The sequence below is a fragment of the Lissotriton vulgaris genome, chromosome 11, assembly GCF_964263255.1.
Source record: "Lissotriton vulgaris chromosome 11, aLisVul1.2, whole genome shotgun sequence".
Classification (NCBI taxonomy): Eukaryota; Metazoa; Chordata; class Amphibia; order Caudata; family Salamandridae; genus Lissotriton; species Lissotriton vulgaris.
The window spans coordinates 351,685,761-352,173,347 of NC_141699.1; the positions used below are offsets into that span (position 1 = coordinate 351,685,761).

A 487,587-nucleotide genomic window follows, 5' to 3' on the forward strand; every position below is an offset into this window, starting at 1 on the left:
GTTGTGACTTTAGTTTTCACATGATACATGCACTTGTCCCACGTTTATGTAGCAGACAGGAATGTACAGCTTTTTTGAATGTGGCTTTTGATTTCACATGCACTCATGGGTAGTTCTAAATGAGAATTACTTTTGTGATGTGGTTATGTATATGTGGTTGGGAATAGTGTGTCACTGTTTGCATGAAGTGAGAAATAATTACATTGTATTAGGTGTAATGTCAGCATGCATTTAGATTGTTTTTTAGTTGTGTTGATAGTGTTGATGGGTTCTTTTGTAAAATCTCGTGTTTTAGTTACTCATTAGGAAGGGATTTATCCCGAAATGCATTGGGTAGAGACTAAAGACCCTTTGATAAGAGGACTTTTGAACTCTCTTGTGATGCTATGAAAGCCTGGACAGGCCATGTTGAAAATAATATGTTGAAGAATTGAAGCATCATGAAAATGTTCGATTAGGTACATGAAGACATTTTTTTAAATAAAGAAGAGCAAGAAGTGATAAATTGGTTGAAGATTGGATACATTTATATAAGTGTTTGTGTTTATTTTTTCCGTCATGATGGGCTTCATTTCTTTCATCTGAAAGAGACTATTAGTTATAGATTCCTTACTTTAGAATTACTCCCAGGCGTCAGACTGGATCTGGAGAATTTTTTTCTCAGCAGTACCCCTGCGCTTTGGTAGGTGCCGTTGGTCGATCCGTGTTCTTAGTTGGCGTTGTGATCACCGGGAATGGCGCTGCGGTATCTACTTAGACGCCACCCCTGCGTGCTCAGTTCTTTCTTTTTCTGCGCCAGCCAGAGCAGATCCGGAGAGAGCAATACCCTTAATAACTTTTTGAATAAAGCTTTTATTGACTTTTCGTTTGACTCCTGGTGCATGTAGGGATATCCTATTGGCGTACCAGCTTCAAGCCTTTTGACTCCTTTCACAAATTGATGTCGGTCACGGACCCATACATCGTGTGCCTCCGGTGTCTGGAGTACGACCATGTCCCGAAGTCGTGCACCGACTGTGGGGCCATGAACCTGAAGTCTTGGCAGGAGCGGTCCTGAAAGCTTTTGGAGGCACAGCAGTCAGCTCCATGCCGCTCCACATCCTGGTCTAGAGGGAGGTTGCGGGACCGGGCATTGAGTCCCCACCATCATTCCTCCTCCTCGAAGTCTTCTTCATCAGGTAACTCGAAGCACAAGAAGAAAAAGAGGGACTGTCGCTTTTCACCTTCTCCCCATCCGTAGGTCGATGGGACGCGGAAATGTTGTCGTCCTTCGGCTCTGCACGCAGAGCCGGCTGGGAAGGCTCTGAGCTTCCTGAGAGCTGGAGCGTTGCCTGCCCAGCTTTATGAATTTTACGAAGCCCTCCACTTCATCTTTGGGCAGCCTGACTCCGCCGCCGTGCCATCAGGCCTGCGGACTTGGCTGGGGGTTCTAGGCCTTCGATGCCGGTGGCTCCAGTTCTGGCGCCGCAGGGCCCCCAGGGATCCAGGCCTGGATACAGATTGTTGCTGGTTAACCTCACAACACCTTCCCTGAATCCTGGACTGAATCTGGATCGGTGCTGGTTAACCTCCCAACACCTCCCCCGGCACATATTCCTCTGATGACCGCTACGACGCCGGTTGTGTCCCCGGCCGGCATTAGCCACGGCCTCCCCCTTGATTTGAGCACCGAACCAAACCAGCCTCGACTGTCTCCGGTACCGTCACTGGCTGGTACTTTTGTACCACTGTTCTATACTGGCATTCCTTTTTGCCCTGAATGGCAGCCAGAGGTGGGTGAGGAGGACTGATAGGGGTCTGTTGACCCTCTGGCAGACCAGCTAGAAGAGCCCGACTGGAGAGAGGAGTTTGGTGAGGCCAGTGGTCTGGATACATTACCAGACCTTGGCATGCTTTCTCCCCCTACCATGGCCACAGAGGAGGGAGCCTCCTAAGCTGTGGTATTGCGTAGGGCGGCTGAGGCCTTGGGCTTTGAGCTGCCTATGGTGGCAGTCAGGACTAACCTCCTGACTGAGGTGCTTCAGCCGGTAGCTGCCTCTTCGTAGCGCCTGCTGCCGTTCAATGAGGCCCTCACAGACCTCCTTCTGGGCACTTGGTTCAAGCTCAGCACAGGTGCTCCTGTGGATAGGAAGATTGCCCTACAGCATTGCCCAGCCACAGCGACCCAATTTTCCTCTCCCAACACCATACCCCGGAGAGCTTGGTGGTCCAAGCCTTACCATCTAAAGGCTCGTTCCCTACTGCTCACCCAGATAGGAATCCAAGAAGCTGGATCACCTTGGGAAGAAAATGTTTTCTTTCGCCAGCATAGGACTGCGGTCAGTGAACACCGAATGTCTCTTGGGTCGCTACACCCACTCTGCGGGACAAAGTTGCTCAAGTGCTGTTACAGTGCTAGGAGGCCCGGATTATACTCTCTTGTGTCATCGCAGAGGATAGAGACGCAGCGAAGTTCGCTGTTCGATGTGGGCTGGGTACCGCCAATCGCTAGGTAGAACAATTTCTACGTCCGTAGACTTGAGACGCTATGCCTGGCTGAGGTCCACTGGCTTTTCCTGGGATGTCCAATCTACCCTTTTGGACATGCCCTTTGATGGCCGGCGCCTGTTTGGTGACAAGGCGGACAGTGCGCTTGAGCTCTTCAAGGACTCTCGGGCTCCGGCCAGGTCCTTTGGCCTCCCTGCCACCTCTCGCCCCGTTCAGTCCTCCTTTTGCACCTTGCGTGGTTAAGGAAGGGGTGCCCTACCACGTTCCATCCAGGGCCACAGGCCAGCGCAAAACTATGCAGCCTGTGCGCAGCCGGAAACGTGGGACCCAGTGCCGTGGGTCTGGGGACCAGTGGGCGGGCCAGTCCACCAGTGCCCCCTTTGCATCAGCCTCAAACTTCCTACCTTTCAGGGCCACCAGTTGCCAGTGGGCAGCAGGATCTGCCATCACCTCACCCACTGGCACAACATCACGTCAGACAGGTGGGTTTGCAGATTGTCCGAAGGGGCTACTCCCTCCCCTTCGAGTCTACCGCTCCCTCCATGCCACCAACACTCCATCGCATGTCAGAGGATCACTTGGCCCTCCATCAGGAAGTTACTGCTCTATTGGCCAATGAAGCTGTCGAGCGAGTCCTTGTGCCAGAAGTAGGCTGTGGTTGTTATTCCCGCTACTTCCTGGTACCCAAGAAGGACAAAGGCTTGCATCCTATCTTGGATCTCGGGGACATTAACTGCTTCCTCCGGCAGGAGAAGTTCAAAATGTTGACATTGGCTCAGGTCCTGTCTGCCCTCGACCCTGGAGACTGTAGGGTAGCAATGGACTTGCAGGACTCTTATTTCTACATCCCCATCCTGCCAGCTCACAGGCATTAACTACCGTAGGCCACAAGCATTTTCAGTTTACAGTACTCCCCTTTAGCCTTAATAGCACGCTTCGGGTGTACACGAAAGTGATGGCAGTGGTCGTAGCTCATCTGCGAAGATCAGGGGTTCCAGTCTTTCCCTACCTCAATGACTGGCTGTTGAAGGCAAGCGCGCACCAGGCTATCATCTTCCACCTCCAGACTATGGCGGACCTCCTGCATTCGATGGGGTTCACTATCAACGTGCTGAAGTCACACCAGATTTCCTCTCAGAAGCTCCTTTTCATCGGAGCAGTTCTGGACACAGTGCAGTTGCGGGCTTATCCTCTGGAACATCGAGTCTGGGATATTTGGAGCTATGATACTGTTGTTTCAGCCTCAGTCCCAGATTTTGGTGACAATTACCCTGAGGCTGCTGGGCCTCATGGCTTCCTGTATCCTGCTAGTGCATCATGCTAGGTGGTATATGTGGGTTCTGCAGTGGGACCCGATGTTCCAATGGGCACAGCATCAGGGGAATCTTTCCAATTGCATCCAGATCTCGGAGGGCACTGCACACCAATTGCAGTGTTAGGTAACAAACCAGGATTGGGTCAACTGCAGATTCTTCTCCCTTCCCCAACCAGAATTCACAGTGGTGACAGATGCATCACTCCTGGGATTGGGGGCCACATGGGGGAGGTGGAGATCAGAGGCCTCTGGTCTCCGGCGGAGTCGGGGCTCCATATCAGCCTTCTGGAGCTCCGGGCAATTCGTCTTGCACTGAAGGTATTTCTTTCCTTCTGTCAGAGGAAGGGTAGTGCAGGTGTTCACGGACAATACTACTGCCATGTAATACTGCAACAAACAGGGCGGGGTTTGGACCCTATGTCTGGGGGCTCTTCGCCTTAGGAAGTGGCCGGTACATCAGGGCATGTCCATGGTGGTTCAACACCTGGCAGGTTCTCTGAATGCCAGGGCGGATGAACTCAGCCACCAGTGCATGAGGGTTCACGAATGGCGTCTTTACTCGGAGGTGGTGCAAGGTCTCTGTTAGCAGTGGAGAGAGCCTTGGTTAGATCTGTTCGCCACTGAAGAGAATGCACAACGTCAGCAGTCATGCATTTTGAAATTTCCAAGGCGGCACTCACTCAGCTACGCTTTTTGTCGTGAGTGGAATTGCGGTCTTCTATACGCCTTTCCGCGCCTTTCCGCGCCTTTCCGCCTATACCACTTCTGGCCAGTGTACTGAAGAAGATCAAGTGTGACAGGGCCCAAGTCATTCTTCATTAGGCGCGAAGAGTCTGGTATCCTGAGCTCTTGAACATGGCCATCTATCCTCTGATCAGACTGCCTCTTTGGGAGGATATTCTGTCATAGCGCAGGGGACAGTTCTCCACCCAAATCTGTCCCAGCCTCCCTCTCCTTGTGTGGAAATTAAGTGGCAACAATTGACAGCTTTTGACCTTCCTCCCGAAGTCTGGAATGTTATCTTGGAAGCCAGGTGTCCCTCCACCAAAATGGTATACGCCTATAGATGGAACAAATTTGTGGCATGGTGCACAGCAAAGGCTGTGGATCCCCTTTCCGCCCCTCTTTCAGAGGTTTTCCTCTCCATTCTTTTCTTGGGCCAGCAGGGCTCTAATCTGGGCACTCTTAAAGGCTATCTTTATGCCATTTCGGCCTTACTTTGCCTTCCTGATCAGCTTACTTTACTCAAGTCCCCTATTGTAAATAGATTTCGTAAGGGCATTACGCATCTTTTTCCTCCTATTCCTTTCGTAATGCCCCAGTGGACTTGAATCTTGTCTTGACTTCCCTTATGTGTGCTCCTTTCGAGCCACTACATAATTGTCCTTTCGGACTCTTGACTGTAAAGACTTCCTTTCTGGTTGCCATCATCTCTGCTCGCAGGGTGAGTGAGCTTCAGGCTCTGTCTTCTAAACCTCCTTTCTGTCCATCTGGACAAGGTTGTCCTCCGAACTAGACCTTCTTTTCTTCCCAAAGTGGTTACCTCTTTCCACATAGGACAGACCATCACTTTGCCCCTCTTCTTCCCGCCCGACTCCTTCCAAGGAGGAGAGACTCCACCGTCTGGATCCAAACCGTGCGGTATCATTTTACCTTCATTGCACAAAACAAAGCCGGGTGGACGATCAGCTCTTTGTTGGTTATGTGGGCGCCAAGAAAGGTCGGGCCGTGCAAAAATAGACCATCTCTCGATGGGTCATCCTTTGCATTAAATTTTACTATTTCTTGGTGAAAAGGAGCCTCTGGTAGGACTGTGCTCCTTTCCACCAGGGCAATGTCAGCCTCTACTGCTTTGGGATGTGGAGTCCCCCTCAATGCCATCTCCTAGGCAGCCATGTGGGAATCACTGCACACGTTCACTAAGCATTACTGCCTGGATAGTCAAGTCCGCTGAGACAGCTTCTTTGGCCGTTCAGTTCTCCAGGACTTTCTGGTGTGAACTTGGTTTGCAGACCCACTTCTGTGGTTGGTATTGCTGGGGTGTCCATTCTAAGGTGATGAATCTTTAACTAATAGTCTCTTTCAGATGAACAAGTTACTTACCTTTGGTAACAATATATCTGTAAGAGACATACCACCCCACCTATCCTCCTCGTTCTGCGAATTGACTTCTAGAGTAAGGGACTCCCTTTCAGGGTCCTAGTTTTGTGCAGCAGTGGTCAGTGTCTTGCATGGCTCTGCGCTTCTGGCTTGGAATGTTGGGTAAAAGAACTGACGTCAGGGCGCAGGGGTGGCGTCGAAGTTGATACGGTGACGTCATTCCTGCGATCACGACGCCAACGACAAATGCGGACTCGACCGACGCCACCTACCGAGGCACAGGAAGAAAAAAGTCTCTGGATCCAGTCTGATGCCTGGGGGTAATTCTAAGTTAAAGAATCTGTACTAAATCTATATCTCTTACAGATATATCATTATTGAAGGTAAGTAACTTGTTCATATTTGCAAAGGCGCACGGATGGAAGGCGCATCATGGCTGCACGCCTTAAAGCTGTTGAGCTTCAATAAAAGTCGTAGAACTATTCTGAATGAATTCTACCATCTTTGGTCTGCAAAGAGGTTTATCTTACCAGATCGACATGGCACGTTAACTGCACACACAGACTCTGCAATGGCAGGCCTGACACATGTTTAACAGGCTTCTTACGTGAGTGGCACAATCAGTGCCGCAGGCTACTAGTAGTATTTAATTTACAGGTCTGGGGCTCCTAAGTGCACTTTACTTGGGACAGATAAGCCAATGTGACCACGTTTTAAGAAAAAGAGCACAAGCACTTTAGCCCTGGTTGCAGTGGTAAAGTACCCAAAGTGTCCTACGGCTATCAAAAATGAGGAGAGGAGGAAGGGAAAATGTTTGGGGGTGACCCCGCAGAGAGGTCCATTTCAACACAATAATAACCAGTTTTTAGTATATGTCACTCTATACTGAGGTTAGCTCTACGTCTCAGATGAAAACAAATATCAACCTACCTAAGAAATATCCAGATTATAAGGAACCTAGAAACTCAAGATGAAAATCATGGGAACAATAGCTTTGTTTTTTCAAGCGCACAATTGTTTTCACTTTTACAGCTTAGCATTAACTATCCTCCTGTCCCTTCCCTGGGTTTCTCCCCCTAGCGGTAACAGCCTAGGGGTAGAAACCCATCCTTGCCCTTCCGTATTCATAATCGCAGCAGCTATAATCTCCATGCTTCAGGGCTGAATGCAGAGTGTAGGGAGCCGAGCCAAGCTGAGCCGCCCCAGTTGGGTGGCAGCATGAGGGCAGGAGCACTAAAAAAGCCTACACCAAACGCCAACCAATATCTATAGTAGAGTGTGGTGAGGCGGGCTGGTGTGGGGGAGCTTCAAAGGTGCTTTAATTATTTTTTATAGACTAGCACTCCAAAGTGGGATATTTGCCCCCCCCCCCCCCCCTCACCTCAACCAACTACAGCTACATCCTGCATCTCAGTGCCCTTCTTATAAAAAGGGCTGCCCACTGCTATTGCTGTCACATACATTATTTTACAAACTGGCCCGAGGAGAGGAGGCGGACAAAAGGGGCAGTATAGCAGGCAGGCAAGGTAGCAGCTGGTTAGTTTCCGCTGAACAGACATTATCCCGGGTAGAGTCCTGCTCCATGGAGTTGGCCCAGCTAGGTCTGGGTGTGGCTTGAAGAGTTGGGAGTGCTCCCATCTTCGTCTGTCTCAACACCTATATAAGTAGTTCTTTCCACCCCTCTGCTGTGTAGTGGTTGTAAAAGGCTGTTCTGCCCTCTCAACCCCTCCAACACTTGGATCCATTCATATTGTCACTGTATGGAGGTGGTAAGCCCTGTCCTTTAGACTACTAGAGCTTTCCCTTTCCCTGGTGGTTTAAAAAGCCACCTGGAGTGTGGCCCCTCTTGAGGCTCTCTAGGTAGGTTTTGGGCCATAGAGGTTGGCTCTCTTACTCCATATTATTGCTGTAGCTGTCTGAGCTCAACTTTGGAAATATTGGAAAACTTCAGACATGTTGGATTACCTCAAGAGAAAATTGCTTAGTTGCGAAGCTGTGAAGTTATGTTTTGTGGAGCAAAGCGAGGGATCTAGAGTAAAAGTAAATAATGACTGGAAGAAAACTAAGATTGGTCATTTGCTCCTGGGCAAAAATCTAAATCAAACCCTCTCTGGAACAAAGATGCCCTTCACATTTTCAGTTCATGGGAACAGAAAAAGGAGATACCACCCCAAGCAGAACCAAATGTATTGATTGAATTAGATGAGGGGTCTAATGTTAAAACCAATATTTTTGTCAATGCTAATGCTACTGTCAATTTGCACCATATGGATTCTGATGGTAAGGGGGGGCGCCTATATTGCAGAAAGATCTTCTACGCTGTTCAGGGGGTATAGGTAGTTTACCTTCTCACCCAACCTTATCAGGTCCCCACTCAATCAGTGTCAGTGACGGTAATGAATGATCCACATATGTTTCTTCAAGAAGCTCCTTGTCCTCCGATAGAAACCAGTGCCCAGGATGAAGACTTTACCACATCTGTATGTACACCTCTATAGAAAATGTGACTTACAGGATATTAGTGAGTCTGTGTGTACACCAGCTGCAATGGTCCCTGTGGGACTGAAACTGTTCAGTAGTACTTATTCAAATCTTCTTTGATATCTCATCTCTCTGTCCCCTGATTGTGTCATAATTAACATCCAACCTAGTCACCCTTCAAATGAAGAGGCAAAAGTATCAGCTTCTTTAGTGTGCTTAGAAAGGCTATTATCTTCCATCCTAAAGCTGTTGGAAAATCTTTGAGGAGGTTCTGACTGTGTTTTGGATACAGTGACAAATACTAGAGATGTTGATAAGACATAAATAGAAAAGGAAATAGGTCCACCTGAACCAGTAGAATTAGAAGGGGTTATGACATCCTGTAAAGGAAATGTTCGGATTGATGCTGGTTGTCAAATTGACCTCAAATTGACTTTGGTGCTCAAGTTGGTAACCCACAATGTAAGAAGCAGGTTAAAAAAGTTCCAAATCCAGAAAGCTTATTTGAACCCACAATTGAGTCAATACAATCTATTTTTAATACTACTCCTACTTCTAATAGGGAGAATTTGGATAGCACATCTAAAAGGGTTGAACAGGAAGTATTTCCAATCTTTAAAACCCAGCTAGTCATGAAATAAACGTTGGTGTTTTAGGTGTTCCACGGGCAAAGAGAAAATAGAGGAATAAAAAGCAGAGGAAAGAAGAAAAATCCTGTGCCTCGATTTGCTAAAAAGAGAGACCATTTCTCAAAGAAGATATAGAGGACATAGAGGCCGTATCTATTACAGAGGGTTTTATTCAGCCTCTGCAATTATTTCATCAAGTTATTGACCCAAAGGTTATGCCCGAATTGATTAATCTAGACCAGAAAGGGTTTATAAAAGGACGGCAAATTCATGAAATTACTCATGAGTTGTTTGCAGCAATTGACATTGCCACCTCTAAAAAATTCCCCCTCACTATAATTACCTATGACGCCGCAAAAGCGTTCGATAAGGTAAATTGGGCTTTTCTAAATGAAGCTATAGGAAAATATGATCTTGGGGAAAGCATCGCCCATGCGATTAAAGAAATATACAAAAATCCAAGAGCCAAAATACTAGTCAACGGCAACCTAACTAACAACATAAATATACAACGTGGTACAAGACAAGGTTGCCCATTGTCGCCGTTACTTTTTAATCTTTATATCGAACCACTGGCCACTTTGATTAGGGATCACCCACAGATCTCTGCTTTTAAATACCAAAACTGGGTAAAGAAAGTAGCATTATATGCTGATGACTTAATGGTGTTCACAACAAACTATGAAAGTGCCTATCAAGCATTGGATGAAATGATGAGTGATTTTGGTAAAGTCTCGGGCTATTTAACAAACAAAGAAAAAACTGAAGCAATGAGTTGGACCTGTAATCCACTTTCACCGTATAGTAGGGACATACTAAAATATCTAGGAATCACCTTGGTAAAAGAAATGGAGAAAGCCCCGCAACTAAATTTAACGATAATCGCTAAAGAAATTAGAAGACTACTTAAAACATGGTCAGGCCTACCATTAACTTTCCCAGGAAGATCCAACATAATAAAAATGTCTATTATCCCAAAATTCACATACCTTTTCAATACCATACCATTGGATTTTAAAAAAGAATTCATGAAGAAGATTCAGGGTGAAATTGCAAGTTTTATCTGGGCCTCCAAAGGAACGAGAATAGCCTGGAGTAAACTCAGGAGAAAGAAAGATCAAGGAGGGATAGCCAGTCCTGATTTATTTTAATATTATAGATCCTTCCAATTCAAGAATTTTAGATCATTACTGAGGAAATATCAAGAATACCCAAGTTTCCTGCAAAACATGACTGAAAAAACAGACTACTTCCTGTTTAAATTCAGACACCCAAAATTCTTCAAAATAATAAAATTGAAGATTTTATATAACGCTGCTAGACTCTGGTTCCAAATAAGAAGCGCCGTAAATATTCCGTATTATAATGCAAAAGCACCAATATGGGATTCCCCAGGGTCACCAGAGTGCTTAAAAGATTCTTTAAAGTAGCAGGAATAGTATTATGGGGACAATTACTAAAAGGAAATTAGATAATCCCATGGAACTTGCTATATGAATTTACAGATGGTAAGATATCAAAATTCAAATATTACCAGCTGTCAAATTGGGCCAAATCGCTACAGAAGAAAAAACACGGGAAACGTGACACTTGAAAACGAAATGACAAGAACCACAGCAATAAGAAAAGAAATATCAAAGTGGTATTGGTCACTTATTGAATCAGGAGAGGAAGACTTCATAATCCCGGAAAAAATGTGGAGGAAAGACATACCTGCTCAAGAGATAGATCTGCAACTGGTATGGCAAGAATCTATGGGAAAATGCTGGTCCTGTATAAAATCAGCACCTTTAAGGAGGAACCATCTGTTTACAGTTCACCGTGCTTATTGGACTCCAAAGAAACTGTCTAAATTCAAGGGATCTAATGTTAAGCTATGCCCCAAGTGCGGAGAAGCAAGAGCGGACGATATCCATATGTTTGAAAAATGTCCCGCAATAACAAACTACTGGGAGGAGATTGGTAAGACAGTGAATATGATACTAGGAACCAACATAACTGTAAGTACCTCTCTCATATTTTTTGGGATACATAGCAACATAGATGCTGATAGAAATAAATTAAATAAAAAACAGGAAAGTTTACTTTTTGTATTAATACTATTAGCCCGGAGAGAAATCTGCATTAATTGGGTTAAACCGGTCGCCCAATTACACAAACTGGTTAAATTATACCATTAAAATCCATAAACTCGATAGAAACAGGGGCTACACGAAGAGAACAAATTTTTGGGAAATTTGGGAGCAGCACTTTCAATGTAACTAAAATCTTCTAATAGGTCATGAACATTAAATCCAATGATTAACGCGATAAACCATAATACCAGGCAGAAATGATTTTTGCAGAGTAGCCAAATTGGCTAGATCACACCCCACTAACCAATGGTATTACTGGTAACGATAAAGGGTAAGTGGAGAAAAATTGATGAATCAAAACGGTGAAAGGGATACTCCCCAAAAAGACAACTCCGGAAAGCGATGGGGCTGTGAAGGCAAATTTTCGAAAAAGATCATCAGTTCTCCAGAAACCTCCTTATCTATACAATCGCAAAATGAGGGGAAAAAAAAGTTATTGACCCTGAAAGTAGTCAGGTTAACTTATCTGCTGAGGAGTTCGCATTGGCGTCAATGGTGGTACAAAGGGTGTGTCCCCTTTCTATATCACCTCCATTGAATCCAACGGTCCCTGAAAGTGACCAGGCTAATGCTCTGGCAGCGGGGTTAGCAGTGGCGCCAGTGGGAGATCAAAGGGTATCCCTCTCTTTAATACTATCTTTATTGAACCCATTGGTGGCTCCTTTTGCAGATTTTGGTAAGAAGAGAGCTCTTCCATAGTTAGAAGGGTTAGAACCTTTTTGATGTAATGTGAACACTTATAGGTTGGATTTCGCTTCCTGTTTGATGGAGATTTCATTCTAAATAGGGCTTTGTTGCCTAAATGCTTTTCAGAGATTGAGAATTTGAAGCTTATCCAAGGTAGTAAAAATAATTTAGTTTATCTTTTACCTGTTGAAGTTGGTTTTAAATCCAGGGTAACCTTTTATTCTGAAAATTAATGTAAATGTAAACCTACAATTGTCCAAAGGTTTACAAAGTTAGGTGATTGATGTTATCCCAGTTTTAGAAGAGGATGAGTACTATGTTGTGGATAAATCTTCGCCATACCAAATTTTACCTGTCAGTAAGGTGTTACTAATTGATGTAAAAGGGATAAAATTTCACTTAGATAAACATAGCAGACAAGTGTTATTTAGAGAATCCCCTGTTTCCCCCCTACAGGGAAACTTTACACATGAAAATCTCAAATAGAATTGGTTGCATTATCTAGTGTTTCCCAGAGTAACCAATAAGCTAAAAATCATATCCTGAAACACAGCAGGAATAAAGAATAGCAGGGAGAAGTTTAATAATTTGCATTATTTGAAATCTTTACGGGCAGACTTGGTCTTTCTCTAGGAGAGCTGATGTGTGGGTGAACTGATTTATGATGATTTTATCATTTTTTATTGTAAAGTAACACCTTCAAAGAGGGGACATGCAAAGGGGTGTGGCGTGTCTACTTTCTAATAAGATTTAAAGGAGATATGTGTGTTATAAAGATCCAAGTAATTTTTTCTTGGCAGTAACTTTGTTTAATCTTGATGGAGATCATAGAACACCCCGTTAATGTTGATAAGTGCTTATTTTCCTCCTGGGGCTGCTTATGATGTTCTTGTAAATGAAGTTGTTTCTTATATTAAAAAAGTGTATGATAAGGAGTTTCCCCAACACATAATTCTGGTTGGGGATCTGATTTTTAAATTATCTAACTCTGCCTTAGATCAACTACGGGAGAAAAAAAAGAGGAAGGCATTCCGATACCACAAACTCTTTTCCCCAAAAAAATAATGACCAATAAGAGTGGAAAAATCTTACCTGCTGGGCTGTGAAACGTGGATGGAACTATAGCAAATGGGAGCTTACCTTCTGACTCTCCCGCACCTATACATATATAACTTCAGGGGTAGCGTCCATTTTTTGACTTTGTATTTCCTTCTTTCTAGTGGGTGATTTAAAGGTTACTGATTCCCTTCTTAGGGATCATAAGCTTCCGACTCTTCTTTTAAATCATAATACTTCTCCCAGTTCTCCTTGAGGGTTGGATGGTCAGTTTGTTACGATTAATAAGAAAACTGGGAAAAGTTTTGGGGATTACAGGGAAATTGTTGGCCTTAGAGGTATCTTTGAGGCTTCTCTACACAAAGTCTCCAGTTGGGCAGAAAAGAAATAGGGATGTTTAACAGATTCTTGCAGCAGCTAGTTAAAGCTGTAAAACAAGTGAACCTAAAGTAAAGTTTAAACAGGATCCCCCGGCCCCCTTCTCTAGTTAAATCATGAAATAAACACTCTGGTTGGGAAACAATATTTGGATTACACCCCTGAGAGATATACCAGAGTGTTGTTATTAAAGAGGAGGGGGAGAATGAAGGTCTGTTTAACAAAACAGGAGGAAGATAGATTTTGGATGAAACTTAGGGAAGCAGTATTAAAAGGCTAGACAAGGATTTTTTGACTCTTGTTGTGGAGGGTTGTGGCACAAGAGCTAGATTCACCCCTGTTGCTATTGAAAAACTCACATTGGCCAGTTTTTTTCAGGGACTCTATGCAGCCAATGAAGGTGCCAATAAGTACTTTGTCCAACTTTGGATTTGCTGACCTGCATGCTGTTAGTGTACTCCTTGAGGGGTGAACATGCGCGGAATGCATGAGATGACCGCCGTTGCTGTCACTCACTGCTGGAAAGCAGATGGTGAGCGGGGACTCTGCTGGCGACCCCGGGTCTCCTGATGTCCGGCCTGGGCGGTGGGGGGCTCCGATGACCTGTACCTCCATCAGCCTTGATTTCGCCGGGTCGGATACATGTTTGCTGAGCCTAAGATGGCAGAGTGCTCCTCGGCGGGGCTTACTGTTTAACTGAGCTCCGGTTTCCCCCTCATACATGGAATCAGACTGAATTCTACTCTAGTTCCCAAAAAAACAAGCAACTTATAAGATACTCATCAATTCCTGTCTCTGTGAGCCCTATTTGTTTAGAGGTTCGATTCAGCTCCCAACTCTGCCTGACTCCAAAATGGCAACCGCTCTAGTGAGCTTCTCAGGGGTCCGCAGGAGACTGCCCAGGTGACGTGTGGGTCCCAAATGCTTCTGCTGACATCTTTAAGAGACGGTAAGTGGGGGAGTGGAGAATAGCCTCTGGTGAGCCCTATGGGTGTTCAGGTGACCGGATGGCACCTGAATTAAACCCCCATAAAAACTTTGCTAGTACTAACTCGACGAGCCTGACCCCAAAATGGCGCACGCCAGGGTAATACCACTGAAGAGGGAGGATCTTCCCTCAAGTTGATAGAGTCACATTGTGAATATTAGGCATAACAGAGTAATAAGTTTCACCGTACTAGAGACATATCAGCTGAGTTGCGGAGATCTACAGACTCAAATTGCCTGACTTTAAGATGGCCGATAAGCTCCATATCCGACTCCATTTTACTAACCTTGTCTTCTCCATTTACCCGTTTCCGATCCCGAGTACTTTGGTCACATCAGGATCCTCACTCTAACCTGGCGGAGCCCGAGTAGCATGGTCAATTTCCGGTGGAGCTGCATCGACAGCTATAGGGGAGATTGGCTCCAGCTCATCGCTATGGCCGTCACCTACCCAGCTAGACCTCGAACATAGATCTCTCCGCTGCTGTTCTCCTCTCTGTGAATGACTTTCCCTCATTTATTTCTTCCGCGATGAGCTACTACTCTTTGAAAAAAATTGGACTTCTACCAGACCTCGAGTTTATCCCCGTTCCGGCTCACCCATCAAGACCTAGAATACGTGAACTTGCCACCAACTGTTGAGACCTAGCATTTTGGCCGATGTCCGGTGGAGCTATCTTGATAGCAATAGAGGAGATGAGCTGTGGACTTCCCCCTCGACCGTCACCTACCCAGCTGGACTTTGGGCAAACTCTGTTTCGTCTCCCCGCCGTTTCTCTCTCCTTCTTCACTCCTTTTATCTTGTCTTCTATGCTTTTTAAATGTTTTCTAGCAATGGACCTAACATTTAACTGATGTTACTGTGTAACAATGTGGAACCTCATGTAAAGCGCTTTGATACCTCCGGGTCTAGCCAGCACTATATAAAACTCATCAAATAAATAAATAAATACTTTATAGTAAATGAAGATCCCACTCCATATGTGGCCCCTGAAAAAGAGATTGATCTTGTAATTAGGGAAATGTGCAGTTCGGTGGCGATGGGCCCTGATGAAATGACAATCACTGTTATAAAAACCAAATGGTCCTCTTTGGAGTAAAATTCCTAGCACCAGTCTTTAAATGTTGCTATGAAAGAAAAATGGTTCCTCCATCTTGGAAGGGGAGTATCATTGTTCCAATCTTTAAGAAGGGTGACTGTAATCTACCAGAAAACTATTCACAGATCGCTTTTCTTGATGCGGTCGGTAAGGCCTTTGCTACATACCTGTTGACACAGATTAGTGGATGGGCAGTAGTCCATACAATTTTAACTATGGAGCAAACTGGGTTCAGGACGAAGCATGGAACGATTGATAACATGACTGCCCTTCAGGTAATACATGAAAAATATGTTAAAGTTAGAGGGGGAATTATTCTTTAGCGACTCCACAGCATTTGATAAAGTAGATTGTTCTTTGCTGTGGAGTAAACTTTTACATTTGGGTATGCCAATACCCTTTTAGAGTTAGTTTGTGATCTTCATACTGATACTGGTGTGGAGTTTTATTGGGTTAGGAGCTATTGCTACCCCAAGTGGACTAAAACAAAGGTGCTTGCTTGCTCCCTTGTTTTTTTACCTGTATATTTCAGACCACCCCGATCAATTGGCGCAGAATGAGGGTATTGCCCCGATAGTTGGAGGAAAGCTTAATATGTGCCTACTTTTTGCAGATGACATAATAATTTTTTAACTAACCCCCAGGAGTCTAAATAGCTGTCTGCAGGCAGATAAAAAAATTGCGAAGGCACAACACTTAACGATCAATGTATCTAAAAGTAAAATTATGTGTATGCGTGGGATAAAGAAGCTTAAAATATGGAAATTTTGAATGTTCTTTGGGTGGTCAAAAATTGAAATATTTATCCTTTTTTAGGGCAAATAGTGTACAGACATTTAAGTGACAAAGCTCAAATTGAAAATGATATGTCTAAAGCCACTTCCTAGGCTAAATGTAAGGGCTAGTTCTGTAGGGCTACCGGGAGAAGACATTTTGCACCTCTATTGCAAGTCTTGCATGCTAAGATACCTGCCTCCTTATTATATAGCAAAGAATTGATTCGCATATCAAAATTAGTTTTTTTAAACACAATTGAAAGTAAAATTCCAAGAAGCATGGCCTAAGTTAACCCAGCTCTTTCTGTGGCCCCTATAAAGCTAGAATTCAGGTTGAGAAGTACTTTGATGCAGGGCCTCGCATGGGTAGTGCATTGGGCTTTGAGCCTAGAAAAGAGCGACCATGGTACACTTATGATCTGTCTGCAAAGACAATTTTTAGATGGTCTAAAAGAAAATTCACTAATCTATAGAAACGTCATGATTGTGATAGATTTGCTGCAACTAGACTTGTCTCTGATTTTCACTCGGACGCCGCACCAATTAAAAGTACTTTAAAACAGGCCACCTCGTCCTTAACTTTTCGTATGGACAGGGAGGCCTGTATCTTAAAGAGGGGTTATCATCCGGCTATCAATTCCTGTTTAATAAACAAAGCACAAGCTTATATGTTGTGGAATCTGCAGCCTGGAGTCCACCGTTTTTGGATACTGCTGAGGCAGGGCATGCATCCTCTAAATCCCCTCCTTGCTAAATGGTATGGTTCATCAGCCATCTGTAACCTGTGTCAAAAAAGGTCTCCAAGATATTAATCATATTTTATTCATTTGTCCTAGTTTTTTATAATGCCAGGTAAATTGTTGAGGCCAGTATCTTTGAAGTTATTCATCCTCTCAGCATCAGCAGTACTACAATCACTTTATGCTCCCCTAAATGAAATATTTTGTAATAAAATGTGTAACTTTTAAAAGTACTTTTTAAACATGTATTAAGGTGCACTAGATTGTATGTTTTAAAGGCTGATGGAGTTCCCTGTATTGGCATTATTTACTTTTTATGTATTAGTGATTTTTATTGGTTTTATTGTAATTTTCTGGATATATATACATTTTTTCTATTTTTATGTATATCTTTCAAATTCTTCCACTGACGGCATGAAAGACACTATATACTTCGTTCTGTATAAGATGCTGCTGCTTTTTAGAATTTTGTTAAATTATAGCTTGTTAGAACCTTGGATATCTTCTACGATTGTCAGATCGCATATAGGGGTGGAATATTTTACTATGAGTATTTAATTATAAATTAGAATCTTATCTCATTAACATGTATGCAATTTTGTGATTTCATGTTGACTTCTTCGGAGCTCTGTAATCATAAATGTTTTTACTTTAAACTTGAAGTGCCCTTAATTTTTCAAATCAATATTGACCTACTGTCGGTGTTGCTTTTTCACTTCATTATAAGATTCTCAGCCCTTTTTATGTTTTTGTTTCCTCGCATCATATAATTTCCTTTTTATGAAAATGAAACACAAGCAAATTTCCCATCTATTTAGGGATATGTTGATCGCCAAATTGCTACCCATAGTGGTTTTTTTGCAATTGTAAAGCATATGGAAATTTGGAGAGTATTGTTTGTTTCAGTTGAATTTTCAAAAAGATGTGTGTAGTTTTATATGTATGTCTTCTAAATTCTATAATTATTTAATGACCTAGCCTAAAAAGGCAGGCTTATACAATAAATGCATTCATGCTTTTATTACATGCATGTTACATTTTAACTAGGCTCAGATGGAGGACCTGTTTCATATACGTTTTTGCTGGTCAATTTTAATGAGGTGATTGGGCTCCTTAAAGACTAATCACTAATATTGACTTGCTGCACTAACAGATGCACAAGGTAATGAGCTGCAGCTCTCTTTTTAGAAATGAAGCAGCCGCAAGGTTTCAGTTTGATGTGGAAGATGGCACCAGCATGAGAAAGATGGCAGCGGTGGCCTCTTGGCTCTGCAAAGAGGCACAGAGAGATTGGTCTTCCACCTGTATGTACAGTCAGGATGTGGTTTGGGTGAGAGTCCTGCAACGGGTTTTCGAGTGGTCAGAAAGGAATGGCGCTCATCAGTTAGCGATTGATGTAAAAGGAGTAAGTAGTAAAAAGCGGTGATACTAGAACAGGGGAGAACCCAGAACCCCTGTACAGGAGAAGGGTGGAATAACCCCCCCCCCCCCCCCCCCCTCCCACAATCATTTACAAACAAGAACTAGAGCACACGGAAGGAGATCATGAAAAGATAATCACAGGTATTGTGAAAAATAAGAGTCTGTATTAGTTCTTATTTTGTCTTTATGGGTGAGGAAGGTTCTCCTAGCACAGGAGATCCAGAAAAAACAAAGTCAGCCTGGCTGGCTTTGTTTTGTCTGGATCTCCTGTGCTAGGAGAACCTCCCTCACCCATAAAGACAAAATAAGAACTAATACAGACTCTTGTGGACTGGGTGGGCCCGATGATGAAGCATGCCACCAACCAGGTTGGTGGGTGAGGGCTTCATGAACTCACCAACGAGGTGCCCATGACAAATCTAATCAGAGTCCTAACAATATTGGTCATATTTAAGCTAGTCTCTTTTGATAACACATGATATATTTATTGTACAGTTAGTTAAAACCATTACAAAAGTTGGCCATCTCTCATAAACAATAAAACATCAATTTAAAAGGCTGATAGCCACAGTTAAAATCACACATTAAGTTTACGGAAAAGATCCACTCCCCCGGCCTTGGTGACCCATAGTCCTGATTCTTCATGTTTGTTTGCAGAGATTAGCAGCAGTTCATGAGATCGAATTACCCCCATTGTCAGAGTTTTGGCTACAGAGTGAGGGCAGGCAAATAGGTGCAAGTTTAAAGTGCACAGTGCCGCATCAACATCCATTGATTTGTTCAAAAATATCCTATAGTTAGCCTATTGATGCTTTTTTTTATCTTGAACCAGGTTTTAACAAAAGCTCCTTTTCAAGGCCAAATCGAAAGTGAAAGTCAACCAGACCGGTCGACCCCACCACCTCAGACCAATATTGCTCAACTGCAGCTCGGGCACTGTGCCAACTCAACAGCCGGGCATCACGGAGGCATGGCCGCAATCTTCAGAGCACCACAACTCCGGTCTCCGGGGTCCGATTCGGAATCTGAAAACAGATCTCTCCTCACCCGTGGTTCATCTTCACAGATATGTCAATGAAGGACAGGATAAACGACAGGATAGATGTGGGAGGCTACGAGGGTCTCGGGAGCCCTGAGCTCACGCGGCCATCTTGGTCGCGTGCGAAGCTTCTCCTCAATCTCATTCGATTTGAAGACAACTTTGATAGTTTGCCTTTTTATTTGCTATTTTGACTCTCTTTCAGTTATATTGAACAACGCTTTTATGATTATTGGTTAGACTAACTTGAAAGTTTTGAGTTTGTAACTTTCCTACTCTGCTAATAAACCTTCATGGTTTGCAAATCTAGTACTCTGTGCCCCTTGTGGGCCCAATGTGCTTCATTGTCATTGACATGTTGTTGAATTGCTGATGTTAAGCCTCAATTCGAGACAGAGGTCTATCCACTCGAGTGTAGCATGAACTTGAATGTGCACCAAAGATTGGCATGGTGCATTCCCCTAGCTGCATTGCTTCACTATCTTAAAGACATAAGAATAAATAAAACTGGTAGCAATGCTAAAGAACCGGTCTGTTACATTACATGGCCAGTTACATTACATGGCAACTGCTGCGATACCTATAATGCCCTGGCAAAACTTTTGTGGAATAAAACGGGAGTAGATGAAGATTGTGTGTGCTGACTGGAAACCCATGCCACAATCCCCGAAGAAATCAAAGCAGTCCTGATAGCAGATAACAGTGACACACACCCTCCACCCTTGTCGAAAGCCCTTATTCTTTCCAGCTCTACCACTGACCTGTAGGCATACATTGCAGCCAAAAGGCAAACTACCGTGTTTAGTCTCAAGCACAAAGTGACTCAAAGGCAGAGGCATTTGCCCTGCACTGCTGGATGAGCATGCCTCGCTGTCTCAGCCGAGGTTGCACATATGCTGCTCACGAAAACGTTCAAGACCTGTTTCTCTCTAGGAATGAAAGGGTGAAGCCTCCCTAGTCTACTAGCTCAGGCACTGGGGGCAGAATCTTTTTGCCAGAATTCTCTGTGTGCACTTTACAAGTTTGCCCACGTGACCAGTGCTTAATTGAGCTGGTGTGGGCATCAGCACTTATTTTTGGGGACTGTCGCTTATTTTTTCTTACCTGATATTTACCGAGTGCAAGAGTAGGAAAAACACCCAGATCGGAATGCGTAAGGAAGAAAAACAGCAAAACCGTCACAGACAGAAAGCAGGAACCTTCAAGAGTGGGAAAAAAGGAGTAGGGAGTGTCTGCTAGTGTAATAAAGGCCACCGGCCTTGGTAATTGGCGTACCCACAATTATTTACACTGCCCGTCGACTTTTGTGCAACGCTTCGAGCACCATCATGCTTTCTTTCTGGAATTGAGCCCTGCATGTTCCCTTCCTCCCCGGTCCTTGGGGAAGTTCTAAGAGGCCCAAAGATTTCTTTCCTTGGATTGCAGTCAAACCAAGGTCTAACTAGAGCACGTTAACCACTCATCTTCCTCCCCTAGTCAATTGGCAATGACACCCCTTTTAAAAGTTAGAAGGCTGCATTTTTATCCATTTTGTTTTCTATGCACAGGTGCGTCATTATCATTCAAAACATTAATTTGAATACATGTTTTACCTGATGATTAATAAAGGCTGATATCACTGCTGACGTTGACACTGCTTGATTTCTCTTTTTGGGAGGGTGACCGTTTGCGGTCTTTTAGGCTTAACTTGCTGCCTTTGTAAATGCCCTTCTCCGGCTGTAAGCACTATGCCCATTCCGCGGCCACCCCTAGGGAGAATTTCCAGTCTCCCCTGGTGGCCCTGCCATTTGACAACCTGAGACTCGCACGATTGGGGCGACCTTACATAGTCGTGCCTGCGACCTTGACTTTTGTCTTGCGAGGTAGGGATTGGCCACCCTAATGACCGCCATACCTTGCTGCTGTCTTGCTTTCTGTTGCACCTGCAACTTATGCCCCAGACCACTCTCGTGGGTGGCTCAAACTTCCCTTCATGCACCTAATGGAGTTGGTGGTCTGAGCCTTTTTTTTGTGTCCCAGTTTGTAAATTGTTTGATTGTCCCATCCATGCAGCACTGTTTCTTCAACATCTCTTTGATGATTGGCTACCATCTTGCTTCCACTGCTGCTTATTTTTTTCTTTTGTATTGGGCACTCCATGAGTTAATGTGTTTGAGCTGTCTCCCTTGTGCACTTCTCTCCCCCAACCATCTGTGTTGCTTTTCTGCTATCCATTGATACCTCAGCCCCCTCTCCCACATTTTGCTTCTGCCTATCAACCACTGTCCTCTTTCTTGTTTGCGCATGCAGTGTTGCTTTAGGGTCACCCTCATAATAGTGTAGTGGGCAAAAGAACAATGAATTTAAGCCAGATCTCTTAACTGGCAGGGAATGTTTGAATCATTCAGCATTCCGTCCATCCTTTGTTGCAGTTACACTTTTCGCCCTAAGTAGGACGGGTATGCCCAGACGTGGGTCCCTTGCTCACTGTGCCACTGGATTCAAGCCAGCCTGGCTGATGAAGGGTGACATACCCTGAAACCTGTCCCAGGATGCTTGTATTCGGTCCGGGGAGGACCTGGCTTGGCATTTCAGTATTGACTGTTCCCCTGAGGCACAGGGTCAAGACTGATTTGCATATGGCTGGGTCCAAACTGGGGTGGCGTAGGGTGCAAAAGAACGATAGATTTAACCCAGATCTCTTCACTGGGGAAGAATGTTTGAATCATTCAACACTCCATCTATCATTTGTTGCAGTTACACTTCATTTTTTTATGAATATTTAATTATGAAAGCAAATAATCATCAATCTTGCTTTAAAGCTTCTGCAAATATTTGCATCACACCAGAGAGCATTCTGGGAATCATTAGTCATAGCCTCATATTGCTAAACTTTGAAAAAGTGTGTATACGTTTTTATACTAGAACCACTGTCAGTAGTGCTGTCAGAGCTTACAACATTTACTTAAAGTGCTCCCCCCAATAATAAAAGCTTTCAATTAATGAACCATAAATACAAGTTTGAATAGCATTAACATATGGCCAAAAATATTACATTAACTGCAGTCAGTGCCCTTCCCTGATCTGTAATGAGGTACTGCAAACTAGCAGCCAAAGGGTTTGTGCTGCAGGGGGGTGGGCCTACTTGTCCAATAAATAGCATGCAAATGAGATTGATAATAAGCCAATCAATTGTAAGTGATGGGCGAACTCTAAGCTCAATGAAATAAAATAAAAGGTCTTGTAGAGACGTTGCAGGTACAGTCTAGGCAAGGCCTAAAAATGTGACCAGCAGTGGGAAAGGGGAAAATAAAGGTGAAATGGCAGTATTTGTGTACTGTCCTTAGGGATTATGCTAGAAGATAAATATTTGTTTTTAATGGAAGTCCAACTTAGATTGTTGTTTCACACAACATGAGACTCTCATGGCTGACTGTAAGTCAAGAAATTAGTCTGGGGAGGGTGTGCAACAATCAGATCACCTAAGCAGCCAGTAAATGTGGGAGGAAAGCACACTGCTATCATCTCAGTAAAGGTTCCCCAATGCACTCTGGTAAATTCAGTTCCCGATACTTTTAGTAACGCACAAGTCTGGGTGATTTCCATTTTTCAGAAGCAAGTAGCAGGTCTGGTTTTTTAAAAAAAAAACTTATACAGTTCAAATGAACCACTCTGCAATGCCCCTCATGTGAGGCAGGTCACAAAACATCAGCAAATAGAATATATAACATTGGCAGAAATGAAGACGCCCACTATGACCTTCAGGCAATGGAGGTGGCTCCACAGGATACTCTTATAGAGAAGCTCCTCGTGCATAGCACCCACAGTCCACCTACCAGGGACCAATGCAGTTTTGCAGAGAAGTAGAACCACTGGTATCGACGCATCTCTAAATTTCTTAAGCTAAGGATAAGTTCCATAAAATAGGAGGCACAAAGATTTCCCTTACTTTGAAAGTGTACATCTGACTTATCAAAATGCATCTTCTTACTTTTTCTGTAAGGGCGTGATGGCGAAACAGTGCCTCTGCCCTCCATTCTAGATGGATGTATGAAGACATTATTTTCTCCCTTTTCTTTTTGAAAGTCTCTTTAGCGGTGGTGGCTTTGAAGATCTCTAGTTAACTCTATCTTTGGCCACAATTAAATAGCCAAAATGGATTGCTTACAGATCAGTGTGTGGGCTGATGTTTTTCGTTTTTTTTAACAGGTAGTGGCCCTGTTTTATTATTAGGTGGACCGGTTTTTACCGTTAATTTCATGAATATTAAAACATTTTGCTACATGCTTCTGTAATGGAGGCAACTTTTATTTTGGGGCCCGGGCGTATTGTTTGTCCCAGTCCGACCCTGGCTGAAGTGCGAGCACAGATATAATTACAATAATAGATATTTTTTACATGTGTGACCTGGAGCATGGCTGGGTAGGGGGGCGGTCTTGATGCTGTACCCAGCTCTGCAGGTATCGGACAAAGATGTAACACTACAAAGTATACTCAGATGGGAGGCGTGCCTGGGTGTGGCCCTGACAGATAAGCAGTGGTGGTTGGCCCTGGAGCAGGTTAAGCGGGTATCTGGGTATCTCGTAATGCTCGCTAGAAGTTTACACAGTATAATTTTCTAGACCAGTTGTACCTCACACCACACCGGCTGCATAAGATATTGCCAGGCGTCGCCCTGTTTTGTCCGCTATGCAGGCATCCAGACGCAATGTTTTTACACATGGTGTGGGTCTGCCCAATACTAGATCGGGTGTGGGTGTGGGTGATGGAGCATCTCTCGGAGGGGACGGGTGTACGCAGGGCCGTTTCAAGGTGTTTTGCCGCCATAGGCTAGAATTGAAAAATACCGCCCCCTCCCTTTTACAACCATTAATCTCTCTCCCTGTCATCCTGGCTAGAAGAATGAATGCAGTAGATATTCCCAAACTCATGTTTTTTGCCGCCCTCCCCCTTTTGCCGGGCTATGCGGCCGCCAAGTCTTACCTAATGGTAGAAGCGGCCCTGGATGTATGGTTGGCACCAGATCCTCTGCTATGCCTCTTGGTGATTACAAAACGGACAAAATACATTAAGCGCCAGTTGACTTGGCAGTGGCCCCCTTCAAGCGCCAGATAGTGATGTCATGGAAGGTGGCGCAGTCGCCCCTCGACCCCCCCCTTCCCTCCCCCCTCCTTCGGAGATATGTTGGCACCGAGTGGTGCATAAGTGGGCTCTGGCTGAGGCAGATGCCATGTCCCGTGAGGCGCTGCTGCGGGGAGGTGCTGGTGCTGCTACAAGTGTGTGAAATGAAAGGCTGTAGGATGTACACGTTTGTTTGTTAAATAATTTAAATACCTGGAAATAAACTGTACACATTCAGGAACTTGGAAAGCAAAAATGGAGCACGTTTATTTAAATTCTGAAATGTGATGGAAACAAAGATTTGAATAGGATCGAAACAAATCCAAGCAACTTTGCTTGGTCGGGCACAAATGATATTCACTGAAACCCTATTTCCCCACTTTATCGTTTGTGTGCAGTCTAGTTTTATCAGTAAAACTATGTCTGTGCAAATGTAGTTTATATTTAAATGGAAAACGTGCTGTCTGCAAAGGACAGTGAGCACCACACGATGCTTTAGTTATAATAAAGGATCGCCCTCCTCATGTCGGGTAAAGGTAGGTGGGTCACACAAGTTTGTCATTCTAAAAAAGTTTGTGGTTCCAAAAGGTTTGCACTGCAGCGACGAGAAGCTGCTCCCTGATAACCTGGTCTTTAGTCTCCGTGGACAGATGAGAAAAAAAAGAGTTCCAGGTTGTACAAAAAAATTAACTAGGTCAGCTAAATGAATAGTTCCTGCTGTTAGTAGCAGTTCCCTGCGGGTGCCTGGCACGCTGCTTGCATTTCATCAGATCAGTACCACGTCAATGCCTGCAGGCAGGGCCGGCGCTAGGTATGGGCAGCGTGGGCGGCTGCCCAGGGCCTCGCAGCCAGGGGGCCTCGCGCTTTCAAATACTTAAGAGTTTGGAGGTCCAGGGGGCCCAGGAGGCCCAAGGGATTTCATCAATATCTGCTGCCGGTCCGTCTCTCTTGGCCTAATCGCTGCATCTGCATGAGGACAGCAGCGATTAGAAAGGTCATTCAAGCGCCCTCACCTGTGAAGTGCGCCCTGCCCCTGGTTGAATAAAAAGCAGGATAACCCCCAGGGCGCAGAACAAAAGATATAATGAGGGCGCTCACACTGAAAACAGCTCAGCTCATCCAGGACGAGGGAAAGGGAGCACAGAGTGATTGAAATACGGAATCAAGTGAGAGGAGGTGGGGGGAGCAGATAGGTGTGAGATAGCAGCCAGGCAAGAGGTGCAGGAAGAGGAGCACAATCAGAATGTAAAATTGGCTGGAGCAGGGCTTTCAGTGTGCTAGGTCCCCCGGGTCTTTACCTGGTGGTAAATTAAAATCGACATTGAAACAGGCCCCTATCTCGTCCTTTACTTTACCTACAAAAACAATGATCCTGTATCAGCACAATAATTGTATAACACAGTGCCCGGGTTGGACATTAGGGCAATTAGACAGTGTGTAATGGTCTAATCTGCCAGGTTAGTATTTGACCTGTTTTTTGGGTATTTCTAACCATTTTACTTATATCAAAACTAGGTAAGTTGCTTCTTTTAAAGCAGCAACAAACAATGCCATATAATTAATGTCCAATTGATATTACCTCCTATGAGGTCACTTCCTGTCAGGTTAAAATCTTATGCGAATTATAGGGGCCTCGCATGTTCCTATTCTGCCCAGGGCCCCACAAATCCTAGGACCGGCCCTGCCTGCAGGTGCATTACAAGGCTCGCCAGTCTATTCTTTCCAGGAGGAACTTTATTAAGTGCAGAGGAGGGAGCTCGCTGCTGACATCTTGGGGAATGTTTCCTATTGCATTCTGGTAAATGCAGTTCATGATATTTTCAGTAACCCACAAGGGAGAGCTTTTGTGAACCCTTCATAACCCCCAAATCCCCAGAGCCAATAAATGTCAGTTTTGCAGATTTAGACATCCTTGTACTGGTCATAACTTCTTCTGAATGTGTTCTTTGTTTCTCTTCTCCTGCAGGTTCCCTTTGTCCCTCTGCTCCCGTCGCTAAGCATCCTTCTGAACACCTATCTCATGCTGAAACTCAACTATATGACATGGGTGCGGTTTTCCGTTTGGCTCGTAGTAGGTGAGTTCCTAAGTTCCTTCAGCTTCTTCTGGGGTATCAAAGGTGGGTCTCTCAGAAATGTATGCGCGTCACTTGTTGAAGATTTCATGGCACAGATGTCCGCCATCATATTTCTACGGAATTATGCTCTCACACAGCCCCAAGCGTATGGGACAATTCCCAGCAGCCAGTTCGGACAGAAAAACACGTTTTTCCAGATCACTTGAGCTTCTCGTGATGTTTATACACCCTGCTTGAGGGAGTTAAATGCTCCCCTGACCTCTCCTGTGACCTGCGGAGGCTGTGTTCTTCCCTGGTAAACAGAACTTCTAGAGAGCATGCGCAGGTTGCTCGCAGTGTTATTACGACGGGAAACACAATGGCCATCTTTATTGAGCACTCCAAAGGGATTTTCCGATTTGATATTAGTGGTGATAGGCTTAAAACCAAGAAGCAATCTCTGGCTAGTAAGTTTGCGGCCAGTGTGGTACTTTGCCAACCTCCCACTCGCTGATTGGTCGGTTGCATAGTGGGTCGCAAGTAGGCCTACCTCATGAATATTGATGAGGTAGGTCATAAATTGCGACCCACCACAATGTGCTGCTATGGGATGGTGACCTTCTGGGGTCAGCGGACCCATGCCTTTGATGGTATATAAATAAAAAAAAATGTTTTATTTAAATGCAGCCCCTTTTCCTGAAAGCAAAATAAGATGTGTTTAAAAAAAAGAAAATGTAAATTTTTAGTTCGTGTTATAAAGAGTAGGCAATGGTTCACGGGACCAATGTCTACTCTTAATAAATGTTTTGCCAACATTCACAAAGGGTAACAGGATCCTGGATTACCCCTTCCCATTAGCGAATGGGTTCCTACTACAATTGTGTAGTTGGTGAAATATTATTGTTTTGCAATTGTATTTCGGCAGCAAAACATTAATACATAGAATCCGAACTGGAATTTGAAAGGGACGTCCTAAACATGCCCCTTCTAAATACCGATTCAGTATTTAGTTGTAAACCTAATTTCTGAGATAATAATTTTCTACCAAATCATAATTTAGGTTTGTAATACATCAAAAAACATTTTGCAGTAACAAATTGCCCTTAATTTCAAATCACACCTTTTGCAAATGCAGAGTGTTTTCATACATTTGACCTCAAGTTCCTACCCTTAAGACAACATGATAAAATGTGGTCCCTTTAAACAGGTAAATATGTATTCCCTGTTTTAAGCTGATGTGTTTTCTGTTACTAATTCTTTCATAAAGAATCTGTTGCAGCCATCCAGAGCAAAACTACTGGCCATTTTCTTAATTCTTTCAACATCCGCTATTGAACGTTATGATGTCTGGTGCTAATAAGAGCTCAATGTAACCTATAACAGAAATGTATTTTATGTGCAAGTGTACAGACTTTGGATTATATCGTCTGTGTTTTTACGAGTTCCTTCACCCTAAACATTTTTAATGTATTTTGTTTGTGTTTGTTTGGGTTGGGTATTTACAGAGCACATATCTAAATATGAAGGGCACCTTATCACTGTAGTGGGGATTCTTCCTTACTCAATTGGTTATCTGTAAGTCAATTATGTCGGCCGTAGAACTCGTCCATGATTTATTTTGGACGAATGGGGAAGGTAAGGGTTAAGAATTTGCTACTGAGAAACATGTGCATTCAGAAGAGGGTGGTTTAGTCTTTCCCTAAATTGCTGAAAGGATTGAGTCATTCTTTGGTTGCTGAGTGATCACTCCTAAGTGGGGACTGTAAGCTAGAGACCGCTTGTCTCTTGAGCCTTCTTATTTTTGTAACTAGATTGGAGGCAGTGACCTTGCTACCTCTGTAGTTCCTCAGCCATAATCGTTTTGATGCTTGTTGGTGTCAACAGTCTTGAAGATGGCGCATCTTGAATTAGATGTTGACTGGTTGAGATAGCAAGCTATGTTTTTGTCGGGTTGGGCTTGTGTGGAGGTTTTCTTTTTGCGTCTCTCATGAGCAGGTGGTAGCTGAATAAAACATCCAGTTGATGGTCGGGAAACAAGGTGGAGTCATTGGCTTGGGTCCGTCTGTTTTGGGGCATTTTGCCCCTGCAGGTTTGCTCGACACACCATGTTCATTCTTCATTCTCTAGTGATACACAACGGACCACAAACGTGCGTTTCCTATTTTTTCCTCAAGCAGCATAAAAGTCCACTTACCTTTTGTATACACACCCTTTTGATCCATGTTTCACCATATTCTCCCGAATTCTGCATTATATGTACTGCGCTCTGCTCATGTCCAGGTTGTCACTCCTTCATTTCCCAACCTTTGCTGCCTCCAGTTCCAGTTGTCTGTCTCTCCTGCTCCAGTGCTCTGACCTCTACTTGCAATACTGCCTCTGTCCATCAGCTCTCCTCTCCTTGTCTTCATGCAGCCTCATGGTGTCATGCTCTGCTCTCATGGATAGCACACAGCTTCTGTGCCTCTTCCTCCTTGTCACTGTATCCAGACCCTGCCCCTCTGACCATCCGACGCCCTGCTCCGTGCCACTGCGGTCTCACCCATCCCTTGGTAGGGCCATGGTCTTGCTTTTTTCTTGATGCATGTCTTCTTTGACTGCATGCAAACCCTCTAAACTCACATGTCCTACTCATCAAAGCTGCCTTAACTCTTCACCTCCTGTAGGCATCAAAAGGGCTGGCTGTACTGGGTGGGCATGGTCGCAGTGTTGAGGCTTCAGTTGAAACAACCTTATCATACCATGCAGCATCACACCTTCAGGTGCAGAATGACTGGTGATACAAACCCAGTGGCGATCCAGCATACGCAGTAGAATGCTGGATACTTGATGACCCTACTCTCATCTCATACCTATACAACAGATAGAGTACCAAGATACTACCACATGCCTCCACGTTAGTCATTTTCTCCTGGAGGCAACCTCTCTGGAGGATGGGTTGGTGTGGGCGTATCACGCGCCGAACACCATTGGGACACAATAGACTGCTGCCCCAATTGGCGGATCTCCAGGGCTTCCGTGGGTGGGACCGAATAGGAATCACCACTGTGGGGAATGTTCTGCATGGCCTACAACTGAAATCCTTCTCAGGATCTGAAAAACGAATATTCAATGCCCAGTTCTCAGTTTTATAGATACCTACAGCTCCGTCATGCCATTACGCCATACATAGCCACGCTAGAGTCGCTTCCAGACTTTAACCCACTGGAGGGCAAACTCTTGATAGGAGACCTAGGTGATCTCAAAATTTAAAAAATCTGTTAATCCCTCATTACACACAGCACCACAACACTTGAGTCATTGAAGACCTCTTGGCAAACGGAAATATGCCTCCTAGACTCTGATGATTGGCCAGAGGCGTAGGAATCCCCCAGGGTGGCTGCTATTTCATCACGACTACGACTGATCCAATTAAAATACCTTCATGAAGCATATTACACACACACCAGAGACTATGGATAGCCGGCCTGATCAACTCCCCCATTTATTTACGATGTCGGAGCAACGAGGGCATGTTTTTGCACACAGTATGGACATGCACAGCCTTAGATAGGTTCTGGTCCGGGGTACTCACATGCCTTACAGAAATCCTGGGATGGGAAGTCCCCTAGACTAACACTACTTCACATCATCAATGAGATTGGTGGCAACAGGTATAAGCGCTACCTCCTTTGGCTAGGCCTAACGCTCGCTAAACGAGACATAGCCAGATTATGGAAATCTGACACTTCCCCCACAGTACGGGCATGGAAAAATGGGATGGACTTCTGCATGGGGCTGGAAATTCCAGTTTTCCAGGCGTGCGGATGCCCGCAGAAACACTCAAAAATATGGCAGAGATGGGCAGACTCACGTGGCCTGGTTTTGACAAGGCAGACAATGGTGTTGGACATTATGGATACTGATATCCAGACTTTTGATTCAGTGGTATGATGTACATTTTGAAACATCTCTATTCGAATTTAGACTCTATCTAGAAGTGTAATATGTTACCGAAGAGGAACCAATGTATTGGGCTTTATTTTTATAGTTGGATTATGCTCTGTTATGTAACACTATTCATGTATACATTTATATAAATATGTAGTCCGATGGACAACAAGATCACAAATAACTCAATACAATTTGTCATGAAAAAAAAAACAACCTTATCATGATCACAGCATAGTAGCATTAGGGAAATCTGTATGTAATAAACAGACACTATACGATTTTGATGAACCAGCCCATGCACCCTGGAGTGGAAGTAGATGACAGAAATGTTTGATTTACATTTTAGTTGACTGCAGCTGGAAGTGATCCTATTTAACATATGCGGTTTTCCCTTGTTGGTGTTGGGGCACTCAGAGGGGGGCTGCACTGAGGAGGAGGTTGATGGACGTTTGTCTGTCTGTCTCGTAATTGGAAGTCTGTGATCTGATTCCTAAGTTTGTAACTTAAGAGATGTCTCATTATTGTTCAGTGCATATTAGGGCAGCATCAGGACCGAATCGAAATTTGCCTAGCTTACGTAACGGTAAGTTTCAATTCTATTAAGGACACGGAGGCGAGGATTATGCTATATCTTCCTTCGCTTTATTAACATAAAGAAACCACAGCAGCTCAGGAAAAGATATAATAAGAACAAAAAATGCTTTAAACATAAAGCATTGACGTAATGTTCAACAAAAAATCAACAACTCCCAAGAGTCTCTTTGCTTATAACAATAGTCCATAGTCCTTTGTCTCTGTCCATCACCACTATATAACCGGACTTCCCATCATCTTCCTCCTCTTTCTTCGCGCAGATCACGCTTAAGCCTCATTGGTCCTGTTTAGCACCGTCGTTGCCTGCCAAAAAAGGAACAGCATCAGCGAGGTGGCCCAGGAAAATGCGACAACAAGGCGAGGAGCATTCAGTGAACAACACAGTACCGACAACGTAAAGGAAAACGCTTTACTTACTGCCATACGGGTGGGTAGAGACACCACCGTAGTCCGGGTGGGATAATCCTCGCCTCCGTGTCCTTAATAGAATTGAAACTTACCGTTACGTAAGCTAGGCAAATTTCGATTCTATGTCAGGACCGGAGGCTTCAGATTATGCTAGTTTAAAGCTTACTTACCACCAACTGAGCCAAATCCACCACCGGCTTAAAATAAAACCTCTTGAAGGTGGAATCCGAGGACCAGTCCGCCGCTCGCATAAGGTCCTCCAGACGAGCACCCACCGAGAATGCCTTAGAGGCCATGGCCCCCCTGGCGGAGTGTGCTCCAAAGAGAGAAGTATTGATGCCCGCTTCCTGCATGACCCAACGCACCCACCGAGCAATAGTGGGGGAGGAGACAGCTTTGTGTGGCTTCCGCAGGGCAATCAACAACTGACGCTCGCCCGGAGGGCGCAGATCCAAAGTCAGGTCCTCATATGCTTTGAGGCATTGCACGACACACAACTTAGGAGTGTCAGTAAAGGCTGGATAAGAAATGGAACGCGACGACGCACCGTAAAGGTAACCCCATCCGGGGAGAAAATGCGTGCAGAAACATCCAGCGCGCGCACGTCCGAGACGCGCCTACAAGAGACCAGACATAACAACATGGCTAATTTCGCCGAGAGCTCCTTAAGAGACAGATAAGAATTCGCTGGCCACGACAGGAACAGATTCAGAACCAGATTGACGTCCCAAAGGACGGAGTACCTGGGTTCTGGCGGCAGTGCGAGGCGAACCGCTCGCAGAAGCCGGCACACAAAAGGGTGTTCCCCTACCGGATGGCCATCGATGTTATCGTGGCCCGCAGAAATCGCCGACCGGATAGCATTGATCGTCCTATACGCTAAACCCTTGTCGGCCAAATGGGCCAGAAAATTCAGCACAGGAACAAGGCCGGCGACCATGGGATCCAAATCCCTTCGTAAACACCAACGCATCCACTTAAGCCAAGCGGATCTGTAACGCTTCGTCGTACTATCGGCCCATGCTTTGGAGAGCAAGTGCGCAGCTGACCCCAAAAGGCCCGGGAGCGTCCAGCGTCTCCTGAGAGCCTCCACGCCACGAGGCGGAGAGTGTTCTGCATGACGAGAGGGTGAGGTTCCTGATCCGGGCTCGTCAGGAGCAGAGGAAACCGGGGGAGTAGGATTGGAAAATCCCAAGAAAGTTCCAGAAGAACCGGAAACCATACTTGAGACCTCCACAGCGGTGTAACCAACACCAGTTCCGCACCCTGGCGGCGTATTTGAGCCGCCGTTCGCATGATCATGGAGAACGGGGGAAACGCAAACGGCTGTTCCCGACTCCAATCCTGCAAGAACGCGTCCGTGGCCTCTGCCAGAGGGTCCGGCCTCCAGCTGTAGAACCGCGGCAGCTGGTGGTCGAGACGGGACGCGAAGAGGTCCACCGAGAAGGGGCCCCAGAGGGAGTGTAGCCACCGGAAGACTCCCGGATCCAGTTTCCACTGGCTGGCATCCCTGAGATGTCGAGAGTGCCAATCCGCTACCTGATTGCACTGGCCTGGCAGATACTCCGCCGTCACCGCAATGTGACGAGACAGGCAATAATCCCAGAAGTCCTTCGCTAAGTCCGCCAAAGCGCGGGACCGAGGACCTCCTAGGTGGTTCACATACCGGACCGCCGAAATATTGTCCATCCGTAGCAGGACACAAGCCTTGATTGAATCTTTGGTCCAACAGCGAACTGCGAAGGAGCCCGCAAGGAGCTCCAAACAATTGATATGCAATTGTTGTTCTTCTGACGACCAGGCGCCGCCGGTGGAAAAATCCCCGCACCGGGCGCCCCAGCCCGACCTGCTGGCGTCGGACTCTATGATCAGGTCCGGAGCCGAACCGAAGATCGCTCGCCCATTCCATGCCTCCATGTGAGACAGCCACCATGACATTTCCTCCTTCACTTCGTCCGTGAGAGGGACCCACTGATCGTAACACATCCCACGGCGCAAATGCTGCGCCTTCAGGCGCTGAAGAGCCCTGTAGTGCAGCGGGCCCGGGAAAATCGCCTGGATGGAGGACGACAGAAGACCCACCACCTTGGCGACATGGCGCAGTGACGTACGATCCTTCGCGATCGTCTGTCGGAGCAGGTGTCGTATCTTTGCGACCTTCCGACCCGGCAGGCTCAAGACCGCCTGTACCGAGTCCACCACGAAACCCAAAAAGGTGATCTGCTGAGTGGGAACCAAAACCGACTTGGAGCCGTTGATGACGAACCCCAGTCTCTGAAGCAGGCCGACAGCTTGACGCAGCTGTCCCGCCAGCACCTCTGGGCAATGTCCCATGAGGAGGATGTCGTCTAAGTATACTAACATCCGGACCCCCTGACTTCTGAGAAACTCCACTACCGGGTGGAGGACCTTCGTGAAGCACCACGGGGCCGACGAGAGACCGAACGGTAGGGCGGTGAATTCGAACACCTTGCCGTCCCACAGGAATTGTAGGAAACGACGATGAGGGGGGTGGATGGGAACGACCAAGTAGGCATCCTTGAGATCCAGTCGCACCATCCAATCCCGAGGGAGGAGCACGTCCCGAAGGAGGTGGATCCCCTCCATCTTGAAGTGACGGTAGACCAACCACCCATTGAACTCCTTGAGATTGATCACAGGCCTCTTGCCCCCATCTGTCTTGTCTACCAAGAAGACGTTGCTGAGGAACCCACGCGGGTGGCGCGTTGATAGACGGATGGCTCCCTTGCGCAGCAAGTCTGAGACCTCTTCGTCTATCAAGCGCTCGTCGGAATCTGCAAAAACCATAGGGCGCGGGGGCCTCACCTGAGTTGGCTGGTCGTAAAACTCTATATGGAAACCTCTCACAGTTTGCAAAACCCAAGCATCGGCAGTGAGCAATTCCCACTCCCCGTAAAAGCTTGCCAGCCGCCCCCCAATCGGCACTTGATCTAAGCAAAGTACACTTACCGGGGGCATTTCCTTGTCCGGAGTTCTTCTTGAACCCTCTGCCACCATAGCGTTGTCCCCTGGTGGGGTAGAAGTTGGTGTAGTTGGCCGAGGTCTGGTACTGACCTCTTCCGGAGCCTTGTCCACGGTTATTGGTCTGCTGACCACGGCCGATCGCGCGGCCCCTGCCGCGACCGGCCCCTCCAGAAAAACGCTGGTGGAACACCCTCTTGATGCTGGACTGGGCCTTGTCCAGCGACGTGAACGTATTCACGAACTTTCCCAGCTCGCGGATGAAAGGCTCACCGAAGAGGCCACCCTGGGCCACGGCCCCTGCCTCCGACGAGGCCAGGTCCCCCAGCTTCGGATCCAGCTTGATAAGGAGCGAACGCCGCCTCTCCGTGGATAGGGCACAGTTGGCGTTGCCCAAAAATACGATCACCCTCTGGGCCCAGTTGGAGAGCACCTCCGGTGAAATGGCAGTGCCATTCGCTCGGGCCTCCTCCGCCATATCGAGGATCTTCGTGGCGGGCCCGACCGCGTCCAACAGCTTGTCCTGGCAGGCCCGCCAGGACCGGTCGATCCCCTTCCTGGGGTCCTTCATGAATTTCGCCAGGAAGGTGGCCATCTTGGGGTCCTATTCTGGTGTCATGGCCACTTTCCCTTCCAGTGTAGGCCGAGGGCCTCCTTCTCCAGGGGCTTGCGCAGTCTGCCCGCGACAAACTTCGCCACCGTTTCCCCCGGGGCCCAGGCCGCGGAACGGGGGTGGACGATCTCGTCCGGGTCCAGCATGCCCGACTCGTCTCGGGGCATCTCCTTCGCTGAAGGTGCCGGAAGCCAAGAACGGGTCGACTCCCCGTCGTCATCCGTGTCCGGAGAGTCGTAGATCGGGGAGGCGGGCGCAGTAGACACGTCGCCTGAAGTGCCAGGGTCCACCAAGGGCGCCGGAGGCACCGCCGTCGCCTTAGCCAGGAAGGCGTCGCGAAGTCGCTCGAAAGCGCCCTTGTCCACGCCTTGGGCCTCCGATGAAGGTCCCTCACCACGGGGTCTCTTCGGAGCGGGCGGTAACCCGCCGGACGTCCCCGGGAGTTCGGGGGACGTAGGCACCTGCGACGCTGCCAGCTTCGCACACTCCTCCACGATGCGGGCAGAAAGGCGGTCCTCCATGGGCCCTACCACCTCCGTCACGCAACGATAGATGGAGCTGTCCACCGCCTGATAAAACTCATCATCCTGCAGATAGGGGCAGGCCTCCTCGTCGTACTCCCCTTCCATCTCGGAACCAAGGGGCAAATGCGGGGCACCCAAGAGGGCGGCAACCGAGAAAGTTCTCGAATGTGGGCAGGCCCAGCGGCTGCGATCACGTTTTGGGCCAGCTGACGTGGCAGGTGGGCTGCACCAACCCCCAAGCGTGCAGACCCTCCACGCCGGGACCGGGTCTACGTACCCCTCAAGCGCGCTAGGCCACACACGGGTAAAGAGGTGCACAGGTCTCGCCCGAAGGCGATTCACGCGGTCAGAACCGCTATACAGACCATAGAGGGCGTCAAAATTGGCAAAGTACAGACCCGGATCACCAGGTGTCAGAGGGGTACGCGAGGGTCGGCCCCTGCGCAAGCAGACCCCACGGCGTGGCTCCTCACACTGCGGAGGCGCGCCGGAGGGTCGGCGAAGCGACAGGCCGCCCCTGTGCGGTCTATGTACACACCGCACACAAGTGGGAATAAAGTCGCGTAGGAACGATAGAACGTTCCCGCAACCGGGGACTCTGAAAGGGAATAAACCATGCAAGGAGTCCCCAAAGACCGCACACAAGATAATAAATCACAATAAAAGAAGACAAAATAGAAAAAGCACTTATCTGGCTGCGGGAGCAGCGAAGAAAGAGGGGGAAGATGATGGGAAGTCCGGTTATATAGTGATGATGGACAGAGACAAAGGACTATGGACTATTGTTATAAGCAAAGAGACTCTTGGGAGTTGTTGATTTTTTGTTGAACATTACGTCAATGCTTTATGTTTAAAGCATTTTTTGTTCTTATTATATCTTTTCCTGAGCTGCTGTGGTTTCTTTATGTTAATAAAGCGAAGGAAGATATAGCATAATCTGAAGCCTCCGGTCCTGACATAGAATTTAGTAACTACCTCTGCAAAAGGTGAGACAGTAAGTGGTTAATCAGCTAAAGGACTACCAGGACAAATTGTAGATCAGTCTAGTTAGTTAGTTCAGAAAAATTGTTCATAATTTTTTAAGAATTAAGTCTTGCCTAGTAAGTGGCTTTGACATCTAGGAAACTAAGTAGTTGGCATCAGATCCACCCCCTGTTGAAGAAAGACCGCTTTGACCTTGACGACCTCCCCTATCTTATGGCTAATCACGCGCATCGCTTTCTTAGGGAAGAGCATCGAAAAGTTGGTGCAATCCTGCTCTATATGCAAATCTAGACGCCCTGTTTGAACATTGGCATCCATGTTTTTTCTAGGTCTCGCATTGGCCACGACCTTTTCAGTTTTCTAAAATATATGAGTAATCTGCTTCTAAGTGCTTGCCTTTCAGTCAGCCCTTTTCAACACTTGGTCTGTTATTGTGCCATTCACATTTTTATTCTGGCCACTACGTCATACAGCATTTAGCACACTTCAGCCGCTGGCCAACTTTGCTGTGAGTGACAGCATTATTTCCTTTCACAATGACCATGTCCCACAAAAGTAGTGCATTCAGTACCTGGGACTGCTGTGCTTTTAGCCACTATTTTTTCATATAGAATTCCCTCAACAATAAAGTTTAGCAAAAATCATGACAAAACAAAGGAAGCATTAATAAAGCCAAGAGGCCGACAGCCAAAGCCATACCTATTTAGTTTGCCAATGCTTGTTTAAGCTATGCACAGTATGACCATTCATAAGTAGTACATGAGCAAAATTTGCATATTGTGCTTAGAATACTGGGCAAATGTAAGTTTGCTGAAGATAACTTAAGGTATTGAGTTCATTGTGTTTTTAGATGCTGTGATGCTGCACAACATGCTACCTCAGTTTGGACCCAGCTATATGCAAATCAGTCTTGACCCTGCTTCAATAGGAACAGTCCAACCTGAAATGCCTAGCCAGGTTTTCCCTGAACTTGAACACAAGCCCAGGACCGGTTTTGTATAACCGGTCCCGAGTTGCTTGTGTTCCTGTTCTGGGAATAGCTGGCTAGGCAGTTCGGGCTGGACTGCACCTATGAGGAGCTGAGTCAAGACTGATTTGCATACGGCTGAGTCCAAACTGAAATGGCATGGTGAGAAATAGAACAATGGGTTGGAGTTTCACCCCGAGCAATTGCCAGTGGTTAGACTTATTGCAAGCAGATTCCGATTACTTTTTGCGTGTTTCAAGATTTTACAGTGGGCTTAAAGCTCTTCAACTGCTTTGGCATTGGTTGGCTTTATTGTCTCTCTCACATGCTTCTTTTTTGATGGCTTGCCATGTCCATCATGTGTTAGTCCTTCTCCTGGAGCATAACCGTTTTACTTGTGTCCTTGCACAGCTCACGTCTAGGGACATGTTTTATTATTTTTAGGTTTTGCCTGTTTAGCGCTTGCGCTGTGCTTGTGAAATCTATTGTACTTCATATAAATCTTAAAAGGGGCTTACGTCCCACCTTCACTTTTCATTGGTTTGTGTGCCTGCCACTTACATTTTCCTCCATTTCTATTGGCTTTAGCATACTATTTCCTGTTCCTCTCGTGTGTTAGTCTCCTCAGTATCCCATGGCCCAAGTGCTATTTTTATCTGCTTTATGGAATTTTTTTTTAACGTTTTGCCTGCACAGCGCTTTTAAGTGCTGGCATTTCTGTAAGGAGGCTTAATTGGTTAGTCAAAAGTTTTTGCTGTCCAATCTGGTGTCTTTCATTTGTTTCTCTTGTTTCACTTGCATTGTGACTTTTATTTCTTCCACAAGGCTTGGCACGCATGGTGCTCCAAGCCCCGCTTTAAACCCTGAGCCCCGCCCCTAGATTTTGCCTTCAGTTTTCTGATTTGCTGATACAGAGGATATTACCATCATTCCAATACTTGTTCATGGACCTTCGACCGTGCTTCCATGCGGATTCTTGCTCGCTTTTGGCCATGCCGACCTTTCTGTTCCTCACAGGCACCCACCCATACTGACAGAGCATTCACACTCCTTGCTTTTGTTTCTCGTCCGTGTCAGACCCCCACCGCAGTCTCCCCCCGGAGACATTTATCACCCATCCGTGACCCGACCCCGGCGAGCGCCAGGAACCCCGGATCTCTGAACCTCCACCGCTACAACTCTTTCGCACTCCACACCCTCAAACCCGGAAAAAAACAATAACTGCCAAAGATCTACACCGACCACCATCCATGGCCAGTTCTCTAGCTGATTCTGCCGTCAATCCTTCACCTTCAAAGGACCGCCTAAACCACACCGGATGCCTGCACTCCTGAAGCACTGACATGCATCCTCCTCAACGTGCGCTTCCTACACAGACACTTTGCAAAAAGGAAGGGGTTTGGTCCGATTGGGAAGGAGGGGGGTAGGACCACAGAATCAATACCAAGAAAAGTTTACCCAGGGTAAACTTTTCTTGGTATTGATCCTACACAGACACGGCGTAGAGATCTGGGACCTTCTCAACACACTCTTCCCCCGATGCCGCTTTCTTAGCAGAAACCTGGACCAATGCCACCTCCGCCCTGACATCGTCTGCGACATCCCTGACAGCTACAAGATCCAGAGAAAGGACCACCCCCACCGTTCAAGGAGGAGGACTCGCCATCGCACACAAGAGCTCCCTCCGACTCTCCACCTCCAGCACGAGCCCCCTCATCTCCAACATAGAACACCTCCACTTCCAGATCCAGACCAGCCCCAGGACAACACTGTGCAGCACCCTCGCCTACAGACCGCCCGGACCCCACACGCTTTCTGCAACCACCATCCCGACCTTGTCACATCCCACACTATCACCTCAATGGACTACATCCTCATCGGAGACCTGAACTTCCGCCTCGTCAACTTCAGTGACCCCGACTCCACTGCCCTCCTCGACAACCTCTCCAATCTCGGACTGAAGCAGCTCTTCACCACCTCCACCCAAAGAGCTGAACACACCCTCAACCCCATCTTCACAGGAGGGACAAACATCCACTTCAGCCACATCACGCAGCCCCCCTGGACAGACCGCCACTGCATACACTTTACCTTCTCCATCACCACCGCACCCAAACCCACCCCACACCCACCTTGAAGGAACTGGAGCAAGATCACAGAGCACACATCAACACCACTCTTCTCCACTACCTCCCCTCCGCCACAACAGATGCCAACACCGCTGCCAAAGAACTTCACAGCTGGACTTCCAGCTGCGCATACAAGCTTGCACTGCTCCGCCACCCAGGCACACAACGCCCCCTGAAGGCCGCCTGGTTCACCACTGACCTCCTAGAAGCCAGGCGCTCCTGCAGAGGCCTCGAGAAAATCTGGCAGAACAGAAAAAACACTGAAGACCAGAACAACTACAGAAATGCCCTGAAGGAATACCACCAACGTATAAGAGCCACCAAGCGAACCTTCATCAAGAACAAAATACACACCAACGCAACTAACACTAAAGAACTGTTCAACGTCATACAGCAGCTCACCAAACCTCCCAGCGAAGCCACGGACGTCACAACTTCTAAGGACCTCTGCAACAAATTGAGCTCATATTTCCACCTGAAAATAAAGGCTCTCTACGACAACTTCAGCAAACAAACTCTGGACACCACCACCAAAGACCAGCCGACCGTCACCACCTGGAATCCTGCCACCACCGAAGACACAGCCCCAACCATGAAGAACACCCACTCAGGAGGCCCCAAGGATCCCCTCCCACTGCACATCCACCACAGAGCCGCCACCGCCCTAGCACCTGAACTGGGCCTGACTATTAATGCCTCCTTCGAATCCAGCATCTTCCCCAATGACTGGAAGCTGGCAGAGATCAAACCCCTCCTCAAGAAGCCCTCGGCCGATCGGACGGGCCTGAAAAAGTACCGACCCATATCTCTTCTCCCCTCCGCTGCCAAAGTCACTGAGAGACTCGACTTGTAAACGCACAACTGACCACATTCTTTGAAAAGAATGGCATCCTATACCCCTCCCAGTCCGGGATCCACAGGAACCACAGCACAGAGACTGCCCTCCTCGCTGCCGCCGATGACATCTGCATGCTACTCGACCAGGGCCACACGGCGGCTCTCATCCTACTAGACCTCTCCGCAGCCTTCAACACCGTCTCAAATCGCACCCTCACAGCCAGACTCCCCGACTCTGGGATACGAGGAGCTGCCCTCAAATAGACCTGGTCCTTTCTTTTCGGCAAAACCCAGAGGGTCAGACTTCCAGCCTTCCTCTCTGAACCCTCAGAGTCCAACTGTGGAGTTCCCCAAGGATCCTCGCTCCACCCCACACTCTTCAACATCTACATGGCCTCCCTCGCAGCCATCGTCAGACGGCATGGGCTCGGCATTGTATCATACGTCAACGACACCCAGCTCATCCTCTCCCTCACGAAGAACCTCAAAGACACTAGACTCTGCTTCCAGTAAGGAATGAAGCACTTCGCAGCCTGGATGAACAAAAGCTGTCTGAAGCTAAACTCGGAGAAGACAGAGGAACTCGTTCTCAGACCATCCACCACCGCCTGGGACAACTCTTGGTGGCCCTCAGGAGCCCACCCACACCATCAGACCATGCACAGAACCTCGGCATCAGAACCTCGGCTGTCCCCAGACACAAGAGAGCCAGAATGGGGGGTAGATCCTTTCGTACTTTGGCGGCACATAAATGGAACTCTCTCCCCCTGAGCTTAAGAGTGGAAACATCGGAGCTCATCTTCCGCAGGAAACTTAAAACATTCCTCTTTCCTAAAGAATAGCCCCGTCTTGTCTGACTGACGGAGCAACTGGTTCTTCTGACAGCGCGGGGACACACTGACAGTGTAACCAGGCGCTATACAAACTCAGAAATAAATAAATAAATAAATAAATCCTGGACTCCTCTCTCACCATTACCCACCAGATCAACTCCATCACCTCCACCTGCTTCAACTGCCTCCACATACTCTGCAAGACCTTCAAATGGACCCCCCCCCCCCCTGAATGCAGAAAGGCAGTCACCCATGCATTCATAACTTGCAGACAGGACTACGGCAATGCCCTCTACGCCGGAATCAACAGAACTCTCCTGCACAAGCCCCAAACCATCCAGAACGCTGCAGCCAGATTCCTCATCGGAACCCCATGGCACGAACACGTGACCCAACACCTACGAAACCTCAAGAAGAAAGGTAGTGGTGTTCCTCTACGAGGAATGTCCGCACTATCACAAAAACTAAATAAATAAGAACTAATTGTTGGACAACAATATAGGACTAGTGTGATGATACTAGCGGAGTACAACAAAAACCCACGTCACTCACTACCAGGAGTGACTAAATGTTGAGGAAGCAGACTCAACATGTACATATCCAAAGAACTGGGTCAGGCGTGCACATCCTAAGTTGCAGTAATAGAAAAATGACCTAATAGTCACAATAATTTTAACCCCTTGCATGCTGATGACGAGCCCCAGCCGTCATGCACTACGGTGCTCGTGTGCTGATGACGGCTGGGGTTCGTCATGGCCCGCCCCTGTTCATTTGTTTACCGCACAGGGGCGGAAACGGGCCAGCAGTAAAGGGGTTAAGCATACATCATACTATCCAATCTAAATTCAGAATTACAATAAATTGTTCGAGACAAGAAGAACAAATCAGTGTCCTTAAAGTTTGAAAATCTTCATTCCACTTATTCTTTAATTCATCACAATGAAAACAGCCGACACGTGTTTTGTTAGTACTGTATAAGTACCATAACTTCCTCAAGGCTGATAAAGATTCGGGAGTAAGACAAGATGAGGAAATAAGGAATATATAGAGTCCTATTCCAATGTGGCTGTGACGTGTGAAAGTTCCTAGGTCACAGATAATCATCTATATTTGCACCAAATGTAGAGGCGTTGTCTAATATGTGGTTGCGAGGAGCTGGGTCAATGAGTAATATTATCGAAAAAGGTCCAGCAAGTTTCTAGTGAATAATAAAGAACATCCACTCGTGTCAGGATGTCCGAAATAGTAAGATGGTCAAAATGAGTAACTACATCTCCAAAATAGCTCCATGTTATTTGATCGATATCAGGGAACTCACGTCAAGGAGATCGGGTCCGGCAGAGAATGTAGGTAGAGAACCTACGAAACCTCCACTGGCTCCCCATTGAGAAGAGAGTAACCTTCAAACTACTCACCTAGGCCTACAAATTCCTTCACAACATCGGTCCCAAATATCACAATGAGAGAGTCTCCTTTCACGTAACCAAAAGGAACCTCAGCTGCGCCAACCTCGCCCTGGCAGAAACCCCATGCACACTCAGAAACAGAGCAGGCGGAAGAGCCTTCTCCTACGTCGCAGCCAAGGCCTGGAACGAGCTCCCTGTCATCCGATGCTCCCCTACCCTGCACACCTTCAGGAAGAACCCCAAGACCTGGCTCTTCGACTGAACCAGAGCAGCAGCCAGCACATTGAGACCCTCACGGGTGAGTAGCGCGCTCTGTAAATCCCTGATTGATTGATTATGTGCAGCAATTATCCTACTACCTACTGCCAGGCAGACCTGGGAGAGGCCCATCTCTTTATGCTGTCTACTGTGGCTGTGTTTCTTATACTGTCCGACTGGTCGTTATAGACCGGTCACACAGAATTTGTTCAATTTATGTCTTTGTTGATAATCCTGGTCATTAATTTACTTATGTGGATCTATTTTTTTAAGGCTTTGCCTCCACAGTGCTTATGCTGTGCTTGTTCTTCAAGTGCTGGCATTTCTGTTGGGAAGCTTAATTGGTTAGGCACAAGTTTTCGCCATCCGATCCGGTATCTTTAATTTTTTTCTCTCGTTTATGTTTCACCCCACGCTGTAACTTTAATTTCTTCCACAAGGCTTGGAGTGCATCGTTTTCCAAGCCTTGCTTTGCTTTCAGCCACGATCTCCGTCCCCAGTTCCACCTGCTACTGCAAAATATATTGCCTTTCTCAATAAAGAGGTCCTAACACTTTTGCGAAGATGCTTTAAATTATATTGCACAACTGCTCAACAATTAACATCTTTAAAAATATATATATATATATATATTATTAATCACATAGGCGAAACCTATTACATTTGCCAACACTTGTTTGCATAACCCGTTCACAAGAGTGCTTGTGTTTGCTAGCTGTCTCCCTCAAGTGCTAGTATTTATAAATAATTTATTGTTTAGAAATCCTCGTGACCCATGCAGTTGAGTAGTACGTTCTTTATTGCTATAAAACGTACCTGTTAAAAATACCCCTAGTTTCAGAGCCCATGAGACTGTCAGCCCGCAGGCTCTAACCGGCACATGCTGGTCTATTCACTTTAGTGCCGAGTCTGTAAAATATGCATCAGGGTGTATGGCTTCGCTGGGTAAACTACCCGGCTTCAGAAGCTTGTTGAATAAAACATGACTTTAATTCTAGTTTCTTCATTTATGTAACCACCTTGTGGATATGAACAATGTAGATATGAAAAGTCAGAGAAAGAAGCCATAAAATAAAACTTGGGCACCCAAAGGATTCCGTTCCAAAATGAAACCTGCTTTCCCGCCCTCTGCCCTCACTTCATTGGACGCTTTGTTGAAGCTGTTCTTGTTCCTGTTGGGACTGTAATCGTGACAAGCAATGGGCTGAATGCAGTCCTGGGGCCAAAAAGCGGAAAACGAACATCCCAGTCGTATATTCCATGTGAGATACAATGTTCTGTCGGTCCCATCTGAATACATCTACTGTACACGCATCAACGGCTTGAAGAAAGGCAGTATTAGATGCTCATTAGACTAGAGATGCCAGTGCTTTAAATGGGCCGGTACTCACCGGTACTGAGAACCGGCACTTCCGACATTTATGGCCCTCAGTACCGGCACTTTTTTTTAGGTTAGGGAGAGTACCGGTACCCTGATTGAGAGGAGAGCAGGCTCAGGTTACTTATCTCCTCCAGCTCGGGGCAGACGCCGCTCTGCTTCCGACTGCGCCCTTCAGTGGCCTTTTGAGCAATCACTGCTGGCGATTACAGCAGCTCTCACTTGAATGGCCCCTGACTGCAGGGGTCTGAGAGGGTTCGCCTTGCGTCATGCTGTGATAGCACAATGGCTATTACACTTAAAGTGTTAAGGCGGGTGGGGGGGGCGCCCTTCTTTTATCAAGTGTGTGAAATGGGCTGGGGCTTCTAGTCTGTAAACTTGTCCTATTTAGGGCAATGCACTGGCCGTACTAAGGTGATTTCTATCTCAGATATTTTTCTATCTTCTATTTTTGCTTTGCTATGTTACGGTTTTATTCGTAATTTTGCATTGCTTTGTAATATAAATTTGCTCATAGCTTTATTTTAAAACGTTAGGTTTGTTGCTTGCTTAGTATTTTTGCTGACCCCTGGTAATTTCAAACCGCTTGATGGGGTACAGAATGGGGGCGATGGGCAAGGGCACTGTATGGGAGGGTGACAAAGGAATACCTCTTTCCGTGTTGGTTGCATACATAGCACATATGGTTGCCTAGGGTAGCATTAGTGCACTGCAATGGGAAACAATAAATAGGAGCCATAGTAGGGGGGTGTAGGAGAGGATGGAGGGACCATGTCATACTGGATACTTAAATACACCATACGCCACTCAAGACTGCATCTAAACACAATAAGAGAAGGGAGTTGCATCCTGCTGGGGTGTATTTTGAGCGGAGGGGCAGAAAAGTGTTGGATGAAAAGTTGACTTGGTAAATGATTAAGCAGTGGCTAAAGGAAGAGATTTCATTAGAATGACTTGGCCCATCTGCTCAGGAATGCCGGAGTAACAATTACCCTCCACTGTGTCTCTCCTCATCAAAAGCTGTTTGCCGACAATTCTCTATCTTCATCTCTTTTAAAAGTCATAAACTGTTCCTAATCAGAGCTGAGCACACACCTCACATGAGAAATGTTCTGTATCGAAGCACACAGATCAAGCACCCACCTTACCAGTAATATCTGTGGTACAATGGATACTCAATGGCAAATGCTTGATCGGTTTTATATCCTTTCACCCCGAAAAAGATGTTTCAGATTAAAGGTACAGCCGTGATTGAAAGCTGCTGCCGGTTTCATTTAGTTTATTTTCAAAATGTGGCTTTCTGATTCATTTTATTCTTGGTCAGACTAATACCTGGCAAATCTGATTTAGGCAAGTTTATATTAGTTCATTCCTATAAACTTTAATATAAATCTGTAAAGATAAACTAGCGACCTGCTAGCTATGGAGTGTATTTGTACCTGTCCCTGGAAGTACACTGCTCAGCGTATGATAAGTAGTAGAGGTGATCCTTTCCCGGCAGATACCAGATGCTTTAGCACCTTACTCAGGTCAGTAAAATATAAACCTGCTGTTTCAGGCAAGCCTTAAGTCTAGCAGGTCACCATGGTATTTCAGTCCCAATTGCCATGTACCTTTTGCACACCCATGCTTTGGCGAAAGTGTTGACCAAACTTGCAGTGCTTTCACACATGCTTAATATGCCTACTTCCGTGTTATAATTTCCAATACATTAAATTACAAAGCAAAAAACTCACCTTCCCTCCCCCCTCTCCCTCCCCCCACCAAACATTGTGAATTGGTAATTAGAGAGCTTAGATGCCCCTCGTCATAGAGTTTAGTGTTGCAGTCTGTGGAACAAGTGGAGTTTGCATAAAGCTACGTATCTCTCACCTCCAGTGGGTAGCGGAAGCTGGTGCTGTAGAATACCCTTCTACACTGACATGCTTTCCTGCAGATTGAATGGCTGGCATATGTTTTTGTCTATCAGCTCTTGTTATGTGATAACCTGTACTATTGCATTTTTGCTGATTAACGTAGAGCAAACATAACTGACATATCCCCTACTAAAATTACTTTCATGTTTCACCATACAAATTCAACACTAATACTTATGGGTTCCAAAGTAGCGTGCTACTTGCGCTACAAAACCCCTTTAGGGGTAGCAAGCACTATATAAATACAAACCTCTTTCCCTCTTCTATTCCGCAGTCTACCCTTTTCTACCCAAATAACTGAATAACCTATCCACTACTCAAATTACTTCATATTTTACTATACTAATTTTCAACACTAATCATTTATGGGTTCCGTAGTTGCGTGCTACTCGCCAGAAAACAGCTTCACCACACATCAGGGGTAACAAGCGCTATATAAAGACAAACCCTTTTTTCCTCCTCTATCCTTCTGCTATCATTCCAAATCACTGACTGACCTATCCACCACTTAATATGTACTTGCATCTTTCACTATACTAATTCAACACTAATCGTCTATGGGTCCCGGAGTAGCGCGCTACTCGCCAAAAAAGCGCTTCGACGCCTCGTCAGGGGTAGTAAGCACTATATAAATGCAATTACAATACAATACCTTCGTTAAAGCTGTTTTTTCATCACTAATTGCTGTCCCCTATAATTGCCAAACTGAAGAAGATCGATACATTTATCAAAATAGCTCCAAAAATGCCCTAGCAAGGCTTTGATGCCTACAAATTCAGCAGCCACGTTCCAGGGGCCCATAGCCGATTGGACATCCATGCAGGATGGACAGAAGGGGCAGGGGAGCAGTACCACCAGTAAAAACTTCGGTCCATATTACAATTTGCCAATGAAAATTATTGGTCGGGAGACTAAAGTTCTGCCAAGTATGAATCTAATCTCATTACAGAGAATCTCAGCCACCGTAGGAGTCCAAGAAAACGGGGAGGGAGGCACCACAAATAAGAAACTAAAAACCTTCCGATAATTCATTCATCATTAGCAGCCTGCCCACATGTGGTGATCTGTAGAACAGAGAAGGTTTTGGATCCAGCAACTACCCAGCCTGGATCTCAACAATAAGGAAAACAGAACAAAGTGGCTGGACAGGAAATTTTAACAAAAACAATTGTTCAACCACGTAGTTAATGTATACCACGTGACAAACGGGTACAAATCCCAAAGTAAATTTATTTTTTCTTTTTACTTAGATTCAAAATTCAAAAGCACAAACACAAACAAAACAATTGTTACGACAGTGGATTCATGATGACATTATATACAAATTTACAACATTTACAAATGTACAACAATTACAAGAATACATCAAGCAAACTGAGTGAACGAGACACACCAAAACAATACTGAAATCAATAAACAAAATCAATTGCCGTTCTATACAATGCAGAAAACTTTCAGGTGAAGAGCATGTGACCAGTCCATAGAGATATGAGACCATGGGACAGGCGGGAAAAGATGGAATAAAGTGCCTGCCTGTCAACCAATCCTGTGGTTAATAATTTATAACGGGTTGACACAACTAGGATCCAAAGTAATTGATGAAATTCTATCCTAGGGTCACCCTTAAGGTTTGCCACAGGGTGGAGGTGTCGACGCGTTTCGAACCGGCGTTATTACAGGTTCTCTTCAGGACAGGGACTGGGGGCTGTTGTTCTGTAAAAGACATATAGAGTGGGTGTCAGAAGTTTCTATCATGAAGCTATTGCATAAGGCTCCGATAAGGCAATTGATTTTGTTTATTGATTTCAGTATTGTTTTGGTGTGTCTCGTTCACTCAGTTTGCTTGATGTATTCTTGTAATTGTTGTACATTTGTAAATGTTGTAAATTTGTATATAATGTCATCATGAATCCACTGTCGTAACAATTGTTTTGTTTGTGTTTGTGCTTTTGAATTTTGAATCTAAGTAAAAAGAAAAAATAAATTTACTTTGGGATTTGTACCCGTTTGTCACGTGGTATACATTAACTACGTGGTTGAACAATTGTTTTTGTTAAAATTTCCTGTCCAGCCACTTTGTTCTGTTTTCCACATGTGGTGATGGCAGGAGTTCCACCATTGAGAGATGGACAGATCGGGTCTCATGGGGATCTGAAGAACGAGTGTCTAAATATGGGTGAGAAAGTTCAGGGGCTATCAAACATCAAAAGCCCACCACATTCTGCTTACCTGTCGAGTAAGGAGGATTGGTAGGGGAACGAAAGACCGCCCAGGTGGCTGTGTAATCAGAATCAGGATACTCTCAGGAGATATTCTAAAGGGAATGGGTGGAAGGCTTTTGTGTTCATCTCAGCTTGTTTTGCCCTCAGTGTGTGTGCCTGCTTGAGAATATATTGTATGGTGCCAAACAACAACAAATAACATATGGCATTAAGAAACGGCAAATATGACAAAACAAGGAAATGTTAACATATCATCCTGTTTGCTTTCATTTTGTGTAATGTGTTAACCTGATTGGTTTGCATAAACACATTTCTCATGCGTTTTAATGTGTGCTGCAACTGGTACAGAAGTCCTTCTGTATCATCATATCTTGCCCTTAGCCACGCCCCTAGCCCCGCCCATTTGACACACCTCTAACTTATTTAAAAGAGTACCTGCACTTATTTTTTCCCATTTAAAGCACTGGTCTCTACCATTAGTTTTCTGTTGAGCTGCACACTTGGATGTTGCACATGGAGTTCAGTATAGTGAAATGTAATGGGGCACAATATATTATGTGAAACATGACTGTCAGGCTTGTATATTTGCTTTCAAAATGGAGGTCAGATATGTGCAAGAAGGTGTGTTGGGGGGGGGGATATGAAAAATTAACTTACTTGTCAGATAATAGCCTAAATAGAACCTCTTAGCTCTAAGATGGTTTGTTGCCATCTTTACAGACAAACCTAGGATAAGCCAGCAGCTCAACACTTGCATTATAAAAGCGAGACCGGTTAGCTTTGCCAATACTTGTTTTAACAGTTCAGACATTCACAGTGAGACTGTTCGTGATGTGTTACCCAGGGCACAGCAATATGCTCCAAGCTTGTTTATTTTGTTCCAGTTTGTTTTTATCTTCAACTTGTACTGAATAATTTCTCCAGTTAACATTTGTATCTATTTATTTACACAATGACTGTCAAATACCAACTTGAATTATTCACTCAAAGGCTATTGTTTATTTCCTTACCTATACTTATTTGCCAAGCCGCATTGAGCAGCAGATGGCTGCAGTTGGGTTGCCTCTGGTGGGTCCCTCCCCATTGCTTTCTGTCCCTTACTGTCCTCCGGAGGATGATCCAGTGCCAACACCCGTGTTGGATCCTGAGCCAAAGTCGGCACAGGACCGACAGAATTCATGCTATGAGACTACAAAGGCACAACACGTTGTCATACCCCCTGACTCTAATTTTGTGCCTCAATGGCATCACAGCTATCAACAGAGGCTCTATTATCTTTTTGGCTCTGATTCTGACCCTATGCTTGAGAAAGGTGCACCCCAGGAATTCAATGATGATGATGATGATGATGATGATGGTGAAGCGGATGAAATGGTATCTCTCATATTGATGGTGCCTTACACCTTGACTTATAGGATTCCAGTGGACTTTATACTTCTCCTGAGACCGATCTTGACTTGCCACATGAGCCACCAGCAGAATGAGTGCCTCATTTGCAGTGGGGGTTTGGAGAGCATCCTAGATACTAGAATTCCCTCCATTGAGACTAAAACAAATGTTATTGCCACAATCTGCGGCATGGACCAGCAACTTTGGAACATTTACTTCCATTTAATGATGTCCTCACAGATGATCTGAAATGATGTTCTTGCCTGCTTGTGGGCAGGCAGGTGGCCAAGATTTTCTCACCATACATATTGCACAGGCTTAGAGCAGTAAGGTGAATCCAATGTCCTTTTAGCCCCTCCTCTGAATAGAGAAAACAAAGGCATTGATGCCTTTGGCAAATGCATGGGTTTTTCGTTTTTTGCGTGTTGGGCACTGCGATCCGGTCTCTTGGACCGCTACCCTTCGGGACATGGCCAGTAAGATCTTGTTGGCAGTCCCAGAGGTCCTTAAGGCCTCTTCGGCCTGGATGATAAGGATGGCAGGACATCCCCAAGTATGGTGCTTTATAGGGTCTATACAAATCTAGACACCATAACTCTTCAGGGCTGGAAAGATACAGAATAACGAGTGACCTATAATCAATATACTACAAGAAGTAGTTTATGGTCAATGTGCCAGAGTGAATGTGACATATCCTCATACCAAAAGATAACAACAAACATGTGGAACCCAAGAGTGATTCTAAAAGCAAGTTTTGAGCGAAAATTCATCCCATTTCGTCATATCCTAATAAATCCTAAGTAGTAAAAACAGCACTATTGAGTTTAAACGTACAATATGATCACAAAAGGCAGTGGAAAGACACCCGTGTTGACTATGAAATATAAGTGACATGCTCATGGTAACTACAACATGAATATCCGCAGGATATCTTAAAAAAATTATTAATATAAGTACATGAGCAGGGTCGGACTGTGTTAGAGCAACAGCACTTCTGATAGATACATCTGCCGTGTGGATTCCTCACCTTGTGAATATCCCCCTTGCGTCAGCAACATTCGGAAATTCTTTTCGTAGCCTCGCGCCGACGTGGATAGGACGTCACAGAGACACGGCTCCGCTCGCGACTCCGCTGACGTCACCGACGCCTATAATAGGCCCACGCCGGCGTGATGACATCAGTTCCCTTTTTTCCGCGTCGTCGACGCTAACGGTTATCGGGAATCTCTGTAGCCTACTGGTACATTGTTGCCATTTTGTTGCATATTTCTGCTTCTCTGTATCCTGTTTCTTCGAAGATGTCATCCAAGAAGACCGGCTTCAAGCCCTGCAGGGAGTGCGGTAAAATGATGTCCATTACCGACCCCCATGAAGACTGCATCTGGTGTTTAAGTTCCGACCATGATGTGGAGGATTGTTCTTCATGTCGGAAGACGAATCCGAAGGCCCTGAGGGAGAGAGAAGCCAAACTTCTGGTTGCTAAGGTGAAAGCTGGAAAGGAGAAGTCGTCGAGGTCTCGTTCTCGAAGGGCGAGGTCGAAGTCCAGGGCGAGGTCGAGATCTGCTTCTCGAGAGAGGTCGTCTTTGAAGTCGGCGTCGGATCATGTTTCAAAGTCGAAGAAGAAGCACAAGAAGAGGAGACATGAGTCCCGACATCGGTCTGGTAAGGAGTCGGGCTCGAGGTCGAGGTCGAGGTCACCGAAGAAGGTACGTTCGAAGGTGGTTACTCTCGAAGTCTCTGAGCATGAAGGTGAGGCTTCACCTTCTGAGTCGCATGGGCGGTCTCCCACTCCGGCTCCGAATACTTCTCCGGTTCCAAATCCGTCTCCGGCGCCGTCCCCGGCCCGTGAAGAGGAAGAGTCTCGGGAGGTTGTGGATTCTGCGCCTGTTGATGAGCCGAATCCGATCCCTCCTCAGGACCGACCTGATGGTTCTCAGCCGCCCTTTCCTGCTCCAGGCCAGGACCCTTCAGCGTTTCTTAACGCTATGTATGGCGTCTTCTCAAGGGCGTGGTACCCCTCTGGTGCACCTTCGGGTCCCATGGGTCCTTTGGCATTCAGCCTGGGAGTTCCTCACTCCTATCCTCGGCTCCGTTTATGCCTTACATGCCGGCTCCGACGCCGCATTGGCAGTTCCCGGCTCCGCCGAAGTCGTCGACGCCGATTCCAGCGTCGCCTGCTCCTGATCGTCCTCGAGGGCATTCTTCTGTGCCGTCGGATTCGATACCGGCGTCGGCCCCGAATCCGTCGGAGCCGCAGGTGGATCCGGCTGCGAGGCGTGTAAAGGAGAGATCCAGAAGGGAAGCTCAACGCCTTTTGGAAGAGCAGAGATACATGGATTCACAGTCTGATGTTGAAGAAGGTGAATTAGAAGAGAGCTGCTTTGAGGAATTGGCGGATTCAGGGACTCTTGATTTCTCTCCAGAGTGGGAATTGCCCTCAGGCTCAGGTGCTCCCTCTAAGGATATCCAGCCTTACCACCTGGTTATGAGGAAGGCTGCTGAGCTTCTTCATTTGACTCTGCCTACAGTGGAGTTCAAGTCTAATATCCTCACTGAGGTCTTGCATTCACCGAATTCTGTGGTTGAGCCTTTACTTCCATTCAATGAAGCTTTGACAGATCCTATAATGGAGGTGTGGAAGAAACCTTTGTCGGCTCCTGCGGTTTCTAAGAGTGTTGCGAGGAGGTACAGGGCTGCTCCTAAGGACCCGGCTTTTCTGTCTTCTCATCCTTCGCCAGAGAGCCTGGTCATTCAGGCTGCCTGTTCAAAGAAGAGTCTTAGTGCCTTTCCTCAGGTTCCTTGCGAGAAGGAAGCAAAGAAACAGGACCAGGTTGCAAAAAAGACCTTTTCATCGGCTAGTATGGCGTTGAAGTCAACTATTGCCACATGTCTTATGGGAAGGTATGTGCATGCCCTGATGGACTCCTTGCGTATCCTGGCTCCAAAAATTCCTGACGCCAACCGGAAGGATTTTGAGGAGGTGATTTCTGACACTCAGGCGGCAGCCCGCCAGGTTATTCAAAGTGGTCTGGACACTGCCGACTCTGTGGCTCGTATTATGGGCACTGCTGTCGCCACTAGGAGGTCAGCCTGGTTGAAGTCATCGGACTTTTAGGCTGATGTTCAGGCGACTTTGCTTGATCTTCCTTTTGATGGTTCAGGTCTCTTTGGGAAGAAGGCGGATGCGGCTCTTGAGAGATTCAAGGATTGCAGAGCAACGGCTAAGTCTTTGGGTCTCCAGATCAGAGGCACTTCTTCCAACAGAAGGTTCAGGGGCTTTGGTCGCTCCTTTCGGAATTTCCGGCAAGGCCAACAGCAGCAGCAGCAACAGCAACAGCAGCAAAATTCAGTGTACAGAGCGTACAGGGGAAAGCAAAGAGCGCGTCCTCGTGGACGTCAGCCCTCCTCTTCCTCCACCTCTTCCAACCCCCCTGCCGCAGAAAAGCAGCCCTAGATCCGCTATTCAGGATCATGTGGGTCCGGTTGGGGGTCGGCTTACCCATTTTCTACAGGATTGGGAATCGGTTACGACAGATCTTTGGGTTCTCAATCTTGTCGAAAATGGGTATGCCCTTCCCTTTCGGGAATTCCCCCCTGTTTACCCTCCTTGTCAAGGTTTTTGCACAGAGGAACATCTGTCTCTTCTGCAGGAGGAGGTTCTAACTCTGTTACGAAAGGGTGCGATAGAGGTGGTCCCAGAGCAGGAAAGGGGTCAGGGATGCTACTCCCGGTATTTCCTGATCCCCAAAAAGGATGGCAGGCTTCGTCCAATCCTGGATCTCAGGATCTTGAATCTCTATCTGAAGCAGGAGAAATTCAAGATGCTCACCCTTGTTCAGGTTCTTCAAGCGTTGATGGAAGGAGACTGGATGGTGTCGCTCGACTTGCAGGACGCATATTTCCACATACCCATCCTGAAGTCGCACAGGAAGTATCTCCGTTTCACGGTTGGGTCGCAGCACTACCAGTTTGCGGTCCTTCCGTTTGGTCTTACTACTGCGCCACGAGTCTTCACCAAGGTGATGGCGGTGGTGGCAGCTCATCTCAGGAGGTCGGGGATACCTGTATTCCTGTATCTGGACGACTGGCTGATCAAAGCGGAGTCGTCAGAGAAGGTGCTCCATCATCTGCAAGAGACAACTCAGTTGTTGTTCAGGTTGGGTTTTTCGATAAATGTACCCAAGTCTCACCTGGTGCCCTCCCAGCGCAACCTGTTCATAGGTGCCGTACTGGACACTACTGTTTGTCGTGCATTCCCTCCTCCTCAAAGGATTCGCGACATTCAGGAAATGATTCCTTTATTTTACAATGGAGCGGTCGTTCCAGTCCTGAAGGTCCTTCGCCTGCTCGGTCTGATGGCTTCTTGCATTCTGTTGGTCAACCATGCACGCTGGCACATGAGGGCACTCCAGTGGTGTCTCCGCAGGCAGTGGTATCAGCACAACGGAGATCTCGGGGAGTCGGTGAAGATCTCCGGAGAAACTGCAGCGGATCTGTCTTGGTGGAGCGTGGAAGGCAACCTGTCGCAAGGGAAGTCTTTCCATCTACCTCCATCGGTGGCCACGGTGATAGCGGATGCATCCACTCTAGGGTGGGGTGCTCATCTGAGGGATCTGGAGGTCAAGGGTCTTTGGTCTCCAGAGGAAAGGTTGCTTCACATCAACCTTCTAGAGTTGCGGGCGATACGTTTGGAGCTCAAGGCCTTCCTCCCTTCCCTTCGCGGTCGGTCGATCCAAGTCCTGACGGACAACACGACCGCGATGTGGTACATCAACAAGCAGGGAGGAGTGGGGTCGCAGTGTCTCTGCAGAGAGGCTCTGCGTCTCTGGTCCTGGGTTCAGGACCACCAGATTTGTCTGATGGCAAATCATCTGGCCGGAGTTCTGAACGTGCGTGCAGACAGTCTCAGCCGGCAGTTCTCTGCCGACCACGAGTGGAGGCTTCACCCGGAGGTGGTTCGTCACGTCTTTCGGACGTGGGGGACTCCTCGGGTGGACCTATTTGCCACTCGCGAGAATGCTCACTGCCCGTCATTCTGCAGTCTCCAGTATCCGATGCAAGGAGCCTTGGGGGACGCGTTTCAGTTGAGTTGGGGAAATCAACTCCTTTACGCGTTTCCTCACATAACCTTGATTCCTCGAGTTCTGAGGAAAATTCGCCAAGACCGGTCCCAAGTTATATTGGTCGCCCCGGATTGGCCAAGAAGGGTGTGGTATACAGATCTACTCCACCTCTCCTCTCACCCGCCGCTCCAGACCTCCTCTCTCAGATGGAGGGGCAGGTTCTACACCCCCACCTCCAGACATTGCACCTTCATGCCTGGAGATTGAACGGGGCAACCTGATTTCCTATTCTCTCACGCCTGATGTGGTGGATGTCATTTTGTCTGCCAGACGTGACTCCACTAAGACTGTCTATTCATATAGATGGTCTAGGTTTGTTATTTGGTGTGGTGAGAATGATATTGACCCGTTGAGAGCCCATTTATCAGATGTGCTCCGGTTTGCTCTTTCTTTGGCACAACAGGGGCTTGCAGTTGCCACGGTTAAGGGCTATCTTTCGGCGCTGTCGGCTTTTATTTGTTTGCCTGATCAGCCCTCTCTGTTTAAGTCTCCTGTAGTTTTGAGGTTTTTGAAGGGTCTTGTTAACAAGTTCCCTCCTACTCCTTTTATTGTACCTCAGTGGGACTTGAATCTTGTCTTGACTTTTCTGATGGGCTCTCCCTTTGAGCCTCTTCATAAATGTCCTATGAGGCTTTTAACCTTTAAGGCAGTTTTCCTAGTTGCAATTACCTCGGCAAGGAGGGTGAGTGAGCTTCAAGCTCTTAGTGCCAAGCCCCCGTTCCTGACCATACATGCTGATCGGATGGTTCTAAGGACCAGGGCTGCTTTTCTTCCTAAGGTGGTGACTCCTTTCCACCTTGGTCAATCCATTACCCTCCCTACCTTTTATCCTCCCCCGCACCCTTCCAAGGAGGAGGAGAGGTTACACCGTCTGGACCCTAAGAGGGCGGTGTCTTTTTATTTGGACAGAACTAAAGACTGTCGCTTGGATGATCAACTCTTCATTGGCTTTGCTGGCTGCAAGAAGGGAAGAGCGGTCCATAAAAGGACTTTATCAAGATGGATCGTTCTGTGTATTAAGATCTGCTACTCTTTGGCCGGTAAGGAATCTCCAGAGGGTATTAGGGCTCATTCAACTAGAGCTAAGTCGTCAACCTCGGCTTTGGCTAGAGGTGGTCCTGTGGAGGACATTTGTAGAGCAGCAACTTGGTCTTCCCTCCACACTTTCGCGAAGCATTACTGCTTGGATACTGAAGTCAGGAGGGACGGCCACTTTGCGCGCTCTGTCCTTCAGGATTTCCTGGTTTAGAAGAGTGGACACCCTCCTCCGGGAGTGGGGACTGCTGTGGGACTCTATTCACAAGGTGAGGAATCCACACGGCAGATGTATCTATCAGAAGAACAAGTTACTTACCTTCGGTAACGCTTTTTCTGGTAGATACTATATCTGCCTGTGGATTCCTCACTGACCCACCCGCCTCCCCGTTGTCCACTCTTCTATGCCAGAGTTATTGTACTGTAATGTATATTTATTTTGATGTCAAGGAAATGTTTCATTTGCTTTCCTGCATTTGCTTTGCACTGTGTGTTTTGCCTTGACTATTGTGTACTGTGTATACTTTGTATATATCTACTGTCATTGGTCCGTCCGTGTGCCTCGATGGCACGGAAAAAAGGCGGAACTGATGTCATCATGCCGGCGTGGGCCTATTATAGGCGTCGGTGACGTCAGCGGAGTTGCGAGCGGAGCCGTGTCTCTGTGACGTCCTATCCACGCCGGCGCGAGGCTACGAAAAGAATTTCCGAATGTTGCTGACGCAAGGGGGATATTCACAAAGTGAGGAATCCACAGGCAGATATAGTATCTACCAGAAAAAGCGTTACCGAAGGTAAGTAACTTGTTTTTCTGATAGATACATCTGCCGTGTGGATTCCTCACCTTGTGAATATCCCCCTTGCGTCAGCAACATTCGGAAATTCTTTTCGGTATACCACCCTATACACCAAATCAGTGCCATACCATATGGTGAGTTTGTTAGGGCCAGACGTAATTGTAGTGAGGAACCAGAATTTCAAGAATGCCTTGAAGATATGAACCAACATTTCGTAGAAAGAGGATATTCCCCTAGCATTTTTCACAAGGCCAAAAAGAGAATCGGACGAGTCAAGAGGGGAGAAACTCTCAAACCTAAACCTATTGATAATGGGGACAATAAAGACAATATCTGTATGGTCACTGACTTTAATGAATTGAGCCATGTCCTACGTAGGAGCCTCAAGAGACATTGGAGCATCCTAACTGCGGACAAGACTCTTACCAATTATGTGACCAGACAACCTCCGATTACATTTAGGAGGGGTAGGACTTTGCGCAACAGACTCAGCCCTACAGTTCCTAGAACACTTAAAACCAACTCATGGCTGACCGCTCCGAATAAAGGTTTTTTCAAATGTGGATTCTGTGGAATCTGCAGGTGGGCTAAACATAAGACAAAACATTTCATGGGTTGTGACCACAAAACCTATGACATTCGCATGAATATCAATTGCTTAACCAAATTTGTGGTATATATCATCAAATGTAAATGTGGACTCCAGTATGTGGGGAGCACCATTAGGAGCTTGAAAGAGAGAATTGGGGAACATGTTAGAGCGTTATTACAACAGGATGCTAGATATCCAGTGAGTGGCAATTCACGCAAGTATTTGCCAAGCTCAAGGCCCCAAAAAAGAATTTGTCTTTTTTGGAATTGCTCACATTCCTATCGACACTAGAGGGGGCAACAGAGAGCTTCGTCTGAGACGAGCCGAAGCGTTTTGGATCATGAGACTTCATACAGTGGGGCGGGGACTTAATTGTGACCCTGAGATGCAATTCTTTCTGGGGGACTGATGTACTATTACTGGTCTGAAATATAGTCATTTGGGTTACTCCATAGTCCTATGTCTCACCACTGTCCTTCTATTATGTTTCATACTCTGTAATAATACTGCTTATTATTGGAAACTAGAAGGAATTATTTTCGAAATTAATTGTTTTTAATGCGGTCATTTAACACAGGGCCTGGGATACATTTTGTTCTCTGCCCTTTGCTTTCGGCCTTTTGTCTTTACTCACTTAATATCCTGGACGTAGAGTAGATGTTGTAACACTCATACGTACCGTTGTCTGAATAATGGCTTATTTTATTTGTCACTATGTCACTTTATTTTGCGTTTTCACGTTCACTAATTATTGTCATAACTAATAGAGTTTATCATGTTCCTCTTCACCTTCTTTTCTTAAATACTTTTTATTCTTTCTTACTATTGTGCTTTATAACTGTCTTCTTCTATTTTACATCTTAACGTTATTCCCATTCTCCTATATCTTCCGCTTTACTTGTGTTTCTTTTGGACATTGTGGTAGCTGCTATCGGTGGCTTTTACAGTACATGAGCATTTAGAATATTATGGACTTAGTATTGCTGATGGTTTAATTGGAACCGCTTATATTGTATCCTTTTTATTTATAATTTTAATTTTTGAATCTGGACCTCGACCTTTCCCGGACACACTAATGTAACTTCGAATTTCTCCAGCGGCATCGTAGTCTTTTTTCTATCTTGCCATACCCTAATTGAGGTTCGCATTCTAGGCTTTTTATACTCGTGGAAGCTATAACTTTACCTTCCGGGTTCGTGTGAGCTACTTCCGGGTCGGGGACGCGAGTATCCTCGAGGGTGATTCTACCCAGGTACAGACGACTTTCCTTTTTTTTAGTGTGGACTTTTCACTTTTGAATCTTTTGGATACTTCCTTATTGACATGAGGAACTGTCAGTGCTGATACCGATCAACTAATAGATCGCGTTTTTTGTTTTACTTTTAGAACTTGGACACCACACGTACCCATGTGGTGTACTATTAGGAATTTCTGTTATTCCACGATTTGGACATTGGAATTGTTGTTGCTACAGACTAATTGAAAGTTGGCGACCCTGCTGTACAGTGTGATTAGAACTGCTGTAACGGGTAAGAGACTACTATCATCAGTTAGGGTGGGACTGTGGTTTGCTCAGTACTTGTACCCGGTTATAGGCTGGGTCATTGAGTTTAATACATGGGGCTGTGACAGCCACGACGTTTGTTTTCAATGTTAATTTTTGGTTTCACACACAATGTATTGCTCATGAGACTGGTACTCTTATTGGATACATCCTTGATCCTTCTTGACCTGGGAAGTTTACGCTTGATACGTGCAGTTAGACTGGAATTTAGATACTGATTTGCTTTATACTTCCCATGCAAAATTTCCTATGCCTAATTTGGGGCACCTAATTATATTTTTTTACAGAATTACGACGCCGTCATTTTTCTACTAATTGGGTACCCTGCCGGGTTGGAATTATCACCGGACTAGGGGTAAGAAGCTATGCGCATACCTTTTTTTCCCTTTAGTTGGGATCTCTCACACTACTTCCTTCCGTTACCTACTTAACCCTTGCTCTTTCTGCTTTTCCTTTTCTTTTCTTGCCTACTTATCGCGGTATACACAGCCCTTACAGATAAGGATTCAGCCATTGAGGTAGCTTTTAACTACTTGTACAACGCATTGCACTGATGGGGTTGCATGCGGTTGAAATATCACGTCTTTGCTTCTTCATACATTCGTAATGTGCTGTTGCTCTAACACTGTCAGACCCTGCTCATGTACTTATATTAATAATTTTTTTAAGATATACTGCGGATATTCATGTTGTAGTTACCATGAACATGTCACTTATATTTCATAGTCAACACGGGTGTCTTTCCACTGCCTTTTGTGATCATATTGTACGTTTAAACTCAATAGTGCTGTTTTTACTACTTAGGATTTATTAGGATATGACGAAATGGGATGAATTTTCGCTCAAAACTTGCTTTTAGAATCACTCTTGGGTTCCACATGTTTGTTGTTATCTTTTGGTATGAGGATATGTCACATTCACTCTGGCACATTGACCATAAACTACTTCTTGTAGTATATTGATTATAGGTCACTTGTTTTTCTGTATCTTTCCAGCCCTGAAGAGTTATGGTGTCTAGATTTGTATAGACCCATAACGAAACACGTGTCGGCTGGCTGTGAATTCCCATTGGTGTGACGATCAAATAAAAGGAGATATACATCACAAGCACCTACGTTGGACTTTTGTTACTGTGAATTATACAGAGTAGCACTCTACTTGTTTGTACCTAATCTGTGTGCGCGGGATTTTGTTTCTTAATTCTTGGATGTGATTTTTCACATTTAAATTGAGGGGTTCTTTGGGTCTCCCCTCCCTGCCAGCACCAGTGATCGTTGTAAACCCCACTTGATATACACGCTAATATTGTTTGAGCGCCATTCTTTCCTGTATACTTAATACCCTTTTTTCTGTTACCTTTGCAGATGTGTCCATTCTTTGTGTGAATCATGGGCACAAAGTTCAGGGCTTTTCCTAAACAGCAGCGGACTAGGACATTTGGGCTATGAGCCTGATGTTGCATGTTTGGTCCTGGATCCTGGTGAGGATGACTGAGACTTCTAGGCCTCCTAGCATTGTGTTTCCTCGTTGTCATCTATGCCAGGTTTCACCTGCGTTCTGTGCAGTTTAAAGGAAAAATGGTATTTAGAAGTCAGAGAATGGGCGCACTGCCAGTATGGAAGCACTATAGGATATAGTAGAAGGTGGTGCAACTGGGTGAGTGGACAACCATATAACCACTCAATGGAGAAGTCAGCAAGCTGTACTAATCCAAAGCTACGAAAAAAGACATACCCTATGCACACACTCGGTAAGTATAAGAAGGTCACGATGTGGCCATAAACAATTTTACAATTAAGTGCAGAGAAACAACAGTGAAATACAAGGTAATATACAGTTAGTACAAATAAATGGACGTATATTGGCAAAAAAGTCTAGGTCTCCTTGTTTAATATATCACAGCTTGAGAACAACCAGCCGACACGTGTTTCATCGCATCTCGCAAATCTTCAGGGCTGGAAACAATACAGAAAATAGGGCTATTCTTGGGAATATATACAATTGTACATGGCAATTGAAATCCTCAATACCACTTCGGGCCGGCTATCGAGACAAGCATCAAGTGAAATAACTTCATGCATGGGTCTATACTCTTGAGAAGGTTTGAGGAAGACATCCTTTGGTGTGCTAAGGTGCCCTCAGTTTCATCATTCACTATATACCGGCATTGTGTACATTCCATGCGGTTGATTGAGCACTCATGCACATTGACACCCCAACAAATTGTGTTCGGTTTATGAGCAGTAATCTGTGATTCTATGCAGAAACTGTTTTTAGTGAAGTGCTTAGTTCGAGGGTAGTGTGAGAGATCATGCGTATAAACAGTGCACCGTGATTTAATAAGAAACATTCCAACACATACCTCTGAATGGTTGTGCTTGGACCAAGAGGTCTGAATTTTGAAGTAAATGAAAAAAACAGGAGAAGGAAAAGAGGCATGGAAAAGAAGAACAGAAGAAAGGAGGGAAAAAAAAGGGAAACAAGGTAAAAAATCAAAACTAAGTGTGTAACTAAGTGCAGACTCAAGGTCTGATTTCATCTATTGCATTAAGGAAGACGTTAGCCTTGAGGGCTAACTTTAGTCCACAGTTAAGTAGCCGACAGAATATACAAAAAAGTAGGCTCACCGCTCTTCCGGTGATAATTCCGACCCGGAGGGGCCCAAGACCAGCATTAAATTCAATAAACAAGTGGAATAAATTAGCTGGAACAAAAATAAAGGAAATAGATTCAGGCGTAAAGCATAGTTAGATTAATAAAGCTTATCTAATAACCGTCATTGTTGATGGAGAAAACGATATATAACAAAGAGTCATTCTTATATCAAAGCTCCACTTGTCTATAGATTGTACCCGACATGGGTAATTGTATGCCAGACAAACTTTGCAACATCTAGCTCTAAATCATATAAAAATTCTAATGGAGTATGTTACAGGAGTAACCAGTAAGGAAGAAGAATCCTGTACCTTCAAAATCCCACATTACTCCATTTACAACACCCTGAATTCATATGGAGATTATGCCCTCACATAAGGAAAAACGAATATGTTCAGAAATTATCAATTTACCTTACAAGCGTAATGCGCTCTTTTAGGTCACCCGGGAGATGGTGTGACGATCAGATAGTGTCAATACACTCAGTATCTGAAACATGATATACACGGATAATATTAAGGTCGAATACTGTTGCGTGGCATAAAGCATGCATTTTTACAATGTAAAAGTAATGCCTCTAGTTGCTTACCTAAGTGGTGGCAGGTCAACATTAATTTTCTCCACTGCATGCCCCTCCCGCTTCCCTGACCAGAGCAGTAGATTTGTAGAGGGGTGGTCACCTGGTGGCGGTGACCAGGTGGTTCAGGACTGTAGTGTAGAGCCAGCTCTACATCAGTCTGCAAGAGCTGAATGCCATTTTTTAGTACTGAATGCCTTTCTGCCATCCCTAAAGGAAATGCGAAAAGGGGAAACAAGGGAACCCTACTCACAGCGGAACCAGGGCAAAGTGTATATCCAAAGAACAATGGTTCCTGTGGCATACCAATTTATAGAATATACAATGCTAAACAGCTTAAATAAGCAATATTAACTTGTAGCAGAGAAGGGTTTGGCAAGGAAAGAAGCACACGTATGCAAAATTTATAAGAAAGACTTCTTATATTTCAACTCATGAAAGTGTCCATATTTACAACAGCAACACATATACAAAAAGTTATATGTACAGGAAAGTGCAGTGCGTCCCAAGTGATTTCGTGAACAAAAACAAAACAAACACAAATAATAAATGATCTGTACAGTTTTGCGTTATGGGTATTAACACAGGGAAATGACCAAGCAATGTGATACAATAATTGCTAACAGTGACTATATGAAATCATAAATCACTGTGCTAAAAAGGTTCCTTCCCTATAGCGTCGACGGCGTTTCGACCTGCTTGATGGAGGTCTCGTCAGGACTAAACAGTGAGGGACATCTCGTAGTGTCTCAACTTAACGCAACCCATGCGTGATAAAATGAATTAAATTGGACTTACAGTGTACCCAGCCGGGCACAGTGTGATTGTTGTGGTGCTCGTGGTAATGGAGTCGAGTGGCACTCAGGTTGCAATGGAGAGGCAGGGTAATACCTGCTCTTAGGACGCGGAATCGCTCGATCGCACTTTCCCGGTCGGCTGTTTGGTTTACGCTCGATCGCAGTTTCCCGGTCGGCTGTTTGGTAAACCAAACAGCCGACCGGGAAAGTGCGATCGAGCGATTCCGCAACCTGAGTGCCACTCGACTCCATTACCACGAGCACCACAACAATCACAGTGTGCCCGGCTGGGTACACTGTAAGTCCAATTTAATTCATTTTATCACGCATGGGTTGCGTTAAGTTGAGACACTACGAGATGTCCCTCACTGTTTAGTCCTGACGAGACCTCCATCAAGCAGGTCGAAACGCCGTCGACGCTATAGGGAAGGAACCCTTTTAGCACAGTGATTTATGATTTCATATAGTCACTGTTAGCAATTATTGTATCACATTGCTTGGTCATTTCCCTGTGTTAATACCCATAACGCAAAACTGTACAGATCATTTATTATTTGTGTTTGTTTTGTTTTTGTTCACGAAATCACTTGGGACGCACTGCACTTTCCTGTACATATAACTTTTTGTATATGTGTTGCTGTTGTAAATATGGACACTTTCATGAGTTGAAATATAAGAAGTCTTTCTTATAAATTTTGCATACGTGTGCTTCTTTCCTTGCCAAACCCTTCTCTGCTGCAAGTTAATATTGCTTATTTAAGCTGTTTAGCATTGTATATTCTATAAATTGGTATGCCACAGGAACCATTGTTCTTTGGATATCCCTAAAGGAAAGGCTGATTCAGGTTCTTGCAGACGACACCACTACCAAAGGGTACTGTAACAAACAGGGTAAAGTTGGGCCCTGTGCCAGGAGGTTGGGTGTCTGTGGAGGTGGCTGGAATGTTAAGACATCTTTCCGGTTGCCGTCCACCTGTGGGGTCCCTGAATGCAAGGTTAGATGAACTGAGCAGATGTTGTCTGGCAGATCACAAGTGGCTTCTGCATCCCAAAGTGCCTCAGGATGTCTTCAAACAATAGGGGGAAGCCTGGCTAGATCTTTTCACCACTGTCAACATGCAGTGTCAACAATTTTGCATGTTGGAGTTCCTATAAGGGCATTTACCAGGAGACACATTATGGGTGGAATCGAACAAGGGGCTCCTGTAAACCTTCTCACCACTTCTTCTCCTGCTCTGAGTTCTGATGATCAGAAATTACTGGGCTCAAGTCATCCTAGAGGCCCCATATTGGACCAAGAAAGTGTTGAACCCAGAACTCTTGGGTATGAGTATGTGTCCTCCGAACAGACTGTCTGTTTGCTAGAACCTCCTGTCTCAGTAAACAGAGTCCTCAACCCAAATCTACGCATTCTACACCTCCATGTGTACAAGTTGAGCAGCAGCAATTGACTTGGTTTATTTTGCCACCTGACGTGGTGGCTGTAATCATTGCTGCCAGATGCTCCTCTATGCAATCTTTGCCGAACGCCAGGCCAAATTTGCAACATATTGCCATGCCCCGGAAGGCAAAGCTGTCAGACATATTTTTTGTCTGCCGGCCAGCGTGGCCTTGCAGTGGTCACTGTAAAAGAGTAGTTGTCCGCCCATTCAGCCTTTCTACATTTACCAAACTTCCTATGGACAATCAGCTTTTTGCGGGGTTCTCTGGAGCACAAAAAATGGAAGTGTTAGAAATGGGGATCTCTAGTTGGCAGAGGTAGGTACCTTTGTCTAATTAGGGATCCTTGCTTCCAGTCAGGGTAAAGGGGATACACACTTTAAATAATAACCCTTGCTCGCCCCTGGGTAGCTTGGCATGAGCAGACAGACTTATCCCACAGGAAATGTATAAAGAATTTGTACTCAAAAGACACAGTAATACAGTGATAACACCACAAATGGACACCAGACCAGTTTAGAAAAAATAAAGTATCTATATCTAAACTCAACAAGACCAAAACAACAAAAATCCAATATATATGTAATAAGAATATGAACTTCCAAAGGTTTGAAGCAACTGGGTCCATAGAAAACAATGGATGCGTGATTTCTCACAAAGCACCTGTAGATGGTTCAAATTTCACAAGGCCAAACAGCCGCAGAGATGGGAAGCGTCGAGAAACAGAGATGTGTCAGTTCCTGAACCCATGGGGAGGTGATGCAACAGTTCTGCTGCACGTAGGAGAAGTGATGCGTCGAATCCGATCTGTCGGGGGAAGTGATGCGTCAACTTCAAGCCGATTCTGGTCTGCGGGTGATGCGTCTGGGAAAACTTGCTGCACATTTACAATGAGTGGCAAACCGGGATGCGTCAACGATCGTTCTGGAAGCGTTGACCGGTGCTGCGTCAGTTTCTTCAGCCACGATCCCTCGATGCTTCAGTTTTTACAGTAGCGACAGTTGCTGCGTCAGTTCAGCAGCGGTGTGCCATGCGTGGAGATTCTTTTCTCACAGCAGTGCTGCATCGGAAAAACAGCCGCAAGAAGAGCAATGCTTAGATTTCTTCAGTTCCACCTTTCCACAGTGGGCCCAGTAGGAGCTTAGCCTCTAAGGGGCTGAAGTTTAGATATCCAGTAGAATGGGGGAATTAACCGCCAGGGCATGCCATCATTGGATGTATTTATGGAATTGTGTGTTGGATAAGGAGAAAATTGATTTCAGATCCTGAAAAGATTTTATTGCCGAAACATGCCAAACATCCCCCACCAGCGATGTCTCAATATTGTTACATTTGCAAACAACTCCGTTCAGGCGGCCTGACAGAGGCATGTGCCTCTTCAGAGCGGCGTCAGCCGGTTTGGCCTACCATACCAACCCATCATCCGAGAAGCCATCTTCCACTTCTGGAGGACCCCTCTGGTTGGATGGGGAAGGCCCTTTGGGATCGGTCTCTCATACAGCAAATTCAAGCTTTGCAGTGGCGACTATATGCCCATGTGGTCATGGTCAAGCTGTGGAATGGAAAAGGGAAAGTTTTCTAAGGCATACAAGAAGCAGGGGAGAATCTTCATCTTAAAAAGAGCAACCCTCCCAATAATCCCTAACAGAAGGGTCGCTCAACATTGAAATTCTTTCATGTGCGCCACCAATGGTGTCAGATTTAGGTTCCAGGTTAGAGTGGGCTTCACACTTATAAAGACTTCCAGATAGCAGAAAATGAGTCTCATCACAGAGACAGTGGTCCGCCAGGAACTCACTTCCCTGCCCTCATCCATAGGGATCACAAGGGATTTTGCCCAGTTGATTCAGAGGACAGAAGCTTCTCCAAATAAGTCAGGGACTCATGGCACTCGCTGACCTTACTCTTGGAGGTGAGTATGGTCGAGAAGGACGTTGTCCGCATATAAAGTGATCTTCTCTTTATGCCCCATCCCCAAGCTCGAGCCCCATAGCTGATTGTCACAGTGCACAAAGCAGGCCAGAAGCTCAATGACCAAGGCAAAGAAGAGAGGAGACAGAGGATAGCCCTGTCTTGTTTCCCTTCAAATCGGAAAGGGTTCAGACACCACGCCACTGACGCTGAGCTGCGGCTGAGAAAGAGTACAAAATTCCTGTTGATCCAGCGGTAATTTCACTGTAATTTCTCAATGCAAAACCTCATTTACCTCTATTTTACCGCTGAAAAGGTGCCACCGTGTATCACCTTCAGGAGGCTTTACATAAATATGGAATATCAAAATGCACATAATATTTAAGCCAATAAAGAGAGCTGTGAGTAATTTATAAAGGTTTTATTTTCTTGTTAAGTGAAGTTTTTCTGACCCTTTATTCATTAGTCAAATATCAATCAGGTTACAGAATTTGGAAAACAGGAAAAATAGAATTAATACTGAACATATAGGTTGCAAACAAAGCATTCCATAAAGGAAGAGAATGAGGCATCAGATATCAACCAGAATTCTTTAAAGAGTTCTGGAAAATTTAATTCAAGAGTGAGTTTTGCAAGACTAATCAATAATTAAAAATTGGCAAAAATCTCCCAAAAAGAGAAATGAATACATAAGACAAATACATCTTTTCAAAACTAGTTAATTAGTTAAAGCATAAACTTAGCGTTTTAGCATCTAAATCTAAACCTTTCTATCGGCTGTACTCTCTGCCCTGGTCTGTTCAGTCTGCCTCTCTGTGCTTCACAGATGGAGACAGCCCGCCCTTCATAAGACCACAGAGGAATGTGATCTGCCTTGCCAAAAATATGAACTTGCAAGGACTTTTCTAAAAAATTATGAGCAAGAACCCCCACCTCCCTCTGTCTCTCCTCGGATGCAATCTCCGCCCAGGCTGCACCCGCGACGTTCACGTCCCTAACCTATATGATGTCTAGTCTCATCTGCTTCTTCTCCTCTCCTCCCTCTAAGACTTCTAAGGCTCCAAGACTTAAGGCAGACACACCCACTATGGGGTGATTTTTTTATACTCTTAATTCTTGGCTGACTATACTAATAATTTGCAGTTTCAGTAAAAAAGTTGCACTGTGATTGGTTAGCATAGATGACATGAGGGTCTCTCCATCCTATTCTCATTTGCAAATCCAACCCATACCAGTTTTAACAAAAGGAAACATTAATGCCTCATACAGTCTTATGTTTCACCATCAGTAATTGTACAAATATGCAACATTAAGGCAGAAAAATGTATCAGTCCATTTCCTTCTTCCTGTCACATCGCACGCAGGAATGATACTTTCCGCACACACTGATACATTGGCACGATAACAAGAATGTACAGTTCACTGTGGCCTTGACTCATTTCTCCACTTAAGGCAAGCTGTTTCTGCACATGCGTCTCATTTCAGCACAATTCTCAGCCATGCTTGATTCTTAGGCAGCCATTTTATGGTGGGCCCATAAACAAAAACAAACACAAAGAGTATTAATTTATGAAAATAAAACCCATTATGTTTACCTCCCCCATACTAGTACTCTGTATTAGTTATCACCTAGCAAAAGCTATTCGTTTAAAGCAGCTTTTCTATCATTTGTGCACAACATGCAAAAATGTGCAATGTACAACATAGCATAAACATGCGCTGATGCAACTTTTCAAAGCGCACACAGTTAATACATACTCAAAGCAACGTGCTCTAATGTTTTGGATAGCTTTTCAAGCAACATGCGTTTTGCCCTGCATGTAGTGTTGGTGCATGGTTAATTAATACACATTATAAGAAGATGTGTTATGATCTGAATATGCATTGTCTAAATATGCAACAAAGCCAAAGTCTCTTAAGACAGGAACAGGGAGTGTAAATTACAAGGAAAAGGAGCTGGGAAGAGAGAACACATTCAATGATTATTTTCAAAAAGCTAAAGAGGCCACTGAAATCACGAGTTTTCTCTATACTGCAAAAACACATGTTAATTCAGCACAAGCATTTCTGACTGAAAGCATTTACCAAGCCTCATTTCATGTCTTTCACTTTGAATGCACAAAAGTGTCCCTTTTAAAAAGCATTTGACTAGGCCTCATTTCATATTTCATGTGCCATGTGTTTTCACATGCACCAACATCTGCTTGACATTTTAAATGCAATATGTATGAAACCCAAAACAGAGCGATGCTTAATCTTGATGAAATCTAGCTCTATCAACATGAAGCATCAAAAATGCGGACCAAAGCCCATTTTTACCAACACAGCATCAAGGTATGTCCAGTCAACAGTGTCAAAGGCTCTCTCTGAGTCAACCAAGAGCAATGCCCCTAGACCAGTAAGCTTGTGTTTGGGGCCGAAGCCAGGTGTAGATGCGGATACAGTGGCAGGTGGTGCGAGACAAAATAAAACCACATTGGCCCACCTGGACCAGGATTGGGAGTACTGGGAGAAGCCAATGGGCAAGGATTTTAGCCTAGAGTTTCAACTCAGTATTGATTAATGAAAGAGGTCTACAGGTGGAGCATCAATCAAGAGGCCTCCCTGGTTTATGAATCAGGACTATTGTGGCTAGACCCATCTCTGGTGGAAACCCACCCCTGTTCTGCGCCCCAAATATAGGCAGTGCAGGTGGGGAGTCAGCACATCGCAAAACTTGCTTCAGAACTCTATTGGCAACCCGTCTGAGCCCATTGTTTTTCTGGTATCCAAGTCTGAGAGGGCGTCACTGACCCCTTCCAGGGTCAGCATAGCTCCTAACTAAGCCCACTGAGCCTGGGCAATCCTGGGTAAGGGGATATCAGAAAGGATCACACGTAGTCGCTCCGCAGAGGGTCTTGGGACGTGGGCAATATAAGGAGCAATAGTGATGAGCAAACGTCCCTGCGATATTTACCTCAGAGGTCTGTCACTGTCCCGTATCATCCACTATTTCAGGAATAATCCTGGTTTGCAACTTTGAGCTGCACAGACAGAAAAGAAGTTTACCTAGTTTGTCCCCATGTTCATACACCCGTTGGGTGATCGGCCTCCAACATTGACGTACCTCCAGGAGCACCAGTTGGTGGAAGGAGCTTTTGGTGCAGCTCCAGTTGGCGGAACACTTTTGAGGTGGGGTCAAGGGCAAACCGTGTCTAGAGCACGAGGATTTGCATTTCAAGCGGGAGAGTCCAATCTCGTTGTGTCTATTCTTTACCGTGGACATGGTCTTTTCGCTAGGCCCCTAACAGTTGCTTTCGAGGACTGCCACAGTGTGCCCGCAGAGGCCACTGTGTCTAAATTATGTTTTTAGTAGGCCCCGAGTTCCGAAGCTAAGCCATCTGTACATTCAGGGTCTATCAGATACCAGACGTTAAGGCACCACATCGACCTTCAGGCCACGGAGGGGCACCCCAGGCCAAGGTGGATAGGTGAATGGTCTGAGATACCTCAAAGAAGGATATTACACTTGTGGCGTGCAGGGTGTCTGAAGACGGATGGAGGAACAGATCAATATGCGAGAGGGTCTTGTGGGTGACAGAGGTGTTGTATATTCCCTAACACTAGACTGTCAGACCCTCCATATGTCACAGAGGCCCAGCATCTCAGTCCAAGCCTAGAACAATACTGTGTATTGCAATATGTGCTGCGCGGGTTTTGCTGTTGTGTCTAAGTGCACCATTGGAATTGTATTGAAATCCCGCAATGACCTTAATACCCTGTGAAAAACATCTCACTTACACTTTTAGGCGCCTGCGGCAGCACATAGCAGGTGATAAGGTTACGTTGTGTCCCCTCCAGCTGTCCTTACAAGCTCACATACCTACTCGGAGTATCTAGGTGCATTTTTGTGATCACCAGGGGGGAGGTTCTTTCTCAGGAGGATGGCTACTCCTCTTGAGCCTCATGCAAAGCCAACATGATAGACTCTGTTATAGCCATAGTGGCCTAAGAATGAGCACTGGTTACCAGGAGGTGAGTCTCTTGGAGCATAAGCACTGTCAGCACCTTTCGTTTGGTATACCGAAGGACTGCAGTCTGCTTTATGCAGTCCAGGAGTCCGTTGACATTCCAGGAGAGGAACGTGATTTCATTCACATAGAGTAGGCTGGGTGGTGGGTGGTCGGGTGGGACCTTAGGGGGTATGGGGCACATGGCGTCAGTGGCTCATCAGTGGAGACCCTGCATCTAAGGTGTGTAGGAATGCTCGGCGAGTGCTTCCTTGAGCAGTGAAAAGCTGGCAAATGAAGGTGGTGCAAGTGTGAATGCATTTTTCAACCTATGTTATTCGTATTCCAGTTAGTGTCTTGTTTTTACCCCCTATTCTTGAAAATGTATTGGTCTTCCATATTTTTATACTACTCCGGGAATTTGTTTCACTGCTGATGTGTAATGGCAGGTCAGCATAGTTTTGAGTTATTTCCCTCGAGTTCAATGTTTTTAACCACTTCACACACTTAAAAGTGTAAATGTGCTGCTCTGTTAGAATTCTATGAAGTTCTTTGACAGTGATCAGTGTGTGTGGTTCAGCCATATTGTCGACTTACATTGAGAAATGTGTGTTCTTATTGGCCTAAATATTTGACCAACAATCAGTCAATCAGAACATTTGTAAAGTGAACTACTTACTCATGAGGGTTTCAAGGTGCTGGGGGGGGGGAGGGCTGCTACTGCTCGAATAGCCAGGTCTTGGGGAGTCTTCTGAAGGTTAGCCGGTCCTGGGTCTGCCGTATGAGGATGTGGAGGGTGTTCCAGGTCTTGGCAGCGAGGTGGGAGATCGACCTGCCGCCAGAGGTCACTCTTCAGATGCGGGGGACTGTGGTGAGGGTGAGGTCGGCGGAGCAGAGCTGGAGGTTGGGGGTGTAGAAGCTGAGTCGTTTGTTGAGTTATGTTGGACCGGTGTTGTGGAGTGCCTTGTGTGCATGGGTGAAGAGCTTGAAGGTGATCCTCTTGTCGACAGGTAGCCAGTGCAGGTCTCAAGTGGGGTGTGATGTGGCTGCGGCAAAGGATGTCAAGGACCAGGCGTGCAGAGGTGTTTTGTATGTGTTGTAGTCATTTTAGGAGTTTGCCCGAGGCTCCTGCGTAGAGGGCGTTTCCGTAGTCCAGCCTGCTGCTGACGAGGTCCTGGGTGACCGTTCTTGTTTCGGTGCGGATCCACCTGTAGATCTTGCGAAGCATGCAGAGGGTGTTGAAGCAGGAGGCCGAGACGGCGTTGACCTCCTTTGTCATGGAGAGAGTGGAGTCGAGGATGAACCCTAGGTTGCATGCGAGGTCGTGGGTGTTGGAGCTGTTACCAATGTGGTCGGCCACCAGGAGTCGGCCCAGGTCGAGGGGGTGGAGCCGGGGATGAGGACTTTCGTCTTGTCCGAGTTTAGCTTCAGTCGGCTGTTCTTCATCCACTCGGCGACGTCTTTCATTCCTTCGTGGAGATTAGTTTTGGCGGTGAGGGGGGTCCTTGGTGAGGGAGAGTATCAGCTGGATGTCGTCGGCATATGAGATGATGTTGAGGTCATGCATACGGGAGACGTGGGCGAGCGATGCCATGTAGATGTTGAACAACGTCGAGCTGAGGGATGAGCCCTGGGGTACGCTGCAGATGATCTCGGTGGCTTTGGAGCGGAAAGGGGGGAGGCGGACGCTCTGGGTTCTGCCGGAGAGGAAGGAGCTGGTCCAGTCCAGACCCTTGTCTTGGATCCCAACGTTGTGGAGGCATGTGTATAGGGTGCGGTGGCAGACGTTGTCGAAGGCGGCTGACAGGTCCAAGAGGATGAGGGTCGCGGTTTCTCTGTTGTCCAGCAGGGCCCTAATGTCATCGCTGGCGGCGATGAGGGCAGTTTCGGTGCTGTGGTTGCTGCGCAACCCGGACTGGGACGGGTCCAGGATGCTGTTCTCCTCGATGTAGCGGGTCAGTTGTCTGTTGACGGTCTTCTCGATGACCTTCACCATTTCCCTCATAGTCACTTCATTATGTAAATCACATTTGTTGTTTTGCAGGTTGCATGTTCCTTTATCCTTATCGCTTTGCCTGTTGTAAGAGTAAAATATTTGAAATTTATTAGCACCACTGCTTTCCATAAGAAACTAAGCAAGCATTAAATCAATGTCTCTAAGTTAGCCCTAATAATTTTAGTGAAACTATGTTGTGCTTACACCAGTAGGTTCTTTGTACGTTTGTAAATCTCTATGGATTTGTTGACATACTTTTTGAACAGTCTCTTCATTAGATCTTATGTTCCAGTGTTTATTAATGATTTTTACTATTAGATGTGATTGTTGAGTGAATGGTAAAACTGAGTTCGTCCTCTAGTTGTGTTGTTTACTGTTTATGAGTGACTTCCTCTTCTGTAATTGAGTTTATCCTAGTTTTTGCTTCTCGTGGGTCACATACTCAAACGCAGTCCTCCGCACTCACACACAATACATTTTTTGAGTATATCGGTGCACAGTTGACAATAAATCTATTTCGTCGCGTTCCTCTTTTATTTATTCTTTTTCCTCCTGAGCGTTGTATTGGATTCTTATCCAGCCTACACTTGTTTCGTCGCCATGTGGGAAAATGTTCCATCGATTTTCTCAAGGCTCAATCCTCAAATATAGAGACTTTTCATTTGGTGATAATTCCATCCCACACGATATTGAGATAAACCATATACGGTGGTCCCCGTGCTTCCACTCGTTTTCAATTGATGAGTCACATGCAGATCTCTGTAAATTGAATTCGCTTGGGCATGTGACCGTGTTCAAAGAACGTTTTCAAAAAGTTCACCCTAGAAATCCCCTTTGTCCTTGTAAATGTTATTGTATGGAGTCCCTCCGTTAAGTCCTTTTTATTTTTTCTCCTTGTATCCAAGGTTATTGGCCTATCACAAACACATGGCTACCACGTACTGTGCCTGCATTTGGAATAGTACAGACCGATATTAATTAAGATTTCCTGAGGTCATGTTTATTGGCCAAGTGATCACAGGTGCTGCGGCAAAGTTCCTGGTGGCTTTCCATCTGAGGTAAAGTGACTAGAATAAATAATGAGTGGCAGCGAGGTGCAAATGGTGTTGGTGGAAATGAACATATTCCTAGTCCATCATGGTATAAAATGCCTTCAAACGTTCCTGCACCCCATTGTTTTTTTTATTTTACGTCCAGGTTTTGAAAGCATGCATGCAGTTATTGGCAGTGAATTTCGCTGTTGGTCAGGCATCCACTGGGTGTTGTGAAATTGTTGCTACACACCAGTTACGCATACTGAGCCGGAAGCGTTTTAGTTGAGAGACGCAGTACCTTGTATGCTGGATGGGCAGGAGGGAGGTGAACATTCCATCATGACATACGTTGATCCACAGGCTGGAATCTGTCCAGGGCAAATGCCCGTTGCAGAATGATATAATACACAATCTTGATGCACGAGTTTTATTGTGAAGAATAGGTCAGAGTAAAAATGAAACCTGGGGAAGTTGTGCTGGGGTGTGCTGGGGTTTTGTAAAATCAAGGAAAATTGGTAGAGCCAAGCTGAGCTCTGTAGAGTGAGCTGACTTGAGGCTAGGGAACTAGACCAACATGGCGACCTTCCAGGAAGCAAGCCTGGGTTCTAGGGCCTAAGAAGAGTGGCTGTGATGTGAGTGGTCGGAATGTGGTTGTGGATGAGGATGACAGAGGAGCAGAACAAGCTGATATACAAACAAGTTGATAAAAAAAAGCATAGGTTAAAGGTTTCCAGGATATTTCCCTGTGTAAATGACTGTGCTTCTGCGCCTGTGCGGCGCTTTTAAAGAGTGGGCGGGTTCATGGCGGCCCCCAGCCATCCTCAGCACACGCCCACCGTGCTGCATGACAGACGGGGGCCGTCATCAGCACGCAAGGGGTTAATACGATATGACCTCAAAACATAAGCGTGCCCATGATGTGCCTGTCATTCAAGCTCGTTTCTGAGGGTACAGGGATCGAGGAAGACAAGGAGACTTGTAGATGCAGATCCAGGGTCTTGCGATAAAAATTTAGCTGTACATTTTTATATAGTTATTGTTGTTTGGATGGCTAGATATTTAGGGGCTTATTTACAAGCCCCTTGAGCCACTTTTGCGTCATTTTTCCCATGTTAAAAATGACGCAAAAGTGGTGCAAGGGACTTGTAAATAAGCCCCTTAGTGATGTAGTGTTCGGAATAGGGCGACCTTTTAGCTGATTAAGCTCCCTGTTCCCTTCTTATGCACCTGGCAGAGATGAATTTCCATGTAAAATGATGTTAGCATTGTAATAATAGCCCTAATGATTTTTTTCTCTGCCTAATAACGTTATGGAACTCAGTTTTAGTGATCTCATGCTCATATTCCTACCAACGAGGCGGACACTCTGAAACACAGACTGCTTTTTATATATCCGGCAGGAAGAAATATTTGACAGAAACCAGCAGGGCTATCGACCTGCAGAGAGCTTGTCAACGATTGTCTTCAAAATTTGGCACATCAGCCCCTTGATGAGAAGGGCAAATAAAAGGGCTCAAAGACACAGCCCTTGAAAACTGGCCAATCCGAGAGACTTCAGCAATAGGCCCTCGCTCTGTTGCCCAAATAGAACTATGATATAGCATTTGTCTAGCAAAGTGTACAGAAGATTGGTGCAATTAATTGTGTTAACAGCATGAGGAAAATACAAAAACGCCAGGAATAGAATTTGCTAATTGTGAAACTGGCATGCTGCTGAAATTGCTGTACCCACAGGTAGGCAAAGGAGTCAGTTCTTGGTAGTTATGGACCCATCTCAAAGCTACTCTCCATGTTTATCCTGATGGTAAAGCAACTTTTGCTGCCAACTAAGTTGGGTGGATAGAATAAGGGAGCTATATGTTCCCATTAAGTCGGGTTCCAGGAACACGTGGCGGCCTGAGCAGTGTTCCCAAATGACGTTCTCATTAAAGTGTTAATGAAGGTTAATGTCCCATGTTTGGCATTTTGCTAGGTTAAGTTACCTTTTCTGTTAATTGGTAGTCCAAAGATACCCGTACCAGTTTTGAGATCTGTGGAGATCCTACTTTGTTTGTAATATTCATGTTCCTGTAAGATTCTAGCAATGTGTGAGTCAGATATGATTCAGCCTTTTCGAATTTTACAGCGGATTCATTGCTGCTCTTACAATAAATGTTATTTATTTGTCCTGATGGTGCAGCCAACACTAGTACCATGATTGTTGCTTGGCGACAATCTTGTTCTGCTCATGAAGGCTGAGTACGCAGTGTTTTGTGTGCTGAATCATTCGCAAGACTACAGATTTAAAAGAACTGTTATTATGTAACCAAAAACGAAATTAATGATCATATGAGGAAAGGAACAACTGAAAAAGGAAAATGTTCTCGTTTTGGGCAGAACTTGATCGAACTAAAAAATTCTCTTTATGACAAATTGGAACCTTTTTTTAACTTGGGGGGTGGGAGGGGGTACAAACCTGCTGTGCACAGAATTGTTGCAGTTGCCAAACTAAAGTGATATGTGATTTCTGCTCTTACATCCTCTTGAAAGTAAAAATGTTCTGTCATTCGAGTAGATGGTGCATGGTTACCATAGTATGCTGTTGCAACAAGATATAGAAGGTTTTATTTACTTGAGTTTTTATATAGCGCTGGCTAGACCCGGAGGTATACGAGCGCTTTACATGAGGAGAGTTACATAGGTTACAAATTACACATTGTTACAGAAGGTACAACAGTTACAAGCTACATTCTTGGGTTAATGGCGTGTAGAGAGGTAAGTGGGTAATGTAAAAGGGTGAGGGGCGGGAGAATTAAACAGAGCATAGGCATAAGGATAGACAAAGCAGGTAGGTGGAGAGTAATTCAGGGGAGAGAGGAAGGGAAAAGGGGAGGTATCCAAAGAATGAAGGAGGGAAGCGGAGGTGGAGGGGGTGGAGGACACAGTGTGGAGACTGGGAAATAACTGTGTCTGACGTCCGGCTTGGTGGGACGGGGATCATTCTCAGCCCTCAGGTATGTGTGATTCCCGTGTGATTCCCGTTTTCATGGTGGACTCTCTCAGCAGGGTCGCTGAGACTCCAGGAAATAAGATGCTGGATCCCTCCCCAACAAGGGGAGAGGAGTGCTTTAGTCACAGGCACACTCTGGGAAATGATGGAGGGAGAGGTGGGGGAGGGGATAGGAAAGCCAGCAGGAACACAGTGTCCGACGTCCGTCAGGGTAGGAGACGGCTCCCAGCGGAAAGGCGATCAGTCCCAGTCCTCGATTATGTATGACTCCCTTGTCACTGTGGACTCTCTCACAGGGGACTTTGAGACTCCAGGGCAAAGATGCTGGATCCATCCCCAACAAGGGGAGTAGGAGTGCTTTGGACAAGGGCATAGTTATGGGGGCCATTTAAGGGATTCAAGCTGGTAGAGAAAGGCACTCCCTGTAAAAGGGAGCAATCTGCACAAGATGGCGGACCAGGGCACCACCACCCAGGCCACCGCAGTGTCGCAGCCGGCTTCTACATATCAGCAGCTTCTGGATAGCAATGCGAAGAGCCCTCTCACCGTCAACGACATAGCTCCTGTCCGTCTGGCGGTGGGGGAAGAAGCTCTCTCATTTAGCCAGGTGCAAACCTGACAGGGAGTGGAGCAACAGACGTGCAAACGGAAAACACGCTCACCACAGAAACAAGTACAGTCCGGCAGTGGAGCAGCGAGTCCGATGGTGAGCTACCGATGGAGTAGTGAAACAGCAGCAGTCTGTTTGGAGGTGGAGGAGTTGCCACTTATCCCCTTAGGCGGGCTCAGTCCTGGTGATGAGCGGAGAAACAGTCGATGAGCTCCTGGAGTCCCTGAAGATCGTCCCCCCAGGTAAGTGGGTGATCCTGTGGAACATGTAGGTTAGGTGGTAATAATCCGAGTGGAGGGTGGAAGGCTGGGCAAACAGGGAGATATCTACAGGTTTGGTAATCCCAGCCCGGGAGCTCTGGCGAAGAGCTCCTACTCAGCGGCCATCTTCTGATGGCCTGCGGGGCCCCTAGGGTTTTCCCGCTGCATTAATCAGATGTCCACACATGGAGTCTCCGTACTTGGTGGAGTTTGGATCAGGTAGTCATCTCCCACTTTGCCACCAGAGAACCACCAGACGCCACAAGGCCCTGAACGCCGCTGTATTGCAATTGTCTTTGTTTCGCCCCCACTGGTTTCTATCAGAAGGGGGGGGGAGGCGGGCGGGCGGGCGGGGTGAGTCAAAGCGACCGAGGATCTCACCTTGCATGCTGTTCTATACTGCTGTCAAAGTTGCTGCTTATGTCTGGTGCGGCAGTGGAGCTGCCACCGAGGTGCTCCTCGCCTTGCACGGGGGCGGTCATCGGTTGTGTCAGCTGCTACGGGATCCAAATTGCTGCATTGAGGCTGCCATCTTAACATCAGGCTCACCTGACTGCTGTGTGAACGCCACTTTCCTCAGCGCTGACTAGCCGGGCCCCCCGCCATGCACCGTCGCTCCAGTGAGAACTGCAAGCGTAGTGGAGCAGCTGCACGCCCGCCGCAGCGGGACGTGTCCCAGTGTCCGTTAGTCTCCCACGAGGGGGGGAGGGTCCGTGCAGTTTACGGACTTCGAAGGCGATTACTGTGGGGCTAACCTCCTATGCTCACTCCTCATCGGTCTTCCCTCAGCCGCGGACTAATCTACCCATGAGGGGGTGTCCGTCGCAGGACCAGAGATTTGATTAATGGATTTGCCGGGTGACTTTCAGACCCGGAGTCCAGTGGCCGCCATGTTGGTTACTGGGTCGTCGCGGCTCTGGGTCACTTTTCTCGGCTTCTCCCGATGTTTGATTGATTCAGAGCCCGGCAATGATCTCCTTGTTCTGTTCTAAACACTGCTGAGTTGTTTTTTTATGCTGTTAGGCACTGGGTAGCAGGCGTGATACGTGCCCGCTGGCAGAGCCTCAACCTAAACATGCCCGCCATGGTTGCACCCTCATCAGTGAATGGTTCAAATGTTAAATTAGGCCAGTTCTGCAGGAAGGCCTTTACATTGAACGATTCAAGTAGACTGGCCCCAAAGTAGCAAATGTGGCACCCTTACCAAGGAGGGAGTACCAAAATCACGTCATCCAGCGTGACAAAAATGCCTGCGTCGTCCCGGTTGAGACCGTTTGTAGGAATCCTGCTTTTAAGGAAAGGTTGGTTGTAATTCGTTGGACCATGTTTACATTTGCTAGAGGTCATGCAAAAGATTGAAAAACCACAATCGTATGAATTGTACCCACAATCTTATGAAACGTACCCACATACGTGGATGTGGACCATGTATGTGCCTGTTGGAAAGAGTGGTATGGTCCAAACTAACCTGCAACGTAAGGCTCGTCAGACCAATAAACATCTGTGCATCCTATGTTATGTTAGTGGATTTTATAAAGCGCGACAGCTGCCCAAGAAAAGAGGCGTCCCGGTGCTGACAACAATGAGGTGAACAAGATCAGGGAGGGCTACGGAATAGGAAAGAGAAAGGTTTTTATGGCTTTCCTGAATTCTAGGTAACTATTAAGCCCACAAATGTGGGCAGGCAGTGAGTTCCAAAGGACGGCCGCTCTGTTCCGAAAAGAATGACCTCCAGCACAAACCCTCCTAACCCGGGGAACCACCACCAGGTGTTGTCCCATGGAACTGAGCTGGCGGGAGGGAACATAGGGTAGAAGCAGGTCGGTCAGGATATTAGGAGAGGCAAATTTCAGTACGTTAAAGGCTATGCAGAGAGCCTTGAACTCACTCCGCCTAGCTACAGGCAGCCAGTGGAGACGGCGAATGGCGTTCGTCACTGGGAAGGCATGGCTTGGCAGTTCGGGCTGGACTGTTTCCATGAGGCACAGGGTCAGACTGATTTGCATATAGGCATGTCTGAACTGGGGTGGCAGAGTGGGCTAAAGAACGGTGATGGATTAAACCCAGATCTTTTGACTGGGTGTGAGTGTTTGATTGGTTCAGATGCTCAGTCCATTACCACCCCCTTTTGTACCGCTTTTGGCCACCATACGTGTGGCAGGGTATGCTCAGACCTGAGTCCCTTGCTCACTTTGCCACTGGATTCAAGCAAGCCCGGCTGAAGACGGCTGGAATGCCAGAAACCGGTCCTCGGAAGCTTGTTTCCGGTCCAGGGAAGGCATGGCTTGGCAGTTCGGGCTGGACTGTTCCCATGAGGCACAGGGTCAGACTGATTTGCATATAGCCATTTCTGAACTGGGGCGGCAGAGTGGGCTAAAGAACGGTGATGGATTACACCCAGATCTTTTGACTGGGTGTGAGTGTTTGATTAGTTCAGATGCTCCTTCCATTACCACCCCCTTTTGTACCACTTTTGGCCGCCATAAGTGTGGCAGGGTATGCTCAGACGTGAGTCCCTTGCTCACTTTGCCACTGGATTCAAGCAAGCCGGGCTGAAGACGGCTGGAATGCCAGAAACAGGTCCTCGGAAGCTTGTTTCCGGTCCAGGGAAGGCATGGCTTGGCAGTTCGGGCTAGACTGTTCCCATGAGGCACAGGGTCAGACTGATTTGCATATAGCCATGTCTGAACTGGGGTGGCAGAGTGGGCTAAAGAACGGTGATGGATTAAACCCAGATCTTTTGACTTGGTGTGAGTGTTTCATTGGTTCAGATGCTCCGTCCATTACCACCCCCTTTTGTACCGCTTATGGCGTTTGTCACTGAGCAGGCGCTGCAGAGACTGAGAAGAGATCTTGTGGCCGCATTCTGAACTCTCTGTAGCCTATGTATTTCTGTCTTGTTCGCTCCCACATACAGTGAGCTGGCGTAATCAAGTCTAGACATAATCAAAGCCTGAATGATAATCTGCCTGGTAGGGGCATCAAAGATGCCCAGGATGGGTTTGAGTCCTCGCAACAGCCCAAAGTAGGTTCCTGCTACCTTTTTAGTTTTGAGTATGGAAGTTGAGGGATGCATCCATCCAAACCCCTAAGTTCTTCACTGCCTGCTTGGGGGAGGGGGCAATGCCTAGTTTCTTGGGCACCAGAGCTCATTCCATAGACCATGGTCCGTTCCCACCAACCACACCTCCGACTTGTTAGCATGAAGTTGGAGACAGTTGGCGGTCATCCACTCTGCGACTGCTGCAAGATCCTATCCACTGGACTTCAGAAATATCATGGGCCTACATCCATTCCAAGCTGTAGTTAGACAGTGGAAAGACCTGTTAAAAGTGGTTTGTTTTTGTGTCTGATGAGGAAGGCCATTCCGCCTATCCCTCTTTTTTTTTTGTCTCAAGCCCTTCAAGATCTACACCTCTACAGTGTTGTCTGACTGATTGAGGCAGGAAGCAGTGTCCATGCTCAACTAATTTGCTGCACATGGAGAAGGAGAATCTTGCAGTAGTTGCCCATGAGGTTTAATCAGGTGATTTGCTATGGTTGATAGCCCGCTTTAAATCATTGTCTTACGGGGTGCAACTTGATTGTGGAGATCATTGAACAACTACACATGAGGGACAGGTCTGTGATTTGTGTCTGCATTCAAATGAACATCAAGGGACTTGTGTTTCTATTCTGATCTAATATGTTTCGGCTTCATTTTTAAGTATAATGAAATTGAATTGTGGGAAACCTTCAGTAACCATAGTATATATTCAGATAACAAAATAAGTATTAAATTGAGAAATAAGTAAATTTTTTTGCATCTTTTATAGGTCTCCTGGTCTACTTCTGCTATGGTATATGGCACAGTAAAGAGAACCTACAAGAGGCAAAATCCCACAGTGTCACAGCGCGCTATGTGGTGTTCCCCAGTAGCAGCATGGAGGAGACTGTGCAGCAGGTGCAGCCCCCGGTGCAGGACAGTCTGTGGATGGCAGAAACGATTGACGAGGACCTGGCCACTAAGAGATGATACAATGGACAGTTGCAAATTTCGTGGAAATCCTTTCAGATTATTATTATGTATTCCAAAAACATATCTTCTGGCTTCACTGAGAGAGAGAAAGCCACAGACATTTGACACCAGTTCTTCGTGTGTATATATTTGCAGTTACTGGTGGCTGAAAGGGTGACGCTTACGAGGGAATGTAAATTCTGTTTAGGAGAACAGGTGTTGGCAGCATTTTGGCCATGATGTCTCCAGCATCTAGTTGAAAAGTGAATGCTTTGCAGTCTTTTCTTACCTTCCCAGCACACACCACCTTAAGCAGACAGAGCACTTCTATCACCTTTTAAGGACACGCTATAAGGCGAGTCGTAATTAAATAAATAATGGCCATAAGGCTAACCGTCTCACTAAACCACTTTTTTGTAACCGAGTGTGCTGGCAGAGGTATGTATGTATCTCTTATTTAGTAGCACCCCCCCCCCCCCACCCCCATAGAGACCCCAACTGCCGCCCCACTTCACAGTAAAAACTGGTCTCTAAAGTTATGGTCCTATTTCTGTCAAAAATGGTGAGCTGTACTGTGGTCGCCAGAATCTTTCTCTTAAAAGATGCTACCTAGTGAACGGGTGAGGCTCTCAGTAGAAAAGCAGCATCTCTTTTAAGGCCATTCACCCCCTAATTGAGGTGGACAGTGTTTGCATGGTCTTATGCAGACTGTGGTCTGTTTACATATCTTGCAGTACAGTTTAACCGTCTGCAAGTTCTAAAAGAGGGCATATGGCTTGTTTACAAGCACAATCGATACACTTTTAAGATGGGGCACTGAGTGCACATGGATGGCTTTATACTGCATGTAACTTTTCAAGCTGAACTAAGTCATCAGTTCAACCCCTTCAATATGTCCAGTACAATTTAATGGAAAACGCATCTTAAAACATGCTTATTGTTAGAACTATAGCCAGTTTATCTAATGGAACTTTTGGATTTGTGCTATATTCCAAACTTTTATCCTAGAATTTCTTTGTACTGTATTTGTTTCCACTGTGAAGGTCAAAGTCAGTTGCTGTGATGGAGCTGGCTGATAGATCGTGCACGGTCACGTGGTGCCTCTTCTTCACAAGAAGCTTTGAGAGGTATCCCTCCGATTGACTGTCTTACTTACTTTGTGGGCTTTGAGTTGACAGGCTTTAACTTAAAATTTCAGCTGAATGACTTTACAGAGGCCGGAGGTGGCATGTTTACAAGTTCTGCCACGGAACCTCAGAAAGCCCAACTCGAGCTGTACTGTGTGCTTGAAATGCAGGTCCAGTAAACATTTCACACTTTCTGCCTATGTGGTGATGATAGTCCCAATTTCACATATGTATGAAAATAGGTACTTCTTAGTGATGTCCATGGAAAGTGTCCTTTAATGTCTTTTAGGTATGTATTTTACCTGTTTGTATCTCAGCTGGAATGGTATTTGAGCCAACACCAAGATTAGATGGGTAATTTGCAGTTTTGAAAAGAATATACTCTGAGACAGCCATCTCAGCATCATATACCAGGGGTGTATGTTCATTGACCTGAAAAGGTGAGGGCTGAGAGTGGGCTAAAAGACTCCTAATGAAGCATGTGCAGGGAACAGAATGGTGAGGCTGGTGAGCAGACAGGTGTGTGGAGCCAAAGAAGCCACTTGAATGCACTGGGAACTGCCATTGAAAGATCCGCTGCAGCGTAAAGCAGAGGAACAGTTTCATTGGGGTCACCACTACTATTTCAGTATTTATGCCCCACGGTGAAGCAATTCTGTAATGCGCAACTAGTGCTCAGTCAATAGATTACACATTCAATACAGATGAACATATTCAACTAGGGAATGATTTGGTCTCTTAGTGGTAGTAAAAGGCATGGTATAAGGCATACACCTATGGAAGAAGTGTTGTAAGGGGGGGGGAGTCCAAAAGGAACCTGAGAGGAAACTTGTACTAGCTTGCAGAAAAGAACTATGTCCAGTTTAACAACTGTCTTCCTACTCAGCATGCTGAGATCTGGAGGATGGCAGCAAAGTGGGCCTAAGCGACAGTTCAGAATTTTATATAGATCTAGGACGTTGTTTCAGTGACTTGCAGTGGGTTGAAACTTAACTGGTTATCTTAAGGAGGTGTTGTTGAGCAGCTTGCTGTTTTGACGCCTTCGGCAACAGCTTTCTGATGGATTTTGCCAGGAATGGCATGGTGGACGCTTCATTGGCATTGTTATGGGGTTGTTAGCTACAGTTATGGCTGAAGTGGCTTGGATTTTTGGTCAATTTTTGGCAGAGGTTGGTACTGGAGACTTTGGGAACAAACAGATCTGTGATTTCAAAGCTGTCAGTATTTTGGATAGTTGAATGGGGATTGTGCCTGAAGCATCATGGTATGATTTTGTTCATTGTGTTGTGGGTGTAGGAGAAGAAAGAAAAAATCGAAGGCGCTGATGTGTATGTTGCAGAATGATATTTACACCTGGTACACTGTAATTCGTCATTGAGACTAGAGCACAAACAGCCACCCTTACCCCCTACACCTTGTTCCACTTATGCCACCCTCCCATCCAAACCTTTTGCCTAGAAGTCCCTTTGTCTGAGGGTCCGTTATTAAAAAAAAAAATGGAGGACATACATTTTAGGTCTCTGGACATAAAACGCAACACAGTGAAATTTGTTTTAACAAGTAGCACACCAGCTCACTCTATCATGTACTTGGCCACAATAGATAAAGACAACGGTCCACCGATCACTGATATTTGTAACCTGGTAGGTGTATGTCTTTTCTCTGTAAAGTATACATAGTTAAAAAAATATTTTGCCCATTGTTTCAGAAAGTTGAGCTTGTATTCGGATATGTGGTAGTATCAGCTGTACCCTCCGAACAATTTAGACACTCAAAACTAGTATCATTTGATGATTGGTTAAAAGCAAACATTTATGTGCCGACTTGTGAAAAAGTTCTAAACTGGATATTTCTACATCAATTTCATTGTCAACCAAATTTTTGATCTTGTTCATGGCCACTAGAAAAGATAGAGTTCACTGAATATCTAGGTATTAGACTATGGATGTTAAAGTATTCTTTAAATGAGTTGTGCTGGGTCTTCTCTCATTTTTTTCATAGGTATGAGCCAGCAATGCCAGAATTTTAATAAATTCTGTCTTCAGAATATCTCCAATCTATTAAGTGTATATAAATGATAGTACAGCTTCAATCATGTGAAAATGATCTAAAGTTTCAGCACAGCCTCTCGTCAACTTTTAGCTCTTCGTTTAGATCCTCCATTAATTTAAACCCCTGGGATACTAAAAATAAAATGGTAGGTGCAGAACACTAGCAGTCCAAGGAGGCACATTGTGAAACAATTTTCTGCTTTAGAAAAGAGTTATAGGCTGTGCTGTTGCGATAAACCTTCAGTCACTTTGGCCTTCAAGGGCTCTAGCATCTGCCTTACCTTACCTTGTGTTCAGTATTACCATGGGGTTCTTCTTTAGCCTTTCACCATGCATTAAGACAGTCTGGTGGATGCAAGCAGGGTAGCGATGTATATCATTCCTAACTTAATAGAGTGCAGGGTCTTAGTGTGCATAGGGGCCGTGCCATTTTAATCCTAAGCCTCCATCTGTCAAAGGTATGGTGAGAAAATGTTTCCGTAGTAGACACAAACAGCATTTTCAAGTGTTTATTTACTCCACCTTGAAAAAATTATCCTCCTTTTTTATTAGAATAGTGAAGATCCTATCAATCTTTCTAATTCAAAATATATTCCATTCTCATGTCTTATGTTGTCTAATGTCGCCTTTAACTTTCCACTCAAATACTTTGAATCAGAGGCAAGCTCATTGTGAGAAACAGCATTAAAAATATATTATTTTTCTTTAATGTGAAGTTGTTTTGAGATATAAGTTTCGAGGTTCCCCGTCACAAAGCAAGGTTTTCTTGTGATAGTGTGACATCACACACAATTAACTAGTTTTCCTCCCATAAAAAAAATAATAATGGCTGCAAAGTAGGAAAGAGGAAGGGTTACGGTGTCATTAAGAAGATAGGTCTTCATGGCTTTCCTTAAGGTGTTAGCGTCCAGAATTGCAGATCGTGAGAGAATGTGGTCCAGAGACACTAAACGAACTGTTGCTTCAACCTCTCACATTCTTTTTACAAACACAATTGTCAAGGTCTTACCTTTCATTCAGAGACTGACTCAATCTTTGCTCTTGGCACCTAACCTGCAAACAACACAACTACTGCACCCATTATCATGTTACTTCAAGAGTGCCTGTGTTTGTGATCTGTGGCTGGGTAAAGTTGATGGACCAAACCTGGTGTAAGGTCACGTGCCACTGAGTGCAGGGATGTAGCGCTCAGACAATCCTGCAGGTCAGTTTATTCCATAATACTGTAGCTCTGTACCTCTCATATGGGTTGGCAACGTCCCCCTTTTGGTGGCACACGGTAGTGCACTAATCAGTGCCCGGAGCGATGAGTTCTATTTTTGTACAATATTTGTTTAATAACTGTACAAGGGGCATCTTCGGTAATGCCGTTTGGAAAGTGTACATGTTGTTCAATTGACTTTTTCTGTCTTGTGTTTAATGCTGTATTTATTACGAAAGCGAAATAATCTATTTAAGAAAATACTGTTCAGTGAATAAATGTTTAGAAGCAAGCAATGATGTGTTTTGCATTTGTTTTTTCGATGAGTGTTGTAGCTTATGCATTCTCCCCATTTATGTAGTAAAGGGCAGGTTAACCCCTGTTCCTGTTTAGGTGTATGGTGATGGGGGTACGAGGTTGCACTCCAATACAGTAGGATGTGGAAGAAGTTCAGGTCCCGTTTCAGTGTTGTGTTATGGTGGGTAACGGGCTGATCCTGTTAAAGTGTATGTGTTTTGAGGGGAACGGGTAGTTGTATTCAGTTTTTGGGTTATCTGCACACTTGCATTGTGAATTTGTGGGACATATGGATTGCTTGTGAATTTTTCCATCTTGCATCCCATTGGAGCACTAAATATATTGCAGAGAGTGTTTGACCTTTTCTGTTTGTTTTTTTGGGGTGGTGTTTATAGTTTTGTTGGCCGTTTTGTGTGCGGGGGGGGGGGGGGGGGGGGAGTGTTTTGCCATCCTTTATCCTGCTGAATTTCCTGTTTCATTGGGGCGGGTAAATGTGTTGTCGCCTCTTGCTATCTTATGCATTCTCCCCACAGTCTTGATGTTCCCTGCTGCTCACCAAGTGAGTGAGGTTATTGGTTGGTTGAAATGTTGGGAGTGTTAGTGCTTGGATGAGTGAACAGTTGGATTGAGAAGGGCTGGGCAGCAGGATGCTGCTCCTGGTGGGGCTTTACCATATTTACTTGCAACCTGATCTGAACCTAATAAACCTACATCTTTTATAACCTACAAGACTACATCATTGATTGTAACAGTGAGCCTGGTTTCTGAGAACTGTTATGGATGTATAGACGGAAGTAATATCAGTGAAAATAATAGATTGTAAGTGTACAACAACAAATACAAACTTTACTCTCTGATGTGTTAAATGAAACATTTCAAATACACATTTTTCTAGCTACATGAAATAACTGAATGTTAATAAAGCAAACATTCTGCAGTAGCCGTGCTTACCAAGAACAATACAAAGCAATCAGATTAAAACACATTCTATACATTTGCACAAATTTAGTAATGTGCTGCAAAACCAATAGACCAGGCATCCCAATGAGTAGCTCGTGAGCTACTGGTAGCTCTTAATATATATGCAGGAGACTGTCCCGTGTGTAGCCTAGCTTTCCAAATTAGAAGCTTTTGCTTAGTTGAATGAAAATATGTTCAACAAAATTCAGAAGTATATTTTTGAGACACACATGTGTGTATATTCAGAACTGATGTTTGGAGAAAAAATGTATATTTTCTAAAATATATTTAAAGCTGAAATAAATCGTGCAGCAATGGAGCACCTTAATACTAAAATACTAGCAACAGTACCTGATGAACTGATTTAATCACTGCTAATATTCTTGCATATGTTGGCCACTAAGGTAATCTTTTCGGATGTGATCACTATTACATCACTAATAGTATTAGTAGCTCAGGATGGTTTTCCTGGAACAACAATAGCTCTTATTACTGCAGAGGTTGGAGACTCCTGCACTAGTCTTATGTGTGTTTTACGAAGTAGCTATGACCACACTTAAAATGCTGGAGGCAATTGTCATGAACTGCAGTAATAGTATTTCACGCTATTCCATTTTTATTTTACCTCTCAGCTCTAAATCTGAATACACTACTGAGCAATAATGTAAATCCAGCTACGATTTTTGCTACAGATGTAGCAGAGCATTCTGAATGAGATCAAAGGTGAATGTGACCTGTTTACAGAGCATAACAGTATAACCTACAAAGGTAAATTTAAAAAAAACATAGAAAAACCATGTCATCCATCAGGATCAAGGTAGGGATGTCACAAAAATACACATCAACCAAGTAGAACACGTGCCTTTGGATAAAAGAATTCAAAGAACGAACCAGTTCTCTCTAAAAGTACAACTAAACCTACCTCCTCAGGTAGCAAGAAACCGGTTTAAGGCAAATAAATGATTAAATGAAGTGACGAGTTAATCAGCATACAAAGGAGACGCAGAAGTCTCCTAGATCACGTTGGAATGCAATGTAGACCTGAGCCACAATAGGAGTGGCAGATATTGAGGGAGTATTTGCCTCCATGTATAAAATTAAGATCTTATTTGCAACCCCACAAAATTAGCATTTTATGTTGAGAACCGAGCCTTTTATCTGCCATTTAAAGTTGATCATTGAAGTACAACATTCCAGTTTGTAATCTTGTGACCGCTTCTGTATCACCCGATAACTCGTAGATATTCTCCAGTCCTTATAGAGTTTGGTGCCAGTCTAGCTTCTGTTAAATGAGCCCAGAAAGGAAGAACTTTGCAAACTATCTACATTTGAGTAAAAAAACGGAAAATATATTAAGAAACTTAGCATGTCAGGCTTCTCATGCTGCATCGGTGTTGTAAAGACTGATAACGCGATTGCAAGCATCTTGTAAAAACCTGAAATTCTGAAAAAAATTTGTACAAGTTTGATGACAAACATACTTTCCTTCTAATTAATTTAAAGATACTTAATCGTAAATTTTAACAACTCATAACACAGTTTAACGTGTAGGATCTTTGAAACATTTCGACATCTTACGTGATTGAAGCCCCCAGATGCCACCTACTCCATGTTTGACCGCCCAGCAATTACTAATGACCTGATGTATTTTGTGGACGCGAAGTCTACTTTGTAAAATCAGACTAGAACTGCAGAACCGCAAGTCGCAATCGACCAAAGTCACAGTGCAAGATTGAAGAGTCTTTCCCTCTCGCAATGTACACCTTCAGACTCATTGCAAATTGGAAGAATGAGGAGCATGAAAGGGGCATCCCCTCTCCATCTGAAGCACAGTACTACATAGCAAGGGCTTGTAATTGCTGTTGCTGACCATTGCATGGATTTAGATTGCGGAAAGAGGGTGGCACTTGTACGCATACTGAAAGATGTCAAGTGGGACAACTTCAAATTTGTACATTTTGGCTATCTGGATGACTGCTGTTTGCTGCTTCCCAAAGCTGTCAACTGAAGGCTTTAATTTTTTATTGCAACCTCTTTTCATGCTAGTGCTGCAATAAAAAACAAGCATTTACAATGCAATGGTCTAGTATTTGCTTAAGTTAGAGCTATTGGCATTTCTCATGACATTATTTTTGTTTTTAAAACATATAAATAAATGTCATTGTCATTTACAATGCCAATAGCTTAATCTCTCGCAAATGCGAGACCTATTGCATTTGCACCCACACACACACACACACACAGCCACACGCACCCACCCAGGAGTTTGGGCCCCCTGCGACTTACACCTTGTAAACAGCATGGTTGCTTGCTCTCACTGCTTCTTTTTTGCGCTGGCGGTCGAACTCCTTGCAAAAACAACAGTTGATGGACAGAATGCAGAACAATGTCATACATACACCGCAGTACAGAGATCTGGGCCTAAATCCATCGTTTTTTTGCACTCCACACCACCCCAGTTCAGACACGGCCATATGCAAATGAGCCTTGACCCTGTGCCTCATGGGAACAGTCCAGCCCGAACTGCCAAGCCATGTTTTTCCTGGACCGGAATCAAGCATCCTAGGACCGGTTTCTGGCTATCAGCCGTCATCAGCCAGGTTAGCTTGACTCCAGTGGTGTGGAGAGCATGGGACTCACGTCTGAGCATACCCATCCCATTCAGGGTGACAAATGCAAAAACAACATTTGATGGACAGAATGCAGAACAATCGAAGCGGTCGAACTCCTAGCGGATAGAATTAGGATGTGGTATTGGGTTCCCAAGGCCTACATGCTCCGCAGAAATACCCACTTACACCAAAAGAACTGTTGGCACGGAAACTGAAAAGTACAAAAGACAAGTTTATTAAGACCCCATGGGGTGGTGGTACATTCCTACAGCACCCTTCGGCAATGCAAGAAGTATCACACCGAACGTTGGCGTGAGTCCTTCTTTTATATACTTTACAGGTAATAAAAAGATAGGCGGTACAAGGTTTACAGAGTTTATGTACATATATGGTCATTTTTGGAGCACAGCCAACTCATGGGAGGGGTTACAACTCCACTGGTCAGTTTGGCGGAACATTCCTGATTGGTGACTGGTCAGTTGGAACTGCGCATGTACAGGCTTGACCGTTACTAAAAATAGCCTGTTGCTGGGCAAACTCGAGTGGTCAGCGGCACGGACAAAGGACTAAAGGGCATGCTGACCACGAGGCCGCTCATTCCCTAAAATGGCCGCCGTAACATACAAAATGGCGTTTTCGAGTAAGGCCAAGTTAAGGGAAATAACGTGTAGCAAAGCTAAGCGCTAACCCGGCCATTGTCAAATTACGACAAGGAGACGAGGTGAAATCAAAATGTTTAAATTTGTCTCAGAAGAACATAAGATCTGCTTATACACAGATGATGTCCAGCTCTCATATTTCAAATGCATTGCACTCATTGGCTTCAACCCTGGAGGAAATTTACAGGTTTGAAATTTAAAATGAATAGGTACAAATTAGAGATACTGGGACCGTAACTTTCACAGGAGGATCCGCAGCGGGCTGTAGATCGATATCCCCTGAGTTGGAGAGTTGAACAGTGGCTAACTGATCAGTTCTCTGTAACCAAATAAAGGTGCACCTCAAACAATTGAACTCCATGTCTATTTCGGAGGTGGGTGGAATCAATGTGAACAAAAGTAACCTGATGCAGAGGCTACTCTATGTTTTCTAGGCACAGCCAGCCCTCATCACTATAAAAGAGTTACAGACATTCAAAGAAAGGTAGTTGGTCTTCTTTGGGCAGGTTGTAGGCCCCGCATAAGCAGGAGGTTGCTGATGAGACCTAGCAAACGATGAGGCATGGGATGCCCCAAGATTCTACACAACACATATTTGGCACATTGTAAAATGGACTGCTAGGGAGAGAGATAAGAAGTGGGTGTTCATCGATCGGGCGATGGCTCGCAGACCACTCTAGGACCTAGCTAGATTGCCGCTATTTCAAATGCCAAAAGCATGTATCTGCCCAGACCCATTTGAATTGAGATCTGGGACAGAGGACGAGAAAGTGATAGCTCACCTCCTTTCCCTTGCCTAATACCCTGGAATTTACACGAGGAAAGCAAAAAGAAGATCTCACGAGGTGGCGTGTAGAGTTGTATCAGATCTTTTTTTGCACCAATACATTAAAAAGTTTGCACAATGTAAATGTGATGATTTCAAGCTGCAGGAGACAGATAAGATGCAATACCCACAAATGGGCTTTGAAAAATCTGTATCTTAGAAACAAATCAGCAGTGTGATTATGAGCACTGTGATTCTTTGGACTACGAACACTGCTACAGACAATTCCATGAAAGGTGGCTCCCATATCCACGTGGCAGCTTAACGGAAACTATTTTAAAAAGATAGACCGATTGTACCGGACCTTCTCCTCTGAGCCAAGACTCTAATGGGCTGGGCTGGAGTGGAGGACTTGGGTAAAGGGAGAATTGACTGAGTGTATCTGTATTCTCAGATTTGCTCTTTATCTCCTACACGAGGAGTGAATGTAAGGTCATTTTTCCTCGGTTTTGTTTTCTTCCCTTTGATAAACTTCCATAAAGAGACACAGGTTTAAAATTTCCACAAACAAATAAAAAAGCGGAGAAAAGTAGGTAACTGGCTAACTGGAATAAGCTAAATTGCTACACCCTAATCCAGTGGTGGATTAATAATACATTTTTTGTTAGGTTTCATTCCATTAAAATTATTCTAGCCACCAATGGATCAGGTATCAGCAGAAAGGTAGTCTGGCACCACATCAAGGGCGTAAAACCAACATATTCCTCTGTAGAGCAATCACCTTTAAAAAATCAAGTTTGTTCCCAAAATGGGGGTCATGGCTTGGCCGTGCAGCAAGATGGTCGCTTGCTGTAGGGGGCTCTTCCTGCAGGGCTTATTATCCTTCAATATTCTGAACACGGGGAGATCGAGAATCCTGACTTTGTGAGCTGGATTCTGCAACCTACGGGGGATACGATCATCCCTTTCTTGTTTTAACACGCGGCTCAGAGAGGCAGTTACGTCAGAGGAGACGACATTGTGGAAAGAAGCATGGCCGATCTGCCGCTGCGGAGCCTGGGGCGGCGCTCTACACCCTAGTACTGACTGAGCCCCCTGTGCTGAACAATACCGCCATCACCTCCCGGCTTCCCTCAATTGTTGGCAATCATCAGGACAGTGCTGCAATATCCTTGCGGCCCGGCGGTGCAACACACAGGAAAAACTGCAAAATTACCTTGCTGGCCTTAGGCTGGTGGAAGGTGCGGCTGACGCTTTGCCCTGTCGCATCGTGCTGCGGTCCGTGAGAGAGTGACTGAGTGGGGCACAGGAGGCGGCTGCCATAGCCGACGTGACCACAGCCATCTATCCGGTCACAACAGTCCCTTGTAGCAGCGGAGCGCGAACGCCGTGCAGGCAGATGCGGATGGGGCGGCCCGTGGCTGTGGCGGAGACCAGAGGAAGGACACGCACACCTCTGAACTGGGCTTGCACGTACCAGCGGACTTGTGGAGCTAGCCAATTGCAGACAACCTCCGCCACGTGAGTAGGCCTTGGGCCCCAGGGGGCTGCTGATTGCTGTATGGGCGGGTGGGGCCTCCTCTACACTGGGGTTTGCAGTAAGGCCTTCTGCTGTTGACAGACTCCCGCTGGCAGCATGCTTGGTCGGAACTCTGTGGGCACTGCACAGAGGTGAGAGAGCAAGCACTGAGGGCAGAGAAGGACGGTGCGGGTGTAGTGGACCCAAGTAGCTTAGCTCCCCGCTGCCGCTGCGGCGCAACTGCCCGCCCCAGCCCCCCCCCCGCCCGCTGGACCTCGGCTACAGACTCTCGCTCACCCCTTCAAAGCATCAAGGGGGAAATCTGTCTTTAGTTAAAACTAAAACAAACAAAACGGGAGCCCAGGAGAAAGGTGAGAAGAGGGGTGGGGGTGAGGAGGCGACGTCATTTTTGGAACCCAAGCCCCGTCCTTTGCAGACTGGGGGGCGTGTTTTTCGAGGAGAGAAAGAAAGGAAAAAAGCACGCCCCTCAATCCGAAACGGACGGGGCTTAGCTACCAAAAATGACGTCACAGAACCCTCTTCTCCAATGGCTGGCCGCCGTTTAGGCAGTCAGCCAATGGAGAAGAGGGACGGGTTCAAGCCTCCCTTCTCTAAGACATGAGATCTCGCAAGCAAGACAGCACATGCGCAGGCTACGCTAGCCGAGACCTAAAAATGGTATGCATTTTGCAGCTGGAGGACTGCTGAGCTGCTGTCTCTTACAAGCCTCCATTTCTGCTTTGGCAGCTCATCTGGTAGTTTTTGCAAACTGTATTCTTCTTCATTGTTATTTATGGAGGATTTTCCAAATCCTGGTGAATTGCCATTATGTGTTTGTCAGAGCCCAGTTGGGAGGGTGTAGGAGGTCTACTGGATGATCAAGCTTGTTTACCTCAGGTGTCTCGAGGCCTGTCACACTATGGCTCTGAAAACGAAGCCAAGTAAAACTCCTTCCATGCTGGACTCTCAGGACAGTAAGGGTGAGCAGTCACAGGCAGGTGGCGTGGGCTGCATCGATCAACCAACAGGCTGAATAACTCCAATTTATCCAGTATTAGGGGTGTCTTTCATAGATTCACATGCCTGAATCATTCCCCGTCGTCGAGACGGGAGCCTCCGGTAAATAAAAAAGTAATGTCCATAGACATACATGGAGAGAAAGGGTCCAAGGGTCTCCCCTTAGTAGCCTTTCCTTGTCCTTATGTAAAAAGGACCAAACTGACCTAGTCAGCCAATCAGCTCCGACCTCCCTCTAGAACCTTCCTGGGAGGAGCCTCAGTCCCTCAGATTTTCTACCGCACGTTGTGCTAGGGAGTCTCCAGCCTGAGCTCTCCTCAGGATTATTCTAAATTCAACAAACTCTCTTGGAAGTTTTCTCTGAACCTAAAAACTCTTCAAGGACTTCTTCAACACACTATCCCTGAAGTAAGTGTGTGTTTATACTGCCTTTTCCATGTCTGACTCGGGGAAGAAAGCCCTGTTCAGGGCCTGCTCTTCCTGCAGCAAGAAAAGGATTCATGTGGATGATAAACACGACCTGTGCCTGTATTGCCTTTACCCGGATCATAATTCGGAAAAATGCGCAATCTGTCGGTATTTTCCCAAAAAGACTGTGAGAGACAGAGAAGGTCGCCTTCTGATCTGGTTGGACAGGCTTAAGAACAGGGACAATCTGGAGTCCTCTGTGAGCAGCGTTTCCAGAACTTCTGCTGTCTCGAACAAGAGGCCAAGGGACGCTTCCCGGGCCCCTCAGACACTCCTCCTGCGAAGACCCACAAAAAGTCTTCAGAGGCGAGATCTACGTCATCCTCAGTGTCTGCTAAGGAGGATAAAACCTTCAAAATGCCTGCTCCGTCCTCCAGACAAAGCCAGAGGACTACTTCAGGCAAAACCACAGTGTCTACCACATCAGCATCGTCGCCCTCAGCTGCGACGACGATGACTACTTCCTCTTCATCTACAGGTAGGCCTGTTTCTTCAATTATTCTCCTGACGTCATCGTCGTCGACGACAAAGACCATGTCGACAACGAAGACTGCACCGTCGACGACGCCGTCAACAGCGACGAGCCCATCGTCGTCAAAACCGACGACGACGAGAGTGTCGACGAGAGACTCGTCGACGAGACCATCGTCTACGAAGGCACCGTCGATGAAGACGACGACTGCGCAGTCGTCGACGACCAAGATCCCTTCGTCCACCCCCCCGTCGACGAAGACCTCGTCGACGACCCCGTCGACGAGAGGCTCGTCGGCGACGAGCCCGTCGATGAAGACCCCGTCGACGAAGACATCGTCGACGAAGACATCGTCGACGAAGACACCGTCGACGACGACCCCGTCGACGACGACACCAAAGGCTCCGTCGACGGACTCGACGACGACACCGTCGACGGGCGATTCGCCGTCGAATGAACCATGGAAAAAATCAAGGCTGGTGGAGACGCCGTCCATGATGCTGCCACCGTCGACGGTCCCCTCGACGGCTACAAGCTCTACCATTCAGTCTGGCAAACAGGGCAAGTCAATAATTACCCCGGAAACAACGTCTCCTAGCAAGGTGGAAAAGCAACCACCTCAAGAAATTTTCCAAAGCGAGGAGTCCGAAGAGGATGACCATCTGGATCCCGCTACTTCAGTCTCAGACCTTCACATAAAATGCCAAAGCACTGATGAGGAACAGGAAGAATTCACATATCAGGAACACTCTGTCCAAGCCAGTGTCCGCACCGAAGTCACCCCCATGATATGCTTACCGGCGACCCTGGTGGATGACTTGAAACTTCTTGTGCAAGACTACAAGCGGCGCTTTCCGGAGCCTAGCAGAGGCGGTCAAGCGCCTGAGAGTCCCGCACCAGGGGACAAGGGAGATCAGACACCTCCAGCTCATGTACAGGTGTCCGCACCGGAACGCCCTCATCCTCACCATCAACCCCACCAAGAAGTCCATCCTCAAGTGGTGGTCTCTTCGGACGAAGAAGAGGAAGAGGAAGAACTGGAGGAAGGAGAGGTCCAGGAGGTTCACTCAGACCACTCGGACCAGGATGATGAGGACGAATATATTGCATCATCCCCAGCTTCACCACAACCACGCCAAGCGGACTCCCCACCGGTGGACATTGCGGGTTTCCACAAGCTGGTGGAGAGAGCGGCGAAGAGATTCCACATGGTGGTGGAATCCACGGAAACGGACTGTTTCCTCCACGACTTCAAGGAACAGCCTCAAAAATCTGCAAAAGCTGTTCCAATCATAGACTTTTTGTGGGAACAGGGAAAGAAGCTAATGCTCACTCCTGCTTCTGTGCCAGCGGTGGTCCCACGCCTTGATAAAAAATACAGGGCACCACTCACTGCAGCGGCTTGCCTGAATGGTCACCCCAAACCGGACTCGGTAGTGACGCAGGCGGCCCAGAAAAACTCCCGCAACCCTTCCTCACCTCTGTCAGCTCCCCCGGACAAAGAGGGCAGGAAACTGGACACGATTGGCAAGCGCTTCACTTCCACATCGGCCATGTCCATCAAGGTGGCCAACTCCATTGCCTTGCTGGGGCGTTACAATCGACAGTTATGGGAGGACATTGCCCCTTACATAAAGGAGCTACCTGATAACGTCCAGGGTGAGGTGAAAGCGCTCCTCGTTGAGGGTCAATCTTCTGCAGCGGAACTCATAGACTGTGCTATCGACGCAGCCATGACAGGCTTCCGTCAACTTGCGGGAGCTGCCGTACTGAGACGCCAGGGATGGCTCAAAGCCACTTCATTCCGCCAAGAAGTTCAGGCAAAGGTTCTAGATATGCCCTTCGACGGACAACACCTGTTTGGAGTACAGGTCGACGAGGCCCTACAGGCCATTAAGAAGGACACAGACACGGCAAGGGCACTGGGCTCTCTACAGTCTAGAAACCAGTCCTTTCGGGGCAACAGGCCCAGGGGTCAGTCCTCCTATCGAGGCTCATATCAAAACAGGTCCTCGTCCTCATTCTCGTACAATCAAAAAGGCCAGTACCAAAACAAGCAACAGCAGGGCAGACAATCTTCATTCGGAAGATCGTCCTACAGAGGTAAAAATACCAAGAGGGGCGCGGGCGGCCGCCAGTGACCACCTACTCCAGCCAGTCCAAACACCATCTCCATCCTTTCAAATTGGAGGAAAGCTGACCCATTTCCTTCACAATTGGCAGTACATCACCACGGACCGGTGGGTTCTTCAAATTATTCGATTTGGCCACTCTCTCGAGTTCACCTCCATCCCTCCCAATACCCCTCCACGCAGACGGACACACAAACATCCACGCCTGCTTCTAAAGGAACTTTCGACAATGCTACAAAAAGGAGCAATCGAAAGGGTTCCGGCATCCTCGAAGGGGAAAGGATTTTACTCCCACTTCTTTCTTGTACAACAAAAAGAAAACAAGTGGAGACCCATCCTGGATCTCCGGGGACTCAACACCTTCCTACGAAGCCAATCGTTCAGGATGGTGACGATTCAGGAAATCCTGGGCATTCTAGAGAAAGGAGATTTCATGGTGTCACTGGATCTCCAGGATGCATACTACCACATCCCTATCCTCAAAAATCACCGGAAGTTCCTAAGATTCGAGGTGGCGGGCCGTCACTATCAGTTCAAAGTCCTGCCGTTCGGCCTCAAGTCCGCGCCGCGCATATTCACGAAATGCCTTGCGCCTGTGGCAGCCTTCCTGCGCCAACTGGGCCACCAGATCTTCCCCTACTTAGACGACTGGCTGGTGAAAGCACCCTCACCTGGGGACGCGGTCACGTCCTCCAACGCCTGCACCAATCTCTTTCAAAATCTGGGATTGACGCTCAATATCAAGAAATCATGCATGGTTCCCGCAACAAAAATTACCTTCCTAGGAGCCATGTTGGACACAGGCTGCACGAAGGCCTTCCCCTCAAAAGAAAGGGCAGACAAGATCTTATCTCTGGCCACGGCTGTGGCAAAGAAAAAGCACCTGAAAGTTCGGACTTACACCTCCCTCCTGGGGATGATGTCTTCCTGCATACTCCTCATCCCGCACTGCAGGCTCAGAATGCGGCCCTTGCAGGAGGCACTCGCGAGCCAATGGACCCAAAGCACTGGCTCATTCGAAGACATCCTTCGGATCACACCGAAGATTTCAAAAGCTCTACAATGGTGGACACGTCGCCACAATCTGACAGTGGGCTTACCGTTTCTCCTCCCAGCATCACCGCTGGTGATAACAACAGACGCCTCCCTAGAGGGATGGGGCGCGGTGCTCCAGGACCTACAGATCAGCGGCAAATGGGACTCTCAAGAGCAATTGCTCCATATCAACCTCTTGGAGCTGAGAGCAGTGTTTCTGGCTCTACAAGCCTTCCTACCCCGCATCCAGAAATCCCCAGTGCTCGTCAGGACGGACAACACCACGACGATGCACTATCTGAACAAACAAGGGGGAACGCGTTCACTCTCGCTCTCACGCGAATCACAGTCGATCTGGAACTGGCTGGTGCTACACGACATCCAACTCAAAGCGGAATATGTTCCGGGAAGGGACAATACCATCGCAGACGCCCTGAGCAGGCAAAAGTCCCTCTCCCACGAGTGGGAACTATCGGACAGCGCCCTCACTCACATCTTCTCTCTTTGGGGAGTCCCAAACATCGACCTCTTTGCCACCAAGAGGAACGCCAAATGCCCGTGCTACGCAAGTTGGCATCCCCAACCAGGATCACTAGGAAATGCTTTCTCCATCGGATGGTACAGCGTCTTTGCATACGCCTTTCCTCCATTCCCGATGATTCCACGGCTCCTCAGAAAGATGAAAGCGGAGCCATGCACCCTGATCCTGATCGCCCCGTCCTGGCCGAGGCAACACTGGTTCTCGGATCTGCTTCGACTATCCATCAAATCACCGATCCGCCTGAACCAACACCCAGCCCTACTGACGATGTCCGACGGGCAAGTGCAACACCCGAACCTCCAATCGCTCAAATTATCAGCCTGGCTCCTGAGCACAGAGAGTTCGGTGGCCTGAATATCCCACAAGACTGCAAGGATGTGCTAGCCAAAGCAAGAGCAGACAGTACGAACAAGACCTACTGTCTCAAATGGAAGAGGTTCTGCATATGGTGCTCAGAACAGGGCTTACGGCCACTCACCATCACACCAGAACAAATATTACCATACCTCCTGCATTTGGCCCAGTCGGGACTGGCGCATGCGTCCATCAAAGTCCACCTGGCAGCAATCTCAAGGTTCACCAGAACGGTCACAGGACCTTCTCTGTGGTCTAGTCGGCTCATCAAGCAATTCCTCAAAGGACTATACAGATCCTTCCCGAGGCCTCGGAAGGTACCCCCCACATGGCAGCTTAACCTGGTACTCAACCAGCTCATGCGTCACCCGTTTGAACCCATTCACAGGGCATCACTTTAACACCTCTCATGGAAAACAGCGCTCCTGCTCGCTCTAACTTCGGCTAGAAGGGTTAGCGAGCTGCAAGCCTTGTCCATTCAAGAACCATATCTGCAATTCAGACATGATAGGGTGATGCTGCGACCAAACCCTAAGTTCATTCCAAAGGTACCGTCGGACTTCCATCTCAACGAACCATTGGTCCTTAGGTCATTCTTCGCCAACCCTTCCACAGCAGCGGAAAGGTCGCTGCATTCTTTGGACCTTATGAGGTGCCTGAAGTTCTACCTGGAGAAGACTAAGGATCTCAGGAAATCCTCACAGCTGTTCGTGGCATACAGCAGGCCAAGAATGGGCCTACCACTCACGAAGCAAAGCATATCCAGATGGATCTCCTCGGCGATTTCCTTCTGCCACGAAAAGGCCGGCCGGCCTTTGAATGACCGTGTTCTGGCTCACTCAACCAGAGCGATGTCTACATCGGCAGCACTGTTTGCTGGGGTACCGATCCTGGACATCTGTAGAGCGGCGACTTGGAAGTCACCGCACACTTTCTCCAGACACTACTGCCTGGATATCGAACTCCAGAAGGATGCGGCAGTGGGCCAGGCGGTGCTTCGCCATCTCTTTCAGTAAGGTGAGCCTTCCTACATCCCGCCTTCCAGGTATGCACATTATTGCTCTGATGAGATTATGTCTAAGCTGTCTCTTTATTGTATGATATTATATGCATTATCTACTATGACGGCAGAGCAACTCTGTTTTACAAATGTGCTACTGTGATTGCTAGCTACTCTGATTCAGGCATGTGAATCTATGAAAGACACCCCTAATACTGGATAAGAAATGCGTTACTTACCTGTAACAGCAGTTATCCAGTATTGGTGTCTTTCATAGATTCACATGCAACCCTCCCGCCTCCCCTGGAAGGACTCACTTCCCTCTCGGAACTATACTACGCCAAACCTAGCTGGGTGCGTATGAAAATCTGAGGGACTGAGGCTCCTCCCAGGAAGGTTCTAGAGGGAGGTCGGAGCTGATTGGCTGACTAGGTCAGTTTGGTCCTTTTTACATAAGGACAAGGAAAGGCTACTAAGGGGAGACCCTTGGACCCTTTCTCTCCATGTATGTCTATGGACATTACTTTTTTATTTACCGGAGGCTCCCGTCTCGACGACGGGGAATGATTCAGGCATGTGAATCTATGAAAGACACCAATACTGGATAACTGCTGTTACAGGTAAGTAACGCATTTCATCAATTCCAGAAAAAAAGTATTTATTGACACAATTATACCGAATAGTACACGCATCTCCTGTGCAAGCTGCAGTGAGTAGCAAGGATGTGAAACTGTGTTGGATGCCAGGTGCAGACTGTGTCTATCTGCATGCTCACCCACCCAAACATATTTGCTTGAGGCAGATGCACCTGGCCATGGCAGTCTCAAATGGTTTCAGAGATTCAACCCCTCCTGGGCCAAGAAAGATTGTAGCTGTGACTGGGACAACGGTGTATCCTTCATTTCAACAGTTGTGGTCTTGATGTGGCCTAATGTAGGTGTAGCCCTAAGTGGGCTTAGGTTGATCGCAGCAGTTGCAGCCCCTGTCCTGGCCTTCGATGATCATGGCAGGTGCAGTACACACCTGGGCCTACAATAATCACAGGAGTTTGGGTTCCCACCAGGAACCGGGGTGAGAAACCATTAGCCCACATTGACACACAGGTCTCTCCTAATTAGCTCTCGGGCAGTCTGCTCTATCTGTATTTTCTTCTGCCACTGGCTGACACAGGGGGACTAATAGGTTTTGTCAAAGTTACTGTGATATATTAGGTTAGTGTAGGGCGACCAGACGTCCTGGATTTTCCAGACATTCCTGGTATTCAGAGGACTGTCCCAGCATCCCGACTCTTTTCTCCATTTTAAATGTGTTCCAGTTGACAAAGTTCAAGTCATGCTCCAGCGCAGAATTAAAACACATGCTCTTTTTTCCACAAGCATCTGTAAACAACTTAAGTGTTTTGTATTTTATGGGCAGCGCAGGAGGAGGTCAGCTGCTCGCTTCCAGCAGATGATAGATGGAGTGGGATGAGGGAGGAGGGTAGGGGGGCACAGTGATGTTAAGGTCATGCCTTAGCTAATAATATGTAAATGTAGCCTTGTAAGTGAAGAGTTCAAAACATGTTAGATTGGCTTTCAGTGTCTGAAAGTCACTCTCAAACACTGTATGTGTGTGTATGTATGTATATATATTTTTCTATATGAATATATATATATATATATATATATATAAGCTCCAAAGTCACCGACAGTATCCTGCCAAGTTCTTGTGGAGTGCAGCGCCAGAGAAAGCCAGACCAAGCGCATTGTCGGGCCCATCCAGGGCTATGCATTGGGGAAACCATGGACACGGCGCCCATTTGGGTAGCAATACCGCACTACAGGTCCCAGAATCCTGTGAGGGACTATGGATCACCTGTTTATTTTCAACAGCCTATCAGAAGGCAGTATTCTTTGAATAAAGGGTGTGGTTAAAACGCTGTGTATTTGGTGAACTATGCCTTTGAAGAAGGGAACCAACCCGAAACGTGTCAGGCTGCTCCTACCTTGCGCCTGATCTACTGTAGATTCGCTGCAGCTCGTGTGCTCCCTTGCCTGTGGGTGACTTTGGAGCTTTCATTTTTTCACGGCTGCCCGGCCGTGGAGGGAGCTCCACCGTGAGAAGGGAAGCGGGCCTTGGGGCTTGGTATCCTGCCAAGTTCTTGTGGAGTGCAACGCCAGAGAAAGCCAGACAAAGCGCATTGTGGGGCCCATCCAGGGCTATGCATTGGGGACACCATGGACACGGCACCCATTTGGGTAGCAATACCGCACTACAGGTACCAGAATCCTGTGAGGCACTATGGATCACCTGTTTATTTTCAACAGCCTATCAGAAGGCAGTATTTTTTTAATAAAGGGTGTGGTTAAAACGCTGTGTGTTTGGTGAACTATGCCTTTGAAGAAGGGAACCAACCTGAAACGCGTCAGGCTGCTCCTGCCAACGTCTTTCCCTTGTCTCTCGTAACGGCGGCCCGCGGTGAGGCAGGCAAGCCTCAAAATATCAATTCAAAAGCGCTGTCGTAGTTTCTCCAAACACAGCAGCCACGGACAACATGAAGGACTTTTAAGCAGCCAAACTTTATTTATGCAAACAGTATGGCAATCTGGCAACCACTCTACGCGTTTCGGGGCTTGCTCCCTTGTTCACGAGTGCCAGAGATTGCGTTCCAAACACCAATAAATAAACGTGACTTTTACAAAACCATAAACAGTGAGGAAAGACTGCCGTGGAACATACTTGTTCCGTAATGTTTCACAAGTTCCTTTTCAAAAACATTTCATTAACACAATCATTTTGCGTAATTCTGGTGGTCAGAATACTGATTTGTAATAGTGCCAAAAATTAATTATTAATTCATAATTAACCCCTCCCATGCTGCCGTCGGCCATTGTACAATGCTCATTAAAAATAAGGCACAACAAATATTAGAAACAATTCCCTCTCAAACGGAGGGCTAGTTCCTACTCAGACATCATTATGACATTATAACTGGGAATGAATTATAGTCAGCATTACAGAAAATCTAAACATAGCAAAACAATCCCTCATTTTAACCTAAATGAACTGAAATCTCTTCATCACAGTTGTGGCCTGTCGGTGTGAGAGTCCTATACTGAATAATCAGTTTTGATTCAAGTCTACGCAGTTCTTTCATCCTGTTTCCCCCTCTCTCATTCATCTTGATGGAATCTAGCACAACAAAGCTCAAGAGATTACTATTTTGACCATGGTGGCTTTGAAAGTGACGTACCATCGAGTATGTTTTATCTCCATTCTTAATTGCACGCAAATGTTCGATTCTGCATTTTTTTGCTTTGTAAATGGTTGTAGAAATAAAAAAAAACACTTCTCAGGGGTCTTACTGATACCATTCAAACCAATAATAAAGATTTTGGCACAGAAGCTGGAATGTAAAATAACATCTTTATTAAACTCAAATGAGTGAGACTACGTCACACAGAAGCCTTAGCAACTGAATGAGGCAGTCTGCCAGAATGGTCTCACTTCACATATTATATACTCTTTATCCTGCCCCAGGCATGTAAGGGAATTGTACCAATTACATTCCTAAACAAGTGGAAAATCTGGAGCGTCAACAGGTGAGTAGCCGTTGTAGCAGGATATCGGGAAAAACATTATAATTACATAGTTCACAAAGGTTAATCAGATTTAGATGGCACTGCAGGGCATGGCATGATTACATGTACAGTATCCCAACCCAAAAGTCAATCATTAAGAATGTCCCAAATTCAACCTCCAAAAGCCGGACAAACCTATAATTGAAAGCATAACCCATGTAATGAAGAAACATAAAAAGAAACAGTACAGGTGATAAACAAGATAAGGTATGTGCAAGGAAACTAAAAGTTAAAGATGTCCTGAACATTGATTGGCAATCTCAGACAAAGATCGATCAGGGAAATTGGCTTTGCGAGGTCAGTTTCAGGTGAAGAGGTCAGTTTCTTACAGTTCACTCCAGTGTCAGAAGGAAACCTAGTTAATGTGTACATGAACCAAGAAGGCCTGGTCACTTTGTTCGTCAGGCTGCCTTCATGAGCCTACGTGAGGGCAACACAGAAATGGTGGCACAGTACAAAATGGAACCCATATTCTAAAGTGAAGTTGTGCAATCTATTGTACTTGGAAATTACAGAACCTCAGACCCTCCTTTTGCCATTACATAGGCAATAACCTAAGACTCACTTTAATCTGAATCTAGGTCTATATCAATGTTCATTAGGTCATCAAGGTGTCGCTGTAACATCATCTTATTATTCTCTGCTTCTCTCGGGACAGGTCTCCGAACACACATAGTAGCACAAAGACTCACTTCTGGTGGACCATTTTTGGATGCTAGAGGCGGAGCCACTTCCTCTTCCATGGCAATTCAGTCAAATGAACATTTACTTTATACAAGTGCACTGGAATCGCTTGTGCAACTGTGCCCAAAGTCCGTTCAAAGCCTCTCTGGCAGGCTTCTATCGTCCATCAAATCTGCTTCCATTGTTGCATGGGCCTCTTGATTCAGGCCTTCCATGAAAGTAGTGCTTCTCAGTATCCGTTGGACTTCCCTCCTGGCAAACACTCACAGCTCACTTGAAAGTCTCAATGTCTCAATGCAGTGCACCAGTATCTCTACTCTGCAGCAGACACTACAGATAGTGTGCTCTTCATTGATCATGGGCACAGATCATCTTGTGCAGACCTGGGTCTACATTCTCAACCTCCAACACTCATTATTCAGTGTCAGAGGACGCTTAGGCTGCTCTTTCATGGGCACCATAATGTAGTGCCTTTTGTCAATCTTGGATCCTCCGGTGCACTGCCCTTCCGTTGGAGCAAAGGAAAAAAAGGGGAAGGGTGTGGGCAAAACTCAGGCCAAGGGGCTCAAGGGACTGCACTCTGTCAGAGGTTACCAGCACATGACAGGTAGCATTTGCTCTTTTGCACTGGAAATCTGTGGCAAACAGGCCTCCTTCTTCTCTGAAGTTCAAGGCCTTCTGATGAAGCAAGCACAATGCTCTGGAGATGCAGTTGATGAAGCACTGTCTGGGTGTTGGGACTGTCGGGCCAAGGTATGTAGCCCTCATCTATAGCTGTCACTGATGAGAATTAGGACTCATCTTTATCACTGTTCTGCAGGGTATCATTCTCCCTTTGACTCTGGAAGATCCCGCAGAACCTAGTGATGTAGGAAATGTGACACAGTTGTTAGTTTTCTTCAATTTAGTGCAAAAACAGTTCAATATTTAACAAACAGGTGGCCTGTAATCTTCAAAGGAGTGGCCATACGCCATGGGACTATTGTGATCTAAAATACACTGTCATTCTCAAAGAATACAAAGACAAACACAGTAGGCAAAACATTGCCTCTAGCCTCTTCAATTGGGTTTCCATATGAGAGCATATCCTCTACCATCTAAGGGTAGATAACTACATGAGAATTCTATATGAATGGATGTCCTCACACATAGTAACATCGTCTAATGGGGTAAATATTTTTTCTCAATGATTAAGTCTAAGTGTTCCTAAATTCTTTATCTAGAACACCTCAAAAGAGAAATCACATAATACAGATTATCAGGGACATATAGATACCTCCCTTTTACTAATTGTGCATCAGGCGCACTATCCAATACAAAGGCTAATAAATCAAAATGTGGAAACAAAAGACAAGAACTAGAGAGTCCTGGTGTTTCCATTACTAAAACACATCTGGTCTATCAAAAATTAAAGCAGAATAGGCATTGAATTTGTCATTCAAAAAAGAATAAACATAAGGTATCTCCTATCGAGATGGAAAACTTGTCTTACTATAATATTTAGGGGCTGATTATGATCGCGGACGGACTTGAGTCCGTCCGCGACCCCTGAGGAGGAGGGAACGTCCGCAGCGGCGTTCCCTCCGAGCAGATTAGGATGGGACCGCCAGGGTGGCGGTCACATCCTCTATCTTTAACATTGCGGCGGGTGGAGCTTCAAGCTGCACCCGCCGCAATGTTAAAAATGCATGCATCTCATTTGCATGCACAAAGTGGCAGGCACCGTGCAGTGCCTGCTGCTATGTGCACGCAAATGCAGGGGGGCACCATAGGTACCCCCCATGTGCACCCCCCACCCCCCCCCCCCTTCACCCAGGGGGCCCGCAATCGGCCCCCGAAGTGAAAGTCCGTATGCTTTTCTACGGCGGAAAAGCCGCAGCGGAAAAGCATGTCATTCCCAACATCCTAATATGGCTGGTGGTGTCTGATAGACACCGCCAGCCATGTTCGAGCTTTTCCGCCGCGGTCGGAAGGCGACCGCGGCGGAAAAGCTGCGGACGGAATTCCAGACCCACCAGCCAACCTAATATGGCGGTGAGTCTTTGGAGGCTCCGTCTTTGGAGGCTCTGCCGGCCCGGAGGATGCAGAAAAACCGCAATCATAATCGGGCCCCTAAGTCAGTTAACCAGTCTATCACTACCCTGACAGTCAGACTGGAAAACATCGAAGTAGGCCTAAAGAAAACTCTTGAAAACCAGTCTGGTCATACCAAAAGGGAAGAATATATAATATGGGGGTCCGTCCCTGGTACATCACTGCAGTCTGGAAGTGTGAACCTGAATAATACACCAATTATAATAAATGAGCTGACTGGGAAAAGGAAAGTAGGAGTAGGACACAGCTAAAATCCCCAATAACAAGACACAATGTAACATCTGTCAGGGGAGAAGCAGCAAAAGAAAAATCTATAGGAAGAACAAAAAAATTTACTCGGGTGATAGTCAAGTTTGTGACACAATACCAAGAGTATGGGTGATACACAAAAATAAAAATAGTACACAAATGTTATCTTTACCGCTGGCCGCTACACCATAATCTCAGCTAATGTTCCAGTTCCTTTTTCAAGGGAAAAAATGAAAAGTTTAGGTCACCTTTAGCAAGAGCCACAAATCTATAATTTCATCCTTAGGTCCAATCAAGGAAACATAAATCTAGGGCTGCCTGTTCCTTGAGGGAAAGGGCAGTCATAGCGAACTGCAGGTGACACAATTTGATCCTGTATATCTCTTTTATTTTTCTTCAATATTATATAGCCAAATTTGACATACACTGGTGAAGTGTTGTCTGACTTGTTCACAACATGAAAAATCATATCTGTGAAATTTAGTATCAGCGCAAATTTACCCAACTGTTGTGCAGCGATATGCATCGTCATGAAAAATCCCTTCACAACGTAGGGGAACTTGTAATAGTATCAAAAGCAACAACATAAAACAAAAACATACAATAGCCTAAAAAACACACACATGCCAAGCCATCAGATATACCCGCAGTATATCAAGCACAAAAAGCATAGACAAAGTACAATAGCATATGTAAATAAGCGGTGACACACTCACCATTGCATGCACTTTATGCACTGTGAACCTGCAGCCCAAAACCCAATATTCTGGCCTGCTTAATTTGTCAGGCTTAAAATCGAAATTACACCAAAATTACTTTCTTTTACTTTCCTCGCCCTCGGTTTGACAGCAGATCACCAGTCAGTGGAGATCAGCTGTCAAATACAACTTACTGTGTCGCTTCTGACACACAGGACCAGCAGGAACATTTCATAAAAGGATAAAATGCAAAATCATGAAAAAATGCACAAACATTTCTTTTCAAAGAAGTCATAATAAAAAAATATATTTTTTCAACATACTGCTGATACTTCACATAACAAACAAAATATCAACTGTAACCAACCATCTTTTGTAAACATGCTTAACCACCTTAATTTTGACTGTCCAAAAATAAAACTCTTTCACAGACACTCTGCGTGTCCCGTGCGCCAACCCCCTTTAAGGCCCTGCTATTTTTTTTTCTTCAAGGCTGGTCAGAAATGCACTTCTCGGAGCCAAAGCCCTAATGTAATAGGCTGCAGATGTCGACGTGAAAGCCTCGCAATGTGCAAGCTTTAATTTCTGCTTGTCAGAGAAGCTTTTCCAAGCAGTGATTTCTCCATCTGTTTTCACTTACTTCTAAACCCCCATCTCACTGACCTTATGTCAAAATCTGCCTCACGCGCTCCGCGCTCTTCAGCCCCCTCTCTATTCCCTCACTCGAGCTGACAAAGACAAAAAGCCTTCCTAACTCTTTCAAACCTGCAATAATCAACCCTATTGAAAAACACATGTTATATAAATTACTTATTTTAGGGGCTAAAATGTATTTATTCTTAGATTATTAAAACATTGACTGTGAATAATTTGCAGAACATAATAACATAACATACCAACATTAGAACAAATGTTTGCTACCACCCTATGCAATGGCACTCATTTCATCAACCTTAAATAGATGAACGTCTCAGTAGGCCCAGCTAAAGTTAGAACCTTCAACCCTGATATTAAACACAAACCTCTGCACCGGGCACATTGGCTCACTGAGCTATGAAAAGCAACCTGCAAGTTTGTATTATACACAAATGTATGCATTTACTGAAGCCTGAGACACTTTAAAGCTATTGTAAATTACACGAGTGCTGTTTAAAAGTCTATTTAACTCAATTTCGACTTTGATCTCTGGAGCACTTAAAAATAAAGATCCTACAATGGCATTACTTATTAATCATCCTCAGAATGTTCTTTACAGATTGCAGAGATTGGACATTAGACATCTCCCATGTAATTCCTTAGAAAAATGAGTTTTTACGCCTGCGCCAAGTGAAAACCCACATGCAAATGTCCTGATTATGCAGTAACACACAACTTAAATTAAATTTGAATGCTAGGAGGTCATAGTATGAGTATTAAGCTTTATAAATATTAAAAAACAAATTTAGAAGCACTTATTTTTTTTAATTATTTTTAATAATTAATATTTATTTTAATAAACCCAATCATTTTTGATAATTCCACATATAAAAGCAAACTGAATCCCTTGCCTATCATTTTTAGATGCATTCATTTATGAGCCTAAGCACAGAAGCCTAACTTAAAACATGACAGATTTTCGCGCCACTTTTTTCTTTTTAAAAGGACAATTATCATTTAGCAACAGAACCAAGAATATGCTTACAAAAATTCTTAAAGAGAGGAAAAACGCAATTGAAATGTCTTACTGTGATACAAAATAATGAACCTTATTTTGTAACCTTTTAAAACACTATTCTGGAATGCAAAGTTCAAACCGTGGTTAACTAACGGCTAAGTCCTGGCTAAATAAACATTCCGATGTTATTTGTGGCCTTCAAAAAACATCTGCTTCCTTAACGGCAGTAAGAGCCCTGCACAGTGTTGAAACCTGAGCACGGTGGCAGTCTTACTTAAAACAGACATTTCAAGTTTTAAAATGCGTGTGCAATAAGATGCATTTAAATTTTAGCAAAAATTCACTTTAGCTGAAGTGTTTTGCCTGTTTACATGTAATACAATGAATGTAAGTAAAAAATGCTATAAATTCGTTTTTCTACAAAACACACAATTTATTTTTGAGGCCTTTCATATTCCTAGTGAATGTAAATTTAAATTTTATCTATTTTTTTAAGCATTTAATAGTTTGTACATATGCGTTTTTACTTAGTCTATAAATTAAATAACAACATATAACTATTTTAGCATGTGACATGGTAAATTACTGCATTTTTATTTAATTTCTACTTAATATTAATTAATCTGACATTTTACTTAACAGACTGAAAACATCAAAAAACCCACAAACACACATTGAGCTCATTTCAGACATAAACAGAAAGGGTTCAAACACTCAGGACACACAATACAGCGCTTTAGCCATTTGTTTCATAAATTGCGCCATCGCTATTCACTTACAGAAGTGACACTAATGGGAAAAACCACATAGACATTTAAACACACATTTAACCCACAGATCAACACATAAGACTGAAAAGGACAGCCCACAGACTGTACTTAAGCCAGACCATTTGTAAATACTAGTTGTAAGTCATATTTACAAGAAACGCTTCTCAATAGTGTTCCAAAAGACTGCAAAAACAGTCCAACAGACTGCTGTATGTCCAAGAAGCCAAAATACACTCAATTCACTAGTTTTGGCTGGCAGAGCACCAGAAATCGCTCTGCATATCACCATTCATAAAATTGCACAGGATCCTTATATGTATTATGTCCATATTTTAATTCCCTGGGGATACAAAATCACCAAGGAAGAAATATGTTTTTATACCCAAACCTATTTAGGTACTCCCTCTAGGGGAGCTAGCTAATTTTAATTCACATCTCACTATGGTACCTTCCAAAAAGCAACACATTCTTTGATGTGAGCTTGAAAACAGGCATGCCAAAAATATTGCAGAATATACAATATTATACCCAAAGTAGTGCTTAAAGTACTCTTCGTACGTGCACCGTTCAACAAAATCAGATAGAGAAAAATCTCCTCATTACCTGCCTACACAAATTGCAATTTGCTTATACAAACCTATACAAATCCAAAGTTGGCCAACACAAAGTCCAAAGTTCCAAAGCTATACCAAACAAATGTTTGTCCAAATTCTAACTGCCAAGTTCTAAATGACCTAACGGTCTTTTTTTAAAATACTCACACCAAAAAGGTTCTCAGTCAGGAGTGACATCATGTGGAGGATCAAAATCAGGAAGATCAGAAATATACTGGGCTGCAGAGACAAAGAATCCCCAGAACCTCCGTACACAGAGTACCTCCTTAGTAGAGTCCTGTCCTGTCCTCCTCAGTAGATTTCTGTCTTCTGACAAGATCACTCCCTCAGATAGCCACTTCTCTGATGAGGCCTGCGTTGGCCGCGCCATTTGTAGAAATAAAAAAAATCCACTTCTCAGGGGTCTCACTGATACTTAGTCCATTCAATCCAATAATAAAGAATTTGGCACAGAAGCTGGAATATAAAATAACATCTTTATTAAAGTGAGACTATGTCACACAGAAGCCTTAGCAACTGAATGAGGCAGTCTGCCAGAATGGTCTCACTTCACATATTTTATACTCTTTATCCTGCCCCAGGTATGTAAGGGAGTTGTACCAATTGCATTCCTAAACAAATGGAAAATCTGGAGCGTCAGCAGGTGAGTAGCCTTTGGGGTTTTAGCAGGATATCGGCAAAACATTATAATTACATAGTTCACAAAGGTTAATCTGATTGCACTGCAGGGCATGGCATGATTACATGTACAGTATTCCAACCCAAAAGTCAATCATTAAGAATGTCCCAAATTAAACCTCCAAAAGCCGTACAAACCTATAATTGAAAGCATAACCCATGTAATGAAGAAACATAAAAAGAAACAGTAACAGATGATGAACAAGATAGGGCATGTGCAAGGAAACTAAAAATTAACGATGTCCTGAACATTCATTGGCAATCTCAGACAAAGATCGATCAGGGAAATTGGCTTTGGGAGGTCAGTTTCAGGTCAAGAGGTCAGTTTCTTACAGTTCACTCCAGTGTCAGAAGGAAACCTAGTTAATGTGTACATGAACCAAGAAGGCCAGGTCACTTTGTTTGTCAGGCTGCCTTCATGAGCCTACGTGAGGGCAGCACAGAAATGGTGGTACAGTACAAAATGGAACCCATATTCTAAAGTGGAGTCGTGCAATCTATTGTTCTTGGAAATTACAGAACCTCAAATGGTGCTGCCTACATATGCCTTCTTTCAGGGGCAAAACAGGGCATATACAGCGTATTCTGTATTACAGGATGTATGTTTTGTGATCACATATGGTTTACACTCAGCTGACAGTTTACATTCTTTTCTATTTTTACTGTTCTTACAAGCTTTACAGCTTCTACATGTGTAAAACCCCCGTATCCCTATAATTCCAGAGGCTACTGGTTCCACTGCATTGCAAAAGGTTTCTTTAAGGGATTTGGCTCTTTTGTATGTGATCTGTGGGAAATTTCCTATGCTGTTCGCTAAGTCCTCATCTGTACTTAATGCAGGCCAGAATTTATTAAGACTTTTACGGACTTCATGTGACTGCCTATTGTATGTTTTTACAATTCTTATACATTAATTGGGGCCCCAAGGCCTGCTCTTAAAAAAAAAAAACTTAAATGGGAATGGGGGCCCCCCTCCCGAGGCCAATTTTGGCCCCGGGGGACCCCATCCTCCAGGGCATGGCCATATTTTTTTGTAAAACAACTTTTAAAGGAGGATGGCTGCGTGTCCCCCCTCCTTAGGCCCCTAGTGGCCCCGGGAACCCATCCCCTGGGGCTGTGCCTCATTTAAAAAAAAAAATGTATTTATCGAAGTAGGGGGGCTGCGTGGCCCCCTTCCTGGGCCACTTCTGGCCACGGGTACCTCATCCTTCATGACCGGTCCTTTCCGTTGGGGACTGTGGGGGGAGCTCCATTGTCCCCACGGTCCAAGCCGGCTCTCCGCCTCCTGCAGGAGCCGGCATTGCTTTTCCACACTTGGAGCTGCTGACATGCAGCTTCCTTTGTGAAAAAGCACTTTGCTTTGGATTTTGTAAGCGAAAGCAGGAAACCTGCTATCGCTTACAAAATCCAAAGCAGAGATTGCTATGACAGGGCGGGAGCCGTACGGCTTCCGTCCTGCCATAGCAAACAGCAGTGTCCCAGGGTGGCCACCCAGGGACACTGCAGGAGCTGGCCCTGGGGGGTGGTGGTCCCCAGGGCCATCAAGGTCTTCAGGAGAGGGGCGAGGTGGTGGTTGGGACCCCTGCATGCATTGTATTCAGTGCCCCCGGGGACCTGCCCCACCTGGGGGCTTAAATACAATGTAGAGCGGGAGCCCACGCTTTATTTTTGAAAGAAAATGTCTTGGCCGGATTCACGACCCCAGTGCGAATTCAGCCAATTTTCTTTTTGTTAATGCTTTGTTTGGCCCTGGGGTCCTTGTGGGACCACCTAAGCAGGCCTAGGAGGTCAGGGTGTTTCTACCCTGCCCCTTTTTCTTGTTTTTCACTGTGTTTCACTGTTTTCTTGTGACTCGGTTCTACCAAGTCACAAGATGGCTGCCAACAATTCCTGGTTTGGAGTGTTGGCAGCCAATCAAAGTGAAACTCGGTGGGTTTGCGAACGCACCGCTGCCCAGGGTATCCAAACGTTTTTTTTTCTAATTTCTCCGGAACTACTGAACAGATTTACACCATTTAACAAAAAATTCTCTTTCTGAACCAAGGGCTACCTTTTTGCCAAATTTGATGTAATTCCATTCAGCAGTTCAGGCTGTAGCTTTGTCTAAAGTTTCCTATGGAAAATAACACACAGAAACACACAGTCACTGGATGATGTCACTGACCATGTCATGAATGATGTAATATGTGGCGCCATCAGAAGTGCATTGCGGGTGCAAGAGTTAGTTAGCTGAACAAACTATAATGGGGCAATTTCTATGGTTTTGTATGTGAGAAATGTCCAACTAACTATAACCTTCCTGAAACCTATGGTTTTTTTCAGTGAATTTCTAAGGTTTTTTAAATGCTCATTTCTAACTATAACATGCCGAAAACATATGTTTTTTTCAGTGAATATATATATATATATATATATATATATATATATATGTACGCTCGTGGGGAGGTCCAACTAGAGAACTGCAGCCGAACACAGGTGAGCTGTTCCCCAAACAGATTTTTATTAAAGGTACAGGCAGTCACGCTCTCCGGTCCATTAAAAGCATATGTCCACAGTCCCAACGCGTTTCGAGTTTGCCTCTTCTTCCTGGGGCACTGCAGTCATCACACGCATATTTCGCTCCATCTCCAAATTAAAGCCATGATGAATGCCATGAATTAGTGAATCTGCTGCTTTCTGGGAGATGAAGTTTCAGTTTATATCCTGGATGGATGCGTGCTGAAATAGATGCCAGATAAAGCCCCTCTTGGGCCCCAGAGTGCCGGCTGCCTTTATCCAACACCTGTGCTCCACAACGTGGCCCCCTATTCTTTGTGGGGTGGTGCTAGTTCGGCGGCAGGACAACCGCCAAATGTGTACGCTCGTGGGGAGGTCCAACTAGAGAACTGCAGCCGAACACAGGTGAGCTGTTCCCCAAACAGATTTTTATTAAAGGTACAGGCAGTCACGCTCTCCGGTCCATTAAAAGCATATGTCCACAGTCCCAACGCGTTTCGAGTTTGCCTCTTCTTCCTGGGGCACTGCAGTCATCACACGCATATTTCGCTCCATCTCCAAATTAAAGCCATGATGAATGCCATGAATTAGCGAATCTGCTGCTTTCTGGGAGATGAAGTTTCAGTTTATATCCTGGATGGATGCGTGCTGAAATAGATGCCAGATAAAGCCCCTCTTGGGCCCCAGAGTGCCGGCTGCCTTTATCCAACACCTGTGCTCCACAACGTGGCCCCCTATTCTTTGTGGGGTGGTGCTAGTTCGGCGGCAGGACAACCGCCAAATGTGTACGCTCGTGGGGAGGTCCAACTAGAGAACTGCAGCCGAACACAGGTGAGCTGTTCCCCAAACAGATTTTTATTAAAGGTACAGGCAGTCACCCTCTCCGGTCCATTAAAAGCATATGTCCACAGTCCCAACGCGTTTCGAGTTTGCCTCTTCTTCCTGGGGCACTGCAGTCATCACACGCATATTTCGCTCCATCTCCAAATTAAAGCCATGATGAATGCCATGAATTAGCGAATCTGCTGCTTTCTGGGAGATGAAGTTTCAGTTTATATCCTGGATGGATGCGTGCTGAAATAGATGCCAGATAAAGCCCCTCTTGGGCCCCAGTGTGCCGGCTGCCTTTATCCAACACCTGTGCTCCACAACGTGGCCCCCTATTCTTTGTGGGGTGGTGCTAGTTCGGCGGCAGGACAACCGCCAAATGTGTACGCTCGTGGGGAGGTCCAACTAGAGAACTGCAGCCGAACACAGGTGAGCTGTTCCCCAAACAGATTTTTATTAAAGGTACAGGCAGTCACGCTCTCCGGTCCATTAAAAGCATATGTCCACAGTCCCAACGCGTTTCGAGTTTGCCTCTTCTTCCTGGGGCACTGCAGTCATCACACGCATATTTCGCTCCATCTCCAAATTAAAGCCATGATGAATGCCATGAATTAGCGAATCTGCTGCTTTCTGGGAGATGAAGTTTCAGTTTATATCCTGGATGGATGCGTGCTGAAATAGATGCCAGATAAAGCCCCTCTTGGGCCCCAGAGTGCCGGCTGCCTTTATCCAACACCTGTGCTCCACAACGTGGCCCCCTATTCTTTGTGGGGTGGTGCTAGTTCGGCGGCAGGACAACCGCCAAATGTGTACGCTCGTGGGGAGGTCCAACTAGAGAACTGCAGCCGAACACAGGTGAGCTGTTCCCCAAACAGATTTTTATTAAAGGTACAGGCAGTCACGCTCTCCGGTCCATTAAAAGCATATGTCCACAGTCCCAACGCGTTTCGAGTTTGCCTCTTCTTCCTGGGGCACTGCAGTCATCACACGCATATTTCGCTCCATCTCCAAATTAAAGCCATGATGAATGCCATGAATTAGCGAATCTGCTGCTTTCTGGGAGATGAAGTTTCAGTTTATATCCTGGATGGATGCGTGCTGAAATAGATGCCAGATAAAGCCCCTCTTGGGCCCCAGAGTGCCGGCTGCCTTTATCCAACACCTGTGCTCCACAACGTGGCCCCCTATTCTTTGTGGGGTGGTGCTAGTTCGGCGGCAGGACAACCGCCAAATGTGTACGCTCGTGGGGAGGTCCAACTAGAGAACTGCAGCCGAACACAGGTGAGCTGTTCCCCAAACAGATTTTTATTAAAGGTACAGGCAGTCACGCTCTCCGGTCCATTAAAAGCATATGTCCACAGTCCCAACGCGTTTCGAGTTTGCCTCTTCTTCCTGGGGCACTGCAGTCATCACACGCATATTTCGCTCCATCTCCAAATTAAAGACATTTGGCGGTTGTCCTGACGCCGAACTAACACCACCCCACAAAGAATAGGGGGCCACGTTGTGGAGCACAGGTGTTGGATAAAGGCAGCCGGCACTCTGGGGCCCAAGAGGGGCTTTATCTGGCATCTATTCCAGCACGCATCCATCCAGGATATAAACTGAAACTTCATCTCCCAGAAAGCAGCAGATTCGCTAATTCATGGCATTCATCATGGCTTTAATTTGGAGATGGAGCGAAATATGCGTGTGATGACTGCAGTGCCCCAGGAAGAAGAGGCAAACTCGAAACGCGTTGGGACTGTGGACATATGCTTTTAATGGACCGGAGAGCGTGACTGCCTGTACCTTTAATAAAAATCTGTTTGGGGAACAGCTCACCTGTGTTCGGCTGCAGTTCTCTAGTTGGACCTCCCCACGAGCGTACACATTTGGCGGTTGTCCTGCCGCCGAACTAGCACCACCCCACAAAGAATAGGGGGCCACGTTGTGGAGCACAGGTGTTGGATAAAGGCAGCCGGCACTCTGGGGCCCAAGAGGGGCTTTATCTGGCATCTATTTCAGCACGCATCCATCCAGGATATAAACTGAAACTTCATCTCCCAGAAAGCAGCAGATTCGCTAATTCATGGCATTCATCATGGCTTTAATTTGGAGATGGAGCGAAATATGCGTGTGATGACTGCAGTGCCCCAGGAAGAAGAGGCAAACTCGAAACGCGTTGGGACTGTGGACATATGCTTTTAATGGACCGGAGAGCGTGACTGCCTGTACCTTTAATAAAAATCTGTTTGGGGAACAGCTCACCTGTGTTCGGCTGCAGTTCTCTAGTTGGACCTCCCCACGAGCGTATACATTTGGCGGTTGTCCTGCCGCCGAACTAGCACCACCCCACAAAGAATAGGGGGCCACGTTGTGGAGCACAGGTGTTGGATAAAGGCAGCCGGCACTCTGGGGCCCAAGAGGGGCTTTATCTGGCATCTATTTCAGCACGCATCCATCCAGGATATAAACTGAAACTTCATCTCCCAGAAAGCAGCAGATTCGCTAATTCATGGCATTCATCATGGCTTTAATTTGGAGATGGAGCGAAATATGCGTGTGATGACTGCAGTGCCCCAGGAAGAAGAGGCAAACTCGAAACGCGTTGGGACTGTGGACATATGCTTTTAATGGACCGGAGAGCGTGACTGCCTGTACCTTTAATAAAAATCTGTTTGGGGAACAGCTCACCTGTGTTCGGCTGCAGTTCTCTAGTTGGACCTCCCCACGAGCGTACACATTTGGCGGTTGTCCTGCCGCTGAACTAGCACCACCCCACAAAGAATAGGGGGCCACGTTGTGGAGCACAGGTGTTGGATAAAGGCAGCCGGCACTCTGGGGCCCAAGAGGGGCTTTATCTGGCATCTATTTCAGCACGCATCCATCCAGGATATAAACTGAAACTTCATCTCCCAGAAAGCAGCAGATTCGCTAATTCATGGCATTCATCATGGCTTTAATTTGGAGATGGAGCGAAATATGCGTGTGATGACTGCAGTGCCCCAGGAAGAAGAGGCAAACTCGAAACGCGTTGGGACTGTGGACATATGCTTTTAATGGACCGGAGAGCGTGACTGCCTGTACCTTTAATAAAAATCTGTTTGGGGAACAGCTCACCTATGTTCGGCTGCAGTTCTCTAGTTGGACCTCCCCACGAGCGTACACATTTGGCGGTTGTCCTGCCGCCGAACTAGCACCACCCCACAAAGAATAGGGGGCCACGTTGTGGAGCACAGGTGTTGGATAAAGGCAGCCGGCACTCTGGGGCCCAAGAGGGGCTTTATCTGGCATCTATTTCAGCACGCATCCATCCAGGATATAAACTGAAACTTCATCTCCCAGAAAGCAGCAGATTCGCTAATTCATGGCATTCATCATGGCTTTAATTTGGAGATGGAGCGAAATATGCGTGTGATGACTGCAGTGCCCCAGGAAGAAGAGGCAAACTCGAAACGCGTTGGGACTGTGGACATATGCTTTTAATGGACCGGAGAGCGTGACTGCCTGTACCTTTAATAAAAATCTGTTTGGGGAACAGCTCACCTGTGTTCGGCTGCAGTTCTCTAGTTGGACCTCCCCACGAGCGTACACATTTGGCGGTTGTCCTGCCGCCGAACTAGCACCACCCCACAAAGAATAGGGGGCCACGTTGTGGAGCACAGGTGTTGGATAAAGGCAGCCGGCACTCTGGGGCCCAAGAGGGGCTTTATCTGGCATCTATTTCAGCACGCATCCATCCAGGATATAAACTGAAACTTCATCTCCCAGAAAGCAGCAGATTCGCTAATTCATGGCATTCATCATGGCTTTAATTTGGAGATGGAGCGAAATATGCGTGTGATGACTGCAGTGCCCCAGGAAGAAGAGGCAAACTCGAAACGCGTTGGGACTGTGGACATATGCTTTTAATGGACCGGAGAGCGTGACTGCCTGTACCTTTAATAAAAATCTGTTTGGGGAACAGCTCACCTGTGTTCGGCTGCAGTTCTCTAGTTGGACCTCCCCACGAGCGTACACATTTGGCGGTTGTCCTGCCGCCGAACTAGCACCACCCCACAAAGAATAGGGGGCCACGTTGTGGAGCACAGGTGTTGGATAAAGGCAGCCGGCACTCTGGGGCCCAAGAGGGGCTTTATCTGGCATCTATTTCAGCACGCATCCATCCAGGATATAAACTGAAACTTCATCTCCCAGAAAGCAGCAGATTCGCTAATTCATGGCATTCATCATGGCTTTAATTTGGAGATGGAGCGAAATATGCGTGTGATGACTGCAGTGCCCCAGGAAGAAGAGGCAAACTCGAAACGCGTTGGGACTGTGGACATATGCTTTTAATGGACCGGAGAGCGTGACTGCCTGTACCTTTAATAAAAATCTGTTTGGGGAACAGCTCACCTGTGTTCGGCTGCAGTTCTCTAGTTGGACCTCCCCACGAGCGTACATATATATATATATATATATATATATTCTACTCCTCCTTCTCCAGAAGAAAACTGCCACCTTCCAAAACAGCGGGCGTCTCGTCTCATACGGGACCTCTGGAGCCAATCCCGATAACACTTCACCTCCCAGGCAGACAAAACTACCAGGACGAGACTTGTGCAGACCAAAAGTGATTTTATTTCTCTGTCGCCCTCAGACGCGTTTCGCCTGACCAGCAGGCTTGTTCACCGATACTTCACAAAATAGCAATCGCCATTTAATGAAAGTAGTGCAACCAAGTAATCACGTGATTAAAACTACAGATCAACTGATAGTGAAAACAGACTGGTAGTTTTTACATACAGACACGGTGGCTTAGTGCAATCGCGTTCAAAAACTTTCTGCTACAACATAGCCAAATAAATCAACTGGTTTAAACATTTAAGCATTGCGCTCGTTTAACATTTTAGAACCAGTTACTCATATAAATTACATAGCGTCGCACGAAGGTTTAACAATAAGCCCATAATGGGCTGCACTGCTTGCCCCATGATGGTATGCGGTCAATGTTTTCAGGGATTAAAAAGGAAACCAGGCTTTATCAAATGCACAAAGTGCAAAGCCTGTAAGCTAGGAGTTAATACCAACACATACCAGGGAGGTTTGTCCAAGAGGGTGAAACAAATCAGGGGCTTTTTCGACTGCAAGACCGACTATGCAGTATACGTACTTCAGTGCCCTTGTGGCCTGAGGTACGTAGGCAGCACCATCCACCCTGTACACATTTGCATACTGCAACACATGCGAGCCATCCGAAACAAAGACCCGGCTTATCCAGTGGCACGCCACTTTGAGGACCAACATAACAAAGATGTAACAGGGCTAAGCTACTTTGTCATTGATCAAGTTCCAAAAAGTGCAAGAGGCGGTGATAGACTGAAAAAACGTAGGCGCCACGAATCAAGGTATATCCTAGAACTCAATTCAAAGGCCCCAGGGGGGTTGAACCTTGAAGAAGATCTGAGCACTCATTTGTGACATGTGACATAGCCCCACTACAATAGCTAGAAATGTCAACTGCCCGGTAAACAGAAAACTAAGCGATAAGACTGTAGGTTAAGTCACTGAATGGAGAGTAGTGGTGACCTCAGCTATAAGTTCCACATTGCATAAAAATATGTATAAATGTATTAAATGCAAAATATTCACAAAATGAATTGGTTTTAATAAGGGCACTTTTCACACATTTTTCTTTTCTTTCACTATTTTCTTTTCTTTCACTCTTCTGTGCCCGTATGACAGACAACAGTAATTCATATGCCCACTAGGGTAAGATCCCTGAAAACATTGACCGCATACCATCATGGGGCAAGCAGTGCAGCCCATTATGGGCTTATTGTTAAACCTTCGTGCGACGCTATGTAATTTATATGAGTAACTGGTTCTAAAATGTTAAACGAGCGCAATGCTTAAATGTTTAAACCAGTTGATTTATTTGGCTATGTTGTAGCAGAAAGTTTTTGAACGCGATTGCACTAAGCCACCGTGTCTGTATGTAAAAACTACCAGTCTGTTTTCACTATCAGTTGATCTGTAGTTTTAATCACGTGATTACTTGGTTGCACTACTTTCTTTAAATGGCGATTGCTATTTTGTGAAGTGCGAAACGCGTCCGAGGGCGACAGAGAAATAAAATCACTTTTGGTCTGCACAAGTCTCGTCCTGGTAGTTTTGTCTGCCTGGGAGGTGAAATATATATATATATATATATATATATATATATATATATATATATATATATATATATATATATATTACCTACTGACGGTCGCCAGTAGGTAGTTATAGTTGGGACATAGTTTCCATAGGAAATCCGCAACATTCTATTGGGAATAACTTTGGTGCCGGTTGATGAATCTTCGCAAATTTCTCAAAGAAGATGGCCCGCTCCGCTCCTTCCTTGAAAGTTTTGGGGGTATTTGTCAAGTGGGGGCTGAGAAAAAAGGGGGGTCCCAAAACGTGTTTTCCCCATGTTATTTTCCATAGGACGATTAGACACGGCTACAGCCCGAACGGCTGAACGGAATTTAACCAAACTTGGCAAAATGGTAGGGACTGGTATGCAGTACGGTCTTTTGTTTAAATGGTGTAAATTCTTCTAGTATTTTTTGAGAAAATTGTATTTGAAAAAATGTATATATCTATAAGCGCACACCGTGCGTGCACCGGTGCGCGCACCTTCCCGTGCGCAAGCTGAATTTTGATTTGCTGTTGGATGTCTGTCAACATTCCAATCGGTAGAAATCCCTGACCCTCTAGGCTACTCAGGGGGTCCCTAAAGGACCCCGAAGGGCCAAAAAAACATTTTTATTTTTCGAAAAAATCACGGGGTGCGAGTACGGTGCTCGCACCCTTTTGGCTGCCATTTTGTCATTCGGAAAAAAACCAAAAAAAAACAGTTAAATTACAAGTTTCAGTGTTTAGATGTTGGTTGTCTCTAAAAAGAACAGTTGTGTTTTAAAAATAGGAGTTTAGAAAAAAATGTGGATGAGATTCTGACAGAATAATTTGCTTGGTTGATGTGTTTGAAAATATGGGAATACATGTAGTCACAAAGTCAGTCTGGTCATTTTATAAGTATAAATTCTTATAAAAAAAATGTAAGTGATATAATCATATAAAGTACTTGTGAAACGTTTCTGTATAATAATTTGAAAGAATAAAATTGCTGAAAAAGCTAGTTTTATATTATCTATTACTAAAAACGAGAAAATTAAGGTTTTTTGTAAGGTATTACAACGGTATACAACTGTTACAACGAAGTTTTTACCACGCACTACCATTACAACGAAGGCATTACCACGCATACCATTACAACGCATTGCGCTGGGGGGCGCTCTAGGATAGGGAATAAGTATAATTTTATATCCAACACCTTCCCTAGTGTCCACGGGGACTGGAGTTGGAATATAAAATTATACTTACCACTATCCAGCACCTCTAAGCGCTATGCGTTGTAACGGTATGCGTTGTAAATACCGCGTTGTAATGGTATGCGTGGTAAAAGTATGCGTTGTAACGTCATACATCCATTACAACACATTTTTTTTAAAAAGGAAATGGAGCAAATTGAGGAGACATTGGAAGTAACGTTTGAAATTTCAGCGAGTCTCCTTGAAGATTTGACTAATCCTTTTACTGAAATCAACATTGAAGAAGAGGCAATCGTTGGAGGAGATACTATTATTGATTTTTTTTGATGAGTCAATGGACCATGAATTTTCTGAAGTGTTGGACATGTATGAGTTTGAGGAATCATGTCTGGAGATTTTGGACAAAGAAATTCCAGACCAAATAATGTTGGAAGTGCTATTAGATTTTGAAAATTCAGAAAAATAAATTTATATTTAAAAATAAAAAATAATTTAGAAACTATTCTTCTTTAATTGTAATAGTTGAGCTAGTAGCCAAGTGATTGTGGTAAAAACTGAGTCTTACAGTATAGTGTGCAACATTTTTCTGTTTTTATTCAACTAAGATCACTGTGTGAGTCAGACTTTATTTTACAAAATGGTGGTAGAATAATTTGTTTAGTTGATGTGTTTACAATTAGTGCAAAGCATGTGGTCATGGTTTGAGTCAGACTTGGGAGCGCTGAAGAAATTGCTTACCAAGTGTCTCTGTAGCATGTAGTAATGATGTGAGTGAATTTTAATTTATACATTCTCATTTCCACCTTGAGCCCCAAAACTCCCTGAACACCACTGCTCTGTCCTAAAAGTTAAAACAGTACTCCCAGCAAGACTCTCTTTCACTGCAATAATTATTTTTCTGAATTGCAAGGCATACTTTGATGTGTCTAAGATCACAGTGTTCCTTGCTCTCTATCTCTTTCCCTCTGTGTCCTTTACCCTTGATTTCCTTAACGTCTCTATTTCTACCACTCCTTCTCTCTCCAACACCCGCTTTCCCTCTGTGTTCATTTTTAACCTTTTCTCTCATTCTCCTTCCCTCATCTTTATACCCCTTCCCTAACTGTTATCATCCTTTACTTATAGTCACTTCCCTTTCCCCACTACACTTCTTCCTGTCTGTATGTCACACCCCTTTTTTTCTATTCTTTCACTCACTGTCCCTCACTCTCCTTCCCTATTGAAATCCTTACTCCCCTTCTTTCACTCTAGTTTCCTAACTCTATCCATCCCCTCACTCTACTTCTCTCTCCCTCACTCCCCATCTCTCATTTTACCTTACCCTTCTTTTCTTATCCTCATACCCCCTTCTCTCACCATCAATGCAGTTCTCTTACTTCAACCCCCTTTACCCTGCTCTACTTCTTCCTCTCAATCTAACTCCCCTTTCCTGTCTCCGTCCCCTGCTCCCCTTCTCTCACTCACTCCCCCTCCCTCACTCTCCTTTCATTACTGCCATTCCCTTACTCTTACAATCTCCTTACCTTTATTCCATACCCTTAGTCCCTTTTTTTAGTCACTCTTTGACTCCCCTTTCCTCACTCACCATACTACCCTTTCCACACTCATTCTATGAGTCCCTTCCTCCCCTACACACAGTCATGGCAGTCATTCATATATACTCCACTCATTCATTCAAAAAAAGTATGACTCACTGTAGAAGAGATATAGCTCTTAATTGAGAAGTGAAGTGAGTTCTGAAAAGAACTGTGTTTTTTGTCTTTTTCGTTTTGTAATTTTTTTGGAGTTATTTATCAATTTTATATATATATATATATTTTTTTTAACAAAAAAAAAAGTTAACTGTAAAGTGCTCAACCGGAACAATTTTTTTTTAATGAAACAAATTATTGGTGGTTGCGAATTTTCAGCTCCATTAAATCCAGACTTTGCTCTCCGTAGCAAAGTACTTCATAGCATTTGTTACAACAGAGATGCACTGCCTTGAAAAGTGGCCGGATATTAGGAGCAGATTCTTTTGACTTCTTGGCAGATGGCTGGTGTTGCTGCACATCTGAGTCAGAGGAGGAGGAATCCTGTTGTCTGTCTGCCATCCTTTCAATTCAGAAACAAAAAACAAAGTCCAAAGGAGTAACACAGCAGTAAAGGTGCTTCTTCCAAGAAAGTGAAAGAAATAGTGAGGAAAGTGAGTGGGGTTTTTGAAGATTCTGGAAAAGAAACTACTAACAACCAATCAAAAGTGTTGTTTTAGAGTCACATGACTTTGTTTTCAAGTCACATGTCTTGACCTGCTCGTAAGGTGCGCGCACGCATTGTAAATGAATGACATTTTACTAGTTTTTCGTAAAACATGAAAAGTAAGCAGGGAAGAGACTCCCTGATCCCCTAGGCTTTCTCGGGGGTCCCTGAAGGATTACAAAAAAAAATCGCGAGATGCGTGCACGGTGCTCGCACCCCATAGCCGCCATTTTGTGTAGTTTTAAAACAGAGTGAGAAATAAAAGTGGAGAATGTGAAAAGGGGGCAGGGTAGAGTCTCCCTGACTCCCTAGGACTACTGAGGGGGTCCCTGAAGGACCCCAAAGGACAAAAAAACATTTTTTTTTTTAAAAACAAATCGCAAGGTGCACGCACTGAGCGCGCACCTCGGAAAGTATACTGTGAAAAAAAAACAGTTAAATAATAAGTTAGAGTGTTTAGATGTTGGTTGGCTCTAAAAAGAGCTGTTGTGTTCATTGGGTGTTTTTTGTACCTACAGGTAAGTACCGATGCAGAGTCTAAAGTTTAAAAGGAAGAATCTATTCCCCTCATCTGTAAAATGTACACCATCTCTCCTAAAGATGCCTTGCATGTTGTAACGCAAGTTGTTGTGGTATATAGAACCCACACCATAGTCTCTGAGGAAAGCAGAAACAGACTTATTCACATGTTTCCTTGCTTTCTCAATCTGTGGACAAAATTGGTTGGACCAGTTCAATTTTTACCTTTAGCATATATTAGAATATACCAAGGCAGTTTTTGGAAAAAGTGACATCAATTGCCCAAAGGTGTCCTTTAAAAGCATTTCCAGACCTACCCCAGTCAAAGTGCCCAGGTCATTGCCACCATAGTGCACAATTATGAGGCCAGGGTGTGGTACATGCATAAAGGATTATACCAATGGCATCAATTGGTGACATTTCAATCCTCTCTGTCCAATCCACATAATATCCACATTTGGTAAATCAAGGTTTTTTTTTTGTGGTTTTTTTTAAACATTTGTAACGCGCTCTATCACCATTGGTTTCTTGGCGCTGATAGACAAATGGGGAGGACCGAAAGCAGGAGGTTTAGTCAAATGCAGCTTGGAAGAGCAGAGTTTTTAAAAGTCTGCGAAAACAGTCAAGCTTTGGACAGAGACGAAGGGAAAGGGGAAGGGAGTTCCAAGTGGAGGGGGCCAGGACGGAAAAGCTCAGACCACCGTGCTTTTTCAAGGTTTTTTACAAGGTTGTGAAAGCATCTATTTGCTGCATATCTTTCAGTCCAGATAACATAGCTATGTCCTATTATCCAGACTTTCAGCATCTTGAAGGCAGATGTGGTTGTATTCAGATGGGTTGTGGCAATGAAATGGCAGTCTGAAAGTAGGAGTTTAGAAAAGAAAGTGGTTGAGATTCAGTGCACTTGAAAAAGAAGAAATGATTGGTGGTTTCTGATAATTTTAGATTAAAAAAACAGCAGGATGTACCCTAGTTTTCAAAGTATTATTACTATTGGTTTAGAAAAAGTCATTGAAAAGAACATTGCACAGGATAAGCTGGAATATTGAGAAGTCAAACACACTTGCTGGTTTGGTTTGCTACATTGAGTGATGAACTTTTAACCTTTTGAATTCAGATAGGTGTTCTATGGAGAGTTGCCATGGTAACCGGCAGAAAGAGCAGTGGCGGATGGTTGAACATTATGTGAGTTTGAAAGTGTTGAAATATACAACCAATTAAAATGTTAGTTTGGTTTTGAATTTGTGTGGGAAGAAATTTCATTGGGTATGTACAGAGATATGTGTGTTTAATGAGAGGGAATCAGGGCCATTTGTGGTTGCAGTGTCTGAGGAACATTTCAGAGATTCTGCTGAAGAAAATCTGGTGTGTTTTTGGCACTGTTCTCAATCTTCAAAAGCATTTTTAAAGGTGAGGTATTAATTTGTGAGGGAATATATGTTGTGTATTTTGAGTTAATAATAAAAATGAGTTGCAATGTGGAAGTTACTCACTCTCCTGCTCTTTCACTGTCTCTCACTGTCTTCATTTCTGTCCAACAGTGTTCTTTTTCCTTCTTCTGTTTCTCTATAATTCCTTCTGTTTTACTTAATCTCTCCTGTCTCTTCTTACAGTCTACCTCCCTCTGGTTATACTGTTTTCTTTCATGAAAATATTGTGTCTTATGTTTGGATGTAATGCTGGCATAAAGTAATGCTGCAAATTGGAAATGTATTTTGAAAATGACACAGGTTTCTGCATTGTATTGTAGTGGTGAAATAGATGGGCTGTGTTTTGTCTCCTAAACTTTTTCGTGTGGTAAATGTGTTCTGGTAAAACGTTTGGTTTTAAACTTTTTGTCTAGGATCACACAGAGTGTCTGGGCCTGCCCCATCTATTCTCTGTATATACCATCTCTGTGTCTGCTCCTACTATCTGTGTCTCTGCCTGCACCATCTATCCTCTATGTGTACCATCTCTGGGTCTGCTTCCACTATCTGTGTCTCTGCGTGCACCATCTCTCCTCTGTGTGTACCATCTCTATGTCTGATTCCACTATCTCTTCCTCTGCCTGCACCATCTATCCTCTGTGTGTACCATCTCTGTGTCTGCTTCCACTATCTGTGTCTCTGCCTGCCCCATCTCCCTTCTGTGTGTACCATCTCAGTGTCTGCTCCCACTTTTTGTGTCAATGCCTGCACCATCTATCCTCTATGTGTACCATCTATGTGTCTGCTTCCACTATCTGTCCCTCTGCCTGAAACCGTATACCATCTATTCTCTGTGTGTACCATGTCTGTGTCTGCTTCCACTATCTGACCCTCTGCCTGCAGTGCTATACCATCTATTCTCTGTGTGTACCATCTCTGTGTCTGCTTCCACTATCTGTGTCTGTGCCTGCACCATCTATCCTCTCTGTGTACCACCTCTGTGTCTGCTTCTACCATCTGTCTCTCTGCCTGCACCATCTCTCTTCCGTGTGTACCATCTCTGTGTCTGCTCAACTTTTCTCACTCCCCCTCCCTCATTCTCCTTTCCTTACTGCCCTTCCCTTACTGTTTCACTCCCCTTAACTCACTCCCCTACCCTTAGTTTCCTTCTTTCAGTCACTCTTCGACTCCTCTTTTCTCTCTCACCATACTCCCCTTTCCTCACTCATTCCCTCATTCCCTTACTCCCTTCCTTCCGTTCACTCAGTCATTTCAACCATTCATTTATACACTACACTTTCATTCAAAAAAATGAACGACACAGTATGTTAGAAATACAACTCTTTTTGGAGAAGTGAGTTAGTTCTGAAAATAACTTTTTTTTCTTTTGCTGTTTTATATTTTTTTTCCTTTTTTGAAAGTTTTATATATATGTTTTTTTTAAATAAGATTCGGGAACTGGAACATGGAAACTGTTCACAGGAACAAAATAAATGAAAAAAAACTCCTTTTAAGAGCATTTGCGGCTCTCAATTCTGTTCTCAATGAGACTGAGGCTCTGCTCCCCATACACAATTATTTCGGAGCACTTGTTGCATCGCATGTTCACTTTTCCCAAACATGGTCTAATGTCAATTTGAGCTGTAGCTGGTGATGCAGGTGGAGCTGAAGATGTACTGGCTACAGCTGGTGGAATCTGCGAGGCCTGAGCTCTTGTCGCAGCTCGGGCATACAGCACAGGGTGCACATTTTTTATGTGTTTGATCATGGTATGAATAGAGAACGAATATTTCTTTAGAGGGTTTCCCCTTGAGAGGACAGTATCACAAAGTGTACACTTCACCTTGGGGGCGTTCTTTTTTTTTTTGTCCTGCTGGAAATGTAAAAAATGTCCAAATAAATGAAGATTTGCCCTTCTTGGCTCGTAGGCAATATTCCAGGTGGGAATCAGATGAAGATGATGATGAATCTTGTCTCTCTGCCATCCTGGTGATATTTCTGCTCCAAGCTCCAATAGGGTCCTTCTTCCACAAGAATAAAGCAAATAGTGAGGGAAGTGGGTGGGGTTTTTTGAAGATTCCAGAATAGAAACTACTATTAACCAATGAAAACTGTTGTTTTTTAGTCACATGACTTGACGTGCGCGCACGTAGCGCGCACAGTGTTTCAAAATAGCGTTTCACTCGATTATTATAAAAGTTTCAAAACGTAAAAAGGAGGCAAGGAACAGACTCCCTGACCCTCTACGTTTTCTCAGGGGGTCCTTTAAAGACCCCGACGGCCCCAAAAAGCATTTTTTTTTTAAATCGTGAGGTGCGCGCACGGTGCTCGCACCCCCGAGGCAGAAGAGAGTTCAAAACAAAAGTGGAAAACATGAAAAGGGGGCAGGGTATAGACTTCCTGGCCCTTCTCAGGGGGTCCTTGAAGGACCTCGGAGATGAAAAAAAACTTGTATTGTGGAAGAAAAAAAATTGCGGGTGCGCGCACGTTGCGCGCACGCTAAAAACATACAAAAGAAATAGTTTGAGTGTTTAGATTTTCACACACATTTTATTTAGGGATTAGCATTTAAAAAACCTTAAAAATTCACTGAAAAAAACATAGATTTCACACACTTTATAGTTAGGAATTAGCCTTTAAAAAACCTTGCAAATTCACTGAAAAAACCATAGGTTTCACACACGTTATAGTTAGGAATTAGCATTTAAAAAACCTTGCAAATTCCCTGAAAAAAACATAGGTTTCACATATGTTATAGTTAGCTAGTCATTTTACTCATACAATACCTTTGAAATTCCCCCGTTATAGTTAGTTTAGCTAACTATAACTTGCGCGCCCGCAATGCACTGCTGATGACATCACATATTACATCACTCATGACATGGTCAGTGACATCACTCATGACATCAATGATGACATCTCAAATGACATCACTGATATCATCCTTGTGAAAGAGAAGCAAACCTCCTCTCACTCTAATACACACATTCAAAAATAGAAGCAAAAATTTTCAAGAAAATGGAGATACCAATACCAGTTACAACAACCTATTCCAACATCTACTTCCACATCCACTCATTCACCAACAGTTCTATATAGTCACTCATCCATGTACTGAATCATCATATGTACTCATATACCTATACATCCTGTTACACCCTGATACTCATCCATAGAGTTTACTTACACACATACTAACACATACAAATAAACTATCAAACATCCATTTACTTGCATATACAGCTATACACACAAACATACACATAGTGACTCTCTTAAACGATCGCTTATAGAAACACATACTTAGTTATACAGGAACTCTTCAAATCTCTAACTCTAATATAAACTCACTTATATACACCAATACTCACATATAGTAGTTTAACACATATGTACTTAGTCAAAAAGATAGTATTGAGACAGTCATTCACTCACTAACACACCTATACACACACTCATCCATCCATACAGTCCTGCACACATGCTGTCTTCAAAACACATATAAACAGTGAGTCACTCATTAAGGCATCTATGTGCTAAGTAATATCCCCCACCAAACCATATAAACAATCAGACACTCATACTAATACTCAAAAAACCAACTAATAACCTATATAGACACTCATGTAGTTGCTCACCAACCCATGCAGCCACTTATTCAAAAAATGTGTGAGACTGATACAGATATTTACAGATTTAAACATTACTCACTAACCCATGTAGTCACTAAGATACAATTAATCAGTCAGTTATACAATCAATTTTACAAAAAAGTAATACATTTAGACACTTACTTACCCATTTATTCTTCCATCGACCTTTAGATATACATATATAAAAAATATTTATTTTTCAGAAAGACACACTTCCAGTGGATGATGTCATCAGTGATGTCATCAGTGATGTCATGAGCGATTTCACTGACCATGTCATGAGTGATGTAATATGTGATGTCATCAGCAGTGCATTGCGAGCACGCGAGGTATAGTTAGCTGAACTAACTATAACGGGGGAATTTCAAAGGTTTTGTATGAGTAAAATGACCAGCTATCTATAACATATGTGAAACCTATGTTTTTTCTGTGAATATATATATATATATATATATATATATATATATATATACACACACGCACACATCACACACATATATATATATTATAGATACATATATATGTAGGACCATGTTTCTATAGAAAACCTTCTTTGACTAGGCTATATGTTTGGTGCTGTTTGATGAAGTTTACCTAAAAAAAGTGTCAAGTTGAGTCTTGTGCACAGAAAGCTTCAGGGTGACCCGTCAAGCAGGGGCTGAGAAAAAGAAGGGGAGGGTCAAAAATGGTGTTTCTCCCTTGTTAATTCCCATAGAGTCTTTAGAAAGGCCTGTAGGCCGAACCACTTGACGGAATTACACCTAATTTGGCAAGAAGGTGGATTTTGTTCCAGAGATCACGCTGTTCTTTGGTATAAATCCATTCAGTAGCTTTCGAGAAATTGATGTAAATCCAAATATGTAGACCTCTGTATGGGAAAACTTTGCAAATAATGATGAGCTCATGCTGATTGGCTGCCAAAACTTCAACCAGGAAGTGTTGGCTGCCATTGTGGGGCTCCCTTCAGCCGATTCTCAAACAAAAATGCAAAAAAACGAAAATGGGGCAGCATTCGAATACCCAAACCCTTGGTCCTGGGGTCTCAGAGGGACCATGCCAGTGTGATTTTTTTTTTATGTTTCTGCAACAATTTGAGATTTTTTTTGCAAAAAATGAAAGAAAAACAAGCGCTTTTTTATTTATTTATTAGGGGGAGTGTTTGAGATTGGGTGAGTCTTCATCTCCGTGGTTCAAAGGTATTTATGTGGCATTTCTTTACCTTACACTCCGCTAGGGTTTCAAAGAGTATACGAGGAACCCTTTCATTTGCAGCTGCCTTTTCTAAGATAGTGTGATAGCAGTTGAGTAGAAATGTCCGCAGTATGACCTTGCAGAGGCATTGCCTGTCTCCTGGCTACCACCTAGCTCACCAGGGGCCCTTAGCTCACATGTCTGCACAGCAGATGGCCCAACATCATGAGTAGGATGGTTCCAGGTTAGAAAATTGCCATATTATCAAACCACTTATTTGTTATACAAAATGCTCGCATGACAATCGGCACCAAATCTCGTTTATTTGTACCAGGCAGCTTCCGATGACTCAGTTTAAGGAGCTGGGAACTTGTATGCGGAACTGCGTGCCTGACAATGCTAACATGGGCATTTGTAAAGTGTCTGCTTTACAAATACATAGAGAAGTCTTGACAATGACAAATGAGATACAGAGAAAGACAAAAAGGACGTGTGATGGGGAGATCGAGGAGCAGGGGGAAAGGGAGACAAAACACGACTACTGCAATGATGTGAGAAATTTAGAGAGCAATAGAAACTAAGATCGATAGACACACAAATGAGTGTCTGAAAGAACTAGCAAGGGGAAGCAGGAAATTAGAGCAAGAAACATGAAGAGAGAGCAAGAAAGAGTGAGAGGTGGACCCGTACAAAGAGAAGCGACATTAAGAGTAACTCTGGGTGATGAACTGCGCTCCGCTTGCTGAGTTTACAGAGTTTTCCACAAACCGCGTAACGTGGAGCTCGTGGAGTTCCGTAAAACTCCGCTACGTGTAGTGGAGCAGAGTTTTTTCCCTCACTCACGCTTGTCAACATCAAGTTGACAAGCGCAAGCGAGGAAAATCCACCTCCCGGCAAGATTTTTCCTTGTTCGTGTTCGTCAATGTCAAGTTGGTGAAAGCTAGCATGGAAAATCAACCTTTGGCGATATTTCTCAACGCCGGCAGTCGGATTCCTCATTGCAAGTGGCCATGTATGCTCGCGACCGCTCTCTTTAAAAACCTTCCATTCGCATTGAGAAAGCTACTGCTTGAGTAAAAAAATCTACTCGAGCAGCAGAAAGAAAGGTGTCATTCGCGATGATTGCACAGTGCAGGCAAATACCCGGCTCTGAAAATCACAGTGAACTGCATTTATCTAATGCACTCCGCCCCTTGCGAAGCTCTGCGTAGAGGAGTTGTTTTTGCACTTCGCAGAGATCAGTTTAGCGGAACTCCACAAACTCTGCCCAGGCTTAATTAAGATAGGCTCAGCATGTGAGCGGAAAGGCGAGAGGGTAATGAAGAGATGCGGGATAGAGACAGGATGAGCATATGTGAGAGCGAGCGGAAGTGAGACAAAAATGGAAAGAGAGAGCGAGACCACAGAGAGAAAGATCCAGGAAGAAAACCATTTAGAGAAAGACATGTACTCACACAGAAAGACACAACAAAATAAATGAGGGTGGTAACTGCCAAGTTAAAAAAACATAGCAAATACCAGAATGTTATACACTTCCTAAAGGGAGAGAATATGAGGCACTGTAAAAAGGAAATCAAATAAGCAACCCATTTGGACTTACAACAGAGCACATAAAAACACATTAATTGTATCTCTGACAAGATGGGAGGGTTTGGTATCTATGAATTTTGACTGCCTTCTTTCAGCAGTACTTTTCCTTCTCCAAATTACCATTTCAACATATTTTGTGCAAAATGGGCTATTATTCCCTTGCTACCTTCTGTAACCCTCTCACATGCCACCACCCCTTGCACCTTGGCCCCACCGGGTTAGATGCCAGCAGACCCCACAATCGGAATGCGAACGAGAGACAACTATTAGATTGTCCCCGCACCGCCTCCAACATGACAGTCAACTAAACCTTAGAAGTTTACAGACCCCCAGTGAAGACATAGTGGACGCGGTCTAAAGATTGTCAGCGCCACCAGAAGCACACAGACCCCCAATTGCAAAATACAGTGGACGCAGCTTAAAGATTGTCAATACAACAAGAAACGTCCAAAAGACCCCTGGAGTTCTGGACTTTTTGGTTCCGTCCAGAGGTGTCAGGGAACAACACCCGAAGACCCCGGAGTTCCACCTGTCTTGGTGCACAAATAAACAGAAACACGGGCTTCTCGATGGTGGCGTCAAAGACCAAAGGTTTATTACTGCAGGGACACAGAAGTCACAGAAACTACACACGGGCAGATTCTAGGAGCCTGTTCGATTTGTACAAAGAGGGTTGCTCCTTATATACTAAGTATTGGCCTTCAGGCAAATTCTTCACATGTTAGTACATTCCCAAACCTTTGTGTCCTAAACAATAAATATTTGGCGTTGCACAGGAATCGTCGACAATATCTGATGTCAAAACATTACGAACGAGGGGTTCCCACTTTTCCATCATAATCTCATGTCAACTTTTCATTCAAGACCCGGACCGCCTCATCGTAAATTTCGTTACCTCCCCCTAATAAAGGCCCAGAAGGAAAGGAGCAGAGCCAGGTGCAGAAGATAGAAAAGCAGGATAAGGGATGTTTGTGGGTTGTAAATGGGCAAGGCTACCGGCTTCGGCCGCCTAATCATGATCAGGCCAACGACCACAAGAACCAGTATAGCAGGACTGGCCTCGGGCAGAGGAGGCAGCCTTTGTCGAGTCATGCAGCTACAGCGTGTTCTGTTCCAAGGTGCACGTGTCACTAGAAAGGTGAATTGCTGGCTAAGGCTACGTGTCCTTAATCGAAATGAAGTAATCAAAGGTTATTGCGTATGTGAGGGCAAGAAACACAAAATGGCTGCCATGACCTAAGATGGATGCCATGGGTAGATCGGAGATGTGTTCGTAACAGGAGTACTCTTGCTCGTAGCGTAGCGAAAACACCAGGATATGCTAAATGGATCATTTGCGGTTCGCTGATACCAATATTATGTATTTCCGACAATATTGAAAACACGGGTTCAAATCGTCACGGAACCTCAGACCCTCCTTTTGCCCTTACATAGGCAATTACTCAGTCTATGTCAGAGTCTAATTCTATGCTCATCAGGTCAGTGACATGTTGTTGTATCATCATCCTTTCTCGTGCCTTTTCTCCAAACGCAGGTGGTTTTCTAAAACAAGTTGCAGCACAGAGACTACACAGAGCAGGACCACACTGGATAATCAGGCAACACGAGAACAGGAATACTAAGATGACACCAATGACCATCAGAACCTTCCATCCCCACGCTGATATCAGAGTCCAAAACCACTCCATGAAGGACCAGTTTCCCTTGTCTACGTGTATAGAGTCGGAAATCTTGTGTAGCTTAGAGATCGCCTCATAGACTGTTGGAGCATTATTGGGAATAAAGACACAGCAGCTCGATTGGATCATTCTGCATACCCCACCTCGATCTGCAAGTATTACGTCTAGAACCATACGGTTCTGCAACGTCATGAGTCTATCCGCCTGAAGCTCAGCTGTCAAATTGCTAAGGGCACCAGCAGTTTCGGTAATAGTAGATTCAACTACCCGTGTTAGCTGACGTATGTTTCTACTATTGGCCATAGGCCCCCAGAACGGAAGGAAACCTTTGAAGAAGTCTCCAGCTTCCTGACCAGCGGTGTCTTCCTTGCTGAAAACACCTCTTGCTACTCTGGTCTTGTGGTAGTCAGATGAAGCAGTGTAAGTTGGAGGCAACAATCGAGCAATATAGCATGACCCCGCAAAGTCAGCAGGCAACCATGTATATGCTCTGTCTTGACAGATGAAGTAGGTACCCCTAGCAGTAAGAAAAGCAGGGGAAGAGTTAGACGGAAACACGTAAGTCTCTACGCACTCACTCCTCCCTAGCTGAGCTCTCGGATTTCTCCCATTTCCTTGCAAACAGACCTGACGTCGGTGAGGTACGACCCAGATTGGAGTTGAGCTTTTACGCTTGCTTTCTCCCAAACTAAGGCGATACTCTGAAGAATTCCAACTCAAATATACTCGCAATTCGTCTCTAGGGTAAGATGGAGTATTATTGACGTCCTTGATCATGCAGATGTTGCAACATACATTCTACTCATCATATTTCTAGCTGTCTGTTTAGCAGTCTCATCAGCAAAAGCATTCCCACGACCAACATCATCCGTGATTGCTTTATGCGCACTGCATTTCACAATCGCAACTTCAGTCGGCAAGGTTAGAGATTCCAACAAGTCGTTAACTAACTGACCATGTTGAATCTTAGTCCCATGGGACGTAATGAAACCTCTTTCTTTCCACAAACGGCCAAAACTATGGGCCACGCCAAAAGCGTACTGACTATCTGTGAATACATTCACTCTCTTTCCCTTAGCTAAAACACACGCTCTTGTTAGGGCGATTAACTCTGCAGCTTGGGCAGAATTCTGACTCACTCTTGCAGTCTCCACAATCGTCCTCAAAGTCGTTACTGCATAAGCAGCAGTCACATCACCATTCTCCAATTTAAAACACGACCCATCAACATACAACGTGCCATCTGGATCTGACAATGGGGTGTCTTTTAAATCAATTCGTCCTTTTGTCTCCTCCTCGGTTCTGAAACAACAATCATGAGGTTCGGAATCACTCGACTCTTGATTAGCCGGCAACAGTGTTGCTGGATTCAATACATTGCATCTTTTGATCTGAATATGACTCGCTAGCAATGTCAGCTCGTAGCCAGATAATCTCGCACTGGTAAGGTGTTGTGTCTTGGTTCTGTTCATGAGTGTATCCACAGCATGAGGAACCATGACCACTAGCATGTTATTCATCACCAAACCAGCATATTGTCGAATGGAAGCCGCAGCTGCCGCTGTAGCTCTCAAACAACTAGGTAACGCTCTAGCTACCGGATCTAATGTTGATGAAAAGTACGCACAAGGGCGTTGTTTATCACCAAATTTCTGTGTCAGAACACTCAACGCGCAACCTTCTCTTTCGTGAACATAGAGCGTGAATGGCTTGCTGTAATCGGGTGTACCCAATACAGGAGCTGAACAAAGTGCATTTCGTAACTCAGAAAAACTCTCCTGACATTCAGCAGACCATGGCACTGGACTCGGAACATTTTTCCCAGTCAAAGCTACCAACGGTTTTGCTAAAAGAGAAAAATTTGGGATCCACTGCCTACAGTAAGAGGTAATACCTAAAAAGGCACGTACTTCTCTCTGTGTGCGAGGAACACTCATCTGCGTAATTGCTTTTATTCTCTCTGGGGTCAACTTCCTTCCCTCCTTTGACAAGAGATGACCTAGGTAGGTCACTTCTTGGCAGCAATATTGCATTTTCGAAGGTGACACCTTGTGATTCAAATTAGACAAATGATGCAATAACGAAATTGTAGCTGTTTTGCAAGTTTCCTTGTCATCGGCAGCCACTAGAAGGTCATCTACATACTGTACTAGAGCAGAACCTGGAGGAAGTACAAAGGAATCTAACTGACTTTTTAATGCCTGACTGTAAATGGATGGGCTCTCACAATAGCCTTGTGGAGCGCGTTTAAATCTGAAGCTTCGACCTCCAAGACAGAAGCCGAAAATATCTCTGCTTTCCTCGGCTATTGGAATGCTGAAAAAGGCATTTTTCAAGTCGATGACTGAAAACCATGTAGCTGTTGCAGGAATCAACGTTAACAAGGCAGTAATGTCTGGAACCACAGGAAACTGCGGAACCACAATCTTATTAACCTCCCTGAGATCGATAACAAATCTATATACTGGAGGCTTTGTAGGATCAGTTCGTTTCAAAATCGGTAATACAGGACTGTTACAGACATTTCCTCTAGTTTCTTTAACCACACCCTTTTTAATCAAATCTTGCACAATCAATAAAAGTGCACGTTCACCTTCAGTAGAGATCTTGTATTGAGGAATTCGTGGAAATGTTACATTTGCTTTTAAAGTGACTACATATGGTGGTATTTCTAAAAGGCCTACATCATTAGGACCAGTCGCCCAAAGAGTATCAGGGAGTGAACGCAGCTCCGGCGGGAGTGCATCCATTGACAAGTACATCGGAGAGGTGATTCTTTTACCCAACGTAAGCTGTACTCCTTCCGGAGAACAGTACAATGTCGCATATAGGCGTTTTAACAAGTCTAAACCAAGCAGATTTTCATTACAACCTGTCGTCAAAATCAGGGGTGCTTTTAATTGACACGGTCCAACAGAAATAGACAAAGGACCAGATACGGGGTTGTAAACAGGGGCGCCTGAAAAACGTACAGAAACATTTGTTAAGCCGGACAAAGGTGCGCCAGGGAGTTTCGCATGAATGATAGAACTTTTTGCGGCACCAGTATCCAACAGAAACGGTTCGACTACACCTGATGTTGCTACTGCGACATAAGGCCCACTCTGATCCACTGGAACTGATACTACTCCCTCTCTCTGTCCATGGCTGTCCTAGTACTCATTTTGTTGAAATCCCTCATCATTTTCACAATAGTCTTCAACATGATACTGTTGAGATCTATTTTGTTGGGCAGACTGTCCATTCCGTTGATCAAAGTGATTGGAAGGGCGATCATTCGTCTGAGGAGGCATAGCACCTCGTCCTCGACCTCTAGAATTCTGCACAAAACCACCACGACCTCTCTGAGCTGCAGCTGCGTTATTTTGCGCTAAGACTGGACACTCATTTTTATAATGACCCTCTTTCTTACAATAGGCACACTGATTCCACTGATATTGTGGTCTCTGAGAACCATATTCTGTCCTTTGATACGATCCTTGCTGCGTATTAGTCTGATTCATGCGAGGCGGATATGCCTGTTGCAAAAGAACTTTAGTCTTTAAATCTTTCGTTTTCTTATCTGATTTCTCTTTCTCCTCTTTATCCCTATTTTCATAATACTGTGCAGTTGCAAGTATTTGCGCAGTTGTAGAGACAGCCCACGCACTCTCGGAATCTTTTAATTTATTGCATAGCTCAGGTAGCAAATTGTGTACAAATTTATCGACAAACAATCTCTGTCCTCCTTCTGTGCTCATATCCTGACCACTGTGATCTACAAAAGTCTCTTCGAACCTCGTGAAAAAGTCGGAGACACTTTCGTCTTTCTTTTGCCTGCATGCGGACAACTTGTCCCAATTAACACGCAATGCTGGCATCAGAGTCTTCATTAATTCGATTATCCTACCTGGAAGATTAGCAATTAGAGGTTCGGGTTTGGAACCACCTATTTGCTGACCATCCGCTGCAATGATAGCTGCCCAATCACCACCTAGAGCAACGGGATGATTCTCTTTACGAATTTTAGCCCAAATTGGTTGCGGAACTACATTCCCAAATAACATGTCAATGTCCGCCAGATTCATCACACAGGCCTCAACTGTTTGTGCTAATTCCTTATAGTACCCAGCAGGATTCTTACGCGGGTCTGGCAAGGCCTGTTTCACTGCTAACACTTCGGCTCGCTTCCACGGAATGTGTATCCACACTCTTTGGAATTGGGCCGGAGTGGCTGCAATACCAAGGTTTACATCAGCTTGCACAGCTTCACGCCAAATTGGAGGAACCTCCCTCATTGGATACTGGCGATTCAGCTTCGTACTACTTTTCTCTAAGTCTCTCGGTGAACGAAGTGATGGATCATTCCTATAACTTAAAATCAGTTCCATCGCTTCTTTTATATTTTGACCTACTATCATTCCTGCAGCAAACTCTTTCTGAACCTTAATTAAGTCTTCTAAATTCAAATTAGAGTCATCTTCTTCTAACTCCTCACGTAAAAGAGAGCACATCTCGTCAAAGACATATCGTTGCGTTGGTTCATTCCACTGCATGAATGTATCTAGTACATCTCTCGTACTATATCTCCTACTTTTCGAAATCCATCTGAGAGCCGTGGAATCTAATATTCCCCGTTCCTCAGTACTTGGGAGCTGACTACGTCTTTGTACAGAGTCAGAAGTAGGAGTCTTAATTAAAGATTTATAGAAAGGAGACAGAATGTTAGAGACAGAATCAGTGATTCTTCGACGAACAGAAAGCGGAGTCAACATACTGGCAGATGCAGAGAACACAGTAGCAGTTGGAACAGATAGCGGGACAGTAGGAGTATCGAGTAAGATAGCTTGTGAAACAGTAGGTGTAAGCGATACAGGTATAGGTAGAGAAGTCGGCAACCCAGGAAGAGGGGGTGCCGTAGGAACATTTACATTAACCACAGGAGGTACAGGAGCTTGATTCTGAGGGGCAGGAGCAGGAATACCAGGTTGTCCAGCAACCGGCAATTGAACATTTGGTACAGGTGGAGCCGTAGCACCCTGTGCATACGGTGGTGGTGACCGTAACAAATAAGACAACAGAGGATCGTTTTCGGGGTCCTCTACTATCTTAGTCGTACTCGATGGCAAGGCTGGATAGCACTTATCTATCGCTAAATTACGCTCTCTAGTGGCTATCTCCATTGCTTTCTCAGATTCGTTATCTTGCAGCTGCTTAGCCGCTTGTTCTAAAGTTAACTCTTGCTCTTTCTGTTCTTTTTTCAACCTTTTAATTTCTCTCTGTTTAGATTCTTTTCGCCAGTAACGGAAAGAATCAAACATTGCCGGCCGGGCTTTCTTCTTAAACAATTTCACTTCTTAATTGTCAAGGATTTCGGGTTCAAAACTACCATGTAGTGGCCAACTAAGGACACCATCCTTTTCAGTGTATCGGACCCATACCTCATTATACGATATAGGACCCACACCATGCTTACAGTAAAGATCATACAGAGGAGTCCCAATCGGAGGAACCAGACATGAGTCCTCCAATCGTGAATCACTGTTGCAACCAAAACACGACAACATACAATTTCTCCGACTTACCATTTTGTAATCCGGAACACAGAACAAACAACACAAACAGGGATGTGCACTCGAACCAAGAACTTAGGCCTACCAAAAGCGAACGAATGTATCGATACCCAAACTAAACCAAATAGATTATCGTAACCAGAACAACCAGTGATAATCTTACGAAACCAAACCAAACCAAGAACCAAAAAGGATTTTAACAACCCTCACGAAGTAACCAGCTAGCAATCACTAAATACTTAACTGAGGCACTGAAGACGTCACCAAGGAGAAACCCGTCACGTTTCGCCGTACTAAGGACTGCACCTCGGGTCCAAGACAGGGCGACGGTCAAGGCAACGGACCACTGCAGCCGTCCTGAACGGGAACCCTCGTGGAAGAGAACGTCAGGCCGCTTTTGCGATATGCCGGGATCGATGAAGTGGGGCGCCTCCCTCAGGAATCTTCACACGAAGCTTCTCGAACTCTTCAGGCTTTTGGACCGGTACCGAATGACGTCGCCCCACGTTGGGCGCCAATTGGAGTTCTGGACTTTTTGGTTCCGTCCAGAGGTGTCAGGGAACAACACCCAAAGACCCCGGAGTTCCACCTGTCTTGGTGCACAAATAAACAGAAACACGGGCTTCTCGATGGTGGCGTCAAAGACCAAAGGTTTATTACTGCAGGGACACAGAAGTCACAGAAACTACACACGGGCAGATTCTAGGAGCCTGTTCGATTTGTACAAAGAGGGTTGCTCCTTATATACTAAATATTGGCCTTCAGGCAAATTCTTCACATGTTAGTACATTCCCAAACCTTTGTGTCCTAAACAATAAATATTTGGCGTTGCACAGGAATCGTCGACAATATCTGATGTCAAAACATTACGAACGAGGGGTTCCCACTTTTCCATCATAATCTCATGTCAACTTTTCATTCAAGACCCGGACCGCCTCATCGTACATTTCGTTACCTCCCCCTAATAAAGGCCCAGAAGGAAAGGAGCAGAGCCAGGTGCAGAAGATAGAAAAGCAGGATAAGGGATGTTTGTGGGTTGTAAATGGGCAAGGCTACCGGCTTCGGCCGCCTAATCATGATCAGGCCAACGACCACAAGAACCAGTATAGCAGGACTGGCCTCGGGCAGAGGAGGCAGCCTTTGTCGAGTCATGCAGCTACAGCGTGTTCTGTTCCAAGGTGCACGTGTCACTAGAAAGGTGAATCGCCGGCTAAGGCTACGTGTCCTTAATCGAAATGAAGTAATCAAAGGTTATTGCGTATGTGAGGGCAAGAAACACAAAATGGCTGCCATGACCTAAGATGGATGCCATGGGTAGATCGGAGATGTGTTCGTAACAGGAGTACTCTTGCTCGTAGCGTAGCGAAAACACCAGGATATGCTAAATGGATCATTTGCGGTTCGCTGATACCAATATTATGTATTTCCGACAATATTGAAAACACGGGTTCAAATCGTCACGGAACCTCACCCCCACCCAGAGAATTTATGAGCCCACCCTACAGGTTACCGGCGTAATATCTCTTGTGCGCCCGGAATATGTATACCATGTAATTTTACAAGACCATCTCCACAGCCCAATAATATTGAAGCGCTAATCTATTTAACAAAAGGTCCACGAAAATAGACAAATAATACAGCGCTCAAGCCTTAAACACAAAGCACCCCGTAGGTCCAGACTTCTCTACCCCTTCCCCTGTTGTGAGAATCGGCACCATCTATTTACTCAGGTCCATTTGGATACTCACATGGCTCCCTGATGAAGGCCCTCAGCCGAAACGCGCGTAGATGTCATACCTAGCCATGTTTTTATGTACAGTGTGCTGAAACAATATTGTACTCCACTTTCTAGCATAAATGAACTACTCTAAAATGTGTATAGGATGCAATAATATGTGTATATATGTAGATTGAAAAGTCACATGTATAGTGGAGATATGCACATGACAATTACTTATTATAAAATAATGATGTTTTATATTAGAATAACATTTGAATAAAATAAAAGTCACAATTTTGTATCACACATCTTGTTCTCTGATAGTTCTTGCTGTCAATTGTCCGTCTCTGCCCTCCTCTTTAAACCAGTTCCTAATTACCCTTCTTTCAAATACTATACCTATCCCGAATTAGGAACTCTAGTCGGGGATACCCCTTTTTTCTCACACCTATTAGCTGATGTTTGCCTCGATGTGCAATTAATGTGCCTTTTTGGCAGTGGTTTCCCTGAACTCCGAGATAAAAAAGCTCTTTTGAAACATATGGAAGGAGTCAAATTTTGCACTTTCTGCAGGGTCAGACATAACCAACATATCTGTGCTTGACTTTTACTCAGTGTCTGAGCTCAGAAATATTAGAAAGTTGGACTGAAGGCTGTAACACCTTCCCTTGCTACATTCTGTAACCCTCTCACATGCCACCACCCCTTGCACTGGAGTGCACCAGCGGTTGACACATGGAACAAAAGTCTCTTCATAGACCTGGTGTTGGTGTAATTGAGAAACCCAGAGCATCGCGTGAGCTGGGATCATTTCTATAGTCTTGGAACACCCCACACAAAATGCATAATGGTTTGTCTGGACCTATTAATATATCTGTCTAGTTTCTAATTGTCTGCTCTCCAGCCGCTCAGCAATCCACTGGTCTTGATCACCTGTCCATCCATGCGTCCATCCATTCTCTTTTTAAGCCTTTTCTCTATTTATATATTTAATATTAAAAAACAATAGTAATTCACTGAAAAAACTAAAGGTTACAGGGACGTTGTAGTTAGGCTCAGATTTCACTTGTACAAAGCCAATGATATTCAGTTTCAGTTTCATTAGCTTTTATTCGATTACCACTTGTATAATCATAAAAAGTACACAATTTAAAAAGATAAGAAAACAAACAAATCAGCGTAAACATAAGTTTTAAAAAAGTTAAAAATACATGAATGTCCTAATTACAGTTTAAAGGTTTCCACTCAGTTATAAATTTTGACGTAATTTTATAGTGGCCTTTAGAAAAGTCACTATAGACTTCGCTACATGTGGTGAGTCCAGACACTGCAAAAAAAGAAATGCGGGATGACACAGTCTGTGACCGGTAGTTTGGAGAAGTGGAAGAATCCAAGATTTTCGTGGAGATTTGTAGTATTTGCAAAAGAAAATAATGTGGATTGTTGTTTGTGGAGAGTATCCATCACATGGACAGTTCATGAGCGTACGAGACCAGTTTTGAACTTCAGGGAAGGAAACTAAACGAAAGAAGGTATTGAAACGAAATCTTGTTAATAGATATTTCTCATGATTGGTTAGAAAATTGGACAGATAAGGTTGGATGCCTTTGAGAGGTTGTATTGCGCAGATTTGACAATTCGAAGTTTTTGTGATCTCCGCCTGGTTACGCAACTCTCTCAGGTGGACCAGGCACATTTTCTTTAACTGTTTTCTAGAGATGTCTTCAATGCTAGGAGGGTCGTCGAAGTAAGACTTATAGCCAAGGTCATTAAAAAAGTTCCATACATAGACCAGCCATGGAATCTTGTGCCAATTGTTTAGAGCTAAACAGTCCGAAATCAGAGATCGTGTTAGGTGGCACTCAGGTTTGGACCATATACGTTGCCACAGTAGAATTTGTTGGGAACGGACCGTATCTGTAATATATTCCATGCAAAGCTCGTTGTGAGAAGCAAAGTTCAGGGCGCTTTGCGGTAGGGCCAGTACGTATTTGATGAAACCGTTCTCTGTTACCTGTATGGGGTCTACTTGGCCATATCTCCACACGCCTGCACCATAGGTAGCCACACTATGGCATTTAGCATAGTAAACTTTCAGGAGTTCAGGTGGAGCAGGTTTCCCCAACTTTCTCGAAAAAGAAACCAGGGCCGATGTTGCACGCTGGAAAAGGAGGTTTCTACTGGCCATAGCTTGTCGCCAGTTCAAAGCGTCATCCACAAGGATGCCCAAGTATGGATAGACAGAGGTTTTTTCCAGTCTTGTGCTATCCACCAATATTGGTTTAGGGTTTTTGACCCTGGGGCCGATGTGCATGGTAAAGGTCTTTTTTATGTTGATTTTCAAGCCAAGTGAACCCATAAAACTACTGTATTTGTTAAGTTGTTTTTGAAGTTGATTTAATGTTCGAGCCAGGATGACTGAGTCATCTGTGTATAGCAGTGTCGGTATTGGTCGGTGGTTTATCTGGGGTAGATCCTGGCTCCCTTCCAGCATAGCCTGTTCTAGCCCATTGGTGTAAAGGTTGAACAGGAAGGGAGCCAGCACGCAGCCCTGTCTTACTCCCTTTTGTTATTGGAAAGGAGCAAGACAGCTCACCGTTGGTGCCGAATCTGACTCGTCCTGTGGCATTGGAGTAGAGTTCACGGAGGAAGGCTATTAAAGGTGGATCCACTCCAAGATCGCTGAGTATTTTCCAAAGTTTGTCATGTTGGACGCAGTCAAATGCCGCACTGAGATCGACACATACGAGGAAGATGTTACCTCCTTTGGCGCCAACATATTTCCCAGTTAAGTGGACGAGGTTCAGGGCCTGTTCCACGGTCCCAAGACCCTTCTGGAAGCCATATTGCAGGTCGGTCATGATGTTATTTTCCTGGGCCCAAGATTGTAAACGGTCCAGGAGCACACGACCTGCAATTTTGCCCATGGAGTCCAGAAGGGAAATTGGCCTGTAGCAGGCCGGGTCGTTTCGATCGCCCTTTATAAAGATCGGGAGCAGAATAGATGTTGACCATGACTGAAAAAGCCCAACGGATGATACTGCTGCTAGAACCTGAGTGATTATCGGTGACCATAGTTCTGTGTTATGGAGGAAAATGTCCATTGGAACTCCGTCAGGACCAGGAGCTTTGCCTGGTTTCGATGCCTTAAGTGCTTTCATGACTTCACTATGATGGAAATATATGTTTATAGGATAGATGTTATTCTTCGATATATGGGCTTCACTGTGGTCTATTCCTGTTGGGTCTTGTAGAGAATGACCGAAGATTTTGGAAAAGTGCATGACCCAGGCATCAGCTGTGACTGCGACGTCTAGATGGTGCCCCTTTGTACTATCAGCCAGAAAGGGGGATCTTATGACTTGCCAGAATAGAGCACTGTACTTGCTTTGGCAGCTGTCATGGAGTTGTGCCCAAAGATCTTTCTTAATTTCTTTTTTACGGTCCCGTCCGGCTAAGTTATAGAGTTTCCTTAGGTTGGAGATTTCCTCTTGGTTCCTCATAGGTCTATGTAGGGCTTCTTTTAAGCTTGTGAGGGCCTTTCGGCAAGCTGTGTCAAACCACCTCATAGTAGATGGCTTGTTATTCTTATGTTTGACAAAAAGTTCGTTACCAATTGTTTTCAGAAAATTTTGGAAACTAACGACGATTACCTGAGATGAGGAGTCTGAAGACAAACAGTCAAGTATCCAGGGCTTATATTTTTCAAGAATCCTCTCGCTTACTTCCACCGGGTCAACCTTGGCCCATTTGACTGTGTAACCGTTTAGTTTGTTCATGGTTAGTGTATTTTGCTTTAAGAGGCTCGTTGTAACAGGGTGTGATTTAGCCATTTTTAGATTAATTCTTACAGTGAGCGGAAAATGATCACTGGTAGCATCTGTCCCAGTTGTAAAATTGGTTACTTGTCCCTTGAGTGTTTGGGAGGACAGAATAAAGTCTATAGTGGTTAGAAATCCTCTTCCATGGAAAGTAGGAGAAAAATCTTTCGGAGGCTCTACTAGCTCGTTTACAAAGTCCAGATCTAGAGAACACAAAATCTCATTTAATTTATTTCCACAGTTTGAGTGGGCAAAATGGGGCAGGGGACTACCATGTTCGTTTTGCAAACCGCAATTTCCATTTTTGTAGTTGGAACATAGTGGGTGATTGAAATCACCGCCCCAAATTAAATGAGCTGTATTAAAATTAAGATCGTTTTGCAGGGATGTTAGAAATGTGGCAATTTCAGCTAGGGTTGTCAGACAATCCATTGTAGTTAAATTGTTATAATAGTTAATAAAAACATAGGTACAATCCTTTGTGAAGTTCATTTGCAGAATTTGGTAGGTCGGGAATTCTTTCAACAGTCTAATGGATAGAGGTGGGAGAGTATTGGCAACATAGATCACAAGACCGCCCTTTGGTCTGCCTAAAGCTCCTTGCGTTGCTGGGGTATGAAAGGTTTTATAACCCACTAGATGATTTGGAATAATGGACCATGTTTCTTGGAAACAGAGTATCTGGTGTTCCCTCACTGTTTCAGACCATGACTCTAGTGTCAACTTGGAAGTCAGTCCTGCGACGTTCCAGTATATTATAGGAAAATTCAGGTTGTTATGATCAAAAGAGAGGTGTGGGACAGAGGGTTTAGGAGGAAGGCACTCTGTTGAGAACGTGGTAGATTTAGTAATAATGTCACTCAAATCATTAGACTGGTGAAGACTTGTGTTGGTATTATCCGTAGGGGTTACCGGGACACTGGGCATCACTTCATGCGAAGTGATGTTGCCGATGACTACGATAGACCCAGGCTGGGTGTTTGTATTAATGGGCGAGGTTTGTTTTGGTTGTCCCTGGGGTTTGGGTGGGCGTGACTGCAATCCAGAGTTTAGTGGAGAGGCCGTGATAAGTACGGCCTGGCTCTTGGTTTTTAGGGGCCTTGATGGTCAATCCACCATCTCTAGGCAGTCATACCGGTTTCTGGTTGGAAGACCCTGCCAGCCCTCCAGTGGATAGTAGGGTCTGCCTTGTCAGGGCTGTTTATGCCAGTCTCTATTTCTGTTTCTATTCCCGTGGCTATAGCTATGTCCCACGTGGTTCCAATGATCTTCCTGGGGGTACTGCCAGTTCGAAATAGGAATATATTGGTGTGCGTTCAGTGGTGGATAAAAGAAGGAAAGATGTTGGGCATCTATTCCTCCCTTTTTCCCCAGGGAAGGCCATGAGCAAATATGGTCCACAGTAGATGGACTATAATGCAGTCTCCTTGGATCGACTTATGTTCTTCGCCTATCCATATTACTCTGCGGACTGTGGAAATCCCGCCAGAATGGTATGGTTCTAATGGTCTGTTTATGCTTAGCCACTGCAGGACCTTATTTTTGAGTGACCAGGCGGTTTCGACCATACCTTCGGTTAATTCGGGAACACCTGTAAGGATAACTGTGTATGGGGTTGCCTCTGGTGGAAGGTGCACCGGGCGCCTAGATCTTGGTGTCTTTTTGGGTACCATCTGGGGTTGTGTAACCAACGGTTTAGAGGGTGTAATGGACGGTTTATTTATAGTCTGATTTATGGTTGTATTTACTGTTGCGTTTACAGGTTTTACTGTTTTTCCTGTTTTAACGGGGCCTGTTCCGAGTATGGATTGAGGCAACTCCGTAGGTGTTTTAGCCTTTTGTACACTTGGGGCTGAGTTTTGCTGTTTTGCTAATGAAACAATATGTTTAGGTTTTAGAGGGGGTGGGATGGTCGAGGAAGACTGTTTGGTGGCTACAGCAGATTGTAACTGGTGGGAAACTTTTGAGAGGTGGGTAGCGTTTCCCGTCCCTTGGCTAACTAAGTGTGAGTTCTTCGCACTAGGGTGAGTTTGTGATAGAATTGCTATTTGGGCTTCCAGGTTCCTTATACTAATTTGTATAGGTTTTAGGTGCTGGGAAAAAAGCTCTTTGATTGTACTTAGCAATTGTGATGTGGTTTTACAAATTTTGCATGGATTATCTGTATCCTCATTGATAATAGAGGGTGTCAAAAAATTATTTTCCGTTGGAATATTTATAGTTGGTTGTGTGGGCTGTATGGTCTGTATGGGACGATCCCTCCCAGATTCCCTCCCAAGTTCCATAGGGGTGACAGGCATTGCTGCGTTATCGCATAAGTTAGTGCTTCCTTGTTTGGGGATGGCTCCTTCCCTCGCTCCCCGAAGGTGTTTATCTATAGTTGATTCCAGTCTGTCATATGTTTGACAGGCTTCTAGGTCAGGGGTAATCTCTAAGTCGTCTGATAGTAGTGAGTCAGACTCAGATTGGGTTACTGATAAATCAACTGAGCATGGTACTGTGTGGATGTCAGCAACAGTCACAGGTGGGGGGAGGGTAGAAATAGTAGGGGCTGGCTGGATAGGAGATGTCGCAGTTGCTAGAAGGCCCAAGGATGAGCGTTTTGCTTTAATGAGGTCCAGAGAGACTCTGCGTTCCAGAAGGGATATGCTATGATCGATTGCTTCGTTGGTCCGTGAGATGAATTGGTCTATAGGCCCAGTAATCTGGGCTACGGCCAGTGCGGTTTTGGTTTTACTTCTGGTTCTTCCAGGCATGATGGACATGTGAGAAGTCCAATGTATTGAGTAGTGAAGGGTCTGACAGTAAGAACCAAGGGGGGTGGCCCGGTTCGGTCTCTACCGGGCACTAATGGCCAACAACGGGCCCGCCCTTGGCCCGGGCTTCGCCCGGGCTACGACCCGCGCGCATCCTGCGATGCGCGTTATATGACCTGCTTAAATGTAAGCTGAAGGCGTGGCACTGGGAGGGGGCGTGGCTCGGCCGGGAAGAGGAACCAGCTGTTGGTGGTGACAGGAATGCTGGTCCTCGCAGTCCCGGGCGCCGTGGCTCTCACCTCCTCTGCGGCCACGAAGATGGTTTGTTCTGGGCACGGAATTCCAATGAAGCAGGAAGCTTGAAGGGCTACTCCTGTAGCGAAGGGCTGTTGCTGGCAATTCAAATCACCTCTAGCGAGCGGCTCCCGCGAAGCGGGGGCCGCGAGAGGTTAAGAGCAGTCAGCTGGAGGCGTGGCACTGGGAGGGGGCGCGGCTCGGCCGGGAAGAGGAACCAGCTGTTGGTGGTGACAGGAATGCTGGTCCTCGCAGTCCCGGGCGCCGCGCCTCTCACCTCCTCTGCGGCCACGAAAATGGTTTGTTCTGGGCACGGAATTCCAATGAAGCAGGAAGCTTGAAGGGCTACTCCTGTAGCGAAGGGCTGTTGCTGGCAATTCAAATCACCTCTAGCGAGCGGCACCCACGAAGCAGGGGCCGCGAGAGGTTAAGAGCAGTCAGCTGGAGGCGTGGCACTGGGAGGGGGCACGGCTTGGCCGGGAAGAGGAACCAGCTGTTGGTGGTGACAGGAATGCTGGTCCTCGCAGTCCCGGGCGCCGCGCCTCTCACCTCCTCTGCGGCCACGAAGATGGTTTGTTCTGGGCACGGAATTCCAACGAAGCAGGAAGCTTGAAGGGCTACTCCTGTAGCGAAGGGCTGTTGCTGGCAATTCAAATCACCTCTAGCGAGCGGCCCCCGCGAAGCGGGGGCCGCGAGAGGTTAAGAGCAGTCAGCTGGAGGCGTGGCACTGGGAGGGGGCGCGGCTCGGCCGGGAAGAGGAACCAGCTGTTGGTGGTGACAGGAATGCTGGTCCTCGCAGTCCCGGGCGCCGCGCCTCTCACCTCCTCTGCGGCCACGAAGATGGTTTGTTCTGGGCACGGAATTCCAATGAAGCAGGAAGCTTGAAGGGCTACTCCTGTAGCGAAGGGCTGTTGCTGGCAATTCAAATCACCTCAGCAGTTATACTTACCTGAGAGAACTATATCTTACGCCTCTGCAATGCACTGCTTACAACCTCATATGACATCACTCATGACATGGCCAGTGACATCACTGGTGACATCTCAAATGACATCATTCACAGAACCACTCCCACACACACACACACACACCTCCTCACACAGCCACTCACCAATAGAGCTACTCTCACACCCACTTAATCACCATTACATCCACTCACACACCCACTCACTCACCCATACAGCCTCTCCAAAGAGCCACTCACACCCGCACAATCACTTACATGTCTACTCACTCACCCATATAGCCACCCATACAGCCACTCACACAGACACTCACTCGCCAATATAGCCACTCACACAACCACTCAGTTAACCAAAAACCCACTCAAACAGCTGCTCACATACAGTCACTCACCCATACAGCCTCTCACATAGCCACTAGTCACTGATAAAGCCATTCACATACCCACCCATACAGCCATTCACACATCTACTCACTCACCAATACAGCCACTCACACACCACGTATTCACCCATACTGCTACTCACTCACCAATGTATTCACCCAAACAACCACTCACACACACAGTCACACATCCGCTCATATGTTAGAAATCGTTTCACTCATTAGTAGGACACCTACTTTACAATTCTACGTTTTGTAGTAGCTTAGCATATATGTTCAATACTCGTAAACATTTAGCAAACCCTTACACTCACTTGATGTCATCAGTGATGTCATTTAAGATATCATCAGTGATGTAATATGCAAGGTCATAAGCAGTGCATTGCAGGAGAATAAGTTATAGTTAGCTCAGGAAGTGGTTCTGTGGAGGATGTCATCAGTGATGTCACTGAGCACATCATGAATGATGTAATATGTGAGGTCATAAGCAGTGCATTACTCAGGTAATTATAACTGCTGAATTTCACTGGTTTTGAAATAATTAAATCTGAGTCTAACTATAATATCCCTGTAACCTGTGTTTTTTTCAGTGTATATACATATATATATATATATATATATATATATATATATATATATATATATAAATATATTCACCGAAAAAACATAGGTTAAAGAAATGTTATAGTTAGATGACCCCACCGAACTCAAAAACTACCGCCCCATCTCGCTTCTTCCATTCCCGGCCAAAGTCATTGAGAAAGCTGTCAACAACCAGCTCGCCGCCTTCCTCGAAACCAACAAATCCCTCGACTCCTCACAGTCCGGCTTCCGAGCCAAACACAGCACTGAAACCGCCCTCATCGCAGCAACAGACGACATTCGAACTCTACTGCACAATGGAGACACAGTCGCCCTCATCCTCCTCGACCTCTCCGCTGCCTTCGACACAGTCTGTCACGGCACCCTTCTACAGCGCCTCAGAGATGTAGGAATCCAAGGAAAAGCACTGGAATGGATCACCTCGTTCCTCACCGGAAGAACACAGAGAGTCCGCCTCCCACCATTCAAGTCAGAGGCCTCTGAAGTCATCTGCGGCGTGCCACAAGGATCGTCACTCAGCCCCACCCTCTTCAACGTATACATGAGCCCCCTTGCGGCCATCGCTCGCCAACACAATCTCAACATCATCTCCTACGCGGATGACACTCAACTGATCCTTTCACTCACCAAAGACCCTAACACCGCCAAAACCAACTTACACGAAGGAATGAAAGAAGTAGCCGTGTGGATGAAGCACAGCCGTCTGAAACTAAACTCAGACAAAACAGAAGTCCTCATCTTAGGCACCTCCCCCTCAGCCTGGGATGACTCTTGGTGGCCAGAAGCCCTTGGAAAAGCCCCCATCCCGACGGACCACGCACGGAACCTAGGCATCATCCTGGACTCCTCACTCTCGATGACCAGACAAGTCAACGCCGTTTCATCATCTTGCTTCAACATTCTTCGCATGCTCAAAAAAACATTTCGCTGGATCCCCACCGAAACTAGAAAAACGGTCACCCAAGCACTGGTCACAAGCCGCCTGGACTACGGTAACACACTTTACGCCGGTTCCACCGCAAAACTCCAGAAAAAACTCCAACGCATCCAGAACGCTTCAGCCAGGCTCATACTAGACATCCCGCGCAAAGAACACATCTCTGGTCACCTGAAAAACCTCCACTGGCTCCCCGTAAATAAGAGGATTACTTTCCGCCTCCTAACCCACGCACACAAAGCACTTTACGAACTTGGGCCTGAATGCCTCAACACACGATTGTCCTTCTACACCCCCTCCCGTCAGCTGCGATCCTCCAACCAAGCCCTTGCCACTGTACCTCGCATCAACAAAACCACCATGGGAGGTAGATCCTTCTCCTACCTGGCAGCTAAAACCTGGAACTCACTTCCCACTCACCTTCGCCTTACTCAGAACCACCTAGCATTCAGAAAGCAACTTAAAACTTGGATATTCGACAAGTAATTCCCCACCCTCCCTCCAGCGCCTTGAGACCCTATTGGTATGTAGCGCGCTATATAAATCTCTTGACTTGACTTGACGTTTTAAACTCTAAAAAGCACAGAAATTCACAATCTACTTATCTCTAGTAACTATAACTTGTGTCCTAAGGTAACTATAACTCACGCCTTCGCCATGCACAGTTTTCTCATTAATAATTTCACAAATGTTGCAGTGATACTATCAATGATGTGTTTGAAGATGTCATGCGTGATGCAATATGTGGGGTAATTAGCAGTACATGACGAGGGCAGGAGGCATAATTACTTAAGGACACAAGTTATAGGTTTTTAAAAAAAATAATTTTTATTGGCATTTTTTAACAAGTACAGTACAATAGCATCAATATCGATTAGAATGTATTTTTCATCCATTTTACAAATTATCATGGAATAGAATTACAGCCCCCTTCCTTCTGTTTTAATTTACCGTCCTGTGTCATGGCGTCCTCAGGGCCTTTTTAAGACCTGAAGATGGGGGTACAGGACAGACCCCTCCACATTTTTTAAGCATTTCGGCCCTGTGGTGTGAGGTCCCTGGGGCATTACGAGACTCTGCGAGGGGGGTTGCACGCTCCCCACTTTATTAAAATGGTGGCTCGGGACTGTATGAGGCTCAGGAAGGGAGGCCATGTGATCCTTACGCTCGCCAGGGGCCAAACTATTTTGCGGTTATTTAAAAATATTTTGATGCAAATTCATTGAGGACCCCAGGCAAAATAAAAAAAAAACAAGTGCAGGCTCCCATGCTTGTTTTATCACCCCCCCTTCTCCTCCCCAGGTTGGGCCAGGGCCTGGGGGGACATGGTTTTTGGGGGGGTAAGAGGGTGTGAGTGGATGTGGAAGTGGTTCTATGGATGATGTCATCAGTGATGTCACTGAGCACGTCATGAATGGTGTAATATGTTAGGTCATAAGCAGTGCATGGCTCAGGTAACTATAACTGCTGAATTTAACTGATTTTGTATGAGTGAAATCTGAGCCGAACTATAACGTCCATGTAACCTTTGGTTTTTCAGAGAATATATATATAATGTTTGTGTGTGTGTGTGTGTGTGTAACCAAAAAACACAAAAATTCAAAAATGTTACGTGTTTGGAAATTAACATAAGTATAGCTTGCACAGTCATAGATTTCAGATGCCATCTGTGATGTAATATATGGGGTCATAAGCAGTGTATCATAGAGGTGCAAGTTATACTAATATCAACTTGTGAATTTGAGGTCTGTTTCAGTTTTGAAACAGCAGTGTTTTTAATTATTAATAGACCTATGTATAAGTTCACTTTAACCTTTGTTTTTCTCAGTGAATTTGTTTCGTTTTTTAACATGTTAAATTTATACTTGCTTACGTATAACGTTCAGTGAATTTCATTTTTTTCTTTTAACATGAAGTAATATATTATTATTATACAACTATAGTCAAACCCATGTTTTGCTTTGTATGGCGGGAGATGCTGGCAAGATTTGGCCGTAGCCATGCAGGGACACAGGAAGTGAAAAGAGATAATCATGCAACAGATTTTGAGTAACACTGCAGGAGGACCTGTGGGATTGGTGTCTGACGGTAACAGTATTGAGGAGAGGTTGGTGTTGAGTGAGGTTTGTGGGATGCCTAATTAGTAAGTATTAGGGCTGAGGAATGCATATTTATAAGCTGTATTAGTTCTGTACTTTGTGGGGGTTGTGCAAGAGGAGCAGATTATGTTACAGTACTGCACTTGCGGCCTCAGGCAGTGAAAAAGGTTACTGACTCTATGTCCGACACCTATTGGGGACTGGCCTTCTAATCAATACAGTTTACAAACAGTGGTCCTGTGCAAGGTCTGGGTGCAAGTACTGTCCTGTGAGTGGATACTTTAATCAAGGGTGGCTCCCTCTTCCAAAAGCCAGTCATGCATGGTTTGTATCAGCAAGTGATCCATTTGTGAGAAGTTTCCAATAATACCTTTGCAAGTGGGCCCTGTCTCCTCAACTGAGGGTGTGCCCTTGCCCCTCCGAGGACCCTGTTGCTCAGAGACTCTGACTCTTAGTAGGGTGGGCCATTCTTGTTGGAGTAATGGTCATCTTTACTATCCAGTGTTTCCTGGCTCCTGTGGTTTGCTGAATTCAGATATGGAGCTGGCTTGCCTGTGGGGTGTTCAGTCTGTGCCAAGTTCTAGTTCAATGGGCATGGCCTGCTGACATTACTTCTGCATGCACTGCTAGACCGGAGTCAATCCGCATTCTAAAACGTGTGATGAAAGGCTTGGGCACCGGCCATGGAAATTGTCCACGTTTGAGGGACTGCAGAGCTTGGAAAGTCTGCAGACTAGGGACGAAGCACTGGGTCTGGAGTGCTGCTGGAGTGAGAGGAAGGGGTCACCCTGGTGAAGTCATTATAGCCCAAGATATTTCCAGGAACCCTGAACTTGTAGTGTCACTGTACTGATCAGATGCACTTTCTTTCCATGACATCATGTTGCCACTGGAGTCTCTGGGGCTTATCTTTGCACTTTTCTGCTGGAACAAGTATTTAATGGGGCCTTACAAAGTCACTTACTGATCATGCTAACATTAGGCATTCTCTGCTACCCCTACAATCAAGGGTAAGTTCCGGCAGTGGGGAATTTGAGGTTGCCCCTTAAGTTTAATTGAGGGCCTTTCCCACACTTTCCCTCTGGTGAATTTCTTCCCATCACATTCCCATATACTCTCAAATGCAGTCCTACTGACTGTCCTTGCAGTTCCACACATCCCCTTGTGGAGCCAAGATGGCCACCAGGATGGAGCCTCAGTGTGAAGCTCCCGGGTACGGGATCAACAATCTTTGAATATCCCTATCTATACCCCACCATCTGCTCCTCTTCGATGGACCCTTACACACATTACCTTGAGAGTAACTGGAACGGTTCACTTCTGTCTGTGGTGACTTGATCCTTCTGGCTTTCTTTCTGGATGCTGTTCTAGCTTCCACTGGCAGATCGCCAGCCTTCAATCACCTGGGGTGATTGGTTGCTGAGTTCTCAGTTGGATCACTGACTACTTCCGCCCCCGCTGCCAGATAGACACTGCTGACTATCGCCGCTTCTGCTGCTGGATCGCCAGACATGGATTGGCTGGGGTTGCTGGTTGGTGAGCTCTCCACAGACAATGCTGAAGTGAGTGGCGCAGCTCTGCTGCCTCGCCCCTAATCTGCTGGCTGGGGTTGCGCTGGCAACAATCCACTCTCCTTGCAGCGGTGTAGGCTCGACGGTCGGTCGGGGATCCATGGGCGGCGCTGTTTCGTTGTCTGGGTGCACTGCTGGGGTTGATTGGCTCTGCCCACTCCGTTGCAGCTCCCGCTTGGACGGCCCAGCATTGCCGGTGTGCATTGCGTGACCTGGCTGGCTGCGTCTGCCCCGACTCCACTCCCGTATGCTGTCTGGGGCTTGGCCGCTGCTCACTGCAGGCCCGCCTGGCATGTTATGGTGCATTTATCTTTGGTCCGTTGTGCTGACTGCAGACTAGAGATTGACCCGATTCGTGGTGCCTTTTCGGGGATGTAGGGCTTGAGAGGCCGAGTTTCTCACTGTGCTTCCAGGTTCTGAGGTGTTGTTTGCCCACTTCCCCGGAGCTGCCCCTAGCTCTCCATTTCAAATGCCCGAGGGTGACATTTCATGATTCCCTCCTAGCCTCTATAGCCCTTCGGTAAGAGGGTAGTCCTAGCAAATCAGAAATCGTAAAATTACAATTTTCCCGCAGTCCCTGTGTAATAGAAAATGAAAAAGGACTATTTTTTCTGCAGTCCCTTTGTAAGAGATGTTGGACTCTTTGGCCTCCTAGAGCTCTAATGGAAAGTAAAGAAGGATTTCCAGCAACTCAAGTCTGGAACCTCGCTGTTACAAAAGTGGTCATCTTTGGAGGATTCTGTTGACACTGTCTCCCCCACACATTGTTTTCCGTGCTATCAGATCAGTCTTAACCCTTTGGCATTTGGCCAGACATATTCTTGTTACTCTTGACAACCCTCAGTAATAACATACTACCCCCACCCTGAGGCTATGACCAATGTCCAGAAACTCAATGAACACCACAATGGGTCGATGACAAGCATTCTATACACGGTTGCCCCTTTACAGTTGAAAAAAATACCTTCCAAAGTCTCCAAACCCTGTACAATGGCAGTCTAAACACTGAGAGAAGGAACCTGAGACTTGTGTAAAGATTGTGGAGATCCTCGCCGTCCCTTGATCATCTCAAACATCTGAGATCACTAAGGAACATCTATAACAAACACATAGGAATCTGTAAAGCTAACTTTTTCATACATCAAATCAACCTAGCTAAAAATCGACCAAAAAACTAAAATTGTTGAATCTCAATCAAATAGCAAACTCAAACTCCCACCGATTGGATCATACCCATTGCCGAATTGTGAAGATTTCTCCACTTTCTTCAGCGGAAAGACGACTAAGATGGAACTTGATCTGCAGACTGCTGTTGAGCTCATGCCAATCTTACCTCCTATCAGTTCACACACCCCAATCTTTGGAACGTCACTCACTCCAGTTTCTACACCCAAAAACAATGCATCTTGGAGCTCATTCACAATCTTGGATGATAACACCATTCTCAAATCTCTCTCAGCACTAAAACCTTCCAACCACTTCAGTGACCCTCTACTATCGAATTTCTTCAAGGAGATCAAATTATCCATACTCCCACTTTGGGCCAAAATACTCAATGCCTCACTGATTCAAGAATCTATCCCAGACTGTCTTCAGATTTTTAATCACATAGAACGCTTCCAACTACTGGACCAATTCCAATCTTGCTTCTGTCACGGTCATAGTACAGCATCCTCTATCAACAACATTGTTGATGATGCGCTCAAAATGCTGGATCAGAACAATTCCTGCCTTCTGATCTTCCTTGACCTATCGTCAGCCTTCGATACAGACAAACATGAGAGCTTACTCGACCTACTGGAACATAGGGTGGGGCTTTCAGGACTCGTCCTAAATTGGTTTGCATCTTTTCTCCACAATAGAACCCAAAGATTCAAGGTCAATCAATCTCTCTCTAACCCTTACTCAGTTAATCTTGGTGTTAAACAAGGGTCCACGCTTTCTCAAAGTCTCTTCAATTTGATCATGGATCCTTTAACAGAAATATTGAAACTATCAAATGTCCATTATCACATGTAGCTAATGATACCCATCTGTGCCTGAAAGTCTCCTCCCCTGATTATATCAGTTCCTTCAACACCACCCTACTGAAAGCCCAAAACTGGTTGACTCTAAATCATCTCAACTTCAATGCTCTGAAAACTGAATTCCTTTAATCGCCCCACCTAATCATTCATCTGTCATCAGTGAATGGATGAATCAGCTAACCGCTCTTAACTACATATCACACATGAATGACTCCACAAGTTCTTTGGGCATAGTGCTCGACAAGAGCCTGAACATGCAGACACATATTACTGCCCTCACTAAAGGAGCTAACTTCCAAATTAGCAACCTAAGGAAAATAGAGCCTTTTCTCCCCCCAATGACTTCAAATCCATGGTGCAATCTCTGGTGATCCACAAATTGGACTATGAAAGTGCAACCCTTTGGGGACTCCAGAGAACAAAGATGGCCCCAATCAGGGCCTCTCTTAACTCTGCTGATATACTCTGGCTAAAAAAAAAACAACATATTACACTGGAGCTGAAATCCTTAAAAATTGCTTGCATGACTCATAAAGCCTTACGTTATAACACCCCACTAAACCTTGCACAAAAATATATACTATCTGGTGGCTCCAGATCCTCCAGAAATGCCAGCCCCCTTCTGCTGAAGATTCAAAAATTCCGTAACACAAATACTTATGATCAAGCTTTCTCAGGTATTGCCCCAAGAATTTGGAACTCTCTGCCACCGGAAATCGGGAAGATCCCTTCAACTGTTAATTTGAAAAAAGGAAGTTAAAGTGCTTCTGATGAACACATTATTGCCCTAGAATCCCCTTGCCATATACGCACTCAAAGACTAGTCCCCTCTCTGTTTTTAGCTGTATTTTTATTGTATTTTATTAGGTTTTTTCCAGAGAGTTATCTCTCTATGCACTTTTAGTACTCACTTTATTCTCAGTTTCCCCCCAGCTCTCACTTTATGACTTTGTAACATACTTCATTTACCCTTGTTCCCTTAGTCTCCATTCCTGCTCTGACCTATTTTTTGCTCAGACTGTTTGATTATGTATGCCATGCCGTCATTGAGCTTCTCTCTCCTGACTATTCTGATCACCCTGTTGTGTGATTTATAGGTCACATCTCTTTTTCGCTCACCTGTAAAGCGTTCTGATACCCTTATGGGTCTTGTTCGCTCTATATAAAACTTTTAAAATAAAAATACATAAATAAATCTATTCCCAGTGTACCTTCCTGAACTGTCTGGGCAGTCATTCCCACTGTCTTATAGTCCCATGCACCCCCCACACCATCACACAGTGCTGGTTAATTGGCAGTAGTTGGGTCAGTGGTGATGAAGATGACCAACCACCATGTTTGGTAATGGTATTATTTACCTTCCTCATGTTATCTTTTCACCAGTCTGGCTTGAAAGCTTAAATTATGTTTTGTGTGCATTTACCACCAGGTGGCAGATGTGGTGGTATTTATGTGGTGATCTGAATAAAGGCCTCAAAGGTGAACCTCTCTTCTCCGGTTGCTTGTGTTTGCTTGCTGAAACTCCAGGGTACACAGGTTTCTTTGTTACTATTTCCTGATATACTGTGGCATTCACTAATAGTGTTCTAATATCACCAACGGCAAACTCACTCACCAGCAATCACTTCTGCTGTCGGTCCAGTAATGGGAATCGTGACCCTGTACTACCTCTCCCTCAGGGAGGAAAAAAGGAAAATCTCACGCGAAGTCCAAAAGCAGGTAGCAATAATGAAAAACGGAAAGAAACCGGATAAGGTGAAATTAAAGGCAATGCAAAAAAAAAATAAGACCATGCTGAGTAAAGCAAAAAAGGAATATCAAGAAGAAATCTGGACAAAATTACTAGTTGCAAGTAAAAACAAAAAGGGTCGGTCATTTTGGGGTATCATTAACAAATTGACAAAGGGCAACCAACTCAGACAGGAGGCAGGAATTGGAGAAAAAAAATGGATCCAGCATGTCTCAAAAGCATGTTTTCTGGCAGGGGGAACGGACTAAAGCGGCATTGTAAAAAAGAGTGTGAAATATGTGCCAAAAATTCAGAGCACGTTGAAATTCTTTTTAGATCACAAGAAATCCAGCAAGAAGATTTAAGGATGCCATCCGTGGCCAACGAGAATCGGGCCAAAAATAAAATGGGCAAGGAGCCTGCAATACCATCAAAAGCACCAGTAGAAATAATACCAGTCCTTGACACCCTCGTAACAATCAAACAGCTAAAAGGTATATTAAACCGTCTAAAAACAGAGGGTGCAGCAGATCCTAACGGGCTCCCCAATGCGCTTTTTAAACATTCCCCGGAGTTCTGGGCAGAATGTTTAGCCCCACTCTTTAATTGGATCTACGGCCAGAAGAAAATGCCCAAGTCATGGAAAGGGAATATAATACACCCCATTTTCAAGCAGGGCGACCACAACGATCCAGGTAATTATAGGCTAATATTGTTGATCGACGTGGAAGCGAAACTATATGGATCATGCTTGTTGCTGCACCTCCAAGACTGGATGGAGGACACAAACATTATACCCATGTTCCAAACGGGCTTCAGGCCAAGAACGGGCACGTTAACAAATTTGACAACCCTGGCCCTCCTAAAGGAAAAAGCAGAAACAAAGAAGACCAGACTGTTTGCTTGTTTTATAGACCTGCGATCCGCCTTCGATAGGGTGAATCGGAACCGACTATGGGAAAAATTAAAATCATGGGGGCTACCGAGGAACCTATTGGAGGCTATAATAAGCCTGTACAGTGACAACTGGGCCAGAGTCAAACTGGGAGACGGTAGTAGGATTACCGCCGAAATCTGCATGCAACAGGGCCTAAAACAAGGCTGCGTCCTGGCCCCAAGTTTATTTAACCTCTACGTGGCAGACATCACCAAACACATGCAGGTGGAGGAAGGTCATCCACCGAATTTGGCAAACACCCCAACACCTTTTCTGCAATATGCCGACAATATAGTTGTGTTGAGTCAAACCCCAATAGGGCTGCAAAGAATGATAAACAACCTTTTAATTTATCTGGAGCACGAAAGCTTGGAATTAAATAAAGAAAAGACCAAAGTAGTCCGCTTAGTAGATCCGAAAAAACCAACATTCAAATGGTACGCAAATAGTACCCAAATAAAGGAGGAAGTATCCTATAAATATCTAGGTCTAAAATTGTGGAGAGGCTCAACCAACAAAGAACACAAAATAGACCTAAAGGCGAAAACACACTCCCTGATCTATGCACAGCGGTTATTGCGGAAAAAATTGAGCTGTCCAAATTACACACACCTGCTAAATCTGATGAAATCACAGACCCTACCCACTTTGTCATACGCATTGGCTCCTGGTGTGGCAAAGAAGCGGGGTTGCTAAATAACCTACAAACAAAGATCTATAAAGCAGCTCTAAATCTTCCAAAATAAGCCTCACCAGCACAGGTACGCCTAGAATTTGGCCTGCTGAATCAGAAGTTTCGCAGCATGGGTACTTTTGCGAAATTTTGTCATAAATTCCGTTTGGCAAAAGAAGGCTCACTGGACAGCCTGTGTTGAAGGAAATCGAAAAACAGCAGAAACAGCCTTAATTAGGCAGCTGGGGAGACTTCTTGCTGCAATCTTTGAGGGTTTTAAAAATCCATTCAACATGGAATTCTATCCCTGACAGAACCAGCTTTGTTAAGACAACAAACAACGCTGTCAAATGGGAATCCTTTCTAGAAGACAAATCGATACTTGCGAAGCGACGACACGGGTGGTCAGTAATAAACTCATATTCTGGGATAAAGCCACAGCCTTACTTAGAAAGTCATTTTAACGACAAACTAAAACAGAGATATATAGAATACCGGCTGGTCTTACAGCCTTCAAAGGACTTGCTATCACCCTGGAAAGGCAGTAAAACAGACCCTCATTGTCGTCTATGTGGGTACCAAAATGAAACATTATCCCACGTGCTATGTGCTTGTCCGGCACTTATGGATTTAAGAAGACGACTTTTAAAAAACATTTTAAATAAATTGAACATTCGTACATGTAGGCAAGTAGTAATTCGATGGTTGGAGGGATCGTCTTCCGTGTTGGCTTGTAGGGGGGTTAAGTATATGAGAAAAGTAGAATTGCTCCTAAGACAAGCGGAAAATGGGGAGATAAGAGATGTTTTTTACCAGTAAAATCTAACATGTACAAAATAAGCACAATTTTAACGAATTTCAACAATTTTCTAACGTACTGTAATTTTGTAATAATTTTGAATAATTGGAAACAATACATTTTTTGACTTTGGCCCTGTACTAGTTGGTACAAGTAAAGTGTCCTTTACTGCAGTGACTTTGTCACCAAACACCTCTGCACTCCCAACACTTCCTCCTCACAAAACGTGTTTGACTTTATTTTTTTAGCACATAAATGAAAAACATTCGCAACCAACACTGAGAACTGTTTTCTGCAAATATTTTTTTCATCAGTTCCTTTTTTCTTTTAATCCCTTGGTACCCGCTTTCTGCTTCTTTATATTGCGCTTGCTGCCAAGGCTCTGTGGTACTGGTTTCACAGTGCCATAAATATCCGGTGTTAATGTTGTACAAATGGGCTTGCAGTTTAACTTGCCTGTCTGTTTTTGAAATTCCAAGATCTGCGTCTCAGTGTTTGAAGGACCTCAGCTTGGCTTTCAGATCTCATATCTGCTCCCAATTAATACATAAATGTATGTGTGAGTAGATGGTTAGTTTGTGGGAGTTGTTTGTGACAGAAAAGTTTATTTTAGTGTGTTTGAAATGTAAGCGTGGCTATTGTATATACGCATGTGGGACAATGCGGTTGTAACTGAAAGAAAAGTTTGCTCTGTTTTTGTTATATTTGTGAAGTGATCCTGTATTTTATTTGCTTTATTAGTGACACTTTCATTCAAACGAGTCAAAAAACAAGAAGAAAGAAAATGTTAAACAAAACTCGAAATAGCGTTTAGTTTAATACTGGGCCTGACTCAGGTCCAGATGCACTAAAAGACTGGTCGCAAAAAGTGTTTTCAAATTGTGATCAGAGTTTCTGCGACCAGTCTTTAATTCTGTGATGTGGCATGCAGGCTCACCAATCCAATAAATACTTGTTTGGCAGGTCGCTATTTGATTTCAAACACCAGAATGGTGACCAGCAGTTAACAGCAAACCACCATCCCTGTGTTTACATTTCGAAATGTGTGTTTTTTTAACCTGCACATATTTCTAGAAGGATCCAGTGCAGTTAAAGCATTTGGAATGCAAATTGGTCTTGCATTTTCTTGAATTAGAGTTGTTGGCGTTGTAAATTATAATGTATTTTACTCATGTGTTATGAGAATGTGTGCAGTGTAGTGGAATTATGTGTGTCGGATTGAAATTGTTAGTTGTGCAATAGTGTGGCATGGAATAGTGTGGAGTGTAATTATGTGGAAAAGTGTGCAGTGTACAGTAGACTCAGAAATTATGTGTTATTGAGTGTACTGGGATTATGTGGAGTTGGATTTGTGTTATAGAGTCTAATTATGTGGAATGGTATTTTGTGGTGTGGCATGCAGTGAAGTTTATGTGGTATGCTGTTGAGTTTTGTGGCATGATGTTGACTTCTGTGGTATGTGGTGTTTTGTAATTGTGTTGTTGAGTTGAATTATGTGGTTTGGACTGGAAATGTGTGGAGTTGAATTGTATTGTGTAGAACTGTGTGGATAATTTTGCCTTTTTGGTGACGAAAAAAAGGTAGGATCTAAGCTACTGATATGTGTCTTAGGTTGTTAAAAAAATCTGAGTACAAACAGTGGAAGACTTTAGACGATAATCATACAGAGAGAAATGTACAGTCTAAAATATCCCTTCCAGATTCATAGAGCAGGCAACAGCAGCAGCAGCATATCAATAGATTCTGTTAACCAAAATGTGCCTCCATAAAACAGAGGTTGTTATTCTTTTCAACAACTGCAAAGCATTTAGCCTGATTTGTCCTTGGCTCGTAGCATACATTCGAAGGATGTATTTAAGATGTGTCTGTGCAATGAAGAAATACTAATGGCTGATCAAATTGGTCCCTATTACTACAGCTGGTCTGGAGGTGATAAGAGTGCTTGCCAAAGTGAGTTTGCGCAGGACAGCCAGGGACAGCAGTGCCTTCTACTAAGTGAGATCACCAAATCACAATCCATGGAACATTTGCGCTATTTCACCATTATTTACAGAGACGAGACAAAAAAAGTTCACATACAAAACTGACCCCTAGACAAATTACTCATCCCAGTGTAGGCAAAGTCACATCAAATCATCTCCCACGGTGTGTGATGACATTAGGCTTTACAAGTATGCCCTTGATTTAATTCTCATGAATTAAATTGGCGGGTGAGCCAAATCCTTGAAAAATCAAGTGCATGATATACATGTATTTTTAATTATGACAATTATGACATATCTAACAATCTCAAAGCAATTTATAAATAAGCAACACATTGAATTACTTTCCAATAGGACTATGTCAGCATGCATTTTATTAGTGACCAATGAATGATTAGGACGATCTAAAAAATTATATTGATTTTTTTTCAGGTCTTTACATTCATCATGTGAACCTTTTTCTTATTTTTTTTATTAAACTAATATTAATATATAAACCGATAAAGAACAAAGAAGAAATTAGTTGTAGCAAAGTGCCACTTTTGAATCGTTTCGGACAAACATGATGGCATTGTGCAGTTCACTGTGCATCTTTCTCGGGGGCTTCCAGGTTTGCAGGTAACCTTCAGACCATGAGGACTTTCTTTGGGTTTTTATCAAGGAGTGCTCACTCCAAACACAAGCTCACTGTTAAAAAAAGAATGAAAAAATTAAAATCACAATATTCTCTATATTGAAATACAAAAACTGGAGGATGTGGCTTGTTTGTCTTTGGGATACAAATACAAATTATAATTATTGTATTTATTATGTTTTTTAGAGTTTTTGTAAAGTGCTCAAACTACTATTGCCATCAGAGAGTGCAAGTAAGAGGAAAATAGCCACAGGAAGTAATAGTGGGGTAACATGCAGGTAAGGCAGGAAAACATAGGCATAGGCCTGCAGTGGTGGAAGAATGAAGTCTCATATGTTCACCTGGAATGCAAAGATTAAGTGAATATAGGAAACTCTTAGTTGTCTGACAATATGTACCAATATAAATTCTGGGGAGGAGCAAGCAGTAAGCTGGTCTGTGTCAACAGAGGTGAGGCCAAAAGAAGAGCTACCAAGAGAGATACCAGAGAAAAGAGAGGTGAGATTCATGAGCATACATGTAGCCTAAAACCTAGAGGACAACTTAACTTTAAGCAGTGTCCCGCCCTCCTCAGAGAACAGAGGACGGAAACTATTGAAAAAGCATTTCTAAATGGCATATTTTTCTATCAACCTTCAGTATGTAGGCTTGCTGTTAAAGTGCGGCGAGCGATGTATGCTATCAAAATGTATGAGGAACCTGGGAGCATGAACTCTGTCATGGACATTTTGCTGTCACCAAATCAATGTTAACGTTTTAAAAGGGACTGATTTGTGTATATTTGTTACCATTACCCTCTGCCCGAACTATTATAAAGATCAGCCCTCCTTTAGACCTAAGGGTTAATACAGCTCGATCCAGGCTGTGTGAACTGTCACCATCCGCTATTTATTTATTCAGGTTTTTTGCGAAGTACTGGCTGTGATCTTTTGACAAAGTATTCTTCCACCTGCTGCCAACTATACATGGCCTCAGTTGCAAGGGCAGCTGGGGTGGCAGGAGAATGAGAGGGTCGTGGTGTGCCTTGATACGGAGCTGCTGCTTGCTGCCGGGGGTGATTTTGTTTTGTGCCTGCCTCACGCCCCACGCCTCGCGGGCCCCGCTTCGCGGGAGCCGCTCGAGACATACACTTTGCCAGACTTTACTGGACCATGGAGGGAGACCGACAGCTCAAGGGACTGCGAGGACCAGCCGGCGCAGTGTTTCCTAACTCGCCGCAGCTGGTCCTCTTCCCGCCCACTCCCGTTATTTAGAGACAGCTACTGACGCGCTAGCGGGACGCGCGCGGAGCACAGCTCGGAGCGAAGCCCGGGCAAAGGGCGGGCCCTCTGAGGCCCTCTGAGGCCAGAAGAGGCTGGGCTGGGCCCGAAGTCCTGATCAATTTTCTGAGTAAGTAGCAAACCATCTATTATCCCATTCATTGTGAAACTGTACGATGGCTACCGCTGCTGCTAGCTCTGCCATTGCTGGCTCGGATAAAACTGGGAGCACATTAAATAGAACCTTGGATGACTACTTTTCTAAAGCAGCGCCTGAGGGCAATAAAGAACTACTACTTGCTGAGAGGCGGGCGGATCGGCGCCGCTCAATCGAACGCATTAAAAATAGGACATTGTCTGAGCCCATTTACTTTGTTACCCTGGACAACGAAATGAATAGCATTCTGACATACAATATATCTCCAACTGCCAGTGTGCCCCTATTACTCAAGGAATGCCTAGCTCCCGCTATTTCACCTACGCAAACCCAGCCAGAGTTACAAATTGAGGCACATGATCTTCCTAGTACACCTAACTCCGTTAAAATCTTGATTTCCCCCACAATCAGGCCGGGTAAGGTAGTAAGAGGAAAAAACCAGAGGCCACTGCCACACAAAGTACATGGGCCCCCACCTTCCAAGAGGAGACGGAATAAAATGGACACAAGCAAGCCTAAGTTAAGCCATACTGATTTTGGGAAGAAGCCCAACCCTGTCACTACTATGACCTTGGAAAAGCCTGTTATCAAACAAGCTACAGTAACTGCTTCAACCCCTCCAACACTCGTGATACCAACCTCCCCATTAGCTACAGTGCCTGACGTTATCCACATTCCAATGGAAGAAGGATCGCAGCCAGCTTCTCCGAAAACTCTTTTGGACAATATAGAAATAATTGTGCGAACTTACATGCTAGCCTTATCTGAAAGACTTAAGGGAGTAGAATTAAGGTTGGGGAAAATTGAGCTGGACCTGGCAGCTCTCGGGCAATTGGATAGGCCATTAAGGTCTCAGAATGTGTTACAGCCCCAAAAAGCTTTAACCTCAATGTACACCCCCCTAATTGAAGGAGCAGCTGCAAAACCCACTAACTCCACTATTGATAATAACCAAGTAGTGGCCATTTCAGCTGCCCCTAACCACCCAACTACAGGTGTTCCATCTGGTAGCAAACCTTCCAATAACTCTAAATCAAAGCAGCTAAAAACACCCATGAGTAGACCATCTATAACATCTAATTGTACTGATACTCTAGCTAATACCCAGGCCAGGGAACCAAGTATCCCCCCGAATAGACTCTTAACAGCCGAAGAGAATGAGACCAGCCAAGTAAGAGGGGGACAGGGAAGGAGACCACCTACGGAACTTCCGCCGGAAGCTTTACCGTATGTGGTGGTACTCACTGGGGTCCCTGAGCTGACAAGTGGTAAGCGGGAAGGTTACTTCCAACTAAAAAACAAGATAATGCACTGGTTGTCATTGTACAGACCCAAAGCTAATCATGTAAACAGCAAAATAGTCCACGTTCGCCGTCTGTCTTGGCTGGGTGGAAGAACAAAAGATATAGGGGGTGACATTGTAGTTGTAAACTTCAGGGACAGAAAGGCGGTCCAATACATTTTGAGCTGGCCCTATGGCAATGAAAACAACTGTATAGTGCCACGCCCACTGACTTATTTCTACCCAAGATCCACTGTATTTCCCCCCCAACATTTAAACAACAATATCCCCTTTAATGTCCACTTTTCAAATATGGAAACAGCTAGGAACCCCGCCTATTCGCACCAACTAGTTCCACCTCCTGTGATGCATGGGTGGAACACCATACCAACTAGCCACAACTTAGGAGTAAATGGAAAAATGGCCCATCTCTTCCCATTTACTCCCTTAGAACTATCAAATAGGTTTGAGGCATTCAGTGGGTTGGAGGAGTGTGATTGATGTTTAAAGAGTATGGAAGATAACAGGGGTATTGAAATTGTCTCATGTATTTTGGGATGTAAAGAGGAAAAAGGATCTAGTAGTCCGAAGCTAGGTTCACGCACTGTTGTAACATGTGATGAAACATATAGTAGCTTGCCTGTTGCTTTACCTGTAGCGTCCCCTGGGACAAATGAGGGTTCTTTTTTGTTATCACTTGCATCAAGTCAAAAAGGTAGAGATTCCGGGGGGAATGAAAATGTGACATGTACCTTGGGATATCATCATGAAAGAAAAGATAATAGTTGTCCTAAGGTGGACTTATGTCCCGTTTTCATAGGTGCTGATGAAGTCAATAGGAGCTTGCCAGTTGTTTTACCTGTTGTGCCCCACGATTTGAAGGAGGGATCTCCCTCGTTTAAACTTGTATCATGGAATATTGCAGGGGTGCGTGTGAAACTAAGTGACCCTGACTGGAATGCATACATGAACACCTTTGACATCTGTGTATTACAGGAAACATGGGCTACAGAACTAATGCACAGGGTTGGTTACAAAACCTACCAAATAGAGGCTGTGCCTTCCCGAAGAGGTCGTGCATCTGGAGGCCTATTAGTATGGGTCAATGTTTCCATTAAATTAGGTATTAAAATGATTATCACTGACTCTCCAGACATTCTTTGTCTGGAAGTAACGACAGTGGATAATAGGGTGTTCTATCTTCTTAATGTATATAACAGTCCTCAGTCTTCCCACAAGGAATCCTCATGCATAGAGAAGTTAGAGTCACTTATGGATACATTAAAAACAGAGGCAAGTGTTATCCTATGTGGAGATCTGAATTGTAATTTCGAACCAATCACAGGGATAGCTCAATTGTTTGAAGAGGAGGACACTGCCAATGGAATACCTGCCCTGAACGAGAATAGTATGGTGGCCGGTACTGCATTGGCTTTGCAGATTACGAGGTTCTTGACTTCACATGGCCTGAGAGCATGTAACGGCCGTATCCCTTCTGACAGCCCGAAAGCCCCCACTTTCAAGAGACGTGATTATGGAAGTAACTTAGATTATGTTATCGTCTCATTTGACCTTTGGCCCTTTACAGTAGACCTAAAGGTCAAAGAGAGATATGAAAGTGACCATCGCCCTCTCGAAATGAACTTTCTACTAAGCATGTTAACAGGGCTTGATATCTCGGAGGGAGGCCATAGCCTAGCATCCTCATCCACAACTGACAATATTGTCCTTAGTAACAACCGCAGGGCGGTTAAATGGGCCTTCGTATTAGAAAAAGAGGACCTACTGGCCAATATTTACTGCACTTTTGCAGATACCCTGGACTCATATTGTCCCTATAGCTGCGACCCTAAAGAATTTATTGAGTTACATAAGTACCTTTTCAGCAAATTATTAGAAATCCTTACAAAAAAACCTAAAAAAGGTGCTGGCAGGACTAATGCAAAATCCACAGGCAAACCTTGGTACAACAAGGAATGCCGTCTTGCCAAAACTGCACTGATTAATGCTGTTAAAGGGGAAGGTCTGTTAGAAATTAGAGATAAAAGGAAGGCTTATAACAAAACAATACTAAGAGCGAAATCCTCATGGGATGAGGAAATATGGCTCAGCATGTTAACAGCCGCTAAAAACAAAAACCAGAGACAATTCTGGGAACTGGCAGCCAAGGAAAATAAACGGGAGAAAGGCTCCAGGGAGGTTTATTTAGATGAGGATACTTGGGTTAAGCACTTCCCGTCATTGTATGCAGCAAAAACTCCAACTGACGCTACAATAGACGTATCCTCGGTCATAATATCAGCTAACACCCACCCGGTAGTGTTCACTATACAGGAAACAGAGACCGCAATTACTACAGTAAAGAAAGGGAAGGCGCGAGGGCTTGATAGAATTCCTGGTGACCTGTATCTGTACAATATTGATGTTTGGGCACCCTATTTAAACCATCTACTTAATATAGTTGCGGCTAGCGACCATGTTCCGGACACATGGAATGGCGCAGAAATTATCACCATTTTTAAAAAAGGGGACCGTGGCGACCCAGCCAACTACCGCCCCATTAGCCTTTTAGATATTACGCAGAAGATATATGCCAGGCATATTCTAAATCGGATAAATTCATGGTTGGAGGAGGAGTCAATTTTATCTAAATATCAGGCGGGATTTAGGAATAAAACAAGTACTATTGACCAAGTATTTAGGCTATGCTGCTTGTATTGGAAATATGTCATCATCCACAAAGGTCACTTGTATGTGACCTTTGTAGACCTACGAGCAGCATTTGACCTAATTCCACGCGATCTACTTTGGGAAACTCTGAACAGACAAGGACTCCCAGGCGAATTACTAAAACTTGTGATGGGGTTGCATCAGGAGAACTACGCTAAGGTCAGGTGGGGCCCAAATGGGGAACTCACAGACCCGATCCCCATAAAAAGGGGAGTGCGCCAGGGTTGCGTTCTGTCCCCTACCCTTTTCTCCCTTTACGTAAATGATATTGCAACCTACATGGAAAATTGTGACAACGATTCGCCCCGACTGGGAGTGGGGAACGTGTTGCGTCCCTCCTCTTCGCGGACGACACAATTTTAATTTCGCAAACGCCACGGGGTCTACAGATCCTATTAGACAGGTTCCAAAAGTACTGTATCCACAAAGGATTAGAAATCAACATAAAAAAAACAAAATACATGGCACTAAACCCGCACAAAACTTTTAAAAGGAATTTGATGTTAAATGGGCAAAAATTAGACTACGAGCACAGTTTTACCTACCTGGGGGTCTTGTTAGACTCTGTAATGGGATGGGGCCCACAATTGGAAAAATCAAAATTGGTGTTCAAACAAAACTGTTTTCCAATAACACAGAGGTATAATAAAAGTGTGAATAAGGCAGTCACTCCAGCAATAGAGCATTTAGATATAAGGTTCAATCTGCCTCCCTGTATGGGGCGGAAATCTGGGGGCCGGTATTTAAAAAAAACTTTTGAAGTACTGGAGAATAAATTCATTAGGGGACTACTAAAAGTTCCAACCAATACCCCATTGATACCCTTATTCCTTGACCTAAATATTAAACACACAGATCAGCATGCTATATTGAGACCATTGCTGTTGTGGGTCAGATTATGGACAACTTTGGAATTATCTGACTATAAAAATGGGTTGAAGGAAGTACTAGAGCTTGATAGAGACAACAACATTTTTTGGTTTAAGCATGTAAAAAATTGGCTAATCAAGCTCGGACTAACACACTTTTGGAACGAGCCTGGTTCTCTAAACTCAGCTTCCAAGAAAATTGTTAAATTAACTTTTTGGTCATATGTGAGTCACGATTCTGTGTATATAAGAACACACGGTCCTCTCACAGAAAAATTTCTTCTGGTAAAAAATGAGGCATCTTTCGAACAATTTTCCTGATGAAATCCAGCCTCCATTGGCCAAATCCTTATATCTAAAATTTAGGTATGGAACGCTGAGGACAAAGGTAACTGAGAAAAGATGGGGAAAGACAGATAAAGACCATTGTAGCTTGTGCACCAATTACCAAAGGGAGGATATCTTTCACATATTGTTTTTTTGCCCTAGTTACGGCAAGGCAAGGAAAAGATGGATAGTCCCCTTGTGCCGTAACATTGGCTCTACTTCCCATAGGGAAGCTGGCAGGATCTTAAGTGCGGATACTAGCCAAGTAATTGTGTTCGGGATTAGTAAATTTTTATTGTCCGCTTATTTTAGCAGAAGGAAATTATCTCTTTCATTTTAACTATGAAAAACTGTTCAATTGGGCTTTCCTTAACCATGAATATTGCCTAGGCTTTGTACCTTTTAATTTTTGGCTGTCACAAATCAATTTAATGTTCTTTTAACTTTTCTACTGTTTTTAAATACTTTAATATTTAATTGACTCTGCGCCAAACCCGAAACTGTAAAATTATGTGTCCAAACATGATGAAATGTAATTTAATGTGTCCAATTATGATGAAATGTAGATGCAATGTAGTTTATATATTAGGATGCCCATTATAATGTATGAATTGATACTGTGTATATTTTATTATGAACTGTATATTCTATGTTATCTTTTATGTTGCAAATGCAACGAAATAAAGATTGAACTTGAACTTGAATGAGAGGGTAGTGGTAAACCTCAGCACAGTGCTGCCATGCTTCAGTCCCCATATGAACCTGTACCTTTACCCATCCCTTAAGAATCTCTGTGACGCCTCCCTCATGCAGTACCATGCATGAGACCCCAGGTACCATGGCAGTCTTTAGGTTTAAGTTGCCTGGGTTAAGCAAGCACCAGCTGAAAATGGTAAATCCCATGTTTCTGTTTCATCTGAGACTGCTTGTCTATCCTATAAAAGTTAAACCTATGATTTACCATGATGCCTTGGAATGCTGCATCAGCACTCACCCTTACTTACAAGACGGAGCATGCCTGTTCTGACAGAGACAAAGCGAGGCAGTCAGACCTCTGGCACTGCTCGTAGTGTATTTCTTTAATCTTCCACAGCAGTGGCCTGAGGCTTGGGGGCACCACTACATGTTTTTGGTCCCAAGTAGGATTTGGAAATCACCCCTAGGGAAAGCAAGTGGCAATGTGAGGAGGGAGGTATGCTTTTGACAGTCTCCTTCCTCTAGACACGGACAGTGCCCCATGGGAACAATGCCTTGTGGAGCACATTTCACTCATTTCTCTCTAGGAGAACCAGTGCCATGGGAGAGAGTCAAGTAGAACTTAATGATTGTGGTGCCAATCTGGTAAACCAATATTGTAGACTTTTAATGAATGTGCCCCTCATGTTGTGGCTCGAGAGTACATTTAGGGAGTTTTCTGACCTCTGGGACCTGTCTTCAGTGTGTGCCTCTGTTTGTTGTGAGGCCATTCAGAAGGTGTATCCATGGGCATTTTCATCTTCCTTTCAGTAAATATTTGTTTAATTTGTGCATGGTGTGAATACTGAATACCAAAATAGGAAATATTGTGGTACCTTAATATTGTGGACAAAATATCAAGGCCCTACTATATAGAAAGGTATATATCTACACATTTTCTATACCTAACTCCACATATATGCAAGTTGACAATATTTATCTTCAAGGCTTGTAGATGCGGTGTTAAGAATTATAAATCTATAATTCTTCTCCGTGCACATATCTTTCGATATTTTAGTTCTCAGCATTTTGTCCTTGAGATTTTTAGGTACAATGATAATCCTATTCTTAATAGCTAGTTGTAAAATCTTAGTATTCAGTTATGTGTAATAAAGTACACTTCACTTTTATAAGACAAAACACTGGCTGAACAGCAAAATTTTGAGCATTTGTTTTTTTGCAGAGTTCTGAGTCTTTAGCCCACATCCTTTACCTTGAAAAAGCTTTGGACTTCTCTGCCTCACTACCCAGAAAGTAAAGTGTTAAAATTAGGTAGTAAGTATCCAGTCCGGGTCTTCGGAGTATGGGGGACACACGACAGCATTTGTTACAGTGGGGGCCCAATATTCACTTTTTGCCCACTGACCTACTGTACCACATTCCATACAAAGGTCTAGGTATAGTTTGTTCTGGTCATGCGGGTGTCTCTATGGCCAGAGGCTGCAATAATAATTTTGATTAAACTGTTTTATAAGCATGAATTCATGTTTCCTGAACAGTACATTTGAATATTGTATTTTATTAACCATTATTACTAATTGTAAGAATTTCAGAAGAAAGAAACAATTCAATTTCAAAATGTCTTTATTTCGAATGTTTCATCATAAAAGATGCAAACAGTATAAAATACATCATAGAAAAAGACATACAACAATTCATAGATGAAGTTAAAATACAATTATACTAGCCTTGTAAAAGAAATACTAGCCTGTAAAATAGAGACTGTTGTTCCATTAAACGAAACATTAAGTCAGTTTTGCCAGGATTCAAACCTATGACCCGCAAGTTGCACACAGATCTCTGTGGTAGATGGCCAACATCCTTACCTGTTTTAGATAAGAAATCACAGCTATGGGAGCCAATAGCATAGTAGACGTGTCCTCTTTAAGATTGTTTTTTTTAACGCAATGTTTGTTTATTTTGTTTGTGAATAGATCCTGACAGCAAATATGGACCATCAGGCCCGATGCAGCTTTGTCTGTGCTCTCGCCCCAGAATTACACCAGACTGATATTGGTTGTGAGGTCGGAAACTACTCCAGAGCCCACAATGCTGGTTACTAGATGCCACAGACCATCAAACTGTTCCATAAATCAGCCTATGTTGTTTACGCACTATAAGGACAAAACTTCATTAGATCATTGTTGACATGAGAAACTATATAGGGTTTGTTGCTAGAATTGTGTCATTCAGCAGTATTGTAAATATCAGTCAAGAACAGGACATATCAAGCAAGAGCATCTATGTGGTGCTAGACTGCAGCAGAGCTCAGAGGATGAAGGCTTGTCGGTGGGAACTTGCCACCTCTTTTAACACTGAGGAGATTGAGGCCAACATTTCAAAGACAGGCAGCCGTGGCCGTTGGGGCAGACAGGAACTGTTGAGGGCAGTGCCTGCTAGAGGCCTCATGTCCCTCCCAGATATGCCTCATCTTCTCAAATGGCCCTATGAAAAGTGAGCCAATCACCTGTCAGGTGGTGTTAGTTCACTTTGGAGGCTCAGGGCAAGTAAATTACTCACCATATGCCCCGGAAAGCTGTTCTGCCACTGGCTGCCTGCCCTTGTCACATACTCTCAGAGGGACACACAATAGACTTGATTTTTAAATTTAAAGGAGTCTACCCTCATGTCTCTAGTGTTTATTGGTACCCTACTCTGCTGCACTTCAGCTGCCATTGTGCCAGCAGCCCTAGTACGCACCCTCGTACCGAAGGACTGTGATGAAGATGAGGCATTATATGATAAAATATAGTTACCTGATTCTGGCTTGACATAACTGCCACAGAGAGCACTCCTTGTGAATGAATGAAATGAAATGAAATTTCATTTGTAGAGCTCATGGCTGCCCGAAAGCGTCCCAGCGCTTGCTTAGGGAACCCGTCCTGGTATTCCCCTGCGAGATAACCCATTACTGGGCATCCCCAAGGTGAAAGCCAGGCATCCCGCTGCGAGGGGCCGTTGTGGAGATTAAGCAAGCTATTGCCCAGAGTTACAGAGTGGGACTCCATGATTGGAATAAGCCCCGAGGCGGGAATTGTCAGGTCCGGGGAAATTTTGAGCCCAAGACCCGCCGAAGCGGGGAATTGAACCCTGGTCCGGGCCAGACCTCTGCATCAGGGTCTGCCGCTCCAACCACTTGAGCCACACTTCTCCACTTGTCCTTAACACTATTCATAAGATATTGTATCAAACACATTTAACTCTTCAGAAAGCAAGTAGCCATTCCCGTGGTCTTGGTTAGATCTCTTCAGATCGTACACATTTATTTGGTATTTTTCACATACTTGTTTTTAGGTTTTGCCTACGCAGCACTTGCATTATGTTTCGTGAAATCTATTGTATTTAACATAAATCTTAAAAGGGGTCCACATCCTGCCTCCTCGCTTTCCTAGCTTTTGATTGGTTTCTGTGCTTGCCACTTGCTTTTCCTCCATTTCTATTGGCTTCAGCATAGTTTCCTGCACTTACCAATGCTTGTTACTCTTGTGCTTCCCTGATCATTTTGCCCTTTCCGAAACACTATTTTGTTTGCCATTGAGTGATCATTCCCCTTCCTCTATCGCTCCTGCTCTGTTTTCCTTTCTTCCACTTCTATTTCATACGTTCTCAGCGGGTTTATATGATCATTCTCACCTGGCTGCAGCATTTCAAGTGTGCCTGCAGGCTCTGCTTTTTTTATTTTTTCATTTATCATTACACGAGGCTTTTGGAACACATCATGCTCCAAGCCTCCATCCCTCTTCAAACTGCAATTGGTATGCTTGTCTCAATCGCACAAACCGCTGATGTTCAATGCTTTCCCTGCCCTTAACACCGCCCGCTTGCATCTTCAAATTATGTTTGGAACAAAGGGTTGGATCAGCGGCAGTATTTACATGACTTTTTTTAAATTATTTTATTTAAAGCTTGTACAGTATTACATTAGCGCTTGACAGCATACAACAGAAGTGGCTGACAGCTGCATAGACTCATAGCAAGTTATGAAAGCATAATCCATATAGCCATTCGGCAGATGGAGCATCCCAGGCACTCAATAACGTTTTTAAGGATACATATATGATAGATGCTTTTCATTGAATTTTCCAGAACATAACCTCCTTTACCCCCCACCCCGATGCATCAACACCCGGGGAGCGAAACAAATATGGGGCTGGCAAGACTAATCAACATAATTTCCTTCTGGTTCTCCAGTTTCCTTACCTAGATGATATTGTTGGTATAATCCCCAAAAACTTTTAGGGAGAATCTGAGGAGGTAATAGCTCATTGTAAATTTCAGACTGCGAATTACAATATAACATATCTTTGGACCAATCCGCCACTTTTGGAACTGGGCCCTTAGTCCAACATATTGCTACTCTGCGCTTGGCAAGTAGTAAACCCATTGCAATCAGCCGTCTGACATCTTTCTTTAGATTTTTGGTGTAACCCAATAATGCAAGCAGCGGATCTGATGTTAGTGAAAGCCCTGTAACTTTGTTTAGTGTACTAATAACCTTGTCCCAAAATTCAGCAATCTTCAGGCAGCACCAGGCTACGTGCATGAACCCAGCCTCTCCCTCGCTGCAGCGGTACCAAGCTGCCAAGTCACATAGACTGCACCAACACACTCTCTTCAGTGTGTAATAGACCCTATTGAGGAATTTGAAATGGATCTGGCGATGTCCGCCATTCAGAGAGATACGCTTAGTCGCTTTGCAACAATACCGCCAAGTACTATCATCCATAACTATTCCCAGGTCACCCTGCCATTCTAGTCTGGCTTTCGTAGATTGCGTCCTCATGGTTTCCTTCGTCAAGTCATAAATAGTAGTAATGTTGTTAGAGGGGGAGGGGGAGCGTAGAAGGTAAATGAGGGGCAATAATTCTGGGGGTTCCTGCATGTCGTCCCCGAGCAACTCATGTAAAGCATGTCTAACTCTATAAAAGTGGTAGTGTGTAAGTGATGTAGCGTCATGTCCCTAAGCCTCAATGTCTGCCCACCCACGAACCCCACCATCTGAGAATAAATCTCCCATCTTATTAATGCCTAGTGTCATTAAGGCCTGTACGACTTCTTTTTCTCTACTACAGCCAGTGGCACCACTCCATAGGTATCAAGGGAAAGTACATAAGTGCTCTTTAGTATATCCTGCCAAGTGTGTACTGTAGAGTTAATAGAGTCCAGTGTACCAGCTCTCCTGATGGGAGCTTTGAACAGCTTTTGCTGGAGAGTGAGAGGGTCAGCTGCCACCCTCTCAATCTACAAGTGCAAAAGATTCTGTGGACCATGAATCCAGTAGTGCGCATGGGAGCACTGCACAAATCTATAATATAATTCTAGATCTGGTGCGTTGAGGCTGCCCATGGAATAGGGCAGTGTAAGAGTGTTCCATTTAACTCTAGACTGCTTCCCAGCCCAAGCAAGCTTGGTTAATAATGAGCAAAGAACCCTGAACATGTGTTTCGGGAGAGTTATCAGAATGTTTTGAAACAGGAATAGAAATCTAGGGAGAACTATCATTTTCATGAGGGAGATGTGGCCTATTAGTGATAATGGGAGTCCAATCCAACGGTTAATATTGTCTTCAAGCCTAGGGACAGCTTTCTCATTGAGCACCAATTTCGAGTTTTTGTGCATTTGTATACCCAAGTATTGAACTGGATCAGAGGTCCGTTGCAATGGGAAGTCCATTGTAATTGGTGTCATGGAAGGGGTCAGAGGAAAAATAACTGATTAGGCCCAGTTGACTTTGAGACCTGATGCGGCGCCGAATCGCATGACCTCATTAAGTATTGTGGTTAGATTGGTTCCTGGCTCCCGAATGTACAAAAGCATGTCATCAGCATACGCTGATAGGATGAGATTGTAACTAGGGAATCAAATTTCCCTGTGCCCATGGTACTCTCTCAGTACATATGCCAAAGGTTCCACCACTATGGCGTTCAGCAGGGGAGACAGTGGACAACCCTGTCGAGTGCCTCTTGAAATCGCAATGGGAGACGTGACATCAACGACCCCAACCCTGGCTACTGGCATGTTATAAAAGATTGTTATCCGATTGAGGATGACCTCTCCTACACCCACTCACCGTAATACTGCCTTCATAAATGCCCACTCCACAGAATCAAATGCCTTCTCTGCGTCTATGACTGCTGGATTTGTATGTTGAATTGCTCCGAATACAGTTCTCAGGTTATACGTTAGAGTGTGTCCTGGAACAAAGCCGGCTTGCTCCCGTCTGACTATGTACAGGACTAACGGAGCAAGTCTGTTCGCTAGGATTTTAGCAGAGATTTTTGTGTCCACATTTAAAAGTGACAGTGGCCTGTAGGAGGAGCATTCATTTGGGGGCTTTCCTGGTTTCAGCAAGATCACTTTCAACGCCTCCCTCATTGAGGGGGGCATTACTCCTTCCACTATTTCTTCAAATAGTGTTGCTAAATGTGGTATGAACAATTCCTTAAATGCGTAATAAAATGTCACTGTGAGCCCATCTTGTGCTGGAGTGCTGCCATCCTGCATAGCATTGAGTGCAATACGGATTTCGTTGGGGTCAAGGGGGCCCATAAGATGCTCTCTGTAAGCGTTGGTAAGCCATGGCATTTGTATGTGCTCAAGGTAGTCTTGCATTGCGATGTTGTCTGGAAAAATCTTAGAGCTATACAGCTCTGTGTAATACCTGCAGAAACTATTTGCAATCTCCAGAGGCTCAAGCAACAGACCACCATCTTCGCCCCATAGCTCCACGATCAAGGCGGATTCTCTGTTGCGTCTTTGCAGTGCAGCAAGAACTGAGCCAGGACACTCACTCTCGCCACATGTCTTAGTTGAAGCATACTTGCTCATGTGCTTCACTTCGCTGTCTGCAACCTCATGATATTCCTCAAGAGCTTTTTTGTGATCTTCTAGGACCGGAGCGTCGCCACCCTGCAGGAGGTTTTGCTCCATCCAAGCCAATTGCCCTTCGAGTGTTGACAGTCTATTCCTTAACGGGCGGAGCACTCCAGCATGTTTACAGATAGTAACCCCTCAAATAAATACTTTAAACGATTCCCACACCGTGGAGAAATGGTCAACCGACTCAACATTCGTATTAAAAAAGTCTTCGATGGATGTGGCCAACTCTGTTTTAAAAGCAACGTCTAATAAGGAATATGGGGGAAGCCTCCATATTGAGGGAGCGTTCTTCTTTGGGGGAATGTCAACGTCCAACAGTACAGGGGAGTGATTCAAGAATGAGAGGGGGAGAGGCTTGCAAACTCCCACCCGAGGTAATAGCGATCTGGAAATCAACCAGTGATAAAATCTCGTGTGGATGTTGTGTGGTGCAGAATAGTGGGTGAATCCCCCTGCGCCATGGGATCTTGTGCGCCGTACATCTATAAGGCTTAATTGCACATTAATGTCCCATATGGCTCTAGCAGCTGCCGGGGGGCGATAGGAAGGTCCCTTAAAGTGGTCTAGGAGAGGGTCCAAGACACAGTTGAAATCGCTCCCCAAATCTGTAGTATGTCAGGTTCTTTCAACATACAGGCGGCCAGAGTATAATAAAAGTACATATCATTGTAGTTTGGGCCATAATAAATGTTGACTAAGTGTACATTGATGCTTTGCCCATGACACCTGGAGATCAAATATCGTCCATTGAGGTCGATGTCTAATCCTTCCAAAGTGATACCTGACTTTGGCTTTACCCATGTAAGTACTCCCCTGGCATGTGTAGTGAACCCAGCTTCATTGAAATGACCGTGCAGTCGCTTATGTGTAAGCATACAACTATTGGGGGCAAATATGTCTCTTGAATAAATGCAACATCCATAGCATGGCGCCTAAGATAAGCTACAACTTTACGCAACTTCCTAAAGTCGTTAAGGCCCCTAATGTTCCAGGCCAGGAAACAGATCCTATTACGAGGGTCATGTATTATATTAGATGCTATCCAGTATGCTATCTGTCTATTACCAACCACCATTCTCTCTGCGATATCAGCCAACTCTGAACATTATGTATATATTGATTGTATACTGCAAAGTTAAAAACAAACCTCCCCCCCACCCACGTCATGCAAACCCCAACTTAGCATAGACGATACTCTGCCCACCTTCTAATAACAAAACATTGCCCTGATTAGTAAAAGAACAACAAAAAGAAATGACTTCCTTGTCATGAAGTGAGTAACACGCATGGGCGGATGTTACCGGTGTAAAACTGCTCCATGTTGCCGGCTCCAACTGTATAGGAAACTAAAATACTTCCCAGCCTTAGCATAAATAACACAGTTACATAAGACATTTATGAGAAAACAGCGGCACCTCAATTGACAATGATAATGGACTATTATCTGGGATTGATAGGAAGGGATATAAAGAGGAACGCTCTCCCCAGTAGACCGTCTAAGCTACTACCATCCGATAGCTATGGAGTAGTGCAATCGCTTACATTGGCATTGGCTTAAATCGTACAGGGTAACAGCGTAACTTCAAATAATTTCCCTTCTCTCTACACATATTATGTCTTCACACTATGTTACCTTACTGATCAATTACTGGATGCTTGCCAGGCCGCCCCTTTACAACTCGCAATTAAGTTGTGCATGCCGACCTATAGAGGAGAGTTATAGGAAAATGCTGTGGACAGTATACTTATAGTAGTTATTGCTCATCTCTGTCTGAATCCGCTCCTCCTGCATCAGCAGCAGTCAGTTTTTCCCTTGCATGGCTTATCGTTTCCTTTCAGGCAATGCAGTATTTGTTTCGGGTCTGTAAAAATATGTGATTTCCCATATACCTGAATGCGCAATTTAGCGAGTTACATCATATTATAGTCTAAGTTCAGATCCAGTAGTTTCCTCTTAATAGGCAAAAATTGTTGACGGGCATCCTGGACTTGTGTAAATGTCCATGCTTTCATAATGCAATGCTTGTAGCTCCCTGGCCTTGCATAGGGCTGCATCCTGATTCCTGGAACTAAGCAACTTAGCTATGATGGGTTTCGGGGGGCACCCGGAACCGGTCTGGGGGACAGGGACCTATGGGCCTGTTCTACAAGGAACACTGTTGAGAAGGTATCTCTGCCAAACAGGGTGACCAAGAGGTGCTCCTCGAAGAGTTCCATGTTTGGGATGTTGGTGGATTCTGCAATGTCAATCAGCCTGATGTTATTGCGCCTGGAGCACGCTTCTTAATCCTCTGCCTTACTTTGCACTGAATGTAGGAATTTGTCTATCTTTGTCTGGGCGAGCGAACCAGACGCCACAACGTCTTTTGCGTCTGAGACCCTTTTTTCCACTGCATCGAGCCTTTTCGTATGTTTGCCGAGGCGCTCATACATTCTGTCCATACGGAATGCTAATACGTCAATTTTGCCATCAATTTTGGTCAAACTGCGTTGCTTCAAGCATGGATCTGCTTTGGCATCACCTGCTTCAGAGCCAGTTTGAGGCGTTCTTATCCAGAGCTTGCTGTCTAGGCGTTATACAGGGTTCAAAGTGTAGCTTAGATTGCGATTTGTCTGTACGCCCCATCGTGTTCAAAATCAGTGCATCCCCTTTATAGTTAGTCTTTGCCAAGGAGTAAGGTAAGGACACACCGAGCTGCCAGACTCCAAAAAATCAAGTAATCACCGTGCCTGTAGACCCCCAAGACACAGGTGGAGGCCAGTCTGATTGTTTCTTATTGGTGATCGCTGGTAAATTGCTGGTCATGTCTTGAGCCACCAGAAGGGGACACACACAGTATTCACTCTTTGGGTGCTGCAAAAGATCACCCTATAGCATCCATGTAACCTCTGTGCAAATACAGAAGTACAGGCAGGGCCTACACCCCTATATGCAGATCACGATGAAGGGGGGAGCGCTCACAGCTCCACCCACAGCAAAGTCCCCAAATGTCTATCCTCGTGGTGTCCGTAGGATGATGGCAATTCAGGGCAGCCCTTCGGGTCGCATTCGCTAGGCCGTGTGGTTAATCCCCAGGCTCCCACCACCATGCAAGATTGGAACTTCCTGTCTCCCCACAGTGATGGAGTGAAGCACGGGTGACCACCAGGAGCGCGTCCCAGCTCCCCATGGGCCCAAAACAAGATAGCAGAGATGGCGGCAGGCCTCTCTACTTGTGAACCAGCAGTTCAGTGTAGTCCCCTTTGATCGAATGCAGTGAGGCCTCAGATCGGAGCTCCCATTACTGAGGGGCAGAAACTATACGCATCTACTGGGACAGTGTCCGTTACTCGCGAGGCATCGATAGGTCTGTGGCATTCTGGAACAGGCAAAGTCCCACCTCACAGCGGCAGCCAATTTACCTTTGTGTCTGCCGCAGGCCAGACAGCGTCACGTATCCACCCGTAGTCTGGCAAAATCAAATCCGGCAACCAACAGGGTATTCGAGACAGGATTCTCCGCCCGATGAGAACTGCAGGACTCTCTGCACAGTGCTGGCTCACCTCAACCAGGCCTGACGCAGCCCAGACGTTCACGGTTCTCCCTCCTCTCGCAGAGGCCTCACCCCAGGCCGCCGGCGGTGCCCGATCTCAGCATTTCAATGGTCCCAGAGTGCCGAAACAGCGGGAATCATGAGCCGTGCCACCCCCCCAGTGTACTCGGCTTGGATTGCACCGTCCAAAGCTGGCTGGTTTAGAGGATCATGAAGGATTAGTAGCCGGGCTTATGAAGCTGGGATAGAAAGCAGCCATCTTGGAGCCAGGCAAGCTCTGTCCCCATGTACATGACTTTGTTTCCTGTGTTGCAGAAGGCATAAAAATAAATTTCAAACGAATGATGCTGTACAATTATTCATCATTCGTCGCAATGCAGCCACATTTCCAAATGTATTCATACCGTAACAAATCTGAACTGCACACAGACTAAAATGTTTGTTTGGCCTATGCTCCTAACTTCATACTTGCAAATTCAAAAAGTAGTTGGCAATGAAAGACAGGGTAGCAGATGTAGAGTGTCGGGTCTCCGTATGGCCTGACACATGTGTGCTAGAGGGCCCATAGACACTGCCTACAAAGAACACACACCACACATGGAAACACAGTTTCATAGTTTTTACTTTTCTCAACAAGGGCGGTAGGGAAAGGTCCCTTGTACTAAATTAGAACTCTCTTAGTGGAAACATACTTCTCCCACAACAATCTCTACTTGGTTAATATTTATTTCTCACAGTCCAGACAGTTGGAGTGTATCACTATACAAAATGAAGAGAAAACTTTGCAGTCCTGGCACACAGTCCTGGTATATAGTCTTGCAGGGTTGACTCTCCTCTTCTAACTGCACTGCTTCCACACTGTGGTCCTGGCCGGTGCTTCCCAAAAGGCAAACAGAGAAAAGAAAGGACACTACAGTAACTGTCTGTCTGTTTTGTCACTAGAATATAGGGTGCTCCCCATCACCAAAAAGGTCACCACAAGTAGTGTGATATAAAAGGTGCCCTTTGGGAAAGGTCAAGGTACAGGGTTCTTGGGTCAAGGGTGTGCCAAACATTCAAAAGCAAGTGCCCTTATTTACGCAAGAAACCCCAGAAACCCTTTTCCCTCCAACCTCCTCCTCCACCCTTCCCTCCACATCACTTGCCTGGAGCTACGGTCCCCTTGGACCGTAGCGTTGGGTATCTCGGTGTCCTGTGGCCTCAGGGAACTACCGGATACGAGCCCGTTGTATTTTGGAGGATTCCCCTCCTGTAGCGTTGTGTCGACCTTCTTGGACGTCCCGTTCGTCTCTACTCGTTCCTCCGCTTCCACCGCCACTCTGCTGTGTCCACCCCCTGGGCTCTCCTCCGCATTCTCTCCTCTTCCTGCCACCTCGCAATCAAATCGCCAATCTCCCCCACCTGAGATAACCATCGCCTGCCTCCTCCCGTCATCCATTCTCACTCTCCTCCCTCCGCGAGGCTAGTCTGCTGATTGTCGCATCGAAGGGCGCCCAGCCGGGCGCCATCTTGGAATCCTCGGCTATTCGGTTTTCTGGCCAGCCCCTACCACACACAGTATGGGTGAAAACCCAGTGCTGCCTCCGGCCGCTTTATTTATCTCCTCCGGGTGAGCCCCACCTGAGGAGTGCTACAGGGTGCAACTTAATATTGCAGAGGCCGGAGGGCTTCTAAATCCCTCCTTTCCTTTAGTGACTACTCCCACTCAGCTGCGGCCATCAGGGAAACACCCGAAGTCAATGCTGACTTTTGACCATGGCTCACTGCTGGGTTCTTCGGTGAGACCTGGTGCTCGCTTTGGATCTCCCCTTGTGATCGCGCACGAGTGGCACCGATGAATTGCCTCGTCTACCAGGGCATCCATCCCTGGAAACCACACTTTTACTGCGGAGATGGGCTTTGGCCTTTGCCACTCCTTGGTGTTGCCACTTGTTGCCATGTGAATTGGTCTGCTGTGGTCAGCGACCAGGCGCCATTCAGAAAATGCTGCCACATCCTGTGTTCCAGTGCCTCCTTCACCTTTGCCAGGTTCCCATCTCGATCAGTGCCCCTATCTTCTCCAGCATTAGCGTTTGAGGCATGCCTCCTGGGTGATCATTCTGACAAACTCTTCCATGTGCTCTACTTCCCAGCGGGGCAGCAGTGCATCTGCTGCAATGGGGTGGCATGACAGGTAATCAGCAGGGTTGCTAGCACCCGGACAAAAGAGGACATTGAATAGTTAGGCCCAAAATAGCACTGCCCATCTTTCTATCCTGGGAGGTGCCAGGCGCGTGGTTTCAGTGAACAAGGAAATCAGTGGTTTGTGATGTTATCACCCTGAATTTGTGTCCATAGAGATGGAGGTCGAATGTTGGCAGGCCCACTTGATGGCGAGAGCCCCCCTCTCAATTTGAGCATTTTCGTCTCAGATAGCACTTGGCTCACATACACCACGGGAAGCCAGTCTTTGTTTGCGTTTTCCTGCAGAAGTATGGCTCCCAAGCAAACTAGGCCCAAGTCTATGGCTAGCTTTGTGCCCCTCCCTGGGTGGAAGTATGCCATGAAAGTCTTGTCCATCAGAGCGTCCTTGATAGCGTGGAAGACTGCGTTTGTGGGCGAGTTCCATTCCCAGGGAACACCACTTTGTGTGCGGGCTCTCAGGGGTTCCGATAGAGAGGCAAGGTTCGGTATGAAGCGATCACAGTAGGTAGCCATCCCCAAATCCCCAGAAAACTCCGGACCTCTGTCGGGGTGGTGAAAATCTGCACAGCCTCGATGGCGATAGCTTTCTTCAGATCTGCTTGGAAGCCATCACAGGAGAATATGTATCCGAAAAAATCGACAGAATCCTAGAAGAATGAGCATTTGGCTTTGCTGAGGGTAAGGCCACTGACCGCCAGACGTTGGAGCGTGTCCCGAAGATGCGCATGATGTTCCTCTAGGCTGCTTGAGAATATCAAAATGTCGCCACTGAGGTTCAGGACGCCCTACAGACCTGACAGAGCCTCCCGGATGGAATTTTGTAAGACCTCTGCAGCTGATGACACCCCAAAACTCAGCCATTTGTATCGTCTCAGGCCCACATGAGTAGAGAAGGTAGTAATATACTGGCTCTCAGGCGCAAGCTTGAGCTGGTGGTACCCTGAGTTTAGGTCGAGCTTGGAGAACCACTTCACTCCTTTGAGATCCACTACAATGTCGTCCATGGTGGGTGTCAGGTGGTGCTCCCTTTTCACTGCCTGGTTGAGGAGGTGCATGTCAACATGGAGTCTGATGGCCCCTGGCTGCTTGGGCTTTGGGGCGATGACCAGGGGTGACACCCAGGAGGTTGGACCAGTGACTTTCTCAATAATGCCCAGCTCCTCTAGTTTTCTAAGCTCATCCTCCACTTGCGGCCATGGGTGGAAGGGAACTCTTGGGTGTCTCAACGCCTTTGGCTGGATCGATGTGTCAATATGCAGCTTGAATTGTTTACCTTTGAGTTTGCTGAGACCCTCATATAGTTGCTGGAATTCACACAGGATGGTCCGCATGCAAGTAGTAGATTTGGCTGGTGAAGAATACCAGCCTCAGGTCTTCTGCCGTGTGGCAGCTGAGTAGCGTGCCCTTTTTTAGTCTTTAACATGAAATCTGGCCCTGGTGGTTTGCATTTTGCTAGCTACCTCTACTTCAATCACTCCTCTCAGAGGAAGGGGTTCCGTCCCACCGTAGATGTACATTTTTGCCTTGGAGGGGGCCACAGGGGACAGGGTGTGAGGCACTCATACTGCCCTAAATCCATGCCATTCACAGATGCTCCAGTGTCCCTAAGTCCATTTAAAGCAGAGCCTGCCACTTAGATGGTGCACATTGGAGGCGGCCACCGATGCAGTTCAGTACAGCTGGTAAAGGACAGCACAAATGCGTTACCTTCTTCTCCTTCCACATTGAACCCCTGACCTGGTGGGATGACATCTTCCTGCACGAGCGGGTCTTCAAGCGAGAGTTGTTTGAGGTTGGCTGGCATCCTGTGTGGCCTGCCAAAGGTGATTTTCGACTTCCCTCTCTGACAGACCTTTGCAAAGTAGTTCGGTTTGCCGCACCCGGAGCAGATTTTTCCTTTTGCAGAACAGAGACCGGGCGTGGAGTGTTCAGCACCGCAGTTTCCATAGGGCCTACCCATGGCATTTTAGGGTTGGCACGGGCACGGCCTGGCTGCTTTTGGATGGCATCCATCCTTTCTTCATTGATGTGGGCCGGTCTGGAGGCTCCAGGTGTGGCCGGGTGCCTGTTGAGGGCCACTTCCATGTCGTCAGCTCGAGAATTTGAGAGCTCATGTGATCGAGCTAGTATGAGGATGTCATTGAGCGATATCCCTGGCTGCCTAAGGATTAGCCGCCATAGCAGCCCTGACCGGCACTGTTGGATGAGTTGTACGTGTATCTCCTTCTGCTGGTCATGAAAGGTGTATTTGCTTGCGAGTTTCCTTTGGCGAGTGTAGAAAACGTCCACAGATTCATTATCATGATCACCAGTTTCAGGGAGAATCTTAAACAGGTCATACAGCTCCCTCCCCCGCAGTAATTCATGAGCAGCGACCTCTTGATGGCTCTGTCCGTCTCTCTCATGCCTCTGAAGTAGTGTTTGAGGCGTGTGATACAAGATCTCCAGCGCTGTGGCGGGGTCGGAGAGCTCACTGAATGGCTGGTTGTGGTGTTGTGGTGGCGGGGCAGCGTCTCTTGGCGGCCCAGCTGCGCTGGCTTGTGCTGGTGTGCTCATGATGTGATAACTGGTTTTGTGTGCTCGTTGCGGCAAGAGTGAGAGATTAGCAGGGGAAGGGCTGGGCCTCTTGCTGCTCTTCCACGGTGCCTTGCCTGGTATCTCCTGCAGTCTTCAATGATGGGGGGAAGGGGTTGTGGCCATATATAACAGGGGAAACTCTGAGCAGCGAGTCTTTTTCTTTCCTTTCCTACACTCACCGCATGCACACAGGACTCACCGGTCGGCTGCAGCATCTCCACCTGAGGGACACCAAGTCTGGGCGCCTGCGCGGTGTAGCGGGACCTCGGGCTGCTGCAGTGGGAGGCTGCGAACCAAGACATTAGGTGAAGGGCAGGTTGCAGCTGGACTGGTGCAAGGGGACACTGCACGCCGATTCTGGCCAAGAATGCTGGTGAACGTTGAGTGAGCCATATGGCAACGTTCTGAAGAGGCTCACTCTGACCGCTGCACCAGACAGCCGAAAGTGGAGGACGTGGGAGGTGTGGGTTAGCACCGGCCTTGTTGCTAGTGTTGTTGCTAGTGTAGAGTGTTGGGTCTCCGGTACAGCCTGACACTTGTGTCATTCTTCCACAACAAGATTGCAGACATCCACAACAGCTTCGACAACCAACCCGGAGCCCAACCCACCCAACCACTTGCTGAACACTCTCCCCCCGCGAACACCCTTAACAACTGGAACCCAATCTCCACTGAGGACACCATCCGCCTGATGAACTCCATCCACTCATGATCCCCCACTGACCCATGCCCTCATCACATCTTCAACAAAGCAGACTCCGTCATAGCATCGCACCTTCGAGACGTCATCAACTGCTCCTTCAACTCCGCCACCTTTCCGGAAAACTGGAAACACGCTGAACTCACCGCCCTTCTGAAAAAACCCACAGCGGACCCCACCGAACTCAAAAATTACCGCCCCATCTCGCTCCTTCCATTCCCGGCCAAAGTCATCGAGAAAGCTGTCAACAACCAGCTCGCCGCCTTCCTCGAAGCCAACAAATCCCTCGACTCCTCACAATCTGGCTTCCGAGCAAAACACAGCACTGAGACCGCCCTCATCGCAGCAACAGACGACATTCAAACTCTACTGGACAATGGAGACACAGTCGCCCTCATCCTCCTCGACCTCTCTGCAGCATTCGACACAGTTTGCCACAGCACCCTTTTACAACGCCTCAACAACATCGGAATACATGGAAAAGCACTTGAATGGATCACCGGAAGAACCCAGAGAGTCCGCCTTCCACCATTCAAGTCCGAGGCCACCGAAGTCATCTGTGGCGTACCACAAGGATCCTCTCTCAGCCCCACCCTCTTCAACGTATACATGAGCCCCCTCGCGACCATCGCCCGCCAACACAACCTCAACATCATCTCTTACGCGGATGACACTCAACTGATCCTTTCTCTCACCAAGGACCCCAGCACCGCCAAAACTAACCTACACGAAGGAATGAAAGAAGTTGCTGAATGGATGAAACACAGCCGTCTGAAACTGAACTCAGATAAAACAGAAGTCCTCATCCTAGGTACATCCCCCTCTGCATGGGACGACTCTTGGTGGCCGGAAGCCCTTGGAAAAGCACCCATCCCGACAGACCACGCACGGAACCTAGGCGTTATCCTGGATTCTTCACTTTCAATGAACAGACAAGTCAGCGCCGTATCCTCATCCTGCTTCAACATTCTTCGCATGCTCAAAAAAACATTTCGCTGGATCCCCACGGAAACCAGGAAAACAGTCACCCATGCTCTGGTCACGAGCCGACTGGACTACGGCAACACCCTCTACGCAGGCACTACCGCTAAACTCCAAAAGAAACTCCAACGCATCCAAAACGCCTCAGCCAGAATCATATTAGACATCCCACGCAACAAACACATCTCTGATCACCTGAAAGACCTCCACTGGCTACCCGTCAATAAGAGAATCCCTTTCTGACTGCTAACCCACGCACACAAATCACTCTACGACATCGGACCAGAATGCCTCAACTCAAGACTGTCCTTCTACACCGCCTCCCGCCAACTACGCCCCTCCAGCCAAGCCCTCGCCACTGTACCTCGCATCAACAAGACCACCATGGGAGGCAGATCCTTCTCATACCTGGCTGCTAAAACATGGAACTCACTCCCCACTCACCTTCGCCTTACCCAAAACCACCTAGCTTTCAGAAAGCAACTTAAAACGTGGATATTTGACAAGTAATCCTCCTCCCCCTCCTTAGCGCCTTGAGACCCTCTGGGTATGTAGTGCGCTATATAAATTCTCTGACTTGACTTGACTTGTGCACAAGAGGGCCCACAGACACTGCGTACATAGAAGACACACCACAGATGGATACACAGCGTGGGTGAAAAACCCCGAGCGGTCTCCGGCCCCTTTATTCATTGTTGTGTTCTAGTGAAGAAGAATGAGTGTTCTAGTGTCTGCACGCCTGTGAAGCAACAGGCGTGCAGCGCGAGGAACACGTGACCGGTTGCCTAATAAAGGGGCCCCGCACGTACGTCGGCACTTGGCGGCGACGTGCAGAGCAACACAGTCATCCCAGTGTCCGGGTCTTATTTATAGTCGGGCCCACTGAAGGCCATCCCGTGCAATCTAGGTGCCCCCCTGAGAGTAGGCCCCCAGATCATAGCCCCAGCTATTCCTGGCCCCAGTACACAACAACTGGCGACGAGGGTGGTCGTGCCCTCGCTGTGTACGCCACGTGTGCACCACGGTGGGAGGCGGCTGCAACCCGGCAGTGCTCGTGCCTCGCATGTCCCTCGTGTGGTGCAGGGAAAGGAGTTAAGTCTGCGGTCCCGGCTGTGCTGCAGGTGAGCTGCGACTCCTGGCACCCCGCCCCCGCGTCTGGAGCCGTCTGGCGTTGCCCGCCGGTGCTGGCCATCACCGCACTCATCGTGCACTGCACCGCTCCTGCTCCCGCCCCCAAGTCCCGTGTAGCGCCGCACCCGCTGGGATCGCGGTGCGTGAAGCGCGCTGCTCGGGTGAAGCGGCGACCCGGTGCGCTATGGCCTGGCCCCGCCCCCTCGCTGCCGCGCGGACTGGGCGCGGCCCTCGCTTCCTCACGCATCCCGCGTGAGCGCCGGTGTGCCACGATTGCCCACGCCCATCTCGTTACGCGCTGGCCTATGGGGGAGGGCAGCTCGCGCTCCTGCAAGGAAGGAGAGGAAGATAGTGCCTACACACAGGCGCTAGTGGGTAGAATGATCCCGGCAGCACAGGACAAGGTCCTCGCACATTGGACTCCCTCCAGCACACATCACCCAGCCTCCTGCTCATCATCCGAAGAGACGACCGCCACACACAGGGCCCGGCCCTCCGGCCATAGTAACTCCACACCACAATGGCCACAATACCCCCCATCGAGCCGTTTGTGGTCGAGGGGTCACCATCCTCGCTGGCCCCCAAATGGAAAGACTGGGTGGATCGCCTACTCATATTCTTCGAGGCTACTAAGGTCCACAAGGAACAGAAGCCCATGGTGCTCCACTTAGGAGGCAAAGATGTGCCCAATATAGCTAAGACATTAGTGGAGGCCACGCCAAAGACCCATAGTTCACTCATCAATGCCTTGAACGCATACTTTGAGCCGATGGCTAACCAGGACTATGAGCGGTTTATCTTCAGGCAAGCCAGACAACTGCCAGAGGAATCGTTAGACACGTATCATGCAAGGCTAAAGAGACTGGCAATGTCATGTAGGTTCTTAGATGTCACAGAAGAAATAAGGGGCCAAATAATTCAGGGCTGTGCATCGGCCAAGCTCAGGAAACGAATCTTGGAGGAGTCTGGGAAACCCTTAGCCGATATTTTGACATTGGGTCGCACAAAAGAATTGTCCAAAGCCCGAGCTGCTCACATGGAGGCAGCCCTCCAAGCACCGGTAAAAGCTGAACCGGTCAACAAGATCCAAGTTAAGTCACCGGCAAAGTGGAATAAGAAACCCCCTGGAAGCCCGATGGGAGCAACAGGGAAGTCGTGTGGATATTGTGGCGGACCATCCCATACTCAGGCCTCGGAATGCCCCGCTCGAGGGAAGAGGTGCTCAGGCTGCGGCCGATTCAACCATTTTGAGAAAGTGTGCCGATCCAAGAAATTTCGAAAGCCGAGACAAGTGGCGAATGCCATACCAGAGAGTAACCACAGCCAGAGTGACATGGACGATGATGAGGAAGAGGAAAGGACTGTGCACAAAATACATATGATTGGCACGGCCACTCGAAGAGCTCGGAAACTCCCTCAGAGCTGCATCAGAGTCGCAGACCAGGAGGTGATGGCAGTGGTCGACACTGGAGCCACCATTAATCTCATTAGTGCGGCCCTATACCGGACAATGGACCACCCACCGCCACTAAGCCCATCGCCCATTACCGTCTTCGCCTGTGGTCAAGACACTCCACTACGCATTAGAGGCAAATTCAGGACAGCAATTAATCATGGCAACAAGACTGTCACCACTAATGTATTCGTGTCAGAGGATGGGCAAGGCATGTTACTCGGGTGCCGAGCCGCTGAGGACCTGGGAGTAGTCACATTTGCATTTGGAGTTCATCAAGAATCAATACAACAACTCATAGCTGACTTCGCAGACATCTTCAAAGGCATCGGAAAATTCAAGGGTCATCAGATACACCTACACGTGGATCAAGCGGTCCAGCCGGTAGCCCTCAGACACTGCCGCATCGCATTCCACCTCCGCCCACAGGTAGAAGAAGAACTCAAGAAGCTGGAGGAGGCAGGTATCATAGAGAAGGTGACAGGCCCCACCCCCTGGGTATCGCCCATCGTGGTCACCCGGAAGCCAAAACAACCAGGTGCTGTCAGAATATGCGTGGACATGCGTCTTCCCAACGTTGCCATTAAGAGAGAACGCCACATCACGCCCACCATCGATGACCTCATAGGGGAAATGGCAGGAGCATGCTGGTTCTCAAAACTAGACCTCCGATCAGGATACCACCAACTGGTCCTCGACGAGGAGTCGCAAAATATAACGACATTCTCGACACATGTAGGGCTCCGAAGGTACACCCGACTCCGCTTTGGCGTGTCCAGCGCAGCGGAAGTATTTCAGGACGTGATCCAAGAACTAATTGCTGACATACCAGGTGTCATCAACGTCAGTGACGACATCATGGTTCACGCCCGCACCATACCTGAACACAACCAGAGATTGGCCCAAGTATTTCGAAAGCTGAGAGACGCGGGTCTCACCCTGCACCGGGAGAAATGTGAATTCTTGAAGCAGAAAATAGGATTCTTTGGGTACACGTTCTCCGCTGATGGAGTCAATCCGGAACCCGAAAAGGTGAGAGATGTCAAAGAAGCTGCTCCCCCCACCTCAGTCACCGAAGTTCGCAGTTTCTTAGGAATGGTCAACTACTGCGGACGATTCATCAGGGATCTGGCCAACTTGACATTGCCACTGCGAGAACTCACAAAAGAGTCCACGCCCTGGTCATGGGGACCCGAGCAAGTAAAAGCCTTCAAGGACATCAAGGCGGCGCTCTCAGACAACACCACCCTGGCGTTCTTCGACCCCCGTAAACAGACCCTCGTGGCAGTGGATGCTTGGCCAGCAGGATTAGGGGTGGTCCTCATGCAGAAACAGAGAGATGAGATAGACTGGATCTCCGTTGCATTTGCCAGCCGCTCACTCACGGACACGGAACAATGCTACTCACAAATTGAAAAAGAAGCCATCGCCATACATTGGGGGTGTAGACACTTTCATCTGTACTTGTATGGGAAACCATTTACAGTAGTCACGGATCACAAACCGCTGGTCGCCCTATTCTCAGGGACTTCAACAAAGCCCCCTCCGTGCATAGAAAAATGGATGCTCCAGCTACAGGACTACAACTGCCAGATAGAGTATCAACCAGGATCCAGAAACCCAGCAGACTACCTTTCACGACACCCAAGAGCAGCCACCCTGGAGGAAATGGAAGAGGCTGACGACACAGAAGCCTATGTCAGGTGCGTCTTCGCACGATCCTGCCCGCGGCCCATATCCATCACCCAAATTGCAGAGGCCACCCTGAAAGATGACTGTCTACAAAGAGTGAGGAGAGCCCTTCAAGGCGAGAACTGGCGCAGGGGCAAGGAGGAGTGGAAACTATTGACACCACACGCACAACGCATCATGGAAAGCCTCTACCACGTAAGGGAAGAACTGAATGATGATCAATCGGGATGTTTGCTAAGGGGTCACCAGCTGGTGATACCCTCTGCCCTGACTGATCAGGTGGTGCAACTGGCCCATGTCGGTCACCAGGGAATGGTGAAAACGAAAGCAAGACTGAGAACCAAGGTATGGTTCCCACTGATGGATGACCTAGTGCAGGATACCGTAAGATCCTGTGCGGCCTGCCAGGTCGCGGGAGACGCTCCGCGAGAAGCACCCATCGCAGTTGAGCCTCGACCTCAGAAACCATGGGAGTGTGTTAGCATGGACTTCGGAAGCCTTCCCGACGGGCGACACACCATGGTTGTGATAGACGATCACTCCAAGTATCCAGAGGTGGAACTAATAACCACCACGAGCACCACGGAAGTCATACCCAAACTAGAAAAGATCATAGCCGCTCACGGAGTAATGCGGGAGCTAAGAACAGACAATGGTCCTCCCTTCCAAGGCCAATAACTTGCCAACTACTTACAAGCCCTAGGAACGTGACATCGCCGCATCACTCCTCGCTGGCCACAAGCGAACGGGGAAGCGGAGCGATTCATGCGAACTCTCAATAAGGTCATCCGGATCGCTCATGACAAGGGACAATCACTAGAGATGGCGATATTCACATTCCTGCGAAGCTATCGCCAAACACCTCACACTACCACCGGAGTGGCCCCGGCACATGTTCTTATCGGACGAGTAGTGGTGGACTCCATTCCACATCATCCCCAGTGGACGCCCGAAAGAGCCAATGAAAGCAGAATCGAAGCAAGGCGTCAAAAGCTATATGCCCAGGCCAGCCGGCGGAGGAGAGCTAGCTACGCCCAAATCCAACGGGGCGATCTGGTGCTACTGAAGAACCGAGTGACCAGTGGAAAATTCAAGTTAACATATGAAAAGAAGCCGTGGAAGGTCACCAGTGTGAAAGGCACCCGCATCAGTGCCACCCGGGGCCGAGAAACAATCACCAGGAACATATCACACTTCAAACGATTTCACCAGGAGGTGCCAATGACCCCCAATACGGAGTGTACAGCCCCGCGAGTGACTGCGAGCTCAGCAACTGAAAATCTCCAGGAGCTGAGCACTGACCCCGTAAGAGTGGCTCCACCCCACACGGCAAACGGGCATTCAGATGAGGATGAAACACCTGGCGCAGCCCCTGAAGTTCTAGAGGACGAGCCAGTCAGCAGCTGTCCGGTCTCCCTGACTGTAGGAGAGAGTCCCCGTACTCGTGGGACCGCCAACTACAAACTGAGAAGCAATCCAGCACCTTCCTGCCGCCTACGGGACCACGTCATGTAAGACTGTTCCAGTATGTTATACACATGTTCCATAGTGCCTTAGTCTCTGTTGTTCGTCATGAACCTGATCAGTGCCACAAGTAACCACGAACAGTATGATACAGCCAAAGACTATCATGATATTACTGAAATTTGTTGATCTTGTTTTTCTTCATGTTTTAGGAGGAATGTTGTGTTCTAGTGTCTGCACGCCTGTGACGCAACAGGCGTGCAACGCGAGGAACACGTGACCGGTTGCCTAATAAAGGGGCCCCGGACGTACGTCGGCACTTGGCGGCGACGTGCAGAGCAACACAGTCATCCCAGTGTCCGGGTCTTATTTATAGTAGGGCCCACTGAAGGCCATCCCGTGCAATCTAGGTGCCCCCCTGAGAGTAGGCCCCCAGATCATAGCCCCAGCTATTCCTGGCCCCAGTACACAACAATTCATCTCCTCCGGGCAAGCCTGCCCTGAGGAGTGCTGCAGGGTGCAAATTAATATTGCTGAGGCCAGGTGACTTTCTACAGCCGACACAATGGAGTCATGTTTCCCAAGATGCATACTTGGAGTACTGGTCAAAAATAATCATGAAGCAGCATAAAGGTAGACTGGTACGCGCTTGGTGAAGGGAAGGTAGTTAGTGATCACGCTTCATGTGCACATGCTGGTATGCAGGAGGTCATCTCAAAAGTGTCCACGAATTTTTGAGAGGCCTGCAATTTTGACCTCACATTGTGTATGGTCCCTGGAACTTTACAAATTTAGTGGCAATTTGTTCATTTTTACATCATTCATAATCTTAACATTTGTGAAGCGCTTATGAGGACAGTGCCATGTGCAATTATGGGACTGTGGGAGTACTGTGGGCAATTTGCAAAATAAGCAGACATTTACTTATTTTCTGAGCAAGGTACTGCTGTGCGTAAATACTACCTATTGCATAAGGCTCCTGTTAATTCACCCTCTGTTCGTATCTTTGCAGGATAATTACCTTAATCTTTGTGTTTTTTTTTTAAACAATTTTTATTATTTTTTCAGTGTGAAAAACATACACGTTGACAATCAGTATGACAATAATTCTGCTAAGTTCTAAATATACAGTTGTACATAGTCGGAGTTGACACATATAGTACCACGTGAGGTGGTCCACCCTGTAGTTTACTGCGGCTAGCAGTTCAGATGTCACAGTCCCATTCCCCCTCTTCTTCATCCTCTGAGCTGGCGTCATCCTCTTCCGGCAGCGGGTCGCACAGTTCCCCCCTATATACATTCCAACGAGTCCAAACCTTGTTCCACTTACGAGGGCAAGCCCTATTAACATATACCGCCCTTTCTGTAAACATCAATAAGTCCATGTTTTTGCTCCATTGCGCCAGTGTGGGTAATTATGTTGCACCCCATTTTTGTGCCACGTCTCTCTTTGCCACCATAAGGGCCAACGTTCCCCATATCAAGCCATACCTTGACAAGTCATTTGGATCCCAAATATTCAAAATACACTTACGTGGCTCTGGAGTCAGTGACACCTTTAGTGTTTGTGAAATCGTGCATAACACTTGACGCCAGTAGGCTTCTATTAAGGGACAGTCCCAGAGGGTATGGAACGAGGTACCTTCTTCACCACAGTTTCGTAAACAGTAGGGATGCGGAGCCCTTTGGAGTTTGTGTAGTGTGGTTCTGGTATAGTATATGCGGTGGAGGATTTTTAATTGCACGAGCCTGAATCTAGCCGAGATACCCACTTCCCTTGGGGACACCAGTGCTTCGTTCCATTCTGTATCATCCATGTCGCCCAGTTCCTCCACCCACCTCTCGCGTAGTTTTAATGTGGGGTCCGTCAAGTTATTCAACAGTTTTTTATAGGTAAGGGAAGTGGCTCTATGTTGCATGTAGTCAGTGAGCAGTCTATCCTCCTGCGGGGAGGACTCCGGGACGTCAGTATCTGTTGGTATTGCCTGTAGTAGCGCATGTCTGATTTGCACATACCTGTAGGTTTCGGTCAGACCCAATTCATATTGTTGTTGGAGCTGGGCGAATGGGACCACTGTCCCCCTGTCCCATAAGTCTCCCACCGTCGATATCCCTATGTTGTCCTATTGCGTAAACCCTTTACTCCTTCTCAATTGCCCCAATGCCTTGGTGTCCCAGAGTGGGGTAAGCTTGGTAATTGTTCCCTTCCAACCCAACTTCGCCTATGCTATGTGCCATATCGCGGTCGTGTGTTTCGTGGGTCCTAGAAACTTCGCTGCCTGACCTTTGGTATAGAGCGTTGAAAGCATGTTGTCTGTGCCTAACTGGCTCCAGTCTGCCCTGTAGGCTGGATCATCTCGGGGTGCATGAATCCATTGGTTAATGATTTTGAGGTGGGCTGCCCAGTAATACAATTGCAGATTTGGCAATGCATTCCCTCCCTCATACCAACTTTTATTCAGTTTGGCGTGAGCAATACGCGCAGGTTGGTTATTCCAGAGCAGGTTGGACACCAATGCTGTAACCTGCCGAAAGTATTGCGGTGTAACTGGGTAGGGCGAGTTCTCCAGGGCATAAAGGAACCTCGGAAGGGCCATCATTTTGTAGAGTGCTGCTCTACCGAGGAGTGTCAGCGGCAACATCGCCCAATGCTTCACGTCACTGCGTAGTCGGTCCAGTGCGGGTTTCAGGTTTTTGTCATAGAATTCCATCTGACTATCAGTGATATATATACCAAGGTATTTAAAGGATGTCGTGGCTCTCATGAATGGGCATTCTCTGTCGAGCGTGGGCGCCGGCCCTTTCAGCACATACGAGACTGACTTCGACCAATTTAGCGTGTATCCCGACGTCTCTCCATAGGCGTCACATAACACCAGGAGTGCCGGTACACTCTTCTCTGGGTCCGTCAGATACACCAACATATCGTCGGCGTATAATGACACACGATCCTCCCACCCCTCTCTCCAGCTAATGCCTTTCAATAAAGTTGTATTTCTAATCAGTGCCGCTAATGGTTCTAATACCAGGGCAAACAACAGGGGCGAAAGGGGGCATCCCTGTCGGGTCCCCCGCGCCAGTTGGATCGTGCGCGAAATGTGACCGTTGGCTACAATATGTGCAATGGGATTGGCATATAGGAGGCGTATCCAGGCTATGAATTTGGGGCCGAAGCCCATGTGGGTCAAAACTGCGAATAAGTGCTCCCATTCAACCATGTCAAATGCCATTCTTGCGTCTAATGAAAGGATTACAGCACGTTCTAGTAATAACGGAGCTCGTGCCAGTACCCCATTTACTCGCCTGAGATTGAGGGCAGTGCTCCTATGTGGCATAAAATCTGATTGATCGGGGTGGATCAACAGTTGAAGATGGTTCATCAATCTAGTGGCCAATAGCTTCGCGAGAATCTTCGCTTCCGCGTTGATAAGAGAGATAGGGCGATACGACGCGCATTCTGTCGGTGGCTTATCGGGTTTCGGTATCGCCACTATCGTGGTCGTTCGTTGATCCCGCGGTAGTTCCGCCTTCGTGAGACTTTCGGTGTACATGGCCAGCAGTGGTGGGCTAAGTGTACCTGACATGAGCTTATACCACTCAATGGGGATCCCACTGGGGCCCAGGGCTTTTCCGGATTGTATCGCTCCTATAGCTAATTATATTTCCTCTACAGTGAGGTCCGCTTCTATCTCTTGGACTGATTCCTGTGGAAGTGTCCTGGTCATTATGTGGCTAAGGGAGTACAGGGCTGTGCTTTCCGTGACCTCATTGACAGGGGTACATACCCTCTCAAAGTGATCTGCTAGTATGTTTACAATCCCCTCGGGGTGCGTCTGCGGTTGCCCCTCCGTAGTGTACAATTGCTGTATGCCCCTATTGCTTCCCCCTTCTTTTCTAACCAAGCTAACATCTTTCCGGCTTTGTCTCCTATGTCATAGACTCTGTGGGTTGTAGCCGAGATATTATCAAGGACTTGCAGGCAGAGGTGTCCCCTATATCGTTGCTGGTGTAACTGCAAGGTGTGTGCTGAATCTTCTGTGGGGTCTGCCATATGAGCTACGTTCACCGTGTGTAGGGACAGTTCTAGCTCTGAGAGCTCCTTCCGTTGCGCCCTTTTGTGTCCCTTGATGGAGGCCATCGCTTGTCCACGAAGGACTGTTTTGTATGCTTCCCAGAGTCGAGGGAGAGGCTACGGACGCTTAATTTTCGGTAAAGTAGAATTTGGTTGCGTTCTTAAGATCTTTCTTTATTTTGGGGACTTTCAGGAAATTAGGGTAGATGGGGTATATTCTCCTCCTAGTTTTCTCCTGGCTAGAGAGAGTCAGTACTACTGGTGAGTGGTCTGATATGCCCCTAGGGAGTATTTCTACAGTGTCTGCATCGTGCATCCCATTCCCTAGCATCAGAAAATAGTCGATACGGTACAGACTGTTATGCACTGACGAGTGGTAGGTGTATTGTGTCGTGGTGGGGTGTTTGTGTCTCCAAATATCCGCTAGGCTCATCGCTGCTAAGAAACCGTGATGGCCTGAGGGACCAGACGCATGGGTCCTTACCGGAAATTTATCCAATACTGGGTCTGCCACTGAGTTGAAGTCTCCCCCAATGATGATGTCTCCCTCCGGGAGGTCCAGCAGAAACTCTCCCAGCGCTGGTAGTGCTGCTGTTTGAAGAGCCGGTGGTATATAAACTGACACCACATTCAAAAGCAGGACTTCCCACTGCCCATGTATCGCTGCAAAGCGTCCTTGGTCATCTATTTTGTGTTGCAGGAGGATAAATGGAGAGGTCTTTTTCATCAGAACACCCGTCCCCCTGGAGCCAGATGTGAATTCAGAATGTGCCACCAATTTGTAGCCCCTGCGGTCATGTGCCTGACATGCCCTCCACGTGAGAGGTGTTCCCTGCAGTAAGACTAGTGCCGGGCCCTGCCGTTTAATAGCCTGCATCACCAGCCCCCTCTTGATTTTGTCTCATCGTGCACTGCACCGCTCCTGCTCCCGCCCCCAAGTCCCGTGTAGCGCCGCACCCGCTGGGATCGCGGTGCGTGAAGCGCGCTGCTCGGGTGAAGCGGCGACCCGGTGCGCTACGGCCTGGCCCCGCCCCTCGCTGCCGCGCGGACTGGGCGCGGCCCTTGCTTCCTCACGCATCCCGCGTGAGCGCCAGTGTGCCACGATTGCCCACGCCCATCTCGTTACGCGCTGGCCTATGGGGGAGGGCAGCTCGCGCTCCTGCAAGGAAGGAGAGGAAGATAGTGCCTACACACAGGCGCTAGTGGGTAGACTGAACTCGGCAGCACAGGACAAGGTCCACGCACATTGGACGCCCTCCAGCACACATCACCCAGCCTCCTGCTCATCATCCGAAGAGACGACCGCCACACACAGGGCCCGGCCCTCCGGCCATAGTAACTCCACACCACAATGGCCACAATACCCCCCATCGAGCCGTTTGTGGTCGAGGGGTCACCATCCTCGCTGGCCCCCAAATGGAAAGACTGGGTGGATCGCCTACTCATATTCTTCGAGGCTACTAAGGTCCACAAGGAACAGAAGCCCATGGTGCTCCACTTAGGAGGCAAAGATGTGCCCAATATAGCTAAGACATTAGTGGAGGCCACGCCAAAGACCCATAGTTCACTCATCAATGCCTTGAACGCATACTTTGAGCCGATGGCTAACCAGGACTATGAGCGGTTTATCTTCAGGCAAGCCAGACAACTGCCAGAGGAATCGTTAGACACGTATCATGCAAGGCTAAAGAGACTGGCAATGTCATGTGGGTTCTTAGATGTCACAGAAGAAATAAGGGGCCAAATAATTCAGGACTGTGCATCGGCCAAGCTCAGGAAACGAATCTTGGAGGAGTCTGGGAAACCCTTAGCCGATATTTTGACATTGGGTCGCACAAAAGAATTGTCCAAAGCCCGAGCTGCTCTCCAGCACCGGTAAAAGCTGAACCGGTCAACAAGATCCAAGTTAAGTCACCGGCAAAGTGGAATAAGAAACCCCCTGGAAGCCCGATGGGAGCAACAGGGAAGTCGTGTGGATATTGTGGCGGACCATCCCATACTCAGGCCTCGGAATGCCCCGCTCGAGGGAAGAGGTGCTCAGGCTGCGGCCGATTCAACCATTTTGAGAAAGTGTGCCGATCCAAGAAATTTCGAACGCCCAGACAAGTGGCGAATGCCATACCAGAGAGTAACCACAGCCACATGAGTGACATGGACGATGATGAGGAAGAGGAAAGGACTGTGCACAAAATACATATGATTGGCACGGCCACTCGAAGAGCTCGGAAACTCCCTCAGTGCTGCATCAGAGTCGCAGACCAGGAGGTGATGGCAGTGGTCGACACTGGAGCCACCATTAATCTCATGAGTGCGGCCCTATACCGGACAATGGACCACCCACCGCCACTAAGCCCATCGCCCATTACCGTCTTCGCCTATGGTCAAGACACTCCACTACGCATTAGAGGCAAATTCAGGACAGCAATTAATCATGGCAACAAGACTGTCACCACTAATGTATTCGTGTCAGAGGATGGGCAAGGCATGTTACTCGGGTGCCGAGCCGCTGAGGACCTGGGAGTAGTCACATTTGCATTTGGAGTTCATCAAGAATCAATACAACAACTCATAGCTGACTTCGCAGACATCTTCAAAGGCATCGGAAAATTCAAGGGTCATCAGATACACCTACACGTGGATCAAGCGGTCCAGCCGGTAGCTGTTGGACAGGCCACATGAAGGGCCGCTCTCCCCCGGCTCAACCGGGCCCGAGCCCAGCCACGCAAAAGACTACACACCCCCATTGCACGTCCTCCGTCCCCTCAGGGACCCCTGCCCTCGAACATGTTAACCTCGCGGGCCCGATCCTCTGCCGGCCCACGCGCCCAGCCCGGGCCGCCATCTTGGACACTTCACCACGAGGCCGCCTGGCCCCCGCTCGACCTCAACCCTGGGCCTAGCCCAGCCTCAGACATTCCGGCACCACCCTCCACCCAGGAGGTGAGCGGGCTACTTGGCAAGTCAATGGGAGAAAGAGGTGCCGATGGCTCTCCCCCGCCCAGTGCCGCTCGCCCATCGCATCCCCGGGCGCTGGCTCCACCCCCCTGCGGGGTGTCTGGACTCCCTCATCCCGGACCTCCCGACCTCCAAGTGCGAGGGTCCGGACATCAAAGCACACCAGCCCTATAACTGGGGCAGCTCCAGAGCAGGAAGGCAGTTGTATCTTGGAGTCGAGAGACGTAAAGAGGAACTCATCCTGGACGGACTACTGGCGCTGCCGTAGCTCTGTCTTGTGCACCATCGTCCTGCCTGTTGGCGCTGCCACAGCCGTCGTAACCTTCATCTTCGTCGTCACCGGGACCTGCAGGCTCCGCCGCGGACCGTCGTCCTTTCTTCAGCCATCTCGGGACCTGCTTGGCTCCTCCACGGCCCGATCATCTACCACGCCGAGCTCGAGGATTGAGAGCTATTTTGAACTTACTGGTAACTAAGACTGTCCCGCTACCCTTTTCCTCAGCCCGAGATCAGAACCGAGGGGACCCCTGAGTCCAGACCTCCTTGTATCATACTATCGTAACCTAAGAATTGCATATAAAGTCTCGTTAACCTTCAACCTTGTGTGGTGTCCGTCTGTGGGGGGGAAGTTACCTTTCTGTACAGTCGTTGGAGACGGCTCTCCCTGGAGACCTCTCCCCGTAATCTCGGCCGACCCTCCCGGTCCGTCTAACATTGGTGGCCAGCGGCGCGATCCGAATCACCGCATAACGTACAGAGAGTAGCTCACCCCACAACGAACCACAATGACAACTAAAGAAAGCGGATCAACTGAGAAGTTCCAAATGGAAAAACTAGAGGAGTACAGCCATCGTGAACTGAAGCAGTTCTGCATCGAACTAGGTATCGCTACCACCGGACTAAGCACCAAGGACGATTTTAAGCATGCCCTAGAATCTTGGGCAGAGACCGGGGATGTCGAAGCCCCCGAGCAAAGCACCGCGAAAAATACCAACACGGCCCCGGAAGGGCCAAGAACCAGTCTCTCGCAAGACGAGATCCAAGAAAGAGAAAAAACCCGACTACACGAACTAGAAATGGCCCGACTCAAGATGGACGTAGAACTCAAGTTGGCCGAACAAAAAATAAACTTAGAGCACCTGCGTCTCCGAGAAGAAAGAGAGGAGAAACAGAGGCAAAGGGAGCTCGAGGAAAAGAAACTGGCGTACGAGCACGAACGGAATCTAGCCGAGATCAACCTGCGCAAGCAAAATAAAGAGTTAGGGGTGCCCGACAGACCGCACACCCCAGGGACCACGGAGAAAAAAGTACACATCCCCAAGGATGTTGTCCGAGAATATTTTCGAGAAGACGACATCCAGCAATGGTTTAAGGCCTACGAAATCGCGATGACTGCGCACCGGATCGATAGAAACGATTGGGGAGCCGGCCTATGGGGCAAATTCCTCAATGAGGGTCGCGATACCCTGTTACAGCTCCCAGACCACCAGATGACCTCCTACGACCATATGAAAGCGGCCCTCCTCACCCGCTATGGCCTCACGCCCGAGATGTACCGTCAGAGGTTCAGAGACTGCACACGCATCCCGGGTACAACTTGGGTGGACTATGTAACGTACTTTAGCCGAGCCTTCGAAGGCTGGATCAGAGGGAACAACGTCACGACCTACGAGCAGCTGTTCAATCTGATGGTATGGGAGCACCTGTCCAACAATTGCTTCATTGAACTACGCCAACACCTCCTCGACAGCAAGTTAACCGATCCCCGGCAGCTCGCAGCCGAAGCTGACCGGTGGGAGATCACCAGAGTGGGCCGGAATGGGTCCTACGAGCAGAACAGGAACAACAATGGTCACCACCGACCCAGAGGAGGAGGAGGGGGCCAAGGACGAGGAAGAGACAACACTCCGGCCGCCCCCGCTACCAGCACCACCCCCCCGGCCAACCGGGGCAGCACCCCGGCGCGACCGGGGTATAGAGCCAATGTTACATGTCACCGATGCCAACGAGTCGGCCACTATGCGAACGACCCAAGCTGCCCGCAGTATCAGAGTCCGAAACCCCGCCATGTGGCCGCCGCGGCACTAGGGGAAGAACAGATCTCCGAGGAGCAAGAAACAGACGAGCAAGAGTATCAAGAGTGGGAGCCAGCCGCCATGACTCTCGCGTGCTTAGGGGGAAGAGACATGGTCCCGCGGGTCCCCCTACCCGCTAACACCCAGAAGTACAGCCAATGGGTGAGCATCAATGGACAACGGGCCGAAGCCCTTCGGGACACCGGGGCCAGTGTGACAGCCGTCCGCTGTCATCTGGTGACCCCAGAACAATATCTACCGAACATTCTCTGCCCTGTGCGATCAGCCGACAACTCAGAGAGTCTGTGTCGGATGGCCTGCGTCCCCTTTGAGTGGGGAGGGGTCTCCGGCATGTTGAAAGTGACGGTCCGAGACGACGCCCCCGTGGACTGCCTCCTCGGAAATGACCTGGAAAGCTCCCCGTGGGCAGCCGTGGAGCGAAAAGAACACTTGGGGATGTTGGGCGTCCCGGACTGGGCGTGCGTCACCACCCGGTCCATGGCCGCCCGTGCCAACCATCACCCGGAAGAACCAGAATGGCCGGCGCCACCGCCTCCGGTCGCCCCAGCCGAGACCACCGACCATGACATCCCCCTCGAACTTGCTCAACCCTCCGACCTCGCTAACCTTGACCAGTGGGCTCAAGAAGGGGGACCCACACAAGAACAATTTCGTCAGGAACAGAAGACCTGTCCCTCCCTCGAGGGACTCCGACAACAAGCGCTCGCCCAAAGCGCCGGGGATACCTCCGGAACTCATTGGGTCTACTGGGACAATGATCTGTTGTACAGCGAGCAACGAATCGCCGAGCTGGGGGCCAACCGAGTACTAGTAGTGCCCCTCCGCTTCAGAGACTTCCTGCTGAATCTGGCCCACGATGTCCCCCTGGCAGGACACTTGGGACAAGATAAAACCTACAGCCGCCTGGTGACCCACTTCTTCTGGCCCAAAATGAGAAACGATGTGCACCAGCATTGCCGATCTTGCCCCACGTGCCAAGCTAGTGGGAAGAGCGGCCGCAAACTAAAGGCCCCCCTGCAACCCTTTCCCGTAGTCACGACCCCATTTGAGAGGGTCGGAATAGACATTGTGGGACCCCTGGACCCGCGTACAAGACAAGGTCATCGCTTCATCCTGGTACTAGTGGACCACGCCACCCGCTACCCTGAGGCTATCCCTCTCCGGACCGTGACAGCCCCAGTGGTCGGCCGGGCCCTGATGGGGATCTTCTCCCGTGTGGGGTTCCCCCGAGAAGTCGTCAGCGACAGAGGCACGAACTTTATCTCTAAATACATGAAGTCCCTCTGGCAACAGTGTGGGGTCACCTACCGCTTCACGACCCCCTATCACCCCCAAGGAAACGGACTTGTTGAGCGGTTCAATCGCACGCTAAAAGGGATGATCGGGGGATTGGAAGAGCCCCTCCGTCGCCAGTGGGACGTGCTGCTGCCGTGCCTCCTCTTCGCCTACCGGGAGGTCCCACAGAAATCCCTAGGCTTCAGCCCTTTCGAACTACTATATGGGCACCCAGTGCGGGGGCCGCTCAGCCTGATCAAAGAAGGCTGGGAGATGCCTCCGGCCAAGAGTCCTCCAGATGTCTTCCGGTACCTCCTCACCCTCCGCAACCAGTCCCGGCGGTTCAGAGACCTAGCCAAAGCCAACCTAGAGGCCAGTCAAGAGGACATGAAGAAATGGTATGACCAGAACGCCTCATCAATTGAATTCGAACCGGGGCAACAGGTATGGGTAATGTCCCCCACAGAGCCATGCGCTCTCCAAGACAAATGGACGGGACCCTTCAAAGTAATCGAGCGCAAGGGTCCTGCCACCTATCTGATCGATATGGAGTCCTCCCGGAATCCGCTCCGAGTCCTCCACACCAACCGGCTGAAGCCCCACTTTGCACGAACAGAACTCAGCCTACTGATGGCCACAGACAATGGGGTTGAAGACGACTCCGAGCCTCTCCCTGACCTCTTGCGGGCCCAAGAGCAAGACGGCTCCGTGGATGGGGTCAGACTCTCGGAGACCCTCACCAGAGAACAACGCCGAGAGTGCCAAGCCCTCCTGTCACAGTTCGCCAGTCTGTTCTCCCTCACCCCAGGTGTCACTTCCTGGTGTGTGCACGATGTGGACACCGGAGACAGCCCTCCTATCCGCCACCGGGCCTACCGCGTACCTGATCGGGTACGGGCCTGCATCCAGGCGGAAGTAGCTAAGATGCTCACGCTCGGGGTCATCGAGCCCTCGGACAGTCCATGGGCCAGCCCGGTCGTACTGGTCCCCAAAGCAGCCGCCCCCGGAACCACACCAGAACTCCGGTTCTGCGTCGACTACCGGGGCCTGAATGAAGTCACCAGGACGGACGCACATCCCATCCCCCGGGCAGATGAACTGGTCGACCGAATGGGAGCTGCCCGCTACCTCAGCATCTTCGACCTGACAGCAGGTTATTGGCAGATCGGCCTCACACCCCGAGCACAAGAACGTTCTGCCTTTTCCACCCCCGATGGCCACTATCATTTTACGGTCATGCCCTTCGGCATGAAAAATGCACCAGCAACTTTCCAACGGCTCGTCAACCAGGTCCTGGCGGGGCTCGAAGAGTTCAGCGCCGCCTACCTGGACGACATCGCTGTGTACAGCCACCATTGGACCGAGCACCTCCACCACCTCCGAGCAGTACTGCAAGCCCTTCAGCGAGCTGGCCTTACGATCAAGGCCAGCAAATGCCAAATAGGACAAGGGTCTGTGACCTACCTCGGACACCAGGTGGGAAGCGGCCTAGTGGCCCCTCTACAGCTGAAAATTGCCGCCATCCAGAACTGGCAGCCCCCTATCACACAAACCGAGGTGCGAGCCTTCCTGGGCCTCACGGGCTACTACCGAAGGTTCGTGAAAGACTATGGTACAATAGTGGGGCCTCTCACCGAGCTCACATCGAAAAATCAGCCCAAGAAGGTGAACTGGACCCCAGAGTGTCAAGCGGCCTTTGAACAGCTGAAGGCCGCCATGTGTTCCGCTCCTGTGCTCCAGGCCCCAGACTACAGCCGGGAGTTCGTCGTCCAGACGGACGCCTCTGACCAGGGCATTGGGGCAGTGCTGTCTCAAGTGAACACCGAAGGCCTTGATCAACCGGTGGCCTTCATCAGCCGGAGGCTCCTACCACGGGAGCAACGCTGGAGCACCATAGAGAGGGAAGCCTTCGCTGTGGTATGGGCCCTCAAGAAACTCCGGCCCTACCTTTTTGGAACCCACTTTCGGGTACAAACTGACCACCGACCCCTGCAGTGGTTGATGCATATGCGGGGGGAAAACCCAAAATTGCTACGCTGGTCCATCTCTTTGCAAGGTATGGACTTCACCGTCGAACACCGGCCTGGGTCAGACCACGCCAACGCAGATGGCCTGTCCCGGTTTTTCCGCCTCGACGAGGAGAGTCCCCAAGAGGATGGGTAACTCTCCCCGCCTTCAGCTGGGGGGGACGCATGTTGGACAGGCCACATGAAGGGCCGCTCTCCCCCGGCTCAACCGGGCCCGAGCCCAGCCACGCAAAAGACTACACACCCCCATTGCACGTCCTCCGTCCCCTCAGGGACCCCTGCCCTCGAACATGTTAACCTCGCGGGCCCGATCCTCTGCCGGCCCACGCGCCCAGCCCGGGCCGCCATCTTGGACACTTCACCACGAGGCCGCCTGGCCCCCGCTCGACCTCAACCCTGGGCCTAGCCCAGCCTCAGACATTCCGGCACCACCCTCCACCCAGGAGGTGAGCGGGCTACTTGGCAAGTCAATGGGAGAAAGAGGTGCCGATGGCTCTCCCCCGCCCAGTGCCGCTCGCCCATCGCATCCCCGGGCGCTGGCTCCACCCCCCTGCGGGGTGTCTGGACTCCCTCATCCCGGACCTCCCGACCTCCAAGTGCGAGGGTCCGGACATCAAAGCACACCAGCCCTATAACTGGGGCAGCTCCAGAGCAGGAAGGCAGTTGTATCTTGGAGTCGAGAGACGTAAAGAGGAACTCATCCTGGACGGACTACTGGCGCTGCCGTAGCTCTGTCTTGTGCACCATCGTCCTGCCTGTTGGCGCTGCCACAGCCGTCGTAACCTTCATCTTCGTCGTCACCGGGACCTGCAGGCTCCGCCGCGGACCGTCGTCCTTTCTTCAGCCATCTCGGGACCTGCTTGGCTCCTCCACGGCCCGATCATCTACCACGCCGAGCTCGAGGATTGAGAGCTATTTTGAACTTACTGGTAACTAAGACTGTCCCGCTACCCTTTTCCTCAGCCCGAGATCAGAACCGAGGGGACCCCTGAGTCCAGACCTCCTTGTATCATACTATCGTAACCTAAGAATTGCATATAAAGTCTCGTTAACCTTCAACCTTGTGTGGTGTCCGTCTGTGGGGGGGAAGTTACCTTTCTGTACAGTCGTTGGAGACGGCTCTCCCTGGAGACCTCTCCCCGTAATCTCGGCCGACCCTCCCGGTCCGTCTAACAGTAGCCCTCAGACACCGCCGCATCGCATTCCACCTCCGCCCACAGGTAGAAGAAGAACTCAAGAAGCTGGAGGAGGCAGGTATCATAGAGAAGGTGACAGGCCCCACCCCCTGGGTATCGCCCATCGTGGTCACCCGGAAGCCAAAACAACCAGGTGCTGTCAGAATATGCGTGGACATGCGTCTTCCCAACGTTGCCATTAAGAGAGAACGCCACATCACGCCCACCATCGATGACCTCATAGGGGAAATGGCAGGAGCATGCTGGTTCTCAAAACTAGACCTCCGATCAGGATACCACCAACTGGTCCTCGACGAGGAGTCGCGAAATATAACGACATTCTCGACACATGCAGGGCTCCGAAGGTACACCCGACTCAGCTTTGGCGTGTCCAGCGCAGCGGAAGTATTTCAGAACGTGATCCAAGAACTAATTGCTGACATACCAGGTGTCATCAACGTCAGTGACGACATCATGGTTCACGCCCGCACCATACCTGAACACAACCAGAGATTGGCCCAAGTATTCCGAAAGCTGAGAGACGCGGGTCTCACCCTGCACCGGGAGAAATGTGAATTCTTGAAGCAGAAAATAGGATTCTTTGGGTACACGTTCTCCGCTAATGGAGTCAATCCGGAACCCGAAAAGGTGAGAGATGTCAAAGAAGCTGCTCCCCCCACCTCAGTCACCGAAGTTCGCAGTTTCTTAGGAATGGTCAACTACTGCGGACGATTCATCAGGGATCTGGCCAACTTGACATTGCCACTGCGAGAACTCACAAAAGAGTCCACGCCCTGGTCATGGGGACCCGAGCAAGTAAAAGCCTTCAAGGACATCAAGGCGGCGCTCTCAGACAACACCACCCTGGCGTTCTTCGACCCCCGTAAACAGACCCTCGTGGCAGTGGATGCTGGGCCAGCAGGATTAGGGGCGGTCCTCATGCAGAAACAGCGAGATGAGATAGACTGGATCTCCGTTGCATTTGCCAGCCGCTCACTCACGGACACGGAACAATGCTACTCACAAATTGAAAAAGAAGCCATCGCCATACATTGGGGGTGTAGACACTTTCATCTGTACTTGTATGGGAAACCATTTACAGTAGTCACGGATCACAAACCGCTGGTCGCCCTATTCTCAGGGACTTCAACAAAGCCCCCTCCGTGCATAGAAAAATGGATGCTCCAGCTACAGGACTACAACTGCCAGATAGAGTATCAACCAGGATCCAGAAACCCAGCAGACTACCTTTCACGACACCCAAGAGCAGCCACCCTGGAGGAAATGGAAGAGGCTGACGACACAGAAGCCTATGTCAGGTGCGTCATCGCACGATCCTGCCCGCGGCCCATATCCATCACCCAAATTGCAGAGGCCACCCTGAAAGATGACTGTCTACAAAGAGTGAGGAGAGCCCTTCAAGGCGAGAACTGGCGCAGGGGCAAGGAGGAGTGGAAACTATTGACACCACACGCACAACGCATCATGGAAAGCCTCTACCACGTAAGGGAAGAACTGAATGATGATCAATCGGGATGTTTTCTAAGGGGTCACCAGCTGGTGATACCCTCTGCCCTGACTGATCAGGTGGTGCAACTGGCCCATGTCGGTCACCAGGGAATGGTGAAAACGAAAGCAAGACTGAGAACCAAGGTATGGTTCCCACTGATGGATGACCTAGTGCAGGATACCGTAAGATCCTGTGCGGCCTGCCAGGTCGCGGGAGACGCTCCGCGAGAAGCACCCATCGCAGTTGAGCCTCGACCTCAGAAACCATGGGAGTGTGTTAGCATGGACTTCGGAAGCCTTCCCGACGGGCGACACACCATGGTTGTGATAGACGATCACTCCAAGTATCCAGAGGTGGAACTAATAACCACCACGAGCACCACGGAAGTCATACCCAAACTAGAAAAGATCATAGCCGCTCACGGAGTAATGCGGGAGCTAAGAACAGACAATGGTCCTCCCTTCCAAGGCCAATAACTTGCCAACTACTTACAAGCCCTAGGAACGTGACATCGCCGCATCACTCCTCGCTGGCCACAAGCGAACGGGGAAGCGGAGCGATTCATGCGAACTCTCAATAAGGTCATCCGGATCGCTCATGACAAGGGACAATCACTAGAGATGGCGATATTCACATTCCTGCGAAGCTATCGCCAAACACCTCACCAGCCCCCTCTTGATTTTGTCTCCCAATCCTCGGACATTCCATGTCAATATTCTTACGGGCGGAACTGTGGTTCGTAGTGTCAAGCCGTCTTGGGCGGTGGATTGCGAGTGCTGTGACATAGTAAAGTGGTTTGGGTGCGATTAGCCCTGACTCCCTCATCAGTATGACACCTCTGCTGCCGTGTCGAGTGGTGTGTGGTAATACTTCGTCGTGTCATGCCATAACGTGTGAAACATAAACAATAACAATTAAACACCCCCCTCCAACCCGCCTCCCTGCTCCGCGGACCTGTAACCGCCCGCCTCCCCAACTTAGCAGAGTGCTTGTCGGAAACCCAAACCATTGTACTTGCTTGCGGGGGTAAGGACTCTCATGATGGCAGCGGCCCCATCTGCCCTCCTTAGCGTCTCCCGGTCAGAATCCAAGGGCAACACGCCCCTTCTTAGCAAATGACAACTGTGGTATCCGTGTGAGCTGGCCTATTACGAGTCCGGCTGGTGTTCGCCATGTTCAGAACCCATCTCCGACGGGTTTTCTAGATTGTCGCGCCTCGACGTCTGGGTTTCTGTGAGGTGCTCGTGTCGCAGATTCCCGTGTCCCTTGTTGGTGCAGCGGTGCACTCCCGCCCGTCGCCATCCCTCCAGCCAGTCTTGCATGGCCTCGGGTGTATCGAAGAACCATGTTCTGTTGTTGTCGACTATTCTTAGCCTTGTCGGGAACAGCATTGAATAGGGTAGCTCTTTCGATCTTAGTGCTTTCTTGACCTCCGTGAACGTTTTCCTACGACAGGCCACGTCCGCCATGTAGTCTGGGAAAAAGGCAAGTGTCGAGTTTTGAATTATAACCGTACATTTGACAGCGACTTCATTATGTCCTCCAACGTCACTTTCTTTGCCCCCTCTACCTCCACGCCTTTGCCTGTGGAGGTGCGTCCTTCTGTTTGCGGCGGGTTGCCTTTGTCGTAGGCATATTTGTCGAGCCTGGCTTGCGTCATGTTGTTTCTGGGTCGTCTGCCCTACATGATAATCGTCCCTGCGAGTCCTCAGGTTATGGGGGGCCCCCTCACCAGTATCTGCACTGACACTGCCACTCCGCGTCACAGCTGCTATGATTGGAACTGCACAGCTATGTCCTGGGGTGGGGTGCTACGACCTCCATGCACAGTAGATTGTCACCGCAGCTTTCCCTTCTTGGAAAACGTGGCAGGTCCGTCTCTTCTGGAGGTTGCTATTATGTGTGGGTGTACTTGTAAAGCGCACTGTGACTCCAAGGAGTATCCTGGCGCTGAAGACCGCTGGGGAACCCGTCCTGGTTTTCCCTGTGAGATGGTCCCTTTCTGGGTATCTCCAAGGTGAAACCAGGCATCCCCGGCGTCTGTGGGGGGCCGTTGTAGAGATGAGGCAAGCTTAATGCCCAGAGTTGCCGAATGTGTTCCCTGGTTAGAGTAGGCACCGAGGCGAGAATTATCGAGTCCGTTTGACCCTGGTCCACGACCCTGCCACGTCGGGAATTGAACCCTGGTCCCGGGCCGTTCTCTGCTTACGGGTCTGCCGCCTCTAACCTGTGAGCCACACCACTCCCTCACCGACGAGATGCCTCCACTGCACGCTCCTCCTGTTACCGGCACTAAGAAGCCCACCTCACTGGAGGCAGGTGGTAGGCCACTATAGTTCCAGGGCCTCGTGCAGCTGCACTTAGTCGCCCTTGTTATGGGCCTTTGCGCAGTGTCTCTTCGCGTTTGTCCTTATGTGCCCTCAAGCAGAGTGTAATCTTCGGCCTCCCATTGGCCTCTGTGTCTTGCTGCATTAACCGGAGCTTCACCCGTGTATTCAGTGATTCCCCCACAGCCTGGTTGCGTATTATGTGCACGGGCTAAATATGGCAGTCTATCAGATGGGCACTTCCCTTGCACCACCTTGCTCGGGTCCCCTTACGCTTTTCCCAGCAGCTGTTTCATCGCGTCTGCTCACCAGTTATGTCCAGTGGGGGGGGGGCCCCCTCGATACCTGCGGTGGATGTCGCGTGGCGAGGGAGCCTCCGTCAGGCCCCTCGCCGCAAGAAGTGCCGTGGGCTTCGGTTGCAATGGCGAGCGCCGATCTGTGCCTCCGTCGCTTTCGGGCGATGTAGCGGCCGGCGGGTGTGCTATATTCTTCTGGCTGGATGCGGGTGCCTGATGTACCTCTGCTACTCCTCCGTCTCGGATCGCGTCCCTCAGACGGGTCCCTACACCACTGCGGTCCGGGTTGGCTTCAGGTCGCTGTCCCAGCTTTGCCTGCACTTCCGCCCGGGCATAGAAGTACCCGAGGCCGGCTTTAATGGGAGGATGTTAGGCCTTGGCCGGACCTTGCACGGTTTCTGATGTTCTGGGCTTCGGAAAATCACCGGGATTGAACCGGATGTTGCTGCTCAGGTTCCGATGTCGGGATCTGCCTTTGGAGGCTACTTTGTGGCGGATTTGCGGTACGGATTGATGAATGGGGCCGCTTCGGTCACAGAGCTCCTATTTTACACAGCCACCATGTTAGGCTGTTAGCCATGCCCCCTTTTGTGTTTTTTTTTTTAACAAAATGTATTCATTAAAGGACACATATAGAGCAGGGCTCTGAACCCCAGAGACATCTGCAAAATCAATACACAACATCCTTACTTAGATTTTTTTGGGCAATAAAAGGACAAGGACAAGGATAAGGAAAGGGCAATACAAATGAAAGTATACCTCCAAGAACCCCCCCCCCCCCCCGCAGACAGCCTCCCCCTTCCCCAGTTACACTAACCGTCCTCCTACCACGACATAGTCGTGACCCTACCCCATTGACACTCGCAACTGTACACATACCGATTGTAAGCACATCACACACCCGTTTAATGACATTAGAATGTATTGTAGGGCCCCCCTGCATCGACCGGCTCCAGAATCGTTGTGTTTTTTAAGCCCAGCGCCTTTCCCCGAATACTGGTGTAGACTGTAGGTGAGCACAGATAGAAGCCAACCAAGGCTCTGAGCCCCACAGACAGTGCAGCACGTGCGCTGGGCTTTACCTGACCTCAACATGACCGTGGCTCGAGTACTTTATAAGCTCCATTCTGCAGCCTCTGTCAGTTGTTTGTATCTAATTTGCAAAAAGCATGCTTTTACGATTAGCTCCATGTGCCTGTCATCTGATGCCAGGCAATAAAAGAAATATCTGACAAGAGTCCGAGTAACATGAATTACACCCCTGAGAGGGGACATGGATATTACAACCTTCCAGCAGGCATGGAAGGAACATATGGTAATTCATTATATAATTGCACTGCAAATAAAATTCTTGCAATCCTTTTGTTAAATGGGTGCAAAATTAAATTCTTGTAATCCTTTTACTGCCACCGCCCCAAATTTTCAGCCAGTCTCCCGGCACGTGAATATCAATTAGCATGTCTGATGACGATTTGTACAGTTTTATTATTTTTATTAATTCTTTGCTAGATTGCCTTGGCATCAAACCATAATACAGACCAAATTAAGCAAATGAATAAACATAATGGCAACTATCTTAATCCATTTAGTTTTAAGGAACATCACATGGATTGTCATCCAAGTAAGTGACCCTTAAATTAGATCATACTGAACATCATTCACTTCACAGCTTTGCAGGAAATTTGGGATAACGCTAGCTGCGAGCTGAAGGGATGTATACCTCGGGAGTCTGTTCTGTATCAACCAGTTGTCTATAGAGCCTTCTGACCAGCTGTCAAGACTAATAACATAACATGTGTATTTGTAAAGGACTGAATAACAGATGTTTATTGTTACCCAACTCAATGATACTCATTTTATTCACCTCAGATGAATGATAGGCTGAGTGGGCCCACCGGGATTTGAACCTGTGACCATGAGGTCGAACACAGGCCCCTGCAGTGGATGCATTAATCCACTGAGCCATCAGACACAGTTGTATTTTGGCTGTGTAGTTAAGGGAAATCTAAAAGGTTGTCAAACAAATTCACTACCAACCAAGTTGTTAAGCAGTATTGTTTGCAATTGAGGGCACAGATGCTAGCCCCCTACCCCTCCTCTTGCGACACTTTAGCGCTCTTGGAGAGCCATTCAATGGTTTGTTTGCTCTCTGGCACTGACCAAGTATCCTAGGAGACCGCAGTGACGTATGGAGAGAAGTACACAGAGGCGCCTGCCTTTATGTGAGCCTAATGCAGCACCTCGCGCTCGTGCGGTATCTGCATTCATACGTTGGCCTTCACATCCGCTTCCTGTTTCCTGTGTTAAAACTCCACGTCTACTAACTAAGATGGGGCAGTGTCCAATAAATGCAATAATGAACTGCACATGATGAGAGTAGCTGCCCGTTAGGTTTTCAGTTCGCCCTTACTAAAACAGCAAAGCAGCAGCACGGACACCGACTATTTCGCTACTCAACTACCTTAATTATATAAAATGTATCGACAGGTTGTACCATTCAATGGTGTATGGAAAGAAATCGAGATAGCTGAATGCTACTGACAACCTGCTGCAGGCACCCAATCAATATAGATATCAGGTGTCCCTATTTGGGAACAGAATTAGAGTATCCGAGCAGGAGGGGATGTATAGCTTGACTAAACAGATGTGGAAAGGGGATGCAGGACTAAAAAATACATAACTACACAAATAAAAAAAAGTCATAATTTCCCATACATGTCTTTTAAACCAATTGGTTCCACAACTGCATTCCACCTCAGTGCTTGTTTATTTCAGTCTACTCTATAGAAAATACTTTAAATTCAACATCTTCTATTCCAGCAAACGGCTTTCAGGCCTGCCTCACTTTTGTCTTGAAGGCAGAAACATAACACTCTAGCTGTTCTTTAAGAATTCATGTTGAAGCTACAGTGCAAAATTGGGAAGTCAACTAACAGACTGTTTCTGGTGTTGGAAGTACATGTATAACACTGCATGCCAAACCTATTTTCTAACATGGATGAGAAAGATATTTAATAATGTATAGAACACAAGATCATTTTAGTATTCTAGAGGCTGACCATAATTTCTATAACAAAATGAAACCCCTTATTTTGTTTAACACCTTGGCTGCTAAGGCAATCCTTCCCGGGTGCTCAAATTTTTGAAATGCCATTCTTCATGACGAGCTCAGCTCGTCATCAGCACAGCTCAACTGTGCATCATGACGAGCTCAGCTCGTCATCAGCATCGAAATTATTTTAGTTCTGCAGCTCTGATTCCAGCAACATTGCATTCAGGTATGATTCATATTTATTATAAATGTAGGATGTTTGTTAGGGCTCCAGCTGTGGAGCTGCAGTACAACACTGCGGAATCAACCGACGTACTGTTGCTCCTGTTTCACTCAGGTTATAAGACATTTATCTCATACCGATAAGAGTTATATTTTTTAATTTATAGAATAAGTGCCCTAATTTTAGCTACTTAGGCTCTTTGCTTAATTTTCATGAGAAAATCATGAAATATAAAAATTTCCTCTCACACAATGTTCATCAAATCCGGGATAGCATTTTTTGCTGGTTAAAATCACCTTAGACCTAACCACAATTCCTAAAATTAGCATGATATCGCCAACCAAATATTGTGACTGAAATCTGCTATCACCCTTCGTATAAGCTCCTTTTTGGGCCCTCACATTCAAGTATTACACAGAATGCAGTTCAGTGTGACAAAATGGTGGTCCCCTAGCACCAAAGAAATCCAATATGTATGCTTCTTGTAAACATATAACTAAATAATACCATGAAAAACACACCATCTAACACACAATATTGTGAATTTTACCCTAACTTTTAAGGGTCTGATTTGCAATAAAAATATTGTCCAAGATATTGGGCACTCCCAGGTAGTTATTGACTGGGGCCTCTAACTCCACCGGGGGGCAATAACTGGCTATGAGTGCCCTCCCTCCATGGATAATATAGCCTAAGTATGTAAGTACATCAGAAAGCTTCTCAGGTTCTCATTGGTCTCTAGTGAACATAGGTTACTGGAAATCTGGTCAATGGTGGTGAAGGGAAACCTGCACAGGTTTAACAAATCAGCACATTCACAAACCATTAGAAAACAATTGTAAAATTTAGAAATATTGGCTAAGTGTAACTGTAGTAGTGGCAACCATTTTCTTGCTCAGTGCTAAAAAATGAAGATGAAAACCCGCAAGAGTTCTTGTGAAAGTTTACATTTTTGTAACAGTTTGAAGGTTTTTGTATCAGTTTGAAGGTTGACTGTATCCAATAGGAAGATTTCAGTTTTAGAAACTCTAAAGCTCTTTTGTTTTGTTTCATCACATGATATTCATTGGAGGCCATTTTATGAATATTTGCATTCTGTACTCCAGTGTTTTAGCTTTTTCTTGTTGCCAGGCACTGTGATTCACAGATCTTTTTTTCTTTTTGTTAATACTGTGGGCTTCCCAGAAGCATCACACTCTATGAACCTATATCTCAAAAATGGCTGCTCACAATCAAAATGTACCAATTATAGGAGTATTCAATTAATCGCAGGTTTACATGGGCTCTTGGCAAAACACAGGTGTATTATCAACAGGGTCTGAAAATTCTGCTGTCTTCAGACCAGTAGTCTGTAGTACGTTTGCTTGTAAGGTTTCAGAATTAGGCCGGGAAGCCTTAGCCAGTGGGCCACACCTCAGGGGGCAAGAATGAATCTTAGAAATTTGTAGAAGATATATTGGCTGCTCTTAAGTATGTTGGGTCAAGGGGCAACTCAGGCTTACCAACACGCATAATTCTTGATGGTCCTACCTGCATTTGTACATCAGGTAGCTATCATTCATAATGCAGCTGTCATTCAGAATACTAATATAATATAGTTTGCAGATTGTCATTGCTCCTTGGAAGGCTCAGTTCTGAGTTATCTTCCAAACAGTACAGAGTAAATTTGGTTAATAATAATAATCCACATTTGTAAAGCACACAATTACCCGTAAGTGTCTCTAGGCGCTGGGGGCCGTCGGGAAGATTAAGCAAGCTATTGCCCAGAGTTACATGGTGCTGGGCTAATCTGCCGCCGGTGCCAGGGATCGAACGTGATCCCCAGATTCCGGCGTCAGTCGCCCTAGCCGCAGCGCCACACCTTAACCAAATCCTGATAGCTCCTCTCTGTGCTGAAAGCCCATTTATTCATCTTTGCGGTAGGGCAGAGCACCTGGCTTCACCATTGTGCTAGGATCGGCTGAGGTTTGCGAAAAATAAGCACCCTAAAGTCCTGGCGCTGGTCAATTCTACTTTTGGTCAGATTTTTACTCCAGTTGAAGTTGCTGAGCTTCCTCCTGAGTCCTAAAACACCATCTACTGGCTCCAGAGCTTTGTTTTATATCTAAAATTAGGGCAGTGGCATGAATCCAGAAACAATGAGGAGGTGTGCCCTCTTCCAAATTTATAAATTCAGCCAGGCACTTTAAGGCACGGCTTTCATGGCATTCCTACGCTGGAGGGTAGGGGCCTACTATGCATCATGCTGACCCCGACAGGTCAGCATGATGCACATTAGAGAGAATAATTACAGAATCCTAAGCAGGATCATCTCTTTTGTCAGACATCGCCCAGCACTATATTAAAAAGCAGAGATGGCAGAAAAATGTAGACTGTAAAAGGCAAGGACATCTTGTGTAAGGTGGTAAACAATCTTTGAGCAGAACTTGAAAGAGATTCCACACAGCTAAGCTGATTTTTCTTAGTCCTTCATTCTAAAAGGGTTTATGGGCTGAATGTAGAATTCGGGAGAAAAATCAGGTAATTACATGATCTCTGATGCACACTCTCCACAGGCGGAAAACATCATTTACAACACAACCATTACATCGCACTGCACTTACAACGCAGTCATTACATCGCAACATCCTTTACAACGCATGTCACTACAACGCAGGCATTACAAAGCATCACACTACATCGCATGACACTACATCGCATGTCACTACAATGCAGGTATACAACGCATACCATTACAACGCATAGTTCCCATACACTATCCAAAACTTACCCTGCTGTTGTACCCCCTGGAGTTAGGATAGTAATTTTTACCCGTGAACTATCCAACACTTACCCTACTGCTGCCCCCCCTGGAGTTAGAATAGTCATTTTTACCCCTACACTATCCAACACTTACCCTACTTTTGCATCCCCTGGAGTTGGAATAGTAATTTTTACGCCTATACTAGCCAATACCTACCTTAAATGCAATGTAATGGTATGTGTTGTAATGATATGCATTGTAAAGGTATAATGTGATTGTGATCCGAACCCCTTACCGGCCTCGCAACATCGCCATTTCCTGGGGCCGGGCTCGGCCGCATCCACAATAACAGAAGTCCCGCCCTCCTTTCCTCTGTCATTCCAGAAACCAATGCCCTTCCAAGGAGAACAGGAAGAGATCCCAGCATACCCCAAAAGTCCAACCCTTCGGGAATTGAAATCCGGAAGCCGCGAACCAGAGGGCGGAAGAACTGCGGGAGGAGAGACGGAGTTGCAGGAGTTCCAGACTGACGGTGGAAGAGTTCCAGAAGCGGAGACTGAAGGCGGAGAAGACGAGTGGAGTGAAGAGTGGTGGTGTCCCACGGAGGTGGCGGGGGAGCGGCCGTAGCTCAGGAGAGAACACGCACCCAGGGGTAGCACTGTAATAAGGCACCAGAGGGGAGGTGGTGAGCACGTTCTATGTATATAAACCGAGCACCTGTAGAGAACCTCACCAGACACTGTATATATATTGTAAAGCACTTTCCAGACCCCACTCCATTACCCGTTGTTCCCGTCCTACACTCGCCCTGATACCCGAACACGGTTACCACGTCAAAAGAAGCATCTATCTCTTTCTTTTCTCGGATTTCCCTTCCCCTTCTGTCGCCCCCTTACCCGAACCCTGACCCCCACGTTCCACTTTTCGGATATCCTTCACTTCCCGGGCTTTGGTAAACGGTACTCAGCTTAGAGCGCCCAACAGGACTAACAACTCCTTTCTTTACCTCCCACACGCCCTCCACAGACTGTCCGGAGTCGTTATACCAGAAAGGAGACATGACCACCCCGAACCCCGGAAGATCCAAGGACGACAGAGGAAGACCGGAAGTGTGGACTGTGGACTATTTTGTTACTCTACTCGAGTTGTCCCTGTATACCTCATTAAACATTGATAAGAGTTCCAACTTGATACGGCCTCCACTCCTGTTTTTCCGGCCCGCACTCCCCCCACGTTCACAGCGATGTAATGGAATGTGTTGTAAAGGTAGTTTCTAAGAACGCGATGTAGTGTCATGCGATGTAATGGAGTGCACTGTAAAGGATGTTGCAATGTAAAAACTATACATGTATGTGTTGTAACGTCATACATTCCCACAGGCTGCTTCCAGGGCAGGTGGTGTGTCCTTACAGAAGACAGCATCCCTACTCTAAGAATATGAAAAGGAATCGTAATCACAAAATATACTCGACATCGAAGGGTCCCAGTCATGGAAGACCACAATGAATTTAGCAAGCATTGGCCTTAGCTTGTTTGTGGGAATATATGAAATAGACTGGTCTCAGATGATTACGGTAGTATGGGACTCACTGGTCTGGGGTGGTTATGTGGAAATATATATTGATTATAAGATTCTAAATGCCTAAACAGCATTTATTACATTCAGAATCACATTTGAAGGGAAAAATGGAGTTTAACAAAAGAAAGACTTTCTTTGGGGTTTCTTGTTGAACAGGGCTACAATTGTTCTAATAGTATTTACTCATAACTCCACTCAAACAAATTACTAGGATTTAACTAAAATGACATGTCACCAGGGATGCACTAATCAAGCAGATCACAAAATCAGCGTGTCACCTTCGACACCTGATGAAGAACTGATTACTTGTTAGGTTCACTTCTGAGAAGACTCTGTAGTGGGGCAAAAGTAGTAACATGCCAGGCTAGGCTTCTTGTCCCTTGTTTCATATTTTCCTCCCTTCTCTTTTCAAAGTAATTTCTGCTCAGCCATTACAGCTTTGGTGGTATTTGTACATCAATTTGGAAATGCCCTGTCTGCATATCTGCCCAATTCTACTTTGGCTCCTTCGGGAGTGGTCTTTCACTCAGTTGCCTAGTTGTGTGATAAGCCACCTAACTGGATCCCAGATGATTCCAATGGGGTAGCGACAGTAGTTCCCGAATCCACCAGAGACTTGCCCTTGGTTTACAGGAGGAGCCACTGCTCCCGTGGCAAATCCCAAGGGAAAGGGGGTTGGGATGGAGAGAGCATGTAGAGTCAAAGATGCTGTGGCTCATCTACTCAAAAGTAACACTGCGGCAGGCATTCACACCAGTCTTATGAATGGTACCGGCAGATATGGTGACGATGATAATGATGTATTTATAAAGAGCAACAAATATCCTAAGGCGTCTAGGCGCTACACTTGGCATGTACGAGTCTAACTGGAGTAAGTATAAGAATTATGCCTTAAAAAGCCCAGTTTAAAGACCTTTCTAAATTTGAACAAGTTAGTTTCTTTTTTAAATAAGGTTGGCAGGGAGTTCCACAGTTTAGCTGTTACGGTAGTGAGGCTCCTGCCATCCAACCTGGCTCTCCTTAGTCTAGGAACAGCAAGATTTCCAAGCACGGCTATAAACTAACAAACTAACCTATAAACAAACAAATAATGAGCCTTTAGACTAGTATTAACTCTCTCTCTTAAAGTATCACTCCACAAAAGCTTTTACAATCTCAACCAACTTTTAGTTTTATTGTTTTGTTTTCATTTAGATTGTCCGTAGAAGCCCCTTCATCAAAGTTCTCGAAACTGTAGTGAGTATGAGTTCTGCATCAAACCCACAGACAAATTTGGAGGTAGTAGGCTTGACCCAAGTCCGCACTGGCAGAGACCTTCCAACAGTAAGTGCAAGTTGAACAAAAGTACTGGTTGCCTTTGTTTGCAGCACGATGTTGCAACTGAGCTCAGTGTGTAGTAAAATCAAGTCTTTTAATACGTCTCTCCTTTTCTTTTTGTTCTTTTTGCCATCCAGGTGCAAGACTAATACAGGGGATGTTCTTTGCGGTTTGTGACTTGCTTCCTAAAGAAAACTATTTCTTCCCACAATTGTGCATATATTGTATCAGTATCATATACCTAAATATGTTCCACTCATTAGCACCAAAATGGAAGATGTTCATATTAAAAAACATGTTCTAAACATCTCCCTTTATTGTAAGATTATCATCACTTTCCTCTTATTTGGTGTTCATGAAAAATTAGTGGATCATGGGTGGTTTCTTAACTGAAAAGTATTTCTCTCTTTAAAATGCATATATTTGTTTAATATAATTTCTTAGAATAAGAACGTTTTTAAAATGTTATTTTTCTAAAAAACTGTCCACCTGCCTTTAAGGGAGACTATCAGAAAATATATTTAATATAACTTCTGACACACCAATAACCAATGACAAATATTTACTGTGATGTAGGTGAACTCGCACCACTATTTTGGATTAAAGATAGTTTTGTCTATGAACCAATTGTTGCGACTGTAAAAGATGTTGTCAGACCGCACACTGTTCAGCACTGATATTAATAACTTTTCTTATGAGAAAGCCTGCACTATCTAGTTGATATATGTTGCTACAAAAGTATTATAACTGAGTTCGAGATTCATTTCACAATTTAGAAACAAAACCACTTGTCCCTAGCATAAAAGACCAATAGTCATAACCGCAGCGCTCCTTAAAAGTAAACTACAAAACTGCAGAAACTCTACATTTCAACCAATGGAGGATCTCTTTATACAACAGAAACTATTTCAAGAACCCTCCCACCCCTTACAAATCTCCTGAGTGCATCACATTGTTCTGTATTTGCTATGCCGTTAAGAACATCACAAAACAATGTTATGTTGCTTTTCTATGTTGTTGGCATCTGTATAGCGCTTTCTAACACTGTTAGGAAATCACAGCAGATGTTCACCTGGGCGAAACTTCATTCAACAACATTGATTATGTTTGGCTACTAGGTAAATTGTTTAGTGTCTCGTTTCAAACTGCCTGGTATAAGGTAGTGTAAGTCTGTTGCTTCTAGGAAGATTTTAGTACAGGTTTATGTGTATCGATGGTGGTGCCGATGGACTTTTAAGCCTTCCTTCTTCTGGGACATTGTCAATGTGGAAGCATTTCTAATGCACAAACTGTTACTCAAAGGAATGTTGTGGCGCTAATGCAGAAGAGTCTACTGAGGGGGTATAGGGGTCGAAGTCAATATTTGGGGAAAAGCCATGTTTGTAACTTTTTCCGAAATAGAAGGGTAGCATTGATGCGGCTAAGTTCCAGGGGAAGTTTATTCCATAGGGAGTAACCTAGGAAGGAAAAGGATCTGCCCCCGTCCTTGCCTTATTGATCTGTGGAATTTTGGCTTGACAGAGGTTTCCTGAGTGCACATTTTTGGGGGGAATGTGGAACCCAATTTATGCTCATAAGTAGCCAGGGCCTATCCCAGGTAAAGCTTTATGGATGAGGAGTAGGATCTTGAAAGTGTTCCTCGTCCTGATCGTAAGCCAATGCAGGTCACTGAGAAGTCAAGATACGTGAGCATGTCAAGGCTGGCAGAATATTGTTAGAGCTGCTGCTTTCTGAACCTTCTGCTGCTTATCGATCAGAGAGTCAGGCAGGCCCATATACAATAAGTTCCCATAATCCAGTCTTGATGTGATCAGAGCATGGACCACCTGTTGTCTTGCTGTAAAAGACAGGAGATAAAGGAACTTTCTCAGCATGCGTAATAAGGCAAAACCGGTTCCCACCACTAAATTAACTTGTGATCAAAACGAGAGCTATCCATTGAATTTGATGCCTACGTTTTTGACTGACGTGGTATCAGTTAGTGGTGGAGGGGCAACCTTCGGCCAAAAGGTCTGCCATGTTTTTTCCACTCCTAGGCCAAAGAAGAGAAGCTAGAGGAGCTCAGTCTTCCATGCATTACATTTCAGTTGATTGGAGGAGAGCCACTGGAAAACTTCGGTAAGACAGTTTCTAATGTTCTCACCCTAGAATCTTAATTTTTCTTCCAAGAAAACAGTAATTGGGTGTCATCAGCATACAACACAACCATGGTCCTCAGTGTTTCTGCCAAGCCTGCCAGAGGAGTAAGGTACACATTAAACAGTGTAGGGATAAGAGCTGAGCCCTGTGGCACACCCACCTTCAGCTTTCGGTGCTCAGCTCAGGAGGGAGGGCACCAAACCTCTTGTCCCCTCTCTTCGAGAAAGAATGCTTACCAGTTCCAGTCCTGTCCTTTAATTCCAATAGACTGAAGACATGCCAGTAGGGTGTGATTGTAGGAGAGTAGGGTCTGCAATCCTATGATCACCCAGATTTTTTGCTTTTGTTTCACTGGTTTACGACTTTCTCTGGCTGTGGGCCTGCCAATCAGACCCACAGCCTAGCTGTTCTCTCACTAAATTGACATGTGTACCTTAGGTGCATTATCCAATTGGTACTGGGCCACCTTATCAGACCCTGTAACTCAGGGCATGGGTGTACCCAGGGCCTACCAGGGGCTGAAGCATGTATTATGCCACCCCTGGATGGCCATCTAAATCTGACACAACTGGCTGCACGACAGCTGGGGCAAGGTGGTGTAATCACCCTTTGCTTTAGATATAGTATACCTATATCTAACCCTAAAAATGGACACACAGATTCCTATCAGTCACTCCTATGGCAGGCCTTGACAATCCTGAAGGCAGAGTGCTTGGAATCGTGTGAAATGGTGCTCTGGCATGAGCTGAGCCCGTTTGCAGCTTGCGGAACCAAGTCCTAATAGCTGTTCCATGATAATGCATACCATATACTCTTAAGTGCATTATAATCCTCGCGGTTAAATGCTATCTTTGGTATTGCTTTATCAAAACATGTCGAGTAAGGTGTCATACGAATTGGAATACTAACCCCTCGCCAATTCTGGCGACGGGTTAGCATTCCACCCTTCTAGAGGGACACGACATGTATGTAACTGTGAACCCCGGTTAAAGTTAACTGAAGCCTCAGCTCCACAAAATGGATGCTGCCACCACAGACACGAGTCTGACCTCCTGCTGCTGGGAGTCCTTCCAGCGAGGAGAGCTTGGACAAAGGGTTTCCTGTCAGGGGCAGGGGTAGCACCATCCCAGACAGGGTTTTGTGTATCCTGGGTAGGCAGGGCTTTACAGGAAGGTGACTGCAGAGTGGCACCCCGGTGCTCACTACGCATCTGCCGGCTAGAACCAGTTCCAGGGGCACACCAGCCCCTGGCCTGGGGAAAGTCCGGCATGGGAGAGGGGTGTAACCACCCCCCTTCCTGGTCCCACCCCTAGGGCAGGACCTAGTCGCGTACCCACCCCTTACTTTAGGATAAAGGCAGGAGCGGGGACCCTTCCAAATTAGATCATCTTTGAATCAAGAAACTACTTTCTACGAAAGGAACTCTCGACTTCTTCTCAAGATATCTCCCTTGTGGCTAAGGAGTAGTCACCCTGCATCCGCAGGCACCATCTAAGAACTCTGCGGTTTGCTGCACGTCCTTCCTCAGGAATCCGACTGACCAGCACGACGAGACCCGGCTTCCCTGGCACCTCTGACCTCTACCTACCTCTACAGCTAAGCTGAGAACCGTAGGTGCGACGAGACCTCAAGGGACCGGCCATCATCAGAACTGCACGACTTCTATCCAGCACGACCGCCGAGGGATCCTCTGGTGAGTGCTTTGGGGTCCAAGAAGCCCCGACCCTGAGCAGCTCCAGCACCAAAGTCCAGCCCCCCAGCATCTCCAAGATCTGCGTGGGGCCCTTCTGCTTTTTGGCTGCTCACTGCATTGTTTGGCTGCTAGCCCACTGGCTTGTGGCCTTCTTAACGACGCCCGACGACATTACTGCTGCTGGTCTGGTTGCTCCTGACTGGCCCTTGCTCCCTTCCAAAAGAGGAGCACCCCGGACCCTCCTGGTCCACACCAGACGCCATTTTAGGTCCACCGCGTGAGCTTGAATTTGCCAAGACTTGTTGCCCCAATCCTGGGTCCAGCGACGTCGACAGCATCATCCATCGTGGGGCAGCTCGCACCTCCATCCTGGTCGCCGACAACGCCTCCTGGTCCGTGAGACTGCAGAGCCCAGCGTCGCCCACTCACCTAGTCGAGGTGACTACCATCCGGTGCCCTCCTGGTGCCACCTGACTACTGGCTAGTAGTCACGAACTTGGTCCCCTCTGCTTTCAGGTGTCATCCATCTTCGATCCAGGCTTGGATCACTTCGAACAATCTTCACTGGTCGCCTGCCAGCAACTTCTTTCTTCAGGCTCCTGGTTCGTCTACGAGGATTCCCGACGTCTTTCGAGACCTATGCAGCTGCAGCCCCTGGGCTAGGTAACTTCGGCATTTCGGTGCCCCAGCATAGCCTCACTATCCAAGGGTCAGGATCCACTGTCGTTTTCGATCTACCTTATCGGGTTCGCCCGAGAACACTAACTTTGTCTTTACTAGCTCCCATAGACTTTGTCCCGCATCCCGCGTGAGAGTGCTCACTCTGCACCCGAGTCCCCTAGGCCTCCTACTAGTAATCTGAAGGTTCAGTAACGTAGTCCTAGCGATTCCAAAGCCTATTAGTACAGTACTTACCTGCTAGTAATTTCGCATTCCACTTCCATAGTATATGGTTTTCCGTGCCCCTCGGGCATTTGTGTAAATTTTGCAACTTGAAGTTTTTTTATAAGAGTTTTGTTGTGTGCTTAGTACCCTGTCCTCATAAAGAGTACAGGGCTGTTGTGATCTAAATAAATACACAGTTTATTTTCATAACACTTGTGTGGTGTCCTTTCACTTGGTGTTCAAGGGGTATATGTGATGGTATAACAGCTGGCTTAACACGCCCTCTAGAGTTTAGCCCGAAGACTGCTCGCATCCACGCTACTAGGATAGCTGGTCTATAAGGTTGACTTACAACCAATCACCATAAGGGTTGTTTGGACTGATACATAGTGATCACTAGAATAGTGAGCACTGCATATCAGGCCAACTTCTCACATTGGTGGGCAGCGGTTGGGATTTGAGCTTGCTGTTGTTTTACCACAAGTATCCTAAGAATATCTTGTGAAAGATCACATAAGTACTCCAGGTACATATAACGTAGCTTAGAATACTCTGAGTTCTACTGAACCAGCTGTTGTAGCTCCTCAAGGCTTAGCACACCTTGGCTACAACTCTTAGCAAGGGATCAGTAGGCAAACATATAGTGTAGGTAGGTGCATCACTTACACCACACTAGAATCAGCATGTCAGACAAAGGAGGAAACTCTGAGTCTCCCCTTGTGTCAGTGGACACTCCACAGGTCACTTCCAGATATGCTGCTCTTAGCTTCCAGGAGATGAGACAAGTGTGTACCTCCAGGAAACTAAAACAGGGGTCTAACCCCACAATTCCTTTCTGATTGGTCTCTTAGAGACTTATGATGCTAGGAGGGCTGGTAACACAGAACCTTCTCATCCAGATGGGAACATGCCTCCCCTAGAGGGAACCTTAGGTGACCCTGACCTTATCCATCTCTCTGCAGAAGGTGAAGAGGAGGATGAGGATCTAGAGCCATCTGAGGATGAGGCAGACAAAGGTCCAGAAGTAGTTAGCCAGCTAACTAGGGACAACTTAAGCAGGCATGAGAATGGTACTAGGAGACCCCTGGGGCCCCTCTCAGGCCAGCTTAACATTGGGAATGGACGAGTTAGGTCTCTATCAAGAGGCTCTAACAGATCCATTCGAACCAATGGCTCTCAGGGCTCTTCTCAAAGAGGGATGACATCCCCTCAGAGGAGAGTATATGAAGCCAAAGTAAGGGAAGTCAATCTGAGGATTGAAAGGGAAGAACTTGCCCTGGCCAAAGAGAGACTTGCCTTTGCTAGAGAGCAAAAGTTAAGTGGACAAGATTCCACTGGTGGCAGCATTCCCCCAAGGAAAAACAGGAGTTTAGACACTAGGCACCTGAGTAAGATAGTGCCCCCCTTTAAACAAGGGGATGATATCCACAAATGGATAACTGCTTTGGAAAGGGCTTGCACTGTACAGTGTGTCCCCCAGAGTCAGTGGGCAGCTATCTTGTGGCTCTCCTTTGAAGGTAAAGGTAGAGACAAGCTCCTCACTACTAGAGCTGAGGATGCTAATAATTACCAAGTCCTGAAAAATACACTGATAGATGGGTTTGGCCTAACCACTGAGCAGTACAGGTTGCTGTTCAGGGATACCCAGAAAACTCAGTCTCAGGATTGGTCTTACTTTGTAGATTGTGCCACTAAGGCTTTGGAGGGCTGGTTGCTGGGCAGTAAGGTTACTGATTACACAGGATTGTATAATCTGATCATGAGGGAACAGATTTTAAACAATTGTCAGAACCAGTTGTTGCATCAGCATCTTGTTGACTCAGATCTGACCTCTCCCCAAGAATTGGGAAAGAAGGCAGACAGATGGGTCAGGACAAGAGTTAAGCAAAACCAGGGCCAGAACCAGGGTGGTCAGAAGAAAGCAGACCAGAAGGGTAAAGATTCTAAGGGTGAACAAAATGACCAGAAGTCTTCGACAGGTCCCCAACAACCCAAAGAGGGTGGGGGTCAGGCTTCCCAGAAAAAGAAGAATCAAGAAGGCCAATCAAAACGGTGGTGCCAATACTGTAAAACTAAAACTCACTGGTTTAGTGAGTGCAGCAAGAAAGGAGGGCAGACTCCTACTACTGCAGCCCCTAAGGCACCTGTGCCCCCTAGTACAGCCAGCAGTAGTAGTGCACCTCCCAAGGGTTTAGTTGGGCTAACCTTGGGTTCTGAGGGGTATGACAACTTAGTTGGCACACTCTCTCAGGCTGTCCTTGTCTGTACAGGGGATGTGGATATATCCCCTGATGTCAGTTGCAATACTTTGGGCAAATACAGACAGACACCTTTTATCAATGGAAAGATGGCTCAGGCCTATAGGGACACTTGTGCCAGTGTCACAATGGTGACACCTAACTTTGTGGACCCTGGAGAGATCATGCCAGGTACAGATTTCCTGGTGACCAATGCAAGCAATGTCACTACCAGTCATAGTATGGCAATTGTTGCTTTCTCCTGGGGAGGGGTAATTGGCCAAAAGAAGGTTGTAGTTAGTTCAGACCTCCCAGTGGATTGTTTGTTGGGCAATGATTTGGAGTCATCACAATGGTCAGAAGTGGAGCATAGGACTCACATGGAGATGTTAGGCTTGCCAGCACATGTGCTTGCTGTGACTAGGTCACAGGCCAGAAGATGCCCCACTGAACAGGTGCTGGATCCTGGAACAATGGACCAGCCACCTTCCAAGAAGAAGAGCAGTAGGGTTAAGGCACCGCCTTCCCCCTTGCCTCAGGTTGAGGATCAAGTCTCAGAGGAGGCTGACCTACAGGAATTGAGGGAAACTGAGCCTAAAGAATTTGAACTTGATCAAGTTGAATTTCTGGGCTCAGGGGGACCCTCAAGAGAAGACCTGGGGAAGGAACAATTAGACTGCCCTTCCCTTGAACCCCTCAGACAGCAGGCTGCTGCTGAGGCTGCTGGGAACGCCACAGGTACCCACAAGGTATACTGGGAGGATGGACTCCTGTACACTGAGGCAAGAGACCCCAAGCCTGGCATGACCAGGAGGCTGGTTATCCCCTTGTCTCAGAGAGGTTTCCTTCTTACCTTGGCCCATGAGATTCCCTTAGCAGGTCACTTAGGCCAGACAAAGACTTGGGACAGGCTTATCTCACACTTTCACTGGCCTCACATGAATGAGGATACCAAGGAGTTTTGTCGCTCCTGTGTCACTTGCCAAGCCAGTGGTAAGTCCGGTGGCACAACAAAGGCCCCCTTTATACCAATGCCTGTGGTGGGGGGTGCCCTTTGAAAGAGTGGGGATTGACATTGTTGGTCCAATAGAACCCCAGACAGCATCAGGGCACAAGTTTATACTGGTGGTAGTGGATCATGCCATCAGGTATCCTGAAGCTATTCCCCTTGGGACCACTACAGCACCTGTTGTGGCAAGAGCCCTAGTTGGAGTGTTCTCCAGAGTGGGCTTCCCTAAGGAGGTTGTCTCTGACAGAGGTGCCAACTTCATGTCAAGCTACTTAACTGCTATGTGGAAGGAATGTGGTGTCAACTACAAGTTCACTACACCCTATCATCCACAATGCAATGGGCTTGTTGAAAGGTTCAACAGGACCCTAAAAGGGATGATTCATGGACTACCTGAAAAGCTCAGGCGTAGATGGGATGTCCTGATTCCATGCCTTTTGTTTGCTTACAGAGAGGTCCCACAGAAGGGGGTTGGCTTCAGCCCTTTTGAACTTCTGTATGGGCATCCTGTGAGAGGACCCCTGTGTTTGGTTAAGGAAGGATGGGAGAGACCTCTCAAAAAGCCTGCAACCAGCATAGTGGACTATGTACTTGGTCTCCGCTCCAGGATGGCTGAGTACATGGAAAAGGCATCTGAAAACCTTAAGGCCAGCCAAGAACCCCAAAAAGCTTGGCATGACCAAAAGGCTGTCCTGACTGTCTATCAGCCTGGACAGAAGGTGTGGGTGTTGGAGCCAGTGGCCCCAGCAGCACTCAATGACAAATGGTCTGGGCCCCACACTATTCTTGAGCAAAAGGGAGAGGTCACCTACCTGGTGGACCTTGGAACTCCCAGGAGCCCCCACAGGGTGCTCCATGTCAACAGGCTCAAAGCATATGTCGACAGGAAGGACATGAGCTTGCTCATGGCCATAGATGAGGGACAGGAGGAAGAGAGTGACCCTCTCCCAGACCTGCTCACTCAGAATCCTGATGATGGGTCAGTAGATGGTGTTGTCTTTTGTGGCAGCCTCTCTGAGCATCAACAGAAGGATTGCAAACAAGTTCTTCAATCCTTCAGGCATATGTTCTCTCTAACACCCAGTCAAACCAATTGGTGTACCCATGAGGTTGACACTGGTGACAGCTTGCTAGTTAAGAGTAAAATCTACAGGCAACCTGATCATGTTAGAGACTGCATCAAAACTGAAGTGCAAAAAATGTTGGAGTTGGGAGTCATTGAACCCTCAGATAGACCTTGGGCTAGTCCAGTAGTTCTAGTGCCAAAGCCTCACACCCAGGGTGGTAAGAAAGGGATGTACCATGTTACAACGCATACCGTTACAACTACCTACCATTACAACGCGACCATTACAACGCATACCATTACAACGCATAGCGCTTTGAGGTGCTGGATAGTGGTAAGTATAATTTACTATTCTAACTCCAGTCCCTGTGGACCCTAGGGAAGGTGTTGGATAGTAAATTATACTTATTCCCTATCCTAGAGCGCCCCCCAGCGCAATGCGTTGTAATGGTATGCGTTGTAAAAGTCGCGTTGTAATGGTAGTGCGGAGTAACAAATGCGTTGTAACAGGTGTATACCGTAAGAAAGAGATGAGGTTTTGCGTAGACTACAGAGGTCTCAATGCAGTCACTAAGACTGATGCCCACCCAATACCAAGGGCAGATGAACGTATAGATAGATTGGCTTCTGCCAACTACTTAAGTACATTTGACCTGACAGCTGGGTTTTGGCAAATCAGGATAGCTGAGGATGCCAAACCCAAGACAGCATTTTCAACCCCTGGTGGACATTATCAATTTGTGGTAATGCCCTTTGGTCTGAAAAATGCACCTTCCAAAGGCTGGTGAATCATGTTCTCACTGGGCTGGATGACTTCTGTGCAGCATATCTAGATGATATTACTGTCTTTAGCTCCACCTGGGAGGATCACCTGGTCCACCTGAGGAAAGTGTTAGAGGCACTGCAAGCAGCAGGTCTCACTATCAAGGCCACCAAGTGCCAGATAGGGCAGACACAGGTTGTATACTTGGGCCACCTTGTAGGTGGAGGCCAAGTTCAGCCACTGGAGAGCAAGATCCAGTCAATCAGGGACTGGGCTTCTCCAACCACCCAGACTCAGGTTCGAGCTTTCTTGGGCCTGACTGGTTACTACAGAAAGTTTGTCAGGAATTATGGATCAATTGTGACTCCACTTAATGAACTGACAAGTAAGAAAATGCCAAAAAAGGTTCAGTGGACAGCAGGCTGTCAAAAAGCATTCGATGACCTAAAGCAGGCCATGTGCACAGCACCTATCCTCAAGAGTCCAGACTACTCCAAACCATTCATTGTCCAAACAGATGCTTCTGAGTTGGGTGTGGGAGCTGTTCTATCTCAACTGAATTTTGATGGTAAAGACCAGCCCATTGCTTTTATAAGCAGAAGGCTGACCCCCAGAGAGAAAAATTGGTCAGCTATTGAGAGGGAGGCCTTTGCTGTAGTTTGGGCCCTGAAGAAACTGAGGCCATACTTGTTTGGCACTTATTTCAAGATTCAGACCGACCATAAGCCCCTCTTGTGGCTAAATCAGATGAAGGGTGAAAACCCCAAACTGCTTAGGTGGTCCATTTCCCTACAGGGGATGGATTTTACAGTGGAGCATAGACCTGGCCCTGATCATGGCAATGCAGATGGGCTCTCCAGGTATTTCCACTTAGAGCAAGAAGACTCACCTGGTCAAGGTTAGTTTATTGTCCCAAAGTTTGGGGGGGGGGTCATGTAGGAGAGTAGGGTCTGCAATCCTATGATCACCCAGATTTTTTGCTTTTGTTTCACTGGTTTATGACTTTCTCTGTCTGTGGGCCTGCCAATCAGACCCACAGCCTAGCTGTTCTCTCACTAAATTGACATGTGTACCTTAGGTGCATTATCCAAGTGGTACTGGGCCACCTTATCAGACCCTGTAACTCAGGGCATGGGTGTACCCAGGGCCTACCAGGGGCTGAAGCATGTATTATGCCACCCCTGGATGGCCATCTAAATCTGACACAACTGGCTGCACGACAGCTGGGGCAAGGTGGTGTAATCAACCTTTGCTTTAGATATAGTATACCTATATCTAACCCTAAAAATGGACACACAGATTCCTATCAGTCACTCCTATGGCAGGCCTTGACAATCCTGAAGGCAGAGTGCTTGGAATTGTGTGAAATTGTGCTCTGGCATGAGCTGAGCCCGTTTGCAGCTTGCCGAACCAAGTCCTAATAGCTGTTCCATGATAACGCATACCATATACTCTTAAGTGCATTATAATCCTCGCGGTTAAATGCTATCTTTGGTATTGCTTTATCAAAACATGTCGAGTAAGGTGTCATACGAATTGGAATACTAACCCCTCGCCAATTCTGGCGACGGGGTTAGCATTCCACCCTTCTAGAGGGACACGACATGTATGTAACTGTGAACCCCGGTTAAAGTTAACTGAAGCCTCAGCTCCACAAAATGGATGCTGCCACCACAGACATGAGTCTGACCTCCTGCTGCTGGGAGTCCTTCCAGTGAGGAGAGCTTGGACAAAGGGTTTCCTGTCAGGGGCGGTGCTAGCACCATCCCAGACAGGGTTTTGTGTATCCTGGGTAGGCAGGGCTTTACAGGAAGGTGACTGCAGAGTGGCACCCCTGTGCTCACTACGCATCTGCCGGCTAGAACCAGTTCCAGGGGCACACCAGCCCCTGGCCTCGGGAAAGTCCGGCATGGGAGAGGGGTGTAACCACCCCCTTCCTGGTCCCACCCCTAGGGCGGGACCTAGTCGCGTACCCACCCCTTACTTTAGGATAAAGGCAGGAGCGGGGACCTTCCAAATTAGATCATCTTTGAATCAAGAAACTACTTTCTACGAAAGGAACTCTCAACTTCTTCTCAAGATTTCTCCCTTGTGGCTAAGGAGTAGTCACCCTGCATCCGCAGGCACCATCTAAGAACTCTGCGGTTTGCTGCACGTCCTTCCTCAGGAATCCGACCGACCAGCACGACGAGACCCGGCTTCCCTGGCACCTCTGACCTCTACCTACCTCTACAGCTAAGCTGAGAACCGTAGGTGCGACGAGACCTCGAGGGACTGGCCATCATCAGAACTGCACGACTTCTATCCAGCACGACCGCCGAGGGATCCTCTGGTGAGTGCTTTGGGGTCCGAGAAGCCTCGACCCTGAGCAGCTCCAGCACCGAAGTCCAGCCCCCCAGCATCTCCACGATCTGCGTGGGGCCCTTCTGCTTTTTGGCTGCTCACCGCATTGTTTGGCTGCTAGCCCACTGGCTTGTGGCCTTCTTAACGACGCCCGATGACATTACTGCTGCTGGTCTGGTTGCTCCAGACTGGCCCTTGCTCCCTTCCAAAAGAGGAGCACCCCGGACCCTCCTGGTCCACACCAGACGCCATTTTAGGTCCACCGCGTGGGCTTGAATTTGCCAAGACTTGTTGCCCCAATCCTGGGTCCAGCGACGTCGACAGCATCATCCATCGTCGGACTGCTCGCACCTCCATCCTGGTCGCCGACAACGCCTCCTGGTCCGTGAGACTGCAGAGCCCAGCGTCGCCCACTCACCTAGTCGAGGTGACTACCATCCGGTGCCCTCCTGGTGCCACCTGACTACTGGCTAGTAGTCACGAACTTGATCCCCTCTGCTTTCAGGTGTCATCCATCTTCGATCCAGGCTTGGATCACTTCGAACAATCTTAACTGGTCGCCTGCCAGCAACTTCTTTCTTCAGGCTCCTGGTTCGTCTACGAGGATTCCCGACGTCTTTCGAGACCTATGCAGCTGCAGCCCCTGGGCTAGGTAACTTCGGCATTTCGGTGCCCCTGCATAGCCTCACTATCCAAGGGTCAGGATCCACTGTCGTTTTCGATCTACCTTATCGGGTTCGCCCGAGAACACTAACTTTGTCTTTACTAGCTCCCATAGACTTTGTCCCGCATCCCGCGTGAGAGTGCACACTCTGCACCCGAGTCCCCTAGGCCTCCTACTAGTAATCTGAAGGTTCAGTAACGTAGTCCTAGCGATTCCAAAGCCTATTAGTACAGTACTTACCTGCTAGTAATTTCGCATTCCACTTCCATAGTAATCAATCAATCAATCAGTGACACTTATAGAGCGCGCTACATACCCGTAGGGTCTCAAGGCGCTGGGGGGGGGGGGGGGGGGTGCCGCTACTGCTCGAACAGCCAGGTCTTCAGCTTCTTCCTGAAGGAGAGGTGGTCTTGGGTCAGGCGCAGGTCGGGAGGGAGGGAGTTCCAGGTCTTGGCGGCCAGGTAGGAGAAGGACCTTCCTCCTGTAGTCGCTCTTCGGATGCGGGGGACGGCGGCGAGGGCGTGGTTGGCTGATCGGAGGTGGCGTTTGGGAGCGTAGAAGTTGACTCGGCTGTTGAGGTAGCTCGGGCCTTGGTCGTGTAGGGCTTTGTGTGCGTGGGTGAGGAGGCGGAAGGTGATTCTTTTGTTGACGGGGAGCCAGTGAAGGTCTCTCAGATGTCCGGAGATGTGGCTGGTTCGTGGGATGTCGAGGATGAGTCTGGCTGAGGCGTTCTGGATCCGCTGGAGTCTCTTCTGGAGCTTGGCGGTGGTGCCGGCGTAGAGGGCGTTGCCGTAGTCCAGCCGGCTGGTGACGAGGGCCTGGGTGACGGTCTTTCTGGTCTCGGTGGGGATCCACCAGAAGATCTTCCGTAGCATGCGTAGGATGTTGAAGCACGCCGAGGAGACGTTGTTGACTTGCCTGGTCATGGAGAGGGAGGAGTCCAGGATGACGCCCAGGTTTCGTGCATGGTCTGTCGGTTTGGGTGCGGTGCCCAAGGCGGGAGGCCACCAGGAGTCGTCCCAGGCGGAGGGTGAGGAGCCCAGGATGAGGACCTCCGTCTTGTCCGAGTTCAGTTTCAGGCGGCTGGTCGTCATCCACTCGGCTACCTCTTTCATCCCTTCGTGCAGGTTGGCTCTGGCGGCGGCGGGGTCGTTGGTCAGGGAGAGGATCAGCTGGGTGTCGTCGGCGTAGGAGATTATGCTGAGGTTGTGTTTGCGTACGATGGCCGCGAGGGGGCTCATGTAGACGTTGAAGAGGGTGGGGCTCAGAGATGATCCTTGGGGGACGCCGCAGATGACTTCGGAGGCCTCTGACTTGTACGGTGGTAGGCGGACTCTCTGTGTTCTTCCGTCGAGGAAGGAGGTGATCCATTCCAGCGCCTTGTCCTGGATGCCGATGTTGCTGAGGCGCCGTACTAGGGTCCGGTGGCAGACCGTGTCGAATGCCGCGGAGAGGTCTAGGAGGATGAGGGCCGCTGTTTCTCCATTGTCCATCAGGGCTCGGATGTCATCGGTGGCGGCGATGAGGGCGGTCTCGGTGCTGTGGTTGGCTCGGAAGCCGGACTGTGAGGGGTCGAGGGATCCGTTCGTCTCGAGGAAGGCGGCCATCTGCTTGTTGACGGTCTTCTCGATGACTTTGGCTGGAAACGGGAGGAGCGAGATGGGGCGGTAATTCTTGAGTTCGGTGGGGTCCGCTGTGGGTTTCTTGAGTAGAGCGCTGAGTTCGGCGTGCTTCCAGCTCTCGGGGAAGGTGGCGGTGTCGAAGGATGTGTTGATGATGTCTCGCAGGTGGGGTGCGATGACAGCGTCGGCCTTGTTGAAGACGTGGTGAGGGCAGGGGTCGGTCGGTGATCCCGAGTGGATGGAGTTCATCGTGCGGATGGTGTCTTCGGTGCTGATCGGGGTCCAGGCGTGGAGGGTGGTGGTGGGGGGGGGGTGGTTGTTCGGTCATGGTGTGCGTTGGTTGGTTGTTGAAGCTGTTGTGTATGTGTATAGTACATGGTTTTCCGTGCCCCTCGGGCATTTGTGTAATTTGTGCAACTTGAAGTATTTTTATAAGAGTTTTGTTGTGTGCTTAGTACCCTGTCCTCATAAAGAGTACAGGGCTGTTGTGATCTAAATAAATACACTGTTTATTTTCATAACACTTGTGTGGTGTCCTTTCACTTGGTGTTCAAGTGGTATATGTGATGGTATAACAGCTGGCTTAACACGCCCTCTAGAGTTTAGCCCGAAGACTGCTCGTATCCACGCTACTAGGATAGCTGGTCTATAAGGTTGACTTACAACCAATCACCATAAGGGTTGTTTGGACTGATACATAGTGATCACTAGAATAGTGAGCACTGCATATCAGGCCAACTTCTCACAGTGATGATGTATCATATTGAACGCTGCCGACAGATTCAACATAGCCAGCAGTGTCCTGCCTCCTGCATTGAGACTAAGTCTGATGAAATCGACCACCTCGTCAAATGCTGTCTCGGTACTGCAATTGGGGCGAAACCCGGATTAGCTGGTGTGTAGCAGGTTGTTGCTTTCAATATAAAAGGATAGCTGCTGATTGACCTGTTTTGTTCCAGAACCGTTGAGAGAGCCTGAGGTAGAGAGATGGGTCGATAATTGGAAGGGTCCGTGGGGTCAATGTCCATTGCTCAGACTTAATCAAGTGCTCTCTATACATGCATCAAACCCGAGGTTGATGGCTTTGGATGCTATGTTGTGCACAGTGGCGGCTCTTCTGCTAAGGGGTAGGAACGTCGCCTCACTGCTTTAGGAGCAGTGCAGAGGAAAAATAAAATGATAATTCCAGAACATTATTATCATTTTCTTTTTCCATTTCTGCTTAGGTGCGGGGAGAGACAGAGCTGGGATAGACAGAGCAGGGGCCAGGGGGAGAAGTGATTAGCACACTCTGAAGTGTGCATGACAGTTTGTACGGCCGTGTTGGGCCGGCCAAACCTTAATTCACATTTTGCATGTTCTCCACCAGCGGTATTGCACAGCTTGGGTGGAGAAAATGCCCAACCTCCCAGTCCCTCTCTGAGCGTCGAACTACGGTGCTCAGATCAATCAAAACGCTGCTGTGAGGCAGCATCCTGATTGGCTGGAAGAGAGTGGGAGCCTGGGTGCTTCCCGCGATGGAGGAGAGGAGGGGGCTGGCGACCGGCGAGCAGCAAGTACGTTTTCTTTTTTTCTTTCTTTCTTCTTTCTTTTGTAACCCCCACTTCCCCTCCCACCATCATTCCCTACCAGCCACTACTGGTTACATGTGTGTGTTCTGTTTAGGCTACTTTAACTGCATATTTGAAGTTGGTGTAGTGTGCGACAGTGATGCTAATTTGTTCACCTTTGCCAGCGATATCGCTTTAGAGCTGTGTTGTGTGCATGATAGCTAGAGCATTCTGTTCAGTGTGTACAGTTAGTGCACACATATTTGTAGGAGAGATCGAAACTATAGTGTGATGATATTTATTATGTGATGTTGAAAATGCAAAACAGCCACAAAATGAGATATCGGAAGTGTGGTGTTTAGGAGAAGTTTATAGGTCTATATTTTTGTGCATTATTATAATGAGCAAAATACAATTTTAGATATACAGACTAATGTAGTGCAATTGTTTTTAAACAAGTTTTCTATGACGTGTAGACAAGCGTTTTTCTAATGTATATTAACTAGGCCACATTTTAGTGCACAACTGCGTATTGACCAAGATGGAAGTCAGGTCTGTTACTCATGTTGTGTTTTCCCCTCGCACACATCCTCTCCCCACAAGCAATGCAATACACAGTCAAGCTAAAATGTTATTGGCTATTTTCCACTATTATTATTATTTTTTTATTATTTGTATTGCCATGTGCTCAGCAAACAGTAAATCAACGCATTATTAATAGCGGATTTTAATCCATACAATCCGCATACAAAAACATTTCTAACTGTTATTGGCAGAGTCATCAGTGCAGTGTAATAACAAATCCGTCTCTTTGTTTTAACCTCTCTACAAACCCCGATAAGCTGCTTGCAGGTCCCCCTTATCTTTCCCATTTCAGTTGGCACCCCCTGATATGATATATTGTGCGTTCCGCTTGCCAGCACCAGTACAAATCAGTTTTCCTCTCTGCCACCCTCGGTGGGGCCGTCGCTCATCAACTCTTCGATAAGTTATATTTTATTTTCCACTATTGTTGTTGTTCCGCTCAAAAGTAATCTTACCTAGTTCAGCCGTAACTTGTAATATGTTTCAAAGTCTTCTGCTTCTTCAGAGACCTATTCATTCACATAAAATGCTATTGTTAATGTATTTTGTTCTGTTCAAGCATATCCGAATGATATAAGCATAGAGGGTGCTGAATTATTAATGTAGTGGGTTAGTGCTTAGGTGTTAAGGTAATACAATTATTTTTCATGTTGAGGTACCGTGATTCTGAACCCGTTCAATAAAGGTCGTCGTATTTAGACGATTTTGGTGCCAACGGACCGCAAATGACGAGTGCTGTATGTACGAATGTTTTCGTTATAAATCGATCAATGGGAACACTGTGTATTCAGGGATTCAGTTCGAACCTACGGGTTCCATTTTGTGTATGGCAGCCATTTTGTGGTTGCCCTCACATAGGCCGATGACTACGGCCGAACGAGTCTTTGGGACACGTACACCTTTAGCTGACTTTTGTGTGACCTGAATGAACTGACTCCCTTGCCCGAAGCTGACCTTGTTGAGCCAGTTCCTTGTTAGGCAGCAGGTCAGATAGAGATCAAAGAGCAGGACATTGCTGAGTTTATGGTACATGCACACACCCTTCTATCTTGCTTCTCCCTTGTTTCTGTTCCTTCCTTTTTATGGCTTAATTATGGTTTGGGTTGAGGTCCTTTTATTATGGGTTTTTCCGGCCTGTCCGAGCAAGAATGTTGGATTTTGCCTTGTCATTTCTGGTGGGCTGGACAACCGAAAGTGGGTTTGTCTTTATGCGATATGTTTGAAATGTCACTGTTCGATTGGTTCATTTGTAAATAATTGATGCTAGTCAGGAATGTGATTTTTGGCTTAAAAGACGATGTCTTGCGCTATGAATTTGTGCAGTCTCTAGCGAACCACCCGTGTTGTGCTTCGTAGACCTCTGTTCCTGGTTGCAGCCAATAAATTTGGTCTTTGACGTCACCGAGAAGTGTCCGTGTCTCTGTTTGCCAAGGCAGGGGAACTCGAAGACATCGGGCGTTCTCCCTGGCACCACTGGTTCCTAAAACCCGGTTCTTCAATGTGCTCTAATTTGTTAATGGAATGATTTATTCGCTCCCACCACTATGATTCTACAGACATTTTGAATTCACATGCAAGAATTATGCATTAAAACCCCCAAATTTGGGGAGAAGTCAGAAGAGTTTCTTATTCTACTAGTGATGCTGTCCATTTCTTTCCCGATTTTGCTGCCATTTGGAACTTAAAATATTCTCAGATTTTTCATATTGTGTATAAATCTGCAATTGCGAGTTGTCATGGCATTGACTCTGTACTGCTTATGTATGTATTTTTTAAAATAGTTTTCAATAAAACTCTTTCCATTTTGATTGAGTTAGAACTCAATTATTGAGGGGGCCTAATAATAAATGAATTGTATTTTTCTGATTTTGATTTTTAGGAAGTGCCTTAGGACGGGGACACATTGCCTCATTATATTGAGGTTTCACACCGTCTCCTAACAAGTGAATTGTGTGAAAACGGATTTATGTAAATTTTGAGGTGTCTCCATTTAGGGGTACTCTTTTGGTACCAGAGTTGGGTGCGTGTTGGGAGAATGTGAGGTTAATCTGGGTATTATTTCTGACCAAGAACTGTTTTCTCTAAAACTGTTTTGATGTGTAAGCATGTGATGTAAAGCCCTATCCATTCAGTTGGTCGTCTGGAGGGAAGCAGTGAAAGAATTGCAGGCACAAATAATGCAACATTTCAATCAAAAGAATATTTACCACATATCTAGGAGTTCGGTGATCGGTATAGCAATGCATGATTAAGATGCAAGATTACACTGTCTAAGGAGTCCTGGTACTACAAAGCTTGTATGACAAGCTAACACAAGACAGAAGCCCTGGATGAAGCAATGCAGATCTCATGTCATCAAAACCATGTATCACTCTGGAGACATGCAGCTAATCTCAAAATATTAAGGAAACATCGAATATATAAGTAGTTTGGCCTAGATTGGCCTCCTATTCACTGTAGTGCTTACTACGCTGGGAAATCGGACGGGGGATCAACCTGCCGGCCAGGAGTGCTTCAGATGTCTATCCTCCAAGCATGACCCTCCAAAGAAGCTTCCTAACACACTGATCCCAGAGAGGAGTATGTAGGAATGCTGCTAGACAAAAGACCAAAAAGAAATCTTCCACGCAAGATTGCACATTTTGGGCCCATGCAAGTATACAGAATATCAAACAGATCTCCAAGAGTGGGACACCCCCAATTGGAAGTATAAGCAAAGAAGGCCTTATTAGCTCAGCCTACCATCCCCCTAGAGTCATTGATTTTTTCCATTCCCTCTTGACAGTAGTACCTACAATTTAATAGTCTCAGAGCGGTGGACGCTCCTTCACGTTTCTAGCTTCTAAACCATGGAATAGGCTCCCAGCTGAACTCTGCACATTGAATGTGAAATCAGTGTTTTAAAAAAAGAAAAACTGGTTGTTTGGGCAAACTTAGATGTAGCCAGTTTAGTACCATTTCTCAGTAGTGCTGGGATGTACTATGGAGGAGCCACTCATCTACAAATCTTCTCATTCATGCATTTATTTATTCAATCATTTGTTAATTCCCTCACTTCTGCAGCAGGTATGCATGTACCAACCAGGGTGACTGGGATGTGAGGCCTCAAACAGAAGAATGATTCAATGTTCTGCCAGGGTTACATAGAATGAATGCCGAAAAGCCCACACTGTGTCATTGATGGGCACCATACCCCTTAACCAATCCAACCAATCTACCAACTTTTAGCTCTTGCACCACCAGGGACTCATACATAAGCAATAGCAGATGTCACGTATAAGCTCGCATCAGTCACTGGAAGCAAACACGCATACTCTCATCAGCACTCACTCCTGTCACTCACACTACCTCTATTCACACAGACCTTCTCACCCAGAGTCACTCCTCCTGCACTATCTCCATTAGGATGCACATTACTTTCGATCATGCCCTCTCCTCTTGTTGCCATTCCTCTACATACACTTCTCTGTCTCACACTCTTGTGCATCTCAGTCACAAATTTAAGAACAGCCAAAATATCCTGGGACACAGGAGGAAGGACATCTATAGTTAGAAAAATAGTAAGTGCCAGAGTTCTTCTCAGGAGGCCTTTGCAGTTTGCACCATCGATTGCCCCTGCCAGTCCTGCCAATGAAAGTACCAAGACAACTACTAACTATTGCACTCCTGCAAATGTGGCAATTTAGACTATTTCAGGCCATCCAAAGCTTTAAGAATCGCAATGCTAGTGTTGTGAATATAGTGCCATACGTACAAAAGTCAAGATTTGCGATTTCCAAATTGCAATTCTTACCAAATTGCAATTAGGAAATCACAATTCCTACTGTAAGAAAACTTACATCTATTAAATAGTGATTTCTAGTGGATAGAAAATCGACCTACCTCATGAATATTAATGCGGTAGGCCACAGTTTACAGCCCATTAGGAATGACAGCTATCACATGGATGGTGGCCTGCTGGGGTCAGCAGACCACTGTGTCTGTGATTGCTTTGTAAACAAGCATTGGCATAGCCAATAGGTCTCACTTTTGGTACCTTATAAGTATTTAGTTATGCCCGACAATGTCCTTGGTGCAATAACATCAACTGTTGCATGGTATATCGTCCACCTCAACCCACCCCGTCCTTTCTCCCCGCTCTTCAAGATCTACTTGGCACACTGGCTGTTAATTATGGTCGGTGCTGGTCCTTGGGGACTTTAACTACTGGCCCTCCGACCCCAAGGAATGCTCTTCTTCCAAGGAATTTTCAGAAACTTTATTGTCACTCAATTTCTCCTCCCAGGTTCACATTCCCACTCATATTCACGGTCACATCTTAGACCAAGTCTGGTCCCTCAACTGTCCCCTTTCCTCACTCACCGTGTCCCCTTGCACTTGGTCAGATCATTTTCTAATCTCCTTTTCTCTCCGCCTCTGTCTGACCAAGATGCCCGCCCACGCTAAAAACTCATGGGCTCGCAATTGGGGCAAAGTCAACCTGTCGGACCTAACTTCCTCACTCCTGGCCTCTTCTCCTTCCCTGTCGGGCTTGGCGTCTGCTGCCCAAGCTAAGGCCATTGATTCCTGGCTCACGGATGGAAGTGACAGTATGGCTCCCCTTCGGCGTACCTCGATTAGGCGCCCTAAAGACGCTAACCGGTGGTTCAGTAAAGAGCTAAAAGAGCAGAAACTTACGGTACGACAGGCAGAACGCAGATGGAGACAGGACTACTGTCCCATCTCCAAGTCCCGCTACGTCCTCCTTCTAGGGGCTTATAAAAAAAAGCATTCTAGAGACCAAGAAGGCTTATTTCTCAGCCAAAATTTTAGCAGCTGAGAACCAACCTAAGGAGATTTTCTCCATCACTCACGACCTGGCTTTCTCCGACAGGACCTCATTGAAGCCTCTCCCCTCTCAAAATCTCTGTGACTCTTTGAACTCCTACTTTGTGGAAAAAATTGCGACCATTAAAACCAATATCCCTCCCCCGCCTCACTTATTTGTTGATCCCCAGTTACCCCCTACCATGCCTCACTCATCTCTCTCCCCCCTCTCTCTGAGGAAATTTTCCTTTCCCTTCTCCCTAAAATTAAATCTGGCTCCCCAGCTGATATCTGCCCTGCACACATCCTACGGCAGATTTACTCAGCGTGTACCCTACCCCCTCTTATGTTTCTTAATAACTCCTTGGCCCAGGGTGTCGTGACCCCGTCACTGAAATCCGCCACCATTGTTCCCATTTTGAAAAAACCAGGAGCCGATCCCTCTGCCTTGGCTAACTACCGCCCCATCTCCTTGTTACCCTTTTTGGGTAAGGTGCTTGAGCGACACGTCACCTCTGTGCTCAGTTCCTTTGTCGAGGAGAATGGGGTGCTGGCCCCCTGCCAGGCGGGGTTTCGGCCAAGGCATTCGACAGAGTCAGTGGTGGTGTCTGTGCTGGATACCCTCAGGGAGGGCATGGATAACGGTCAACCTCAGGCGCTGGTCCTCCTTGATTTATCTGCCGCTTTTGACACGGTGGATCATTCCATCCTACTCTCCCGTGTCAGTGCGGCGGGTATCGGAGGATCGGCCCTCATTTGGCTGTCATCCTTCCTGAGGGACCGGACCCAGGCGGTTCGTCTTGGGGAGTTTTCAGCTACCCCCTGTAAGGTCCAGTGCGGGGTGCCTCAGGGTTCTTCACTGTCTCCCCTATTATTCAATCTGTACATCTCTCCTCTCATCTTCGCTCTTCAGCGGCTGGAGGTCACGGTATATAACTATGCCGTCGACCTCCAGCTCATCTTTAATCTTTCCTCTTCCCCTGACTCTATATCTAACTTCCAATCTATCCTGTCTTTCATCAGGGACTGGATGAACTTCAACCACCTGAAGCTCAACCCCGATAAGACGGAACTGGTGCTTACGGGTGGTTGCTCCAGTCCCTGGAACTCGTTATTTTGGCCCCCCTCTTTCGGCCTTCCCCCCACTCCTGTTTCCTCAGTTAAGACCTTAGGCATCAAGCTCAACGATAAACTCACCATGCACTCCCAGATAGGCTCCGTGGTATCTTCTTGCTTTCTCACTCTCCGTACTATCCGCACCATCTCTCGTTTCTTCTCTTTCCCTGCACTTAAACTGATCATGTCCGCACTGGTCCTATCCCGCCTGGACTACGGGAATGCCCTGTTCAACGGCATCCCACAGTACAGCCTGCGTAAGCTCCAACTGGTTCAGAACCAGGCGGCCCGCCTTGCATTCGGTCTCCCCAGATTCCACCACACCTCTCCTCTGTTGAAGACCCTTCACTGGCTTCCAATTCGGGAACGCGCCTTGTTTAAACTAGGCTGCATGGCCTTTCAGGCCAGGTCTGGTCTTGCCCCCATCTTCATATCCTCAGCCATCAAAACTTACGTTCCTTGCAGAGACCTCCGTTCATCAGCTCAACATCTACTAGTAGCCCCACGTTTCAGGAAAAAAAAACAGGGTGGTTCTAAATTTGCTACTCTGGCCCCTGTGTTTTGGAATTCCCTTCCCTTCCACCTAAGATCCCTTACCCAGTATTCCCTCTTCCGTAAATCCCTGAAAACTTTCTTGTTTGCCCAGGCCTTTTTGCCTTAAAATCCCCCCCCCCGTTTCAGTTTACGTCCTAGAGGTTGACGCTACCCCCTCTGGTAGTTTGCTATCTCAGCGCCAAGAAACCGCTCGGTGTATGTCGCGCTTTAGAAATATTTTAAACTTAAACTGAAATACTTATAAGGTCCCAATGGCGAGACCTCGCCTTTGATTAAGTTAAAGTCATTTGCTTTGCTAATGGTATTGTATAGCAAAGCAAATGGCTTTAACTTAATGAAAGGCAAGACCTATTGCATTTTTAATGATTGTTTTTTCCTGCCACGTAGACCTTTACTATATACCCCTCTCATATCAGCAGGAATAAAACTGATCTCAGTTTGTGGAACAAGGCTGCTTGTCCACAAAATATACGTACTTCTATCAGACGCTATTCCAGATGAAACTAAGTCATTTTTGCATCTGGGTCACCACTATTCTCAAGCATAGAAAATGTTTTGGTATTTTGTATATTGTTTTAGTACAGCACCCAGGCAGGCCAGATTCCACTTTTAAGCGCTGGAAATAGGAAGATACAAAAGATAGGGGGGGTTGGTGATTGTCTGATAGAGAACACTCTCCATATCCTTTTTTTTTTTAAAAATTTTTTTATTTGCATTTAGGTTTTATATAACGCCATTACCCCCCCACCCCCCCACCCCTGCAGAACAAGTAGCACAATTTAACTTATTGTTGATCTTAACAAATATGGAGAAAAGTATATACATTTTTTCAATGAAAATAAAGCTAGCAAACTAAGAATAAAGCATAAACAAATAGAGAGAGAGACATTAGATATAAGATCTAAGCGATTCAAACATTTCACTCCTCATGCATCCAATCTAACAGAGGTGCCCATATCATCAAGCCCTTATTCGCTTTGTACTCCTTTTGTTTCTATAAATCGCTACTTCTATGTTGCAAGTTGCAAACAGCCTTGTTCTCCATTCTACAAACGATGGTGCAAATGGATCTATCCAGGCTGACGCAATGCACAGTCTGAAAACAGCCATAGCAATGAAGATAAGCCCGTGCATTGAATGGGGTCGGGGTATGTTGGATGTACCTAATAGAATTTCTTCAGTTGAAATGTTAATGCGGCAATGTGCGAGGACGGAAAGAAAGTCTGAGATTGTCGATATGATATTCTCTAATAAAGGACAAGTAGCAAACATGTGAGTTGAATCTGCTGATGGAAGGGAGCACCTCGGACAGTGTGTCCTAGATCCGTTCCCCCCTTTTGCTAATTTGTCTGGGGTATAATAAAGTGAAAAAAATGTTTTATAAAATTGTGCTTGGAGATTCATGGACATTAGGGTTGATATTGACATCTCTAAGGCTTCCAGGGAGGTTCGAGGAGAGATGCCAAGTCTACTCTGCCATGCCACCATATGTTTCTCCAAATCGTCTGGCATCAGTAAATTAAGCCCTTCATAAATCTCGCCAATTTTAGGGGTTTTTATAGATAGTAATTTGTCCATAGTTTGCCACGGTTGGAATTTAATGCGACCTCCCCCTTTCTTTAGAATAAAATCCCGCACTTGGAGGTATTTAAAGAAATCTCTATTAGATAATTTGAATTCGGTTTTTAGTTCCTCAAACGACTTTATACCATTCACAGAGAAAAAGCACCCGAGTTGTTTTATCCCCAATACAGCCCATCTATTCAAAACTAAATCTTGAAATATTTCCGGGAGATCCAAATTCTGTGTTATGGGTGTATAAAAAGAATACCGGCCTAACCCAACTAATTTTTTGACATTCCGCCATACTTAAATGGTGCTAGAAATAGTCTTGAATTTCACCTTTTTGAGGTAATCATCATTTAAGTGCCGCCATAAGCAGCCTGCACAGCAGTCTCCCAGAATAAGTTCTTGCGGGGTGGGAATATTATGGACGCCTATGTCTCCATTCAAAAGATGTGTGCTATATCTCAGCACTGTTGCCCAATAATACAGTTTAAAGTTTGGTAATGTCAATCCCCCCCGATCTCTAGGTAAAGTAAGCCACCTGAGTGCTCTTTGTGGATTGTTATATCCCCATATAAAACGGGAAAACAAATTATATATATTTTTAAAAACTGTTTCGGAGAATTCAAGGTTAATTGAACGAAAATAATAGAGGAGCTTCGGGAAGAATAGCATTTTGACGACATTAACTCTCCCCCCAATAGTAAGCTGTAGATTATGAAGGTGCAGTAGTTCTTTCTTGGTGCGACTTATGAGAGGGTTAAGATTATCGTCAACTATGTTTGTGATGTTAGCATCAATACTCACGCCTAGGTAGATTGCTTTATTAATTATTCTTGGGTCTTGCATCGTAATGTTGTTATTTATAATGATCTGGGTTTTACTACTGTTTAGTTTATAGCCTGAAACTTTACCAAAAGCATGGGCTTCTCGTTCTATCCACTTAATGGCATTATTGGGGTCACCTGTGATAATAGGTATATCGTCAGCATATGCTAGGCATTTAGTTTCTACGTTACGGACTTGAATTGAGGGAATTGAGTTATTATTTTCCAAATTGTTAATAAACACATCAATATAGATAGCAAAGAGGAGGGGCGAGCAAGGGCAGCCCTGTCTAGTACCCCGCGTAATGGCGAAACTTTCAGATAAAGCCCCATTGATTAAAACGTGGGCACTGGGATTTACATAGAGCTGTTGGACTGCTGTTAAATAGTGTCCGCTTATCCCACAGTTTGATAGGGCCGCCCACAGGAATTTCCAGGAGAACCTATCAAACGCTTTCTCCGCGTCGAGCAGTATGAGAGCCAAAGGGTCTCCTGTCACCCCCGTATAATCAAAAAGGGAAATAACCCTTTGAATATGATCAGTCGTGGACCTTCCTGGAACAAAGCCATGTTGTCTTTCTGATACAATATTGTGAATTACGGGTGCCAATCGATCTGCCAGTATTTTTGAGTAAATTTTAGAGTCCCCGTTAATCAGTGTGATTGGTCGATATGAGCCCAGTTCTTTCACATCTTTGTTTTTTTTAGGAAATACTATAATCTTGGCAATGGACCACGACCTAGGCGGGTTTCCCCCAGAGAAGATATTTTGTGAGAGGGGAGTTATAATATTCTCAAGTTGAGGGGCAAATGTAAGATAAAAATCGGTTGGAATTCCGTCCATGCCTGCTGCCTTTCCGGTAGCCAGGCCCTTAATTGCTAAGAGTATTTCGTCATAGGTGATTGAACCATCTAAGATCTCCTGATCATTAGTTTCCAGGTGTGGCGGGGTAAATGATTCCAAGTACATATTGGGATCACCACCTTTGGTATTATCCTCGTGATAGAGGTTTTTATAGAACTTTTGGAAAGATGTTCTTATTTCAGATGGATCTGATCTTAGGCCTAAATCCGGGTCCCTAATTTCTTTAATTAGAGCAAAAGATGTCTCTTCGCGGGTTCTGACAGCCAGTTGGTGGCCCATTTTTTCCCCAAGCTCGTAGATTTTACCCTTGTTGATAGTAGCTTTAATAGCTGCTCTATCAAATAAAATTGACAAGATTTTATTCTTAACAATAGCCACTTTGCGCTCCGCATTAGCAATTGGATTACCTTCCTGTATCGTTTTAATAAGTCCTTCTTCTGCTGTACATAGATCGTCTTCTAGTGAGTTTATTTTTATTTTTTCGGTTTGATTGTGATGAAAGGAGAATCTCATTGTTTCGCCCCGAACCCCGGCCTTCAGAGTGTCCCAGACAATGTCGATAGAGGTAGACCCGATATTATCTGATATGAAAGCGGGGAGCCAAGTTCTCATATGTAAATTATATGCTTTATTATATATTAGAGCTCTTTCGAAAGTCCATATATTTGTGGTAGATTTTTCAGGACCCTTCATTAGGTTAAGCTTTAGCGGGTTGTGGTCTGACAAAATTCTAGGCAGTTTATTGGTTTGACATGTAGAGCGCAAGCTATTAGAAAGAAGCAGATAGTCTAGTCTTACATGTTTTGAGTGTGGAAATGAATAATAAGTATAACCAGGTTCGCCCGGATGATCCATGGCCCAGCCATCTAAAAGACCGTGTTGTAAACATAGATCTTTAAGAGCAAGAAAAACCTTTGGTTTCCTGCCTTGATAAATAAACCCAGGATCAGTGGACCAATTACAGGGTAAATGAATATTAAAATCTCCACAGAGAATCAAAGGAAGGGGCCAGTGAAATAGCTCGTTAGACACCTTAATCAGTACCTCCGGGTCAATAATATCCGCATATATTGTACATATCGTGAATTTGCTTGCCCCGTTATTGATATGGCATTCTGTAATTGCAAATCTACCTAAGGTATCCGCTTTTGATCGGGGGAATTGTAGCCCCCCACCCTTTGCTAAAATTGCGACCCCCCCTTGTACATGTCCCCTGTGATGTAGCTGCTATAAGTCGGTATCCTAAAGATTTCAGTAGATATTGTTGCGACCCTTCAATATGTGTCTCTTGGAGACATACGATATTCGGGCCTAAAGTTCTTAGACCCTCTGCGTTTTTTTGTCTTTTTTTAATATCATTAAGGCCGCATATGTTCATTGACAATATGCTGAACCTAGCCATTAGAGTTTTTCTTATAGACTCTAATAAATAAGCCCCCTGCTTTTTTAGTTCTTTCTATATTGCTAAGGTTAATATACTCCATGTGTATCATAAGGGTAAATGTTTTTTTTTCTCCTTCCTCCCTTCCTTTCCCCCATCCTGTTCTGCCCCCCCTACTGAGTTGACCCTGCTCGCTCAGGCCCCCCCTTCCCACCCAAAGCCCTCCCACCCCCCACCTCCCTTTCCATCCGATGAGGCACCCCAGGTGCGTTGGTACCCGGGTGTGGGTGTCCAAGTGATCTGCCCACGTTAGCACCCTTTCCCCGTCCTAACCCTGTGTTTCTAAAATGTGATATTTAAGCTTTAAGTGGTTGTGTAGTTAACAAATTCAACAATTATTGCATTTATTTATCAACCCAGGTGCGCTGTTTCTCCCCAGATGTACTTATGTAAAAGTCACAGGATTCACGATACTCATTGTGCTTTATCAGTCTATATTTGTACTTGAGCTAATTTTTCCAGACTTCATTGCCCCAGCATCTGTTATTTCTCTCAAGTAATCTTGGGCTTGAACCTCGCTAGTGAAGCTTCGCGTTATTCCTTTATATATGATTTTCAGTCTCGCGGGGTTCTGGAGATAGACAGCAGCTCCAAGTTTTTCGAATGGCGTAAACAGCTGACGCATCCTCCATCTTCTTTCAACAGTCGGATGTGCAAAATCCGGTCTTACAAAAAATTTAAATCCCTTATGTTCCGGCTGAATAGTTGGTCTTGCGAGATCATATATGGCTTCTCTGAGGAGAAAGTTTCCAAAATTGATTAACGTAGCCCTCGGATATTGCGGCGTCTTCTGAGGATATTTGGGTAGCATCAAGGGAAATCGGTGGGCCCGTTGTACCTTCTTGGCCATATCCCAAGCCTCAAGTTCAGGGAATGCAGTTTTTAGGAGGCCAATCATAGATTCTCTTGCGTCATTTCCCTCAAAACCCTCTGGAATTCCCAGAAACCTCAGATTGTTCCTTCTGGATCTATTTTCTGTGTCCTCCACTTTTAGCATAAGATCCCTTATGATTCCGTCATGTTCTTTTTCTTTCTTGAGAAGTTCAGTAACATCTGTTTCCAAATATTCGGTATGGGTTTCTACCGAAGCCAATCTTTCAGAGATTTCTATACAAGTGTTGCCAACTTTCTTAATTGCTCCTTGTAATTTTTCTATGGCCACATGGTTTCTCTGACTGTCTTTTTTCACATCAGCGTGGAAATTCTTGATAGAGCTCAAGACTTCGCTCAATGATGGTTTTGGTAAAATACGTGGACTTCCCTTCGGCTTCCAAATTCTTCCCTCTCTTTCCTGCATGTTGTGATGTTCTTCAATTGATTTGCCCGTATTTCTCTCGGATGGACTTTTCCGTGAGTGTTTTGTTATTGTTTTTATAGCATGATCGGTTTTAATGCCTGGATCGGTGGTCTCTTCGGCTGTATAACTTCCTTGGCATTTTATCCTCCTTTTTGCCAGGTGTTTCTTTGATTTTGCGCTATGTCCGGTTTTGTCAGATATACGAGAGTCATAGGAACCTTGCCCATCATGCGTTTCTTCGTCAGATAAATCTACATTGCTCTCCGAGCTCTCTGTCAGATCACTTGATTCACTAGAAACGGACATCCCAGTCTCATAAATATCTGAGTCCGATTCCTTCTCAGTAGCTAAGGTATTTAGCGGTGACTTGTGGTTCTCAGGCAATAATGCATAATTTTGTATTTCTGATGTTCCGGTAGGCTCTATATTATCCACTACCCCTGGTAATGATGATTTGACCTCACCAGGTATTTTTTTTAAATCACTTATGTTGTATTTATCATTTGTCTTACAATTGGAGTTTACATTAATTGTTGATTTGTTTTGACTTTCTTTTGGCAATGGGCTGAAGAATTCAGATATACTAGGCTGAGAAATTGTTGAAATTGATGTTATGCCTGTGGCTTTTGCTGAGGCTTTCAGATTTTTTATAGCCTGTAATCGTTGCGCTTTTTTTGCCTGTAAGTCTATTTCTATAGTGTCTGCCGGTTCTCTCCTCTTATCATCTGTCTTTTCTTTCTGTTTAGTTCTGGCTTTAACCATTTCTTTTTGTAAGTTTTTCTTAACTCGCTCTGGGCCTTCAAGCGTTTCCTGCCCTGAGTTTCTCTCAATGAGGGACTCGGCGTTGTTTTCCTTAGCTTTGGCACCTCTAGTTTCCGGTCCTTGCCCCATGTAGCAATTCCTGTTTTTTTTTCTTGGAGAAACAGGTACGATCTGGGTATGGGAGTTTCCTTGGTTGACAATGGTGCCTTGAGAGCTTAGGGCTTTGACTTTTTCGGTTTCCCCGTTTTCTGGATGATCGAGCCTTAGGGTGCTGGACACTGATGTACCTACAATGCCGTCTACAATATGTTTCTCCATTCCAAGGGTGCATGTTCCGGGGGATTCATCCATCGTCAACCCCATTTGCCCTTCTATCCCAGGATTACCATAGCTCCCGTCACTACAGGCCATGCTCTGGAATTGGGAATGTACTGGGGTATTTGTGCGTTCAGTACACCCAGCTGAATCTCCAAGCGTTGACGCTAAATCTGAATATGGCTTGAATCTCTGTTTGGTTCTTTTTTTCGCTGTCGTATTTTCTAAAGCCACTTTTTCTACAGCCCCGATTGAAGCTGCTACTGTACTTGAGGTTGATTCTATAAGGCCAGCCGCGGCTTCCCTGGCACCCTTTACTTCCTGAATGTCTTGTAGGCGATAAAGAGTCCGGTCTGACTTTATTTTAGATTTCTTGGCCTCATAGATAGTGCAGAAAATCAGGAATATGTGTGTTTCAGGCCCCCTCCAAAGGTTGCTTTGCACCATGCACTCTTTGTGCACCTTATTTTTGTTGAGCTCTTTACTTTTAGGTTCAAAGTTTGTTTTCTTCTTCTTCTGCAGCTTCGGGTTTATTATTAGTTCCTTGCCCTGAGTTACACAGCACCATCTCCTGCAGTCTCCTTTGCTATATCTTAGTTTCTGCCTCAAACTCTGTATCGATTCAGAAAAGGGGGTGGTGATGGACAGAGTATCTGAATTAAGCAGAAATACTCCTACCCAGTCCAAAGATCAGGGCTCTGTATCAGCCTCTGCCAGACACCTCCCATGTATAGCATTCGTCACCAGCAGTTGGTTTTGTAGTTTCTGCGGCAGTTACTGTTACCCTATCGGAGAGCACGCTCACTCCCAATGCGTGATAACTATGTGCCTACGTTGGGTCAGCAGATGACGTACTGACGGCGAACAGGCAGACGTTGACCTGTGAGCGGTGTGCCTAATCCACTGGGGGGGCTGGAGGATCGAAAATCAGGATTAGGGTTGAAGCGGGGCGCTAGAAGCTGTAAACTGTAAGCTGTAAACCGTGCACCGAAGGTAGAGGCAGAGGCAGTGGTATATCACCCCCCTCCTCCCGTACGATGCATTTCACTTTAAAGCCCTCCGCTGCGAGCGTTAAAGACCCGATATAACTTTGTCTGCTTTCTTTCAGTCGTTTTTTTTGGTTTTCCCCCTCCAGTTCAACTCGGCACAGCTTAACTCCCTTGTTGGCACAAAAATTGATGAGCAGGCAGCAGAAAGGCAGGGCAAGGCGGGCAGACATGTGCTGATGGTAATACGGCGAGAAATGTCAACCAGTATAATGTCGGCTTTTGGGATGCATTCAGAGAAGATGAGTTAAAGCCGCTCTATAACTACGTTTTTTTTTTTTTGGTGGTAGTGCAGAGTATATAAAGTATAGTCGAGGGCAGCAGTCAATAGTGTTGATAGTGTTGATAAGGATCAAGACAAAGTCAATGTGATCAGATCAAAAGAAAAAAAAAAACTTACTGCCACCTCTGCCACCTCTGCTAGCTTCGGTTAGTTAGTTTTTCGTCTTGGCCCCGTCTTCTATATTCAATGCTCGAATCGCTCTCAGAGTTCATGGCATAAGGTGCACGTCGCAGACTTCGACTGACTGACAGGCACGCCACACACTGACTACAAGGCGCTGTACCCTTGACACTATGCACAGGAGCACGGGGGTAGATGAAAGCAGATGAAAGCAAATGTTCAAGCAAATCTTCAGTCAGCCACAGTGACTCAATAACGTCACTGTCCTAGACTCGAGATCCGCAGCATACAGACATCGGAAACCTCCACAGACGGCAAAGAAAGCAAAGAGAAGATATCAGGTAAACACATGGTTGAATGGTTGAATGATGAGCAGAACAGCGCTGGGTTGCACAACTGCTTCAAAACCGAGCCAAAGTTCTTGGCAAAGTTCTTGCATCTAGTTTTATTTCCCAGCAATACCAGCAATGCCACCACTTCTCTCGCTCAACACAGGGTAGGACCGACAGGTGAGGCTACTGCAGCGACCTCTCACTCAGACGCCGTCTTGCCTCCGTCTCACTCATACTCTGGCCTGACTCATGTAAATGTAAATGTAAATGTATAGGCATTTATATAGCGCACTACTTACCCGGAGGGTCCCAAGGCGCTTCGACCGCTGCGAAACCCTTCCTGGCTTCCCTGAGAGATGGTCCCTTAATGGGTATCTCCAGGGTGAGACCAGGCATCCCCGGCGGTCAGGTGGGGCCGTTAGTGAAGATGAAGCAAGCTAATGCCCAGAGTTGCCGAGTGTGATCGCTGATCAGAGTGGGCACCGAGGCGAGAGAATTATCGAGTCCGCTGACCCTTGTCCAGAAACCTGCCGCGCCGGGAATCGAACCCTGGTCCCGGGCCGTCCTCTGCTCTCGGGTCTGCCGCCTCTAACCAGTGAGCCACACTACTTCACTCTGGCCTGACTCATACTCTGGCCTTCCTCCATATCCAGCGACAGCTAAAACAAGCCCAAGAATCTGTTGGTGGCCCACGGACAGTCTTCCACAACCCAGTAAGCTGACGGTAAGCCTTGCTCAGCAAAGGGGAGCAGACATGCAGAGCCGGTCCTAGGCCTTCTGAGGCCTTCTGAGGCCCCGGGCGAAAGGGAAGATGTGAGGCCCCTCTAAGTGCCTTACTGCCTGCGCAAGTGCGCTTTTCCCTACTCTGCGGGGCCGGCAGGGGGCCCCCTGAGCGCGAGGCCCTGGGCAGCTGCCCATACCGCCCATGCCTAGGACCGGCCCTGCAGACATGGGGAACTCGGGTCAGCTGCGCGGGCTTTCTAGAGCCTCGCCTTTCCGTCCCAACAATAGCTGTGTCACACCCCTGAACTTGACACAGTCGGCCAACAGGGGATCCTGAAATGCGGCAAATAAGCAATCAACTGTGCGGCCATTATCAACGCAGGCGTGTCTGGCGGAACTGCAATAGTATCAGGTTTGGGCAGGCAAGTCCATAAACAGTAGTGATGAATGTTGATTCAAGTATGCAGTACAGACCTGCACATATTACCAACATTAGCACAACTTCTGTTTCATTTAGCTGCCAGAAAGAAGTAAAAAAAAACACACATTTTCCTCCTTAGCAAATCCCAAGTGATGTCTGTTGTTATGAAGCAATAGTGCAGAGATGAAAGTGAATTTAGAATGTTTATGCAACAGGTAAGCACTGGGCCTGGATGAAGGCAAAACTACGCAGGCGTAATTTGGGAAATCCCGTGTTGCGCAAAAATTCTGACATTATGGCATTATAATACTTTGCATAATTATATGCCACTCATGATAAACATTTATTAAGAATGTATTCAGCGCTCATGTTCTAAATTCATCTTTTCGTCAAAAATTGATGTGTGGATGCATACAGCCATATTTTTGGGTACTTATGGGAAAGCAAATTAAGTACATTTTGCACATCTCTAGTCTGTAGAGGAGCTAGGGCTCAGCTGAACGTCTGATCCAGAAACAATGGCTGCCACAGCTGGCGTGGCTGGGTTCGAACTAGCTAGTAAGAAGGGACTAGAATAAAGTTATGTCATGAGTCATCGCAGTTCCAATTAGCATAAAGAACATAATACATCATTCCTTGGGATGTTAGCCTCTGCAATGAAAGGACAAATACAATGCTTGTTTTCTGCAGTAAACCACTGCCCCACGTGGCACCATGAAAGTTGTGTAATTTCGAGGGGATCATCTTTCTGAGGTAAAAACACGCCGTCAGGGGCTACTACAAGGTGTACATGGGTATTTGGTTACGTGAGCCCCTGAAAATCATTCACATCAAAATGCATTGGGACTTTAAAGTAACACTATGAAAACATCTACTTACAACACAGGATACTAATAAATGGCTGAATACCTGACGTTCTGAATACAAGAGCACAGTTACAAAAAGAAGCAACCTCTGGATATTGTAAGCAACATGTGAGCTTCAAAACTGTGCAGTTGGAGACAGATCATTGTTTGACCTCTCTGCTCCACAGTTTAGTAAAAATTTTTTTTTATAAAATACCAGTACTGCCTAAGAAGAAGTACTAAGTAAAATCTTGCCCTAGGCCTTGGCCCTGTGTCCAAAGGGAGAGCCGGCTGTCATCAGTGAGGGCTGCTGTATGAGGTGCAAGAAGGCTCGTAGAAAAACAGGAGACGGGTCTGAACACACCTCTGACATACACACAGTTGTGGTGTACAGTTCCAGCATTTTATATCACTGTATGGGGCTCCAGATAGACATCATGTGATGGTCTGCTGTGTCATGGTGTGTGCTGTCAGTGTTTAATGTTACAATGGCTTGGAACTGGGTGGAGTGTAAGCGTCTGCAGTGCCAGAGTGTGCAGTATGAGGGCTGCAGTATCAGGGTATACATTGTGGACAGACTTCCTCATCCCAACGGATAATGCTGTGGTGCAGTGCAGAGCCGGACTGACTACCGGGCAGTTTGGAATGCTGCTGAGCTGGGGTCTGATTTAATTACAGTGGGGGCTGATTTCGTTCATGGAGACCTGCGTGTGCTTCGAAATAATAAAAGCATAACGAATTTAGTTTAGCACACGCAGGTCTCCATGCACGAAATAAGCCCCCAGCTCAGCAGCATTCCAAACTGCCCGGTAGCTAGTCCGGCCCTGGTGCAGTGGTACCCAAGGCAGACCCCCTCATGGGCCTTTGATGAAAGAGTCCTGGCACAGTTCTGTATATTCAAATTTTGATCAGTGTGAGTCTGCTTATAGCATCTCTCCACATTATGGTTTTTCCACATTTTCCTAAATTCTCCTCACGGAGTGTTAGAAGTACATATGTGGCAGGGAAGAGCTGAAGCTAACAATTTAATTGGCTGCAGACATAGAGCCAAGAAAAGCAAAAACACTTCCAACAGTTGAGTAAGGTGAACGAAAAGAAAAAAAACAAGTGACTGATAAGACCAAAGATAATTTTTCTTTTTTGGAACTCTCTTGGCTTCACTCTGGGCTTGCAACAAATGTGCAAAGCTGAACACCTCTGATTTAGAGGAATTGATTAGAAAAATGCACATCCAGTAATCTCACGGTAATTTTAGGCAATGCAACACAGGCCTTTGTGAAAGGAGTGGCAGATTTAAAGAGCTTGTTTCCTTCGCCATGTCAACCTTGCTAAATGTGGGCACGTTTACATATAGATTGTTATCGCCAGTCACCGTGTTTATTACTTCGCGAGCTGCACGGTTTCCTTTCTGTTCAGCAGGTTCCAAGGGTACATTTTTGCAGCGTGAGCTGCAAATTCTCGGATAGAAAGGGCAGCATTCAGGCAGAGTGTATCACCGTTGGTGTAAACAGTATTTAGAGAAGAAACAGGGCCCATTTGACCCCAGGCGCCCGGCAGCAAGGATTTATTATGAGAGAGATATCAATATGCAAAACTGTAATTCAAAGCACGAGTGATGCGGAGGAAGAGATAAGAAATTCAGATGGCGGCTGCGCGCGCGGCCTCAAAAGTGAAAGTAATGGCCAGCAATGCGGAGCAAGAGATAAGAAAGGCAGATGGTGGCTGCGCGCGTGCGTGCACACAAGCTTAAGGCCAGCAAAAGCTTGTGGGTAGCACTTTGAAAACCCCCTTACTAAAAGTCGAGCAAGCAGCACATGCGCTGCTCTAGGCTCGATCTAAAAAGAAATCTTGTTTTTTTTCCAAAGCAGCCTGTTTTTCTAAAAGGAATACCGAATGCGTTTAAAACATAGAAAAAGAAACTTATGTTTCATATTTTAAGAGTAGGTAGTGGTACCTGGGAGCACTGCCTGCTCTTAAAAAAGATTTATGTTTACCGCCTCCAAGGGGAAGTTGTCCCTTGGGGTCTCCTTCCCATTTGTGAATGTGTAGTCTGATTTTTTTAATTGAATGTTTTGCAACCACAATTTGGGCAAAAATATTAATACATGCAACTGGGATTCCGTAGTTGGAAGGGACACCCTAAACACGCCCCTTACAAATACTGAAACGCTAAACCAAATTGTTACCAAACTTCTTGCCACGTCGTAATTTGGCATTTATACATTATAAAAATGATTTCTTGCCAGTCCAAACTGTCTGATTCTGCAATTTGGTCCTTTTGCAACTTCAAAAGGTTTTGTGCATATGCCATAAATGCCGGTGCCGAGCACTGGAAACCACTTGCTCAAATTAAGCGCCGCTTTGAAGCCCAGATATGGCAGAGCACATTTGGGAAATGGGAAAACAGTGCCAGATGAAGGAACGGTAAAACCCAGATTGCAATAAAATGCAGAGGGAACATGCCAGATGGGAGATCCCATCCACCTCATAAGTACCACAGATGGCATGCAACACAACAAGCCCATAGAAATCCCTGTGCTCCACTCCACGGATCCAGATCCAAACAGAAGAGACACACCTAGTGCACCCTATCCAGAGGAGGGTGCAGATCTCAGAGAATAGTAACCCCTTCGGTGCTTAGGACTGCCCCCGGCCATCATACGTCACGGTGGACATGTGCTAAGGACGGCCAGGGGCCGTCCAACCCCCGCCTGCTCATAAATTCTCCAACACAGTGGGAGAATTATCGCAGTGAGCAAGGAGTTAAAATACACCCTGTCGCAAGACAGACAGCAGCAACACGCTCTCTCCGAGGCCCCAAGGCTTGTTTTCACCTCCACACAGCCACAGACCGCTTGTGCCAATAGTAGATCACCAAGCATCTAAGTCACAATCGTGGATCATTCCTAACACTCTCACACTGTGCACACACAGCTGACCATAGTGAGCCTATGGGAGTAGCAAGGAAGTCTCAATCAGGTGGGTACTGACAAAAAGTGGTTGGGCCACTCAACAATCTAAATACAATTCAATTTGAGTATATTGTATTAACTGATCAAGCATATTGTCCATGTTATGAAACGTTGAACCCTATAGAAAAGATTGCCATCTACATGGAAGATGCCACCCTGCGGTCTTCTTTGTTAAGTTGTAGACTACGATTTTTGCTAGGTTGTGAAAGTCCAAGCAATAAAAGAAGCAACCTTTAAATAGCAGATCACCAAGCATCTAAGTCACAATCGTGGATCATTCCTAACACTCTCCCGCTGTGCACACAGAGCTGACCATAGTGAGCCTATGGGAGTAGCAAGGAAGTCTCAATTAGGTGGGTACTGACAAAAAGTGGTTGGGCCTCTCAACAATCTGAATACAATTCAATTTGAGTATAGTGTATTAACTGATCAAGCATATTGTCCATGTTATGAAACGTTGAACCCCATAGAAAAGATTGCCATCTACATGGAAGATGTCACCCTGCGCTCTTCTTTGTTAAGTTGTAGACTACGATTTTTGCTGGGTTGTGAAAGTCCAAGCAATAAAAGAAGCAGCCTTTAAATTCTGTATTTTTCTTGTCATGTTTGCTGCATTTCAATTATAGAGCTCAAATGCTAGGCTATGTCTACTGAGAATTCGGCTTACTTTTCTAACATAGAGATTGATGTTTACACTTTGTAGTCAGCGAAAGAAAAGTAAAGGGAATTATGCTACAATCTAGCTGCGGTACAAAGAGTGTGAAGAAGCAGACAGTGGATCCACTTCACAAACTGCATCTGATAGTATGTAAAGTAGTACTACAGTAGTACTACTTTCTACAAAATGCAATTTAAAAATCGACAAGTAAAAATCGCCACTTCCACCATTCCTATCTCCTATCCTCACACATCTCAGTTTTCTCAGTACTAAAGGTGAACCAGGCGGAGTGGATGGAAAAATCGGAATTCTTTCTATTTAATGGGAAGGGTTTTGGGAGTAAGGAGCAGTGTAGGGAGGGAAAAGGAGGGGTTTAGGTAGGGACGGATACCCACCTCCAAAATAATAAGTCCATTGCTATTCACAAACTGCACTCCTAAAGTTAGGGAGAAGATGTTGTGTTACAGCCAGACTAGCCACCTTTGAAGCTAGGGAACCAGGTTCAAGCCTTGGCTCAACATCTTGTGATTCAGTGTAAATTACTTAATCTCCCTGTGCTTAAAAAACATATTAGTGACCTTGTGCAATGTCACTGGTGTACATGTAAAGTGCTCTAATACGTTTGGTATGCAAAAAAGAAGCAAATACACATGAAGTAAGCATATTTAGAGTGTTGCAGGTGGTTAGGGTGCTCCATACAAGAGCTGCTCTCCACCTCAACTTGGGAACTACCCAGAGATCTCTGATTTATTGCATAATTTATATGTCACTCTAAGCCTAAAAGGGCATTATGTTGACTTATACTGGGTGCTCCCTGGTGTCTGGGCAAAGCTAATCCTCTCTGAAGAGCTACAATAATAGCAAAACGTGCGGCAGGGTTTGCTACCTATGTACATTTTATGACAACTACATCTAAGTGCATAAACAACAAATTCACTCCCACACGTTAGAGGTTTCAGTATCGTGCTGACACCATTCTTGCATGCTTTGCATTTATGGCATCGCCTGAACCCTTTGCTCCCACTTAGACATTTCTCCTGCTGTTTTATCCCAGGACTGTTGTTGACTAAATCCTCTCACGTAGATCTTGCTCTACGGCAGGTCAACAATGGTCTCTTATGTATCCTGGGACCTAGGATTGGATCATTGCAAATCAGTTGCCAATGCTTTTGGAAAATGGCACGTATCTTATGGTGTTGTTCACTGAATCCTGTAATGAACTGTATTGTTTGCTCTGTGTCTTTTTGGGGTTTCCTCCCATCAGTGAAGATCAATTTTTCACTGGGACTTGTGTTTGCCTTTGCTCTAGCCACTTCAAGTGTGGCTTTACTATATCCTCTCCTTTCAAATCTCCCTGCTAGTTCAATATGAGGTTTGCAGAGTTGCTCAGTTTCACTACAGGTCCTCGGCATGCGGAGATTATCCACGTAGGGTATGCTGTTTTTTAGCCTGATTGGATCGAAACTACTAGCATGCAGCAGTGCTCTTTCTGAAAGTTTTTGCCTGAATCTTTCCATCCACCACATAGATGGTTAAATCTAGGAACTCTACCTCACTTTTGCTGATATGTGAAATGTAAATTGAGTTCATTACGATTGATCCTCTCTATGAAGTACTCAGCTGACGATTGATTGGCGTCATAAGACAAAAAGTTCATCTATATAGTGCGACCATAGAACCACATTCCTCGACATTTCAGTGGCAAAGTCTTTAGCCAGCACCTGCTCCTCCCACCAGCCCATATGCAGATTCGCATAGCTGGGGGCGAAGCTGGAACCCATGGCATAGATCTGGTCCAAAGAGGAAAATTGTATTGCACAAACACCATCCTAGCACATTCAGCAGCATTTCAGTATGTTTATATACTGTCAAAGGTCTTGAGCTAAGGAAATATTGGGCTGCCCTCATGCCATCTGTTTGTACGATACTTGTATACAGGGAAGTCACGTCAGCGTGATCATTAGGTAGTCCTGCTCCCATCCTATATAATAAATCTTCTTCAGAAAATCCCTCATATCCTTTGTATAAGAATCCAACCTTTTCAATAGAATCTGTAAAAAGTAATCCAGATATTTGGAGGTATTTTCAAAGAGACTGCCTAGGGCAGAGATGATTGGACAACCAGGAGATATAGTGATGTGTTTGGGTACCTTAGGTATCAAATATAAAATAGGCATGATCGGTGTGTCAACCTTAAGAAACTTGAACGCTGACTGTTGACTGTGAAATAAGCCCTACTGCCCTCCAATGCATTACATCTGTATGAAATCTTGTAGTAACTTCCTGCAGTGTGCTTTTGTCTACCTTGGCATAGCATTGTTGATCGTTTAACTGACGCATAGCTTCCTCCTGATACATAGTGAGCGGCCATAGCACGACGTTACCGCCCTTGTCTGCTTGTCTCACTACCATGTCAGGGCGTGAGCACAGCTTATTCACTAAGCTCATGTAGCTAATCTTTGAGGAATCTTAATACCTTAATACCTTAAGAAGTGAGAAGCAAGGGTGTAGAAGGTTGGAGAAAAAGTGGCGGAGGTCGCACCTCCTAGATGATAAGAATGCCTACTTAAAAGCACAATCCAAATACTACAAAAACATCAAAACAGCGCACAAATTTAGCCTGGCCCAGCAGATATCGGAGGCTGGCAACTCCTCAAAGGAATTATATAAGATTCTCGAATCCTTTGTGAAACCTACAGCATGTGTTAGCGTGGATGATTTCTCACTGCCACTTTGTGAAGAGATATCTCTGTTTTTCGAGAATAAAATCAACCTTATTTACGATAAAATCTTGAACAACACCTCTACCAATATCTGCAGCCCCACCCCCATTGTTAGCTCCGCTAACACCACCTTTCAACAAAAAACAATATCATTACTTTCCTTTCCCCCTATATCCGACACCGATCTCCTCCTTCTAACTAACCATATAAAATCTGGTTCCCCTAACGACCTTATACCCGCAAGAATGATGGCCCCTCTCAACTCCTTTCTTGGCCCACTCCTACAAATCATAATAAATCAATCCCTCGGTGAAGGACGGGTGCCTTCTGAGTGGAAACAAGCAGTTGTAAATCCAATTCGGAAAAATACCACTCTGCCCTGGTCTGATTTATCTAACCTCAGGCCCATCTCCCTCCTACCCTATCTTGGTAAACTTACAGAGAAGCATGTGAATACCCACCTGTCTAACTACATCGAGGCAGCGGAGGGCCTGGACCCCTCTCAATCTGGCTTCAGGCCCAACCACAGCACTGAATCAGCCCTCCTCTCCGTGACCGACAACATCAGGATGTCACTGGACAGGGGGGAATCAGTGATTCTAGTGCTGTTGGACCTATCCGCTGCCTTCGACACGGTATCACATGCTCTCCTTCTCGAAAGACTGAGTAACGTAGGGGTAGGAGGAACAGCTCTATCGTGGTTGCACAGTTTCCTTTCTGATCGAACCCAAGGTGTCAGACTGGGCTCCCATTCATCACCATCAAGAGAGCTAACTAAGGGTGTGCCACAGGGCTCGTGTCTCAGCCCCACGCTGTTTAACATTTACGTGGCCCTCTTAGCTAATTTGATAAGATCTTTTGGATTTACTCCTGTATCATACGCTGACGACACCCAGCTGCTTTTCCCCTTCCAAACCCTCACGCCGGCAACTCAATCATCATTTGCCAGCGGGATGAGGGCGGTAGCACATTGGATGGCTCAAAATTTTTTACAATGTAATGTATCCAAAACGGAGGTCATGCTGTTTGGAGGGGCCACTCTTCTTTGGTCCCCAGACTGGTGGCCTCTGGAACTTGGCCCCATCCCCAAACCCAAACAAACAGCAAAAAATCTAGGTGTTAAATTAGACCAAGCGCTCCTGCTTAAAGAGCACACCACGCAAGTGGCAGGTGCCTGCCTCCATGTGGTGGGGCTTTTGAGACGAGCCTTCCCGTTTCTACCCCCTAACCATAGAAAGACTCTCATCCAGACCCTTATCATAAGCAGAATGGATTACTGCAATGGTTTATACATCTCAGCTAATGAAGCACAGCTGAACAAACTTCAGGTCGTACAGAATACGGCGGCCAGACTGGCCCTCAACGCCCCTCCCAGAACGCCGTCCAGTCCCTTACTTCACCAACTCCATTGGCTACCCGTAAAGCAGCGCATCAAATTTAAAATCTGTAACGTCATACACAGATGCCTGTTTAGCACCAGTCCCAGCTATCTAAAAGAAAAATTCATGCCTTACATCCCTGCCCGCACACTTCGGTCCAGTAACCATCTCTTGCTTCAGGTCCCAAAGATTAGAAGGGCCAGACAGGGAGGCCGAGCACTGTCCTACAGAGGGCCAATTCTTTGGAACTCCCTGCCCACTGAACTAAAACAGACTAGGAGCCTGGAACTATTCAGGAAGAAACTGAAAACTTACTTGTTTACCATGCTTTAAATTTTTCAGGTTCTCTTCCTCAGCTCTAATCCTTGCAGCAACCCTCTAATATGCGAGCACCAGCGCAGAGATATCCCTTCGGGAATTTATTCATGCGCTTAACAAGCAAATAAATAAATAAATAAATAAATAAATACTATTCTGTCCCCTTCAAACTATGAATACAATTTTTTGAGGAACTGTACTACCATGTTTCGGGTCTACCATACACATTCAAATCTTGCTAACTGGTCAATACATCATTCGATATCTCATTTAAATCATTCCTAGATAGGCTATCCAAGTCACGTACCAAGTTAAAGTCCGAGATCGAAAGAAGATCTGAGCTTGCTAGTGTCTCTTGCTGCATAAGCCCTGTTTTCTTGCTGGTTGCAAAAAATATGGCTAGTCTGAGCTTACCTGTACATTTAAAACAGTCAATCCTAGTTTGGGCATAGTTCATGTTTTCCGAGACACAATAGGACAGACCACATGACAAAATGTGTGTTTCTTCTGCATTCAAAGTTTTCAGTGAGGTTCACCACATTGCCCTCTGTATAGTCGCCAGTCATTTGGTCTTCTTGTGAGTGCCCTTGCTGGCCAATTAACCTTCCTGACCGCCTGTTCTTCCTATGCCTCTTCCGCCTCCACAGAAGGTTCTTTCTTGGCTCGCCAAGTGCCTGAGATTTGTGTTCCTGTCCTACCGTAAAAAACAAAACTTGTTTTCTACTGATGGAACTTTAGCCAACATCTGTCTTCCTTCTTCACTGTCAGTGTCTACCGTCCAACAGAGCACAAGCCAGGTTCCACATTACTAGATGCAGCATTTGCTTGCAGGCTTTGCGATAACTTTTGCCAACGAAGGCCTTCAAACCGCTTGGAGAAGGTAAAGATCTGAACACGCTGGTAATCCAGCTTATCCAGCTTGAATTTGGTAGCTTTGCAGCTCTTTATCACTTGCTCATATTTTTTCACCCTCTCTTGCCTTTCTGATTGCAGTTTCTTTATTATCTCTTGATCTGGGAGTTTGCTCAATTCGTCATTCAGGAGCTCAATCTCCTTTAGTATTGTCTGCCTGTCAATGTCTGCGTATTTTACTAGTATCACCAGCATCCTTTTGGAGGAATCGGCATTATTTTAGATGCAGATTGTTATGCGTTGGAACAATGAAAATTCTCAGACCTCTCGGTACACGTCCCACTTCCAGGTACCGGGTCAATGACTTGCTCTATCGCCACTTCGAGGTTTCACGTTTGATGAGCTTTTACGGCGCTCTGAAAATCTCTTTAGGCCCTTTGTTCTTTGATACACAGCCCTCTGCATTCGAGCCCCTAAAGTTCCTCTACAGCGTCAGTATAGCTGAACAGCCTTTTAGCATCAGTCTCTTATTCTGTGATCCAGTCGATGTTTTGTAACAATGTTGCCAAATCCCCTGTTGGTTACTGTGAGTAGTTGGCCTGATATATAGTGTTCACTATTCTAGTGAGCACTTTGCATCAGTCCAAACAACCCTTATGGTGATTGGTTGTAAGTCAACCTTATGGACCAGCTATCCTAGTAGCGTGGATATGAGCAGTCTTCGGGCTAAACTCTAGAGGGCATGTTAAGCCAGCTGTTATACCATCACATATACCCCTTGAACACCCAGTGAAAGGACACCACACAAGTATTATGAAAATAAACAGTGTATTTATTTAGATCACAACAGCCCTGTACTCTTTATGAGGACAGGGTACTAAGCACACAACAAAACTCTTACGAAAATACTTTAAGTTGCACAATTTACACAAATGCCCGAGGGGCACGAAAAACCATATACTCTAAAAGTGGAATGCGAAATTACTAGCAGGTAAGTACTGTACTAATAGGCTTTGGAATCGCTAGGACTTGACTACTGAACGTTCAGATTACTAATAGGAGGCCTAGGGGACTCGGGTGCAGAATGTGCACTCTCACGCGGGATGCGGGACAAAGTCTATGGGAGCTAGTAAAGACAAAGTTAGTGTTCTCTGGCGAACCCGATAAGGTAGATCGAAAACGACAGTGGATCCTGACCCTTGGATAGTGAGGCTATGCTGGGGCACCGAAATGCCGAGTTTACCTAGCCCAGGGGCTGCAGCTGCATATGTCTCAAAAGACGTCGGGAATCCTCGTAGACGAACCAGGAGCCTGAAGAAAGAAGTTGCTGGCAGGCGACCAGTGAAGATAGTTCGAGTTGATCCAAGCCTGGATCGAAGATGGATGACACCTGAAAGCAGAGGGGACCAAGTTCGTGACTACTAGCCAGTAGTCAGGTGGCACCAGGAGGGCACCGAATGGTAGTCACCTCGACTAGGTGAGTGGGCGACGCTGTGCTCTGCAGATCTCACGGACCAGGAGGCCTTGTCGGCGACCAGGATGGAGGTGCGAGCTGTCCCACGATGGATGAAGCTGTCGACGTCGCTGGACCCAGGATTGGGCAACAAGTCTTGGCAAATTCAAGCCCATGCGGTGGACTCAAAATGGCGTCTGGAGTGGACCAGGAGGGTCCGGGGTGCTCCTCTTTTGGAAGGGAGCAAGGGCCAGTCTGGAGCAACCAGACCAGCAGCAGTGATGTCGTCGGGCGTCGTTAAGAAGGCCACAAGCCAGCGGGCTAGTAGCCAAACAACGCGGTGAGCAGCAAAAAGCAGAAGGGCCCCACGCAGATCGTGGAGATGCTGGGAGGCTGGACTTCGGTGCTGGAGCTGCTCAGGGTCGAGGCTTCTCGGACCCCAAAGCACTCACCAGAGGATCCCTCGGCGGTCGTGCTGGATAAGAGTCGTGCAGTTCAGATGATGGCCGGTCCCTCGAGGTCTCGTCGCACCTACGGTTCTCAGCTTAGCTGTAGAGGTAGGTAGAGGTCAGAGGTGCCAGGGAAGCCGGGTCTCGTTGTGCTGGTCGGTCGGATTCCTGAGGAAGGACGTGCAGCAAACCGCAGAGTTCTTTGATGGTGCCTGCGGATGCAGGGTGACTACTCCTTAGGCACAAGGGAGAAATCTTGAGAAGAGTCTTGAGTTTCCTTTCGTAGAAAGTAGTTCTTGATTCAAAGATGATCTAATTTGGAAGGGTCCCCGCTCTTGCCTTTGTCCTAAAGAAAGGGGTGGGTACGCGACTAGGTCCTGCCCTAGGGGTGGGACCAGGAAGGGGGGTGGTTACACCCCTCTCCCATGCCGGACTTTCCCCAGGCCAGGGGCTGGTGTGCCCCTGGAAATGGTTCTAGTCGGCAGATGCGTAGTGAGCACCGGGGTGCCACTCAGCAGTCACCTTCCTGTAAAGCCCTGCCTACCCAGGATACACAAAACCCTGTCTGGGATGGTGCTAGCACCGCCCCTGACAGGAAACCCTTTGTCCAAGCTCTCCTCGCTGGAAGGACTCCCAGCAGCAGGAGGTCAGACTCGTGTCTGTGGTGGCAGCATCCATTTTGTGGAGCTGAGGCTTCGTTTAACTTTAACCGGGGTTCACAGTTACATACATGTCGTGTCCCTCTAGAAGGGTGGAATGCTAACCCCGTTGCCAGAATTGGCGAGGGGTTAGTATTCCAATTCGTATGACACCTTACTCGACATGTTTTGATAAAGCAATACCAGAGATAGCATTTAACCGCGAGGATTATAATGCACTTAAGAGTATATGGTATGCGTAATCATGGAACAGCTATTAGGACTTGGTTCCGCAAGCTGCAAACGGGCTCAGCTCATGCCAGAGCACCATTTCACACGATTCCAAGCACTCTGCCTTCAGGATTGTCAAGGCCTGCCATAGGAGTGACTGATGGGAATCTGTGTGTCCATTTTTAGGGTTAGATATAGGTATACTATATCTAAAGCAAAGGGTGATTACACCACCTTGCCCCAGCTGTCGTGCAGCCAGTTGTGTCAGATTTAGATGGCCATCCAGGGGTGGCATAATACATGCTTCAGCCCCTGGTAGGCCCTGGGTACACCTATGCCCTGAGTTACAGGGTCTGATAAGGTGGCCCAGTACCAATTGGATAATGCACCTAAGGCACACATGTCAATTTAGTGAGAGAACAGCTAGACTGTGGGTCTGATTGGCAGGCCCACAGCCAGAGAAAGTCGTAAACCAGTGAAACAAAAGCAAAAAATCTGGGTGATCATAGGATTGCAGACCCTACTCTCCTACAGTTACTGCGTCCCACTCTGTGGAAAAATGCCTCTTTCCTCTCTACTCTTTCTAACTGGAAAGTAGAGGAAACAGGCTTACCGCTTTTCAGTTGTGTTCAGCCACGCCTTCATACTCCTTTTCCAAAGTCTTCAGTATTCCAGTGGGGGGGCTCCACGTTGTGTAAACAGTATAGCAATCCAGTTTAACCGATTTAAGCAGTGCACCTTAATGGGAGGGCATGCCGGAATTCGACCTTGGAAAATAATTCAACTATAGCTCCACTCGGAGGAGGAGCTACGATGGCAAACAAGATGGCTGCTTAGGTTCCCGGCTCCGCCGACCTCCGTATTCCGCCACAAGATCCTGTACGATATCCTGATCTTACACCCAGCCTCTGCCTGGATGAAGTGTTCCCAATTCCAGCGGTGAAATCCCCTAGCTTTTATCGGTTGATTTCACGGATTTACACTGAGTTAAAGATCGTGGCCTGTTCCAGCGGTGAAGCCGGGGCCTCGAGTGATTGCATGGCCAGGTTGCAGTGCAACAACATCGGCTGAGAGACCCTGGCAGGGTCCGGTCCATCGTAGTGGAGACTTTGTCTATGCCCGAATTTGGTGGTGAATGTTTCCTTGCCCAGCGCTGAGAGAGAGGTGACCCGCTGCTGCCTGTGTGTGGGAATCCTCGTTCCGCGGACCCGGTTTAGATTCCTGCCGGGGCTTGGCAGTTCGGGCCCCGGACTGCGGTGCTGTACCGGGTTTTCCCGGCTGTGGATAACTACGGGTCTCCGTCCACGCTTGCCCTCTCATTATCCTGTTCGCCCCCCCCCGAAAAAGCCGGATTCACCCGGGGAGTCGATCGTGAGCTATCGAACTTGACATCATGGATCGAACGGCGTCTGGGCTAACGCTGAGATCAATTATGGCAGAACTTTGGGCGTTTCACGCACAAGTGGATATGTTCATGACTACAATGGATGCAAGCCTGACTGGGATTCTGTTCGAGGTACCGGACCCTGCCCCACGGTTGAACCAGCAAACAACAGCCACTCAAGCCGCGGCCATTTTGACTTCGTGCGAGGACCCCGTATGGGACCGTGAATGGATGTTAATATCGAATCCAACGTATGGCGCCCTGGAAGATTGTGTCCCAGAGACTATGAGTGTATCACCGTACCTTTCATCATCGTTGACTTTGGAGGTATCGAATGGCGTTCCCCCCCCCCGGAACCCTGTGTTGTAAACTCTTCCCTCATCTTGGAGTTTTATCTCCCGTTTTTGGACGTTCCACGGTCCCGGGGTAAGAAACATCGGGACGGTCCAGCTTGGAGAGGGGACTTTTCCGTGCGTGAAGTCCTCGTGGAGTTACCAGCTACATGGGGTAACGGATTGACTTTCGATGGTTTCCCCCTCGTCTATGACTTGTTTGTGTCCTCATGGGTTTCGATAGAAAGGGTTCGTGTGCTGATTCGAAAGGGGCAAGGTTGAGTCAATTGAATTGGGATGGTTTGGAACACTTGGTATGGAAGTTTAAATTGTAACCGTTTAACTATAGAGGCTGGGCGGTGTTTCACGGTGCCCCTTATTGTCTTTTGAAAGAGTTGCTATACGTCCGTCTTTTGTGGCAAGGGGTGTCTGTGTTTTGGCGGGGGAGCCAAGGGGCAGGAAGCATCGTATGACTATGCCCTCCTCCATTCTTCTTCATCTTCCTTCTTTTAAGGTTTAGGTTAAGGGGCAACAGGCACGCTGCTAGTGGGGTTGGGCTATAGCCATCGGCAGGGGTGCAGGGTGGGGGTTGGAGGGGGGGTTTATTTTTCCTTTTTTATTTTCTATGGCCTTTTAACCTTTTAACCAAGGCTGATTAGAGGGCAAGTGCCCAATGTACCCGGTTAAAAAAATACATATGCACCAAAAATGAAATCCTATATCGCCTTAATGCACTAAAATTAAAATAAAAAAACAAAAAATACGTGAAACACCTATCTGCCAGGTGTAAAAATACATAAACATTTAAAATTCAACATTATTGAACTGGATCAATATAAAGAGTAAATCACATGTAGTGACCCTAGATTAAACAGACAACTGAAGAAGAGACATGATGCACTTTGATGAAAATTCCTCATACCAATTTTTTTAGGGTATTACAGAGGTACATGCAGATCCTCTTCGGTATTAAGGCCTTTAGGAGTTTTTGGATTGAATCTCAAGATATATCTGGACTCTAATTGCCTTAAATACCTCTCTCTGTTACCTCCTCTTGATATTTCAGGCACCTGGTCAAGCACAAAATATTCCAAGTTGTGTGTGTGTGTATATATTAGACAAGCTGTTTATTTGGAAATAAATGAATGCTGCAACACAAGTTGGTTCATGCCTCGTTTTTCTACCTAAGGGGTGGAGTGAGGCTGCTGCGAGGTATTACATATATATATATATATATATATATATATATATATATATATATATATATATATATTCCAACAACCGCTCCCGGCTATTCCTCGTCTCATGGCACGGCGAGCCTGTGTGGGTGCCGGACACCCTTATTTACAGAAACGAAGTTCCCCCTCTCAGAAGAACGGCACAGGCTGCCTTTGGATGCTTCAAAATATATTTATTTAAGGCACAGAATCGGCAGCTCCCTACCGACGCGTTTCGCCACTAAGGCTTGGTCACGGTTACTGTGTACATTTCATGGTGCTATTTACATAGTGAAAACAAAGTGCATAGAGGTAGGACTACAGTAGGTCTACTCGGCCGATTTTGACCGCCATACTTGAATGGTGTTTTCAATTAAACATAGATTGTCATAATGTATTTATACTGATAATTCTAGTGCAAAACAAGGTATACTGCAAATTAAATCAAGCCATATTTCGCTCATTATCAATAAATTGTAAGTGAAATCAAATTTAAGGGTTTACTCATATTAGCGAGTTCCTCGACCCTTTTTGGCCGCCATCTTGGAATGATGTTGACGCGCCACGCTGATTGCTCTGTACATAAACAATAATACTTTCAATCAAAACAAGATTAAGTCTCGCCCCAGTGGGCTACTGTAATGTCCCAGATTTCACTTTGGTTGTGCGGGTGATGCCCTAGTGGGCTAAACAGTTGTGACAATTCCATTATAGTTATAAAGCCTGTTGTTGCTTGTAGTCAAGTTCCCCTATGTAAAAAGAAAATTAGTGATTTTAAAATCAAATGATTCAAATTATTTACACATAAAAAAAGAAGCAAGCGAATCACTAATTTTCTTTTTACATAGGGGAACTTGACTACAAGCAACAACAGACATGACATAGTGACTCTAGGAGACCCCAGAACAGCCGTCACCCAGGCAGCCTTCATCACTGGATAGGCACAGAGAAAACAGAATCAAAGATTATAAGGACTGGAGTTGCAAATTATCCAGCCACATCAAAACTGCAGACACCTGTACTCTAAACAACACTCATTAAATAAATACTCATACAATTACGGGGAGCATAAAGTGTTTATGACCAACGTCCCAAAGTTAAAACCAGGGGATAGGGAAGATGAAGACCCTCTTAAAAATAAGGTGATCCACTGGATCACAAAACAAAGAGAGAGGGACCCAACAACCGAAGTGGAAGGGTACCAGCAAAGACCAAAGTCTTGAAAAAAGTCCACTGGATCATCCAGTGCTTGTCAATAGTGCATTCCAACATAATTAAGGCTGAATGTTTATCGAGTGAAAACAGAAACTATGATAATATAACCCTTGCATTTACAGCTAAGAGTCTAGTCGATGGTCTGATTGCAATGGACTTAAGAACCAGCCCACCTTTAAATTCATTGATATGATTTAATCTGGTCAGACCCAGTAGGGAGACAGATTACACTCAGGCAACCTCATCAAAGTCTATCAATCCTCTTAGTTCCACTCACACACAGGATGCCTTATAATTTGACGACTGACTGGCAAGATCGAAGGTTTGAAGTAAATCTAGTGGTAACCCACCACAAAATCACTTGTTTCCTACACCCAGCATTTTAGACAGCAGTACTTTAGGGCCCCTTTGCCAAGTACACAAGGGAGCTTATGGAGTGATCAATCGCTTTGTGATGAAGGGCATATCTAAGTCGAGCCACTATCTAGCAGGCCAAAGTAGATGTGGCCAGCGACTAAGTCCATCGTTTCCTGTAATATAGCAGGGTTAAAACAGAAACTGATCAACCCATATTTGCAAGTATATGTGGATCACTTTCATTTCTGCTTCTTCCAGGAATCCTGGCTGATGGAGCTAAGCTAGGTTAAAGGACATTTAGCGTTAGTGTAGTTCCTTCAGCAAGAGGTAGGCCATCAGGAGGACTGGTCTCATGGGTTAAAATGTCTTTAAATGTGCTCGTAGAAGTATTGGGAGTACCTTCACCAGACATCCCAGCACTAAAGATATACACACAAAACCGAGCTGGAGTTTATCTGCTCAATGTCTACATTCGATCAAGAACAGCTAGTATGGCGTCCCCAATGGTGGAAATACTAGACAGTGTCCTTGGTTCTCTAAGCCCTGAGGCTGTAGTCTTTGTTGGAGGTGACTTCAACTGTAAGTTCAAAACAATGGTTTCGAACTAATCTTAGAGGACGAGGATATGGCGAGAGGCATTCCACCCCTGAAAGCAAGCAATTTTGTCCCATGTACAGCAGATGCTATGCAACTTGTCAACTCTGTGTCAGAACATGGGCTGCAAGCCTGCAACGGAGGTTACTATCTGCCAGCCTAAGTGCATATACATTTAAAAGAGGTGCCACTCAGTCTAGAATTGACTATGTAATGGTAAATGTTACAATCTGAGGCAGTTTAGTTGATTTCAAAGAGGACAATAGAGAAGACAGTGATCATTTCCCACTTTGCCTAGTAGTGCCCGGGACACTCTGTGAGACCTGGGTTAAGGATACGAATGGTAACCCAATCCAACTGATCACTGGAAACAATCATAAGCCAATTAGTGGTTGATCATTATGAATAAACCAGATATTATGACCAAGATTTATAATGCATCCTCCAATGCTTTATTTATTTATTTATTTATTTTTGAAGCTTATAAAGCGCACGGCTACCTCCGGCGGAGGTGTCCCGGCGCTGAGATTACCCGAATGCCACCCAGAGAAGGTACCAGAAGTAAATCCTACAGAAAGGAAATAAAAGAAACAGACATTATTATGAACAATTAGTAAACAGCCAAGTTTTGAGTTTTCGTCGAAAGACCGTCTCAGATTTATCTCCTTTTGTAGCTGCAAAGCTTTAGATAGAGCCCGAAGGGGCCAACTAACACAGCTCTGGAATCAAAGTGGTATGCGAATTCGCAGACAAGCTCTGCTGATCAGCTTTAAGGGAGAAGACATCCAACTAGCCTGTAGACTAGTGCGCTTCATGAAAACAGTTAACACGACCCTAAACCCAGTGGCTAGTGATTGAACTTGATTTAAAAAGATCTGCTGTCGCACTTTAAGATAATTCTCTTTTGATTACCAAAGACTCAGTAAATGTTAAAAGTTTTTTTTATATACAAATGCACTGTATTATACCTGTTTGCACGGTTCTTTCTTTTTCATTTTTAACTTTTCTACTGCTTTTACCCATCTTTGTAAAACTCTTGATTATGTATCTCCTTCAATTTTTTAAAGAGAAATTGCAAAGATTTTTATTAATCGTGCAATAAAGTTCATTATTATTATCTCCTTTTGCAGATAGCCTGCTTTCTGACATACCTATTGTAAATATGCACTGCTGCTTGGTTGAGACTATAAACCTGTATCTGACCAAGGTCCGCTGAAATGTGTGAAAATAGGTACGCTTAAGTGCTCCCTGAAAAACCCATGGTATAATAAGGACTGCAGAGTGGCCAAAAGGTGTTTAATATTGGCCTTGAAGACCAAAAATATGGATACAGTGAGAGACAGCCTTAGCTGAAAAGAACTGGGATGCATCCAACTAAAATACTGCATTTTGCTCACAGCAGTAAAGATGTACATATCAGTACAGAGCGCTGCTTGAATCCTGGCCCCTAGTGTTATTCACTCACTGAATCATGCTCCCATTTAAACACCCAGACACTCACCCATTGAGCCACTCACACTGTCACCCACCCACCCATACAGCCAGGCACTCACACACCCACTCACTCACCAACACAGCCTCTCACATAGCCACTCACTCAAACATACAGCTACTCACACACCCATAGAGCCACTCACACAGCCACTCAGTCGCCCATACAGTGCACTCACAACTCACTTACCCACCATACAGACACTCAAACAGCCACTCACCCACCCATTCATCCACTCACACACCCACTCACTCACTAATGCAGCCACTCCCACAGTCACTCACTCATTCATACAGCTATTCACACGCCCACTCCCACACTGATACAGCCACTCAGACAGTCAAGCACAAACAGATACATGCAGTCACAAAACCCCTCAGATGATATATGTTACATATAGTATCACTTATTAGAACAGAAAGAATAGTAATTTAAACTGTAGCTTAGTATGTATCTTTAAGTCTCAGAAACAGTTATGAAACACTTACACTCAATGGATGGTGTCATCAGTAATGTCATTTGAGATGTTATCAGTGATGTTATCAGATGTCACTGACCATGCTATGAGTGATGCAATATGTGAGGTCATAAGCAGTGCATTGTGGGGGCATAAGTTATAGTTAGCTCAAGTAACTATAATTTCTGAATTTCTATGATTTTGTACGTGTGAAATCTAAGCCTAACTAAACGTCTCTGTAACCTTTCTTTTTTTCAGTGAATTGCTATGTTTTTTTTCATTCCATTTCCCAACTGTAATGTCCCTGTAACCTTTGTTTTTTTAGTGTATAAATATATATAACATCTAAAATAAAAAATAAGTCTAATTTAGACTTGAAAATGAATAGCTAAAAGTAGTAAATTTACTACATAGTATAAGAGTAAATTTACCCATGAAGATTTACTCACATGCAAATGTACCTTAGTGAGTAGGCTCCTGTATTTGTAATGTCCTTATTTGCATGTACATGCTAAGTCTAGAAACATGGATGGACAATGCGTTGGGACACCAGCTATCAATACTCAGAAGCAGCTTTTGGTATTGTTGGACATCTTTTGATAAAGTGTGAAAATATGATTGTATCATCTAGCGTTACAAGTGTTGTGGGGGGCAGGACACCTCTGTATAGGCAGTCATCAACATTGCATAGTACTGTATTGTAACATTTATATAGCGTTTGTTCCCTATATGTGGGCACTGAAGCACTTGCCCACCCCGCTTTTTCCAAAGCATGATGAGTGTCTGTCAGGCTGCACGATTGTCAGCCTGACAGACACTCATCATGTCAGGGTCAGACAGCCAAGTTCTTTACATGCACTAATGCACAAGCAACTGCCTGCCTAATGATCTGCCTGCCCTGAGAGCAGTGACATGATCATCCTGGCATCGCCCTGTGAGGATTCTCCCTTGGTGATGAGGGGAAGTGTCACTTATAGAGTCAGCCCTGAGCACTTCAAGATTAAACCCTGAAGTGCCCAGGGCTGACTGTCTATCAGTGACGCCTCACTGTACCCTTTCAGACCTTACCACAGAGAAGGGTGAGATCAGCAAATCTCAATGATCTCACACCAATAAGTGATGCGTTAGGTGAGTTCCTCTTCTCATTGGTGGGGTCATGACAAAGTTAACAAAGAGAGGAGGCAGTAGGATCTCCTGTTTTTTCTATCCCTCCCAAAGCCTTGAGCTCCTTCCTGGGCCATTATCAGCAACGGTTCCTCTTAAAGGGCAGAAGGGTATTGACCCACTGCTTTCATCCACAACTTACCTGGAAATAAAAATACAGTAGTCTTATCTGAGAATTCTCATGTTTGGTTAATTTAAAAACTCACTTTTATTGGGGCCTCATCATGAGGCAGGGTTTGGTGCAGTTACTTGTATCGGAAATCCCATCACAAAGGGAGGGGGCATGGCTGTTGCCCTGGAGAGTGCTCTATTTAAAGTTTGCAAATTAGACGCACCGCTCTCTGGACTCAGCCTGCCTGACACGCGTATTTCAGCCTTCTCTGTTCTAAATCCACTCTGCCTAGAAGGCAGAGGGTGGGCCAGCTAATGCAGCACTCCAATTCTTTAGTGGGGCCCTGTGTTCCCTTGTCCATCCAATCCGGGTGCAATTCTTATGTTATTTCATATAATAAATATCATAAGAGCTACATCTGCATGGGCATTTTGGCACACAGTATCCTCCATGCTTGGGCACAGAAGTGCCAGCCAGGCAGTGCAGGGCAGGAAGTGTGCACAACATGGCCAAAAATGGTGGTGCTTAAAGTTTAAAAAAAACAAGGTTACCTGGCTTCCATTTTTAACATGCTGCTGTTTATTTCAGCAGGCTAAGGGCCAATTCATATAGTCTTTGGTCCTGGCTTAATCATTTCGCCTTAGTTAACAAATTTAGAGAACACTTTTTGAGCACATTCCACTCATGTCTGAGATATTAAGAGATACATATTTCAGTACGAAATGAAAACACAATTACATACAGAATGTGAAAGCAAATATATGTTAAGCAAACACTTGAGCAAAAGACAAAAGTTGCCTGTGAAAACATCAATTTCAATACATTACAAACATATACCAAAAGATGTGTGAGAAATTACACCTGCACGTTTTTTGACGCACTAAAATAAACAGTGAGCACTCCTACATAGGCTTGTATTTAGCTTGTTTTGAAGAGGTGCTCTCCATGAGGGAAAAAAATTAATTAATGTCTGTGAGGATCAATCCTTATGCATAGTCCCTCTCCAGAATATGCATTAAATTAACACCCTCATGGATATTAGGAAACGCCAACGCGTTTCCAATCCCTGTTGTACTTGAGGGATTGTCGTGAGGGTATTTGGTCTCATCCTGCTGGTCCTTCCCATTATGGAACTAATACCCTCAATCTACCTTTATTGGGAATTGAAGATCAAGGTATGCCAGTCTCAGCCAGCCAATACAACGTATGCTACCCTTTATCAGTGTAAAGCTTCTAGCAATGTCTTGGGCTAATCTTGATGACTCCTGGGAACTTGGCCCCATATTCCTTGTTGGTTCGGTTCAAAAACTTTATTCGATTCAGAAAAGAATCATAAAAGTAAAACATTTTACAAAACATGATTTACAAATATTTTAAAAGAAAGCAATTTAAAATTACACATTGAGCAGGAAAAAAAACATTAATTGATATATTCACAAGTAGTTTAACATGGCAGAACATACAGACAATAGGACCCGTACCGATCACTTTAAGTCAACAAGCGTTATTTCATAGAGTATTTATACTAGAATGGCCATCAAAAGAGCAAGAAAATAGAAAACACAACATCCCACAAGAGCGAACAGGTCTAAGGCCAAATTAACCATACCGTTTCCTAATCAGGAGAGACACTCATATAAAATTTAACATGGCGCAACACACTCCAGAAGATGACAATGATAACAGGTAGTCATAACCTTCTTTGTAGTTACATGGTTGCTTCCCCTTCAAAATGTGCTTAATAAACCTAGTTCTCGGATCCTTATATAAGGAACAAAAGAGGACAACATGTATAGTACTTTGACTAACTTTGTTATTACAAGGACAAGGGGGCAGCCTCTCACACCAACCCCCTTGTTTAGGAAAGGCAAAAAGAAAATGCAGAATGTTTAGCCTAAACCTTGTGAGATAAAACCGCCATTGCACATGAGTTGTGAAAGTTAAATAAAACTGGTGGTGTAATTTAACCATACATCCAGATGGCCTAACCAGGGAATGTGCGTGTGAGGATTTCCAATAACTTGTTTTGATAACGGTTTTAATGTCTCCCTGGATTTTTCCAGGATTATCATAGACATCACCCAGGCCTATTTTATGAAGCATTTCATTAACATATGATATCCAAGGGATCTGCTTCCCATTTTCCAGGTTTAAACAGTCCTGGAGAATATCTCTAGCGAACTGAAGATCCTCAGATAACCATATTTTGCCCCATAATAATAAGGGTGAAAGACGAATGATATCACTCACATAACTCAATCCTATTTCGTCATGAGCAAATTTATTTGATGAGCCTGATGGAATTGCTAGTACACGCTTTATGAATTTGTTCTCCATGACTTGAATCGAGGCAGGGCTTTCAGTCCCCCAAACTCCTGCCCCATAGGTGGCCACAGACAGACATTTGGATCTATACAGGGTTTTTAGATGTGTGACAGGTTTTTGACCTAACTTACCACAGAAGCGGAACAGACCTTCTATGGAACGACTAGCGCTCTGGACTCGAGTCTTCATTAATGGGGCCCAACTCAATTTATTATTAAAAAGGTTTCCCATATATTTCTTGTCTTTTTCATTGCTAAGGTATGACCCACAATCGGACTTTAGTGCCATTAGAAGATGGCAGTACAGCAAGCCCTGCATCCAGGAAAAATCAAACTAACCCTTAAAACATCTGAGCTGGTCATAATGTCTTGGGCTAACCTGGCCGATTCTTGGACGTTACTCCCATCTTTCTGACCCTACGCATTGCACAGATATGACCCACAATCTGCCTTTATTGGCATTAGAAGATGAAAGTATGCCCAGCCCTGCCAGCCAGGAAAACTCAGTTACACCCTACCACCCAGTCTTGGGCTAGCCGTACTGATTCCTGGGCACTTGGGCTCATACTGCTGACCATCTCATTGTGCAGATATTCCCTCCAATAGACCTTCATTTGGATTGGAAGAATAAAGTATGCTGAGCCCTGCCAACCATGACAAATCAAACTACCACTTACCAATTTAAGACTGGTTGCAATGTCTCAGGTTAACCTGGCTGATTCCTCTGCCCTTGGTCCCATCCTTTTGACCCTTAACTTTACAGAGCTGTGCCCAAAACCTTCTGTTTTAGGGATTTGAAAATGAATTATATTGAACCCTGCATACTAGTAACTTTACACACTCATAAATGTGTCCTAAAATGTCTTGGTGGCAGGGAATATTAGTTGGTGCAGTCATCGGGACTGAATTTGTCATGGCTCCAACATGAACATTTTCAACTTTATACCTGTTGCACTTATACCCAGCCTTGTTCTGTCAGAGTCCTGTATTTATATATATGATATGAGGATTGTGACAGAAAAGGATTGAAGTCTTAGGAATGTGTCTGTGTTCTATACTGAAACCATGGACATGTGCACTAAGCTGGACATTGACCCACCAGCCAACGAAATCCACAAAATTACTACAAAGGACTTTGACCTAACAAACTTGAGTACAACTGTAGATTGTTACAAAGCCCAGTCTTCTTTATTTATCAATAGCATAGTTACTATTCCAAAAACGCAGTATTAAACTTGGCCAAACACAATATTCTTTTATAGGTTGCAATGAAAGTGGTATTTTTATTAAAGTGCAATCATATTCAGATACTCTCCTATTCAACCTAGCAGCTTGGAGGAGGTGAGCATGACTTCCATTAATGGACTTAAACAAAGTTCACTGTCTTTAGATCCTGCAGTATGAAATAAGTTCAAGATAATTCTGCCGTACTATCTGGTAGCATGAACATGAGTAATAAGATAAAAACATGTTATGTTATATTGCTGCCTATATACGATCAGATGAACATGAGTTTGGCCCCTGCAGCTTCTGAATCTTTCAAACGCCCACTTCCAGACTCAGGACTTCAGAGTACTAGACAAGGACATGCCGATAAGAAGTGTGGTAGCAGAAAAAGCTTAATATAAGAGCTCAGACAATTCTGCTGGTGCTTTGTTGCAACCATTGATATGAATTTAATAAAAGATTCATGTAGTGTTTGTATGAGAGAGTGTGAATTTGAGTTCATTATATTGTTAAAATATTTTGTTTATAAAAGCACTGGTATGAGTTGTCATGATTGCTTGGATATCAGTAAATTCAATGATTTTGGTTATGTATGTGTGATGACTAGATATGAGCTAGTTAGAAAATTATCCTAGCATTTTTATGAGAATACGGGTAAGGTGATACTTAGTTGATTCTGCTGTTTTTATGAAGGCACGGATACGAGTTAAACAGACAATTCTGGAGTGTGTGTATCAGCACATGCACTTGACCGTATAAGATAATTCTGCAGGTGGCATCACTGGGAGTCAGGTAGTTGGTTTTGGTGTTTCTTTGTGTGATGCTATGGATATAATTTACATAAGTTATATGATTATGCTATTGTTTCAAGGACCATGGATATGAGTTCATTAGAATCTGTGGGTTGTGTGATGGAACCACGCATGATTTAAGCACGCATGCCGGTTCCACGAAGTCGCAACAGCTCAATTCTTTATTTATTTATTGGTTTTGTAGAGCGCCTGAATCACCCCCAAAGGGGTATCTCTGCGCTTTTGGACGAAGCTGCTAGCGGGCTGAGGAAGATGTTAAAACAGGGATGCCTTGAGAAGTTTCCTGAAGAGCAGATAATCAGGGCATTGCCACAGGTGTATGGGGAGCTGGTTCCAGTACCGGGGACGAGGTACGAGAAGGATTTCTAACCTAGCCTGGCTTTCCTAACCCTGGAGACTTGGAGAAGTGATTTGCTGCAAGACCTAAGAGTCCTAGAGGGGGTATAAGGCTTGATTTTTCTAGAGATGTAGGAAGGGCCTATTTTGTGCAAGGCTTTATAGACTGTGCAGCAAAGTTTGAACTTTACACCCTTGCGAATTGGAAGCCAGTGGAGTTTTTGTAGCAAGGGAAGTGACTGGGTTTTGGACGGAGAGTTTGTGATGAGTCGCGCAGCAGTGTTATGAACCACCTGTAGCCTGCTAAGGGATGACTCATTCGCAGAGACCAGGAGAGCATTACAATAATCAAGACAGCTCATAATCATGGTCTTAATTTCCGAGTATAGTCTGGCAAGAGAGGGAAGACTCGTCGTAGCAGGCCCAACACATAGAAGGAAGTACTAGCAGCATGGGCAGCATGCTCCTTTAATGTTAAGTAATTAGAACCTGCGTAATGCAGCTAAGCCACACGTTTTCTTCTGGAGAAATTTCGCTGAAGCAAAGTCTTTTCCAAGGGGTAGAAAGTTACTGAGAAGTGCTTTGAAAAGTAGATAGTCTGTGAGACGACCCGCGTAGGGACGCGAGTGAGCGTCCCTATGCGGGTCGTCTCACAGACTTCGACATTAAGATTGACGAAACCAGACGCCAGTTTCAAGCCCCTATCTACTTTTCAAAGCACTTCTCAGTAACTTTCTACCCCTTGGAAAAGACTTCGCTTCAGCGTAATTTCTCCAGAAGAAAACGTGTGACTTAGCTGCATTACGCAGGTTCTAATTACTTAGCTCCTTAAACAATCAACGCTGGCAACATATTTCGGTATCTACTATCTTTGAAAGTGACTCACGTTTAACCATCAGCCCACGGTCTCATATATTGAAAGAAACCACGTCAGCGAAAACGGGTTAGCAATCATCAGAAGTCTTTGGTCAACATCAGTGCACTTATTTTTCAAACCAAGAATTTATGCGTCATGTCTGTCAACAAGCTTATTGTCTAGTCTTTTTCAGTAAACTCGCGCTCCCTGACGAATGGGAAATACTCCCGAAATGCATTGGGATTTGATAATGTAGTTGTTTGAACTTATTTTTCATTTTTTGTTTGGATAGCAATTGCAATGTCTAGAACAGAACTAAACAATATTGATTTTCCCTGTAAAATGTATATGTTTAGATAAATTGTGAATAATGAAATGATCTATTCAAGATTAAAACTTTGAAAGTATACCAAGCATTAGTAATGTTGTAGTTTATACAGGCAGATGGACATCTGCCACAGGTAGTGCGAGTAGGGTCTAATGACCTCTGTCACTAGTGAACTTTCTATTCTAACTTCTGTGGAGGGTGGCTCCTCCTTCCCTCTCAGCACACCCGTTTAAAACTGAGTGCAGTAAAATTTGAATATTCAAAGACAACAACAGATAAAGGAGTGCACTACTCAACCCCCATTTTGACCGTTAATGTTAAGGCATGATCAAGGTGAATGCCCAGGTTTTTGACTAGGGTATTGGGGATAGGGGAAGGGCAAAGGGCTACCGGCCACCAATCCAGGGACCAGAGAAGAGGGGCGACTCCCAAAAGCAATATCTCCATTAACCACAAATATGTCTTTACAACAAATTATATGCGTTGCTAAGGCATGTATGGTAAAGACATATCCGTGGTTAAAACTGGACAGGTAAGTCTTAACCACCCGACACCTGCCCCCGACCTAAGTCCTAAAACTACCCCCTCCCTCCTGAAAACCAGCCCCCTCACCCCAAGCCCTAAAAACTTCCCTGTCCCACAGTTCTAAAAACGACCTGCTCTCCTCTAAGCCCTAAAAACGACCCTAACCCCTATCCCTTAAAACAACCCTCCCCTCCCCTAAGCCCTAATAGGGCCCAACACCCCCAAGCCCTAAAATATACCCCCTGCCCTCAGACCGAAAAAGTACCCCGACCCCCAAAAACGACCCTGCCCCCCTAAGCCCTAAAAAGTATTACGATCCCTGCTCCCTGCCCTGAGCCCTACAACAGCCCACAAGCCCCTGCACTGACTCTGAAAACTACCCCTCCCTCCTAAAAAACAACCCTCTCCCCTCAGCCCTGAAAACTACCCAAGCCCCTAAAACTACACCAACCCCCCAGCCCTGAAAAGTACCCCAAACCCCACCCAATCCTGAAAACTACCCTAAACTCCAGCCCTGAAAACTACCCTGCCCCCAAAACCATACAAACTAACCCCGTGCAAAACCCAGCTACACTTACCTCACTGAGTCGCATCCTCTCCCGATCCTTCCTGCATCCGCCAGCCCAGCAGCTGGACCACGCACTGCCTTAACCACACATATGAGTGGTTAAGGCAGAAGCGTGATTAAGGCAAGTTGGAACACGTGTGGCTCTGCCCGTGCTGTCCCGACTGTTTCCCGAATCTGTGTCATGAGATGTTTATAAAATATTGAAGGACTTCATGATTGAACCCAACATGTTGCATGCTCCAGTGTCACACAGCTTGATCTAGCCTTTTAACGTATGCTTTTTAACTAATAGAACATGCCCTCCTTTACTCTATCCCCACCCCTCTGCCCCTCTGCTTTACTGTTCAGCCTTCTTCACCTTCCATCCATCCAGGGTCCCTTTTCTTTTGTTGTTTGTCTCCTTTTCTAGCATGTCTACCTTTTTCTATGCATTGACATTTTTTCTTGCTACCTTTTTCATGAGTGCATCACAGTATCTGCACTTTTCAGTAGCAGCCTCTTCTTTTCTACCCTAACCCCTTGGTTGCAATCATCTTGTGTGTCTCTTCAATTCACAGCCAACCTAATGATCCAGGTTTCTCTCTTCTCCTCCACTTTGTCTGTAACTTTCTACAGCCACCCACCACACTCCTTTATAGCACTTATCTGTATCTTAGAACAGAGTTCCATTATCAATCCCAATACACCCACCATGAAACAGACCATAGTTTGCAGTATTGTGACAATCATAATATTCATAGGAACTTGTGTCAAGCACTGGCCATACAACATTCAAAACTGTTAATTAGACGATTCTACAGTTAATTGCACAACAGCATAGTTAAGATACCATTATCTGATCCTTCAGGTGTTTACATGACAGCATAGCTATGAGGTAATTATACAATGCTAAGGGTTATTGTGTGATAGCATAAACTTGATATAGTTAGATGACTCTAATTTGTTAGTAGGATAAACTTGTTATGTGTTAAACAGAGGATTCTGTGCATGATCAACTAATAGCATCAGTATGATCTCATTACATTATTCTGATGGTTTTGTCCAATGGAATGAATATCAAGCAATCCAATGATGGTCATGATAGTTATATTCATGAGATGATTTTGGTTGTGGGACGATGGCTGCATGCAATGATTTCCAATAGTCGATGGCATCATGAGAAAATGTACAATGGAGTTAGTCCAAGAATGGGGATGATCTTAATGGAGTTTAATGAAAGTGTGGATCCATGTCTGACAACATCATGAGAACAGTAACCTCGTACACTCACTGCAAGAAACAAAGACAAGATAGCTTATTATATGGTTCAACTGCCTGCTTACGCATACATGCCAGCAGTATAGGTACCAGTGGCATATGTAAACACATTCAGATATGTTATTTGCAGCACAACAGCGATCAGACTATGTGATCCCAGAGGGCAGGAGTAAATAAAAATGATGATGGACCCTGTACCACATGCTCTATGTACTCTTAGTACACTCAAACAGCAATGTTCCTTGACTTGGGAAGAGGGCTGGAAGTGAGGATCCATAGTGTGCTTGTACATAAGTATATGAGTTGCATTAGTCTAAAAATATATCCTGTACTACTCTTATGGACTGGACACAGTGCCCCCAGGAGAGGGAGACTGAATAATTGAATTTTCTGTCCCACAGAGATGATGTGAGACAATGCTCCGTCCATCACCACCCCCTTTTGTACTGTTTCAATATAACACCCTTAGCTGTGCACTGTTCATTCAAATAATCACAATAAAAATCGCTCTGAACAACGTAATTTAATCTGTTGCAATCACAGAAATCACATTCTTAATGTATACAACATGTAGCAGAAATTCCAATTCATGCTTGAGACATATTCATGCTTGTGCCCAATGTATGTCGGGCCCTTCTGGCCCTTCTTCGGGGGTTGAGTCTATAAACAACATACATGTTTATTCATTAAAATACATTCAATATGCAGGGAAAACATTGAGTTGTAATCAACCCAACTTCATGCATCACTCTGAAAGTGTGAACAACTTGTCACAAGGACTTGTATAGTTGTGAGTGACAGAGTGAACAAAAAGAAATAAAAAAAGGAATGAAAAACCAAGAGAAAATCCAATTACTAACGGAGTTCGCAACCACCATTTCCTGTGTCTGCCCAACCAAGTTTAAAATCCATCACGGTGCCCCATGAATCACACGTGTTAATACAAGTACCTTAGTCCTGCATGTGCTGTACAAAATCCTGCAATGTAAAAAAAAACACTCTAGTATAGTTTCTTTGCCCTAACCAAACATCCATTACATGTGTATGGCCCTCTCCACGTTAATACTGACCTGCCACTTCACTATGAGTCTCTGAAGTACACTTTAACCTCTTCTGTGCTCATGATGAGCTCAGCTCGTCATGCAGCATAGTGCTCGTGTGCTCATGACGAGCTGAGCGCGCCATGACCACACCCGTTTAAATTGTGGTCCAGCACAGGAGGGGAATCTTGCACGCAGCGATGTGGTTAAATGCAAAAACAATGAGGGACGCAAACCTGAAACAACATCACAGTCCACCAAAGTTACCTACTCGAATACTATTTTGCTCTCGCTAATGCAACCACGAAAGCCTAAAGTGCTACGATTCTCACCTCTCGACTACCTCTTGACAATTTTAAAGAAATCCTTGACGTCTACACCAGCTCCTCCACAACCGTAGTGACTCTTACTGTTACTGCCCCGCCTTATTGGCGTTTGTGGACGTAAATCACGGGCTATCTGATAGTGCACACCAAAGGAATATCCTCCGCTCTTTAATACTATGGTGCAACTTCCTTGGGCGCCATGTACAAAACGAAATGCTGTATCTGATGGAATACATGATCGAAAACAGGTGCCTACTGGGCACAGACTCACTAAGGTCTAACCCAATAAAGTGGCGTTGCGATCAACCAAATAAAACCGCGCACATCCCTCACACCCACAATCATGGATCTAACAGAAACGAATAAAGAAATAAGAAATGCAAAGAAATGAAAACTTGTAAGAACGAAGTCAAGACAGTGTGAATGTATAGGTCCAATACTGTGTGCATATTTACACGAACCATTTAAAAAAAAAAGATGATTGCAATGCATAATGTCAACAAATGACCATGTTTAGAAATATTTACCAATTTGTTACATCAATATGTACAACAGTCATGTGTTTCATGGTTGTCCTCATAAAAAAACAACTCAAATCTACTTTCTCATTGATACCTTTAGGATCCTGCGTATCTAATCTCCAGATCCAAAATATTTCCCTCTGAAGCAATGATCTGGTGAGATCTTTGCCTGGTTGGGGTTTTATTATTTCAATGACTTGAAATTTAATTTGAGCAAAGGTATGGTGATTTTCCATTCAGTGTAATGCTAAACTTCTGTTGATTTTAGAATTCCAAATCATGCTTTTATGTTCAGAAATTTGCGTTTAGAGTTTACGTTCTGGCTTTCCAATATATAAGAGTCCACACGGACACTTTGTACTGTAGATAAAATTCTTGGAATTGCAATCTACATTGTGCTTCAGTTTAATTGATTTTCCTATTAAAGGATGTTGTAGAAACTCCTACAGATCACGTTATTGCAATGCATGCAATTCTGGCACTTCTTGGTGCCCTTGAACTCTTCGTTGGTGACCATTGGAGATTAGTTCAACATTTCCTTTAGATTTTTAGACCTCTTGTAAGCATGTAAAGGTTTCTCTTTAAACAGATTCTTGAAATCTCTTTCATTTTGTAAAATCTCCCATATATTGTTGATGATCTTCCTCAAACTCTTCGAACAAGTAGAATATGTAGACACAAACACTTGTATGGACATCCTTGATTTGGGCTCTGGGTTGAGAAGATTGTCTTGTGTTTTACTTTCTGTTTTCTCAATTGCTTGATCAATAATATTAGTCGGATATTCTTTGGATGTGTACCTCTTTCATAGAATTTTAAAATTCTTTTGCAATGCAATGTTGTCTGAACAAATTCTCTTCGCTCTCAAAAAATTGAGAATACGGGAGATTCTGGATGAGACTTTGAGGGTGAAAGCTATTGAATTGTAATGCGGCGTTCTTATCTGTCATCTCATGATAGACTTCTGTGTGAATAACATTTCCTTTCCTTATCAAAAGAACATCTACCAATGGTAGAGACTGGTTGCTCATGGTGCTGGTAAACTGTATGTGATCATTGTATGGGTTTAATTGCATAATTTTTTCAACCAATTTTCCCATGCTAATATTCCAGAAAATGAAAATATCATCGTTGTAACAGCAATACATCCACAAGTTATCAGTCCAGTCTTTATCTCTGTAGATGAATTCTTCCTCATATTTAGCCATGTAAGTATTTGCGTATGCTAGAGCCCCAGCAAAACCCATGGATGTGCCAGTGAGTTGAAAGTAGTAATCGTCTTCCCATTGAAAATAACTGTGGTGAGGAATCATGTTGTTTGGAATATCACGGGCACAGCACCCATATTTTTTAAGAGGATACGGGGAGGAGGGATCTTTCATGCACATGGGAATGCTCCAAAATAGTGGATTATTGGAGACAAATAAAGCGAACAATTTCTCAGGTGATGGGGGTGTCGCTGCTGCCAGAGCCGCGTAGATGTTTACTCAAGCTATGGGAACCAAACGACCTTACACGCTATGGTCAAACATGGGTCACACAGGGGTTTATGGCGGCGAAAAGGAATATCGCACAGAAATGGGGTGCAGTGGACTTACCGACACTGGAGGCCTGGTGCAGAGATATGGATCTTAACATGGTAACCGAAAGAACTGTGTACATCACGCGTAAGTGCCCCAAAAAATGGGCTAAGATCTGGACGCCCTGGAACGCATATAGAGGGGAACTTTGTGACCCAATTCCGGAATCAGATTCCAAATAGCTCTGATGAGGAGTAGGGGAAAGGGGGCGCATTTGGGGGGTATTATCAATGGCTACCCTACTGGAAATAAAGATTTATTGCATTTGTGAATGGTAATAATTGCAGAAATGTGACCCCGTGCTGTATGGCTCCTGCTCTGTGTATGTATCATCATTACCTATGTATTAAATGAATAAAAATATTTTTTTTAAAACTGTGGTAGAGGCAAAAGTGCAGCAACTCCAAAACAAACACTTTATCCACTCCTATTTCCTGTTGTTTTGATAAGGCACACTCCACTGTCTCCATACCACCTGAATGCAAGATGGATGTGTACAAAGGTTTAACATCCAAGGTGCACAAAATGGTATTTTCATTTGGTTTCAGAGTTTGAATCTTCTGAAGAAAATGCGTGGCATCTTTCACATACAAAACCCAATTTTAAATAAAAGGCTGTAGAAAGTGAGCTATGTACTGCCCCAATGGTTCGGATATAGTCCCACAACCCGTGACAATAGGTCGTAGAGGTGGATTGAAAAGATCCTTATGGATTTTGGGAAGCATATAGAGTCTAGTTCTCCTAGGGTTGATCTCTGTCAAATATGATCGTGTCACTGAGGTTATCCATCCAATTTCCTCTCACATTTTTGAGGATTATTTCTAGAGTCGAAAAAAATTGCTTAGTTGGATCTTGGTCGAGTAAAAGATACATATTGAAATCTGAGATATGTTCTTTGACCTCTGTACATAAAATGTCTTGTCCATAATCACAATACCCCCTCCTTTGTCAGCTTTCTGTATCACCAGTCTGGGATTTTCAACAAGGGACTTCAACGTGATTCTATCATATTTGGTGAAACTAGTGCCTTTGGACCCCTTGGTGTTCATCTTTTGAAGGTCATTCCTAACCAAATTTTCAAATACATCTAAGACTTTATGCAATGTGGGAGCTTGAATCATGTGGACTTGGGTTTAAATTTGATGAATTCTGGTTCCGGTCGTTCTGATTCTACTGATGTTATGTTAGAAAAAAAGTATTTCAAACGTAAAATCCTCATAAATTTGAATAAGGGAACTTCATTTTCTAGAGCATTCGATTGGTATGTGGGAACATATCCTAGTCCTTTGTTAAGAAGGTTAGTTTGGTGAGACGTAAGCTCTATTGATAAAATATTAAATATTACGTTATTTTCTGACTCTTCAGATTTTGGCGTCTTTTTTCTTTTACTTCTCCTTGTTTTCCTGCGGGTTTTCCAGGTGGTTGGCTGGTATCTTGCCCAGTAGGCACACGTTTTCGATCATGTATTCCATCAGATACAGCATTTCGTTTTGAACATGGCGCCCTTGGAAGTCGCACCATAGTATCAAAGAGCGGAGGTTAGTCCGTTGTTGTGCTCTACCAGACAGCACGTGATTTACGCCCACGAATGTCAAGGAGCTGGTGTAGACGGCAAGGATTTCTGTAAAATTGTCGAGAGGTGAGAATCATTGCACTTTAGGCTTTCGTGGTTGCATTAGCACGAGCAAAATAGTATTTGAGTGAGTACATTTGGTGGACTGTGTTGTTTCAGGTTTGCGTCCCTCATTGGTTTTGCATTTAACGTGTACTTCAGCGACTCGTGGTGAAGTGCCAGGTCAGTATTAACGTGGAGAGGGCCATATACATGTAATGGTTGTTTGGCTAGGGCACAGAAACGATACTAGAGTGTTCTTTTTTTAACATTTCAGGATTTTGTACAGCACATGCAGGACTAAGGTACTTGTACTTACACGTGTGATTCATGGGGTACAGTGATGGATTCTAAACATGGTTTGGCAGACACAGGAAATGGTGGTTGCGAACTCTGATTTTCTGACTTAGTAATCAGGATTTTCGTTTGGTCTTTCAGTCCTTTTTGTTTCTCTTTTTTCACTCTGTCACTCACAACTATACATGTCCATGTGACAAGTTTTTCACACTTTCAGAGCGATGCATGAAGTTGGGTTGATTACAACTCTCAATTTTTTCCCTGCATATTGAATGTAATTTTAATGAATAAACATTTATGTTGTTTATAGACTCAGCCGCCAAAGAAGGGCCAGAAGGGCCCGAAATGCATTGGGCACAAGCATGAATATGTCTCAAGCATGAATTGGAATTTCTGCTACATGTTGTAAAAATTAAGAATGTGATTTCTGTGATTGCAACAGATTAAATTAGGTTGTTCAGAGCGATTTTTTTTTCGTGATCAATATTTGTATGAACAGAGTACAGCTAAGGGTGTTATATTGAAACAGCCAGTATTGAGATAGAGTTTACAGTTAATATATGCAAGCAAAGGCATATCAGTGCACAGAGGTCAAGTAGTAGTACTTGAATACTGATGAATTGAATGAAGGCATGACAGGACAGTACGCCTACCACTGTGGCACGCTAAATTAAAAAGATTATCTAAGTTTAAACAGTTTAACCAGATTACAAAAGAGTGCTCCTCTTTAACAAAAAAAGTGTCCATCGTCCTATTCCCCACTCCTGAGGAAGAAGGGTCAGGCAAATGAAGTGGATCGAGTGAAAGTAGTCCCCTGCTTCTTGTCTCACTGCTGCTTCAGTGCATCCTAACACTTCTAACACACAAACAGTAATACACATAGGTACACTACTAACAATATGCCCCTAAATCATCATCCATACTAAACAGAGCTCGCATGACAATGCACTTCCATCCATCATGGGCATCTTACAAAGCTTATAAAGAAAGATCAGGCTGAGGGAGCAGCACTGTCTGCAGTGGGATAACTGTGTAGCTCAGCAACTCCCAAGAAAAGGGAGAAGTAATAAATGAACAGGGGTGCAGGACTATTGTCTCTTCCAATTACTATAGCTCCAAAACGGTCACAGGAGCCTGCCATGATGGTCCATCTTTAAATACCTACTGGACTGGCTGGTAGTTTGGAGGCTAATAACATGAAACTGGCAATACTTCATACAGATAATTGAGAGATCTGGTCATTTAAAGAGTTCAGCATTGGAGACAATGAGGGTTGCTCAGTGTATTTAGTGATTTACAGAAAAGAACACTACACAGTATTGATTTACAGAGAGCAGATCTCTGGGATTCTCATGCATTAGAGCCATAAGGTGGGGTAATAATTAATATGAATGGCACCAAGGGGTAATATTTTGTAGATGGGCACAACTGAAGGGTAATATTTCATTGAGGGGCACAACAGAGGGGAAATAATTCCGGTAGAGAGGATCTGTGTGATAATTATTCACACATAAACATAAAAAAGTTAGGTCAATAATTTGTGAGGTGCAACACCAGGGGATGCAGCCAGGTGGCTAATTATTTAAGGCGAGAAGCCCCATAGGAGTATTTGGCAATGGAACATAGCAATGTGAGTTCATTGTAAAAACACTAGAGCCTGTTCCTAGGCATAAGGTGGTCGAGCCTGGGGTTGTGAGATTTTACATGGGCACATGACGTGTGTGCTTAAAACACAAAGGTCGTGCTTGGGCATACCCATATGGTAACTAGGAGTAGGCATTTTCATGTTCAATTTGAGTTCTTAAAACCGTGGATGGGTATATAGTGGTTGCACTTGGGCATTTGAGAATGTGCCTGGCTATCCACGATTATGTCTGTCCATTTTCTACTGCGTTGGGTCATTTGTGGTTGTGTCTGGATAGTGCAGGCTGGGTATAGGTATATTACCTATTACAGATAGCAGCAGTAGGGCAATATAACCAGCACTGAAAACACAAGTTGTGGTCATGGTCACTATATGAACTTTTCATGTGGTACAACAGACAGAAATCCTGCTGCAAAGAAGTGCAATCATGGACATTGCCCAAGGACAATGCCATATATAAAGTCTGATACAAGTCCGGAGCAAAAAATCATTAAATTACAAAATCATAACTTTCTGTAGTCGCAATTTCTATTGAAAACCTGGATGCTGACTCTGGCACTGGGGATTATCCTTTTTCAAGGGGGCCTTGTATACATTATATGCACATTGGCATAAATTGTTCTACGTGCAGTGGAAGGTTCTTACCTGGTATCGGATTGATTCAGTTATTCTTGAGTACCAAAAAGCCTTTTTCATGTATTATAGATGTACACATTGTTATCTGACCAGTACCACGACTATATGGATATAGATTTCTAAAGACACGTCAGTAGCCATGAGGAAGTCTTGGATAAAGACGAAACATGTGTTGGCTGTGCACGGATTTAACTACATATTGTTAAGGCTGTGCTTGGACTGAACGCATACTGGTAATATCTCTATTTCCTTTCTGTAAAACGCATTGAATATTGTTAAGATTGTATTTGTACCACCAATTATATAACCTTTTATGTCTATAAAAATTGTGTTTTCAATTGGAATTTTCACTAAAGCAAACTTTCAATTTTGTAGTTGAATGATTTTGTGATCCAGACTTGTATCAGTGGGCAGTGGGTATAGGTATATTATGGGGGTTTCTGGGCATTTAAGTCTGTAACTAAGCACATGATGTAATGCTGACCGTACCTGAACATATGCTGGTGCAACCATAACATGCCCCTTCAGTGGCTTAAACAAGAAGTGTGGCATCCATCACACTCACTTCTATAAACATATATAAATCAGGCACTATCAACAGCTTCTACTAAAAACAAAGTGTAATATACACAAATCACCTAATTGTATAACACCTCTTCTAAACTAAAAAGTTAACGTTACCAGAAATCAAGTCTCTAAATACTATGAGACAACATTTCAAGTAACACATTTATCGAAATATACATGTTAGAAATTCACAAGTTTACCTAAAGGTTTTAAAAATATCACTAAAATATCTCATATAGTTCATTACAAGATATCTGATGTTAATCAAAGGATCTCATGTGTTCACCAAAATATGTTTAGCAATAGAATTCGAAAAAATGCCACAAATGTTTATCAAAAGATGTCAGGCTTTACCTAAAATCAATTTCCCCATTCTTATCCTTGTCCAGAGAGTCCATCAGCTGCTGAAGTTCATCTTGGGACAGTGGAATGCCCGCTTTCTAAAAGAAAAAAAAACCCAGAAACGGAGGCTTCACCATGTGTGAGGAAAATAATAGCTCTAACCCACACGCCAACATGCCCAGTGATACCAGGGATCACATGTACATGGTGCAGAGTTTAAAAGTTTGAATGATATATACACTCGATGCATAGTCTACATGTGGTAAATAATTCACTAGATATATAGCCGTCTTTTCTGTTTCCGTTTTTTAATCCGTTTTCTACTGGTGATCCACAGAATGGCAAAGAGAACACGTTATTCAGCTTTAAAGTAAATTCCAGGCTCTTGGCATGCTGTATCTTTGTTTGCAACACGTGGGCACAGCACCACCCAATGCATACCACTGGCAAATGATTATACAACTCACTAGCGGTGAGGGCAGCAAACAACATGCGCGCTGGTGTGTAGCTAGGGCAATTTATCACTTAGCTGCAATCAAGCTCTACTTTCTGTGGTCCCACCACTACTTACAACAAAGCTACAACCTATACAAAAGGAGCATGTAGTTCATTATTCCTTCACAAGCAAGATTCTTATTAATAGTCCAATTGAAATTCCCACGTAAAGTAAGCCCGCAGGGAGTTTTTTTTATTGGATTTTCAATTCTTTGTTAATTTTTCAATCCATTACTCATCCAGAGTACATCAAATAAATCAATCAAGCCAATGCGTTTCGTCCTATGTGGACATTATCAGGACTCCAAAATTCACGAAGATCACATGTTCCGTTGTGTCAGTAAGGCTGTGACAATTAAGTCATGTATTAAAGTGCTTATCTGCAACCTGCCGCATTTTCTTCTAACACGTATCTGTCTCTGACCGATCTGTCTTTCCTGCCGTACTCACTTGTCACAGCCTTATTGAGCCTTATTGACACAACAGAAATTGTGATCTTCGTGAATTTTGCAGCCCTGATGATGTCCACATAGGACGAAACGCGTTGGCTTGATTGATTTAATTGATGTTTTCTGGATGAAATAATGGATTGAAAAATAAACAAAGAATTGAAAATCCAATAAAAAAGACTCCCTGCGGATTTACTTTACGTGGGAATTTCAATTGGACTATTAATAAGCATCTTGCTTTTGAAGGAATAATGAACAGCGCACTCCTTTTGCACCACTGGCAAAGGAGCCCAAGACATATCTTTTGACACATTCATGTAATATCCAGCATCTCTGCTCGGTTCCCATAATATATTCTAAAAACTGTTGGTTAATGAAAGGTATCTTTAATAAGGCAGGTATTCCTGTCAGAAAAGCTGCCAGTTCCCTCAAGGCTGCTAGGCAAAGATTTAAAGACTTGCCCTGGTATGTTTTAGTGCTCTCCTTTTGTAGAGCAATAATTTTTAAAAGGAAAAAATGGGATGAGAGCCACAGATTGATGTCTCTATTAGCATGATACAGATCTCTTTGGTTTCAATAGAAAACCTTTAGTGATTATAGTACAAGTCTGATTGTACTTATTTTGTTCCATCCTCCCGGCATAGTCTTTAAAAGATATTTCAGGTTCCAGGAGGGAATACTTCCTCTAAAAGAGGTTGGTGTTCTGAAGGAGCAAATTGATGCCCCTTGATACAAATTAGACCTCTCAGCAGAGGCATGGCTGGTTTTGAGCGCTGTCTCTCAGTGTAGCTGATATCTAGGCGCAGCATGACAGTTCACACACGCCACTATATTTTTGTTTCTTGGGTTGGAAAAATCCCACTCTCCCCTCTTTAAAAAAACACAATATCTTCTCTCTTCAGGGAAGGCAAATAGCTGTGAGCGAGCTGGGTTTGAGAAAGATCTCTACTCCAAGATTACAATGGAAGACAAATGGAGTCAGGACCTTGCGTTTGATTCCCCCACAGGGTGGTTCAAGGTTTGATCATGAAGGAAAGTTCATGGAACCCCAAAATATGTGGGCGATTAAGTGAAGGACTGCATCCAGATCGGATACATGTTAAGAATCACATAGATTGTCGGGGATGGGTTGGACCTCTGTGTGCTGGTCTCTCCTTACCAGGGTTGCTCGAGCTCTGAAAGTGAATGCGTGTTCGAGAGAGAAGGTGGGCAGTGATGGGCAACGACACCCCTTAAAATAATATATGCTCAAGAGTATGATGTGTGCCAGGGACTGAGTGAGAATTGTTCCGGGTCTGAAAGACAACGAGCGAGATGGAATACAAGTGGCCTTATGTTGTACACAGTCACCATGGGATTCTGTGATATATGTCTTCCCAATGGAGCCTGCCATTCTAAGAAGAAGTCTGTGAACTGTGAGATGGTTAAACGTGTTTTTAGAGTGAATATTGGCGCTCTTCTTGTCAGCTCATGCCAATCGATGGATCAGAAGAAGTTTATGTTGCTCAGCAAACAATTGTGACTGCCTGCGGCAGTTTCGAGAGAAAAAATTGAGAAGCTTGGGCTTCTCTCTTGGTTCGCAAAATCAAAGCATTTCCTTGACTTCGACTGTGTCTTCATTGAAGATAAGCACAAGCAAACACAGGATAATAGTTGAAAGAGACACTTGCACTTCTAAAAGATGGCTCCACACAACACATGGAGTTGTCATGTCATCCTCAAATGCAGCTGAACTTGATTCACCATACAAGCATTGGTGTCATCCATCACTTCTGGTAGTCAGATGTTTGTTTGGGAAGGGCTGAAGAACGACAGGGAATAAATAGACCAAGATTGGGGCATAAAATGATCTCCCTTTCTCTACATTGACTCGGAGCAGTCCATAAGATAGTTCGCTGCCAAAGTGAGAATAATTACATAAAGAAAATTGGATATCGTTATTGATGACCGTAGGGTAACAATAGAGAGGCACAGGAATGGGACAAAGTCAAATTAGATCCGTCAGAAATAATCATACTGTTGCTGGATAAAACATTACAAAGAATAATTATTAAAATATTTGAGAACAATGGGGGTCTACCACCCCAACATGGTGAGGTTGGTGACTGTGGAGTAGCACTCTGCACTGGGAAATGTAATGTGAGGTGAATGCCACTGAATTCAAGAAAATGAACTGTGAAAACCCAAGCATCCATACACATTCCATTCTTCAGTAATTAAATGAGTTCATTGTCCAAGCATTCATCACTCTATCTGAAACACTGCATCATACTCGGAATTACTGTGATTGTTGGGCCAAAGCTCACCAGAAGACCTTGCTGGAACTCCAGTCGGTTAATAAGTGTGCTCTTGTCTTCATCCACATTTTCAAAAAAATCCACCAACTGCAAACTTTTCTCTATTAGGTGATTTTTGAGCTTGGTCAGTGGATCTGTCTGTGGGTAAAATACAAACATACACTTAAAATGTAACATGCCTTGTTCACTGCAGCTGAAGCACTCAAAGGGCTTTGAAGTCACAGGGCAGATAATTTTCAACTCACAATTGATTTTCATGTCATCTGCCTCTTCGTCATCATCCACTGAAAATGCACATTTAAACTGTGTATATAGCTTTAGATGGTATACCTGTGCCAAGCTAGCATCTATTAATAGATGACTCATGCTGATAATGTACTTATCACACCAGCTGTCCACTCCTTGATGTCTCTGACACAACCTTTAACTAAAACAGAATGCATTTCTCATTAAACGCTTTGATCAACCTGGTGTCTTAGATCACTAAACGGTCATATAAAGTGTCTTGTGCTGCAATAGAACTAACTCAGATTACCTGCTGGGTTAGTCACTTAGCTAATCAAACCTTGAGTTTTTTAAATGTTTTTTTTTACCAGTGATGTAGTTCTCAGGCCTCTAGGGGGACCAAATGCCTGTACTCTGTTTGTCTGAGTAATGTCTGAGTGAAATGGGCAGATATTTGCTGTTCAACATTCTCTACACTTCAACTCCAACTTCCCTTTCTGTACAGTGCAGAAAAGAGGCTGTAGTCGAGTATTGAAAAGGGCTACACCAGGAGACCACCACAGTCGCTGTTACTTTCAAACCCAGAATCCAATACTTCCTCATCCCAGCCTTTACAAAGTGAGGTAGATCCTATCTCCCAGTCAGGAACCAGTGCTATCTATTCCTTCAGGGATAGACCAAACCCCTTACAACTGGGTGCAATAAAATATTTTATATGTGATATAAAGTGCAAGGCTTTTCTTGCCTCCATTCGGAGGACTGATTGCTTGCTCACGGGATATGGCAGAAAACGTTTAGGCTCCAGTTTATATTATTGTTGGTCCACTCATCTCCTCTTTGGTGCAGGTTTAGACAGAAAGCAGTGTGGGAACACTTAAATGCATTTCTCCGAAGCACAATTTTATTTGTTCAGTGGGTACAGAAGAGGCCCATTGTGTGTGCATGAAGGTGGATGTCTCTGTTGCGATTGGTCAGAAGGAGACAGCGACCGTTTGCTTCGGGTCTGGGTGAGCACTTGCATATAGGCTTCAGGGACCCCAGGCTTCAGTAGGCTTTTTGAGTCCCACCCTGGTGAGGTCAGTCCAGATAGCACAGAAAGGGGCATATTTACAAGAATGGAAGTATCGGCATTGATGCATCAGATTTCTTGTGCCTGCTGCAAATGCACTAACAATGCCATGGATGCACCATATTTACAATAAAGTGCTCCATAGCGCAAGGATTCACGGATCTATCAGAAATTGTGATGCATCTTTTGGCGTTAAAGTGACGCATTGCTGGAGTTGATCGTAAGACTGACGGAACTCCAGCAATGCGTCAGAACACAGAGGCGAGTCCCATGTTAAAAGCCCTGTATAAAATCCTTATTCCTGGTTTGAGAAGGCAGAGGGATTTTAATGCAGTCAAGTCGCAGAGTGCACAGTGAAAAGTTGTAAATGTCACTGCGTCAGTTCTACGTGGCTTTTAATGTGGGAACGCCTACCTTGCACACATTATACCTGGTGCAGGTATAATATGACCAGCCGCGGTCCGTGCAGGTAACAACGGTGAGGCCAGGTAAGGGGGGATTTCGAGGGATGCCAAGAGAATTAAATAAATAATTAATTTCCATCTGCATCATCCTTTGAAATCGCCCCCAACCCAGCTCCACCGCCCCACCGCTGTTATCTGCATACACCGCAGCTGAATGTGACGCAGGCCTCTACAAACTGACGCATTGGGCCCAATGCATCAGTTTGTAAATATGGAACAGTGTGGAGCACTGATTGTGCTGCATCAAAAAAAAGATGCTGCCGCATGGCTACCTCCTTGCAAATATTCCCTGGAGTCTGTTAGATTTGTGCCAAGTATATGTAAGTGGTAAGTGGTCCAGCACTCCCCATTTTTCAACAGTGATGTTTCCAGAAGTAAATGGACAAGGCAACGATTGTGTATTATTATGTAAACGAAGGTTCTAGCTGTTGTACCACCTAAGGAAGGGAGAGGATTGGCTTTAAAGCAGTAATCCTTCCTTTGTTGTCTAAGCTTTCAGGCCACTTCTTCTTTGTCTAAGTATCAAGGTGAAAAGAAATTTCATGTGAGGCACTGCTTTGGATTTCATCTCACGTTACAACTTGGGATTTAATAGTCCTCATCTCACTTGCTCATTCTTTTTGACATGTTCTACCTGTTATTTTGCTCTGCACTACTTGGCCCTCAATATGAGGTCTCTAGAGTATTATTCCCAATAGGAGTATCAATCCAGGCCATTGAGAGCAATCTGGTATTTCCGGTCCTGGGATTACTTGGTCCAAAAATAAAGAGCCTGGTAATCCCTGTCCTGGGAACTTCACAAGACCTGTGTGTGATCCTACAGGGCCTACAGTCAGCTGCTGCACCAGGCCCCCACTGTCCCTGTCCCTTCACAATGGGGGAAACTAAAATGCTCAAGCCAGTTGCCCGCCCACCTGTTCTCTGATCACCCTGCCCCTCCCCCTCCCCCTGTCCCCTCGTGCAACTAGCTCCAAGGGCTAGGAAAAAGCCCCAACAACTGTTTACCACCTATGTCAAGTAGGTGTTGAATCAAGGTGTTATTCTCAGAGTGGGGAGAAAAGCACAAAGCCCATTTTTGTCTCCAAGCCAGAAGAAATAACTTATCACTGGACTAAGGTGCGGGGATATGGGAGACTCCATCTCACCTCCATTGTACTACCACTCCTCAATCCGTGGCACACATTTTGAGGAACACAGTATTTTGAGCTCTGCAGTGACCAGGCCACAGTCACATGCGCTCCATTTCAAAGGGTTTGAATTGCCATAAGTATCACTTTGTTAAGTCAACTCTCTGTAAGCGAGATCTCTACGCATCTCCCCTGACTGCAGATATCAGTGTCAGAAGGAAATATTTTTCTCTTCTACATATAAAGCATAACATGATTTCAGATGTCATATTTTTCCCAAGCATCCTGAGCTGCAGGACAGGTTCCAAATGCATTACATGCATGTAAATCTGAAACCTGTAGCCTGATATTAGAAAGTGCTATCAAAACCATATTCCCAGGTAATCTGGGCTGAAAACACCAGTAGTGGTGCCAAACTCTTATTGCATTCCATCAATGCGGGAACCAAAATCTATTCTGCCTGAGCTCAGCTGACTGCTCTTCAAATCTAACCCTGGGCGTAGGACTACGCTGCGCTCGCGGAGCGTACATAGTTTGCGCTACTACGCGCTATGCGATTTGCATGTAGCACTGTTCAAAAACGCGTAGCAGGTTTTTTTTTGCTTGCTCGTGGTCCTCAACGTCAAGTTGGCGACCGCGAGCGAGCAAAATCAACATACTGGCGAGTATTTTTTTACTTGTTCGTGATCAGCAACATCAATGTGCCGATCGCGAGCGTGGAAAATATACCTCCTGATGAGATTCTCAACGCGTGGAGGTCAGGTTTCTCATTGCGAGTGGTCACGTATGCGCGCAACCGCTTGAGATGAGAAACTACTAGCCGGTGTTGAGAAAGCTGCCGCTCGAGTACAAATTTACTCGAGCTGCAGAAAACAACCACTTGCACTGTGCACGATGCCGTTTGCAATGATTGCACAGTGCAGACAAGCATCCGGCACTGTGCAATCAGTGCGAACAGCATTTGCCCTATCGCATTACGCAGTTCGCGTAGCTACGCGCAGCTTGCGTAGTGCGAAGTGCACTTTGCGTTGCTACGCGGAGCGCTACTACGTGAACTACGCCCAGCGTTATTCAAAACCAGTCACATTTCGAGGCCAACGGTGCACCATAAATTAATCAATAAATTAATTCAACAAAAATAATGGTTACAAAGTACAGGTGTTCTTATTCCATTTTTAATTGGCGCACTTAATTGAAAGCAAAACAAAGCACAGCTAATTTATGTTCTGCGTGAAATCAAACTTTTTCGAGACGTCAAGCAAAGACGGTGGTAAAAGTTTTGAATTTAAGGTGGTTTGCTGCGTCAATAGGCTGCGTTGAATCCTCTCTTGAGCGACAGGTCTCCGGTTTAGACTTTGGGCTTCAAGTCTGCGTCAGTGTCCGTTTCACCTTCACCCCTCCACACTCAACAGTGTATTTTCCTCTTGACTGAGAGGGTGGGTGCATAGTGGAAAGGTGTTGTGCCCATGGGACCCCGGGACCTGGAAGGGGCTGAGGGTTGGAATCGAATGATGGGGAGTATCCCCAATAGGATAGTTACCTGGTATGGTCCCAGTGATGTGTATGAGCTGATGGAGCTTTATTTCATGGTACACTACAGTGAGAAATTTATAACTGAGTGTGTCCTGTCATTTGCTGCATCAGCCCAGCCAGATACACCACAGTTACCGGCAGTACACAAAGGAAGAGCAGCAGTGAAGGCAGAACTACTGACATTTGAATGCCTTGTCACCAAAGGAACTTGTGGCAGAATGCGCTCCCCAGTAGAATGGGCAAAACCCTTGGGGAATGGGCGTCCATAAAGGGATCCCCCTCGGGCTGCTTGCAGTACTTAATTTGAGCCTGTGGTTTTTGGTGCTTGGCACTAGCAGTTAATTGCCAGCTCCAGCTCCAGTGACAGTCCATCTCATGGTGGTGCTGCCTGTTTAATTTTGAGATGAGCACAACAATCTTGTTTATTAAGTCAAATCTCATTGAAATTGACTAATACCAGCCTCGCACACCATTATTATAGTTTTGTGTAACCTGAAATAGACTGATTTGTCACACTTGTAGGAGTGTGATGGTTAGGTGTTATGTTGATAGTGTCATTGGCAGCTCTGGCAGAGGCAATGTGTGGTGCAGTCTTCAGTAGCATTCAGGGAATGGCCCTGGCACTTACATTTTTACAAATTAAGCATTGCTGGGGGAACCTTCCCCAGGCTCTGGTGACATGGGCGACACTTGCAGTATGCCTAAGGTATTCTCTAAGGTTCCTTTATGTGCAGAGCAGGCGAGCGAGCACCCGCGATAGAATAATCCAGGCATTTGTTGCTGTTCCCAAAGGGCAGATCTCAAGGAGTCCTGAGTATAGCAGTAGTGGCCCATCCCCTACCAAAGTGGCTGAGCAGGCCAGAGGAGGGAGCTGGGGAGGGGTCGAGGTACAAAATAATATCAATAAAAAAAAGTCCTTACCTTACCTACCGAACACGGCCGGGAAAACACTGGTCAGCTCACTAGTCCTGTCCTCCTTGGACTATTGTAATGCTCTATTCTTAAATGCCCAAGTCCGAGTGACAAATAAGATGCAGTCAATCCAAAATGCAGCCGCACGAATGCTGGCTGGGATCCCCAAGTTCGCACCAGTTACAAACATCATTAGGGATCTCCATTGGCTCCCGATACGCAGCCGTATCAAATTCAAATCGCTGTGTATTGTTTACAAGTCACTCAATAATCAAGCTCCCCACTTTCTCAAACAGAATCTTCTCCATCATGTCCCAACCCGATCTCTTCGTTCCTCTATTCAGAACTTCTTGGCTGTGCCTTGCACTAGAACAGTCACCTGGGGCGACAGGCGTTTCCTGGTTGCCGCCACTAGACTCTGGAACACCCTTCCTGCACATATCCGAGCAAGTCCCTCCCTGTTCACATTCCGCAAACAGCTAAAGACGTGGTTATTTGACCAATAGCCTTGTATATCTTCTTTACCCAGTTGCTGATCCATCCCTTAACTAGCGCCGAGACGCCCACGGGTATTCGCCGCGCTCTACAAATGTCAATAAATAAATAAATAAATAAATAAATAACTGCTGCCATCCACTGCATCGCCCTCTTCTGGGCCCAGGCTCCCAGAACGCACTGCGGTAAATCATGGCGCTGCATGAAAGTAGTATCAAGATTGGCCGGAGCGCTGGGTCTTTGTGCTCCCAAGCAGACTGGGTTTTGGAAACAAGGGTTCCTAGCCTATTTAGAATCATAACAATACGGTATAGAACACAATAGGCTACTATACGTTTAGATTTCCATGCCCAGCCGGACAAAGAATTTATTTATCAACAAGTTTCAGATATAGTTATAATATATTTCTACAACAGTAGCGTGGCACAATCCTGTACCGGGTTTTAGGCGAGCTAGAAAGTAATAATTAAAATTACATAAAATAAAGGGGGGCCGTAATTGACTCGATCAGGTCGGTCGAATCAGAAAACCCCTCACTTGACACACACTGCGATTCCGAATTTTGTTAATGTGATGAAAGGCATGCGATGACCGCCCTCCGTCATTTCCACTTGATAAACTCCCCTCCTGTTTATTTTTCTGTTTTTCCAACAGGCGTTGTCATATTCAGGCAAATTCTATTTTAAAGTCCTGATGATGATCCCCTTTATGTAACTGAGCAAAGGGATCGAAACGTCGACACCCATGAGTGGGCATACATGTAAAATAATTCATATGTGATTTTGTATGTGCTACTCCAGGCGACACTGTCACTATCCTCTCCTGTTTACAGTGCCCTGCCTGCTCCTTTTCTTGCCTGAAAACACCCCTTTCACTCTTCTCTACTTTCTTTCTCTCCCAGTACGGTACAGGATTGTGCCACGCTACTGTTGTAGAAATATATTATAACTATATCTGATACTTGTTGATAAATAAATTCTTTGTCCGGCTGGGCATGGAAATCTAAACGTATAGTAGCCTATTGTGTTCTATACCGTATTGTTATGATTCTAAATAAGCTAGGAACCCTTGTTTCCAAAACTTAGTTGATACCCATGGTTCTTAGCTTCCCTCTGGGTCCCCCTTGTTTCTCAAAAATACCCAAGCAGACTGGGAGCCTGGGCCTGCTTTCTGCAGCCCCAGTAATGCAGCTGGGGCTGGAGAAAGCTTCATTGAGCATGAGGGTTTGGCTGGCCTGAAACGTCCGGCCAAACCCTTATGCGCAGGGAAGGGACAAGGGAGTGCAATACCACTCCCCCACCACAGTGTCATCCCCTGGGTCCGCCCCCAAGACTTGTCAGCGTCCTGGGGGCAGGTCCTGGGGGATTAAAATAAAATCATAATAAAACGGGTTTAAACCCCGTTTTATTATTTAAAAAAAAATTCGAGTGGTGGTGGTGGTGCTCCTCCGCTCTAATGTAGGGGCCGCTGCTGGATAGTTCTGTCCCTAACCCACCCCTCCCCCCAACTGTATCCTCCTGTTCCTGCTGGAAAGGCCATGACTGAACACGAAAACTATATCACATTTCCCAGCCAACCAATATAGGCATGGCTGTAATCAACTACAACATCTGCCAAACAGTGGTTCCAGAATCCAGAGCCAAGGTTGTGTGCAACAGAATCCTAACATCAGCAATAGACAGGCGAGAGGAGTGATCACAAAAGTCACAGCAATTGAAAACCTCTGGCAGCTGCTCTAGTGGGTTTCGGCCAGAACACAGCACATAAACGGCTCTCCTGGCAGTAACAGAGACCTTTTGCAGCCCTGCAGATATGGATAAATCCCAGGCATTGATCCTCCTTGACCTAAGTGCTGTCTTTAATACTTTCTCCAATGTAGTCCTTTTACGCAGCCTAAGTGATTTGGGGGTACGGGGCAAGGCCTTGACCGGGTTTACTTCCATTTTAAAGGATCGATCTTTTCAAGTAATCGCCCCACCTTTCACTTCCTTCCATAGAGCGCTACCACACGGTATCCCCCAGGGCTCGGTACTGAGCTCCACTCTTTTTAATATCTACATCAGACCTTAGGCTAATGCAGTAAAATACTTTGGAATCTCACTGGTGTTTTACGGCGCTGATACTCAGTTAATGCCTTCTGAGTCGGCTGATAAAAGCGAACAATTTAAAAACTGTCTTATAGCTGTCGAAGCAGCCCAGCCTCGGAGAGATGAGTAGGACAGCAGATGAATGGATGTGCACCTTTGTGCTCAGGAAGTCCCAGAGGGGTAGGCTTAAAAAAAAGGGGGTCACCCCCACCTTAGGGGAAAGAAGGGAGCAACAAAGACAAAAAGGAGTTCTCAAAAGGGCCCCAAAAGTCTGCCCAAGGCTCATCCAAGTCCAAGTGACGAGGGTACCAGGGAAAGTATTTTGACCCCTTGAAGGCTGGGGTGGGATATGACTGTCAACAGCCAGTGCAAACTAAGTTCAAGTTCAAGTTCAGTAATTTGTATAGCGCACTACTCACCCGGAGGGTCTCAAGGAGAATCTATTCTAAGAAGCCTACCACTGGTTGGCAGGCCCAAGGGATTTCTAGTGTAGGGATTGGGGTGTAAGTTTGTCCAGGGGAAACCAAGGGGCACACTAAGGCCACATAAGTATCAGTGTCTGGTGTGCATGTTTAGACCCTGGCTGCCTTACCTCCCAGCATGGTGAAGTGCAAGTGATGACCTAACCTCAACAATACTAGGGTGGAGCCTTTGAGAAATATGGGAGCCAGCATGACTTCTGTGGTGAGCATGTTGGTTTACCCAGAGCAGATCATGCCAGATGTCTTGCACACGGTAGTCAATTATGACAATGAGGTGAAGTACCATCCTATGGCAATGGTCACCTTTGAGTGGGGAGGGGTTACTGGCCTGAGGAAGGTAGTTCTGTCCTCTGCAATCCCAGTGTAGTGTCTGCTGGAAAATGATCTTGAAACCTCTGCTTGGGCTGAGGTGGAAAGGTGGACCCATGCAGAGATGCTCGGTCTACCTGAGTGGGTATGTGTGGCTACAAGGGCCCAGACAGTGGGACAGTCAAGGGAACATGGAACAATAGCACAGGCCCCCACAACTAGAAGAAAGTGCAAAAGGTTTGGGAAACCAGACTCCCAAGTCACAAGTCCAAGAAGGATTCCGACCCTCAAGGTTAGAACCCGGGACCTGAAGGACAAGGTGTCCCCCTAGGAAACCTGCCAGAGTTTGCTGATCTGCAAATGGCAGGAGAACCCTCCAGGGAGGAGGTTTGACAAGGGCAGAGGACCTAACCTACTCTTGAGACCCAAAACCTGGAGCAGCCAGGAGATTGGTGCTCACCCAACAATACAGGGCTTTTTTCTTAAACCTGGCTTATGAAATTCCCTTGGCTGTGCATCTGTGGCAGGCCAAGACATGGGACAGGTTAGTCAGCCACTTATACTGGCCCCAGATGTCAGTGAAGGTGAAGGAGTTTTGTCGCCCCTGCCCCACCAGTCAAGGCCAGTGTCAAGAAAGGAGGAAAATCAAAGGCTTCCTTAATTCTACTCCCTGTGGTTTAGACCCCATTTGAAAGATTAGGGATTGACATTGTTGGTCCTATGGACCCTCCAACTGCTTCAGGAAATAGGTTTGTCCTAGTAGTGGTGGACCATGACTCCAGGTACACTGAGGCACTGCCCCTAAGGACTGTGACTGCACCCGCTGTGGCAGAGCCCTACTTGGTGTCTTCACTTGAGTTGGGTTTAATAGGGTAGGTGTAATATCTGACAGATCCAACTTGCAGCCCGACCGACCTATGACCCGGGCTATGGCGATTTTTTACACAAGAAAAAGACTGAGGACCTGCTCCACAAGTGTAACCTTACACTTAGTGTAAGTTTACACCTTAAGTGAAATTCACAAAGTGCAGAATTTTACGACTCTGCATGTCCTATATTTTCATGTGAAGAAATGTCAGCCTCGACTGTGGAGTCCTCACACATGTAAGTATACGGAGATCTCATCACACAAAGAGACACTATTTGTTAGAACACTGCTTGCCTGTCATTATTCTGGACACGAATTTTAGTGTCAATATGTAACAGACCCAATCAATCTTAGGTGGATTGTGGTGGAGAATACTTTTTGCACAGAGTGATACTTCTGTAAGATCAATTGTTTTTGAATATATACCTTGGGCAAATATAGAAGATATCGAGAAATAGAGATGCTGTTGTAATGACATTACATAAATGATGCTATCTCTGACTACACGGAGGAAGCATATTCCTTTTGAATTGAAAAGAAGATCACCCTGAACGAAACGCGTTAGCTGCTACTGTCATTATTTTTATGCAAAAAGAAGAATGCCATTTTTGGAATTTAATAAAGAAGATACAAGAAAAGTACACATGCTCATTGAACTTTGTGCTTTGCCTTTAATTGGGTACACGGCTATGTTTATGATCATTTGAGTGTCTGCTTAGCAGAAGTATCATTAGCGGCTGGTACTATACATGGTGTGCACCAAAAGAGATACCAGGAAACTGTTTTGGATGTGCGATTTGAATTAAGCTCATATGTTAAATTGTTTCAAACTTCGAAAGTAGATTGTGAATTTCACTTAATGTGTAAACTTACACAAAGTGTGTGTTTGTCACCTGTGGGGGCCTAGATCGATTCCTTGCCTTATTTATTTTCTTCAATTATTTCGTAAAGAGCTGTCAGTGGTTTAAGTTGAAACTAGAGCCACTTACTTGGACAATTGTGAACCACCGCATGAAATTATTCTTGTTCAAATAAAGATCAAGACCACAATAGCAGCATAAGGTGAGAACGGAATGCATCACAAAGACTCATTTTTCCACAGACTACCAATCATGGCACTCCATTCAAGAGTACTGTAAGTGTTTCTCGGTCATGGTGTGGTTTTATTTGAAGTTTTATATAGAATAAACTCGACCCGAAGGTATTGGAGCGCTTTATCTGAGATCCAGTTTAATTACACAAGGAAACATTTTCTTTTTAAGACAGGGATATTAAGTGATTTCACTAGCATCACTGGATGTTGAGCCGAGGCCGAGACTCGAACTTGGGGCCATTTGTACAAAGCTTTGTTGGTGGTCGCAAACAGCCCGATTCACAGAATTCGGATGCTTGCGACCTCAAAAAAGCATTTTTAAAAGTACAAAAGCCAAATTGTGATTTGATAACTTATTACTGAATATCAATTTGGGGTTGTGGTTCAGTCTTTGGAAGGGTCGTGTTTAGGGTATCCCTATCAAATACAAATTCACAGTGATACATATTGTTTTGTGACTGAATTATGGTTGCAAAACATACATTTTTCTACCGACTAATAAAAGGTAGTGGTAACCATTCGAAAATGGGAAGAGGTCCTCATAGAACGCCTTCCCTTTGAGAATTTAAAAATATTGTCTTCATGAGAAGGTAGTGGTCTCAAGGACCATGTACTCTTCAAAGAAGAAACTTAAAAGTGTCATTTTTCTTGTGAAACTCATCCCATTTTCGAATAAGGGTTGCTTCTCAAAGATAGAAAGTGTGCTTTATTAAAAATTGATCAGAGAGATGGTGGTCTGCTGACCCCAGCAGGCTACCATCCCTGTGATTGCTGTGATCCATAGTGAGTTACAAATTGTGACCTAGCTTCATGTGGTAGGTCGATTTATGAACCTAGTAGAAATTATTTTCAAATATCTTCTTTAGTACATTAGGAATTGTAATCTCCAAATTGCGATTCAGTAAGAAACCCAAATTGGAAATCACTATTCCTATTATTTGTACATATGGCACCTGGTTTCCCGGTTCCAACCGTTGGCAGCTCTGGCCTTTAGGCCACATGCTGGTATGAGTACCATATCTGCATTTGACTTTCTTTTCCAGACTTTTATTATACTTTTTGAGGGTATTTTTCAAAGGTTAAATATAGCCACGATCAGTTAAAAATATTCATTTTAAAGCATTCACAGATTTTAGCAACACAGAAAGCCATAGTAATACGTGCCAGACTTACAAATGAATTAAGCCTCTAGTTGTATTTGTATACTAAAAGAAACAATGACATGGAGAATCGTGGCACTTTGAAAGTGTGCCATTTATGAGGGCATGATTATATATATTTCCTAATAAAATATTTAACAGTATTTGTTAATAGTTTAAGTTTAAAATGGAGCTTCGTGGTGCCGCACCACATGCAAATGATTTTGAGCAATGACCGACCCTTGTGGCGACTCTTGGTGCGCAAATATTATACTGCAATAGACAATTTGGAATGTGCCCTATTATTACCTAGTTCATATTACAAATCGAATACCCATTCGCAAAGCAGGCAGTGGGCAAATGTCACATCCTGTTTTGGGAATGTGTTTTATTGCACCAGACCCTAGGTTTTGGCAGAAATGTAGGTGTCATTTACCTTCTGACAGCAAAGTCTTTCAAGGCTTGAGAATTTTGTGAAGTGATCTCTGAGTGTAGGTTCATTTTTGCTAAAAACCTAATTTCTAGAAGATTAGGACATGCGTGGTAGTTCCATAAGTTAATAAGTGTGACACTTTATGCGGGATTCAAGGTGCACTGCAAATTTAGCCTTAAACGCAAAATAACGAATTATTTTCATCATTTTAGGGAAAAAAGTTAGTGGCAGCTTTCACTGATGTGAATGGGAGTGTTGTGATATGATTTAACTGCGGAGCTTAGAAACAGGAAGGTCTTGCCACAGAGGCTATCAAAGCAGACTTGCTGTATGCTATGTGCGTGCTTTAGCCATTTACCCGTGTCCCTTATTGTTAACAGCCTTTCAGACATCCAATCCAGGACCAGTTCAGGAGGGTAACTCCTGTTTCTTTCTGAACGTGCTTACAATTCGTTAAATTAGTATTTTGTTTATTTGATATATATGGTTCACACAGCAGCAGCGCAGGGATGCTGTAAATGAAGTGCATCATAGAAATATGTTTATAATTTGACTGACGGCTAGACAGATCCCACCGAGTATTGCGGCGGCGAATGGAGAAACCATTGCAAAGTATCACAAGGATGGGGGGGTGCAAGCACTGTATAAAGTCACAGGGATCATGGACTCGCCAGTGTTCATCAAAGAGTGATAGAGTCAGAATTAGCACACATCACATGCTTGATATCGACTGCACTGCTGCCAGCCATGAGTGGGAAGGGTGTGGCACAGGAAACATACTGGTGGTGGTTTCTACAGCCTTATGTATTATCACATGGTCTATACTCCCAGCATTATCACATGCCTTGGCATAAGTAGCCGAGGGTGGGATATTACACATGTTGCGTTGCATGTATTACAGACACTGCATTGTCACATATAAGTACATTTATATAGTGTACTGCATCAGTATATTTACACCCTACAAAGAAAGTGTGCTGCACTGTTATAGACGTTCGCATGGTTGATAGGAACATTTATTGTCATTACCACAACTATGGTGGCGGCAACAGCATCACTGTGGTGTCAAGTAAGAATGTGTTGTTCAACTTCCACATTCACAGCCTCTTTATTGATTACACAACGTTTACACATTGGACCATATAAACAATGAATACACTTGATTAGATGCACACCGATTACTTAGCATGCAATATGTTGCCACAATACTCATAAGGGATACAGGCTAGAGTGGAAACATGATAGAAACATTGCTTTTTACCTTCGGCTTGTCCTTCTTAAAAAGCACTGTGTTGCCCCCATGCTGGACAGTGAGGTTTGGAACGGTGGATTTCACTGTGGTATACAAGTCTTCAAACTCCTTGTTTACTGTGATGTCCTATATAGAAAAGAGGGAAATATGATGTGTATATGAATCAATGCTGCGGAGCAAGCCGAAACACGTCTGTGCAAATGGTATGTACCAAATCTGTGGAATTACTCTTTGCTGCACCCTTCTTGTCATGTCATTTCCTGACCCTATGAGTGTGTAAAGACATCTTGACCCAGTCCCACTAATATCTTCTGAAATCAGAGCCCACTGACCCCCAATGCCTATATATTGTTAAGTCAGAGCTCACTTTCCACTTATATCTTTATATTGGTGCTCCCGACACTAGTGCCCACTATACTCTTGTCTACAGTGATATCAGAGCACGCTTCACAATTGTACCTTGTGATAGTATTGCCTAAAATTGGTTGTGTCTTGTGTTGTGAGTGTCCTCGCCACAGTTTTGTGATATCAGAGGTCTCTTCATGCTTGTACCCTGTGATACTACTTTCCACACTTGCCTGTGCATTGTGACATGAGGGACCACTCAATACTTGATGCTGGTCTACTGTATTAGCAGAACTCACTTTCAGCTTGCACATTTTGGATATAACTGTCCACCTGTGATTGCATATAGCAATATGAGTGGCTATACCCATCTTGTTGATTTTGGCTTTAATAAACCATCCCAAATGACATATCTGATATAAAGGCCAGGGTCCCAATTGTATCATTTGAGAGAAGTCCACACTCATCAGTATAACTTATCATACCGGTGCCCGCTCTTTACATGTATCTTGTGATATCACAGTACATTCCACATAGTATCCGGTTATAATTGATTTGTCTCCGTTGGAGAGTTAAGTGGCACCTTGTCAGTGGAGTCTGATATCTTCCTGGCACCACGCATTTTTCCCTGTTGCTTTTCATTTCTACTTCAGTGCATCTCATTGTCTGCAGCACCAGCCCTATCCAGTGCTCTGAACCCCTGCTGGCACTTTCCAATGCCTGTGAAGGCCAAATCGAGGTTGAAGGGGTATGGGTAACTTGTGTTTGCCTGAGTAAGCTCCCCTCATGCTAACAAGGTTAGCTAATCCACATCTGGCTCATCATTTTGACGATGTAAGTTAGTCTGCATCAGGCTCGTAGTCCTGTCTTTGCCAAGATGCCCCAGTCAGAAGAAGGTCATGGTGTGGCCAAAGTGGTTGTAGGAGCTGGTACCAAGCACTCCCGGCCCACGACCTGGTCAGGTCCCAACCCTTGCCGGGGCTAAGCAGCATCCACACACAGGGTGGGGAGGTCTCTGCCCTCTACATACGGAACTTGTCGTCACAAGACATAGTCCGGAAGTCACCAATGCAGTCCCCATAGTTCCATTGATACTGGGGTGGTGGGTCACGTTATTGTGCAGTACCCATTTTTCTGGTAGGAGGGAGGGCTGCCACCATCTACTTGGCACCATAGAGTTGCTTTAGCTCTTGGCACCTTCCTCACAGGGAGGAACTCAGCAGCATACCAGTGAGACATACTGACAGTTAGCCCCTGTAATCTAGGCCCAGCTTTGTATCAGGGTAGGAAACATTCACTTTACAAGCATAAAAGAATGGGTGGGGGGGAATGTCACATCCACAATTGCTTCCCGCAACTAAGTTACACTGTGACATAACACTGGTGCTTTAGCCAAATGTGGTAAGGTCACCACCCAATGGTGCAAGCATCTCTAAACAACAACATGGAGCCAAGGAAGAGCCAGCTTCACAGGGTGTAAGTAGCCTCTCTGAAACAAACAAAAAACTTTCATCTTTCTGAATGAAATCACCAGCTCTGGAGAGCTCTTCCTACTGCTAATAATTCAGAAGCCATCTTGGGTCATCAGGAAATCAAGTGCGGGGTTGTGTGCACTGTCAAACAAGTTGTAATACATTAATGTTAGACTGGATCAAATAGGGGTGCCCAATTGGTCACGTTACTGTCTGAAATACCCACCATTGATAAAGTTCCAATTTTACATATAGCTTCTAACTCACACTACTCTAAACTTGTTCTATCTTGGAGTTACCAGCTTCTCTAAAAAAAGATTTCAAGGATTGTGGGAAATAAAACCACCAGACCTAGTAGGAATATTGGGATCCTGGTTATTTTAGGGCCCTCAGGCAAAGCTCCGACTGCATCCTCAAGTGTTTGGAAACTGGAAGATCCTAGACTGTGCAAAGCCCCAGAAGAGAGTAGAAAGGAGGAGATTGCAGGTTCGTAAAGTATAGTTTATCAGAGATTCTTGGCAGTGTAAAGAAACCATTGTTAAAGGACGGACTTTTCAGAAAATACTTGGAATTGTGCTAATGGTAAGCAGGATACCATTGTGGTACAGGGAGCTCAGGCCAGTGGATGAACTGCAGGCTTGAAAGTTCTACACAACCAGTTTGCAGTGGCAAAACATTGGAAGGAGAGAGCGTTAACTTTTACGACTTCCATCATAAGGTCTCGATGTACCTGCACCAGAGATTTACTGAAGATCAAAACAGCCCGCCTCATCCCACTCTAAGCAAAACCTTTGGAATTAATTCTGACACTCAGTGTATCTGATTCTATGGAGCCCCAAATTGAGGAAAAAATTACTCAAATCGTTTGATATGGAGAAAAATAACTAATTTTGATATCAACTGGTTGGCAATTCAGATTGACTCCTAAGTAGAACTACCTTTGGATTCTGATTATTGTAAAAAGATCCACGAGAGGGCCCGTGTGGAAAATACCACTTAATTTAATTTGCATTGTTACCCTTATTTTCCCAATTTTCAATTTTCACAATAGTTGTGTAGTTTTTACATTTGGTTTTCTGTAATTTGCACAGTAACATAGCAGTAGCTGCTCTTGCTAATTTCTATCTTCACCAGCCTCTGCGGTGGAATTAATAAGCCTGTGAACTTGGCCATGGTCTGTAATAATGAGCATAGGCTACTTCAAGGCTTTGCCTCTGTCTATAAACTTCTGGATGTTCCTGTTGTGGGAGCTCAGCTATAGTCTGATACAATTCTAGCGACTGCCAATTAATTTTCTGCAGCCACACACAACAGAAAATAACACAAAACCTGCCACCTAAAGTTGATAAATCACAAATCTGTACATTTTGTGTGCATGATTCGCAAAACCAGGAATTGCTTATGTCAAACATGTGAAAATCAGCCCTGCATATGAGGAATGTATGTAAAGTTTACATAACATTTGCTTTTGTAGGCTCCATATGGATTGATTAATGTAGGCGCTCCCTGGAAACTATCAGAGAACAAGTTGGGGACATGCAACGTAAGCTAGATGAACATCCACACACACTTTTAACTTAAAGAGTAGTCACAAACGTGTATGCATTTCTCACACATATCTACGATTTTGAACTTGCAACCAAAAGGATCAGGCCGAAAGATGCATGTCTGAATTGTGCAGGAAATAAGTGAGCATTCACCAATATTACAAAATTTCACAGATAGAAACAATGTAAAGTCAATGTATTTTTTAGAAGAGAGAAAAGCTCTTTTTGAGACTTTTCAAATTTCAGTAATTTTCTACACGTGCAGAATCTAAGCACTGCATATTCTCTACACATGTAAGTTTAGAAAACACAGGTGTATATCAGGAGCATATGTAAATAACATAAAAGCGAAGGAACGGGAGATATAAGGAGAGGAAAGAAGGGGTTACTTAGAAGAGATTAGTGGGTCCTAGAGGAAGATAGTGGTAGAAGAACAATGGTTGAGCAACCACCTCCACTGAATTATCCAGCAGGTCTCAGACTCTCAAACCTTACCGAGAAATCTAGCACTTCTATGGCGGATTCGGGGTTTGCCTGAATCGCTTTCAATATTCCAAAGCAGCCTTCACTCTTCATTGGGTTTCTGGCCATCTATAAATATATCAAGAACAAAACATGAACAGGATCATTTGTAGAGGTACGAATTTATGCCCCATCAAGCAATTTTCAGTTGTTTGTGGAACTAACACAAGACAAATACTAACAGCAAGGGAGAAAGTGAGGCCATGGTTGCTGCAATATGGACAGGCTGCTAAAGGAGAAAGGGGCTCCCCCCATCTCCCTGTGAACCCAAATACAATAGAAGGAAGAGGGTCTCACACACATGCACACACTCACCCACCCACTCACACACACACACACACACACACACACACACACACACACACACACACACACACACACATCACTTTTCATTGAAAAGATGCTTTTTGGAGGTGCAGTTTGACAAATCTGCAAAAAACTTTCAACCAAATTGCGTAAGTGGCTACAGCTCTGAATGTAGGATTTCGTGCAATCTGTCTGGGAAGTGAAGGGCAGTTAAAGGTGTGTTAAAGAAGTTATGCTTTCTATTTGAGCTCCCATAGACATTTTTTTGAACCTATGTTTGTGTTCTTAGTGTTAGTGAAAATTATCTGCCACCTGCCATCACAGGAACTAGAGCCCTTTATCACGTTGCCGACACATATGACACTCGCGGATTATACTCACGCCAAGAACTCTCAATGTCTTATTTTCCTTCAGACCCAAAGCCAGGCTGATGGCCCCTTCCAGGGAAATTCGATTATTGCTTAAAACAAACAGAAACAGTCAATGTCAGGTAGTTTTTTTATACACAGTAACAAACGTATCCATGCAGAAAACATTACACTTGAATTTGAATTTGAATTTAAAAACATTTGTATAGCGCGCTTATACCACGCGGTTTCATGGCGCTTTTCAGATTGCGAGGAGACAGCAGGAGCAGAGGAAGTTAGACAGCGAAGGCTCGAGGAAACTTGTAGAGAGCATCTGCAATTCTCAGGTGCCTGAGTTGTTAGTGAACACTAAATGGCCCTACTCATTTACTCACACAGTAACACGGGGACTCATTCCTGATTCACTTTTGCAGTCACCCAAGTGCTCACACAACGATGTATTGACTTCCACTGAATCACTCAGTAAGTTACTCACTAGTTAGCTAGCTCACTCATCAGCTACTCTTCCACCATATCTTTTCTGTAAGGCATGTCAAATGCACTCCAGTGTGAGGGTGCAACTGTCTGCAGCGGACAATAAGTAACAAAAATAGTGTTAACCCCAAATAAGAATGGATTCCTAAAGCCCCAGCCTAGGACAGAGACACATCTGCCAGTTGATCCTAGAGGGGTTCACTATATCGTGACAGGTACAGCCTGCGAAACAGGACATGACATGCAACTTCCCAGCCTGACTAGTCGTTGGAAGTCACAAAAATGTCCTAAAATTTCACATTTTCCTCAGCGGTAGGCTTACCTCTCTATCCTGGTAAGGCACTCAGCATGCCTCCTCCTGCACTGGATGAGGCTCTTGCAGCAAGAAATAGTCAATCTGGGGCTCAAGAAGGTGGTGGTCTCTCTGATGCTCTTCTTCTATATCTATGAAGGCTTCATTAATGAACCCCACAGACGCTTTATTATATTGATTATTTTTCATACCTCCATTGCAAACCATAAAACTACTTCAATGCTCCTGCGAAATGACCAGCATTGACCAAAGGAAAAAGAAAGTGGGTGTGGTAGAGGCGGAAGGGAAGCAGAAACTCACTAGAAAAAGAAGACGAATTGTTTTTTTTAAGTGTCTGAGAGAGGATGGATGGTTGGGTTGGTATGTGTTGGTGCGTTGCATTTCGGTATATGATTCAAACATACATCATTCAAAGAGTGGAGATACATTTGGTCGGAGGGGTATATTGATGCTGCAGTTTTGGGCTTGTACCATAGACCAAGTTAGTCACATCTTATGTACATGTACTCAATGGACATGCCTGATATTAGCATTTCATCCCCATTTACTCACGCTGTTCACCACATATGTCACATACTGCTACCATGTTAACATGTATCTACACACAAATACACACATGCCATTTTGCACAAACAGACAAGCAACAGTATACATGTTCACGGAGACCACAATTCCCTCTCATTCAAACATACAATGACCATATATGGAGGCAGTGAAATACTCACATGTATATTCACACACATACAGAGACATGAATTTCAACTGACAAGACCACATTCCCAACCCCCACCCATGCAATATTGTGTGTAAATGCGTGCATGCATGCATTCACATCATGGCACACAACACACACATACTCACACACTCCCACATGTGCACAAGGCACAGGCAACGCAAACACATAGGCACTGACACCCAAACATCCCTACTCACACATGCATGGACAAAAGCTCAAATGCATTGACAACCACGGCGGCATAGACTGCTACTGGCTAGCACCACTGACTTTCATACTAGCATACCCAGTCCCTATTTAGGGTTTAAGGGGCACAGGAAGCACCCACCATGCCTTAAGCTAGGGGTGGGATGGGGGAAGCAGCCACCAAGATGAGTGCCTGTTAAAAGGGGAGCAGAAGAATCAAACACCAAAACTGGAAGTCTCTGGAATGTAGAAGACAGCCAGGAAGCGGTCTGTGTTTGTTGAAAAGCGCATGAAGCACATGCCGGAGCCAGCTTCTGTATGGTGTGCAGGCCATACTATGATCAGAAACATGGACTAAAGCTAAAACGACTGTGACAGGAGTCTAGGACTGAGAATCGTATGTGTGCTGGGGTATTACATGCAGTGGCCACTTCAATCATTCTTTGTCCCACATTGCACACTGACTACGCCTAACGCGGTCCCTCTAAAGCAGGCTCTAGACAGAGACGTCTGTTTCAGCTTCAGATTCTCATAGTGAAACTTCAAATCACAGATGTTGGAAATCGACTGTGTAAAGAAAAGCATTGCACACGAAGGCTCTAAGGCAACTGACCAATGAAAAGCTCATTAGACTTGGAATGCAAGATCTTTTATGGTTCTCGTTCATACCATCGGTTCTGGGAAGAGCTAAATCTCTCTTAACCAGACCTAAAAAACAATGGAAAACTCGAAGCGCAAAAATGGTTTCTCAGTTATCCAGAGGGGTAAATAGTTACTAGCTAAAGTACTTCTTAAACATGACCATACTGAGTGTTGTGTTGAAATGCAAGCAGATGGGATTGATATAAAGGTTAGGATTGAGGCGTCCTACCAGAGGGTGGGTCTCAGGTAGATCAGCTATCTGAAAGATCAATGCAAAAATAATTAGATATGATATGTACAGGTAACTCCTGCATATCAGTATAGTGTGTAGCCAGCTATAACCACAAAGTCAATAAGAGGAGGCCTGTGGCCCTGGCTTCTATCTGAATAGCCTCCAATGTGGGGTTTCTTTTGGTTGTTGCGTATTTTGCACTCATCCCTCTTGAGAAAATAGAACCCTGAGTTTCTTAGCTGGTAGGGTGAGTAATCAGATAGAGCAGATAGAGAAGACACTCTAATTTTAGCAATTCAAATACCATTATTGTTCCCTCCACTTCACCACAATGTGCACAGCATCTCTATGGTGAACATCCCTTTTCAGTTCACTGAGAACAGCATCACTTGACTGCTCTTTAGTTCAGTGTATTGCACATCTGTCCAAAGAACATAGGCAACCAGAGATGGGATAGTACGTTGAAGAGCTGCAGTCAGTCACTTACATCAATTCACTGTATTAGTTGCTTCACAATTCCACAACTAACAATACACATCCACCCATATGGATAATTTTAATATGTCACTCACTTTCCAGTCAGCTGTCTCACACAGTCTTTCTATTTCTGCTGTGTGAGTGAGTGTCAGGCAGTACAAATCCTACCTGATATTAAGTTCCTCCAGCACATTGTTGACTTTTAAAGCCTCGCTCAACACAGTAGCTCCCTCATTGCTCAACCCGTTATAGGAGAGATCCAACACCTGAAGGAATATGTTTGCCTGGAAGATTAAAAAAAACAGATGAAGTGCATAAGGAGGAAACAATGGTAGACAGGACCACCACATCAAGTAATGAGAATAGCTGAAAACTGCTAGAGATCCCAAAGTGGGTTAGGATCATCCTATATATATCCTAAAGAGCTTCAGATGTGTAACATTCAACAGACACATTTTAATGCTTCTAAGTCAATCTTATGTGAGCCCCTGGATACAATTCGCTGCATCTGCTAAACTTTAAGGAGTACATTTCTAGACCAAAATGAAGCTTTGGGTTGCACCATGTTGGAATACTGATGCTGCACCTCATTGAAAAATATGGTTGAAGGTTGACAACCAATTCTCAATAGTAAAGGTGTCTGTTTGGTGTATGTGTGCATCCTCCACACTTCTATTTTATATTTATGTTGGTAGTCTGGAACACAATTTAACAAGTGTTCCAATTGCTCTGCTCAAATTGGGGGTAAGCACATACCCACTATGTGCTAATGATAAAGTGGTCTTGTTCCCTTCCCCAGTGGAGCTACAGAGAGGCCGCAATATGCTTGATGAAAACTCCCCAGACAACAAACTTGAAATCAATATGACGAAGTCGTAGGTTATACGTTTCGGCCCCATGTCAGAGTGAGCAGTAGGTATAAGTAATCAAAGAACTGAATGTTGTTTCAATGCTTCAATATCGGTGGGTCTAAACATACATCAAGCTTCTGCCGTGCTCAATGGATAAAGCAAAATTGTGGCCTTTCCCTACAGCTATGTGCAACTTACAGAGTTTGTACAGTGATTTGGTGGTTATTCACTCTCAGCGCTGAGGAAGGTCTATAGCACATACATTGTTCAGTATCTCAGAACTTTGAGACATAGTCTAATAACATTTACTCACTGACATTTACTGCTATCATGCCTTACATGCGATAGTTGAGGCTCAGACCCGGGACGATCCTTACCCTCAATGAAGGGTGTTGGCAGCAGCGTATGTTAAGGTTTTTGAGGGATGAGCAGAAAATGGGAGATTTACCGTCCTCTTCTATTTTGGTGCAGTTATTCCCACTTCAACTCGCTTCTTATATAGTGACGCTTCATAGAGATGGGAAAGGCCTGGTTTGATCCCTTTGAAGGAGTTATCAGACAAAGTTGTACCTTCAATGTTACATTTTCTGCTGGGCCGTTGGGCTTTATTTTCACTGATTGTCTTTTAAATCTAGAGCATTCAAGTCAGGGGGCTGCACAATCACTGTGTGTTCTGAGGAATGCAAACATGGTATTTCTATCCAAGTGCATTCGATTAATTCTTTTTGCCTCCATCCCATGTTGTTGTGAGGGCGAAAATAAAGTACGTTTTGGCTGTGATGGGTTAATTGTTTGTCTTCTTTTTCTCAAGGGATTATGACTTGTGGCATGCTGTAAAGATGGTGAACGGAAGTAGATGGGCATCACCCTTTGGGCCCAGCTAGGCGAAAATAAGCATCCAGCTGAAATGCTGACATCACAACCCATTTGACTGATAATGACATCACAGGGTTAAACCCTAGTTTCACCTTCACCTCTCAATACCCTCCTGTTTCCTGCTGAGGGGCTACAAAAAAGAAATAAAAGTAAACTACTGTATGTAGGCAGGGCTCTTAAAGCCTTTACTTTGTGTTTCAGCCATTTCCCTTTGGACACCCGAGGCCCTGGGTATCAGGGGCAATTCTAGGGGTATACCCACCGATATCAATGGCACCCATATCTACCAGAGAGAATGCTATGGTCAGATTTTTCTTAGCTAATTCTCTCTCTGTGGCAGGAACACTACAGTTAGATAAGTGTCCTTCTATACAGGACTCATCATCCCTGCTGGATAACTTCAACCACCACAGAGATCACAAAAGATAAATATAACTGCACCAAAGCCTAAAGTTCTGAACTTTCCCTTAAGTTTCAACTTCCTACTAGAATCCCTCTCTGTGGAAGGCTACCCACAGTTGGAAGCACAGCAGAAGGACCTCTTGGGGGTGCAAATGATCTAGAATTCTTATTAAAATTTCCTTCTATCATCTTCTAGTATTGTTCTCCATAGGTGAAGATAACCACACAGCCAAAATGTTGTTCTGCCAAAGAGTTCTTTCCTCATAGTGCACAGATATGTTGGTTCTTATTCAAAAAATCACAGAGAGAAGGGTCTAGTTTAAAAAAACTGGCAGTGCAGGAATGCACCCTGGTTTAGCATCTCTTCAAGATGGAAGGCATTTTCATTCTCACACATACACTCTTCAGGGGAAGACTGGTTGTTGATGTTGGATCTAAAAGATGCATGAGTCAGTATTGTCTTCAAAGACCACAGGTGCCACTTCTTCTCAAGTGGTTTAAAAATTGGTATTATATCATGAGTTCTCCCCCCATGCAATCTTAAAATTTGTGACGTGGAGAAAAATTAGGGCCTAAATGAAGCTTTAATGTTAAAATCATTATTATGCTATATGGTTTTAATGATGACCGTATAACATTTCCTGCCTAGGTGTTATGGACCTGAAGTCATTTCAGCAGAAGGAACCAATGTTATACCTTTAAAAGGAATGAACAGGGTGCCACTCAACCAGCTATTACAGACACCTATATTTACTACCCTTTTTGTGATAATGGTATTACGATAGTTGATGTGTTGGAAATTGATCACAAATGTTAATCACTAGAATGACCCGAACTTGACTGAATTAACGTAATTATTTTTTCTGTCTTTGCTGCCGATTGGTAGTAAATGATTATTTTTTTTATTAGTGTTGTACCTTGGATTGGATAAGTTGTAATAACAAAAAGACAATACAGTTATGTTGATGTGTGCCCAATTCCACAAAACCGCTAACTAAAAAAGCAGTAATTATTCCTCATTAAACAAGTTTTGCCTGGGTAAAAGGTTGGGTTAATCTTACATGAAGTTGTCTTCCACCACCTTGAGAAATTCAGTGTGCTTGTGAATACAAACCTTAAAGAGCTGGGATGCGTGTGCACAGGCACACACACTCACACCTTGAAATAGGTATACTTATAACATACACACTCCTAAGCACACCATGAAATTTGTATATTTAGAACACACACACACACCCACCTACACAAACACACACTTTACTCAAGGTCCCAGCCGCATTTGCTGCCCAAGAGGAGGGGCAAGGACACCACCGGTCCCCGCCGCATATCGCTATAAAGTGCCTCCTGACAACCCTTGGCGCGGGCCGTGCCTGGCAAAAGCCCGGGCCAAGGGCGGGCCCATTCTGGGTGCATTGGAGCCTGGAAGAATTTCCAACCCCTTATTTTTTGCCCCGAGGTACTGCGCAGTCCTTCTTATACTATTTAAGTTCTTAGATGTCTCCACCCAACCTAACTGCAAGTACTTATCAACATTTTCTGCCACTCATAGAGGGTTTGTCTTGGCATTTTTTTTTGGTACCTCTGTTTGGATTTACTGGGAACTAATGATGGTTAAGCGCAAACAGGGCCTGATCTTAAAAGGGGATGCAGCAAAGAGAACAGGCCCCCTCGATGGCTACATTAAGAAGGTGGTGTGCTTGACAATTACATTTTCCTGCCAGAGAAATGTCTTTTGTCAGTTTTGTTGTAACTTGCCTCGGACACCCAAGTGAGTTGTGAGGGGTTGGACTGTAGGTATTTTGTTTGTCATTGTAACCCTGATTTGTTCCCCCTGGCCCATATAGCCAATCTAATATCGCCCTCCCTGGAAAGGCGGAAACAAGGCCCTGTTCCCAAAAAACCTTTTAATATCTGTAAGGGCTCCAAATGTACTGACCCTTTGGTCACAACAAATTCTGACAACCCCCCTTGTAAAGAGGCCCTTGAGGACATGCTCAAGCAATTGGGGATAGAAATTGTGGATGTTATTGATTGCAAAATGTCAGGGATGCTTGAACTTTCGGGGTGAATTGAGGCTAAACTAGCTGATTTGGATTACAGAAGGGGTGGTAGTGGGGATGAGGAGATGAAGGGATTGGGTGGGTTCTGTGCAGGAACTGCCTGGTCCTGCCCCTCCCAGCTATCAACAAGACTCACTTGGCCACAGGCAGGAAAGTCCCTGGTGGAGGAGAGGGTCCAGTCCTTGGCAGATGTATCAGGCAGTGCCCCCCAGCCTGCCCCAGCTTCTTCTGTCACACTGCGTGAATTCTCTACTGATGACATCAGCACATAGTATTTTTATATTGGATACCCCTCCACCTAGAAATTCTTCCAACCCAGTCAAGGTGGCAGGGTCAGCACTTGCTTTCGTCTCTATATGTGATCCTCCCCCCAGCCGTTTGTTCCTATTGGCCATATTAATGGATGTCCCTAAACTCCCTTGAACCAGTGATTCCACAGTAGAGTTGATAAACAAAGCAGCCCATTGGGTCAAGGGGAACTCTAGATTCCAGGACTGTCTACACCCGAAACTACTACAGTAAAACACGTTGGTTTGGTAGGGAAAATGCGGAAGGAGCTTGAGGGTGACTGCATTATTATTACCTTTAGGCAGTGCTTAATTTGAGCCTGTGCTTTCCGGTGCTCGGCACCAGCACTTAATTGTCAGCACCGGTGCTTGTGACAGACTTCAGTAACAAAAGAGAGAGTGAGGGAAGTTCACAAGTATTTATGTGAGGTGGGAACTCCTGGTCCCCGAGATTAATTACAAAAACAATAGAGGAGTATCCCCTCAAAGGCAGAGAAATAATTCTCTGGACATAGGCTTAAGTGCTCTAGTCAGCACAATATGCCCCAACCTGTTAGCGGATAATGCATATCCTTGTAGAAGACCACTCACTCACCAACCTAGTTGGTGACATGCTTCATCATCGGGGTCCCACCCCATAAGCCGAGTGCCTATAGGGTGTGCTACGACACCTGACTACAGTGGAGCTGGTTAGTATTTTCTTTTATGTGTGCATAACGATCAAAAAAGTGAGTTAAAAAGGGCCAAAACTACTCACTGCAAGTATTTATTCTTGAGTGCTTGAACCCTTGTTAAAAAATGTGTGGCACCTTTGCCTAATTAGGTAGGCTTTGGTGTCAAGAGTAGTGTTTTAAAAATAGCCAAGTGTGCTATGTGCGGTGTGGTATTTACAATGCTATTGATTAAAAAGGTCTACATGTTTCAACCATTGTATATATTCATCGGTTTTCGTCAGGACCGTGTTATTGAACTGGGTGGTCCACACACGCTAAGGTGCGTCCTGCCCTAGTCCAAGTTAGAGTACACAAATTGCGAACTCGTGTAAAATAGTGCGTTTTTCTTATTGAGAAAAAACCTGTAAGGAAACAGGAAAACTAAAAACAGGAAGGGGTCACATACCGGGGTAGACAATACACATGTACTACATTTAACACATATATTGCTAGTCTTTACCCCATTCAAATTAATAGATGGGGTCATGTCAGCGTTTAGAATCAGACAATAGTGAATGAATGAATGAATGAATGAATGAATGAATGAATGAATAACTTTTATTGTGTGGTTACTTAAAACCATTACATTAAAACCAAAGTATAAAATTACAAAAGTTAAAACCAAAGGTGTTTCTGCGGGCAAGTTGTCAAAGTTCAGAAGGACACACTCAGTCCGTGATCGAGGCAGGACACCCAGTGCCCCACAACAAGGTCTCTATTCCTGCGTGGCCTTGGCAGCCATCAACTCGAACCGAGTCTGTTGTATGAATTTTCCAAATGAGGCCATCTGTTTTGGTATACTCAAGGTGAATAGTTGATGGATTGCTTCCTTAGCTGTACGTGACCCGGCGTCCCTAAGAATGGGCCTGAGGTAGAGGGTGCGGGGTGCACGTAGGGCAGGGCAGCAGAATAGTAGGTGGGCCAATGATTCACGTTTATAATTAGAGTCTGCATTCCCGAGGCCCCGTGCCCGCTGTTCCCGGGTGATATAGTTCTTTGAGCGGCAGGGGGTGCAGTCTGTAGGCGAGAATCTTGTGGAGTGCTGAGAGGCCCACGGCCTGCGTGAGATGGTTTCGAGGGTTATGCACGGTGTGCGGCAGGCATAGGGACTCGTGAAAGGCTCTTCTTGTGAGGGACTCCAGGTCCAGGTCCCGGGAGCGTGCACGCACTTGCTTTTTTATCACGTGTTTGATGGTCGTGTAATTGACCAGATCTGGGTTCCACGACTCAATCGCCAGATTCAGTTGCGTTTTGGCTGTTTCAAGGATGGCTGACCAAGGGTTCCCTGGTTCAATAAAGATGTATTTCAAGACGGCCTTCAGTGTGTTGTCGCGTGCCGCTGTTGTGAGGTAGTAATATTTACTTAGGGCCGCCATCTCTTCCAGCGTTTGTTGGTTAAGGGCGAATTCCAGGCGAATTAGGGTGTTTCTTGTGCATTTCGGTAGATGGTATAGTCTCTTGTATGCCCCGCAGTGGATTTTTTCCATCTCCTTATTCAGTTTGCCTGGATACGCCTGTTGTGCGTAGTTTAGGGCCGGGATTAATTTGGCCTTGAGGACTCTTTGGATGGCAACTGCTGATGGGCTGTGTAGGGAGGCTTGTAGTTTGCATAGGGCAAAGGTGATGGTCTTCCCTTTGCCCTGGATTTTCTTTAAATGTGACCCGCACAGTCCCGATTCATGGAAGGTGACCCCTAGGTACACGTATTTCTGGATGTTGTCCAAAGTCAAAGTCAGCTGGCCGAGGCTCCATTTTGCTCTTTTTTTTTTGGGATAGTGCCCGAAGATGACTATTTTTGATTTTGTCGGATTTGCTACCAGTCTGTTTTTGTTGTTATATATTGCCAAAGCGGTGAGTGCCTTTTGAAGTCCTATTTTTGTGTGATCAAGGATTACGAGATCATCCGCGTACTGCATGAAATGTATTTTGATTGCCCCGATCTTTGGAGTTGCTAAGGCGGCCCCAGTCAAGGCCATCTCCATGTCTGCTGTATATAAATTGAACAGCAGGGGCGCCAGCACGCACCCTTGTTTTAAGCCACGGTTCGTGTCTATCTTGTCGGTTGCAGATTCATTAGAGAGTTTGATTCTTACCCAGGTGTTTTGATAGAGGGATTGTATCGCTCTTAGCAAAGAAGGGTCGATGTTCCAATGGACCAACTTTCTCCATAAGATGGTGCGGTCTACTCCGTCGAACGCAGCTGAGTAATCGATGAAGCAGGCGAATAATGGGAGGCTTTTGCGTAGCCGTGCTCGATTGACTAGGTAAGAGAGTGCTGTGATGTTATCTACAGTCGAGGAATCTGGTCTGAAGCCGGTTTGACAGAATGGCAGAAGATTTTCTTTACTTGCCCAGTCTGTGAGGTCCTTCAAGATGGCACTTGCATAGGCTTTGCCCTCGATGTCCAACAAGGCGATCATGCGGTAGTTTATTGGATCCGATTTGGTCCCTTTCTTATGAATTGGGTGCAGGAGTGAGCCTCGCCATGAGTCGGGCACGGCCCCCGATAGCCAGCAGTCAGAAAACAAGTAGGTCAAATTTTCGGACCAGAATTCAATGTTTGATTTGAACAAGTGGCCTGGGAGGCCGTTAGGGCCCGCTGCGCTGTTTGCTCTGAATCAGACAATAGGGTCCATCTATTGCGATCATGCAACAGTGCTTCAGTGTTTTACCGGACTGTGCCTATTAGTAGAGAACCAGCGCCAAAAAGGAGGTGTCGGACTGGTTTTGGCGTCTGGAAATATAGTGTAAAAAGGGGGGCGTACTATGGGTGAGTGATCTTAATAGTGCTGCGATGTGGACGGCTGCAAAGGATTGTGAGCAGTCGTGACGTCGCTATCGTGAATCGCGACTTGTTTATAGCTTTTAGCTTACGCTTCGTTGCGGCACTACCGCTTCATGGGCACCAGCGTTTCCAAGACGGCAAGAGTCCGTCTCCTGTAAGATGATAAAGAACAGATGCCCAGTGTAATTTTACTGGCTGCTTGGATCGGACGATTAAGTATAGCCTGCGGGATCGTGTGGCAACTCATTTCCGCATTCTGGTTAGCCCAACGGTACTTACTTGCAGCTTCTGATCGTCAGGCGGAAAACCTACTTGGTTCCGGCTGGAAGTGCCCCGAGGAATGACCGGGTTGTTCGTGGGTGCCGGTAAAGTAAACCCAAAGCATTTCCTGGTTGGGCGTGGCCTCGTCACGTGGTCTCAGCACGTGGATCGTGATGGGCCAATCGGATTGTTTGGAAGTGGAAAGGTAGGTGGTGTAATCCTTCCCCGGAAGCCGATTCGAGGACTGTTTACGTTGCCATGGAGATGGCGAAGGCTTTTTATTTTTTATTTTTAATTTTTAACGGTATAGAGGCCTACCATATAAGTTCTTAATATCATTGGGAATTTGCTAGGGCAGAGGACAGAGTCAGGATTGACAACCACAGGGATTGGTTGCGCAATATTTGTTGATTGATCAGAGTTAAGAATGCATGCTTAGTTTTACTGTACATATGGCCAGTGGGGACAGGTCTTTAAGTCATTACGCTGTTCCAAGGGATATTATCATTCAAGCCTGACTTGTGGGTGGAGAGTCTATAAACCCACCTCTGTTCTTTTTCGAATAATCGTTGGGTCAGGTTAGCTCCTGGCTTGATTTGTTCGATAATTGTCCAATGAAGGTCATCCGGTGTGTGACCTGCAGACAAAAAATGCTCTGTGAGTCTGGTATTGGTCTTTTTGCACCTGATAGTGCTTCTGTGCTCACCAATCCATAACTTAATCTTCCTACTCGTCATTCCTACGTAATGTAGGTCACACGGGCATGTAAGTCTGTAGATGACATTTTCACTATTGCAATTTGTCTGCCCTCTGATTGTCCAGATCTTATTTGGTTCCAACTGTAATGTTTTGGTATTCTTGGTGTATGGGCACACACTACAACTACCACATTTATAGTGGCCTGTCACCTTTGGTAAACCCCATAGATTGGTTTGTGTTTCTTTTTCTGGGGCCACCTTTATTGGTCTTGTATTGACTATTGAGTCTTTTATGCTCCGTGCTTTTTTAAAAGAGAATAGGGGTTTCTCCCACCTCAGATTGCCTGTATTCAGGATATTCCAGTGTTTTTTTATTATTCTGGAGACATCATTGAATATGGTGTTGTAAGTAGTGACACATGTCAGGGGGATTTCTTCCACTGTTTTGTTTGTATGTTCCAATAAAGCTGCACGCGGTTGATTCCATGCTCGCTTTTGGCTTTTTTAAAGAATTTTGTTCGGATATCCCCGGTTACGCAATTTTTGAGTGAGATCCTGGGCTTGTTTCTTATAGTCTCCCAGCTCACTGCAGTTTCTGCGGATCCTTAGGTATTGCCCATATGGTAAGTACTCACGTAAGGGTCTGGGGTGGAAGCTTTCAAATCGCAATAGATTGTTTTTGGAGGTTGGTTTGTAGTGGGTGACAGTTGTCAGTTTTCCTTCCTTTTTCGTGATCGTTACATCTAGAAAAACCAATGTGTCTGGGTTTTTTTCATAGGTGAACCGTAGGTGGTCATCACAGGTGTTAATCCAGTTAAACAAGGAGGTTAGGGAATCATCGGTGCCTTTCCATATGGTCAGCACATCATCGATGTACCTGCGCCATAATAGGATATTGGAGCTGTAGGGGTTGGTATCACTGAGGATATATTTTTCTTCAAAGTCATATACGTATAATCCCGCTATGCTCGGCGCAAAAGAGCTGCCCATGGATGTTCCCCCCGTCTGTAGAAATATCTGGTCTTCAAACTCAAAATAATTTCTTTTGAGGGCCAATCTGACACATTCCAAGATGAATTGCCTGGGGGTTCTGGATATCCACTCTTCCTTTTCTAGCGCTCGTCCTAATACATCCAGTGTTGCATCCTGGGGGATACTGGTGTACAGGCTCTCAATGTCAAAACTCACCAGGATTGTGTCATTCTCCACGGTGAGTTGATCCAGGATTTGTAATAGACTTTTGGTGTCTTGGAGGTACGTGCTTGTCTTTTGCACCATAGTCTTGAAGAACACGTCGCAAAATTGCGAAAGTGGTTCCAGAACCGACCCTAGTCCAGAGACAATCGGTCTGCCAGGGGGTGGTGTCTTGTTTTTATGTATTTTGGGGAGTGTATAGAAGTAGGGGATTCTCCCCTCACTTCTACAAAGGAAATCTGCCTCTTGTTTTGATATGAATCCCTCTGTCTCACCATGTTCCACTAGTGATTTTATTTCGCTTTTCAGGTCTTCTGTTGGGTCCATTGGTAATCTGCGGTAGATGTTTTGGTCTGCTAGAAGTCGGAGACATTCAGTTTGGTAAGCTGTGCGATCTTGCACAACAATGCCTCCGCCTTTATCTGCAGGCTTAATGACAATGGTATCACAATTTCGCAAATTTTCAAGGGCAATTCTTTCTTGCTTAGTCAGGTTCATGAATGGTTTCTTGGGATTCGTATTCTCAATCTCGTTGAAGACAGCTTGCTCGAAAGTGGAGATCTCCACAGGAATCAGGTGTGGTCGTGGGGTAAATGTAGATTTGCTCCTAAGTCCTGTTTCATTAGTATCCAAGTTTTCTTCTGTGTTCGTTATTTTTTCAAAAAATGCTTTCAGTCGTAATTTACGAAAGAAAAATGAAAGTTCGCAGTGAAGTCTAAACTTATCCAGGTTCGCTGTGGGTACAAAGCCTAAGCCCTTATTTAGGACTGATCCCTCGGCTACGCTCAAGGGTCTGCTTGAGAGGTTTGGTACTAGGTTCTCCGATTGCTCGGCCCCGTTTGCTGAGGGTTGTGCCTGTTCTGGTTCGCACTCGGATCTTCCGGTGCCCAGTGCACTTGACCCCCCTGATTCTGGTTTTTTCTTCGTCCTCTTCCGCCCCGGTACAAAAAAGGCGGTCTGTAGGGATTGGGTTGAAAGAAAGGTTGCTGGAAGGGTTGTTGCCAACCGTACATCGCCATATTTTGTGGGTGGTAATAAGGGTCAGGAAGCCCTTGCATTGGCATTGGATTAAAGGATGGCCAATTTCCGTGTCCTCTACCACGCCCTCTCCCCCTTTGTTTTGTACTTCCTCCACTTGAGTTTCCACTGGAGTTAGATGTATTGCTTGATGCATTACTGGAGGCATCTGAGTTGTCTTCTCCTTTGGATGGTGGTATGTACTCTGGATCTGAGTATGGATATGCTTTGGTCATTGAGAATCTTTTCAAGTCCTTTTGGAACTTCTGCACTTTCTGTTGTGACAGATTGTCTTTATAATCTGTCATCTCCTTATTTAGCTCATCAAGCTTCTTCTTGAAACCTGTGATGGTAGTTTTCTAATTCCCTTCTGCCACCTGGATCTCTACCTGGATTTTCTCCGAAAGTCTTAGGGCTGTTTTCAGGATCAAGACTATCCAGTCATGCGTGCAATGCCACGCTATGGCTGCCCAGTCTTTTCGGAATGCTTCATCCTCAAGGAAGATGCGAGGTGCATTGGAAACTAGTAACCCCTTGGGTGCCATGTTGTTGTTCAGATATTGCTTAAGTATCGTCCCGTGTAGAATAGTCCTGATTCTGTTCCTCTTAAGTTCTGTTAGATTTTCCCAATCTTTCGTTGTTGAAATGCTCTGTGCTATGTTTACGTCCGCAAACACTGATAGATCACTCATTATCTCCTCAATCTCAGCAGAGGTGTAGGAGAGGCCCTGGTTTTCGGCCATATTTACAATGGATATTGCCGGTGTGGTGTAATGATGTCTATTGTGTTTTTACTCTCGCAGCTGTGCACTGCCTAAATCTTCAGTAACAAAAGAGAGAGTGAGGGAAGTTCACAGGTATTTATGTGAGGTGGGAACTCCTGGTCCCCGAGATTAATTACAAAAACAATAGAGGAGTATCCCCTCAAAGGCAGAGAAATAATTCTCTGGACATAGGCTCAAGTGCTCTAGTCAGCACAATATGCCCCAACCTGTTAACGGATAATGCATATCCTTGTAGCAGACTGCCACAGGTGGTGCTGATTGGCCATATTAGAGATGCCCACAACAACAGTTAAGTATTAATTAAATATATTTAAAAAAAAAGACTATTACCTGCTGCCCAAGTCATACTTATAGCTTTGGGCGCCTGAAATAGTTCAAAATGTCACACTTGTAGAAGTGTGATGGTTAATAGTTGAGTTGTGACCATCACTGGCAGTGCTGGCAGGGGTAATCTGTGGTGCAAGCTGCAGTAGACTCCTGACGAAAGCCCTGGCACTTAAATGTTTTACAAATTAAGAACTGACTTTAGGGATCCCAGAACAGCCAGGTACCTGTTTGGGCCCCCACTGCCAGCAATCTACCATTGAAGCAAGGGTCTTGCCTCTGTTTTTTAGGTCTGGCCTGAACCAGCGCATGCGCTGCTCTGCAAGACATTTAGTTAGTGGGTTTTCAAAGTGCTACCAGAGGTTTTTGCTGGCCTCAAGCTTGCAGTTACGCATGTGTGCACGCGTGCATCCGCCATCTGCCTTTCTTTCATGGCTCATTAAGCCTTACAGCATGCTCCTCCACCCCCTTGCTTTCTGCTCTCACTATCCCCTACCACACAGCCCTCCTCCACACCCTTCCCTGCCTAGCCTTTCCTCACGACCAACGCATCAACACACAACCTGGCCCCCCTCCTGCACACATACAATCGCCCCGTCCCCCCATCACTTTCATTTTTGCTGCGCTCAGTGCTCTGCCCCTCCACCAGCACAGAGCACATCCCCGGGATCGCAATCATTTTCACTTTCACGGTCGCGTGACCGCTTTACTTTTATGGCCGCGCGGCCAGTACTTGTTATTATATTGGCGCCCGTTCTAGTACGACCCTTGGCCCAGCAAAGAGAACCATGTCCGACGCTTGCTTAAGATTTGATGCATCCCATAAATATGCATATGTAAAAGGGAATTTCATTATTCTCCCCTCCCACCATTCAATCACTGGCCTCTCATCTAAGCATGCACCTTACTGCAAGTTTCATTGCATGGTTGTGCAAGTCAAGCACACTTGCCCACTAGGAAATGAACTGGAACAAGTAAACATGGTAAACCAAACAAGTATTTCAAATGAACAAGCAACCTGACTAAGCTTGTTTCTCAAATGCTTTCCGCAAGGGGTCACGGTGAACGCGCAGTGCATTGTGGGCGTGCCTCTTCACAAAGAAAAGCCTGTCCTCTATTCTGCTTATGTGCGTGCCCATCCAGGGTTTGAACTGGCATGTTTTCGATCTTCGAGTAAACAACAAAAACACTCGTGGGGGAAAGTTATTTTGCTCTTGGTCTCTTGTCAAAGATTCCTAGCAGCTGTTTGTTTAATGTGTGTTTCTATGAATTCCCACAGCAGACGATTCATTGGCAGATTAGCTTCTAAATATCCAATGTAGGCTGGTACGCCAAGTGCAGGCGTTTTTTGGCCACATTAAGCCTTGCAGATATTGCCTGCACCGGAGCCCACGAAAGGCGGATGGATAGTCGCCACTTGTCTTCGGTCGGTACTGGTTCCTCTTCAGCCCAGTCACAAACCTTCTCGAAGAATCCCTCTTCACCATAGAACTTACATCCCTGGCCCCTCCCCCACCTCCCTGCAGCAAACCCGTCCACGAGCATGTGTATAGGCGCTAAACCATTCACCCACAAACAGATAATTATTTACCAAGCACAGCAAAACACCTCCTCCTTTATAAGCCTCTAGGGCCTGACAGAACAAACACGATTCCGCGAGATTCCGGCACTAATTTAACAGGAATTCCAAAAGTCACATAATCCTTGTTTTCTTCAGCATTTGCACTGACAGGAAAAACCTGTGACATGGCAAGAAACAGCCCTAGGACAGAGTGCGGGCAAATGTGCAAAAAATGTGACCTCCTGTAAGGCTGTCCTCGTGATGTGGGTAGGCCCCGGATTCCTTCCAGACTGTCCCAGGGAACAAAACAAAGCTGCCTTTTCCATCACACCCAGGGTGCGAGACAAGATGACGCACAAGCTGCTTGTACCGATAATGCTGAAATAGCAAGCTTTCAACTGGGATTTTGCAAGGGTCGATTCAAATTCATGTCTGATATTTGCATTTCACATACAACAAAGTATACAGAAGTTACAAGTAAATGCTAAGAATGCGATGAAACAAACAAAAAAAATAATATACTGATGTTTCCTTTGCATTTGGCACGAGTTAGAGAAACTGTACTTGACTTAGTAATCAATGTGTAACATTAATTCTGTAGTGCTTTTCTTTTTACATGAAATAGTCGAAGCAAAATGTGGTCATGACAGAAGGCTCGATCAAAGAGGACACTGTTCCATGATAATGGGCGCATGTGTGTCACCCAAATTAGAAGGGGAGAGAAAGAATAGAGTAGAGGTGAAGTAAGAGAAGAGAAGAGGTGAGAGAAGGGAGAAAAGGAAAATGAGAAAAAGAGGCAGATGTATACCCCCAGTTTCAAGGATCCAATCCCGAAGGGGAAGACCAAGTCTTACTGAAGAACCGGGTTTTAGAACCCAGCGGCGCCAGGGAAAACGCCCGATGTCTTCGAGTTCCCCTGCCTCGGCAAACAGAGACACGGGACACTTCTTGATGACGTCAAAGACCAAAGTTTATTGGCTGCAACCAGGAACAGAGGTCTACGAAGCACACACAGGTGGTTCGCTAGAGACTGCACAAATTCAACGAGCGGAACATGGTCTTTTATGCCAAAAATCACATTCCAAAGTGGCATCGGTTACACACAAACTGACCAATGACAATGTGACATTTCAAAAGTAGCGCATGACGACAATCCCATTTTCCGTTGTCCAGCCCACCAGAAATGACCGAGCACATTCCAATATCCTGTTCGATCAGGCCGGACAAACCCATCATAAAACCTCAGCCCAAATCAGTGATTATGTCATAAAGGAAGGAGCAGAAACATATTGGAAGCAAGATAGAAAGGTGGGTGCAGTGTACTGTAAACTTCGGCATGTCCTGCTCTTTGATCTCTATCTGACCAGCTGCTTAACAAGGAACTGGCTCAGCGAGGTCAGCCTCGGGCAAGGGAGTCAGTTCGGGCCAGGTCACTCAGAAGTCAGCTAAGGTGTACGTGTCCCAAGGACTCGCTCGGCCGCAGTCATCGGCCTATGTGAGGGCAATCACACAAAATGGCTGCCGTCCACAAAATGGAACCCAAGGGTTCAGACGAAATCCCTGAATATGTAGTGTTCTCATTGATTGATTAAGACAAAAACACTCGTACACACCGCACTCGTGATTTGCGGTCCGCTGACACCAAAATTGTCTATTTCCGACGACATTTATTGAACGGGTTCGGAATCACCGAACCTCCGACCCTCAAAACTACGGAACTACAGACCCTCCTTTTGCCCTCACATAGGCAATAAACCCAAACCCATGTCAATCTGAATCCAGGTCTATCTTCATCAGATCATCGATATGTTGCTGTAGCATCATCCTAGTACTTAGTACCTCTCTCTGGACAGGTCTCCTTACACACGAAGTAGCACAGAGGCCACAAATAGCAGGAGCACACTCTACACAGAGACAGAACAGGAAAAGGATAGCTAAGACCATCCAAATGACCATCAGAATTTTCCATCCCCACGTAGATATCAATCCCCAAAACCATCCCATCAACGACCAATCTCCTTTATCTATATGTATAGAATCAGAGATCTTATGTAGCCTGGAAATGACCTGGAAGACTGACGGAGCGTTGTCTGGAATGAAAACGCAGCAGCTCGATTGAATCAATTTACATACTCTACCCCGGTCTGCAAGTATGACGTCAAGAGCAACTCTATTCTGAAGTGTCATAAGTCAATCCGACTGGAGCTCAGCAGTCAAGTTACTAAGGGCACCGTCAGTTTCGACTATGGTGGACTCAACCACTCTCGTCAACTGGCGAATGTTCCTGCTGTTAGCCATCGGTCCCCAGAACGGCAGAAAACCCGTAAGGAATTCTCCCAACTCTTGCCCTGCGGTATCTTCCTGACTGAAGACACCTCTAGCAACTCTCGCCTTATGGTAATCTGCCGCAGCTGTAAAAGTGGGAGGCAACAGGAACGAAACAAAACATGTGCCCGAAAACTCAGGGGGAAACCATGTATACGCTTTATCATAGCAAACAAAATAAGTACCCTTAGCTGCTAGAAACACTGGGGAAGTCTGAGATGTAAATACATAAGTCTCAGTGCAGACACTCTTCCCTAGCTGAGCTTTCGGATTCTTGCCATTACCCTGCAGACAATAGCGACCCTGATGGGGCACTATCCAAATCGGTGGAGAACTTTTCGCTCGCTGGTAACACTCAGACTAACTCCATATCCAGTAATGTCCCAACCGCTATATGGTTGTCTCTCATCTTTCGGAATAGTCTCAACTACATTAGTCCCTTTAACCATGTCGACTATGCCTCTAGCTAAAGCACTATTCTTCGGATTATCCTTCGGTGAACGTAGGGGATAGACACTATGGACATAAATGAAAATAGTTCTATATGCCCAAATAGAACCATTAAGGCTGAAAGGCAAAACTAAGTACGGAATACCTTTACCAGTTGTATGGGGCATTAGGCCACAAATCCAACAATTTGTTGTTTTCATAACTAACTGGTGTTGGTGCAAAAGTTGAATAAAGGAATTATTAGCAAATTCCATTCTTCGGATATTTCATGTTCGGGCAGAGGGTGAAAAGAATGAGAAGAAATAGTGGGTGTAGATGTAGGTTGCACAGTGGGAATAAACGTCACTTTAAAAGAGAATGTCACATAACCAAATAAAAATATCATTAAACTCAGTAGCATAAATAAGCACAATATTAAAAATCTTTTCTGTGTCATCAGTTTGTGTATCTTGCTTCTAAAACTCATTGTCTCTACAGGTCTCTCCAACTCGAAGAAATCCATCCTCACTAAATATGCTGCTCGCGGGGGCGTGGCTAGCGGCCGAGCATGGCGGCAGTGTGAAGTGGGAGCTCCTCACGGTATAACGGCCTTTTGTAAAATCCGATAACTTAATCCGACACAACGCCTGCCCGAAGTGGCGGTACCTGCTCAGGAACCGAATTTGCACCTCCTGATCCAACTCCGGTGAAAATCGAATATCGAGAACTGCACTTCTCAACTCGTGCCTAGTGAGGCCTACAACGAAAAGGAGACATCGGCCTGGAGTATTCGTCGACCCCGGTGGAAGTGCGACCTTCCTGGGCTGACCTCAGTGGCAACGGCCGGCCCCCCGTGGAACGGACCGTAGTGAACATCCACTGGTGAAAGACTTTGGGGGGGCCGTCGAGGCATGTGGAGGAGAGCGACTGCTCGGGCCGCGAACGCCCGCAGAGAAACCACGGCGGTGGCTGGACTTTGAAACTTTCCACAAGGAGGGCGGCCCCTCGAGACCCTGTCGGGCGCCATTTTAGAGTCGAAGCCTGCCCGGCTCGAACGCCCTGGGACAGGAGTGAGTGCACCGGGGGAGCAGACGCCTACTGGCTGTGGGGCTGCAGAGCTGGACCTTCGTCGAGGCTGCCTTTGAAACTGTCGAAGGTTTAAAGAACCCTCGCAACGGTCGGATACCAATCGAGATCCTGAGGCTGCATTGCTGCGGCAACAGTGTGCGAAAGAGTTTTGTAACGGACATAGCTGCCGCCTAATTGACGCCGGGGCTCCCGGGACAGCGGCGACTCGAGACTGCACTGCCTCGTATCATGGCGGGCAAAGGGACCAGAAGCTCGTCGACGCAGGCGAAGTTGGACAAGTTTGCTTATAGCCAGCAAGGCCACTCGCAAGTTGGTGGCCGACACTCCTCGGGTGCTGCACCGGACGTGGATGGCACCAAAAAAGTGACGCTGGAGGATATTATGAGGACCCTCTCTGAGGTACAAACAACAGTGGGCTCCATTTCCTCTGAGGTTACTCTGCTGCGGGCGGACTTTCAGAAGATGACCGAGAGAGTATCTCAAGTTGAAGTGGTTACCAAATCACTTATTCAAGACACTTCTGAACTACAAGTTGCGATGGAACGCATGGAAAAAGTCACCAAGATGCTGCGGGAAAAGCTGGATGACCAGGAAGGGCGTTCCCGCAGGAACAACGTACGCATTCTTGGCCTACCGGAAACAGAGGGAAAGGGAGCCATGGACCTCTATGTCGAGGACCTCATCAAAAATAAACTGCAACCTAAAGGTCTGTCCCATTTTTTCTCCATTGAGAGAGCACACCGGGTCCCGGGCGGGACGCCCAAACCGGGTGCGACGCCAAGGCCTGTACTGGCTAGATTGTTTAATTTCAGAGACAGGGACACCATCTTGCAGGCGGCGAGAATTTCTCCACCAGTCAAGATCCAAAACTCTACTCTGGCCTTCTTTCCAGATTATACGGCAGAGGTTGCCAGGCGCCGGAAGTCATTCACGGAGGTAAAGAAAGCACTACGAGACAAGGGCCTGCAATATTCAATGTTGTTCCCCGCCAAATTGCGAATTGTGGCCGATGGAAAAGCGTGGTTCTTTGATACACCAGAAGTTGTGCGCGACTGGCTTGATGGATGGAGGCAGGCGGGGCAGCAACAGCGTCCGCACAGAGACCGGCCAAATCATCGCAACGATAAGCAGGCGGACGACCAGAACACTCGTCCTTCACAGCACGCTGAGGCTGCAGGACTAGAATCTGACTTGGAGCGGGACCCTCTTGACTCTGGTCAGCCGGCTTCGATCTAGAGGTGAACTTTGCAGGTGACACTTCATGCGAACTACAGGGACCTGGAGTTGGTTAAGCTGAGTAGGGTGGGCATTAGCCGGTGCCTGTAGGGGACTCACCAACCCCACGAGCAAGTAAGATAGTAGGGAATGGGGAAAAGCACTCTGCCAAGTTGGGGAAGCGGGCGGGGAACGGTCCGTGGAGCAGGGGAGCAGGGAGGGGGGTTGGAGGGGGAGTTCGAATGTTAATGTTGTTGTTTTTTGTCATCACTTCTACTCTATGGTACACTACACTGCCACAAGCCACACAAGTATGGTACACTGTCACATGGTGCCGCATCTGGGTTGATGTCGGCTACCAATCGCCTGCTACAATGATTATTCGACCCGATGGCCCAACAGTTGAACGCAGCGTCCGTTGAGGGCGCGCCTGCGATCGCTGATGTGCCTCCCCTACGTATGTTGACCTGGAATGTGCGGGGCCTGGGGGATAAAATTAAAAGAGGTCTAGTCTTGCAAGCGATTAAACGTCAGGGACCTGACCTAGTGCTGCTCCAAGAAACACACCTTGCAGGGTCCACATGTAAAGCACTCAACAGACGTGGGTATGTTATGGCAGTACATTCAGAATTCACAACGGGATCCAGGGGCACTGGGTTACTCATGAAAAAATCGTCACCCTTTCTTGTAGAGTGCCACAAAATAGACGACCAAGGTCGCTTCGCGGCATTGCATGGACAGTGGGAAGGACGACCTTTAAACGTGGTCTCCGTGTATATCCCCCCGGCACTTCACTCAGCAGCACTGCCAGCTCTTGGTAAATTTCTCCTAGACTTCCCGGAGGGGGACACAATACTTGGGGGAGACTTTAACGCCATAATAGACCCTGCACAGGACACCTTACCTGTGAGAAATCGCCCAAGTGGATCTGCCGCGCTTCCTGGCTTTATAGAGGCGATGGGCCTTACAGATGTGTGGCGACACTTGAACCCAGCGACCACCCACTACACATATTATTCTGCTGTTCATAATAGCCTTTCACGTATAGACTATTTTTTATTCCTGGGAGTGGGTTTAGGATCGATAGATAAAATGGATATCCTGCCAAGGGGTATATCTGACCACTCTCCGATATCTCTATCACTTACCACTAAAGAAAAGAAGTGTGCGAGAACATACCCAATATATCCCAATTTTTTGAAAATCCCTAAGATAAGGAAAAAACTTAAACGGGCGACCGTGCAATACTTCACTGAAAATGAAGGGACCGTTTCCTCGCCCTCTGTCCTTTGGGAGGCTTATAAAACAGTCCTCAGGGGGGAGGCGATAGCAGCGATAACGGGTCACAAACGGGATTCTAGACGAGAACTCACGGAACTAGAACTCACACTTCACAACGCGAATGTTGCTCACATGTCGAATCCCACACCGGAAACGGCACACTTATTACAGCTCCGCCAACAGCAATACCGAGATCATCTCAAAACAACCGTCCAAAGTCATCAGGCAAACACGTTACATAGAGTATATGATGTAGGAGACAAGGCCGGGAAAATGCTGGCGTGGCTGGACAAGAGAGGGGGTAGTAACAGAGGCATACAGAGACTTTACACGCACGATGGTCAACTACAGACACACCCTGAACAAATCGTACACACTCTGGCAAGTCACTTTCGGGACATATACACCCCAGACCGTGACGTCACTGCACAGACGGAGATGATTTCCCTAGAGAATATTGTCATCCCTGCACTCGCACAAGAGGCACAGCAAGACTTAGATACTGATCTTTCAGAAGAGGAAATTCAATTGGCGATCCAAAATTTGCAGTCTGGTAAGGCGTTAGGCCCCAATGGCCTGCCTGTGGAATGGTATAAAGCAGTGGCCCCTATGCTCAGTAAACCATTGCTGAATATGTACACTGACAGCCTTGATAGGGCGACACTGCCGCTTGACCAGCGTACTGCCACCATAGTGGCTATACCTAAACCGGGTAAGCCACCGACTGCATGCACCTCCTACCGCCCCATTTCATTGCTTAATGTGGAGGCTAAAATCCTAGCTAAGATCCTGGCCAGCCGTCTGACACAACATCTTCACACACTAATACACCCCGACCAATCGGGCTTCATGCCCCACAGGAGCACGGCAATGAATCTAAGGAGGGTCCATGGGGTGATGGCGCGTGCGCACCTTCTTACTGAGCAAGCGGTGATCCTTTCCCTCGATGCCACAATGGCTTTCGACCTAGTGGAATGGGAATACCTATTCGCAGTGCTTACTCGTATGGGCTTTGGACCTAAATTTAGAGCATGGGTACGCCTGCTGTACACGTTACCGGTGGCGCAGGTGGTAGCAAATGGACATATTTCAGCGTCGTTCCCACTGAGGCGGGGGACTAGACAGGGATGCCCGTTGTCTCCTTTGCTCTTCGCCCTGGTGCTTGAACCATTGGAAATCCTGATTAGAACAACGCCGCTGTTTTGGGGTATCAAGTGGGAGGAGGGGTGGGAGGATAAGATTTCCCTATATGCAGACGATATGCTCATCTACATGATTGACCCCGACAACGGAATCCCTGCCCTACTGCACCTCTGTAACACACACGGGGAGTCATCGGGTTATACCTTGAACTGGTCGAAATCTGTGGTATATGTGCTCAAGGGCCCGGAGCCATTGTTGCGGGAGGACTGCCCCTTGGCCTTAACGACAACCTCCTTTAAATATTTGGGTATTTTCATTACGGGAAGCGCCGCTGACTTCTTTGATGCAAATTTAAAACCACCTCTAGAACGTCTGCGTGCTGACGTTAAGCACTGGGCGACTTTGCCCCTGACCCTGCTGAGAAGGGCGGCTTTATACAAAATGATGGCGCTCCCCAGGTTTTTATATGTCTTGAAAAATACCCCTCATTTGGTTGCACCGCGCTATTTTAAGCAGATTGCGGCGCTGGTCTCCAGCTTACTCTGGAATAATGGCCCGGCACGTATCGCCCATGATAAACTGGTGAAGAGTTGGTACGAGGGAGGGATTGCACTACCCAATGTACAATTATATTACTGGGCGGCCAAACTTAAGATACTTAATCAATGGGTTCATACCCCACGTGAAGACCCGGCGTATAAAGCGGACTGGTCTCAACTTGGAACAGACGGCATGCTTTCAGTCTTATACAACAAATCCCAGGTTAGAAAACTGATTGGCCCGACGCAACACACAGCTGCATTATGGCACAAAGCACAAGCACGATTGGGCTGGGCAGGAAAACTTACCAGACTGACACCGCTGTGGGATACAAAATCATTGGGAAACCTTAGATCATGTAAAGGTTTTGCACAGTGGAACCGCATAGGAATCTCCACGGTAGGGCACCTGTGGGAGAAAGGCACAGTGATCGCCTTACCACAACTTCAACAGCAGTATGGTTTAGGCCCCAACGAGATGTTTAGATACGTACAGATACGCCACGCACTACTCCAGGCAATTCCAACAGGCACTGATCTCCCAGAGTCGTCGCCACTGGAAGACAGACTACTGACGGATTATATGCCCCAGAGTGCTACTTCTCTTACATATAAAAAGTTAGTCAATAATCTGGCGGACCCCACATTACACCTTCAGGAGAAATGGGTAAGGGACATAGGGGAGGTTGATGAAACAGAATGGAATGAGGCGCTTGCCTCGCCGAGGGAAGTGGGCATATCGGCGAAATTCAGATTAGTACAACTCAAAATTCTGCACCGAGTCTACTACACGAGAACGTTACTGCACAGGATACAGCGCACACCACACCCATTTTGCCTCAGGGGGTGCGGGGAGGAAGGGAACCTGTACCACACCCTGTGGGAAAGCCCGCTGATACAAGAGTACTGGAAACAAATTATGCGTACTGTCTCTCAAGCAGTTAAGGTGTCTGTCCTGCCTGAACCTCGAAAATGTTTGTTGAACATTTGGGACCCCAATGATTTGGACAGGTATGGACTGTTGTGGGTCACGCTAGCCATTACAGTAGCCAAGAGAGACATAGCACAAAAAGGGGGTGTTCCAGAACTACCTACGGCAGCTCGATGGGCCAAGAATATGGACTTGTTGATGGTGACGGAAAGGGCGGTGTATGTGCTCAGGGCGTGCCCCCGGAAATGGAACAAGATCTGGGCTCCCTGGAACATTTATAGAGGAGAAATTTGTGAACCTTTGCCAGAGGACGATGATTTGGATTCCGAGGAGGAGAATGATTAGGGGGGTGGGTATTTACTTCTTCATGCTGTCACACGATTATGCTGGTTCAGGTACCGAATTGTGAATAACCTAAATGGCTGCTAGATGTGGGGGTGTACAGGAGACACACGTTACACGATGACAAATACGTTGATTTTCTTTATCTTTTTCTTTTTTCAGTGTTCATACCTTTAAAAAGACTTACACACATGGCTGAACATGAAGTTCAGTATAGAAGGGGTTACTTTAGTTAGAACTGAGACGGATTAGTATCGTTCCAAATACTGTACTGAGACCAATTGCTGCTATGACTCCATGTATCTGTTGGAACTATATTCACTACTTGTTCGAACACGTATCACCATATTGTAATACCAGTCTAATGTGAAGTAGGGACAATTTGCATCCTTCTGCGATATTGTATATGTCAATGATATCTTCATGTTAATAAAGATTTTCAAAAAAAAGAAATATGCTGCTCGCGGTGGTAGGGTGTTCTATGCTAAGGAATGCCTCTGTCAACCCAGGGCAACTCCCTTAGGCCAACCAGAACCTTCGACCTAGTGTCTCAGGCTTGCACTCCAAAGACTTCTCTACCGTGACCCTACAGCTGAACCCAGATGGCGGTACGAAAAACAAAAATGAGTAGTTCCTCGGAGGAGAGTTAACCTGCAAAAAAGAAAAATCATAAAAACTTCATCTATCTTTTATTTGTCCATGACTCTCGGTCGCAAATTATAACGATCTTTGCCAGGCAATGTCTGTTCCCTAAACAAAAGTTCAGGCTCGGTAGTGTTTAATCGATTCAAAGGAGGCACAGCTTCTTGCAGAAGATCGTCGCTTTCTTGTTCAGTGTTCGTTCCAATCAAACGGTGAAGGACCGGGTTTTAGAACCCAGCGGCGTCAGGGAAAACGCCTGATGCCTTCGAGTTCCCCTGCCTTGGCAAACAGAGACACGGGATACTTCTTGATGACGTCAAAGACCAAAGTTTATTGGCTGCAACCAGCAACAGAGATCTACAAAGCACACAAGGGTGGTTGGCTAGAGACTGCACAAATTCAATGAGCGGAGCATGGTCTTTTATGCCAAAAATCAAGCCTCGGGCAACATTCCAAATTAACATTAGGTTCATACAAACTGACCAATGGCAGCGTGACATTTCAAAAGTAGCGTATGACGACAATCCCACTTTCCGTTGTCCAGCCCACCAGAAATGACCAAGCAAATTCCAATTTCTTGTTCGGTCAGGCCGGACAAACCCATCATAAAACCCTCAACCCAAATCAGTGATTATGTCGTAAAGGAAGGAACAGAAACAGATTGGAAGCAAGATAGAAAGGTGGGTGCAGTGTACTATAAACTCGGGCATGTCCTGCTCTTTGATCTTTATCTGACCAGCTGCTTAACAAGGAACTGGCTCAGCGAGGTCAGCCTCGGGCAGGGAGTCAGTTCTCCCAGTTCATTCAGAAGTCAGCTAAGGCATACGTGTCTCAAGGACTCTTTCGGCCACAGTCATCGGCCTATGTGAGGGCAACCACACAAAATGGCTGCCACACACAAAATGGAACCCGAAGGTTCAAACGAAATCCCCAAATACAAAGTGTTCTCATAGATCGATTCATGCGAAAACACTTGTACACCCTACACTCGTCATTTGCAGTCTACTGACACCAAAATCGTCTATTTCCTACGACCTTTATTGAACGGGTTTGGAACCACCGAACCAGACCCACAAACTCACGGAACTACAACGGGCATCGCTGAATGGCAAAAACCGTGGCACAGTTTCGGTTTCAGAGTCTGGAAGTTCCTTCTGGACCCACCGGTCGTACGGTAAGGGCAACAGAGCCCGTTTGCAGTGTACGCCGTGGATCCAGTTCTTCTTGCCTTGCACTCGAACTGCAGAACGTGTAGTCAATAAGACCAGGTGCGGTCCTATCCAGCGGGGCTGCTCGTTCTTGCTCCGCTGAAAATTCTTCACGAAAACCCAGGCACCGGGTTCAATGGCGTGGCTTGGATCTTCAGAAGCCTGTGGCAGACTATCGTGAACCTGTTGATGTAAGAAACGCAGTTTAGCCGTCAGTTCATACAAGTAATCAAGTAACACAGGGTATTCAAGCTCACTGAACCTTGTCGGTCTTGGCAGACCAAACACGACTTCATACGGACTCAAACCCATTCGTGAATGCACAGTCATTCTTATGGACAAAAGGGCTAAAGGCAAAGCATCTGGCCATTGTAAACCAGAGCTCGCTTGAATTTTGGCCAATTTTAATTTCAAATTGCCATTATAGCACTCGACTAAACAAGCTGATTGGGGGTGATTTGCAGCGTGGAATTTCTGCCTAATTCCTAATCCCTCACATACTCTCTTCATCACTTGACCCACAAATTCACTCCCATTGTCACTCCAGATAATTCTTGGCAATCCAAATCTAGGGAAAAACTCTTTGATAAGGGCTTTCGCTGTGGACAAGGCAGTATTGTCCTTCAAAGGGTAAGCTTCCACCCATCTAGAAAAGGAGCAAACAACCACCAACACATATTTCAGGTTGTTGCACCTCTACATGTGGATGAAATCTAGCTGCAAAGCTACGTAGGAGGAGCAAAATGACCAGCTGCGGTTGGAGTTCCCTTACCAGGATTGTACATTAAACACACCATACAGTTCTTAACCAGATTCTCTGCACATTTGGGAATTCCTGCATTCTGCCAAACCGGGGCCAACATCTTGCAAATCCCTTTCACGCTAATATGTGCCATTCCATGAGCCATCGTAACAACTGGAAGCACATACGCGTCGGGCAACAACCATCTTTGATGCTCAGACAAATCAGTCCAACAACCATTCAAATCCAATCTACCCTTACTTTCTCTCCATTCATTCAACTCTTTCTCTGTAGCTTCAGCTTGGATGGATTTCACATTCTCAATCGTATCTTCACACATACTTTTCTCTGGAACCCATCTCGCCGGACCTGCAACATGCATTCGGCTCATCACATTTCTCGCAGTTTCTTTCGCGACTTCATCCGCAAACGCATTTCCGCGACCAACATCATCCGTAACTTTCTTATGCGCACTGCATTTCACAATCGCTACTTGCAATGGCAAAGTAAGTGATTCAAGAAGTTCATTCACCAACTGTCCATGCTGGATCTTCGTTACATGCGAAGTCAGGAACCCACGTTCACGCCACAAACGTCCAAAACTATGAGCCACACCAAACGCATACTGGCTGTCAGTGTACATATTCACTCGTTTTCCTTTTGCCAACAACCATGCTCTCATTAATGCAATCAACTCTGCTGCTTGCGCTGAATTATGTGGGATACGTGCAGCTTTAACAATCGTAGGCAAAGTCGTAACAGCATATGCCGCAGTCGTATCACCATTCGGCAGCTTAAAGCACAAACCATCAACCCATAAAGTACCATCACACTCTGGAAGAGGAGTATCCCTAAGGTCTATCCTTCCTTTCGTTTCTTCCTCAGTTCTAAGGAAACAATCATGCTGTTCTTCAACATTATCTGTCTCAGCTGAAATCGGCAACAACGTGGCTGGATTCAACGTGTTGCATCTCTTAATGCGCACATGACTCGCTAACAAGGTCAATTCGTAACCCGACAACCGAGCACTAGTTAAATGCTGTGTCTTGATACGATTCAACAAGGTATCCACTGCATGTGGAACCATTACAATCAATGTATTGTCCATAACTAAACCAGCAGATTGTCGATTCGAAACAGCCACTGCTGCTGTAGCTCTCAGACAACTCGGCAACGCTCATGCTACCGGATCCAAAGTCGACGAAAAGTAAGCACATGGACGTTGCTTATCGCCGAACCGTTGAGTCAACACTGACAATGCACATCCCTCTCTCTCGTGGACATACAATGTGAAAGGCTTACTATAGTCGGGGGTACCCAACACAGGAGCCGAACACAACGCATTGCGTAATTCTGAAAAGCTCTTCTGACATTCGTCAGTCCAAGGAATAGGATTTGGAGTATCCTTAACAGTAAGAGCTATCAAAGGCTTCGCTAACAAGGAGAAATTAGGGATCCACTGTCTACAGTACGACGTAATACCCAAAAATGCACGTACTTCTCTCTGTGTCGTAGGCACACTCATTTTCGCAGTAGCTTGAATTCTTTCTGGGGTCAGTTTCCTTCCCTCCTTCGATAAGAGGTGACCTAAGTACGTTACTTCTTGTCGACAATATTGCAACTTGGAGAGAGAAACTTTGTGATGAAAATCAGACAAGTGGCATAACAGCAACAAAGTAGCCTCTCTACAAATCTCTTAATTATCGGCAGCAACTAGCAAGTCGTCAACATATTGAATAAGGGCAGCACCATCTGGCAAAACCAACAAATCAAGTTGCGTTTTCAAAGCTTGGCTATAAATCGATGGACTCTCGCAATCGGGATGCTGAAGAAAGCATTCTTCAAGTCAATCACCGAAAACCATGTGGCTGTAGCCGGAATCCAAGTCAACAAAGCGGTGATATCAGGTACAACAGGGAATTGCGGAACAACGATCTTGTACACCTCGCGAAGATCGATCACGAACCTATATACAGGAGGCTGTGAAGAATCTGTTCTCTTCAGAACAGGCAAAACCGGACTATTGCATACATTACCTCTCATTTCCTCAATCACACCCTTTTCGATCAGATCGTAAATGATTGCCAAAAGTGCTCACTCACCATCACTCGATATACGATACTGTGGAATACGCGGTAACTGAGCATTCGCCTTCAGTGTCACAACATATGGCGGAATATCCAAGAGGCCTACATCGTTTGGACCAATAGCCCAAAGCGAATCTTTAGATATATACATTGAAGAGATCACTCTCTCACCCAACGTAAGATGTACTCCTGACGGAGAACAATACAGCGTCGCATACAATCTCTTCAACAAATCTAATCCCAACAAGTTCTCACCACAACCTGTAGTCAAAATTAGGGGTGCTTCAAATCGACGAGGTCCAACAGAAAGAGGCAACGGAGTAGAAATCGGATTCGTAACCGGGGCGCCAGAAAAACCTACAGAAACATTCTTAAAGCCAGACAAAGGTGCGCCAGGGAGTTTAGAGTGCATAATAGAACTCTTCGCAGCACCAGTATCCAACAGAAAAGGCTCTGACACACCTGACACACCTGATGCAATCACTTCAACATAAGGTCCACTCTGATCTACTGGAACTGGAACAACTCCCTCTCTTTGTCAATGGCTGTCTTAGCAATCATTACCATCCACTTCCTCACCTTTGATGTAGTAATCATCCGTATAGTACTGAGCGGTCCTACCAGACGCACCATTCTGCTGATCAAAACTATTCATAGAATTCTGTTGAGGCAAAGAACGCACGACCTCTACCTCTAGGGGCTTGTTGAGCACCTCGACCTCTCACACCAGAAGCACCATTTGTGCGCTGTAACAAAACCGGACAACTATTCTTGAAATGGCCCTCTTCTTTGCAATACGCACACTGATTAGGCCCATAAGGAAAACGTTGTTGAGAAGACTCGTTCCTTTGCGAGTTTCTCGAATATTGTTGATTCTGCTGATAATCACGTTGATTATTAGTACGGGGTGGATAAGCTTGTTGTAGAAGAACTTTAGTCTTCAATTCCTTAGTCTTCTTATCCGCTTTCTCTACGTCATCTTTGTGCCTATTTTCATAGTACTGGGCCATAGCTAAAATCTGCGCTGACGTGGAAACAGCCCAAGCACTCTCAGAATCTTTCAACTTACTACACAACTCGGGAAGCAAATTATGTGTGCATTTATCGACAAACAATCTCTGGCCACCCTCAGTAGCCATGTCCTGACCACTATGGTCTACAAAGGTCTCTTCAAATCGCGTGAAAAAGTCGGACACCGTTTCATCTTTCTTCTGCTTACACGCAGACAACTTGTCCCAATTGACACGCACTTCAGGCATTAGAGTGTTCATATAAGCAATAATTCTATCAGGGAGTTCAGTAATCAAATCCTCAGGCTTAGCGTCACCTACTTGTCTATTATCGGCATCTCTAAGGTGTGCCCATGTGTCACCTAATTCATGTGCATGATCTGTGTGACGAATCTTCCCCCAAATAGGCTGTGGAACAACATTCCCAAACAACATATCTATATCTGCCAAATTCATGACACACAAACCCACATTCAAGTCAACTCTTTATAATATCCCGCCGGATTTTTGCGCGGATCAGGCAAAGTCTGTTTAAGCGCTAAGACTTCAGCACGCTTCCAAGGAACATGTACCCAGACACGCTGAAAGTGTGCAACAACAGGTGGAGCAGCATTAGGATCAGCAGGTCTCCAAACTGGAGAAACCTCACGCATCGGATATTGATGCGCTGCTCTCCTAACTGACGAATCAGTTTCAAACAGTCACTCAGAAGGAGTGCCACTATGAAATGACAATAGCTTCACAACTGCTGTCTGAATCTCGAGAGGACCCACAATGGTCCCTTTCGCAAATTCGGAACATATTCGGTACAACTCAGAAGGAGCTTTACCTACTTCGTCAATCCATTGTTCATGAAGGAACACGCATATCATCTCAAAGACATACCGTTGCTTTGGTGCTTCCCATTGATGGAAAACATCCATAATACCCTCAAGATCATACTGTGTAGCATACGTAACCCATTTACGCGCCATGTGATCCAAAACCGTACGTTCATTACTAGCATTAGGCAACTGACTACGTGATTGTCTACGCTCGACAACAGGAGACGTACCCAATGATCACAACAAAGGAGAAAAGAAACTAGAAACTGCAGCAGTCATTCTCTGTCTAGTAGAAGGAGAAGGTGACAGAATAAGAGAAGACGGAACAACATTAGAAGAATCCAAAGTCGGAACAGAAGGAGTATTATAGAGAGGCGTAGGAGTAGCAGACAAAGGAGGAGGCAAAGTTGGCGGCCCTTGAGAAGGCTGCGCCAAAGGAATAGTAGCCAACGGAAGAGGAGCTGGCTGTGGAGGAATCGCAGGTTGCAAAGCAACCGGAGGTTGCACAGCTACAACTGGCGGCAGTGGTGCCATAGCATTCTGTGCATAAGGGGGTGGGGAACTTAATAGATGCGACATCTAAGGATCTTTCGCAAGATCTTTCTTCTCTTCCTGCTCTTTAGATGGCAAAACCGGGTAGCACTTATCTACCGCTAACTTCCTAACCCTAAGCATCTGTTCGCTCTCTTGCTCTTCCTCATTATCCCTAAACGCAATAGCAGCTTGCACCATTGACAAACCTCGTTCTCTTTTATTCTTCTTTGCTAATTTAATTTCTTTCTGTTTGGCTTCTTTGCACCATATGCGGAAAGAGTCAAACATTGCCGGCCGGGCTTTCTTCTTGAACAGTTTAACTTCGAGATTGTCTAAAATCTCTGTTTCAAAGCTACCATAACGGGGCCACTGTAGGACACCGTCTTTTCTCGTATATTGTACCCAGATGTCATTATAACCGATGGGGCCCACACCATGCTTTACGTAAAGTTCATAGGTCGGAGTTCCAATCGGAGGAACCGAACACGAATCCTCCAACCGGGAATCCCTAGAACAACCACAACCAAATAACTTTCCAAGACTGCTAAGACCAGGCATCTTCGCTCACTAGTCTAGCTTCAAACTTCAAGGGAAATCTCAAAAACAATAGTCTCGCGAATAAACGAGTCCCTTGGCTTTGGGGCCTGCAGGTACCAAATCAAAGCGATCCTCGAAGGGATACAAAACAAACTAAGGACTGGGAGACGCTCCACTCATACTTAACTGAAATGTTGATGGCGTCACCAGAAGACCCGTCTATCGTCTCGCTCTACAAATCGTCTATGGCTCCAAGACAGGGCGACAGTCAGGGCAGCAGTACTTCGTAGCCGTCGGAAAGCGGGGAACCTCGCAGCAAAGACTTTCGGACCACGACGACATACAGGGGTCGATGAAGTGGCAGGCCTTCCTCCAGAATTTCCACACGAAGCTCTCCACGATCTTTGGGCTTGGACGGGTACCGCTAAAGTCACCCCACGTTGGGCGGCAACTGAAGAACCGGGTTTTAGAACCCAGCGGTGCCAGGGAAAACGCCTGTTGTCTTCGAGTTCCCCTGCCTCCGCAAACAGAGACACGGGGCACTTCTTGATGACGTCAAAGACCAAAGTTTATTGGCTGCAACCAGGAACAGAGGTCTACGAAGCACACACAGGTGGTTCGCTAGAGACTGCACAAATTCAACGAGCGGAACATGGTCTTTTATGCCAAAAATCACATTCCAAAGTAGCATCGGTTACACTCAAACTGACCAATGACAATGTGACATTTCAAAAGTAGCGCATGACGACAATCCCATTTTCCGTTGTCCAGCCCACCAGAAATTACCAAGCACATTCCAATATCCTGTTCGATCAGGCCGGACAAACCCATCATAAAACCTCAGCCCAAATCAGTGATTATGTCGTAAAGGAAGGAGCAGAAACAGATTGGAAGCAAGATAGAAAGGTGGGTGCAGTGTACTGTAAACTTCGGCATGTCCTGCTCTTTGATCTTTATCTGACCAGCTGCTTAACAAGGAACTGGCTCAGCGAGGTCAGCCTCGGGCAAGGGAGTCCGTTCGGCCAGGTCACTCAGAAGTCAGCTAAGGTGTACGTGTCCCAAGGACTCGCTCGGCCGCAGTCATCGGCCTATGTGAGGGCAACCACACAAAATGGCTGCCGTCCACAAAATGGAACCCGAGGGTTCAGACGAAATCCCTTAATACGTAGTGTACTCATTGATTGATTAAGACAAAAACACTCGTACACAGCGCACTCGTGATTTGCGGTCCGCTGACACCAAAATCGTCTATTTCCGACGACCTTTATTGAACGGGTTCGGAATTACCGAACCTCAGACCCTCAAAACTACGGAACTACATTACCTCTTATTCGCCCTCACACACCCAGAAGGATATCATGCTCCATCATCGGGCTTTTAGTGCTTCTCATCAGACCGGTGCTGCAATGTCTGACGGGCCCACGAAGGGTCTCTTTTGCGGAGATCTTTTAAAAGGGAACACGCAGTATGGTGCATGCAGGTGTGGGGGCAGGACAGGTAAGGGAAAGGATTCAGTGAAAAATAGTGATGTGATGCGTGCAAGGAAAGTTCAAAATACCAATGGGCATCCTCTGTAGGATTATTTATTCTTGTGGTGTCCTTGGTAGGCTAATAAACCGACAGGTTAGTGAGTTACGGGGGCTCAATGTGCCAGTGTAACTAATCACAAGGTCGACATGTTTCACTCTAGGTAAGTCCTAATAAACAGTCGCTTTCTTCAGGACCTAGAAATATGAAAAGTGCACGTCAGTGAAGAAAGGAAAAGAAAGAGGGTTACAAGGTGGTAACCCTGTCAGGCTTGTGGTGTACCCTAGTAAATATTCCCTAGAGTAGACTGTCAACCTCTGTAAGTAGATCTTTCCACGAGGTGCCTGGGTGGGGATAAAAGAGAAGATAAGAGGGAAAACACACTCAGGTAAAATTATCTAATAGGTGGAGAGATCCTCCAGTAGCAATGACCAGGAGTTTAACCTATTCAGACCAGGTAAACACAATCATTAATTTGTATGGCATTAATGGTAGGTAGTTAAAAAAAATGACAGGCATTGTGGCAAAGGAAACCTCATATACTGAATATATACAGTAAGAGGGGTGTAAACACTGGTGGGTATTCACACGTGATAGACACAGGGCCAGAAGGCTGCCACACATGTATGTATGTATGTATTTATTTTTATAAAGCGCACATATTACCGATAGGTCTCACAGCGCTGGCAGAGGATATGAGTCATGCGAGAGAGAGGAGTTGTTATGCTGGTGCCTTGAATAGTAGAGTTTTGAGATCTTTTCGGAAGATTTTGTGATTTTGATTGGATCTTAAGGCCATGGGCAGGGAATTCCATGCCGTGGGGCCCACCTTCGAGAAACTCCTGTCTCCATTTCTGACAGTGCGGACTCTTGGTGTCTTTAGGAGATATTTATTTGAAGATCGTAATGTTCTTTCCGGGCAATATTCCTGAAGTTTATTTTTTAAATATTTCGGGCCTTGTCCATTCAAAGATTTGTGCAGTAGGCAGCAGATCTTGAATCTTATGCGCTTTCGGACTGGAAGCCAGTGCAGTTTTTTGAGGCAAGGGGCAGAGGGGGTGCGTGGGGGTAGGTCAAGGGTCAGTCTGGCTGCTGCGTTTTGAAGTGTCTGCAATTTACTTAGTGTGCCCTCGTTTGCGTCCGCAAGGAGAGCGTTACCATAGTCAAGGCGGCTGGTAATTAAGCCTTGAATCAGTGGTTTACGATAGGACAAGGGCAGCCATTTGAATATTTTCCTCAGGCTCCTCATGAGGCCTATACAGGTATGTACTAATTTGTTCGTATGGGGGGCCATGGACAGCTTGTCATCGAGGATGAAGCCCAGGTTCCGAACAGTGTCTTTTGGAGATGGGCAGGGTCCAAGTTCCGGTGGCCACCATTCTTGGGACCAGATGGATTTGGCCGCTCCGAAAAGCATTATTTCGGATTTGCCTGCGTTTAGCATTAGAAAGTTGTTGGTCATCCAGCTTTTTATTTCTAGCATACAATTCCTGAATCTCACTTTGGTCGCTGCTAGGTCAGAGCCAAGGGTTATAATTATTTGGGTATCATCGGCATACGACAGAGTGTCGAAACCGAAGTCCCTAATTATTTTGGCCAATGGTGATACGTAGACGTTGAATAAGGTTGGGCTTAATATTGAGCCCTGGGGCACTCCCTTGTCGTTATCTATGGCATCTGATGAAAAAGGTCCTGATTTGACCCTAGAGCTACGGTCTGTGAGATAGCTCTGGATCCAGCCCAGGGCTTGGCCCTCGACACCTATCTCCGCCAGCCGTCTTAATAAAACTCTGTGGGAGATGGTGTCGAAGGCCGCCGAAAGGTCTAGCAGGATGAGAACAGCCGACTGTTTGGAGTCTAGTGCCAGCCGGATATTATCAACCACCTCTATCAGTGTGGTCTCAGTGCTATGGGAAGCTCTGAAACCTGACTGAGAGGAATCTAGTAGCGAGTGTCTTTCAAGGAATTTTACTAGTTTTGCATTGATGATAGATTCCATTGATTTACCAAAGAGTGGTAGCAAAGATATGGGGCGGTAGTTCACCGGTTGCTTGGGGTCTGCGTTGTTTTTCTTAAGGATTGGCCTCACAATGGCTTCCTTCCAGGGGGTGGGAAACAAGGCACGCGTTAGGGACATATTAAAAATAGAGGTCAATGTGGGAGTCAGGGCAGGTGCTAGTTTGGCTAAAATTGGTGCGGACGCTGGGTCATTGGGGGAACCTGATTTGGCCTTTTTTAGTATGTTGGCTACTTCGTCCTCCGTGATTGTTCCGAAATCGGCTAAATTTTGCTGTATGGGATTTATAGTGGAGGCATCGGCATGGCATGGCTCACTAATTGTGCCTGTTTCTGTGGGAAATGATTCATGAATTGTGTTAATTTTGTCTTTGAAGTAGGTGGCTAGTTCGTCGGCCCAGTCTTGAGATTCCTGAATGACCTTTTGGCAGGCCATTGGGTTTGAAAAATCTTTTACAATTGCGTAAAGCTCTCTCTGTGAGTTTCCAGCTGCTTTAATTTTTTCCCCAAGATAGCTTTTCTTAGCATCGGCGATTTTGTTCATATATTCTTTGTGGGCAGTTTTATAGTGTGATTTCTCATCAATGTTTTTTGATTTACGCCATTTCCGTTCGGCTTTCCTGGTGAGTTGTTTAATAATTTTCAATTCATCAGTAAACCAGGGCGATTTCAGTTTCGGACAGTTTATTAGGCGTTTAGGAGCTATGGAGTCCAGAGTCTCACTGATTGCAGTATCAAAGTCTAAGACCAGTCTGTCAAGCACTGTGTCCTCAGTTACTTTCGGGGGGGCAAACGTTTTCGTAAACATTTCTAAGTTGATCTTTTTCCATGGGCGACTCAGCTTTTTTTCTTTAGAGTGAATCTGTAGGGACTCATTTATTTTGATAGTGAATTTGATTATTACATGGTCTGACCATAAGACAGGAATTAGTTCATTGACGTACGTATCCTTAAAGTTGGTGCATACAATGTCTAACGTATGACCCGCTATGTGAGTAGGGTCGGTTTCGAGTAGTCTTGGCATGGCATGGCCTGCAGCACTGTTTACGTCTATCTTGTCTTTAAAGAATGTATCTACATGGTTTCCACTGGCTATTGGGGGGGAAATTACCCCTTTTGGACACATACTAACATAGATTGAGCAAAAAAGGAGGTGATTATAGTAACAACTGTGAAATGTTAATTGTTTGTAAAGGTGACTATTGCTTTCCATTGATATTCTATCAACCAGTTTAACTTCCCTTGGTTTTAACAATTGGTACATTTAATATGAATGTCTATAAGTGTGTAATGTGTGCAATACAAGCAAGTCTTACCTGCTTAACTTCGCCCCTCACCAAGAACAAAACAAGCATTGGCATAGCCAATAGGTCTCGCTTTTGGGACCTTATAAGTATTTAGGTATGCAGCACAATATCCTTAGTGCAACAACACCAACAGTTGCATGGCTAAACACTTATAAGGTCCCAAAAGCGAGACCTATTGGCTATGCCAATGCTTGTTTTTTATAGAAACTTAGCAAGCAGGCCTCACTCTATCTGTGTCGGTTTGTAACCGCTTCTCCCCTTTAGGTGACCAGTCTGAGAATGATTTACCCAGCCTCCATAATGTGTCAACTACCCCCTGTCCCAAGGAGCCTGTTTTTTTTGTTGTTAATTCATCCACCCAGGACTTAATTAGCACTCACAACAGTACAGTGGGGATCATGCAACCAACGAGTATACTCAAACCCCTCAGGGGGGCACATAGGAATATCCTATTTTGGAATGTGGCAGGCTTAGCCTGTAAATTGGCCTATGATGACTGGGTGCTTAGTTTATATACATATTTATATACGGATTGGTGTCAGTACAACGCGATGTATTACAACGCGTTCCGTTACAACGCGTTTTTTACATCGCAAATACCATTACAATGCATGCCATTACAACGCATGGCATTACATAGCAGATACTTTTACAACGCATGGCATTACATCGTAAGTATAGGTAAGTATATCTTTTTTTAAAAAAATGTAATAAAGTTAATTTAATTTAAAATAATAAAAATAATATAACATTTTTAAAACAGTAATTAATTTAATTATAGTAATTTAATTAATATTAAAATTGATATTAATTTAATATATTTAAAATAATATAATTAATGATATATAAAAAATGTATAAATAGAAAATAATATAATGTAATTAATAACAATAAATATAATTATAATTTAATTAAGTTATAAATAATACATAATATAATTATATTTAATAAAATTAAAAGAATTTAATTAATTAAACATTTTTAAATAATATAATTTAATTATAATCGTTTATTAATACAATTAAATTAATAATTGTAAATATAGTTATTATTTTAATTAAATTAAATAAAATTAATTTAATTAATTTAATTTATATAAAGTCGTAATACCCCTGTACCCCAAAAAACAAACCCAGCCCTAAAACCTAAAAACACCCCTGTACCCCAAAACCCAAACCCTGCCCTAAAACCTAAAAACACCCCTGTACCCCAAAACCCAAACCCTGCCCTAAAACCTAAAAACACCCCTGTACCCCAAAACCCAAACACTGCCCTAAAACCTAAAAACACCCCTGTACCCCAAAACCCAAACACTGCCCTAAAACCTAAAAACACCCCTGTACCCCAAAACCCAAACCCTGCCCTAAAACCTAAAAACACCCCTGTACCCCAAAACCCAAACCCTGCCCTAAAACCTAAAAACACCCCTGTACCCCAAAACCCAAACCCTGCCCTAAAACCTAAAAACACCCCTGTACCCCAAAACCCAAACCCTGCCCTAAAACCTAAAAACACCCCTGTACCCCAAAACCCAAACCCTGCCCTAAAACCTAAAAACACCCCTGTACCCCAAAACCCAAACCCTGCCCTAAAACCTAAAAACACCCCTGTACCCCAAAACCCAAACACTGCCCTAAAACCTAAAAACACCCCTGTACCCCAAAACCCAAACCCAGCCCTAAAACCTAAAAACACCCCTGTACCCCAAAACCCAAACCCTGCCCTAAAACCTAACAACACCCCTGTACCCCAAAACCCAAACCCTGCCCTAAAACCTAAAAACACCCCTGTACCCCAAAACCCAAACCCTGCCCTAAAACCTAAAAACACCCCTGTACCCCAAAACCCAAACACTGCCCTAAAACCCAAAAACACCCCTGTACCCCAAAACCCAAACACTGCCCTAAAACCTAAAAACACCCCTGTACCCCAAAAACCTAAAACCTAAAAATACCCAAACACCCCAAAACATATACATCAGTACCCCAAAACATATACTCCTATACTCATACTTATTTTAAAAAATACTTAAATTAATATATTTAATTTATAATATTTAAAAACGAAATAAATATTTTTAAATAATTAATAATAATTAAATCAATGATAAAATATTAAATAAAATAAAAAAAAAATTAAATACTTACCAATACTTACGATGTAATGCCATGCGTTGTAATAGCATCTGCTATGTAATGCCATGCGTTGTAATGGCATGCATTGTAATGGTATTTGCGATGTAAAAATCGCGTTGTAACGGAACGCGTTGTAAAAGATGCGTTGTAGCGGTAACACACCATACATATGCATGATATTGCTTTATTTAGGATGAAGTTGTTTTGGGCGGTTATCTTTCCTACTTTGTCCCCACAGCGCATTCCACTGCTGGATGCGCCAAGGAGGGCCTAAACTAATGGGTTAAGATCATCCTGGATTGTAAAGTCACTCCAATTCTCTATGACAGCCACTTAATTTAAGCCCTTTTAACCACATCGCCTAATAGTTTGTCTATCAGTTTAATACATTTTTATGATGGTTTGTGTGAGGCCTACCATATAAACAACCTTAAAGTGCGGTCTGATTTTATATTTGGTCTTGAGGAAATCTTAGCATCCCTGCATATTGGCTATAATAGTATATTTCAGGGTGATATTTATGTAAAATTGGGGTCTACACAAGTGGAGAATACCCAAACTATGATTGATAGCCTTTCTATCAGGAATGACAGTCAACCCTGAGATAGGGGGGGCAAGGCTCTCTATCAAGTTATTAAATTGCACAATCTCCTGAATGCAATTGAAATCTATGCCCCCCCCCCCTTTACCCAACTAAGGTAACTTTTGAGAGGGAGGGAGTGTTCTACCCTGATAGATTTTTTTTTTGTTAATCAGGAGCTTGGCGCCTGGGTCATGAGAGCCAAAATAGATGAAGGATCTCATAGTGACCATAACTCTCTGTGTGTGGAACTATGTATCCCAAAGAGGGAGGGAGACCTGCTTATTTTGACCTTACAGTCCCTAGACACCAAGATGCAAGGGCAGTGTTTGGTCTGGAGGAATGTGGACATGGCTACTATTCTAGAGAAATTATGATTCAACCACCTACCCTTGATGCTTGCTTGTCTCAAGCCTCCTCTTTATTTTCATCTAGTGTCTACCCACTTTGTAGAATTAGGTTTAGTGGTGAGTGGCCAACTGACAAAATCCAGCAAATCAATGTCTGCTGCATTTAAATGGTTGAACCAGGCTTGCAGAAAGGCCTTAAGGTGTCTGCATGAGGCCTTAAAGGTCAACCAAAGGGATGCTCTGAAAGTACATAATTATCGGCAGGCCTACAAGGAAGTGATAAAGGCTAGGCGGAAGGAACTACACGATGAGTCTTGGGGAGATTTGGTAAAGGCCTGTAGGTTGAATGATGCTAGAACCTTCTGGGTGGCCATAGTAAACATCAAGACAGTGGGGATAAAATCAAATTCTATTGTCACCACCATAAGTCAGGAAGCTTGGGTTGAGTATTTTTAAAAAGTCTATGACTGTTTGGGCTATTGAGTAGAAGGTAGTCTATCCCTTACCAGTATCGTTTTCTGTTGAAGAAGTAAGGGATGCAATAGCTAAAAGCCCAAGTAGAAAAGCTCCCTGTCAGGATGGGGTGCCAATGGACCTTTACAAAGTTGACCCGGACCTCTGGGCCCCATTACTCTGTAACAGTTTTAATGTCCTCTGCAGGACGGGCCCACCACAATCCTGGCGTTTTACCATTATTGTTCCTGTCTTCAAAAAGGACAATTTCCAGTCCCCAGATTGTTATGGGCCAATTTTGTTACTGGACTCCGCAGTTACGTTGGGGAGTAGAAAGGTTTGGGCTCTTCTCTTTGACTGGGTTGGGGCTACTGTCTCAGTACAGATTCTGTGATTGACGAGGCACATCAGAGAAATGTTTTAACCTGTACCTGCTGATAAGGAAGGTGGGGTTCCATTTGTCTGGCTTTGTTGGATTTGTCTTGTGCCTTCAACAACATGGTGAAGTCCAAGCTCTGGGAGCTAATAATTGACATGGGGATTCATAACAACTTGGTGCAGCTCCTGGGAGCTCTTCACTATGACCTCTTTGCTTCAGTTCGGTTTGGTCCCTTGGGTGAGAGGCCCTGTGGCAGCTGGCATCTATGGGGAGGGGGGACGGGTGTGCAAAAAATATTTATTTTTTGGAACGTGCATGCCCCTTTTGCCTTCTGTTCCACCCGTTTTTTGGGCCGTCTGCCTTCAGTGCCACTTGTTTTTCCCTCGTTTTTGTGCCTCTTTTGCCTTCTGTTCCACTCGTTTTTTGTGCCCTTCTGTCCTCTGTTCCACTTGTTTTTTGTGCCCTTCTGCCCTCTGTGCCACTCGTTATTTCCTCGTTTTGTGTGCCCTTCTGCCCTTTGTGCCCCTCGTTTTTTTGTGCCCTCTGTGCCACTCGTTTTTCCTTAGTTTTTGTGCCCCTTTTGCCTTCTGTTCCACTCGTTTTTTGTGCCCTTCTGCCCTCTGTTCCACTTTTTTTTGTGCCCCTCTGCCCTGTGTGCCACTAGTTTTTCCCTCGTTTCTGTGCCCTTTTTCCTTCTGTTACCTTCGTTGTCCCTCACCTCCCTCGCCACTGTGTCCCCTGCACCCCCCCTGACTGCCCACTTCCCATTCGCTGCCCCCACCTCCCACCTCCCAGCTGCTCCTCCCTCCCACATCCCCATATATGCCAGCTGCTGTGCGGCCACGCCGTTGATGCGCCTAAGGCAAGCCGGTCTGCGACTGTCTGCGCCTGGACGGCGCCCAGTGCCAGAACCCCTGGCTCCCAAACACCCCACGACGACCACCGCCACTATGACCCCAGCACTCTGCATGCTCTCAACTCCGGACGGAGCCACACCTGCTTCAAGGCCGCCCCAAAATGCATACATGGCCCCTTCACCTGCCTGAACTGCAGCTACACCAGCATTAGAGCCGACAAACCACCCGCCAAGAAAGACCCCAACCACCTCCGATGCATACTACTGAACACCCGCTCCGCACGCAAGCATGCCGTCGAGCTCTGAAGCCTGCTCGACACAACATTCCCGGATGTCGCCTTCCTAACAGAGACCTTGTTTAACGATTCCTCCGCACCCGACATCGCCATAGCAATCCCAAACGGCTACAAGATCACCCGCAGAGACTGCACCAACGGAGTCGGAGGAGGAATCGCCATCTTCCACAAGAACAGCATCAGGATCTCGACTAGCTCCGACGACGCGCTCAGCACCGCCGAACACATGCATTTCCAGATCCACACAGATCCTAACTCCACCCTCAGAGGCACCCACGTCTACCGAACCCCCGGACCCCACCCCCAGTTCAGCGACTCCATCGCCGACTTGATCAGCACGCACATCCCTGACCTCCACCGACTACATCCTCCTCGGAGACCTGAACTTTCACCGTGAGAACAACAATGACAACAACTCCACAACCCTGATCGACAACCTCGCTACCCTCGGACTGAAGCAACTATTCACAACACCCACCGACTCCGCCGGCCACACTCTCGACCCCGTCTTCTCCTCAAGCCTACACCTCTCTGTCAGCCACACCACCGAACTCCTCTGGACCGACCACCGCTGCATACACTTCGCCTTCCAGAAACCCACCACACACCACCGCACCCAACAGATCCCCCGCCGCTGCTGGAGCAAAATCACCGAAGACCAACTACACGCAAACCTCGCTCTCAGCCCACCCACCGAAACCTCCAACACCGACGACGCTGCCCACAGCCTCAGACGCTGGATTGAGGACTGCGCCAACACCCTCGCCCCGCTGAAGAAACCCCCCCACAGAGACACCAGTAAGAGGGCCAGCTTGTTCACCCCAGAACTCCTAGCCTCCAAGCAAGCCTGCCGGAAACTAGGGAAGAAATGGCACAGTGAACAAACTCCGGACAGCCACGCAGCACACAAGGACGCCATCCGCAACCACCACCACCTCATCAGGGCGGCCAAGAGGACCTCCTTCAAAGCCGCCTCGACAACATGCACACAATAGCAACGAGCTCTTCAACATCGTGAAGGAACTCTCCAACCCCAGCTCCAACACCAACAACATCCCGCCGTTGCAAGCCCTGTGCTACTCCCTTGCCACCTTCTTCCACCGCAAGATAGCAGACATCCATGACAGCTTCAACACCCAGACAGCCCCAACAGACAGCACCACAACAGACCTTCCGCACACCATCGAACACGACCCCCTGCTAGCCTGGGCCAGCGTTAGCATTGATGACACCATCAAGACCATGCGCACAACCCACTCCGGATCTCCGTCAGATCCATTCCCGCACCACGTCTTCAACAGAGCAAGCAGTTCCATCGCACCCCACCTGCGCAACGTCATCAATCTCTCCCTCGAGACGCGACCTTCCCAGAGATCTGGAAACACGCCGAGATCAACGTGCTACTCAAAAAAATCTAAGGCAGACCTAAGAGACCTCAAGAACTTCTGGCCCATCTCTCTGCTTCCCTTCCCGGCCTAGGTAATCGAGAAAACCATCTACAGACAGCTAACCCGATACCTCGAAGAAAACAGAATCTTGGACCCTTCCCAGTCAGGGTTCTGCAGCACCCACAGCACCGAGACTGCCCTCATCACCGCCACTGACAACATCAGGACCCTGCTGGACAATGGCGAGACCGCAGCACTCATCCTACTAGACGTCTCTGCCGTCTTCAACACCGTCTGCCACCGTACACTATGCACACGCCTCCACGCCGCAGGGATCCGAGACAAGGCTCTGGATTGGATCCCCTCCTTCCTCTCCGGCAGAACCCAGAGCGTCCACCTCCCCCCATTCCATTCCAAAGCCTCCAAGATCATCTGCAGCGTACCCCAGGGATCCTCCCTCAGCTCGACGCTGTTCAACATTTACATGGCCCCGCTCGCACACGTAGCCCGACAGCATGTTCTCAACATAATCTCCTACGCCGACGACACTCAGCTGATCCTCTCCCTCACCAAGGATCCCATCACCGCCAAAGCCAACCTCCATGAAGGAATGAAGGCAGTCACCGACTGGATGAAGACCAGCCATCTGAAGCTGAACTCGGATAAGACGGAGGTCCTCATCCTGAGCTCCAACCCTTCAGCCTGGGACAACTCCTGGTGGCCGACGGCACTGGGGGCAGCCCCGACACCCACCGACCACGCACGCAACCTGGGAATCATCCTCGACTCAATGCTCTCAATGACCAAACAAGTCAACGCCTTCTCCTCCTGCTTCAACACCCTTCACATTCTCCGCAAGATCTACAGATGGATCCCGACAGATACAAGAAAGACAGTCACCACGCCCTAATCAGCAGCAGACTTGACTACGGAAACGCCCTCTACGCGGGAACCCCGACCAAGCTCATCAAACGACTACAACGCATCCAAAACGCCTTGGCACGACTGATCCTCGACATTCCACGCCACAGCCACATCACCCCCCACCTGAGAAACCTGCACAGGCTCCCCGTCAACAAGAGGATATTCTTCAAGCTCCACACCCAAGCACACAAGGCATTCCACAAAACCGGCCCAGCCTACCTCAACAGACAGCTCTCCTTCTACATCCCTAACTGCCAGCTACGCTCTGCTGATCTCTCATTCGCCACCGTCCCGCTCATCCGAAGAACAACCACCGGTGGAAGATCATCCTCCCACCTCGCCGCCAAGACATGGAACACCCTCCCACTGAGCCTACGACAGACCCAAGACCTGCTGACCTTCAGGGGGATACTCAAGACCTGGCTGTTCGATCAGTAGCGCTCCCCCCACCGCCCAGCACCTTGAGACCCTTGCGGGTATGTAGTGTCCTTTACAAATGATTGATTGATTGCTTGATTTACACACGCTTTGATATGAGCATACTTAATACACTTAGAACACCCCCAACACACACACACACACACATACAAACACTCAAACGTTCCCCCACGCACATACACACATCTTTAAACGAGTATACTTAGAACCTACCCCCAAGCCTTTGGCGAATGCAATGGCTCCTTTTCCTCGCAGGTAGTTCCAGCTGAAATTCAGCTCCTTCATCCCAGTGTTTTCTGCTAGTGCAACACCAAGGGTTTCACCTTAAATAAGAAGACAAGAAAACTGAAGCTCATCACAGAAGCCAGCTCAAAATCGGCCACTTCGCAGGGTTCTGATCCAGAAGTGATTGCAATATTCTAACATTTGGTAAAACTTAAAAATTATATTCAACAGAGTGCAGGGGAAAAACAGTAGGGATGTAAACATTCTTAACATAATGATAAAAAGATTTCATCAAGAGGTTCGGTGATGTCATAACACAGGAGGTCACAGGACCAGGGTCCTGTAATGTGATGCAATTTCTATTCAGGGCTGTACACCTCGGAAAATAACATGTATTTGATGGGAGGTTCGTTGACACCAATGGTGAGGCAGAGGAATAATAAAGATCAGTATATGACCTCTGCCACAACATCCTTATATTTCCTTTTGGCCTCTCTTTGTTTCAATTTGAATATTACCTCATTATCATCACCTATCAGCATTACAGCCATTCTGCAGAAAAGCTATACAAGGGCTTGTTCTTCCCTAAATGGTGCAAGAATCAGAACATTAAAATCTACCTACATGTGAGCAAGGTCAAGAAACACTATCAACAGGCTCAGACATTGTTATCTTCGTCCACAACCTTATAATCTAACTTCAACTATATCAACAATTATTCTCATGCAGAGTTACCAATAATCTTGCTCTATCGCAGACTACAATTTCTTTATTCTATCTGTCTCTGCAGCAGACTTTGTTTCCTTCTTCTTTTTAAAAACCACTATGTTGTGTCTACATATACAGGTAAACACAGGTAGCCAGGTTGAGTCTAGTGGACTTTTTTATTGGTTCCAGGTAAATATGTAAAACAGTCCACATTCTAGCCCTTATTCCAGCCCCACCAGGAGCAGCCTCCCTGCGGCTCAGCACATTTCCAACTGTCACCACTAAGGATTAAGTCCTTCTAAGGGATGAAACACTTTAGTTTGGTTTGCTTTAAGTGTGATGGAACTGGATACTTAATAAAAAAAAAATTATGGAAAAAGACACCAACGTCTGGAAATTAATTGAAAAACGAGACATGGAAATTAATTGAAAAAAAAAGAGTGATTACAGATACATACAATTCAAATAGGAAAGTTCAATTAACAAGTAAATTAGGTTGGCCTTCTAATATTCTGAAAGCACCTGCAGGGGGGGTTTCATATCCTCGTCTGGGTTATCATACCATTTATATTCTTTTTACTCCCAACAATCTTGTACAATCTTCTGCTATTTTGCCAATATTTCTTCTCCCTGCATTATCTACTTTTTTCGTGATGCACTAATATTTGTCAACAAGGGGTGGTGATGATAAAACAACCGCAAAGGTGCACCACAAAAAGCAAAACAATAAGTTCAAATGGTGTTTAAGCACAATGAAGAAATATTTCTCAAAGAGATGTTGATGGTCTTCTTTTAATCTTTATTTTCAGTTAGCAGTAAAACATATACAGCCGACGCGTTTCGTCCCAAGCTGGGACTTCTTCAGGGCTGTCGGTAAAAAACATATACATTCAATCAATTTCTATATACAAAGATCAACATCCAATCTAACAACATGTACAACAACAAACATATTAAAAACATTACAACGATAGACATGGAGCTTATGTATTCATTGATCTTAAGGCGTCAGCCCACAGACAATCTATCAGCAGGGGAATACATATAAGCCTAGGGATATGTACAAGTGTATAAACATTATTTACAGTTAAAATGAGCATTATTTACAGTTACAGGGGATCAATTCATAGACTGTTTGCATTTCCAACATGCGATTTCATCAAGCGGGAGATGGATATGTACAAACGGCATGCGGTGTGTGCTAGGCCTATGTATGTACATGTGGCACAGAAGAGGACCAGAATAAGAGAAAGAGAAAAATGGATGAGGAGAACACAGCAAGAGAAAACCCAGTGTGGGGGTTGGGCTAATTCCATATTAGAAGCCTAGTATTGTTGATTGTCACTGAAGCAGACTCGGTCATATATTAAAAGAAGGAGACCAAAGAAATTTAGGATCCAACTACGCCTAGCATTAAATACCAATGTTACACAGAGCCCAATACTCATTTACCTTTGAATTTATGATACGTCGCTTATGGAGAGAATGTGAGAGGAACCGGGGTCCAAGGGTCGCCTTCCCGGATACTGTAATCCTGTTGTTTATTAGTTCATTCCAATGTCGATTTAACAAAGATGGACCTTAGCGGGGACATGAAAATGGAAAAATAACCATCTTGAAATATGTCATTGTGTTGTTAGGCAACAAAGTTGGCAGTGCTTGATATGACTTCGCAGCAGGTGAGGGGGGGCATTAGAATCCCTGTCATTAAATCTAGCGTTCCTTTAATACTATCTACTTACTGTAAGCATGCTAATGAGCGATGAAGGCAGTGCTTATCAGGGTTCCTGGGTGGTGTAAACGGTCTTGCCACCTTAATATTGTGTCTGTCTTGAGCCGTCTACTGAAAGACATTAAAAAGGAAAGCAGGGTCATACCCTATGCGAAGGCATATTGAGTTAGAGAGCGAAGGAATTACAAACATATCTTGGCAAAAGGAGAGTGAAAACAGGAATTGTGGATGGGCGCCGGCCGTTTTACCAGGAACGGTGAGTTTGAATACCAACTTGAAACCTGTTCATCCCCTCTGTTAGTATCATATGCAGTATTGGCCCCCAGTAAAGGTCCTTTCCTGGATTATTCTTCCAGTAGGTTTAGTCTTTGCTTAAGACTAAGGTTATTACTGCCCATCAATGTATTCTAGTTAAGGGGATTTGTATTCTCACAAAAGGTTTCCTTAGACTTTGGAAATTATCTTTCTGTCAAGGACCCTTATCCAGTAAACTAAAATAGCCTCTTCATCACTATTTTCTTAATATGGTTCATGCAATTGGACCTACAACCTGGGGCTGAATATCTCTGACTATGTTTACAATGGTCACACACAACTATGTAAATTTATGCAGAAACGTTTTTCTATGTTCTATTAGCTGTACCCAATTATAAGACCGCAATCTACCCATTTTTCACTTGACAGGCCTGCTGGAACACAGTGCCTACACCCTCCTCCCTTGGACAAATATGACCTTCAGTCCACCACTAGTTCTATAATTTACTCAGGTAAACAATATGTCGTATTATTCATTTCCTGTTTGCACTCTCCTTTTGCCAAGATATGTTTGTAATTCCTTCGCTCTCTAACTCAATATGCCTTCGCATAGGGTATGACCCTGCTTTCCTTTTTAATGTCTTTCAGTAGACGGCTCAAGACAGACACAATATTAAGGTGGCAAGACCGTTTACACCACCCAGGAACCCTGATAAGCACTGCCTTCATCGCTCATTAGCATGCTTACAGTAAGTAGATAGTATTAAAGGAACGCTAGATTTAATGACAGGGATTCTAATGCCCCCCCTCACCTGCTGCAAAGTCATATCAAGCACTGCCAACTTTGTTGCCTAACAACACAATGACATATTTCAAGATGGTTATTTTTCCATTTTCATGTCCCCGCTAAGGTCCATCTTTGTTAAATCGACATTGGAATGAACTAATAAACAACAGGATTACAGTATCTGGGAAGGCGACCCTTGGACCCCGGTTCCTCTCACATTCTCTCCATAAGCGACATATCATAAATTCAAAGGTAAATGAGTATTGGGCTCTGTGTAACATTGGTATTTAATGCTAGGCGTAGTTGGATCCTAAATTTCTTTGGTCTCCTTCTTTTAATATATGACCGAGTCTGCTTCAGTGACAATCAACAATACTAGGCTTCTAATATGGAATTAGCCCAACCCCCACACGGGGTTTTCTCTTGCTGTGTTCTCCTCATCCATTTTTCTCTTTCTCTTATTCTGGTCCTCTTCTGTGCCACATGTACATACATAGGCCTAGCACACACCGCATGCCGTTTGTACATATCCATCTCCCGCTTGATGAAATCGCATGTTGGAAATGCAAACAGTCTATGAATTGATCCCCTGTAACTGTAAATAATGCTCATTTTAACTGTAAATAATGTTTATACACTTGTACATATCCCTAGGCTTATATGTATTCCCCTGCTGATAAATTGTCTGTGGGCTGACGCCTTAAGATCAATGAATACATAAGCTCCATGTCTATCATTGTAATGTTTTTCATATGTTTGTTGTTGTACATGTTGTTAGATTGGATGTTGATCTTTGTATATAGAAATTGATTGAATGTATATGTTTTTTACCGACAGCCCTGAAGAAGTCCCAGCTTGGGACGAAACGCGTCGGCTGTATATGTTTTACTGCTAACTGAAAATAAAGATTAAAAGAAGACCATCAACATCTCTTTGAGAAATATTTCTTCATTGTGCTTAAACACCATTTGCACTTATTGTTTTGCTTTTTGTGGTGCACCTTTGCGGTTGTTTTATTTGCACTAAAATTCCCTAGGGAATAGGCATAGTGATGATGGGTGCCATTCAGTGTGCACACAATCCCCTTAATTAATTCAAGGGTCAACGAACATCACGGGGAGAAAGTTAGTCAGGTGCTGACTCTAGGAAGGGTCCATCATTATATTCTGTTCTTTACAAGGGGTGGTGATGGACAGAGTTTCTGAATTAAGCAGAATACTCTCACCCAGTCAAGAGATCAGGGCTAGATCCAACACAGTTTTTTAGCTCACTGCACCATCCCAGCTCAGAACCTGGCTATATGCAAATTAGTCTGTTCCTGTCCCAGTGCATGATGAGAACAGGGCAAACCAAACTACCAAGCCAATTCTTACACTGGGAAGGAAACAAGCTACCGGGGACCGGTTTCTGGCATTTCAGCCGTCGTCGGCCCGGCTTGCTTGAATCCTGATGGTGCAATGAGCAAGGGACTCACATCTGAGTATACCCTTCCACGCATAGGGTGGACAAAATATTTAACAACAAGGGGTGGTGATGGACAGAGTTTCTGAATTAAGCTGAATACTCTCACCCAGTCAAGAGATCAGGGCTAGATCCAACACCGTTTTTTAGCTCACTGCACCATCCCAGCTCAGAACCTGGCTATATGCAAATTAGTCTGTTCCTGTCCCAGTGCATGATGGGAACAGGGCAAGCCAAACTACCAATCCAATTCTTACACTGGGAAGGAAACAAGCTACCGGGGACCGGTTTCTGGCATTTCAGCCGTCGTCGGCCCGGCTTGCTTGAATCCTGATGGTGCAATGAGCAAGGGACTCACATCTGAGTATACCCTTCCACGCTTAGGGTGGACAAAATATTTAACAACAAGGGGTGGTGATGGACAGAGTTTCTGAATCAAGCAGAATACTCTCACCCAGTCAAGAGATCAGGGCCAGATCCAACACCGTTTTTTAGCTCACTGCACCATCCCAGCTCAGAACCTGGGATGGTGCAGTGAGATAAATAACGGTGATGGATCAAGCCCTGATCTTTGGACTGGGTAAGAGTGGTCTGCTTAATTCAGACACTCTGTTCATCACCACCCCCTTTTCTGAATCGTTTTTGGCCACTATAGGTGTGGCAGGGTATACTAAGACATGAGTCCCTTTCTCACTGCACCATCAGGATTCAAGCAAGCCGGGCCGACGACGGCTGAAATGCCAGAAACCGGTCCCCGGTAGCTTGTCTCCTTTCTGGTGAAGAATTGGCTTGGTAGTTTAGTCTGCCCTGTTCCCATGATGCACTGGGCCAGGGACAGACTGATTTGCATATAGCCAGGTTCTGAACTGGGATGGTGCAGTGAGATAAATAACGGTGATGGATCAAGCCCTGATCTTTGGACTGGGTAAGAGTGGTCTGCTTAATTCAGACACTCTGTTCATCACCACCCCCTTTTCTGAATCGTTTTTGGCCACTATAGGTGTGGCAGGGTATACTCAGACATGAGTCCCTTTCTCACTGCACCATCAGGATTCAAGCAAGCCGGGCCGACGACGGCTGAAATGGCAGAAACCGGTCCCCGGTAGCTTGTCTCCTTTCTGGTGAAGAATTGGCTTGGTAGTTTAGTCTGCCCTGTTCCCATGATGCACTGGGCCAGGGACAGACTGATTTGCATATAGCCAGGTTCTGAACTGGGATGGTGCAGTGAGATAAATAACGGTGATGGATCAAGCCCTGATCTTTGGACTGGGTAAGAGTGGTCTGCTTAATTCAGACACTCTGTTCATCACCACCCCCTTTTCTGAATTGCACTAATATTTGTGGCATCAGCAGGAACCCTTGATATTCTTTTAACCCCACAAATAATTGGAATCTTGTATCACTATCACTGCCACTACATAAAATACTAAATATAGGTGACATCCTTTCCCACATTCCTTTTAACCCAACCAAGGAAATGGTTATCAACAAACTAAACTGTTTCAATCTTCCAATTGGTCTTCCCAATTATATCTTTATTCTTATTGACAAAGTCATAACCTTCACCACCAGGGTGCTTTACAATCTCCACCTAGAAACTCCCCTACTTCACACTACGATCCTCAGGCTTGCTAGCTTTCTGCTAAGAACAGGGCCCATCCATTTGCAGACCTCTAATGCTTGTCTTCAAAGCCACTCAACATTGCTGGATTTCTATTCTGATCCCTTATCCCGATATGTTTCTTCTTGCAATCTAAGGTTTGTTTATCAACAGTTACTAACTAGTAGTGTTAACATTTGGGAGATTTCCTTTCAAAATTGAAAATAGGATGCACTTCTAGCAAAAAAAAGTAGCTAAAATAAAAGTAAAGCGAGCAAGAGCCACTAACTTTCTGTCTGTTTGCATTGTTCAGGTGTTTAACAAATCTACCGCACCTGCTTTCTAACAACAGAGTGTGTGTGTGTTTTGTATTTATATAGCGCCTTCTACCCAGAGGTCTCGTAGCGCTGTATTCATACAGCTGTGGAACCCTTCCTGGCTTTCCTGTGAGATGTCCACTCCTGGGCATCCCCAAAGTGAAGCCAGGCATCCAAACGCAGCTGGGGACCCTCACCTACCCAAAATAACTACAGAGTCCAGTTACCTAGTACTAAATTCTAATAACCCTGACAATTCTAACTCCATAAAAATCCAGCTTGACACAACCCCAATTCCCTTTGCTGCATTGACCTTCTAAACCCCTACCTATTCTCCCTTCTAACAATCCTGGGTCAAGTGATCCACTAACGTTATCATCAGCATTGACCCAAATAGCCCATTTCAGTCATACAACTCTACATTGTCTGAAAACGCTACCCTAACCATTCAAACCTACCTCATCCAATCTCCAAGGGCATTGATTCACTCCTACAGTTACATTCCTGTCCCACTCTGTCATCCAAAACCCTTGCATCACTTTGCGGTATAGCTATCACTACACACCCTAATACCGAGTACCACCACGCTCAAAACAAGCAAGCAGTATCTTAAACTCTCTCTGCTATGTCAGACTCTACCCCTAAACACAATTCTCTCACACTACATCATAGCTATCCTACCTACTTATGGATATTACAAATCCTACTTCACTTGCCCCTTTAAAAATCCTACGTTAATCTCTTTTCTGTCAACCCTGCACCACTTTACACTCCAACAAAACTTCCTCACCCATCCTGACACTCTTTCAACATTTTCAACCAAGCTTTAAAACAATCAAACCTAAACCACACTTTCCAACAATGTTGTCTTAACCACAATGTCTTACAATGTTTTCTCATCTATACTAAAAGTGCTGCCTCTTTATGCATACTAAAAATTCTGCCTCAGGCATCCTTTCTAACATGCTAGCCCCAACCACGATTTCTAACAATCCTGCCTCAACCAAGCTTTCACATAACACTGTCTCAATCATCATCATCATCATATAACTTTATTCAATCGTCAAGATCATAAACGCACATTAAAAACATCATAAAAGCAACAATCATGATGTCATGGAAGACCATACAGGATATAAACAGCGGATTTAAAAACTTGGGCAGTTTAGTGAGTGTCTCTGCCAAATACAATACTCCTGCTTCATTAAAACAAGACAATTAAGCCTGTTCATTCCCTTGAGACTGCCCCGACAATGCAAACATTTTTGTAACACACAATGCGATAGTGCAAATTTTAGCACTAAAGTGCAATTTTCTTCTAGCGAGCATACATGTCTGAGATTTTGAAATATAATCACATAAACAGAGAGTCAAAGCTAGAAGGATGCATGAAAGGATTCCGCCATATAAAATCAACCATTCCATTTCCAGCCCATCGTTTACCCATAATATTTTTGAATTATTGCAGCTCCTTCTCTTTCACATGGTTACTCTTTGCTCGCCATAAGTAGGTGGACATAAGATATTTCGTTACTGAAAAAGTCACCAGCCTTGAACAATCTTTTCTTAGAATCCTGGCTACGTCCTAGTACCTCCTAGCACCCAATTTTCTGCACAGTGGCATCAGTCATTTCCTCCTCTGGAGGCATGGACTGGCCAGAAGAAAAGGCGGTGAGGGATGTCTTCTCAGGGCTTGTGCAGGCTGAACAGTTTTCCCCTCTGTTGATGGGCTGGTGCCCATTTAGCACAAAATACTCGAGTAGGAAGAGTCTAATACCTAAACTGCAAATACAGTTTGCGAGCTAAGGGCGGCCAGATTTCATTGATTGTCATCTCATATACAGGGAATGGTTTAAAATGTATAAATTATGTAGTTAAGATACCTCTGTTTCCCTGAATAATATCAATTGAAACAAGCTCCCAGTACATTGTTTTAAGATTCATTTTGACAAATAGGTAAGTTTCTCCGGCAAGGCCAAGAACCTCTCAAGACCCAATTTCCTTAGTGCCGACCTGACAGATGTTTACAAAGGGATTTTATGAAGACCTTGGGAGGACACAAGTTCCCTTATGGGTTCACAGTAGGCCCCTAGAGCAGAGGAAGTCCAAAGCCTGTTCTAATATTACAATGGCCTGAGCTCAGCTTTCCTAGAGATCTGCCTAAAGGCCATGTCAAGATACAGTGGGATCGAAAGGGTGTTCTGTGGGAGTGTGAAAAGGGACCTGATGAACATATTTTCCACCACAGCTAATATATTACATCTTGTATACCCTCAGATCTCGGAACCTTATAAGACGGATCGTGGCCAGGGTCTTTGCATTATAAATCTATTTTGCGGGAGTCACCCTTTTTGAGTGGGTTTCCTTAAAGACCTTCAATAGTCTTGAGGTGTAGTGCAGTAGAGAGCAATGGCATTTTTGAGCCTTCATGGTCCAGTCCATGTTTGGGGTTAATCTTAGACCCAGATAGTTGAAGTTGTAAGCCTGTTCTATGGGATCTATGTTAACAAGCTGCTTGCACTTTATGTTCTTACTTCTTGCAGAATTAAATGACATAAATGTGTTTTGTGCGATATCGAGCTCCAACCCACGTATGTTACAGATATTGTTGAAATCAACCAGGAGCTGCTGTAAGTCTTAAGTAATTTTGAAATCAGCAGCGTATCATCTGCAAAAAGTAAAGCGGTGGCACTGCCTCAATCACACTTTCTAACCATAACGTGTCAACTGCGCTTTCTAACAAGACTGCCTCAACCTTGCTTTCTCACAACCCATCCCCAAACCTCCCTGTAACAACTATGCACCACCCCACCCTTCATGTAACACCCTTTTCCACTGGGATGATTTGTGTAGTTGTATTCGCTTTAATCTTGCATAGCACAGTCATAGTACACTGTACCTGCAGAGTCTCCGAACATGTTGTGGCTCAGGTCCAGGGATTCCACCTTCTGGTTGTTCATGAGGGCTTCAGCAAAGAAGGAGGCCATCTGGTCGTTGAAGCCATTGCCTGATAGGTTGAGCTTGTGAAGGGATGTGTTCTCCATTAGCATCGCCGACAGGACCCGAGCACCCTTAAGCCCAAGCCTGTTGTTGGATAAGTCAATTTCTGGGAAGTGAAAGACAATATTCTGATTATTCACACTTTTAGATGTAAAGAAAATGGAGTGGGTGCTACATTAATCTGTATGAACCTCTACACTATTTTATATCCCAGGAAATATTAAAATAGGCTTTCATGTCATGGCATTGGGGTATTTTAAGTTTTCATATACTAGATCTACCAAGTAACCCCAGGTTGTGGTGGGAAATGTAATGCATTTATTTTGTTTAAATCTGATATACACCTCACAATTATGTTTAACTGTGCTATTAGTGTGTTGTGATTGGAATGGTGTTCCGCGCAAAGAGTGTTGGCAGCGGTCAGGGTATTTTCCTCAAAATAAGGGCAGTCATCAGTATTTTGTAATTAGAACAGTGACAGCTGCAGGGCTGGACTGGCTACCGGGCATTTTGGCATTCTGCAGAGATGGGGGCTTATTTCGTTGATGGGGACATGCATGTGCAAATTGATTTCAAAGCACACACAGGTCTCCAACTACGAAATTAGCCCCCACCGCAGAGACATCAGCCCCCAGCTCTGTAGAATGCCAAAATGCCCAGTAGCCAGTCCGGCCCTGGTCAGCTGTCAGCGTCTGTGAACAGAAAGAAGGCAGCTGTATTGCCATGGATTCAGGATATGGTAGAAATCAGGGTTCTGTGCTGAGAATGAGAGCCACAATCAGTATTTTCTGCTCAGAATGGTGTCTGCTGCCACTGCCTGTGATCAGCATGTTAGCAGTGGCCGTGTTATGTTCAAATAATTGTAGCAATTGCTAGTTATTTGTGCTCAGAATGATAGCAAAGACCATTATCCTGTACTAGTGCTGGTGGCAGACCTTGATTGCTATCACTGGCGTGAGCTCAAAAGCGTGACAGCTGCCAATATTCTGTACTCAAAAAGTGTGATGTCTTCAGTGTCTGTACCCCACCCATGATTTTTGCAAGTGTCAATGTTAAGTGCTAAAACTAAGGGCAGATTTTGGGTTTGTAGAGTTGGCAGATCTTGGGGTTCCTAATATATTTCCTGAATGTTGTCACGCATCAATGTTCTCTGCTCAGACTGTTGTCATCTGTCAGTGTGTTGCCAAATTAGGCCTGGGCAGAGTTTGTGACGTTCTGCTATGTGGAACTCTACAAACTGACCAAAAATTCTGCCTAGCTACACAGAGTTCTGCAAGCGGTGGAATGCTTTACGTCGTGCCGTTTGTGCTGATTTTTAGTGCTGAGTATTTGTCCCACACTGTAAACTCAGTGCAAACGGCAACACCCGCAGCCCAAGAGGGCGCTGCTTCTTTCTGCAGCTCGAGTAGAAGTTCTACTCGAGCGGCAGCTTCCTCACACGAACGGATGGTTTCTCAACAAGAGAAATGGCAACCATCCGTGACTGCCCGCATGGAGAAATCTCACTGGGTGGTGGTCTGGAGTAAGATTTTCCACGCTTGTCAACTTAAAATTGGTGAGAGAGGAACAAACTAGGCTCTGCAGAGTTTTTCAAAACTCTGCTTGCTACGCGGAGCATGGAGTGGGAAAAACTCTGCAAACTCGATGAGTGGAGCTGAATTTCATGCCCAGGCCTACTCTAAATATTTGTTGCTTATCTGTGTTGGGTCTGAGAATGCTATCAGCTATCAGTCTTCTAGACTTAGACTTTGTTAGCTGTCAGTGCTTTCTGCTTAGTCTGTGGTGAAATGCTACAGTGTTCTGGGTTCAGAATAAGGGCAGCTTTCAAGCTCTGTACTCAATGTTGGTGTCAGAATTTTAGCAGCGGTCAGTATTCTGGGATGAGGTTGTTGTCACTTGTCAGTATCCTGTGCGCAGACCGTTGTCAGCTATTGGTGGCGTATATTCAGAATACTGACATCTCGCTGTCTCTGTATTCAGAATGCTGATTTCAGAATGTTATCTCCTATGTGCCTTCTGAGCTCAGATAGTTGTCAAGCGTCAGTTTTGTGTGATGAGACTATTATCAGTGGATAATACTCTGTGTTCAGAATAAGGGCAGCTCTCTAGCTCCTTATTCGCATTGTTGGTTCCAGAATGTTATCAGCAGTGAGCCTTCTGTGCTCAGACTGTTGTCTGCTGCCAAAGATCTATGCTCAGACTGTTGTCTGCTGCCAAAGATCTATGTTGAGAACAACTGCAGTTCTCGGGCTCTGTATTCAGAATGTTGGCTTCAGAATGTTACCATCTGTCAGTCTTTTGGGCTTAGGTTGTTGTCAGTGTTCTGTACTGTTGTTAGCTGTTAGTGTTCTCGGGCGCTCTGTTGAGTATGTTGGCTTCGGAATGTTTTCAGCAGCCGGTCTTCTAGGCTTAAGTTGTTATCAGGTTTCAGTGTTTTGTACTGTTGTCAGCTGTTAGTGTTCTGTATTCATAATAGCGACATCTCCTGGCTCTATAGTTTAAATGTGGGTTCGGGAAAGTTATCAGATGTCGGTCTTTTTGGCTGAGGTTGTTGCCAGCTGTACTTAAGACTGTTGTCTGTTGTTAGTGTTCTTTATTCGAACATTGAGTAGCTCTCGGACTCTACACTCAGAATGGTTGTTTCAGAATGCTATTAGCAGTCATTCTTCTATGCTTGGATTGTTGTCCACTACAGCTCTCGTGCTCTGTACTCAGAGAGTAGGTCTCAGATGTTGTCAGATGCCAGTTGTCTGGGCTCAGTTTGTTGTCAGCTCTCAGTGTTCTGTGCTCACTGTTGTTGGCACCTTGGCATCTGGTAGTGCTCTGTACTCAACTTACAGGTAGGAAATAGTGTTACAGATAAGCATGGGCGGAAAATCCGTTTCGCTCGCGGATTTTGCGGATTTTCGGTAAATTCGCAATCCGCGAGATTCGCGAATCTCCCGCAAAATCCGCAAATCCGCGAACAGCGGATTTTATGGCTTGCTCGCACTGTTCGCGTGAGTTTGCGGCTTCCCAGTACAACTTCGCCCCCCGCGAATAAGCGCTAAATTGCAGAAATACGATCTTAGCAAAACTGAAACTACTTACCAGGTTCAAAAGTTCAGGCTCATCATTAGTAGCCATTTCCTGTAGTGCTTCCTGAGGGGCCCCTCCAGAGTTCAGTTGCCAGTTGCAACTATTATGTGACCCTGCTCTGAACCTCAGAATAGTTACACATATGCCACAAAGGTCCTGAATTACAGCTAAGGGAGACAAGCAGGAGCCAGGCTGGAAGTTCAAATCCATTAATCAGCCCCTAATTCATTATTGTCAGTTGGGGCAGGGCAGGTGTTGTAACTAATTTTGCAACAATGAAAGCACTTAGCAAGTGCAAAAGATCACTAATCAGGAAGCACTAAGGAAGCAGGTGCCAGCTAAAAAAATATTCTGTGACACATTAATCAGCCCCAAATTAATTCAGGTCACTTGAGGCAGGGAATGTGTGCTTTGCTTTGCCACAATAATGTACACTGACTGGACAACCAGAGGGTGCTGTGATGAAACAGAGGGTGGCATGGGTGGGCCAGAGGGTGGCATGAGTAGTCAGAGAGTGGCAGTGGTGACATAGAGTGGCAGTGATGAAGAAGAGTGTCCCAAACAGGCTGGACACGTAGAAACAACAAGTTCGCAAAACTTGCGACCCGACCGGTAAGTTTGCGTTTGCGAAATTGTACAAAACCCTCGCGAACTGGCAGAAACCCGCGCGAACACACAAAAAAAATCCGCAAATTCGCGAGAATTCGCGGATTTTGCGGATTGCGAGTTCGCAAATCCGCAAAATTTGCGAACGCGAGATTCGCAAAATTCGCCCATGCTTAGTTACAGAATAAGCGCGTCTCTGGTGAGGGTATTAGTCAACATGGTCCTCAATATTTACATTTTCATGCAGAGTAAGACACATTTATCATAGGTGTTTCAGGTTACACAAACCTGTGATGTAACAGTTGTCCTTCAACATCTCTGCGATTGCCGCTGCACCCTCTCCCTCCAGGGAGTTATCACTGAGGTTTAACTTCACGATGAATGTGTTAGTCACCAATGCCAGAGACAACGCTTTGGCACCCTGCGGCACAGAAAAAGGAAATCAATTGATTGAACTGCTGTAATACCATCATCCTGGATTGGATAAGCTATGAGCACTGACAAGGTATATTTAACCTCTTCCGTGCTGATGACGGAACCGCTCCGTCATCAGCTGCGGTGGCGCTGTGCTGATGACGGAGCGGTTCCATCATGGCCCGCCCGCCGCTCATGCGCGGCGGGAATTCCGCACCTGCGCTGAGTGATCTATTGAGCGGGTGGGGCCATGATGTAACCGCTTTGTCATAAGCACAGCACAACGATGCTGGTGACGGAGCGGTTCCGTCACCAGCATGCGCCCGCCGTTCTTCCGCCCCGCCCCCTTAGCACTGGGGCGGAATAGCCGCCGCAGTGAAGGGGTTAACATCCTAAAATGAGCAGAAAACTAGAGGGTGTGCTTTTAGATATCACAGTGCGCAGGGCTGGCTTTAGAACGGTGGCGCCCAGTACAACAATCTTTTTGGCACCCTCTCCCATAGCCCCTTCCACGGATTCCCTCACTACCACCCAGCAAAAATGCCCCTCAGCCCACCATAACCTCTCTCACATACATTTCCTTCATTTTAATGTGCTGGTAGAGGCTGGCTTCACTAATCCACTCAGCTATCCACATAAAATACAGATCTGTTATTTGCAGCAGATATATTAACCCTCTGCACTACTTTATGGTGAGTCAAAACTGCCACTAGACAAAATTCAATCTCTCTCTCGCTCTATCTCTCTAGCAAAAACATTAATCACAAGAGTCATCTTCACATTTGTATTGCTGCCTGAAAGCTGAACGCACAAAGAACTCTGCAGTAGATGCTTTTTATTCATAATTTACTGCTAAACACAGCGCTCCCCCCCCTGTCAGTTCAGTGCCCAGCAGCACTGGTCGCACCACCATAAAGCTGGCCCTGACATTGAGCCCCACAATGATCCATCACACAGCCCAGCCACAATCATCAACAGTGGCATAGCAAGGTCAGGTGGTACCCGGTGCGGAAAATTTCTGGTCACCCCCGGCTTGACAAAATGGGAAAATGATGTGTTTACAACACGTATATTTGCCATTTTGTCACGTCCCCCTCAGTGATGACACCAGGGGTGGCCTGCACCCACCGCGCCACCCTTCCTACGCCACTGCTCCTCAAGCGTGTGATGTTGCCAGAAACGTGTCTGCCAAGCTCTACTATAGATAATAATGAGTGGTAAAGTAAGAGGAAGGGATACAGCTGCGGATCATATGGACAATGACACATGGACGGGCCATCTGAACAACACTTCTGGAAATAATGAGAAGGATACAAAATAAAGAAGATGTGAGGATTATGTTCAGGAATCTATGTCATGGCTTAGGATAGACAGCTAGATAGATCGATAAATGTATTGGTGCTTTTAGCGCGTGATCTCCGGCACAAGAATATTATTAAAAACATCTTTAGAAAAAATATTTAGAAAAAAACTAAATACTGTTTAAACATTTTAAGATTAGAGATAAAATACATCTTTGATGCAATTTGCGATTATCTTCAATTACCAAAGACATGCTGCATGAAGAAAGTCTTTTGACGTCAATGTCTGCTGCGTAACTTCTCGTTGGTCCCTATGGAGAGGACATACTTCGCGAGGAAAGTCTACCAACAGTGAAGCCCACTACATAGCGTGTTGTTTCAAACTATCAGTTCTGGGTGGGCTTGAATGGGTTTCACAAAAACACTGAGCTCGATTCACAAAGGGCTTCCGCACTCATGGCAGAGGCCCCACAGTCTTGGGGGGGCCCCGTACTTAAGGCGGGACCTCCGTGATGAGAAACCACAATGTGGAGGTCCCATCACAAGTGCTGGGCACTTTGTGAATCTGGGCCACAGTCACTAACAAGTACTGACTACGTAGCCCTTGATTTGCAGAAGTCTTCCAACTGGGTGTATGAAATTTACTCTTGGGGAGGAGTTTATGAACAAGCTAGTGCCATAAGATATAAAGTTCTCACTAGAAGGTCCATTATTTTTTCCTGAGTTTCCATCCTAATAGGTATTTCCCTGTTTGTTTTGTTACATCCTCAAAGGTGTTGCTCGGGAGCAAGGAAACACACTCTATATTGTAGTCGAGTCATTCTTCTTCTACGATGCAGCCAATGGTCTTCTTCCTTACGTCAATGTAAAAAGGACATTTTAACAAGAAATGAGCATGGTCTCTCCATTCTCTACAAGAGCAGTTTATTGAAGTGTACCCTTCTTCTGCTTAGCACAGATGAGGCTTGGGGAACTATAGGCATATTACCACCTGCGGTGTTAGGTACAAAGATAAATCCTTGACTGTGTGTTACCCTTTGTTTGGTTTCCATTATTTAGGGCGCACTAACCATTAACTCAATCAGGTGAATGCTGGATGGAGCGGCTGCATTAAAAACATCAGGACCACTGTTCTGTTGTTATTCACTTTCATCCTTATTAGCTTCTTTTAAGAAAACAACTTGCTTCTGAAGCTGTGTTGTTCAGGACATCTACTGTGCTGCAGCTCCTCCATCCCAGCCAATGTATTAAAAAGTCTCTTGCCCCTCACACCCATCTCTGCGTGGGTCATCATCTGTGTGCTGGACCACTTGAGGGACGTCCGCAGGGAGTTTGAGGTCAAGCCGTTTGAGGCTTCTACACCCACTCTTTCTTTACTCATAATAGGAAAGCAGGAAATTAGGTACATCTTAACTCAAAAGAAGACAACTTACTGTTATCATCCACTCTGGTGCCATAACCCTAAATTGAATATTCCGCACCCAATATTTCCAATACTACAGGTATCAGTAATTTCAGAATGTTGAATTAGCTCCCAGTTCCAAGTGGGATCCTGATTATTCTCTATGAAATGGGGAGTTATCCCAGAAATCGGTAATAACATACCTGTTTCCCGCAGCACTGCCCATTTTTGTATGTTTGAGAGTTCATCTGGGCTTAGCTTGTTAAATGACTTAGAAGGGAAGCATTGGCTATCCCATTTTCAGTTTTCTCACCGGACTTGTAATCCTCATTCGCACAGTTTTTCATGTGGCTGACTGAAATGTAATAATCTTGGAAACTCACAAGAACATGATTAGACTGTTCTTAAACGTCTTTACACTCAATCAGTTGAAATGCCAGCTTAGCACACTACTAAGCTTTACTAAGGAATTCGCCCTCCTACAGTAAACTGTCCTTTTAAGAGGCTCCTCTTTTTTTTTTTTTTTTTTTTTTGGTGTAAGACTTTATTTAAATTTGCCATCATTACAGTGTTTGTACATCATATCATAAGAAAACGTTTCGTAATCAACCTCACTTCTGTACTGGTACACAGCTACTCAGCCGACAACCTTCCGGCCTGGCAGCAAACGTTTGGCATAATACAAAAGGCAGTCAGGATACATTGATAGAGTATATGTTGTCTTACTTTTTTGTTTTTTATATAACGAGAACCAAAATGTTAGACTCCTGCATAATGTATAGTCACAGTTAATCATCACAGTTAACCCCATTGTCACTTGCCAGTTCCAGGTTCCCAGGCTACTACCCCTCCCCCTCCGAGCGCCAGACTAAGTGGTATCTCCAACACTCGATCCCTATCCTCCTCTGTTCATCTACACATTCCCCATTGTCTCATTCATCCAGCTCGTCGTCGTCTTCTGAGCTGTCGTCCTCTTCCTCCGGCAGCGGCTCGCACAGATCCCCCCTGTACCTATTCCATGCCTCCCAGACCTTGTTCCATTTGTGAGGGTTGGCTCTCATTTTGTACACTGTACGTTCGGTCAGCATAGGTCTATCCATCGTCCTACACCACAGTGCTAGAGTAGGTGTTTCCGCCACTCCCCATCTCTGTGCAATGTCGCGTTTGGCCACCATAGTCCCAATAGTGACCCACTGCTGTTTCCGGAGCGTCAGGTCAGTCCCATCCCATACATTCAGCAGGCACATGCGTGGATCCGGTGTTAAGGAAGTATTAAGGGTTTGGGAAATGGTGCGCATGACTTGCCGCCAATAGCTCAAGATGGCCGGGCAATCCCAAAGCGTGTGCAGCAGTGTCCCCTCTTCCCCACATCCCCTAAGACAATACGGGTTTCCGCCCTGTGCATTTTGTGCAGAGAGGTCCTGGTGTAATATACTCTATGCAGTATTTTGAGTTGTATTAGCCTGAACCGGGCTGAAACACCCGCCTCCCTTGGTGATGCCAGTGCGGCATTCCAATCTGTCTCATCCATGGCACCCAACTCAGTTTCCCACTTCTCCTTTAACCGTTGCAAGGGATCCGGGAGATTGTTCAGTAATTTGCGGTATGTGAGTGAGGTGGCGCATGTTTGCATGAAGTCTGTGAGAAGTCGGTCCTCCAGAGGTTAGGACTCCGGGACAGTGGACCCCGGCTCAATTACTGCCATTAGTGCATGCCTTATTTGTATATATCTATAAGTTTCAGTGGGGCCTAATGCATATTGTTGCTGCAGGTGTGGGAAAGGGATCATTCCAGTAGAGGTCCACAGGTCTTCCACCGTCGTGATTCCAATATTGCCCCATTGGGTAAAACCTTTACTGGATCTAAGACAGGCTAATTGTTTAGTGTCCCATAATGGAGTAAGTTTAGTTATGACCCCCTTCCACTTAAGCCGTGTCAGCGCCTTGTGCCATAGTGTTACTGTGTGTTTGGTTGGACCGAGTAGTTTCTTCGTTAGGCCTGGATTATACAGCGGGGCTAGTAAACTGTGTGTTCCCAATTGCGCTCTATCTGCTAGATATGCCGGGTCATCATGTGGGGCGTGGATCCATTGATTAATGACTTTGAGCTGTGACGCCCAGTAATAAAGCTGCATGTTCGGCAAAGCTAAGGCTCCTCTTTCTTAGTGGGCTGCAGACACGTTTAACTGCCTGAGAACTTAATGTGATAGCAATAAATAGAGAATATAGCGAGTGGCCTTCGGTGTTGATTTGCGCACTAGTTCATTTTGCAGGGTGACAAAGTAGTTCACCTCCACAATCTTCTATGGAACTTCCAAATCTATTGGCTGGTTATATAGAGCCTATATAGAGAAAATGGCCTCCCCATAGACGTCTGTGAGGTTGGCATCCCAACCAATCACAACGCTGCCATTGCAGCTTAGCGGAGGGGAGAGAGGCTGCCTGCGGCTGCTTTCTGTTGTTGGACGACACAGACCAACAACGCGGGATGTTCTGGCAAAGATAAGTTAATTTAACTTTTTTTTTAAACCTCCCCTCCCCCTCCCTTCGCACCCACCCATAAATCATGGCGGACACGACTGGATGAACGCGAAAAAGGAGAACAAGGGAGACCCTACTCACAAAGGAACCAGGGTAAAGCGTTTATCCAGAAAAACAATGGTCCTGTGGCATATCACTTAGTGAATATTTGATAAAATGGGGACTTAATACCAATCCAAGTATTAGAGAAAAGGTGGCAGGAAGGAGAGAGAGACACAATTAAATCAGTTTCAAACCATTTTTTATATGTTTCAAATGACAAAATAATCAAAAATACTTTTGACTACGACATATAATACAATATACAAAGTGCAATGTGTCCCCAGTGATTTGTGAAGTAACCAAAGAAACAACGTGTGTACAGTTAGGTGAACTATACAGGTTACAGTGGTGGCTATTTACAAAGAAGAGGCATGACTCGGAGCAAATATTTAAATCAATTGTGGGACAGCTGCTATACAATCATAGGCACTGTATGAGTCTTATTCGCCTCCAAGTACGTCGACGGCGTTTCGACCCTTAGAATGAGGGTCTCATCAGGACAGGGAGTGAGGGACGTCTTGTAGTGGGCTAATGGAAAATGTAACCCATGTGTGTGGAAGTAAAATGAATTTACTTACAGTGGACCCAACCGGGCACACTGTCATAGATACCTTGGTAGCTGTAGTATATCTGTCTCAAAACGGACAATGCCGCCACTTCGCAAAATAACCCACGGGTCTCTGGGCGCATTGTCCACTAGCTCAATCGCTAGCTTCCGCAGTATATCTATCTCAGAACGGACGATGCCGCCACTGTAACCTGTATAGTTCACCTAACTGTACACAAGTTGTTTCTTTGGTTACTTCACAAATCACTGGGGACACATTGCACTTTGTATATTGTATTATATGTCGTAGTCAAAAGTATTTTTGATTATTTTGTCATTTGAAACATATAAAAAATGGTTTGAAACTGATTTAATTGTGTCTCTCTCTCCTTCCTGCCACCTTTTCTCTAATACTTGGATTGGTATTAAGTTCCCATTTTATCAAATATTCACTAAGTGATTTTCCACAGGAACCACGACTGGATGAACAGCATACAGATGAATTATGGTGCAAAAATAGCAATGCTGCGGTGACAACGAACATGCTTCTATTTGCGCAGGAAGCAGTTCCTTCACCTTCAACAGAAATACGATTGAAGGATATGATTACCCATTTAGGTATCAAATGAGCATATAACGTCTGCAAAGGATACCTTTTATAAGAAGCATTGTCAAAACCAACATATCGACCTTGTTCACAAATGCTGTTTACATGTGTTGAGTGTATAAAAACGAATTATCTAATTAAAACCTGTCCTATTAGCTTTACCAATACTGGGGATAATGCTGCAAATTAGGTTGCTTATTTTTGCAAATGTTCATATAGGAGACGAATAATTGAATGCAACAAGCAGCATGATGATTGAGTGTACTCTTCAGATGTAACAGTCCCTTGTGCATTCTGATGGAAGCACTGCATAGAAGGTGGCATGATACACTAAAAGAGCCAGTGGCATGAAGTGAGGGAAATATTATTTTGGTAAATCCAAAGACCACTGTATGTATACTTAGTGCTATAGTAGTGTCCTATAAACTGGTGCTGGTCATCTTGACTTCAGAACCTTTACTATCATCTTTCTACAGTATATTGTTCCTTAGAAATCATGCTATAAAGACATGAATGGACCTTAGGCTTACATTTCAATTACTTGGGAAACAGAGCATGGAGCAGATGCTCCAGGTTCTATTGCTGCCCCAGCTATCTGGTATTTTCAGTCATGACTATGTGTTCATGAGATGCATGCCCCTGAGATTTGGTAGTTGTGAAGACTTACTGTGAGTGATAGTCTTTATCCAGCACCAGCGGACCCCTTGTTTGATCTTTGACGTTTGAGACAAGCCAGAGCATTAAGGTATCTTCTAGTGAATGATGGCCTTTGGACTAGACCTTTTACCCTTGACCTTCTCCACACTAAAACATAATTTTCTGTGGGGGGAAATCCCAGTCACGTTTGAATTTTTTGTCAGATTCACATCTATCTAAACTCTAAACCACTGAGTTCTACCCTCATGCACCTAGGACCACTGAGGAACTCGAACAAGCAGCAAATGTATAACAACATACTTAAATCAATGTGACATTTTGTCTTAGACCTTAAGTTAAAATCATCAGGGCTTAAAGCCAAAGCAGGAGGGATGGGACTCCTGAATAGCCTACAGGTCACAAAAATGTCCAGATAGGATAATATTGTCCATGCAATTTCAAGTGCATGGCCTTACTGCACAACTAGTATGAACTGTTTGAGGTAGTATGTCTGCAACAGAATGTGCTACAACCTTCTGCTGTGTTTTGTTGTTCACCATATTAACTGCTTGTCTGTAAGAAATTGGGTTATAAGTTGAGGTGAGTGGAAGCCACACTCAAATAATCCTTGTCAGGGTGAACCACAAAAGTTACAAAATAAACCTGTCCTTAACCTTCTGGTATCTTGGCACACGAGCAGTCATGCCTAACATAGAAGCAATGTGAAAGTATTTCTGAAGCACTCAAGCAGTAATAAAGTTCAAACACAGCACAATAAAAATCCAAAATCGATTTAAAAAACAGAGTTTACTTTATGACAATGACACCAAAATGGCAAAAGTCCAATCAGTAGAACCGGAGTTAAGATTTTTTTAGAATTTCAGGTGAAAATAGCCCAAAAAGCACAAAGCACTACTTGTGGTCACAGAATCCTTCTAACTTGAAGATGGTCCGGACATCTCTCAGCGGGATAGGGAGCTGATTTCAATACAGGGGGGCAAGGTACGAAAAAGCTTTCCCACCCATCCTCACCTTCCTTATCTGAGGAACTACAAGAAGGCATTGGATACCAGAGCGGAGAGCCCTAGTAGGGGCATAGCGCTTAAATTTCGCGGCGAGGTAGGCGGGGCCTATTCCAAACACATGGATGGTGCAACAAATTTGCCTTTGCGCACCGGAAGCTAGTGAAGCTGTTGGAGGAGTGGAAGGGAGGCAGTTCTAGAAGGGACATTTAGGACCAAATGAGCCACGGTGTTCTGGACTACCTGAAACTGGTCCAGCAAAGATTCATTAGCTGGGACAAGCAGGGCGTTTCAGTAATCCAGTCTGCTTAATACTAATGTCTGGATAAGAGTTTTCTGTGCGGAGTCAGGAAGAAGAGGGAAGACTCGTCTCAACAGACTAAGCACATGGAAACAGGAACCGACTGTGTAGGTTACATGATCCTTCATGGTCAATGCTTGATCAAGACGAACGCCCAGATTTTTTAAAGCTAAATTACGCAGGGGGGGCACCAAGATCCTCTGGCCACCAATCCGGTGACCACAACAGAGGAGCCTCTCCGAAAGCATGATCTCGGTTTTCCCTTTGTTAAATTGGAGGAAATTACTTCTCATCCAATTGGAGAGTGCAATCATGCCAGAGAAGAAGTTCGACTGGGCAGATAAAGTAGATTTGTTGAATGAGAAGATCAGCTGAGTATCATCAGCGTATGAAATTGGCATAAACTCAGAGGACCTCAACAGATCAGCTAAGGGCGTGAAGTAGATATTAAACAAGATGGGGCTCAAGAATGAACCCTGAGGCACTCCCTTGGTCAGCTCCATAGTAATTGATCGAAAAGGCCCAAGGTTAACCGTCTGCGAGCAATTGGAAAGAAAGCTTGTTATCCACCGCAGGGCTAATCCACCAATTCCAGATTCCTCCAGTCTCCTGAGCAAAATCTTGTGGTCGACTGCGTCGAATGCAGCCCAGAGGTCTAACAGCACGAGAAGAATAGATTGGCCACTGTCTAAGGCCAGCCTGATGTTATCCGTGACAGCCAGAAGGGCTGTCTCCATGCTGTGTTTGGGCCTAAAGCCTGATTGTGATGAATCAAGGCTACCGGAGGATTCAGCATCGTCTGACAGATGTTTATTGATGTACTTTTCCAAAAGTTTGCTCAGGAGAGGTAGTTGGGAAATAGGTCGTAGCTAGAGAGATCTTCCATGGAGGCCTTAGTGTTCTTATGAATAGGTATGATTTGTGTCGCTTTCCATTCCATAGGAAGATGTCCCTCCCTCAGGGAAAGATTAAGAAGGGTACAAATGGGTGCAGAGAGTTGTTTGGCAAGGGAAGAGGAGATTTTGGCTGGTATGATGTCGAGAGGAGTGTCTGACTTCACTGTCCATAGTAAGATTTCCACATCTTCACAAGATAGAGGGGGGAAGCTCACAGTGGTGGCTAGTGACATTCGAAATTACCGGGGCGTAAAATATAGGCATCGGTACTGCGATTATGGGGATGATTGGCAACGGTGTTTGGTCAGGTGTAATAATCGGAGGTAGCTTCAACCTGAGCATGCTCCGCGCACCATCTCTCTTTCTAATTTAGTTCAGAGTTAAAGTTAGCATTTTCTATGAAGTAACTTAGTTTTTGTTTTTCTGTGCCCAAAATTAACTTTAGTAAGATCCATCCTACGGTTATTTCCCAACTTATTTCTGCTTGTAAAGATCAGTTCATTGGCTGTGAGCAAAGGTATTATCCACGTCACTTCTGTGTGTTTTCGATAATGTCCTCTGCTGTATGTTGGTGCTAATTACTTACACTGACAATAGGCTAATTGGTCAAATTATCATCAGAAACCTATTACTTAGACTGCCAATGATGGGAAAATGTATGGAACTGTAAGGAATAGACCAGTTAGTGAGCATACCAACAATGAGGAATTGAATTGAAATGACGGCGATGACCAAATTAGTGAGACTGCTATCAGAGGCCAGGGCATTTGCTGATTAATGCGATAACCGGTAAATTCGTGAGACTGCAATGCATAGGCTAATTAATGAGCAAGCCGAACATGTGGCAATTAGAATGCAGTCGCGGCCGGCAATACGGGTGGGGGGGTGGAAATGGTGTTGTCGCCCTGCGGAAGGGAGAGATTGGGGAAAGCAGGATAATTTTAAATAAAATAATAAAACAAAGTCAATAAACTTAACTTACCTTACCTTCCCGCCTTCAAGTTAGTTCCGACTCCAGACGTTCTCGACTCCCGCCCGCCGTCCTGATCGTGAATTCGTCATCATGCAGGAAGCCAGGCAGCCTCCCTCCCCTCCACCACAGCACAGCGCTGTGATTGGTTCGGCCGGCTGCCCCAACACCACGTCATTTCATTGTATGCTGCAGCATACAGAGAACAGGGAGAGTGGGAGGGTTACTCGAGGGCAGGGGGGAGCGGCTTGCCTGCTGTTATTAATACAGTTAATACTGTCTGTCTGGACAGCCTCTCAGGCTGCCCAAACAGACAGTATTAACAACAATGGGGAAAGCCACTCCCCCCTGCCCTCGAGTAACCCCTCCCACTCTCTCAAGCAGGAATTTATGCTTTCTCGCCGTGCGAGAAGGCAGAAACAAATAGTAGTTCTCTACTATTTGTTTCTGCCTTCTCGCACGGCGAGAAAGCAGTGGGGCGGCGCCCAAACGCCCCCATGGAGGATCCACCACTGGAAGCTCACCAGCGGATGCCTCTTCAAACAGGTAGGAGGATTATGATTCATAGGAGCCAGCTGCGGACTACCTGCTGAGATAATCTTGTTATAAATTAGTTAAATTTTCTTTGTGAAGTGACCTGCTTTTGTATCAGAGAGTGCTTGAGACGGGGCCTCCTGAAGATCACAAGCTTTAGGGTTGGCAAAAGATTTAGGAATTTGATATAAAGCTTTGGGAGTGTTTCCTGCCTGATTTAAGTATTGAGCAATAAAATAATTCTGGCCGATTTAATGTTTTTATGATACTGGGATAGAGAGCTCTTATATCTCTCTTTATCATTCCCATTATGGTTTCGACGACAACGTTTTTCCAGGTTTTTGCATTGATGTTTTTCATTACGAAGCTCAGGTGTAAACCAGGCAGTCTGGGGATGCCTGGCCTTACTGGATAATACTTTCATGGGGGCAAGCTGATCAATAGCAAATCTGGCTGAAGTATTGAAATGGTTAGACCCTCCTCGACATTTTTGGGTTCTGTGTCTCAAGGCGATGCAAAAACAGCTGAGAAAGAATCAGGAGTGCTTTTATGCCATTGTCGGTAGAGACTCTTAGGGCCTATACAAGGTGCTGCTTACGCTCTGGAACCCTGAAGTTGAAAGTCAATAAGAGCGTGTTTGGACAAACTAAGCGTCCGGGGGGGGGGGGTTGTCCGCATTTAATAAGGGACAAATTGGTGAAAATAATGTGCAAAGTGTGACCTGCTACATGTGTTGGACCATCATTGATTTTAACTAAATCTAAAGAGGCAAGATCAGCCTAAAGAGAGGCCGCTTAAGAGTTATTCAAACACTCGCTATGTACATTTAAATCTCCCAGCAGAAAAACGTTTTTAGTGAAGATAACATAAGGTGCTGTCAGTTCCATAAGCTGAAGCGAAAAGTCAGCAAGGGGGCCTGGAGGCGAGTAGACTGGAGCACCTTTCCACCTATATTGTGGGAGTAAGTCTATTCGGAAAACTAAGATTTCAATCTTATTTTTGCACCGTTGCTTCAGTATGGTAACTTTGATACTGTCTTTAGGGACTGTGGCTATCCCTCCACCCACTTTGGGCTGTTTATCTAATCTTTGAATCAGATGGGAGGGATTTAACGTAACCTAGGAAGCCTTTCCAATCATAGCTGGGGTTAATTAATGGTCGCCCTGTGTCCTGCCTAGTGCTTTGGGAGGAGGGGTAACCTCAATAAGGGGATCTTGGCAACAATCTAAAGGAGAGGCACAGGAGCTGGTGTACTCTTGGTCAATTCCTATACTCTGATATCGGCAGAACTTACATGAAAAAGGGCCCTCGAAGGAACTGAGAGTCTCCACTAGATCACAAGAGTTAGAATGGCACCAGGATTGTGGCCCTTCCCTTAATCCCAATAATTCCTTACTTTAATAAATCAGCATGGAGCCTGGGTCTTGATCTAGCAAGAGACTGGCAGGGTTCCTGGCGACTGAAAGGCACGGACGGGTGCAGACGGGCGCAGACAGCTTTGCCTTTGGCGTGCCCGCTGTGCGCGTCCGCTGCGCGTTCTGCCCTGCATCCGGTTTTTATGGAGGAGGCTGGTGGACTAGACAACCAACCTCCCAGTCAGCCAGAAGTTGCCTGGCTCTTCCTCCAAGCAAACGGGATAGTCCTGTGATGGACCGGGGAGAGGTAGAAAATGAGGTAAGGGGTAAATAAGGAGTCAGCAAATGCACATGCAGCAGTTAAAACACAATTAAAAACACGTCAGTGCAGCAATGAAACCGGCATTCAAAATAAACTAACATGGCAGCCGAGTATCAGCTTACTCGTGCGCGAACGTTTTGCATTGGCATTTGTTGTGGAACGTCTTTGTTGGCCCAAACTGCAGGTTTCGCTGGAGCTTCGAACTGGTGGTCATCATATGTGGTCCTTTCTTGGCACCCTACATGATCATGAGGTGCCCATATCTTTTGTATCTTCATCTACACCTTGGGGTCTGAAGGAGTACACTCTGATGCCAAGGGTCCATGGCCAGGGGGCACCTCTTGGGTAGCTGTAGCTCAAATAGGTCAGCAAACTGATCCTTTGAGTCACTTCTGGTGAGCTTGAGTTCAAGGCCAACAGGTCCAATCTCTGTTCTTCAGACAGCAGGGCAGTCGTTGTTCTAAATCTTCCACAGGTCCAGGAGTGAGCTGATGAGAGGTTCTGAAAGTGCCACTCTTATACTTGGTGCCAGCCTTTGTGTGGGGAAATTTGCAGGCCTACCATGAAATCCTACTTTTGAAATACCATGCACCCTGCGATATGATCCTTGAGGGCCTACCTTAGCTCCTTCCATGCTCATAACAAGCTCAGCTCGTCATGAGGCACGGTGCTCGTGTGCTGATGACGATCTGAGCTCGTCATGACCACACCCGTTTCTATTGACCTTCAGCACAGCAGGGGGATATCTCAAGCAGCCAAGGTGTTAAGGATGATTTACAAGTATTAACAAGCAAGAAAGAAAAAGGAAGAAAGGAGTGAAAGGAAAGAAAAGAAAGAAAAGAAAGAAAGTAAGAAAGAAAGGTGGAAAGAAAGAAGTAAGTAAACAAATAATAAAAGAAAAAGAAAGGAAGGATGGAAGGAAAGGAAGAATAACAGAAATAAGGAAAAAAGAAGGGTTGAAGGAAAGAAAAAAGCAGGAAAGTAGGAAAGAAAGAATGAATGAATGAACGTGAAGAAGGAAAGAAGGGAACAACAAAGGAAAGAAAGCACAAAAACAAGGTAAGAAAGCAGATAAGAAAGAAGGAAGGAAAGGTGGAAAGAAAGAAGGAAGGAAAGGTGGAAAGAAAGAAAGAAAGAAAGAAAGAAAGAAAGAAAGAAAGAAAGAAAGAAAGAGAAAGAAAGAAAGAAATTAAGCACAAAAAAGGAAGGAAAGAAAGCAAGCAAGAAAAAGGAAAGAATGAGCAAAAGGGGGAATGAAAGCAGGAAAAAAGGAAATAAAGCAAGAAAGCAGCAAAAAAGATGGAAAGAAAAGGCAAGGGAAAGACGGAAAGAAAGAAAGAAGGAAAGACAGAAAGAAATCAGGAAAGAAAAAAGGAAGGAAAGATGGAAATAACATGGAAGAATGAAAGAAAGAAAGGAAGAAACGGGGAAAAATAAGGAAAGAAAGAAGGAAAGAAAGATGGAAAGAAAGAAAGCAGGAAAGGAGAAATGATAACAAGAAAAGTGAAATTAAAGAAAGAAAATTAATGAAACAAAGAAAGGAAGGAAGAAGGGGAAAACAAAGACGGAAAGAAAAAGGAAATTAAAAAATGTTACAAGTGTGGCAAATGAAACATGATGAAGGCTGATAGTTCTTCTGGACAACATTGATTAAAGAACCATGGAGAAATTGAGTCCAGAATATGTGTTTTGTGAAGAATTGTCTGCCTATGAATTCACATGTATAATATTGAAGCTTTTGGTTTGTGTGCTGCATACATAGTAAAAAGAAAATAAGTTAATACAGAACAGTTTCAATGGACACAATCCGTTATACTGTGAAATGTCAACAGTCAGATAAACAAAGTGAAAAAGGAATTTACAATATAATTGACAGGAGCTAATAAAGAATGGATTGTGGGCTGTGCTCACATCTGGTAGAATGGTCTTGCTTTCACCCCAAGTTCTAAACACAAAGGCAACACTAAAGTAATTATAAAATAAAAATAAAAACACTGGCACCACCTTGTGTGCAGATGTGCTCATTATGAAAGATCAAAATGTAGTCACTCAAACTGAAGTTAACCAGTGGCTGAAGTAGGCTGACCCATTGCCCATGCAGTAACAGCCAGAAGCAAAACGTGAATGGCACAACAGACCAATTGAATAAAAAAAAGTGTCTGAAAGACCCTTTTAGCAAATATATTATACATATAATTTTAGTAAAATCAAAAGTGTTTTGGATAACACCTAGACCTAAAAAGTAAGGTTTAGGACTTGCAGAAGGCTTATTTTGCATGGTCGAAATGGCATTTTAAAACTGCGTTACCACCTGCAGTTTTAGCACCACTTTAGTGGGTAGCACAATAAGTGTTGCTGCCCACTAGTAGTATTTAATTTACAGTCTCTGGGTACTGCTGTACCATTTACCAGGGACGAATAAGTAAATTAAAAGTGCCAATTAGGAATAGGTCAATTTTACCATAGTTTGTGCAGAGAGCACAAGCACTGTACCACTAGTTAGCTTGGGTAAAGTGCATAGAGTATTAATACCAACAATAACGGGTTCAGTAAAATAAGAGGTATAGGCAAAAGTTTGGGGGAACACCACACTAAGAATATCAGGTGTAACGCTAACACCTTAGGATAATAGAGCTTTTTCTGGACATCTTTTTTATTATGTGTCAGATTGCAGTAAAGTTCTGATTTTATGTGATTAAGAGCTTCTTTCATCATTATGTGTCTTCCAATGTGCTGATCCAATTCTCAGCGTCATTTACTTTTTCCTTTGTGGTTTCAATAGTATTCTCAATAATGCCATGCTCTGAGTGATGATCATATTTTGCAACACTATTTTCACCTTCATTATTTCCCTAAAAATAACTACCAGTTAGGGCTGAGTCCTCCTAGATCAGCGTATTGCTTCTGTTGAGGTGGGTTGTCAAAGGAGCTTTCTGACAAACACTTTGAAAGCCACTACATTTGCTTACTTGTTGTCAGATTTCCCCATTTTAAGTTTAGAACTGCTGCTCTATCAGAAGGCGCTTGCAAGGTATAACTAAAGTTATTTTGAAAGCTGGACTTAGGGAGAGACATGGCTTCTTGGCAGCAAAAGCTCATAGATTTTCTAGACTGCATACACTTTCCGAACCTGCAGCCACTCTGTGGACATGGCTATCCTCAGAAAGTCAAGAATTCAAAGGGAATACCTAGGGCATCCAATTGGAGTGCAATATGATCTAGGGCTAGACAAGAGTACCGCCATGAATGCTGTCCAGTAACGACTGACAGCCCAGCGAGGAGGGCCTGCAATCAAAAGGGTCATGTGGGTACACATTGGGTTTTATGGTTCTCGTAGCCCTAAAACCAATGGAAAATTAGATTGACCTCAGTCTCATTTGGGGCCAATTGTTATAGACGGGGAACTTCCTTTTCAACGCAACTTTTACGACGCATGCCTTTACATCGCAAGTTTTACAACGCATGCTGTTACAACGCATTGCGCTGGGGGGCGCTCTAGGATAGGGAATAGATTTCATTTACTATCCAACACCTTCCCTACTATCCATGGGGACTGGAGTTGGTATAGTAAATTAAACTATTCACTATCCAGCACCCCTCAACACTATGCGTTGTAACAGCATGTGTTGTAAAACTTGCGATGTAAAGGCATGCGTAGTAAAAGCATGCGTTGTAATGTCATACAACCGTTATAGACTTTTAATATCACTATAGATTAGTGGGACCGATCCTCATGGGCATTTCGGAATACTTCATTACATCTATCATAAACTTCATGTACTCATAAGATACATTTGGTGTCTGTGTAGTCAGACACTGTGGGCTTCTTTTTCGATCAGTCCTCTGTGCTCTTCAGTAGATGGGAGGTGAGTCCTCATAGTGCTTTACTGATCATATCTTTTTATTAGGGTTTGAAAGCAACATCCAGATACCACCGCCTACAAACACAGGCCGATGGGGAGTCATTAAAAAATATAGAGAATCCCTAAGATCTGATGCCAAGGTGCAAGACACATCTGCACCCCACCCACCAGGTCCTATCAGCAATTAAAATCTACTGGAATGGAAAGCCATATGTCCTCTAATTAGGGTCATTGGTTTTATTTGTGTAATTCACACATTCTTTTGGGATGATTGTGAGCTCCATGGTATCTAGGGTATTCCATTTCTCTAAATTTGAAGATAAGTAGCCCAGAAATGGCGCTCAGTTGGGTTAAAAAGCATGGTGAGACCAACAGTGCAAGAATTCACTCTACATTATCCACCCTTATAAGTAAATGGCAGACTTATGTCAAAAAAGCAGCACAGCCATCCACATTTGCCATTATTATAAAAGAAAAATACACTATCATTAACATGTGAAAGTGAAATAGTCATAACAAAAATGTTATGCAAATTTGATACAGCAGAGGTCGTAGGCCAGATGTCAGATAATGTGTACACATGAGACATACTCACTCACCGGGTTTTGTGGTGCTTATGTTAATGTCCATGGAATGAAATAAAGAAATAGAAACTTACTTGCACATCGTGCTCCCCAAACTTCAGTTCCACTACACACCTATCAAATGATCAAAGCACTTAAGTACCTGGGTCCAGTTCCCTTGCGTTTTTTGGGATGTATGTTGTTACTACGCATGCTTTTACAACGCATGCCTTTACCACGCAGGTTTTACAACGCAAGTCGTTACAACAACTTGCGTTGGGGGGCCCTGGATAGTGAATAGTTTAATTTACTATTCCAACTCCAGTCCCCATGGATAGTAGGGAAGGTTTTGGATAGTAAATTAAACTATTCCCTATCCTACAGCGCCCCCCAGCGCAAGTCGTTGTAAACAATTGCCTTGTAAAAGTTGCGTGGTAAAGGTACTGCGTGGTAAAAGTTGCGTTGTAAACGCTGTTCCCCGGTTTTCTGTGTCCCTTTCATTACTGTGGGCTGAAACTCCTTGGGGTTTGAAGTCCCCCCTATTAGCTGTTGCCCAAATCATCGTGGATTTGTAGGGCACCATCAATTTCATGTGTGCCATACCCTCTTCGATATTTAGGTTAATTACAGTGTCAGTGGTAACATCATCCACTGGTCCACTAGACGACACCTCTTTGCTTGTACCTCTAGGTAGCTTTTAGGGTCGTTACATACCTGTGGGCCGAGTCCATGATGCATCATGGTCAGCTCAGAGTCCTTCATATGACGAAGAAAGTAGGAAATAGGGACTACACCGAACGCTTTGCAGGCCTCCAAGTATTTCTCCTTGCCCGTGGGATCATACACCGTTTTAGTTTCTGTTTGAGAAAAGAAAACGTTATGAGCTACTTTTAGAAGTCAAGCATACAACAAAATAGGATGTCAGAGGTACAGGAGTATTTTACTGACAAAAACATGGAGCAGTAAACTCTGGCTACTCTGTAAAACACTGCAGTTCGCATGTCATTTAATACAAGGCCATAGAAATATGCAGATCAGTAGAATAGTCTGAAGAGAACTACATGAAGACTACTTTTTTAACCATGCACATGATATCAATATATGTGCATTTTTGAATAAATCAGCGCACATTCCACTGAATCAGCCTATTTTTCGACATTATGTAGCATTTAGTGGCCAAGTTGAGGTGGGTGGGGAAGGGGGGGGGGGTTAATTTATGGTAAAAACCAATTGCATTGGCAAAAGGGAAATTATGTGTTAGCCTTGGAGGAAAGGGAAATTAGCCCCAGTCTGGTGGAAATAGTGCAGTTGCAAGTGTAGCCCAAAGGACAAATAGGTCTTGTTTGCAATAAGAAATTATTAAGTTATATTATATTGCAACGATGTTATATTACCTGATGTTCACAGTCTTCAACACAGCACTGTGGCGCTGTTTAGAGTTAATAAGCCTGGTTGGATTGTCCTAAAATAAAGGTTGCTGATATAGGGGTTCATGAGCCTTAACCCATATCTGTGTATTTGTACCCCGATTTTAAGTGTGCTTTTGAGGGTGTTTGTTGCTATTACTCTAGTGTATTTCCTGGTCCAAGGTTAGGGGTATGCAACGCTTTGTAAGCCCGCAAACTTTTGCAATCCCTGTTTTTTCCAGTTGAGAAACATGGAAGTCATTTATGGGTCGTCAGGGGTTGCAGCTGTCAAGTCAAGTCAAGTCAAAAAATTTGTATAGCGCACTACATACCCAGAGGGTCTCAAGGCGCTTGAAGAAGGGAGGGGAATTACTTGTCAAATATCCACGTTTTAAGTTGCTTTCTGAATGCTAGGTGGTTCTGAGTAAGGCGAAGATGAGTGGGAAGTGAGTTCCAGGTTTTAGCTGCCAGGTAGGAGAAGGATCTACCTCCCATGGTGGTTTTGTTGATGCGAGGTACAGTGGCAAGGGCTTGGTTGGAGGATCGTAGCTGGCGGGAGGGGGTGTAGAAGGACAGTCGTGTGTTGAGGCATTCGGGTCCGATTTCGTAGAGTGCTTTGTGTGTGTGGGTTAGGAGCCGGAAAGTAATCCTCTTATTGACGGTAGGCGTGGGCGGAAAATCCGTTCCGCTCGCGGATTTTGCGGATTTTCAGGAAATCCGCAATCCGCGAGATTTGCGAATTTCCCGCAAAATCCGCAAATCCGCGAGCAGCGGATTTTGCTCGCACTGCTCGCACTGTTCGCGTGAGTTCGCGCCCCGCGAATAAGTGCAAAATTGCAGAAATACGATCTTAGCAAAACTGAAAGTAACTACTTACCAGGTTCAAAAGTTCAGGCTCATCATTAGTAGCCATTTCCTGGAGTGCTTCCTGAGGGGCCCCTCCAGAGTTCAGTTGCCAGTTGAAACTAGCATGTGACCCTGCTCTGAACCTCAGAATAGTTACACATATGCCACAAAGGTCCTGAATTACAGCTAAGGGAGACAAGCAGGAGCCAGGCTGGAAGTTAAAATCCATTAATCAGCCCCTAATTCATTATTGTCAGTTGGGGCAGGGCAGGTGTTGTAACTAATTTTGCAACAATGAAAGCACTTAGCAAGTGCAAAAGATCACTAATCAGGGCGCACTAAGGAAGCAGGTGCCAGCTAAAAAAATATTCTGTGACACATGAATCAGCCCCAAATTAATTCAGGTCACTTGAGGCAGGGAAGGTGTGCTTTGCTTTGCCGAAAATAATGTACACTGGACAACCAGAGGGTGTGGTGATGAAACAGAGGGTGGCATGGGTGGGCCAGAGGGTGGCATGAGTAGTCAGAGAGTGGCAGTGGTGACAGAGAGTGGCAGTGATGAAGAAGAGTGTCCCAAACAGGCTGGACACGTAGAAACAACAAGTTCGCGAAACTTGCGACCCGACAGGTAAGTTCGCAATTTGCGAAAGTGTACAAAACCCTCGCGAACTGGCAGAAACACGGGCGAACACAAAAAAAAAAATTCGCGGGAATTCGCGGATTTTGCGGATTGCGAATCCGCAAATCCGCAAAATTCGCGAACGCGAGATCCGCAAAATTCGTTCAGGCTTAATTGACGGGGAGCCAGTGGAGGTTTTTCAGGTGGCCAGAGATGTGTTCTTTACGCTGTATGTCTAATATGAGCCTGGCTGAAGCGTTCTGGATGCGTTGGAGTTTTTTCTGGATTTTTGCGGTGGTACCGGCGTAGAGGGTGTTTCCGTAGTCCAGTCGGCTCGTGACCAGAGCGTGAGTGACTGTTTTTCTAGTTTCGGTGGGGATCCAGCGAAATGTTTTCTTGAGCATGCGAAGAATGTTGAAGCAAGATGAAGAAACGGCGTTGACTTGTCTGTTCATCGAGAGTGAGGAGTCCAGGATGACGCCCAGGTTGCGTGCGTGGTCCGTCGGGATAGGTGCTTTTCCAAGGGCCTCTGGCCACCAAGAGTCATCCCAGGCGGAGGGGGAGGTGCCTAGGATGAGGACTTCTGTTTTGTCTGAGTTCAGTTTTAGACGGCTGTGCTTCATCCATTCGGCTACTTCTTTCATTCCTTCATGCAGGTTGGTTTTGGCCGTGTTCGGGTTTTTGGTGAGTGATAGGATCAGTTGAGTGTCGTCGGCGTAGGAGATGATGTTGAGGTTGTGTTGACGTGCGATGGCTGCGAGGGGGCTCATGTATACGTTGAAGAGGGTGGGGCTGAGTGAGGACCCTTGGGGTACGCCGCAGATGACTTCAGTGGCCTCTGACTTGAATGGTGGGAGGCGGACTCTCTGGGTTCTTCCGGTGAGGAACGAGGTGATCCATTCCAGTGCTTTTCCATGGATTCCGACGTTTCTGAGGCGTTGTAAAAGGGTGCTATGACAGACCGTGTCAAAGGCTGCGGAGAGGTCGAGGAGGATGAGGGCGACTGTGTCTCCATTATCCAGTAGAGTCCGAATGTCGTCTGTTGCTGCGATGAGGGCGGTTTCCGTGCTGTGCTTGGCTCGGAAGCCGGATTGTGAGGAGTCGAGGGATTTGTTGGTTTCGAGGAATGCGGCGAGCTGGTTGTTGACCGCTTTCTCGATGACTTTGGCCGGGAATGGGAGGAGTGAGATAGGGCGGTAGTTTTTGAGTTCGGTGGGGTCAGCTGTGGGTTTCTTCAGGAGGGCGCTGAGTTCGGCATGTTTCCAGCTTTCCGGGAAGGTTGCGGAGTTGAGGGAGCAGTTGATGACGTCTCGGAGGTGCGGTGCTATGATGGAGTCTGCTTTGTTAAAGATGTGGTGAGGGCATGGGTCAGTTGGGGATCCTGAGTGGATGGAGTTCATCAGGCGGATGGTGTCCTCAGTGGAGATTGGCTTCCAGTCATTGAGGATGTTCAGGGGGGGTGGGGGTCCTGCAGGTGGTTGGGTGGGTTGGTTTTCGGGTCGGTTGTCGAAGCTGTTGTGGATGTCTGCAATTTTGTTGTGGAAGAATGAGGCTAGGGAGTTGCAGAGGGCTTGAGAGGGGGTGATGTCGTTGGAGTTGGCCGAGGGGTTGGTAAATTCCTTGACGATGTTGAATAATTCCTTGCTGTTGTGGGCGTTGTTATCTAGTCGGTCCTTGAAAGCGGCTCTCTTGGCAGTCCGGATCAGTTGGTGGTGTATGCGGGTGGCGTTTTTGACGGCGTCCTTGGTGCTGGTGGTTGGGTCTTTTTTCCAGGCCTTCTCAAGGGAGCGGCAGAGTTTCTTGGATTTCTTAAGATCATCGTTGAACCAGGAGGCCTTCTTGTTGCCTAGTTTGATTTGTCGTTTTTTCAGTGGTGCTAAGATGTCGGCGGTGTTGGATAACCATTGGGTGAGGTTAGTGGCTGCTTGGTCTGGGTTTGAGGAGTGGGCTGTGACCCCTTGCTTGCCCTTGCGACCCCTTTAGCTGCTTTTGCGACCACTGTCTTCAGTGTTGGCAAAATCAGTGCCAAGACCTTTGGGGCATTGTAGGTGTTGGTCTCTAACCTTCCTTCGGCCCATTTTTTATTAAGCTGTTAGGAAATAATTGTATTTGATTCGCTATGAGCATAAGACTTTCTCTAGTAGTTGTAGTAAGTAAAATTAAATTCATTTAAATCTATGTTGTGTGAGTGAGCATGTTTATTATGTGTGCTTGTTTGTATGTGATGACATGTGTCTGTGTGTGTGGTGCATGAAACTGAGAGTGAATGACAAGTACTGAGAATGGGTGTGAATGACTAAGACTGAGGGACAGATTTATCAAGACATTGTGCCAGTACAAAGTGATGCAAACTGGTAAAAAGTCTTGATAAACTATTTACTTTCCAGTGCAAAACGTTTTTTACTCTGGGCAAAAGTGCCAAAAGTGTTTTGTGCTGTTTTGCGCCACTTTGCATCACAGGTCCTGCCATGGGTGTGATCTGGGCATTTTCATGCTACAACCCACGTTTTTTAAGCAAAGCCCTAGCTACTAAAAAAGTTAGCCAGGGCTTTGCACCAAAATATAACACCTTCTTGAGGCAGGCAATTAGTTGGAGAAATGTTTTAATTTCTCTAACTTTTTTAATATTACATGTGTGGCGCGCTATACAATACACATGCAATGCGTAAAAAGTGTTAAATTGTGTCTAGGCATAATATAAGTGTCAGTGAGTAGGAATGAGTCAGTGAGTGAGCGAAAGAGTGATGCAAACAAGAGAGAGTATGTGGGTGAGAATGAATGAGTATGAGGCAATGTTAGAGAGTGTGAAGGAGTGTGAGCAAGAATGAGTTGGAAGAAGTGGCAATGAGTGAGCATAACTTTGAGTGAAATGAATGAACCAGTGCAACTGAATGGCAATGAATGAGTGTGTGTGAATGAGTCAATATAAGTGAGAATGAGGTGCTATGCTTGCATGTATGCCCTTGATCCAGGCATTCTGTAAGTAATTCTTGCCTTAAAGACCCACATATGGCAACATTTTGGCACTGGCATACTGGAGGCAGCTCTTCCCATGATCGGCACCTGTGACAAAATGCATGCAAACAAGGGTACACCTGGGGTTATACTTGGCATATGGGTATGCCGATGACAAAATGCTGCCACTGGCATGCTGGAGAAGATTCTTGATAGAGGGGGCACTCGTGGCAAAATGCTGGTGCTGGCACATTGAACATAATGTTTGCCATAAGGGAGAACAACCAGGGCATATAGGAGGGGTACATTCATGGAAAAATGCTGGCCTCGAGATAATTTTTATTGATCACGCATGGTTTATGGACAGCAATATTTTCTAAATTCTGGCAGTGGCATACTGTATGTAATTTTTAGGCTAAAGTGGCACCCATGGCATATGGGAAGCACTCATGTCAATATGCTGAACGGGCACAATCAAGGTAATTTCTGACTTATAGGGGCCACCTACAAATTTTTGAAAAAAATGCATCAACACTTGGGGGGAGCCAAGTTAAATTAGCCCTGGGACACTTGAATATTTAAAGGCTGCTTTTTCAGAGTCTCTGGTGTTTTAGCAAACTTAAGATACAGTATCTTGTTCCACTTTTTATTTTACATTTACATGGGGGAAGATCCCCCTCGTCCCCCAGAAGTCTCCCTAGAAAATGTCAGGCTCACTTGCTACAATTCAGGGCAAGTATTACATCCCACCCCTTTCAAAATAATCAGTGACCACTCCAAGGAGAGAAGGAAATCAATATTGTGATGAGCACTTTCCTTTCTGTCTCTGTCACACATATTGAGACTGGGGCATTACACGATAGGATATGTACAATTAATACATTCAGCAGTGCAATATGCATTTGTATGAATAAATAAAAAAATATCTAAAAAGAAACATTTTTAAACAGATTTCTGTCATGTTTTATTATTGTGAATACATCAAAAATGAAGTGTCTGAATAAAACCATCACCTGTGTCCTTCACACGAGTGATATAGCCTTTTAAACAATCTTAAATTAAAATGTACCAACAGTAAGAGATAATTTAGGTCAATAATACATTTCATACTCAATATTTGGCCTATTTCAACTAATACATGTCGACATAACTACTATTTGTTTAATTTAAATCTCTTTTTTCTTCTCCAATGATTTATAAACACATTTCTCAATACACTATACAGTAAGGGAACTATACAGTAGGGCAGTAGGGGAACTATTAAATCGTGACAATTTGTGGTATAAAAATGTAGATTGCTTGTGCTGTTGTTTGTTTTGTGGCACTACATCCTCTTCAGATGTACACATAGATTTTCAAGTAATACCATGAGAAATGTGTCATAATCCCCTTGCATATCATGTCAGTATCCAAATACAAGTGGTATCTAAAACACACATTTTTCTATGTTGTGTTATTATATTAATCATGCATTTAATATGGAACTTCAACATTGTGAATTTATATGATGTCATTCAGGGTAAGTTCTTGAGTTGTTGCTTCTGAGGAAGATTGAGGGTCAAAGGTCATAAGATATCACTTCCTCTGATGTTATTGAGGTCAAGGGTATGTGATGCCACTTCTGCTACTCCTGGCAATTTGGTGAAATGATATCCATGTTCATAAGGCTTGCAAAGGTTCAGAGTTTTCCTGCACCTTCACCCACACAAAGGGGCACATTAGGATCCCGTCGTACAGAGGGACCGCCCACCATAAGGGCGGGGGTCCCGTGCCTGCCATTAGGATGCGCACCCCCCACAGTGGCGGGAGCATCCTGCATCCCTAACATTGAATGTTAGGCATGTTGTGCACTTCCATGCACAACATGGCAGGCACTGCGCTGTGCCTGCCATGTTGTGCATGGAACTGCAGGGGAGTACCATAGGTAGCCCCCATGGGCACCCCCATGCCCCCATAGTATTTGGGGACCCGCAACGGGCCCCTCTAGCAGACTCATGCCTTTCCGTGGCAGCGTTGCCGCCACGGAAAGGCATTCCTAAACGCACATTGTAATATGGCTGGCGGTGTCTGAAAGACACCGCCACCATATGGCAGCCTTTTCCGCCCTGGTCGCAAGTCGACCGGGGCGGAAATGCGGCGGACGGTCTTTACGTCCGCTGCGGACCCCCAGCCATAATAATATGGCGGGGGTCTTTTCAACATGGATGGCGGTTGGATTGCCGGGCCGGCAGTGCTCACCGCCGGCCCGGCGGGGCCAATCCGCCCGCAATCCTAATGGGGCCCAAAGCCTTTCCTTGAGACTTACAATTTTAGTAAAATAATTTTGCAACAAGACCCATATAGTGTGATTCACACTACCTGTGACTTTGCGGCGTACTGCCATGCTGGAAATGTATGCAGGATATTTCCTATGCAAGTTTACATTTTCATTTTGCAGTTTTTCTTGACACAATGGTTGTGCAAGAAGAGCACTGTTTTCCATAAAGGGCATATTCTGCAGAGCTATTTATTTCACGTTAAATAAGGATACGTGCAACTTAAATTTCAGCTAAATTCACAATTTCCCTACAGATATCCTGAATTAAAAAAACGTTCATAACTAAGCTGAAACATTTTCCATTGATCTTTCCGGAGGTTTCACAAACAGAAACGTTTGAAACTTTTAAACCCTGTAATAGTGTTTCTTATCACTCTCTTCATGTGATTGACTTTCCCTTGAGTGCCCATTGCAACTCGTTTGGGTTATCATCACAGAAGTCTCTATATGGTAGCCGGTCTTGTGACTTACTGCTAAGATCTTCAAGACCTGAGAACAATGGGTCAGGGTCCTGGTCAAAGAGATGAGGGAAAGCCCATGCCTACCGGTGAAGGCTACTTTTAGGTCTCGCGGCGGATGCTTCTCTGCAATGGCAGAGGAGCGTCGCCCCACTGCCTGCCTCAGAGTCAGCAAACAAAAAACAAAACAATACTCTAGCATCGTTTTCGTTTTCTTTTTTGTTTGCTGGCTCTGAGCCAGCTTGTGCATGGAGGGGCGGGGCATGGGGGTGGGAGGAGAAGTGCTTGTGCACTCCCTAAGTATGCATGTGTGTTTGGCCAGCCGTCTCCGGTCGACCAAAACACACATGCGCACTTAGGTTTCTCCATCCCGGCTGCATTCAGCAGCCGGACTGGAGAAACCACACAGACTCCATGACCTGAGCGGAGAGTCTTTCTTTGCCCACTCACGCCAATTCCTGCACTGCTCTGCAGCAATGGGATTGGATGGGCGTCTGTCCCAAGGGTTGCTGGGACCAGGAGGAGGCCAGCAGGAGCAACTTGATGTGGGAGGCAGCCGGCAGCGCCAGGTTCGTTCTTTTCATTATTATTATTAACATGCTGCTGTGTGCTCCCCCCCATCTGCACTCCCCTCACCGGCCTATGTTAGTGGCGGCGACCACTAGTCTCGACCCACAGACAGCAGTAACCGCCAGTCAGACTTCTCATGTTGCCAATAAAGTCCAAAATGTATAAATAAAGTACAGAGTGGTATTTTCGCCATCCCCGTTCAGCCACTGGATTTTGACATTTGTATGAGTTGCCATTAGCTTGTTGCACTGCCATTGAAGCCATGGCATTTTGTAAAGTTACAAACCATTTCTATTGTTTGTCCCCAACCCACTGCTGTCTCTGTGTTACTCTTCCCCCAGCCCCATGGAGGATGTTGCCTTTGCTGCCATTTGCTACTGCCAGGTATTTATCATGGTTTTAGCTTCATGGGTGCTTGTTCAACTGCATCTCAAGGATTAGCACAGCCAAATTATTCCAAAATGGCCAACGTGCATGCACATGCATGTACGACAGCCATCTTGTAATGAATGTTCAAAAATCATGAGAATATACATTACAAGTGTTTATGCTTGGCAGTAATGTAGGAGAATAAAATAATCTTTGCAAAGGCAATCTGCTGGCACCCGATAGCAAAGGCTAGAGACCTACTGGTTTTGCCAATCATTATTTAGAAGGGCATGCAAGAGATAAAGATAAGTATTCAAGATAGGGTTGTGACTTTTGAGCCAAGATGTCCTATTGTCATCATGAATAGCTGTCACTGACAGGTAGGCAGGCTGTTACGAGAGTGGCTTGATATAAGATGGAAAGCTGTGGGATGAACATGAGCTTAAGGGGAAGGGTTTCAGCAGGAATGGATAGACACACTGATCAGTGAAAGAAAGTATGGATAGATGGATGAATACATGGAAAGATTACACCAACTCCATGAGAGTAGCTCAAAATTCCAGCTCTCACCAGCACAGAGGTGGCACTTTGTAGGGCAGAGTAAGACAGTAGGTTTAGGTGCCACTTCAAAGGATCTCTAAATTAAAAGACAAGGCATGAAAATGGCCTTTGATTAGTATGTGGGGTGCTCCATATGTTTTCAAGGAGAGCCAGAAATCTCTTCATCTTTCCTGCGGAAGGAAAACACGTCCTTCAGAGGAGACACCCAGAAATGTGATCACTAGTGAGAACCTACTCTAACACTCACCTGTTCTAGGACATCACTTTCATCAGACAGCATAATAATTTCAACTTTCACCTACAAATCCTAAACAATACATCCACCTCATTAGGCCTCACCTGGCTTGCCACAAACAGCATTGGAATGCTCGTGTCAGTGCTTCAACCATACGCTGATAATGTGCTAGCCCACCCACTCACACTCTCAGCTGAAGGTAGAGTAGAGGGCATGAGATGAAACCCAAAGATAAAAGCCTTGAGAGGAAACCCAAAGATAAAAGGAATCTAAGGTATAGAAGGAGAGAGTACAGTGTCTCCTTGCAGATTCATTGAGGGGATTCAGCAAGTCCACCATGCTGACCCTCCAACAAATCATGGCCTTTGAAAGGAGATCTGGATATGCCTCTTTCCATGTTTAATGCTTCCACAACATGTTACAGGTCCTCTTTATTATAGTAGCTCAACCCACTCTGAAAGCAGAATGTCACACTGCAGTTCCAATAATTCAGGTTGAGGTGATTGTTGAGCATTTTAAAAATAATTATGGTAGTGGGTTTGATAGAGTTTAGGAAGGAGTCAGAGCTCAAAAGCATGTGCCCTATGTCTACCACTACTCTAACCCCACTGGGCCCTGAGGGGATGGTCCTCTGTTGGATCTTGTTCCACCGATGAGAGGGGTTGAATTTAGGGTTCCCAGGCACATCAGGTAGCTGCTCAATGAGGGCCACTAATTGGCAGCCAACTTACCAAAATTCCCACATAAAATGTATCTCTAATTGCAAATTTTCAATAGACAACCAATAGAACACAATAAGAGTCTCAAGCAAGTTAAAGTTTGTTAGTTATTGTATTAGGGTTTCAAAATGCATTATAAAAAGTAATCTCTTTATCAATTCAGTTAAAAATATCACAGTTTTAATTAAAACACCTAGCATTTGGGCAAGGATGGTTCTAAATCCACATGCAGGGTTACAAAGACCTGCTACCGATGAGGAAGATGAATGGTTATCCAAACTAATAGAATTGATCCTATCAGGCGAGGGGGAAGTAAAATGTATGAGTCTCAAAGGGCGAGTCGATTTAGCATAAAGCTTAAGCAAAGAAGAACATTCTAGTTCTGCAAGAAAGATCTTCTAGTGAATGTAGCATCCACAGATAGTCCTAAACCAAAGGATGGTTTGTACCTCAAAATCAGTCAGAATGAAAGGTTGTCGGCATCACACAAAGGGCATGCATCAAAGATCCAGATAAATCGAATTGTCAAAAAAGGGGAAAGGAAATCAAAACAAGTGCACTCCAACAAGCAAAATAAATTGAGTGTGGTGCCCCTTCTTTGGAGTTACTTCTTTTATAAGTTCATAATGAAATGTCCGAGTGATGTGGCATCACACCACCATCAGGGCCGGACTGGGAACCAAATCTGGCCCTGGCAAACTGCTTGCCCGGTCCCCCTGGAGAAGGGAGGGGAGTGCAGCTGAGTTGTTTGATAGGGCTGGTTTCTGCTGATTTTGTTACAGGGGGCCGATATTGCAGGACCCTGGGAACAAAAGCGGTCCCTAGGGGCCCAAAACTGGCCCCCACCATGGCAGCCCACCGGGGAAATGCCTGTTGCCAGCTATGGCCAGTCCAGCCCTGACCACCATCAAATGACCATCATGTGTTTGTGCATTAAGTCATCTAGATAGTCACAACATCTACATGGTTACCCATGCTTGTAACGAGAACCGCCAGATTCACAAATCCACATCAGTTATCGATAGGAAAAAAAAACATAATAGCCTTTTGCAAAAAGTTTGACGCATTCACCAGTGTTAGACAAGGCACATGATTATGTCACAACCAGTGCTGGAATAGAACAGGAACCTACTGGACTCCGGTTACAGCAGACACTATTGAATTGGAACCAGGTACCAGGTCAGACCGAGTCAATCCCTCCAGTGCAAAATGTCAACATTGGGACACAAGCATTGAATCCTGAACACTTTCAATAAGTGCATCATATTAGCAACTTGCAAGGCCGAGGACATTGGAGGCTCTTTTTCCTCTCCAACTCTCCTCCGTGCATCCAATAGATCACTTTATGTACAATCAGCAATTCCCTTTCTTCGAACTGTGTCCTAGCTGGCAGTGGTTCAAATGGAGGATCCTGTACATTCAGCAACTGCTGGCAGATGTGTCACCCCATCAGTACAAACAAAAGACACTCCGCCGGCCACTTCCCTAAAATTAAAGAGGCAACTGGTGAAGGGTTTTTAACTTTCTAAATAAGGTACATTTATGTGTGTTTGTAGGAATAGTCGGCAGGCTTGTGAATTATATTGGTAGCCATAGCTATTTGCACAAAACAAACTAAACTGACATTTTTCTGACACTCAGTAAGAAGTATTTACTCCTTCCCAATGGAAAACAGTTTATCAACCTTGAAAAAGGTAGTTCAAATCTTCCAAGATTCAAATGTATGCCTTATGGTTATATGGAGCTGTTTACACCTGTGGCAAGATGCACTACGCTGTTTTACCATGATTGTAATTTGCTACTGCTAATTGTTACCTGATGATTACACGGATCCTTTTTCACCAGCCCTCTTTTGCCTGACCCCCAGCTTAAGGTACTGTGCCTGCCATCCCTGTCCCTGGACTGCCTGCTGTCCCTGCGCCTCCTGCCATTCCTGTCCCTGCATGCCTGCTGTCCCTGTGCTGCCTGCCGTCCCTATACCTGCACTGCCTGATTTCCCTGTCCCACCTGCCATCCCTGTCCCTGTGCTGCCTGCTGTCCCTGTGCTGCCTTCCCTTTCTGTTCCTTCACCTGCCGACACTGCCACATCTCCTGTGACCCAACCTATGAAAGATCCTGCACCACTGCCACCCATGATACCAAGAACACCCCACAACCGCTCTAGCGTATCTGCCCACTCACTCTGCAAACATGCCATGGAAATCTGGGACACCATCACCACCCTCTGCATAGACTTTACCTTCATCAAAGAAATGTGGCTCAACCCCTCCTCGAACCCCATCACCACCGCCCCTCCCAAATGCTACAAGATAATAGAATACACTGAGACTGCGCCAACAAACAAGGCGGAGGCATCGCCATCATCGTCAAGGAAACCAACAGATGCACCGTCGCCAACCACAACCCCATGCCTCTCATGGAACATTTCAACTTCCTACTACAAACTGACATGAAGACCACGATAAGAGGCATCCTCACCTACAGACCCCCTGGGACACTGAGCAACATTCTGTATCCCTGAATCTTTCCCATTGCTTGTTTTTCCCCTTACGTATTTGTGCTTAATGTTTATCTCGACCTTACAAGTAACTATGTTGCCATGCTCTAATAACTGTGTAACCTTTGTAACGATGTAACATGTAACTATGATCTGATGCTCATGTAAAGCGCTCTGATACCTCCGGGTCTAGCCAGCGCATTATATAACTTTTAAAATAAATAATAAATAAACTAAATAAATAAATAAATAAACCCCAATCTTATCACTCCCTAGCAATGGACTCTCGCCACTATGTCCTACTCGGCAACCCCAACTTCCATATTGACGACCTCCAACGCCTCCAACTCCATTGCCCTCCTGGAGAACCTGAACAGCATCAGCCTCATCCAACTGGTCACCAAGCCCACGCACAAAGCCGTACACACACTTGACCCCATTTGCACCTCCGGTGACAAAATCAAATTCAGCCACACCACAGAACTCATCTGGACTGACCACACCATTGTACACTTTGCCATCACTGACAGCAAGCACATCATCACCAGGCATCAGATCTTCTCCCACTGCAGTTGAAGTAAGGTCCCTGAAACTCAGTGGTCACAGAGCCTCACCTCCTCCTAACCCAGGGCCTCAACAGTCCTCAACCAGGTAGCCCCACTGAAACCTAAAAAAATTGAACAAAACCTCCAAACATGCCAGCGGGTACACCCCAGAATTCAGGACCACAAGCGCAACTGCCACCAACTGGAGAAATGACAGCGCACCACCAAGAACCCCGCTGACAGAGCAGCCCACAAAACTTCCCTCAGCAACTATCACTGGTACATCAAAGGAACTCTTCAAAATAGTAGTCAAAGAATTCTCCAACCCTACAGCCATAGAGAACACCATCCACCCCTCCCTAGTAATCTAGGACACCCTCTCAGACTACTTCCACAGCAAGATCACCAACATCAGCAACAATTTCAAACTCTAATCAGCCACCCTCAACTCTAACGCCCTCAACCAACAAGCGAACATCAGCCAAACCGTTAATCCCTGGTCTCTGCTCACCAGCGGCGGCCGGCACGGATCGGGCGGGGGAGGAGGAGGAGGAAGCAGAATGTAAAAAAATAAAAGTAAAAACCACTTATCGCCGCGTCCCGAGTCTCTGCTCCGCTCCACCTCCGCGAGGGAACAGGAACCAGGAAGCACACCCAGGCTTCCCTGACCAATCATAACGCTGCAATGCAGTGTTGTGATTGGTCTGAGCACTCTGGTTCCGCACTCAGACGGGGAATGGGGGCCTGGGCATGTTCTCCACCCAGGCTGTAATGCAGCCTGGGTGGAAAACATGGAAAGTGATCATGACTGTTGGGCCGGCCCTAGAGGGTTGGCCAAAGCGTCATGTGCACTTCAGTGTGCCCACCACTCCTCCCCTGCCCTGCTCTGAGAGCAGAGCAGCCCTGGCTACCCGCTGGCAAAGCAGCTGGACCAAATAAAATTATAACATTCAGTTATTATCATTTTGTTCTTTCTATAGTCACACTGCCTAAAAGAAGTGGGGCGACGCTCCTCTGCCTAAGCAGAGGAGCCGTCACTGCCGCTCACTGCTCTGACCACCTTAGCCATCAAGTCTTCCATTCCTGAGGTGCCCATTGCCCCCTGCTTCACCACCTCTACAACCTCTCAATGAACCAAATCAGCATGCAACTCTCCAGCATCCTCAACACCTTCTTCTCCACAGCAACATTCCCAGACAGATGGTAACACTCAGACGTCAGAGCCCTCCTAATGAAAGCCTCTTCCGACCCCAGCCATCTCAAAAACGTACAGTCCAATCTCCCTGCTCCCCTACGTGGCCAAAGTACTCGACAAAGCCATCAACCAGCAGCTCACTGAATTTCTCGAACAAAACCACCTACTGAATGCTCCACAATCAGGATTTTGTGTCAACCACGGCACTGAGACAGCACTGATTGCTACCACAGATGACATCAGAAAACTCCTTAATTATGGAGAAACTGCGGCCCTGACCCTCCTCAACCTCTCTGCAGCATTTAACATGGTCTCCCACAACACCATCATCAACAAACTCTACAACATAGACATACAGCAAGACGCCCTCAAGTGGATCACCTCTTTCCTTACAGGATGCACACAGAGCATCCAACTGCTTTCCTTCACCTCCGCACCCAAAGACATAATATGCAGTGTACCACAAGAATCATCCCTTAGACCCACCCTATTCAACATCCACATAACCCCTCTCGCAGACGTTGTCAGATGGCACGGATACAACATAATCTAATACGCAGATGACACTCAACTTATCCTTTCGCTCTAACAAAACTGAAGTACTGATCTTCGGGAAGAACCCCTCTGCATGGGACCACAGCTGGTGGCCTGCAGAACTTGGACCTACACCCATACTGAACAACCATGCACACAACCTCGGCATCATCCTCGACAGTCAACTGACCATGAACGACAAGTCAACGCAATTGCCTCCTCCTGCTTCCACACACTTTGCATGCTCTGCAGAATCTTCAGATGGATCTCAACCAACACTAGAAAGACCCTCACTCAGGCCCTCTTCACCACCTCTACGCAGGCACCTCCAGCCAGCTCCTCAGAACCCTGTAGCCAGACTCATCCCGGACTTCCTCGAACAAACCCACATCACCCCCTACCTGAGAGACCTCCACTGACTCCCCATCCAAAAGAAATGCCAGTTGAAGATCCCTTAATGCACGCCTACAAAGCCCTCCTCTACCTAGGACCTGTCTACATAACCATTGACTGAACTTCCACCAACCTCAAGACAACTGTGCTCCTCTTCGCTCGCCTTCCCACGCCCCTCCCCCCCCCCCCCCGCATCTGTCGCAGCCACTGCAGTGGCTGCTCCTTCCCCTACACATCACTGCCAAGATCTTGAATAACCTTCCCCTCCAGCTCCGTACATCCCCGCGCTGGCAGACTTAAGTAAGAGACTCAAGTCCAGGCTCATCGACGCAGACATAGCACCCAGATACCCCTCGGGGTGACAGTGTTACGCTTCACAGTTGTGGTTTCCTTCATTGATTGTAACAATTTAACACAATGTGCTATGTTAAAAATTAAACAAAGTTGTGACCTACATGTTACATACAATGGTATGCAGCGGGCATGAGTATTCAAGACTGTTGTTACAGCTTACACAAATGGCTCTACAGCAACTTCATTAACCAACTGAGCTGCCTTACCCTGACTTTTGCTAGATGTACAATAATCGTGCAGCATTTGCCTTATAGCTCTTGTTATATCAAAATGTATGAATTCCATTTGTAATCAATAAAGAAAGCCATAAACTTTCCTGACTTTTTAATGTTTGTTTATTATCCATTTTTTAAGGCAAAATAATGACCATATACTGGCTGGCTTTCATTGACTCTGATTACACTCGTGACACTGCACTTCATCATGCCTAAGGTCCCACCATCTTCCTTTTTGGCTTCCAAAATACAATATCTCTCTCTCCTTAAAGCGATGCCAACTTATGGATCTTTTGTGCCCAGTGAAAGATATGTTTTGCCCCCCCCCCCCCCCCCCCCATCTCTATTAGAGGAACTATGAATTGTATTATCGATATTCTGCTAATTCATGCATGCATTGGCAAACAATATTGACTTAAAGCTTACATATTCAGAAAAGGGGTCATATAAAAACAACTGAAAGAATGCTTTCCACGGGGCCTCCAAAACTCACTGGGATGGCACTGAGTAGAGAGAAAGTCAAAGGCACAGGAAAGCGGAAGGGGGAAGAAAGGGAACGATAGAGAAACAGACAGAGGTTTGATAAACAGATCAGTTTCCAGGGGGAGGGGCCTTGATAGGTTGCGGCCCTGGGGAACAGCCCACTTTACCCGTCCATGCCTTATAACGACTCTGACCTAAAGAGGAGCGCCGTTTCTCCTTCTCAGCCAGTTCTATGATGGTGGCTGATTGCTGGGGCATCTGCCAGTCAGGGGCACTCGAAGTCCAGGCGGAAGTCCGTGCCATTGTCTTTCGATGTGTCGCCTTCTTAAGGCCAGGCGCCACCGTACGTGGGCTCCGTTCATCTTGTTCAAGAGGGGAGACGATGGAGCAATAGGTGTTTCTCCAGTCCCGGGTGCAAGTATTACATTTGCTTCCTCTCCTGCAAACCTTCAACCTAAATTGCACGCTGTCCGCAAATCTCCCTGTCGTTGCTTAGCCGCAGGGCTGCCTCACATCATTGCACTAAATTCCGGGGACATAAACTGTAGCGGGTAGGTTCCTTTAGGGGCGGGGGGGGGGGGGGGGGGGGGGGGTCGTGCTCACGAGGCATGACAGCATGAGGGACTGACTTCTCGTGACAATGACCTTAGGCACGGGCGGGCGCCCTGGCACGCACCGCACGCTCCTGCGTATTCATATGCTGTAAACAAATACTCTCTATTGAGTTATGATTAAATCTTGAATAAATAATGTGAAACGATAGATGAGGTCAAACAAAAAGCCATCTGTTCTGGAGCAGACTGAGACGTAAAATTAATCTAGCATTGTGACAGGCTTCCACTGTACACCTCTATCATTGCTAAAACAAAAAAACAAAAAAAATAAGCTCTCATGAACAGCAGCCCCCACTGTATAGTACAGCTCAGCTTGTACACAGCACCTCTCATGGCACACCTTTAACACTCATGAGAAACAGCAGCTGCCAGTGTACCCTGCAGACAGTGCCAAATGTACACAGCAAGCACACAGCACCCTCCTTGTATTACACGCTCCCGTACACAGCACCTCACATTAGACATCTCTGGTAATCGCGCGCTTTAAACATTTCCTAACATAACATAAACATCAGGTCTCATTGCACAGAACAGACGTTATTGTAAAAACAGTCTACTGTACACAGCAGCTTTCAATGCAAAGAGCGGCTCCCATATAAACAGTAACCTGCACTGCCATAGCAGCTCTCATTGTGCACAGTACCTCCTTTATATGCTGTACTATAGATTCCAATGCACACAGCAGCTCTCTCAAAGAGCATCCCTCACTGTACAGAACAGCGCCGCTTGTATGCATTTGCTTTAATTACATAGTGGATAAAGCCTTGAGCATAACAGACTGCTTTGCACATCAGCTCTCGCTGTACACACCAGCTTCCATCGCACTCAGCAACTCCCATTGTCTGCTGACAATACCAATGTAAATAGCACAGCAGCCCTTACAAGCAGCAGTTTCCAGGGTGCACACCTGCTCATGCTGTACACAACAGCTCCAAATAAACGTAGCAGCTAACGTTGTACCCAACAGAGAGTATTGTACACTGAAGTCATCATGGTTTTACACAGAAGACACCACTCCACATAGAAGCTCTCATGCTACACAGCAGCCTGGTTAGGAACTCCGGATGTTTGGTCTACCATGTGCCAACTCCACCTTCACTCAAAATAGAACAAACGGGCATGTGCATCAATAAATGCTTTTGCGAGTCCTTAATTGCGATTATTAAGGAATCGCAATTAAGGACTCTCAAAAGCCTATGCATGTTGGAATCTCTATTAAAATTGAGATTCCTAAACATTCCTTAATTGCGACTCGCTTATTGCGAGTCGCATTTAAGGAATGGCTTTCCATTCATTCCTATGGGCCTACCGATTTCCTAAATTGCGAGTCCCAAACACGTTCATGCATCACAAAAGGCCATTTTGGGATTGCAAAAGGCCAATTTTTGCGAACTGCACTGTTTGCGATCGCAAAAGCCTTTGACGCATGTGCCCCAAAGTTATTACAAAGTCACAGCAACAATTGGGTTGAACATTTGCTTTTTATTCAGGGCTGGACATTGCTCTATCTTCCAGTCACGTTTAATCCGAAGATCTTTCTATGATGTCTACCATGTTCCCCATATTACTGATTTTTCCAACAATTAAATGCTGCTTTAAAGAGATGTGCAGCATTGTCTAAATACAGAAATTCCATCTGCCTTCATCTCTCCAACAACACTCATGATTTCTGCCTGGATTTGTGGAACACAGTATTGCTATCTTTCTCCCCACAATCCCTGGGCATGACATGAGGGACCACAGATGATTTCCCCTCATATCCCCACTTCTCCTTAGCAAAGGTACCACCAGAAAGAGCCTAGACACCTGCTACACACTGGAGGAGAACTGTCACTGCTCTGTGCAGCTTCCACTGCCATCCATATATGAAGGGACCCAGAAAGGCAACTACTTAACACCCTTGAAAAAGAGAGATGAGAGGCCACACATAAAAACAACAGATTGTAATGTAAACACAACAAAGCTTGTTCCGCAGGCGTAGTGAGTTTAGTAGGGAGACTTTTTTATTTTCCGAAGAGTTCTTAGTACACAAACAGTCAACGAGTTTCACCCTTCACAAGGGCTTCTTCAGGGCTGTGTAATCATGCAATACAGCAAAGTATTAGAACCACTGTTCAAAAAAGGGAAAATAACTCGTACAAAGAACTGGTGTGTTAGCGGAACAAAAATAGAACAAAAAGTAGTGAGTTTCGATGTTCCAGGTCCACAAAGAGAAACAAAGGCAGAGGTCACACTAGAGGAGGAACTGACCATGCCGTTTATTATATATGAAAAAGAAGTAAACGTGAACAGATGTACAGAAATGTGTGATCATGGTGTCAAATAAGTTGAGGAAGGTTTTCAAAGTCAGAAACCAAAGAAAATCGTTTAATAATGTACACCGAAGTGCAAGTTCAGTGAGGTGGCAAGACTGAAAGGAATTAAACAATTTATTACTCAAAGGATAACTTTTTACCAAGGGTAAGATGACCTGGTGCGTATCGCAGGTACACAGAGTACAGCTATAAATATAGTTGAGAAACGTCAGAGATGCATGAAAATATCTCCACCCATGAGCCTCAAGAAAGAACATAAGGGTAATTAGGGATGTTCCCTAAAGCCACACTACTTCATCTTCAGTGATAGCGAATTCCCAATCATCGGAAAAGGTGAGTGGTGAAAAACGCTAAAACTAAATAGTTGTAGCCAACTTCACCCATGCTAGGGGTGAGAAATTATTTTAAAAATAGCTTAGACTTACGTAAGTATTAAAAAATTCCTTAGTCCAATTGGAATGAATGTCATCCAAAGGAAAACGTAGCTAGGTCCTGTGGCAAATGTAAGCCTCGAGTGTAGAGGGGTAAGGTGCCTGAGGGTAAAATAGACAAGAAGAGTGCTAAAGGGCTGTTGTATCGCAACCTATGTAGTCACCGTAAACTAGAGAGAATAATCACACGAGTGAGTGAAAGGAATCCCTGGCTTCCCATGCATTCACCTCATTTCCAAAGATAACAAGCGTAATGCAAAAAAGAGCAGTGAGAGAATAATCACGGGAGTGAGCGAAAGAAATCCCTGGCGTCCCACGCATCAGCCTCACTGTCTAAATAGCAAACGTAATGCAACAATTTGGACTAATTATCGAGCTGTAACAGTTAAAAAAAGCCTGATGTGGGAAATTGGGGTTCAGTATACTTCGAGTAATTTAAATTTCGCAAGCGTTATGAGGCGCTAGAAAAGTATGAGGAGGTATGTTAGCGGCATAGAGGAGCAGGCTAAACCAGCAAGTGGAAACCATAGCATGGAGAGCGGTAGAACTGCAGAGGCATGTCTGGTATTACCGAAAAGCTTGTGCAGTCGGCTCTAAGTAATTACCCCCTAGACTTGCTGTCAGGCACTGAACCCGGCTAACTTACTATTAAGAAATGCAGGGAATAAATACAGAAGGGTAAAGGTTCTCCCGGGCTTTAAACTTACTTGAGAGTATCGGCGTGTGTCCGCTAAGAAAACCCTGTCTGGCTGGCAGTAGCAGCAGTACGCAGGAAAAGTGCTGTGCTGCGGCTTATAAGCCTAACCATGATTGTGGCGACCAACGTGCACCAAAGTCTAAGCCTAATTTCTGGTATTAAGTAAAGATTAAAAGCTAGTGTGCTAAACGATTGCGTGTGAGTGCACTTCCGATACGAAGAACTGCATAGTTCCATTAAGGTCTGAAGGCTGGTACGTTAACTAAAGACGCCAAGATCGCACGTATCTTATTATAAACATAATTGAACTAATAGAAGCAAAGACAGTGTGGCGTGTGTTGAAAATGGGGAAAAAAAGAACATAAAGGTCTGTCTAAAACGCTTGGGAAAAAGAAGAGAGGGATGCAAAAAGAAAAGAGAGAGATGAAGAATGCCTTGAGAGTATGCGACCTATAGACCAGGTTGCCATTGAGTGAACATGCATTTAGAAGTCAATAAAACTGTAAAAATAGTAATGAAAAAACATATATATAAAATGGCAGTTGAGTATTGTTTCCAATTGAAGCATATGATAAACTTCACGGGTAAGTAAGGGGAAATCAGGTATAGCTAAAATGTAATACAACTGTCAATGCATTAACCTTAATTTCAGCATATGACAAAGTAAATTCACCACTGGAACCGTTTTCATACATGGTTGGCACAAAGTAATAAACACCAAAGGTAGTGAAGTTACAATACCCTTGGTGTTAGAGATTGGAGAGCTTTACAAGTAGTTTACGCTAGAACAACTGAACATGCATGTGAGGGTTCATGAAAGAGTCATCAAGGGCAATAAGGTTACAGTGCCCCAAAAGTGCAGTCTACAGAGAGGTTTGGAAATTGGGGAACTGTAAAAGTTGTTTATGCTAGGACAATGAAGCATGCACGTGAGGGTTGACAAAAGAGTCATCAAGGGTAATAAGGTTACAGGGCCCCAAACGTGCAGTTTACAGAGGGTTTGCTCAATCAAATTCTGTTAATCAGGAAGCTTGGCTATGTAGCAGATCATTGCGTTCAAAAGGATTCAGTAGACATGCAAAAGTACAATATTTTCACAGACACCTATTCGTGCAAGAATTTTCATCTCAGTGTCAGTGTTCATTCCCAATGTGGTGCTCCGTAAGTTACATATCCATTACACACTATTTGCCTAAGTGCGAGATCCCTGTCACCACCTCTCATGCTACCCTGCGCAACATCATGCCATGAAATCAAAACTTAGCTCTATCTCCACTGTTATTACACTTGTGAGAGACTAGTGCGTATGAAGTGTCAGATCAGTACATAGATCACATAGCTAGTGAGACAGTTGATGAAATGTCTGATTCTCTACTGTGTTTTAGTGTTGTAGCAGAAGGTCAAGGTCTTATTGCATCCCAGATTGTATATGTTGCATGTCCCACATGTGTAGAAACTCATGGGTTTGCATAACCAACTTTGTCAACTAGGTGTTTTGTAAATTTCTGTGTAGAGTGCTTTCAATCCTGTTGTTACGAATGTATAGTTCTAAGTCAAGGATATGTATCCTAGTTTATGACATCTCTAGGGTGAAGGTGACATCGAGTGTGTTGTTGCAGTTCCGGTCCACTGCTGCTGACCATGCATATGCGTGTTCCACTCACCCCATGAAGAGGTTGGCATATGAGGGGGCAAAGTTGGAGTCCATCGCAGTTCTCTGTTGTTGTTGAAACCATGTCATGTCAAAAAGAAAGAAATTATTGTCAAGGATAAGGTCAATGATCTGTAGTAGCATCTGGTTGTGGTCAAATAGGTTCGCCCATCTTCTAGAGAGAAAGAATTCTACAGCCATTTTCCTTAGTTCTCTCTTAATGCAAGTGTATAGGGATTCTACATCCAATGTGGCAAACCGCATCGTCTTGTCCCAATCCAGATACTCAAACTTATTGAGTATGTGAATGCTGTCCCTGACATAGGAAGGCAAGTTGACTACCAGTGGTTGCAGGAAGGTGTAAACAAACTTCGAAAGTGCCTCTGTCATGGAGCCAATCCCTGAGATGATTGGGCGTCCTAGTGGAAAGGGCTGTTTCCTATGTATCCTAGGTAGAAGATACAGGGAAATCTAGGATTTTTGATTTTGAGAAAGTTGTACTCTGTATCAGAGCGGAGGCCCACTTCCTTCCAATGCGAGAGCTGGATATTAATTGCAGTGGAGGTGTGTGCATATGGATTGTATGTCAGTGTGGCGTAGTGTGCTGTGTTGTTCAGTTGCCTCTTGACTTCACCTTCAGTTCAGTTCAAAAGTCTTTATTTCGAATATCAATTCATAAAAGACAAAACATAGCAAACCACCATTTTTATAAAACCATTGCAACAATCATTATCTAAAAAGTATACCTCAATTTAAAAAGATATTAAACAACCAATTCGATAGACAGTTTAATAAAGACTTCTAGTTATAATAACAATCCACTGTGTAAAAAGTATAAAAGAATAAGCATTTAAAAGACAATAGGGTTTCTAGTTCGGATAATCCAGGCCCAGCCTAGATACTTGGCCACACCAACCACCACCATCTCAGATGTGTTTGAGCGAAATATCCTTATGGCTTCTAAGAACCCTTTGATTTCAAGATTGTTACATATGGGTTTAAGCCATTTCAGCTGCGGAACACGGTAGGCTGGGCATGCAAAGAAAAAGTGACCCAAGCTTTCCGGGTGATTAGGGCACCAAGGACAAGTATGGTTTGTGTTCCCAATCCATTTGCCGGAAAAGGAATTGACTGGGAGTGATCCGACACGAAACTGATGGTATAGTTTCCGGTCGAGGGTTTTAGTGATCACATCCCAGTAGGATTCTAGAGCGGGGGACAGTTTGTGAACCAAAAAATGCCCAGTTAGATTAGAAGCATCCGACTGGGCCACAGCTAGATGTTTTATTGAGGCCCAGTATAAATCCTTAAAGTCCTGTTTAGAGGGAAAAAGGGAAACCCCCGGGTTGGACCAAAGATGGTTAAGACCCATCTCATCCAGTACAGATTTTACTTCCCTTAACCAGGGGTTTTGGGAAGCCCCCCACAATGACCTAACTTCATCCTTCATAGCCTCTCCTATTCATGACCACAAAATTAGCTCCTTTTTCCGCTTCCCTTATTACAAGTGAGTCATTATTTTGGAGACTATTAATGGCCTTTCTCTCATCAAGTGTCAGATTGTCTTTGACATATCTCTTGCTGGTGCTTTTAAGTTTGTCCTCAAGGCGATGAAGGCCATCTGTCACTAAGTTGTAAAATACATTGATGCTACTGAGATGTGAGCCCTGAGGTGTGAATTTGCTTGGTGTGTGCAGACCACTATCAAAGGTGTAATCCTGCATGATGTTAAGGCTGTCCAGTAAATGTTCAACTGAGGATTCATTGTCAGGGTCAAGGGAGAAGAGTGTAGACACATTTTTAATGTGTGAAACTTTTAATTCTGTGTGTGGTGCAACATTTCAAGCCGCAGAATGCTCGAAGCTGTTGACAGCAAAATTACATTTCAATTTGGCTTTCCAAACAAACTTGAATACATTAATATATAAGTCAGTGAACACACCCCAGGATACAGGACAGAATCCAAGTCCTTTATTCAGTACATTCTTTTCATGCATAGTCAAATTGTGGTCAGATAAATTCACAACAAGATCATCAATGGAGCTTAGTTCAGACAATTGATTAGAATTTGTAGGCATTATTGACATTAGCGTTTGTTCATTTGTTTCTTCTGATTTCTTGTTAAATCTATGTCCTTGTCTACGATTCTTCCTCCTCCCTCTCCTGTTTTTTTTTGTTTTTTGTTTGCGATTCTGAATCGGCGTACCTCTTCTAAAAAAGTCGAGGAACAGGCTCCCTGTGGCTCAGTCTCAATTTGTATTTGTAATTTGTATTTGTATTTGTAATTTGTAAAGCGTGACATTCATCCAGAGGATATCACAGCGCTGTACTAGGACTTCTAGTGTGTGGCTGAGTGTTTTACTCAATGTTTATGGGGGCGCACCAAACAGAAGTTCAAGAGGAGTATTGTTCGAGTATATAGAAAAGTTCTTTATTTATTTTTGTCCATTCTTAAAATACAAATCACCAGGTATTTTACAAAAAAGATCAGCCAACGCGTTTCACTCCCTTCCAGTCCAGGGAGTTTCTTCAAGGCACAACGGTCTTTTTCCGGAAACGTAGGGTTGGATCCTTCTTTTTCCAAATAGTTTCCTTTAATCCTGCCCACTTAGTTGTTCTTATGTTGGTCTGTTATAAGTGTGATATATTCTTCCCCATATAGGTTTTCACGTTTCCGGTATTAAGAATTTTAACCGCAGATATTCCAGTAAGTTCAATCTCCTCCTTTTCCTGACCGTGTAGGTGTAAAGTCGTCGTAAATCTGTATATGTTGGCGTAGATGTTTCACCGTAGCGGCATGGATGGTCCCAAGCTTGATTTACGATGACTTTACACCTACACGGTCAGGAAAAGGAAGAGATTGAACTTCATGGAATATCTGCGGTTAAAATTCTTAATACCGGAAACGTGAAAACCTATATGGGGAAGAATATATCACACTTATAACAGACAGCAGAGTCATGCTACAAGAGACATATTTAAACAGGCATTAGAGGTGCAGGGTTAATGGTGGCCTTGGCCGATGGATCTCATGTGGTATGGGAAGCGTTGCATTTCAGCACAAGCCAAAATGGCCCAGTCAACTTACGGGTCAATCAGGTGATTGACAAATTAGTGCATAAATGAACAAACGCTTCCAGGTCTGACCTGACAGCACATATAAAGGACAGGCAGCTAATATTTTCCTTTGATTGCCAACCATGTTTTAGCAGGTTTTTCTCCACATTCATCCAGTTTGCATCCATTTTCCTTCATGCTCACTGGTTTTTGATTGTCAATGGTATCAGTGGTGAATGCTAAAAAATTTGAATTAAAGTCAGTGTTATCATGCACTATATTTACCACAATACACCAGGGCAAATAGTGCGCTGCTATGCCAGGCAATGTGCTCTCTCCCTCCTTTTTTGATTGGCTTCCCATTGAGTTGAGTTGTTGGCCCTAAGAGCCATGGAATGCACCTGTGCTTTCTGGGTGTGCTACAGAAACCTGAGAAGACTGTGAACAGCATTGTCAGCACCCCAAATATAAGTTGTTACTCTTTACTGAAGAAGGACAAATATTTTGAAACACATGTCTTGAGATGCACAGCACTGGCTGAGCAAACAATGGTGACTACTAAAGACTTTCAGCTAAGGGGAGTAAGTGTTATCCTGCACTGCATTTACCATGATGCACCGGGCTGGACTGTGTGTGATATGCCAGGAAGTGTGGTCCCTCCCCTCTATTTTGAGTGGTTCCTTGTTGATTAGTTGGCCTGATAAACCCTGGAATGCACCTGCGTTCGGCAGTGCTTAAAAAAAACTTAGAAGGCTGTGAGCAGCATTGCGAGCACCCCAAAAAGGTAAGCTGTTCCTCTCTACTAAAGAAGGACAAATGTCCTGACACACGTGTCTAGAGACAGGTGCAACCCGTGCAGGCAGGAGCACGGAAGAGGTGGGGAGTAAGTCTGAAACTGAAAACCACTTAGCTTGTGTTCGCTGAGTCGTCGAATCGGCGATGCAGCAAGCGCAAGGTAAGTGGTTTTCGTTTTTAAAAGTTTTCCTTATCATCGTCTGTCACCTCCCCCCACCCCACACACCTCTCTTACCTGCATGGGCTGCGCCTGTCTAGAGATACACAGCACTGGCTGTGCCAACAATGGCGATTACTATAGACTTCCAGCTAAAGTGAGTATGATCATGCACTTCATTAACCACAATGCACCTGGATGAATTGTGTGCTATTATGCCAGGCAGTGTGCTTCCTCTCCCCATTTTTGTGTGGCTTTTTTGATTGTTGGGCTAACAAGCTCTGGGATGCACCTGCCCTCGGGAGTGTTACAAAAACCTGAGAAGACTGTGAGTAGAATTGCCAGCACTCCAAAATGTAAAATGATACTATCTAATGAAGAAGGACAAATATCCTGATACACATGTCTACATACACAGCACTTGCTGAGCCAGGAGACCATTAAAGACTTTCATTCTAAAGTGAGGGTTATCAGGCACTACATTTACCACAATGCATCTGGGTATGTTGTGTGCTGGTATGCCAGGCAGTGTGCTTCTTACTCCTTCTTTTTGATAGGATTAAGGATGTGTTGGAAAAACATTTGTACACTGCCATTCTGCAGGATGTGGCTTAGGAAGCCGTTGGTGCTGCTTTGGAGCTGGGATTGTCTCCTAATAAGCAAAATCGATTAGTGACTACTTGGATGGCAAACTAAAACACTGACTCAGTTAGGAACTGTAGAAAATCAATGTGTTGCATCTCAGGAACTCAGAAAGAATCTGCAGAATCTAGGCTGGTATCTCTAAAATGAGAAAATAGGCAACATGACATAAAGGGAAGAGGAACAAGGAACTCACGTAGATTAGAAATGTTATTATGCTGATTGTATGATAAACAAATACCCCACCACTTGCCTTATTGATATTGATAAAAGTCAATCTGCCCTAAAGACCTCTGAATTCACTTTGCTACCTCTTTTGTGCTTGTCCTTAGACACAGTTGGTATTTGTAATTAACAAGTTTCACAGCACAATTATAATCCTGTCTCTATAACCCTTGGTCTCATCACAAACAAACAGACCTTCCTTTTAATCCCTACTTCCCTCGCTAGTCTATTGATTTGTGATCATTTGCGTTCATTGAGTTGTTTTCTGCACCTCAGACGGGTCTCCCTCAATGTGGCACACAGCAGGAAGGAGGAGGTTCTTCTAGTCATGTTGCTTGACACAGATTATAAATCTGTTGCTGATAATCCTGAAATGTGTAAAGAGTTGTCGGAGTTGCAGTTTAAGTGCCCTCAACATCATGGTTCAGTGGGGCTAATGACACGGTGTGCATCTTGTCAAATTAATTTGTAAAGATAAAAATATATCTTATGGTGCCTCATATTTCACAGTAACTTGTAAAACCTGAAGCTGGAATTCAACCAGTCATTGTGGATCTTATTAAGCAAGGTATGTTGGCACCAATTGTTAGCAGGTGTAATACTTCAATTCTTCCGATACAAAAGAGAAGAACGACCGATGCAAACAAATTCATCCAAGATTTGGGAGCCATTGATAATGTTTCTGTGTGGTTCCCAACCCTCTACCATCCTTTTCTGTATGCCTACTAATGCCTAGTGGAATTCCTCTTATATATTGTTTGTATATACTTGGGTTATTTATTGCACCTTAAATTAGCATCTTTACTTCAATAATCATCACTAGATGGTAGTTTAGCTCTTATTTTTACATATTTATTTTTATCTAGTATGATTGTTATTTATATATCAGAATTAGATTATAAAATGTTTAGTGGTTATTCACTGCACGTTTGTAAAGATTGTCCATATAAAAAAAGGTTAAACTGAAACAAGTTAATTAGGTAGAAATCATAAATGAAGTCACAACTCCCCAAAAATAGGGGATCAATATATGGAACAGCACACTTTTTAGATACATAAACTGGTGGCACTATGGCAAAGTAGGCATATGTTCACCTGGTGAACACTGAGCACACATTGAATGGAACATGAGTACAGAAATGAGTAATAAAAGTGACTAAAGGTGGGGAAACATGGCGGCCGGCTGAAGACGCGGGTCGGGAGCACATCAAGGGAGTGCCGTTAACTGCGCAGATTTCAAACAGCACCTACCTCTGCTCGATGTGGTTCCTGTTTTGCCTGGAGTGAACTTTGGCCTGTCTTCTCCCGGTGATTGGTGGCGCCAGGAACAAAATTCTGGATTTCCGCAGCAGGTGTGCGGTGGGAGCTCCGCGTAGCTCAGCGCATACTGCCGCTGCGAGGAGGCGGCGCAGCTGGAGGGAGAAGAGTCAGCACAAGTTGTGTGCATCAGGGGAAGGATTTGGCAGGCCTGGAAGGTCTGGAGGGTTCAGGTACGACGGCCATAGGTGAGCTGAAGGCTGTAAGTGGTATGGAGCTGACCCATGAAGAGCATAGCACCCATAGTGTTCAAATGGAACCTAACAGCGAGCAGTTAGGCTTACAGAGGGATAGCTAAGATGGGTGCAAGCAACTTAAAGTTAAAACTACAGGTTGAGCGTAGGCGCGATCTGGCAATCGCTACACGCTATGATCCCAAAACTGCACAGACCCTGGGTAGTAGAAGAGGATGGAGGTTTTGCTGGAAAAAAAAATCCCCTCAGTCCCCAGTGAAACTGCAGGCTAAACAGAAAATCTGGCAAACGTAGTTCCGCTATAGGGGAAACAAAGTAGCTGATGAAGGGTGTTACCCAAAAACCGGTCACAGTATGCTTGTTTCCTGTTAAGGGAAGACCTGGCTTGGCAGTTTGGCTGGACTGTTCCCATGAGGCACAGGGTCAAGACTGATTGGCATATTGATGGGTCTGAACTTAGGTAGCGAAGTGAGCTAAAGAATGATGATGGATTCAACCCAGATCTGTGACTCGGAGTGAGTGCCTGAAAAGTGTCAGCGCTCTGTCCATCATCTCCTTGTGTTTTCTTTTTATGCCCTAAATTGGCAGGGTATGCCCAGAAATGGGTCCCTTGCTCACTTTGCCACTGTATTCAAGCTAGCCTGGCTGATCAAAGGTGTTACCCAGAAAACGGCCCCTGGATGCTTGTTTCCGGTTCAGGGAAGACCTGGCTTGGCAGTTCAGGCTGGACTGTTCCCATGAGGCACAGGGTCAAGACTGATTTGCATATAGCTGGGTCTGAACTGAGGTAGCGAAGTGAGCTAAAGAATGATGATGGATTCAACCCAGATCTGTGACTGGGGGAGAGTGGCTGAAAAGTTTCAGCACTCCGTCTATCATCTCCTTGTGCTAACTTCCTTAGTACACCCTGCGGTCACAACACAAAATAGATTTCTGAACCTGAGCGTGGAAGAACTATACCTGTGAGTAGGAGGAGACACCGGGGAGGGGCACTATAGTGTTGGTGGAACCCCAAGGACAGTGGGCACAGGTATGGGTGCCAATAACCCAAAAGGATTGGATGTTTTGCAGGAGATGCTTGGCCGCCTAACCCAAGAAATTAAAGAACGCTTTACCACCTCCGAGGCAAACCAAAAATAAATACAGGTAAAATGCCCTTGCCTGTAGGGGAAGATAGAAGGTCTCACCCTGCAAACTCAGGTGTTGGAATACGGAATGCAAGATCTACAGTTAAAAGTTCAAACAAATACTCAAGAGGTGGTACGTTTGAAGCAGAGAGGAAGGGTATTAATAGAAAAATTTGAAAGGCTGGAAAATAATGCCAGGAGGAACAATATCAGAAATTTGGGAGTAGCAGAGGGGCTGGAAGGTTCCGATATCCAAACCTTTGTGGTAAGTTTATTGAAAAACTCCTTCCCGCAGGAGGTTTGATAATTAAACTTGGATATAGAAATCCAACAAGTACACAGAGATCTCTTCAAATTACACCCAGGCCGGAAAAAAACACGAAAGATCCTGGTGAATTTTTTTTGTACTGAGTGAAAGAACATTTTTGGGGTTAGCCTGAATAGAGAAATCATTGCAAGAGTTGGGAGACACCTATAAGATCACATCAGATATCTCCAAAGAAACAGCAGACAGACAGTGGGAGCTGGGAAACTGAATGAATGAGTTGAAAAAGCTTGGAGCACCTGTGCAAACGAGGTTCCCTGCTATTTTAAAGGTGATAGGGTGGAACAAGATGCAAAATTCTTTAGATTCTGAAGAGGTGGATAAATTCATTGTGGAGCCAAAAAAGGGACTCCGGACAAGTGACAGGTGATAAGGGGAGAAGGGAAAGACATTGTAGGAACTCCCAAACATTAGCTCAGTAGGGAGTATTGATGCTTAACACATTAAAAGGGAAGGTGCACTTGTGGTGGGAGCAAGGGGAAAAATGTCAAAAAAAATGTTTTATCCTCAAGTCAAGAATTTCTTTTTAAAGAGAAATCATTTACTAACAATGCAAAGTTAATGAGGTATGGAAAGAGAAGGATTAGGGAATATGAATAAGAAAGATATAGCAAACTGATGTTGGAATGTGAATGGGATACGAGTAAAAAGGCGGCAAGTAAATTACACAATATTTGAAAGATCATAATGCCCAAATAATTATGCTTCAGGAAACGCATCTCCTGAGACAAGAATGTAATGACCTCTTCTCAAAACAAAGATGGATGGGAAGTTCCGTCTCTAAGGATCAAATGCACTGTACCAAAGGTATAGCTATACTACTAAGAGCAAAAGCAGGGATAGAGCTACTTAGGTATAGAGCAGATGAGGGTGGACTTTGGATAATATCGGATTTAAAAGTACATCTCACTTTATATACACTAGTAAGCTACTATGGCACAAATATAGATGATGTTACTCCACTGACACAGCTTTTTTCTAACTTGGTAGACTTTGAAGCTCCTATTATTTTAGGTGGGGATTTTTATATTTTATTGGATAATGACCTTGACAGATCCTCAGTGAGGATCCAGATTACTTCCCCAACTATGAGGGCATATCTATTGGACATGATGGAGAATGTTAATGTCTTTGATGTTTTTCGCAGAGTGTAAGGGAACTGAGGGGATTATACCTTTCACAGTAAGAAGAATGGGCACTATTCTAGATTAGACTATGTTTTCATGGATAGGAAAGAAGTGGGGAACGTAGTGGGGATAGACCATCTTCCAATACATTTGTCAGACTGCGCAGCACTACTTTTTAAAATCGAGAGCAAGAAGACAGTTAGGCAAGCTATAGAAAAGGATGACATACTGCAAAGACTTGATCTTTTGCATCCTAAACCTATAGAGATTGCAGAAACTGATAGCCAGGTGAGATTCATAACGACATTCTTAAATCAGGCATATAGGATTAAAAAACTTTTCAATCAAAATTGCCATATTTTGAAGACTGACTCTATCCTCGAAAAATGTGTACATGAATCCCCACAAATTACTTTTAGAAGATGCAGGTCCTTAAAGGATGAACTGAGCTGCAATCTAGTAACCTCACAAGTTGCAGGAGGGGGCAGATTGGTAGAATGGGCTGCTTTGCATGTTATATGCGTTGCAAAGCATTTGTCAGCAGTATAAATTGCACTAAAGTCAAGGTCCCAAACAGTAGAAGAGAACTTACAATCAAAGGGAGCTTTGATTGCAATACTGAGTTCTGTATATATTGCCTAATTTGTCTCTGAAGAAAATACTACATAGGTAGCACTATACATAAGGCTAAAAAGAGGGTGCCAGAACATCAACAAGCTATAGGGGATAATGACAAACATTATCCAGTAGCTCGTCACTTCAAAGAACTGCATGGGAAAAATGATAAGTTACTAACTCATGTGGTTCTAGATGCGGTTAGACCACAGGAAAGAGGAGGCGATAGAGAACGTCAATTGAGAATTATGGAATATAAGTATATAATGGACTTTGAGACATTGAAACCTGTTGGCCTCAATTCAAATGAAAAATTGGCTATATATTTAGGATAAGGAGATCTATTCAATATATATTTCGAGTGTAGCCAATTTGGTTTAGGGTATGTGATCAATTACAGTTTAACCGGGAACACACAACTGTCTGTGGATTGATCAGGAGATTGTAATATAATTTAGTTTTTCTCCTGGATTTTATCAAATGGAGTTTTGGAAACAAGAATGTACATTTTGTCTCTTTTTTGTAAAGAGTTTTGCAATATGGCTTTTTAATGTGTAAATAGTTTTTTAATAAACAAAACATTTTTTATTTATTTTTCTTTGTTTGTTCCATGTTTGCACACAGGGAGAAAGCGCATTTAAAAGAATAGAAAGCGGAGTATTATTACTATTGCAATACGAACATGAAATAAAAAAAGTTAAGAATATTTTTTTTCATGGAAAAAGACAATCTGGCGACAACAAACTGAGTACAAGTATGCGTAGCAGTACAATTATGAATTCACATTGTTAAATCATAAGTAATTATTAGTGATCATGAACTCAAAAAATGTGGCATTTGTTTAAAACGGGCCAGTTTTGTCTGAAGGTCAATGTTAGTGGAGTGGTGTGGCTCACTGGTTAGAGGCGGCAGACCCGGAAGCAGAGAATGGCCTGGGACCAGGGTTCAATTCCCGACACGGCAGGGTCGTGGACCAGGGTCAGCGGACTCGATAATTCTCGCCTCAGTGCCTACTCTAACCAGTGATCACACTCGGCAACTCTGGCATTAGCTTGCCTCATCTCTACAACGGCCTCCCACATTCGCCAGGGATGCCTGGTTTCACCTTGGAGATACCCAGTAGGGACCATCTCACAGGGATAGCCAGGACGGGTTCCCCAGCGGTCTACAGCGCCAGGACGCCTATGGGCAGCAGTGCGCTTTACAAGACACATACATTACATTACATTACATTACATATACAAGTTTTTTGTTGTTAATATATTTGAAAGATTTGTACAGACCATACAGCCATACGAGATTGCCCATTTGGGCAGGACTATCTGATTAAATGTTTTAGGAAATATTGCTATTTGATTTATACCCCTTTAGACAAAGTCGAATGACATACTGCCACAGGAGATTGCCCACTTGGGCAGGACTACCGGATTAAATGAATTGGGATGTATTGTTTTTTACTTATATCCTTTTAGCCAAAGTCAAATTAAATAATATGGACTTTGGATAATATGTGCAGGACAAATATATTATATATATTGCTTGTTGTCTCCGAAATAATGAAGGAAAACTCTTTGTTTATTTGCTGGTTTATGTACTGATACACTTGTCTTGCAGACATTTCAAAATGGCGCTCATTTGATTTTATTCGCTCTGAACTTGTAGATTCCGCTTGTCCTCTTTCACTGTTAATTTTTATGTGTATGTAAGCAGAAGCATGGAGACTCAAGCCATACCGTGAAGAAGCCAAAAGGTGAACTTCGTTGGTAAAGAGCATTTTCTGCGAATAAACTAATCAACCATCCTGGAGTGTCCTGGAGTTTTGTTGATCAAAGAAAAAGTTGTACCATAATGCAGTGGACCTGGGAGTCTCAGCGCAACTAACACACCTGCCTGTGGGAGGAGGAGCCGAGAGACTACTAGTAAGGGAGTGGGCTCTGGAGCCCACGAAAATCTACCACCCTGTGGGCGAGGCAATGATGACGGCCATTCCGTCCAGAAACGCGTCTGCCATAGCGTTTCATGGACTGCCCGGAGCATGTGCCCCGCTGGCTTTTTACTGAGCTCAGCAAATGGAGGTGATTATATATATTTTAAATTATTTAATGAACATGTATATAGAAAAAACCTGGCGCGTGTCAAAAGTAATGTGCCTTTTTGAAAACGTTTTTTGATGCGAATAATGAAAACACATTAGTATGTTTTCAGTGTCTATGCACATGTGATTTATGATGTCAAGTGTGGGAGGGGCACTTTGCACTTTAAATGTAGATGATGGTGTTTTCAACTGTGACACGTGATCAAGGGCTTACGGGCTTGAAAAGCGTTGTGTTGGGTCACTTAAAATAAAATCACTGCCCATTTGAAATACCTCGGAGGTCTGTGTCTCTTTCCTCGCCTGTCTGCTGCTGCGGAGTATCAGGAAGTGGTTCGAGTGTTTCCAGATATATATATATATATATATATATATATATATATATATATATATATTGCTTTGATTCCTCTCATCTCCACGTGTGTAGACAGAAGTCACGGCACCACAGCAGTAGGCAAGTTTAAGTTATTTATTTATTATTTAAAACACCATGTGCAGTTGCAAAAAGGACGGCCTACGCGTTTCGACTATATTTATCTTCAACTGGATCATAGAGTCCTCTGTGTCTAGAAAATTTATACTGTGCTCTGTGCTAGTACCCTCATTAGTTTCCACACCGTTTAAAAACAACTAGACTACCAACCTTGAACACTATTGCATGGCGCACAGGCAACCACGGAGAAACGGACAGTTCGATGTGAGCAAGATCTCAGCGGAGATGGAAACGCATCGTAACTGTTTGCCAAAATAAGCCTGTGAATTTTTCCTGCATACCTGGTGTGGCTCGTCATTTTTGCCTCGCATCAGCGAAAACCTTCGTGGAATATATATATATATATATATATATATATATATATATATATATATATATATATATATATCTTATGTTACACTACAAAACTGCTTCACAGGCAACCAGGGAGAAATGGACACTTCGATGTGCTGAAAAGTTGCAGGTAATAATTTATTTAATTTTTTCAAGTAAATTGCATCGTGCAAGGAGAAAAGACGCAATTCGGCGATCCCAGCCGCCTTGTACACACATATATAATGCACCAAAAACACATTACACAGCACTGTAATGTGGTGCAACTGATACCCAGCAGGTCAGTTGAAAATACAAATGAGGACCCTGTTGCCCAACATCTCCTGCACCTTTCACCTAACCCTGACTACCCTACGCCTAAGGGTTGGAGACAAATAACCCTCCCCCTAATACTAGACCAATTGCATCTGGAATCACACTTAGTCAGGGCCCCAGGGAAGACGTTTGGGGTAGGTAGTAGGGCTTTTTATCTGCAGTTGAGAAATGGGGGTTTAGCCACCATTTGGGAAGTTTGCCCACGGTATATAGAGCAGAAGCAGGCTGTGGGCGATAGTTGTTCAATCAAGGTGTTGAATAATTGGCCTTCTGGCAGTTCTGCATAGCGCAGGGGGGTCATGCAGTCTCTAGACCCACTTCCAATCGCTCTCTGAAGCGTTCCTTAGCCCAGTCAATTACTCTCACCTCCCAGGTCTGATCTGGACAATACTACATGACAACACAAAGACGTCGGGCCAGGTGAGGAGAGGGCAGTTGATCTGTCTCTCCGAGGGCACAAAAGGAACAATTGATGAATGGGGGGTGAAGAAGGTGGGCCTCTCTGACGGAGGAGGAACCTGTCAGACAAGTGTTGATCAAAGTAACACCCAGGCAATCCAGGCACAACGGATTACAAATCCACTCCTTCTCACCTCCCTGGAATTGAGGCACAAAGTCTGGTGTTGAGTTGAGTTGAGTTTAGAAAAATTTGTAGAGCGCTACTTTGCCCATTGGCGTCAAGGCGCTGAAGATGGAAAAACTGTGTGAGAGGTGAGGAAGAGCCAGGTCTTCAAAGTTTTTCGGAAGAGGGAGTGGGAGGTAAGTCCCTTGATCTCAGCCGGAAGGGTGTTCCAGATTCTAGGAGCACGGGAGCAAAAAGCTCTATCGCCCCATCTGACTTTGTTGCTTTTAGGTACAGACAAAAGATATATATTGGCTGAGCAGAGTGCCCTGCCGGGGACATAAGGGGTCACCAGGGGTTTGATATCTTCCAAACCAAGCCCGTGCAAAGCACGGTGGGTGAGACACAGGACCTTAAACTCTATTCTGGCCTGGATGGGGAGCCAATGCAGATCCTTCCTAATAGAGGTGCCTGATGCTAGCCTCGGGGCATCAACAACAAACCGGGCTGCTGCGTTTTGTACTGTTTGTAAGCGTTGTATCTGTAATTTATTAATTCCAAGGTACAATGCGTTACAGTAGTCTAACCTTGAGGAAATTAGAGCCACCGTAACCAGTTTGCGGGCATCGGTGGAAAGATAGTGTACTGATTTCCTCAGGGTTCTAAGGACACCACAGCAGGTGGAGGTCGTCCTACTGACTTGCTTTTCGAAGGAGAGCTTGGTATAAAAAAAACACCCAAGTTCAGAGCGGACTGAGAGGGCGTGGGACAGGCTCCAGGGCGGATGGCCAGCAGTCCCTGGACCAAATCTCCTCCTTGCCTCCGAAAATCAGCACCTCCGTTTTTTCCCCATTTAAACTGAGGAAGTTCCTCACCATCCAATTTGCAACCGCTTCCATGCAGTTCTTAAAGTTTCGAGCTGTGATGTCAGCAGTTTGTGAAAGAGAGACCATAATCTGGGTGTCGTCAGCGTAGGAAAGAACTTCCAGCCCAAAAGATCTTACAAGTCTGGCAAGAGGAGTAACATAAATGTTAAAGAGCGTGGGGCTCAGGGACGAGCCCTGAGGCACCCCGCACTGCACATGTTTAGCTGGGGAAAGAAAATCACCCAGCTTGACCCACTGTGCACGGCCATCCAGGAAAGATTTCAAAAGGCTAAGTGCTGGTCTGTCCACTCCTATCTCCTTGAGGCGTTTGACTCAGATGGAGGGGGATAGGGTGTCGAATGCGGCAGTAAAGGTCGAGCAGGACCAGAAGGGTAGTCTGGCCACTGTCGACCTTAGCACGGATGTTATTAGTGACAACTGTCAGGGCGGACTCGGTGCTGTGAGCCCTCTGAAAGCCGTGCTGGGAGGGGTCAAGTAGGCTGGAGTTCTCCAAGAAGGCACTCAGATGGTAGTTTAAATGGGCCTCTAGCATTTTTGCGGGAGCTGGGAGAATTGAAATAGGCCGAAAGTTCTTGAGGATCCTAGGATCAAGCGAGGCCTTCTTTAGAAGGGGCTTAACTATCGCCATTTTCCAGGAAGTCGGAAAGGCACCTTCCTGGATTGCCAGGTTGATGACTTCCAAGAAAACAGGAAGTAAAACATCTCTGCATTCTTTAAAAACCTTCAAAGGGCAGGGATCGAGGGGGGATCCTGATTTAAGCTTGTCTAAGTGCAAATTAAGTTGCTCTAGGGTGAGCAGAGGAAAGATGAAAGAGTTACCCTGTGGTTGCTCTATGAGGTCTTCTTTCACAGGATGAGGCACTAGGGCAACGGGAGGTCCTAGTTCTTGGTAAAGAGTTCCTAGACCAGAATGAATATCAGTTATCTTTGCATAAAAGAAGGTGGATATCTGGTTGCAAAGCTCCTGAGTTGCTATTACCGGATCAGGGGATTGCAGAGCAGACAAGGAGTCGACGATTTCAAACAATTCTCTGGTGGAGCTGAGGGAAGCAGTCAGTTTGGAAAAGTGTAGTTTCTTTTCTGCAAGAACCGCAATTTTGTATTCTTTGAGTAGGAGTTTATGTTTGCTCTTTTCATCTGGATCCAGATTAAGTCTCCAGAGCCTCTCTTGTCTCCTACATCCCTGCCTAAGTGACCTGAGGGTGTCAGAGTACCAAGGGGCGCTTCCTGGCAGAGTAGTTCTGCTTGACCGGGCCAGTTTATCCACTGCTTTTAGAGTGGAATTATGCAGATCAAGAGCTGCACTGTCGATGTCACTTGCTAGTGATGAGCGGTGGCTAGACAGAAGGGGAGCTAATAATTCACTATTTATCCCTCTGAGATTCCTTTTGGATTCCCACTTACTGGGGTCTACTAGAGAGGTGGAAAAATTGGGGTATGTGAAATCCAAGGGGATGGCCATGTGGTCTGACCAAGACAGAGGAAGGGGGATCCCTTCCTCTATGCGTTGAGATGAGTCGCACCAGACAGCTCCTCCAGTCACACACAATGAATAATTGCAAATTCTCTACCTCCCTGGAAATAAGGCACACAATCTGTGTGTGTTGATATGGGTTGCACCAGACACTACGGGTCACACACACACAACAAAGAGTCGCAAATTCTGTACCTTCCTGGAAATAAGGCACAAGGTCCGGTGCACGTTGATACGGGTCACATCATTCAATACCTGTCACACACAAAGAAGAGTTGCAAATTCCATATGTCCCTGGAAATGAGGAACAACACCTGCTGTGCTTTGATATGGGTAGTACCAGACTATTCCGGTCACAAACAATGGTGCAGGCTTAGCAGTGCTGCACAAGGTAGAATGAGACACTACTACAGATACACCCTCCCTCCAAGGGTCACAACCTGTGAATCGGACACCACACTCAATGAGCATGCAATTGGCGTGTCACAAGAGAGATGCAGCACGATCGAAGAAACTAGCCATACTGTGTCCCGCAACCAGTGAATCCGCTCACCACCAATACGCTTATGTGTGTTGAGGCCCCCATGTTGCCACACTCCTTAGATGCAGGCAATACTTTTAGTGCTCCACACAAGGCAATCCGGTCTCCAGGCACAATACTTAGCTCAATGCTGACACCACACTACCAGTTGAGATCCAGCAGATAATATGGGCACCTAAGAGGGCACCGCTCACCAGGTGGCACTCGTAGGTGGTGTGGGTCTCTGACGTCCCTGAGACCTCAAAAAGAGAACCGGGGACATGTCAGAAAGCCCTTGGAAAGCACACTTCAGGATGCCACACAGCAGCAGTTAGTCAGCCCAGTCCAGCCACTATTCACCAAGGGTGCACAGTCCCTTCCAATGACAATTATCCTCCTTGTGCACAAAAGATTCCTCTGGCAGTGTGCACCATACAGTTCCAAGATGTCCAGTACCACGTCCCCATAAGTGTATCTCTGTCATGCTGAAGTATGGCAACAATAGTCCATACTGTAATGTGCCTTTGAAGCTCGGGATGGTTCAGAGGGTTTCCCTTTGAACCACAGATATCTCTCATAAATGTAATTCCTGTCTGCCATGGGGCCATGGAACACAAATCATAATCTTTAACAGGGCCATGATCTGGCTCCCGAGGCTAAGTATCAAAACATCTCCCTTTTATCTATCGAGTCAATCCTTCAAATGGCAGAGGTCTGTTGTTCCGGTTGCATGTCCAGTGTTTATAAATGACTCTGCACAGATGTGCTTCACCAGTCTCCAGTGTGGACTGGGGTCAAAATAAAAGGCACAGTGTTTTAGAATGGACTAATTCCCATTATCTTAAAGTAGAATTTCTAAACTACTAATGACAAATCCCTTTGTCATTGTGGATCCAATGATAGGAAACATTATGATGCTGTTCCACTATAAGCCATTATTGAGTATTTTTAACCATTCCCCCATTTTAACCTATTGGAAGAGCAAACCTCATACATAGTGAAAACACACATGGGTATTTTTCACTACCTGGGCAGGGAACACATCTGTACCTGCCCTGCCTATCACCTACCACTTGCTTTACCCCTGAAGACATACCACAGGGGTGTCCTAATGTTAGTGAAAGGTCCTGTCAGAATTGGCCAGTGGTTTAGAAAGGCCAACCTGAGCATAAGAGCAATTGCGCACACACAGGCCTGCAATGGCAGGCTTGATTCATGTTTAAAAACCTTCTAGGTGCAAGTGTGCTCCCACAGGCCTGCAATGGCAGGCTTGAGGCATTTTTTAAGCCATTAGGTAAGCCCCACTTCCTAGTGTGTGTAGGAAGGATGTGCACACTTTCACACTGCATTGACAGTGGGTAGAGTGCCCATATCCCTAAGGCTACTAAAAGAGAATCAGAAAAACCCTGGTGATGTCTCATGGGAAGGGTCGATCTTCTAGGTAGACAAAACTCACATGGAAGTTCTGAGGTTCTGTAATTCTCGAGTCTGACTCCATTTTGTTCTGTGCCACCATTTTGTGTTGCCCACACGTAGGCCTGTGAAGGTAGCCTGGCGAATAAAGTGGCCTGGCCTTCTTTGTTCATGTATACATTAACTAAGGTTTCTTTTTGACTCTGAAATGAACTGTAAGAAACTGACCTCTTCACCTGAAACTGACCTCGCAAAGCCAATTTCCCTGATCGATCTTTGTCTGAGATTGCCAATCAATGTTCAGGACATCGTTAACTTTTAGTTTCCTTGCACATGCCTTATCTTGTTCATCACCTGTTACTGTTTCTTTTTACGTTTCTTCATTAAATGGGTTATGCTTTCAATTATAGGTTTGTCTGGCTTTTGGAGGTTGAATTTGGGACATTCTTAATGATTAACTTTTGGTTTGGGATACTGTACATGTAATCATGCCATGCCCTGCAGTGCCATCTAAATCAGATTAACCTTTGTGAACTATGTAATTATAATGTTTTGCGATATCCTGCTAAAACCCCAAAGGCTACTCACCTGCTGACCCTCCAGATTTTCCATTTATTTAGGAATGTAATTGGTACAACTCCCTTACATGCCTGGGGCAGGATAAAGCGTATATAAGTTGTGAAGTAAGACCATTCTAGCAGACTGCCTCATTCAGTTGCTAAGGCTTCTGTGTGACGTAGTCTCACTCATTTGAGTTTAATAAAGATGTTATTTTATATTCCAGATTCTGTGTCAACTTCTTTGTATTAGTGGAACCCCTGAGAAGTGGAGTTTTGATTTCTTGAAATGGCGCCCCTCGTGGGGCCTCATCAGAGAAGTGGCTATCTGAGGGAGTGATCTTGTCAGAAGACAGAAATCTACTGAGGAGGACAGGACAGGGCTCTACTAAGGAGGTACTCTGTGCACGGAGGTTCTGGGGATTCTTTGTCTCTGCAGCCCAGTATATTTCTGATCTTCCTGGTTTGGTCCTCCACATGATGTCACTCCTGACTGAGAACCTTTTTGGCATGAGTATTTTAAAAAAAGACCGTTAGGTCATTTAGAACTTGGCAGTTCCATTCATTAAATTCTTTATTTCGGCTAATATGCCATAAAAGACAGTGCATACATTACATTGCAATTCATTAGTAGTTAAAAACATGTTATCACATAAATACATTAAACACAAACTATAAAATACAGTACAAGTTGGATGGTGATTTAAGCGGAAACATACATTCATAAAAGATACATTCATAAAGGATATAGTGGACCATCATGACAATCCCAACAACGATACAGTTACAATTGATGCCCAACTTTTTTCCTTTGATAAAAGATAGAGAGCAAAAATCTACTGACACTAAATACTATTTGTTGAGATGTGTTTGTTAATAGGATTCTCAGAGCCTGGGAGCATGACCTCAAGCCCAAAAGTAGGCATATTGGTTTAATCCACCTCCTTCTAGCCTGTGCGTAGAGGGGACAGAAAAAAAGAATATGCTGTTCATTTTCAGTCTGGTTTTGGCCACACAATGGGCAGAGTTCATCCATGACTGGGGATGTTGGGTCGCGATTTCTAGCCCACCGTGCCAGAGTAGTTTTGATCAATAGATTTCCATACCGAAATTTTAAAAATAAAGTTTTGGCAAGTGGCGGCTCGATCTCATCCATAAACATCTCATAGAGTGGTTCATCCTTAAAGTTTAGGAACTTTGCAACCAAGGTACCACTGGTTGTAATATTTACGGTTCTACTTAACATAAAAAACTCCAAAATGCTCTTTTTAGGATTAGTTTGGGATTAGCGGGTAGTTGCTCGGGATTCTCCCAAAAGTGTTTCAATCCTATATTATTCAACCAAATCTTGATATGCCTTAGCCATGGAGTGGTACTCTGGCTATCAAGAGTCATAATTTCCTTTAACCCGTCTCGGTAGTCTTGAAGTTCGGGCACTTGCCATAGTCTCACCCACAGCATTAAAGGTCGGATCAAAACTTGGTGATCAGTCCTTTTAAAGTTTAGGTCGAGCTCCAGGGGAACTAATGGGGTACCTCTAGGGACTCTTACCAGGCTACGCATAAAATTATTATCCAAAACACTGAAAGACTCCCTGGACCCTGGACCCCATATTTCAGCACCGTAAAGAACAGATGCTTGGACCTTAAATTTGAATAATTCCATCACTGGGGATACCGCTTTGCTAGTGCTCATACTTTGCTCCCTAAGTATTGGTTTAACATTTTGCACGTAGGTTAATTTGCTTTTATCAATTTGGGCTTTCCAAGTAAAGTTTGAATCCAAAGTCACCCCTAAATAAGAGAAATGTGGCACTGATTCGAGCGTAACTCCTTTGAGTGTTAAACAGCCCTTATCTGGTTTGATAGGATTTAGGGCCATACATTTGGTCTTCTTGCCATTGATCTCCAATCCCTTTTGACTACAATATTCATTAAAAGTATTTAGTAATGTCTGCAACCCATTTTTTGTTTGGGAGATCAGAATGGTGTCATCGGTAAATAGCAAGGATGTCACCTTTTCGCCATTCAGTTTTGGAGAATCATTTTTGCATCTCTCTAAGAAAGAGGGGATGTCGTTTACAAAAAGGGAAAATAGCGTCGGGGCCAGAACACAACCCTGGCGTACTCCTCGTTCGATGGGTATTTTTTGAGTTAATTCGCCATTAGGACCCCATCTAACTCTCGCGAAGTTCCCTTCATGTAGTTCTTTGATCTGGACGACAAGATTTTTTGGCATGCCTGCTGCACTCAAGGTTGCCCATAGGAGACTGTGAGGCACCAAATCAAATGCAGCCCTTAAATCTACAAAGGCTACATATAAATGGCACCTCTTAATCACTACGTACTTCCAATAGAGGCAGCAAAATCTAAAAATTTGGTCTATTGTACTGACCTTGGATCTGAAACCAGCTTGGAATTTAGTTAAAAAAGAATTCTCATCTAGCCAATTACTCACTCGTATTAAAATATGTCGTGAGTATATTTTCTGTAAAATGTCCATTAGACTTATTGGCCGATAATTACATGGGTCCATCCTGTCTCCTTTTTTAAAAATTAAAACAATTTCCGCTCCCTTCCAACTTTCTGGAAATACTGAAGTGCAAGAAAATGTATTGCACAAGTAATTGATATAAGGTGCCCATACTTCAAGGTTGTGCTTATACAGGTCCCCTGGGATTTTATCCAAACCTGGAGCTTTCCCGGATTTGATTTGTGATATTGCCAGCTCTGTTTCCCCTATAGTGAAAACCAGATGTTCAGCTGGAGATTCGAGATTTTCTACACTCGTATTCATGTAAGGGTCATCGTATTTTTTGTATAAATTCGAGAAGTGTGTGACCCATGTTTGCTCATCCAAGAAAACATCTTTACTTACCCTGCCTGCATGGTTCCCATTAGCGACCAGCCTCCAAAAGGCCACATTATCACGAGACTGTGCCGCTAGTAGCAAATCGACCCATTTGTCTTCCTCCCAAGCTATCTTTGCGACCCTTTGAACAGATTTATAATCACTCCTTGCTTTTTTTACGTCTACTGGAGATTTGGTCTTAATTGCCAGTAGTAATTCCCTCTTTGACTCTCTACAGGATCTGTCATACCATGGCTTACTATGGGACAGATTCTGGGTCTTCTGCTGATTTTTTTTTGGCATCTTGGTGACTAGTAACTTGAGGTCAGCAAAAATTTTTTGATGAATTTGGAGAAATGAAGTGTTTCTTTCATTATCGCCTATTCTTTCTAAGTAAGGACCAAAGGTGTCTGCCAAAAACGAGTATATTTCTCTTAAAATATCGCTATGATCCAATATAAATGGCCATTTTAGGGACCTTCTGTTATTACTAATATGGATCTCGGAGTTAGCAACTTCATCTTCCCCAGATGTTGATTGTTGGACCATGTCTTTTAACAAATAGGCATCCAGCATCAAGTTTAAGGGAAAATGGTCACTTTCAAACCGTTCCATTACTTTGAGGTCTAGGAGATGAGGCCAGAGGGGAATAGAAGCAATCACAAAATCTAAATTGCTTTTATAGTTGTTCCTGGTGAATGTTGGTTTTTTTGAGCTGTCGGAGGGTAACCGTCCGTTACATGCCCTAAGGGAGTGTTCCGTACATAGGTTAATAAGTTAGCTATCTGAGGGAGTGATCTTGTCAGAAGACAGAAATCTACTGAGGAGGACAGGACAGGACTCTACTAAGGAGGTACTCTGTGCACGGAGGTTCTGGGGATTCTTTGTCTCTGCAGCCCAGTATATTTCTGATCTTCCTGATTTTGATCCTCTACATGATGTCACTCCTGACTGAGAACCTTTTTGGCATGAGTATTTTAAAAAAAGACCGTTAGGTCATTTAGAACTTGGCAGTTAGAATTTGAACAACCATTTGTTTGGTACAGCTTTGGAATTTTGGAATTTGTGTTGGCCAACTTTGGATTTGTATAGGTTTGTATTTGCGAATTGCAATTTGTGTAGGCAGGTAATGAGGAGATTTTTCTCTATCTGATTTTGTTGAACGGTGCTCGTACGAAGAGTACTTTAAGCACTACTTTGGGTATAATATTGAATATTCTGCAATATTTTTGGCATGCCTGTTGCAAGCACACATCGAAGAATGTGTTGCATTTTTTGGAGGTACCATAGTGAGATGTGAATTAAGTAAGCCGGCTCCCTTGAGGGAATATCTAAATAGGTTTAGGTATACAAACATATTTCTTCCTTGGTGATTCTGTATCCCCAGGGAATTCAAATATGACAAAACAACCATACAAGGATCCTTTTTCTGCGCAATTTTATGATTGGAGATATGCAGAGCGATTTTTTTTGGTGTTCTGCCAGACAAAGCTAGTGAATTGAGTGTATTTTGCCTTCTTGGAAATAAAACAGTCTGATGGGCTGTTTTTGCAGTCTTATGGAAAACTATTGAGAAGCGCTTCTTGTAAATATGACTTATAACTAGTATTTACAAATGGTTTGGTTTAAGTACAGTCTGTGGGCTGTCCTTTGTTTCAGTCCTATGTATTGATCTGTGGGTTAAATGTATGTTTAAATGTCTATGTGGATTTTCCCATTAGTGTAACTTCTGTAAGTAAATAGCGATGGTGCTATTTATGAAACAAATGGCTAAAGCGCTGTATTGTGTGTCCTGAGTGTTTGAACCCTTTCTGTTTATGTCTGAAATGAGCTCAATGTGTGTTTGTGTTTTTTTTATGTTTTCAGTCTGTTAAGTAAAATGTCAGATTAATTAATATTAAGTAGTAATTAAATAAAAATCCAGCAATTTACCATGTGATATGCTAAAATACCTATATGTTGCTATTTAATTTATAGACTAAATAAAAACGCATATTTACAAACTGTTAAATGCTTAAAAAAATAAAATAAAAATTCATATTCACTAGGAATTGTGTTTTGCAAAAAATAAACTTACAGCATTTTCCTTAGATACATTGTATTAGATATTAACAGGCAAACACATCATCTGAATACATTGGATTTTGCTGTATTGCACACGCATTTTGAAACTTGAAATGTCTTAGTTTTAGTTTTAAATAGACAGCCACCGTGCCCACGTTTTCAACACTAAGAAACAGCTGTTGCTGCCGCTAAGCAAGCAACACGAAGCAATCACAAATAGACAGGAATGCTTACTCAGGCAGGACTTCGCCCTCAGTTAAACAAGGGGGAATCTTTGCATTTCAGAATGTTGTTTTAAAAAGGTTCCAAAACTAAGGTTCATTATTTTGTATTGCAGGAAGACATTTCAATTAAGGGTTTCCTCTCCTTAAGCATTTTTATAAGCATATTCTTGGTTCTAATGTTAAAATAATTGTCCTTTTAAAAAAAAAAAAAGTGGCGCAAAAATGTTTCATGTTTCAAGTTAGGCTTATGTGCTTAGGCTTGTGAATGAATGCGTCTAAAATGATAGGCAAGGGATGCAGCTTGCTTTTATATGTGGAATTATCAAAAATGATTTGGTTTATTAGAAATAATTATTCATTATGAAAAATAATTATTAAAAATAAGTGCTTCTAAATTTGTTTTTTAATATTTATACAGCTTAATACTCATACTATGACCTCCTAGCATTAACATTTAATTTAAGTTGTGTTTTACTGCATAATGAGGACATTTGTAAGTGGAATTTCACTTGGCGCAGGCGTAAAATCTCATTTTTCTAAGGGATTACATGAGATATGTCTAATGTCAAATCTCTGCAATCTGTAAAGAACATTCTGAGGATGATTAATATGTAGCACAATTATAGGATATTTATTTTTAAGTGCCCTAGGTGGCAAAGTTGAAATTGGGTGAGGGCACTATTTAGGCAGCATTTTTTTCATTTAGAGTAGCTTTTAAAGTGCCGTGGGCTTCAGTAAATTCATACATTTAGGTATAATACAAATGTGCAGGTTGTTCTCATTTGGGGTTGCTTTTAATGGCTCAGTGAGCCAATGTGCCCGGTGCAGAGGTTTGAGTTTAATATCAGGGTTGAAGGTTTTAACTCTAGCTGGACCTACTGAGACGTTCATCCATTTAAGGTTGATGAAATGAGTACCATTGCATAGGGTGGTAACAAGCATTTGTTCTAAAGCTGGTATGTTGTGTTGTCATGTTCTGGGAATTATTCACAGTAGATGTTTTTGAGTCTGGGAATAGCAGTGGATTGTGGCCCCTAAAGGGAGTAATATATATGGTATGTGGTTTTGGATAGGGTTGGTTATTGCAAGTTAGAAAGAGTTAGGAAGGTTTTTTGTCTTTGACAGCTTCATGGTGAAGAGAGAGAGGGCTGAGGAGAGGCAGATTTTGACCTTGAGGTCAGTAAGGTGGGGTTTAGCAGTAAGTTGAAAGAAGATGAATTTTTGTATGACTCCTTTGAAGAAAAAATGTTTGTGTGTTTCTCACGTTTTTGCATTTTGTCCTTCTATGAATTGTTCCTGCTGGTCCTGTGTGTCAGAAGTGACACAGTAAGTTGTATTTGACAGCGGGTCACCACTAACTGGTGACCAGTTGTCAAAAGGAGGGTGAGAAAAGTAAAAGAAAGTGTACTTTTAATTTTAAGCCTAACAAATTAAGCAGGCCAGAATATTGGGTTTTGGGCTGCAGGTTCACAGTGCATAAAATGCATGCAATGGTATTGTGTGTCACCGCTTATTTACAAGTGCTATTTTAATTTGTCTATGCTTTTTGTGCTTGGTATACAGCACGTATATCTGATGGCTTGACATGTGTGTTTTTTTATTTTATGTATGTTTTTGTTTTATGTTGTTGCTTCCGATACTATTACAAGTTTTCCTGTGTTGTGAGGGGATGTCATGACGATGTACATCTTTGAGCAACAGTTGGTTGAACTTGCTCTGATACTAAATTTCACAGATATGATATTTTCATACTGTGAACAAGACAGACAACACTTCACCAGTGCATCATGTCTATTAGGCTATAATGGTATTAAAGAAAAATAAAAGAGATATACAGGATCAAAGTGTGTCACCTGCAGTTAATCACGTTACTGCCCCTTCCCTCAAGGAACAGGCAGCCCTAGATTTATGTTTCCTTGATTGGACCTTAGGATGAAATTATAGATCTGTGACAATTGTACAAGCTGACTTAATTTCTATATTGCATTAGTTAATCATGTTCTGCTTCCTAAGTACCAGGTTTCATTTTCCTTGAAGAAGGAACTGGAACATTAGCTGAGATTACTGTATATGGTGTAGCAGCCAGCAGTAGAGTTAAAATTTGTGAACTATTTTGATTTTTGTGTATCACCCATACTCTTGGTATTATGTCACAAACTTGACTATCACCCGAGTAATTTCTTGTTCTTCCTATAGATTTTTATTTTGCCGCTTCTCCCCTTGACTGATGTTGCATTGTGCCTAGTTATTGGGGATTTTAGTTGTGTCCTAGTCCCATTTCCCTTTTCCGTATTCCTTTCACCAGTTAGCCCATTTATTATAATTGGTGTATTGTTCAGGTTCACACTTCCAGACTGCAGCGATCTACCAGGAACCCCCATATTATAGGTTGGAGTTCCCCAAGAAGGCACTCAGATGGTAGTTTGAATGGGCCTCTACCATTTTTGCGGGAGCTGGGAGAATTGAAATAGGCCGAAAGTTCTTGAGGATCCTAGGATCAAGCGAGGCCTTCTTTAGAAGGGGCTTAACTATGGCCATTTTCCAGGAAGTCGGAAAGGCACCTTCCTGGATTGCCAGGTTGATGACTTCCAAGAAAGCAGGAAGTAAAACATCTTTGCATTCTTTAAAACCTTCAAAGGGCAGGGATTGAGGGGGGGCCCTGACTTAAGCTTGTCTAAGTGCAAATTAAGTTGCTCTAGGGTGAGCAGAGGAAAGATGAAAGAGTTACCCTGTGGTTGCTCTATGAGGTCTTCTTTCACAGGATGAGGCACTAGGGCAACGGGAGGTCCTAGTTCTTGGTAAAGAGTTCCTAGACCAGAATGAATATCAGTATCTTTGCATAAAAGAAGGTGGATATCTGGTTGCAAAGCTCCTGGGTTGCTATTACCGGATCAGGGGATTGCAGAGCCGACAAGGAGTCGACGATTTTAAACAATTCCCTGGTGGAGCTGAGGGAAGCAGTCAGTGTGGAAAAGTGTAGTTTCTTTTCTGCAAGAACCGCAATTTTGTATTCTTTGAGTAGGAGTTTCTGTTTGTTCTTTTCATCTGGATCCAGATTAAGTCTCCAGAGCCTCTCTTGTCTCCTACATCCCTGCCTAAGTGACCTGAGGGGCGCTTCCTGGCAGAGTAGGTCTGCTTGACCGGGCCAGTTTATCCACTGCTTTTAGAGTGGAATTTTTCAGATCAAGAGCTGCACTGTCGATGTCACTTGCTAGTGATGAGCGGTGGCTAGACAGAAGGGGAGTTAATAATTCACTATTTATCCCTCTGAGATTCCTTTTGGATTCCCACTGACTGGGGTCTACTAGAGAGGTGAAAAAATTGGGGTATGTGAAAACCAAGGGGATGGCCATGTGGTCTGACCAAGACAGAGGAAGGGGGATCCCTTCCTCTGTGCGTTGAGATGAGTCGGACCAGACAGCTCCTCCAGTCACACACAATGAATAATTGCAAATTCTCTACCTCCCTGGAAATAAGGCACAAAATCTGTGCGTGTTGATATGGGTTGCACCAGACACTACGGGTCACACACACACAACAAAGAGTCGCAAATTCTGTACCTTCCTGGAAATAAGGCACAAGGTCCGGTACACGTTGATGCGGGTCACATCATTCAATACCTGTCACACACAAAGAAGAGTTGCAAATTCCATATGTCCCTGGAAATGAGGAACAACACCTGCTGTGCTTTGATATGGGTAGTACAAGACTATTCCGGTCACACACAAAGGTGCAGGCTTAGCAGTGCTGCACGAGGTAGAATGAGACACTACTACAGATACACCCTCCCTCCAAGGGTCACAACCTGTGAATCGGACTCCACACGCAATGAGCATGCAATTGGCATGTCACAAGAGAGATGCAGCACGATCGATGAAATTAGCCATACTGTGTCCCGCAACCAGTGAATCCGCTCACCACCAATATGCTTATGTGTGTTGAGGCCCCCATGTTGCCACACTCCTTAGATGCAGGCAATACTTTTAGAGCTCCACACAAGGCAATCCGGTCTCCAGGCACAATACTTAGCTCAATGCTGACACCACACTACCAGTTGGGATCCAGCAGATAATATGGGCACCTAAGAGGGCACCGCTCACCAGGTGGCACTCGTAGGTGGTGTGGGTCTCTAACGTCCCTGAGACCTCAAAAAGAGAACAGGGGACATGTCAGAAAGCCCTTGGAAAGCACACTTCAGGATGCCACACAGCAGCAGTTAGTCAGCCCAGTCCAGCCACTATTCACCAAGGGTGCACAGTCCCTTCCAATGACAATTATCCTCCTTGTGCACAAAAGATTTCTCTGGCAGTGTGCACCATACAGTTCCAAGATGTTCAGTACCACGTCCCCATAAGTGTATCTCTGTTATGCTGAAGTATGGCAACAATAGTCCATACTGTAAAGTGCCTTTGAAGCTCGGGATGGTTCAGAGGGTTTCCCTTTGAACCACAGACATCTCTCATAAATGTAATTCCTGTCTGCCATGGGGCCATGGAACACAAATCTTAATCTTTAACAGGGCCATGATCTGGCTCCCGAGGCTAAGTATCAAAACATCTCCCTTTTATCTATCCAGTCAATCCTTCAAATGGCAGAGGTCTGTTGTTCCGGTTGCATGTCCAGTGTTTATAAATGACTCTGCACAGATGTGCTTCACCAGTCTCCAGTGTGGACTGGGGTCAAAATAAAAGGCACAGTGTTTTAGAATGGACTAATTCCCATTATCTTAAAGTAGAATTTCTAAACTATTATTGACAAATCCCTTTGTCATTGTGGATCCAATGATAGGAAACATTATGATGCTGTTCCACTATAAGCCATTATTGAGTACTTTCAACCATTCCCCCATTTTAACCTATTGGAAGAGCAAACCTCATACATAGTGAAAACACACATGGGTATTCTTCACTACCTGGGCAGGGAACACATCTGTACCTGCCCTGCCTATCACCTACCACTTGCTTTACCCCTGAAGACATACCACAGGGGTGTCCTAATGTTAGTGAAAGGTCCTGTCAGAATTGGCCAGTGGTTTAGAAAGGCTAACCTGAGCATAAGAGCAATTGCACACACACAGGCCTGCAATGGCAGGCTTGATTCATGTTTAAAAACGTCAGAGGTGCAAGTGTGCTCCCACAGGCCTGCAATGGCAGGCATGAGGCATTTTTTAAGCCATCAGGTAAGCCCCACTTCCTAGTGTGTGTAGGAAGGATGTGCACACTTTCACACTGCATTGACAGTGGGGAAAGTGCCCATAACCCCAAGGCTACTAAAAGAGAATCAGAAAAACCCTGGTGATGTCTCATGGGAAGGGTCGACCTTCTAGGTAGAGAAAACTCACATGGGATTTCTGAGGTTCTGTAATTCTCGAGTCGGACTCCATTTTGTTCTGTGCCCCCATTTTGTGTTGCCCACACGCAGGCCTGTGAAGGTAGCCTGGCGAATAAAGTGGCCTGGCCTTCTTTGTTCATGTATACATTAACTAAGGTTTCTTTTTGACTCTGAAATGAACTGTAAGAAACTGACCTCTTCACCTGATACTGACCTCGCAAAGCCAATTTCCCTGATCGATCTTTGTTTGAGATTGCCAATCAATGTTCAGGACATCGTTAACTTTTAGTTTCCTTGCACATGCCTTATCTTGTTCATCACCTGTCACTGTTTCTTTTTATGTTTCTTCATTACATGGGTTATGCTTTCAATTATAGGTTTGTCCGGCTTTTGGAGGTTGAATTTGGGATATTCTTAATGATTAACTATTGGTTTAGGATACTGTACATGTAATCATGCCATGCCCTGCAGTGCCATCTAAATCAGATTAACCTTTGTGAACTATGTAATTATAATGTTTTGTGATATCCTGCTAAAACCCCAAAGGCTACTCACCTGCTGACCCTCCAGATTTTCTATTTATTTAGGAATGTAATTGGTACAACTCCCTTACATGCCTGGGGCAGGATAAAGAGTATATAAATTGTGAAGTAAGACCATTCTAGCCGACTGCCTCATTCAGTTGCTAAGGCTTCTGTGTGACGAAGTCTCACTCATTTGAGTTTAATAAAGATGTTATTTTATATTCCAGCTTCCGTGTCAACTTCTTTGTATTAGTGGAACCCCTGAGAAGTGGAGTTTTGATTTCTTCAGTTCTTCACTACCTGGTCTGGGAGCACACGTGTACCTGCCCTGCCTTTCACCTACCACCAGCTCCACCCCTCAGGGCTTATAGTAGGGGTGCTCTAGTGGTAGTGGAAGAACCACTCAGCATTGGCTAATGAGTTAGAAATGCCAACCTGAGCATAGGTGCAGCTGCTCCGCGGGCGTCCCGGTGCTGTATACCGCTGGGGAACCCGTCCTGGCGAGTGGGTGTGAGTGGCTGTATTGGAGAGTCAATGTCTGTGTGAGTGGCTGTAAGGGTGAGTGAGTGGGTGTGTGAGTGGTTCTATGGATGTGTGAATGGGTATGTAAGTGGTTTTGTGGGTATGTGAGTGGATGTGTGAGGGGTTGTATGGGTGAGTATGTGACTCTAAGTGGCTGTATGGGTAAGTGAGTGGGTGTATGAGTAGCTGTATTGGTGAGTAAGTGGCAGTGGCTGTATGAGAGTGTGTGAGAGAGAACCTGCATGGGTGAGTGACTGACTGTTTGAGTTTCTGTATGGGTGATTGAGTGTGTGTGTATGTGAGTGGCTTGAAAGAGTGTATTAGTGGATGTGTAAGTGTCTGTATGATTAGATGTATGAGTGGCTGTATTGGTGAGTCCGTGGGTGCATGAGTGGCTGGATGGGTGAGTTAGTGGGTGTGCGAGTGGCAGTATGAGTGAGTGGACGTGTGAGCATCTCTATGAATGAGTAATTGGTTAAGCAAGTACTGCTTTGGGTCTGTGAATGTGTTTGTCAGGGGTTATGTGGGAGTGGGTGTAAGAGAGGTTCTATGGGTGTGTGAGCGCCCTGAGACCTCATGGAAGCGCCCTGAGACCTCACAGTGAAATGTGCACCCTACAAGAACACCTGACTTATGACTTATGACTTATGAGTGGTTCTGTGAATAATGTAATCAGTGATGTAATTTGAGATGTCATCAGTGATGCCACTGACCATGTTATGAGTGATGTAATATGTGAGGTCATAAGCAGTGCATTGCAAGGGCATAGTTATAGTTAGCTCAGGTAACTATAACTGCTGAATGTTTATCAGTGAAATCTGAGCCTAACTATAATGCCCTTGTAACCTTTGTATTTTTGTGTGAATTTCTAAGGTTTTTAAATTCTGTTTCCTAACTATAACATCCCTTGGTAAGTGAGTGGCTGTGTGGTAGTGTGTGTGAGGGTACCTATATGGGTGAGTGAGTGACTGTTTGAGTTTCTGTATGGGTGATTGAGTGTGTCTGTATGATTGGATGTATGAGTGGCTGTATTGGTGAGTATGTGGGTGCATGAGTGGCTGGATGGGTGAGTTAATGGGTGTGTGAGTGGCAGTATGAGTGAGTAGATATGTGAGTGTCTCTATGAATGAATAAATAGTTAAGCGAGTACTGTTATGGGTCTGTGAATGGGTATGTAAGGGGTTATGTGGGAGTGAAAGTGAGTGTAAAAGAGGTTTTATGGGTGTGTTAGTGGGTGTGTGAGTGGTTCTGTACATAATGTCATCAGTGATGTCATTTGAGATGTCATCAGTAATGCCACTGACCATGTCATGAGTGATGTAATATGTGAGGTCATAAGCAGTGCATCTTGTCAGAAGACTGAAATCTACTGAGGAGGACAGAACAAGATTCTACTAAGAAGGTACTCTGTGCAAAGGGATTCTGGAGATTCTTTGTCTCTGCAGCCCAGTATATTTCTGATCTTCCTGATTTTGATCCTCCACATTATGTCACTCCTGACTGAGAACCTTTTTGGCGTGAGTATTCTAAAAAAAGACCGTTAGGTCATGTAGAACTTGACAGTAAGAATTTGGATAACCTTTTGATTAGTAAGAGTAAGAAGTACAAGTGGGTCGCTCCCATAACTTTATTTGGTTTCTTGGTTTTGATTTAGTTATTGCAAATACCAAAGCCGAGGGGCTCGTATATTTGCGAGTATATCGTTTTTGATAACCCCTTGAAGTTTGAAGCTAGATTAGTAAGCTATAAGATGACTGGTCTTAGCAAATTTAGGACTGTAGCTTTGGAATTTTGGAATTTGTGTTGGCCAACTTTGTATATGTTTGGATTTTGGATATGCAAATTGCAATTTGTGTAGGCAGGTAATGAGGAGATTTTTCTCTATTTGGTTTTGTTGAACGGTGCACGTACGAAAAGTACCTTAAGCACTACTTTGATTATAATATTTGCATATTCTGCAAATATTTTTGGCATGCCTGTTTTCAAGCTCACATCGAAGAATGTGTTGCTTTTTTTTTTAAAGGTACCATAGTGTGATGTGAAGTAAATTAGCCGGCTCCCCTTGAGGGAATATCTAAATAGGTTTAGATTTAAAAACATATTTCTTCCTTGGGGATTTTGTATCCCCAGGGAATTAAAATATGACATAATACAAAACAATGATCCTTTGTTCTGCGCAATTTTATGAATGAAGATATGCAGAACGATTTGTTTTTGGTGTTCTGCTAGCCAAAGCTAGTGAATTGAGTGTGTTTTCGCTTCTTGGACATACATCAGTCTGTTAGGCTGTTTTTGCAGTCTTTTGGAACACTATTGAGAAGCGTTTCTTGTAAATATGACTTACAACTAGTATTTGCAAATGGTTTGGTTCAAGTACAGTCTGTGGGCTGTCCTTTGTTTCTGTCCTGAGTATTGATTTGTGGGTTAAATGTGTGTTCAAATGTCCATGTGGTTTTCTCATTAGTGCAACTTCTGTACGTGAATAGCGATGGTGTTATTCACGAAATGCATGGCGCGCCGTATTGTTTGTCCTGAGTGTTTGACCCTTTTCTGTTTATGTCTGAAATGAGCTCAAATGCGTGTTTGTGTTTTTTTTTCTTTTTTTCAGTCTATTAAGCAAAATGTCTAAATGCTTAAAAAAAATTAAACATTCACATTCACTAGGAATAAAAAGGCCCCCAAAAACGAATGGTGTGTTTTGTAGAAAAACAAACTTATAGCATTTTTTACTTACATACATTGTATTAGAAATTTCCAGGCAAACACTTCAGCTGAAGTAAATTTTTGTTGAACCCAGACGCATATTATAGAACATGCATTGATGTGTCTTCGTTTGAAAAAGACCGCCAACGTGTTCATGTTACAATGCTGAGAGACAAGCTAAATATACAGGGTATTTACTCAGCCAGGACTTTGCCCTCAGTTAAACATGGGTGAATCTTTGCATTTCAGAATGTTGTTTTCAAAAGGTTCCAAAACTAAGGTTCATTATTTTGTATTACAGGAAGGCATTTCAATTAAGGGGTTCCTCTCTTTAAGCATTTTTGTAAGCATATTCTTGGGTCTGTTGCTAAATAAAAATTGTCCTTTTTTTAAAAAAAAAAAAAGAAAAAATGTGGTGCCAAATTTTGTCATGTTTCAAGTTAGGCTTCTGTGCTTAGTCTTATAAGTGAATGCATCTAAAAATGATATGCAAGAGATGCAGCTTGCTTTGATATGTGGAATTATAAAAAATGATTGGGTTTATTACAAATAATTATTAATTATGAAAAATAATTATTAAAAATAAGTGGTACAAAATTCGTTTTTTACTATTCATGAAGCTTAATGCTCATACTGTGACCTCCTAGCATTATAATTTAATTTAAGTTGTGCTGTCCACCTGTCATGTGCTGGTAACCTCTGACAGTGTGCAGTCCCTTGAGCCCCTTGGCCTGAGTTTTGGCCACACCCCCCCCTTTTCCTTTGCTCCAACGGAAGTGCAGTGCACCGGAGGATCCAAGATTGGCAAAAGGCACTACATTCTGGTGCCCATGAAAGAGCAGCCTGAGCGTCCTCTGACACTGAATGATGAGTGTTGGAGCCTGAGAATGGTCCCGGGTCTGCACAAGATGATTTGTGCCCATGATCAGTGAAGAGCACAATATCTGTAGTGTCTGCCGCAGAGGAGAGACACTGGTGCACTGCATTGAGACACTGAGACTTTTAAGTGAGCTGTGAGTGTTTGCCAGGAGGGCACTCCAACGGATACTGAGAAGCACTATTTTCTTGGAATGCCTGAATTGAGAGGCCCAATGCGAAAACAATGGGAGCAGATTTGATGGACAATAGAAGCCTGCCAGAGAGGCTTGGAACGGACTCTGGGCATGGTTGTGGCTTCACAAGTGGTTTCCGTGTGATTGCATAAAATGGGTGTTAGGTTTTGCTGGCATTGTTTTAAAGTAGTATTCTGTTTAGTAAAAGCAGAATAAAGTCCATTCTCTGTGGAAGAGTATCCCCTTTTTACGTCAGAGCATTGATAAGGATCACCACTGTTTCACCTGAATATATAATAAGTTACTGAAATGCATAGGAGCTCTAAAAATGTTACTAGATCATTTTAGGATTTGCTTTTTGCTTAGGGTTGTGAAAAATGGTAATTTTGTTTGTAATAGTGGTCATTACTTTCTCCTGTTGTCTATATGTTAGTTATGACCCAATGCCCTGTCCTCTTTGTATTCCTGCTCATACCTTTAATGAAATGTTTAGAATGGAAAATGCTCTCCTAGCAATGAATTAGGTTATTGCCTACGTAATGGCAAAAGGAGGGTCTGAGGTTCTGTAATTTCCAAGTACACTAGATTGCACAACTCCATTTTATTTATTTATTTATTTATTTTATTTATTTTACAGAATTGTACAGCGCATGGCTGCCCGTGAGCGTCCCAGCGCTAGTGATAGATAGCAGAGGTTGAGAGGGAAGATGGATTTAAGGAAACAACCAAGTCTTAAGTGCCTTGCAAAAAGGGAGAAGGTTGGGCTGGGCTCGGATGTCTGGAGGGAGTGCATTCCACAGTTTGGAAGCGTTGTATGAAAAGAGTCGGCCTCCAGAGCGGGTTTTCCTAACTCTGGGCACTGCTAGCAAGTTTGAAAGTGAGGAACGAAGGGTTCTGATGGTTTTGTGGGGGGCAATAAGGTCCTTTAGGATGGGTGGGGCCTTTCTGTGCAGAATTTTATGGGTGGTACAGAGGGCTTTAAAATGCACCTGAAGAACCGGGTTTTAGAACCCAGCGGCGCCAGGGAAAACGCCTGATGTCTTCTGATTCCCCTGCCTCGGCTAACAGAGACACGGGACACTTCTTGATGACGTCAAAGACCAAATTTATTGGTTGCAACCAGGAACAGAGGTCTACGAAGCACAACACGGGTGGTTCGCTAGAGACTGCACAAATTCATGGAGCGGAGCATCGTCTTTTATGCCAAAAATCACATTCCTGGCTAGCATCAATTACATACAAACTGACCAATAGAAAGGTGACATTTCAAACATATCGCATGATGACAATCCCACTTTCCTTTGTCCAGCCCACCAGAAATGACCAAGCAAAATCCAACATTCCTGTTCGAACGGGCCTGACAAACCCATCATAAAGACCTCAACCCAAAGCCATAAAGGAAGGAACAGAAGCAGATGAGAAGCAAGACAGAAGGGTGTGTGCATGTACCATAAACTCAGCAATGTCCTGCTCTTTGATCTCTATCTGACCAGCTGCTTAACAAGGAACTGGCTCAATGAGGTCAGCCTCGGGCAAGGGAGTCAGTTCGGCCTGGTCACACAGAAGTCAGTTAAGGTGTACGTGTCCCAAAGACTCGTTTGGCCATAGTCATCGGCCTATGTGTGGGCAACCACACAAAATGGCTGCCGCACACAAAATGGAACCCGAGGGTTCAAACGAAATCCCAGAATACGTAGTGTTCTCATTGATCGGTTATGACGAAAACACTCGTACATACCGCACTAGTCATTTGCGGTCCGCTGGTACCAAAATCGTCTGTATACGACGACCTTCATTGAACGGGTTCAGAATCTACAGAACCACAGACCCTCAGTACCGCAGTACCACAGAACCACAGACCCTCCTTTTGCCCTTACATAGGCAACAAACCCAAACCCATGTCAGTCTGAATCCAGGTCTATATTCATCAGATCATCAAGATGTTGCTGTAGCATCATCCTAGTACCCAACTCTCTCTGGACAGGTCTCCTTGCACACGAAGTAGCACAAAGGTCACATATAGCAGGAGCACACTGTGCACAAAGACAGAACAGGAAAAGGATAGCTAAGATCATCCCAATGACCATCAGAATTTTCCATCCCCACATGGATAACAATCCCCAAAACCATCCCATCAACGACCAATCTCCCTCGTCTATATGTACAGACTCGGAGACCTTATGTAGCCTGGAAATGGCCTGGAAAACTGTTGGAGCGTTGTCTGGAATGAAAACGCAGCAGCTCGATTGAATCTGTTTACACACTCCACCTCTATCTGCAAGTATGACATCAAGTGCAACTCTGTTCTAAAGTGTCATAAGACGATCCGACTGGAGCTCAGCAGTCAAGTTACTAAGGGCACCGGCAGTTTCAACTATGGTGGACTCAAACACTCTCGTCAACTATCGAATGTTCCTGCTGTTAGACATAGGTCCCCAGAACGGCAGAAAACCCTTAACCCCTTAAGTGCTGCCTCGGTGCGTTGGCCGACGGCAGCACTACCTCCCCAGTGCTGCGCACGACCATTGGACGTCCATTCAGCACTAGTTCCAATGGACAGCGCAGCACTGGGGAGGGATGTTTACTAGCAGCTATGAGGTTAAAGAAATCTCCCAATTCTTGTCCTGCGGTATCTTCCTTACTGAAGACACCTCTAGCAACTCTCGTCCTATGGTAATCTGCCACAGCTGTAAAAGTGGGAGGCAACAGGAACGAAACAAAACTTGTGCCCGAGAAGTCAGGGGGCAACCATGTGTACGCTTTATAGTAACAGATGAAATAGGTACCCTTAGCTGCTAGGAACGCTGGGGAAGTCTGAGACGCAAATACATATGTCTCAGTACAGACACTCTTCCCTAACTGAGCTCTCGGATTCTTGCCTTTACCTTGTAGACAATATTGACCCTGATGGGGCATTATCCAAATCGGTGGAGAACTTTTCCAGTAACGTTCCAACCAATATATGCTTGTGTCTCATCTCTCGGGATAGTCTCATAGGAACTAATTCCTCTAATTATGTCAACTATACCCTTGACCAGAGCACTAGCCTTCGGACTATCTTTCATGGATCGTTGGGGATAGACTCCATGAGCATAAATGAACATCGTTCTGTATGTCCAAATAGAACATTGTAGCTAAAAGGCAAAACCAAGTACGGAATACCTTTATCGGTAGTATGGGGCATAAGGCCACAAACCCAACAATTAGTCGTGTTCATTACTAGCTGGTGTTGGTGCAGGAGTTGAATAAAGGAATTATTAGCGAATTCCAATGTTCTAACAATTTTGTGTTTGGACAGAAGGTGAAAAGAATGAGAAGAAACAGTAGGAGGAGGTATAGGTTGCATAGTGGGCATGAACGTCACTTGAAAAGAGAATGTCACATATCCAATTAAAAACATCATTAAGCTAAGCAATGTAAACAAACACAATATTAAAAATCGTTTTCGGCTCATCAATTTACAGATTTGCTTTTAAAGCTTATTCTTTCAACAGGTCTCTCCATCTTGAAAAACTCCATCCTCTCTAATTGCTGCTCGCGGTGGTAGGGTGTTCTATGCTAAGGAATGCTTCTGTCAGTCCAGGGCAACTCCCTAAGACCAACCAGAACCGTCGACCTAACGTCTTCGGCTTGCACTCCAAAGACTTGACAACCGCGACCCTACAGCTGAACCCGGATGGCGGTTCGAAAAACAAAAATCAAAGTAGTTCCTCGGAGGAGAGTCAACCTTCAAAAATCAGTAAAAGAAAACTTTAAAGCTTTACTTGTCCCGCGACTCTCGGCCGCAAATTATAACGCTCTTTGCCAGGCAATGTCTGTTCTCGGAACAGGAGTTCAGGTTCAACAGTGTTCAAACGGTTCAATGGAGGTACAGTTTCTTGAAGAAGATCGTCACTTTCTTGCTCAGTGTTCGTTCCAATCAAACGGGCATCGCTGAAAGGCAGAAAACGAGGCACGGTCTCAGTCTCAGAATCAGGAAGTCCTTTCTGGACCCACCGGTCGTACGGCAGAGGCAAAGGGGCCCTCTTACAATGTACACCGTGGATCCAGTTCTTTTTACCGTTCTTTTTGTACCGAACTGCAGAACGGGTAGATAATAACACTAGATATGGTCCAGTCCAGCAGGGCTGCTCGTTCTTGGTCCGCTGAAAATTCTTGACCAGCACCCAGGTGCCAGGTTCGATGGCGTGTCCTGGATCTTCAGAAGCTTGTGGCAATGTATCGTGAACCTGTTGATGCAAAACACGCAATTTAGCCGTCAATTCATACAGGTAGTCCAGCAACACAGGATGTTCTATTTCGCTAAACTATGTTGGCCGCGGCACTTCCCAAATGTTTGCCGGGCGACCAAAAACTACCTCGTATGGACTCAAACCCATTCGTGAATGCACAGTCATTCTAGTGGACAAAAGGGCTAAAGGCAAGGCATCTGGCAATTGTAAACCAGAGCTCGCTTGAATTTTGGATAATTTCAGTTTGAAAGTGCCATTGTAGCACTCGACTAGACCAGCTGATTAGTGGTGATTTGTAGCGTGAATCTTCTGCCGAATACCTAACCCATCACATACTCTCTTCATCACTTGACCCACAAATTCACTACCATTGTCACTCCAGATCATTCTCGGCAAACCATACCTAGGGAAAAATTCCTTAATAAGGGCTTTTGCTGTAGACAAGGCAGTGTTGTCCTTCAAAGGGTAAGTTCCACCCATCTACAAAAAGAGCAAACAACCACTAACACATACTTTAGGTTGTTGCACCTCTCCATGTGGATGAAATCTAGCTGCAAAGCCTCAAACGGATACGTTGGAGGAGCAAAATGACCAGCTGGAGTTGGAATTCCCTTACCAGGATTGTACATCAAACACACCATGCAGTTCTTAACCAGATTCTCTGCACACTTAGGAATTCCAGCATTCTGCCAAACCGGAGCCAACAACTTGCAAATCCCTTTCATGCTGATATGTGCCATTCCATGAGCCATTGTAACCACTGGAAGCACATACGCATCAGGTAACAACCATCTCTGATGCTCTGACAAATCAATCCAACAACCATTCGAATCCAATTTACCCTTACTCTCTCTCCATTCATTCAACTCTTTCTCTGTAGCTTCAGCTTAGATGGATTTCACTCTCTCAAGCGTATCTTTACACATACTTCCATGTGGAACCCATCTCGCCGGACCTGCAACATACATTCGACTCATCACATTTCTCGCAGTTTCTTTCGCAACTTCATCTGCAAACGCATTACCACGACCAACATCATCCGTAACTTTCTTATGCGCACTGCATTTTACAATCGCTACTTGCAACGGCAAAGTAAGTGATTCAAGAAGTTCATTCACCAACTGCCCATGCTGGATCTTGGTCCCATGCGAAGTCAGGAACCCACGCTCCCTCCACAAACGTCCAAAACTATGAGCCACACCGAATGCATACTGGCTGTCAGTATACACAGTCACTCGTTTTCCTTTCGCCAACACACACGCTCTCGTTAATGCAATCAACTCTGCTGCTTGCGCTGAATTATGTGGGATACGTGCAGCTTCAACAATCGTATGCAAAGTCGTAACAGCATATGCCGCAGTCGTATCACCATTCGGAAGCTTGAAACACGAACCATCAACCCATAGAGTACCCTCACATTCTGAAAGAGGAGTATCCCTAAGATCTATCCTCCCTTTCGTTTCTTCCTCAGTCCTAAGGAAACAATCATGCTGTTCGGTAACGTCTATCTCGGTTGAAATCGGCAACAACGTGGCTGGATTCAACGTGTTGCATCTCTTTATATGCACATGACTCGCTAACAAGGTCAATTCGTAACCCGACAACCGAGCACTAGTTAAATGATGTGTCTTGGTACGATTCAACAAGGTATCCACTGCATGTGGAACCATCACAATCAGTGTGTTGTCCATTACCAAACCAGTAGACTGTCGAATCGAAACACCCGCTGTAGCTCTCAGACAACTCGGCAACGCTCTAGCTACCGGATCCAAAGTCGACGAAAAGTAAGCACATGGACGCTGCTTATCGCCAAATTGTTGAGTCAAAACTGACAATGCACATCCCTCTCTCTCATGGACATACAATGTGAAAGGCTTACTGTAGTCGGGGGTACCCAACACAGGAGCCGAACACAACGCATCACGTAATTCTGAAAAGCTCTTCTGACATTCTTTAGTCCAAGGAATAGGATTTGGAGTATCCTTAACAGTAAGAGCTATCAAAGGCTTCGCAAGCAACGAAAAATGTGGGATCCACTATCTACAGTACGACGTAATACCTAGTAAAGCACGTACTTCTCTCTGTGTCGTAGGCACACTCATTTTCGCAATAGCTTAAATTCTTTCTGAGGGCAGTTTCCTTTCCTCCTTCCATAAGAGGTGACCTAAGCAGGTAACTTCTTGTCGACAATATTGCAACTTCGAAAGAGAAACCTTATGATAGAAATCAGACCAGTGACGTAACAACAACAAAGTAGCCTCTTTACAGATCTCTTCATTGTCAGCAGCAACTAACAGATCGTCAACATACTGAATAAGAGCAGCACCATCAGGTAAAACAAGCAAATCAAGTTGTGTCTTCAAAGCTTGACTATAGATGGATGGACTCTCACAATAACCTTGAGGAGCGCGCTTAAAGCGGAAACTTCGTCCTCCTAAAGAGAACCCAAAAGATATCTCTACTTTCCACGGCAATCGGGATGCAGAAAAAAGCATTCTTCAAGTCAATCACCGAAAACCACGTGGCTGTAGCCGGGATCAAAGTCAGTAAAGCGGTGATATCAGGTACAACAGGAAATTGCGGAACTACAATCTTATTCACCTCGCTGAGATCAATCACAAACCTATATACAGGAGGTTGTGAAGTATCAGTTCTTTTCAGGACAGGCAAAACAGGACTATTGCACACATTACCTCTCGTTTCCTCAATCACACCTTTCTCAATCAGATCATAGATGATCGCCAAAAGTGCTCTTTCACCATCACTGGAAATGCGATATTGCGGAATGCGTGGCAACCTAGCATTCGCTTTCAATGTCACAACATATGGCGGAATCTCTAGGAGACCCACATCATTCAGACCAGTAGCCCAAAGAGAATCAGGAAGAGAAGACAATTCAGGTGGAAGTCGATCTATAGACAAATACATCGGAGAGATCACTCTCTTACCCAATGTAAGATGTACTCCTGAAGGAGAACAATATAGCGTTGCATACAATCTCTTCAATAAATCCAATCCCAACAAGTTCTCACCACAACCAGTCGTTAGAATGAGGGGTGCTTCGAATTCACAAGGTCCAACAGAAATAGACAACAGACTAGAAATCGGATTTGTAACCGGGGCGCCAGAAAAACCTACTGAAACATTCTTTAAGCCAGACAAAGGTGCGCCAGGGAGTTTAGAGTGCATAATAGAACTCTTCGCGGCACCAGTATCCAACAGAAAAGGCTCTGACACACCTGATGCAATCACTTCAACATAGGGTCCACTCTGATCTACTGGAACTGAAACAACTCCCTCTCTTTGTCTATGGCTGTCCTAGCAATCATTACCATCCACATCCTCACCTTCGGCGTAGTAATCGCCCGCATAGTACTGTGCCGTCCTACCAGACGCACCATTCTGCTGATCAAAGCTATTCATAGAATTCTGTGGAGGCAAAGAACGCGCATTCTGACCACGACCTCTACCTCTAGGAGCTTGTTGAACACCTCGACCTCTCACACCAGCAACACCATTTGTGCGCTGTAACAGAACCGGACAACTACTCTTAAAATGACCCTCTTCTTTGCAATATGCACAGTGATTAGGGCCTACGGGAAAACGCTGTTGAGAAGACTCGAACCTCTGCGAGTTTCTCTGATATTGCTGAGGTTGCTGATAATCGCGCTGATTATTACGGTTTCTCTATCTCATCCTTGTTCCTATTCTCATAGTACTGGGCAGTAGCCAAAATCTGCGCTGACGTAGAAACAGCCCAAGCACTCTCGGAATCCTTCAACTTATTACACAATTCTGGAAGCAAATTATGAACAAATTTGTCAACGAACAACCGTTGACCACCTTCGGTACTCATGTCCTGACCACTGTGGTCTACAAATGTCTCTTCAAATCTAGTGAAAAAGTCGGACACAGTTTCGTCTTTCTTCTGCTTGCATGCAGACAATTTGTCCAAATTAACACGCATTGCAGGCATCAAAGTCTTCATATAATCAATAATTCTACCAGGGAATTCAGTAATTATATCTTCAGGCTTAGCACCATCTACTTGTCTATCATCTGCAGCTCTAAGATTATTCCATGTATCACCTAATTCCTGCGCATAATTCGTGTGACGAATCTTTCCCCAAATAGGCTGTGGAACAACATTCCCAAACAACATGTCTATATCGGCTAGATTCATGATACAGGAATCCGCAGTTTGAGATAGCTCCTTATAGTACCCTGCTGGATTTTTACGCAGATCATGCAAAGTCTGCTTTAGGGCTAAAACTTCAGCACGCTTCCATGGAACATTTACCCAAACTCGCTGAAAGTGTAGCGGAATACGTGGAACAGCTTGTGCATCACCGGGTCTCCAAACTGGAGGAACCTCTCGCATCGGATATTAACGCGCCTTCCTCCTAACCGACGGATCAGGCTCAAACAGTCACTGAGAAGGAGATTCACTCCTAAACGACAACGTCGCAACTGCTTTCTCAACTTCAAGACCCACAACAGTCCCTTTCGCAAACTCAGAACGTATACAGTACAACTCAGGCGGAGTTTGTTCTACTTCACTATCTTCCCATTGTTCACGAAGGACACATCATATGAAAAACATATCTTTGTTTCGGTGCTTCCCATTGATGGAAAACATCCATAACACCCTCAAGATCATAGTGCGAAGGATACGTAACCCATTTACGCGCTAAGTGATCTAACACAGTCCGTTCACTAGGATCAGGCATTTGACTACGCAATTGCTTACGCTCTACAACAGGAGATATACCCAAAGAACCCAACAGAGGAGAAAAGAGACCAGCAACAGCATCGGTCATTCTCTGTCGAGCAGAAGCAGAAGTTGACAAAAGAACAGGAGACGGAGCAGAATGAGAGGAAACCAAAGTCGGAACAGTAACAGAAGGAGTAAACAAGACAGGCGGAGGAGTAGCAGACGGAGGAGGTAGCAAAGGTGGCGGCCCTTGAGAAGGCTGCACCAAAGGAATAGGAGCCAACGGAAGAGGAGTCGGCTGTTGAGGAATCACAGGTGGCAAACCAACCGGAGGTTGCGCAACTACAACTTGTGGCGGTGCCGTAGCACGCTGCACATAAGGGGGTGGCGAACTCAATAGATGCAACATTAAAGGCTCTTTCACAAGATCTTTCTTCTCTTCTTGCTGTTGAGGCGGCAAGGCTGGATAACACTTGTCTACCGCTAACTTACGCTGCCTAAGCATCTGTTCGCTTTCTTGTTCTTCTTCATTATCCCTAAACTGTATAGCAGCTTGCACCATTGACATACCTCGTTCTCGTTTATTTTTCTTCGCTAACTTAATTTCTTTCTGTTTGGCTTCCTTTCGCCATAAGCGAAAAGAGTCAAACATCGCCGGCTGGGCTTTCTTCTTGAACAGTTTAACTTCGAGATTGTCTAAAATCTCTGTTTCAAAGCTACCATAAGGGGGCCACTGTAGGACACCGTCTTTTCTGCTATATTTGACCCATATTTCATTATACGCGATGGAGCCCACTCCATGTTTTACGTAGAGCTCATAGGTCGGAGTTCCAATCGGAGGAACCGGACACGAATCCTCCAATCGGAAATCCCTAGTACAACCACAACCAAATATCTTTCCAAGTCTGCTAAGACCAGGCATCTTCGCTCACTAGTCTAGCTTCAAACTTGAAGGGAAATCTCAAAACGATAGTCTTGTGAATACACGAGTCCCTCGGCTTTGGGGCCTGCAGGTACCAAATCAAAGCGATCCCGAAGGATACCAAAACAAAACTAAGGACTGGGAGATGCTCACTCATACTTAACTGAAATGTCGATGGCGTCACCAGAAGACCCGTCTATTGTCTCGCTCTACAAATCGTCTAATGGCTCCAAGACAGGGCGACAGTCAGGGCAGCAGTCCTTCGTAGCCGTCGGAAAGCGGGGAACCTCGCAGCAAAGACTTTCAGACCACGACGACATACAGGGGTCGATGAAGTGGCAGGCCTTCCTCCAGAATTTTCACACGAAGCTCCTCACGATCTTCAGGCTTGGACCGGTACCGCTGAAGTCGCCCCACGTGGGCCGCCAACTGAAGAACCGGGTTTTAGAACCCAGCGGCGCCAGGGATAACGCCCGATGTCTTCGGATTCCCCTGCCTCGGCTAACAGAGACACAGGACACTTCTTGATGACGTCAAAGACCAAATCTATTGGTTGCAACCAGGAACAGAGGTCTACGAAGCACAACACGGGTGGTTCGCTAGAGACTGCACAAATTCATGGAGCGGAGCATCGTCTTTTATGCCAAAAATCACATTCCTGGCTAGCATCAATTACATACAAACTGACCAATAGAAAGGTGACATTTCAAAGATATTGCATGACGACAATCCCATTTTCCGTTGTCCAGCCCACCAGAAATGACCAAGCAAAATCCAACATTACTGTTCGAACGGGCCGGACAAACCCATCATAAAGACCTCAACCCAAATCAATGATTAAGCCATAAAGGAAGGAACAGAAGCAGATGAGAAGCAAGATAGAAGGGTGTGTGCATGTACCATAAACTCAGCATTGTCCTGCTCTTTGATCTCTATCTGACCAGCTGCCTAACAAGGAACTGTCTCAACGAGGTCAGCCTCGGGCAAGGGAGTCAGTTCGGCCAGGTCACACAGAAGTCAGTTAAGGTGTACGTGTCCCAAAGACTCGTTCGGTCATAGTCATCGGCCTATGTGAGGGCAACCACACAAAATGGCTGCCGCACACAAAATGGAACCCGAGGGTTCAAACGAAATCCCTGAATACGTAATGGTCTCATTGATCGGTTATGACGAAAACACTCGTACATACCGCACTCGTCATTTGCGGTCCGCTGATACCAATATCGTCTATATCCACCGACCTTCATTGAACGGGTTCAGAATCTACAGACCCTCAGTACCGCAGTACCACAGAACCACACACCCTTTCTTTTAAAATATGGGTTCCATTTTTTTGTACTGTGCCACCAAATTGTGTTGCCCTCAAGTAGGCTCATGAAGGCAGCCTGACGAACAAAGTGACCTGGCCTTCTTGGTTCATGTACACATTAACTAGGTTTCCTTCTGACACTGGAGTGAACTATAGAAACTGACCTCTTCACCTGAAACTGGCCTCGCAAAACCAATTTCCCTGATCGATCTCATTTTGAAATTGCCAATCAATGTTCAGGACATCGTTAACTTTTAGTTTCCTTACAATCTGCCTTATCTTGTTCATCAGCTATAACTGTTCTTTCCTATGTTTCTTCAATTACATGGGTCATGCTTTCAATTATGGGTTTGTTCAGCTTTTGGAAAATGTATTTAAGACATTCCTAATAATTAACTTTTGGGTTGGGCTATTGCAAACTGAGTTTTCTGTCATGTGATACTTTGTTTGAAAATGTTTTCCTATTGGCTAATGTTTGGCAGATCTTGCATGTCCATGTTAGGCATTTTGCATGCTTACAAAAGCTAGGACTGCCCCTTACTTTTATGCTGAGTTTTGTAATCCTAAGCATATATAAGGCCTCTGTTTTCTGTACTCCTCAGACTGCCTCATTCAGTTGCTAAGGCTTCTGTGTGACGTAGCCTAACTCATTTGAGTTTAATAAAATGTTCTCTTTATATTCCAGCTTCTGTGTCAAGTTCTTCTTTCTATTAGTGAGACCCATGAGAATGAAGATTTGAGTTTCATCACCCCTAGGACACCCAGTGTGCTGCTTTGGGCCCGCAGGGGAAGCCTCAAGGCCCCTGCGGTCCCAGCCAACTCCTCGCCTCCTACGGGAGCCGACATTTCTCTCACAGACAGGAAGCTGCTAAACATTCATCTTCCTGTCTGTGAGAGCAATTGTTTTGTCTGTTTCCCTGCCTGCTTGACAGTCAGCAGGGAAACAGATGAAAAGTCTGCTCTCAGAAAGCTAGAGTGGGTTCACAGCTCCCCCTTGCTGAGAGAGGAGTTTGTGTTTGCTCTGACTTGACGGGAGCTGTCATAGAGAAGTCAGGCCAAGTAACTATGTCCTGGGGTGGGCTCCCAGGGACATAGCAGGAACTGGCCCTCAGGGGTGATAGTCCCTCTCCTTCTGTTTGCACGGGTTGGACCCCGCCCAGTATTATTTTTGTTTAGGCACTGGGAAGGTGGTGCTCCCCGTAGACCGGGGGGCCGTGCAGCCCCCATAATTTGCTCATTTTATTACCCAGGGAGGTGGTGGTCGCCGGGGCATCGAATAACCCTAGGGCGGAGGCCAACACAGCCCCCTAAATGATTAAAATGAATACCATGGAGAGGTTTTAGTCCTGGGGCTCAATACAAGCAAAAGAAGGGGGTCTGTGCAGCCCCCCTCCATTATGAAAATAATGCCCGGGTGAGGTATTGGTTCTGGGACTTTAAGAGCCTTAGGAGGGGGGCACTGTGCACCCCACTCCTTTTTCAAAATAATGCCCCGGGGACCTGGCCCAACCGGGAGCTTACTTTGAAACAAGTGTAGGAGACGATGCTTGTCTTTTTTAAAAATTTCCCTGGAGTTGCGGATCCACCCTGATTTTCAGCAATTTAAAAAAAAAAAGTTTTTACCCTGGCTGGGTCCCTCCCGGACCCCAACACCAGAGCTAAGGCGTCAGGTATTCTAACCCTGCCCCCTTTTCTTTTTTTTAACCTTTTTCAGAAGAGTCCCAAGACAGCTTCCAACACTTCTTGGATGAAGTGTTGGCAGCCAATTAGGTGCTCGCAAGGGTTTGCGGAGCCTACATGTCCCTAGATATACAATTATTTTTATTATTATCTCCGAAACTACTGAATGGATTTATACCAAATAACAAAAAGAGTTCTTTCTGGGCCCAGAGATACATTTTTGCCAAATCTGGTGTCATTCCAACCAGAAATTCTGGCTATAGTCATGTCTAATTAACATTGGAAAAACATTTTATTTTACCATCCCTTTTTCTCGGCCCCACTTGATGGATCACCCCGTAGCATTCCATGCGCAACAAGAATCACTGGCACACTTTTTGGGGGGAAATTTTATGAAGATTCGTCAAATGGCGCCAAAGATATAGGCAAGTCAAAAAACGATTTTCCTACGGAAACATGGTGCTGACTATAACTACCTTGTGGCAACCACCAGCAGATTTCAGGTTTAGAGTAGTACATACATTATGCATAAAAGGAAGCAGAGAACTATGGGTAGTTTCCAAATGTAGGTGGAGAGCAGCTCCTATACAGAGCACCCTACAACACCAGTGACACTCTGAATTTACTAACCTCAATTGTCTGCTTTTCTAGCCTAGAGAACTCTGAGTAGGTCCCAAATGTAGGTGGAAAGCAGCTTCTATATAGAGCATCCTACAACACCATTGATGCACTGGACATAGCTAAACCTCTCTGAAGAGCTGTAATGACAGGGAATGAAACACATGTTGAAGTTGACTTGTAGGGGTTGCTTTGATTTATTCCAAGTTAGCTTGGATGGTATTTTACCAACCAAAGCTGTAATACTGTGCCTGAAGTGGCAAAAGGCTTTTGTCATTTTTCAGCTCAGCATGGATGGGACTAGCTAATCCTACGCTTAAAGACTTGCTGTAGAAATGGCAAAAGACTTTACCTCTTTATTGTGCAGCATGGATGGCACTGTGCTAATCCTATGCTTAAAAACTTTGCTAGAAAAACAGACATTTGAGGTGAGCATATGTGGGGCGATATATAAAGGAGCTGTTCTCCACCTAAATTTGGGAACTACCCAGAGTTCTTTGCTTCCTTTTTTGAAAATATATATATATTACCTACTGGTGGTTACCAGTAGGTAGTTATAGTTAGGACCATGTTCACATTGGAAAAGCTTTTTTTGACTTGTGTATATCGTTGGTGCCGTTTGACAAATCTGCATGAAAGTTTCCAAAAAAAGTATTTCGGTGATTCTTGTTGCATATAGAAAGATTCAGGGTGATTGACTTACAGGGGTGACAAGAAAAAAGGGGGGGGGAGTGTGTTTCCACCTTAATTCTCCTAAGAAATTTGAACATGACTACAGCCCAAACCGCTGGACGAAATTACAACGAATTTATCAGAAAGGTAGATTAGGCTACTCAGATCAGGCTTTCACTTATTTGTTGTAAATCCATTCAGTTGTTTGGGAGAAATTTAAGGAAATCTAAATTAGGATATCTGCGATCATCGCTAGTTGGCAAATAATAATGAGAGTGTTCAGAGAACTGCAGAGCTCTGATTGGTTTACTAGAAAACAGTGATGTCTCTGTGTGAACTGGATAGTTTGAAGAAGAGAGCAGGCAAAAAATGAACAGAAACTTCTCCAAAAACTATTTCATATAATGCGTTGCTGTGTGTCCATGATATACAAACTGTTCTACACCAGACCAGTGATTTTTTGAAATTTTATTTATCTAAAGTATAAAAATATATTCAATTAATCTATTTCTTTTTTTTATAAATAATATACATGTATCAATGTGCTTTATACATGAAAACAGAGAAGAAAATGCTAATATTAACATATTCCTATGTGTTCTACTCTAAGAGCACACACAATACAAATAACAAAACCTGAGACTAAGCAAAACAATACAAAACAAGTGAACAGTTAACATACAAAAAAACATTCACAGAAGAGGCAAACACAATAATTCATATCATAAATGCATTTGAATTAATCAGTATTATGCAAAAGAAATACTTTCATGAACAGAAATGCGCCAATGCGCGTTTCGGAAGTAGATAGTAAATTAGTGAATCCGCTGTCTGTATTAACATGTTCAGTGGCAGAAAGCCATCTGCTCAAATTGAAAGTCTGACTGTGCAGGGTGCTCAACAAAGGCTCACAACCAGTGGTCTGGGGAACAGGGAAAAATAAAAAATTAGTAACAACTTAAAAACAGGGGCACAGTGGAGCCAAAGAAAAGTAAGATATTTGTTGCCAGAACTTCAGCCAGGAAGTGTTGGCAGACATCTTGAGATTAGGATGCAGCAAAGTCACAATAAAATGTTTTAAAAAAAGAAAAGGGAGCAGGGTAGGAATACCCTAACCTCCCAATCTTTCTTTTTGGGGTCCGAGAGAGACCCTGGTAGAGCAAAGAAGCATTTGTTTATTTTAAATTGTTGCTGCAAAATCGGGAAATTCATGAATATGTGGCAAAAATGAAAAAAAGAAGCTCAGCTCTCCCATGCTTGTTTAGGAAAATGCCCCGAGTGGACCAGGTCCCGGGGGCTTGTCCACATATTTTAGAATTAAAGGATGGAGGCGCACAGGATCTCCCTCTATGGGCATTCTATGCCCCAGGACCACAACTCCCTGGTACTTATGCTTGTATTACAGGGGGGGGGGGGGGCACGAGAACCCCCGGATACCACCACCTTCCTGGGCCTTTATTTTGAAACGTGTACAGGGGCTGTGTGGACCCCCCCCCCCCCCCCTCCCAAGATGGAGACCACCACCTCCTTCAAAATAAAAAATTGAGCTGGGAAACAGCTCGGACCTACCCCTGGGCCCTGGGACCCCGCCTCCCTGGGGCAAACTAGAGAGAAATGAGGGGGGCCTCAGAGACACCCAGGTGCCCCAGGGACCACCACTTCCCTGGGGCTATATTGCTAGTCATGGGGAGCTCGCTAACATCCCCATGCCCCGGGAACCACTACCTCCTGTGGTCAAAATATCACTTTTAAACTGGCAGGGTGCCACTTGACCCCTTCCTGGGCCATATAGGGCCCCAGGAACAACCACCTCCCCATGGCTGGCCCGTGCACTACAAAGGAAGGGGGCAGCACAACCCCCCAACAGCCATATATATTGCCCTGGGGACCACCACCCCCAGGGCTGGCTCCTGCTAAGTCCCAGGGTGCCCACCCAAGGAACATAGCTGTTTACTCTGACTTGGCCGGAGCTTTGACAACTCCCACCAATTCAGAGCAAACACGAACTCTCAGGAAGCGAGAGCTGTGAAACTGCTCCCACTTGCTGAGAGCTGAGTTTTTGTCTGTTGACAGCGAGCAGGGAAACAGATTAAACGATCGCTCTCATAGACCGGGAGCTGCATGTCTGGCAGCTCCCTGTCTGTGAGAGAAATGCCTGCTCTCACAGGAGGTGGGCAGCCGGCTGGGACAGTGGGGGCCTTGAGGCTTCACCTGCGCTCCCCAACATGTACAGTGGGTGCCCTTGGCTAGGACCAGGGTATGCAAAGACACATGGCCGGGCCCTGGGGAATGGGGTCCCGGGGGCTGAAATTGGCCTGAGAAGGGGGCTGCAAGGCCCCCCTCAGTTATTAATAACACATGTATTAAGGCTGGGCCCTGGGGAATGGGGCCCCCAGGACTTAAAGTAGCCTGTGGAGGGGGTCCATGTGGCCCGCTCCCCATTACATTTTGGCTGGGCTCCAAAGGATGGGATCCCCGGGGCTAAATTTGGCCCTGGGATGGGGTCCACACGTCCCCCCTCCCCACTGCCATTTTGGCTGGGACCTGGGGTATGGGGCCCCCAGGGCCAAAATCGGCCCCGGGGAGAGGGTCTGCATGGCCCCTACCCCATTGCATTTTGGCTGGGCCCCGGAGGTGGGGGGGCCCGGGGTTGAAAGCAGCTTGGGAAGAGGGTCAGTGGCCACCTCCCCAATTACATTTCTGCCACGTCCCAGGGAATGTGGTCTCCGGGACCTAAATCGGCCCAGAAGGGGGGTAGTCGTGTGTTCCCCTCCCCAAAAGAAAAAAATATATATATATTAAAGCCTGGACCCCGGAGATGGGATCCCCTGGGCCAAAATCAGCCTCTCCGGCATTCAGTCAAAGCAGAGGGATGGCGTCTCCAGGGCCAAATCCTGCCCAGGGACGGGACTGCGTGGTCCCCTCCCCCCCTCCCCTATTCAAGTGTGACTGGGCCCCAGGGGATGAGATCCCCTAGGCCTAAATTGGCCCAGGGAGGGGGCCATGTGGCCCCTAACCCGTTCAAATATAGCCTGACCACTCACACACCCACTTACACACCCATTTACACAATCACAGACCATATTAGACACTCATGTATCCACTCACAGACCCACTCACAAACCAACTCAGAGACTCATGCATTACTCAGAGACCAACTAGAAACACATGCACTCACTCAGAGGCCCACTCAGAGACTCATGCACCCACCCACAGGCTCACACACTTAGGGAGGCATTTGCAAACCCACTGAGACACTCTCATACCTATACACAGACCCACTGAGACACTCACTCAAACACTCATGCTCCCACACAGACACCCACTCAGAGACTCCTGCACCAACTTGCACACCCACTCAGAAACTCAGGTGCTCACTCACAAACTGACTCAAACACACACACAGAGGCACTCGAAAAACCCACTCAGACACTCACACCCACTCACAGACCCACTCAGACACTCATGAACCCACTCAGACACTCACACATCCATGTACAGACCCACTCAGATACTCACACACTCACTCACATACCCAGTTAGACACTCATGCAACCACTCCCAGGCCCAATCAGACACTCACACACCCATTGAGACACCCACACACTCCCTCCCTCACTGAGACACTCATGGACACACTCACTATCAGAGGTTACTAGTTACAGTTAGGAAATAAAACAACTTCAGAAATTCACTGAAAAATGAAAGGTTACAGGGACGATTTCACATGTACAAGACCAGTGAAATTCAGCAGTTATAGTTAGCTGAGCTAAGTGTAACTTACGCCCCCAAAATGCATTGCTAATGAATTCACATATGACATCACTCATGACATGGTCTGTAACATCACTGATGACATCCCAAATTACATCACTGATGACATCACTGATGATATGATCCACTGAACCACTCACATCCACTAAAACCCTCATAGAATGTCTTATGCACCCAGTCCAACTCCCACACAACCCCTCACATACATATTCACCGATCCATAACCAGTGAGTCCCTCTCTCCGCTACTTAAGCGTGTAAAATCTGGGTCTCCTTCTGACACGTGCCCGGCCCGCATTCTGGCCCAGGTGTTCTTGGCCTGTCCCGCCCCCGCTCTTACCGTCCTAAACAATACCTTCATCTTAGGTCTAGTTCCTACTGCTTTTAAATCGGCCACCATCATCCCCATTTTAAAGAAGCCTAGGGCTGACCCTGCCTCCCTAGTCAACTACCACCCCATATCCCTGCTTCCCTACTTGGGTAAGGTGGCGGAGACGCACGTGTCTCAAATCTTGAGCACCTTTGTAGAGGACAGCAATTACCTGGCCCCATGTCAAGCTGGTTTCCGACCTCGACATTCTACAGAGAAGGTGGTGATTTCGGTCATGGACCAACTTAGAGAAGGACTCGACGCCAACGCCCCCAAGATTCTGGTCCTTTTGGACCTCTTCGCCGCCTTTGATACCGTGGATCATAACATCTTGTTGTCACGGGTCAGGGCGGCGGGGACCGGGGGGCTCGCATTTGCCTGGGTCGAGTCTTTCCTGAAGGATCGTAATCAGACAGTCCATCTTGGCACCTTCTCGGCCTCCCCACGTACTGTCAACTGTGGTGTCCCTCAGGGTTCTGCTCTTTCCCCTTTACTTTTTAATCTTTACATCTTCCCCCTGGTTTTTGCTTTACAGAACATGGAGGTCACTGTATATAACTATGCAGATGATCTCCAACTCATTTTTGATCTTTCCTCCCCTTCAGGGGTTGCCAGTTTCCAGTCCGTCATGCTATTTATCCGAGACTGGATGAACACCAACCAGTTAAAACTCAATCCGGATAAAACGGAACTTGTGGCGACGGGCGGCGCTGCTAATCCCTGGTCCTCTTCTTTGTGGCCCTCCTCACTTGGACCCCCTCCTTCCCCTTCTTGTTCAGTTAAAACCCTTGGGATTATGCTTAACAACCAATTAACCCTTCACTCACACATTAATTCGGTGGTTTCTTCCTGTTTCTTTACACTTCGACTTATCCGGAAAATTGCCAGATTCTTTTCCACTTCTGCTCTAAAGCTAATCCTGATGGCCATGGTCCTGTCAAAGATTGACTATGGAAACATAATTTACAATGGAGCCCCTGCGTATGCCTTGCAGCGCCTACAGTTAGTACAAAACCAGGCTGCCCGCCTGGTTTTTGGCCTGTCTAAGTCCCATCACTCGACTCCCCTACTCAAGAGCTTACATTGGCTCCCGATAAAAGAACGAGCCAGGTTTAAGCTGGGGTGCTTGACCTTTCAAGCAAGAGCGGGTACAGCCCCGGCCTTCATTAATTCGGCTATTTCTCCCTATGTTCCTTCTAGAGACCTCCGCTCCTCTAGCTTAGCCTTACTAACTACGCCCCGGTTCAAAAAGAAGCGGGCAGGAGGGCAGAAGTTTGCCGTACTTGCTCCCACCTTCTGGAACGACCTCCCCCTATCTTTAAGACTCTCTTCCTCCTACATGGAGTTTCGGAGGTCACTAAAAACATTATTATTCCAGCAGGCTTTTGGCACTTAGCCATCCTATCACCACTAGCTCTCTTATTTCACTCTTTTAGGGACCTCACCAGTGCCATGAAACTGACTCAGTGTACGTGCGCTCTACAAGTTCTTTTTAAATTAAAAATGTTTTTAAATACCAGTACTCAAATAACCAATCACTCATCCATAGAGCCACTCACACATCCACTCACTCATACAGACACTTACACGCCCGCTATCTCACCAATATAGCCAATCATGGACCCACCCACTCACCAATACAGCCACTCACACATCCAATCATACAGACACTTATACACCCACTCATATACCCTTGCAAACTCTCACATACCCACTCAATCACCCATACAGAAACCCACACAGCCATTCTCTCACCCGTACATGTACTTACACACCAACACTCTCACCCATACAGTTACTCACAGTCTCACTCACCGATACAGCTAATCACCCAATCACACCCGTACACCCACTGACATGGCCACTCACTCACCCATCACACCATTCACTAACAAACCCACAGAACCACTTATATACCCATTCATACATTGTGGTTCGCAAATTCTCAAACCTGTCTGCATTTTAATCTTGCCCTCACGTAGGCCAGTGGAATGGGCCCAACGAACAAGTGGCTTTGCCTTCTGAGTTAGTGCATTTATTAATTTGGGTTTCTCTGACTCTGAATGAACTGCAGAGAGAGTAACCCTTTTCACCTGAAACTGACCTTTTGCAAAACCAGTTTCGCTAGCTGATCGTTGTCTGAGTTTTTCAATCACTGTTCAGTACCTTGTTAACCATTAGTTTCCTTGTGCATATGTTATCTTAAACAACATCTAAATGGGTTCTTTCCTTAAAGACTTTCTTTTCTGAAACTTGGGTTTTTGCTATGTGTTGTGACTGCCATCTAGTGTTACTTTTTATGTAGGCTTCAGAAGTTAGTTTGTGAGCAAAGCAGTCTGACCTGTTGTGAATCACATATACACATTAACCAGGGATTTCTTCGTGCACTGGAGTTAATTTTAGAAGCTGGCCTTTCACCTAGGAATTGACCCTGCCAAGCCAATTTCCCTGCAAGATCGTTATTTACCTTTTCCAATCACTATTCAAGACATTTGTTAACTTTTAAAGTTTCTTTACCTATTTGTTATCTGGCACATTATCTGAAACTACTTTTTCTGACTATTTCTCCATTTCATGGGTTATGCATTCAATTAAGGGTTTGTGCGGGCCTTCCAGAATATTATTTAGATATGCCTAAATATTAACTTGTGGGTTGGGACACTGTAAAATGAGCTTTACTGTATGATGCTGTGTGATGTCATGTACTTTCTATTGGTTGAATTTTGGTGCAGGGGTGTGCATTTTAAATGTACCTTTTTGTGTATAAATAGGGATGTCTCGCCTTAGTAAAATTGAGCAGTTTCTTGAGTTGTACACCGTGTTGTATTGCTGGGATTTCTGCTACTAGCTGCAGCTAATAAATTTGATCTCTGACGCCACCTAGAAGTATTCCGTGTCTCTGTATACCAAGGCAAGGGAACCTAGGGGACTCTGGGCGTGTCCCTGACGCCGCTGGGTACTTGAAAACCCGGATCGTCAACATCCATACAACCAATCACACACCAACTAACTTACCCTCACAGCCACTCACCCAGACATTCACTCTCCAATGCAGCCACACACTCATTTACCTAAGTACACACTCATAGAGCTGCTCACCCACCTATACACACTCACACGCTCACACCCTCACCCACACAGCCACCCATAAAGCCCCTTAGTTACCCATACATCCACTCCCACACTGATCCATTCCCCTGTTCAGCCATTCACACAGCCATTCACACACCCACTCACTCTCCAATACAGCCACTCACATAACCACTCACTCAGCCATACAGCTACTCACATATCCACTAACACATACATACAGCCACTTACACTCCCATACAGCCACTCAGACATCCACTCACACACTGATACAGACAGCCACACAGCCACTTGGTATAACTAATTACTAGTACAGAAGAATAGTAATTTCACTCAGGCTGTATCTTAGAATATACCTTTAAGTCTCAGAAAGTTTTACAAAACACACTGGTTTTGTATGAGTGAAATCTCAGCCTAACTATATGTCTCTGTAACCTTTGTCTTTTTTCAGTGAATATATGTATATGTTATATATATGTGTGTGTATAGATATATTATATATATATTTGTTTCCCCGCTTCCAAATCACCAGCCCAATGCACTCATGGGTGCCTGTCGGTGCAGGGGTGCTCCCGCATAAACATTCAGCTCCAAACTCGACCAGGTAATCGTATCCTCAAGGACGACAGAGCTCTTGGGAGCGAGTTCCGTTGAATTGTATTCACAGTAGACTCAGGGCACACAGACATGTTTCGGCAACCGCCTTTCTCGATGTAAACCGAGAACGCTGGGCCCCCATTGTTTTATACATGTATATGCCAAATTCTGAATGCATTTCCGGATACACAACATAGCAAAAGTACAACATGTTGAATTAACACCATCTTATCAGCACTAAAATGCCGCCATTTTTAAATGTGCGCAGACAGTAGGCATGTCTTACTTTGAGCTATTTCGGCTTTATTCACCCTTTCCATTTTCCCTCTTTCCTTTATTTACTTGCCCTGTTCCCGCCTGTTTCTCCCTGCCACTGCTGCCCCCACATCCCCTCTCCCCACCACGACCAGTGGAACCAATCCAGCTCCTCTCCCTGCTCCCGCCTCCCAGCTCTCCAGCCCTCCCCTACCCCTACTTATTGGCGGCCGCGCCACTTGCGCACCAAAGGCAAGCGCGTCTGAACCCGTCTGCGACCAGACCGCAACAAGCGCCAGGAACCCTGGACTTCCGCCCCTCCAAAGCTTAGATCCAGCAGCACTCCACACACTCAACCCAGGCCGCAACAACAACTGCAAGCTATCATCCCCAATCGACACCCACGGACCCTTCAGCAGTCACTGCTGCCGGTACTCCTGCAGCACCGCCAAGAACACGCACCTAGCGCAACCCGCCTGCAAGAACACAACGAACCAAAGACCCTGCAATGCATCCTCCTCAACATCTGTTCCCTCCACAAACATCCCACAGAAATCTGGGACCTTCTCGACAGAACCACCCCGGACGTAGCGTTCTTCACCGAAACCTGGACCAACACCACCTCGGGACCGGACATCGCCATCCCCATCCCCCAAGGATACAGATCTCCAGGAAGGACCGCCCACCAACCCGGGAGGAGGAATCGCCATCGTTCACAAATTGAGACAGGGTCAGCTGCATATCTTCCATTAGCTCCTGTGCTGCTTAAGCAAGCTGTGTACCTAGGACCTTCGTATGTTCATAGATCTTTGTGGCAAAATGTAGGATTCTAAATTGCTTTGCACAGGGAAAATATGTGTTCACTTAATGGTATTTTCCTACTGTTTTTTATTGACTACTTTTAAGGCACACACAATTCAACTCAGTGAAAAAGATATATGATTCAAATACACAAATTAAGTTAAAAAAAATTGCATGGTTAGGACAAAAGTGTCATTTGCATGACTGCCTGTGTGCCCTGCCAGCCGTGCATGCCCGACCTGCATTCCTGATCCTGGGTTTCTCACTTTTGTCATGACACACACTTATCCTATGTGCGTAAATTGTCAGAGGAACAATCTTTTGATTATAATAGGTCTGGGCCGGGTCCTGAACTGGAAGGGGGGCACCAAGCATACTGTCCCTATCGTGAGTTTACTGGTTTCTTTCTTGACCGCGGAAATGGCAGCATACCATGATTGATGAATTACAGTGGCAGGCCTGTACCTGTGAGGTGTGAATACACTCTTAAAAGCTCATTCATGTGAAGTTCTGCTGCTCACGATGAATCTGGAGTCTTGAACACAACATTCCGTGCGTTGTGCATGTTTGCATCTGTGTGTGGGTTGTTGTGTGTGTGTTGTGTTCGATGTTATAGGATGCCATGCACAAGTGATACAGACCCACAAGTTAGGGTGCCTGGAGCAGCGAGACGCGCTTCTTGTGCTCCCATTGTTATTTATGGCCCAGGAGCGCTCTCTAGTGGATCTAGTGGCCCCCCCAGCGCCTTGAGACCCTTGCGGGTGAGTAGTACGCTTACAATCTCCCTGATCAATTGATTGATTGACTGACATGTTTCACGTGCCCCTTTCAATGCATTAGTCATTTTAGCTAATTTATTCCAAAATTGGCCTTTAAATGGACTTTTGATTTCATCTTTTTAAAATATTCACAGGGCAGGGGATCCTCCTATCAAATCTTTACTTGCCCGAAGGCTCCCTTGATGAAATTCAGATCGGGTATTACATCTGACTGTCAGCAGTGCCAGTTGAGGATGTGGGCGGAGCCAATAGAGTAATTGGGTGGAGGAACTGGGTGGAGCAAGGGAAGAAGTGGTTGTGGCCTCCGAAAATTTTTTGAACACCTGGACTTCATATTTTACAAATTAAGCACTGCTCCTACCATCCCGTAAAACGATGACCCAAACACCGCTGCGTGAACCCTGCATAGATGGATCTTGGACAGTGCCAACACCCTAGCCCCCATCAAGAAAAGCAACAATACCCGCGCCAAGAAAGCCAGATGGTTTACCACCAAACTTTGAGAGTCCAGGCGCACTTACCGCCACCTCAAAAAGGCCTGGAGGAACACCAAATCCACAGAAGCCCGCAACAACTTCAGAGCTGCCACCAATGCCCACCATCAACTCATCAGAGAAATGAGGAAAAAAACGATTGAAGACAGAAAATCCACCCACATGCACAACAGCAAGGAACTCTTCAGCATCATCAAGGAGTTTGACCAGCCCACCAGTGAGTCTACCGGCATCCCTCCCTCACAAGATCTTTGCGACAAACTGAGCACCTTTTTCCACCACAAAATCAAAAGCATCTCCGACAACTTGGAAGAAGACAACCAACACACCGAACCCTCACCAACCACCCCCGATGCCCGGAAACCAGCAATGGACAACTGGACAGCCGTCACCACCACGACCACTCACCACTCAGGGGCCCCCACAGACCCCTGCCCCACCACATCTTCAACAGAGCAGCAGACACCATTGCACTTATGCTCCCCCACACATCAATGCACCCTGGTGACTGCCTCGTTCCCCGACGACTGGAAACACGCCGAGGTCAACCCCCTCGTGAAGAAACCCTCGGTGGACCGCACCGACCTTAAAAACTACAGACCCATCTCCCTGCTCCCGTTCCCAGCTAAAGTCATCGAGAAAGCTATCAACAACCAACTCACCACATTCATTGAAGAACACAACATCCTTGATTCCTCCCAGTATGACTTCAGAAAAAACCACAGCAAGGAAACCGCCCTCCTCACCGCAACAGACGACATCCGCATCCTATTGGACAAAGGAGAGACAATAGCCCTCATCCTCCTCAACCTCTCGGTGGCTTTCGACACAGTCTCCCATTGCACCCTAATACGCAGACTCCACAACGCAGGAATTGAGGACAAGGCCCACGACTGGATATGCTCCTTCCTCTCTGGCAGGATGCAGCAGGTCAGACTACCCCCTTTCATCTCGGACCCTACGCCTACCACCTGCGGAGTCCCCCAGGGCTCCTCCTTCAGCCCGACGCTTTTCAACGTCTACATGGCTCCACTCTCCCCCATCGTCAGAACCTACGAACTCAACATTGTGTCATACGCAGACAACACCCAACTCATCCACTCCCTATCCAATGAGCCCAAAACCGGCAGACACAACTTTCGAAAAGGCATGGAAACCATCGCCAAATGAATGAAAAACAGCTGCCTACAGCTAAACACCAACAAAACAGAAGTACTCATCATGGGCCCAAACCCCGATACCTGGAGTGACACCTGGTTGCCCCCAACCCTCGGAAACCCGTCAACCCCCAAGGACCACACATGCAACCTAGGAATCATCCTGGACTCCGAGCCCAAAATGGACCGCCAAATCAACTCCGTCTCACCTTCCTGCTTCCACATCGTCCACCTCCTCCATAAGACCTTCAAATGGATCCCCCTTGAACACGGAAAGGCCGTGACTCATGCCCCTGGTCACCAGCAGACTCGACTACGGCAACGCACTCTATGCCAGAATAAACAAAAACCTGACCTTCAAGCTACAGAACATCCATAACGCTGCCGCAAGACTAGTCCTCAACCTGCCAAACACTGCCATATCTCCCAGCACCTGTGCACACTCCACTGGCTCCCCGTCGAGGCAAGAATCACTTTCAAGATACTCACTCACACACACAAGGCCCTCCACGGCACCGGACCAGTTACCTGAACAGCAGACTCAAATTCCGAGCACCTTAAAGGACACTACGATCAGCCTGTCTCTCCTACGCCGCGGTCCCGAGCACCAGAAAGACCAGATCGGGAGGGCGCTCCTTCTCCTTCCTCACGGGCAAAGCATGGAACGCCCTTCCGCTCCACCTCAGACAGACAAGATCGCTCCCCATCGTTGCAAGAAACCTCAAAACCTGGCTCTTTGACAGACCCCTTCCTTGATGGAATGGAACCTGCACTCCCCACCCCCACCCCTAGCGCCTTGAGACCCTTACGGGTGAGTAGTCGCGCTTCAACAAACCCCTGATTGATTGATTAATTGATTGATTGGTTTGTGATTCTGGAAAGGTCAGGAGCTGGTATTTTTAAAAAGTTAAAGAAATATTAAATGTCTTCCTTTTTGTAACACTGCAGTTCTACTTCCCTTTTCGCTTGGTACCACTAAGGAATAGTTAAAATATTTTGTAAAAACACTTTTGAAGTTACTTCTTTTTTCTGTTTTTGTTCCTAAGGGAACATATTGTATGTTGCAATTTTACTAGGTGTTCTGTTGGTTTTAATCTAACCATACTGTCAATGCAAGTAAAGTATTAGTCACGCGCCAACCAGTTTCATAAATTGACGTAGGAAAGGTTTATGGCTGGCAAGTAGTTTAAATGGTTAGTGCCATAATAAACAGTGTTAATAAATGTATTTTGGCCTTTTTAACACAGCTCAACACCTTTTAATACACAGGTTTGTCTTCTACGAACACACTCTCTGCTTCTCCTTTCATCCTTTCTATCCTGGCTTTCTCAATGCTTCCTCATCGTTGATCGCCTACACACTTTCGCTTTCGGAACGCCCCAGTGTATACCTCAAAACTCCCTACTTGCAGACTACTCCGTCAGATTCCATATTCTCCGTCTCCCTCAGAATTTTCTTTCCAGAAGTTTCTCTGTTCCTTACAAAGGAATCGCTCCTAGGAAAATATGTTCCATCAGTCAATTCTTACTCCTATTCTCTAATCAGACACACAAAAACACACTATACTAGACACAAAGAAGGACAACTCCTATGAGAGTACACCTGAATAATATTAAAATAAACCAAGTAGATCCACATAGATATGCAAATGAAAAAACGAATTAAATTTTAGGTTCAGTTTTATTATAGTTTCAGTTGTTTTCTAATCGTAAGCCATCTACAAATGTCTACTTACCTTCTATTTCAACGTCTGTGTCCCATCCTTCCTCGCTTTCTTGGACAAGCTCTGACTCCTCAGAAGAGCTGCGTCGTGTAGTTTCCCCTTCCTGCTCCTCCTCTGCTTCCTCTACTGCATCCTGAGGCCTGGAGGCCGCGCTAGTCGCGGAACCTGCACTGAGCGTAGAGCGCGTACCAGCAGACCTAGATACCGTCTGAGTAAAGGAAATCAGAGATAAATTAGTCCAGCAGAGATAGGTAATGAGTGAATCTACTACACACAATGAGGACATGCACCCTCTTCTCACATTAGATCAACCAACAAGTTACAGTAACGTTTTTATGGAATAAATCAAGATTATTTGCTGGGTACCCCAAGCACAGTGATGGTCAAATTAATCTGTTCTCATCACATCTTCTCAAACGGATATCCCCACAAATATTCCTTCAAGGTAGAGAAGAAAGACCTTAAGAAAGCATCTAAAAAGTACAAAATAGAACTCAAACATTTTATATACAATACATTCACGAAATGACTGGCCACATAGGTAGGGGTGATACCATTTGGTAGCAGTACGTTAAGAGCCTTCTGACACTTATACATCTAGAACATTATTGAAAGGATCCAAATCATATTGGTCCAGATTCAATCAAACTTGTTAAGAGGAAGGACTGTCTAATCATCGAAGGGAAATTGATTAAAAAGTTGCAAGCAGGTAACTTAACAAGACACCTCACCCATAAACCTTTTCTTGGTTTTGAGAAGTAGTTGGGTGGGTTACATCCAGAATTGAAATTCTCCCTTTGCATAAGGTCCAGATTCATTGTCTCATCAATGTCTGCCAATGTATGGACTGTGTGGCCGGAAACTGGACATTTGTTTAAATGAATCACTGCTCAAGTATTTATTGGGGTTGCAGGTACACATATGTCTATTATCAGTGGATCTTATGGGCAAATACATTTACAGTTATCACCCCACAGCGGTTTTCCAGGTAACTGACGACCTGTGTAGAAATCACTATTAGCTTTGAACCCACTATTATCTTTTCGGTTGTGTATCTGCTATTACCTGCCTTTTAGTGCAGTATATTAATTTTGCTTCAATAGGATTGTATTTTTATTTTATTGGAAGACTTTATGCTGATAACAATAAATACTAACTTAAATGAACTCAAATTATATTGCAACTAAAACTCACACATAATTAATTCAGCATCATTTGTGGTACCAAAAAAGTATTTCCAACAGAAGAGATACTGCTGGAAATTATTCTGAATCCCGTACAGATGAGACAAGTGCATTATTAAGATTTTTAATTGGTATTCATGATTTTTACTTCAGAATGAATGGGTGCTGGTGAATAGAGATATGGGGTATTCACTGGTGGTGTGATTGCAATAGTGAATTCTTCATCTTGACAGCAATGTGAATGATTGTTAGGCAACTGTAGGGAACATAGACTCCGCCTCACTAAATCCCCCATAACTGGGGGGTTTTGGGTCATTCCTATGTCATTTGCCTAGCACATTTCATCTTTTTAAGTTTGGAAATTAGAAGTCGTGTGAGAGTGAATTCTAGAGTGCATTTCCCTTGACTCTGTAGTACCTGCAAAGTAAATTAAGTGTGAATATATCTTTCCATGCTTGAGGGATATTCTGGAGCTTTCATGCTCATAATTATACAGAGGAATTGCTCCTGTTTCAGAAATAATTGAAGGCTCTTAGATTCACTGGATGACATTGTGTCGGATCCCAATATGAATTGGGATAGGAATTCCGAAAGAATCTTGTAAGGCAATTTCTTCTTTCTGCATGTGTTGCAGAATGCAGAGGCAGTAACGAGGACAAATAACAATATATCTCGTTACGCTTCATTGGGGAAGGTGTAGCATCTTGATGCTTTCCCAGGTATACTAGCTTTAGTAATTCTGGGAATGTCCCCAAATCCATGCATGAATGCATGGCAATGCCCAAACTCCACCCATAGAACGCCTCCCCCACATGCAGTGTAACACAATGCGGCTCAAGGGGCTGCGTCCTTTACCAAGCCAAGCAAGACTTGTGTGGCTTAGTAAATACCAATTAGCATTTTCATCATGGCTGCACCAAAAAAAGAGGTGCAACCACGAAACAAAATGTTAGTAAATCTGGGGCTTAGAAGTGGTAACTTTGGGGTTACTTTGACAATAGAAAAGGGTCCATCGACCCAGTTGACATTTTTTGAGATTAAGTTGGCCTCAGTGGCAATGGTGTTCAGGTTCCCAGGTGGTAAGCTAGGGGTGTTGAATAGTACAGAGGAAGAAGTTTGAGCTACAGTTTGTGCAGAAAATGCTGGGGCACTTGAACTTTGGGTGCTGAGTGATGTCAGGGGATGGGCTTTTTTGCAGGAGCACTGTGTTTGCGATGTGGGGAGACATGGTGCCTCATACCCTGATATGGATGTCCCTAAGAGTAAACGAGGACCTGAATTCTAAAAACACTTCTTGGCTCGGTATAAGGGGTGACAATGTGGTTGCAGACCGACCTGGTAACATGGAAAGCGGAATATAGCCTTATGTTCCCGGTCTGGGGGGTTTCGGGGTGTATTGGTACGGATGATGCGCTGAGAGCTGGCCTCCATTTTGGAACGCCGAGGACCACAGTATTGCATTCTTGGAGTTCTTTCATTTACTGTTGGCTGTGACACTCTGAGGAGCTCAGCTGCATATTAGGTGAGTGACGTTTCTGTTGGATAACGCAGCGGTAGTGCAAGTGGTGAACAGGATAATTGCATCAGATGTGTGGTGCTTCATGATCCTGGGAGAGTTGATGCTGTTTGTTTGGAAAAGAATATTCTGTTTTGGGCAAAACAAATTACCCGATTGGCTGATGCACTCCAGCGTTCACAGTGTGCGAAGTTCTATAGTTTGGCTCTGGAGGCAGCAAAGGTGGCCTCCACTCGACAATTTATGGAACATCAGACTGCGAAGTGTATTTATTGGTGGAACCTTTTGTAGTGGATATTATGAGAAGGATGTACCGGCAGGATTGGAAAAAGTTCTTGGCTTCCAGAGCCACCAGGCGATCATGAAAGGTCAGGGTCAGATTGTGGTGAGGAGGGAAGATATGGTGGAATTTGTGCTTGGTAAGATAGAGAGGGGTTTATCCTCTGTGACCATTGGAGGGAAATTAGGGGTAATTGCCTTCAATGGGAAGATGGGGTAGGGATATTACCAAGATTGAGGCAAGCTGGGCAAGAGGCTGCTGGACGGCTGGTTGAGGGTGCATGGCAGGACGCCCGTGCTCAGGATACTGCTCTGTATTGGAGTCCTCAGGGCATTGTTGTGCAGGCAAGATTTGCATGTGCATCCACCTTGAGTCTCAGTTACTCAGAGCGCTGTTTGCGCTAATGTTTTATAGGACTTTTAGGGTGGCAGAACTGCTTGGGCGAATATATGGCTCTGGAATCGGATGGAAGACATCAGGTGGGGATTGGGGGATATTATAGTATGGCTAGGAAAGTCCAAGACAGGGCAGAAGGGGAGAGGGGCAGTGGTGCACTTGGCACAATTGGGTGAGGTGGAAGTATGCCTGTGGGTTCAGCTGCCAGGGTTTTTGAGCTGAGGAATGTAATGCAGGAAGGGGATTTTCAGCATGAGAACATTTTGCGCTAAGAGCTGGACAGGTCCAGGTTTGGGAGTCTTCCGGAAATGTCTGAGGGTAGCAGGAGTCCCTGCAATGGAGTTTGGCAATCATTGTTTTCTCGTAGGTGCACCTTTAGAAGGTTTCAGGTTGGGAATGGGAAAACCCAGGCTGGAGAACTTGAGTAGGTGGAAGACAAACTGTATGTGGTGTTATGTTTGGTATGGACTGTACTGATAGGGATTTGCTTTGTTTGGCATTGGTTGTTTGGTTGCTCTAGTTTTTGTTTATTTGTTTGCTCGAATTTCACCACTGGAACATAAGGAGTTGGGTCACTACTTGGTGAAGCGGGCCAGGCACAGTTTAAAGGTAACTGGCTGGGGCTGGATAGGGAGAGTGCTAGAGTCCACTGGTTTGGTGTTGTGGCACGCATTAGGGGCAGTTGGTGCCGGACTTATGGGAGTACAAGATGAAAGAGTGCGAACCACATGTGGTGGTGGTTCATTTGGGGAATAATAATTTGGTGCAGTCCACGTGGCTGGAATGATAAAGTTCATGAAGCGGGACTTAGAGATGCTGAAGGTCAGCTGAGTGAAAACATAGATGTTCTGGACATGGTTGCTGCCCAGGAGGATGTGGAGAGGGGCATAAAATCCAGCTGCAATGAACAGGGCCAAGAACTAGTTTAACGGGGCGATCACAGGTTTCTGCTATGTGAAGTGAGCTCAGGTAATATCTCACAAGTACATAGTGTTTGGGTCTCTGTTCTTTTCTGTCATGATGTGGTCCATCTGTGCGAACATTTATTTCTGGAAGGGCTGACAAGAGCGCTGGAGTAGTGGATTAAAGAGTTCAAAAAGGTCTAAATTGGGGGGACAGAAATGACACCTTTGGGGAGGGTCTTTCTGGTGGTGGAGGAAGGCAAAACTCTGGACCTAATTAGGTGAGAGCCAGGGGCGAAAGTGAGAGCAAAAGACAACAGAGGCAAGATCTGGGGTATGAAGGAGGGACTGGCCCAAGGGCGGGCAGGCTTGGCAATAATATTGTGGGTTCTAGAGTGAGGATCACAAGAACCCTTGGCATGGTTAAAGGTACGTGCAGTTTCAGAAGTGTTATGAGGGGTGGGATGCTGGGGTCTGAGTTACATAGGGAAGGTGGAATGAGTTAGAGTTTTCTGCTAGTTCAGTTGACAGACTAGTTTGAGCGGCTCAGCCGAAGGGGTAAGATTCTGCTAGCCTTATTAAAGCACCCTTCTGTACTCGAAGCAAGAGAGGTAGTGTGATCATTTCCTCCCTAGTTTATTAAATACTCACTAGTTTGATAAATTAGCATGGCTATCAGCATATTACCTCCTTTTTGATTTTGTAAATACCAGCACTCAGGACCCCATTTAGAGTTAAGAGTAATCGTGTGAGGATTCTCGGTGGCTGGAATTACCATTTCCAACCAGTATCTTCTCAAATGTTTATTCCTATTAATTTAAACCCCATGGAATGGCTAATACGTGTGCAGACCGGATTTATTGGGTGTATAATTGCACCGAATCCCTAATTATGTTGGATGTAGTAACACTCCTGTTTACCATTTGATTTGTGGAGGTGGTAAATGGGAGCAGGGTCTGCTGTGGAGGGTGGGCTGAAGGATGGGGTTTGGGTGATAGGGGAGAGAAGGAGAACATTCGTTCTAGCAGGAGTAACACTAAATACTCTCCCCTTGCCATTGAAAAATGTGGGTGGAGCGGAGGACTGAGCTTGGTTGCAGTTGCAGCAAAAATCTTTGTTTGATTTCACATGCCGGAGTCAGTAAAATCAAGTCCAGTGCCCCTGCTCTTGCAAAAACTGAGTGCAGGAACACCAGGCCAAACGTAACCTGGTAGTATGCTATCCCATAGGTGACACAGGGCCTCCTGACTGTTAATCACAATCCCACTCGCGGCTCTCCGACTCAATGATGTGGGTCCAGAATATCATAGTCAAAATATCCTCTGACATAAATATTGTGTCCTAGATATTGTTTATTAAAATATTGCCCTATTGGAATTAATAATACAAAAATTACACACACATGGGATGATATGTTTGTAAACAATACATAATTCATATCAAATTACATTACTAACAGCTAGATTCTAATATCCAACTATTTTGATAGTACATAGACCCATTAAGATCGTTGCTCTTCTTAATACCTACTCTAACTCTTGCTCTGCTACTGAAGTTATCCAGACCCCATCCAATCTCTGCTTCTGAAATAGCTCCACTCCAGATAATAATTAATAATCATGCACATTCAGATCTTTGCTCCAGAAAAATGTCCAAACTTACAAACACATCGGAACTCCGCTCCTGGCAATAACTTGACAATGTGAAGAGCAGTAGGGTAAGAACCCACTGGATATCAAACAGTATGGCGAAAGTGAGATATGCTCACACCTCTGAGCTAATCCACACCTCTGACAGATGTACCACATTCGCTGACCACACCCTTTCTGCACCATCTGAGTATGTCCAGCACAAATATCTTGCTCCCTCCGAAGCATGTCATGCTATCAGTTTATTCGCTTTTTGAATTATGCTCAGCTTCTTTATGATGTCATTTTGGGGGACACCACCCTAAAACTGACATTTCAGAGCAGTCTTCAATTGTCCCAAGTACGCTATTGACTGATAAGTTTGTACGATGTCCGCGCTTTGCAATCTTCATGGAGTCCACATCATACCCTCAATTATGTATATTGTTTAGCCCATTCCCTGAATATACCTACTATACCTCCCCTTTGAGAAGATTGTGTACCATACATATGTATTGTCTATGTGAACATTTGAAGAGCATTTATATTTTTGGGGGTTTAAGTCACTGTGGATGAGTATACTGAGGGCCACAGATGTCACCGTGATTGTGGGTGCTGGGGACTAGCACTCACCCTACGAATTTAAGGAATTACAGTCATATTGACCTGCTCTATAGAGGTCACCTAGACTGTTTCAGTGAGTGATTACTGAGCATTCAGTCCTTCTCATAGTCAATTAGTTAAGGGCCTTCCTCACTAGAGAAGAATACTGCTGCTTTTTCCAGAGCATAAACACTGGATGGTCTCATAATCTCTGGAGACGACCTTGACATACCCTTGGTTGGTAGATCAATATAGGATCCTTAACCAAAGCATTCTACAGTAGATTACCCATTGCCATTACCATAAATATAGTACAGGAATGTCACAGTGCCACCTATGTACGATGTTATAGTATTAAACAGCCCCTCCTCAACACCAGTGAAATCAGGAAATAAGATTGTGTGACCCACTAACCATTTTTTGTTTTTATAGGATACAGCGCATCCTAAATTCCAGCTGGAAATGATTATTGCTTGGGAACCAAGAGAACACCTGCTGATATTATATATAGCTAATAAATAGTAGGACACCCCCCCTTTTACATGCCTTTTGCCCTCAGGCCTGATTGTTGATGGCCCAATAAGCATATAGCTGACGTCATTAGTTCCTTATCCCCTGCATACTTCTAATTTCAATAACCAGCAGATGTTTGGGACATGTTCAAGTGTATCTCACTCAACTCCTTAGTCCACTAGCTGAACAATGATGAGTCACTGCTACATTACAAATGGCTCAATGGACACTTTGAACAGTCACAGGGTAAACACCCCATTAAATAAATTACTAATTTACAGAGACTAAGATCTTTCTCGGCTTATACTACAAGCCAATGTTGTTTTTAAAGTATGCTTTATATAAGACCTTATCAACTTTTAAGGTTAGACTCAAAATTTTATTTTTAAATATACACCTAAAATTTGGCATTTAGGAGCGTACTAATCCTTAAAGAATTTTCAAATGAAACCTTAACCTGTGCATTTTTATTTAGCGCTTTATCTTGTATCAACAAACCACTTGCTGTTTTACTTTTCAGCACGTCTTAGAAAGTATGAGGTCCATCAAGCTTCTATGTCATGTTTTTGTTGATGTGAGTCTTTTTTATGTAATCTTCAAAGGTGTGCTGTTGATTACAAGAGCACTGTACATGTGAACTTTGACACAGCTAACAGCCTTGAGAAGCCACGCGTTGGTACCTTGTTCTATATCACTGTCTGTGCAGTTATATGCAGAACATTTTTTCATGAACTTAAAAGACTTTGTTCTAAATACCGTAGATGTACATTTTAAATCATCTGTATTACTAAACCCTAGTGATGTTGTCTGGTTTCTTGTGCATATCTGCTGATGAAGCAAACCCCTTTTTCCTCAGAGATGAAGGCAGACATATTAGGCAATAATGCTGCTATGTTTATGTAACTGACTAAACCACCATCATAGACAACATATTTAGAAATGCAGGCTTAGGGACCTTTAATACAATTCAATGTCATTTTGAGTCCTTGCTTAGCATTTAAGATCCAAGACCGACTCCATATATATGTGCATGATTATTCAGTGCATTTAACATAACTAGGCCACTGAGGAAGGAACAGGCAGTAGGAACAGCACATCAATAGAGTGCCCCTTTATATACAGTCCAGCAGCACCTTCTTGACCATATGTCTATAAAATCCAAGACCTTGACGTGGCATGAGGTTGCTAGCTCCACTTCACTGATGAGACCCAGTTCGGCTGAAATTCATGGTGTTTTCGGAAAATATAGTTGAAAAAATAAATTGCGAACAAAATATTGTGTCAAGAATATCTAGGACAAAAATATTGTGAAGATAAGTTTCTACAGGTAAGCGAACTTTAAATATACTTAACTTCACATGTATGTACCCTTATGATGTATATACATGTATCTTTGGGGTACATATATGTGGAGTTAAGAATAGTAAATCTATACTTACCTCGTTGCACTTACCTTTTCAATATTTTTGACACAATATTCAGTCCACACTGAGCTGCAGAACGGTAAAATGTCTGGAAAAAGCTGGGGCCCGCTTTAAAACTTTGAAGGAAACCGAACAAATCTAGTAGTACCGTAAAAAGTCTAAAGGATGAACCCCATGGTACCCTTGATGACCAACCACTAGAGTGACACCCTGACTCTACCATATATCGACTACCATCAATTACACAATAGGGACATTCCGAACTGTTATTATTATTTAACTATTCTCTCTTGCACATTGGCATTTTAAATATATCTCCCTTTGGCTGGCTTTGATGAAGAATCAATTTCTTAAGTTTTTTAGGACAAATAGACCGTCCAACAAGATGTTAAGCTCCTTTTAATTGTGTTACTGTTATCTCACCATGTATTTTTGGTTTTTTGTTTTATGGACGGAACTTTAGTTTTAACATGTTTAAATTTGACTTATGTATTATAAATTGAGTTTCCTTTCCCCTACATCGTAAAGGTTTTAAATAACCAAGCACAAAAAAGTATCTATCTAATTCCAGTCCACACGATATTTGTTTCCTCGATATTCTCTCTGACAACTGAAATTCATGGACGCTCAGAGGAGATGCAGCCTATGAGTTGAGACTGGGCTGTCCCTTTTCGGCAGGTCCTTGACTGATTTGCGCATAGCTAGTCCATGTCAGTACTAGTAAATATAAGCCAAAAAACAATGGAATGAAATACACCTGGGTAATAACCGCTGCTTCATAATGAGTCAAACATTCCATCCATAAACTTTTAGGTTGTAGCCAGTACGATCACTTTGTGCAAGAACACACATGCATTTTACATGCTCATGATTCTGTAAAATCATAGTGTAATACCAATGTTGTCCCACTCCACTGGTTTCATGATAATCATCCTGTCAGTTGCTCCGATAACAATTCAACGCCCAGTTGCACACAATCAGATCTTCATTTCCTCCCAGAAGCGAAAACAGGGTCATGGCACTACAAGCAATATCAACTATTGTTTTGTACATCACAAGGCAACTAACCAGTTAGGCTAACACATAATCAGGGGAGTAGTATTATGAATGGTGTAACAGGTGCCTTTGCGCCGGGCCCACAGACCCGAGGAGCCCAGTTAACCCTAAATACTGCTGCATTTTACACCTCAAACAGAACTCACTGGGCTCATTGTGATTGCACTACTGCCCCTGCAAACAGTAAAATACTTTTAAAGCCTGGCACCTGTTTTTACACTTGTGGGTACCATGTACTAGTTCCCTCCACTTTTCTTTTAAACTCCATTGTTGAACTAATCAACGGATGACCACAAGGGTTCCTATACAGCTAATTGCACTCAAATGTTAGGAAATGAAAGCTCACATGTAACGGATCTACAAATGCAATATCTAAGAGGCAGCTACTGTGTTCGCAGGGGCACCGGCAGGAGCTTTTACCAATATCTGGCATTTGGGGAGCTCTGGACCCAGCCGCGACATGCCCTAAGGGGGGCCTTAAACCTGCTGTCCAATGACATGACGTGAGTCCTGAATACAATCCTCTCTGACCCCAGATTGAGCACTGAATGCAGGTGTCACTCGTCCAAATGGATGCCTGAAACAACTTGACTGGCACTACAGGTGAGCGCTCCATAAAACCCTTGATGGCCCTTAAGTTCAGCACTGAACACAATCCTGAAGGGCCCTAAAAGAAATCCATAAAAAAACTTTGCAGCACATTATCAGGAACACTTAACACTTCCCCGACTGGCCCAGAAAAGAAAAGCCTTGATTTAGGATTAGGAATGGTCTCCCACAGGGCCGGTCCTAGGCCTTCTGAGGCCCTGGGCGAAAGGGAAGATGTGAGGCCCCTCTAAGTGACATCACAGAAAGTGACTTCGCAAATTAATTGGTGAGAATGTACGGCAAATCACCATTATACTCAAGCATCACGTGGCACACACTGTCATCTTTTTCCTCACGCATCCTAAAGCTACGAGCAAAGAGGTGTATTCAGGACAATGTCACAAATGTATTTATGACATTCATAGACAGGGTATGTATCTTCCTGTTTCATTGACATTTCTGAAACCAGCTCAGAACCCATCGCTCACCTCCCTCGCAGCCCCCTCCCCTTCTCCTACCCAATGAACGTCAACAACAACTCTCTTACACCCCTGGTGCCCATTCCTGTATCTATAAGTCAGTACACAGAGCCATTCGCAAATAATCTAACACTAGACAGTCTCATGGACAAATAAACTGACAGCCACCACAAAGCGACGTCTTACTGTATAGGAGACAGCCCCTCACTCTCACAGAAAAACCCACCAACGACAGTAATAACATAACGTCACATGTGTAACGTCACGTAAGACGCAGTGTACTGTATCAGTGACGTTCTGACAGCACACAATGCCATCTCTTGCACCACGGACACTAGCTCCCTGGCAGGGGCTCGCCATTTACTGTAGGCTGAGCAGAACTGCTGAAGAGCTGCGGTGGTGGCCCAACTAACACAAGAAGATGAGAGGCAGAGGGCCACAAATGTCACACCGGAGGCCAAGGAGTGGGGACATATCGCAACAGAAAGTGTGACGCAGTGCATAGGGCTAGAGACTACTGGAAATACAACTAGCCAGTCCTGGGACAGCAAGAGCAGGACAGCGGAGCACGCAACAGGCAGTCAGAATTGCGAGATCCTCTGGGCCTAGTACAGCTGCAACTGAGCACACTAGTAGATAAAGTGCCCAATAAGGGGAGAATACTTAGACAAAAGTGACTGCATGGCCCTGTGTGGGTAAAATAATGCAGAGGGAAGCAAGTGATGGTGCAATTAAGAGCGTGCCTTAGCCTGAGCCTTTGGGCTGGGGAAGCATGCAACAGGGACATTGCTTCAACCCACAACAGAAGCACTAAGGAGACAAAGTGAATTGTGACGCCTTCATACCCACATCCGTAAGGTAACATGGGGAAAACAGATAATAATACACAGCCCAAGCTAAAGTTTGAGTAACTCATACCCCCTGGAACACGCAAAGATGGCCAAGCTGAAGCAGGTACAGAAGCAGAGACTGCGAAGCAGGACTGGGGGGAGAACTGCAACAGTCAGATAATACCTAGTTTCTGCTAAAATGCACACAAATAAACAACTACCTGTAGCACACCCTAAAGTGTCTGGCGTCTCTTACCTTAACGTTCGTACTCTTACAGACAACACACCACACGGACTCAACGAGGGAGGAGGACGGTCGGGGCCCCGAGAAGACGTCGTCCGACTCCTGCCTGGCCTGCTGCAGCCCTGCCCAGCCCTCGCCACGCGGCCCGCTGCCCATGTTAAGTGCAGGTGCGTGTGAGTGACTGACTGACTTTCAGCCCAGGTCACGTATGGCAGGCGTGTGCGCATGCTGAGTGCGTCACACTGAGCGGGGGCTGGCCCAAAAAATCATGTCCAGGGCCGTCATTGGTAGCGCTTTCGCGCGCAACCAGGGTGACGGCCCTTGGACCCACTGCCACTGTCAGTCCTGACTGAGAAGAAGATTCAACGCAGGCCGGCGACGCCTGCGTCAGTCACGTCGTCACCCACAGGGCGCACACACCACCAACCAAGCTAGGTGGTGGGGTAGGGGGTGCGTGCGTGAAGGCGTCAAATTGCTCAAAGTCAAACACCTCAGGCTCGCAGAATGAAAAAATGATGACGATGGTACCCGCCTTGATGTTATTTATTGGACGGCCGTCACTCTCACGGACCACCGGATGGAAGAATGCACTGCACTGTGCTGCTGTGCGCTTTTCCCCAAAATCCGCAGGCCAAGCTCTGTCTGTTTGCTGGCGACTCCCCGCGTAATTACGGCTCACCCACGGCTCGGAAAACTATAGGCCTTCCCCAAGAAGGACCCCCGAGTGTGCCTCTTCATTCCGGTGATCCCCCAACATCACACCCCCCCTTTTTGTTCACCCTGGCTGTCCGCTTTCACTACGGGGCTGCTTGCGAACGAAGGTGTAGTGCAGACTCAGAGAACCAGTTACCCAACATTAAACACGGGCGGGGCAGCGGCGGGGCCCCCCTGACTGAGTGAGAAACATTAACAAACATGTATAACACTGACACACTCTCGATAGACGAAAGCAGTGCACATCGCTTGTCACTCAGACGCCAGGCCAATGCATGCTGCATGCCATACTGTTTATTATTCTTCCCGGGCCGCAACTGCGAGGCCCGTCCGGCGGCGGGGCCCCCCTGACAAGTACACTACACACTCACACTCTTGATGTTATTTATGACGGACGGACCCGCGGATGGAAGCAGTGCGCAGCGCTTGTCCCCAGGCCATGCCATGCTATCATCCTCCTTTTTATTATTCCCGGCGGGGCCCCCCCTGACAAGTACACACACTCGAGATTATTCAATTGACGGACCCGCGGACGAAAGCAGTGCGCAGCGCCAGCGCTTGTCCCCAGGCCATGAAATCAATCATATTGCAACTGCAGGGCCGGCGGCGGCCCGGGGCCCCCCTGAGCGCGAGGCCCTGGGCAGCTGCCCATACCGCCCATGGCTAGGACCGGCCCTGGTCTCCCAGTATAAGAAGGCACCCACCTTGCTGCTATGCACACTGCCACGACTAAAGCTGGCCAGGGGCCTGCTGGGAGGTCTGCTTTCAATACCACCGAGGCGGGTGCGAGCTTCCTCCTCTTCGCCCTGTTCGGCGTCCCCAACCTCCTGCACAGAGGGCAGCATGGAGGATATCTTCCTGTTCAGCACCATGGTTCACCGAGGGCCCGTTACAGCAAATCCAGGGTCTCCTGCTCAGATCTTCTGCTCAGTGTTCGCTCCTCAGCATCTACCGATTGATGGCTGCTGCTCAGGATCCACGGTGCAGTGTTTGCTTATCAGTGTCAATTGCTTAGTATCAGCTGCTCAACGTTAACTGCTTACTGTCTGCTGCTCATGGTCCACTGTTGAGTATATGTTTCTCAAGATCTGCTCAATTCTCTTAGCTCCGTGTCCCTTGTTGAGTGTCTGCAACTCAGTCTCCACTGCCAAGATTAGCACCGGCCTATTTTAATGTTTTAATGCGTGCTGAGATTTTACCTCACTCCAAGCATTGAACCTCTTCTGTATGGGTACTATTAATTAATGGCCATTCAGAACTGGCAAGTGGTATCAACGTGTTTTCCTCCTGTCCAGTGTTTACTGCTCATCCTTCTCTGGCCGGTGACTGCTGCTCAGGGTCGCTACTTCGTATCTGCTGCTCAGAGTCGCTACTTAGTATCTGCTGCTCAGAGTCGCTACTTAGTATCTGCTGCTCAGGATCGCTACTCTGTATCTGCTTTTCAGGGTCGCTACTTGTTATTTTCTGCTCGTGTTCGCTACTTATTATCTGCTGCTCAGGGTCGCTACTTATTATTTTCTGCTCAGGTTCGCTACTTATTATCTGCTGCTCAGGGGCTATACTCAGTATCTCCTGCTCCGTCCCGATACTTATTATCTGCTGCTTGGCCAGATTTGCAGCAATGCTGGGCAGCCCCCACCGCCTGCTGAATTGTTTGTGAGTGACAGCTGGCAGCCCCAAACACAGGAGCAGCATAGGCCTGGCGTCCAATGGGGCGGGGAGGGCGGGAGGTCCGCGTCACCACGCTCGTGGTTACACTGCTTGCTTTCGTTGCTGTCAGTGGTTGCTTTGGTGCTCGGGCTTGAGGTTGTTGTACGGTTGCCATGGCCCCGAACTCCGAAAAGGACTGAGGCGTCCAGGGAGGGCGGGTTTCAAACCACAGGACCCCCATGTCACGTCCTTCCTGAGCACTCACCCGCTGCTTCCTGACATATTCTCTTTGCCTTGAAGGGAATCACACTGCCGGCAGCATCCGTAAACATGTCCGAACGCCCGAACTCACACCTGGGAGCTTGTGCTCTTTTGCTTTTGGCCACTGCAAGGGGTGTTTTATAAGGTGAACAATTTGAGGGGTCCACCCCTCTCGCCCCCCCCCCCCCCCCCCCCATCTTCCTACATGTGCATTATTAGCTTCTATGCATTGCAGGAATAATGGACCGGCAGTTCTAAAAAGCAGGTGCTGAGACGGGTCCCTATCGGTCTCCATTTTCAGAGTGAAAAAAACAAATCTTAACTCAACAGTCCCACCATTCACTGACTTTCGTGTAACTCCAAAGATACTCGTTTAAGCTGTTTCGCAGACTTATCATTTCAGAACTGAAGCATTTTCAATATTCTACACAACGAAGCCATAGTTGTTGCTTATTTATCATATGCAACTAACAACCACTGGCAAAGCCAATAGTCCTGGCTTGTTGAAGGTGTAATGCTACTTGTTGTATTATATATCTGGATGCATTGTTAGAAGCCGTAAATTACGAGTCGGGCGGCACACTATGCTAAACACAGATGTTTACCTTACTTTGTATTACTTTGTAAGCCACGCTCTAATTTCACCGGCCACGCCCTCTTCAGAGACCCCCTCTCCCAGTTCTTCCATCTCAC

At 45.3% G+C, this 487,587-nt stretch overlaps 2 protein-coding genes across 3 annotated transcripts in view; one reads left to right on the forward strand and one right to left on the reverse strand.

Moving 5' to 3' along the window:
- Positions 1–85,897, forward strand: part of SLC7A4 (solute carrier family 7 member 4) — a 197,812-nt gene extending 111,915 nt beyond the window's left edge. For both annotated transcript variants that reach the window (XM_086943320.1, XM_086943321.1), the window contains exons 4-5: positions 26,399–26,507; positions 81,041–85,897. In XM_086943320.1, the coding sequence (XP_086799446.1) occupies positions 26,399–26,507; positions 81,041–81,240 (309 nt within the window). In that variant the 3' untranslated portion in view covers positions 81,241–85,897. The remainder of the gene's footprint in view (positions 1–26,398; positions 26,508–81,040) is intronic.
- A 76,829-nt stretch (positions 85,898–162,726) lies between these two features.
- Positions 162,727–486,478, reverse strand: LRRC74B (leucine rich repeat containing 74B). Its single transcript, XM_086943322.1, has 13 exons — positions 485,688–486,478; positions 472,639–472,834; positions 389,679–389,821; positions 371,938–372,070; positions 367,865–368,071; positions 358,094–358,203; positions 314,708–314,823; positions 311,493–311,571; positions 310,779–310,874; positions 306,929–307,045; positions 293,441–293,569; positions 290,203–290,288; positions 162,727–162,971 (listed from the first exon to the last, which is right to left on the reverse strand). The coding sequence occupies exons 1-13, from the start codon at positions 485,853–485,855 to the stop codon at positions 162,941–162,943; spliced, it is 1,611 nt and encodes a 536-aa protein (XP_086799448.1). The 5' UTR covers positions 485,856–486,478; the 3' UTR covers positions 162,727–162,940.
- Between the last annotated feature and the right edge of the window lie 1,109 nt (positions 486,479–487,587).

What these genes read in the sequence shown, in the direction of transcription:
- LRRC74B (XM_086943322.1), bottom strand. Translation starts at nt 485,855, where the DNA reads ATGGTGCTGAACAGGAAGATATCCTCCATGCTGCCCTCTGTGCAGGAG. An exon ending in CATGTTCGGAGACTCTGCAG is followed by an intron (nt 358,204 to 367,864) that starts GTACAGTGTACT and finishes TTCTTATTTAAG; the next exon opens with GTGAAACCCTTGGTGTTGCA. An exon ending in AATGGGGAAATTGATTTTAG is followed by an intron (nt 162,972 to 290,202) that starts GTAAAGCCTGAC and finishes TTTTTTTAACAG; the next exon opens with TGAGCTTGTGTTTGGAGTGA.